A 461170-nucleotide genomic window follows, 5' to 3' on the forward strand; every position below is an offset into this window, starting at 1 on the left:
ATGCTGTCATTGACGACACTTAAAAAAATGTACATTGTGATCCAGTGCTTTAAAAGTACCCAGGGAATTTTCTAAATTGCAATATGCCCATTTCGGGTGCTTTTTCCCCAACACTATGAGCAAAACAGAGATACTAACCATGGCAACCTCTATATCACTTGATACACGTAAAAGGAGCAAAGGCTTCCTGAGAGAGGGGGCCCTGCATCTGTGTGTGCATATGCTATTTCTAAGACGTGTATAAACTGAAACACACACAGGACTCACCCAACAACTTCTTTTCCTTGAGGAGGATGAGTTGAGAAAGTTCATCTTGTGCATCAGACTAGAGAAGATAGACTCCTTATTCATCTTTAGATTGGAAAAATAAAATACGCGTTGGCTCCCTGGAGTTGGAGGTGATAGCCCAATAATTAGAAGGAGACCAAGCAAGAGGAAAAAAGCAGATGAACAGCAGAGTGGCAGTGGGACGGCAGCATGTTCTGCTCCCGATAGGCATTCATGTTTGCAGGGTTTCGTTCAGTGGAAGGGCATGGGATTGGAAAGTGGATTGCTCTGAGGATGCCCTCACAGTACAGCTCACAGAGTAACACGTCTGGGACACCTATGCCCCTGCTGACCTCTGAGAAGGAACTCCAGGGACAGCCCTGCCACCAATGGAAGCCAGTTCTTCAGCAGGTGTGGCAAAGCTGAGATTTGCCTATGAGGGCAGCACTACTCCAAGGTGCGGCTGGGTTCTTCCTGGGAATTGCTCTTTCCCAGTCAGCATCAGAAATCAGCAGCAGAGTAATGATTAGAGAAATGCAAATCAAAACTACAATGAGGTATCACCTCACGCCAGTCAGAATGGCCATCATTAAAAAGTCTACAAACAATAAATGCTGGAGAGGGTGTGGAGAAAAGGGAACCCTCCTACACTGTTGGTAGGAATGTAAATTGGTACAAACCACTATGGAGAACAGGTTGGAGGTTCCTTAAAAAACTAAAACTAGAGCTACCATATGTCCCAGCAATCCCACTCCTGGGTATATATCTGGAGAAAACCATAATTCAAAAAGATACATGTACCCCAATGTTCATTGCAGCCCTGTTTACAATTGCCAAGACATGGAAGCAACCTAAATGTCCATCAACAGAGGAATGGATAAAGAAGATGTGGTACATATATACAATGGAATATTACTCAGCCACAAAAAAGAACAAAGTAATGCCATTTGCATCAACATGGATGGACCTAGAGATTATCATACTGAGTGAAGTAAGTCAGACAGAGAAAGACAAATATCATATGACATCACTTATATGTAGAATCTAAAAAAATGATACAAATGAACTTATTTACAAAACAGAAACAGACTTCAAAAACAAACTTCTGGTTACCAAAGGGAAAAGGTTGGTGGGGGGATAAATTCAGAGTTTGGGGTTAACATATACACACTATGATATATAAAATAGACAACCAACAGGGACCTACTGTAGAGCACAGGGAACTCTACCCAATAATCTGTAATAAACTATATGGGAAAAGAATCTGAAAAAGAATAGATATATGTATACGTATAACTGAATCACTTTGCTGTACACCTGAAACTAACACAACATTGTAAATCAAGTATACTCCAATATAAAATAAAAATTAAATTAGAAAAAAAATCATCAGCAGAGGCTTTCACCCTAAGCTCCACAACCTTCCTTGTGAGCCTGAGGTGTTCTTACATGTTGTGTGACTTTAAAAGATTTTAAATCTTCACAAAGTTCATATTAAGGAAACAGCTCTTTGAAGCACACCTCTTAACCCTTCAAAACTTGTCTTTACAATTCGGGGGTTTGGACTGATTAATTTTTATGACAAACCATGTAAAGAATTTCCAAAATTTATTCTTTCCTTTCATTATTATCACTGGAGGCCACACTATATGTTCTTGTACATAGGTAGTGTATGGTCAACTTGTTGAGACTTTTGGAGGCTTATAATTACCAGTAAAGCACTGATAACTACTGTGCTTTACTCTTGTACTAGTAAAAGACTAGTAGTACATTTTTTACTTTGAAAGAAATTTTACTTTCATAATGACCTTGGCTTGCTGGTATATCCAGTGCTACAAAAAGTATTGATAGCTGCCTAGGTTGTGTATCCTTTGCTTTCTACCATCCATGCTTAAAATTAGAGACACAGTAAGGATTCTACCAGCCCCAATATATCTATAGTTAACAGAAGTTAGAGGAGTTCTTTCATTCTGAAAGGAATGGGAATTTTTTTTGTTTTGAGAATTACTGAACCCACATTTGGTAATAAGCCCATTATATAATGGGTTCAGATATCAACCGTCAGTTTTTCCTTATTAAAAAATGGGGGGGTGGGGCTTCTCTGGTGGCGCAGTAGCTGAGAATCTGCCTGCCAATGCAGGGGACATGAGGTCGAGCCCTGGTCCAGGAAGATCCCACATGCCGTGGAGCAATTAAGCCTGTGCGCCACAACTACTGAGCCTGTGCTCTAGAGCCCACGAGCCACAACTACTGAAGCCCATGCGCCTGGAGCCCGTGCTCGGCAACAAGAGAAGCCACCGCAATGAGAAGCCTGTGCACTGCAACGAAGAGTAGTCCCCGCTCGCCACATCTAGAGAAAGCCCACATGCAGCGACGAAGACCCAACACAGCCAAAAAGAAATAAATTAAATTAAAAAAAAAAAAAAAAAAAAAAAACAGAGGCGGGAACCCTTAACTGATGGGACAAGGGAAATCTAGCTGTTCGCACCTACTCTGGAGAACTTTTGAACATCCCATGGGGTCTTATTATTAAGTGTGTGTTGGAATGTCAGCTTCTTTCTTCAGGATCTTTAACTACTGACTCGTTTCTTTTTTAAAGTACTGTGTTTAGGTATTCAGTCCTTATCAACTTATTCCAGGGGGAGACTTTGCATCTCTAATATAGCTGTTTCTGAGTCACTTGCAGCTCTTCCTATCTCTAACCTGGGCACTCCAGTCACAGCCACATTCTCCTGGTGAGATCAGTGTTCTCTCTCTGAGAGTACTGTGGCCAGGGCAGGGGCAATTTAAAAGCCCTATCTCATGGGAACAATTTTTTCTTCTTGGAGTTTGAAGTAACTGCTTCCTTCAGTGGGAGAATTCCTTCAGTGGGAGAAGAGGATCATTGACCAGCCTTTGTCTCTCACTTCAGGTATTGCTGTTTGAACACTTCATGTTCAATATCACCTTGAGTACACGAACACCCAAGGCCTTGAGGAAGCTCTGACATACATCGAGGGGGTACTGATGAGATGGGTGGTCCAGCCAAGTCACTTGGCTCTGGCCTCTGGCTGAAGGGGATCCCAGACCGTGGCTGCTATTCTGTAGCAAACTCACGCAGAAAAGCAGAGAGCATATCACCATCATGTGGATACTAAATTAAATCCATCAAACTCTTAGTTCTCACGAGATCTGCAGGAGAAACGCCAGATGCAGGAGTGAGGGGCCTTAAATCTGTAAGCTTCTTTGTCCTTTTGGAGGCTCTCCGACAGCCCAAAGACCTGTTGATGCAGTAATATTCTGCCGATTCCTACAGCCAGGACTGGATAGAATTTTTGTTATATCAGCAGTTGTCAGTCAACAAACCTCTCTCTTGTTGGTAAGGTGCATCAAAGGCCAGGACAATACCAGGAATGACTATTAAGTGTCCCAACAGGAAAAGGAGGCATCGTCACCCACATTGCTGGCCAACTGGTAAGAACCAGGGCATATGGAGAAGCAGTGCAGGCCGGAGTGAGGAGTGCAGACAGATGAGAGACAGCTGTTCCCTGGCAGGGTTCTGCATTACCTCGAGGGGAGAGCCAAGCTCTGGCTCTTGGAGGGACTGCTGTCTGCACTCGCACGCAGAGGCAGGGCACACAGGAGGGGCCCTGGGAGTATGCTCAGGCAAACGTGAAACTCAAGCCCTGAAAGCTAAGCCCCAAATCCAAATACGCTGTTACGCAAAGCATTCACAGATTGGCTCGCATTTGATTATCGTATGAGGTTACTTGTTGGCATGTGCTGAGTAATTCCCTGGCATGCCCGCAGCTTGTCAGGGGCATTCCTTCCTGAGTCACAACTGGACCAACAGCCTGGCCCAGGGAGCAGGGGCCAGCGCTGTCTAAGAGGCTATCTTTTTGATGAAACCTACAGCCCTCGGTCCTGATTTGCTGATGTCACCATGCCTGCTTTTCCATCTTCAAAGATGAGCTGGTAGGTGAGTGTTTGACAGACCCAAGGAAACATTTTGGGGGTTGCACATAACTGTTGAAGTGAGGAATATTCGTCTGTCATCAGTTGGATGAGAAAAGTTAAAATTCCTGCCAGAACTTTGGAGGCCTAGGGAGATGGCATCTCTCACGGGAGCAACATTAGGCCAGTTACAATGCTCAGCATTTTCCCAACACTCTGGGTTCAGAGCTCTTTGCGATCCGTTTGTTTCTTTAGCTGAGTTTCTTAAACACACACCACCCCTTGTGGAGCTCTCTGGGCCTCCACCCAAAAGCTGAAGGATACAAAGAGGAAGAAAAGACAGAGCAGGCGGCTCTACCCAAAGAGAGGAATCAAGCCAAATATTTCAACGATTCATTACTCTCCAAAAGCCTGTCAATACTTACAATGGGGGGAAACGGAGCACAGCCAAAATGTACAGCAGTGGAAGACTGGCCACATACAATATGGAAAAATAAGCAGTCATTAAAATCATGCTGTAGATTGTACAAGAAACTTTAATGACACGGAAACCTATAAACAATATATGGTTAGGTGAAACTAATTACAAGACATCATGGACAATATGATTACATTTTGTACATACATTATCTATTTCTAGGTGATATTTACATATAGAAGAAAGACTGAAAGAATATAAATTAACAAGTTAATAGCAATATTTCTAGGTTGGGGTGGATTATAAGAGATGTTTCTTTCTTTTTTTCTCCGAACTGTCTACAACGAACACGTTTTAATTTTGTTTACATTTTGTTATTATTATTATTTTGCTTATAAAATAAAACATGCTCACAGTATAAGGTTCAAACAATACAGACATGTTTAAAGTCTAAAGTAAAATTCCTCTTAATCCTGCCTAACATAATCCTTGCATGTACAAATCTGTATTTTAAAATTATTCTAGAATATTTATGCAATAGAATTACATGTAGGTCTTCAATTCGCTTTTTTTCACTTAAGGTATCTGGCACGTCTTCCCAGGTATGTGTGAGTACTTTTCTTTTTGTCTTTTTTAAGTTGATCAGTGGGCGCCCTGGCAGGCCAGCAGGGAATGGAAGCTACAGCCACAAGTCCACCAGAGTGAGGGTCTCCCCCTTCTTGCTGCAGATGGGCAGGGGCATCAGTGGGCACTGAAGTCCCAAGATGTAAGAGTTGAAAAGAACTTTAAAAAAGACTTAATGAAACCCATTCCTTAAATGAAGAGATGAAGATCCAGAGGCCAGAATCCAAGTCTTCTAACTCTGTGTCCAATATTGCCTTTACCGCACTGTGTAGTATAAAATAGATAATAAGAAGTACTTTTTAAAGAGCTCTTATCTTGCTAATCTTTTGTTTCAGCCTTAAAGTCCCTTAAGGGAACTGGGGGAGGTTATCTCTCCCATTGTACAGATGATAGTACTAGCTAACCTTTGCTAGGCACCATGGGCCAGGTTCTAAGCTAAGCTATTCTCCTCTATTACCTCGTACAGTTCTCACAAGAGATCTCAGAGGCTGGTCCTATTATTTTACCCATCTTACAGATGAAAAAAATTAAGGCTCAGAGAGACTGAATAACTTTTCAAAGGTCCCACAGCTAGGACATGATGGAGCCAAGACTTGAAACTATGTTTAGCCCCAGAGTCCCTACTTTTAAACATTACACTTTCTTTCTTGCAGGCTTAGCGCATAAAGTTTTCACAAAACACACTTTAATTACTCTCTCCCTTTCCCCTTTGTTGTTGTTATCCAGTCCTCAAACAAAGCAAAACAGGAATAACATTAGAGAATGCAATTTGGTGTCAGGCAGGGTTCAGGGGCCCCACTTGGTGTTCAGGACTCCATGCCAAACACTGGGGTAAAAACAAAACAAAACAAAATAAAACAAAACACCCAGTCCAACCACAGCTATTCTCACAGTTGGCAAAAGAGTCGCCTGGCACTTTTCCTCTAAGGATCCTGCATGTCCCATACAAGGTGGTAAACTGCTTGCTCCCCAGGTATTTTCATTTCTTATGTAATAGTGCACTCGTTTCAACTTGGCCAACACGTTAGCACTTGTAGGTAAAGCCGATCTTTTTTTCAATCAGACACACAATACACACTGAGTCATGTGTAGAAGGCCTGTACAATGTTTTTATTGTGAGCAGAGCCCCAAGGGCCTCATCTTACAATCCTCACCTCCACGGAGAAAGAGCCTGCCTGATGTTGCTGCATGTGGCTGTCCCACGGAGCTGCCAGAGGCTGGGCTGAGCCATGAGCTGTCATTTCACCCACTCAGCTCTGGCCCCTCACAAGCTGGTGGTCAGGACTTTCCCGGACACTTATACTATAGCCTTCTCTATAATTTGTTCACCTTCTTCTCTTTCTTTCCACTTTTAGTGCCCTCCCTTCTCTCCCCTCCATGCTTCTGTTCAATCTCTCTGCCTTTTCTATTTTCTGATTCATTTCCTCTTCTTGTATCTTGAAAGGCTGCACTAGTTCCACCACTGTTCCATAAAGCACAGAGCTGGCCCCCTTTCTCTTTCTTCCATAATCCCCAGAGCCTCTTCTGTAGTCTCCCCCCGCCGCCCAAGTACCTTTTCACCTCCTTTCTCTGCTCACCAGCCTCTTTGTCACTATGATAGCCATTCTCAGCAAAGAGGTTGGAGGCGCTGTCCTGAATGTGGAGACTGCATTGAAAAGATTCAGTGCATTGGCTCAGGGGCCCCAGCTGCTTGGGGAAATTTCTTGGCACTGCTCTTTACTAACTAGGTGAGGTCAAGGAAGTCACCTAGGCTCTCTAAATCCCAGGTTCTCTCGAAGGCAGATGGTGATAATGAAAGTCCCTGGTTCTTAGAATTGTTGGGAGCCCTACATTAGGCTCCACAGCTCTGGGGTTTGGGTTCTAGACCTATTTGCTTTACTAGTTGGGTGATCTTGGCCAGGACACTGAGCTTCTCTTTGCCTCAGTGTCCTTGCTTATAACATGAGAGTGGTAATAACAGTATCTACTCGATTGGTGTATTGAGAAGATTAGTTAATAAACATAAAAATACCTGGAATAGTGCCTGGCACACAGGAGCCTTCCCCCAGAGTTGTCCATCGTGACATTTATTCATGGATGTAAGATGCCTGGAATAGCTGGAGACACTCAAGCGGTGGCAGTTACCCACTTGCTAGAGACCTTTGTTCCTCTTGCTCTCTGCTCTTTGGCTGCGCCTTTCCTGGGAAGCCTGATCACGACCATTCTGCCCAGAGTCTGTTTTCATAAGAACTCTCTCTGCCCTTTGCACCAAGTGAAAACCAAGTCATGGAGAAGCCCGGCTTACAGACATACAGCTAAAGAAGCAAAATAGGAAGGGAGCAACGTGGCAGGTTTTCTACAGCAGATTTGCTTTTGTGCCAATTTTATAGGTGGAACCATGACATCTTCCTGCATAGTTCCGCAAAATGACTTTTGCAAATCACATCACATTTAACTTCTCTCTTTAAATGAGAAACTGTAAATAAAGAGCTTAGAGCAGGTCTTGGAGCCCCATAAATTATAACTCGTTTGTTTTATTCTTGTAAGACTGATCTAGTCCCAATATAGAAAGCTTAGAAGAGAAAGAAAAGGAAAAAAACACTGCTTCCTTAAGTTCACCACCTATAATCATTTTGTACTCTCACATCTTAATATACTACAAGAACTCATACTTTATTCTCGAATCCTATCGAGAATAATTTCAGAAAGTGAAGATTCCTTCTTATATTATTAATACTTATATTAATAATATAAGGAATACTACTATTTCTTATATTATTAATCTCTTCAAGATTGCAAGTAAAGATGTGCCTAGATTCTCTTTGGTAATGTGAGGAAGCCCAGAGTGTCATCTCCTCAAGTGATCTCCAGGTCAGAACATTCTCAGCATCTCTTGGAAGGTATTCTGACAGCCAATGTCCTTAGTGTCTGTATTTCCCAAGAGAGAAAGTGATAGGATTCATTTGTAATCAACCAACTTAGAGGATAGAATATAGCACCAGATCACCTCAGGAATACTTGAGTTCACTTTTGTCAAAGGTGAGCCATGGGTGTGGGGTGTTGAAAATATTATATATGTGAAGGTTAAGGCTCATGGATCCCTTTTTTGGAAAAATAACAAATCACTTTGGTTCACCTTCTGTGGGAGCTCACCTTTCCACACCCTGGGTTCACTTTAAGTGTGGTGTATTGTGATAGCTCTTTGATTAGTGGGGCCTTTATATTCTGTGCATTCACTGCCCCCTCTGCATCCACACTAAAATATTCTTCATATAAAGCCACTTAAAGATTTTATTCCACTAATTATTACAGAAATGCAAATCAAAACTACAGTGAGGTACCACCTCATGCCAGTCAGAATGGCCATCATCAAAAAGTCTACAAATAACAAACGCTGCAGAGGGTGTGGAGAAAAGGGAACCCTCCTACATTGTTGGTGGGAATGTAAGTTGGTGCAGCCACTGTGGAGAACAGTCTGGAGGTTCCTCAGAAAACTAAAAATAGAGTTACCATATGATCCAGCAATTCCACTCTTGGGCATATATCCGGACAAAACTATAATTCAAAAAGATAATGCACCCTATGTTCATAGCAGTACTATTCACAATAGTCAAGACATGGAAACAACCTAAACGTCCATCAACAGATGAATGGATAAAGAAGATGTGGTACATATATACCATGGAATACTACTCGTCTGTAAAAAAAGAATGAAATAATGCCATTTGCAGCAACACGGATGCAACTAGAGATTGTCATACTAAGTGAAGTATGTCATAAAGAGAAAGACAAATACCATATGATATCACTTATATGTGGAATCTAAAATATGACACAAATGACCCTATCTATGAAACAGAAACAAAATCAGGGACATAGAGAATAGACTGGTGGTTGCCGAGGGGGAGGAGGGTGGGAGAGGGTAGGAGAGGGAGTTTGGGATTGGCAGATGCAAACTGGTATATATAGGATGGATAAACAAGGTCCTACCATATAGCACAGGGAACTATATTCAATATCCTGTGATAAACCATAATGGAAAAGAATATTAAAAAGAATGTATATATGAATAACTGAGTCACTTTGCTGTACAGCAGTAATTAACAAAACATTGTAATACAACTATACTTTAATAAAAATAAATTAACAAAAGATTTTATTCCATAGGAACAGAATATGACTAAGAAAAGCTTACAATTTGGAAAAATAATTGAAACTTCTTAAAGTCTGATGTCCTAAAGGGGAGGGGAACTCTACAATAGAAATAAAATTGTCAGCTTTTAATAATCAGCTACATATTCACGGCACTTTGTCATGCGCAAAGCATTTTTTAACAGTCACTACGCATTTACTCATTGGTTTACTTATTCTTTCAATACCAGAATCACATTATGACTTTTGTGGGCCCCAGGTACTTTCGCCTTCTTGGGCCCCTTCCTCCATTAAAAAAAAAAAAAAAAAAAATTAAAATACCTTAGTAGATTTTTGTGGGCCCCAAAAATTTCTTTTCTTTTTTTTCTGATATGAGAAAAAATTAAAACACCTTTTCTACTCTGACAACTTGGGTTTTTTTTCTGATTTTAAGAGAAACTGAAACATTTTCATGGGCCCTGGGCATGGTGCCTACTGTGCCTCCATAAATCAGCCTGCACCAAGAGTGGGCTGGGGGTTAGAAATGCAGATGGGACTTCCCTGGTGGCGCAGTGGTTAAGAATCCGCCTGCCAATGCAGCAGGAGACACGGGTTCGAGCCTTGGTCTGGGAAGATCCCACATGCCACGGAGCAACTAAGCCCGTGTGCCACAACTACTAAGCCTGCGCTCTAGAGCCCGTGAGCCACAACTACTGAGCCCATGTGCTGCAACTACTGAAGCCCGTGTGCCTAGAGCCCGTGCTCCGCAACAAGAGAAGCCACCGCAGTGAGAAGCCCAGGCACCGCAACCCAGAGTAGTCCCTGCTCACCGCAACTAGAGAAAGCCCACACACAGCAACGAAGACCCAACGCAGCCAAAAAGTTAATAAATTAATAAATAAATAAATTTATTTTAAAAAAAAAGAAATGCAGATGAACACACGTGGCTCCCGCCCCCTCAGGAGCTCAACAGCCTCAGGGAAACAGACCAGCACGCATGCCATGATACTGCTGCTGCTCTGTAGTCCCGCTGCAATTGAGGGCTGGCAGCTGTCCCACAAGAGCATACAGGGGCCAGCATCTAACTCGTAGGAGAGCAGGAAGATGGGTTTCTGGAGGAAGCATTGTTTGAATGACTCTTTAAACCAGCATTTTTCAGCAATCTGTGTTTGAGGCCCAGGTTCAAATTTTAGAATTTCTGGCAGGCCACTTGAAAAATTGAGAAGTGAACATTAGGCCAAAGAAGCCAGTTTCAGGGAACTGAAGAAACCTGCTATTAATCTCAGTATATGGAGATATACACAATTTTATATTCTGATCAATACACAAGATTTATCGTTGCTGCAAGCACGGGGACATACGTTTACCTCTGTGTCAGAAGACAGTGTCAAGCTGACCGGCTGCTGTGGCGCTGGATGAAGGGGATACATCGGGCTGGGAGGAGGGGTGGGAGGCTCAGGGTATCTAGCTGGTTCCACAGGGAGATCACAGTTCAATGGGGGCATGAAAAACCTTTCCCTCCTGATCATATAAAAGACCACAGTGGAGGCAGAAAATATTTCTTCTCGGTGCTGAAGAACAACCAAATGATAACATTTAGCCTCACCTATGGGAAAAAAATATTTTAGACATTGATCAAAATTTGGCAACATAGTTGCAAGGCATTCAAGAGCCAAGCTCCAGTAGTTAAATCTACCAATCTCAGGATAATAAGAGCAAACACTTAGGATGTCCCAAGAACCACTGTGAGAGCTTTATATTTGCTTTTTTTTTGCGGTACGCGGGCCTCTCACTGCTGTTGGCCCCTCCCGTTGCGGAGCACAGGCTCCGGACGCGCAGGCTCAGCGGCCATGGCTCACAGGCCCAGCCGCTCCGCGGCATGTGGGATCTTCCCAGACCCGGGCACGATCCCGTGTCCCCTGCATCGGCAGGCGGACTCTCAACCACTGCGCCACCAGGGAAGCCCTATATTTGCTTTTAATCTTCATAACAAATTTACTATGTGAGTATTATTATTATCCCCATTTTAAAAATGAGGAAAGTAAGACATGGAAACTACAGATAACCTGCCTTCGTGAGGGGCAGAGCTGAGATTCGAACACAGGCTCTGAGACTTGTTCTCTCCATCACTGCCCTTCACCATCTGGGGATGCCTCTGGCACACCGTCCACTGTCTCGTGTCTGAACACTGCTGCCTCTGCTCAGCCTCACATAGGACCAGCTTGACTGCCCCTCACTGTAGGCCTCTGACCTGGCACCGCAGAGTGTAGTGGGGACCCACTCAGCCCCACGGGAGCAACACAGAAGGGCTTCGAGGACTTACCACTCCGACCATTGGCCGACGGGGAATAACAATGGCTCAATCCCAAGACAGATTTCACACGACTTCGCAGTCCCACAGGGTCCAGCAGCTGGTAGCAGAGTCAGGGTTGCCAGATACAACATAGAATGCCCAGTTCACTTTGAATTTCAGATCAACGACAAAGAATTTTTTACCAGAAGTATGTCCCAAATATTGCATGGTACATACTTCTAGTAAAAAAAATCTTTATTGGAAATTCGAAGTTCACTCTGTGTTTTATTATTTTATTTTTTGCAAAAAAGTGACACCCCTGAGCAGTAGCCACGCCGGTGACGCACGCTCTCACAGGCCTGCTTCCCTCCCTGCCTGGCTCCCCCATCTCTCATCAGCTCCCTGGCATCACAGGCACAATAAAGAACTTGCATGGGAGCTTCTGTCACAGCCCCAGCTTTCTGGAAACCCAGACTATGACCCAACTGGGCAAGGATTTTGCCAGACAGCGAGGTAGCCATAATGCTCACAGCCATCCCGTGAGACAGGCATTGCTATCATCATCACACTCAAATTACAAATAAGGAGACTGAGGCTCAGGGAGACCCATCCGTTGGCCAGGACCCCCTCAGCTGCTCTGGCTCCACCAGTTTCTTACTAGAAAGAGCGTTCCAGGCCATTCTTGAGAGACATTGAAGCATTACTGGAATGAGCATTAATTGGTTCAGATAATCATTGATTCACTTAATAATTACCCCTATTTGTTGAAAGAAACTCTCTTGTCCTCACATAAAGGAATATAGTGACATATGCACTGAGAGAATTCGTCTCTTAGCAGCCATAACAGCAAGAGGCCCAATTTCTCCTGTTTTACTCTAGTTGGAATGATCACAGTTAAAGCATGAAGTTTTCAACCTCAGTTCTTCACAAATAAAACCAGCAGCACATTATTATTTCTCTATATAACTAAATATAATGTATTCATTCTAAAAGTTATGACTGATTACAAAGAGACAAATTCAGAGGGACTTCCCTGGTGGTGCAATGGATAAGACTCCGCGCTCCCAGTGCAGGGCCCAGGGTTCGATACCCGGTCAGGGAACTAGATCCCACATGCATGCCACAACCAAGGATTTGCGTGCCACAACTAAGGAGCCCATGTTGCCGCAACTAAGGAGCCCTGGAGCCACAACTAAGGAGCCCACCTGCCACAACTAAGATCCAGTGCAACCAAATAAATAAATACATAAATGAGACAAATTCAGAAAGTCTCGAAATTATACTTGCCTTTGACCTGCACCAGAAAGTTGGTTTCCTTTCCGTACATTATCTGTTGGGACAATTAGAGAAAAAAATAGCAAACATTAAAGAAAACCTGGGCCAAAGCACTTGTGCCCAGTGGGTTTACACAGGAGTGAAACCTCCTTGCAAACTTTCAAAAACAAAACCAAACCTTGGCAGCATATAAGCCTAAAATGAGAAAGAAGGTGCTCTTTTCTACATAAACCTTATGAAATGAAACCTTTTTTCCTCTTTGTCTGCTGGATCTTCATTACGAAGGAAGGAAGCTTGTAGATGTGAGAAAACCTTCCTCCAAGGTGGTGCTGGAGGGGCTCGTGGAATCAGCCGCCTCTGTAGCTCCATCCAGTGAGGCTTTTTCTCACAGCAGCCAGGGAAGCAGATGGAGCGCATGGCTGGCTCTGGTTACCTATGGCTGCCAGCCTAGTCCCCTGGGCATTCCAAGGCCCCACCTTCCACCTGGCCCATGACCTCTGACCTTGGCCCTGTGGCCAACACAGGAATGGGGGAGGCAGGGGGGTGTAGGTCTCAGGCTGTCTGGGCCCAGGCCACAGATGAAAGAGTCAGTTGTTTCCACTCTTCATGTTCACTTGTGAGGTCCTGGGAGCTGCAGAACTGGTATTTCTCCATATCCCAGCTGCTCACATGGCCATGTAGACAAGCTGTAACTCTAGCTGAACGTGTGCATGTGTGTCTCATGGGAGGTGGCATCCTGGCTTCCAGTCCCAGCTCTGCCACTGACTTGCTCTGGGGCTTCACTGAGCCCCTCCGCCTCTCAGGGGCCTCAGTTTTCTTATCTGTGAAACAGGACAGTTGGATCCCTGCAGGTGCTGGGCCATGGGGCTGCTGAGGAGGCAGATCGAAGCCATCTCCTGTAATCCTCCTTGCCACGTCCACAGAATCAATGAAAAATATTCCACTTTTATCTGTCTTACATTGTGTACTTTCATTGAAGATTTTCTTTGAAAAAAGGTTTCTGTTGCTTCTAAAAACCAGTAGAGTAGGCTGTCTCTAAATGACCTTCCAAACTTACGATTCTATAATTCCATGATCCCCAAACGGAAGTTCAGACTTGGCCTTTTTAAAGGGTTGCGTGGTACTTGGGAGAGAGAGAATTATGAGATACGTGATGATATGTTTCTGATCCTGAAGATCCTCTTATGCAGCCTCCCCTTGGGGACATATAAAGTTTCCAGGGCCCAAGCCCCCTCCTTTGTTACACCGGATAAAGGCTCACATGTTAATTATTTAGCCACTGGTGCCAACTGGAACACAGTCTTATAATGAAACTGCCTTGAAAATACTTCCGTGTGTGACATAAGGCTCTGGCAATTTGAACATATCTTTTCTTCTTTCATATCAGCAGTTGTTTTATGGACTGGGCTTAGACGGCTTAGACAAAGGGCACTGGATTGGTGAATTATTCATATAATCTGCATTTCCTGGCCGCTATGGATAATTGACAGGTGTCACGTCACTTTTTGCAAACGTCCCACAATTAGAGACTGTATATCAGTGTTTGACTTCCATGTAATGCTCCCTTTCTAAGCTAGTTTCATATTTTATTTACAGCTTGGTGGCATTTTTGACTTGGCTGCCTATTTCTCTCACTTTCGATTTCAAGCCTTTTGCTCCACTTAATATAACCAGGAACATTTAAATAATGACTCCCTCTCAGATTGCTAAAGGCAGTCACTCATTGTGGCTGTGTTTTATTCATTCAGCCATTACATTAGTCAATTTCTTGATGTAGGATGAAATGCAGCTGTAAGGAAAGCATGATATAAATCTGTTTTTATGACTTGTTTGGTTCACAGGGAAAAAAACTAGAAGCAAATCTTCCCGGGGCCTGACACAGGTTGTAAACTGTGGAGGAAGTTAGCTGGTTAAAGAATGTGACTTACTTAATAGGAGCAATGGAACATTTCAGATCTCCATCGGAGTGGGAAGGTTTCTGGCATTAGGAATAAAGCCAGGGTGAGTTCTCTTTGGGCCCAGCGAGAAAAGTTAGGTAAGAAAATAAACCTGGAATTGATAGCCCTGAAGACTAATGCGAGAACATAGCCATATATTAAACACTTTGAGCAAACAGAACCTTTGGAATCCTGCAGTCCTACTTTTCCACTTGACCCAACTGGAAACTGAGGCCTAAGGCATGCAAAGGCTTGCCCACCATCCCAGGACCAGTTAGCGGAAAAGCTAAAAGCTGGGTCAGCTGATTCCTGCTCCAGCACTTTTACTGCTCTGCAATGCAACAGATCATTCTTGTTACCCCTCCAGTATCCACTCACCTCTTCTCCGGCCATCACTTGCTGTTCCTTGGAGGAATTCACCCTTCCTCATTCTTAGTTGTGTGCACTGTGTGGAATTATTTCATGCTGACTCTCAGCAGGAGCATGATTGACTAAGCCCATCAGTGAATCCATTTTCCCATATGGGTATTTCAGGAATGGCCATGTGACCTAAATCAGACAGTGATTGCCAGCACTTGTGTAGGTGCTGTTGGAAGAGATTTTCTGTCCCAGTAGCGGGGGTTGGATTAGGCTGTGAGGGCTGCAGCTGCTGCAGATATTTTGCTATCCACATGGAAGAGACTGGAGCCACAGGGAGTAGGTGGGGGAAAATGTATCATGGGATACCTGAGGGTGAAATCTGTGATACAAAAACACCGAGCAGAGAGACCAAACCTTGGTTAAGTAAACCTATCATTTATCTTCTAAACTAGGACAACTTTGAGAATGAAACAGGACAAGAAAAATGCTGAACCAGACCGGATGCATAAACAGGACTAGCCTGGGCAAACAGGGACACATGGTCATCCTGCTCTATGACGGCATCATCTGAGCCACTGGATTAAGCTGGCTGAATTAAGCTGGCACTCTCTTTAGGCCTTTTGAGTCTAGGTGACAGTGAACTCTTCATTGTTGAGGCCAGTTTGAGTTAAGCGTTTTGTAACTTGCACATCATAGTTTTAACCAACATAAATATGTTGCTTCTCGTGCTTTCTAAAATCTTGTCCTATTTCATATCTTAAGCTTGCAGTTAAATGTGCTCATTATATGCTTTACTTTTAATAAATGTTAAAACTTTATATTTAACCTTTTGCTTCAAATAATTAAAACGATCACTTGTAGAACGTTTACATTTACAGAGAACTTCTAAGTTAATTGTCCTACAATACCCCTGTGAGATAGGTATCGTCCAAGGTTTGGAGAAGTTAAAAAATTTACCCAGGTCCACAGGGCTGATGTGGCAGATATGCAGTGGTGACTTTCTGCGGTGGCGGGAAAAATCCTACAGTCCTACACTGAATTTTATTGTTTTCCAGTTTCTGTAGTGTAAGTATTCCAGTGATATGGCCAATTTCAAGGCATCGACCTGACCTCACTGAGCGTGGAGCTGGGAAGAGCTGCACTGGCTCTCAGGGGCCAGATCCAGTGCCCCACTGCGTGGAACGTGCATCCAAGACTTCCGACTCCATTTCGAAATTCATCCTTTTTCTGTTCTAGATGTTTGGTGTGAGGTAGTCAGTTCTGAATTGTGCTCCTTTAACAATGGCAGATGTGCCCCAGGGCTTCAAGCCTTCAAAAGAGATTTCCCCAGAGCAGAACTGCAATGAGCAACTCAGTTCAGACCTTGCGTTTCCTGAGCCTGTCTCCACTGACACCTGCCCTCAGCAGGAACCACCTCTGGGCCTTCGGCATTTGCTCTGCTCCTCACTTGAATGAGGCTACTTCCCCGCCCTTCCCTTCCCCTGCTCTGCTTCTGCTCATCCTACAGCTGGTGTAAGAGACTTGTCTGGGCCCTCTCCTCTGGCTCCCGGGCCACTGTGTGGAATAGTAGCAGTAATATGGAAAGGTACTGTTTCCCTTCACCCCAGAGTGAGAAGCCAAGGCCTTGGCCTAGGATCCTGTGGGCTGGGTTAGCAACAGCAACTGACTATGCTACTCTGGTCACTGCTGTCAGTCCTAAGCCCTCACAGCGAAGGGGACACTCACAAACCCCGTTCACATTCACGATCTCATTTGAAGGTAATGACTGGATCATGTGCTAACTGCTTTGCTTCAGCAGAGAGGAGAAAGCTTGGAGAAGAGCTGAGTCATGTGAAAACGCTGGTGGCAGCAACCTAATTTCCAGTCCTGGGGCTTAAGTGAAACTAGCCAGGCTTTACAGGGCTTGCCTTACAAGCTCAAACCTATTGGTCACAAACAAATGCCACAGTAACCTTAATTGTCAAAAATCCTGGAGTCATTGAACTGCATGGTAGAAGTAATTTTGCATGACATCCACAGTATGTAAAAACTGAGAAGAAGAAGGTCTTCTGGTAACATTTCAACCCAAATATTTATGGATCACTTTTTCATTGTGACTGCTATTTCCTCCCTGTGAGTTAGGGAGGGGGGCAGCCATGACGACACCATGGCATTAACAATGGCTAATTCCACCGTGGTCAGTGCTCAATTGTCCACTCTCAGAAGGATAATTTAAAAAATCATTTAGGGTTGATTTGGGGATGGATTTTTATACTTATGCTTGAACGTGGGCATGTCAGAGCATCTGAGCATTCCCTTAGAACAACTTAATGAAGCAAGTTTATGAAGAATTGGGAAGCTGCCCTCTCTCACCAGGCTGCCCTCCTGCAATGGCGCCTCCTGGGGGAACAAAGGGTCCTTTTCCAGAATGATTCAAACACTGAAGGAGGTTTGCACCTCCTTTAGCTTTTCCTACAGAAGAAGGAATGGTGACTGTGCTTCATATTGCTTTTCCACATGTGAAGCGAATAGCGATGAAGTGAATCAACCAACACATATTTGTGTGTGTCAGGGTGAATGTGCTCATGCAAGATGTGTGGAGCATAAAGTCACAGTAAAGGCCATGGTCCCTGTTCCATTTCAAAGCTTGTGCTTTTTGACCTGCTAAGTAGCAGGAAGCAATCCACTGCAGATTATAATAAAGAGTTACGTTGGAATCGATGGCTAAGGCTGTAAAAGTTCAGAAGAACTGGAGATCAGAGAAGAATTTGGAAAGGAGAGGAATCTGAAGCTGGGCCTTGAGAGCTGAACAGGAAAAGGAGGACATTCCAGCTCAGCAGCATAAGAGTGTTATGTGAGACACATGGAGGCATGAATGTCTGGCCAGAGGGGCGTTTCTATGCATGATTACCATTAAGCAGCTAGGGTTCTCCCATAGCACGCGAGTTATTTACAGAGCAAGCTTCTTGATAGAGGAGGCGTTAACAGTTCATAAAGTGAAGAATAAGCAGACCCTGCCATGAAAGATAACATGGCAAATCCAGTCACCACTAAGTGGGAATCAACCCTAGCCAACACGTATCAGACATTGATGACTCAGAACGATGCTTCTTAGAACATCCAGCATCCATGCGTATTCAGACTGAAAAGTCCTTCTGATATTTTCAGTTGATGACCAGATTGGATGAGGCACACTGACTTGATTTGCTGTATAGTCAATGCTGTCATTGAGATGACCCCCCAAGAAACTAGACATTGATAAATTCATGAATTATTTAAAGTTACAAACTCTATGTGACAGATATTCTAGGCCCAAAGAACGTAAAAGTAATAAAAATGAATAACATTACATATTTCTAGGGGCTTAAATGTCTGCATACTTCTGAAAGCTTGACTTGACTCTGATAAATAAAGGACGATATTGAGCATGGGGAACCCGTTGTAGCAGATCCCCCATAGGAATCGGCATTTCCACCATGCTGATCACTAGTCTTCCCTTGTAGGTGGTGGAACGACCAAAAGTTCTGGATCTCTCTATAGCACAGTATGTCAGTTTGACAATGTTTAAAATTTAAGAAGTTTCAGCTTCCTCACATATGGAAACAGGCTGATATGCCCCTCCCATACCCCTCAGATAAATAGGCCCCTCATAGGGAACTGAACCTTAGAAAAGGAAGCAACTCACCCAAGAAACACACTGAGTGGAGCCTGGGGGCATGTCTTGGGGAGAAGTAGAGTCAAAAACTCAGATATTCTATCCAAACTAACTAGAAAAAGAGGAGAAAACCCCAGTATATACAAATATCAGATGGTGGGGCCTCATGACAGATGAGTACTACTATTTGTGAGAAAATTAAGCAAGCCATCAGAGGAAGTTTGGGAATCTCCTTCCATAAATATTTAGGAATTTTTAACACAGTATTTATTTGGAGACAAGAAAATGGGATTAGTCCTTTCTGTTTGGTTTCTATTAAACTTCTGCTCCCAAATATCTTTCCATGAGACAACAATTTTTAAATCTTATTGGAAAAATGAAAAATCCCAAAGTGGTCAAGTAAAAACTTTATAATTTAGAGAAAAGAGGAAGAAAAGAGAATGCTTTGACACATGCTGAAAATCTTGGCTGGCTGCAAACAACAAAGTGTCTATCATGTTTCCTTGGAAAAAATGGGAGGTTTACTAGGAAAATGTGTCTGGACGGGAAGTAGATGTGGGAGCCTCCAGGAAGAGGAGCATCTCTGTCTGCTGGGCCACACTGACTTGTCCTCTTCTCTCTCCTGACCAGTTTGACTTCATTGGAGCTTCTGCTCCCTCATAACTAGCTTGCACATGGCTTCATGGCCTCCCAGGCCCCTCTCTAAACAAGACCCTTCAGTTCCATCTTCCTCATACTAACTAGCACATTCGTGCTGCACTTTAAATTGACAGACTGAATCTGATTGGCCCAGTTCACCTGTTGGTGCCAATTATAAAGGTTACATTATAGGCCATTGTCTGGCCAGTGCAATGGTTGTCCTTAGGTCAGATTCCCGCCACTGGTCCAATTCCTTGGAGCAAACGAGGGGAGGGGGCTAAAAGGATGTGGTCAGGGCATTTCTCAACAGAAAGGGCTGGTCATGAACATGCTCTGATTGCTGTCTCTGTTAAAATGTAGTGGTAACTGGCTCTTCTTCAAGACTAGCGCAAGTGCTCTTAAACTGCAGCTTGAGGGCATGTTTTATTATTTTATCTATTCAGTCATTTATTCATTCCAATCTATCTCCTATCATAAAAGGTTTGAGGTGACTTACAAAATCTATATACAAGTATCAAATGGTTGAGAAATGTAGGCAAATTCTTATTTTCCTAAGAATAAGACAATTAAAAGCCGGGGCAAAATTATCACCGCAGAGTACATAAACTTCAAAGTTAGGAAATTGCTAAAGATGGGCCTTGAGGACTTCCCTGGTGGCGCAGTGGTTAAGAATCCGCCTGCCAATGCAGGAGACACGGGTTCGAGCCCTGGTCCGGGAAGATCCCACATGCCGCAGAGAAACTAAGCCCGTGCTCCACAACTACTGAGCCTGTGCTCTAGAGCCCCGCGAGCCACAATTACTGAGTCCATGTGCCACAACTACTGAAGCCCGCGCACTCTAGGGCCCGCAACAAGAGAAGCCACCACAATGAGAAGCCTGCACACCACAACGAAGAGCAGCCCCCCCCCCCGCCGCAACTAGAGAAAGCCCACGCGCAGCAACAAAGACCCAATGCAGCCAAAAATAAATAAATAAACAAATTTATGAAAAAAAAAAAAAAAAAGATGGGCCTTGAATTTGTTTCGAAACCTGAGACCTGCCAAACTTAATAGCAAGTGGCTAAATACAAGGGAAAAGTCCTGGCAGAAAGTGTCATTTGTGTTCTAACAGGTTACTAGCCAAGCCGCCTGTGGAAGCCTGTCCCTCCAAAGAGATATTCTCTTCTTTTTTTGATAACTTATGGGCCACCTCAATGGGGAAGGAGACCTACATTATGTCTCAAGGCTTCTTCTGGTCCTCATTTCATAACAATGGTTGTGATTTCTCTGAGCAAGCAAGAAAACAAATAATTAAGAAGGGAAGATTTTATGTAGATAAAACCAACCTCCAACACAACTTCATTCCACTAAATCCTTAGTCCCCAGCCCCCAGCAAAATTGGAGACATAGTTTGAAAGCTGAAAAGGCAGATCATAAAATCCTTATTTCTTTTTTATTGTGCATTGTAAGGCAAGAAATACACAGGAAGCCTGGCTCAGTGATTTTTCTGCTCTCCGCTTTTTTTGCCTGTAGCATTTCTGACATCCTCAGATCTTCTGAGGCTCTTTATTTACTTTATTTTTCTTCTTTTGATTATAGAATAGCAAAAAGTCCTAGAAAGCTTGGTGCTGGTGCATGACGATGGAAGAGCTCTTTCCTGGAGTACCAGGTCCGCCATGCTGGATGAGACGCACTGTGGGAGCTCTGGAAAGCAAAATGGGATGTTCCCTCTCAGACTGGAACTGGGAATCGTTCTATTTAAAAGGACAGCTGTCATTTAATATTCGCTGAGCAGCCACCATATTCTAAGTGCCATATGAAGCATATATGGACCTGACGTTTGAAAAGAGGAGACTAATTTTTTATGGAAACCAATTACAACTGATACTTTATTTTGGAAAGGGGTAGAAGGAATTCTTGGTGCTTCACGTTTTGCTGAGAAAAATGCCACATGGATTGCCAAGATGGTGATCCTGAAAAACCATTTGCAATATTCAATTAACAATAATTAAGGCACTCAGTGGGAAGCTCCTTAGTGACTTGCTTAGTAGCAAAAATTGGTACTTGGAATTCCCGGTGGATGAGCAAAAAGATAATAAGTACCCCAAATATAAAGACAATCGAAATGAAACCCATAATGACCAAATTATATTACGCAAATAGACACACAAGTTGAATTAGGGATATTTAAGTTTTTGACGAGAAATATCAAAAAGTGATATAACATTTTAGCCATTAATTGATCATCTAATCTAGTTTAGTTCTGTGAAGGGAGCTGGTTTATAAAGCTTCCAGTTTTACATATGTTGATAAGGGACCACAGTCTATTATAACAACCTCATATTTCTTGGAGCTAGTAAAGTCTAATTTTCTGTTAATACAGTTAATAATGAACTATAATTGATTCTATTACCAATAGTCTTAAAAAGACAGCTAGTCATTTAGTCCATCTTTTCATGATCACATACTCATAAAATATTAAAGCTAATTTGATTTACTATATTCAACTTTAATAATTTTAAACTATTCTCCACCAAATAATTTTCTATGGTATTAAACAGATTCTTCGCTTTTTCTCCTTTATAGTTTTTTCTCACTTACTCTCTTACTATAACTCACTTCTCCATCAATTTCCCCTCCGTCATATATTTGAAATTGTACAATCAATTTCAATAATCCTCCAATATCCAATTAAGGTGTAAGTCAAGGGTTGCCTGTATATGCTTGAATGCAGTAAATCTAAAGCATGGGAGCCTTGTTAGATTTCACTAATCCAATCTCCCCATTCATATGTGTATATTTAAGTCTAAAAATCTAACCCAGTCTGATCTCTGGCAAGGAAAAAACAATCAGTGCATTCATCATTAATCATGCAAGCACTGTAAAAGTTCTCTTCCAAATCCTCTGCTCTACTCCTTTGTATGTCCAAACCTCTGTTAAGCTCAGTAAAATCTTTGCTTTTTAAAACTTTATGTTTGAACAAAACCCTCATATTTATTATCAGAGAGCTAAGCCAGTCAATCCTTTCATATAAAAACAACTCTAAGGAAGTCATAAATCATGTCTAGCATGCAGATGTAAACATATATATCTGTGTATACATATATAAACATATGTGTATATATATAAAATGTTTTTTAAAAACTTGATCATACTTTTCTTAATATGTTGTAAATATCTTTTTATTCCAAATAATAGATATAAATTTTACCAGTTTAATGACTGCGTAATAGTATGGATATAGTTTACTTCATTTGATTATTCCTCTATTGTTCAACATTTAGGATCTTCCGGTTTACTTGTACATACATCCTTATATACTTATTTCATTGTTTTCTTGGGATGAATTTCTTCAGGTCAAATGTTTAAGCCTTCAAATATATATTGACAATTTGTCCTCCAGAAAGGTAGTTTCATTTTGCATTGCCATGGGCAGTGTATGAACATGTCAACTCACCAACGTCCTGGACAACTCTGATTTTTCCTTATCTGATAGATGAAAAGAGGTATCTGGCTGCCATTTTTATTCTGTGGTTACTAGTAAGGAAGAAAATGCTTTCGTATGCTAAACAGTCATTTCTTCTTTTATAAATTCCCAAATCATGTTCTTTGTCCACTTCTACATAGTAAGAATACTGCCCCATTGTTAGTTACACCTACAGTCTTGCAAATGCTTTTCCCAGTCTGTATTTGTCTTTTAAATTTGTTCACAGTATTTTTTCTATTTTTGCATGCTTGTTTTTAAAAAATAAATACTCTTAGAAGCAGTTTTTAGCAAATAAAAAAAAATAAATCCATTTGGGAGACATAGAAATTTTGTCAACTTTTAAAAAGTTTTCAAATGGCTGTAATTTTCAGTATGGACCTTGGAATTTGGAAGCTCTCTTGCAGTTCTTTCATTCATTGAGTGTCTCTGTGTGAAAAGCACTAAGCTAGCCATTGCGGGGGGACGGGGGGGGGGCGGGGTACTAGGATGTTTACACCTGATCCCTGTCCTCAGATCTAGACAAAGGAACAAACAAAACAACAACTACACATGGTTGAATGTGAGTGAACACAAGATGATAGGATAGTATTACAGTAGCTTTGGAATTCAGAATTTGAAAAAAAAAGGTTGTTCAGTGGAACTTGGGGGAAGATGTGTGGTTGTTGGTGAGCCAGTTGGTTTGCTTCAGTGGCACGACTGGTTTAACTTGGGGATTAGAGAAATGTGCCACCCTCAATTACATCCTGTGTCGCCTTTAGGGTATATATCTATTCTGATCCAGTAATGAACTCTCATTTGAAGCAGAGTACAGACTTGAATCCTACTAATCCTGGCCATCAGGATATTTTCTGTACTCAAATAAAAGCAAGGACCTGATCTAACACACTCTACTAGGAAGAATGTCTGCTGACCTCTAAGACTTCCATCAAAATCATAGTTTGCCAAGGTGTAAGCTGACCGCATCCTTTAGAGGCATGTGGGTCAGCCAGCTGGCAAGCCTTGGCCACCACTCTCCCCAGGCAATCAGCCAACAACCCAGCACTCCCAGCAAGATTCATTCCCACTGCAACATTTGTTTAATTTTATTTTTTGAGGCATTCTGTTAATTGGGACCTTTTGCAAAGTCTTTCAGGCGCTTTGAAGTGCCCATTCTCCCATCAATTTCTGGTGAAAATTTATAGTCCTGTCACACGTGTCTTCAGCAAGAAATCTGTACAAAGACTGAAGTTGATTTTTTTTCTTTACCTAACTCAGTGTAGCAGAAATGAGGCAGAGGAACTGTCAGTCATTTCTAAGGATGACAATTTTCACTGCTTGACAATCTTAAATATAAAATTCCAGCTATTTGATGATATGCCTGTGTATGGCCCATCCCCCAGATCCAATGATAAGTGTCGAACAGCAGGTTTAGGGCCCTTTGCTTAGGCATGATAATTCAGGGAAATAGTTAGCTCATCAAAATTGGCTGGGCGCCCTGTTTTCATATTATCCAGACAGAAGTCACTGAACCACAACTTTGCTGCTTAGAAATAGGCACCAAAAGGGAGGGAGTGCGGGAACTATGAATAGTTAGCCAGTTACCATATTCAATCACGAAGTGTACTTTACACTCAAGGATAAACTGATACATGCTAAATTATGCTTGAAGAAATGTCTGGAAGAATGCTCAGGAGATCTGCTGGCTGAACTCTGGTCTTCCCCAGCCAGGTGACCTTTAGCAAGACCCAGGACTCTTCGAGCCAGAGGTTCTTCGCATGTGCAAGAGAGTCCAAACAGATGACTTCTAAGTTCCAGAGCTTCACGTTTTGAGAACGTGATTGAAAAGCCACATTAATCATTTCTAGGTTCAGGTACACCCTACTTTTATAAAGTCACTTTTTAAAACTGTAAACTCATCATTCATTAAGTAATTACTCTCTTAAGTCTACACAGGTGATTCAGCAGAGTATACCCTCTGTCTCATCTTAAGAAGTTCTCATGCTCAAAATAGGTACCTGAAGTTAGAGTAGAAATCCCCACCAGATAAGATCACAGAGGCCCAGAGTGCTATGGGCATTGGAAACCCAGACGCGATCCTTTCCAGCTCTTCTGTTCTGAGACTGACTCTATGATATTTGTTTGGAGATTGCAAGCTGGGTTTCATGGAACAATTGGCATTTAATGAGAACCTTGAATGAACAGTGAGATTTCCAAAGAGAAAGATGAAATGGAGGAAATTCTAGGCAGAGAGAACAGAATAAACACAGATGCAGACCCGAGAAATTTCGGACAATATTTAAAGAATTCCTGAACTCAAACACCTAGAGACAACAAATCCAATTTGTTTGCAATCCAGGTTAAGGTATTAATTTATCTTTTCCACAAATATTGATTGAACACTCATGCTTGGTGTGGTAGGACAGCTAAAGATGTCTCTGGAAGTTCAAATATAGGGTTAAACTAGGTTTCTAACTAATAAAGGAAATATATGCCTATTTTGCACAAAATATGGAAGACAGAGGAGGAAAAAGAGCTAAAGTAAAAATCACCCACCTAATTTAAGTTTATAGACTTTGAAGGTAATATCTCACCTAGTACACAGAATCAAACATATAAATTTGGATGAATAGAGAAGCAATCACTGATGAGCTCAAAGCAACATTTAAATTGATCTTTTCAGTGAAAAGGCGTTACAAAAAGCAATCTAAAGAACACCTGTTTAGACGCACAAGAATCAACAATTAAGAATCAACAATTACGTTCTTCAGGGAATGAGGAGTTTTCAGCTGCCTTCACTCCAAGGAGAGGCAATAGAGCTTAGCATTTTTATTACCATAATCCAGAACATTTAAGGGGGTCAGAGGAAAATATTCACACCCACTTCTTAATCTTGAACAGGAGGCAAGTCCCTTAAGGCACTCACTTAATTAGCATGGGCTGGGGCTGAGGGAGGGGACACCCTAGGATTCTTCACTTGACAATTTCCCTTTAAGAAATATGGGCTCTAGAGTAAAAGAAAAACTAACTTCAATCTCAATCATGTGACCTGAGAAGACCTAGACAGTGAATCTGACTGGTGCAGAGCTGGAAGAGGGAGAGTTGATGCGTCCACATGGCCTCTAGTCTAGAATGGCTGGCGCTTCCGCGAGGGGTCAGTGTGAAGCCACTAAAGCTGGCACCGCACAACTCCAGGGAATGGGAACGTCATTCACAGAGCCTGTGATAGGAATGTCAAGTGGGAAAGCTTGTCTTCACTCCTGCTGCCCCCTCCTCAGATGGCTTCCTAATAATATTCAATAGTAACAACAGTAATAGCTAGCATCCACTGAGTGCTTACTACGTGCCAGATGCCATGCATTTGATGTGCAAAATCTCATTGATTCCCATGAGCAGGTAATATTAATATCCGAATTTTGTAGATAGTAGAGTGAGCACACAGTACATTTATTATCCCCCCTGGGGCACTTCTGAGAGAGAAAAGAGGTGCTATTACTAACGACACTGGGACGATGATAGGTGTAAACCAAGACTGACTCAAGTGAACCAGAGAATGTGGTCACCCTATAGATACGGGGGCTCAGGTGCAGAATCAGGATCAGGGTACTTCGTAATGTCAGTCTCAAGATGTTTCTATGGGACAGCTTTCATCTTTGTGCCAGGCCTTCCTGAGCTTTAAATATTTTTATCAAATGGACTTAATGAAACGACTTCATACAGTTATATAAGGATGTAATCAGAGCAAAGCACCTACAAGGTGTGTAGGAGCTCAAAGTGCTAGTCACTTAATCAACCTCAGTTACCTTCTCCAAACTCCCTCTAGAGTCCAGGCCTCTCTGGGACCTCAGGCAAGCCCCTTGACTTCTCTGGCCCTCAGTTGCCTCATTCATACAAGAATGGGGGTGGATTAAAGCAAAACATTCCTTTTAACTTTGACCTTCTTTCTCCTCTGGTTCCTCTGGAGTTCATCTTTGTGCAGTCACAGCAGCAGGAGGAATGCCCCTCTCCTCTGCTTTTAGTTCAGAGAAGGGGTTCCTTTTGTTTATGCCTACTTTCATTCTCTAGTGCTTTCTCTAGGAGGTTTAAAATGGTGGCTGAGGGAAGACTTTCTCTCCCGCATTCTCTTCTTTCCATTGCCTTTGCTTGTGCTGGAACTCCTTATGTAGATTGCCCCTCAATTTGGTACAGAAATGCCAAGGGGCAGCTGATGAGCTGGACAAGGAATCCCGTTTGGATCTCGTCAGGCGGAAGCTTTTCCTCTGCAATGTATCACCTTGTCCTTTCTTGGGACCACCAAATGTCTGTACTAGGAAAGATATGTCACAAATGGCATTCAGAGGTCACACAGTTATGCTAAATGCAAGGGCCATTTTTCCTAAGAATAAATGTTGGAATTGAATTGAGAATTAGACACCTTAGTGAATCAAAGGCAGTGGGAGGTGGGAAAAGTACACAGGGCTTGTGGTATGAGATGGTTCCTTGTGCAAATCCTCAAGACAGTGCAGGCCTCCAGCACAGGCAAGAACGCCCGGGTGTGCTTTCTTTCCTTCCTCCCTCTCCCTCCCTCCCTCCTTCCTTATTTCAAAGACGTTAGTTGAGCACCTCCATGTTATATTCAGGAACAATGCTAGGCTCTGAGGGTTGGAATAAATGGTCTCTGCCTTCATAGAGCTTCCACTGTAGCAGTGAGAGACACGTAATCTAATAACCACACGAAAACGTGTCCGATTAGGCCTCTGAGAAGTACCATGGAGGAGAAATACAGGGTTCCATGGAGAGGTTTGACCTAGTTAGAGAGGCTGGGCAAGGTCTCCCTGAGGAAGTGATGAGGCTCCAGCCGAGACGGGAAGGATGAGCTGGCATTCCGGGCAGAGGAAGTAGCTTGTGTAAAAGCCCTGAGGTGAGAGGAAGCTCAGAGGGTTTGAAGAACCGAAAGAAGGTCAGAGTGTCTGGAGCCCTGAGAACCAGGGGAGAGGATGCAGGATGGGACTGGAGAGGGAGATGGGGCCCAGACCACGCCCGGCCCCGGAAGCCCCTGTAAGCATTCAGGCTTTTCCTCAAAGCCACAGAGAACTTGTGCGAGTGTTCTCAGCAGGAAGGTGAAGGATCAGAGTTTATTTGAAAATGATCACTCCAGGAAAATGGATTCAAAGGTGGCAAGAAAGGAAGTGAGGAAATAATAAGGAGTAATGGTAGTTAATGTTTATGGAAACACTGAAACCATGGACCAAGCATTGTTCTAGGAACTTCATACACATTACCTCTTCTAATCCTCATACAGACCTAGAGGCTATCATCCCCTCTTTTCACAGAAGAGGAGGTTGAGACACAGAGCAACTGGACCAACGTTGGTTGGCAAGTGCTGAAACCAGGCTGTGACCCAGGCAGTCCATCTGTTGAGTCCACTGTTTGATCACTACAGCACAGAGGCTCCTTCCTGCCCGTAGGCCAGGTGGAAGACGGAGCAGGGGTTGCACCAGGCCAGTGTCTGTGGACAGACCCTGGAGCTATTGTGGTAAGAATTGACAAGATTCAGACCAGAATTTGGGGAGGAGGGAGTCCCAGTTCTGTGTGGGTAAGAAGGTGAGGGGGGATGCAGCTCCGGGTCTAGAGATCCTGCGAGGGGCCAGGCTGGAGGTGGAGAGCATGATCTGGTTGACGGTACTTCTTTACAGCTCTGGATCTAATGAAAAGAAAACAGCTTTGATACTTCACTGTGAGCATTCATTATGTTTTCTTGATCTCTCTTCCTCTTACTGGGAATTCCATGAGATCTGCTAAGAACTAACGATTTTAGGTCTCTTCTTTCAAAAACTAGACAGATGCCACTTCTCTTCCTGCTTTATTTATTTATTCGACTTGATGTTTAATTCTTTCAGTTTCTAAAAATTTTGCTTTCACTCTGACTGCACTCCTAGAAATTCTGTCTGAAGCTTACTTGGATTCACATGCTCATTGATTTTATCCCCCACTTCTCAGAATTAGAGAAAAATAGCCATGTTTTCTAGCTTCCAAACACTTTCTTCTGCCAACAACTGACATTCTTAATTCTGACACTGGTCAGTCCTGAGCCTTGGAATGTATACATAGCTTTATTTCAACAATGCACTTCAGGTATCTACATGTTACAATTTCTTAGACAATACACACCATACTTGTCTATAGCTGCCACTAAAGTACATTTTAATTAATTTATTAATTTATTTTTGGCCACGTTGGGTCTTCATTGCTGCCCATGGGCTTTCTCTAGTTGTGGTGAGCAGGGACTACTCTTTGTTGCCGTGCACAGGCTTCTCATTGCGGTGGCTTCTCTTGTTGCAGAGCAAGAGCTCTAGGTGCACGGACTTCAGTAGTTGTGGCACACAGGCTCAGTAGTTGTGCCTCGCGGGCTCTAGAGCACAGGCTCAGTAGTTGTGGCACAGGGGCTTAGCTGCTCCATGGCATGTGGGATCTTCCTGGGCCAGGGCTCGGACCTGTGTCCCCTGCATTGGCAGGCGGATTCTTAACCACTGCACAACCAGGGAAGTCCCTAAAGTACATTTTAAAATAGACAGTTACTTTAGTCTTGCCTCCAGGATAATTTTTGGACAATTTCCTAAAGAACAATCTTTTCGCAGATTTCTGGTTCAAACCACTAGACTACAAAGGCCAATTTGGCAAAGTTGTTCTCTCTCTCTCTCACACACACACACACGCACACACACACACAGTTTTAAAAAGGAAGATGAAGTCATGTACTATTGCAAAATTTCTATAAATTCTAAAATATATCACCAGAGGGACAGTTCTAACAAATTAGTCAGAATTGTAATTTTAACTCTGTAGGGTACTTCTGGCTAAGCTATTTGCCCCTAATGATTCCACAAAAGCAGCCAGACTCCATTTACGCTTCTTTGTTAAAATGCGTTGTGAGGTGAGCGTTGATGGTGCCTTCATTAATTCATGCAATGATCATTTGGCACGTACTATGTGCCAAAGACTGTGGCGGGGGCAGAGTGACGTGCTAGGAGGGCATAAACTCCATCTTAAATTTCAATCTTGGGCTTCCCTGGTGGCGCAGTGGTTAAGAATCCGCCTGCCAATGCAGGGCACATGGGTTAAAGCCCTGGTACGTGGAGATCCCACATGCCGCGGAGCAACTAAGCCCGTGCACCACAACTACTGAGCCTGCGCTCTAGAGCCCGCGAGCCATAACTGCTGAAGCCCGCGCGCCTAGAGCCCGTGCTCCGCAGCAAGAGAAGCCACCGCAATGAGAAGACCACACAAAGAAGAGTAGCCCCCGCTCACTGCAACCAGAGAAAGGAAAGACCCAATGCAGCCAAAAAAAATTAAAATAAAATAAATTTATATAAAAAAATTTTCAATCTTGTGGAGGAACCAGAACTAAAGAAACAATTACATTACAGAGTTTCTGGAAGTAGAAAGCTTTAAGCTGAGACCTGAAGGATGAGTAGAAGTTATCAAGGAGACAAGAAGAAGAAAAGAGACCTCCAGTTAGAGGGAGCCACATATTCAAAAGGCTCAGAGTGAACAAGAACAGGGCATGCAAAAACTGCAAGAAGTTCAGTAGGGCTGGATCTGAGAACGCAGGGGGGTGGTTGGTGAATGAGGCATGGTGAATGGTCATGAAAAGTCTTGTAACCATGTTAAGGAATTTGGAATTTATCCTGAGGGTAAGCGTTGCCCATTAAAAGGGTTACAGCAGGGAGTGTGGAGAATTGATTGAGGAGAAGCTGTTGTAATGATACAGAGAAAACGATGGCCTGAACTAGGACAGTAGCAGAGGGGGCAGATTCATAGGGTAACTGGAAGGTTGGCTACGGGAAATCAGGGCAGGGGGAAGGCGACAGACAGGATGACTCTCAGGTTTTGGGTTTGCCCAACCAGATGGATGACAGAGCCGTCCACTGAGAGAGAGAACACTGGAGGGGAGACAGGTCTCAGCATGCTGAGGTTGAGGTACCTGTGGGACACCCAAAGTACATGACCAGTATATAGTTAGTTTTTTAGTTAGTTAGTTAATTAGTTGAGGGGTCTAGACTAAAGATATAGATATGGTAACTGAAGCTAGCTGAAGGAATAGATGAGTGTGCTCAAGAAGAGCTGTAGGTGCCCAAGAAGAGATGTCCAGTGATTTTAGCAACATGGCGGTCATGTGATTTTGAAGGGGCAAATTCATGGGGGGTGGGGGGGCGTTGGTGGTGAAGGCAGAAGCCAGGTTGTAGAGTGAGCACGGGGAAAGGAACAGTGTAGACAACTCTCTCAAGAAGTTTAATCATAGAAGGGAAAAGAGAAGCAGGGGTGACTGCTTGGCAGTGGTTTAAGATTTAGGGGACTCTGGTGAATTTAAACATCAATGATAAAAACTTGGGAGGGAGAGAGGGGCTGAGCATTCAGCAAAAAGAGGCTTGGTCTTGGGGAAGGCTGGGGAGGACATCCAGGGACTGGGAAAGGAATAGAAAATGTGAAGGAGTTTGAAGATGTTCTCACTGAGGTTTTTATTTCTGTTACTGGAGGGCAAGATAATCGGTTAAGCATGAGAGGGAAGTTTGTAGGATTAAAAGGGTAGAAGAGAATGGAGGTTTTCTTTTAAAAAAATAAAAATGAGTATTTTTTAAATTAAAAAAGAAACACATGCCATGATTTTGAAAAATCCAAGCGTATACAGTGAAATGTAAGTCTGTGCTGTACCCCAGCAGCCCAGCCCTCCAGCCCTTCTTTCTGGAGGCGACCCCAGGGACCTGTCTCTTGAACCTCCTTTCAGAGATAGTCCATGCCCTGTTCTGAGCCACACTGTTTCACTTAACATTTTATCTTGAAGATGGTTCCACATCGGCACAAAAACATCCACCCCATTATGAAATACACTTTCTTTAACCAGTTCTTGTACATACTTCTCGGCTCACAGTAGGAAACGTGTGTAGGGACAGAATTGCCCTCTACAGATTTACGGGTCAACCTGAGTGGCCATGAGGTGCCCAGATTAAACATCATTTCTGGCTGTCTCTGAGCATATTTCCGGATGAGGTGAGCACTTGAATCTGTGGACTCAGTGAAGTAGATCATGTTCCCCAATGCGGGTGGGCCTCATCTAATCCACTGAAGGCCGGAATAGAACAGGAGAAAGGAAGAATTCATCCATTTTTTCTTGCCTTATTGCCTGACTTGAGATATCTCATCTCATACTCTTCTGCTCTGGGACTAAGATTTACACCATCAGCTCCCTTGGTTTTCAGGCCTTCAGACTCGTCCTGAATTACACCACTGGCTTTCCTGGGCCTCCAGCTTGCACACAGCAGATCGTAGAACTGCTCGGTCTCCATAATCACATGAGCCAATTCCTCAGAACAAATCTCTTTCTATGTATCTGTGTACATCCCGTTGGTTCTGTTTCTCTGGAGAATCTTCATACAATATCCTTGCCTATTTTTCTATTGGGTTGTTGGTCTTTTTCCTACCAATTTTTAAGAATGGTGAAGGTTTGCAGTAGTCTCCATGGAAGAGAAAGGCCAAAGCGGGCTGGTGTCCGGGGCAGCCACCAGGCTCCTCCCCTCTCTGCAGCGGAGCTAAGTACAGAACTCAGCAGGCACTCCTTGAATTGAATAGGTTTTCACTGAACTGCCTGTTTGCAGCCCTGGCCTGTGATTTCTTTCTCCAGAAGGATTACAATTCCCTGAGGCTATTGCTGACCAAGAGGCCTGTCGGTCGGAGAAGGAAGGAAGGAAGGCCCCCATTCTGTGAGTTCCATTGTCGGCCTGTGAGTGGGTGGGGGAGAAGTTGCTCAAATCCCTGAGTCGGCCTGGGAAGGGACTTGGGGGCCTCCTTGCTGGGCTTGGTGTTTACTCTGGGCCCCAGTTTCCCATACTTGATCCAAAGGGTGTGTCCTTCCAGGCCTGGAGTGAGCCAACCATGCCAGCCCCGGTAGATGCCAGTCTCCAGCACGCAGCTCTTGATGCCCCCGCCCCCAGCTGGCTGCCCTCACACACAGACTGTCACCCCGGCTGCCAGCCACCCTCCTTGACCACACACAGTCCTAGGCCCAAGGGCCTGAGGGCAGGGGGCTGAGAAGGCTGAGGATGAAGGGTGAGGCTGACGCTTCCCTGTCCTCCGCAGGTAGCCGGCTCCCTCTGCCCTTTTGCATTTCCCAGAGCCCCACAGACAGGTTCAAGGCCTGAAAGGTGTGAGAGGCCACTCTAACTGCTAAACTCCTCAATGCGAAGCCAAGAGAGCACCTTTTCCCAGAGCAGAACCTACAGCTTCCTGCTCCCCATGAGAACTCCAAGTGGTGTGAATTGTTACAGTTAAAATGACCTAAGTAATGAAAGGATAGAAACACATTTTAATCCTTCGTTAGCATATGTGATGTGACTGGTGCTGTGTTAAAAGGCTTTACATACATTTGGCCCTTACAACAACCCTATAAGGTAGTGAGCATTGTTATCCCCATTTTACAGATGACAAAAGTGAGGCTTAGGGCAGTTAAGTAACTTTCCCTAAAACACAGGATTGGTAAATGGCAAGGCAGGCATTTGAACTTAGCTCTAAATATGGGAAATGTGTAAACACAGCCTTAGACTGTGGTGTGCACCCCTGTTCATCCCCCATCAACACAGCTGTAGCCAGGGAGGCCCTTACTGGCTGGTATTTCATGTTTCTCAATGCTCTGTAGATTCCGCTTCTCCTAAAAAAGAGGACTGCCTAGGAATTCTGCCCCAGGATACTTAAACCCATCACAGGTTTTCAAAAACAGACGACCTTATTAAACAGGAACTCTATACCAGAGTCTAGTTGGGCCTCTCTGTCTAGTGACCAGATGAAGGTCTTGCCGGGGGTGGATGATTGCTTAAACTACTGAAATAGTTATGAAAAGGCGTATTCATATTACAACTCCCAATATTCAAAGGCATTGGGCAGTCTAGCTTTTTTCAACTTTCATAACCATTGCTTTTAGACTCCACTTCTTTAATTAAAAATAATTTCTTGGAAACCATAAACAAAATGAAGACAACCTATGGACTGGGGGGAAATATTGGCAAATGATGCAACCAACAAGGGCTTAATTTCCAAAAGATACAAACAGCTCATACAATTCAATATAAGAGAAACCAAACAACCCAATCAAAAAATGGGCAGAAGGCCTAAACACATTTCTCCAAAGAAGACATACAGATGGCCCACAGGCACGTGAAAAGGTATTCATCATCGCTAATTATTAGAGAAATGCAAATCAGAACTACAATGAGATACCCCCTCACACCGGTCAGAATGACCATCATTACAAAGTCTACAAATAATAAATGCTGGAGAGGGTGTGGAAAAAAGGGAACCCTCTTACACTGTTGGTGGGAATGTAAATTAGCGTAACCACTATGGAAAGCAGTATGGAAGTTCCTCAAAAAACTAAAAATAGAGTTGCCATATGATCCAGCAATCCCACTCCTGGGCATATACCCAGACAAAACTATAATTTGAAAAGATACATGCACCCCTATGTTCATAGCAGCACTATTTACAATAGCCAAGACATGTAAGCAAACTAAATGTCCATCAACAGGTGAATGAATAAAGAAGATGTGGTGCATATATATACAATGGGATATTAGTCATAAAAAAGAATGAAATAATGCCATTTGCAGCAACATAGATGGACCTAGAGATTATCATACTAAGTGAAGTAAGTCAGAAAGAGAAAGACAAATACCATATGATATCACTTACATGTGGAATATAAAATATGACACAAGTGAATCTATCTATGAAACAGAAACAGACTCACATACATAGAGAACAGACTTGTGGTTGCCAAGAGAGAAGGAAGAGGGAAGGATTGGGAGTTTCAGATTAGCAGATGCAAATTATTATATATAGGATGGATAAACAACAGTGTCCTACTGTGTAACATAGGGAACTATATTCAATATCCTGTGATAAACTGAAATGGAAAAGAACATGAAAAAGAATATATATGTATAACTGAATCACTTCTCTGTACAGCAGAAATTAACACAACATTGTAAGTCAACTATACTTCAATAAAATTAAAAAAATGATAATTTCTTGTCTTCGCTTCCTATCCGACCCCTTCTCTTGTGAGTGGAGGTTTAAGCTCAGAATCCTAGCATCGGTGGAGCTTTGAATTAACAGGGACTGGGATACAGACCCATAACTAGAATCCTGAGAGGTAGTTTGTTTTCTTTTTCAACCTTCTTGATAGCCAAAGGTGCTAAACATGTAGCTATGCAACAGCTGAAAAGGAAATCGAACACAAAGAAGAAAATGACACAGCCTTTAACCCACAATTTAAAAGGCAAACATTCAAAACACGTGGACTGAGGAAGTCTTTTTTTTTTTTTTTAACCTTTTACTTCATAAAAGTTTCTAATGAAAGACGTCATGGAAAATTTTTTAAAGTTTTAACTTTTACTCTTTAGGTCGATGCTGATCAGAAAGTACTACCTTTCCTTACAACACACAATATTACCAGGGACGTTGATGGAGAACCACACAGCAATGAGTACATGTTCCTCTGGGTAAAAACTACCGCAGTCCATTAAAGGTCTGCAATTTTGTAAAATGGTTCCAATATCTGTTTCCCCTTTGTCTCTAGAACCCAAAATTTAGAGAATTCTTTCAAAATTTCTCAAGCTGCAAGTAGTGCATGGCGTCTCAAATGCGAAAAATGCTAAAAGAGTACTTTGATTTTCAGTGCTCTCTAACCAGTGAGTTCCTGGTTCGTTATTGTATCTTCAGGGTAGGAAGAAATGAAGCTTTTTTCCAGTGGCAGGGAGGGGACCCAATCATAATTTTTAGTTCCTAATAAAGAAAAGTGCAGCCAATTTAAATGGCCCCAAATAAATTATGGTTGAAACTAGCATTTTAAAAAATTGGTATGTTTGGAAACTAAAGGATTGGTACCAATTTATGAATAGCAAGTCAGAGAGGAAGCTGAAATAGGCCTGACTTTCCGGGTTGGCCTTGAGGGGCACAGCATGGCCACTCCTGTCGGCCCCTCTGAGCAAGACGACAGAGATGCCCACGGGAGGTTTCTACGTTTTGAGGAATATACTTCCTAAAGTCCTGGATTCTTTTTATGTTCTGTTTTTTCTCTTAAGAGGGGTAGGTGTATCAGGGCAAACTAGGAAACGGATGGGGAGAAAGGAAAGTGCATTTCCAAGTTACAGAAAATTTGTGGCACAGTATCCCAACGGATGTGAACTGAATTTCACTGGCAACTGCATCCACAGTCAGAGCAACTAAACAAGGTGACTTCAAGAGGAAAGTTCCAATTTCTGCAGTGCTAAGATTAGAGATCAATGGCAACTCCCTTGGACGCCTGGGAGCTGCTCCCTCTGTTCTCTTTCCTCCTCCACCCTCCCCACCCCTATTCCTTCCCACTCTTAGACTATCCAGTACTGTAATGTTAAGAAAACCACGTCTAAACAACATATTCTCCCTAAGAAGGGCATTACATTGTTAGAGAGGAGCCAACAGGGTCTTCGGAGACAGGCCCAGGTATGAATCCCGGCTCTCCCCCACACAGGCTGTGTGTTACAGTCAGGCTACTTAACCTCTCTGAGCTTTAGGGTGCTCATCTGTGAAATAAGGACAACAAAACCTACCGTGTGTTTCTTTTTTTGTTTTGTTTTGTTTTGTTTTGTTTTGTTTTTTTGCGGTACGCGGCCCTCTCACCGTTGCAGCCTCTCCCGTTGCGGAGCACAGGCTCCGGACGCGCAGGCTCAGCGGCCATGGCTCACGGGCCCAGCCGCTCCGCAGCATGTGGGATCTTCCCGGGCCAGGACACAAACCCGCATCCCCTGCATCGGCAGGTGGACTCTCAACCACTGCGCCACCAGGGAAGCCCCAACCGTGTGTATTTTTGAGAGGACTGTGAAGAAGTACATAAATGAAAGCCTTTGGAGTCAAACTGCCCAGATTCTCATGTTTCCCTGACTACTTTCCAGCTGTGTGACCTCTTGTAAGTAACTAACCTATATATGCTTTAAATATGAGTTTCCTCATTGTAAAAACAATAACACGCACCTTGTAAGTTCTTCTGAAGTTTCAATGAGATTGTTGGTACGCCCTTTGCAAATACCTGGCACATAGTAAATGCTGGATAAATGCTAGCTGTTATTAAATAACATGTGTAGAGTGCCTAGGACTTAGCTGAGAAGGTATGTTCTATGAGCAGTTGCATCTACTAGTTTGAAAACTGTAACTGGTTATATTTTGATAAATCTTCAACTATTCAAGCTAAATGCACACGGTCATATATCTATACTTTTTCAGAGTTTTACTGAAGTATAACGTGTAGAGTGCAGACATCTTAGGTATAAATTTAATTATATTTAACCCTGTTTTAGGTGATTTAAAAAGCGAGAAGCTTTCTCTGCTGAATCTGACAAGTAGAAGAAAAGAGATTAATTTGTCTGATTAAAAGACAGGTTTATTCTGAGAGAGAAAAAAATGCAGTATTCAATACACACAATTTTTTACCAGCAAATAGCGTACATTTTATTCATATAATTACCCACTGTCTTCACTCATATCCCAAAGATTTCTTGGATTCACTAGAACATTTGCAGTTGTTGCTAAGCAGAGGCAATATTTTCATAAAAGTGCCTGTGAGTTTGACCTCTGTAGCACCCCTGATTTAGAATCTTAAATTTTTTTCTTTAATTGATTACATCTTGCAGGAAGTGCAACAGATTCTCTTGAAAGAGCTTGACAGACAGATGTTTTGCATCTGAGTGAAGCGTAAACACCAACATCGCTTAGCTTTGAAAATTCTTTATTCTGAAAGATTTGGCTGAATTCACCCATTACAAGCAAATGATAATTCCTCTTAGCAACTCCTCTACCTGGCAGTTGACATGTTTATTTTGACAATGATTGTAAAGCTCATTCTGATTTCCAAAACATTCAAATGTGAAAAAGCATGTGTCTTAGAACTGAGGAAGCAGTATTTTAATACTTCGCAACATACATTTCACCAAAAGCAATATGGGTTGTCTGTGTGTAAAAAAAAAAAAAATTTTTCAGGACACTGTGATTATGACTTTACTTGGCTTCATATTTTGGGAGCTAAGTTGTAATAGGAGCCAGAGATTCAAAGTGAGGAGTCTTGAATATTTTCTCTAATACAAATATCACTTCAAGACAACTTATGTTTCATATTAATAATCATCATCACTTTGGAGTATCTGCTCTGTGCTAGGCACTGTGCAATGTACATTATCTCTCCTAGTCTTTATTAAAAGTCCTATGCAATCGGGGCTTCCTTGGTGGTGCAGTGGTTAAGAATCCACCTGCCAATACAGGGGACATGGGTTCGAGCCCTGGTCTGGGAAGATCCCACATGCTGTGGAGCAGCTAAGCCCGTGCACCACAACTACTGAGCCTGCGCTCTAGAGCCCGCAAGCCACAACTACTGAGCCCGCGTGCCACAACTACTGAAACGTGCATGCCTGGAGCCCGTGCTCTGAACAAGAGAAGCCACCTCAATGAGAAGCCTGCACACCACAACAAAGAGTAGCACCTGCCTGCTGCCAACTAGAGAAAGCCCAAGCACAGCAACGAAGACCCAATGCAGCCAAAAATAAATAAATTAAAAAAATTAAAACAAAAGTCCTATACAATCGGTATTATTATCAATTTTTACAGACAGAGAAACTGGGGTTCAGAGAGATCATTGTTTAGGCTAACTCACCTATGAGGAAGATCCTGACTTTGAACCCAAGCCTGTCAGACTCCAACACCTAGACTCTTTCAAGTACACACAATAGCTTTCAAGGTTGTGCCGTGTTAAATACATTCAGTGTACTCAGAATACCAGAAATGACTCCAAAGATCCGTTGGGGTAGAAGGAGTGGAAAGAGAGATAAATGTTTATATCCATATGTGTATATATATGTATGTCACACACACACACACACACACACACATCAGTTTGTTAGGGAATTTCCTTTCGTTGAAGCTGTGTAAGGAGAAAAACCTCACTGGTGTAAACTATTGGAGAGAAGGTCAGACTAAATTAGTGGAAAGTATGAATTTTAAATTCATTTTAAATAAAATAGATTTTCCGAATGCCTTATGGATTTCAAAATGGATTCCCACTCATTCTCTTATTTCATGCTCATAACAACCCCTCAAACTAGGCAGAGTTGGTATTATCAACTTAATTTTACAGGTAAGAAAAGTAAGGGATGAAAAAACTAAATGTCTTGCCTATGGTCATAGAGCTATTTAGTGATAAACTCACACCTCCCTACTGCAGGGTGACCTAATAAATTCCTTCTGAATTATCAGATAATTACCGGATAAGAATGATATGTATTCTTATATTAATTATTCATATATAAGAGATTGCCTGAAGTGCTCCAAGATTTATTTCAAACATTCCCTTTGTAATCTCATTTACATCATTCTTCTGCACTACTTAGCAAGACAGGGTTTGCTAAATGCAGGAAAATTTCTGCCCAGATCCCAATCGAGTTATTATAAATTCCAAATTAATAGGGTCTAAATAAATAAGAGCTTATTATGGGGCTAAAAGCTGATAATGTTATTTGTTTCTGATATCTTTTTTCATTTGCTTCAGCCCCAATTTGTGCATTTTATCTACTGCATTTTTTTTTTTTTTGGTTTCCTCATTAGAGAAACAGGGCAAGAGAGGCATACAAGGCAAGAATTACTTGTATATGAATAAAATTAATAACCTGAAGTTATGGAAGGGGGTAGAGAGGTATCTTTTTGGTATTTTATCATAATGTTTAGTAACAGCAATTTGCAGTAATGAAATATCTAATCTTTACTTCTCCTGGATACGTGTTGTGTTTATCACTTTATGCTTTACTTACAATTTTTTTTATTACTCCATTTGTTAAATTATTTAAACTTACAAGGCAACCTCTAACTTATTCATGGTAAGGCAGCCTTCTGAAATGGGAATCATGCAAATAATTATTTAATTTTTTATCCGTATTTTTAAGGGGGTCAAGATATTTTTGTCATTTACCCTGGGATTTATAGGGACTGAAATGCTCGTGATAATACACCACCGGGGACAGGTAACCCAGCTTGAACTCTAAGTACCGTGAGGACTTATCTCCTTAAAATAAACTTTATATAAAAGTCATCTGGATGGAAATGTGCTTTTCCTCATGCTGGGTTTCCTTATGCTTTTAAAAGAGTCCTAAGGGATTAAGATGAGTGAGAGACAGGCCAATAGCATGAAAGGCCCAATGCTCTTAGAGATATTTCTTCTATGATTAAAAAATAATGATTTTTTTGTTTGCCAGGTGTGAAGAATAAACACTCCTGGATTCCCTCTGTTCTGTGGTTTTCCCTCTAATCTACAAACACACCACAAAGGCTTCTCTGTTTCTTCCCTCAATCACATTTCTCATTCAGACGTCCTTCCTGTTTGGGGTTCTATTTCTTACTTCCATTTGGTTCTTTCCTTTCCTGTATGGGCTTCTAAGTTTGTTTATTTTCAGGTTTCTCACATTTTTCTATTTTTGAATTGTTTCTTTCTGCAGGACAATCTCCGTGTCTTGCTCCTTTTTCGTTTTGCTCCCTGTCTGTTCTGTACCTGGTATTATTCATCATCTTCGTTTCTATTTATTTCTTTCCTCCTAGCTCTTATTTCTTTATCTCTGGCCCCTTATTTCCTCTCCTTGATTCTCCTGTTCCCATCTCAATGCCCTTTGACCAAACATCCTCTCTCTACCCCCTGCTTAAGGCAGTTGAAGAAACATTCCCAACTAGAATGGAATAGAAAGAATAGAATAGAAAGAGAATAGAAAGGTGGCTGACTGAACCTAGGAAGGGTGTGTCTAGTCGTGTTAATGACTTCCCCATCCTCTGTTGGTCCCCGGCCGGTCTCCACCACTGTCTGCCTGTGTCCCAGCCGGGATGAGGCAGCATAACGGGAAGGAAGCCGGAGAAAAGGTGAGGGCTTGGGGCCATGGAGACTGCGAAGCCGTTCTTTAAATACCAGACCGCCTGGTCAGCATTCATCGCAGAAACTCTACAAAACAGGATTATATTCAAAGCACAGAACCACTCAGATCAGCTTCCCAGCAAGCCAGAATCTACGCTTCTGCATCTAAAACTGAAGTAAGTATAACCAGAATGTTTTCACTTGACCCCGAATTACTTTAAAACTACCTGTGGGAGGGTGCTAATGCCCACTTCCAAAATAAACATCTTATTTCTCATGACTTGGCTCTGACCCAGCTCCACCCCTGGCATTTTTTATTTTAAAAATATTTCCAGATATGTTTATAAATAAATCACGCCTCTTAACACTGCCTTACTGCCACCCAATTGTACAGCGGAGGAAAAATCCATGACAGTTAACACTGTGGAAAGTTTGCTTCTCTCTCATCCCTCAGGAAAAAAAAAAAAAAAAAAAAAAAAGGAGAAGCATAATGAGTATTTAAAAGCCAAATGAACAAGAAGCTCTCAGAAAAACAATTTTAGCAGCCCAGCAGCAGTAAGACAACCAACGGCACAAACAACGTGACCTTTCTTCCTTCCCCTCCTGCCACCTGGGGTGACGACCAAAGGGCATTGTGTGCAGTCTGGGACGGCTGGGACCTTGGGAGCCCTGCTGAGGACGGATGGTGACAGAGCGGACTCCATTTCTCCTTGTTCAGGCAGGTGTCAGTTTGTTGATTTTGAAACTGAGTCCCAGGGAAAACACCTTGCTCTTCAAATTCTTCAAAACAACAACAAACCTGCACTTTTCACATGTTTTCTATTTGGACAAAAGAAGTCTCTCTTTCTTAGGCTCAGGTACACTGCGGAAAATACCCTAAGTTTGTGACATTGTTTGCTAGGATCCCCTCTGAGGTCAGTCCTGGCATGCCTCCTGCCTTGGCTACTCTTGAGACAAAAGGGAGAAGAGCTGGGTCTTAGGACAAATGAAAACAAAGTCTCAGGGCTGAGGCCTTTGTCTAACTCGGCACTGATTGAGGTTGGGTCTGAGCAGAGGGGCGCGTCCCCAGGCAGCCAGGAGTCCTTCCTGTAAGACAGCTTCAGGCGTGGGGCCGGGGTGGGGGTGGGGGGATGGGGGGTGTGGGTGGTGGTGGGGTGAGGGGTGGTTCTGTCCACTCAGGGCTGTTATCCTGTGGGGACGTCTTGAATCAGGGGCCTCTCTTTAATAACATCTAAGGATTTTTTTTTTCCTCGTTTCAAAAAGATCACAAAAAGAATGTGCCGAGAACTGAATCAAATAATAGAATCACAAGCACACACACCCCCAAAGTTAGAAATAAATTACATTCGGACAAATATACAGACAAAAATCACGCACAAGCGTTCCAATTTTAATGCTCATTTCCCTCCTCTAAGGAAGTTTTAAAATAAAATAAAAAGAAACAAGTAACAAAAATAAAACAAGAACACAAAAAAATCCTTGGCCGGGTAGAGTCCAGTTCCTGATATTCTTGAGATTTGCAGGTTCTGTGTTGTTTGTGGCCCCTCGTGCCCCCGATTCCAGTCTCTGTAGTTGGCATTAGAAGCATCCCTGCCTGGTCTCAAGGCTTTCATCCCCTTTGGGGAGCCCTGTCACCTTGTCTCCATTTGCTAAAAGGGTGGGCTTTAAGCAGCTGTGTGCACAGTGTTAGCTGCTGCAGAGGCAAGCAGTGGCCAGAGTTGGAACGGTGTGTTCCCTGCCAGCTTGGCCTGCACGCTGGACGGCTTCTCCCTGCCCCACCACAGAGGGAGGGGTTTCCTTGCTCTGCATCCCACAGGAAGAGAACTACCTCCAGGCCAAGTGTTCCCAGAAAAACCCACCACCATAATAGAGAAGCCGTGAATTCCTCTTACTCATTTTGTCACACAAACATCCCATGCTGGAATACTCTGAGGTTTCACTCTTACTCCATTTTCTGACCATTGTTAAGGACATGTGACTAATGCTAGATGTATTAGTTTCTTAGGGCAGCCATAACAGAGTATCAAAAACTAGGTGGGTATCTATTTAATAAGTAGAAACTTTTTGTCTCACAGTTCTGGAGGCCAGAAGCCCAAAGTGAACCTGTTGGCAGTTCCATGCTCCCTCTGAAGGTGCTAGGGAAGGATCTGTTTCATGCCTCTCCTAGCTTCTCGGTAGCCTCAGGTGTTCCTTGGCTTATAGATGAGCACTCCAGTCTCCTGTCCTCTCACAGTGTTCTCCATGCGTCTGCATCTTCTTCCCTCTGTGTGTGTCTGTTTCTGTATCCAAATTTCCCCATTTTATAAGGACACCAGTCATATTGGATTAGGGCCCACCCTAATGGCCTCATTTTTAACTTGGTTAAATCTACAAAGAACCTATTTGCAAGTTAGGTCACTTTCTGAGGTTTGGGGGTTAGGACTTCAGCATATTTATTTTGGGGGACACAGTTTGGCCAATATCAGTAGGTTACCTTGTTGTTTAAATGTTTTCCCAACTTACAAGAAAGACTACTCTCTCTTATTTTGTGGGTCAGCCTATGGAATGTTCTGTAACTACAGTAATAACTAGATTCAAACAAATGACAAAGAGCTGCTGGGTAGGTTCAATAGCGGCCCTGGCTTTAGAAACTTCTGCTTGGCCACTTCCCCTTGTGTGGGCCTGCTCCCTCTCCTCTTCCAGTTTCCATGAATGAAGTGGGAATCTGATTTGTACTTTCAACTGAGGTTTCTCTTTTCTAAGCTCTTCTCCAACACTGCAACACAACAGAGCTGCTTCTCCTCATTGTAACAGCAGCTCTCACCAGTAACAAAAAACGTATCCTCATTAGTAATGGAGGGGTGGGAGGTGCTGGAAGATGTGTCAACACAGGTATCATTGGTTGCCCCATAGCAATTCACACCCATTTGTACAGTTGTGATATAAGGCTGAAAGTGACATTTATTAAGTGTTTTGAAATTCTGAGATAAAAGTAATTGAAAAAATCAATTGTTAGGATTGGATTGTGAAAGCATTTTCTTAAAAAACAGAGCATATTTGGGTTAATGAACATCTTGGGTTCTCCTAATTTTCTAGGCAATAATCATAACAAACCCATGATACAAGTCTTAGCCTCCAGGGCTTACACATCAATGTGGTTAATCACCTTTTATTTCCATAGCACTCCTGCCCCACCAGATTCCCCTATCAACCTCCCAATGTAGGGCAACAGAGATGAGTGGGTGAAAAAAACAATGAGGTTCAAATTGCGGGGGAATGCCCCCAGGTGGTCTCTGGGGGCACCTGAGCTGGCTACTAGCTCCTCGCACAAACTTGTGGTTCACTAAACATGCTGATTTTATTTTATTTATTGGGCTAGTTTTCAGCATCTTGTTTGAATGTTGTTTTTGATTTTTATTTTCCAGTTTTTCTAGTTGGGTAAGGCTTGGGAAGATAAGTTGGATCAGAGGAGAGATTTCTAGCCTACTACAAAGGCTTCCCTAGCAGGTGGGATTTAAAAGGGAAATAGGTGAGAGTAAGCTTAGAACATCCAGGTGAGAGACATAGCCAAACCCTCATTTTTACACAGAGCAGACAAGAGCCCTTCATGCAAGAGGGAGGGGGATGAATGGATATCCTTTCTTTTTTTCCTTTTTCCCCCCTGGTTGGAAAAAGTTATATTTTTCCTTTATCAGCACTACACAAAATTAAGCAGTACAGAGAAAGTGAAGGTTTCTGCAATCTCACCACTTCTCCACTCTGCTAGGAGCCACAATGATGACAGTTCAGGTTATTTCCTTCCAGACTTTCTAACACAAATACTGTATAGGTCTACATCTATAAGTAAAACCATTAACAGAGTCATCTCATTCTGATCATTCTGTACCTGCTCTTTTTCCTCTTATATTGCCCATGTTTTTCCAGGTCAAACCATGAAGATACAATCTATTCTTTTTTTAAAAAAATCATATTTCATGTTTTAAAATAAAGCAATTCTTGCACTGATTCAAACCATACAGAAAGCTATAAAGTGAAAGTAAAAGTCTTCCATCCTTTACGCCTAGTCCTTTTCTTCAAAGGTAGTCACTATAACTGCTATCACAGTTTCCCATATATCCTTCCAGAAACTATAATTACTACTATTTCCATATATGTACATACAGAAAACTTTTATTTTGTCTGCATCTTGCTTTCTTTATGTAATATATCTTGAGATTCTAAAGAATCTTGAGGTGTATATAGATATACCTCATTCTTTTTAACAGACGTGTAGTATTCCACTGTATGACTGTACTGTTATTTAATTAATCAGTTCTCTATTAATGGACATTAAAAATTTTTTTTTTACTGGAGTATAGATGATTTACAATGTTGTGTTTCAAGTGTACAGCAAAGTAAAGCAGTTATACATATACATATATCCACTCTTTTTTTAGATTCTTTTCCCATATAGGCCATTATTACACAGTATTGAGTAGAGTTCCCTGTGCTATACAGTAGGTTCTTATTAGTTATCTATTTTATATATAGTTGTGTGTATATGTCAATCCCAATCTCCCAATTTATCCCTCCCCCACCTTACCCCCTGGTAACCATAAGTTTGTTTTCTACATCTGTATTAATGGACATTTAAGTTGTTTTAAAATTTTGTACTAAAAAAGAGTGCTAGGGGCTTCCCTGGTGGCGCAGTGGTTGAGAGTCTGCCTGCCGATGCAGGGGACACAGGTTCATGCCCTGGTCTGGGAAGATCCCACATGCTGCGGAGCGGCTGGGCCCGTGGGCCATGGCCGCTGAGCCTGCGCGTCCAGAGTCTGTGCTCCGCAATGGGAGAGGCCACAACAGTGAGAGGCCCGCATACCTCAAAATAAATAAATAAATAAATAAATAAATAAGAGCACTAGAATAAACATCTCTCATACAGAATAAAACATTAGTCCTCATTTCTCTACACTGTCATCAGCCCTGAGCATTAGCATTTTATTTATGTATTTATTTGGCGTACTTTATTTATTGATTTATATTTTTACAAAAACTATTGCTGATTTGATTAGTGATACCTTGCTTTAACTTTTATGTCTTTGATTATTATGGAACCTAACCCTATTTTATATGCTTCATTGCCCTGAACTGCCTTTTCCTGACTTTTGCCTGGGTGTTTATCGGAATATTTCTCTTTTTCTTATTGATTTACAACAGGAGGATTGTCATATGAAAACATGCCTATAGAACTCCAGTGATGGAGCTAAGATTTTAAAAGGCAATTATGCTTTACATATTCATAATTCTCTAATAAACTCAGCAGAGACCAAGTTGATGCTTACATCTGTTAAGTAAACTTTTTTTCTAATAAACTGTGTAAAAAATAAATAAGTAAATAAAAGACACAGGAAGACAGAACAGTTTGTTTTCCAGTATCTCTTGCCATCTAAGGCAAAAACAAAAAAACAGTTTGTTTTCCAGTATCTCATGCACTTTTAGGGAGACAGTGAACATCCTAAGGAAATCATCCTTTATCTATCTATTTATTTATTTTTTATAATCAAATGAATACATTTATTTATTTATTTTTATTTTTTAACATCTTTATTGGAGTATAATTGCTTTACAATGGTGTGTTAGTTTCTGCTTTATAACAAAGTGAATCGGCTCTACATGTTCATATATCCCCATATCTCCTCCCTCTTGCGTCTCCCTCCCACCCTCCCTAGCCCACCCCTCTAGGTGGTCACAAAGCACCAAGCTGATTTCCCTGTGCTATGCAGCTGCTTCCCACTAGCTATCTATTTTACATTTGGTAGTGTATATATGTCCATGCCACTCTCTCACTTCGTCCCAGCTTACCCTTCCCTCTCCTCATGTCCTCAAGTCCATTCTCTACATCTGCATCTTTATTCCTATCCTGCCCCTAGGTTCTTCAGAACCCTTTTTTTTTTTTAGATTCCATATATATATGTGTTAGCATACGGTATTTGTTTTTCTCTTTCTGACTTACTTCACTCTGTATGACAGACTCTAGGTTCATCCACCTCACTACAAATAACTCAATTTTGTTTCTTTTTATGGCTGAGTAATATTCCATATATGTGCCACATCTTCTTTATCCACTCATCTGTCAATGGACACTTAGGTTGCTTCCATGTCCTGGCTATTGTAAATAGAGCTGCAATGAACATTGTGGTACATGACTCTTTGAATTATGGTTTTCGCAGGGTATATGCCCAGTAGTGGGATGGCTGGGTTGTATGGTAGTTCTATTTTTAGTTTTTTGAGGAACCTCCATACTGTTCTCCATAGAGGCTGTATCAATTTACATTCCCACCAACAGTGCAAGAGGGTTTCCTTTTCTCCACACTCTCTCCAGCATTTATTGTTTGTAGATTTTTTGATGATGGCCATTCTGACCAGTGTGAGGTGATACCTCACTGTAGTTTTGATTTGCATTTCTCTAATGATTAGTGATGTTGAGCATCCTTTCATGTGTTTGTTGGCAATCTGTATATCTTCTTTGGAGAAACGTCTATTTAGGTCTTCTGCCCATTTTTGGATTGGGTTGTTTGTTTGATTTTGAGCTGCATGAACTGCTTGTAAATTTTGGAGATTAATCCTTTGTCAGTTGCTTCATTTCTTATCTATTTAACACTCATTCCTCATAAGCAGCTCTTTGCTATTCTGTCTTAAGGTACACACAAATAAAAGTAATAAAACAATCTAAGCCGTAGACTTGCACTCATTCTGACTGATTTCCCCCCCTCAGTCCAAATTACTGAAGTTTTCTTAATAATACTTAAAAACAAGCCTATTTACAAAGCCAGTGACATCATAACGATCAGTACTGCACTCATTTTCACTCCCTCACACATTTTCCTACTGGATGAGTGGCTTCCTTGTTTAAGTATGGAATTCACTGATCATAAAGTGGATTTCATCAGATACAAAATATGAAAAAATGAACTCATGGGAAATGACCCTTGAAATGCACACCACCCTCAAGGCTTGAAAGGATTTTCTATTTCATCAACTTTAGATGAGCTATAGTAATAAAACATAAAATATTATACTATGATTAGGAAATTAAGAGTCACCTACCTCATATTTCCTCCCGTCTCATCTTCTTAGCCTAACTCACTCTCAGCATTTACAGCCGGTCCACTTGGCCTTCCCCCAGGAATTGCACCCCTTGGTTGAGTTAAGGGTTTCTTCTCTGTGCTTCCAGAACACTCTGCATGGCTCTCTCCTATCACTCACTGTACAATTTTGAAATGACAGGGGATGTGGCTCCTCCCAAATTTGATCGCCAGCTCTGCAGGTCAAGGACCGCATAGTGTTCATCTTTGTGCACCTGCCAGCTCACACAGTCCCTGGAACTTGGTGGGTTCTAAGTAATTACTTGTTTTGCTGTGTTATTGTTAATATGTTGAACGATATGGAGAACAGTTTGCTCCCTATTTCACAACTGATTGCCTACCTAACATCCATCACTGCCCCTTCCCCCTTTATCCTTGCTGGAGAAACCCTGATTTTGTTTGAAGTTTCACTCTCCACAAAGCTACGTGCTTAGGAAATGACTCCTCTTTTCTGGTTCGAGGGAGAGCATGCATGGTGACTGGTCCGGTCAATCTTTGCAGTCCCACTCCCCTGGCCTGTGGCCCAATTCCAGCCAATGAGGTCTGAGAGTAAGTCATCTGGGGAGCTTCGGGAAAAGGCTTTTCTTATAGTATAGAGAGACTCATGGGAGTAGCCCGCCTCTTTCTACTGGTCATTGGTGTATTGCATGGGATATCTGGAACTGCTGCAGACATCTTATAACACAAGGGGGACATCCCCAACCTGCTAAAGACTGCAGAGGCATCCTCCATGTTGTGGTTGGGCTGGTGTCACCTGCCTGCAGACTTTCACTGAGACATAATTAACCCCTGAAGGCAACCTAACAGTACATCACCACACTGAATAAAAACAGGGAGAAACCAAAGGGGCATTAGGAGTCCTGTACTGGGGGAAATGAGTCAAAATGGAAAGTTAAAAGGAATCAGGTTTTCTCTTATGGTAGAGAAGCCCATGGATAAACCCAGCTGTTTTCAAGTTCATGGAGGGTTTTATGGATGGGATATCAAACAGTTATTCCCCGTAACTTCTGAAGACCTAACTGAAAGAAGAAACTGAATTAAAGCAGGAAAGATTCTGGATGGGTTTAAGGGAGAATTTGCCTGAGGAGTGATAAAACCCTGACAAAGTCCACTGAAGATGACAGTCTGTGCCTTTAGAAAAAGACAAGAATGGAAAACACGAGTCTTGAGCAGTTTATTATTCACCTACCTAAGGCAATGGGGATAACCAAAGGACTACTTTGAAGTTTGTAATTTTAGGTGAATCTAGAGAAGAGAAGCTACTCAAATTTAAGCAGATGAGGAATCAGCTACATATCTCCAAAAGTATCCATTAGGGTATAAGTTTGCTTCGACAAAGCTGGAAATACCTGTTTCAGCACTATCAGGCCAAAATGTCAGTGTGACATCCAGTTTATAAGTTACGTAGAACACACACTACTTATCAGAGCTTTGTGATTAGTCACATGCCCTGAACGAGGACATTGCATGAGAAATGTAGCCTTGGGGAAGGTGGCTGATTATATTTCCGGGGTGTTTATTAGTAAGGCTGATCCTAATCTGAATCCACTTTTCCATGGAAGAATGTAAAAATGAGTATTGGATTTGGTCAGTTCCTATGACCATGCCAACACGCTGAAGAACACACAGTATGCAAGTCACCAGGCTCGGCTCAGGGCCACCCATTCCTGAGTCCAAGGCTTAGGTTAACGGAACTACTCAAACAAACGATATTGCAAATTGATTTACTGACTGTGAAATTACAGCATGGATCACAATTAACCTGGGACAATAACTACTTCTCCCCTTACAACCAATTTTACATAAAACTATTATCTCTCAGATTAACCCCAGAAGCTAATGTAAATAAAATAAAGGCATAGTAAAATCGGTTTTGAAAGGTTTTTTCTTGTTGATTTGGTTACGTGCATGTCACCACCTCGTTTTACTGGGATTGCTGGTGGGGCGTTTCTTTTCCTCCTAAATTTGGTTGGACAAATCTTAAAATGCAGATTCTGTGTATTGAAACTCACTCTTTCACAAATCAACAACTGCTCTTTCTGTCATACAGGCCTGGTTCTGCTGAGACTTTTATGGCAACAGCATGAGCTGACAGACACCGAGGGGAATGAGGGTCCCCTCCCAGCCCCGCTTCTCCTCTTCCCCTGCATGACTCTCTGACTCCTCTCCTCTCTTCTCCTTTCATCTCACTTTTGAGAATCCCTTCATGCCCTGACTAATTCTCCGCTGCCCTGTGCACACGCTCCCTGACAGCCGGGGAGCCCTGGAAACAGCCTCTGGGTTTTGAAAGAAATTCCGGACTTCAGATAAGGCACCCAACAGCCCGCCAGGGTGCTGAGAGGAGCTGTGCGGGAAGTGCTGTCCTGTCCCCTTCCCTTTACACCTTTCCTCCCACCATCCGCCCTGCCATTGGCAGTGGATGGAGGGAAGCCTGCAAGTTTAGCTGGTGCCAATTAGATTGTGTTGTTTTGAGTCCTCAGTCTTTCCCTTCCACTCACGGGGTCAACCCCTTACACAGGATGCTGACACAATCTTATGTCTTGGCTTTGAAGTCACCCAGACCTGGGTACAAACCCTACTCTGCCATCGAATACCAGTGTGTCTTCCAACAATGTATTTAATCTCTAAGAACTCGGTTTCCTATAAAACGAGGGATAATAATACCTACTTCTAATGTTGTCAGGATTAAGTAAGGGCCATTTAAAAAGCACTTATTATTCAGTGTCATTATAGGGAAGCAAAACCCCTTTTTATACAGCAGTAAGAGACTTCTAAATACCTGTGCTCAAAATATAGGTAGTATTTGCTGCTTGTACTCCAGTCATTTCCTTTCAAAGGAAACCCCCGTCTTGGGCCTACGACCGCAGCAAATCAGCTGCAGAGCCAAAGGACCAAATCGTTGGGGACAGAGGACTATCTTCCTGAGACCGGTGGAGGCTACAGCAACCCTGCATGTAGCACATGCCTTGCTGGGACACGGGGAAGGTTAATGAGATAACATCTAGGTGGAAAGTGCTGAGCGTGCTAAATATTACCATGTTGCAATTACCCTGCTACTGGGGCAGGCGTGCCTTTGTCCGGATTATTCAAGAGCAGGGGGCCCTGAGAGAGAAGGTGGCGGGAGAGATGCAATTTAGGCAAGTCACACACACCCAATCCCAGACACGCTTTCAGTGATGTTGGGAGCCACAAACAGGGAAAGGACTTCAGCCTCTGCAGTGCTGCAGTTTCAACGGTTTAACTTTCTGGGTTTAGAATTATTTCCTGCCACGTTTCTGCAGAGCTTCCTAGAGACGACTGACAACACAGCCACGGTGGACCTGCTGTTGCCCTGTGACCTGGGGCAACACCTCTCTGAGCCTCAGTTTCCCTGCCTGGAAAATGGAGAAAAGAATCCCCATCTATTTCACACGGTCTAAGACTACAAAGCCAAAGTGCTTGGAAAATTATAAAGGGATGCATAGTGATGTGAATTACTAGATGTCACTTTCTATTCTCTCATTTCTTATCTGACCATAACCAATCTTAAGAAGTAAAGTTCTCTGACTCTACTTGCTGTTACCAACCATCATACATCACAAAGTCTAGCTGAATTTCCATAAGGCTGAATTATGCATTAGGAGCACTGAGAAGAGATGGTACTATTGATTCTATTTTTAAGGACCAGCTTATCCATGATGTAGTGCTTCTAGTTTGTGGATCCACTAAGCCATGCTATTATATAGAAATAGTATTAGTTTTTATTATGTAGCACCTGGAATTTTTAAACACTTCCACGTATATCACCCCATAGTGTCGTTCAGTGTTTGTTTGTAGGTCTCTGTCTCTCCCAGATAAATCTTTTGGGATATCTGCTTTTCTCCTTACTGTTTTTCAGCACTTTGCCTCTGGAAAAGGCAGAAGCCTGGGGCTTCAAGGATTCAGGGCATGACCCCGGGAGTCTTACTGGACGACGTGGCCTCGGTGGAATCAGTTGTTAAGGAAATGAAGACAGCTCCAAGCTGCCCAGCCTGTCTCATGACCGGGACACAGACAGTCCTGCTCACAGGGAGACAAGCATCCCTCCACGACCTGCGGTCACCACAACAGTTTCAGGAAAGTCTCCCATGTACCCAGAGTCTCGGGCACTGCTTACTGACACACCAGCCCCTCAATAATCTTATTGTATGTTTTCAAAATAATTCTCTGTAATGCCCCAAGAATGTCTGAACTTCTGTATGAACTCTCTAGTTTGCATATTTTTCATCTTATTAGTGGGAACTCGGATAGACAAGGCCCATGACCTTATCTTTCCATGGACCTCTCTGGCAGGGTGCAAGGGCATTCTCTCCTGCTGGTGAACTCACAGTGCCCTTCTGATTCCCCCTCACACCCACTCCAGCCTCTTTCTTCCCTCACCTTCTTCACAATCAATATTAAGAAAAAAATAACTTTGCTTAAATTACAGGTTACTCATTAAAAACTGCTACAAGATTCTGGTGCTGAATTTTCGTGAAGCAAGATTCTGAAAAAAGAGAGCGCACGGATGATGTTGCCTTTGATGACCTGTTGACCCTGACCCCATGCCACTGGGAAGGGAGCATTCAGGTTTCAGGATGAGTGCACAGGATCTCAGCTCTAATATAGCCTGTCGTTCATTAATCCCTGAGACATCCAGGCCCAGCCAGATGTGATGTGCCCTGGCTTAATCCTTCTGTGGAGATGCTAGGGAGAGTGGGAGTTAAGTGCTAATTGGAAATGAGATCTTATATTGGAAAATTAAGGTTTTAAAAATGCTTTGAATGGGCCTATTTGGGAGTATATTCAAGTGCATGGATACATCAATTCAGGAGATACTGTTATCTTATTTTGTTAGATGCAGCTAGAATGATAAAGAAGATAAATACCAAATTTCATAGCTATTGGACAAGTGCTTCCCAATACCTCCACCCAGGCTTTTGCTACATGTAGCATGATATATTTTGATCCACGTATGCAATTCTTCTCTATTTCCAGTTAGAAGTATCTATACCACAAATGAAATGACCTCAGATTTAGGGACCTACAACAAGAGCAAAGGACCACAAGTAATTCCCAAATTTTTGCTTAAGTCATTCATTCGCTTATATATTTATTCATTTTTGTTTCAAGAAACCTTTACTTATAACTAACTTTGTGTGCAGTACATTGTATGTATGTGCTATTCCATGAGAAGATGTAGAGAGTCATTCTGGCCATCAAACAACTAAAAACCATGGTAGAGCAATGAGAAATGTCCCCCTCAATTTAAACATCATTGCAAGAAATTTCATCGCAAGTGTATTATTAAAAACCAAGTGACTCCTACAGAAAATGAGGCCTGGGAACTGAGAAAAACTAGCCTGAGTAGTCAGGCAAAGATCAGAGCTGAGCAGAGCCTTGAAGGATGGAGAGTGAAGAATTTCAACCATGTTTCCGCCTTTCATTCCCAACAGAAAGCAGAAGGAACTGTGCTCTTCTTTCATTACTCCTGACTATCCCTAGTGGGAGGTCCAAGGTGCAGTAAAACGGCCGAAGCCTGAGACCCAGAGGGAGAAATAAGAGATTCGAGGACGCACAGATAGAATATCATCACACCCCAAAAAGTTAGAACTGACTCTAGCTTGGAAAGATGAGCCCTTTCAACTATTAGCACCTGCTACAGAAAAGGCCTTCAGGAATTATTAGTTGAACGAATGAATGAATGACCAAGATGATCCCCAGAACTTCCTCAGCCCCCACTTTTACTGTCTCTTCCCAGGTGCCCTTGCAGCCTCCAGAGGTGAACAAGGCAGAACTTGTCTCCCAGGGCTTCGTAAATGACTAGATTCTTGTTAAGTGCTCTTTTCTTGCAGAATGGGATTATGCAGTGATTTGCAAAAATACGTAACCATTAAGTTGTTTTTACTCCTTTGCTAGTACAAGCAAGTGCGATGATGAACGTCCTTGTGCGCATTTTCTCGGGTACCTGAATGAGAATGTTTCTAAGGTAGGCACCTAGATACATGCTCAGCCCTTCTAGACACTGCCAAATTGTTTTCCAAAGTGCTTGTACCAATTTACACCCCCATAAGCAATGTAGAATAGTTCCTGTTTGTCTACATCCTTGCCAGAACTTGGTATCATGAATTTTACCAAGATAAGAAGGGTAAAATGACATCTCATTGTTGTTTCTCTTTCCAGTTCCCTGTTTACTATTGAAGTTGAGTCTATTCTCTGAAACTCCTATTAAATCCATGTAAGGTCTTACCTACTCTGTAAGCCTCCTGGCTTCCTTTTCATCTCTTTGTCTCCTTTTTTTTTGGCCACTTGTGCGGCATACAGGATCTTAGTCCCCTGACCAGGGGTTGAACCTGCGCCCCCTGCAGTGGAAGCGTGGAGTCATAACCACTGGGCCGCCAGGGAAGTCCTTCTTTGTCTCTCTTTTCTATCTTATGAACAATGTCTTCTAGTTCGCTTATTTTTTCAAATGTGCCTACTTTTCCATTTAACCAATCCATTGGCGTTTTAAATTTCAATTATAATATTTTTTACTTTTAAAAATTCTTTTTGTTTTGCAAATTTGCAAGATCATTACTTTTAATCCCCTCTATTATTATTTTTTGCCAATTAGATAGACATACACTTCTTTTATTATGACTGATAATGACAGTATCTAATGTCCTCTGAGGTCTGATTCTTCCATTCTGTTCTTTGGGCATCCCCCATGGTGTCGTGATTGCTTGTGTGTTTTGTGAGTTATGATGGTTTGGCCAGATTCTCTTCTGTTTAATCGTGGGAAGTTTTTGAGGCCTGATTTAAAGGCAGGTTCCTCCAGACTATATTGCTTTTATTTCTGCCATGTGCCTGGAATCAATTAAAACCTGAAACCACTTTAAAATAAAATTTCAACTTGAGGTTTTTTGGTCCTCATAGATAATGTAAATTTTGGACCACAAACCCCTGTGTAGGTTTGCTTGTGGTTATGAATTTTGGGGATAGAGTGTTCCCCTCTCCACCCAGCACAATAGTCAAGATAAGCAAGTTTCCTTGTTATCTCCATCTGTGGGTGGGTTTATATCTATTGATAGTTCACCCTTGTCCTGAAGGTGTTGCTCACTGGGATTCAAGCTTTACATGTGGGATCTCCTGTTAGAATGCACCTTGGCTGGGCCTTGGGCTTGGTCACCTGCCAACTTTACCCCTTGCCACCATTAACACCTTAGGTTAAGGCCAGCAGGGCTCAACTGATGCCTCCATGGAGAAGGCTAAATTCAGAGCGCTCTTAACTTTCAGGATTCCTGCTTTCACCTTATTTGCCTCTGAATATTTCTTACTCTCTTACTAGCTCAGGGATGCACTTAAAAATAATTGTTTATTTAAAAAAAATTTTTGGCCATGCCGTGCAGCATGTGGGATCCTAGTTCCCCGACCAGGGATTGAACCCACGTCCCCTGCATTAGAAGCACAGAGTCTTAACCACTGGACTGCCAGGGAAGTCCCTAAAATTAATTTTTAATTCTGAAATTTTATTTCACATTTTTAGTTGTTTTTAGTGGAGGGATGTTCAATTTGCCATACAGAAGCAAACAAGAGTCCTATTACATAATTTATTATAATTTCGTGTGTGTTTGTAGTATTTTATATTTAAAAGAATAACAACTCTGATAAAAACTCTTGGAAGGAAATAGACCAAAAAAGTGTTACGTAAGGATGGTGAGATTATTGGTGAGTATTCCCTATCCCTATAGTTCAAGTTCAAGGATTGGACTGGGTGTCAGAAGACCTGGGTTTACTTCCAGCATTCAGTAATTCAATGCTATTCAAGGTAGCATTGATAATACCACCTCAATATCCTCCTGAATATTTGTGAACTGGCAAAATTGATGGTACCCAAACCTATCAACATACTAAGGAAAAACCACCCAGTGAGGAAGTGTTTCAGGTATCTGTCCATGCCACCTCTGACCTCCTCATTACCCTACACTCACCAACAGGAGGTTATCAAATTCTCAAATTGTTGCCTACATGGTAGGTGAAAATGGTATCTCACTGTGGTTCCTTTGCCCCCTTTGACAGCAGCATAATATCTCATTGCATGAGAGTAAAATAATCGGTTTTTATTTAAATGACTTCTCCATTGACAACGTTTTAGATTACTTCCAACTTTTTGTTATTATGAACAGTGCTGCAATCAACTTTTTGGGTACATACATCTTTACACAATTGTTGTTTTACATTCTTAGGATAAATTCAGTATTTTGCTACTTGTTGCCAGACTGCCTTACTTTGGGGTAGGCACAAGTTCTTGCTGTAGATAAAAGTTCTAAAAAAAGTCTAAATTCCTAGATTAAATTTCTAAAGCTAAAAATATTTTCATTTATGGTTTAAAATTTTACATTTTATTACTTGCAAATTAAAGTCTTCCTGCCTACCATTATCTACAGATATATCTGGCTTTTAGAAAAACATGTAAATACAATAGTCCAAACTTACAAAACAAGTAAGTTAGGGAGTGACTATTATTTGTTTTACAAAATGGTACCAATTTAAACTGAAAGCACTCTGAGAACTTTTGAAATATGACCAAATTTATAAAAACTCAATTTACACATAATATATCAAGAATATATCAAGCACACAAAGTGAGGTATACTTATTTGAATATGATTTTATGAATCTGAGGAGGGTGATTAAATATGCTGCTGCTTTTTTGAGAGGCAAATTGTGTACACTGTAAGAAATCCATGAAGGATTAACAGAACTGTAATTACGTGATATTTTTTTCTCTAAAACTCTTGGGTTTGTTTTCTTTTTTTTTTAAAGATTGTGCTTCAAAAGCAGAAAGAATATCCATTTCCCTCCCTTGCTTTTCAGGCTTCCCACTACATGCCAGCCAACAGAGTGGCATACGGCACATAACATGCAGTCAACCTCCTACTAGCATATTTGCAGAAGAACCTAGAGTACATATCGAACTAAACCACACCTCACGTAAAAGACCTTTAATCATCCTTTATTCCTTGGTGCAGAAGAATGGTGGTAGTCGGGGTGGGGGAGGGAGAGTTAGTTGTTGGCAAGATAGCTGAGGGGAATGGAAATATCATTACCATGGGGGTGGGTGGCCTTCTTACTCATTGGCTCTAATTCCCTCGCCAGACAAATGAAATGACAATGCTGTAGGGCTTAGAAAAATTGGGGCAACTCTGGGGCAGTGGGTGGCCGAGAATGTATTAATGACAGCCTGTCTGGGCCTTTGAGTGGCAGATAAAACACACAGATACACACTCTGTACACTTAACCAGCTCTGGTCCTAACAGACTTTCCCAATCTTTTGTCCCAATCACTCATCTTTTTAAGCCAGATTCAGAAAAGTGCATGTACCATGTAAAACACTTTTGTTTTTGTAAGAAGACTCTAACACAGAAGTTTGAGGGGGGAGTTTGGCATTTTTCCAGTACATTCGGGAATCCCCGCCTACACTCTGACCATAATTAGCGTGTGGCCTTCAGAATGCAGGCCCAGGAGGAAGGAGGTAGGCGTAGGCCAGGCCCCCTTTGCTCTTCCTTTTTTCCCTTCCTCACTTATGCCCCTCTCCTCCCATTAGGCAGTCTGGCTATAGGCCATGCTTACCTGGTGCCCACTGGTCACCCCTAGAAGGCCACACAAGGTGTTGCACCCAGGGGCTTGCTTGGCGCTTTCAGAGTTTCTGGCCTCTGGAGTAGAAGAGGATTGACCTATTTTATTTTATGAGGTCAGTGGGAAATTAAAGTGGAAAACTAGTGGGAAAAGAACTGGACTGGGTGTCAGAAGACCTGGGTTTACTTCCATCTAGGCCTCTACTTAGCCATGTGACCTTGAGCAAGAAACTTAATCCCTGCAGACCCAAGTTTTTTCAGCTGAAAAGTGAGGTTTGAATGAAGTGCTCTGGGGAGTAAAACTGAGCCAAGTGATCGATTTTGTGTGTATGAGGGTGGCCGTGCCTCTGTGGTGTGTGTACACGTGTAAAGTACGAAAAGATCACCCCAAGGAGAAATGGATTAATGCAACCACAGCGCAAACACTCAGAAGGGAAAGTGGGCAGCTGAATGGTGAGCAGGTGTGTCAAAGGGGAGAAAGCGCTTTCCCATGGGCACTGTAAAACAAATTACCCTAAATCTTAGTGGTATAAACCAAAAACCAATCTGTTTGGGAAGGTCTTTTTGAACGATTTTGTGGGTTACGAGCTCAGGAAGGTCTTGGCTGCTTTGTTGTCACACAGCTTTTGGGGACACCCAAGCTGGCCTGTCCACATAGCTGGCAGTGGATGCTGGCTGTTGCCGGAAGCTCAGCGGGGCTGTGACCAGAAGGCCTTTCCAGCATGGCTTTCTTAGAGGAGGTAGGCTCCACACGGTGGCCGGCTTCCTGCTGAGCAAGCGTCCCAAGAGGAGAAAGCAGAAGCAGCACGGCCTTCTCAGACTCAGCCTGAGAAGTCACATGGGGACATTTCTACCATACTTAACTGGTCAAAGCAGTCACCAGCCCATCCTGGTTCAGAGGAGGGTATGGGGGACGCTTTCTCTTGATGAGAGGATATGAAAGAATGTGGGGGTCAAGTTGTAAAATTGCCACAGGCACCTGACAAGAGTGCTCTGATTTTTCTCAGTATCTTTGAAATAAATGTCTTGATAATTTATATAATTTGATCAGCTTTCTGAGATAAGAGGCTTCTTGACTAACGTGGCTTGCTGAGTACTTATGAAGCGAAGGTACTTAAAGAATCGCTGCACTTTGCACATAAGTTATATAGCTCCAATCTGGGATAACTTTAACTTCCACAGCTGGTTGATGCAAATCAAGTCAGCTCTATAACTCCTCAGTGTGGGGAAAAGGCAAAGAGCTGTGAAAAATCAAATAACCAGACTTATTATTTCTAGACTGAATTGGATGCTTCAGAAATGGGCCTCTGCTTCTGGGAATCTGACAGCTCCCTATGAATATGGGACAATAATGCTACACAACACCCAGGAAAGAGACCAACTCGCTATGAGTGCCTGGGAGCAGGCTATGACCAAGGGAAAACACCCTAGAATTCATCTCAGGAAAATTGTATGCTACCTGGACTTGAGCTCTTCTGAGAATGGTGGCTGAGAGCAAACACACTTCACTCCTTGGTCTAATTTCAATGATTATTCCTTCCCATCTTGTGCAGCTGCCATCAGACTGATTTTAGTTCCTGGGGACTAAACAGTTTCTGAAGGTTGTTATCACTCCCCTTCAGTGGAGCATATCTTCAAACACCTTCCTGGATAATTACCATGGCCCAGTGACTGGGCAATCATGAGAGTGATTTTAACACACACACACACACACACACACACACACACACACACACACACACACTTCTCCAGCGTGTTCCTTTGTGTTTGTTTTGTTTTTGCATTTTCAAAGCCCAGCGGTTTGTGAGAGGCAGAGAAGGACAAAATAAAAAGACATATGGTAGTGCTTAAATTATTCCCCAAAAGGGAAAGTGTCCAATATGAAATTATTCAGTCTTTCTACTATTCTGGGGTGGGGAGGGAGGCATTTCAACCAAGAAAATCATAGAATACCCACAATACCCAGAGGAGAACTGAATTATATTATCAACTTCCAAGTACAGTCAGCAATATTTCACCAGAAAAGCTGTTTTGCAAAAATTAAACCTCTAATATTTACACTGGGAAATACCTCCAGTCCTTCTCTGCTGTCTCCCCCAGCCCCTTGCGCATGTGCGTCGCGCGCGCGCGCACACACACACACACACACACACACACAATATCTTTTCCTTCCCAGGATCCTCTTTGTTTGGTTCGCTTCTTTTATCCCAATGTGTACATAGGTGATGCTGTAATGAGGTGCCCAAAAGTCTCCAGAAAGAAAGATTACACAAAGTAGAATTTTGTCTCTTATTTTTCAAAATGTTCTAAGGACCTACAGACTCATCTGATATAAGCCATGGAAAACGGCAGCCAGAAGAAAATCAGTGAGACAATTCCGCGAGATCTTTTTTCATCCAAATTGATAAGTAGAGGAGGAGGTGGAGGTTGGGTTTCAGCTTTCTGTTCTTTTACTAAGTTTATGCAACTTCAATCCATTCAACCCAGGCTTAGGCATGCTACATAAATGTTTTATGAAACAAGATAAACTTTGAGAAATATTTTTAAATTTAAATTTGAAAAACAGGTGATGCATTCATGGTTCAATATGAAAGCACTATAAAATGTATATGCTGAGAGGTCTGCCCCCATCTACTCCAGTCCCTCCCCACTCTCACCCACTCCTTATAAGCATATTGTTAGTTTCTTGTGTATATGCCCAGTGTTTATGCTAATACAAACACAAACATATCCATATTTTCCTTCTTTTTCCATTGTTTTTGAGAAGGAATTTAAGAGAGGTAGAACTGGCCTTGTTTGCTCTAGTGGTGAGAATACAGAAGTAGAGAAAGCATAATGGGATATCAGAAGCTTATAAGAATGAAATGATTTCACAGTTATGTAGATTCTCTGAATCACTTTCTTTGACATTTGTTCTTTTTTTTTCTTCTTCTTCCTAGTTTTATTTTATTTTTATTTTAGGCCATGCCATGCGGCTTGCAGGATCTTAGTTCCCCGACCAGGGATCGAACCTGTTCTCCCTGAGGTCGAAGCTCAGGAGTCCTAACCACTGGACCGCCAGGGAATTCCCGACATTGGTTCTTTGATTAAATCTATTCTTTGGGCCTCTTCATTCTTTAAACTTACAAAATCTTTATTGTTTGCCCCAGCAAAATCTTAGATACTTTATATAGCTCATCTCTTGCTTAACAACAAAAACATGTATACGGCACATCCTTAAGAAAAGAACAAGAAGTACAGTAGCAAGTGCAGTGCAGGGTCCCCTTACTGGATGTCTGACCATGGACATCCAGTGGGGAGGCTGACCATGGCCTGAGGGAAGAACATTCATTCTGACCTGAAAGCTCTTCTTTGTCTTACATGTACACATGCAGAGAGAAAACAAGGGCCTTAGAACATCACACTCTTCTGATACTTGGCAGTCTAAAGTAGAACTATTTGGTAGGTTTTAGAAATAGCCGCAGGAATGTGTATGTAACCAGATAATTGACGCTGGGCATTGTGTGGGACTGTGCCAGACTCCAGAAACAATTAAATCATTTTAAACTCGTATTTTGGAAATGAACAGACAACAATGACAACAACCCATCTTTTGAACAAGTTGAAACACAATAATGATGTAATTTGTTGCCATTTTTGGGTGCGTAGTACTGTATTATATGCCAGATGAACAAAAGACAAACTAAATTGTGAATGATATATAGAATAAATGATTGCATGGGTCATATCGTAATAATTGCTTTACATGGTCGATGCTTTCCTAAAGAGTTATATGACAGATGAGTTTTGGAAAATCAAAAAATGTTTAAAGAAATCCTTAAGATGACTCATTTATTTTGATTTTTTATTTAAAATGAAACATATAGGAACATCCTAAGATATCTTAACAGGACAAAATGGGTGCAATAAAACAAATCTCCCTCCTACCCCATCCCAATTTGCCGGGCCTATTCCTCAGACACAGCCAACATACCACTTTCTTATGTTTCCCACAGAAATATTCTGCATATTGTAATACGTAAATATCTCTCTTTTTAAAACACAAACAAGAGCGTGCTGCAAACCTATTCTTCACATGGCTCAGTCTCTTATCAGCACACGCACACCTATGCAGCTGAATGTCCCACTGGAAGGAAGGACCTCAGTTTATTCAGCCAGGCCCCCAGTGAGTGATGACTCTTCTCTGACATGAATGAGAATCTTGGTAGAGTAAAATGAAATCACCTTCTCATGATCTCTTTTTTTAACTGTATTTGTTATACACCAAGTGTTGTCCCATCTCCCTTTCTGGCATCTGGAAACTCATTCGTTCCCTTCTCAGAGATCACCATCATGGGCTGCCTTATGTCCAGGGTCTGAAAAACACTCTTTTATACATTTTTAGTTTTTTCGTTGTTTCAGGCAGGAGGATAAATCCAATCCCTATTATTCCATGTTGGCCAGAAGCAGAAGTGTCGTATTTTTAAAACACTGAAGTGTTTCCTAAACTTGGATGTGTACAGTCATCTGAGCAACTCACTAAAAATGAAGGTTCCTGGGCTCCCATCCAGAAATTCTGATTCAGCAGGGCTACCTGGGAATCTGTATTTCTAACCAGTGGCTCAAGTAGTTGTTGAAGCCCTGCCATGGACCAGACCAGTTGTTTGGAAACCGCTGGCTTTAAGGATGATTATATTTATTTGTCAGCTATCCTCAAGTGATACCACCATATGGGACAGTTTGTTTGTCAGAAGAACAAAATAGAAATAAATGGTGAGATGGATTTCTTGCCAGACTTTGAATTACTGAGTTTTTGGAAACACACTGCCACCTCGGAAGAGTGTTTGAAGAGGGCAGGGTCCTGTTCCAAAGGGACAGCTCTACTCAGCATGTGACACAACAGACCCAATGAGCGTGAAGGCAGGCTGGGAGTCAAGGTGGAAGGGGCACATTTACTGGTCTGTACAGAAAAGGCACAAATCCCAGCAGCTTCAGCTTAGTTAAACTCGTTTTGGAAAATATTTTTGGCTTGTGTGGTTTTATGCTTTTAGAGTTCCATTTTTAAGCACTGAGCCTGTCCAAACCCACTGAAGCTGAGCTGAAGCATCCAAGGAAGATGCTGAGTTTCACACCGATCTCTGCTGAGTCTGTAAAAATTTTTCAGATTTGTCCAAACTGCTTTGTTGAGAAACCAAAACAAAAATCACTAATCCTAGTGGGGTTTGTAATATCCTGTGGTTTTCATCCAAAACTATGGCAAAAGCAGAGGTCGGTCATGTGACTTACAAGCCTAAAGGTTTCATTATGAACCCTGAAAAAAATCCACAAGCTTCAGTCTTAAAATATACTCCCAAGAGAAAAACCAAAAAAAAAAAAAAAAATCTTCTTATGGTTGGCCTGCAACCATAGACTAAGGAAACATTTCCAAACCAAATGTTGTCAGGGCTCACTACATTTTAAATCCAAAGCTGAATTTTATTCCACTGGGGTGACATTGTTTATTAACACTGTCTGTGGCAACTGGATTGTCTAGAAAAGTTCAGGAGAGCTGGAGGCCCTCTCTTATTTGTGCTATGAACAGAACTGGCCTGCTGCTCAATAAACAAAATGAGTTCAACAACATAAATGATGAGGTTTTATTTTGCCATATCTTCCTTCCCCTAGAATATGTAGACAACAAATTATGAAAGTACTCATATTTTCTATTCTTTAATATAAAATTTCACTCATTAAATGTCAGATCCCTTTACAATGATTCAAATTCTAGGATACACAAGAATAACCTGGAGAATTTGTGACATCTGTATATTCTTGTTATCTATCACATTGGATGTGACAAACTATCCCAAAACATAGAGGCTTACAGCAACAAACATTATATTGCATCTCATGATTTTGTGGGTCAGGAGTTCTGGCAGGGCTCAGCTGGGTGATTCTTCTGCTCATTGTGAACATCTGGGGTTACCCATTGGTTTTTAGCTGGTGGCTGGTCTCACCTGGAGGGTCCAAGATAGCTCCACCCTCATGCCTGGCAAATTGGATGAGCATAAATCTGGTTCAGCTGGGACCTTCTCGCTCTCCATGTAGCCATAGCATCTCTCCGCATGGTCCAGGGCTCCCAGAGACCAAGCCTAGGCCTGGAACTGGCATAGCCATCACCTCATTGTTCAGAGCAGCCATGGCCAGATTTCAAGGGGAGAAGAAACAGACCCTACCTCTCAATGGGAGAAATGTCAAAGAATCTGTGGCCATCTTTTATCTACTACAATGCAAATGCCAGAGTTCTACTCCCAGAAATTCTGATTTTGTAGGTGTGTAGTGGGGTCCAAGATTCTGCATTTTAGAAAATACCCAGTGAAATTCTGGTATAAAGGATCCTCACAACACACGCTGAAAAATACCACTTTACAAGATGTGATGGAAAGTGTGCTTATAATGAATCTGTCCATCAATCAATTAACAAACATCAACTAATCATATGATGTGTGCCCAGAACCACATTGGGTGCTATGGAGAATAGAAAAGGAACATAATGAAGGGATCCCAGCCTGGAAGGTGCTCACACTCCCTGAAGCCAGGGTGCAGGGGAGTCTTAATGCCAGGATTCCCCATGGGAGAGGGCCAGGTAGGGGGAAGGATAGTACAAAGTGGGCACATTGCCAAGGTGACTGAAGCAAGCATCTGGAGCAGAGCCATAGGAATCAGATCAAAAAGTGTGTTGGAATGAGTAGGTGGCTAGAATAAATTATGGGGGGAAAGGGAGCTGTTCTCTGCAAAGTTTCTAGAGAGAAATGGGGATGGGCCAGAGCAAGGAAGCAGCGGGTATGACAGCTCCCAAGCACATTTTCCAAAGTGTGATCTTTGACAGGACCACTTCCCCACATCTTTTATTCCTCCCCAGTCCTGACTTTCTGGTCCTATTTGCCTGTGTTGCTCCTATCCCAGCGAGCCAAGCAGTTCAGCTTCAGGATGGGACAGCCAGTCTTTCCAGTAACAACGTGGACTTTCAGGGCAGGGTTCTGACTCACCCTGTATATGGCTTCAGTGACCAAATCGTCTCTGGATCCCACTCCCAAAGCAGACTCGGTGCGTGAGTGCCTGCACATGTATGCGTGTGTGTGTGTGTGTAAGGGGGTGACTCCTGGGGGGAGGCATAAGGTTGGGAGACTCCCAAAGCAGACTCTGTGTGTGAGTGTCTGCACACGTATGCATGTGTGTGTGTGCGTGTGTGTGTGTAAGGGGGTGACTCCTGGGGGGAGGCATAAGGTTGGGAGATTCTCAGAAGCTGGGTCAAGCTATGAAGAATGTTATTGAGCATCTGAGCACATTGCTGAAAATAACAGAGAAAGATGATCTGTAATCTAGATACATGGGATGACAGATAACAGTGGAATGAACTCGGTGGCCAGGGACCAGAAGAACGGGTTGGGAGGGGTGCTGGAACAGAAGGGTCCAAGAGGCTATCTGTAAACAAGGTTATGTGTAGGGTGCCGCAGGGGGTGAAGGCTGGCTACTCAAAGATGTCTTATTTGGCCTGATGGAAAACAATCCCTTCTTGTCCTGATCAGAGGCTGCTGTCAGTGCTAAGTCTAAGTTTTGAAGAGTCAGGACTGAAAGCCAGGACCAGCAGCAGCCAGGGAAGGCTGGGAACAGGCTGGGCAGCCATGGTCTCACAGCACAGGGTGCTTCCTGGGCCAGCAGATGCTCACAGACAGGCAGCACAGGGAGACACAGATCTGCAGGAACAGGGCCAGGAAGGTAGGCCTGGATCACACTATTATGTACATGGTCTCATTCCCAGCCATAGCTAGGGCAGGAAGCAATCGCAAATCAGTCCGGGGCTTCTGGGTCCATCCTCAGGACAGGATGGGAAGGAAATATTAGGTCTCTGTGCCAATTAGACAAAGGTGCCTCAGGCAGGCAGCTGATGCCCTATGAGCCCTAAGGACCCCTCCTCCAGGCAGACCCAGGATTGAACCCCACCACAGGTTTAGCGAGCATAGTGCTGTCTGGATTAGCCCCCTCTGGCCCCTCAGCAGGGCCTTGGTGCAAGGCAGAAAGCATATAACCATACAAAGTGACCCCGGTGTGGAGGCAGGGATGGGGGCCAATTTTTGTCCTGGATGTTTGAATATACTGGCCAGATCTTGATTTTTTTTTACCATAAGTCAGGAAAGTTTGGGGTTTCTCTGTACCTCATCAGACACAGGGCTGGTAAATCAGTCATGACAGGAGGGATGCAAAACATTAACACTGGGCTAGTTGGGAAAACGGGGAGCAAGTGAGTAGGTCCAGGACACCTGGTGTCTAAGCATTGTCATGCCAGCCGGCCTGTCCAGTAAGTGGCTGGCTTGAGCAGGGGACGAGCTGAGAAGGCTACTGAAGGCACTGCTGCCAAAAACATTGTTCCAGTTGAATGGTAAGCTATGTTCCACACCCTGGCAACTGGAGGACAAAAGCGTCTGCTGTGTTCCTTTGAAGATTAGGAAAATACCACCTCATTGTGGAGTTACTTCTGAAGATTTCAGGACACTTGCATCAAAAAACAACACCCTGTCACTCCAGGGGAGGCTGGTGCCCCAACCAGTGAGCTTTTCTTTTGCTAGTCCAATAAAGCTCTTAAAATACCTCTACTTCCTAATTCACCATCCACCCATTTCCTCACCTGTAGGTTCCAGCTTTCCCAGTGAGTGTGCTGGTGCTGGTGAGAGGCTCTTGACCTCATTTCTCTTTCACTCGGTCGGACCAGTTAGGTCTGACTTAGGCTAGTCTTTTGTTCAGTATTTCTTGAATGCTTGAGGTGTGCCAGGCACTGTGCTCAGGGAATGCAGAGGTAATTATGACATGGTCCCTCCCCTCAAGGAGTTTGTAGCCTAAGGAGGGACAGACAGGTGGACAATGGCTGCCTACCCAGCACCCATTCCCTCCTCCTTCCTAGCAGAATCCTGACACTATTTGGAATCCTCCCTTCACTCATTCCCCTACACACACACACACACACACACACACACACACACACACACAGGCTGCTTTTGGGGTAGGGTGCAGGCAGTGTGAAGCCAGGAGCAGAATGAGTCAGGGGAAGGGAGAAGGGCCTGCCCTGAAAGTCCACGTTGTTCCTGGGAGGGCTGGCTGTCTCGTCCTGGAGCTGAGCTGCATGTCCTGCTGGGATAGGAGCAACACAGGCCAGTAACACTGGAAAGATGGCCAGCGAGTAGTTGTGGTTCATTCGTGTTCTTAAATATTATATTGTGTGAATATATACAACTTATACATTCATATAGTCAAGGGACATCAGGGTTATTTCTAGTCTCTTAAAATTGTGTTTCTTTGAACAGAGTTGTTTGATGTTTGTTTTTATAAACAATGCTGTTATAAATATTCCTAAGCAGGTCTCTGGGTATCCATGTTCACATTTAAAGGATAATACCAAATTGTTTTTCACATGATGGTACCTATTGACTTTTCCATCAGCAGTGTGTAAGATTTCCATTTGTTCCATATCCTCACTCATGCTTCACTTCATAGCATTTTTTGATTAAAAAAAAAAATCTAGTGATTTCCACTGCAAATATGAATTTGAATTTTTCTGATTACTGATGAATATTATCATGAATATTGTTCATTTGTGTTTCTGCTTCTGTGAAAGCTTGTTCAAGACTTTTGCCCGTTTTCATTTTGAGATATTTGCATTTTTCTAATTGATTTTAGGAGTTATTTATATACTCTGAATAATAATCATTTGTCAGTTGTATTTGTTCCAAATATCTTCTTCCATCTTGTATAACATATTTTCACTTTTTTAATAGTGTCTCTTAATGAACAAATGTTCCTCATTTTTATGTGGGCAGATTTATCAATATTTTCTTCATGGTTAGTACTTGCTTTGTCTTTTTAATAAGTCCTTCTCTACTCCAAAGTCATAAAGATATATTCTTTTCTTTTATGCTAAAAATGTTAAAGTTTTGCTGTATGCATTTAAGTTTAATTCACCTGAGATTGATTATGTGTATGGTGTGAGATAGGGATTCAATTTCACTTGTTTTCCATATGTATAAGCAAGTGTCCCAGGAAAATTTATGGAATTATCCTCCCTTTTTCCAATGACTGCAATGCTATTTTTGTCATATATTAGGTTTCCATATACACAGGTCTGCTTCTGGGTTTTCTATTTTGTTCTATCATCAATTTGTTTAGTCCTGAACCTATACCACCTAGTGTTATTAAACATACCTTTATGAAAAAAATGTTGCTGTCAGGAAAGGCAAATTTTCCCACCTTATTATTCTTCAAGACTGCTTAGCTATTCTTAGGCTGTGCTCATCAATATATGTTTAGAATCGATTTGTCAAGTTCTTTGAAAACCTCTGCTGGGATTCTTTTTGGACTAGCACTGAGTTTATAGATCAATTTGAGGAAAACTGGCATCTTCATAATCCTGAGTTTCCCTATCTGTTAAAACAGTGTATCTCCATTTATTTAGGTCTCTATAAAGTGTTTTCATTCACTCAAAATTCAACTGCTCTGTGCCAGACACTTACTCCAAGGGACAAATTCCTTGCCATGATGGAACATAGATTCTGGTAGGGAGAAGACAATAGAAAAAATAACTAAGGTAGGAGTTGTAAGACATGAGGTCAAAAAGGAGACAGGGACCCACTCACGTGGGTCAGAGTGAGGCTGGGCTGATGACCAGAGGAGGGATGTGATCTGACTGTGCATAACAGGACTGCCCTGGTTGCTGTGTTGAGAACCTATGGAGCAGGAAGTAAGCAGGGAGGCCATATATGAGGCTCCTACAATAATTCAGATGAGCTGTGATGGTGGCTTGGACCGGGGTCATAGCAATGGGGTGGTGAGAAGTGGCCAGTGAGAAGTAGCACCAAGAGGATTTGCTGATAATGAGATGTGAGGTGGGAGAGGATCCAAGAACTGATTAGTCCAAGAGATATGATGCCTGAGCAAAGGAAAGACGCTGTTGCCATTTACAGAGAAGGGGAAAACAGGTTGGACGGAGAATGTCAGGAGCTCAAAACTGGACATGATAAGTTTGAGATTTCTAGTAGACAGCTCAGAGGAGGTTCTCTGTGGCCTGCTGGATACAGAAGGCTGGAGTTCAGAAGTGAGACACCAACTGAAGTTATACATTTGGAAGTCACTGAACCGTATCAGTCAGGATTCCAACAGAAAATAATAGCATGTGCAAATTAGGAATATTTAAGGAGAGTTTACTTACAGAGAGACTATTTTTAGAGGTGGGCATTTAGGGAAACCCAAGGAATCTTGGAAAACTCTAGGTGTTGCAAGCACCAAAAGAACAGGGGAAACAGGGGGGCATAGGAACTGGGGAAGAGTTGGGTGGAAAAGGGGGTCTCGAAAGGAGACATCTTTAGATAAGAGTTCTTACCCAGAAGGAGCCAAGGGAATAAATACCCCAGCCTCACGCTTCTCTCCCCTTAATATCCTGCCACTGTGCACCAATGTTTATAACCAACCAGAAGCCAGAAGGGACAGAGGCTGGTTGATAAGTAAATACAAGCCAACGTCCTAAGGCTAAGAACAGGGAGAAAGATGGAGAACAGATCTAGAGGGAAAGAGAAGATACCTGGAGCAGGCAGATAACATGCTATTTGAAGCAATGAGATTGAATGAGATGACTAGGGAATGTATGCAGACAGAATAGAGGAGAGGTCTAAGGACTGATCTCTGGAACATTCCAATTCTTAGAAGCTGGAATGATAAGGAAGAATCAGCAAAGGGTACTGAGAAGGAGTGACCAGAAAAAATCTCCAGGAGAGTATGGGGTCTTACAAGTCAAGTGAAGAAGCCGATTTTAAGGAGAGTGTGTCACATGCTGTTATTAGGTCCAGTAAAATGGGGCCTGAGAACTGACCACTGGACATAGCAAAGCAGAGGCCACCGGTGGCCTTGACAAGAGCAATCGTAGTGGGAGACGGACCTCACTGAAGTGGGTCTATGTGAAAATCAAAGAATTGAGAATAGATAACATTTTCAAGGAATTTTGCTATAAATTATAAAATCATATATAAAGGGGTTGAGGGAAATGGGTGGCTGCTGGAAAGGAAAGATCAAGACAGGTTTTTGTTCTTGTTTTTAGGATGAGAGAAAATAATTGCATATCTGTATACTAACAGGAAGGATCACAGTGTAAAGGGGAAACAATGGATGATGCAGGAGAGAGTCAAATTGCTATAGCAATATACTGGAATGGATAAGAAGGGATGGGGCCTGGTGCATAAAGAGAGGGCTTGGGTTAGCTCAAAGCTTGGGGAGTTCATCTACAGGAGCAGGAAAATTGTAAGCGTGTGGGTGCAGATGCTAATGGGTATGCAGATGTGGTGGGTGGCTCATGTAAGTTCTCATTTGATTGCTTCATTTTTCTTCAGTGCATAGAAAGCAGGGTCATCAGCTGATAGAGAGAATCTGGGAGAAGTTGGCATTTTGCAAAGAGAAAAATATATCAAGTAGTCAACTTAGTAATCATCAAAATTTTCTCTTTCAAAAATAATTTTGAAAAATAATGTCTCCTCAAAATATCTGCAAATGAAAAAAAAAATATCTGCAAATGATACAACCAACAAGGGCTTAATTTCCAAAATATACAAACAGCTCATACAACTCAATGACAAAAAAAAAAAAAAAAACCAACTGAAAAGCAGGCAGAAGACCTAAACAGACATTTCTCCAAAAAAGGTATACAGATGGCCAACAGGCCCATGAGAGATGCTCAACATCACTAATTATTAGAGGAATGCAAATCAAAACTACAATAAGGTACCACCTCACACTAGTCAGAATGGCCATCATTAAAAAACCTACAAATAACAGACGCTGGAGAGGGTGTGGAGAAAAGGGAACCCTCTTGCACTGTTGGTGGGAATGTAAATTGATACAGCCACTATGGAGAACAGTACGGAGGTTCTTCAAAAAACTACAAATAGAACTACCATACGACCCAGCAATCCCACTACTGGGCATAGACGCTGAGAAAACCATAAACCAAAAAGAGTCATGTACCACAATGTTCACTGCAGCTCTATTTCCAATAACCAGGACATGGAAGCAACCTAAGTGTCCATTGACAGATGAATGGATAAAGAAGATGTGGCAGATGAATGGATAAAGAAGATGTGGCACATATATACAATGGAATATTACCCAGCCATAAAACATAACAGTGTAGGTCTTGCCTCCTATACTGTTGGTGGTAATATAAGTTGGTGCAGCCACTATGGAAAGCAGTATGGAGGTTCCTCAAAAAACTAAAAGTAGACCTGCCATATGATCTGTCAATCCCACTCTTGGGCCTGTATCCGGACAAAACTATAATTCAAAAAGATACATGCACCCCTATGTTTATAGCAGCACTATTCACAATAGCCAAGACGTGGAAGCAACCTAAATGTCCATCAACAGATGAATGGATAAAGACTATGTAGTACATATATACAAGTGTACCATGATTATGGTTAGGCAGGCCAGCATGTTAAAGCAATGAAAAGTGCAATGGAGTTGAGGATATACATATAATTCTTAGTGATTATAGTTCTCGGCCATGGAATATAATCTGGATAAGGTCTTCAAACAAGATTTATAATTTTTTTCATACTGGCTTGGGAAGCCCTTTGTTAAGTTCATTTCTAGGTTCTTTATAAAAGAAAATCTTTTAAAATATGTTTGCCAATTATTTGTTGCTAGAGTAGACAAAAAAAATTAGTTTTAATATATTGATCATACTATCAAGCCAGCCTGAAAATCCCCAATACCTTGTATATAGGTTGCTTTGGGCTCTCTTGCAGCTGGTCATATCCTCCATAAATATTATCAGTCATGTTTCCTGCTTTTCAATCCTTATGCTTTTCTCTCTTTTTCATGTCATACTGTGTTGGCTAGTAACTCCAATGTAATGTTGAATACAGAAGTGGTGATAATGACTAGTATTAACTTATGACTGATTTTAAATGGAATGCTTTTAACATTTTATCATTAATAAAGATATTTACTCCAGGTTTTTGGTAGGTATTTTTTGTGGATTTTATTTATGTATTTTTTTAATACTAAATGACTCCTCCTTTCCTTGGATAATTTCAACTTGGTCATGATGTAATATTTTTTTTATGTCACTAGAGTCTTTGAATACTCACAATCTGAGGAGATAAGGTTTATTATGTTCATTTACAGACAAGAAACTGAGATTTAGAGAAAAACATAATATGCATAAGGTTTATACCCAGATGTCAGAATAGGAATTCAAACTCAGGTCTGTTTGATTCTAAACTGATGCTCTTTCTACCAGTTATCTTCCTTGAGGGCAGAGACTAGGTCTTTTTACTATGTCTCAAATGCTCAGGGCAGTGTTGTGCTCAAAGTACTTACTCAAGAAATATGTTGAATGAATATTGAATGGATGTTTCAGGACCCTATAGACTCTTTAAAGTTTCCTTAGCTGGAAAAAAATTAAATAACACTTTTCTCATCTTAGGTATTGGTCACAAAATGATGTTAAATGTAAACGGAAGAAAAGATCTATAGAAGTGGACCTAAAAGATAATCTTAGTAGTTTTTTATTATAGTTCTTTAAATTCTTCATTGGAAGAATTTTAATCCATTGGGATGGATTTTAGAAGGGCTAACAGGAGACAGAAAATAGTGAAATCAAGAGAAAGTCTCTTAAAATGTACACAGTCTCCCTTGGTCAATGATTTTACTATTGTGTTAATACTCAGGACCAAAGAAATCAAAACCATTGATGGTCAAGTCTTCTTTAAAACTTCTCCATTTCTTAAGTCCAAAAAGCTTGGGCAGATATGTTTTAAAGAGATTGGGAATAACTCTCTACAGTTAGAAAAAGAAGAGCATGCAAAGGCATATCTGAGCATGGTGTCAGGCAGAAAAATCAGGTCACAAAGGCTCTGGGAGGGAAATCCCCCTACATCCTGCAAGACCCTGGGATGGGCCTCTGGGGCATAAACAAGGGCAGGAGACTCTCTACATAAAACATCTGCCAAAATAGGATGAAGGAGTCAACAGTTGTAGCCAAAATAATATTTCACTGCTTGCCGAAAAACAGGCAGGAAAAACTACACCGTCACCTCTTCTGGGAAAAGCAAAAATAAAGTTGCATTTCAACCTTAATTTTCCACCCTGTGGGCAAAAATAAAAGGAAAATTACTTCTCAGCAATACTGCACATATTATAGAATAATGTGCCATCTTAGGCAGTTGAGCAGAGCAACCAATGTTCCTCTCTCTAGAAAAGAATAATGCAGTGAGTTCCTTTAAAGTAAACCTTAAAAAGAAATGCTATCTCCAGCAGGTGATACAATGAAACACACCATCAAGTGCCATCTAAGAATGTCACACATCTCTATTGAAGAGACAGTGTGACGCTTGGGAATAAACTGGAAGTATAGCATTTGGGAGGCTGATCTGATACACACACCACCCCATCACTGCCTCATGGCCCTCTCAACTTGAAGTTACTTCATGTATGTTTTCTTCCTTCCTCCCTTCCTTCCTTCCTCCCTCCCTCCCTCCCTTCCTTCCTTCCTTCCTTCCTTCCTCCCTTCCTCCCTCCTTCCCTCCCTTCCTTCCCTCACTCTGTCCTTTTTATGTTTTAAATGTTGATTCACTGGACAATCCAACAAATTTTTTCTGTGATGCCAGTTACTAAGATGGTCCCAAACACTACCAGCTTTCAAGACTGGCTTCAAATTGCACCGATGTGGCCCCCTCTGTGTCTCTGTGTCAGCAGAATTCTAAGATGGTCACCAAGATTTCTGCCCCCAGTGTATGTGCCCTATATAATCCCTTCCCTTTGACTGTAAGAGGAACCTGTCAATATAATGGTATATCACTCCCATAATCATGCTATGCTATATGGCAGAGGGATTTACAGATGTAATTAAGATCCCTAATTAGTTGACTTTGAGTTAATCAAAAAAGATTATCCTAGGTGGGCCTGGCCCACCTAACCAGAACAGCCTTTAAAAGTCATCAGAGGGATTCTAAGTGAAAGAGATTTCTCCTGCTGGCCTTAAAGAAGATAACAAACACTGTGTGGCAAGGACCTGAGGGTGACATCTAAGAACTGACAGTGGTCCCTGTCCAATAGCCAGCAAGAATCTGGGGACTTCACTCCCACAAGTCCAAGGAACTTAATTCTGCCAACAACCAGTGAGACTGGAAGAGGAACCTAAGCCTCAGATGGGATTGAGCCCCGCTGACACCTTGACTACAGCCTGATGAGACCCTGAGCAGAACATCCAGCCAATCCACACCCAGATTTCTGATCCTTGGAAATGATGAGATAATGAATACATTATCTAAGCCACTAACTTTGTACAGCAATAGAAAACTAATAAATCTATCCTTGGCCTTAAAGTTTGATGACAATATCCCTAATCTGAGGTTTTGAGTGAGAATTTACTAAGTAATGTGGGAGAAGAAGTTAATGAGCTCCTTTATCAGCTGGAAAAAATTATCTCTAGTGTTTTAGCTGAGGGCATGTTATAGTCATTCCTGCTATTCACCAAATGTTTCCAGCTCTCTCTCTCTCTCCAGACCCATGACAGCCATGTACTAACTATCCCCTTGGTGCAATCCTTGTTAGATGGACCATGTGCATCATGTTTGACATGTGTATCACTTCCGGGCCAGGGCACTGGAGCAATGCAGAACTCCCCGGAGCTCCCTTTGCCTAGTCACAGCAGTGCTCCTGATAGCGTGGGTTCTAGAGTGAGGTTACGTGGGCAGAGCCTATCTTGCTGGCCCGTGATTTCCCCTGTAGAGTGAAAAATAAATCTTATTTGCAGATACGACAACTTTACAGTTGTTTGTTACTGCATCATAACTTAGTCCACGCTCTCACGTGGGGAATTAATGAACTACACAGCCGAAAGGAACAGCCAGAGACACAGACGTGAGAAGATAGGAGAACACTCAATCTCTTACATGGTGTCACATGCCTGAATTATTTCCAGTTCTTATTGCAAACAAAAAAACAAAGAACAAATAAAAAATGCCTTAAGTAAGTGCATGCAGAAGAGAAAAAACATGAGAACATCAACCATCACTCATCTATACTGAAAAGCACGAGGATCACAGAATCCACTGAAGTCTGAGATGGCAGAACCAGCAAAGTGGCTGGCTCTTTATTTTGTGGGGGTAAGCTCTTCTTGGACAACTCTTCTTAGGACAAATGCCATCAACAGTCTTTGGGGTTTCCATGTTCCCTTAATTTCAAGAGCTGAGGACAGAGTCTTCATATCCTGCTCATCAAGATTGTCTAAAGATAATTTAGAAGACGTGTATCTACCCAGCAGAAACAAACAATGCAAACAAAAGGTCTGATTTTTAAAAAGTGCTATGATAGGAGAAAAAATAGATGAGCAGTACAACCCTGTTTTTAAAAGGGAGAGAAATAGCATCATGTTAATAGGGGGATGTTAATGTTAAACGATCAGTTTGATCAGTTATAAGGTCTTTTTGAAAATCATTCAGATGGTTTCTGTGGCAAACACTAAACTTAGATCTTAGATAGAGGTTCTGGTGAAATGTTCTTTGGGAAATTAACAGAAATTCCATGCTGGCAGATTTGGATTTTGAAGATAAAAATACCACTGTCTCTGTGAATAGTGGGGTAGTTAAAGCAGACAAGTATAAATTAAGCTAACCCTATGTATGTTTTCAAAGTGCTATTCTGTTCAGACCACATCAATAATGTATAGACAAGGAAATGGACTGAGGAATGAAAGAGATTTCTTGACCCCAGCAACCAGTGACTCGACCAATTATTATAGAAGTAACTAGACTATACTTCTCAATGTTAAATTTGATCAAAAAGATGCATCACCAAGAACTAGAGCTGGACACCATTACTTGTGGAACATTCTTCTATTTGAATATATTAGCTATGTCTACACAGTAAGAGGAAATGGAATACTGAGGCAATGATTGGGTCATTTAGGCTATACGTTTATATTTACAATGAAAACATAAAGTAATTGTGACAAGATAAGTAGTTAAATGGAATCACCTAAGGTAATTGCTTCAGTTCCTTCACTCCACATTTTTCTATAGATGTGTGGTCATAGCTTTTGAGAGAGGTAAGGATATTGTGGGTGCCTGAATGTTGGACTTATGTGCCAAAGGACACACGCCTACCAATAGTCCAAAAGCTATTCTCGGTGCAAAATACTTGCCTGCTAGTTATATGCTCCTCTCACTCCAATGCTAGGTGATGTTACCAGCATATGGCTTCCACAGGCAAGCTGGTGGCTACATTTTTTAGGTTCTATCTGTATTTCCCTGGACCTGTGCAATGAAGTCATCTGGATGATGAGAACAAAAACCAGCATGCTCTCGAAAGGAATGTCATTCGGCTTTCACAACACAGAGAGGTTCATTTAGTATACATTTAAATGTAAATAAATGCATCAGATTAATGATCTTGGCACTAAAGAGATACTAAAATAGGCCATTGATGACCTTTCATGCTCCACCTGAAATTGTAAAAGGATGGCACAAGAGGTAGCTTGGGTCTTTCGATAGAATCACTTCTTTTCTAGAACCATTTATCCCCCTTGGTTTCTCAGCTTTTCCTCTAAATAGCAATGTTGATGCTTTATTAATCAATAAGACATGATACAGAGTATGGTTATCATAAAATAATCATACCCTGGAGCATTTTGAGGCATGAGCCACTTGCCTCTAATCAGATTGGGTTGAGATTACCTCTGGATAACCACACTCTTGGGAACTGTCTCATTTCTATTATGAGTACATTTTATAATAGGGAAAAATGTACATTCCTGTAGGGGGAAAATGAAGTTGGCAGCTTATACCTAGCAATCATTTCAGTTGAGCCGAGAAACATTCCTCTTTTTGAAAGAAGTCAAACTATGCTTCTTCTATTCAAGCAATGTCAGAGAAGAGGCAGCTCACATGCCGTGTGGGTAATGTGATACAATGGAGACTGTATTTTACTTTGGCATTGCAAGCTCCAAATTATATGCAAACATTCAAAAAGGGCATTTGAAACTTGGCATGCATGTTTATAAAGGGCACATTCTGAATCTGGAGTGGGCTTAGGTGTCTAGGTTACAATAACAGATGATCTCCAATGTAAAAATGGAACAAAGCCTTTTTTTAACTTCCTCCAGAGAAAGATGTTCAACTTTCTGCTTCAATTATAATCCCAGGCACACTGAAGCTTCCGTTAAGAGCAATTTCTATTTCTCCTTATCCTGACCAGCCAAAAATTTTAATCAAATTACATATATTGGAAAGTTAAAGACAGAAAAGCCCAGTGAGCCATGAAATACACTTTACAACAGTGTGCACAGCACTCACCCCATTGGTTTAGAATGATGGAAAAATCCATTTAAAATGTTACATGAACACACTGCCGAGACGATTACAAATTCTTAGAGCTGTAGGCTTTAATCCTATTTTTCTATGCATAGTATTTTTTTAACACCTTTATTGGAGTTTAATTGCTTTACAATGGTGTGTTAGTTTCCGCTTTATAACAAAGTGAATCAGTTATACATATACATATGTTCCCATATCTCTTCCCTCTTGAGTCTCTCTCCCTCCCTCCCACCCCTTTAGGTGGTCACAAAGCACCAAGCTGATCTCCCTGTGCTATGCAGCTGCTTCCCACTAGCTATCTATTTTACATTTGGTAGTGTATATATGTCCATATGCATAGTCTTTTTATCCAGGAATTTTTAACATGGGTTAAATGATAAAGAATAAAAAAAGATGGTGAAAACACTTATGTGAATTGTTCTATGATAGAAATAAATATTCTTAACTAATAATTAAATTGAGATACAAGAAAGTTGGACAAGTTTTTGTCATATTAATGGAATCAGATGATACTCTTTGTGTTTGTCTTTGTTAGCTATATGAGTCTCAAAATAAAAACAAAATTATTTCAGGTTGATCTTCTGAATGAAAGGAGAGAAGGTGGACACAATCCTGGGACACCATAAAGAGAAACAGTCTCATTTATGGATTTGTGATATTAGAATTAAATTTAGCTTCTACATGGCATTTGCTACATGGCATTTAGCTTCTACTGCATTTGATTAATGATACCCGTTTTCAATGCTGGTTATTTCAAGAGCCTCAGAATATCTATCTTGGGTTTGAACAATTGCTTAACGCTTCCTACTGTATCGTTTCCTTGGAATTGTACTTGATTTCTGCAAAACAGCTAGGGTAACTGGGCTTCTGGCTTAAAAGAAATAAGGGCTGGCCAAAAAGAAACCACGTAAGGATTTTTACTCATCATTAAACATTCAACTCACAGAACTAGATGAAAGAGTCAATTTTTAATTATTCAGAGAGCAGAAAGGTTCCCTACCTCAGATTTCCCCAAGTTGGTAGATTACTCATGTTTTCTACTAAAAGTCTCATTTTTTTCTTGCCCAGAAGAGGCCAAAAACAGCCTAAATGCAGCCTGTAGTGCTACCTCACACATCCCAGAATGAAAGACAATTGAGGGCCTTGTAGGCAGAGCTAGACTGAAATAGACCTGGGGAAGCTCCTCCTCTTCTGGAAGCAGTGACTCCTGGCCCAGCCCTGCCTCCGACTGATGTGGGAGTTCTCAGAGGCCTGCACCGAGCACCCTCTTCTATCACTTAAACATCTCCTGCCCCATTAACCTCCTACCACCTCGACTCTGACGTTAGCTACACCTGCACCACAACAGATTTCTCTAAGGGCACTGCGTAGTCAAATGAGTGCCTTTATCAGTGTTCTCCTTGAGTGCTGCCCCATTCACCTCTACTAATCAACAGGCTCTTGAAATTCCTTCCTGCTTATGTGACCGTTCACTACAAGCTCCTCTCCTACATCTTGCTCATCTTTCTCTACCTTGCTAGGTCCCTTTCCTTTCCTAAATAGTAAATATTTTCCCAAAACCAAGAGTGTCTTTGTCCCTTTGCTTTTTCTCTCTGGGTAATAAACCTTCTCTCATAGAATCAACTGTGTCAAATCCACAAGGCCCACTTTGACTTTTCATCCATCACTTGTTTTTTGTCTCCCACCAACACTCAAAGCTAAAAAGACCGAGCTTCAGAATTTCACAGTGGCTCCCTGTGATTCCCCCCACTTGGTATCCACATCTTTGTGTAACTCTCCTCTTCAGCGTGGGTAGAGTCTGTTACTTGCTTCTAGCCAATGGAATATGGCAAAAGGTGAAAAGACTGAGCAGATGTAATTCTGATCCCTAATCAGTTGACTTTGAATTCATCAAAAGGGAAATTGTCCTACGTGGGCCTGACCTAAAAGAGGGTGCAGACTTTCCTTGAAAGAAAAAACTCGAAGCAAGAGAGACACTCCCCTTAAGACCTTGAATTGCTTAGTGAGAGGATAGCTTCTTGGAGCTGAGGGGCTCAGTCCTATAATTGCAAGGAACTGAGTTCTACCAAGAGTCTGCATGAGATTGGAAGAGCCCCAAGCTCCAGATGAAAACATCAGCCCTGGCTGATACCTTGACTGCAGTCTGTAGGACCCTGAGCAGAGGACCCAGTTAAGCTCTGCCCAGACTCCTGACCCACAGAATTGTGTATTGTTTTAATCCACAAGGTTGTGGTTATTTGTTTTATAGCAATAGAAAACTAATATCTTACCTTCCCAACTTTATTATTGTCCTTTCAGGCTCTAAAGTTACCTGTGACTCTTCCTTCATCAAATACAAAGACTTGTCATTTATTCTTAACCAGTATCTAATGAATTAAACTACATTCCTCTATTTTATTGAATTATTCAGCAAATACATGCCAGACACTGTGTCCAGCTCCGGTTATGCAATACTGCATAAGATAGGCATGGTTCCTACCCTTATGCAAATAAAGTTTAGTGGATAAAATGAACACTGCACATACAGTTGCAAGGTGCTTTGAGAGAGTCCTGCAGGGACTCCAACGTAATCTGGGTGGCGGAGGAGGCAGGAAAGACCTTACTACCTCACTGTCTCCAGCCCGAGTTCTGTTCCAGCCTTCTACTGAGTCTCCCTGCTTCTCATTCCTCCAGGCAGTACACTCAGTTACTAGGTTTCCCTTCCTCAAAGATACTTTAAACCTGTTGGCCTCTGTTTAAGGACTTCCAATGGGTCCCTATGAACTCATAGATATAACAAGCAAAATATTAATAAGGTTGTAGCAAACATCAATTGTCCCTTATCTAACAAAGGCCCAAAAAAGTGTAAAGACTTGGCTGAAGCCACAGAAGTAGTAGAAGTAGGACTGAATTCCCTGTCAGCTAACTCTAAATCAAGTTCTCTTTTTTCACTTTTGCTACTTCTCTGATATTGTTAAACAAAAATTATCTAGGGCTTCCCTGGTGCCACAGTGGTTGGGAGTCCGCCTGCCGATGCAGGGGACACAGGTTCGTGCCCCGGTCCGGGAGGATCCCACGTGCCGCGGAGCGGCTGGGCCCGTGAGCCATGGCCGCTGAGCCTGCGCGTCCGGAGCCTGTGCTCCGCAGCGGGAGAGGCCACAATGGTGAGAGGCCCGCATACCGCAAAAAAAAAAAAAAAAAAAAAAAAAATCTAATCATGAGTATGGAGCTAACAAATGTTATAGATAAATCAGGTATAGTCCCTAGAGGAAAAACACATTGCCTATTTTTGGTCTGCATGCTTGAAGCTAATCGAAGATCAATATTTGGTTAATATGGCTGGTCTCATATGCCTGTGACTATAAAATGAGTGTCACATTTACATTTATACCTCGTTTACAGTAAATCCGAGACCACCCGCCTGCCAAAGAGAAATATAGCAGCAGTGTTGATGGCCCTAGTGCTCCAACCAGCTACCTTTCACTGGAATGCACCCACTACTATGATTTTAACAAGGCACAGCTTCCCTTTTCTCCAAAGAATTGTCCTCAGAAGCCTCTTCCTTTGGAAGGTCGTTCCAACCCTCTACATTTGGGCCAAACTTCAGCCAATGACTGCCTGATACATACTCAGCAAAAGATCAGTTGTGGGATGCAAAGCTCTACCCTCCAGAGCTTTTGTGTGAGGTCTGATTGAAGCGAACCTTCAGCGGAGACCTTATTCTTGGGTTGCTGGCATGCCCACCCTATCATGCTTCCTTCATGCCCTTCTCCTGAGAACAGTCCTCAAATCAATCACTTGAATAAGAATTCCCACCTCAGGCTCTGCTTTCAGGGAACTTATTCCCAAACAATAAACTTTACTCAAAGTGTCCCTCATTTGTTTCCATGAGCCATCAAAGGAGCCTCATCTGTGTCTACTAGCCATTATGTCATGGCAGCCTCATGGGGCATCCACCACCTTTCCCTCTCCCATTCAAATGTCCTCACCACTGCCCAGGAATCTGCTTGGATGAACCCCACTGTGGTCTCTGCTCAAGGCTCACATTCTGAGAACAACAATGTCCATAACAAGGATGCTGCTTTTGGATATCCCTTAAACTGCCAGTCCTCAGGATGCCACAGCTGACGTGACTTCCATGCTAGTACGGCTTCCACCTTTACTTTCTGGATACTGGATACTTCCTGGATGTGGCCCCTCAACAGCTCTGCTTGTGCCCACAGTTTCAGGAGGTCTAGTTTCTGACCTTTATTTCTCTAATCCTGAGGAATCAAACCCATTTCCAGGGGTAGGGGGAAAAGTTGATACCATCCCTTTAAAATCCTCTTGCAGCATATGACCCCAAGCAAACACATCCCTTCTGTTCCAGCTAAAAAAACAAAGCCCTATGATGTGCATGAACGTGTGGGGAGAGAGTGTTGTCTACACTAGCAGCATCTGGCATCCAGTTCAAAAATTTTCTTAAATTTGGTTTTTATTTTAAGCCTGTGTATCAAGGAAACCTCCTTCCTGAAACTATTTTGGATAGAGAACTTCCGTAAAGTAGAACAGATACAACCTGTTTCTAAGAAATTCTTCTTTCATAAAAGTTATTAAAATGTGCTTAAATACACACAGAAGAAACATTCAGAGTATAATTCTTCTAGTTTTTACAAAGTTTGGTTTTAAATAAGGAAATTCTAGAATGAAATTCAAAGTGTTTTCCATTTCTCTTTCATAGAGATTTAACATTTATGATGGTATTTCCTAATATTTTATTACAAACATTTTCAAGCATACAGCAAAGTTGAACTTTACCATAAACATCTCTCTATGCATCATCTAGATTCCACCAGCAACGTTTTTCTGTACTTGCTTCATCATGTATCAGTACATCTATCCATTCCTCTATTCACTCATCCATCAATCTATGGTGGCATTATAATTGTTATTATTTTTAAAATTATTTTTTAAAAGATATTTTATACTTGGATTTAAGCAAGAAAGTCTAAGTGAAAATAAATTCTACCGGATATCATCTCTTCAACAATAAAAATATTATAAGAAGATGTACTTGACAGAGTGGTCTGGCAAAGGAATCCTAAATTATCTTAACAAATACTAGTTCTGGATGAATATTGTTTTAAAGCCATGGTTAAATCAGTTATAAAATAAATCTCATGGAAATTTGAGAAGAATGCCAGGTAAAGTTTTAAGTAACAATTCTCTAAAACCCTGGTCTGTTCAATTGTCAGTGTGGGAAACTATTTTTATTTAATCAGTAGTAAATGTGCCAATTCATTAACACTTGTGTTTGAAGTCAGAAACTGAATTTCAGGGGAATAGGAACCAAGATGGCAGAGTAGAAGGACATGCTATCACTCCCTCTTGCAAGAACACCAGAATCACAACTAACTGCTAGACAATAATCGACAGGAAGACACTGGAACTCACCAAAAAAGATATCCCACATCCAAAGACAAAGGAGAAGCCACAATGAGACGGTAGGAGGGGCGCAACCACAGTAAAATCAAATCCCGTAACTGCTGCGTGGGTGACTCACAGACTGGAGAACACTTATACTACAGAAGTCCACCCACTGGAGTGAAGGTTCTGGGGCCCACGTCAGGCTTCCCAACCTGGGGGTCTGGCAACAGGACGAGGAATTCCTAGAGAATCAGACTTTGAAGGCTAGTGGGATTTGATTGCAGAACTTTGACAGGACAGGGGGAAACAGAGACTCAACTCTTAGAGGGCACACACAAAGTAGTGTGTGCATCGGGACCCAGGGGAAGGAGCAGTGACCCCACAGGAGACTGAACCAGACCTACCTGCTAGTGTTGGAGGGTCGCCTGCAGAGGCGGGGGGTGGCTGTGGCTCACCGTGGGGACAAGGAAACTGGGAGCAGAAGTTCTGGGAAGTACTCCTTGGCGTGAGCCCTCTCAGAGTCCACCATTATCCCCACCAAAGAGCCCAGGTAGGCTCCAGAGTTGGGTTGCCTCAGGCCAAACAACCAACAGGGAGGGAACTCAGCCCCACCCATCAGCAGTCAAGCAGATTAAAGTTTTACTGAGCTTTCCCCACCAGAGCAACAGTCAGCTCTACCCACCACCAGTCCCTCCCATCAGGAAACTTGCACAAGACTCTTAGATAGCCTCATCCATCAGAGAAAAGACAGCAGAAGCAAGAATAACTACAATCCTGCAGCCTGTGGAACGAAAACCACATTCACAGAAACATAGACAAGATGAAAATGCAAAGGGCTATGTACCAGATAAAGCAACCAGATAAAGCCCCAGGAAAACAACTTAATGAAGTGGAGATAGGCAGCCTGCCAGAAAAAGAATTCAGAATAATGATAGTGAAGATGATCCAGGACCTCGGAAAAAGAATGGAGGCAAAGATCGAGAAGATGCAAGAAATGTTTCACAAAGACTGACAAGAATTAAATAACAAACAAACAGAGATGAACAATACAATAACTGAAATGAAAACTACACTAGAAGGAATCAATAGCAGAATAACTGAGGCAGAAGAACGGATAAGTGACCTGGAAGACAGAATGGTGGAATTCACTGCTGCGGAACAGAATAAAGAAAAAAGAATGAAAAGAAATGAAGACAGCCTAAGAGACCTCTGGGACAACATTAAATGCAACAACATTCGCATTATAGGGGTTCCAGAAGGAGAAGACAGAGAGAAAGGGCCAGAGAAAATATTTGAAGAGATTATAGTTGAAAACTTCCCTAACATGGGAAAGGAAATAGCCACCCAAGTCCAGGAAGCACAGAGAGTCCCATACAGGAAAACCCAAGGAGAAACACGCTGAGACACACAGTAAACAAATTGGCAAAGATTAAAGACAAAGAAAAATTATTGAAAGCAGCAAGGGAAAAATGACAAATAACATACGAGGGAACTGCCATAAGGTTAACAGCTGATTTCTCAGCAGAAACTCTACAAGCCAGAAGGCAGTGGCATGATATAACTAAAGTGATGAAAGAGAAGAACCTACAACCAAGATTACTCTACCCAGCAAGGATCTCACTCAGATTCCATGGAGAAATCAAAAGCTTTGCAGACAAGCAAAAGCTAAGAGAATTCAGCACCACCAAACCAGCTCTACAACAAATGCTAAAGGAACTTCTCTAAGTGGGAAACACAAGAGAAGAAAAGAACCTACAAAAACAAACCCAAAACAATTAAGAAAATGGTCATAGGAACATACATATCAACAATTACCTTAAACGTGAATGGATTAAATGCTCCAACCAAAAGACACAGGCTTGCTGAATGGATACAAAAATAAGACCCTTCTATATGCTGTCTGCAAGATACCCACTTCAGACCTAGGGACACATACAGACTGAAAGTGAGGGGATGGAAAAAGATATTCCATGCAAATGGAAATCAAAAGAAAGCTGAAGTAGCAATACTCATATCAGATAAAACAGACTTTAAAATAAAGAATGTTACAAGAGACAAGGAAGGACACTATATAATGATCAAGGGATCAATCCAAGAAGAAGATATAACAATTATAAATATATATGCACCCAACATAGGAGCGCCTCAATACATAAGGCAACTGCTAACAGCTCTAAAAGAGGAAATCGACAGTAACACAGTAATAGTGGGGTACTTTAACACCTCACTTACACCAATGGACAGATCATCCAAAATGAAAATAAATAAGGAAACAGAAGCTTTAAATGACACAACAGACCAGATAGATTTAATTGATATTTATAGGACATTCCATCCAAAATCAGCAGATTACACTTTCTTCTCAAGTGCACACAGAACATTCTCCAGGACAGATCACATCTTGGGTCACAAATCAACCCTCAGTAAATTTAAGAAAATTGAAATCATATCAAGCATCTTTTCTGACCACAATGCTATGAGATTAGGAATGAATTACAGGGAAAAAATCATAAAAAACACAAACACATGGAGGCTAAACAATATGTTACTAAATAACCAAGAGATCACTGAAGAAATCAAAGAGGAAATCAAAAAATACCTAGAGACAAATGACAATGAAAACACGCCGATCCAAAACCTATGGGATGCATCAAAAGCAGTTCTAAGAGGGAAGTTTATAGCTATACAAGCCTACCTCAAGAAACAAGAAAAATCTCAAATAAACAATCTAACCTTACACCTAAAGGAACTAGAGAAAGAAAAACAAACAAAACCCAAAGTTAGCAGAAGGAAAGAAATCATAAAGAGCAGAGCAGAAATAAATAGAAACAAAACAACAGCAAAGATCAACAAAACTAAAAGCTGGTTCTTTGAGAAGATAAACAAAATTGATAAACCATTAGCCAGACTCATCAAGAAAAACAGGGAGAGAACTCAAATCAATAAAATTAGAAATGAAAAAGGAGAAGTTACAACAGACACCGCAGAAATACAAAGCATCCTAAGAGACTACTACAAGCAACTATATGCCAAAAAAATGGACAACCTGGAAGAAATGGACAAATTCTTAGAAAGGTATAACCTTCCAAGACTGAACCAGGAAGAAAGAGAAAATATGAACAGACCAATCACAAGTAATGAAATTGAAAGTGTGATTAAAAATCTTCCAACAAACAAAAGTCCAGGACCAGATGGCTTCACAGGGGAATTCTATCAAACATTTAGAGAAGAGCGAACACCCATCCTTCTCAAACTCTTCCAAAAAACTGCAGAGGAAGGAACACTCCCAAACTCACTCTATGAGGCCACCATCACCCTGATACCAAAACCAGACAAAGATAGTACAAAAAAAGAAAATTACAGACCAATATCACTGATGAATATAGATGCAAAAATCTTCAACAAAATACTAGCAAACAGAATCCAACAACACATTAAAAGGATCATACACCATGATCAAGTGGGATTTATCCCAGGGATGCAAGGATTCTTCAATATACGTAAATCAATCAATGTGATAAACCATATTAACAAATTGAAGAATAAAAATCATATGATCATCTCAATAGATGCAGAAAAAGCTTTTGACAAAATTCAACACCCATTTATGATACAAACTCTCCAGAAAGTGGGCATAGAAGGAACCTACCTCAACATAATAAAGGCCACATACGACAAACTCACAGCAAACATCATTCTCAATGGTGAAAAACTGAAAGCATTTCCTCTAGGATCAGGAACAAGACAAGGATGTCCACTCTCACCACTATTATTCAACATAGTTTTCGAAGTCCTAGCCATGGCAATCAGAGAAGAAAAAGAAATAAAAGGAATACAAATTGGAAATGAAGAAGTAAAGCTGTCACTGTTTGCAGATGACATGATACTATACATAGAGAATTCTAAAGGTGCCACCAGAAAACTACTAGAGCTCATCAATGAATTTGGTAAAGTTGCAGGATACAAAATTAATGCACAGAAATCTCTTGCATTCCTATACACTAATGATGAAAAATATGAAAGAGAAATTAAGGAAACACTCCCATTTACCATTGCAACAAAAATAATAAAATACCTAGGAATAAAGCTACCTAGGGAGACAAAAGACCTGTATGCAGAAAACTATAAGACACTGATGAAAGAAATTAAAGATGATACCAACAGATGGAGAGATATACCACGTTCTTGGATTGGAAGAATCAATATTGTGAAAATGACTATACTACTCAAAGCTATCTACAGATTCAATACAATCCCTATCAAATTACCAATGGCATTTTTTACAGAACTAGAACAAAAAATCTTAAAATTTGTATGGAGACACAAAACACCCTGAACAGCCAAAGCAGTCTTGAAGGAAAAAAACGGAGCTGGAGGGCTTCCCTCGTGGCGCAGTGGTTGAGAGTCCGCCTGCTGATGCAGGGGACACAGGTTCGTGCCCTGGTCCAGGGAGATCCCACATGCCGCGGAGCGGCTGAGCCCGTGAGCCATGGCCGCTGAGCCTGCGCGTCCAGAGCCTGTGGTCCGCAACGGGAGAGGCCACAACAGTGAGAGGCCCGCATACCGCAAAAAAAAAAAAAAAACCGAGCCTGAGGAATCAGACTCCCTGACTTCAGACTATACTACAAAGCTACAGTAACGAAGACAATATGGTACTGGGACAAAAACAGAAACATAGATCAATGGAACAAGATAGAAAGCTGAGAGATAAACCTATGCCCCTATGGTCAACTAATCTATGACAAAGGAGGCAAGGATATACAATGGAGAAAAGACAGTCTCTTCAATAAGTGGTGCTGGGAAAACTGGACAGCTACATTGTAAAAGAATGAAATTAGAACACTCCCTAACACCATACACAAAAATAAACTCAAAATGGATTAGAGACCTAAATGTAAGACCGGACACTATAAAACTCTTAGAGGAAAACATAGGAAGAACACTCTTTGATAAAAACCACAGCAAGATCTTTTTTGATCCACCTCCTAGAGCAATGGAAATAAAAACAAAATTAAACAAATTGGACCTAATGAAACTTAAAAGCTTTTGCACAGCAAAGGAAACCATAAACAAGACGAAAAGACAACCCTCAGAATGGGAGAAAATATTTGCAAATGAATCAATGGACAAAGGATTAATCTCCCGAATATATAAACAGCTCATGCAGCTCAATATTAAAAAAAAAAACCCCAATCCAAAAATGGGCAGAAGACCTAAAGAGACATTTCTCCAAAGAAGACATACAGATGGCCAAGAAGTACATGAAAAGCTCTTCAACATCAAGAAATGCAAATCAAAATTTGCATTTAGAGAATTAATTATTAGAGAAATGCAAATCAAAACTACAATGAGGTATTACCTCACACCAGTTAGAATGGGCATCATCAGAAAATCTACAAACAGCAAATGTTGGAGACGGTGTGGAGAAAAGGGAACCCTCTTGCACTGCTGGTGGGAATGTAAATTGATACAGCCACTATGGAGAGCAGTATAGAGGTTCCTTAAAAAACTAAAAATAGAATTACCATATGACCCAGCAATCCCACTACTGGGCATATACCCAGAGAAAACCATAATTCAAAAAGACACATGCACCCCAATGTTCACTGCAGCACCATTTACAATAGCCAGGTCATGGAAGCAACCTAAATGCCCATCGACAGAGGAATGGATAAAGAAGATGTGGTACATATATACAATGGAATATTACTCAGCCATAAAAAGGAACGAAATTGGCTCATTTGTAGAGATGTAGGTGGATCTAGAGACTGTCACACAGAGCGAAGTAAGTCACAAAGAGAAAAACAAATATCGTATATTAATGCATATATGTGGAACTTAGAAAAATGGTACAGATGAACTGGTTTGCAGGGCAGAAGTTGAGACACAGATGTAGAGAACAAATGTATGGACACCAAGGGGGGAAAGCAGTGGGGGTTGGGGGTGAGGGTGTGATAAATTGGGCGATTGGGATTGACATGTATACACTGATGTGTATGAAACTGATGAGTAATAAGGACCTACTGTATAAAAAAATAAATAAAATAAAGTTTAAAATAAAAAAAAACTGAATTTCATTTACAATATTAGTGCACTAAATGGAACCATATATTTTAACACAGTGATTTACAAAGATTCAATCACTTCTCTAACATTTACATTTATGTGATCTAATCACCGAAAAGTGTTAACTTAGGAGCAATATATTCCATTCTGTGATGTCATTTTTGACAGGGCTCCAAGAAAAGAGATACAGAAGTTTGGTTTAGCACAAAGCAGACATGCATTTTGTTTCACTCTTGCAAAAGTAAAATTTAATCATGTTGGTACACCCAAAATAATTTTATCATTTTATTTTAATTAATAAAATTTTTTTGGCCACGCCTCATGACATGTGGGATCTTAGTTCCCTGACCAGGGGTTGAACCCATGCCTCCTGCAGAGGAAGCACAGATTCCCAACCACTGGACCACCAGGGAATTCCCCAAAGTAGATTTATCATTTTAAATAGAATAACCAGACAGTTGACTCAAAGAGAGAATTGGCTTGTTTATTTATTGGCTAAAATTACTAGTTCCTTGAGAATTCCATAAGAAGATAAAGTGGTGGTGAGAACCAAATTCCTACATAAAAACAGAGCAAGTAGACAGCAAAACTCAAAATCCACGGACTGTATTTACAACCAAACTTGGTGGCAAGGTATCTCTATGAACCTGAAGATATAAGTGGGATTCAAATCACCAACAACCACAAGATCTGCCTAGTATCAGGATCTATACATATAAGGAGAAGCACAGAAAATCTACAGGGTATCTGCCAGATATGAGAACAGAAGATCTCAAAATTGCCTATTGGAATTCACTAAAAGCATAGGAGGCCAATTAGAAGAAAGCAGCTGAAACTGGCAGGACTTTACCCACTCCCATAGTGTGTGAATGCAAGGTGCACAACAGCACGTGAAGGGGTTGTCAGAGTCTATGAACTTTTGAAAATGATCAGCCAGGGTTGCCTTCCAGGTCAGAACCCCACACTGTAGCAAAATGCTTGATAGAAGAATCTAACTTGAGAAGAATGTGGACAGTAGAGACCATGCAAAGAGATGGTCCAGATAAAAGCAGGAGAGAGAAAACAAAACCAGGAAATTTAAGAATACAAGCTGTCATATTATAATACTTTATGAAAACAAGAAGGAGTTCTTTGAAATTAGGAAATCTACCTGAAGCTTCCTTCTAAAAGTTAAGGAAAACTCACATAAAAATAAGCAACATAAATGTACCAAGGTCAAATAGCATACTAAGTTATTATTTTTAAAAGCAAAATAAGGAGCAGAATAATACATTTATAGTCAATGAGAGCATGCCAGAAAGACATGCCCATAAAACAGATAAACCTTAACTATTTCAAAATGATCTAAGAAGCATTAAGAAGTTAAGACATAAAAGAATAACATAAATCAAAATTAGGAAAATGAGGTGACAGAATTTAAAATGAAGAAAAAATTTATTTTAGGAATGAAGGCTAAACTAGAAGGAGCATGAGAATGAGTAAATAGAAAATAAAATGCCTTAAGAGAAATAGAAAGTGAAAGCAGAATTTTTAAAGTAAAAATAAAGAGAAAAAGTATTTGAGAAAAAGTGACAAATACTGAAAACAAAGATGCACTATGCGGATAATAGAAGTTCTTGATGAAAAGCAGAACAAAATAACAGAACAAATACGAAAAACTGGAACTTAAGAAAAAATTTCCTAAAACAAACAAATATTTGAAACTACAATTTTAAACTCAATGCACTAAAAAGAAAAAATTGGTGGGGGGTGGGCATCTAGCTCAAAAGGAAAAAAAGTTACATTCAATCAGACACTCTGATAGCCATGCTATATGTCAAGAGAAAATTGAGTAACATATTTAAGACACTCAAGAAAAGAAAATATGAGCCAAAGATATACATTGAGCAATATACATCTTCAGATACAAAGGGCACAAACTGTTATCGATATGTGAGAACTCAAGGGATGTTGTTCCCATAAGTGCTTCTTCAGGAAACACAAGAGAATAAGCTTCAGACAACAAAAATGACTCAGCTACATAAGGATTGATGGTGAGCACTAAATATATAATTACTTGTAGAACTACATAAAGATTAAAAATTATATAATAGTTATATGCTCTGACAATGTGGATATAGTACAAGCACAAAATGGGGTTGGGTGGGTGGTAAGAATGGGAATACTATATGCCAAAAAATAATTTAACTGCGGGCTTCCCTGGTGGTGCAGTGGTTGAGAGTCCACCTGCCAATGCAGGGGACACGGGTTCATGCCCCAGTCCGGAAAGATCCCACATGCTGCGGAGCGGCTGGGTCCGTGAGCCATGGCTGCTGAGCCTGCAGTCTGGAGACTGTGCTCCGCAACGGGAGAGGCCACAACAGTGAGAGGCCCGCGTACCGAAAAAAAAAAAAAATTTAACTGCTTTCAACAATCATAATTGTTGGTGGTATTATTAGTAATATTAGTATTATTATATTAATATTAGTAATGAGTATAACTAATATTAGTATTATTAGCACTATTATTCTGAGACTCTTGTGTGTACAGCTGGGTTAAAACAAATGAATTATTATGGGATATTCTAATTCTATCATCTCTTGAATCCTTGAGAACCAAGATTCCCAGTGTGGAAAAACAGAGATACAGATATAGAAGAGGTGGGTAATCAGAACCCTTTACCAAGTCTGGGGCGAGTAATGTTTAAGATGAACCTGAAACATCTTGTCATACCAGAGAGTAAGGAAGCGAACAAAGATCACTAGGGTCATGTCAAAAGGACTCAGGAAGTGACTTAAGGAGACTCCCACTGCCAAAAATGGAACATTTTAAGATTCGACAAAGATAAGAATTGCAGTGGATTTAAACCTATCAAATCTATTCAATTCATCTGCTTATAATGATGTCTTAAAAACTTATCTCGTCTAGAGGATAGCAGGGAAGCAGTTCATTACCTTGAAGTCTGGTAAATCAAGGAAACTCAAGCATTTACTTTGCCTTTCCTACACAAACGGTACCACTGAATAACCAAATAGTAGATGAAAAGCATCTTTTAAAAAAATTATTCTAGCTAGTAAGTGAAAATGAAACAACTGAAGAAGAATATCACCATTTTGCAGCTCCAGGAATTAATACATCTAGACAATGGTGACATTACAAAAGAGAGACAAGACAACCCACCTGAAATCTCACTACAGGCATCTAACCTGAGTTTGATCAAGTGTCTGGACTCAATTTGCAGGAAATACAGAAGAAAGAGGAACATGATGAACAGCACCATGAACAAAATCTAGACTGCTGGAAACACTGAAGGTCAAAATTGCCCAGGTCACTCAACAGATAAACTGTGAGGAAATAAAAAGATGTATCAAAAAATCAGGCAAGACTAAACTATAGAGTCTAAGGATGCACACTTGGGTGATAATGTCCTAAAGAAACATAAGGAAGAGGGAGCTACAGTCAGGAGAGTGGTTACTTTCAGAGGGACATATAAGGGCATGACAGGGTTAGAGAAGCACATGGTAGGGCTTTTGGTCTATTTCTTGACCTGGGTAATGATTACAGGGTATTAGCCTTATAATAATTTCCTAAATGATGAGATGAGAGGAGACAAGCAGACAGTTAGACACACAAGTCTGGAGTTCTAGGGAGAAGCCAAGGCTGTATTTGGGAATCAAATAGATGGTACTTATATCTATGGGGTTGAATAAGGTCATCTATGAAAGTGGTTGGATTTTTAAAAGACCAGCAGCTCCAGGACAGAACCATGGGAATGTCAACATTTGGATGTGAAGCAGAGAAATCAGAAAAAAAGGTGGATAAGTCACTTGGTAAGTGTGGTGTCGGGAAGCCTGTGACTCCTTTAAATCTTCTCAATCCCAAAGTTTACTCCAGTCACTGCTGTAATGACAAGTCCCACAAAGGCTTCAATAGCTTCACACAGGTGCAATCAGACAATGCCTGCCTCAGGAAATCAGGTACCTCCCCCTTCCTGTCCTGGGGAGCTTCTCTGACCCATGTAGTGGGATGCTCAGGAACCTACTTGGCACTTCTGCATGAGCTGGGACTGGGACAGTAACACTTGTGGGGTCATACTCCTGAATTGTGGTGGATGAGATCCGATGGATACATGCTTCGCCTTTTATCCCCCAGGCGGATACTTCTCAGGTACATTTTATAAGGCTCTTCAGGGTCTTATAAAGGAGGGTCTTATGAATCAAGCACACATGGTTGCAGCAGTCGCCTATAGGCATGGTCCACTCTATAACACAATCTTGTGTTGGTTTTCTCTCCTTTTCTATGATCTCTCACTTTAGCTCTCTGGAATCTTTCCCCAAATAAACCAACTACATACCAGTCTTTGTCTCAGGTTCTGCTTTTGGGAGAATCAGTATTTCAAGGAGAGAGGACTCAGTTGTGTTGAATGCTGCCGAGAGGTTAAGGATCCACAGAATGTGGCTAGATGGAATTCCTGGGTACCCTGACAAGAGCAGTTTCAGTGGAGTGATGGGGCAGAAGCTTGATCGGGGGGGGCCAGAGAGAACAGATGTGGAAACAGACACAGTAAATTACAGGTGCTCTTTCATGGGTCCTATTCATGGGTCCTTTCATAGGTCCTCAGTGGCATTCAATACAATTGACTATTCTCTCCTTTTTGAAATATATCACATTTGCCAGTGACTGGGAAGAAGAGAAATGGACCAGTAGCTAGAGATGTATGTAGGGTTAAGGGAAGGCTTTTTAAAGCCAGGAGACAGTAGACCATGGGGATGATGAGACTGTCAATCAGAGAGGGAAATACTCAGGCAAAAGAGAGAGAAGGGAATATTGAGAATGAGAGCAGGTAGGATCTTAAGCCCAGGTGTTGGCGTTGGTCTTTCATTCAAAGAAGTGAAGAGAAAGCAGAGTACAGACAGGTATGGAGATGGGTTGGTTTGATGGTTTAGATGTTGGGGATATAAAGGAATTCATGTCTGATTGCTTCTATTTTCCAATGAACTATACTGTCAGGTCAAAAGCTGAGGGAGAGCAGCAGAGGGTGTAGCAAGTTTGAGAAAGGAAGAGGAGGGAAATAATTTTGGAAACAAAGAACACAAACATATTAGGAAAGAGACTGCCGAGCTGAACTGAGTGTCCATTTATTTATTTCACTGGAGAGATTGCTAACTCACTTCTATCCCATTTTGGGGGCAGTGGGTTTTCTAAGGCCCAGGGTTACACCTGGGTATTGTTAATTTCTAAAAAAAAAATCTTGTTACCAATATGATGGAGTTGGAATGAAGATTACAAGGAAGAAGAGCAAGATAGAGATCTAGCCTCTCAAATCAAATGCAAGGTGGTTGTGGAGGCCAGCTGAAGAATGACTGCTCAAAGGAGCATGGTCCGAGGGGGGATATTTAATTCGGGTCACACAATTGGCTCAATGTTGTCAAGGTCCATCAAAAAAAAGTTTATTTTCCATCAGAAGTGTGAACATTTAGGAATATATGTTTTCCTTCCAACAATTCATTAAACAGAACGATACTGTTTTTCCCTTTTCTCCCTTAGAAAAAGTAGAGTTGTATGAATTTATTACAGAGGTGGAGGTGAGACTTATGAAATAACTATAGGCTTTCCAAACCATGAGTCTAAATAGGGAAGTTAATAAGTACCATGCTGAGCAGTGACATCACTGTTTCCCTAGTTACCCAATGTGGAGGCAGAAATGAATAAGCTAGATATAAATGCAGTATCTAATAGGGTGGGAGTGTTAGAACATTTTATGGCCATGAGGTTGGTAAGCCTTGTAACTCAAAATGTGGTCACTGAAAACATGTAACCAAAAAATGTCATGGGACCTGTCAACTCACTGCTTATGGCATTGGTAAAATATGTTCTATATTCATGTACGTGTGTGGAAGCTAAATGTAGCTAGTTCATTGGCTATACCTAAAATCCTGAATTAGGACTTTGTGGATATGTCAACACAAAAACATACACATATTTTGTATTTTACACAAAGCCAGTAGATAACAAGTATGTAGTAAATATAACATGATTTTAAAATAGGTATGTGCTTATTTATATAATACACATGGTTCATTCCTTTTAGTTAAATGATACCTGCCTCTGTAGACACTCTGAAAAGCTGAAACAATCCTATTCTTATCTTGATATTGAACTCATCTTTACTTCTCCTGTGTGCTTATTTTAACAATCAAAGTCTTTTTTTTTTGTTTTTAATGTGATTGTCTTTGACAATCATCTGAATTACTTATTGGAGCAACTCCAATAGGTAAGCTAAAATGACTATTCCCATTTTAGAGTTGGAAAAACTAAAGTATAGATGGGTTAAATTTCTGTACAAACTCAGCTTTTACTGTTGTTATAAATAGTTTTGTTTCAGATTGGATGTAAGATCAGTGACCAAAGAAGACGGCTTCTGAATGTTACCTCATCCTTACATTCTAGGATCTGAGAGTTGTATTTGAGTACCAAGCTTGATATACAGAAACTAGAAGATAATACACACTGTCTATGGCTAACAGTGCCAAAAATTCAGCCTAGTAACTACTAAACATGCTTGAACAAAAGTTTATTTTCCATCAGAAATGTGGAACAGAATTTTTTTTGAAAATTTGCAGAAATCCTCATTTTTCATAGTGTTTAACAATGTCTCATCATTTGGACAATAATTTTTCGACTCTCTAGTTTAACAAATGATAAGCTTGCAATTATTTTTACAGAGGTTTTCCTTTCCTTTCAACAATTATCTTATCTCTATTTTTAGCTCATGATTCCCAAATAAAAGTGTAATCTCTTTCCAGAATTTTAGGGCTGTGCTCTATAGCCATCAATCTGACAAAAATCCTTGCAGATAAACAGCACATACTTTAAAAAGCTTTTTCTTTTCTTTCTTCCTTTCTTTTTTAAAAATTTGCCATGTGGAAAATGGCAAAGAACTTGGTTGAAAAACAACTGGTTGAAATAATAGATCAAGTGATAGAATAAATTTTAGGCAAAGTATCTTCAGATACACATTTCCATTATTTTCTACTATATGTTTCTCTTATTTTTAGTTAGCTCCTATATCCCCTTATTTTTAATTTTTACCAATGTTATAGATTTTATAAACAGTTTAAAGAGTGAAGCAACTTTAGAAACCTTATCATAAACTTCATTTCTCACTCCCAACCCCACCATACCTCCAGGCAACCATTTTGAACTCCTGTAGCAGATTCTCTTGTTTACTTTCTTAATTCTAAATAAAGTGATTATTTTGTGACTTTTCCACTTTAGGCATTATCTGTTGATTTCCCAATATAGAAGATGAGGATTTAGTTATCTTTTACTTCTTGCTCCTCCACACAAATACACATATTTAATCCCCAAATTTGACCCTATCATGATTTCAGTTAGATCACTATTCAGTACTTACACTATTAAATGCTATCCTCATCTGTGCCACATAATATACTATGGTTATATTTCCTTTCCTACATAATTTTTTTTTCTTTTTTAAAAATTGAGGGCTTCCCTGGTGGCGCAGTGATTGAGAGTCCACCTGCCGATGCAGGGGACGTGGGTTCGTGCCTCGGTCTGGGAGGATCCCACGTGTTGCGGAGCAGCTGGGCCCGTGAGCCATGGCCACTGAGCCTGTGCGTCTGGAGCCTGTGCTCCGCAACGGGAGAGGCCACGACAGTGAGAGGCCCGCGTCCCGCAAAAAAAAAAAAAAAAAAAAAAAAAAATTGAACCTGAGGTACACAGATTTGGATTAATTATAACTCATGACACATACTTATCATTGGTCTATGCATAGCCCTCATTTATTTAGTTATTTAATTAGCTATTTTTAATAATGTAACTAGATCTCTTGAACTGACACCTATAATGAAAGTTAGAGCCTTGAAAATAACCTACATCTATTTATCACTGCATCAACAAGAATAAAATACTTAGGAATAAACCTACCTAAAGAGGCAAAAGACCTGTATTCTGAAAACTATAAGATGCTGATGAAAGAAACTGAAGACGACACAATCAGATGGAAAGATATATCATATTCCTGGATTGGAAGAATCAATATTGTTAAAATGACCATACTACCTAAGGCAATCTACAGATTCAGTGCAATCCCTATTAAATTACCAGTGACATTTTTCACAGAATTAGAACAAAGAATTTTAAAATTTGCATGAAAACACAAAAGACACTGAATAGCCAAAACAATTTTCAGAGAGAAGAATGGAGCTGGAGGAATCATGGTCCCTGACTTCAGACTATATAACAAAGCTACAGTAATCAAAACAGTAGGGTGCTGGCCAAAAAACAGACACAGATCAATGGAACAGGATAGAAAGCCCAGAAATTAACCCTTGCACCTATGGTCAATTAATCTATGACAAAAGAGGCAAGAATATACAATGGAGAAAAGACAGTCTTTTCAATAAGTGGTGCTGGGAAAACTGGACAGCTACATGTGAAAGAATGAAATTAGAACTTTCTGTAACACCTTATGCACAAATAAACTCAAAATGGATTAAAGACCTAAATGTAAGACTGTATACTATAAAACTCCTAGAGGAAAACATAGGCAGAACACTCTTTGGCATAAATTGCAGCAATATTTTTTGGATCTGGCAGCTAGAGTAATGGAAACAAAAGCAAAAATAAACAAATGGGATGTAATTAAATGTAAAAGCTTTTGCACAGTAAAGGAAACCATAAACAAAACAAAAAGACAACCTACAGAATGGCAGAGAATATTTGCAAGTGATGCCAACAAGGGATTAATCTCCAAAACATACAAACAGCTCATACAACTCAATATCAAAAAAACAAACCAAAAAACAAACAACCCAATCAAAGAATGGGCAGAAGACCTAAATAGTCATTTCTCCAAAGAAGACATATAGATGGCCAACAGGCACATGAAAAGATGCTCAACATCACTAATTATTACAGAAATGCAAATCAAAACTACAATGAGGTATCAGATATCATAATGGCATCATCAAAAAGTCTATAAATAGGGCTTCCCTGGTGGCGCAGTGGTTGAGAGTCCGCCTGCCGATGCAGGGGACACGGTTCGTGCCCCGGTCTGGGAGGATCCCACATGCCGCAGAGCGGCTAGGCCCGTGAGCCATGGCCGCTGAGCCTGCATGTCCGGAGCCTGTGCTCCGCAACGGGAGAGGCCACAACAGTGAGAGGCCCACGTACTGCAAAAAAAAAAAAAAAAAAAAGTCTATAAATAATAAACGCTGGAGAGGGTATGGAGAAAAGGGAACACTCCTACACTGCTGGTAGGAATGTAAACTGGTGTGGCCACTATGGAGAACAGTATGAGGTTCCTTAAAAAAACAAAAATAGAGTTACCATATGATCCAGCAATCCCACTGCTGGGCATAAATCTGGAAAATATGAAAACTCTAATTCAAAAAGATGTATGTACCCCAATAGCAGCACTATTTACAATAGCCAAGACATGGAAGCAACCTAAATGCCCGTCAACAGATGAATGGATAAAGAAGATGTGGTACATATATACACAATGTATTATTATTCAGCCATAAAAAAGAATGAAATATTGCTATTTGCAGCAACATGGATAGACCTAGAGATTATCATACTAAGTGAAGTAAGTCAGACAAAGACAAATATTATATGTGGAATCTAAAAAATGATACAAATGCACTTATTTACAAAACAAATAGACTCATTGACATAGAAAGCAAACTTACAGTTACCAAAGGGGAAAGGGGGGAGCGATAAATTAGGAGTTTGGGATTAACATATACACACTACTGTATATAAAACAGATAAACAACAAGGACCTATAGCACAGGGAACGATATTCAATAACTTGTAATAACCTATAATGGAAAAGAATCTGAAAAAGAATATATATATATATACTTTTATATATATATTCTTACATATTGGACTGAATCACTTTGCTGTACCCCTGAAACTAAGACAACATTGTAAATCAACTATACTTCAGTAAAAAAAAAAAAATAACCTACATCTAACCATCTTCTCCCTACCCACAACGAATCCATCTTTCTGCCTCCCTTTACCCTAAGTTAACCATAGTCTTGAATCTTGTGTTTGTCATTTTCTTACTTTCATTCTTGTAAAAGCTTATTGCATCTATATGTATTTCCACACAAAGGGATACATAGGGCTAGTAGATAAAAAGTATCTTTTGAGGCTTCACTTTAATGGCAAACTTTGTAATTGGGGCCAATCCTTTCAGTAAGAACAAGTTGAAATGCTAGAGAAAATATTTTCAAAAATCTGCTTGAAGTTATCAGAGAGATAACAAAACAGTAAAGAATTGTGAGATCATTATCGGGGAGAAGAAACCCAGAGAGGTGAGGAATTTGAGGCTATATTCCTCTTAGTCGTATGCTGATTTTGGAAGAGGTAACTAAATAGCTGAGCAAACCTCCTGATAAACACGAGACCAGCAGACAAAACTGGAGTTCAGTGCCCACCAAGGAGGATGGTGTCAAGGATATCCTCCAGGTTTCAGATTGAGATCATAAAAGCTAAATCCTAGGAGTAAAGAGTGACTGGAAATAGACTAGCCTTCAGAGATTGAAGTAGATTTTTCTCAGTCCTCTAAGGAATTAAGGTGATCCAATATTGCCAATGCCCTTAGCAATCTTCTGGAACCAGACTCAAATCTTTGCTGGAGTAAGACAACCTCATTTTAGACCTCAAAGTATCTGTACAATGCCTGGCGTTTAATAAAGGATAACCAAGCATATGAAAACATAATGAAAAAACAAGACAACAGACAATAGAGGATCAAAATAATGAAGTTATCAAAGACAGACTTTAATTACACTTAATATGTTCAAAGAAATAAAAGACAAGATGGAGAATTCTAGTAAAGAACTGGAAACTATAAGAAAGAATAGAAAAAAATTCTGAAATGTAAAAACAATAACTTTATTAAGACCCCAATGAATAGATCTAACAACAGATTAATAAACAAAGTTGAAAAGAGAATTAGTGAATTGGAAGACAGATCAGATAAAAACATCCTAAATGAAGTAAGGAAGAAAAAGAATAAAAAGGAATATTTTTTCTATTCTTTCTTGTAACTTGTTCTTTCTGTAAGAAATATAGAGGACACAGAAGGGGAGAAGGAAAATTGGACAGAAGTAATATCTGAAGAGGTAATTTTAACTTTTCTAAAAATGATAAAATATGCCAAGCCACAGATTCAGTCATATTATAAATTACAAACAACACACACACACACACACACTTAGATATGTCATAGTATGACTACTCAACACTAAGGACAAAGAGAAAGAGAAAAACAATAGATGGTTTTCAAAGGAACATCTGGTTAAACAGGGGCAACTGACGCGGAAAGGCAATGAAACAATATTTTTAAAGTGCAAAAAGAAAATAAATCCCAGCCTAGAATTCTATTCCCAGAAAAAGCAATGCTTTAAAAAGAATGTAAAATAAATAGATTTTCAAAGGAAAAAATGAGAGTATTAAAGGATGTTCATCAAGCAGAAGGAAAATTATTTCAGGGGAAATTCAGAAATGTAGAGAGGAATGAAGAGCAAAAAACAGATAAATATGTGGGTAAACCAGGTCAATACTGATTGCAGAAAACAACAGTCATAATGTTTTGTGGAGCTAAAAACATAGAGATAATTAAAATACATGAAAATGACAGTAAATAAGTAAGGAGAGTGATAAATAGGATTTAAATATGTTTTGAAAGTCTTTGAACTGTCCAGGAAGAGATAAAAGTACTAATTTATGTTAGGTTTTATACATCAAGAATACAAGTTATAATCTCTGGGATTATCTCACAACAAGTAAAAGCATATGACTAATAACTGAATAGAAAGCAGGAAGATTAACATTTAAAAAAATTTTATGTAAATACATGAGGCTGGTTATAATATTTGAGATGTACTTTTTCCACTTATTATAGAATCACTCTGATTCACCCATATATTTACTTGTTTTAACTGCTTAAATGATCACAGTTTATTTATCCATTCTCCCACTGATGTGCATCTTTTGGGTTATTTCCAGGTTTTTGGTGAACAGTGCTGTGGTAAAACTTCTTGTACTTTTCTCTTATTATATATATATATTTTTTATTTATTTTTTTCTCCTGTTATATGTATTTAAAACTTCCTCTTTCACCCTAAAAGAGTATTGCTGGGTCACAGAGTATGTTTTTCTTCAACTTTGGAAGGTAATGTCAAAATATTTTTATTTTTTAATCTCACCAGCAACACACAGAAGATTTTGTAAATCCACATATTATTCAATATTTGGTATAATGAGTCTTAATTTTTGTCAGTGAAATGGCTATATCATTGTGATCTTGATTTGTATTTTCCTGATCACCAGTAATGTTGAACATCTCTTTGTATTTATTGGCCATATGTAATTTCCTCTTCTGTGAAATACTACTTTATGTCCCCTGCCTATTTTGTGTTGGGTTGTTTGTGGTCTTACTATTGATTTTTACAAGTTTATTTTATATTCTTGATATTATTGGTCATTTATGTATATTGTGAATATCTCCTCAAGAGTCTTATTTTTTTTTTACTTGCTTTTGATGAGTACAAGTTCTTAATTCTTTCTTTTTAAAATAAATGTATTTATTTGTTTATTTTTGGCTGCGTTGGGTCTTTGTTGCTGCACACAGGCTTTCTCTAGTTGCGGCGAGTGGGGGCTACTCTTTGTTGCGGTGTGTGGGCTTCTCATTGCGGTGGCTTCTCTTGTTGCAGAGCACAGGCTCTAGGCATGTGGGCTTCAGTAGCTGTGGCTTGAAGGCCCTACAGTGTAGGCTCAGTAGTTGTGGTGCCTGGGCTTAGTTGCTCCGCAGCGTGTGGGATCTTCCTGGAGCAGGGCTCGAACCCATGTCTCCTGCATTGGCAGGCAGATTCTTAACCACTGCACCACCAGGGAAGCCCACAAGTTCTTAATTCTAATAAGCCCTGCACAGCTTTTTAGTTTTCTCTGAAATTAACAGCGGTCTTTTTGTCAATTTACTTATTCTTTTATGGACTTGTTGCTAATATAATCCAAATCCTTCCCAAAGTGTGCAAGTTGCCACTTGAAATATTCAAATTAGTTATTTTATCAATTTCATCATCCTGAAGAAATCTCTTCTGGAACTTTGTGACCTGTTCCATCCTGAACATGTTGCCTTCTAGGCACGCCTGTCACCTGGAGGTCTCCATTTAACCCATTCTGGAGACTCTCCTTTTTGCTTTGTTTCTTGGATCAAGATCTTACTCTTTCTTACTTCACTTCCTTGTTCTGGTGGAGTACATCCTCCTGTACCTTCCTGAGAAAAGATGCAAGAGAGGCAGATTTTCAGAGATCTTCATTCTGCCCTCACACTTTTAGATGGAAATGAAATTGAAATTGGAAATCATTTTCCTTCAGAAGTTTAAAGACATTGTTTCATTGTCTTACAGCTTCTACTGTTATATTTTAGGCATTTGGTACCATTCTGATTCTTGATTCTGGTATGAAACATTTTCCCCAGTCCTCCGGGGACTGTAGGATTTTTCTCCCTAGTGCTCTGAAATGCCATAATATGATATGGTGTGGGTTATTTTAGACCATCATGCTGAGCAAGCATGCCTTTCAGTTCTGAGAAATTCTCTTGAATTACTTTTTATAATTTCCTTCCCTCTATTTTCTCTGTTTCCTCTTTTTGGAACTCCTATTATTTAGGTATTGAATCTCCTAGAGTGGTCTTCTAATTTTTTTTACCTTTTCTCTTCTATTTTCTATGTCTTCGCTTTTCTATTTTACTTTCTGAAATATTTCCTAAACTCTACCTTCTGTATAATCTACTTTTTCTATACCCCCTTCATATCTGCTATGATAATTTTAATTGCCAAAAGCTTGTTTCTTTGTTCTCTGAATTTTTTTTTAACGTATCACCTTGTTCCTCATTTGTGAATGTAACAACTTCTCTTTTTTTCTGAATATCTTGGTCATAGAGGCTTTCCTTGTCCTTTTGGCATTCCCTGGCTGTTTGCTCAAACTGAAAGTTGTGCACCTGAAAGCTGATTAGAAACTCTTGTGTACGTACCTGTAGCTTGTTGACTGTAGTCTTCATAAGGTGATCTAGCTGGGTCTATTCCTTGGGAGATTCCTAATGCCAAGATCTCAGTTCTACTCCTTGGGGACATCCTGATGTCAGGATCTTAGTTCTTTTCCCTCCCTGAGAGAAGATTTCTATTTTTCTGCCAGTTCCATGTTGGTTGACAGCCAGCAGTCTGGGAGCTGAGAAGGCCAAGGGCAGTTTTTGTGTAAAGTGGGAAAGGAATAAAAGAATAATTGCTTCATTAACACACTGTCAGAGAAGACTTAACCCCATCTTCACCCCTGCCTTCCAGAGATGTTTGGGTCTTGGGGGATTTTGCAATGTAAATTGAGTTTCTGTTCAGTTTTCCTCGCTGCCGGTTTAGGATTGCTTTCTCTAGTCTGCTAAGTCAGTACCTACATACTTTCCAGCCTCCAGAACTTTGAGGCTGTCTTCCTTCCTGTTCTTTTATTATAGGTTTGTGCCTTTAACTAGAAATTCAACTTAAGCTTTTAAAGGACTGTCAGGTCAATTCAACAAGCACATACTGGGCACCTGTCAGGCGCGTGGTTCACATATCCAGGGGCTTGGGCTGTTATTAAATTCTGAACTGGAATGACGGATGCTTCTCAAGTCTTTATTGTTCTCCTTGCAACCACTGGGCTACTTCCTCCAGCTCTGAGCTATTTTGTTTATTCTTTTATCTCTGGGGTACCGTTAACTCTTTCCCTCATCTTCTATCAACTGGAAACATTGTTTTCTCATCTTAAATTTCCTTTTAGATTTAAGTACATAACCTATTTCCAAGTCTACCTAAAAATGTCTCCTTTATCAATCTGGAATAAATAGGGAGGATTTTTAAACTCTGCCTAGTAAGAAAAATTACTTCCAATTTGTGCTCAAGTTGTATGATATCACTTATATATGGAATCTAAGCAATACAACAGACTAGTGAATATAACAAAAAAGAAGCAGACTCCCAGATATAGAGAACAAACTAGTGGTTACCAGTGGGGAGACGGGCAACATAGGGGTGGGGAGTGGGAGGAACAAACTATTGGGTGTAAGATAGGCTCAAGGATGTATTGTACAACACAGGGAATAAGCCAATTTTTGCAATAACTGTAAATGTAAAGTAACCTTTCAAAATTGTATGAAAAATAAAAAATAAATTTAAAAAAATTTAAATGGATCATCCTCCCTACTCCCATCCAAAAATGCCATGACTCTTCCTATGTCATAGACCTGGCAATAGTGATTCAGGGCTGTTATAATTAATCACTATACATCAAAATGGTTATTATTTACTAATGCCCACTATGTACTAGAAATTTTCATATGTTTTGGGCAATATTGGATTGTGGAGGTACAGTGTATGAATTCCAGTTTCACCAGTTATTAGTTATATGACTTTGGATGAATTACTACTTTGTACTTCGTTTCTTCATCTGTAAAATGAGGAAGATAATGGCATCTACCTCAAGTGACAATTTTCTCTTCTGTAAAATGAATATAATTGTATCTCCTCCAAAAGACCATTTTGAAGATTAGATGACAATATATGTCAAGTCCTTAGCAAAGCACCTGGTGCACAGGAGGCAACATGTGCTGTCTATTAACATTACTGTTATATTAGAATTATTTCTATCTTCATCCCATGTAACAGAATAAGAAATATGAGTTCAAAGAAGTTCATTTAATTTATCTATGGATGCAGAGTTAGTCAACAAGTTAGTCAACATCAAGGCTGGAATACAAACTCTAGCAATTCTGACAATACTAACACTTTTCTCAGTGTCATGTGTCTCAATATAGCACGTGTCCATTTTAAAATGTAGTTCTTTTTAGTCTTATTATTTACTAATCACCAATTACGTACTAGATAATATGGAGTTTAAATAGAACAATTTCTCAAATCGATGAGAAGAGAAGCTGTCCTTGCAATGGGGCAGTCTGCTATAGGGTATCAAAGCCTGAGTGGGGTGAGGAGGGCTTTTGAGCAGCAGAACAGCCCCAGTGTGGGGTCTTGGGGCTCAGGTGGGGTGAGGAGGGCTTCCATGTGAGGTAGGGGCTGGGGGAGGAGGTAGTAGCTGCAGCCCTGGGCAGGGTGTCAGCCCAAGTGGGATGAAGAGGGCATTTGTTTGGGGAAGGGAGCAGCAGTAGCAAAGGGAGATTGGTTATACACAGGGGAGTTAAAGAAGTAAATGTATTAAATATAATAGGAGACAGATTTCTCATTGTCAGAAAAGGGAGTTTCATATATGGAAAAGATGAAAACTAAAGTCAACTTTGTGGTGTTGGATTGAGGGTATTGGTATGAACTGCAAATCTGTTATAGAAATAGTAGTTTATAACCTTCCCACAAAGAAAATTCCAAGTACAGATGGCTTCAGGGTAAATTCTCCCAAACATCTAATGATAAAATAATAACAATTCTATTCAAACTCTCCCAAAAAATAGAAAAGGAAGAAATACTTCCCAACTCATTCTATGAGGCTAGCATTACAATGAGATCAAAGATATTACAATAAGAGAAAATTACAAACTGATATCCCTCGTGAATACAGATGCAAAAATTCTAAATAAAATTTTACCAAATCAAATCTAACAATATAGTAAAAGGATAGTACATCATAACCCAGTGGGATTTATCCCAGGAATGCAGGGTTGCCTTAACAATAGAAAATTAATCAATGTAATTCATCATGTTAACAAACTGGAAAAGAAAAACACGGTCATCTCAAGAGATGCAGAAAAGACATTTGACAAAATCCAACTGATATTTGGCTACCATCCTGTCAAGGGAAGCCTCTGTTGAGAATCACAGATTTAGAGGGAGTAACATATAGACAACTATCTGTTCTGTTCTTTTTAAAAATTAATTAATTAATTATATTTTGGCTGCGTGGGGTCTTCGTTGCTGCACGCGGGCTTTCTCTAGGTGCGGTGAGCGGGGGCTACTCTTCATTGCAGTGAGCAGGCTTCTCACTGCGGTGGCTTCTCCTGTTGTGGAGCACAGGCTCTAGGCGCGCGGACTTCAGTAGTTGTGGTGAAGTCCCCGAGAAGCCCTTTTAAAGTGCTTCTACCAGTCAAGTGAAAGTATCTTTTTGACTGATGTCATCTGTGGCTTTTAAATATTTTTTGACAACTTATTGCTTTTATTAATCTGGGGTAAACATTTTAGATTCTTTTATGAACTTAAAAGATATTAAGAGAAACGAACTGGAAAAGTAAATAAGAAAAAAATGCCAATTTCCATTGTGGTTGTATAGAGTTGGCACGTGTAGGAAGGTATATGAGCAGAGGAGAGCCGCAATAAAACTGATGCTTACAGAAAGCTATACTGGCAGCAGGTCAGGGTCAAGAACATCTATGCTTCCATGAAGGTGTCCCAGGCCACTCTAACCATGCTGTTTTCTGAACTCCTATAGATATTATACAATATATAAGCAATAATAAACAGGTGGATCAAAATAAAATGCTTTTAGCAGCAAATATAGAATAATTCACCCTGATAAGACAACAATGGTTAAAATTCACATGAAAGTAAAAAACCTTGGGTACAATTTCTTCCCTGGAGTTAGAACTTTTAATATGTTAATGGGCATCTAGACAGTACAGGAAGAGCCTTATATTTCAAATGACGCTAGTATTTTAAGGAACAGAGTTCAGGGAACACTAAGTTAGATTATAGTGTAATGTATTTAAGTAAGAGATCATTAAAGTTAGAATTTATGCTAGCAGCCTGTAACTAGAATGGCTGTGGAGTCCCACTTCTGCATATCCTCAAGAACAGAACAGGGCTTCCCTGGTGGCACAGTGGTTAAGAATCCGCCTGCCAATGCAGGGGACACGGGTTTGAGCCCTGGTCCGGGAAGATCCCACATGCTGCGGAGCAACTAAGCCCGGGAGCCACAACTCCTGAGCCTGTGCTCTAGAGCCTGCGAGCCACAACTACTGAAGCCCACGCGCCTAGAGCCCGTGCTCCACAACAAGAGAAGCCACTGCGATGAGAAGCCCGTGCACCGCAACAAAGAGTAGCCCTGCTTGCCGCGGCACACAGCAACAGAGACCCAATGCAGCCAAAAATAAATAAATTTATTAAAAAAAAAAAAGGGCTTCTCTCCATATACCAAAAGAAAGCCATGCAGTAAAAATGAAATTTCTCCTCATGTTTGCTAACTGCTATGGTCTGAATGTTAGTGTTCCCCCAAAATTCGTATTTTGAAATCCTAACTCCTAAGGTCATGGCATTAGGAGGTGGGGCCTTTGCGAGGTGATTAGGTCATGAGGGTGGAGTCTCATGAATGGAATTAGTACCCTTATAAATGAGATCCACCTTTCCATGTGAAGTTATAGCAAAAAGAAAGCTATGAACCAGGAAGTGGGCTCTCACCCGATATCAACTTGATCTTGGACTTTCCAACCTCCAGAAATGTAAAAAATAAATTTCTGCTGTTTATAAGCCACACGGTTTATGGTATTTTGTTATAGTAGCCTGAACAGACTAAGATACTAACACAGTGTTTCTTTCTGTAAGCATAAAAAATACATTAAAGGGAATTGTGTCCTGTGAGAGATGAATCTATAAAGAAGCTGGGTATCGAGTCATAAACCCACCACAGAAAAACAAAATAAAAAGGGAAACCCAGCTGAGCACGTTCCTTTTGTGTGTTCAGGGGATTTGTGACTTATTCTTTGTGCAGAGTACTACACATCTTGGAACCAAATAGTTTAAATAAGGTAGTAATATGTATAATTTTCTTAATAGATCTTTATTGGAGTATAATTGCTTCACAAAACTGTGTTAGTTTCTGTTGCACAACAAAGCGAATCAGCCACATGCATGCACACGTCCCCATATCCCCTCCCTCTTGAGCCTCCCTCCCACCCTCCCTATCCCACCCCTCTAGGTCATTGCAAAGCACTGAGCCAATCTCCCTGTGCTATGCAGCTGCTTCCCACCAGCCAACCACTTTACATTCAGTAGTGTATATATGTTGATGCTACTCTCACTTCACTCCAGCTTTGCCCTCCCACCCCATGCCCTTAAGTCCATTTTCTATGTCTACCTCTTTACTCCTGCCCAGCAACTAGGTTCATCAGTACCATTTTTTTTTAAATTTAGATTCCATATATACATGTTAGCATACGGTATGTGTTTTTCTCTTTCTGACTTACTTCACTCTGTATGACAGTCTCTAGGTCCATCCACCTCACTACAAATAACTCAATTTCGTTTCTCTTTATGGCTGAGTACTATTCCATTGTATATATGTGCCACATCTTCTTTATCTGTTCATCTGTCGATGGATACTTAGGTTGCTTCCATGTCCTGGCTATTGTAAACAGTGCTGCAAGGAACATTGTGGTACATGACTCTTTTTGAATTATGGTTTTCTCAGGGTATATGCCCAGTAGTGGGATTGCTGGGTCATATGGTACTTCTATTTTTAGGTTTTTAAGGAACCTCCATACTGTTCTCCATAGTGGCTGTATCAATTTACATTCCCACCAACAGTGTAAGAGGGTTCCCTTTTCTCCACACCCTCTCCAGTTGTTTGTAGATTTTCTGACGATGCCCATTCTAACTGGTGTGAGGTGATACCTCATTGTAGTTTTGATTTGCATTTCTCTAATAATTAGTGATGTTGAGCATCTTTCCACGTGCCTCTTCGCCATCTGTATGTCTTCCTTGGTGAAATGTCTATTCAGGTCTTCTGCCCATTTTTTAAGTGGATTGTTTGTTTTTTTGATATTGAGCTCCGTGAGCTGTTTGTATATTTTGGAGATTAATCCTTTGTCTGTTGTTTCATTTGCAAATATTTTCTCCCATTCTGTGGGTTGTCTCTTTGTCTTGTTTATGGTTTCCTTTGCTGTGCAAAAGCTTTTAAGTTTAATTAAGTCTCATTTGTTTATTTTTGTTTTTATTTCCATTACTCTAGGAGGTGGGTCAAAAAAGATCTTGCTGTGGTTTATGTCAAAGAGTGTTCTTCCTATGTTTTCCTCTAAGAGTTTTATAGTGTCTGGTCTTACATTTACGTCTTTAATCCATTTGGAGTTTATTTTTGTGTATGGTGTTAGGTGCTGTTATAATTTCATTCTTTTCCATGTAGTTGTCCAGTTTTCCCAGCACCACTTACTGAAGAGGCTGTCTTTTCTCCATTGTATGTTCTTGCCTCCTTTGTCATAAATTAGGTGCCCATATGTTAAGGTAGTAATATATTTAAGAGCACCTTTTGAAAGTTACAATCCCCAAGGTAGATACACCATAATAATCTTTTCATTGAAAAAAAGAATTCAAACACTTTTGTTATAACAAAAGAGCAAAATAAATCCTGGTGTGGGTAGTATGCTGAATTCACAAGAAGCAATGTTCTCTCCCAGCCTGATACTGGATAAGTAATTTTTCAATTAAGTACTTTTATTTGTTTATTTTTTTTCCTTTTTGGCCACGCCATACAGCATGCGGGATCCTAGTTCCCCAACCAGGGATCTGACCCACGCCCCCTGCATTGGAAGTACAGAGTCTTAACCACTGGACCACCAGGGAAGTCCCTAATTTTTCAGTTAAAGTGCCTTTTTCTCAATAGTTGAAATGTTCTTGGATGAGTTGTAAAGTGTTCATATTGACTGCATTAGGCCAAATGGTCATTTCATATAAACAGGAACAAGACTTCAGCTAATCCAGAATAGTGTGACAAACATTTTGATTCTTTGGCTGAAGCTTTAGAACGAAGCCCATAAAAAACAGGAAGATACTGAAATCAGTTTACTGTGATCTAGACTTAGCTTGCAAAATCAGCTAAGGCCTAAAATATATATGTTTTGAAGCACAGGTCTATCAGAAGTGATAAACTTAGTGTACTGTCTATTTTGTCTTCCATTTCAAAAGGCAAACAAAAGGATCAAATTATAATTTTAAAAGGCTTCAGAAATACACTTATATTACCTGCACTTAGGACATGTACAAATTTGGTAAGAAAAATTCTGGAGAAAAAAGATTGACTTATCCACACTATTATTGTTTATTTTTCTGGAAAGAGGCTTTCAAAACAGAAAAAGTCTTAAGTTAAACTAATCCACCCTTCTCCCCTTTTATGGGCCTGCCCCTTGGAAATTATAACCATTTGTACAAATAATTTTACTCCACAGTATATTTATTGAGGCAATGCATAATTAGTGGGGCCTTAACATCTTTCTAGCATTGCCATGGTCTGTGAAGAACTTAAGAGAAATGTGAGATATATTCTCTGCCCTGTAAGGACATTTCATTCTATTAATTTTAGAATTCTAGAAATAATACCAGAGATAGTTTAAAAACTAAAACATTTTATTTTCCTGATGAGACATACTTGCAAACATGAATCTTAAGCAAAGGTACAATCCTGGATACTCTATTTTATTATTCACCTGGATGGAAATGGCCATCTTTGTGTCCAGACAGCACCTACTACCTTAGAATAACCAAAAGAATGGTTGTTCTCCTTCAATAGATTACCGGCTCACTACATCTTTGTTTAGAAGAAGATAGTTTCATTGCCCACTGTCACATTTTTATTTGTATTGATTAGGTCTATGTCCAATAGAAATGCATGCCCTGAGCCCCAAGAGATAGCATAAGAATAGTCACGGCAACACTATCTGAAGTAGGGACAAACTATAATCAACCCAGATGTCCAACACAGAAGAATGGATAAATGAATTGTGGTACATGTTTACAACAGAATACTGCAAAACAATGAAAATCAACAAACTGCTGTTACATTCAACAACATGGATGACCAATGGAAGAAGCAAGACTACAGAATACATCAAGTACGATTTCATTTACATAAAGTTCCCCAACACACAATACTAAACTATATGGATGTATCTGGTGCATATGGGTGCATACCAAAGTGGTAAGACTATAAAAAAAGCAAGGAAATGATCACATAAAAAGTGAAACTAGAGCTTATTCAGAGAAGAGTGTGGGGAGAAAGTTCTGATTGGGAAGAAATTCTAATTCTTCTAATTCTCCTCCTCCCCCTCCTTCTTTTTCACCATAGGTGGCAGTTACAAGGGGTGTTTTCTCTTAGAACAATTTGTAAACTGTACATGTCACATTATCACTTTTTTATGAGTATATTATACTTCATAATAAAACACATCTAAAAACCCCACAGGTTACTACGCTAAATATTAAATACATACATATATACCTACATGTGTGTATGTAATACATACACTAAACTCTACCAGTTTCAAGAGAAAAAAAGAAGAGTGACTCTGTATTAGACTTCTCTTGTCATCCCCCTCGCTCCGGCTTCTGCTGAGCACAAAAGAGCACAAACACACTTAAAAAATGAAAGCGATAAGGGCGTAAAAGTACACCAAAATATACCATTCCTTGTCATGAATGTTATTTGAGAGTTTGAAAGACTTATGTGGCTTTTTGGCTGATGGTGGAATTGCAGGTATATATTCCTAGTTTCTCCTTTGTCTATTGATATAACTTACTGATATAACTATGCTGAAGCAGCTCTTGAGAAAAATGGGCATCTTCCTGTCCTTACAGCTTAGACACAGAAGAAGCTGTACTTTGATCTTACACGTAATGGCCTGCCCCTAAGTTTCCTGCTTCTACCAGCAATGTTGATTCTAATCTTAGAAAAAGTCTGCTTCTTTGAAGAAAAAAAAAAACACACGCAACAAAAACCCTGAGCTAACCCAGCCGTGTCCACCTATGATATGAGTTATCTGACTTAAGCCTTCATCAACCTATTTTTCTCCATGCTCCTGAATTAACTGGGCACTAGGTAATTGTGTTACCTTTTCATCTGCCCTGGATGAAACCCATAACAATACCTGAATACTGGTGATACGACATCCTCAAAGCCTCTTTCAGCAATGATCCCAATACAAATCTTGGTTAAAAGACTGACAATATCAAACTCTAACATGTCACACAAGAAAGAAACTGGGTTGCCCAACTGCCCACCTCTGTGCTCCAGGATACACTTTCTAAAAGGAGCACAGAAAAATACAGCAACTTTGTTCTCCCCTCTGTGATCATTATTATTGTATAGCTCCTGGGTAGGTCAAAATCAATTTTACATTTAAGAATACCTGAATATGATCTGCGCTCTTGTAAGTTAAATTTCACTTTTCAAAATCAATACTCCCACATAATATCCTGGTGGAAACAATGTAGAGGGCAATACAGTTCACTCTTGATCTTCCAAAGGTTTATCCACAGCACAGCTTACTTCAAGCAAACCTTGATCCAAAGTTTGGTAAAATAACCAATTCTACTCAAGTCACATGTGGCCAACACTCTGTCTATTTAATCTAACAACCAGAATCAAGGCCTTAAAGGCAAAATAATTATTTGCCTCTCTTTAGTTTGGCAAAGATAAGCAATCTTTTTAGGCTGGTGCTTTATTTCACCCTGAGTTACGACTTCCTCTTATTGCTGTTTTTTTTTAAATAAGGAGACTAGGAATGCATTCTGCAAGGAAGAAAGGAAAAAGAGCTACAGAACAACCTTATAATGAAGTTGAATTACTCTACCTAAGTATGTCTACATTGTAGCTCATTACTTGGCTCAAAATACTATATGTCAAAGGATACTTCCCCAAATAGAACTATATACAATAAGAACATGATTTAAGAGGTACAGACCATAACTGGTAACCCTGTTCCCCAATATCACTGCTATGAATGGGGTCACACTGAATTAGTCTCCCAAAGTATCTCTCACATTCAAATACAAATTCTAAGATATTTCAAAATCAAATCTCATTATGTTGGAAGTAGTTACCATTTGGCTTATATATACCATGGTTTCCTTCACTTATAATGAAATTTAAAAACTGACATACAGGGACTTCCCTGGTGGTCCAGTGGTTAAAGAATCCGCCTTCCAATGCAGGGGACGCAGGTTCGATCCCTGGTCACGGGACTAAGGTCCCATGTGCCATGGGGCAACTAAGCCCGCATGCTCTGGAGCCCACGCAACACGACTAGAGAGAAGCCCCTGCACTACAACTAAGACCCGACACAGCCAAATAAATAAATAATCAAAAATAGATTGACATACAGTATATGACTATTTTTATGGAGCAGAAACAAATGTGTTCTGGGACCATATTTAAACTTCATATATTAAAAAAGCATTTCAACAGAGGAGGGATAAAAATAATTCTCCTTACATTTGTAAGCAACTGGAATTCAAACCCAGGCCTTCTGAGTCCATGGCTGGTGTGCTTTCAACGTACCACAGCTGTCCTTAGTTTCCTTAATAATGACTTATCCAAAATCTTTATATGAAAAAAGTGATTTTAGGAAACAACTGCAACATCCCAGGCTTTTGTTTTTAATTAGACAAACATGCATTCTCATTTGTTTCTATCACCCCTCCCAAACAATTCCTTACAGAATAAAATCTGAGTAAAAAAACATGATTTTTCTACTCAAACGTTTTCCCTAAAGGTTCCACCTAAAAAATATTATGAGAAATTAGAAGCTCACAGCCATATGCCTCCTTTTTCTACTCCTCAGTGGCATCAGTGACCAAAGAGTGACATAACTGATGCAAGAATAGGATCTAGAGCCTGCACATAATAGTATAGATTATTTTAATTGAACACTAGACCATAAATTAAGTGTAAACGGTTTCTAAATCAAATGTGGTTTAAAATTAATTAAATACTTACAGCAAGAAGCTTACTTGTTAATTCATTAAAGTCAAGATCACACTTATTCAGATAATTTCAACCATCCAGCAGCTTCAACTGCTATTTTATTTCCTTTAATTAATCTCTCTCAAGATACATATAAGCATATAGCAAAACCATCATTTTATCAGGTTATAATATTAGCTTTAAAATTTTATAGCCAGGGACTTCCGTGGTGGTGCAGTGGTTGAGAATCCACCTGTCAAAGCAGGGGACACGGGTTTGAGCCCTGGTCCGGGAAGATCCCACATGCCTCGGAGCAACTAAGCCCATGCGTCACAACTACTGAGTCCATGTGCCACAACTACTGAAGCCCGCACACCTAGAGCCTGTGCTCCGCAACAAGAGAAGCCACTGCAATGAGAAGCCGGTGCACCACAATGAAGAGTAGCCCTCGTTCGCTGCAACTAGAAAAAGGCCGCATGCAGCAACAAAGATCCAACGCAGCCAAAAAATAAATTAATTAATTTAAAAAAATTTATAGGCCAGCATGGTTATTTGTACAAATGCTGGAGTTCTGAGTTCTGATAAAGGGTGTCAACCATGTAAATTCACCATCTATGAGTAAACAGCTGTTGTTATATTTAAAATCAAGCTAAAAAAAAAAGAATGTGTGTGTATGTGTATATATATATGTATAGCTGAATCACTTTGCTGTATGGCAGAAATTAACACAATATTGTAAATCAACTATATTTCAATTAAAAAAAAAAGGTAAAATCAAGCTTCCTTCAGTTTTTGGACAGCCAGTGATTGCTTAAGTAATGTGCTATGCGGACATAGAAAATAAAGTTTTAAATACTTACCTTTGTGTCAAACTGTGTTAAACAAGGCAAACGAACAATTCTCATTCAATGCAAAGCCCCCTCTGAGTTAGATATTTTAAAGATTACTAATTCAAAGACGGAATTCTAAAACAATCACCCAAAGCATGAAAAAAAGTCACCCTAATCGACCAGAGATTCATAAAACTAACTGCATAAGAAGCTATCAGTGTATGAAAATGGAATAGGAAAATCTGAGACATAAAACTTTGACTATCAGGAAAAATTTCAGCAAATATCAAAAATTTAAAAAAACTTGGAATTATTTTATATCCACTGTGGTCTTTGATTGTTAATTGTTGCCTTCCAGTGACTGAATTACCTCTCATGCAGTGGCCTTGCTTAAGCTCAAAGCTGACAAAGTTGATGGAGAAGCTGCAGAGCAGAGAACCTCCCACCGAGGGCAGAGCAGGTAGTCTAGGAGAAGCTGCAGTTGGGTTTTCTTGAAGTCATGAGGTAACAGAGTTGTCGAGATCAGTGGTCCCCATGCTTGTCTGTTCATCGGAATCACCTGGGGAGTGAAAACACTCTTGATGCCTGGGTCCCACCTCCAGAAAGTGATTTAATTGGTCTGCATGTGGCCTGGGCTTTAGAATTTTAAAGAGATGTAGGTGATTCTAATGTGTGGCCAAATTTGGGAACAACTGGTCTGTATTCTTTTACGTTTTTAATCTTAAATTTTTTTTGACAAATTAGATTCATGTCCATTTTCTCATACTTCCTATATGTCTCATGGCATTTTGGGAAATCCATGGAAGTACTATGTGTTCTGGAATACTCCCACAACCATACCCTGTACAATACAACTGAATTATTTATCATTGTCAAAAGGAGAATAAAACTAGGAAGAATAAAGGCATGAATAAGCTGAATTTCATAAGATGTTTCTTCATGACAAGAATTACTACTGTATGTATGGATTTTTTTTTCAAATCCAAGTCCTAGAAACTTTATTGCTTTCTATCCTAAAACCAGACAGAAGACTTAGAGGACACTGCCTATAATAATCTGTGCTTAAGTAATGATCTGGATTTGTGTGACCTATTCCAACTTTCCACTTTATCAGATGGAGCAGAGGCAGCTGCTGGAATGAGGAATAAGGAACTGGGTCTTAACACATGAATAAACCTGTAGAGATACTAAGTTCATTAATGTTCTTGTTGGCAGGAATCAAAATGACTTAGAGGCAGCCAAGTTGAATTACAGGTTTGATTTACTTAGAGATACATGCTATGCGGACATCAGCATTTTTTTAAACCAGCCTCAAGGCAGGCTTGACAACAAGTGTGCAATCTCTTCCTTTCACAGTAAGATTCACTTTTATTTCCCTGTGGCTTCTCTGCCTCCTGTGGGGGCATATGTCCAGACTAGAGGGGAAAGAAAATAGTTTTAAAAGTTAAAAATGTCAGTTTATCAATAGTGATTAATGGGGATACTAGATATCTCTGCTCCTTAAAAAAAAAAGCACCCACAACAGGTGAGTAGATTGACGCTGGAAAGCACATTACAGTGTCAGAGATTCATAGTAAGAACATGTAATTTCACTCTGATACATGGGGTTAACATGCTTTAAATAGACTGAAGTACTGAGCTGAAGGTATTGCTCCTTTGAAATTAAAACAACGACCAGATCATAATGAAGCTATGTGGATGTCAACATCAGAACCTCCCCACCTCATGACACAATGTAATCTTATGTCAGTTCAAAATTCTACTAATAGTTGGGCAAACCAAGGCATTACTCACGTAAGTGGGAAGTGGGGTAAAGGCTCCCAAGGAGAAGCCTGTGGTATGAGTGAACTGTAGACAATGGACAAAAATCAACAGTAAAAAGCAGCCTATATTGTTCAATTTTAAAGGTTTGTTTGGCTTAGTGAAATACAACGCTTTCTAAAAGCCAATACAGCTAATTCTCAAGATCTTCCCAGTCTTACTGAAAGCTGACTGCAAATCACCAAAGCACACAGAGACGAAACAGAAGCTGTGTTCTCGATTATTTCCAAATACACAAAATCATCCACAAAGATGTGTTCTTTTGGCAAGTGACATGGCAATTTGGTGTTCATTTCTAGTGCCAACTGCAACCAGTTGTTTCTTCTGAGTCTTTAAACTTAGGTCTTGAAACTGAGCTCTTCATTTCCCTGTCTTCTGCTTTTGCTTCCCCCATATTTGCTGCCAAAGTTACAGTCTACCACCCACACAATGGCCAAGCTGGAACCTGGGAGTCATCACGGGCTCCTCTTTCTGTATTTCAGTGCCTACCCTCCAAGTCCCATCGATTATGTATTCTGAATATTAAATTAAGCCTCCCCTCCATCCCTTACACCATCACCAGAGGTCACGTCCTCATCCTCACTGGTTTCTGTACCCTAATTTTGTGTTCTGTCAACACTCCTGCCTACCCTTCTGAAGTTTTTTTCTGGAGTTCATGTTACTCAAATATGAACATACCATCTCCCCACATATTCTTTAACAACTTTGTGCCTTTACTCTTGTTTCTCTTTTGCCTGTAATGTTCCCTCCTGCCATGTTCTTGCTGACCAGCTTTTTCTGTCAAGCCCTTTCTGACTTTATCAGACTGAGTTAGGTGTTTGCTTTTCTGTGCTTCTTATACACCTTGTACATAACTCTACTAGAGGGTTTGCCACAGTGTCGTCACTGTTTGTTTACATGTTGGTCTTCTCTCCTGACCTATGCATGAAGGGTGAGCTCCTTATCCTGTTCAATGCTATATTGCCTACGCCTGGCACTCAGAAGGGCTTAAAACGTTGATTTAGACTAAATCAGTGATTCTTCAACTACTCACTGGAATTGCCTGGGGAATTTTTTAAAAGACTGAGGCTTGGATCCTACCCCAGACCAATTCAAATTGAATTTCTGAAGGCAAACCTAGGCACCTGAATTTTTTTTAAACTTCCCTATTGATTCTGATGTTGTTAGTCACTGAAAACCACTGTGCTAAATTATTTCTCAGGAAATGCTAGTTAAAACAGCACCAAGAAAACATGAAGTTTGAGGACCTCCCGTGAGTTTTTATTTTTTAAAAGGACACTGTATTAATTATCTATGGCTGAGTAAAAAATTACTCCCATATTTATTAGCAGTTTAGAATAACCGAAACTGATTATCTCACAGCTTCTCTTGGTCAGGAATAGGGGCACAGCAGGGCTCAGGGTTTCTCAGGAGACTGCATTTGTGGTGCCAGCTGGAGCTGCCATCATCTCAAGGCTTGACAGTGAAGGAGAACTTCCGTCCAACTCCACATGTGTGGTTATGGCAGGGTTCGGTTCCTCATTGTCTGGTGGCCAGAAGCCCTCCTCAGTTCCCCTGCCTCTCCATAGGGCAGCTCACAGCTTGGGAATCTGTTTCCATTAAAGTGAGCAAGTGAGAGAGCCAGGAGAGGGTGAGCTAGATGGAAGCCAGAATCTTCCTGTAACCTAATCCTGGAAGTGACACCCCATCCTGTTGCTGTATTCTATTCATCAGAAGTATGTTATTTGGTCTACCCCAAACTCAACGGGAGAGAACAACAACAAGGGCATGGATGCCAGGAAGTAGGGATCATTGGGAGCCGTCTCAGAAGCTGCCTACCACAGACATTTAATGATACTTGGCTTAAAAATTAACCTACCTTAAAGGAATCCCAACCAGACTGCCTTAACATTAGAAGCATGCACATCATTGGTTTCCTTGTAAAACTGATCCAACCTGCTTTAACAGAGATGAACCAGAAGTAAACTGGCAGGTATACTTTCTAATAATAAATTTATATTTTTTGTTTTATTATATAACTATAGATATATTAATTGAAGGCCATTTATACAAGACAATATCAAGGGAGGTCAGTTTGCATAACTCCAGGCTTCACATAGCCTTATGAAGTATGTCAATGTGTTTTTCAAAGATAGTGCTCCTTTCTTTTCCCGAACATCTTCCCAGTCATACAAATTCACAGAAAATAGGCCACTTTAAGTATTTAACATAAATTTTGTTTTTAGTGAAGGGCAGGCAACAGTAAATCTAAAGGTAAAATACCAAGCAAAAAAGGCAAGTTAATGCACAGGCTTTACGCTGATCAGAGTAATCAATTTTAATTTTATTTCTTATTTTAGAGGGAAAAGCCAATGTATTGGACAATATTGAATACTGATCTTAATAACCAAAATTTAAGTCTTCCTTAAAGATCCCATCAATACGAAAGACTTCAGTTGTCTTCGGACTACTCACCATTTAATGCTAAGATGGCAAGTTGAATGGCTTAACAATATTTAGTAAAACAATACAATGTAATAAAAGCAAAAGTATCTGTGTCAAGACACAAATGACTTGCATCCTTGAACCTGATGTGAACAGCACATTTACACGAAATCCTAAACTTTAATTTATATTCCAACTACAAAATGCCATCTCCCAAAAATCAACTGGTTTTTGGTGCAGAGAGAAAGTGCTAGCCTTCCAGATTAAGAGTACTCCCTTTGATAGCACCTTTCTCCTTGAATCATTTCCTAAATATTTGTTCAAAAATATTAGTAGCCCATAAAACCTGATGTGATTTTTAAAAGGGTATGATCATAATGCAAGGTTATAAAAGATGTAACTGAGAAATTGTGTTTTAAGTACTTTATACATGGGCAGAAATGACTTATGAACAATCTATGTAGCTTGCTTTTCAAAAGATAAAATAGCACCACTGAGGGGAAATCCACCCTTTCCTTTAGCTGAAGCAGCAATTTTTCATGACTTGATTATATTAAGACATGGAAGATAAAGCCATGATCAGCTACTATTACCCAACATAAACAATTCTGTTTCAACCACTGTGAGTTACAGCAGCCATGAGGATTAATGCTAGTGACCTGGACTGTCGAAGCCCTTTAACCACTCATTCCCTGAGCCATTCAGTGCTCATGGCCTAGACATACTTATTTGGGGCTTAAGTTTGAATTGATTAATCTTACTTAAAAGATGGCTTTTTAGCTGCCAAACTAAAACAGACGGGTCATCTAAAAATTTAGTTTTTTTTTTTTTTTCCCCACAGTAGTATGAGTTAGCAATTCTAAAACTACCTTTCACGCATTCTAACCTTGAGCAAATGAGTAAATATACTGAGGATAATGGTAGCCAGGTTTCTTTCTGTTGATGGAGTTACAAATATGAAAAAACAGAAGACTAAAAAGTAGTGATAGACTGGAATTGATGGTATCAGTATAACCTGGTAGTTTTTAATAGGTACAGAGATATAGATATTTGTATGCATATTCGTCTGCTGAGAGGAACTACAAGCAATGACACACGAGAAGCAATGAGCAAACCTAGCACTCAGCTCATGGTTCCTGGATACCATTTTCCATGAAAAGCAAGCAGAGCTCCTTGAAGAAATGATTGATTCCAGGGCTGGGGCAGGGAAAGTAAAAGATGAGCTGAGAACATCTGGTTGTACCAAAAAGTAAGAAAGGGCTTAAATGATGAGGACATGACACATCTGGGGCTCCTGACACACAGAGGACACATCCTGGCACTCCCATTGATCAAATCTAGGACAATGAGAACATCAAAATAAATAATGATGGTAATGGATTTTAATGTTAACTAAGAAGCCATGAATCCATCTGTTATAAATAAATGAGTGAAGGAGAAGGGAAACATTTCCTTTTATCAGAATGTCAACAAATAAATATAGATGGAATGATGGAGTTAGAAAATCTGTCACTCAGTTGGATAGGGACTGGGGGGATGGACAGGTTTGTGTCCCGTGGTCAAGTGTTCAGTCTCTTCAGGGCACAGTGATATACCAAGAGCTGTTTCTCAATGGGCATACAATTATCTGCTGCAGATGGCATGACAGTGCTTCAGAATCCCAAGGGTCTGTGTCATGATTCTTCCACTAGACTTGCCATAAATTCCACACCACATCTTTTCCCATCACTGACACCACTAGGATCTGCTGGATCATATGGTCCAACTGTTAGTCAGGGCTGCTTGCATTGAAGCCTGGAATTGTCACAGAGCCCTTTTCTGTTCTGGGTCCTATTTAAAGGGGGCAGCCTTCCATGTCACTTGGTACCTAAGCCAGAGCACTTTTCCTAGTTGTAGAATGTGTTGATTCCAGAAGCAAAAGAGGCCTACAAAGTGCCCTACCTCCTTCTTTGTGGTAAAGGCTGTAAGAGGCAGCAATTGGTCTTTCACTTTGGAGGGGATATCCTGATACTCCTCTGACTGTTGGACCTCTAAAAACTTTACTGAAGTGGCTGGTCCCTGAAGCTTCATAGTGTTTATCTCCCATCCTCTGGAGTGTATGTATCTTACCAAGGTCTTCGGCATACTAGCCACCTCTTGCTCATGTGTCCAGTCAGCATGATGTTGTCAGTAAAATGGACCAAAGTAGTGTTCTGAGGGATATTTAAGTGGTCCATATTTCTTCATATTATGACAGGATGGGAGAGTTAACACAGCCCCAAGGCAAAATTCAGTCTAAATGAATATCGCTGACTGTTCTTCATGAATGTGAACTGTTTCTGATACTCTTTTCCAGTTGGAATGGAAAAAAAAGAAGTATAGCCAAATCAGTGATATACCATGTATCTGAGCCCTTATTAACTGTTCTACCAGAGTCCAGCACAGAAAGTCCACTGTGATCACGGTCTTCACTTGGTTAAATCCATAGTATATAGTCGTTCTCCAGGATCCATCCAGTTTCTTTAGGGCCCAGACTGGTAAATCAAAAAACTAGGATTGGGATTAGCACCCCTGTGTCCTTTAGGTCTTAAAGGATCAGTGGCACTAATCCTCACCATTGCCCTAGGATACAATATTTTGCCTGACTTACTATCTTGGAAGGAGCGATGGGAAGTTACAGAGGGCTCCATTTGGCAGTCCCCACTATGCTAACTCCTACCTCCACAGACCTGGAAACCAGTGCAGCAGTTACTCCCACTGCCACAAATATAAATTCCAATTATGCACTTGGGGACTGTGAAATGACCACTGGGTGGGTCCATGGACCCAGTGGGCCCACTGTGAGACTAACTTTAGCAAGAACACCTGGTCTGGTAGGCTCCCATTCTAACAGTAAAGCTGTGATGTTGCTTTACATCTCTGGGTATAAACATCAATGCTGATCCGTGATCAATAGTCTTCAAAATACCCGATTATTCTTTCCCCAGGGTACGGTCACTCAAATAGATAGCCCTAGAGTCCTTTGAGAAGAATTGCCATGCACTTATGTACTTGCCATGGTGTGGTAGGGTTCTTCCTCCTAGGAACCTATATTTCCTAGGAGGAAGAACTAGGTTCATATTTCCTATATGAACCTATATTTCATATATTCAGTTCTGGATCTGAAAATTGTCTTAGGTCTGGGAACTAAGCAAGGGAATCATGACTTTTTATTGCAATTACTGCCCTCAGCCTCCAGCTCCTCTATTCTTGCTTTATATAGTAACAGACATTAATGAGCACCCTTGTGGACTGCCCATCTATTTCCCCCCTAGGGAGACTATTCTCTATTAGCCGTCTCCACAACTCCTTTGAGTCAAGCTCCTTTGGCTGCAACGACCTTGCCAGTCATTATGGTAATTGTGGCCTTCTAGCTTCTGCCAGTTAAGCAACACCACCTGGCCTCTTTTTCTTCAGGGCTCTATTATTCCCATGGATGCTAATGAGCCAGCTCTGTGGCTGCTTCTCTTACCTCCATCCCTGGCCTGCAAACTTCTCAGTGATGTTGGTGCCTCTCTCACCACTGTTTTCCTGATGGCCTTGGGTGAATGGTGTATCCTCTGGGCACATTCATGGAGCATAATCCTCTGATGCATCTTCTGTTCTGGCATGCCCACTTTGCTCAGCGTCTTTATTCCTTCCTCTATAGTCTGCCAGTACTACTCATTTTTCACTTTGCTGAGAACTGGCTGTATTTTTCTAAAAGCCATCCCATTATTAGCAAGCTTCCCCTGAACACTAGGGTCTGACTTAGTTTGTGTTACTGTTAACAGAAGACCACAGACTGAGTGACTTAAACAACAAACTTTTATTTCTCACAGTTCTGAAGGCCGGGAAGTCCAAGACGGAGGTGCTTGCAGATTTGGTGTCTGGTGAGAGCCCATTTCCTGGTTTGTAAACAGCTGTCTCTTTGCTGTGTCTTCACATGACAGAAGGGACAAGTTAGCTCTCTGGGGCCTCTTAACCTCCAAATCACATTGGGGATTAGGTTTAAACATATGAATTTTGGGGAGACACATTCAGTCTATAGCAGAATTCTTGCTGGGGTGTTAAATCCCCCATACATGAGAAAGTGCGCCCAAGTCAATGATTTCTTATTCATCTAATCCCATATTCTCACCCCTTTGAAAAAACACCTTTAAAATCCAATCCCAGGAGTCCTTTCCTGGTTCCTGCCAGTAACGTCAGTTAAACCATGGAATTTTTTAGGAGAATAGTCTCTTTCCTTCCTTATCAGGCCCAGCATGTCCCAGCTGGGTTATGCTGGGATTTACCAGTGACTGGATTTGTTATTGGTTAATTATTGGCTTGACAGCCGGGAAAGAAAGAGGAGGGCAGTGTTGGGGAGGAGGGCTACTGCCTTGGGGGCAAGGGGCTTCTTCAGCATCTTCCAGCACAGCAAATATTCTAGTTCTCACTAGAGAAAGGTTACTACCACTGCAAGCCCTGAGAGTCCAGGAGTCACAGGGGCATCCATTGGATGACCCCATCTAATGTTTAGGATTCTAGGTTTCCCCACCTTCACGTTAACAGACCCATCCTGGCAAAACATTCAATGCTCAAATGTCTTTGGAGCTCTGTGACATCAACAATTAGCTGGCTCTTCAGCTTGCAGTTCAACCAAGTCTTGTCTTTCAATGGTGACAAGGCCCTCTCTATAAGCTACCACAGAGGCTCTACAGCTCTCACACTTAGCTGTTAACTGCTTGTTAACAGCTCTGTTTCTCATTTTCCTTCAGCAGTGCTCCAATACAACTTAGCAGTAATCAGCCAACTCTTTCTTTGTAGGTATTATTCCTCCCATATTTTTCAAATACCTGCATAATCACACCTACCACAGTTCCCTTCCACTAGGACATTGTCTCAACTCAACACTGGTGAAACCTTAACAATTTATCTGTAACTTTACGCCAGGGGTGGTGAGTGCCCCATCTACCCACCAGGGTGGCATCTTCTGGCCAGGTAATGAACCTGTTCTGAATCCCACTTTTACCATCCCAGAGGCCAAGATGGGATTAAATGTGTAAGATTTTTATTAGAGGAAATATCTGTGAGAGAAAATGGGGAAGGAGCTGGGCAAGACTGGGTAAACTGTCACACCATGATGCAAGTCTGACCCCAAGTGAAAGAGAGAGGGGAGGAAGACTAGGTAGAAGTGTCCTAGACTGCAGTGTAGCCTATGGAAGGCTTGGCAAGACAATTGGAGGAGTCCCTGACCACTCATTGGCCATGAGAGGAGTCTTCTGTCTCCCAGAAGCAGGCCTTAGTATCTCTACTACGCTCAGTCACTGAGCTATGAAAGAAGCAAAGAGTTAGCAAAACAGTGATGGATTTCTGAGCACAGCAGCTGGGGCCCTTGGACAATTAAGCTCCTTAGAGCGGGAGTCTGTGAGGTGCATTCTCATAGCCATCTCTTCATCCTAGCAAGAGGCAGAACTGGGATTCAAACCAGGTAGTTTGGTTCCAGTCTATACGTCAACCACTGCAGTAAGAAGGTATCTCTTAGAGCTGCAGAGGTCTGAAATAAATGGTCCTCTATCATGTCGAAAATTTACACAGCAGGTTGGACCAGACTGGTAGGAATCATTACACTCCTCTAAGGAGTTTGTACTTCATTCTACAGACAGTAAGGAGGGGAGAGGGGCACATCACAGATTACTGTATATGAATATATTCCATATGCATTGCATACACACATGAATAATTTATAGACCCATATGTAGCTTTAGTTTCTTGTGGTATAAAAAGGTTTAGCAGACTTGAAAACAACTGCAACAGTGATTCCTGGACTGCATATATGGTAAGATGGTCAGAAAGTGCTGACAAAGCATTCACATCGTGTAGGAAATAAAAACTTGAAAAAAAAATGGACTCAGACAAATTCATTTTCACTATTTACAATCATTATCACTTTTTATAAAATCTTACTGTGGTACAGGGGATCAAAATTTCATTTAATTTTTACTATTTTATTACTAGTATTGAGAATTATCTTCTACCATTTTTATGCAGAGACACTCTTTCCACTTATGCTGTGTGTCAAATAGCCATAAATAACCACTATTTATAACATAATTCCCTGGGAATCTGTGTAAGCTCCCAACAATCAATTTACAAATGAATTCTATAGAATTCAACCTCTTATAAAAAAGAGGCTACATGTTTATTAACTAGTTAGTATTGCAAAAAACAGGTATTATTAATTCTACTTTATGGACACAGGAACCTAGGCACAAAAATATTAAATTATTTCTTTGGTCCACACAACATGATCAAATATGAACCTAGAACAAGAGATTAAGTCAGATTCTTATACACCTATACTCATTAACAATACAAGTCTACAACTGCAGTAAGTCCTACAATAGAATATTGAAACTTAGAGATGAAAAGAATCTCAGGAGGACATTGGTCCAACTTTCTGTATGAAGGCAGGTATTATCATCTTATTACAGAGAACAGAAAATTAGTTGATCAAGGTCAATTCTAACAATTAAGAAAAATTCAAAGCCTCTAGAAACTCATCATATGCACCACTATTATTTATTACACTTCAAGGGGACATATGTGAATCAGAAAGGAGTTTTTGGATTTCAGACTGTTTCACTTCCTGACTTAAGTGTAAAAACATAAACTGTGAACTCAGCAAAAGCAATTTATGAATTTGGGACTACGATATGTGTCTAAATGATGGTTTAGGGAACTATATTTATAGCCTGGCACCAGTAAATTTTTGTTCACTTCTAAATCTAGATTCCAAATATACACATTATACTCTGAGGGCTATTAAAGGCACAAGATAGCTTTCAGAATTAAGACTTTGGGATGCAGTTCCACACAATGATTTCCTATGTTCCCTAGTTCTGAATGATATGATTATAGTACAAGATTTTAAAATAAACATAAAAGTTAGAAGCAGTAGAAGAATTTTACTAGCAAATAACTACTTGTTACATATCAAACATCTTTGTAATGTTCTGGGTTTCAAACGCTTGATCTACAGGCATAGTATATATACTGTGCCTTATTTCACCAGGGACTGGAGTAATCTTACTACATGAACATATACAATAATGACAGGTACAAAATATTTGTCCTAGGAAAAATATATTTAAAAAGAAATGCAAGTATGCAAGTCAGGATGGATGTTAAACATGAATTTCAAATTTGGCTCTTGAGCTTCCGGTCAAATCAAAGACAGGCAAAATTCTTCCTATGAAAAAGTGGCTTCCAAAACATTTTTTAGAATCACATTCTAAAATATCTTATATGGGACTTTATATAAAGGGCACTGTATGACACAGAGGACAACATACCTGACAATATCATACAGCAAATATGGTTGTTTGATATGGTTACTTCAAGTAGCTTGCTTAGGTGAAGGTGGAGTGTTTAAAATTAAAATGTTACTCAGCAAAGGTGATGGTGCTAGGGGCTGCTTTTGCAATACACATTGTTTTTACACTGAAGGATTCTTTTTATTTATTTATTTACATCTTTATTGGAATATAACTGCTTTTCAATGCTGTGTTAGTTTCTGCTTTATAACAAAGTGAATCAGCTATATACACTGAAGGATTCTTATACGTGGATTAGTTTTCTCAACTGGATAGCAACTCCTATTTAATGGCTACGAGACCCTAGCACAGAAATTAAAGGTGACTTGACACGGCTAATATTATTACATCATTTAGGGATAAGCCTAATATTTGAACTTCTAGATTCAGCAGGAAAGCTTACTGTCTCTCATGACTTTAACAGGACTGCAATCCAAGGCTTCAGAAGAATTTACTGGAAACTTTACCCTTCCAAAAGGGTGCCCTCTAATTACAGGGTATTAGTTTGCTGCATATGCATGTATAGTACATTCTGGAGATACAGAATTGTAAATAGTTTCAGTGTTCAAAAAAGCAGAAACACCCAATTTTTAATATTATGTGAAAAGACTTCTATAAAGTACCCAAAGCAGCAATACATATCACTCAAACACACTGAAATGTTTCTTAAACGTGCAGAAAAGGCCATAGGCAGCAAGGAATAATCAACAAGAGAAGCATCTGCTATCTAATCTTTCTTTTGCAATCTGAAGCTGGGAAATATCTAGAGAGGGCATCTAGCCTGCATATACACACCCCATTTTCAAAGATCTCTATTTAGATCTCTTGTCTAGCTTGTTCTTATCTTAAATCTTAGCACCTACAGTCTAGGACTAATTCCTTTTATCTTATCAATGAAGATGATGAATCACTATGTTCCTTTAACATACTTTTACATACTTGGAAAGACTTAAGCAACTAGTTTTCTTTCATTAACAAAATAACCACAATTATTTTTATCTTTCCCTAACATCTTATTTACTAATCTTTAGACCTATTCTTACTGAGGCAACCCTTATTACTTTCAAAACATACAATAACTGTTTGGTACTTTAACACGAGCTTTACAAGTTCCCAGGATTTAGATTATTTCATGATTCATTCAAACACTAAGTTTTATTTGTAAGTGGCAATGCTCTATCTTGGAATCAATTATTCAAAACAATATTCTTTCTAGGTACTGTGGTAACTGATCTCATATAGCTTACATTCTAGTGGGAAAAAATAAACAATAAACAAGATGTCAGACTGAAGTGTTTTGAGAAAAATAAAATAGGGGTAGAGAGGGTTTTTGTGAGGAGGTATCATCTGATTTGAAACCTCTAGGAAGGTAGCAGTCCTGCAAAGATAATGTTCCAAGCAATTTTTGGCTAAGGCAGGTTTAACTAATTATTCTGATACACACACACACACACACACACACACACACACACACACACACACGTATGTATATCTCCTTCTGAATTATATGACCTTTCACTGCTCCCTACTGAATCTTCTTGTTCTTATTTTGAAGATAAATTCTATCTTTTAAAAGCTTTTCATTACCTCCTTAACTGGTATATCCCATAAAGTTTAAGAAGCATGCCTTCTAATTTAGACAAGTATTTCATAATAATATTAGCCAATTATTTCATTTAGGATGTGCTTTTGCCAAATTACATTTAACAATGGGTGAAAAATAACAATATTTGAAAAAACAAAAGTCATGTTACTGGATAGGCCTAAATGAATTTTTCAGAATACTTTGGTGATGCTTTCTTTGCAGGCAAAATAGGCTGAAAGCAAACTGGCAGAGTATGACCCATTCAGAAGATGAAGCTGAAGGGAGGGTGGAAAGTTGAGTGAATCACTGATGGGTTGGTCTAATAGCAGTGAAAGTGCCCAAAAGAGAAGTAGAGATTGATAGATAGGTCGCGTATGTGGGATGAAGAAGCAAATCAACTGGCAAGGCTGGAGAAAACCTTCTACACCACACTAACTCTTTGAGACATGCTGCCACCACCTGGGCAACAGACAATTTTGAAGTATGGGAAGATTTTAGTTGTGATTATTAGTTAAAATTAACAATTACAGATTTAAAAAATTACTTTCATTTTATGAAATCAGCATTTTTGTCTAGTCTTTGACATTAAAAAAAACAAGCAGGGATTTTTGGGGCCAGATCTGTTTAGAATTCTGCCCTACTTTTTAAGTCTCTGGTTCCTTATCTGTAAAATAGGTATAAGAATACCATCCTACAGAGTTGTTTAGTCTAAGGATTAGTGATAACAGATACAAAGCATCTAACCTAGGACCTGCTACACAGTAAGTATTCAATAAATAGCCTTTAAAAATTATTATTCTGCAGTATGGTCTTCCAAATGTTACTAAAACCCGACTATTACTTTTTAAATTACATAAACGTACCTGTTAAGAAATGTATCTGCATTGTGGGTTTTTTTTGTTTTTTTTTTGCGATACGCGGGCCTCTCACTGTTGTGACCTCTCCCGCAGAGCACAGGCTCTGGATGCGCAGGCTCAGCGGCCATGGCTCACGGGCCTAGCTGCTGCGCGCCATGTGGGGTCTTCCCAGACCGGGACACGAACCCACGTCCCCTGCATCGGCAGGCGGACTCTCAATCACTAAGCCACGAGGGAAGCCCTGCATTGTGTTTTAATGGTAGGAAAAACTCAGAAATAAAACTTAGGGGAGAAACCAATTCTATCAAAATAAGTCAAATATGTGAAACGTTACTGCAGGAAATAAGCACAAATTGTTCAGCAGGTAAGGAAGCTCTTAAAATCTTTAGTTAACTCTAGATTATTATAATAGAATCTTATTCAGGCTTTACTCATTCACAATTTTGACATCAGTCAGGGTGAAACGTAACTTTGTATCATTCAAGAGAAAAAAGAGTTTTAAACAAACTAATGAAAGACTAGGACTTCCTTTCTTAAGAGGAAAAAAGCTCAGAAATTTTTAAGGCTCCATTTTCTTTTTTTAAAAATTTTATTTCATTTTTTATACAGCAGGTTCTTATTAGTTATCTATTTTATACATATTAGTGCATATATGTCAATCCCAATCTCTCAATTCATCCCACCACCACCACCTCCCCCCCCACCTCTTTCCCCCCTTGGTGTCCATACATGTGTTCTCTACATCTGTGTCTATTTCTGCCTTGCACACTGGTTCGTCTGTACCATTTTTCTAGATTCCTCATATATGTGTTAATATACAATATTTGTTTTTCGCTTTCTGACTTATTTAACTCTGTATGACAGGCTCTGGGTCCATCCACCTCACTACAAATGACCCAATTTTGTTCCTTTTTATGGCTAAGTAATATTCCATTGTATATATGCACCACATCTTTATCCATTCTTCTGTCCACGGGCATTAGGTTGCTCCCATGACCTGGTTATTGTAAATAGTGCTGGAATGAACACTGGGGAGTAAGGCTCCATTTTCAAAATATAACTGCAATAGAGTAACTAGTGCAGATGGTGATGTGATATGCTACAAAGGAATTATTCTTATGCAAAGACAAACCCTCCTTAATTAATAGTGCAAGCTTTAGTTACTTTGGTTAACGCTACACAAACGGTTAAGATTTTATTTCTTAAAAATAAATACAAGCAGACCTTATTTCCTTGTTATTCTAAGTTGATATTCTGAAACACATTTGCAAGAGAATAAAAAGCCAATTAAGGATCTTTCAAATAAAGACTAAGCCTTTAAGAAAACTGGCTATGGTATTTCCACTAAATTCCTTATTCTGCTGCTGCTTATGAAGCCGAAGTCAGAAAAATGGCCAAATCCAGTCCAATCAACAGAATTTTCAAGCTGAAAGAACCCCAGAGATAACCTAATAGCTTTCCACATACACAAGAGGAAACAGGCTCAGAGTGACTGATCAGAGTATCAGATCAGCAGAGACAAGGCCTATGAATCTCAACTCCCAAGCTGAGACTCCTCTAGAAAGTATTCCGCAGCATCTGAACCAATCTTGATGCCACCTTTCATTAAGGCAATGCAGGTAGCAGTAGGGAGCTCAGCTGTGGCAACCGCTACGCTATTCCTGGGCTTTCAGCCTGCCCTGGAACTGGAAGCTACATCAGTAATATTAGACAGTGAAAACCTGATTTACACTAGAGCCAAAGACCTACCGAGGCTTCCTTCTTCTGTGCCTTTTATTCCGGCCCAAGACTCCTATGCATTTCACAAGGGATGCAGCAGAGTGAGCTACAGGGGAGGCAGTAATGAGGAAAACTGTCTAACCGTGATTAAAACAACATACGCAGGGCTTCCCTGGTGGCGCAGTGGTTGAGAGTCCGCCTGCCGATGCAGGGGACACGGGTTCGTGCCCCGGTCCGGGAAGATCCCACATACCGCGGAGCGGCTAGGCCCGTGAGCCATGGCCGCTGAGCCTGTGCATCCGGAGCCTGTGCTCCGCAACGGGAGAGGCCACAGCAGTGAGAGGCCCGCGTACCGCAAAAAAAAAAATAATAATAATAAAATAAATAAATAAAACAACATACACATATTGGTCTCTGGAGTGAAGGACGTTAAAATAAATTCTGACCCTCTCCTGGAGTTACTATTTGGGCAAGTTTACAAAACCACATAGAGTTACCATCAGCAAGTCAAGTTTTCAGTACACACAATCCAATGACTGAGTCTTATTCTGGCTACTAGAGATACAGGATAGGTCCAAGCAGCACAAGCTTTGAAACCATCATCCAAGTTTTCAAACAAGAATGAATAAGAAAACAACTGCTAATACAACATACAAACATTAACATATGCCCAACAAACAGTATTTTAGATCATTAGCTTATTTGCCAAAAGCCTGTTCCCTGGTAAATAATAGTTACTGTTATACCTAAACTAGTTATACATGTCAAAACTTGCGCCTCAAAGAGAACATTCTATAGCATTTCAAGAATAAAAACCTGCTTTATTTGGCACGCAACAGTGAAGAGCTCTTGCAACATTTGAAGAGGTAGTCAAACAGAGCAGTTCAGTGCAAGAGACCACAAAATCTGATCACCAACCAAACCAGAGTTAATCTCTCAGTTCCTTTAGTTTAGAAGACAATATATTAACTCACTCTTTCTGCTTGTTGACTTTTGAATCCGTTTATTTGTGTATTGGAAGAACAAGTACCTCGGTGGGAACTCTACGCCCAGTTTAATTATTTATCAAGTTTACTCTGGGCAAGTATCGATCATGCTTTTGTGAAAGAGTTAAGTTCTTAAATTAAAAACCCCTCTTCACACAGCATGGCTGCATTTTCCCTTAATAACAAGGTTCGATGGACCCACCACGGTCCAGCTGCTGCTTTGTCTCCTCGACGTGAGGCGTTAACTATTGTCCAACCCGCAGATGAGAAGGTCAAAGAGTGGAGTGTGAACCCGAGGAACTCGCTAGAATCCTTCAAGAGTCGCAGTGTCACCCTCACCTTGACTCTGGGCGGTTTGTGGGAACCAACTCCTTTCTTGCCGCCGCTCTCTGGCTGGAGTTTCCCAGGGTCACGGACCTTACCCACCGGGGCCCTCCACCCACGGCCGGGCTCCTGCAGGGGAGCGGCTGTTCCCCGGCTGACTTCGGGGGCAAAGGTAGGGGGCCCTCCGTGCTTCCGGACCGGCTCCCGGAGGCCGGAGCCCACCCGAGCCTCAGGCAAGACGTCGCCCCGACAGAAGGCGCGAAACTCGGGCTCCGAGCCAGCGACCAGCCGGGCGCCGCCGCTCGCCCCACGTGGCCTCACCTGCCGCTCCCCGGAAACCCGGGCGCCGCCCCGCCCTCCCCGCGTGCTCGAAGTCCGGGTCCCGGGCCCCACACAGCAATGGCGCAGCCGGAAACTGGCCCCTCGACTTCCTCAGGCCGGATCCAGGCAAGGGCCGGCCTGTGGGCGGGTCGGGAGAGCCGCGGCTTCCGCCTTCCTGCTTCCGGCCTGGAGGTTAGTTGGGAGTTGGGGGTCCGAACCCACAGTCTCGGGCGAGCTGTAGGGGAGGCCGGTGGTGGCCGCAGCCGCAGTTTTGCCCCCGTGCCCGGCGGAGGCGGCCACGGCGCCGACGGCCCAAGGTGTGGCGGGGACGACCTCTGATTCCCGGGGGCCGCCCGTTGTGCGAGCTCCGCCGGGCCCGCGCTCGCCGAGGTGGAGGGTCTGGGGAGCGTGGCCCCAGGGGCGGGCGGCCGGGTGCGGTGAGGAAGGAAGGGTGAGCGAGGAAGACACAAGGAAGGAGGGGAAGTGCGGATGGCTGTGCGGTGCCATCAGCTGCAGCTTTAGGCGCCGCGCGGGTCTGGCCCGGAGATCAAGCCCGGCCGATCCTTCTCGGAAGGAAGAAAATATTCATTGGAGTGTGGGAGGCGCGTGCGCTTGGGGTCCGAAATTGAGGTGCATGGGAGGTTTGTGTCCTGTGGACGGTAACTCCTTTCTGTGTTAATGGCTAAAACTCGGCCATAACCGGGTCCTTCACTTCCGCTTTACTCTCTATTGCAAAGTTCTTTTGCTCATCTCTGAATCTTGCATTAGTTAATTCATTACTGGGCTGGAGAAGCTGAAGAAACAGATGGATATCCGTAGAGCCTGGGCTCGACTGTGTGGGTGGGAGCCTACGAATGGGATGGGGAGGCTAGGATATTTAACGATATCTTAGGTACTTTAATGTGTCTTCAGTTGAAAATATGAAGAAGTTGTGATAGGATGTAATTAAAACCAGTCATGGTAGTTTTATGTAGGTGATGGGATTTTGGGTGATATATATTTTGTTTTGCTTATCTCTGGGTTTTCTATAAAGAACACAAACTGTATAATAGGGAGACCAAAAAAAAACCTTTTAAGAGTAAAGCGGTGTTTGATTTTGCGATTGTATACTTAACCCTATAAACAAATAATTGACTTTTTTAGTATAAAAAGTTCAAGATCTGGGAATGGATATGCTGTAACATATCAGTGAGCTAACTTATTTTATATGTTAGTGAACTTCGTAAATAATTTTAGTTTTGAAGTAATTTAGTAAAATATTTGATTTCCAGTAACTAGGATTTTCTTACAGGGCATTTACCATTGTGTAATTATTTCTTTCTTAAAATTAGAAAGCAATAGATATTAAATGTATTTAATGTGCCAGGCGATTTTACATGTCATTTATAGGTTGCATATAGAGAATTTACCATTTAAAATTGTATTATAATTATTCCTTAAAGTTGACTTTTAACGTTTTTCTTTTATCTATTCTTCAACCCAACCAGTATATAGAATTTAAGCATTCTCTCAGAAGTGTATGGTAGAGCTAAAGAAGACAGCCAACCAAGGGTCATCTGAAATTGTGATTGGCTAATAATCCCAGGACAAAGTTAGAGATCACTACTCAAAGCATAAGGTAGATGATTTTTTAAATCCCAGCTGAAATTTTAAGTGACTGTATATACACCCATTCCTCCCCAGGTATTCTGATTCTCCACTTTGAATAGAGATCAACACAAACATGAAGGTTGAAAAGCCTCTGGGGCAAAATAGAAAATGTCACTCAAATCCACAACATCCTCATTTGCCAGATGGCCCTCCCTTACCAACTCAAAACGGAACAAAATGCATGGCACCTGTAATGGTTAATTTTCTCATCTATTAAAGTTGTTCTCATTTACTAAATTATGTCCTCAAATAGGAGTCCTCAAAGCTGAAAGAGGGCATAAAATAGCATGTCACCTTTTGCTTATAGAACTCTGCATATGAATGGATATTATGGTTCCCTTACCCTCTCTTTTCATTCCTGGAAACAGCCATCCATTACCTCCCTTTCTCCAGGCATTTCACATATTCTGTGGCTTTCAAATAGCAAATTTGATGATTGTACTTTTGTTAATTAGCACTTAATAGAACTAAGGCTATGTAAAAAATGACATAATGGGATTCAGCTGTTTCCTGGAATGAGCACATAAAACTCAAAATTCTTTGAAAACTCTGCTGCTAAATAAAATTTGTCTTGAATATAGGAGGCATATGAGAATGCCTAGTCCTTATGACAGATTCCACATGGTTTTTCCTTTTATCTTCTATAGCTTCACATCTTTTAAGTGTCACTCTTCTGGTTGTCCTAGGTGAATTATTTTTTCTTACTAGAAACATTAGTCCTTATTAAAATAGTACTAATTAGTACTTTTTAAAAACAACCAACCAAACTATTGAGTGATAATGGAATTCTGAGTTAACTGATTGTATGGGGTACCTTTTTCAAAATTTGATTAACCACATAGGGTTTTCTCTTGTTGTCTCTCCCCCCACCCCCTGCTTTCCTAAGGCCTCTACAAAGATGTTTGATATAAAGGCTTGGGCTGAGTATGTTGTGGAATGGGCTGCAAAGGACCCATATGGCTTCCTTACAACAGTTATTCTGGCCCTAACTCCATTGTTTCTAGCAAGTGCTGTACTGTCTTGGAAATTGGCCAAGATGATCGAGGCCAGAGAAAAGGAGCAAAAGAAGAAACAAAAACGTCAAGAAAATATTGCAAAAGCTAAACGACTAAAAAAGGATTGAAGGAATGAACAGGCTCTGCAACCAGAGGAAAATCATCTGGAAAATTATGCAGCTTTGGAAGGACCCATTAAGGTTTCTTTTCAGATCTTGTGACAGTATTATTTAGTAAACGAAGTCTGAGCATGTGGAAGAATCATGTTAGTTCTCACCTGTACTATAGCAACTTTTAGGCTTCGGTGTAGAAGTCTGTTGACAGTTACTGTAAATTGGCATTTATTATGCTACAGATTCTTTATAACTGACTTAGTCATTTGCCTTTTTGCAGCATATGTACTAAAGTGAAAACATCCTGTGGAGAAAAATGGCTTTAGATTATGGACTCTATTCAAATAATGGCTTAAAATGGGGTCCTGTTCTGGACAAAGGAGATTAAGAATGTAAAAATCAGAATTGTCCTGAGGTGAAAAGCATGCTTTGGCTTAAAAGAGATACAGTGTGTTAATCACATCTTTTATCATTATTACTTATTTCTTGAAATAGAATCATTTCTGGCTTCCTCAAAGCAAAGTATTATTCAACGAGTACTTCTATTTTCTGTATTTTTCTCATTTTAGCTTTTGAGATACTGGTAATTACCAGACATTCTGCATTTTTAAAAATCTAATTTTATGAAGAATTCTCTTACTATCTTGACCATGTAGAATACCACTTACTGGATATAACAATTTTTGTACTTATGAACACTGCCATTTTCTTAGAGATGACTTGAGTAGATCAACACTATGATTTAAAGCTTGGAGTAAAAATGCCAAACCTTGTAGTACCTTGGAACCAGTTAATTCTCAGTTGTGCTATAAGTAGAAATGTGAAGTAGTTAAAATGTCTTATCAAATAATTTGCTGATTATATAATACCACTTTTGTTTTTCATTCCATTCTTTTAATTCATGTGGTAGTGATGTCCTTTACTTTTTTGATCAAACAGGTTCATGGTGAAAATTAAAATTCACATCTCTTTTAAGGAACTTTTAAAGAGTAACAGTTAAGTCATATTTCATAAATGGTAAAGAAAGGCTTAACAGTTGGAAAAAGTTTGTTTAGCATAGTATTAGTTGGGTGAAAAAGGTGTAAATCATGTCAAAATTAGAATGTGTTATAGTTAGAAATAAAGGGCTGAAGGATATTTCCTTCAGTTAAGTAGTATAACTGGAACTTTTCACTTTAACATGGCTTTTATAAATGCATGGTTAATAATTTTGTTGTCCGTAATTAATAGCTTATTAATGTTTTCCTCACCCCTGATAATGAATCTTAAATTACAAAAAAAATTGTCTAAAAGCTTTAACTTAAAAATGAAACTAGATATTGAAATAAATTTGATACATTTTTATAAAGAGGTCCTGGGCTTTGTTTTTTTTTTGTGGGGGGAGGAGTAATAATTCAAGTTAAATATGTTATAGAAGTTAGACTTTTCAGAGGGTTACAAATTTCATTTATAGATAAGCATGCAGTTGACCCCTGAACACCACGCTGGGCTTTGTTTTTTTTTGTGGGGTTAGGAGTATGAGTCCTCCCTTGCAGTTGAAAATCCCTGTATAATTTATAGTGGACCCTCCCTATACATTGTTCCTTCCTATATGCAGGTCCTCCATATCTGCAGTTCCGAGGTCCCTCTGTACCCACAGTTCTTCATCCGTGGATTCAACCAACCCTGGATCATGTAGTATTGTAGTATTGACCACTAAAAACATCTGTGTATAAGTGACCCCACACAGTTCGAACCCATGTTGTTCAAGGGTCAACTGTACTTGTAAAATTTGAGAGCAATGTTTCTCAAATATGAGAACCTAAGGACCTCTGAGAATGTTTATGGACTGCTTGAACAATACTTATTACTGTTATTTTAGGTTGTCAGTGCCTACTTGGTGCCAGTGTGATCAACACATTGCAGCTCCAAGCACTGAAATAATTCAGTGTTTAATTACAAATTAGTTATTCAGGTGATCTAGGATAATGCTTTTTATATTGTCATTGAAATTTAAACAAAACTTACAGTTATCCACTAAAGCTATGGTTTCATTGCTCATTGTGACAATTTAAAGGTATTTAACTAAAATAGGTTTTTCTATAGTCCCTGTTAGTCTTAATACAATTTTGTATTTGTTTGGCATAGGCCATTTATTGTTTCTTCAGCTTTTCCCAAAATTTATGGAGCCTTTTTATACATTTGAGATCAACAAGGTTTTATAATATGTGTCTATATGTTTGTGTGTGTTGGGGGGTGGTGTAAATTAGAGACTATAGAGCTACCTCGATTTAAAATGGATTACATCCTGATAAACCCATTGCAAGCTGAAAATAATTTACTGAATAATGTACTGAAAGTGAAAAACAGAATGGTTGTGTGGGTATCGGTTGTTAACTTGTGATTGCATGGCTGACTGGGAGCTGTGGCTCCCTGCCACTGCCCAGCATCACAAGTGTCCTACTGCACACTGCTAGCGCGAGAAAAGATTAAAACTCAAACAACGTTTCTGTTGAATGTGAATGTGTATCGTAAAGTTGAAAAATTAAGTTGGGGACTGTGTATTATGAGTTTTGAGAGTCTTCAGAAAAATCAATCTTTTATTGTAACATACTGTTATGGTTACAAGAATCCCATTTACTGTTACCCAGAATAACTCTTTTAAAAACTGCCTACATATTATGTTGTTTCTGAAGTTCTTAGAACTAATATAATCAATTATGGCTGGTTTTGAAGGAAAAACAAGCTGCCTATAACAAACATTTTACCACCAAAAAGTTTGTGCATCAGAATTTGATCCATAGCGTCCACGTGGTAAACTTCAGCATGGTGTTACTGTATCAGATGTGCAAGGGGATTTTAAACCTATTTCCTGAAATTACAGTGAGCAAACTTGAAATAAGTTCGGATGCTGTAAGCTAGAAACCCAATGTTGAGATCCACTATTAAGTAACAGCTCGTCACCCATTGTTAGGGGCACTTTATACCTCATCTGGTTTTAAGTTAGAGGAAGTCTGATACCTATTTAGGGATGATTGCTTTCAGGTTTGCAACTGATTATAGGATCACTCTGATTTACTTCATATCTGTAACATATAAGGACAAATTCTGTATTTCTCAAACATTAAAGGGGATTCCGTGTTCAAATACCAAAAGTTTCGGAAACACAAGATAAGACAATTCATTTCTTCATGATTTCTTGGAGTCTTTTAACCTTCTTTGACTATCATAGACTCTTTTCTTTTCCCCCAAAGAACACAAATAGTTTGAGAAAGCCTAGTCTAAATGAATTCAGGTTACATTTTAGATAGTGTGGTTAATGAGACAGCATTAAAAAAGTCAGTATGATGGTATTGGGTCAAGGCTGATGAAATTAGGAAGTAAATGAGAGCCAGAAATCAGTAAAAATGGAATGCAAAAGGATAACATAATGGGGAAAAATTATTTCCTCCATTTTTTTTGATTTTTAACTTCAGATATCCAAGGCATAGCTAATAGGCTAGATTTATATGGTTAAACCCAAAAGGCAACGCATGTATACCTGAGCAGTTTGTATAATAAGGCCTTTGGGGGAAAAAATGCTATATGCATGTATAGCAGAGGCACAGGAAGTCAGGAAGGATTTATCTGAGAGAACTTAAGGTATGTATGACACTTTAATTATTATTATTATTTTAAATTAATTATTTTTGGCTGTGTTGGGTCTTCGTTGCTGTGCGTGGGATCTCTAGTTTTTGAGTGGGGGCTACTCTTGGTTGCGGTGTGCGGGCTTCTCATTGTTGTGGCTTCTCTTGTTGCGGAGCACGGGCTCTAGCCTCGCAGGCTTCAGTAGGTGTGGCACGTGGGCTCAGTAGTTGTGGCACGTGGGCTCTAGGGCTTAGGCTCAGTACTTGTGCGTGGGTTTAGTTGCTCTGCAGCCTGTGGGATCTTCCCAGACCAGGGCTCGAACCCATGTCCCTTGCATTGGCAGGCAGATTTTTAACCACTGCGCCACCAGGGAAGCCCCAATTTAATTATTTTAAAATGAACATTTTAACTTTTGAAATTTAAAAATCTGCATGGGTTTTGGAGTCTGTCTTGAAAAGATGAAGAAAAACATTTTCATTAAAAAAAAAACTTATAAATTCCCCAAATATAACTTTAAAATATGAAATATGGTGGACAAGTGAATATTTTATGTGAAACTCTGATTCTGCTTTGCATGTGTCTGGCTTAAAAGCCACATATAAACACAAGATTGTTTAGAAAGGCAATCTTAATTAGGCCAAGATTATAGTTCAGTTTTTATGTAGGACTAAATCTTCTCAGAACTCTGTTCTGATACCACCTAACAGTGTAAACCAGTCATCCTAAAAATGTTAGTCTTGAGGAAAGGAGTGTGGATGGATTACTACAAAGTTTATTCTCAAAATCACTTTGAAAGTTCATACTTTACTAATAATGGGTGGGCCAGTATCATCTTCTTATGTAACGTAACTGTTGGCTAAGATTTTCTTTTATGTAAAACAGGTATTTTAAAATGAAAACCATAAAAATTAAAATTAATGTAAATTCTGTCATATATTAAGATATTTATAAACAGCCTACACAACAAACTTTTGTAAAATATGTATATAGAATACAGTTAATAAGCTGATAGGAATTTGGTAGTAGACACATTCTATTCTAGCATGTTAGAATTTACAGTTTTTCCTGTAACCTGGGGTTCAAGAACATCTTACTTTACAGTCAATTATACAACAAATTTTATCTCTTTTTATATTGCCTAATAGCTAGTTCTTTTTTTGCCTCTTTGGTAAAATGTAATACTACTTTGGAATAATGTAAAGAGACAGAATGATTAACTTGATATTAACAGGGCTGCTGGAACGTTAATATTACCACCTAGGGGCTTTTTTTTTTTGTCATTTCATGAGTGTTATGGTGATTACATTTGATTACTTGTTTCAGTATAACATTTTATAAAGTTGTATTTTTCTGTAGTTTATTTCTTAAGCAATTAACATTTTTACCTTCTAATATTAAGTAAAAATCTCAGTCCATATTTATTGAGTAGTTGCTACAATGTCAAACACTGTTAGAAGACCTCTATATTAGAATTAGAACTCTGTTAGCAACAAAAACTTGGTTGTGCACTTCAGAAAATGTATGACACTTTTATATATAATCTGTTTTAATGTTGTCATCTGTCTATAATTTTCTCCAATATAGAAATCACTGTAATCTCCACTATCAGTGGAATCACGTTCTGAGAACTCTGCCCTATTTTCTATTTCTTCAAAGTAATTTTTAATCTCACAGAACTGCAATTACTGTACCATTTCTCTGTTTACCATCTTTTCAGACTTTTGTGATAGATTGTCTACTTCCATTGGTCCTAATTCTTCTTTAAAACTCCAACCTCAATTCCACCATAAAATAGCTTTTGTCCCATCTACTATATCATAGGGTGTTTTTCATTTATCAAATAAATTTTCTTGGCCTCCATGTGTTTTTATCCTGGCCTCCATGTGTTTTATCCAAGTTCATGTTTTTGATTAGTTCTTTAGAATCTTACAGAGTGCCTCTACAGAAATAGCAGTCTTCTCCTTTTATATTTGATCATTTAGGACAGTTCAATATTTACCCTTATCATTTTCTACCAAGATATATTTTGGGTGGTTTCTAAATGATCGTAAGGATCTAAAATGTACTGAGCATTTACAGCTACAAGATACTTCTCAAGGGAGCAACTCAAAGAGGAAAAAAACTAAGCAAATTTATAAACAGAGAATGAAGACTAAATCAAGTGAAGGATTTAAGTCTAAAAGAAGTTAGGTTCCTATAGTTCATAAACTCACACTTCTTATGCATAGTAAAAACAAGTTCTTAAGTTTACTGGAATAGAGAACTATTGTACAGTCAGAAAATACGAAGTAACTTTTTACTTTTACTTGTTAAAATAGTCACATACATATATAAATGAAATGATTTTACCACAGTGCATTCATTGATTGTGGCTCTTGCCATCTTGTGGCATCCAGGATCCTGGCTGAAAGGTTTTACCAGTGCTGGTGGGAGCCACCGAGGATTCTTCTTTTCCAAAGTACGGAGCAGAGGCATGCCCTTTAATCTGAGTTTGAACTGGTGGAGCCAAGTGTTCCTTGCTGCTCTCTTCTCTGAGGAGTTTTTCTTTTTCATAAAAGTCTTTGGTTTTAATTTCTTCTTTATGTTTTTCATTCTTCATTATTTCCTGCATGCATATATAAATGGAAGAAATCATTAAATTCCTAGTTAGAAGAAAACTCAAACTACAGGTTTTATAAAAATAAAATAGCTAAAAAAAATTAAGTACATATATACATGATACTTGCCTTGCATTTAAATAATATATAGGTATGTACAGGGTAAGTCTGAAAAAGCTATCTGATTATATAGCTTTATATAAAGCCATATAATGATAGAGTGATGTTATTTTGAATTAAACAGCTATCTCCTTGTATACTATAATAAAAAGATGAGAGGGATAATGAAATAGAAATATTTACTACCCAGTAAGTGAAACAAACCACTTAACATGAAATATTACACAAAAGCATAAAAGTCACTCTTACCAAAGATTTTCTAAATTTAACAGCTATTTACTGCCTCAAAAACTAATCAGTGATTTGTACTTTCTATTGGAGATGAAGTGAAGGTGAGAGGGCCTCAGAAGGATGCTCCTGCCAGTCTCTTCTCTGTGGGACTTAAAGCATGGTTAGCGCCAGGACCAAGTCCCATCTATTTCCCTTTCGCCTCTGGAGTGGTATGGCAGTGAAGAGGAGGACAGAAATGGAATCAGAGTTCAGCAAGCCTTAGACACCAGTTCCAGAGAGGCACTTTGCTACTGGAAATGCTTCCTCAAATCAGTGCAAGCAATTTGTGCAATGCAGTTTTGTCACTCAGATGTGCTATTCTATTTGTAAGGATCTATACCCCGAACAACAATGAACCTATTACTGTATTTCATTGAATACAAGACCATCAAATTTAAGATGCATCGCTGTTATAGGTACCACTAAAAAAGGCAAACTCCTTCACACATCCTGATTTCAGAGATGTTAAAATTTGAAGATATGCATCTTAAAAACAGATGAATAGTAATTACGTCTTTTACCTTTATTGATTCCTTCTTCCTCTTCTATCTTAATTATTTCTAAATGGGTGGATTTTTTTTTTTTTTTTGGCTGCGCCTCACAGCTTGCGGGACCTTAGCTCCCCCACCAAGGACTGAATGGGCGCCCTCGGCATTGAAAGGGCAGAGTCCTAACCACTGGACTGCTGGGGAATTCCCTGAGTGAAATTTTTAAATGTTCTTTTCGCTTATCTGTATTTTCTGATTTTTCTTTAAGAATATATTTGTTGGGCTTCCCTGGTGGCACAGTGGTTGTGAGTCCGCCTGCCGATGCAGGGGACACGGATTCGTGCCCCAGTCCGGGAGGATCCCACATGCCACAGAGAGGCTGGGCCCATGAGCCATGGCCGCTGGGCCTGCGAGTCTGGAGCCTGTGCTCCGCAGTGGGAGAGGCCACAGCAGTGAGAGGCCCACGTACTGCAAAAAAAAAAAAAAAAGAATATATTTGTTATTTATAATATGAATGTTAACATAACTAATATCTGACAACATTGACAAAAACAAATTCTCCCAAGTTATTTTAAAATTTCAACATTTAAAAAATTGACACATCTGGGACTCCCCTGGTGGCACAGTGGTTAAGAATCCACCTGCCAATGCAGGGGACACGAGTTCAAGCCCTGGTCCAGGAAGATCCCACATGCCGCAGAGCAACTAAGCCCGCCTGCCACAACTACTGAGCCTACACTCTAGAGCCCGCGTGCCACAACTACTGAAGGCTGCGCGCCTAGAGCCCGTGCTCCGCAACAAGAGAAGCCACCGCAATGAGAAGCCCACACACCACAACGAAGAGTAGCCCCCGCTCGCCGCAACTAGAGAAAGCCCGAGCGCAGCAGCGAAGACCCAATGCAGCCAAAATTAAATAAATTTATTTAAAACAATGATTCCTTTAAAAAAAATGACACATCTGGTTATTTAAATATATGATGCAATCTTTCTGTTTCTAACATGAATTTCAAGCAATAATAGTTCTCCAAAAAGGTAAACCCTGATATTTAAAATCACATTTAAAATAATGGTCTATACTTACAGGAAAAGATTTGAGGAGATTGTAGTGTTATAGACTTTTAGACACAAAGAAGGGCCCATCTAATGAAACCTCTCCTAAAGCAAACGTGAGGGAAGGCATATTTATAAATATTCTTGTAATTTCTATAACAGATCAATTCCCTATGAGTAATTTAATAACCACAGTAACTATGAGTTTAGGGACAGCTGCTATGAGTGAGGGTGAGAGTCTGGCTTTGCCTTTCATATACTCTGTAGAATTCTCAGGTGGGGTGACCATATGTCACAAAAGAAACCCCTCAATATGATACTGGAAATAATGGAAGTAGGTGGAAATATTTTTCAGTCTGAGGCCATCTCATCTTCACTTCATCTCCAGACTCTTCAAGACCCTCTATGAACTGGTGTGTCAGCCCGGAGGCTCTTTCTCCTGAGCAGAATGAAAGGTTCACGAGGGTTGAACTTGCACTAGTAGCCCACCACAGGGAGCAAGACACTACTGAGAAGCTGGTATAAAGCTTGCTTGGCTTGGTATAAGAGCATCAGTCACATTGCCTTTAGGGATTTCAGCTCTACTGTTGCAATCTTACAGCTGGTGCAAGCCTATGCCTTCTGCATGAAAGGAAACTGAGGGCAGAGAGCTGTTCTTCCTTTATTCCTGCCTTCATATAATTTCTCTTTACTCATCATTACTCTGCCAAGTAGTTTCTTTCTTATAACAGCTATTTAGGCCAATAAAAAGTCAATCTGAATATGTTAATTATTTTAATATGAAGATTAAAGATTTCAGAGTTGAAAAACATGGAGACTATAGTTTTTCCTAGAAAAGAATTTGTCTTTTTTTTTTTTAAACTAATGGTTACCAGACCCCTGCCAACAGCTTCCAGAAAAATTACACAGAACATAAATCATTTGTGAAAGGAAATCTAGTTTTGTAAATATTTGGAATAGATAAAATGAAAGTAGTTAGGTGGAAAAAATAGGAATTTGTAGACTAAAAGAGAAACAGAAGTAATTCTGTAACAAAGCCTATTTCATAGCAGAAATTACTATAAAGCAAGGATTTTTCCCTTACATTATTTCCTTGGAAACATCACCTTAAGTCTCAATATGTATATCAATAAAAACATTGTTTGTTTCAGCATTTTAGGGATAAACCAAGGGTAAGTAGGTCTTCACATAAATGTTTGTATGTTTAAAGCAAATATTTATCCTTTTGCATACCACTTTTCACCCTGTCAGTATTCTTTCACATTAAAAAAAAATAGTTGTATGGATTTTATCACTTGCATTATACCATGACTTACGTAATGTCTACCCCTATTTTTGTTTCCAATATATCACTTTTTCATAAAAAAAAAAACAGAACTCTGATGACTATCCACATACATAGTTCTTTGACCCAAACACATAGTTGCAATCCCAAATCTACCTTTTACTATCTGTGACACCAAGAAAGTCAGTTAACTTTGTTCAGTCTCAGTTTCTTTATCTGAAAATGGGAATACAGTGACTATGTATACATAAAATTTACATCTCAAATACTCATATGCATACTGTTCACACTGTTAGACCTTCTGAAAGTTTGCAGTTAAAAACATGGGCTTTGAAGCAAGACAAATTGCATATAAATCTCAGTTTTGCCATTTACTAGCTGTGACCTTGTTAATGTTGCTTAACCTCTCTGTGTCTCAGTTTCCTTGTGTGAAATGGAGATTACAGTACTGCCGCCTTCTATGGGCTGTTGTAAAGACTGGGAAAGAACTGGCTATTGGGCAGTAATAGTACAACAGAAGATGTTACAGGTGGATTTTTAAATAGTGATTGTTTATTCTATTCCGTTAAAAATAAACACACCAAACTTATATCTGTCCCTCTTTCTCAGGGTAGAAATGTAGTCTCAATACTTATGTCTTTAAGTACTTAAAAATTTAACCCACTAATTTGTGACATACATTGAATAACTATTTGTTGTGAACATTTTGTAAATAGCAGGATCCCTACATCAATTGCTATCCTTATGAAGAATGAACAAAATTCATAATTTTGCCAAGATGAAAAAATCTCCAATTTAATGTGCTACAGTCTCCAACAAAGGCAGCAACCACTACCACTGGATTGAGAACAGAGGTGTTAGTAAGACATAATCTACTGGCTTGAAAACAAGATGGAGTAACTGGTGTCAGACTAGTTCTTCTGCCATAAACAACTAGAAAACTGGACAAAAATACTAAACTTTTCAGATACTAAACAACAGCCAGTGCAGTACTGTGATCCTCGAGAGAGGGGAAACAAACGAGATAAGCCCTGTATCACCTCAGCTGGAGGCTGCTGCACAGGGTCAGGGAACCCAAGCAGAGGCTGGTTACCTCACTGAGCTAAAGAGATAGAGATGGTTGGTTAGGAAGGCTGAGGAAGCTGAAATTTGTGGGGCACAGTACCAGAACACACACACACACACACACACACACAGAGTTCTAGAAACCTGGATAGGGGTACCCTTGAGTGTTCAGCTGAGTATCAAACTGTATGTGGGTAGGATGAGACTCTACAGGGCCAGGAAGGTCAATTTCTGGCTAAAGAATAACTACTGGGGAGCTGTAAACTGAACAACTGCTGCAGCTTGCATGAGACTAGGGGACATTCAAGTTCTAAAAAGCCAGAGATGCCTCACCAAACCTGCAGGGCATTTAGTATAAGGACTTCAGAAAGATCACTCCTTAGGAGTAAGAGTAAATTGGCACAAGAGTTGAGGTAACTCTAGATCTGCACTGTCCAATACAGTAGCCACTAGCCAAATGTTGTTATTTAAATTAATTAAATTTTAAAATTTAGTTCCTTAATTGTACTAGGCACATCTCAAGTGTTTAGTAGCCAAATGTGACTAGTGGCTACCATATTGAAAAGTACAGATACAAAACATTTCCATTATTGCAGAAACTCCTATTGAACAGTACTGCTCTAGATCCACCTGAACAAATCTTAAAAATAAAGCCTCCAAAAGTTTGGGCTGATTCACATGTAAATTAATATACTCAAAAGAAAAAACAAAAACCTCAACATTTTTAAAAGGAAGACAACAAAACACAGACAGTAAACAATATACTATTTCAGTGTTTATCATCCAATCAAGAAGTGAAGAAGGAAAGTGTGATCCAAAACCAGTCAACAGAAACATGATAGAAATGATGAAATTAATAGATACGGACTTTATCACAGCTACTATAAATATGTTAAAGACTTAAAAGAAAAATTAACATAAAGAGAAGAAATGTAGAAACATTTAAAAAGAACCAAATGGAACTTCTAGAGGTGAAAAATACAATACATGAAATAAAAGATGTAACGGATATGCTTAACAGCAGATTAGAACCTGCAGAAGAAGAGAAAAAAGAATCTGAAAACAAGGCAATGGAAACTATGCAAACTGAAGCAAAAGAGAGAGAAAATTGCTTAAAAACTGAACCAGAGCCTCAGTGAGCTGTTGGGCAATATTAAGCAGTCTCACATACATGTAACTGGAATCACAGAAAAAGAAGAAAGAGGAAGGAGAAAAAATAATGACTAAAAAATATATCAAATAGATAAACATATAAATCTACATATCCAAGAAACTAAAAAAACTCCAAGTAGGAAAAATACAAAACCAAAGCATATCAAAACCAGATTGCTAAAAACTAATGATAAAAGAGAAAATCTTAAAATAAGCTACAAAAGAAAGACATTTATGAGACAAAGATAAATACTATTGAGTTCTCTTCAGAAACAATGCAAGGTACAAAACAATGGAATGGGGCTTCCCTGGTGGCGCAGTGGTTGAGAGTCCGCCTGCCAATGCAGGGGACACGGGTTCGTGCCCCGGTCTGGGAAGATCCCACATGCCGAGGAGCGGCTGGGCCCGTGAGCCATGGCCGCTGAGCCTGCGCATCTGGAGCCTGTGCTCCGCAATGGGAGAGGCCACAGCGGTGAGAGGCCCGCGTACCACAAAAAAAAAAAAAAAAAAAACAAAAAAAACAATGGAATGACTTTAATACACTGAAAAAAAATAAAAACTGTCAATTTAGAATCCTATATCCAGTGGAAACATCCTTTAAAAATGAAGGCATAATGACATTTTCAGACAAAAAAAAAAAAAAAAGATGTTTTTGTCACAAGCAAACTTCTATTACAAGAACATTAAAGGAAGTATTAAATACTTTAGGTTGAAAAAATGATACAATATGGAAACTTGAACCTACATAAAGGAATGAATAGTGCCAAAAATATCAGAATGAAGGACTTCATTGCAGGGAAAAATGTTAGACTTTGGGACACTCTGCTAGGTACTCAATGCCCTTTGATTTTATGTCTACCCACTCCCAGCTCCTTGAGCCCATGAGGAGCGTCATCACATTGTGCATTGAAACTACTGCTATAGATTTTGAGGGTTATCATCACTGTACCCCCACCAGAAGGACTTCTCAAGCTTTGCAAAGATGTCAGTTACCACTAAATAGAGGAGAAGTACAGCCTGAAATGCAAGAGGACTATTGTGACCATATGCAGCCCTCAGATTAATAGTACTACCTGGGAGACAGATGACACCTCATTCCCTCCCTACTCCCACCTGACAAAGAGCCTCTGCCCACCAAACCTTCCATGTCTTGCACCACTGTCCTGGCTTCCCTGGCCTGGGATTTGAAGCAGTATGTCAACAATGGCCCTTCTCCACTGAAGCTGAATCTGGTGGGGTGGACAATCAGAAAGTCATGCATGAGGTTAACTCATTTCTGAGAAGGTCACATCAAAGAGTCCCCTGGACTGAAGTACTGAAGGACATCATTCTCAACCAATCTCAGGGAAGAAGAGAAAGAAACCATACTGACAATAGAGAAAGCACAAGCTGTACGAAAATCTGATATTTCAGAACTTTTCCGAAGTATATTGTTTATGAATGACTATTGTTCTGTGACAATCTCTCTCATTTCAACAGGCACCAGGGGTGTTCAGTTGGAGCAAATTAGCTTAGGCTTGAGTTGTTTACAGAGCCTTAATATTGGAAAAATAGACAAACTCAGTTGTGAAAAGTATTGTGTTAAATGTTTGAATTTATATATTTTTCTACATCAAATTATAAACTACCATTGTTTGTGTAGTATTACATTGAAAAAAGATTAAAAAAAAAAGCTCTGGATGCATTTAACAAGCTTAACCCTGTTTTTGTAGTTTAGACAAGTTAATGGTTATTTATTGTGCACTATTTATTAATTCAGTGATGAGAACTCAAGCCCCCAAAAGGTTGCAGCTCAAGTCCTTTTCAGTGCCACTTCTTTGCTAAGAGCCCTGCTTAAGAGCCCTTTTGGTAGCTGTCCTGTTGTTGTACTACATGTTGCAAATTGCTAAGTGTGGTAATCACAAAAGCATTTTTAAAGTTGTTTTTTATTAAACTACCAACATACAGACAAAAATTAAAGTCTGAAAATGCAGTCTTCAAACATGTTGACTCAAAGAGGTTAGGAATTATATTATCCCAATCTAATCATATAGTCCCTTATGTGAAAATCTAGTACACATGACTTTTGGTATAGAAATGGTGAAGAAATCAGCTCTAATATACAGTTATAGCTGTGGGAGGTACTATAACAGATCTGGATACTTGGACTATAAAAAAAGAGGTGAAACAAATGGCAGAATAGGACTAGAGGTCTCTGCGATGATGCCTTGGGAGAGATAAAGGACACTAAGGCAATGCAAACCTGAACCTTGGAACCATACTCTAGCATCTGAGGGAAGAGAGAGAGAGCTGTCCACAAGTGCTCTCTGATGAAGTCATCTTGACTGGAAGAAAATTTAATTACTCAGTGAGTACTGGAGAAAGAAAAGGGCTGAGAAATATCTGAGTGAGTTAAAACAGTTTCCCAAAGATTTTTCTGTCTCAGGTATCCAGTCATTCTGCATCTCTGGGGCCACACTTGGACAAGAGGTGAAGGAGTGAACAGTTCTGAGTCTACGCTATTAAACAGAATTGAGTATTTGGATACAGATCTAAGCATACATACAAGAGCATTTAGGAATATCTATTATTACACATATACCTTGTGGACAAGGGCATATAAATACAAATTAAAAATTACCCGTCATTAATAATTTATGTAAAGTATCACTAGTATTTTTAAATTTAGTGTGCTTATTTATATGTGCCACATGTATGTATAAATAAAAAAGAAAAATGGTTTTCATGACATAATTCAGGAGCTCAATCCCCTAACCCTGTTTCTCTCTTTAGAGTCTCAGCCTAGTAAAGAGAAAATTCTTCTGTCAAGGAATATTTCAGTAATACACTCTATGTACATATATATGATGGTGTGATATTCATGTTAAAGATAAAATTCCACAATAATAGACTTCAGAATTATTTTATAATTTTTATACAGATAGACCTGGAAATGGAATAGAGCTAATGGTCAGTTCTTTATTAGGAAATTATAAAGTTTGTTCTAAAAGTGCTATGAACCCAGCCAGGAAAAATGGCAGGCAGAATACAGTTATACATAACAACCCATTTCTTCTTTGAGAGTCTGGCTCCACACTCCTCTGGAGTTTGGTATTTATAAATGGTCTCCATTTGGTTTCAAGTACTTGTGAACTCCATGTATACCATATATAACTACGTTCAAACTTAAGTACAAAAGAAATCCCAAGATAAAAAATCTAAATACAGTTTAAAGTAAATTCAACAGTGCTTCATTGTTAGATATTCAAAAGCAAGTAAAGACTTAAGAGTCAGTCTTAACAGATATTGATAAAATTTCCCATGTCACTAAATTCTTTTTTAGCTTTCTACGGGAACAAAACCATGGCCATTTCATAATGATCCAGTTATATTACATACAAAAAACAGGAACCTAATTTTTTTTAAGTTTTAGTTTAAAATTATAAATTACCAATACATTTGTGGCAAAAGCTTAGTGTAAATATATCTTTAATAACTATTGGATGTAGATATGTACTTTTCAAAGTACACATAAAATAAAGATACAATGAAAGTTTTGGTCTTAGAAACAGATCAACTTTCTACAGTATTTAAATTACTAAATACATTCTCCTCTACCCGTACATTTTCACCTCTCACTAGACCATGTGATATACATAATATAAATATATTTGACTTTGACAGCCCCATTTTCTTTCCATAATTTAAACTATACATACTAATGAATAATTTTTATTTTAATCAACATTAAAAATTTTAAGGTATGACTACACTGCTTTTGAGTCTATTTAAAAATATTTTGGGGGCTTCCCTGGTGGCGCAGTGGTTGAGAGTCCACCTGGCGATGCAGGGGACACGGGTTTGTGCCCTGGTCTGGGAAGATCCCACATGCCGCAGAGCGGCTGGGCCCGTGAGCCATGGCCGCTGAGCCTGTGCGTCCGGAGCCTGTGCTCCCCAACGGTAGAGGCCACAACAGTGAGAGGCCCGCGTACCGCAAAAAAAAAAAAAAAAAAATATATATATATATATATATATATTTTGAAGAATACAAAAAGATTGAGTAAATAGATTTAAGTGAAGACTTGACATAAAGTATGGTACAGGTCCTCAAACCTTAGAGACATATGGTTATTGTAACATGGTCTCCTCCAGAAAGTAGCCTCCCAGTATATGCCACATACTCCACCCAGCAATCAACATGATTATAATGGGAATTTGATTTGTAACTGTTTCAAAATGTTCTAAGATGAATATTCTTTTTACACTGTCAACTTTATAACATACCAAGAAACAATTTAAACCTAACAATAGCAGTAGCAATGCCTAAGCTTGAAAATATTGCCAAATTGTTTAATTAAACTACATTTTCTAGTTCTACAAGTTGAACTGCCAGGATGAAATAGTAAGTTATTATATCACCCTTTTTCAATGTATGAAAGAGAGAAGAGAAAAAAAGAGGGGAGGTTATGAGGTCACCAAAATGTTATGAGATCACCAAAAGGTACTCTGTGCTCAGACCAGAGGCGATGCCTGCTAGATTAGTAATCAAAAATGAATTTAATCTTGCCTGGGTAGGAGTAGAAGCCAAAATGGTAAATAAATGACAGAGCGTAGGTTAGTATGATAGCGCTGGGTTGCTAAGAAATCTATTAGAATGAAACAACAACCAAGCAAGTTCTGCTTACAGAAGCTGCTCCTGCTATGTGTTCTTGCCAATCACTAGTGTGCCTCTGCCAAGTCAATGTCACCTTTAATTTATTCACATTCAAGTCTGCTGCAAACAGACTTTGATCAATCACAGTAATGAAAATGTAGACTGAGTTTTGTTGTTTTGACATGCTTTCTTGAACTTTTCTCCTTCATTTTTTCAAAACACTTCTAATTGCAAGAAGTTGATCTCAATGGTTCCTGTTATTTGAGGGAACAATCATTAAGGTTTGTTTATTTTCCTTGCTTGCTAGGAATTTCTGGCATTGAGTTTTCTTTCTTTGAACTTGAGCCAGATTAATTATTAAATCTCAAAATGTCACTAAAATGAACTAATCACAGAGCTCAAGTCATTAATAGTTTTGCAGGTGGTATTTCCCTTAATAAAACAAATGAACTTCCATATATATATTAAAAAAAGACCTTTGAGCATAAAGACACAATCATTTAATTGAAAAAGGAATTTAGCAGTTAAACATTAATAAAAAAACAATTAGAGTCATTTAACATTAGTCCTATTTAATTGAACTGCCCTGGTGGGAGACAAAGAAAACCTTGCTCCCTTGCGTGAGAAGGGGAAAGACCATAATCCCTGGAAGAGAAGGCAATGTCAGGTCCCCATGGCTTTCCGGGCATGGACTTTGAGAGTGGGAAAGAAATGGCAGAGAGGCTGGAGCCCTGGAGGAAAAAGAAGGTTCCATCTGTGAATGACTGCTAACATTTATTGAGCTGTTATGTGCCAGCTGCTGTAGGGAGAAAAGAGTTCTTCTCTCCGAGGTTGAGAAAGGGAAGTAGAGGAGCTGGGCAAGAAGGTGAGACACAGAGTTAGAGAAGCTGCAGCTCCCGCTATACAGAATCTGCCCTAAAGATTCAAAAATATCATGGCCAGAGGTTTCCCTCCCCAGGACCTAATGCAAGGATACTGTCCCCCGATGAAAGGGACAACAGGACCTGGAGCCCTGAAAGATATGCTCATTCATTCATGCATTTTTCATTCAATAAATATATACTGAGCACCTACAGTTCAAGGCCCTGGGGATACAGAGGATAAAACCTGGCTCCGACTCTTATGAAGCTTTCTTGTGGGTAGAGAGGACAGGCAAAGGCGGTGACTTTTGGAGGACTCAAGGTAGGGAAGAGCTGAGTTAGCACCAATGGCCAAGTACCAGGCTAATGCTTATAGGTTCTTTCCTATTTTCTCATTCACTCATTCATTGGTTCATTCACACATTGAGAGCCCACTATGTGCCAAAGATAAAGAGTTAAAAGAAACAATTTTTTACCCTGTTCTTAAGGAACTCACAATCTAGGAAAGATAGATGTGTAAAAAATTAATTAAATTTACTATATGATAAGTTCTGTGATAATATCAAGTAAAGAATGTTATGAGGGGCTTCCCTGGTGGTGCAGTGGTTGAGAGTCCGCCTGCCGATGCAGGGGACACGGGTTCATGCCCCGGTCCGGGAAAATCCCACATGCCGCAGAGCAGCTGGGCCCGTGAGCCATGGCTGCTGAGGCTGTGCGTCTGGAGCCTGTGCTCCGCAACGGGAGAGGCCACAGCAGTGAGAGGCCCGCGTACCACAAAAAACAACAACAACAACAAAAACAACAACAAAAAAGAATGTTATGAGACTGCAGAAGAAAAGTTGGTGTTCCTATTATTATCCACAGGGTGGGGAGTAGGGGGTTAGAAATGACTTCCTAGAGAAGATGATGCCTGAGTCTTAACAACAGGAATTAACCAGAAAACTGAGAAGAGGGGGCATTCTGGGAAGAGGTAAGTGTACACTTAGAGGTATGAAGGTGTAAAGCAGCACAGCAAATTCAGGATACTGTAAGCAGTTCATACGGCATGAAGCGGTCAGAACATGCTGAATCTTATAATGCAATGTTAGGACATTTAGATTTTATCCTGAAATATTCTGACTTCGAAGCAAGAATAGGATTTCCAGATAGAAGAGTAGAATGATCAGTTAATTTGAATTTCAGATAAACAAAAAATAATTCTTTAGTATAAGTATGTTCTAAATATTGCATGGGACATACTCACTTATAATTATTGTTTGAAATTTAAATTTAACTAGGTGCCCTGTATTTTTATTTGTAAAATCTGGCAACCATAGCAAGACTTAGCATTAAAAAAATGACTCTGGCAACTGTAGAAACTGAATTGGAGGGAGGCAAGACTGGACTAGAGAAATCAGTTTGGGTGCTACTGCAGAAATGCAAGTGAGAAATTATTAGGGCAGGAACTAAGGCAATGGTAGTGAGATGGAGAGAAAAAGATAGACTGTTGAGACATTCAAAAGGAGAAAGGTCTTGGTTACCAAGTATGTGGAAGTGAAGGAGACCAGAACAATCTCCAAGTTTCTGATGAACGATGACGGATAATGCCATTAATTAACCATAGTAGGAAACAGAGAAAAAGAGGAGTTCCATCTTAGACATACTGAATTTGAGATGTCTATAAAATATCCAAGTATTCTGTATCGAACTGTTAGCTCCTTCTTCTTAGCCAAACCTCCAAATACTGAAGCGCTTCAGGACTCAATTCTAGGCCCTCTTCTTTGCCTATACTTTCTCCCTAGGTAATTATTTCTATATATGCTGAAGAATTTCAAACTTATACTTTCAGGCCTGACCACTCTCCAAGCTCCAGAATCATACAGCCAACTATCTAACTGAAGTCTCCACTTGGATGCCTAATGGACATTTTAAATTAAATATATCCAAGACCAGTGAGGCTCAGAGGACTAGCTCAGGGTCACACAATTAGCCTAGACTTGAAACAGAAGCTTCTATCTCCACTGCGTTCTTTCCTCTACTCATACTGCTTTGCACAGTTCTCAGCAGGCCCCCGCAGTGCTCAGCATACAGCTGGGCTCAGTAGAGTCGGCCTCACTGCATTGTTCCCCTGACACCTGGCAGCTGTGCCTAGTTTCAGTCAGGCCTCACCCTATTCCCATTCTTCACACGCTGAGATCCAGACAAGCTCCAAGGTGACGTCCCACTGCACATACACAGAGAGGGGCCATCCAGCTAACGGGCAGCTCTGAAAGTTAACTACCATACTCTTAAAGTAGCCTTTCTGACATATCAAAGGCAAACATGGGCAGGATCTGGGGAAGAGGAAGAGGCTACTGGGATGTCCTCATGGTGGGAAGCAGCACTTCTGCCAGCAGTAGCTAAATCAGCCTCCCTTACACAACTATATTTACTAAAACTATTCCTACTTTCCTTTACCACCTACATCCACCTAGCACTAAATCCTATCAATTCTTCCTCAAAAATGTATCTTGAATTGTGTGGTTCTCTCCATCTTCATTGCCAACAACATTTCTTGCCTAGATTACAATCGCTTCCTAATAGGTCTCCTTGGTCCTCTATGATCTAATGTCCACGTATCAACCCCTGACTTTTCATGCCACTTCCCACTAACAATTCTTTAACGGGTCCTTAGAACAAATCCCAAACTTGCCCATGACAGACATGGAGATACTCTGATTAGCTCCCCCTTCAAGAAAGGACTTGCTTCAGGTGCAGGGAGTGTGGTGGGCAGACAGCCTACACTGTATAGCCATACCATGGCTTATCAACAGATAGACATTTGGGTTGTTTTCTAGACTTTCACTATGTCATATTCACTATTTCTTTTACAGATAGTGAATTATGCCAAATCATGTATTTTTACCAGATAATTCTGAGTAGATTTCTAGAAGTTGGATTGCTAAGGCACAGGGTAAGTACATATATATATTCTGCTATCTCAAAGAGAATGGGTTTTTGACTGCCCTTTCTACCTCCCTCCTCTCCTCCTTCTTCCCCCCATTACTCAGTGCCTAGAATATCTAGCACATTATAGGTGTTCAATATATATTTGTTGAATTAATGAATTTGGCTTTGCATATACACTTCACTAACTGCTGAAAGATCAGATTAAATTTGTATTTTGCAGTTGTGTTATAAGTCCAAATCTAAACTTCAATACCTAGTTATAAGTCCAAATCTAAACTTTAATAGCTGGTAATCAATGATAAATCATATTCCATTAATAAAACAAATTCTGATTCTAAGTGACTTAAAGCCCTTCTCTTCATATGCTAGAAAAGTCTTAATAACTTGAAAACTGAGAAAAGACAGGTACAAATTTATTTATACTCCTGCGAGCTTACACTAGTTTTTGAAAAAATCAATGTAGTGAAGTTGACTAAGTTTGCTCTTTTGAAAATTGAGAAAAAATTATTTCTCTGTTTTTCTTCGTGTACCTTTTACCTGTCAACCAGTAAGTATTTGACTTAAAATATATCACCACTCAAATACAAAGTTCCTAACTTAGGAAGGCGTTAAAGGGAGAAAGTTGAAAAATAAACCAATTATTTTGGACTTAAAACACTTCTTTTCCCTCAGAGAAATGGTTTTATAATGATGGTTATATTCCCTGCCTAGTATATATATTAAGCAATTTAACCACAGTGTAGCATATTTGCAATAAAAAATACAATGTGATACAATCACAGTACCTCATCCATAGTGAGTACGACTGAATTGAGACTTGAAAACAGGCTGCTGACATCTCAGAGGGACAGCTGGTACTGTTTCCCCAAAGAGGCAAGGGTACTATGGGGAGGTAGATGGGTAAGTGACCCTCAGTTCAAATGGAGCTCTCCAGTCCACACACCTCCAAAGAGTGTCCAAGCATCTTCCTTCCTATTGTGGGATTGGAGAAGATAGAAATAAGAGGATAGGCTTGGGAAAGGGTAGGTAGTGGCAGAGAGTGGGAGAGGGTGACCACATGGCCAACTAGAAATGCAGCAGTCAGATAAACAACCGCCACGACACCAGCAATAACAACAACACCCACTTCAGGCAATGTGAGTAGCACCGACAGGCAGTTGAGGCTGTCTGCACAATTATACCGGGAAGAGAGTGGAATTCCCAGAAGAGTAGCGGCTGATGAAACCAACTGAAATGACATGGTCGGAAGGAGAGACGATAAAAGTAAGGAACCACAGAAACATTTTTTCTCCTAAGAGAGAAATGAAAAGGCTAGAATATTAATTAGGATTGTAGAGTGAGTTCTAGAGGTCAGGCAATCAGGTGCGCAAGCAGGTGTAAATTCAACTGGGCATCAGTTGTAGTCTAGGAGCCAGGCTTCCTTTAGGTTTGGTGCCAGGAGAAAAAGAAAGGCTCAGGAGTGTCCCAGCCTAATGGAGACAGGAAAATGAACAAACAAGGTGGGTGAGAATTCTTATGGGAACTGGGGGGAGGGCAGCCAAATGGTCACTGAGAAATAAGAACAAAGGCAAAAGGAAATCAAGGGCAGAGAAGCAAGGGGCTTCCTAAGGCACTCACCAAGAGACCTCAGCTGAGGTCTGACCTCTCTTTCACTTTCATTTACATACTCATTTGATATGACTGAGCTCCTACTCTGAGCCAGGCACTGTTCTAGATCCACGAGATACAGCAGAGGACACGAGGCAGTTCCTGCTCTCATGAGGCTTCAATTCTAGAACGAAGAGAGAAATGATAAACTAGCGAATATAAGCTAACTGGTAACTGCCTGCTATTGCCATATCCTTCTCATTTAATCAGCGTGCCCTTTGAGTTTACTAAGAAACAGGAAACTTGAAATAGTAAACTACCAAAGGAGTAAACAGATCTTTCTTTAGCTCCTTTTGATTGTTCCTTTTTCCCCTCAAAATCACGTTTTTTCTATAATAATATATCTTGAAACAAACACTGAAATTTAAACAAAAATCTATGAAGTCAAAGTGTAAATCACTTACAATTTCATATTCACTGTTGAAAAGTCTGGAGTATGTAATTATATACTTTCCCCTATAGTACACATACATTTATAATATGAATATATGTCATTTACAAATGTATATTTATAATTATAAATAAGATGTGCATACTGTTTCATAAACTGATTTTTTACTTAATAGTTTCCAGGTATCTTTTGGTGTCAATATATAGATGTATATTATCCCTTTTTTGAAATTAATGTATACTTTAATACTTATTCTTTACTATTTTTACTTTTTTAAGTTAAAGCATAGGTGACTGACAATATTATATTAGTTTCAGGTGTGTAATACAGTGATTTGATATTTTTATAGATTATGTATTCTAATAAAGTTCTTACAAAACATTGAGTATATTCCCTCAATGTGTGATGTGACGTGCATTATATCCTTGTAACTCATATATTATTTTTTTAAAAAGGGTGTTCTTATATGTTTTTCTTAATATATTTTATTTATTAAACATCTTTATTGGAGTATAATTGCTTCACAATGGTGTGTTACTTTCTGCTTTATAACAAAGTGAATCAGTTATACATACACATATGTCCCCATATCTCTTCCCTCTTGCGTCTCCCTCCCTCCCACCCTCCCTATTCCACCCGTCTAGGTGGTCACAAAGCACCGACCTGATCTCCCTGTGTTATGAGGCTGCTTCCCACTAGCTATCTATTTTATGTTTGGTAGTGTATATAGGTCCATGCCACTCTCTCACTTTGTCCCAGCTTACCCTTCCCCCTCCCTGTACCCTCAAGTCCATTCTCTACAAGGTCTGTGTCTTTATTCCCGTCTTGCCCCTAGGTTCTTCATGACCATTTTTTCTTTTTGGATTCCATATGTAAGTGTTACCATATGGTATTTGTTCTCCTCTTTCTGACTTACTTCACTCTGTATGACAGACTCTAGATCCATCCACCTCACTACAAATAACTCAACTTCGTTTCTTTTTATGGCTGAGTAATATTCCATTGAAAACATGTGCCACATCTACTTTATCCATTCATCTGTTGATGGACACTTAGGTTGCTTCCATATCCTGGCTATTATAAACAGAGCTTCAATGAACATTTTGGTACATGACTCTCTTTCATGTGTTTCTTGGCAATCTGTATATCTTCTTTGGAGAAATCTCTATTTAGGTCTTCTGCACATTTTTGGATTGGGTAGTTTGTTTTTTTGATATTGAGCTGCATGAGCTGCTTGTAAATTTTGGAGATTAATCCTTTGTCAGTTGCTTCATTCGCAAATATTTTCTCGCACTTGGAGGGCTGTCTTCTCGTCTTGTTTATTGTTTCCTTTGCTGTGCAAAAGCTTTGAAGTTTCATTAGGTCCCATTTGTTTATTATTGTTTTTATTTCCCTCTCTCTAGAAGGTGGGTCAAAAAGGATCTTGCTGTGATTTATGTCACAGAGTGTTCTGCCTATGTTTTCCTCTAAGAGTTTTATAGAGTCTGGCCTTACACTTAGGTCTTTAATCCATTTTGAGTTTATTTTTGTGTATGGTGTTAGGGAGTGTTCTAATTTCATACTTTTACATGTAGCTGTCCAGTTCTCCCAGCAACAGTTACTGAAGAGGCTGTCTTTTCTCCACTGTATGTTCTTGCATCCTTTATCAAAGATAAGGTGACCATATGTGCGTGAGTATATCTCTGGGCTTTCTATCCTGTTCCATTGATCTATATTTCTGTTCTTGTACCAGTACCATACAGTCTTGATTACTGTAGCTTTGTAGTATAGTCTGAAGTCAGGGAGCCTGATTCCTTCACCTCTGTTTTTCTTTCTCAAGATTGCTTCAGCTTTTCGGGGTCTTTCGTGTTTCCATACAAATTGTGAAATTTTTTATTCTAGTTCTGTGAAAAATGCCAGTGGTAGTTTGATAGGGATTGCATTGAATTTGTAGATTGCTTTGAGTAGTATAGTAATTTTAACAATGTTGATTCTTCCAATCCAAGAACATAGTATACCTCTCCATCTATTTGTATCATCTTTAATTTCTTTCATCAGTGTCTTACAGCTTTCTGCATACAGGTCTTTTGTCTCCTTAGGTAGGTTTATTCCTAGATATTTTATTCTCTTTGCTGCAATGGTAAATGGGAGCGTTTTCTTAATTTCACTTTCAGATTTTTCATCATTAGTGTATAGGAATACAAGAGATTTCTGTGCATTAATTTTGTATCCTGCTACTTTACCAAATTCACTGATTAGCTCTAGTAGTTTTCTGGTAGCATCTTTAGGATTCTCTATGTATAGTATCATGTCATCCGCAAACAGTGACAGCTTTACTTCTTCTTTTCTGATTTGGATTCCTTTTATTTCTCTTTCTTCTCTGATTGCTGTGGTGCAAACTTCCAAAACTATGTTGAATAATAGTGGTGAGAGTGGACAACCTTGTCTTGTTCCTGATCTGAGTGGAAATGGTTTCAGTTTTTCACCATTGAGGACGATGTTGGCTGTGGGTTTGTCATATATGGCCTTTATTATGTTGAGGAAAGGTCCCTCTATGCTTCTTTTATGGAGGGTTTTTACCATAAGTGGGTGATGAATTTTGTCGAAACCTTTCTCTGCATCTATTGAGATGATCACTGGCTTTTCTCCTTCAATTTGTAAATATGTTGTATCACATTGCTTGATTTGCATATATTGAAGAATCCTTGCATTTCTGGGATAAACCCCACTTGATCATGATGTATGATCCTTTTCATGTGCTGTTGGATTCTGTCTGCTAGTATTTTGTTGAGGATTTTTGCATCTATGATCATCAGTGATATTGGCCTGTAGTTTTCTTTCTTTGTGACACCTTTGTCTGGTTTTGGTATCAGGGTGATGGTGGCCTCGTAGAATGAGTTTGGGAGTGTTCCTCCCTCTGCTATATTTTGGAAGAGTTTGAGAAGGATAGGTGTTAGCTCTTCTCTAAATGTTTGATAGAATTCGCCTGTGAAGCCATCTAGTCCTGGGCTTTTGTTTGTTGGAAGATTTTTTTTTTTTTTCTGTACGCGGGCCTCTCACTGTTGTGGCCTCTCCTGTTGCGGAGCACAGGTTCCAGACGTGCAGGCTCAGTGGCCATGGCTCACGGGCCCAGCCACTCTGTGGCATGTGGGATCTTCCCAGACCAGGGCAAGAACCCGTGTCCCCTGCATCAGCAGGCGGACTCTCAACCACTGCACCACCAGGGAAGCCCTGTTGGATGATTTTTAATCACAGTCTCAGTTTCAGTGCTTGTGATTGATCTGTTCATATTTTCCATTTCTTCCTGGTTCCGTCTCAGAGGGTTGTGCATTTCTAAGAATTTGTCCATTTCTTCCAGGTTGTCCATTTTATTGGCATATAGTTGCTTGTAGTAATCTCTCATGATCCTTTGTATTTCTGCAGTGTCAGTTGTTACTTCTCCGTTTTCATTTCTAATTCTATTGGGTTGAGTGTCTCCCTTTTTTTCTTGATGAGTCTGGCTAATGGTTTATCAATTTTGTTTATCTTCTCAAAGAAGCAGCTTTTAGTTTTATTGATCTTTGCTACCGTTTCCTTAATGTCTTTTTCATTTATTTCTGATCTGATTTTTATGATATTTTTCCTTCTGCTAATTTTGGGGTTTTTTGTTCTTCTTTCTCTAACTGCTTTAGGTGTAAGGTTAGGTTGTTTATTTGAGATGTTTCTTGTTTCTTAAGGTAGAATTGTATTGCTATAAACTTCCCTCTTAGAACTGCTTTTGCTGCATCCCATAGGTATTGGGTCGTCGTGTTTTCATTACCATTTGGTTCTAGGTATTTTTTGATTTCCTCTTTGATTTCTTCAGTGACCTCTTGGTTATTAAGTAGTGTATTGTTTAGCATCCATGTGTTTGTATTTTTACAGATTTCTTCCTGTAATTGATATCTAGTCTCATAGCATTGTGGTCGGAAAACATACTTGATACAATATCAATTTTCTCAAATTTATCAAGGCTTGATTTGTGACCCAAGATATGATCTACCCTGGAGAATGTTCCATGAGCAGTTGAGAAGAATGTGTATTCTGTTATTTTTGGATGGAATGTCCTATAAATATCAATTAAGTCCATCTTGTTTAATGTATCATTTAAAGCTTGTGTTTCCTTATTTATTTTCATTTCAGATGATCTGTCCATTGGTGAAAGTGGGGTGTTAAAGTCCCCTACTACGATTGTGTTACTGTCGCTTTCCCCTTTTACGGCTGTTAGTATTTGCCTTATGTATTGAGGTGCTCCTATGTTGGGTGCATAAATATTTACAATTGTTATATCTTCTTCTTGGATCGATCCCTCGATCATTATGTAGTGTCCTTCTTTGTCTCTTGTAATAGTCTTTGTTTTAAAGTCTATTTTGTCTGATATGAGAATTGCTACTCCAGCTTTCTTTTGACTTCCATTTGCATGGAATATCTTTTTCCATCCCCTCACTTTCAGTCTGTATGTGTCCGTAGGTCTGAGGTGGGTCTGTTGCAGACAGCATATATACAGGTTTTGCTTTTGTATCCATTCTGCCAGTCCATGTCTTTTGGTCGGAGCATTTAGTCCATTTACATTTAAGGTAAGTATCAATATGTATGTTCCTATTACCATTTTCTTAATTGTTTTGGGTTTGTTATTGTAGGTCTTTTCCTTCTCTTGTGTTTCTTGCCTAGAGAAGTTCCTTTAGCATTTGTTGTAAAGCTGGTTTGGTGGTGCTGAATCCTCTTAGATTTTGCTTGTCTGTAAAGGTTTTAATTTCTCCGTCAAATCTGAATGAGATCCTTGCTGGGTAGAGTAATCTTGGTTGTAGGTTTTTCTCCTTCATCACTTTAAATATGTCCTGCCAATCCCTTCTGGCTTGCAGAGTTTCTGCTGAAAGATCAGCTGTTAACCTTATGGGGATTCCCTTGTATGTTATTTGTTGTTTTTCCCTTGCTGCTTTTAATATTTTTTTCTTTGTATTTAATTTTTGATAGTTTGATTATTATAATATGTATCTTGGCGTGTTTCTCCTTGGATTTATCCTGTATGGGACTCTCTGTGCTTCCTGGCCTTGATTAACTATTTCCTTTCCCATATTAGGGACCTTTTCAACTATAATATCTTCAAATATTTTCTCAGTTCCTTTCTTTTTCTCTTCTTCTTCTGGGACCCTTATAATTCGAATGTTGGTGCGTTTAATGTTGTCCCAGAGGTCTCTGAGACTGCCCTCAATTCTTTTCATTCTTTTTTCTTTATTCTCCTCTGCAGTAGTTATTTCCACTATTTTATCCAGGTCACATCCGTTCTTCTGCTTCAGTTATTCTGCTATTGATCCCTTCTAGAGAATTTTTAATTTCATTTATTGTGTAGTTCCTCGCTGTTTGTTTGCTGTTTAGTTCTTCTAGGTCCTTGTTAAATGTTTCTTGCATTTTGTCTATTCTATTTCCAAGATTTTGGATCATCGTTACTATCATTACTCTGAATTCTTTTTCAGGTAGACTGCCTATTTCCTCTTCATTTGTTAGGTCTGGTGGGTTTTTGACTTGCTCCTTCATTTGCTGTGTGTTTCTCTGTTTTCTCATTTTGCTTAACTTACTGTGTTTGGGGTCTCCTTTTCTTAGGCTGCATGTTCGTAGTTCCCATTGTTTTTGGTGTCTGTCCCCAGTGGCTAAGGTTGGTTCAGTGGGTTGTGTAGGTTTCCTGGTGGAGGGGACTAGTGCCTGTGTTCTGGTGGATGAGGCTGGATCTTGTCTTTCTGGTGGGCCGGTCCATGTCTGGTGGTGTGTTTTGGAGTGTCTGTGGCCTTATTATGATGTTAGGCAGCCTCTCTGCTAATGGATGGGGTTGTGTTCCTGTCTTGCTAGTTGTTTGGCATAGGGTGTCCAGCACTGGAGCTTGCTGGTCTTTGAGTGGAGCTGGGTCTTGGCATTGAGATGGAGACCTCTGGGAGAGTTTTGCCATTTAATATTATGTGGAGCTGGAAGGTCTCTTGTGGACCAGTGTCCTGAACTTGGCTTTCCCACCTCAGAGGCACAGCCCTGACACCTGGCTGGAGCACCAAGAGCCTGTCAGCCACATGGCTCAGAGTAAAAGGGAGAAAAGAAAGAAAGAAAGAAAGAAGAAGATAAAATAAAATAAAATAAAATAAAGTAAAATAAAATATAATTATTAAAAAAATTTTAAGTAATAAAAAAATTAAAAAAAGAAAGAAGAGAGCAACCAAACCAAAAAACTAATACACCAATGATAACAAGTGCTAAAAACTATACTTAAAAAAAAAAAAAAGAGGACAGACAGAACCCTAGGACAAATGGTAAAAGCAAAGCTATACAAAGTCACACAGAGAAGCATACACATACACAATCACAAAAAGAGAAAAAGGAAAAAATTATATACATTGTTGCTCCCAATGTCCACCTCCTCAATTTGGGATGATTCATTGTCTATTCAGGTATTCCACAGATGCAAGGGACATCAAGTTGATTGTGAAGATTTAATCCACTGCTCCTGAGGCTGCTGGGAGAGATTTCCCTTTCTCTTCTTTGTTTGCATAGCTCCTGGGGTTCAGCTTTGGATTTGGCCCTGCCTCTTCATTTAGGTCGCCTGAGCGCTTTTGTTCTTCGCTTAGACAGGACAGGGTTAAAGAAGCAGCTGATTCGGGGGCTCTGGCTCACTCAGGCTGGGGGGAGGGAGGGGTACAGAGTGTGGGGCGAGCCTGCGACGGCAGAGGCCAGCGTGACATTGCACCAGCCTGAGGCACGCCGTGTGTTTCCCGGGGTATATATATATTTTAAATTTATTTTATTTTATTTATTTTTGGCTTCATTGGGTCTTCTTTGCTGCACGCGGGCTTTCTGTAGTTGAGGCGAGCGGGGCCTTCTCTTTGTTGCCATGCTTGGGCTTCTCATTGTGGTGGCTTCTCTTGTTGCAGAACATGGGCTTTAGGTGCGCGGGCTTCAGTAGTTGTGGCACATGGGCTTAGTAGTTTTGGCTTGCAGGCTTTAGAGCGCAGGCTAAGTAGTTGTGGTGCACAGGCTTAGGTGCTCCGTGGCATGTGGGATCTTCCTGGACCAGGGCTCAAACCCCTGTCCCCTGCATTGGCAGGCAATTCTTAACCACTGCGCCACTAGGGAAGCCCCTTATTTATTTTATAGCTAGTACTTTGTATCTCTTAATCCACTTCACATATCTTGCTCCTACCCCTACTTCTCTCCCCTGTGGTAACCACTAGTTTGTTCTTTGTATCTTTGAGTCTGTTTCTATTTTGTTATATTCGTCCATTTGTTTTATTTTTTAGATTCCGTAATATAAGTGAAAATGTACAGTATTTGTCTTTCTCTGTCTGACTTATTTCACTATCTTGGCTGCAATGAACACTGTGGTGCATGTATCTTTTTGAATTAGTGCTTTGGTTTTATTCAAATAAATAACAAGCAGTGGAACTGCTGGATCATATGGTACTTCTATTTTTAATTTTTTGAGGAGCCTCTATATTGTTATCCATAGTGGCTACACCAATTTACATTCCCACCCACAGTGCATAAGGCTTCCCCTTTCTCCACATCCCCGCCAATACTTATTTGTTGTCTTTTTGATAACTGCCATTCTGACAGGTGTGTGGTGATATCTTGTGGTTTTGATTTGCATTATTTGCATTTCCTTGATGACTAGTGATGTTGAGTACCTTACCTTTTCATGTGCGGGTTGGCCATCTGTATCTCTTCTTTGGGAAATGCCTATTCAGGACCTCTGCTCATTTTTTAATCAGTTTTTTGGGGGGAGATATTGAGTTGTATGAGTTCTTTATATGGTTTAAATATTAACCCCTTATCAGACATATCATTTGCAAATATCTTCTCCCACTCAGTGGGTTGCTTTTTCCTTTTGTTGATGGTTCCCTCCGCTGTGTACATTATCCTTCTTAATGGCTGCATAGTAGCTCGTATTCCATTGTACAGAGATAACATAATTTATTCATTCAGTCCCCTATAGACTGATGTTTAGGATGCTTCACATTTTACAATACTACAAACAACATTCTTGTATAAAATTTTACACACTTTTCAGTCATTCCTCAGGATACCTTCTCACACCAAAACTACTACATCAAAAGGTTCCCATATATAGTTGTCCCTCAATATCCGGGGAGGTTTGGTTCCAGGATCCCTGCAGACACCAAAATCTCAGATGCTCAAGTCTCTTACAGTTGGTCTTCCATATCCAAGGGTTTCGCATCCGTGAATTCAACCAACAGCAGATCATGGTTGGTTGAATCCATGGACGCAAAACCCATGATATGGAGGGCCAACTTTATTTGGAAAACTGATTTCTAAAGAGTCAACATCAACTTACATCTGTACCTACAGTGAATGAGAAGACCTGTTTTCCCACAAATTTGCCAATACAAAAAAAAAAGTCCTTACCTGTATTGTGTTTAAAAGCTACTACCCCCACCCTATCTTTGGTTTGCCTCTAACCTTGTCTAGGATTTTTTAATGAAAAAGTAAAAATTTCTTATGCTGTCAAATTTGTCAATCTTTTCATTATAGTATCTGGCCTAGCTGTCATGCCACTCACTCTTTGTCTTGCTTGTTCTTTTTTATCCTTCAGGTCTCAGCCTAAATATAACCTCCAGAGCAGCTTCCCTAAACATCTCATTTAAAGAAAGCTGTCCCTGTATTCGTAGAATCTTTGCTTTTTCCCTCAGAGCTCTATTTACAATCTGTAATGGTCCATTTTTGGTATTTGCTACATGTCTGTTTTCCCCACTACAGTGTAAGTTCTATTAACACTGGAATAATATGGCAACTGTAGCTACTGAGTCAGGCAAGTTATATGTGATCTTTGAGGAAATTCTTCTGATTCAAGGACTTGCAATATTGTTTTTATGACAGTCAAGAGTGCAACCACATGCCGTATTTGAAGAATTTTTGATGGTTTCAAAATCTATCACTAGAGTTCAGGACTTCTGCTCATTTTTTAATGAGAAGTGTTGTGATGCCAGAGCACTCCAAAAGTTAGGAACTTGTAAACTTAGTTTCTTTCAGGTATTTAGGCACAAGCTTCAGTGACAGTGACAGTCAATTCTTTGAACAGTATCAGTTCATAAGGACACAGACTGAAGTTTAGGGTAGGATGTTTTGCCACTTGCTAGACAAAAGAGTTCACTTCAAAGATATGAGGGTTGGACCCTTTCATTCTGGAAAGAAAAAACTCTATGATACTTAGGTTAGATGGATATTTTTTAATGATAATTCTTAAGAATGTTTCTTTCCTTTTCGACTAAAATATCTTTTCATTGTGGCAGGAATTAGTAAAGTTCCTATCTAGGAGTTTTTCAAGAATACCTGTATATTAGGATTCAAAAGTCTAATACAAATTTAAGTTGAACAAAAGTTGGGTTCTATTTCCATAGTATAGGTTAATAGTATTTACATTCTATGATTATCATTTACTTTTGTTTCTTAAATTGAGAGGCAACTGTGATATTTTGTTGATTACATAATATATTAACTTTCACTGAATATATCACTGTACTTACTACATGCATTTTCCAATACGCAAATGAATTTTGTTAACAAGTACTACTCTAGTGGGATAATATGCCATGACTTTTTATAATTATTCCATTTAAATTACTATGCAATGTAAATTTCTTGGCAAAAATATCCATCTGGTGATAAAAATTTGGAAATAATTCAATAGAAAATCTTGTTAGTGAGGTTATTTTCAACAAACACATATGAAAGGAAATGTTTTTGTGATAAACTGTCATGTAATTTGGTGACCACAGATAATGCAATTAGTCTGATTTTGTGGGGGAGACAATTACCGAACCCTTATGCTTATTAGTCCTCAGTAAATTATACCTTTTCCCTGTCTTAAGAAGAGAGACTGTCAAAACAAATAATTATAGAACTAGAAATACTTTAAAAGACAGGACAAAAAACTTTATTTTCCTCTGTAACATTTCACCAACTGTGCAATTCAGAAAACATTTAAACCTTATTACTGCATAACAAGAACTTTATACTTTAAATATAAAAAGCAATTTTTAACGCAATAAAAGTAAGTACAAATAAAAGAAAAACATTTTTTAATAAAAGAGATTAAGTTAAGCAAATACCTAAATTTGTGGCATTTATTTTAAGTAAAAAGCACTTCTACTCTTCCATCAGAAATGGAACTTTCTTTTAGTACTAGTGTATTTTGGCTTTTAGTATAATCAAATTTCTAAGCTAATGATATGATTAGAGGCACAGGATTTGGGGCACACTTAGTGCAAAATGCATTGATTTGTAATACTATTTTATAATGTGTTGGTTATTTATTATCATTGTAGCCAGGCTTTAAGGCTATCTAAGATCAAAAGCAGAACTGGCCCATAACGAATGAAACTAGTCACTTCTAAATTTTAAATATATATACTCTCATAGCTAAATACAACTAGCAACAAACTTTTTAAAAAATATTCAATTGATTTTTTTGTTAGCTATTTAGATTCCTTACATTAGTTAAATTAAAATATTTTCAGCTTTATTGAGGTGTAACTGACAAATGTACATTGTAACATATTTAAGGTGTACAACATGATTTGATATGCATATATATAGTGAGAAGATTCCCCCAACTGAGCTAATGAACACATCCACCACCTCAAATATTTAACTTTTTTCTTTTTGTGAGAACATTTAAGTTCTACTTTCTTAGCATAGCTCCATTATACAAAATACAGTGAATAAACCATGTTACACATTAAATCCTCAGAGCTTATTCATCTTACAGTTGAAAGTTGGTATTTTTTTACCCACCTCTCCCTATCTCTCACATCCCTCAGGCCCTGGCAACCAATATTCTCTGTTTCTATGAGTTTGACTTTTCTTTTCTTTCCTTTCTTTTTAAAAAATATTTCACATATAAGTTGTACTATGCAGCATTTTTCTTTCTCTGTCTGGCTTATTTTACTTAGCATAATATCCTGAAGGTTCATATATTTTGTTGCAAGTGACAGGATTTACTTCTTTCTCATGGCTGAATAATATTCCATTGTGCATATATACCATATTTTCTTGATCCACTCACCCACTGATGGACACTTAGGTTGTTCCCTAAGTGGCTATTGTGAATAATGATTCAATGAACATATAAGTACAAATATCCCTTTGAGATAAGGTTTTCATTTCCTTTGGATAGATACCCACAAGTGGGACTGCTGGGTCGTATGGTAGTTAATACCATATGGCAGCCACTCTACCATATGTCTTTTGACTGGAGAATTTAGTCTGTTTACATTTAAAGTAATTATTGCTAATTATGAACTTACTGTTGCTATTTTGTTCATTGTTTTCAGGTTGTTTTGTAATTCCTTTGTTTCTCTCTTGCTATCCTCCTTTGCATTCTGATGATTTTTCTGTAGTGTTATGCTTTGATTCCTTTCCCTTGATTTTTCATATATCTATCATAGGTTTTGCTCTGTGGTGACCATAAAACATCTTATATTTTATGCTTACATAAAACATATTTATGACAGTCTGTTTTAAGCTGACAACTTCACACACATACAAAAGCTCCACATTTTTATATTCCCCCTCAACATTTTGTTTTTGATATCACAATTTACATTTTTACATTGGGTAACCATTAACAAATTATTGTAGTCATTGTTATTTTTAATATTTTTGTCTTTTAATCTGCACACTAGAGTTACAAGTGATTTACACACTACTATTACAACATTAGGGTATTCTGATTTTAACTATGTATTTACTTTTACCAGTGGTTTTATATTTTCATGTTTTCCTGTTACTAATTAATATCTTTTCATTTCAGCTTGAAGCCTTTAACATTTCTTTTAAGGCCCACAGAGTGGTGATAAACTCCTTCAGCTTTTGTTTGTCTGGAAAACCCATTATCTCTCCTTCAATTCTGAAGGACAACTTTGCTGGGTAGGGTTCTTGGCAATTTTTTTCTTACAGCACTTTGAATATATCATGACAATCCATTCTAGCCTGCAAGATTTCTCATAGTCTTATGGGGGTTCCCTTACATGTAACAAGTTGCTTTTCCCTTGTTGCTTTCAAGATCCTCTCCTTGTCTTTAACTTTTGACAATTTAATTATAATGTGTCTTGGTGTGGGTCTCTTTCGATTCCTTCTATTTGGAACTCTCAGGGCTTCCTGGATCTGGATTTGTTTCTTTCCCCAGGTTAGGGACTTTTCAGCCATTATTTCTTTAAATAAGCTTTCTGCCCCTTTCCCTTTTCTCCTTCTGGGATGCCTATAATGTGTATACTGGTCTTCATCATGGTGTCCCACAAGTCCCTTAAATTCGCTTCACTTTTTTTCATTCTATTTTCTTTTTGCTCCTCTGATTGAAAGAATTCCACTGCCCTGTATTCAAGTTCACTGATCTTTTCTTCCACTTGATCTGGTCTGCTGTTAAACACTTGTATTGAATTTTTCAGTTCAATTATTGTATTCTTCAGCTTTTTGATTTCTGTTTAGTACTTGTTTATATTTTCTGTCTCTTTGTTGAAATTCTCACTTTGTTCATGCACTGCTCTCCTGACTTTGGTGAGCATCTTCATGACTGTTATTTTGAACTCTCTATCAGGTAAATCACTTATCTGAATCTCATTAAGATCTGTTCTTGGTTACTTAACCTTGTTCTTTTGGTTGGAACATATTCCTCTGTTTCTTCATTTTCCTTGAATCTCTGTGTTGGTGTCTGCTTATTAGATAAAACAGCCACTTCTCCTGGTCTTGACACAGTGGTCTCATGTATAAGATGAACCTCATCAATCAGCACAGCCTGAGCTCCTGGTTGTCTCTCAAAGCTCTGTGATTGTCCAAGCCACCTTCTTTAATCTTACTGGCTCCCAATAGTTGAGAGTGTGTCAAGACCAATCAATGTCCTAAAAGGCAGAATTGTATTGAGCACCTAGATGGAGGATGACTGGAAGCTGAACCCTCAGTCAGCAGCTTCAAAAGTATATAGTTAAGCTTCTTCCAGGGAGAAACTGGGAGTTGGGTGTTTTTGCCTGTTTCCTCTGTGCTGGGCCCAGGTATATAGCTGTGGGAGGCAGGGTGGGGAGAGAAGGGTGCTCCTCTGCCCATTAAGAGCTGCTTCTTTGTTTGCTATAGTCCTGTGGGGCTCATAAATGCAAGCCCCAGTGTCTATTGAGCCAGGTGATCCAATGACCTGTCCCTTTGGGTAGCTGATGCAAAAGCTGGGGCACCAGATGCATGTACAAGCTTTGTGCAGGGAGATACCAGCAACTTGGAGTGGTCTAGAGGGAGAAGGTGGGGAGGTGTCCGCTGGTTTCCCTGGTGTCCAGGGAGGATTGCAGCCATCCCCTAGACAGTGTGCTAAATTAGAAACCTGACTCACAGGCAGCAGCTTTCAAAGTATGCAGATAGGTCCCTTTCAGGGAAATGGGCATTTCCACCTGCTCTCTCTGCACAGCTGTGGTGAGTACTCCAGTCCATTAATGACTGCTGCTTTGCTGTAGTCTTGTGGGTCTCATGGATACAAGCTCCACTGGCTTTAAGAGCTATGTGTTTGGGGAGCCCATTCCTTAGGTGGGAGTCTTAAAATTTGGGGTGCTAAATGTGGTACTCACACCCTTTGCTCTTCAGGGAGTAAATCAAATTACATCTGATAAAAGTGGTCAGCAGCAATTTATTTTTCTAAAATTTAGATTATGAAGAATAGCACAACAATGAATAAGAGGAAAATTACAAGAAATTGTTTTGGTGAGATAACTGAGAAAAAGTATGGATAAAAAACAAAAAAAAACCCCTAATCTCATTTTAACTCCCTTAACCTTTTTCACTCTGGATGTAAATCCAGTTTTAAAACCTAAATGGAGCTTGTCTTAGTGACTGATGATATGAATCAGAAGGTTAAATATTCAGGACTAATTCTGTACACTTTAAAATATGCATCCAGGAGGTTATGATGAATCTCAGAAGAACCTGACCACTATATCTAAAAATAATGAATAATAGCACTTTATTTATATACAACTTAAAGAAAAAACTTTTACATTCTGCTTTAAAAGTCAGATAAAGGTCAAAATAGAAGAAAATATGTTCCAAAACTAAGGCCAAACTCAGACCTCAGCTTTGTACAGAAGTATATAAGAAGCAATCCTTTCATACCGAGAAAGGTGGGATGCTTGAAATTTGAGATGCTACTTTTTAGTAAGACCCACCTAAACTCAGTGTTTTGAAAACCAAAAAGATTTACAACATAAACTAGCATAAAAATTTCTTGCACAATTAATAAATAAATACCTATAGATAGGGAGGCTCACTAGCTTATGGTTACAAGTATAGACTCTGAGGAGCTCAAAACACTCAAATGATTCACTTTCATTTCTTACCACATTTTTCTAGAGAAGCATGGCAAATTTCATATTTTTTTTCAGCTTTTACAAAGCTAGAGGTCAATACCAAAGAAGGTACATAGAAAAAGCAACTATGTGTTATGCTATTGTGTTTCAAGTGCTTTTTAAAATTCCTTTATTATGACAGTGAAACGAAAACATCAGAATACAAAACAATAAACATACCAAAATTACAATTACTTGCCGATGTATACATGGGTAAATTAACTTGTTAAAGTTAAGAATCGTGCAGCCAGCCATAGAATTTGGGGTAATTTATTATTTCTATTAAATATTATTGTTATATTAATTTTTTAATAAAACAAAGGGAAAAAAATCAAGTAAGGTCATAGTGTATAGGCCAAGCCAGAGAGTCACAAAAGTGCCCAAGAATTACACTAGCAGGTATAAATTTCTGGGCTTCAGGCACTCCTGAATGGGGACAAGCCTGCTTCTTCGTCTGTTTAAAAGCAGCCACAAATGAGTTAGGTATAAAAGAGGTCAATAGACTGACATAAAACTCGGCCCAACGGGGACCTTTCATTGTGGACGGTGGTAAACCCATTCAACCACAACTTTTCCTTTGGGTAGGCAAAAATGCTAGTAGGTAAATAAAGAATGGTACGTTGATCAAGCTCAGGATATATCCTTTCTAATCCTGGAAACCAAAGATCTCAAAATGACTGTACCACCAAAGATATAATGCTCCTGTGTAAAACTGCAATAAGATCCAATTTCTGAAGGCAATATGTGAATGTTTTTTCCTTGCAACTGTAAAGAATCAGATTAATTCAGTTTCACAGAGGAAAAAAGATGATACTAAAAGCAGTTTACACATAATTTAACAGAGTTAAGATATCTAGGACAAGTTGTTGTGTACAACATATGTCTACAAAGAAATTATACTACCTATCAAGCACATACTAGATGCTTGATAAATAACTGAATGAACAATAAAGTTATATAAGCATTAAATCTTTAAAAAGGAATTCCAAAACCTAAACCACACTGGTTATTTCTTACTCATATTGCTATGTAATTCCTTAAGTGCTTTTGGTATTTCAGAATTTCAAGTATTTCATTTTTCAGTTTATTCTGAATATCTTATTTTTCTATCAGGGATCCAACGTGTTCTCTTAAAATATATGATTACGAGGTTTCATTGTATTCTTTTTAAATGAACTATTTCATGTGTATAAATAAATATAGCTAATAATATAATATACACTCATGTGCCCACCATCCAACTTAAGAAATAAAACACTACAAATATGACCAACTTAAGAAAGAAAACACTACAGGTATGACCACCATCCAACTTAAGAAAAAGAACACTACAGACATGACCAATAAAATGCTCTGTGAGCCCCCATCTACATTCTCCTTCCCCAGCGGTAATACCTACTTATTCATGCATGTTTTTATACTCTCACTACATCTTTATATATCAATAAACAAAACAGCAGTGATTTTTTGAAATTTTTTACATACTTATCTCCTAAGACTTTTAAAAACTATGCACCGCCTTGCATATTTAAGTTGACACTTAAATAATGGCAAAGGATGTATTTTCCAGTTTACTGCATATCAAATGCATGCTTTAAATATGTTTTTGTCAAAGCCTTGAAGCTGCAGTTTAGTTTATTCAATTTATGGAAAATATAACCATGTAACTTAATTGGCAAAGCCAGTCCTCATTGTCAAATGCAATCACCCAAATTCAACCTACTCTCAGAAAAATTCTAACTTAATTTTAAAATTCAAATAAATGTGTTATTATGTGTCCCCATGACAACTTTCTCACTTGTGAATTTTAATTTTAAGATAGATAAATGGATAGCTAGCTAGCTAAGTAGACAGAGAAACTATAAGGCATGGAGCCTTACTATGAGTTTGTCACCTGGATGAAATAATGTGTTGCCCCTTTCAATAATTTTTATTGAAGCTTTCTCTGTTTTGTTCTCAAGGGACTCTCTCAGGAGAGACTCTCTGATAGTCTCTTTGTTTGCCGCCCTGATTTTTAAACCCCAAGGCAACGCACCATAGTAAGATTTAGTATGGACAAGAAGTAAGCTTTTCTTTTGAAAGACAGATGATTATGAAAAAAGTCAGAAAGGAGAACTGGCAGACCAGAAGGAGTTCTCAGGCAGATCTTTTTTTAGGAAGGACTACATATGGAAAGAGAGAATATGGAAATTAATTGCTTTAAAGCTATTCATACCTGTATATCCCACAGGAAGTCTTTGTGTGCCCAGGGTACAGGTATCCCAATTTGAAAACCACTGATCAACAGCTGGGGTTGGCAAACTAGGATCCAGCTGCCACTTGTTTTGTATACAAAGTTATGTAGGGCACAGCCACACTCACCGGTTTACATATTGTCCATAAGTGCTTTCACAGTAAAACGACGAAGTTAAATAGTTGCAACAGAGATTGTCTCACAATGGCCAAAATATTTACTATCAGGTGCTCAAAAGAAAAACTTGGCTACCCCTCATCTACGGCACTGTGTATGTGTTTTTTCAAATTCTTTTCTTTAAATTAAAGTTATATATTCACATAGTTTGTAAGCACACATCATCGTAAAAGGCTTATTATGAAAATATTATTTCTCTCTCGCCAGAAGCAACTACTTTATATTCTTTTAGCTGATATGTATGGTACAGGCCAAACCAGAGAGCCACAAAAGTGTTTGACAGCTATCAAACAGACTTTGCCCCAACCCTTCCATAACATTCTTATATTATCATTCTTTATTATTCAGTTTCAAGCACTGTATGTTAACTTCTCATTACTGAAAATGAGGATTTAACCCATCCCATATCCTCAATATAGTTGTAAATCAATATTCAATATTTATTATTATGAGTAAACACTAAAATTATTATTCCTTCTCCTACCCAAGGTTTACTTTTTTGGAGATAACAAATGAAGTCTGTTCATTTTCCACATACTTATCTATAATTCAACTTGATATGTTCAGTATATATGTGTTCATTTAATCCCTTTATTTTTCCGAATGTACCTCTTCCCTCAAATATGTCTGGAGAACAGTCTGTACTGTTTTCCCTTTGCCATGAATAAAACTCCAGGTTTCAACTGGGTAGAAAAGTTGCCTGGTTTTCAGACTTTCACAAAGGGACTTTTAACAATGTCCTTTTCTTTTGCTTCAGGAGATTTAACATTGATACAACGCTATTATTTAATATATAGTTCATGTTCAAATTTTTAAAAACACCCCAATACTGTCCTTTATAGCTAAAGTTTTCCCTCAATTCAGGATCACATGTCATATTTGTTCATCAGGTTGATTAGTCTTTCTTTGTCGTTCATTACACTGATATGACTGGCCTGGCGTTTCATGAAGTTTTCTGGTTACTTCCTCATGATTAGATTAAATTTGTGCATTTAAAAAACTACTACATGAAGATGTCTTACTTTCAGTGCATCATACAAAGAGGCAAACATGACATCAGGGCTGTTCTACTTGGCACGTCTAACTAGCTGGTTACGGTGGAATGGCCAGATTTGCCCACTATAAAGTTACTTTTTCTTCCCCTTTGTAATTAATAAGTAATCTTCAGGGAGATACCTTGAGACCATGTAAATACCCTGTTCCCCAACAAAATTTGATCCAATGGTTTTAATATCCACTAATGATTTTCCCCTGAATCGATTATCACAATGACAGCTGAAAAATGGTTATTTTCCAACTCTGTTATTTCTTCTACATTTATTGGTTAATGTCGAATTGCTTCTTAAATAGATTTTCAACCAGGTTACTGTTTTTAGCACCAGCCTCAACTCCACTTTCAGTTTCCTGGCACTGCCAATTACTGAGCATTCCGGGGTTCTGTGGTTTAAACCGGGTTTCTTCTAAGCTTTCTCTTCTGCTAGATTAGGGGTTGTACTCCTCAGTTTTGCTAAATTTGTTAACATTGCTCATCTGCTTTCCAGCTTCCAAAACATTGTTGCTGCGTTTGCCTCTTCAATTTTTCTTTGACCTTATGCTTTTAAAAGTAACCCCCTTTACTGCCATTTTCATTAGGCTCAAAAAGAGAAAGTAAACTTATGTGTTTAACTGACTAACTTCATTTGAAATTTCTTTTTCTTTCCCTGCCTTCAAATTTTATATAAATGGTATCATGTTGTACGAAATCTTCTGCAACTTGCTCTTTTTACTCAATATTATGTTTCTGAGATTTATCCATGTTGATACATGCAGCTCTAGTTCATTCATTTTTAATGAATGATGTTTTAATGCAGCGTATGAACATGTTACAATTTTCTTATCCAATTCTACTATATTACCAAAAGTGAGATTGCAAGGTTTGGGGTAGGGGTCTATTTTTCCATAAGAACATACACTCCCCATTTAAGTCCGTAGGAAAATATGATTATATATGCAAAATGTCAATTTTAAGACATTTCAATTCTGTAACTTATAAAATGAACTAATAATACTAGGCACAGAGAACTCACTCAATAAATGTCAGTCACTTAGAAACAATGAAATGGGCTTCAGAAATTCAGAAATAAGATTCTTTTCTGAAAGTTAAACTGCAAGATCAACACATTATAGGCCAGGGCAGAGATATGAAAAGAGTAAAATAAATGAAGGGCTGCAGGGCCAGCAACATTTCACCATAATATAACTAGTATAATAGCAAAAGAAATAACAGGTCAATCAGAAAGGAGTAGCAGAGAAAAAAGGATAATCATAGAAACAAATGCTGGCAATCCATAAAAACACTGTTCATGGGGGCAAAAACTTTAATACACATGTGGCAATTTTTTTCTATTCCAAACCATAAGGCTATTCCTAGGATAAAGACAGACATTGGGAATTGTGGTCAATTCTATTTAAATATTTCCATTACTATGGATCAGACAATCCCTATTGTAAGATGGACACAACAGGTGATTTTAGGCTGGATGCAATTAAACATTTATTTTACTACTTAACTTCCCTTATCCTAATGCCGCACTCACCAGATATCCTACTGTTTTTTTCCTATGCCAACTTAATTTCTTACTATAAATTAATATACTGGAATTCTGGCAACGCTTTCAAACTCTCTTGTGTTTTAGTCACTGTGATATCTTTTAGAGCCAAATCACCTTGGACGTGGACAAAAAATGAGTCTTTGGAGCCTCCGGACCAGATCTGAGAACATGGTCAAGTAAACAAGGTGCTGTGCAGTATGGACCTACCTAGCTGCCCTAACCTCTCCTTCGACTACAGTATCACCATCCAACTCCATTCTCTACTGATTTCTAGAATTTCCTCTTCCTCTTTCATGGAGCATATGTATTAAAAATGAAGTGAGTGAGCTCTAATATTACGGATTTCTTCTACTGTCTGTAAACCTGTTGCTGACTCATGTATTTTGTCAATACTTGGCAATACATTTATTTACTTTTTCAAACAGAAAACTTTGTTTCCTACCGTCTTGTCAGGATGAAAGGAGAAGCAATATTTCAGAATACTTGCTGCATATGGCTTCTAACGGGACAGAGTCAAGACTAGGAAAAGTCTACTTCATTAATTTTGTGAAATGTTAATTCAACTTGTACTGAACTGATGAACAGGTGTTGAACTATATTGGCAACCTGCAGTAAAACCGAATTTTCATGAAAAAAGTACAAGCAATGCTCAATTTCAAAATATGTTCAGTTTCTCAGGGTTATTTTATAGTTGGTCGCTGGAAATTCAAACTCTGTCATACAAACCATGTAATATGTTTACATGGCATTGAGATTTTCAAGTCTGTCAATAAAAGCCTATCTAACTAATAATGAATCAGGTTCTGTGTTAGGTGCGTCTGTTATATAAATGAATAAGACATAATCCCTGTGCCATATAGCCCATAATATAGTCAGCATAAAACAAGTAATTATAATACTGAACTCAAAGGGTTATATAAGTGCACAAGGCCGCGTAGCTATATCAAGAAAGAAGTGACTAACTATGAGTTAAGAAGTTGGGAAAAAAGTTAAGGAAAGTATCACAGAATTTTAAAGGGCCTTTTAAACAGAATTAAGCATGAGCAGAAGTGTCCTGCTGATGGGAGAGAAAGATATTCAGCTTGAGAAACAGCAAGGAGTGCCTTGGAAAGTAGGATGGGTATAACAAATATAAGGAGGAAAGCTAGAAAGTTGGGCAGGGCAGGAGACTTAAATGGAATTTCAAGGAACTAGATCTTTTGGCCAGAGCTTCCCAAGAAGTGTGCCTAAAAATTGATTCCTTCAGCCTTCAAGGTGGCCAGGAGAGAAACTGTTGAGTTATAGGGTAGGTGTACGTTTGACTTTATAAGAAACTGTCAGTTTTTGAACATAGTTATATCATTTTCACACCAATCAGCACTGTATGGTTATATATGAATGTTTATGGTTGCTCTAGTTATGGTTATTGTCAATCTTCTAAATTTTAGCCATTTTCATAGATGTGTGGTGGTATCCCATTATGGTGACTAGTGATGTTAAGTATCTTTTCATATGCTTACTGGCCATTCTTGAATCTTATTAAAGCCAATTCAAAATTTTCACCCCATTTTTATTAGCTCTGTCTTTTATCATTGAGTTGAAGTGTTCTTTATATAGTCTGGATGCAAGTCCTTTGTCAGATACATGTACTGTGATTATTTTCTCCCAGTCTGTTGCTTTCCTAATGTTCTCTTTTGATGAGCATTAGTTTTTTGTTTGTTTGTTTTTATAATTAATTTTTATTGGAGTATAGTTGCTTTACAATGTCGTGTTGGTTTCTACTGTACAGCAAAGTGAATCAGATATATCTGCCCTCTTTGTTAGATTTCCTTCCCATTTAGGTTACCGCAGAGGACCGAGTTCCCTGAGCTATACAGTAGGTTCTCACTGGTTATCTATTTTATACATAGTATCAATAGTGTATATATGTCAATCCCAATCTCCCAATTCATCCCACCTCCCCTTTCCCCCCATGATGTCCATATATTTGTTCTCTTAATTTTGATCAGGTTCAATTTACCAATGTTTTTCCTTTATGGATAGTGCTTTCTGTCTCCTGTATACCCCGAAGTTGTGAAGATATGCCACTATGCCTTTTTGTAGAAGCATTATAGTTTTAGCTTTTATGTTTAGTCTATGATCCATCTTTAATTAATATTTGTGTATGATGTGAGGTAGGGGTCAAGGTTCAGCTTTTTCCATATGGATATTAAGTTATTCTAGCACCACTTGTTATGAAGACTTTCCATTCCTAATTGTGTTCCTTTGGTGCTACTGCCAAAAACCAACTGGCTGTATACTATTTCTAAACTCTCTATCCTTTTCCACTTATTTGTTTATATATCCTTATGCCAGTACCACATTGTCTTTTTTTTTTTAATATTTTTTTTGATGTGGACCATTTTTAAAGTCTTTATTGAATTTGTTACAATATTGTTTCTGTTTTATTTTATTTTATTTTTTGGTTTTTTGGTCCTGAGGCATGTGGGATCTTAGCTCCCTGACCAGGGATCGAACCTGCACCCCCTGCATTGTAAGGCGAAGTCTTAAGCACTGGACTGCCAGAAGAGTCCCCACACTTTCTTAATTATTATAGTTTTAGAGTAAGTCTTAAAGCCAGGCAGCATAAGTTCTTTAATTGTCGTCTCCTTTTTCATGATTGCTTTCAGCTATTCTAGGTCCTTTGCATTTCCATATATATTTTAGAATCAGCATGTTGATTTCTACCAAAACAAGTCTAATGGGATTTTAACTGGATTTTTATTTGATTGAGTCTATAGATAGTGGTTCACAAAGTAAGGGCTCTGGCCCAGCAGCATTACCACCACCAGGGAACTTGTTATGAATGCAAATATTCAGGCCTTACCTCAGACCTTGTGGATCAAAAACTCTGGGAATAAGGCCTTGCAATCTGTGTTTTAACAAGCCCTCCCTGTAACTGGTGCATGACAAAGCTTAAGAATTACTGCTGTGAGGGACTTCCCTGATGGTCCAGTGGTTAAGAGTCCACACTTCCACTGCAGGGGGCACGGGTTCGATCCCTGGTTAGGGAACTAAGATCCCACAGGCTGCGTGGCCAGAAAAAAAAAAAAGAATTACTGCTGTGAATCAGTTTGGGAGAACTAACATCTTAGCAATACTGAATATTCCAGTCCATGAAGAGGTATTTCTCCCCATTAATTTAGGTCTTCTTTAATTTCTCTCACCAGTGTTTTATAGTCTTAAGTCTACATGTCTTGGGACTTCCCTGGTGGTGCAGTGGTTAAGAATGGAAGATCCCACATGCCACGGAGCAGCTAGCCCGTGCGCCACAATTGCTCACGTGCCACAGCTACTGAAGCCCGCGTGCTTAGAGTCCATGCTCTGCAACAAGAGAAGCCACTGCAATGAGAAGCCCGCACATCACAACGAATAGTAGCCCCTGCTCGCCGCAACTAGAGAAAGCCCTCACACAGCAATGAAGATACAACACAGACATACATACATACAAATAAATAAATATTTTTAAAAAGTCTACATGTCGCATATATTTGCTTAATTTGTATCAGGGTATTTTATGCTTTCTGATGCTATTGTAAATGGTATTCTAATTGCTACTGGCTAAGCTTCAGCCATAGTCTACAGGTGATATGGGCAGAAGTCTATTTGGGGGTGGGAGTTCACTAAGTGATTTGAAAAAAAGTAGAGAACTCAAATTACTGGTAGCATCTTGAAAACAAACTAGTTTCAACAGATATGCAAGAATAGGAGGTTGTTTCTAATAAATTGATATAGGTATTAAGCATGAGCAATTACAAAGATCACAAAAAGAAGGACAACCAGACATAATGTTCTCCTGTAGTCTTGCCAAACATTTTCTACATTCTTGACAAAAAGATCAAACATCAATATCTAGCTTCTGGATCCAGCTGCCAATGTGGAAGAAAGACAGAGGAGCAGGGGAACATGTTGAATTACACAGAGAGCATAAGATCAGCAAAATCTAGACTGTGGCAAACTCTTTAAGTCAAATGGGCTGGGTTTTTCAACAGACAAATTTGTAAGGAAATAAAAGTGATGGAGGAAGAACATATAAACTGAAAGAGATTTAAAACAAATATGAAGTTTTTACAAAATGGGCAAGTCTAAACTATAGTGTACATTTGGCTGAGAAGATTATTTAAACACGTGAGTAAACAATTACTATAAAAGTCAGGTTCAGGGTTGCTTTTGTGGGGAGAAAGGAGGTTGTATTGAGATCGGGCACATGAGTAGCTGGCAAAGTTCTGTTTCTTGACTTGGGTGGAATTTGCCTTATAATAACCTATTAAACAATACATTTAATTCTTGTGATCTCCTGTATACATGACTTATTTTAACAGTAAATAGGTTTTTCCTCCCTCTTAACATGATATATGTAAAATCTGGGATTGAAGAGTTTATAAGTTTTAGTGATAGAATGATGTTTGGGGATGACACGAACTAAGGTGTGGCTACAGAAGTGGTTGTTTATTGAAGTAGGGATACTGGTGTGGATGAAGTCAAAGAAGTAAATGGCTAAGACTTAGGAAGACACTGACGGGGAAAAAACCGCAAGTCTGGTTCTAATCTCTGCCATCAGTGTGGGAGAGTGCCCTAGAGGTTAGCAAAGATAAAAATGATGAACAGGTCGAGAGAAATCTACTTGGATTGCAAAGGTACCACACTCTCCTGGGCTCACAAAATGGAATAATATTTTGGAAATGACTCAGGGAAGGTAGGAGCAATCGATCCCAATTCCTTTTCTATGGGTTGTAGGAAAATGAGCACAATTCACCTCAAGGAAAAAAGAGACTCACTATCTTTTAGACACATAGATTTTACTTGAGGCTCTATGGTAGAGAAAATTCCTAGGACAATATTAGAGGTGAAGGGTAATTTGCTAATAAAGAAACGGAAATTCCTGGAACACAATGGAAAGGGTCAGGAGGGAGAGAAAAGGGTGTGTGCATTTGTGTGTGTGTGTGTGTGTGTGTGTGTGTGTGTGTGTGTGTGTGTCTGTTGGGAGGTACAGAAGAGCATAAAGAACGATGTGATTAACAGTACATTAGAAAAGAGGCAACAGAGGGCCCCTTTTTAAATATTCAAGAATGTGAGCACCATGGAGGGAATGACTTGGTCTCACTGTTCTGATTGGAACTTGTCTGAGATACTGGGATTACCTAACATTTATAGGAGTAGTGCCTTAGGCCTGATTATTGCAGTTGCCTCCATCTAATCACTTTGCAAGTATCAATGTTTCCATGGAAGAAGGCTTTCAAAGTCTGGAGGATAGAAGAAACACCTTTTTCTCTGAGAACAGTAGCTATTATTATGGCCCAGAGAAGGGGAATCAGAAGGGCTCCTTGATCCATCCTACCACTGGAAACCACAGGGGATACTTCTGAATATTGGATCACATTGACTTTTTTTCGCTTTTATTCCAAGGTTCACTGATATTAGAAAAAAGGGTCTGAGAAGAGTAAGACAAGGTCAAGGTAGAAGCAACATACAAAGCTAGAAATAGGCTTAGAGATGTGCTCACTCAGACCCCAGGCAGACACACCTTGATGGAGTCAGTCCAGGAGGAATGGAACAAGTAAAGATAGGTATGCCAATTTATAGGTCATCATAAATTCTGCCCTGGAGTATCCCACCTCTTAAAAAGTGTGGCCTGAGTATCAGAGCCCATTTACATTGTCAGCAGAGTTGTAGTAGTGAGGGAATAGGGGAGGGAAAAGAGGAGTCCTCAGTAGCAGAAAAAATGGAATAGGTAGTATATTAATTTGAAAACTTCCCTCTTATGAAATACATTTATTTCTTACAAATTAACTTTAGAACATTTCATGCTATTGTTTTAAAATAAAAATTATGAAATAATCATGTTTTAAAAACAGAAATACCACAGCATTGCTATGCTTTTTATTCTGCATCCCACCCAAACTATGTTTCTCAAGTTTTTTTTTTTTTTTTGGCCACTCCACGTGGTTTGCAGGATCTTAGTTCCCCAACCAGGGATTGAACCTGGGCAGTGAAAGCACGGAGTCCTAACCACTGGACTGCCAGGGAATTCCCTATGTTTTTAAGTTTTAAATAAAAATTCAATTCAACTATTAGTTACCAAGTGTTACATATTACATGCTAATTGTAATAAGTTTCTTCAGATACTAGATGGTGTTAAATTTATATAAAATTATAAAATTTTATGTTTCATATAAAATTAAGGGCAGAGCATGAGTTAGAGAGGACCAAGAGATTTAGTGTTTCTCAAACTTTTCCACCAAATCATCTGTATCAGAACAGAGAACTCCCAGGGGACAGGGAAATGACCTAATGCAAGCTGCTGTAAGTCCAAACATTCTCTAAAGTGTTTTTATTTTGTTTTAAATTTTTATTATTTCATTTAACATTTTATATGGATTTTGTTACATCCCACAATTTGTGCATTTATTTTATTATAAAAATGTTTGAAATTATTTTCCATGGGGTAAAATTAATGCTTTGGAGAGGTGGCATCACATATATTTTATAGGTTTCACGTATCCCTGAGAGTACAAACTCCCAATTGAGAAACACAGCATTATAAACACCTATTTGAATATTTTCCTGCGTATTCTTACCTCCATAGTAGGTGGAGTCTTTCTTGTTTTTCTGATCCAAGCTATAAAGAAAAATAATATTTAAATATAAGTTTTCTATAATTTGCACATTTTATTCATTCATGCATGAAACAAATATGTATTAAGCACCTGTTATATATTGTTTTAGGCACATGAGTTCCCTCCTCTCCTGTAGCATATATACTAGTGAAGGGGCAAGGAAAGGAAACATATTAGGTCATGATTTGTGTCATAAAAATTACTTAAGTGTGGGGAGGATATAGAGGGGATAGTTTCATAACTAAAATCATACCCCATAATCATCTGAATTCAATTTAGGGTATATATGGCATATAAGCCAAATCATAATACAGTAAACTTCAAGGCAATATTAAAGTTATATTATCCTGGAAATGTGAACCAATTATTGCTCAATATGTAAAAGAATGGATGTAGAAAAGTTTTCATTTACAGAGATTTCTCTTCTAACCTGTTCTAGCAAGCAGTCTATCTTGTGTGGTTGGTATCTTAGCTCCAACATTTGGGAGATGAGAGGCAGAGTAGAAAGAGTCCATATTTGTGAAGTGCCTTCTGGGCGCTGGGCACTGTGCTAGATGCTTTAGTAATAGGAAGGGAGTGGGGCAACTGCCTCTAGAGAAGTGTATCAGAATCACATGAAGACATGTTATAGTACTTAGCAGAGCAGAGGCAGATTTTGGGGGTGCAAATCCCAACTTAAGTACTTACTAGCTGTGTTACCTGAGGCAAGTTATTTAATTTTCTAAGCATCAGATTTCCCACCTGTAAAATTATAATACTAGTATCTAGATTTTAGTATCTACATTGTGCAAGTTATATGAAATAGTATATATAAATTCTTAGCTCAGAGTCTGGCACAGAGTAAATATCCAAGTCTAAGTTATCACTATCACTATTATTCAGTAAACCTGTATTTTTTATAACAGACTCAAAAAAGCAAAGATCAACAAAACCTGCTTGGCCTATGAGGATATATAGGAAACTGTGAGAAAACACACTGTAAGGAATATAGTCTTTGAAAAGTAGAAACTATTATTTTATCACTTTAGTTAATTCAATCTTCATTACAAAATCATGAAGTATGCTTATTTTATAGAGAAATTCAATGACATTCCCAAATTTATACATTAAGTAGTAATGGTGGAATTTGAATCCAGATCTGACCCTGTCTCTGGATCCAAAAATCATCCATGCTCTACTAAGCAGTTTCTCAAAGTTTATAAGCTACAAGCAAAGAAGACTAAACTAGGAAGAGGAACAGGTCACAACACTGACTACTGTCAAAAAATAAGATTCACCCCATTTTACAGATTGGGAAACTAAAGATTAAGCAACTTGCCGAAACTCACATATTTAGCAAGTAACAGTCTGAGAATCAAATGCTGGTTGAACCGGCTCTAAAATCTGAGCTCTGTCCATTCACCAGCCACCTTCTCTTCTGACAGGCTAGCTCTGCTACCCTGCCTTCTGTCATCCAAGTAATAGCAGCGGGACCTGTCCTCATGACAAGCCCAGTAATGAATGATTGTGCGGGTACAAAGAGCAACATTCAACTGTGGGCCTGTGATAAGTTATTTCTCCCTACTTTGTTCTCTCTTGCACTGACCCCATACGTGTATTTTCAATACAGACCCAGTGTTTTGCCTTCTCTATTTCTGTTTCTGAACTTCTATCTCTGTTATTATTTTATGCATCTTATTCTTATTAGCTTCCAGCTCTGTTTGGTCCATTTCTAGCCACAACTTGCACAAACTTTATATTTCTCGTTAGGCTGGAAGGTTGTCAAAGGCAGGATGCATCCACAGGAGATTTATTTTTCTACCACCTAAATGCCTCGAAAGAGTAGGTACTTAAATACAGTTGTTGAATGAATATTTCCACTATAAAATACTCCCACTATAAAAATATTCATTGTAATGGGATTTTGACCTGTATTAGAAAACCCAGCTTAGCAACAGCAAGATTCCTCTGTACGATCAAGGAAATAAGTGGTTTATGGAAGCTGTCAACTGCCTCTTTATGGTCAAAATAAGGGGTACTTGTCTATGTTTATGGGCATTTTTTTCCCCCAGGAAAGAGACTTCTTTTAAAATAATTCACCATGAGCCATATACCTCTAAAAGGTTTTAAGCAATAAATCTTCAGTTCTAATTTGGATTAGAAAGTTAGTTCAGAAAAATCAACTGCTATGGCAGGGGTATATAGCCTGCAAGCAAAATTCGGCCCATGGCTTGTTTTTTGTTTTAATTGCTGAAAAACATAACCAACAAAGAACAATATTTCATGACACATGAAAATTAAATAAAATTCAAATTTCAGCCTCTGTAAATAATGTTTTATTCGAACACAGTCACATTTATTTACATATTATCTATTATAATGTGGGCTACAATGGCAGAGTTGAGCAGCTGTAACAAAGACCATATGGCCCACAAAGCCTAAAATATTTACCATCTGGCCCTTTAATGAAAAAGTTTGCCAACCCCAGTGCTAGGGCTACCATTAAGTATAATCCTTTTAGTAACAACTATATATCTTGATTCAAAAACACTTTCATGAGCTTTCCTGGTGGTGCAGTGGTTAAGAATCCACCTGCCAATACAGGGGACACGGGTTTGAGCCCTGGTCCGGGAAGATCCCACATGCTGCGGAGCAACTAAACCCGGGTGCCACAACTCCTCAGCCTGTGCCCGTGAGCCACAACTACAGAGCCCGTGTGCCACAACTACTGAAGCCCGTGTGCCAAGAGCCTGTGCTCTACAACAAGAGAAGCCACCGCAATGAGAAGCCTACACACCGCAACAAAGAGTAGCCCCAGCCTCTTCAATAAGTGGTGCCGGGAAAACTGGACAACTACATGTAAAAGAATGAAATTAGAACACTCCCCAACACCATACACAAAAGTAAACTCAAAATGGATTAAAGACCTAAATGTAAGGCCAGACACTATCAAACTCTTGGAGGAAAACACAGGCAGAACATTCTATGACATAAATCACAGCAAGATTCTTTTTGACCCACCTCCTAGAGAAATGGAAATAAAAACAAAAATAAACAAATGGGACCTAATGAAACTTCAAAGCTTTTGCACAGCAAAGGAAACCATAAACAAGAAGAAAAAGACAACCCTCAGAATGGGAGAAAATATTTGCAAATGAAGCAACTGACAAAGCATTAATCTCCAAAATTTACAAGCAGCTCATGCAGCTCAATATCAAAAAAACAAACAACCCAATCCAAAAATGGGCAGAAGACCTAAACAGACATTTCTCCAAAGAAGATATACAGATTGCCAACAAACACATGAAAGAATGCTCAACATCATTAATCATTAGAGAAATGCAAATCAAAACTACAATGAGGGCTTCCCTGGTGGCGCAGTGGTTGAGTCCGCCTGCCGATGCAAGGGATACGGGTTCGTGCCCCGGTCCGGGAAGATTCCCACATGCTGCAGAGTGGCTGGGCCCGTGAGCCATGGCCGCTGAGCCTGCGCGTCCGGCGCCTGTGCTCCGCAACGGGAGAGGCCACAACAATGAGAGGCCCGCTTACCGCAAAAACAAAACAAAACAAAACAAAAAAAACTACAATGAGATATCATCTCACACTGGTCAGAATGGCCATCATCAAAAAATCTACAAACAATAAATGCTGGAGAGGGTGTGGAGAAAAGGGAACCCTCTTGCAGCGTTGGTGGGAATGTAAATTCATACAGCCACTATGGAGAACAGTATGCAAGTTCCTTAAAAAACTAAAAATAGAACTACCATATGATCCAGCAATCCCACTACTGGGCATATATCCTGAGAAAACCATAATTCAAAAAGAGTCATGGGGCTTCCCTGGTGGTGCAGTGGTTGAGAGTCCACCTGCCGATGCAGGGGACACGGGTTTGTGCCCCGGTCCGGGAAGATCCCACATGCCGCAGAGCGGCTGGGCCCGTGAGCCATGGCTGCTGAGCTTGCGCGTCCGGAGCCTGTGCTCTGCAACGGGAAAGGCCACAACAGTGAGAGGCCCGCCTACTGCAAAAAAAAAAAAAAAAAAGAAGAGTCATGTACCACAATATTCATTGCAGTTCTATTTACAATAGCCAGGACATGGAAGCAATCTAAGTGTCCACTGACAGATGAATGGATAAAGAAGATGTGGCACATGTATACAATGGAATATTACTCAGCCATAAAAAGAAACGAAATTGAGTTATTTGTAGTTAGGTGGATGGATCTAGAGTCTGTCATACAGAGTGAAGTAAGTCAGAAAGAGAAAAACAAATACCGTATGCTAACACATATATATGGAATCTAAAAAACAAACAAAAAAATGGTCATGAAGAACCTAGGGGCAAGACGGGAATAAAGACACAGATCTACTAGAGAATGGACTTGAGGATACAGGGAGGGGAAAGGGTAAGCTGGGACAAAGTGAGAGAGTGGCATGGACATATATACACTACCAAACGTAAAACAGATAGCTAGTGGGAAGCAGCCGCATAGCACAGGGAGATCAGGTCGGTGCTTTGTGACCACCTAGAGAGGTGGGATAGGGCGGGTGGGAGGGAGACGCAAGAGGGAAGAGATATTGGGATATATGTATAGCTGATTCACTTTGTTATAAAGCAGAAACTAACACACCACTGTAAAGCAATTATACTCCAATAAAGATGTTAAAAAAAAAAAAAAAAGAGTAGCCCCCAGTCGCCACAACTAGAGAAAGCCTGCACGCAGCAACGAAGACCCAAGGCAGCCATAATAAAATAAATAAATAAATAAATAAAATTTTAAAAGCAAAACACTTCCATATTATCTATAATAAAAATCATTATTAACTATTACACTTTTTTCACTTTGCTGTATACCTGAAACTAACACAATATTATAAATCAACTATACTCCAATAAAAATTAAAAAGCAAACAAAAAAAAACCTATTACACTTTTTACCTGATTGCCATGTATTCTAGACTCTATGAACACTACCATTGGCATCAGACCATGTTAAAAAATATAATGGCACAATGCACACTTACTATCACCATGAGAAAAACAACAATTTGCCTTACTGATGAGTCTATAAAACATCACTTTCAGTTATTTTTAACATTGGAAAAAGAAAAATACTTCAGTAGAATCCAAATAATCTTTTAAAATTCCATGGTGGATGAATAGGTTGAAGAAACTCTGATATGTGTTTTCTAAACCCTACTGGTTTTGTGTAAGTTTATAAAATTCATTCATAGATATAAGAAAGTAATATAATTCAGATAACGTATTAAGTAGTACCTAGACTATTCACTCTCATGAGACATTATTCTCTAAGGAAAGATATAAGGGCTTCCTTTAGCTTTGTTTTAAATGGCTCAAGGAAGAAGATTTTTGTTTAGATAGATAAATGCAATTTCTGAAATAAATAATTCTACAATATAATTTACAATATTTATAATTTTACAATAACCAGATACTTGAAATGTCTTCTTGAGATGATGGTTGATGCCTGTTCACTGTTATGTATCCAATAAAGGTTACAGCTAGAAATTTTCAGTGTGATCACTCATTTATATAATCATCCCTAGTTTCCCAGTCACTACATACAACAAAGGAAATGTCCTGCTGATGGCTGGCAAAGGTTAGGAGGAGGAAGGAACAGAAATAAGCGCTAATATAAAATCATTACATTTATTTTTTTTTAACCTCAGAACAATCTGGAACTGAACCTCTATTCAATTACGTATTATATAATGATTTTGCCATTGCTAATTATATTTGTATGGTGGATTCTGTATCAGTCTTCATTATAATGTAACCATTGTTTGAATAGAATTTAGCAAGAAAACCGGACAGTTTATGCCTTAAGATCCTAGCATTCTTTCATCAACACTCATTTGCATTCTCATCAGTGGGCATGAGATTTTCACTGAACTTTAATACTCTTATTGGAATATAACACAGTATAATGAGCGTAAAAGTGAACATGCAAGTTAAATACTTCATGAAGCATAGATTCTTCAAAATTCTATAAGAACTGAAAATGGCTAATACACTTTTAGAAGTAGTACCAACAGGGGTTAAGGTAAATGAGAAATTTATCTCCAGATTCAGTAGGTAACCATTCAGAGCTGAAATTATAGATAGGTTACCAACAGTTTGCATCCAAAAGATACATTAGAAATATGTGTTTACACTACTAAAGGAAAATACGACATTTTAATAAAGCTTCATCTTTCAAAAAACCATCTTTGCCAGTTCTGAGTGTTGACACATCATAAAGAATATAAAAAAAAAAATCCACATTTTTTCACTTTTTCACCACAAGAATTTTTCCACATTTCACCACAAGAATTTGTTGAAAATTCTTCAAATGATATATTACAAAATGAGTGATTTTCTGATTACCGACTCTAAACAGTTTCTTAAGGATATTATTAGATATACTTGGCACAATTAAGTTACAAACTTTGTGATGCTCATGGCTGGCTATTACTGTTCTTTTTTCTTAATCAACTTTATTGAAGTATAATTTACATACAACACAGTGAAACCATTTTAAGTGTGCAATTCCATGAGTTCTGACAAATGTATACAACCTTGTAACCAGCACCACAATCAGTGTATAGAACATTTCCATCATCTCCAAAAGTTCCCTAGTGTCTGACTACATGCAAACACCGACCTCAATTCACCCACAGCCCCCAGTGAGTGCTATATCAATACCCTTTGTCACCCTTTGTTGATTAGTTTTGCCTTATCTACAATTTCACATAAATGGAATCTTATAGTATGTACTATTTTGTGTTAGCTTCTTTTACTCAATATAAAATCTTAATCCCTGTTACTGTGTATAGAAAACAGACTCTGAAGGTAACCTCCAAAACCCCTACCACTTGGTGTTCATGCCTCTGTATGATCTCTTCCCCTTGAGTAAGGACAGGACCTGTGACTTACTTCTAACTATGAACATATGGCAAAGGTCATGGAATGTATGTGATTACATGATGATGCTACATAAGATTATAGTATCCTTCTTTTTGGAGTCTCCCTTTCCCTCCCTGACTGTAAGGAAAAAGAAGGCCATGTTGGGGAATATTATGTGGCAAGAAACTGCTGGCGACCTCAAGGAGGTTATGGTGGTCTCTGGCCAACATCAAGCAAAAAACTGAAGCTCACAGCCCTACAACTGCAAGGAACTGAATACTGCCAACAACCACATGTGTGGGAAAGTGGATCCTTCCACACTCAAGCCTCCAGATGAGAATGTGAGACAGGTTGGGACCTGGGATCCTTTGTTGCAGTGCCTGCACCTGGACAAATGTCTCCTCCAGCAACAAAATACAAAGAAACTATAAAGGACTAAAAATAACTGCGTGCTTGCACAGTTGGGGAAAATTATGAACAATAAGATACAAAAAGACCATAAACCCAACTGCCACTTCTGGAGAGACTGGAGCAAAAGCAGAGTACCGCACATGAACCCTGCACACAGCACCATGAAGGGCGTGGGCAGACCACCTTAGCCACCCCTCTGGCCCGAGCCCTGGACACACCCCTACCCTCATCCCATATAAGGAACCAGCTGCCCGCTCCACTCGAGGAGTAAGCAAGGGAACCTGTTACTTGTTTTTGCTCCCTCGTGCTATAGCACTAGTCCCAGTAAAACCTTGCTTGAATTTCTTGTCTGGTCGCTTACCAATTTCTAGTGATTAAGGAGTCCAAGAGCACTGGTCAGTAACGAATGCAGCCCTGGCTGACGCCTTGATTGCAGACTTGTGAGACCCTAAGTAGAGAACCCAGATAGGCTATGCCTGGACTCCTGACCACAGGAACTGGGAGATGATAAATGTGTGCCATTTTAAGCTGCTAAATTTGTGGTAATATTGATATGGAGTAATAAAAAAACAAACACAACAAGCATAGCAGCAGTTTATTCTTTTTACTGCTGTGTGGTATTCCACAGTATGGAAAAATGACAATGTGTTTATCTACTCACTACTTGCAGTTTTCAAGTTTTGGGCTGTTATGAATAAAACTGCTGTGAAAAAATTGGGTACAAGTATTTGGGAAGACTTATTTATGTCTCTGGGTAAACACCTAGCAGAATTTCCAGGTTGTAGAGTAAGTGGACAGTTAAATTTATAAAGAGCTGATAAACTGTTTTCCAAAGTACTTGTACCATTTTACACTCCAGCCAGAAATTTGTGAGAGTTTCATATGCTTTATATCCTCATTAACACTTCATATTGTCAATCTTTTAAATTCTAACCAGTCTAGTGTTATTTCACGATGGTTTTAATTCACATTCCTTGATGACTACTGCTATTATGTATCTTCTTTGGTGAAGTGTCTTTTCAAATCTTTTGCCCACTTTTAAAAATTCTGATGTTTGTCTTATTACTGAGTCATGACAGCTCTTCACACGTTCTGACAAGTTCTATGACAGATATGTATTGCAAATTTTCTCCCTATCTGCCTTGTCTTTTCATTTGTTCAAAGGTTTTTGTTTAAAGAATAGAATTTTTAAGATTTTGGTGAAGTCCAATTCATCATTTTTTTTCTTTGATATTTGTTATGTGTGTATCCTATCTAATTCTTTGACTATCCCATGATTGAAAGATTTTGTCCAATGTTTTTTTCTAAATGTTTTAACTTTTACATTTAGGTCTGTGATCATTTTCAACTGAAGTTTTTAGAGATGAAGTGAGGTAAAGATCAAAGATTATTTTCTTTCATATGGATATCCTGCACTAGCTGTGGAAAAGAATTTCCTTTTGCCATTGAAAAAATCAATTGACCATATAAGTGTAGAAATAATTGTGGACTCTCAGTGTGGTTCTCATTAATTTTATATCTATCCTCATAACAGCATTAAACTGTCTTGATAAATATAGCTTTTTAAAGTTAAATCTTCCAATCTTGGTCTTTTCAAAAATGTTGTAGGTATTCAAGGTCCTTTGAATTTTAATATAAAATTTAGAAGCAGTATATCAGTTTTGATTGGGAATGCACTAAATCTACAGATCAATTTGAGGTGAAATAATACCTTTTAAATATTGACTTTTCTGATCCATGGAAGTTATAAATCTCTCCAATTATTTAGATCTTCTTTAATTTCTCTTGGCAATACTCTATATTTTTCAATGTATAGGTCTTAGAGACATATTTCTGTAAATTTATCCCTAAAGACTTCATGTTTTTAATAGCATTTAAAATGATATAACTGAAAATTTTATTTAGCAATTGTTTGGTATGAGAGTGTACATACATAATTGATTTTAGCATATTGCCTTTATATCTTGCAAACTTACTAAATTCATTCATTAATTTTTGTAGTTTTTTTTAGATTGTCTATATACACAATCATGTCATCTGTGAACAGTTTTACTTTGTCCTTACCAATCTGTATTCATTTTATTTCTTTTTCTTGCCCTATTGCACTGACTTGGATTTTCCAGAATGATATGAAATAAAAAGTGAGAAAAGATACCTTTGTTTTATTTGCAATTTTAGGGGACGAGAGTTCTTTCACCATTGAATATGAGGTTACATAAATGTTTTTTTTTCTTCCTCTTAATGTCCTTTAATAGGTTGAGGAACTTCTTATTCCAAAGTTTGTGGAGAATTTTTAATCATGAATGTGTGTTGAATTTTGTCAATATTTTTGTACCAACTGAAATTAACTTACAGTTTTTCTCCTTTATTTTCTTAATGTGTTGAACATAAATGCAAATCAAATCCACAATGAGACATCACCTCAAACCTTTTAGGATGGCTATTACCAAAAAGGTAAAAGACTACATGTACTGGTGAGGATCTAGAGAAAAGAATACCCTTATGTCCTATTGGTGCAAATGTAAATTGGTATGGCCATTATGGAAAACAGTATGATGTTCTTCAAAAAAGTAAAACTAGAACTACCATATGATCTGGCAATGTCTCTTCTGGGTATTTAACCAAAGGAAATGAAATCACTATTTCAAAGAAATATCTGCACAACTGCCAAGATATAGAAACAACTTGTGTCTACTTACAGATGAATGGGTAAAGAAATTGTGGCATACATACACACACACACACACACACAGGAAAATTCTTCGCCCTTGAAAAAAATCCTGCCATTTGTGACAACACTGGATGTACCTGGGGCACATTAGGCTAAGTGAAATAAGCCAGACACAAAGAAAAAAAACTGCATGGTTTCACTTTTATGTGGAATGTAAAAAAAGTCAAATTCATGGAAGCAGAGAGTAGAATGGTGGTTAGGAGGGACAGTGAGGTGGGGAAAATGGGGAGATGTTAATCTTCAGATGTTAAACCAATCTATGTTACTGATATAAACTCCACATGGTCATGGTATATTACCCTTTTATATATACTGGGATTCAGTTTGCTAATATTTTGTTAATGATTTCTGCATCCGATGTTTATGTGAGATATTGGTTTGTAGTATTCTTCTCTTTATTGTCTCTGTGAAGAGCTGGTATCAAGGTAAACTTGGTTTCATAAAATGAGTAGATAAGTATTCCTCCACATTTTGGAAAGAATTTGTGGCCCATCCTGGTGAGTGCTGCACATGCATATGAAACAAAAATGTTTGGGCTTTCCTGGTGGCGCAGTGGTTGAGAGTCCGCCTGCCGATGCAGGGGACATGGGTTCGTGTCCCAGTCTGGGAGGATCCCACATGCTGCGGAGCGTGTGGGCCTGTCAGCCATGGCCGCTGAGCCTGCGCGTCCGGAGCCTGTGCTCCGCAAAGGGAGAGGCCGCAGAGGTGAGAGGCCCGCATACGGCAAAAGAAAAAAAAAAATGTTTATTCTACCATTGCTCAGTGGAGTGTTCCATAATGTCAATTAGGTCAAGTTGTTTGATATAGCTGTCTTCTATATCATTCTGACAATTTCTGCTTTTAACATGTAGGTTTTGGACCATCTAAATTTACTACAACTATTTAGATAATTAGGTTTAAATCTACAGATATTTGTATACCTATGTTCATAGCAGAATTATTCAATAGCCAAAAGGTGGAAAAAACACAAATGCCCATTGATGGATGAATGATAAACAAAATGTATTACAGTCGGCCCTCTATATCCACAGGTTCTGCATCCACAAATCCAACAAACCATGGATCAAAAACATTTGGAAAAAAAAATTCTGCAAAGTTCCAAAAAGCAAAACTTGAATTTGCCATTAATCAGCAACTATTTATACAGCATTTACATTGTTTTAGGTATTATAAGTAATTCAGATATGATTTAAAGTACAGTCATCCCTCAGTAACCATGGGGGGTTAGTTCCAGAACTCCCACAGATATCAAAATCCACAAATGTTCAACTCCCTTATATGAAATGGAGTAGTATTTGCATATAATCTATGCAGACCCTCCTGTATCCTTTATTTTTTTTAACATCTTTATTGGAGTATAATTGCTTTACAATGTTGTGTTAGTTTCTGCTGTATAACAAGGTGAATCAGCTATATGTATACATATATCCCCTCCCTCTTGCGCCTCCCTCCCACCCTCCCTATCCCACCCTTCTAGATGGTCACAAAGTACTGAGCTGATCTCCCTGTTCTATGCAGCTGCTTCCCACTAGCTATCTATTTTACATTTGGTAGTGTATATATGTCAATGTTACTCTCTCACTTCGTCCCAGCTTACCCTTCCCCCTCCCCGTGTCCTCAAGTCCATTCTCTATGTCTGTGTCTTTATTCCAGTCCTGCCCCTAGGTTCATTAGAACCATTTTTATTTTTAGATTCCATATATATGTGTTAGTATATGATATTTGTTTTTCACTTTCTGACTTACTTCACTCTGTATGACAGACTCTAGGTCCATCCACCTCACTACAAGTAACTCAATTTCGTTTCTTTTTATGGCTGAGTAATACTCCACTGTATATATGTGCCAAATCTTCTTTATCTGTTCATCTGTTGATGGACACTTAGGTTGCTTCCATATCCTGGCTATTGTAAATAGTGCTGCAATGAACACAGGGGTAAATGACTCATTTGGAATTATGGTTTTCTCAGGGTATACGCCCAGTAGTGGGATTGCTGGGTCATATGGTAGTTCTATTTTTAGTTTTTTAAGGAATTTCCATACTGTTCTCCATAGCAGCTGTATCAATTTACATTCCCACCAAGAGCACAAGAGGGTTCCCTTTTCTACACACCCTCTCCAGCATTTATTATTTGTAGATTTTTTGATGATGGCCATACTGACCAGTGTGAGGTGATACCTCATTGTAGTTTTGATTTGCATTTCTCTAGTGATTAGTGATGTTGAGCATCCTTTCATGTGTTTGTTGGCAATCTGTATATCTTCTCTGGAGAAATGTCTATTTAGGTCTTCTGCCCATGTTTGGATTGGGTTGTTTGTGCTTTTGATATAGAGCTGCATGAGCTGTTTGTATATTTTGGAGATTAATCCCTTGTCCATCGCATTGTTTGCAAATATTTTCTCCCATTCTGAGGGTTGTCTTTTTATGGTTTCCTTTGCTGTGCAAAGCTTTTAAGTTTCACTAGGTCCCATTTTTTTATTTTCGTTTTTATTTCCATTTTTCTAGGAGGTGGGTCAAAAAGGATCTTGCTGTAATTTATGTCATAGAGTGTTCTGCCTACATTTTCCTCTAAGAGTTTTATAGTGTCCGGTCTTACATTTAGGTCTTTAATCCATTTTGAGTTTACTTTTGTGTATGGTGTTAGGGAGTGCTCTAATTTCATTCTTTTACATGTAGCTGTCCAGTTTTCCCAGCACCACTTATTGAAGAGGCTGTCTTTTCTCCATTGTATACTCTTGCCCCCTTTATCAAAGATAAGTGACCATATGTGCGTGGGTTTATCTTTGGGTTTTCTATCCTGTTCCATTGATCTATATTTCTGTTTTTGTGTCAATACCATACTGTCTTGATTACTGTAGCTTTTTAGTATAGTCTGAAGTCAGGGAGCCTGATTCCTCCAGCTCCGTTTTTCTCAAGATTGCTTTGGCTATTGGGGTCTTTTGTGTTTCTATACAAATTGTAATTTTTTTGTTCTAGTTCTGTGAAAAACGCCATTGGTAGTTTGATAGGGATTGTATTGAATCTGTAGATTGCTTTGGGTAGTATAGTCATTTTCACAATGTTGATTCTTCCAATCCAAGAACATGGTATATCTCTCCATCTATTTGTATCATCTTTAATTTCTTTCATCAGTGTCTTATAGTTTTCTGCATACAGGTCTTTTGTCTCCTTGGGTAGGTTGATTCCTAGGTATTTTATTCTTTGTGTTGCAATAGTAAATGGGAGTGTTTCCTTAATTCCACTTTCAGATTTTTCATCATTAGTGTATAGGAATGCAAGAGATTTCTGTGCATTAATTTTGTATCCTGCTGCTCTACCAAATTCACTGATTAGCTCTAGTAGTTTTCTGGTAGCATCTTTAGAATTCTCTATGTATAGTATCATGTCATCTGCAAACAGTGACAGCTTTACTTCTTCTTTTCTGATTTGGATTCCTTTTATTTCTCTTTCTTCTCCGATTGCTGGCGCAAACTTCCAAAACTATGTTGAATAATAGTGGTGAGAGTGGGCTCCTGTATCTTTTAGATCATCAGTACAGTAAGGCAAGAAAAACTAAAATTGGTAAGTGAATTTAGCAAGATTGTGTAAGGTACATGGTTAATATAAAAAAACAACTGCATTTCTATGTGTTACCAGTGAATAGTTTGAAACTGAAGTAAAAAACAATCAGTAAGAGCCCATAAAAATTAAGAAACACTTAGATTTTAATTTAATAAAATATATGCAAGACCTGTAAACTGAAAACTACTGATGAAAAAGTGAAAGAAGACCTAAAAAAGTGGAGTGAATATGCTGTATTCGTAGATTAGAAGGTTCAATTCTCTTCAATCTGATCTATAGATGCTATACATTCCCAATCAAATTCCTAGAAGGATTTTTTTGGGGGTATTAATTGATAAGCTGATACTAAAAATCATATGTAACAACAAGGGGCCTAGAATAACTAAAACAATTTTGAAAAAGAAGTTGGAGGACTCAAATTACCTTATTTCCAGAGTTACTACAAAGCGCCAGTAATCAAGACGGTGTGGCACTGACAAAAGGACAGATACATATTCATAGACAGAATAGAGAATGCAGAAATTGATCCACACCCATAGGGTCAACTGATGTTTGACAAAGATGAAAAGACAATTCAATGGAAAAAAAGATGGTCATTTCAAAAAATAGTCCTCAGAGAGTAATCACAAAGAAAGTATAATGGTGGCTGTCAGGGGCCAAGGCAGAAGAAAGAATGGGGAGCTATTGTTTAATAGGTATAGAGTTTCAGTTTTAGAAAATGAAAAGAGTTATGGAGATGGATGGTGGTGATGGCTCCAAAAAATTGTGAATGTATTTAGTATCGCTTAACTGTACACTTAAAAATGATTAAGATGGTATGTTTTATGCTATGTGTATTTTAACACAATAAAAAACTAGTGCTGAAAAAACTGGATATCCATATAAAAAATAAAATTGACTGATATCTATACCATGTACAAAATTTAATTCAAAATTAATCAGAGACATATATGTAGAACTGCAAACTCTAAAACTTCTAGAATAAATCACCAAAGAAAATATTCGTGAGCTTGGGTTAGGCAAAAATTTCTTACATATAACACCAAAAGCATGATGAGGCATAAAAGAAAAAATGATAAATTTGACTTCATTAAAATTAAGAATGGGTCCTCTTCAAGCAGCACTGTGAAGAGCATGAAGCCACAGACTGGGAAAAAAGTATTTGTAAATCACATATATGGTAAAGGACTTGTATCAAGGATATATAAGAAACACTCAAAACTAAACAAATAGGAAAAAAAAGCCAACCAAATAAAAAATATCTGGGCAAAAAGAAGAGGTATACAGATGGCACAGTGGCTCCAGTTGAAAACTGCTATCAAGTGTAAAAGACCCAAATGTCTTTCAGCTGGTGAAAAGATAAACAAACTGGTATATCAATATGATAGAATTCTACTGAGCAATTAAAAGGAACAAACTACTGATTTGTGCAAGCACACAAATGAATTTCCAATGCATTAAGCTAATTGAAAGGAGGCTGCCTTCTTCTTCTAGCCAAGATGGAGCAACAGGGACAAATTATATGGAACAACAATTTTCAAAACAGTGGACATCGAGTAATGAATACAGTCGTCCCTGAGAATGTAAAATAAACAAAGGTTTCCCTTACAATTGCCTCAGCTTACTGCCTTAACAGTTTCTAGGTTGTGGCACAGGGAGGGGATCTAGCCAAAACCCACCATACTACCTAAATTATGAAGATGGAGCTAGGAGTCTAGGGACAAGGTGACTAAAATTCAAAGGATAGACTACCAGACAGGAGACAGCTACAGAGAGCACACTCTGGATGGAGATTAGCAGAAGACCAAGTATTCAGCAGAGTACTGCTCAGTTCAGGTGAGTGAGGAATTCTCGAGGCCAGGAAGAGAACCACCTGAAAGGATCAGAAGGAACAGTATTCAGGATTTACACAGGGGCAAGAGTAATGTCAATTCCTACCACCCAGAGTGGAAAACCTCATGACTGATGGGGCAAAGCAGAGTGCTGAGAAATGACTTGCATCAACAGTACAGAATTATTAGTTCTAGATTGTATTATGCTCTAGTCCCATCTAACAAATCTTTAAAGTCATCCCTGAAATAATCAAACTGTTTCCAAGTAACTTAACTGTGTCTCAGAACAAAGCTCAAATATATATATATAGGAATACAAAAATATCCAGTATTCAACTAGGCAAAAATTTTAAATGTCTGACATCCAATCAGATATTGCCGAGCAAACAAAGAAGCAGAAAAATACTTCCCATATTGAGGAGAAAAAAATCAACTTACCAAAACCAACTGAAAACAGATACAGATGGTAGAATTAGCAGACAAGAACATTAAAACAGTTATAACTGCACCCCATATGTTCAAAAAGCTACAGGAAAGATTGAACATGTAAAGTAGAGACCTAGAAGATATAAAACAGACCCATATCAAACTTGTAGAGATGAAAACTATAATGCCTAAAATGAAAAATACTCTCGATGGATTAATAGTTATTTGATATTGTGAAAGAAAAGATTAGTGAACTTGAAGACACAGCAAGAGAAACTATACAAATTGAAACTCAAAGAGAAAAAGTCTCTACAAGTGAACAGAACATCTATGAGCTGTGACACAACTTCAAGCAGCCTAAAACTGTGAATGGAGTACCTAAGAGAGAACAGAGAGGAAAACAGGAAAAAAATGTTTGAAGAAACAATGGCCAAAACTTTTCTAAACTTGATGGAAACCAAATCCACAGGTCTAAGAAGCTCAAGAAACATCAAGCACAAGAGATTACATCATGGTACATCATAATCAAATTGCTCAAAACCAGTTAAAAAAAGAAAAACTTTAAAACAGCCAAAGGAAAAAATACACATTACATACAGAGGGATAAAGATAACCATGACAACAGATTTCTCAACAGAAACCGTGTAAGGTAGAATATCTTTAAACTACTGAAGGGAAAGCAACTACCAACCTAGAATACTACATCCAGAGAAATACCTTTAAAAATCTTTAAAAATATATTTCAGACACGTAAAAAGCTGAAAGAGTTTAACATCAGTAGATTCACATTTAAAGAAATGTTAAAGGAAGCCTTACAGACTAAAAGAAAATGATTCCAGATGGAAATCTGGATCTACAAAAAGGAATGAAGAACATTAGAAATGCTAACAATATCGATAAATGTTATATTTCTCCTATTAATTAAATATCTCTAAATGCTAGTTCACTGTTTAAATAAAAATAATGATGTAGACTGTAGATTGTAACATATGTATAACTAAAACATATGATAATAACAGAAATGTTAGAAAGAAAAACTGGTGGTATACTTTTATAAAGTTCTTGTACTCTATATGAAGTAGAATAACCACATAAAGACTGATATGTTGAAGATGGTAGTCTGTAAAAACTGAAGCAACCAGTAAAATAAGAAACCAAAGAAATATAGCTGATAACCCACAAAGGGAAATACAACTGAATCATAAACAATACTCAGAACTAGAAGAGGGGAAAGATCAAGATGGTGGAATAGAATAATGTGCAGTTCACCTCCTCCCACAAATACATCAAAAATACATCTACATGTGGAAAAATTCTCACAGAACACCTACACAACAGTGGCAGAAGATCTATACATCCAGAGCTACAAGAAAGACCACCATGTAACTGGGTAGGATGAGAGAAAAAAAAAAGGAATAGGGATGGCACCTGAGCCCCTGGGAGGGAGCTGTGAAAGAGGAAATGTTCCTTTATCCCGGGAACCCCCTTCAACATCTGGGAGATCAGCCAGGACAGATAGGGAGCTTCAGAGGCTCAGAGAAAAGTGTAGCAGCTGGCTTGTGGCAGGCAGAAGCAGAAAGAGACCAGCACAGATGGTCCTGACCAACTTACTGCACTACCCAGCCCAAGATGCACATCTTCTGCTGGTGTGCATGGGGGTTGTGTGCTGAGAGTCGAGTTTCAGTGGACAGACCTGAGGAGAGGACTTGGGCTGGCTACCTGGAGACAGTCCCAAGGGGCTGAAGTGTGGCCCAGGCTTCAATTGAGGGTGTGCACAGGATGGAGCCCGGCCCACTATTGGAGCCCCGTTGTTAATGCACACGAAGAAGGGGCGGAGCCCCACCACAGCAGCCTCATTCTCATTCTCAGTGTACTCACAGCAGGTGTGGCTCTGCCTCTAGGAGCTCTGGGAGTGTGCAAAGCACCTGTGGGCTGCCCACATGTGGAGGTGGGGCTGAAATCTGAGCTGTTTCCTGGTGGCTTTGGAGGATTTACATGCTGGTGCCTCTGTAAGCTCAGTACCCTCAGGATATCCAAGTGAATTACTGGTACTCCTGTGGCTGGGCAGGCCTGGCATTAGCAGCTACAGGCTTTGCAGGCATGTGCACGTAGAGGCGTGGCTGGGGTCTGGGCTGACCCTGTACCTCCCACGATGGGGCCAGGTGCACGAATACACGCAACTATGGCAGGTTCTGATACCTAACTTCAGCGGATCTGTGCCAATGGATCTGTGATGGTGGCTTTGTGAGCACAGTGCCTAAGGGGCATCTGGGCTGACGGCCTGTATTCCCATGGATGAGGCAGGGTCCAGGGCAGTGCCAACAACAGTGTACTTTGTGAGCACACACAGCTGGTGATTGGCAACACCACAGAGCACACTTCCCAGTGGACAGCCTCTGCGGAGGAATACTCAGTAGCTCCTCTCCCAGTGGAAGTGCTCCAGTCCCGTCTACCTCACACCACAGCTCAGAAGTGGATCTGGGAGCTTCTACTCCAACAAGTGGGGAGCAGACCCTGCCCCAGACAGGGCTGTGACAACCACAGAGCAAAGAGGAGACCCAACTCAATATCCAGTGCAGTCTCTGGTTACCACAACACCAATGACACCCCCTATCAAGGGGATAATGGCCAGCACACACTGAGGAAAGATGTGGTAGGCATCCATTCTAAAAACAGCCCTCCCACCAAAAATATTGGGTTGGCCAAAAATTCGTTTGGTTGTAAGTAAAAATGACACATTTTTCATTTTAATCAAGAACTTTATTGAACAACGTATTCATTAACCAAATGAACTTTTTGGCCAACCCAATATTAGACTCATGAAGGGTATACTGGGATGCTCCCACATAAAAATAGCCCTTCAAGACCACAGCAGAAAACTATTTCTCCTAAATTCATAGATTCAGAGAAGTAGAAGTAAAATGAAGAAGCAGAGGATCCGCTTCCAATTAAAAGAACAAGAGAAATCCCCTGAAAGAACAAACAATGAAACAGACCTTTCCAGTCTACCAGATCCCAAGTTCAAAAAGGAGGCAATAAAAATACTGAAGGAATTAAGAAAGTCTATAGATAGAAATGTAGATTACTGTAACAAGGAACTAGAAACTATAAAGAGGAGCCAACTAAATTAGAAAACACATTTGCTGAGACAAAAGACGAGCTAAAGGCAATAAATAGCAAACTAAATAACGCAGAAGAACGAATAAGTGATCTGGAAGATAGAATAGTGGAAATCATCCAATCAGAACAGCAAACAGAAAGACAAATTTTAAAAAATGAAAGCAATATATGAGACTAATGGGATAATATAAGGCAAGTCAATCTATGCATAATAGGGATCCCAGAAGCAGAAGAAAGAGAAAAGGGGATTGAAAATGTATTTGAAGAAATTATGGCTGAAAATTTCCTAAACCTAAAGAAGGAAACAGATATCTAGATACAGGAAGCACAGAGGGTCCCAAACAAGATAAACCCAAACAGACCTACAGCAAGACATATTATAATAAAAATAGCAAAAGTTAGAGATAAAGAAAAGATTCTAAAAGCAGCAAGAGAAAAATGAAGAGTTAGTTACAAGGGAACCCCCAAAAGGCTATCACCTGATTTCTCTAAAGAAATGTTGCAGGCCACAGGGAGTGGCAAGATGTATTCAAAGTCCTGAAAGGGAAAAACCTGCAACCAAGGATGCTACCCAGGAAGATTATCATTTAGAATAGAAGGAGAGATAAATAATTTTTCAGACAAGCAAAAAGTAAAGGAATACAGCAATACTAAACCTATCCTAAAAGAAATATTGAAGGGTCTTCTCTAAATAGCAAAGAAGCAAGAATCTATAGGAAAGAGAAAATCACAATTGCAAAGTAAATCACTTAAATAAGCCAGTACATGGATTAAAAAACATTTTTTTGAGAAAGTAATGATAACTACAAAGAACAGCAAAAGAATAAACATGAAGATGTAGAAGAGGACATCAAAATCATAAAATGAAGGGGAGGGGAGTAAGAAAATGTAGATTTTTTCTTAGAATGTGTTTGAGCCTATATGACTACCAGTTTAAAGCAAGTAGATATAGTAATGGGTTAACATACTTGAAAAACAGGGTAACCACAAATCAAAAACATACAATAGACTCACAAAAACCAAAAAGAACACAAGAGCAAAACAAAAGAAAATCATCAAAACACAAAAGGAAAAAGAAAAAGGAACAAAGAAGATATACAAAATCAACTGGAAAACAAGGTTTAAAATGGCATTAAATACATATATATCAATAATTATCTTAAAGGTCAGTGGACGAAATGCTCCAATCAAAAGACATAGAGTGGCAGGTTGGATAATAACATAAGAGCTTACAGTATATGCTGCCTACAAGAGACCCACTTTAGGGTGAAGGACACACATAGTGTGAAAGTGAGGGGATGAAAAAGACATTTCATGCAAACATAAATGCCAAGAAAGGAGGGGTAGCAATACTCATACCAGACAAAATAGACTTTAAAACAAAGCTCATGAAGAAAGATAAAGGACACGATATAACCATACAAGGATCAATAAAGAAGAGGATATTACACTCATTAACATGTGCACCCAACATAGGAGCACCTAAATACATAAAACAAATACTAACACATAAACGTAGAAATTGACTGGAATACAATAATTGTAGGAGACTTTAACACCCCACTGACATGAATGGACAGATCTTCCAGACAGAAAATCAATAAGGCAACAGACTCCTAAGTGACACAATAGAATAGTTAGACTTAATTGATATTTTCAGGACATTACCTCCAAAAAAACAAAAACAAAAACCAAAAAACAGAATATAAATTCTTTTCAAGTGCCCATGGAATATTCTCTAGGATATACCACATATTAGGACACAAAAGAAGTCTCAACAAATTTAAGAGGACAGAAATTATTTCAAGCACCATTTCTGACCACAACAACATAAAACTAGAAATCAACCACACAGAGAGAAACGAGAAAAGAAATGATTACATGGAGATTAAACAACATGCTACTAAAAAAACTAATGGGTCAATGATGAAATCAAAGAGGAAATCAAAAACTACCCTGAGACAAACGACAATGAAAACACAACCATACAAAATCTATGGGATGCAGCAAAAGCAGTTCTTAGAGGGAAGTTCATAGTAATACAGGCCTTCCTCAAAAAGCAAGAAAAATCTCAAACAATATAACATACCACCTAAAATAATTAGAAAAAGCAGAACAAACAAAACCTAAAGTCAGCAGAAAGAAGGAAATAATAAAGGTCAGAGAGGAAATAAAACAGAAATTTTTAAAAAAATCAATAAAACCAAGAGCTGGTTCTTTGAAAGGGTAAACAAAGTAAACAAACCTCTGGCCAGACTCACCAAGAAGAAAAGAGAGAGGACCCACATAAATAAAACCAGAAATGAAAGAGGAGAAATAACAACCAATACCACAGAAATGCAAAAACTCATAAGATAATACTATAAACAATTATATGCCAACAAATTGGACAACCTAGAAGAAATGGATAAGTTTCTAGAAACATACAGCCCACCAAAACTGAAGCAAGAAGAAAGAGATAATTTGAACAGACTGATCACTAGAAGTGAAATAAAATCTGTAATAAGAAACAACTCCCTGCAAACAAAAGTCCAGGACCATATTGCTTCACTGAGGAATTCTACCAAACATACAAAGAAGAACTTACACTGAGCCTTCTCAAACTCTTCCAAAAGACTGAAGAGGAGGGAACACTCCCAAAGACATTCTATGAAGCCATCATCACCCTGATACCAAAACCAGAAAAAGACACCTGCAAAAAAGAAAATTATAGGCCAATATCTTTGATGAATATAGATGCAAAAATTCTCAACAAAATATAAGCAAACCAAATCCAACAACATATAAAAAAGATCATGCACCACAATCAAGTTGGATTCATCTCAGGGTCACAAGGATGGTTCAACATATGCAAATCAATTAATGTGATATACCACATCAACAAAGAAAAGAAAAATCATCTCAATAGATGCAGAAAAAACATTTGATAAAATTCAACATCCATTCATGATAAAAACTCTTACCAAAGTGGGTATAGAGGGAACATATCACAACATAATAAAAGCTATTTATGACAAACTTGCAGCCAACATAATACTCAACGTGAAAAGTTGAAAGCCTTTCTGCTAAAATCTGGAACAAAAGAGGAATGCCCACTCTCACCACTTCTATTCAACACAGTATTGGAAGTCCTAGCCACAGCAATCAGACAAGAAAAAAATAATTTAAAAAAAGTTGAAAGGGAAAAGGAAAAATTGTCATTATATGCAGATGACATGACACTATATATAGAAAACCCTAAAGACCCCACACATAAACTACTAGAACTGATAAATGAATTCAGAAAGGTAGCAGGATACAAGATTGACATACAGAAATCTGTTGCATTTCTTTACACTACCAATGAAATATCAAAAAGGGAACATAAAAAAAAAATCCCTTTTTTTAAAAATAAATAAAATAAAATACTTAGGAATAAACCTGACTAAGAAGGCGAAACACTTATACACTGAGAACTATAAGACACTGATAAAGAAAACTAAAGATGATTTAAAGAAATGTAAAGATAACCGTGCTCTTGGATTGGAAGAATTAATATCATTAAAATGGCCATACTACCCAAAGCAATCTACAGATTTAATGTGATCCCTATCAAATTACCCATGACATTTTTCACAGAACTAGAACAAATAATCCTAAAATTTATATGGGACTATAAAAGACCCATAATTGCCAAAGCAATCTTGAGGAAAAAGAACAAAGCTGAAGTCTGTCCTAGACTTCAGACAATACTACAAAGCTATGGTAATCAAAACAGCATGATACTGACACGAAAACAGACATATAGATCAATGGAACAGAACAGAGAGCCCAGAAATAAACCCACACACCTATAGCAATTAATCTTCAACAAAGGAGGCAAGAATACACAATGGAGAAAAGACAGTCTCTTCTGCAGCTGGTGCTGGGAAAGCTGGACAGCTGCATGTAAATCAATGAAGTTAGAACACTCCACCACACCATACACAAAAATAAACTCAAAATGGCATAAAGACTTAAATATAAGGCAGAATACCATAAAACTTCTAGAAGAGAAAGTAGGCAAAACATTCTCTGACATAAATTGCAGCAATGTTTTCTTAGGTCAGTCTCCCAAGGCAACAGAAATAAAAGCTAAAATAAACAAACGGGATCTAATCACACTTATAAGCTTTTTCACAGCAAAGGAAACGATAAACAAAACAAAAAGACAATCAATGGACTGGGAGAAAACATTTGCAAATGATGCAACTGACAAGGGCTTAATTTCCAAGATATACAAACAGCTCATACAACTCAGTATCAGAAAAAAACCAAACACCTAATCAAAAATGGTCAGAAAAACCCAAATGGACATTTCTCCAAAGAAGACATACAGATGGTCAACAGGCCCTTGAAAAGATGCTCAACATCACTAATTATCAGAGAAATACAAGTCAAACAACCGTGAGGTATCACCTCACACTGGTCAGAATGGCTGCCCTTAAAAAGTCTACAAATAATAAATGCTGAAGATAGCGTGGAGAAAAGGGAACCCTCCTACACTATTGGTGGGAATATAAATTGGTGCAGCCACTATGGAAAACAGTATGGAGGTTCCTGAAAAAACTAAAAACAGAGTTACCATGTAAGCCAGGAATCTCACTCCTGGGCATACATCTGGAGAGAACTCTAATTTGAAAAGATACATACACCCCAATGTTCATAGCAACATTATACAATAGCCAAGGCATGGAAGCAATCTAAATTTCCACCAAGAGATGAATGGATAAAGAAGATGTGGTACATATATACAATGGAATACTACTCAGCCACAAAAAGAATGAGACAATGCCATTTGCAGCAATGTAGATGGACCTAGAGATTATCATATTAAGTGAAGTAAGTCAGATAAAGACAAATATTATATGATATCACTTATATGTGGAATCTAAAATATGATACAAAAGAACTTATTTACAAAACAGAAACAGACTCAGAGACATAGAAAACAAACTTATGGTTACCAAAGGGGAAAGGGGAGGAGGGATAAATTAGGAGTTTGGGATTAGCAAATACTCACTACTATATATTAAAATAGATAAACAACAAGATCCTACTGTATAGCACAGGGAACTATATATATTCAGTATCTTGTAATAACCTATAATGAAAAAGAATATGAAAAAGAATATATATATATAGCTGAATCACTTTGTTGTACACCAGAAACTAACACGACACTGTATATCAACTATACTTAAATTTAAAAAAAAAGTAATAGAAAAAAACCCCTCAGAACTAATGTATTAGTTCACCAGGGCTGCCATAACAAAGTACCACAGATTTGGTGGCTTAAACAACAGAAATTTACTTTTTCACAATTCTGAATGCTATAATTCTGAGACCAAGGTGTTGGCAAGGTTGGTTTCTTCTGAGGCTTCTCTCCTCGGCTTGTAGATGGCAGTCTTCTCTCTGTGTCTTCACAAGGTCTTCCTTTTGTTCACATCTGTGTCCTAATGGCCTTTACTTTTTCTTTTTTTTTTTTTTTTGCGGTATGTGGGCCTCTCACTGTTGTGGCCTCTCCCGTTGCGGAGCACAGGCTCCGGACACGCAGGCTCAGCAGCCATGGCTCATGGGCCTAGCCGCTCTGCGGCATGTGGGATCTTCCCGGACCAGGGCACGAACCCGTGTCCCCTGCATCGGCAGGCGGACTCTCAACCACTGCGCCACCAGGGAAGCCCTAATGGCCTTTTCTTATAAGGACATTAGTCATATTGGATTAAGACTGGTCCTAAGGACCTCATTTTAACTTAATTACCTCTTTAAAGACTCTGTCTCCAAATACAGTCTGATGTACTGGGGGTTAAGACTTCAACACACAATTTGTGGGGACCCAATGCAGCCATAACAATTAGGAATGAAAGAGGTAACATCACACAGATTCTGAAGATATTAAAAGAAAAATATGGTAATATTATGGTCAGTCTTATGCCAAAAAAATTTGGAAAATTAGACAAAATGGCAGATTCTTTGGAAAAATATTGGTTGGCCAAAAAGTTCCTTCAGTTTTTAAGTAAAAATAAAAGACACATTTTTCATTTTCACCAAGAATTTTACTGAACAACATATTCACCCTTTTGTTCCACTACCTTCTGCCATATTTCAGGCAACTTCATAATTCTATCTTCCCAAAACTTTTAATCTTTTTGAGCAAAGAACTGTTCCAGGTGCCTTTTACAGTCTTCCAGGGAACTGAAATGTTTTCCATTAAGAGAATTTTGTAAAGACCAAAATAAATAGAAATCTGAAGGTGCAATGTCTGGTGAATGTGGCGGATGAATCAGAACTTCCCAGCCAAGCTGTAACAGTTTTTTCCTGGTCATCAAAGAAATATGTGGTCTTGCGTTATCCTGATGGAAGATTATGCATTTTCTGTTGACTAATTCCAGACGCTTTTCGTCGAGTGCTGCTTTCAGTTGGTCTAACTGGGAGCAGTACTTGTTGGAATTAATCGTTTAGTATTCCGGAAGGAGCTCACAATAGAGGACTCCCTTCCAATCCCACCATATACACAACATCACCTTTGGATGAAGACTGGCCTTTGGTGTGGTTGGTGGTGGTTCATTTCACTTGTCCCATGATCTCTTCTGTTCCACATTATTGTACAATATCCATTTTTCATCACCGATCATAATTTGTTTTAAAGATGTAACGTTTTCGTTACATTTAAGTAGAGAATTGCATCGGAAATATAGTAAAGAAGGGTTTTTTCACTTAACTATGTGGAACCCAAACATCAAAGCGATTCACATAACCAAGCTGGTGCAAATGATTTTCAGCACTTGATTTGGATATTTTGGGTATGTCAGCTATCTCTCGCGTGGTATAATACTGATTGTTCTCAATTAATGTCTCGATTTGATCACTATCAACTTCAACTTGTCTACCCGGCCATGGAGCATCGTCCAGCGAGAAATCTCCAGCATGAAACTTTTGCAAACCACTTTTGACATGTTCAATCAGTCAAGCACCTTCTCCATACCCTGCAAAAACTTTTTTTTTTTTTTTTTTGCGTTTTGGTTGTGTTTTTACCTTTCTTGAAATAATAAAGCATAATATGCCTAAAATGTTGCTTTTTTAGTTCTATCTTCAATATTAAAATGGCTACACAAAAATCCACCAATTTTGATGTTTTTTTTTTTAATGCATGCTGATATGACAGCTGTCACAATATATTCTAACAAAATTGTTTCGAATGAAGTTAAAGACTAAAGCCATGTTCCAGAAAAAACCAAACAAACTTTTTGGCAGACCCAATACAATCTACCAAAGGTCAGTCAAGAAGTAACAGATAATCTGAATATCCTGTCTAATAAAGAAATTTAACTTGCAGTTAAAAACTCCTGGCCTAGATAGCTTCACTGGTGAAACCTATCAAATATTTAAAGAAGAAGTAATATTAACTCTACACAAACTCTTACAGACTTTTGAAGAAGGAATATGTCTAAACTCATTTCATGAGATCAGCATTACCCTGATATCAAAACCAAGAAAAGACAAGAAAAGAAGAATTACTAACTAGTATCCCTCAAGAACACAGATATAAAAAGTCTAAACAAAATTTTAGATAACTCAATCAAAAATATATAAAAAAGTAAAACATAAGGAATAAGGCAAGACTGTTCATTCTTATCTCTTCTATTACACAGTGTACTGGAGGTTCTAGCCAATGCAAATAGGCGAGATTAAAACAAAGACATCCAGGTTGGAAAGAATTAAGAAAAATGTCTTTATTCACAGACAACATGATCTTCTATATAGAAAATCTGATGGAATTGACAAAAAAGCTACTATAATTAATAATTGAGTTTAGCAAAGTCACAGGATAGAAGATCAATATACAAAAACCTACTGAATATTTATCTGATGGCAACAATCAGAAATTAAACTTGAAAAACATTATCATAACAATAGCACCAAAAATATGAAGTTGTTAGGGATAAATCTGACAAAAGAAGTGCAATATATGTACAATGAAAGCTACAAACTTTGATGAGAGAAATTAAAGAAGGCCTAAATTAAATGAAGAGATATATAATGTCCAGGGGTCAGAAGATTCTTATTGTTAAGATGTCAGCTCCCTGCAAAGTGATCTATAGATTTAACACAATCCCAACCAAAATCCCAGGAGGCATTTTTATAGAAATTAACAAAATGATCCTAAAATCCATATGAAAATGCAAAGGGCCTAGAAGAGCCAAAATAACTTCAAAAAAGAAGGACTAACAGTACCTGATATCAAGACTTAGAAAGCTAGTTATCAGGGAACTAAGGCCCTAAGTCAAATAGCCAGGAAGAACCTGAAACCAGGCAATAGCCATTTGAGTGAGCTTGGAAATAAATCTTCTACGGCCTGACAAAACCATGTGAATGAGCTTGAAAGTAGATGAGCCCTGAGAGAAGCCTTGAGATGACTGCAGCCAGGACCAACACCTTGTCTGCAGCCTTGTGAGAGACCCTAAGCCAGAAGATCTGCTTAAGCCATGCCTAGATTCCTGACTCACAGAAACTGTGAGTTAATAAATGTTTGTTGTTTTAGGCCTATAACTTTTGGGGTAACTTGTTATGTACCAATAGATAATTAATATATGCAGCTATCTTATCCTCTAATGAAGGAGATCACCATCAACTCTCAGCAATTCCCAGCCAAGCAATTTGGTTATACAGTAGGTCCAGAGACTCTGGGTTGGGACATAAGTTGATTACAGATAATTCTAGAGTCATATAATCATAGAATATTAGAGACAGATGGGGCCTTAAAGGATACCAAACCCAGCCTTTTAATCTGACAGATGAAAAACAGAGGTAAAATAGATTTGCCCAAAATGACCAAGGTAGTAAATGCACATTGGAGGACCTGAGCATAACCCAGGTCTTCTGATGCTGGCACAAGGATAGCATCATGCCATATATATTATTTTATGAAGTTTATTTTGAAAATTATTGGTGGGGAGTTCCTGTGGCTTGAGAAAAGCATGCTAAACAATTATTAATTATTAATAATAAAGCAATAAAAGTGTATATGATATTTCATACTGAGATACTCATTATTAATTGTGTTAATGATAGACAGGTATGGTCTAATATGTCTAAAAATTAATTTTTACCTGACTTTATTCTGAAATTTAGTTTTATATTTTAATGAGTATGCGTGATTAAGTAAAGATTAATATTCCATTAAAAAGACATACTGGATCAGAGCCTTTCTGTCTCTTCCTATTATACTCTACTTTGTGTGTATTTTAGGGTTCTCATTAATAATGCTTATTACTGTCAACAAAAAACTAGCTTAAACTTAACAAAATAACAAAAAAGGAAAAAGATGGAAGATACACTGTGATCTGAATTATGAAGATAAAGCTTTTGAGAGGCTCTGTATAAGAACTACACATCATGCCATGGATTAAACTTAAAAGGTTCCCTGAAACTTTGTAAGACTGTTCAGTAGCTAGTAGTATACTAGCTAGTACTATACTATCTCCCACATCTGAACCTTGAGTGTCCTTTATGTTAGGAACCAATTGCTTTGGTGTACCATTCCATGTCTTTCTTTTTAAAATGGACTATTTTCAGCAAATCAGCAAAGTCCCCAAAATGTCTCTTCCTTATGTAGTTTCAATTTTAAATGCATTCATTCACCAAATATTGATTGAGCTTGCACTTATTTTATGTTAAGTGTTGAACTAGGCCCTAAGAATACAAGGATGAGCAAGGTAAAGACTCTACACTAGAGAATCTTCAAGTCCAGGTAGAGGAGGTAGATAAGTAAACAGGGAATACTCTACAGTGTGTTGTGTTATGCTGCGGAGAGGCATCAAGTGAGATGAAAAACAAAAACAGGAACATCCCACTAAGCACTAGGGGGTGAGAGGTAGGGTCAGAAAAGATGTCCAAAGGAATCCGTGTCTACCCTAATACTTGAAGGATAAGCAGGAATTAGCCTGATCATTATGGAGTAGGCAATACAATATAATATTAAGAGTAAAGACTTTGGAGACAGATAATTTGGGTTCTTGGCTATAGCTGCTATTTGTATTTAGGGAGTTATTTAATCTCTCTGTGCTTCACTTGGAGGAATCAACAGAGAATTTATACAAGTTATTACCACTACATGATCTACCTGCATCTATGACTATATACTCTACTTTTCTGCTACTACTACTGAGGAACTTTCCATGCTCTTGTCAAAGGCCAATTCTTCCACAAGTGTATTAGATCCTGTCCCATCTTGCTTTCTCAAGGCCTTCCTCCTGCATCATTAATGCTTCCTTTTTGACTGGAACTTTCTCATCACTATTACAAAATTTGGTTACTTCTACTGTCTTTAAAACAAAACATAATAAAATTCCTCTCTTGACTCCACTTTCCCATGCAGGTACTGCCTCAACACTCTCCCTTCTTTTACAGATAAACTCCTCATAAGCATTATCTATACTTATTCTCTCCAAATTCTCTCTTGCTATTCTTTTTTTTTAATCAGGCTTTTGTTCCTAACACTCTGCAGAACTATTTTTATCAGGATCGGTGACTTCCTGTTCTTAAAGCAAAGAATTAATTCTTCGTCCTTATTTGACATGGTTGATCACTTCTTCCTCCTTGACACTTTTTCTTTTATTTCCCACTTTTCTGGCTGCTCCTTTTTTGTCTTCATTGTCTCTAAACCCTGTTATAGCCTAGGGGTCAGTCTTGGAACTTCTCATTTTCTTTCTTTTTTTTCTTTATAATTCTTTTCTTTTCTTTTTTTTACTGGAGTATAGCTGATTTACAATGCTGTGTTAGTTTCAGGTGTACAGCAAAGTGGATCAGTTATACATATACATATATCCATTCTTTTATAGATTCTTTTCTCATACAGGTTATTATAGAATATTGAGTAGAGTTCTCTATGCTATACAGTAGGTCCTATTATCTATTTTATATATAGTAGTGGTTATCTATTTTATATATAGTAGTGTGTATATGTTAATCCCAAATTCCTAATTTATCCCTCCCCCCTCCCCTTTCACCTTTGGTAACCATAAGTTTGTTTTTTACATCTGTGACACTACTTCTGTTTTGTAAATAAGTTCATTTGTACCATTTTTTTAGATTCGACATATAAGCGATATCATATGATATTTGTCTTTCTCTGACTTACTTCACTTAGTATCATAATCTATAGGTCTATCCATGTTGCTGCAAATGGCATTATTTCATTCTTTTTATGGCTGAGTAATATTCCATTGTATATACGTATCACATCTTCTTTATCCATTTCTCTGTTGTTGGACACTTAGGATGCTTCCATGTCTTGGCTACTGTAAAGTGTGCTGCAATGAACATTGGGGTACATGTATATTTTGAATTATGGCTTTCTCCAGATATATGCCCAAGAGTGGGACTGCTGGATCATATGGTATGAACTTCTCATTTTCTATTTACACACATTCCCTGATCTCATCCTGTCTCCTGGCTTTTCAATACCATTTATTTGCTGTCAACTTCCACATTTTATCTCCAGCCCAAAGTTTTCCACCAAATTCTTAGCTTATATACAACTTAATACCTCTACTTGGATATCTAATAGATATCTCAAACTTCATTTTCAAACTTGATCTCATTTTCCCCCCAAATGTCCTCCTTCCAGTCTTGCCCCTCTCAGTCAATGGCAACTGCACTTTTCCAGGTGAGGCCCAAAAGTTTAACAGTCATCACTGACTGCTCTCTTTCTCTCACATTGCACATCCAATCTGTCAGCAAATCTCATTGGCTCTACTTTTACAAGAGATCCAGAATGCAACTACTTCTTTCCACTCTCACTGTTACTCTGGTTCAAGCCACAATTAGCCCTTGCCTGAGTTATTACAAGAGCATACTGTCTCCAAGTTTTCTTTATGCCCCTCCTCAGTCTCTTTGCAATGCAGCAGCCAGACTGATCCTGTTAAATATAATTCAGGGCATACAACTACTCTTTTCAAAACCTTCCAGCGGCTTCCAATCTGAGAGTAAAAGCCAGAGTCCTTACAATGGCCTATAAGGCCTACAAGATTGAGCAACCTATTACTTTTCTAACCTCATTTATTACCTTCCCTCTGGCTCTACTCCAGTCACGCTGGCTTCCGTACTGTTCCTTAAAAACCTGAGCATGCTCCTGCTTCAGGGCATTTGCACTAGCTCTCCAGGAATGCTCCTCTGCTACTTATCTTCATGACCAGCTCCTTCTGCCTTTATTCAAAAGTCATCTTCTTGGGGCTTCCCTGGTGGCACAGTGGTTAAGAATCTGCCTGCCAATGCAGGGGACACGGGTTCGATCCCTGGTCTGGGAAGATCCCACATGCCGTGGAGCAACTAAGCCCGTGTACCACAACTACTGAGCCTGCGCTCTAGAGCCCGTGAGACACAACTACTGAGCCCACGCACCACAACTAATGAAGCCCACGCGCCTAGAGCCCATGCTCCATAACAAGAGAAGCCACCGCAATAAGCCCACACACCGCAACTAGAGAAAGCCTGTGTGCAGCAACGAAGACCCAACACAGCCAAAAATAAAAATAAATAAAATAAATAAATTTACTTTTTTTAAAAAGTCATCTTCTCAACAAGGCCATTTCTTTATACTATTTAAAACTGTAAAACCCTCCACAACACTTCCTATTCCCTTTATCTGCTTTATTTTCTGTGGCCATTAACATACTATATAGTTATTTATCTGATTTATTATCTTTCTTCCACCCACTCTCCCACTCCAGAATGTAAACTCCATGAATTCAGAGGTCCTCAATAGATGTTTATTAAATAAATGAATGAAAAGGGTGAACCGTTTAATACATATCATGGCAGGAAATGCAGCGTGTGGGTACCTGTATTCTGTTACTAACAATTGACAAATACAGTATTCATCTGGACCTGAAAATACTTTAGATTCACTTGGGGTTGACACTATTCGCTTTAAGTTTTTTTCTTTCCTTTCCTGTATACAGTGTTTTGTGTATTTATTTATATTTTACTTTACTTTTTCATGGTATGGAGTTCTTATTTTTTACATTTAATTGATATACAACACTATAAAAATAATTTTTGTTTCAATGTTTGGTTGATACATTTGTTTTAAGGGTGTGCCCCATGGGAGGGTTATGCTAAATTATTAAGATCAGGACAGAGCCATAAAAAGCATTAGAATTTCATTCTAATTCTCTGAAAGTCTCAAACGCTTAAAAATGAGTCACTACCTATTTATTTATAACTTAATTTATTTCTATAAACATTTTAATTCTATATTACTATTGGAAAAAATGATAAAATAGGTTCATTATAAGAAGGTGCAAGCATTATTTGAGAATTGCAAATGTCGCTTATAACACTGGAGAGTCTGTTAAAATAAAAAAGCTCAGGGACTTCCCCGGTGATCCAGTGGTAAAGAATCCGTCTTCCAATGCAGGGGGCATGGGTTCGACGCCTGGTAGGGGAACCAAGATCCCACACGCTGCGGGGCAACTAAGCCTGCGTGCCACAACTACTGAGCTCACGTGCCTCAACGAGAGAGCTTGTGTGCTACAAACTACAGAGCCCATGCCCTGGAGCATGCGTGCCACAACTAGAGAGAAACCTGCGGGCCACAATGAAGAGCCTGCGCCACAATGAAAGATACTGCGTGCCTCAACAAAGATCCCGCATGCTGCAACTAACACCCAACGCAGCCAAAAAAAATAAATTAAATAAATAAATATTTTTTTAAAAAGTAAGAAAGCTCAATTACTCCTGGACATTGTCAGTTTATATTCTGTATTTCTTCAAAAAGTCCCTGGTATCTACCCATTTTAATGTTCTTTTCTCATAGTTCTACTATTTTCATAGCTAATAAAGAAAAATGGAAAAGATATGTCCAGGAAAATATTTACACTCACATGCTGACATAAAAATAACTCAATGCCTATAGCTACCATATGTTAGGTATAATGCTAAACCCACCAGGAAGCAAAGGGTCCACTGCTTACAGTGTGTAGCTGTATTACCCAGGCAGTTTATCTCATCTTTCTAGAACTCAGATTCCCTATTAAATGGGACTACAGTGTCTACCTCATAGGATTATTGTGATAATTAAAACAATATAATGATTGTAAAGCAATGGCATAATACCAGGTATACAGGTAAACACTTGACAAATGTTAAGTGATATATAAGATAGGTATTGGTATTTTAGTTAAGGTTCTTTTAGTTTCAAATAATAAGGGTTAACTCAAGCTAGATTTCAAGTATTTAATATATACTTACTGAGCACTTACTATGTGCTTTCCTATGTGCCAGGCACTAGGCTAAGAACTGGTAATAAACAAGGGGAAATTTATAACACAGATGTGGGATGGCACTTAGAACCTGACGGCAGACTTTCAGATGAACTTCATTCAGAAAGAAATGGAACTGGGAATTGGAAAGTTGCTGAAAACATAGGAAATATTCTCTGCCTTGCTACATAGAGTTGACTCTTGAACAACACAGGGATTAGGGGCACTGACCCCCTCGTAGTCAAAAATCCACCTATAACTTAACAGTTGGACTTCCATATCTGCAGTTCCACATCTGCAGATTCAACCACCACAGATCGTGTAATACCATAGTATGAACTTAAGGAAAAAAATCTGCGTATAAGTGGACCTGCTTCTAACCTGTGCTGTTCAAAACAAAAAAATCAAAACAAAAAACAAACACCTGTGTTGTTCAAGGGTTAACTGTACTTCTCTTTGCAGACTGGTTTCTATTTTCTTCTTAGTAGATAAAGAAGTTTTTTTTCTGCAACAAAGTTTAGATAGTGGATTGAAGATAGCCACCCATGTGCTACCAAGTTCATATGATACTACTCCAGCCTTATGGAAAGACTGCTACTATTTTCTCTTCCTTTCATTTTTTTACCTTAATTCCAAAGTCCTGACAGGGATCAAGTAAGTGTCCATCCTTGTTTAAACATGGGGGCAATTAATGGGGTCACTGTAAGTTGAACAAATATTCCAAATGGCATCTACAGCAAGTATTATCCACAATTTATAAAAGAGGAAGCTAAGACTGAGCGGTATGAGTTACTTTCCCACGTGCATGTGGGTAGAGTGCCAGAAACAGAATTCAGATCCTCAGGTTGTATAAGTGCAGGGCCAGCATATCAAAGTGAATGCCTTCTTCAATTCTGCATCTAAGAAACTTTGCTTGCCTCACCCTAGTCCCAGCTCTACTAATGCTTCTTAGTTCTTTTCACTATGTTCCCTTACTAAAATGTAGCACCTTCACAACTCTCAAAGAAATGCAAAGTTTAAAAAAAGTTTCATGGATTCAGATTGTAAAAGTTTTTGCAAACAACATGAAATAATGTTATGTTCTTATTGATTTTGTGTATAAACTATTTGCCTTCCAAAAGACACTACTAAAAGCAGAAACTTACCTTCCCATTCTGCTGGGATATCCCCTACTTCATAGTCTATTTCTCTTTTATTTGCTGATTCTACAATTCTTTTCTCTCGAATAGTTTGTCCTGTAAGACAAAAGTGATTATTACATTTTTAAATGAACCCATGATACAGTAGTTACTACATGAAATATTTTCTCTTTAGATATTACACACCTCCTCCTATGATAAGAGAATTAACAGGGAAAAGAATAGATTCCATTTAGAATTAGGTATATTAGAAAAAGCAGTTTCTAAACTACTTCAGAAATTTTAAATTTCCTACATTGTATGCAAAATTAATTTTGGTAGAATAAGTCTAGATTCTGTGTACAGAAAAAGAGAAACCAATTAATTTGCAGGCCAATAAAAAACATTTTAATAAACAACAGAATGTTTAACTCCTTCAAACTCTGCAGGTATATATATCAGAGGTGCCAGTGGCTGCTGCTACTGCCTAAGGGAATCAACATTCATGGCCCCACTATGGAAAATAATATGGAGGTTCCTTAAAAAACTAAAAACAGAGTTATCATACGACCCAGCAATCCTACTCCTGGGCATATATCCAGAAAAGATGAAAACTCTAATTTGAAAAGATACATATACTACAATGTTCACAGCAGCACTATTTACAATAGCCAAATATGGGAGTAACCTAAGCGTCCATCTACAGATGAATGGATAAAGGAGATGTGGTATATATATATATATATATATATACACACTATGGAATATTACTTGGCCACAAAAAAGAATGAAATATTGCCTTTTGCAGCAACTTGGATGGACCTAGAGATTATCATACTAAGTGAAGTAAGTCAGAAAGAGAAAGACAAATACCATATGATATCACTAATTTGTGGAATCTAAAAACTAATACAAATGAACTTATTTTCAAAACAGAAAGACTCACAGACATAGAAAACAAACTTATGGTTACCAAAGGGGAAAGGGAGGAAAAGGAAGGATTAATTAGGAATATGGGATTAATAGGTACAAACTACTATACATAAAATAGATAAGCAACAAGGATTTACTGTATAGCACAGGGAATTATATTCAATATCTTATGATAAGTTATAATGGAAAACAATCTGAAAAGTATATATATATATACATATATATATGTATATATATAAAACTGAAACACTTTGCTGTACACCTGAAACTAACACAATATTGTAAAACAACTATATATCAATTAGAAAAAAGAGCCTTGATTATAACCTTTCAAAGCAGCAGCAGCTTTGTCAAAATGGTGATTTCAAAACATATTACTTTGTCATTGAAACTTTGATCCTGAGGAAACCAGGTAAGTTTCTATTTCCCAACAGTTAAAAAATGTGCCTGCCTACTCCAGGGAATGCAGGCTAAAACAGAGAAGGTATTGGTAGGTAATGATGAGAGGAGAAGTATGGCTTAACAATGGTCAGAACAGTCAGGGAGAGAAATCTGGGCCTTGCAAAATACCACTTTCTCCTCCCACTCCTAGGCCAACCTTACACTATGCAAAATAGACTGGGTCACATAATTCAAGAAATTGACTTTGTTGACTGCAAATCTCTCTCCTAAACTACCTGAAATTCTACATTAAAAAATTCCTTCGGGAATTCCCTGGCAGTCCAGTGATTAAGACTCTGCGCTCCCAATGCAGGGGGCATGGGTTCCATCCCTGGTGTGGAACTAAGATCCCGCATGCCGCAAGGAAGGTACGGCAAAAAAAAAATCCTTCAATTGAAGACAAGGAAATTTCTAGGAGTGACTGTGCAGGAGAAAGGGAGACACAAAAGGGTAGCCTAAGAATACTGAGTGGCTAGTTTTATTTCCTCTGCCTTAGTAATAGTAAGTGAAAGGCTAGAATTTCCTAGACAAGCCATTAATGGCTAATAACTCTGAGATGAGCTCAGGGAATCTCTGCATTTTATTATGGACTCATTTAACTGGGCTGATTTAATCCTAATACAGAGGTTTTCCAAGTTTTATAAAGAGGAGTTACCTTTTGCTTATCTTATCCAATAAATACACAGGAGGACAAGGGATTAGTAGTAAAGTCCCCAGGGTGTAGGGACAAGAATTAGGGTAAAAGGAGCCTCTAACAATGACAGCTGCACTACTCTCATAGCAGAGGCTCAACATATATACATATATTTTTATTAAAAGGCTATTTATATCCAAATATATAAACACATCATAATAACAAGTTACCATAAATTTAGCATAGACTAAATTTACTAAAGTATGTTTACATTACAATTTTCAAAATGTTTGAAAGAGTCAAAATATCTGTGTCTTCATATATTCCTTATCTAAATACCAGGATGTAAGTATATCTTTTTAGCAATAACAAGTACAGAAAAGAAAATTATCATCTAAAATACGAAATGCTAACAGATGGCCTTCTGAAAGTACATGTGTGTTCTATAAGCTTTTAAGTGTATGTCAATGAAATTTAGTGCATAGGGAGAGAACAGAGAGGTCTACCATTTCCAGCAGCACCACTAAATGCATATATAAGTAAGTATATCTATATGTCTGTGACATAAAAATTAACTTTTTATTCCTACCCTCAAGTTTATAAACTTCCTTTGTATCCTAAGAGTTTTAAGAATCAAAATTCATACCTATTTTTGTGTATATGGAAAGACAGGAAGAGTAATTCATGAGTTAGTCACAGATAATTGCTGAAAAAAACCTTTGTTTACAAATAGATGACATCAAAAGTTTATGAAATGCATGTACACATCTTTAGCAATATAAAATAAGGCCATTAATTTATTGAATAAACTCTTGGTAATCAGATATGGGCTTTTCCCTCCAAATAAATTGTTTTAAGACTACTCCTTCTGTACAATTTTTATGAATTGGGAATAAAACTTATGCCTCCCACTGAGTAAGAAATTATGCACAAATTGTACACTTGCTCATCCTAATATGCTTTCATACAAGAGTTGTAAAGACAATCCTACTTCTCATAGCAAAATAAATTTCCATCTAGTAAATGGAGCAAATTTAAGTACTTACTCAAGTGTTAAAATTTTAGGGTCTAATTTACATTTAAAAATTAACTTAGGGACTTCCTTGGTGGCCGAGTGGTTAAGAATCCACTTGCCAATGCAGGGGACATGGGTTCGATCCCTGGTCCAGGAAGATCCAACATGCCACGGAGCAACTAAGTCCGTGTACCACAACTACTGAGCCTGCGCTCCAGAGCCCGCGAGCCACAACTACTGAAGCTCGCAAGCCTAGAGCCTGTACTCCTCAACAAGAGAAGCCACCACAAGGAGAAGCCCACGCACTGCAACGAAGAGTAGCCCCTGCTCGTCGCAACTAGAGAAAGCCCGCGCGCAGCAATGAAGACCCAAAGCAGCCAAAGATAAATAAATAAAATAAATAAATTTTAAAAAATTAACTTAATAACAAAAACTTTTAATCTAATATATGTATAGGTTTAATAAGTCCTAATACAATAATAAACAATTGACAGTGGCGTACTCAATGAGTATTAAGTAAAACACCATATTTACATGGTGTTTTACTTAATATTAAACAATATTAGATTTAATTAAAACAGTCAAAATAAAAGTTTGAATTCAAGTAGATCATAATGATCAATGGTATACGGATTTAAAGACTGGGTAAGTAACAGTACAATTTCCCAAACTTAAAAAAATTTAAAGCTACCTGCCATTGAACTAATTGCCCTATGACGATAGCAGGTTTCCTATTCCTTTATTTAAAAAAATATGGGGCTTCCCTGGTGGTGCAGTGGTTGGGAGTCCGCCTGCTGATGCAGGGGACACGGGTTCGTGCCCAGGTCTGGGAGGATCCCACATGCCGCGGAGCAGCTGGGCCCGTGAGCCATCGCTGCTGAGCCTGCACGTCCGGAGCCTGTGCTCCACAACGGGAGAGGCCACAACAGTGAGAGGCCCGCGTACCGCAAAAAAAAAAAAAAAAGGAATCCATTCAGTTAAAAGAAAAAAAGGCAAGATTCCCTTTCAGGTATCAGGTAGACGATGGGTTTAGATAAGAGATGGATTTCATCTGTTCTACTGGGTTTCTGGGATAGAGTAAGAACCCTGGACACAGACTCAGGAAAGAGGAGTTAGAGCAGAGTTCTCAACTTCAGTCATTCAAGTGCCAGCTTTGCAATTTTGGTCACACTTTGTAGTATTATATTCCTAATATTTTTCTTTAATTTGGCTTGCTTTTTTCTTCAATATTCACTTTTTACTTTACCTCCCCCCAAAAAAACCCATGAAATCACTGACTAAATACACTAGTTGTATTTTGTGTTCAAACATACATAAATAGATATATCTTAAAAATGTAACGGGCTGTCTTTGTACCTGCTGAAGTCATCTTGTAGACCACATTTCGAAAACCACACTGGTCTATAGAGACAGGCCCAGCAGAACATACAGTGATACAGGGCAAAGGAACCAACATACCAGTAAGAAATTCCTGTGGATAGGAAACAGCTGATGAACATCAAAGTCTTGCTTGGATTGTGTTTACCCTTCATTTCATAAAATCCTATGTTATGTACAATCTTATGTTATGTTTGAAAGAAGAGGGCAGAGATCTTAGAAGTAGGAAGGGAGTGGCACTCGTCTGAGTATATACTTCTCAATAAGTTTGAAAGCATGCTAATGTTCTGTATATTCAAAAAATTAAATCAACATGGATGTGAAAGGGAAAAAAAGAAGGAAATGAAAGCAAACTGCAACAAATAAACCCAACTTTATTTCAGACTAATAACATAACCACACTGAATGGGGAAAGAAAAGAAAGTGGTATGTGCCTATGTACCCTTACTTTCAGGAAGGAAAAGAACTGCAAACACATCCTGAACTGTTTGTAGTATGTTTGTTTTCTGTAGTGGTATGGGCGAGGCAGTTCTGAAACTACTCTAGATATATTATATGATTCAGCAAATGAGTAAATGTGTTAATGTTATTGGAAGCAGGGTTCTCATTGTAGAAGGACATACAGATATGTAATGGGGAAAGGTAAAAAAGTACAGGGGTCAGATTGAAACTGGAGATATCAGTTACTTATGATAAATAAGATAAAGTATTTATACACAGATATATGTATTTCCATGCATACATATGTATATATTTTCCTGGTTCTATGTGCAGAAAGAGCCTAGAAGCAAAGACCCTAATAGCAATAAGGACCCCTAGAGCCCAAATCTTGGCCTCTACGCCATTATCCATCAAAAGAAACCAGGATTCCTCAGGAAAATGGCTGATTCCAGGCCTAGGGCAGGGTGGGTTCAAGATGAGCCTGGAGCATCTTGCTATGTCAGAAAATAAGATTTCTCAAAAAAAAAAAGAAAGAAAAAAACAATGATAATAGGGGCCTATCACAAGGACTTAAGGGCCAGCTTCAGGGCCAGCTTAGCTGACACTGGCTAAATCTGGGATAACCTGAGCACCAAAATAATCCAGGAATTATAGACCAGCAATTGTCAAAGTGTGATAGGGAAGTCTGAGGGGTACTTACGACTCTTTTAAGGTGTCTGTGAGGCCAAACCTATTTTAATAATACTAGATGTTATTTGTCTCTTTCACTTTTATTTTTTCATGAATGTACAGTGGAGTTTTCCAGAGGCTACATGATATGTGATATAGTAACATACTGAATGAGGAAACATATGAAAAATCTAGCTGTCTTTTATTAAGCCACACATTAGGGGATCTGTAAAACAAAGCAATGCTACTCTTTTCTCTAAATGTTTCTGTTTTGGAAAGTATAGTTACTTCTGATCAAAAATATATTCTTTCTGTAAACATTTATTACATTTATTAGGGTTATTTTTAATGAATTAAACACTTTTAAAATTCTGTTTCAGTTTCAATGTGATAAATATTAATACATATCTCATAAACAAAGCTTTTTCAATAATTGTGAAGAGTTTAAAAGGATCCTGAGACCAAAATGCTTAAGAACTATATACCACTGGAAAAAAAAGAAAAAGAAAAAAGGAACCCATAAAGGTAAACTACTAAAGATATAGATAAATAGATGGATAAATAAATAAATAGAGATAAAGGAGCTGCTGCTTACCACAGTGCTAAAGAGTAAATGTGCAGCAAGTGCCAGAGCTGGAAAATCATCATTTTGTAACCATCTTGATAAAGAATGGTTCTTGCAAGAATCATTAATGGCAGGAGATTCTGTCTTTTGTTTTTTATTTAGAAAGAATTTCCCTTTCCTCTACCTGCACTGTGTTCTTACACATTTGAAAGCTGAACAAGACTTACACATTAAAAGGATGGTTGGGTTAGAAATTTATAAAATTTCTAATTTGGTACCTCAAATACTGCCTTCCTAGGGTCTTAGTGATCCTACTGATGAGTAAGACCCTTGACAGGTACCAGTCTGAGGCAGGTGACACCAACGGTCCAGAAGAATGAAACAGCAGACTTAGACATCTCTCCTTCCCTGGGCCACTGCTCCTTCCTTAATCCATCCACACAGGCCAGGGAAAATATTTAAGCAGGCTTTAATCTTTAAATTTTGAAGCATCAGAACTCACAAGCTATCTATTATAGTGGAAAAGGAATTTTCTTCCATCAGTACCAAATCAAAGGTGAAGGCCTATATTGGTCGTGACCCACTAGCACGTGTGATCTTGGTGAGGGTTTTCAACCAGCTGTCCACTTCCAGCCCAATATTTCCCACTGGTGGGGCACTGCGAGGAGAGATGAATGGAATTCAGAGGTGACTTTGGGGTGGAAAGAGAGATTGGGCTGAGTAAAGTGACACATCTCTGAGACAGCTATCCCCCTGAAAACAAGCAAGATTCAGGCCTTTGATGCCTGACAGGAGCCCCTGGCTTGGAGGAATGGTAATGAAGTAGGTAGGATGGCCAAGGTAAGACCCTTTCTGTCTGACTGATGTCTGGCCCTTTACCCCAGTGGCAGAGATCAGTGCAAACCAGGTGATAATTCTAAATCAGTTTGCGTAGTGATGTATAAAAGACTGAATTTTGCATACGAAAGGAGGCTTAGAAGTGTCAATGCATAATATATGAAAGCAAGGGCTATTGAAAGCCAAGAACCATACTACGTATGTTAGATTTGGGGACTTTAAACCTTGTTATTCTGAACCCTCGTAAATTTTTTTTAAAAACATCAATTAAGAGTACTAAAATAAGAATCCTTACACTGAAAGTCATTTTCCCATATGACTTAAAGCATAATTTGACTGAAGTTACTCAGATGAAGCATTTTTTTATTAAGAACCTGCTACGTACCAGGCAATGTTTAGGTGCCTTTCATATGTTATCTCTTATCTTTAAAACAATCTTTTAGAGATGAGGCAAAAGAGGCATTAGGTGATGAGATTATCCAAATATACATGGCTAATTAAAGTAATATAGCCAGTATTTGTACCTAAGTATTTTTCTGACTCCCAACAGTACGCATTTTCCATTTAAGATTTTAAAATTAGCATTTACAAAGTTTGCACATGGTATCATTACAGATATCCAATTAAAAACTAACATTTTATTCATAACTATCATAAGCTATTATTTTCCTAGAGTGATCAAATGAGGCATTCCTACTTGAAAATGTGATGAGTCTATAATTTGACATATTCTATATATATTTATGTGAGCATGGAAGACTATCTCAGCAGGTCTCAGCAGGTAATACTTTTTTAAAAGCAATTAAAGAGAACTTCCAGATAAGCTTTCAGAATTTTTAAGACTGCCAACTAGTTCAATGGACTACCTAAAATCTTATTAGCTTCCCCATTCTTACAGTTTTCCCATAAGGAATCTCAGCTTCTTCTATCTTAGAAAATCCAAAATTATTTAAAACACTTGGCTATTCTAAAATGCTTTATATAATATGGTTTAACTTTTCAGGACCCAAAAGCTGAAAGGTCTTAAACTACACCCAGAAAAACAGCAGGAAAATCCCAAGGGACCTATTTCCTCTATTAGCATAAACATTTTGTGGCAAGTTTATAGCACACCAATATTCTTTTGTTTAAATCTGACTTCATCAATTTTTCAAAAGCCATCAATAAAATTTAGGTCTGAAAGTACATAGGAAGAATATCACAATTTAAGAAAAAAGATGAATCTAATGCAAATTGTATCTGTGCTTTCCACATGGACAATAAACTCTTATTTACTATTTATTTTTTAAGAGTTCCATAGTAATATTATAAGCAAACAAAAATTTAAAGTTCCAAAATGTTATTCAACCAACAAATATATATTAAGAGTCTATTAAAATAATCTAGAAAGATTCAAAGTCAAAAATTAAACAGGTTTTCTGATTTCTGATTCTAGTCCCAAATCAAGCACATACGTCTTAGAAATGTCTAGTATTTTACTTCATTTACTGCCTTTCCATTACTGTGGAAATCAAACATTGAAAATTATTATGTTTTTAAAAATAAAAACACTTAAATGTTATGTAAAAAATCATTTATTTTCTAAACTGCAAGGAATTTTTGATTCTCAGAAAAAGTGCAGCTGTATTACACTTGCCCTTCAGCCGCCAAAAGAGGTAATTATTAAAAAGAAAAATTCAAATGATGGATTCATACTATTTAGTCCATGTAACAATGTGTTCACTTTGAAGAGCTGAAAGAGAAGCAGCTATTTCAGGTTTTCATTGATGTGTAGGAAATCAGTATCTTGAAAGTACTTTACTCATCTAATACATTCTACAGTTCTTTGTAAAGCTAAATTATCTTCAATGTATAAAGTATATTTATATTGAGAATTTGAGCATTTAAGAAAATAACACAAAAAACTAACATTAGGTGATTGCTGTGACTACATCTAAATCATGACAGATGAGTTAAATGTCTTAAATACACATAAAAAAGGAAGGAAAATAAAGGGGGGGTAAAAAATTTTTGTAGCCAAATTAAATAGGCTTTAAGCTATTATCACATGGAAATTCCAGGTTTTAAAAAGACTATCTTATAATGAGGAAATTTATGACTGACTGGAAAAAAATTTCCATTTTATAGTGAAAGTTGCTAACTAAACCAAGCAAATTCCATATGGTACACCCTTAATAGAAAAAGGAAGAGTATTTTCTCCTCTCAAAATTAGCAAACACTCACAGTGTGGTATAAACCAATATAATCAAGTATTTGATTTCCACTTTGAGAATCCAACTTGAACACTTGGGGATGTCAATAGAGAGGTAAAGAGAGAAACTGAAGGAATTAATTTTTTTTGTTTTGTTTTGTTTTTTTCCGGTACGCGGGCCTCTCGCTCCGGACGCGCAGGCCCAGCGGCCATGGCTCACGGGCCCAGCCGCTCCGCGGCATGTGGGATCTTCCCGGACCGGGGCACGAACCCGTGTCCCCTGCATCGGCAGGCGGACTCTCAACCACTGCGCCACCAGGGAAGCCCAGGAATTAATTTTTAAAAGTGGCAAATACTATCAGAATTTAGAGAATTATAAAGTTATGCCACTTGTAAAGCTTGGGCCTAGCCCAAACTTTATTTTCACATTTGAAATTTCTAGATCCAGTTTCACAGAAATCAAATAGTACTTGGTCATCTATCAAAGATCTTAAAAGCAGGGGCTTCCCGGGTGGCGCAGTGGTTGAGAGTCTGCCTGACAATGCAGGGGACACGGGTTCGAGCCCTGGTCCAGGAAGATCCCACATGCCGCGGAGCAGCTAGGCCCGTGAGCCACAACTACTGAGCCTGCGCGTCTGGAGCCTGTGCTCCACAACAAGAGAGGCCGCGATAGTGAGAGGTCCGCACACCGCGATGAAGAGCGGCCCCCACTTGCCTCAACTAGAGAAAGCCCTCACACAGAAACGAAGACCCAACACAGACAAAAATTAAATAAATAAATAAATAAATAATGAAAATTAAAAAAAAAAGAGTAGCCCCCGCTCTCCGCAACTAGAGAAAGCCCACGTGCAGCAACGAAGACACAATGCAGCCAAAAATTAATTAAATTAAAAAAAAAATCTTAAAAGCATCAAGGACTGCACTGTTAGCTACCATTAGTAACTCATAGAATATATGACAGTTTTAAATATGGATAATTTAGTGAAAATAAATAAAGTACATTTTGTGATACATTAGTCTTAATTTTAAAATATACATATTTATTTATTAGTCCATGAAATTACTAATACCCTTCATTAATCTATTTAATTTGGTTACCATCAGGGACTACTTACTAATGAACAGAAATCTATTCTGATATAGAAAAAGACCACATAATCACTTAATAAAACCTGATACTCATCAGCTTAACAGGAACTGTACAAGTAATTGTGAACCAGATTTCTGAGTATAAAAATTAGGCTCAGTTGGTAAGAGGCAGAGGTGTCAATAATTTTCAAACTCTTGTCTCTAAAAACACCTTCTTTAATAGAGGTCGAATTTATGAAACTGTTCAAAGCAGAGCTTCTCTGGTTGAGGCAGGCAGGGGACACAGGTTCGAGCCCTGGTCCGGGAAGATCCCACATGCCGTGGAGCAACTAAGCCCGTGTGCCCCAACTACTGAGCCTGCGCTCTAGAGCCTGAGAGCCACAACTACTGAGCCTGTGTGCTGCAACTACTGAAGCCCGTGCGCCTAGAGCCCGTGCTCCGCAACAAGAGAAGCCACCGCAATGAGAAGCCCGTGCACCGCAACGAAGAGTAGCCCCTGCTCGCCACAACTAGAGAAAGCCTGCGCACAGCAACGAGACCCAATGCAGCCAAAAATAAAGTAAATAAATAAATTTATTTAAAAAGACAAAATTAGATGACATAAATTTTACCTTCATTCTCTACTCCAGATTCACTGGTAGAAAGACACGCTAATAAACTGTGATTTCACCAAAAAGAAGGCTGTTAGGAGCATGAAAAGGTAAGATTGGTCTCATTTTGCTTGTCAGGGTTGCAATAAAGACCATTCATTCTGCTATTTTTACCTACTTATTCCTTATTTTCCATTGATATTAAAAAAGATAAAGAAAAACAAGTTACAAATAGTGAAGATCTGTAAAATGGTAATATTACTTTAAGATGGTTATCTCCAAAATTACTGTGTACATAAAAGTGGGGACTGCCTCTATTCAAGAGTATACTGGTAATGCATGTCAGGATATTACCTACAAAAGAATCAAATAATTGGACTTAAAAATTCTGTTTTAGTAGTAATAAATGATAAAGCTTAATATTTTTTCCTACTCTTTGCTACTTCTTTTTAAGTTTCCAGCATCTAGAGATCACATAATTTAGTCTAATTTAGCAACATATCAATAACATTTTGTTAATGCGGTTTTATTCATCAGTATTATCTGACTCATTTAGAAGATGAGCAGAATTATATTTATTGAGCAACATTTATATGTATGGTACTTAGTTGACACACTTCCCACATCCTCCTTTCGCTTTGGGCCTAGAGCAACTTAACTGTTGTATGACAACAGCACCATCTATTGGCTGGCAAAGGGATTGGAATAATCCAAAATACCACCTGCTTCCTTGCCCTTCAGAAAGACTAATGGATAATTTGGGCTCTTTTCTTCATTTGTTATTAAACCCACTTGAAAAAATTTTCAGCTGAGTTAAACCCACTTGAAAAAAATTATTTTCTCATATATATTGTCTCTTTTTTTTCTCCTTCATGTCTCCTGTTAAAAACCTGTAGAGTTATTGCATCTCTCTTGATTCCATTGCTAACCAATGTGTTTCTGTTAACATGCAGTAATTCAGATAAACTGAGGATTAAAAGGGTTTTGTGAATTATTCTGGAAAATGAAATGTCATTTATAACACAATTACTGTTGAAAAATGTACTGAATTTAAGCAAGCTGCTTATGTGGAATTTTGGAATTCAAGTAATTTGTAGGTTGGGAACTTGCTATAATACAAAAACATAAAAAAGCATTAAGACTCTCACTGTAGTTTCCAAGGCAAATAAAGAAATAGAATTCTGATACAAAGCAATATTGGATAGACCTTTCCCCCTTTTCAGAGCTGATGAACATCTATCTGCCTTGTCCTGTGGAATTTGAATATTGCACTACACACAGTGGAACACTCAAAAATGATGAGATGTATTGCTATTTTGCAGTGGCTCATTAAAGGTACACCAATGATATAGGAGACAACATTAGAACCCATTATTTTAACTTTATCTCTATGATGAAAATAACCACAATTACATCTATAACCCTAACCACTTAATGAGCTCCAATCATGAACTTGGATGTCCTTACACTTCTGTTACGCAGAGTTCTATATCTTTCTGTAATACATCCTTAGTATCTAGCCCTTGAGGTTGTCCTATCTTCATGGTAAGCCCTATAAGTTCTCATCAGTGGGAATTTTGCCCTGAGGCAGAGAAACATGTAAGATACCCCAAGCTAACTGATCAATATGAAGTCATTTTTATTGCTAGTACTAATCAAATAGCAAAGGGTTTTGTCCCTTGGCCTTTTCCCTGTATCTCAGTTCTAGAAACTGCTCCTGAAATCCTGATTTGAGCCCAATTTGTTACAGGCAGGGAAAGGGGGCTTCTTTCTGCCCCATATACATTGTAACCATAACTGCTCTCACCTATCTGGACAGAGCCTATTCTTGGTGGAAAGACAGACCCTACTCCCTTACACTGATTCCATGGTCTACTGAGACCTGTTTATGGCCTAATGTTGATGTCAACTGCCCAGGTTGCCAAGACCTCCTTTTGTCTTGCAAATCACCTGTTCAGGACTCTTTTATTGGCTCCCCAGGACTTGGAAACCTATGGTCCAGCCTGTTTAATCAGTAGTTATGACATCTACCTCTCCTGAGCCTCAACTGCTTTTCCTTTTAAATCTCTCAAATCTTTTGATAGTACTATTACTTTACTCATTTCTTAATTCAAAAACTTCAGTTGTTTTTACAAGATGAATATACTTAACATTACATTTTTATGGTTAAATTGGTCAGTATTGTGTTTTTTATCACAAAAATTTTTTCAATTTTTAAACAACTTCAATTGATTTTACTACTGCTCCCCTCCCCAACAATGCAAACTTTCAACAAAATACATATACACATATTTATCTTCCTCTAATTTATTCTTTTTATCTCATTATTACACCACCACCCTCACCCAGGCCCTTCTTGTTTCATGCCTATATTAATAGAAAAACCCCTCTAACCATACTATATTGATGTCAATTCTTTATTGTTCAGAAATCCTTTCTTTAGGAAACCATTCATTATTCCATTCCTTTTGATCCTGTTCTGTCCACTGAGTTTGGTGGGGCTATCACCCCTCCATCTACAAGTAGGAATGTAAACTAAGTCTGGCCACAGTATTACATCCTTTTAGCCACAAAAAGTATGTCAGGGATGGGCACATGACTCCAGCTGGGCCAGTAAGCATGTTCCTAGAACTTTTGCTGGAGCTTCCAAGAAAGACTCTCAACCTCTGTGATCATGAGCTATAAAGACCATACAGACCTGGAACTGCTGAGGCCAGCTACGCTACATTGTGGAGAAAACCTACCTATGAATGAAACCAATTGGGAGGAAGGTAGAGTCATGTGATAGAGAGAACACACCCTGATGACTGAAGCTATTTTTATTTTTATAAATCAAAAATTAGTCATACTCCTCCAAAATAGTTGTACAGACGATTGATCTCATAGCCATCGTGAAGTTCTGACTGGAAGGTTGTCCTCTTTTGAATCAGCTGCTACAAAGCTCAGAGTTGCAAGCCTGTGTGCCACAAATACTGAAGCCCGCGTGCCTAGGGGCTGCGCTCTGCAACAAGCGAAGCCACTGCAATGAGAAGCCCACGCACCGCAACAAAGAGTAACCCCTGCTCGCCACAACTAGAGAAAGCCCGCTGAGCAACGAAGACCCAATGCAGCCAAAAATAAATAAATTTATATATATATTAAAAAAAGAATATGCAAACATATTAAAAAAAAAAAGCTCAGGGTTGCGTTTGTGGTCCACTCTTAGAAAATGTGCAGGTAATTAGAGTTTATATTAAAGCCTCATATCTGGCTCCACTATTCCCTCACCCTGATTTTACTTTCTCCTTTCACTGCAATTTTATGCCTCTATCTTCATCTTTGAGTCTTCAATCTCATGTCTTTTCTGGAAGAAGGAAGAGAATGATCTTATAACACAGTTTTACTGTATCACAACTCTATCACTCTTTCTATACAAAACTTAAGATCCTACTGCATGTATTTTTCTTTATATATATATTTTTTAATTTATTTATTTGGTTGAGCTGGGTCTTAGTTGCGGCAGGTAGGTTCCTTAGTTGTGGCTCGCGGGCTCCTTAGTTGCAGCTCACTGGCTCCTTAGTTGTGGCATGAGAACTCTTAGTTGCGGCATGCATGTGGGATCTAGTTCCCTGACCAGGGATCAAACGCGGGCCCCCTGCATTGGGAGTGAAGAGTCATAATCACTGTGCCATCAGGGAAGTCCCAGCATGTATTTTTCTTAAAAGCAAAAATCCAAATTCTTCACCTCATTTAAAATATATATAACTATAAGTATAGTTATATATATAATAAATATTTATTTTTATAAATACACACACACACAAAGTACATAAGTCAAACACTTTACTATATATGGGAGAAAGAAAAAGAAGGTTCAAGTTGCTCACAGTCTGGTTCAATGGTGCCAATATTTTTTCACTATGACTCACATCAGACAACCTAATGGCCTCACATTCCCAGAGGCATATCAAGACACATGGTATGTACAATTCTCAGCATGATAGCAACAACTTTTCTCTTTGGCTATTACCGATCTGAGACATACTGGTGGTCTCAGGGGGTCAGACGGTTAAGAACAGAGATTGACTACAGAGAGACAAGTATAAGAGAGAAAATGCTCTACGCTATACCACACAAGAAAAAAAATAAGGTACTCAAAGCTGTGGAGTAAAGACGAATGGAAAACTTTTGATAAGAGATACCTATCAAACAGAGGTTAGGCAGGCAAAGGAGGAAGAAAACTGAGATTAGAAGGATCATTCCAGAAAATGGAAAGTTTAAAGAACAATTGGAAAAATAAAATAAAATAAAGGACAATTGGATTTTACACAGGGAAGATGGTGAAAATAATTCTGGGCATTTGAATGTATGCTACTTTGTATAGTATGTCATCTTTCTAGCATCACTAAAAAAACCAGCTAATCCATATGATACCATTTTTAGATACACAAAGCCAATTCCTTTGAAAACCAAAATATTTCCAATCTGACCATTTTAATGAAAATAATGTTTAAATACTTTACGGATTTTTTTTTCTGCTTTAGTAAATTAAACACCATTCTATGTACTCACTTTCTCTTTGGATCTCACGCTAACTATAAATAAGTCATTATACAGTTGACCCTTGGACATTGCTCAGGTTAGGGACCATAACCCTCTGTGCAGTCAAATATCAGCATATAACTTTATGGTCTGCCCTCCATGTACATGGTTCCTCTGTATCTGCAGATTCAATTGATCACATATAGTACTGTAGTATTTACTATCAAAAAATTCACATATAAGTGTACTTGTGCAATTCAAACCTATGTTGTTCAAGGATCAACTGTATATTGTACTTTAACATAAGTAGGTCTTACTGAAATTGGTTTTTTGACTTAGAAACTATCCCACTATATTATAATAATCCAGTTATTTCTTATTGCCAATCAGTATTACTGCCTCTAACTACTGTCTATCACCTTTTTACCAATCTTTTATGTGTAGAAAATTATGGGGAAAATTGGCAGAGAAAGGAATATTATCAAACTTGCTAAATCCCTAATTTGTTTTCGCACACTATACCAAGTTATTAGCAGCTCTGCTCTGAGGATAGCTGTATTCTGTATAATGTTCAAAATACATAAATTTTGTGATTTACTTTTTTTCGCACTACCTCGAAAAGATTTTGTTTTGGTCAATACCCAGGCATGTTTTCCTGACTTCTCAAGCTGTCATAAATCTCCCTCAAGGACTATCATTTGGGGTATAATGGATTAGAAAAGAGTCAATTGGCACATTATTAAAATTTAGACTTTTCCCATAATCTCAAAACAAGATTGTACATTACATAATAATGTTCTCTGTGTTAAAGTTTGATTTAAAATATACTACTCTACCTCACACCTATTAAGATAGCTACTATTAACACCCCCCCAAAAAAACTAATAAACAAAAAAATGGAAAATAAGTGTCAGCAAGGATGTGGACAAACTGGAACCCTCATGCACTGCTGGTAGAAATGTAAAATGGTACAGATGCTATGGAAAACATTATGGTTCTCCTCAAAAAATTAAAAATTGACTTATCATATGATCCAGGAATTCCACTTCTGGGCATATAACCAAAAGAATTGAAAGCAGGGTGTTAAGAGATATGTGTATACCCGTGTTCATAGCAATACTACTCACAACAGACAAAAGGTGGAAAGAACCCAAGAGTCCATTGACAGATTAATGGATAAACAACATTTGTGGTATACAGATACAATGAAATATTACTCACCCTTAAAAAGGAAGGAAATTCTGACACATGCTACAACATGGAAGAACCTTGATGACATTATGCTAAGTGAAATAAACCAGCCACAAAAAGACAAACACTGTATGATTCTACTTATATGAGGTACCTACTTTCTTCTATGTTCATAGAAATAGAAAATAGAATCGTGGTTGCCAGGGACAAATGGGGAAGGAAAGGAAAGGAAAGTTTTTGTATAATGGGTATACAGTTCAGTTTTTCGAGATGAAAAGAGTTTGGGAGATTGGTTGTACAATAATGTGAATGTACTTAATACTACTAATCTGTACACTTAAAAATGGTTAAGATGGTAAATATTATGTGTATTTACCACAGTTACATATATGGTGTGTGTGTGTGTGTGTGTGTGTGTGTGTGTGTGTGTGTGCACGAGCATATAAAAGTTACAGTTTTGTAGCCCTGTTTTGACAATTCTTCAACTTTTGGTAACTAAGGAGTAGTCCCCTCAAAGGAAGTGAACGGACACATTTAAAAGGTCTGGGGTTTATCACAGAAGTAAGAACAAGCATGTTTTTCTATATATTTCATCTGTAGCTTGTTCTCCAAGTGAATTACAAACTCCTATATATAAACACAGTGTCTTCTGCTTATTGTAGACAGTCAATATTCTATGCCAGGCAAATAGAAAGCAATTAATGCTGGTTGACTTAAGAATGTTTGGGTAGCATGTTACTCATATCTCCAAATTTTCACCATATAATTTTAAAATACATTAGAACTGAAAGGAAACTTGGGAGATCCTAACAGAATCATCATCAAGCCATTTCTTAAAGCTCTTAAAAACCAAGGAATGGAAACTTATTCCTTCATCACTCATTCAAAGACATTATGCATTAGGTTAAAAAATGTCCTCATAAAATGTTGTGGAACTAGACAGAGGTAATGGTTGCACAACAATGTGAATTAACTAAATGCCACTTAAATATAAACTTGAGTCAAGGACAAACAATTCGTTGGCAGAGAAAATGGAATTTAAATTCTGGTCCATATGACTTTAAAGCCTGTGCATGTACCATTTTCTACTACCCTGTAGTGTCAACAAATATACAACCAAAATAGTTAAACTGCTTTATATAACTAAAATGTAAGTTTGGGTATATTGAATACTTGTCAAGAGCACAGTTAGCTGTGATGGAGGATAAAAATCCACGTCTTACTCCTTAAATACCTTTTTAGCTCTTGATGAGATCCTAAATTACATGGACTAAAAACAACTTTTCCCTAGAAGTGAGTTTTTTTTATTTAAATCTTTCTTAATAAAGGAAACTCTTTATATCAAGGAAGACTGGGTTTATAAAAAATTACTATGTCCTCTTGTGACATATTTATACTATTTTTAGTAAAGGGCTACTTGAATATATTGACTCAAATAGCATATAATTAGAGGCTATAATACCACAGGGATATACTTGATCTTTAAAACTGCCAAATTAAAATCCTTTCTATATATATTACAAAGAATACAAAATTCTGATATATATATCAAGATGGTTACAAAATGCTTAATTTTGTAGATTAATATACATAGGCTTTTTTAATGTACCTTGGCTCCCACAGAGAGATGGTAGGGGCGGATAGTTTTACTTTGCATGTTGTGTCAAAAGCAACTTGAGACACAACCCACAAACCCTAAAAAAGCAGATCCGATTGTGAATGTTCCTCTGCCACCATTCCCTTCTCAAATCACCCATCATAATCCACTCTGGTTAGACTCTGGTGTCCTTACAGTCTCAAAGATGATGTAATATTTTGCACTGCCTCATTGTTTCTACCAAAAGGATGAGTAACATCTAAATCACAAAGAAGAATGAGGAATGACACTTCTCTACAACGTCTTCAAGGAAAAAACACAAAGGTTACAGGAAGAATTCTTATTCAGGTGTTAGGATTAAGATCAACTTTTCTTAGATTGAGAAATAAGGTGATTAGCCCAGGTATAATGGTGTGAAGAGAGCTGCCTGGGATATAGCTTTTGACAACACTAACTTCTCAATGCAAATTATTAAACATTTCCATTACCTGTACCCTTAGGAAAATTCATTTATCCAAAAAGAATCCTAATTTTATAACTCTAATGTCTCATTCTTTTTTAAAAAAAATATTTATTTATTTATTTATGTATTTAGGCTGAGTTGGTTCTCAGTTACGGCATGCGGACCTCTTAGTTGCGGCATGTGAACTCTTAGTTGCGGCATGCATGTGGGATCTAGTTCCCCAACCAGGGATCAAACCCGGGCCCCCTGAATTGGGAGCACGGAGTCTTACCCACTGGACCACCAGGGAAGTCCCTAATGCCTCATTCTTCACTTCTATAAAACAAAACCTGTCCATGACTTTGAAATAGTTCAAGGCACCCTATCTGATTAAAGAGCATCCACATTTTAAACTCAATCTCCTTTTCAAAAAGTTTAATCTGAGTAAGCACTAACCCCAGGATACAAAAATAATTTGACAACTGAGTTATTCTGCAAGAAACGATATGAATATTTATCTGTTTTTTTATTTAAAATGGATAAACAAGAAAACATATCTCCTCAGTTGAAAGCCATTCAAACATAATGCCAAAACTCTCCAAATTGTAAAGGGAAAAAAGAGCCAAGGGAATGAATTTTTAAACTTAGTTCCAGAACATATTAGGAATTTTAAAAAATATTAGAACTAGGTCTTATTCAGATAAACACTTAAATTTGTGGTATGAAAAAGAAATGAATTCATTCGTCAATAATGAGAAGGCAATTTTGCAGGGGAAAAAATGAAAAGAAACAAGTCTATCTTGATTTTTTTCACTTCCTGTTTAATAAATTGCTTTGAAAGTAAACTTTCTTTTACTCCATCTTCCATGAAATAAGGACTATAAAATCATTAATAAATGGGTAGAAAGGCTTTCCTTTAACCACAGTGACAGTATATATACCCTTACATAAATGCCACTTAAGCTGACTTTAGGCATACACAGCACCACCAAACACTCCATTTCACTCCCTTTACTTTTCCTGACCTGACCTTAATATCTCAGTAGGAAACCCTACTGGGATGAAATACTATTCTGGGAATAGTTGGGTCGATTCTTTTTTAGGTTGTGTGCTCTGCAGAAGGTTATAATCCTACCTGACAAAGACAATGTTCTAGTCATGGTTTAAACAACATGAAACATCAGAGAGAAAAATGTGGTTGTTACAGCACTGAGGTTCACAGGTAGTATGCATCTAGTACCAACTCTGGGTTGGCTCAGAAACTACTGAGGTCTACCCTCATTTCAAACAGTTATGGCAGTGTTTTACTTTGCAGGTCTCTACAAATAGCTAAGATTACCTTGACACCAGCTAAGCTGAAAAACAAATGCTGAATAAACGTAGATTTTTTTTACACTGCATAGGCAATTGGTTAAGAGCACAGATACTGGAGCCAGACCACATGGATCTGCAACTTACCAGGTTATATTCTTTAGTACTACTTGAATTCCCTGTGCCCTATTGTCCCTATCTATAAAACAGGAAAAATAAGATAAAATATGATAACAGGATAATTTAGTGACTTGGCACTTAGTATTACATGTATTACCTATTACTATAAATTATTCTGTTGGTTGATTATAGTTTAAAAATCATACTACAAGCCCAATAAAGAGTTTTTTATATTAAACTTAAAGAGATAACATTCAGATATTGCATGAAGCCTCAAAAGAGAAGCAACACAGAAGTTTTAGTGCTCTCCCTAGGGTGTTATGAGGCTAGTGAGAGTAGAAGGCTTTCACCAGAGTGTAAGATTATGTTTAACAACTGGCAGTTTTGCTGCTGAAGGGTAGTGGTAGGCAAGGGGAAGTTCTGACACTCTTGAAGTTCTGATTAGCCTGATGCCCTGTAGAGTCTGGTGACTTCAGGATCAAAGGAGCAACTCAGAAAAGTCGGTAGGAAGTTCAAAGGTGAGGTGGCCAAGATGGAGAAGAAGGAAGACCCTGAGCTCACCTCCTCCAAATGGACACATCAAAATTACAGCTACTTACAGAGCAACTATCTATGAGAACAACCTGAAAACTAGCAGAAAAGATTTTCCACAACTAAAGACATAAAGAAGGAACCACAAAGAAACAGGAAGGAAGGGTAGAGATGTGGTAGTCAAGACCCACAGCCCTTGGTAGGCGACCTACAAACAGGAAGATAATCACAATTGTAGAGGTTCTCCTCAAGGAGCAAGGGGTCTGAGCCCCACAATGGGCTCCCTTGCCTGGGGGTCCTGCACTGGGAAGATGAGCCCCCAGAACATCCAGCTTTGAAGGTCAGTGGGGCTTGTGTACAGGAGAGCCAGAGGGCTGTAGGAAGTAGATATTCCACTCTTAAAGGAAACATGCAAAATTTCACATTTTCTGAGTCCTAGCACAGAGGCAGTCATTTAAAGAAACTTGGGGGACTTCCCTGGTGGTCCAGTGGTAAAGAATCTGCCTTCCAATGCAGGGGATGTGGGTTTGATCCCTGTTCGGGGAACTAAGATCCCACATTCTGCAGGGCAACTAAGCCCTCACACCACAACTACTGAGCTTACATGCCTCAGTGAGAGAGCTTGTGTGCCACAACTACAGAGCCCACGTGCCCTGGAGCCTGCACGCCATAACTAGAGAGAGAAAATCCACACACCACAACTAGAGAGAAGCCCGTGCACCACAACAAAGAGCCCACACCACAATGAAAGATCCCATGTGCCACAACTAAGACCCAACACAGCCAAGAAAATAAAGTAAAATAAAAGGAAATAAAGAAAATAAAAATAAATATTTTTAAAAAAAGAATAGGAAAAACCATAAAGATACTTGAGTCACACACCCTTGCAGATCTTGGAGAGCTCCCAGAGAGGCAGGAGGCTACTGGGACTCCCCCACTGGGCACACAGATGCAGGCAGCAGCCATTTTGGGGAGTTTCTCTTCCACCACAAGGGCAGTGGGGCTGGCAAGCACCATCCTGGAGTCCTCCTTCTAGACTATTAGTGATGGGGGCTTACTCGTCCACCAGCAGGCCAGCACCAGTTCCGGACTATTCTGGGTCGAGCATCCAGCTGCATGGCAACCCAGCCCTGACCACCAGAAGGCTGGCACTAGCCCCAGGCCCCCCAGGCCCCCACAGTCAGTGGTGCTGTGACGCAGCTCCACCCACCAGAGGGCCAGCAGCCGTAGCACAAGGCAGGTATCAGCAGCCAACCAGGCCAGGGGCCAACACCACCTACAGACACACCCACAGTAGTCAGCCCTGCACAACAGAAGGGCCCATGCAGCCCACATAGGAGGCACCCCTAAAGCATACAACTCTGGTAACGAGAGGAGAATGTGCTGCTGAGCCCCACTGGATGTCTCCGCCCCATTGGAGATCTCCTACAAAAGGCAATTTCTCCAAGATTGAGAAATGTAACCAACCTACCTAATACATAGAAATAAACACACTGACTTATGCAAAATGAGGAGACAGAGGAATATGTTCCAAATGATGGAACAAGACAAAACCCCAGAGGAACTAAGCAAAATGGAGATGAGCAATCTACCTGATAAAGAGTTCAGGGTAATGATGCTCAGTGAGCTAGGGAGAACGGATGAACACAGCAAGATGTTTTACAAAGAATTAGAAACTATAAAGAAAAACCAAACAGAGTTGAAAATACAACGACTGAAATAAAAAATACACTGGAAAGAACAGTAGATTAGATGACATAAAGAAATAAATTCATAAACTGGAAGACAGAAGTGAAAATCACCCAAACTAAAAAGAAAAAAGAATTTAAAAAAATAGGCCTCTGAGACTAACATTCACATTATAGGTATCCCAGAAGGAGAAGAGGAAGAGAACTTATCTGAAGAAATTATAGGTGAAAACTTCCCTAACCTGGGAAAGGAAACAGCCAGCCAGGGGCAGGAAGCACAGAGACTCAGTCTCAAACAAGATGAACCCAAAGAAGTCCACACCAAGACACATTATAATTAAGATAGCAAAAATTAAAGATAAAGAGAGAATCTTAAAAGCAGCGAGGAAAAACAACAAGTTATGTACAAGGGAACTCCCATACAGCTAGCAGCTTACTTCTCAGCAAAAACTGCAGGCTGGAAGGGAGTGGTGTGATATACTGAAAATGATAAAAGAGAAAAAACTACAACCAAGAATATTCTACCTGGCAAGGTTTTTATTCAGCTTTGATAGAGAGATCAAAATTTTACAGACAAGCGAAAGCTAAGAGTTCAGCACCACCAAACCAGCTTTACAACAAATGTTAAAGGGAGTTCTTTAAGTGGAAAAGAAAAACAAAACAAAACTAAAAATAATGAAAATTTAAAAAGGAAAAATCCCACTGGTAAAGGTAAACATACAGTAAAGATAGTAGATCAACCACTTATAAAGCTAGCAGGAAGGTTTAAAGAAAAAATTAGTGAAATTAAAAGACTACTATATCCACAATTAGTAGTCAAGGGATACACAAAACAAAAAGATGTAAAACTTGTCAAAAACATTAAACATGTGTCGGGAATAAAAACGCAGAATTGTTAGAATATGTTCAAACTTAAGAGATCAGCCAACTTAAAATAATCATACACACACACACACACACACACACACACACGTCTCATGGTAACCACAAACCAAAAATCTATAATAGATACAAACCCACAAAAAAGAAAGGAATCCAAACACAGCACTGAAGACAGTTACCAAATCACAAGGGAAGAGAGCAAAAGAAGAAAGAAACAACAACAAGAAAACTATAAAAACAATGAACAAAATGGCAACAGGTACATATCTATCAGTAATTACTTTAAATGTAAGTGGACCGAACGCTCCAATCAAAAGACAGAGTGGCTGAATGGATTAAAAAAAAAAAAAAAAGACCCATATATATGCTGCTTACATGAGACTCACTTCAGATCTAAAGACACATACAGACTGAGAGTGAGGGGATGGAAAAAAACTATTCCATGCAAAGGGAAACAAAAAGAAAGCTGGGGTAGCAATATTTATATCAGACAAAATAGACTTTAAAACAAAGACTGTAACAAGAAAACAAAGGACACTGCATAATAATTAAGGGATCAATCCAATAAGATATAATAATTGTAGATATATATGTACCCAACATAGGAGCACTTAAATACATAAATCAAACTAACAAATATAAAGGGAGAAACTGACAGTAACACAATAATAGTAGGGGACTTTAACACTCCATTTACATCAATAGACAGATCATCCAGACAGAAAATCAATATGCAAATACTGGCTTTAAATGACACATTAGACCAGATGTACTTAATAAATATACAGAGAACATTTCAACCAAAAGCAGGTGAATACACATTTTTTTTCCAAATGCACATGGAACATTCCTCAGTATCACAAGCTAGTCCACAAAACAAGACTCAGTAAATTTAAAAAGACTGAAATCACATCAAGTATCTTTTCCAACCATAATGCTATGAGACTAGAAATCAACTGCAAAAAACACAAACATGTGGAGGCTAAACAATATGCTACTAAACAACTGATGGATCACTGAAGAAATCAAAGAGAAAATCAAAAAATATCTAGAGACAAATGAAAGTAAAAACACAACGATCCAAAACATATGGGACAGAGCAAAAGCAGTTCTAAGAGGGAAGTTTACAGCGATACAAGCTTACCTCAGGAAATGAGAAAAATCTCAAATAAACAACCTAATCTTACACTTAAAGCAACTAGAGAAAGAAGAACAAATAAAACCCAAAGTTAGTAGAAGGAAAGAAATCATAAAGATCAAGCAGAAATAAGTGAAATAGAGACTAAGAAAACAATAGAAAAGATCAATGAAAATGGTTCTTTGCAAAGGTAAACAAAACTGATAAACCTTTAGCCAAACTCATCAAGAAAAAAAGCGAGAGAGCCCAAATCAATAAAATCAGAAATAAAAGAGAAGTTTCAACTGACACCACAGAAATACAAAGGATCATGAGAGATTACTGTGAACAATTATACACAATAAAATAGATGACATAAGTGGATTAATTCCTAGAAACATACAATATCCCAAGACTGAACCAGAAAGAAAAAGAAAATATGAACAGACCAATTACTAGTAATGAAACTGAATCAGTAATTTAAAAAATTCCCAACAAACAAAAGTCCAGGACCAGATGCCATTGATAGATGATGGATAAAGAACACGGGATATATTAGTCAGCCAAAAAAAAGAATAAAATCTTGCTATCTGCGACAACACGGATGGATCTGGAAGGTATTATGCAGAGTGAAATTAGCCAGAGAAAGACCATATGATTCCACTTATATGTGGAATCTAAAAAATAAATAAACAAACAAAAGAGAAACAGACTTATAGATATAGAGAACAAACTGGTGGTTGCTAGATGGAAGAGGGATGGGGGAATGAGCAAAATAGGTGAGGGAGATTAAGAGGTACAAACTTCCAGTTATAAAATGAATCAGTCAAGGTACTTAATGTACAGCCTAGGGAATACAGTCATTATTATTTCACTTATATGCTATGACAGATAAGAAATATATAGCAAAATGGATATCAGAGACTACGGTTAAATATAACTGTAAGAAGTCAAAATGTGCAGAGGAACCCACAAAACAGTCACTGGGGCCTAGGGAAAGCAAACCCTTATATTTTGGGGATGCCTTATTTGAAGTTTAATATTTCAGACATGAATATTAAAAAAAAATCTTCAATTGGGAAGGCCTTTCTATAAATGACAACCCAGAAACTTTAAAGAAAAGTGCTGCACAATTTTCTTTATAAAAAACTTTTACGGTGGGCTTCCCTGGTGGTACAGTGGTTGAGAGTCCGCCTGCCAATGCAGAGACACGGGTTTGTGCCCTGGTCCAGGAAGATCCCACATGCCGCGGAGCGGCTGGGCCCATGAGCCATGGCCGCTGAGCCTGCACGTCCGGAGCCTGTGCTCCACAACGGGAGCGGCCACAGCAGTGAGAGGCCCGCGTACCGCAAAAAAAAAAAAACTTTTAGGGAGCAAAAAAAAAATACCATTAAACAAGGTCAAAAGACCAAAGAAAAAATTGGAAAAAAAAAAAAAAGAAAGGTGTTTAACCAATTAAAAATCAAAGGGCTGTAAAGCATTTATACTCCAATAAAAAAAAAAGTCAAAGGGCTAAATGTTTCTAATATACAAATAGGTTGAACAAAAAAAGGAGAACAAACATAAAATTATGAACAAAGGACATTAATAGTCTTTATATAGGAGAAAAGTATATAAATACGCAGATAGAGATGCACAACCTCATTAAAAATTAAAGAAGCATAGATTAAAAAGAAATTCTCCTCCACGGCTCCAGAGCTCTTTCCCTACCAAAGTATCTGAAGAGGCCTCATGTTCTAGATGTTGCAGCAACAATATGGTGGAATCTCTCCATCACCCTGGTTCTCTAAGTGGAACTGACAATATTCTCACCCCCAACCTGGAGTAGGCAACTGAGAAAGAAATCTCTGTCATATAAATCACTGGAATTTCAATGGTTATTCTGTTCTAACTTGTATAAACACACTCCAAATTGCAACGTGGTTATTTCAAGGGGTTGAGGAAGGATTATGGTAGACTTCTGATGTCTATATTAAATATTTTTATTTTTGTATTACTTTTATAATTAAAAACAATTAAAATGTAAAAATATAAGAATAAAACACTGACATCCAAAGTATCAATACAAACACTGGTAACAATTCCCACAGATGTGCACTACTTCATTTGAAGAATTATTTCTTATTTAGGTTAACACATTCTTCTCTAAAAGACTGCCTACAGAGAAGGCATCCTTCTATTCATAAATGGCTTTTGGTAGGGCCATATTGGATTTATTACCAACATTCAGGCCCCGAAGATGATTATTTCCATTGAATACACAGAATTGGGGTGGGATACACAGAAAAATGTTCAAAGATTAAAAAAGAAAGGCCATGTTTCACTAGACGAGTAAGTGCCTTGTTAAGAAAAATAAGTTCATATTAAGAAAGTACCTAAACTGCTGGTAATCAAAATTACTATCCTACTAAATGGAAAGCTCTACAACATCCTCCTAAGACTGTCAAATAAGGCCAATCTAACCTTACTTCTATTAATTTGATTTTTCTAGATACAAAATGGAAGTCAAATTAAACCTAAAGGGTTCCATGACAGTATTTCAAGGGCAGCCTTGGAAGGAACAAGGTTCCAGGGAAACCCCTTCCTTCTTCCAACAAATCCTCCACTTCAACCAAAAGACCTCCAGTTTTAGTTTTTTTCCACTGGTAGGCCAAATAACATTTTGTCTGAAGAAATGAGCTGGAGCTAAAAGATAGAAAATGCTTCATCTAAAATCGTGATTGTAGGAAGATACTGACATAAAATATCAGCCCGCATGAAAGAAGGTGCCACATTAAGGTGCATCTTTTGAATACCAAGTGGTTAAAACCTAGGAAAGGATTCTAATCACTACAAAGCATACATCATTGCAAACCGCCAAATGAACATATGAGCATAATACGTGAAATATAATTATGTCCAAGCTTCCGTTCTCAATGTAATGGTACACTTGATGATCCAAGCTCATCTAATCTAAGAGCCTATACAACTGGTTCTTCATAGTAGGGAAGTCTGTAAGTTTTAGGGCTCAGTTCATCTGCACTGGGGATAGACAGGCAGGTTTACTGGTGAAGTTAGCTTGAGCTGAACTCAAGAACGGACATTGGGAAGACAGAGTTGGGTAACTGGTAAGATTGCTAGAAGGGCTTGTGTTTCAGACAGGAAAGGGTTACATAGGATTACTCTATTTCATCGAGTCTCACAATAATAGGCAGGTCCTTTATTGGAAAGATAGCTTCATGGAGTAGATGAGAATATCTTGTGGAATAAAACTGCATGCTTGTTATGCTGCCCTAGAGAGCAGGGACCTACTTAGACATATCCTGCCCAAAGGCAGAGCAGCAGGTTCAATGGTTGATAGTTGTCCATATTTTGACAAAGATATCCCCAAAGCTAGTAAAACTGCAAAAATTGTAAACCAGAGCTAGTCACACCAATCTAGAACATTTGTTGTCATGTTCACCCTGGGTTTTTACAAAGCACACTGATACACTGGAGGACAACTGGACAGAGGTGACCAGGATGATATGAAATTTAGAAACTACAACTTCTACAGAAAAGTTAGAAGAACCATGAAGTTAATTTACTGATTGAAAGACTCTGAAGGGAGATCAGAGTCATACCATGATTCAAAGGGACAGTACATGGAATCTTTAATTGCCAGTACATGGCAACCTATACCTAACAGGTGCTCTATATATTTTCATGATTAATTCATATCAATCCCCAAAAGCAACTGTTTTTAAAGTTTGTTTTCGCTTACTGGGCTTCTCTTAAAGAAGGATTCAACCAGCATACTTTTAAAAACAGAATTTTCTTTCCTTCTCTTCCCTTCCTCCCTTTCTCTCCCCCACTTTCCATCTTTTTCCCCTTCCTTCCTTCCTTCCTTCCTTCCTTCCTTTCCTTCCTTCCTTCCCTCCTTCCTTCCTTCCTTCCTCATCCTTCCCTCCCTCCCTTTCTAAGTAATATATTCACATGGTTCAAACATAAAGCATAAAATGGTCTACAGTGAAAAAACTCCCTCCTATGCCTATGTCCTATTGGCTGAGTTCCCATCCCTGCACATAAACATAGCTGGCAACCCCTCTTTATTAGTTTATCTTTCCAGAAATTACTTTTATGCACACAAAAGTCAATATAAAATTTATATGTATGTATATTATACACATACACACACATATAATTTTACCCCTTTTGTTTTTCCACAAATCACTTACTCTACAAACTTTTCTGCACTTTTCCTTTTACTTAGTGACATATACACATTTACTGTGTATATGTACAATTTATGGTACTGGCCCACTAATGATAAGCACTTGGGTTTAAGAGGAATTTAAATTATAATCATGGAATTATTTGTTTATAAAGGACCAACAAATTTCAAACTGAAGGTAAAAATCTCCTATGGTTAAAACAGCATTATCAAGATTACTGGGTTCATTTAGGTACTTAGAATAATAGTACTAAGTTCAAAAGTAAAAATACATTTCTAAAGAAGACTCCAGCACAGTAATAGTTATAAATCTACTTGCTCATATCTAGATTTTTAATTTGAGTTTATTATGGGTAATTTTATCCATATGATTCACTCACAAGATATGTCATGGAAACTGTCAGGCTTCCAGAAGCATACCTGGTTTGCCCATGGCTGCCACAGAGATTTCTATTTTGATTCATGGCATGTGAAAGCATCATTGGAAAGCAGAAAGAAAATAATTACCAAGTGGCCCTTAAAATCATCACTTTCCTCTAGGAAACATGGTGAACAAATGTCTAAAAAGATGTCCTCTACTAAAAACAATGACTCTTTTCTCCTTATTAGGAGAAGACAATTTGAGTGACTGCCCGTAAGATTTAGCCATTACAAGAGATGTTTATTCACCCAGTTGGATAAACTAAATTTTGCTTATAATTCATAATTTATTTATGTAGCTAAAAATACATACATTTAAGTCTTTGCCAGTTTTCAAAATTGGCAATCTCTTATTCTAGTACTGGTCCATTTCCTGTAATGAGTTAAATTAATATTTCTTACTTACAGTCTCTATAAGAAGGGAGAGAATTTAATATACAAAGACTAGGAATTCTTGTATATTAAAATTCATGAAAAAAAATGGGACCGGTGAAAACAACCTACAACTACCTCAAAGAGTCATTAGTGCCTCTATTGGCAGTATTTCAACTACTGAGTAAGAAATATTCAAAGGGGCAATTTAAAACTACTTATAATTAAAGAGAGACCAAAAAAAAATGACACTAGTAAATGGAGAATATATTTAAATTGAGACAGAAGAATATTATTTAATGACCATTTTTCATATCTTAGAAATTTAGGCTATAAGCTAAGCCTTTAAGATTAAAAATTTTTAATTTTTATATATCCATTTAGATGTTATTTTGGAATGTCAGTTCTTCATAAAATACCATGTTATTTTAAATTATGTTTTTTAGTCTTTTTACTAAAATGTAATCTTTACAAATGATATGTGCTTTGGACAAAATTTTGATAGTTAAGCAATCATTTATTTTCAGTTGTGCTCTATAATGTTAGAGCAAAATTGTGACAAACTGAATATTCTCTGGAGAATTCAGATTGACAGCCCTTTAGAAATGTCATTTACTTTAAAATTCACTTCAGATCTTATCTTTCATATGAATGGGATCTAAAAGTGGTAGTAACAGCTAGCATACCTTTGCTAACAATAGAAACCTAAGCCTGCCAATTATCTCCAACCTTTTCCATACAGAATATCCTTATGATTATTTATATTCTTGTCTTCCTCAAGTATGCAAATTTAATAAAAAACTAACATGTTTATTCAGGAAGAATACATTTGGGAACCTTAAAAAATAAATGTGCCCACAGACTTATGTGATAAATATTTGGGGGACACTGAATCATGTGCCTACTATGGATGAGTATGACATGGTTTTGTCCCTGAGGACTTCACAGTACAGTAGACAGGACAAATATGTAAAAGTAAGTAGTAAAACATAATACGTTTATAGGAGAATGGTTAGGAATACTGTCTTGGTTTCCTAGGGTTATCATAACAAAATACCACAAATTGGGTATTTTAGAATAAGAGAAATTTATTCTCTCACAGTTCTGGAGGCTAGAAGTCCAAAATCAAGGTGTAGGCAGGGCCATGCTCCCTCTGAAGACTTTGGGAAGATTTCATCTTTGCATCTTCTAGTGGTATTGGCATTCCTTGGCATCTCTAGGCATGTAGCTGCATCACTGCAGTCTCTGCCTCCATCTTCAAAAGACCTTCTCTGTGTGTTGTCTCCTCTTCTTGTAAGACACTAGTCACTGAATTTAGGGCCCACTCTAATCTAGTAGGACCTCACCTTAACTAATTACATGTGCAAAGACCTTATTTTGGGCAGACAAGAACTTCTAGGGGATACTATTCAACCCATTACATTGACCATGTATAAGGAAAAAAGCAAAAAACAAACAAACAACCAAAAAAAACTTGTCAGACTGTGTAAACTTCAAGTTAAAGTGTTCTACAATTTGTGTTTCATGGTTGAAGCTGGGGAAAGAGGACAACTTTGTAACTTCTCAAAAGTTCTTAAAGTGTTCTGTTCTATGTGCAAATCTTCATTTCAATGATGGATCTGAGATGATTTAATAGAATATCTTCAAAGTCCAAAAGAGTTATTGTGTCTTGATCTATATCAACGGCCCTTCAAAATTTCACCCTGTACTATGAAAAATTACAAAATAAAGTAGGGACGACTGTTCCATCCATCCCTGCTTGCAGCAGCGTGTATCTCATCCGAATTAAGGGCAAGGTTGGTTTTCTCTTTGATGAGACATAAGTGAGATGTTTGATTTTTATTAAATGTAATTATTCATACTTGCCAGAAAGAACAGAAATACAGTCACAATCATTAAAACAAAAGAACCAGCTATCCCATCACCTGAGGGATTCTTAAAGACATCAGAAGTCCCCCAAATCACAGTCTGACAATTAACATCTAAGTTAATTGGCAAAACAGGTTAAATATATCTTTCCTTGTACTGTTTACCAAATAGTATTTCTGTGGTAGAAAATGACAAAATTATTCACTAACATTCAGTTTGAAAGTTGGGCTTAATTACTATTTTCTAGGAGGTAAATATATTTCTTTGAGTTTTGGGATTTAAAAAAAAAGGTTTACATCACAACATTCATAGTTTCTCTTTTTGAGAACTATTATCTACTTGTTTTGTGTGCTTCATAAAATGCCTGATAGATGTTATACCTTCTTCAAAAACATGATTCTTTAGAAAATGAATTCTATAATACGCTTGCTACAAATATGGTCTCTTCCCACCCCCCTTTTCAACAGTAGCTTAAATAATGCAAGTACAAATGCCACTTCTTTAAATATCTGATGGGTCCTCAGCACTCTGGCATGTGTTAGCTTTGTCCCCAAGCTTTTTTTTTTCTTGGCCTGTCAGCTGTGAGAAACAGTTTTCTACCAATTACTGTCAAAATATGAATAAATTCAAAACTGAAAATATAAGCACTGAATATTTTCAGTAAATTTATCCCAAAACTACATTAAAATAGGGATTTAGCATGTAAACAAGGAATTTAGCAAGTAATAAGGGAGAAGCATCACATTGTACTTTGTCTTCTCTAAATAAAAACACAATATAAGAAGATAAAGGGAAAAGCACTTAAGCACAGAAGAGAAATGGGCAAATGACAGTGAGCGTATGAAATGAAAAGAAAGTTACAGCTGTGAAGAGAGTATCAACTAAGAACTATGACTCCTGAAAACAATGTTAGAGTTGTTCCTGGGCTTTTCCCCCTTTTTGAATGATTGATTATGACCTAATAACAAATAATTTTTAAAAGATTTATATAGCATTTCTCTCTTTGTCCAACACTGGTTTCCTTAAGTATGTGGCGCTAAACAAACATTAGGCCAGCAGCTGGTTGTTAACATGATTGGGGTTCAAAAGGTGTTGAGAAACATACTATAAAAATTAGCAGTGTTCTTAGGTTAATACTGTTAATAAAACCTCAAATAAACAAGGTACAGTTGGCTCTTAACTCTAGACGGGTTCTGTGCCAAAAATTTTTTTGGGGGGGGAGGTTTAATAAAAATCCTAAGTTTACAGGTACAACTAATAAGTATACAGTTTGAGTTGGCTCTGTATACATAATCCCAATGGTCTGGTCCATCAACCTAGTTTGATCAGAACACTGCTCTTCTAGTCCTGAATCACGATTAGTTTGTATACCATGGTGATGATGCACAATTATTCCCAGGATACATTCTTTTAAACTCATTTTCAGAATAGGCATTATGTTGCCCTTTGTGTACTGTCACACATTCTTCTCAAATGTCTTCTTTTATACTTCCTTCTTAATGGTCTGTGTACATTATAGATTGCAGTTTAACAAACTCACACAGAATAGAAGATTTGGGCCTGAAAGTCATAGTTTGTGTCATTACTGACCTCTACCTCTCGCTCTGACCCCTCCCTACTTCTTATCACCCACATTCAGTCAAAGTCATGTTATCATTTCTTTCCTCTAAATGCCCCTCACAAGTGTGCATCTTTTACAGCCCACTACCACCCTTTACTTCAGACTAGCACTATTTGCCTGTATTACTGCAGCAGCAATAGCTTCCTAAATGAACATGTGCACTCCAATCCATCTTGCATAACACTGCCAGAATAATCTCCCTAAATTACCCCTTTAATCATGTCGTAACTCTTTCAGAACTATTCAAAGGCTTACCATTACCTATAGAAGCATTTCTCAAAACAGGTTTTATAGAATAATAGAGTTTCACAAGATTTTCACATGTTTCAGTTCAAAAAAGAAAAGAATTCTTTTGCCATGTGAAGCTTAGCAGAAAAAGTGGTTTCTGTACAAGATTTTTCAGAGCTTTCAATATACTAAAAACACATTATATATATCCAAGGGTGGGAGAGTATACATTTCCCAAATTTATTTCATTGCATAACTCTTCTACCACACAATACCTTGTAATCCGTCCTAGAACGTCGTGATGGTTTTTAGAAGCACAAACTCCTTAGTTTGCTCATTATGACTCTCTAACTTCTGACCTCAAACTATTCCTAAACCTACCTCTCACTAACTTCTGTATGAATTCCCACCTTCAACTGGACTCCACACTCAGTGTACTCTGAGCAAGCTATATGTATGTATGACTCTATCCTCCTTGTCTATAAAAACTCTGTAAACATTTCATAGCCAAGTTCAAGTTTCAGTTCTTTCACAAAGCTTCCCCTAACAATTCAAGGGCACAATGATCTCTTTCTCTTCTGAACTACACCACTTACACTTCATCTAATGCTCCATGTGGCACTCGATCACTGCTTGAACACAAATCTTCTAGAGACTTGCCTTTGAATTTAGTTTGTGGTTCCCTCTCCCTCACTAGAAAGCAAAGTCCTTGAAGGAAAAGGCATACCTTTTGTATATGCCCCATAGTATTTACAGCTTTGCAATGAACAAGGCCTAGAAAATATCTGCCAATTAGACAAAAAAAAGATTTCTTAGGACAGTGTGCTGTTTGCCCCTCTAGATCCAGTCCCTGCCTTTCTGCCCTCTGCCCTAGGAAGCTGACCTATATGGATTACATCAAAGGTTCCCTTTGCCCTCTGGATTCTACTGGGATTCAGATATTAGGGAACACCAACAGGAGACTAGAAGGAAGGAAGGAGAATAAGGTCAGAGAATTTATTTTGCTGGCTCACTCCCTACAAATTCAAATGGCCTGGCTGTTTCCCTTAATCAAGGTCACAACTCCAGGCCCAAGAAACCACTTCTCCTCACCCTTTTAGGCTTGCAAATGGTGAAGACACCCTGCTGTTAACCCTCTAGTATTGCACTTGTGGTTTCCTACACCCTGTGGTTTCCCTCCTAGACCCTGCCCACACCTTTACATAGTCCCTTATTATCTAATTTGAATGTGCCATCTGTTTCTTGCCTGAATCCTAACTGATACAGATGGTATACAAATCTTTTGGCTGTTTTAAAAAATACTTATTAGTCTCATAATACTAAGAATAGGCAATGGATTTGTTTTAAAAATCTAAAACTAAATACAGGCTATAGTCTACAATGAGTTTTAGAACTCGTTTATGATTCACTTGAAGGAAGAAACCATGACTTATTCATCTTTCTAACCCTGTGCCTAGAAAAGTCACATGCACACTGTTCACAATAAACACTCACGTAACTGGATTTAATCAACTGTGGCAAAGATAGCTCGTGCTCACCAATTATGCACAAGCTCCTCTACATCTTCCAGCCTCCCCTGCTGTTTGGTGGAGGTCACATGACTGGGTTCTGGCCAGTGGAATATGGGTAGAAGAGACATATGTCTCTTCCAGGCCCAGCCCTTAAAATCATCCCAAGTGAGCTTTCAGCTAGCTCTCTTCTCCCCTTGTCAACCTTGAAGATTTTTTCCAAGTGATGAAAATATAAAATAAATGACAGCTGCCTGATTCAAGAAATAAATGCTTGTGTTAAGCCACTGAGCTTTGTAACTTATTTATTATTTATCTAATTGAGTTCAAGTATCCCCTACTTATAACAATTTTGCATTTTAAATAACAACTGATTTTTAACTTCTATTTGGATATGATAGCTTTCTCATGAATTTTTTCATCATAAGACTAATCAGATGCTCCACACTATACAATGAATGAAAATAAATGCCTAATTATTACTGACAAACAGAAAAAAGAATTGAAGGCATTCTTTTTATTTGTTTGGCGTTAAGAAAGCCTCAGAATAAGATAACTGTAAAATGGGGTGTTGTGATATGAGGAGTTCTACTTCTAGGCTGAGACCCCAGGAGCAGGCCCATGTCTCGTTCCTCTTGGCATTATAGTGAAGAGGAGAGAAAGGGCTGTTCTGTGGTTGAAAAAAGAAGGCATAAAGAATGGTCTTTGCAGAAGTTTGGAACATTTACAGATTTTCTAAGTATTTTCGTTTTGTTTTTTTAACATTTATTTATTTATTTAATCTATTTATTTTTTATTTGGTTGCACTGGGTCTTAGTTGCAGCAGGCAGGCTCCTTAGTTGCAGCTTACTGGCTCCTTAGTTGCAGCATGTGGGCTCGTTAGTTGCAGCTCAAGGGCTCCTTAGTTGCGGCTCACCAGCTCCTTAGTTGACGCATGTGGGCTCCTTAGTTGCAGCAGGCAGGCTCCTTTAGTTGCGGCTCGTGGGTTCCTTAGTTGTGGCTCACTGGCTCCTTAGTTGCGGCACGTGGGCTCCTTAGTTGTGGCATGCAAACTCTTGGTTGAGGCATGCATGTGTGATCTAGTTCCCTGACCAGGGATCAAACCCAAGCCCCCTGCACTGGTAGCAAGGAGTCTTAACTACTGCGCCACAAGAGAAGTCTCCCTAAGTATTTTCTTTATGTCCCCTCTTGCCTATGTTCTGTTTTATATTTTCAGCTTAAAAGCATTTCTCAAAAAATAAGAGAGAAAAAAGGGAACAGAGCTGTCTTGTTCTCTTTCATCTATTAAAAATATACTATTTTCTTAAGTAATGGGTTAAGCTTTTGAAATTTTTATGCTCCAAATGTTTTTAGCTTTTTGTGTCTACTTAATACTCGTATTCAATGTTATCAAAGAAGAACATATTTGTTACCTACATTGTTACCTACCATCTAAGAAAAACCAAATATATACACTTACATAAATTCATATATAAAAGTAGATGGCCATTTTGTGTCATTTGTAAGACTTAAAAAAGTCTCATCTTTTTGAGGTTTAGTCTTTCTAGGAGTATGTTTTATTGATTTGAGCAACTGTCCTTGGCTTTGTGTTCTGTTCATAGTTTGAACATGCCGTTTTGTTGAATTTTGATGATTATGTGGGAACACATCAGGCCCCCTATCTTACTGCCATTAGATTTCCTGTGGCTACAGTTACAGACATTTTTGTGTTCTTGCCCTTTTAAAACACTAGTTAGAGCACTGCCTTTAGCAGACTTTCCATCTCCATCTCCTCATTAGGATTAGTAACAGATATACTGTCAGTAATTTTTTTTTAGACCTTTTCCATTCCTCTTGAAATATAAATACTTACCTATTTTTCCTGCAGAGCTTTCTGAAGACTCCTCTTCTAATGTATGGGTTAGAATATATATCTAACTCTCTATAGCACTGCTTTCCTTAGCTACGATAAACTCTAAAATTATATACTGACTTCTCTCAAGTTTCTACTTTACTGATCAATTTTCTCCTTAATGATCAGAATTAGGCCACGAATAGTAGATGTTTCACTCTCCTGACAAAACAAATGAGAACCTCAGCCAATGATTTATCATATGCAGCAGGGGGTGTGTGTGTGCACACACGTGCACACTATTTATTTATGTACAATTGTTTCCTATAGAGTTAAATATAAAGACACTCCTTTTGTTTGTCTAACCTCTCCCTATTCCTTTTTTCTGTGAGAAGTTTTACGTCCTTCTAAGTGGTCTACTTAGTATAGTTTTGGTTTATCCCTACTCTGATTTTTAAAAATACAGATGAACCAAAACATTCCAAGAAAGAATAATTCTATATAAGGAGAGTTTAAGATTATCATTGCCAGAACAACCTGAATTTCTGTTGAACAAATACTGGAATGAATAAATTTATAAATAAATTGTACTTACAAGTATAAGAGAATGTTCAATACTTATCATACAAGACGTGTCCTAAGTCATTCCAGGTTTACTAATTATAGGTATCATTAAATGAAAATGTAAACAATTTTATGATAAAAATTAAATCTATACCACAAAATGGGTATCATATGGACTATAAAACAGATCTGTATCATGAAGGATAATATATAATAAAGCCCCTACTTGAAAGGATATCTTTAATATTTTCCATAGTACTATAATAAATTCATTATGTATTGGCATAGATAGTATAAAAAATCTACATCACTGTCTTCATATAGTGTAATAATTAAGGTTCAAAAAAACCTTATATAAACCCAATTTCTTAGAAGTTATCTATGTAAAAGCATAATGGTTATTCGACGATTGCTGAGAGGTACAGAACTTGTCACCTATTCCATGACTCTCACATGAGTTGAAGTGGTTGATAAGTATAATGGATGTAATAAAGGAGTCTATACAAAACTAAGTTCAAAAGAGCAGTCAAAGGAACTAAACAGAAGAGATGACAGTGATAAGGCAGCCAGGAAAAGGAGCTAAGGAGGCAGACAAATGGTGTACCTAAGGCAAAGAATAATGGTAACTAAAGAATGGGTGTTTGTTAGAAGTAGGTTCAGGAAAAATCTTAATGTTCCAGTTTAAAATAGAAAGGTTACATAACTTTAACCTTAAACTGCTTGACCTTTTGCTATAAGAAACCTCATCAGTTATTTCGGGAATTAGAAGTAATCTTCAATATGCTCTCAAGTATTAAAGAAAAAGAGGAAGGAAGGGAGGAAGGAAGAGGAAAACAGAGGAAATTAATTGTTAAACTATCTAGATATTATATAACATATCTTACTTGTATATTTAGATTTATTAACCTTTTAATAGATCGAAACACTTCACATTTTAAAAATGCTAAGAAAGAAAACATTTAAAGCAAAAAACTATTAGAAAACATAATCAACGAATTTACACATAAAAAAATCTAAATTAAGAAGTCGATACCTCAAAAGAAATGTGGTCCAAACTAGTCAGATTCAATAAAGGATCTAAGAGCTGAGGTCTGTTGGTGACAGCACAGCTTGCAAAAGTGTTATTCCAAGTCTCAGTTTCTGAACCACACCATGAATCTCTAACAAATAGTAGAAGAGTAATAGATACATACTCTGAACACATTTAAATGGTAAGAATGAATAAGATAGGGAATGGGAAAACAGGGAATAGGAAGGCAAAAGAGAATTGGCTACTCTATATAAGGCAACTCCAGACTTAACTTGAAGAGTTGATAAGTTTCCCTACTTGTCATGTCCATTCTACCTAAATCCTCAAAACTCTGTTTGTCAGAAGTCTTGGATTAACCAATATGCACTCCCTAACTACCCATCAAAGACAGTATAGTATATCCCCTAAGATTCCTATACATACCCTATTACTAAAATCTAATTCAAAGACCTTTATGCTCATCCTACATTAAAAATTTGAAACACCATCTGGCTCTTTACACTTGTGAGCACTGAATAATCTTTTAGACACACCATTTAAAGGCATGATCTCAGTCAGTCAGAGCTTCATCAGGATTTCACTTTCCCTTTTCTCTAGAGTCCAGCTGCTAATGCAGTCTATGGTCACTCAGGCTATTGCTGGATCACCATAGCTCCCAGTTCACATAAAGAATAAATAAAGGCAGAAACCAAAACACTCTCTAAACATAACCGTCTAGAATGGGTGGCTGTGAAAAGACTAAGCTAGCTGATAGCAAAGGGACATTTCAACATTAAGATTCTAAAAAGAAGAGACTGGTTGAGACTAGAGATATATTTTGTTTACACTTTAAATCTGAAAATAGGAATACACTTTTATCTGGTTGTAGCAAACTGCCTGGCAAATGACAAACAGCTTTGCCCCTTACCTGACCTCTGTTCACTGGTGCACATCACATACTGGGATGAAGACACTTGCCCAGTAAAGTGTCAACAATATTACTTTAAAAAATTTCAGGGATAGGCCTAGAATGTGCATGTGATTTCAGATTCAGAAAAAAATGCACAGTAGCCAAGCAACAATCTGACAAATAGAACTGTGTCTTGATCATAGCAATATGTAACATAGGAAAAATGCTTGCTCAAACCCCAGAGAAAAATAGTGTCAAGGAAAGAATATGTTTGACCTCTCAGGTAACAACTTCTAAATGTAGTGAACTCTTGTGTGCATTGACAAAGAGAAATCAATAGCACAGATAATCCAACAGGCTTGGCAAAGATCTCGTATATTTAGTTTTGAAAGCAAGTATTCACCCAGACCGCTCTCCTACAGTGTGTCAGGCCTTGTGTTACTGGTCAGAGGGTCAGAGTGGGTGAAGAATATACTTAAACATGTGTTAAAACCCAACATGGTAAGATTGATAAAAAGTGATCTGTACAGTTCCGTAAGGGCACAGTGTTCCATTATTCCAAATAGCATGCCCAGGGTACACACAAGCTGAGCGTCACGGAGACAGATGACTGATGGGTTAAAAACAGTCAGAGGAAATACACAAAACATAATACAAAGTTGCCTAGTGCTAGTAAGGCTATGGAGAAAAGGGACACTCCCCTACACTGGGGTGAGAAATGTGAATTGTTAAGATTTTTTTGGAAAGTACTCTGGTAATATTCATTAATAAATATTGGACATATCCTTTGCTACTGCAATGTCAACTCTGGGAATTTATTTTACATACGTAAAAGCATGAGTAGGGGGCTTCCCTGGTGGCGCAGTGGTTGGGAGTCTGCCTGCCGATGCAGGGGACGCGGCTTCTTGCCCCGGTCCGGGAGGATCCCGCATGCCGCGGAGGGGCTGGGCCCGTGAGCCATGGCCCCTGGGCCTGCGCGTCCGCAGCCTGTGCTCCGCAACGAGAGAGGCCGCAGCGGTGAGAGGCCCGCGTTCCGCAAAAAAAAAAAAAAAAAGGATTAGTAGGAAAGGATATTTGTACAGGATGTTTACTGGAGCATTTTCAGTAGTAGTAAAAAAAATTGCAAGCAACTGAAATGTCCATTAATGTATTAATCAAAGGCTAAATAAACTGTGGCATTATCCATATTATGACAATATGAATTTTAAAAGGAATTGCTTTTGGTCTATATCTTCTGATCTAAGTAACAGTCATGATTTACTGCTGAGTAAGAAACACAAGTGCCAGGGAAAGGTAAATATAATGATTCCATTTTTTATAAAAAATAAATAATACTCCCTCCAAAGAAACCTTATTTCTACATATTTGTATATAAATATACAAACTGTATGAGATGGAAAAGCTATAGGAGCTGTGGAAGCATAATTCTAGACTACTCATGTTGAGTGTGACTAGAGGATGGGGATAAGTGAAAAACAAACACTCATACAGCAAAATCGGGGGGAAATGCTCATGCTATACAAAGTAAAGGGAAAATACATAGAACTCCCAAGTATTACACACTCCCTCATTTCACTCAGGTTTCTTTTCAAATGGAACATCATCAGAGAGATCCTTTTAGAACTTCCTATCTAGTCACCACATCCCCATTCTGTCACATTCTAGCCCCTTATCTTGCTTTGTAGTTATTCATATTCATGAGTAACATTATATTACATATTCATTTATTTACTGTCTCTCTCTCTCCCACTAAAATGCAAACTCCATGAAGGTGGAGAGGGGGCTTTGTGTTGTTTACTACTGTGTTGCCACAGTAGTTGCCAGCACCTAAAATAGTTTCTGATACATAGGTATCAGTAATAAATGTTTGTTGAATAAATAAAGAATAAATTATATCTCATGGATAAAAACTAAAAATACACATGAGCAGAAGCAAGACACTAAAATAGCAAATGAAGATACTGATTTAATTGGGTGATGAAATTGGTAGCAACTTAAAGAAAAAGGTGACTTTTAATAAGCAGTAAATTAAATTAGCTAGGCTCATGTATTTTGGAATGCTGAATACTGCAAATTCTCAAATGGGTAGGCAGGGAGGGAAAAGAAGAAAGAAAGAGGGAGAAGTCTAGAATGACTTCTTGAATGAATGACCCAAAAATGTGTATGCCTGAGTAAGGCTAGGAAGAAAAAGCACAAATGAGAAAATAGTTTTTCCAAATACCTGTGAAATCTATGCTGGACACAGTGGTACTTCTCTCATAAAACAGTATTGCTTTGGTTTGTAAACTAATGCATAAGAAGTAAAAATATACTTAAGTGGCAGATTCTGGTATTAACACAGAGAATAAAACAATAGCAAGTAATGTTGAAAAAGCAAGCCTTCATAAACTCCTAGCAGAATAAGCACACTCTTGTTATGTAATCTGAAGATGCTCATTTAACACCTAAAGCAAATTCTGAAACTCCGAAAAATGTCCATGTGTATATTTTAGCACAAATATCAGAAATGTATACTGTTCTTCTCAAATTAAAATAGTTTACAATATAGATATAGTAGATGTTCTCAAATATAATTAAATATAACAAAACTAATGGAATCAGTTTCTATGTTCTTATATTCTTAAATAATCTAGTACATTAAAAAAAATAAAAGCTAACAATTATGTATATATTTTCTGGGTAACAATCTCACTTTTATATTTAGACTACATAATTTTAAACAAAATATAATTTTTTTCACAGAAAGGATACATTTTTACATACAATTGTGCAAATACTAATCTTCCAATAAAGCGATCTGAGGGCACCCTGTTATGGTTAAAACACACTGTCCACAGAGACAAAGAACTCTGCGGGAACAATGAACACATTCTTGAGTCGTTTAGTTCACCTACAATCCATGAATATTTTAAAATCATGTACAATATGAAATCTCTACCAGACAAGCATTAAACAAAAGAATTAACTTTTTGCCAATTTTGCTCAAAAAAAACCCCACTTTAAAATGAGAATGAAATAATTTCCTTGAAAAGGCAACTTGTTATCTGTGATTGTTACTTGGCTGTCTGTTCAAAACATTTTTTTAATATTTAAAATAATGAGTTGATATTCTCAAAAAGTGAATTGTGTGTTACTTACAAGAACATGAAATGATTTTTCAATCGTATAAAAAACAAGCTTGTACTCTGTTCCTACAATACTCATCTTTTATCTTGAAAGGCTCTTATGAAAATAACCCACACAATAAAACCTTCTATAACTTCAAGAAATACCTTATTTTTCCTATTTAAATAGTAAAGATGAATAAACTGACTTTTAGGTACATATTACATTTTCTACGTATGACTAAACACATATTTAGATATCAAATGTAGACATATTTAGTTAAAATCAATTAAACTGAGAAGTCCTTCCCTTCTGGCTGTCCATATTTTTCTTTAATCCTGGTCAGTGTAAACCCTTATTACCAGTAATTTGCCACTATAACGCTGAGGAAAAATGCTAGCCTCACAATTTTTGTCATTTCTCTCCCCCCTCTTCCCCTGCAGGCTGCTACTGTTGATGGCCTTTATGGAAATATAAATTCAATCAGCAGCTGCAAATTTCATGAGACGTCCATCTTCATGCTGAATTTCTAACTGAGTGTCAAAACAATCTGTGGATTTCTCCCTGATGAAACACACATTGAATTGTAAATTTCTCCAATTTCCTCATGTTTGAATTTCAGCTGCAGCAAAATAGTGCTAGCCCAGATATACTGCCGACCAGGCTGAAACAAGTAATTTTCTTTTCTTACCCCTTCATGCCTGTTAAAAGAGTTAAATGTTTTTAAAAGCCATGAAACAAAATATTTCCTCCCAAATTAAAGAATTGAATTTTCTATACAATTATATAAAATGAGGATATAAAAACCATTAATATATTTTATATGTTTTAAAAGAGATTTTTTTTTCTCAAGAGATTTATTTGTTGTATATGGTTATCTTTCTTTCTATTGCTTTTGGTGGTGAATAATGCTATGAGCTTTCATAAAATTAATATTTCTATATACAGTGTCAAGATAGTACATAAATGAAATGCAGTCACAGAATAATTACTAGTAACTTCAAGTTTAATGAGATATATTTTCATTAAGTATTGACAAGAGTAAAAATATTAAAGCAAAGAACTTTACCAGTTAGACTAAGCATTCTTTTTTTTTTTTTTTTTTTTTTGGCTGCACTGCACAGCATGCTGCTGGATCCTAGTTCCCCCAACAGGGATCGAACCCACTCCGCCTTCAGAGGAAGCCTGGAATCCTAACCACTGGACCACCAGGGAAGTCCCTAGGCATTCTTCTTAATACATACTTATAAGTGAGTTAACTTTTTCACCAGAGAATCACTTTCAACTGAGTAGCTAAACATAATTGCTTTTAAATAACTCACCATTAAGGAACCTATATTATTTTACAACTAAATAAGCAAAAATATCATGTGTTTAAAAAAGATATCTCAAGAAACCCATTAATTGACTCGCATTCCAAGAGAGCAACTTCTTGTTCTTACATCTTTTCATTAATGTCACTAACAAAATAATTCATAGCACTATTTAAAAATTCAACAAGAGTGAAAATGTTAAAAGTTACATGTGAGTTTATAGTCAATAAAACACATGTTTACTAGAAAATACCAAAAATTTTTTTAAAATAAAATAAAATAAAAATTCAACAGGACATCGCAGTAAGCAAACCTTATGGGTGATCTGTAAAACAAGTAATGAAATAATCATTCATTCTTTCAACAAACATTTATTGACCATCTCCTATGTGCCAGGTAATTTTTACTAGGCCATGGGGACAAAGAGATGTGCAGAACACAGTTCTTTGCCTCAAGAAGTTAGTCGAGTTGAGAGAGAAGAAGATCATTTATTAAAACATAGTGAAATAAGTACTATACACAGGTACATTAAAGAAGGAAAAATTTAGGAGAGTACTGAGGAGAGAGATGACTATCTCATGAGCAGTTAAGGAAACTTTCAGAAAGAGTTATAGTTTCTAAGGACATATAGGAGTCAGCCAGGAGTGAAAAAGAAGGAAGGTACATTCCAGCCAGAGGGCAGAATATAATAAAAAAAAAAAAAAAAAAAGGAAGGATGAAATAGCATAGTGCCTTTGGAAAATTGTTAGTAATTGGAGACAGGGAACAGGGCTGATAATGTGACGTGATAGAATAGGGTAGGCTGGAATAAGGTCAAGAAGAGCTATGAATGTCATGTTAAAATATTTATTTAAACATAATGCAGAAGGCAGTGGGGGTCCTCTGAAGGATTTTAAACAGAGGTGTAACAATAATGAATGATCTCTCTCAACAGGATATAAAAGTTAAAGTATAATAATTAAGAATACAGGCTCCTGGGCTTCCCTGGTGGCGCAGTGCTTGAGAGTCCGCCTGCCGATGCAGGGGACGCGGGTTCGTGCCCTGGTCTGGGAGGATCCCACATGCCGCGGAGCGGCTGGGCCCGTGAGCCATGGCCGCTGAGCCTGTGCGTCCGGAGCCTGTGCTCCGCAACGGGAGAGGCCACAGCAGTGAGAGGCCCACGTATCACAAAAAAAAAAAAAAAAAAAAAACATACAGGCTCCTGGGGAGAGACCTTCAAAATGGCGGAGAAAACGTGCAGATCACCTTCCTCCCCACAAATACATCAGAAATACATCTACATGTGGAACAACTGCTACAGAACACCTACTGAATGCTGGCAGAAGACCTCAGACTTCCGAAAAGGCAAGTAAGTCCCCACGTACCTGGGTAGGGCAAAAGAAAAAGGAAAAACAGAGACAAAAGAATGCGGACAGGACCTGCACCCCGGGGAGGGAACTGTGAAGGAGGAAAAATTTCCACACACTAGGAAGCCTCTTCACTGGTGGAGACGGCGGGTGGCGGGGGGGAAGCTTCGGAGCCACCGAGGAGAGCGCAGAAACAGGGGTGCGGAGGGCAAACCGGAGAGATTCCTGCACAGAGGATCGGTGCCGACTGGCACTCACCAGCCCGAGAGGCTTGTCTGCTCACCCGCCGGGGTGGGCAGGGGCTGGGAGGTGAGGCTCCAGCTTCGGAGGTCGGATCCCAGGGAGAGGACTGGGGTTGGCTGCGTGAACACAGCCTGAAGGGGGCTAGTGCGCCACAGCTAGCCAGGAGGGAGTCCAGGAAAAAGTATGGACCTGCCTAAGAGGCAAGAGACCATTGTTTCAGGGTGCGCGAGGAGAGGGGATTCAGAGCACCGCCTAAATGAGCTCCAGAGATGGGCGTGAGCCGTGGCTATCAGCACAGACCCCAGAGACAGGCATGAGACGCTAAGGCTGCTGCTGCAGCCACCAAGAAGCCTGTGTGCAAGCACAGGTCACTATCCACACCTCCCCTCCCAGGAGCCTGTGCAGCCCACCACTGCCAGGGTCCCGGGATCCAGGGACAACTTCCCCAGGAGAACACACGGCGTGGCTCAGGCTGTTGCAATGTCACGCAGGCCTCTGCCATCGCAGGCTCGCCCTGCATTCCATGCAAACCCCTCAATCCCCACGCCTGAGTGAGCCAGAGCCCCCTAATCAGCTGCTACTTTACCCCCATTCTGCCTGGGCAGGAACAGATGCCCTCTGGTGACCTACATGCAGAGGCGGGGCCAATCCAAAGCTGAACCCCAGGAAATGTGCAAACAAAGAAGAGAAAGGGAAATCTCTCCCAGCAGCCTCAGGAGCAGCAGATTAAATCTCCACAATCAACTTGATGTACCCTGCATCTCTGGAATACCGGAAGAGACAACGAATCATCCCAAAATTCATGCAGTGGACTTTGGGAGCAACTGTAGACTTGGGGTTTGCTGTATGTGACTGACTGGCTTCTCTTTTTATGTTTATCTTAGTTTAGTATTTACAGTTTATTATCATTGGTAGATTTGTTTACTGATTTGATTGCTCTCTTCCTTTTTTATATATATATATTATCTTTTCCTTTTACTCTTTCTATGAGTGTGTATGTGTATGCTTCTTCGTGTGATTTTGTCTGTATAGCTTTGCTTTTACCATTTGTCCTAGTGTTCTGTCAGTTTCTGTTGTTTTTTTTTTTTTTTAGCACTTGTTATCATTGGTGGATTTGTTTTTTGGTTTGGTTGCTCTCTTCTTTCTTCCTTTCTTTTTTCTTTTATTACTTTTAAATTTTTTTATTTTTAAAAAAATCTTTTAAATGTTTTAATTTAATAACTTTATTTCTTTTTATTATTTTTATTTATTTCTTTCCTACTTTCTTTCTCCCTTTTCTTCTGAGCCATGTCGCTGACAGGGTCATGGTGCTCCGGCCGGGCGTCAGGCCTGTGCCTCTGAGGTGGGAGAGTCAAGTTCAGGACATTGGTCCACCAGAGACTTCCCGGCTCCAAGTAATATCAAATGGCAAAAGCTCTCCCAGAGATCTCCACCTCAACACTAAGATCCAGCTCCACTTAATGAACAGCAAGCTACAGTGCTGAACATCCTATGCCAAACAACTAGCAGGAGAGGAACACAACCCCACACATTAGGAGAGAGGCTGCCTCAAATCATAATAAGGTCACAGACACCTAAAACACACCACCAGATGCACACCTGCCCACCAGAAAGACAAGATCCAGCCTCATCCACCAGAACAGAGGTACCAGTCCCCTCCACCAGGAACCCTACACAACCCACGGAACCAACGTTACCCACTGGGGGCAGACACCAAAAACAACAGGAACTACAAACCTGCAGCCTGCGAAAAGGAGACCCCAAACACAGTAAGATAAGCAAAATAAGAAGAAAGAGAAACACACAGCAGATGAAGGTAAAAACCTGCCAGACCAAACAAAAATGAAGACGAAATAGGCAGTCTACCTGAAAAAGAATTCAGAATAACGATAGTAAAGATGATCCAAAATCTTGGAAATAGAATGGAGAAAATACAAGAAACGTTTAACAAAGGCCTAGAAGAACTAAAGAGCAAACAAACAATGATGAACAACACAATAAATGAAACTAAAAATTCTCTAGAAGGAATCAATAGCAGAATAACTGAAGCAGAAGAACGGATAAGTGATGTGGAAGATAAAATTGTGGAAATAACTACTGCAGAGCAGAACAAAGGAAAAAGAATGAAAACAATTGAGGACAGTCTTAGAGACCTGTGGGACAATATTAAATGCATGAACATTCGAATTATAGGGGTCCCAGAAGAAGAAGAGAAAAAAAAGAGACAGAAAATATTTGAAGAGATTATAGTTGAAAACTTCCCTAATATGGGAAAGGAAATAATTAAGTCCAGGAAGTGCAGAGAGTACCACACAGGATAAATCGAAGGAGAAACGTGCCAAGACACATATTAATCAAGCTATCAAAAATTAAATACAAAGAAAAAATATTAAAAGCAGCAAGGGAAAAGCAGCAAATAACATACAAGGGAATCCCCATAAGGTTAACAGCTGATCTTTCAGCAGAAACTCTGCAAGCCAGAAGGGAGTGGCAGGACATATTTAAAGTGATGAAAGGGAAAAACCTACAACCAAGATTAATCTATGCAGCAAGGATATCATTCAGATTCAACAGAGAAATTAAAACCTTTACAGACAAGCAAAAGCTAAGAGAATTCAGCACCACCAAACCAGCTTTAAAGCAAATGTTAAAGGAACTTCTCTAGGCAGGAAACACATGACAAGGAAAAGACCTACAATAACAAACCCAAAACAATTAAGAAAATGGTAATAGGAACATACATACTGATAATTACCTTAAATGTAAATGGATTAAATGCTCCCACCAAAAGACATAGACTGGCTGAATGGATACAAAAACAAGACCCATATATATGCTGTCTACAAGAGACCCACTTCAGACCTAGCGACATATACAGACTGAAAGTGAGGGGATGGAAAAAGCCTTTCCATGCAAATGGAAATCAGAAGAAAGCGGAAGTAGCAATTCTCATATCAGACAAAATAGACTTTAAAATAAAGACTATTACAAGAGACAAGGACACTACATAATGATCAAGGGATCAATCCAAGAAGAAGATATAACAACTGTAAATATTTATGCAGCCAACGTAAGAGCACCTCAATACATAACAAATGTTAACAGCCATAAAAGGGGAAATCGACAGTAACACAATCATAGTAGGGGACTTTAACACCCCACTTTCACCAATGGACAGATCATCCAAAGTCAAAGTAAATAAGGAAACACAAGCTTTAAATGATACATTAAACAAGATGGACTTAACTGATATTTATAGGATATGCCATCCAAAAACAACAGAATACAGTTTCTTCTCAAGTCCTCATGGAACATTCCCTAGGATAGATCATATCTTGGGTCACAAAAGAGCCTTGATAAATTTAAGAAAATTGAAATCGTATCAACTATCTTTTCTGACCACAACACTATGAGACTACATATCAATTACAGGAAAAATTCTGTAAAAAACACAAACACATGGAGGCTACACAATACACTACTTAATAACCAAGAGATCACTGAAGAAATCAAAGAGGAAATCAAAAAATACCTAGAAACAAATGACAGTGAAAACACGACGACCTAAACCTATGGGATGCAGCAAAAGCAGTTCTAAGAGGGAACTTTATAGCAATACAATCCTACCTCAAGAAACAAGAAACATCTCAAATAAACAATCTAACCTTAAACCTAAAGCAATTAGAGAAAGAACAAAATAACCTCAAAGTTAGCAGAAAGAAAGCAAGCATAAAGATCAGATCAGAAATACATGAAAAAGAAATAAAGGAAACAATAGCAAAGATCAATAAAAGTAAAAATTGGTTCTTTGAGAAGATAAACGAAATTGATAAACCATTAGCCAGATTCATCAAGATAAAAAGGGAGAAGACCCAACTCAATAGCATTAGAAATGAAAACGGAGAAGTAACAACTGACACTGCAGAAATACAAAGGATCATAAGAGATTACTACAAGCAACTATATGCCAATAAGATTACAACCTGGAAGAATGGACAAATTCTTAGAAAAGCACAACCTTCCAAGAATGAACCAGGAAGAAACAGGCAAATCACAAGCACTGAATTTGAGACTGTGATTAAAAATCTTCCAACAAACAAAAGCCCAGGACCAGATGGTGTCACAGGCAAATTCTATATCAAACATTTAGAGAAGAGCTAACACCTATCCTTCTCAAGCTCTTCAAAATATACAGAGGGAGGAACACTCCCAAACTCATTCTATGAGGCCACCATCACCCTGATACCAAAACCAGACCGAGATGTCACAAAGAAAGAAAACTATAGGCCAATATCAAAGAAAGAAAACTACAGGCCAATAGCAAACAGAATCCAACAGCACATTAAAAAGATCATACACCATGATCAAGTGGGGTTTATCCCAGGAATGCAAGAATTCTTCAATATACGCAACTCAATGCATGTGATAAACCATATGAACAAATTGAAGAAGAAAAACCATATGATCATCTCAGTAGATGCAGAAAAATCTTTCAACAAAATTTAACACCCATTTATGATAAAAACCCTCCAGAAACTAGGCATAGAGGGAACTTACCTCAACATAATAATGGCCATATATGACAAACCCACAGCCAACATCATTCTCAATGGTGAAAAATTGAAACCATTTCCACTAAGATGAGGAACAAGGTTGCCCACTCTCAGCACTATTATTCAACATAGTTTTGGAAGTTTTATCCACAGCAATTAGAGAAGAAAAAGAAATAAAAGGAATACAAATTGGAAAAGAAGAAGTAAAGCTGCCACTGTTTGCAGATGACATGATACTATACATAGAGAATCCTAAAGATGCTAACAGAAAACTACTAGAGCTAATCAGTGAATTTGCTAAAGTATCAGGATACAAAATTAATGCACAGAAATCTGTTGCGGGCTTCCCTGGTGGCGCAGTGGTTGAGAGTCGGCCTGCCGATGCAGGGGACACGGGTTTGCGCCCCGGTCCGGGAAGATCCCACATGCTGCGGAGCGGCTAGGCCCGTGAGCCATGGCCGCTGAGCCTGCGCGTCCGGAGCCTGTGCTCCGCAGCGGGAGAGGTCTCAACAGTGAGAGGCCCGCGTACCGCAAAAAAAAAAAAAAAAAAAATCTGTTGCATTCCTATACACTAATGATGATAAATGTTAAAGAGAAATTAAGGAAATACTCCCATTTACCATTGCAACAAAAAGAATAAAATACCTAGGAATAAACCTATCTAAGGAGACAAAAGATCTGTCTGCAGAAAACTATAAGACACTGATGAAAGAAATTAAAGATGATACCAACAGATGGAGAGATATACCATGTTCTTGGATTGGAAGAATCAACATTGTGAAAATGACTATATTACCCAAAGCAATCTACAGATTCAATGCATTCCCCATCAACTACCACTGGCATTTTTCACAAAACTAGAACAAAAAATTTTACAATTTGTATAGAAACACAAAGGACCCCGAATAGCCAAAGCAATATTGAGAGAGAAAAACAGAGCTGGAGGAATCAGTCTCCCGGACATCAGACTGTACTACAAAGCTACAGTAATCAAGACAGTATGTAGGGACTTCTCTGGTGGCAGTATGGTAGGGACTTCCCTAGGGACAGTGGTTGAGAGTCCGCCTCCCATGCAGGGGACACAGGTTCAATCCCTGGTCCAGGAAGAGCCCACATGTTGCGGAGCAACTAAGCCTGTGAGTGACAACTACTGAGCCTGCGCTCTAGAGCCCGTGAGCCACAACTACTGAGCCCACGTGCTGCAACTATTGAAGGCCACGAGCCTACAGCCCGTGCTCCACAACAAGAGAAGACACCGCAATGAGAAGCTCACGCACTGCAACGAAGAGTAGCCCCCGCTTGCCACAACTAGAGAAAGCCTGCACGCAGCAACAAAGACACGACACAGCCAAAAATAAATAAATAAAATAAATTTATTAAAAAAAAAAAAAGACAGTATGGTACTGGCACAAAAACAGAAATATAGATCAACAGAACTGGATAGAAAGCCCAGAGATAAACCCATGCACATATGGTCACCTTATCTTTGATAAAGCAAGAATATACAATGGAGAAAAGACATCCTCTTCAATATGTGGTGCTGGGAAAACTGGACAGCTACATGTAAAAGAATGAAATTAGAACACTCCCTAACACCATACACAAAAATAAACTCAAAATGGATTAAAGAACTAAATGTAAGACCAGACACTATAAAACTCTTAGAGGAAAACATAGGCATAACACTCTATGACATAAATCACAGCAAGATCCTTTTTGACCCACTTCCTAGAGAATTGGAAATAAAAATAAAAATAAACAAATGGGACCTAATGAAACTTAAAAGCTTTTGCACAGCAAAGGAAACCATTAAAAAAGATGAGAAGACCACCCTCAGAATGGGAGATAATATCTGCAAATGAAGCAACTGACAAAGGAGTAATCTCCAAAATTTACAAGCAGCTCATGCAGCTCAATATCAAAAAAACGGACAACCCAGTACAAAAATGTGCAGAAGACCTAAGTAGACATTTCTCCAAAGAAGATATACAGATTGCCAACAAACACATGAAACGATGCTCAACATCACTAATCATTAGAGAAATGCAAATCAAAACTACAATGAGGTATCACCTCACACCAGTGAAAATGGCCATCATCAAAAAATCTACAAACAATAATGCTGGAGAGGGTGTGGAGAAAAGGGAACCCTCTTGCACTGTTCGTGGGAATGTAAATTGATACAGCCACTATGGACAACAGTATGGAGGTTCCTTAAAAAACTAAAAATAGAACTACCATACAGCTCAGCAATCCCACTACTGGGCATATACCCTGAGAAAACCATAATTCAAAAAGAGTCATGTACCGCAATGTACAATAGCCAGGATATGGAAGCAACCTAAGTGTCCATCAACAGATGAATGGATAAAGAAGATGTGGCACATGTATACAATGGAATATTACTCAGCCATAAAAGGAAACGAAATTGAGTTATTTGTAGTCAGGTGGATGGACCTAGAGTCTGTCATACAGAGTGAAGTAAGTCAGAAAGTGAAAAACAAACACCATATACTAACACATATATATGGAATCTAAAAAAAAAAAAAGGTTCTGAGGAACCTAGGGGCAGGACAGGAATAAAGACGCAGATGTAGAGAATGGAGTTGAGAACACGGGGAGGGGGAAGGGTAAGCTGGGACGAAGTGAGAGAGTGGCATGGACTTATATATACTACCAAATGTAAAATGGATAGCTAGTGGGAAGTAGCCGCATAGCACAGGGAGATCAGCTTGGTGTTTGTGACCACCTAGAGGGGTGGGATAGGGAGGGAGGGAGGGAGACACAAGAGGGAGGAGATATGGGGATATATGTATATGTATTGCTGATTCACTTTGTTATAAAGCAGAAACTAACACACCATTGTAAAGCAATTATACTGCAGTAAAGATGTCAAAAAAAAAAAAAAAAAAAAAAGGAATACAGACTCCTGGAGAGAGACTCAGTTCAAATCCAGCTCTGCTACCTGCTGGCCATGATTTTGGGCAAGTTTCTTTCTCAATGTCTTAATTACCTCATCAGTAAAACAGTGATAATAATACTACATACCACAGATTGGCATTAGAATAAAGTTTGGTAGGGTCTTTAGGTCTAACTCTAATACACAAGAGTCCCAAAGCAAATACTCTAATTAAAATCATCTAGAACACTGTTTGGCACAAAGTACACATCAACTTATTTTCACTTAGAGAAACATTTATTGAATATTTATGTACAGATACTTGCAAAAAATAAAGTTTAAAAATCCCACTAGAAGGGGAAAAGTTAAAATAATTCTAAAATAGATTTTTTTCAAAGTATTAATATAGAAAATCAATCAACATTCTTAAAACATAAAGACACTAAGATTCAATCAAATTTCTTCAATATTTCCAAAACAACACAGACAATTCTTACAACATGGTAGTCCAAGCTGATGTGTAGGGGCTTCCTTCCTGCTTCAAATATATAAAAATGATAGATAAAATACTTTAAAAATAATACATTGCTAAAATTTTTTTTAAAAAAGTTAAAGAAAGGGAAGTTCCTCAAGTGCTGGAAACAGACAAGACATCAAAGCCAGCGCCCTAAGCTTGAGTTGAAACAGTGGCAATGCACAGGGTTTCAGACCCAGCTCTAAGCCCTAAGGGCTGAAGGCTGGGATATATAGTTTTAAAATCTCTTGTGGGGAAGTGGGGTGGTGAGGGGGAGAGGAGACATAACTTTACCTGTGAGCATCTGCATAAAGCTCACAGCACCAAAGAGCTGTGCTACTCATGAAAAAGTAACCAAAAAACTCTGCCCCACGAACTCTGAGAAGGAGCAAAGAAGCCAGTCTGAGGCCTTTAATGGGCTGGGGGATGCGGGGTGCGGGGGAGTCTCCAGTAAGAAATCAAAAACTCTAGAGGAGTATCACATATATGTGAGGGTTTCAAATTTACACAATAGCACAGTATGAATTTCATAAATTTAAAAATAACATAAAATCTGGCTGGATATTTGAAATCGTTAAAGATCCAGAAGATGTAAGTGTAAATAGTCCTATAGTGATACTCAGATACTACACTGGATTTCCATGAAAGAAATAATTCCTACTAAAGATGAGTTCATCATAAAAAAATTAAACCTTGAAGAAGGCACCATGAAGGGAGAGTTTTAGCTGGTGAAATAAAGATACAAAGGAGCTTCCAAAAACTACAAACAGAATAATGTGAAAGTGACTCAAACAATAAGAATGTTTAGAATGATTACAGATTTTTAAAAGGAGAGAAAAAACAATGAAAAAACTGGTCATATGGAAAAAGAACTAACATATTTTTGAAAGAGCCAAAAAGAAACTTAATGAACAAATAAAATAAACATTGATGAAAAAGAAAACCTCAAGGGATATAAAGAATGAATATCTTTATTTTTTTAATAATTAAACAAATTCATATTTAATCACAAAATCTATATTCTTTGGAAAAGCTGAAACACAGATATGTAAAGTCACTAGGAGATGAACAGTTGAGAATGAATATCTTTAATAGTCATTCCAGAGGAAATGACAGAGAAAGGGAGAAGGACGCAATATTTGAAAAGATAATGGCCGATAGTTTCCAAAATTGATGAGCCACATGAGCCCCTTCCCTGGTCCAGGAATGAGAAAAATCAGGATAAATAACAAGAAATCCATACCTAAATAAGCTGTAATGAAAAATGCAGAACATCAAAGACAAAGAAAGGATCTTAAAAACAATCAGCAAAAAAAAGGGCAGCATGCCTACAAAAGAGACAGTTACATTGAAGGTAGATTTCTCATAAGTAACAACAAATGCTAGAAAACAACAGACAATACCTTCAAAGGGCTGAGGAAATAGACATGTTAACCAAGAATTCTATACCCAGGTAAACCATCATTCAAGTTTGAGGACAAAATAAAGATATTTTCAGAAAAATGAAAATTGAGAATGTATTTCCCATAGACTCTCAGGAAAGATCCATTAAAGAAAGAAAATTGAACATAAAAAGGAAAGTGAAATGCAAGAATAAATTGTGTGAGCAAATATTGGCAAGCATATCGGTAAAGCTAAATTAAACACAGAATCTTAAGAACAGTAACAATAAAACTGAATAATTTGGAGAGTGTAATGGTTAATTTTAATGTGTCAACATGACTAGGCCATGGTGCCCAGATATTTGGTCAAACATTATTCTAGATGTTTTGGTGAAGGCACATTTTGTATGAGATTAACATTTAAATTGGTGGACTTTGAGCAGAGCAGATTACTTTCCATAATGTGGGTGAGTCTCATCCAATCAGTTCAAGACCATAATAAAGACTGACTTCACCCAAGCAAGAAGAAATTCTGACAACAGACTGCCTTTGGACTTGGACTGTAATTCATCCCTGGATCTCCAGCCTGCTGGCCTACTCTGCAGATTTTGGATTTACCAAGCCTCCAACATTGTATGAGCCAATTTCTTAAAATAAATCTCTCTCTCTCTCCTGTTGGTTCTGTTTCTCTGGATAACCCTGTCTAATATGGAAGTCATTTAAAAACAAAGGGAAAATAAAATGCTAGAGAATACAAGGAAGGTGCAAAAGGGGATGGTATTCAAAGATGAAATTTCAAGGTCTTTATTTTGTTTTGAAGAGGCTCAACAGAGATATTAACTTCAGACTTTGTTAAGTCAAACATGCATGTTACACACCAAATAGTATACTGAGGAAGAGAAACAGAATGTATAACATCCAAAACAGTAAAAGGGGAAAGGTTGGGGAGGGGAAATAACATAGAAAAATGTATCAGTCAGAGAGGGCTGGTAAAGACAGAAGTAAAGGCATGATTAAGAGAAAACATGAATAAAGTGATAGAAATAAGTCCAAACATATCATAAAATATAAAATAATAAAAAGATTACACTCACCTATTAAAAGACTGAAAAATCTTAGAATATTTAAACATTTATACTTTTATGCTGTTTATAAGAGATTACCTAAAACATTAAAATATACACACACAAAAAAGAAAATAAAGGGATAAGAGAAGATATACCCGACAAATATTAACCAAAATGAAGCTGGTATAGGCAGTATTAACATAGACAAAAGCATTAATAGATTTTGAAAGGGCCATTAATGATAAAAGGGAAATTTTACTGGAATGCAAAACAATCCTGAAGCTAAACACATCTACCAACAGAGTCTCAATATACATAAAGCAAAAATTGATAGAACTACAAGCTGATATATACTAATATTGAAAAAAATAAGAAACCTTAACATACTTCTCTCATAATCTAATGAAGAAATAAAAATCAGTAAAGATTTGAAAAATCTGGACACTCCATATATAACAAGCTTGATTTTGTAAATATAATCTTGCAGAAAACTACATATCCACAACCAGGTTCTTTTCAAGCATATACGGAATCTTAATAAAATTTAATGATGCACTAACTGAGCTACAAAGACAGTCTGAAAAAATACCAAAACCTATATGTCACATGAACATACTCTAAACATAGTGTCTGTGATTGGCAGAATAATGTTCCCCTCATAGATGTCCATGTTCTAATCTCTGGAACCTGTGTTACCTTATACGGCAAAAAGGACCCTGTAGACTAAATTAAGAGCCTTGAGTTGGGGAGATTATCCTGAATTACCTAGTAGACCCAAAAAAATCACAAGAGTGATAAGAAGAAGGCAGGACAGTCAGAGTAAGAGAAGGAGATATGAGTACAGAAGCAGAGGTTTGAAGGTCAGAGAGAGATATTAATGCGGAGGAAGGAGCCACAGGCCAAGAAATGCAGGTGGTCACCAGAGGCCAAAAAAGGAGAGAAAACAGATTCTTCTCTAGAGCCTCCAGAAGGGACACTGTCCTACTAACACCATGATTTTAAGCCAGAGAGACTGATTTTGGACTTCCGATCTTCAGAACTGTAAGAAAATAAATTTGTGTTGTTTTAAGCCACTGAAGTTGTGGTAATTTGTACAGCAGCAATAGGAAATTAATACTGTGCCAAAATGTTAGAAATGAGATATCAGTAATAAAAGAAGCACCAAATCAAGTGTCCTAATACACCTGGGAACTTAAAAAAAAAGTTCAAAATAATTAATGGGTCAAAGAAGAATTCATAATGGAAATTATAAGACAGTTAAAAACTTTATCAGATGAGCACAGTATAGTGTACCAAGTATTGAGACATGTATCCAAATTATTATTTATAGGAAAACATATAGCCCTAAATGTTTATATCAAAAACCAAAAAGGTAAAAATTGATGATCTAAAATTAATTCAAGAAATTATAAAAATAACATCAACAGGAGAGAAAAACAAAGGAAGGATAATAAATGAAATAACAAGAAGAGAATGTTTAATGAAATACAAAATAAATAAACAATAAAAAAGAAACTATAAAGTTGAAAGCTGGGTCTTCAAAGAATTATAGACAAATTTCTTATTAATTAGTCAAGTTTTAAATGGGATGGCATAAATAAATACTATTAAATATACACAAATATATGTAAAAGTGTAAGAAAATATAAACAATTTTATGCCAATAAATTTGAAATGTTAAACTGAACAATTTTCTAAAATATATAAATTATAATTATGAATCAAAGAAGATTGGAAAAACTAAATAGAACCTGCAACTATTAAAGAAATTGAATTAATTGTCAAAAATCTTCCTTTAAAAAAACACACTAACTCAGAAAGTCTAACAGGTGTATTTTCCAGGAACAGGTAACCCTTTTTCATACAATCTATTCCAAAGAGTAGAGAAAGAGGAAAAATGCCTCAGTTCTTTTTAAGAAGCTAGCATAATCTGATACCAAAAGCATAGGAGGCCAGTACAAAAAGGGAAAAATAAAGCTAATCTCATTTATAATGGTATATGTAAAAATCATTTATTTAAAAAATACATATGTATATGTATCTCAGCTGGACATTTAAAAAAGGTTATATTTCATCCAGCACTACAAAATATTTTGTAGCAGAAGAGATTTTCAGGTTTTAGTCTGTTTTGTTGATGGAAAAAGAAGTCTTACAAGGAGATTTTAAAGTTCTTAATCTGTTATAAACTTATTGAATTATACTGCACTTTTTTTTTTTTTTTTTTGCAGTACGCGGGCCTCTCACTGTTGTGGCCTCTCCCGCTGCGGAGCACAGGCTCCGGACGCGCAGGCTCAGCAGCCATGGCTCACGGGCCCAGCCGCTCCGCGGCACGTGGGATCCTCCCGGACCAGGGCATGAACTCGTGTCCCCTGCATCGGCAGGCAGACTCTCAACCACTGCGCCACCAGGGAAGCCCCATACTGCACTTTTAAAGACTATTTCTCAATACTCCACTTGAGAAGAAGGAAAAGGGTGGTAGTTTAATATGAACCATCAACCCTCCGTGAAAAAGAAAGGGACAGAAAATGAAGAGTAAGCTACAGTCGGGGAAGAAGTAGAGGCAAGAAAAGTAAAGGGAAGGGGGAGGAGAAGGAAAAGAGAAGGAAGGTAGAATAGCAGCTAATATTTATACAGCACGTACTTTGTGCCAGAAATTCTTTTAAACACTAATAAATTTACTTACCGAAACTCAAAAATAACACTAAAATGATGTGTACTATTATTATCCCCATCATACAGTAAAAGAAATAAGTGAAAAATTACAATCACTCTAATTTTCTTTGTGGGTTAAGATACTCAGTGGACTCAGAAGCAGCACTGGAAAATTAATCCCTATGAATAAAAGGTAATATTTTGATCAATCATCTTTTCTATCTTAAAGATTATCTAGTATAATCTCTTTATATAATGGATGAAGAAATGGAAGCTTTTAAAGAGAATGAGAATTACACATGCAAGGTAACAGAACCCCAAAATGACAGAATCAGGACAAGAAAGCAAATCTTCAGACTCTTTGTGTGTGTACGGATACTTCATTTGGATAAAACTTTCTTAGTGATAAACTAAAAAGATCTTCACAGTATACTGCTCATGGTTTTCTAATAGTGCCAACATGAGACACACAATAGTGTCAAACTCAACAGATGAACAGCACAAAGGTTGCAAAAGCTCCTTCTATCTTTTTTATTTTACTTGTTCTAAGTAAAGGTCTTCAGTATGCAAAAAAGGCACTGGAAATTATGCCATACAGTGATTCCTAAGCCTGGCTGATGATTGGTACCACCAGGGAAGGTTTCTAAAATGCCAGGTTCTTAGGCCATCCATAAACCTATGGAATCAGAATCTCCAGGATACAACTCATGTTTCTGCTGTCATTATTTTTAAAGTTTCTGTTACTTTGATCAGTCACTTATGGAAATTCTAATATAAAGGTTGTTGAGGATATTAAAATTTAAGAAAACTACAAGCTAGCTTTTTGTCATAAATGCATAAATACACCTCATGCTCTGGGTAGTAACATATTGGATGAATAAAAATATATTTTATTGCCATTTGTGTAGCTTAAATTTAAAGCATTTATGTTAAATCTTAACTTATTAATTAAAAAATTAACAAAGTTTGATGAATTTAAACCAGTGGTATGCTAGCAAATATTTAACAACCAGATCTCCAGGTATAATTCCATGAGTGTTGATTGTATTACAGTTTTTTAATATTGAAAGACTATTTCCTCAATTTTTATGCAATTTACAATATAATGAGTATAGGTACACTATGCATTTATTAACCTTTTTTTCTATTACTTTAAGTGCAATCAACAAAACAATATATCAAACTCTGATTTGTAGCATTTGCTAATTTCTGTGGTATAAACTTCCCACCATGGCCAAGTTCAAGCTACTAACATGATGTCACTGAACATGGAGTTTGAAGAGATGCACAGTAGTCCACCATGATATAGTATTCTACCGTAAAGATACAATAGGTATAAATAACCTCAAGGGCACAGATAATAGTAAAATGTAGTCAATTAATTATAAAGTAATGAATTTTAAGTATGTATTATCTTTGTTTTTAATATAACTTAATTATACATTTATATGATTTAATTTTTAATAATGTCTGTATTGAATAACCAGCACACAAAATTCCTGAAAAGTTAACAATTAGCTCTTATAAGCCATTGCAAGCTGGCTCCAGTATACCTTGAAACACCTGTAATTACTACTGCTGCTTCTGAAATTTCACATAAAATCACACATCTATTTTAGTTCAAAAATTCTGCAGTTATCTGATTTAGCAAAAGTCAATTTATATCAAATTACCGGTATGTCCAAAGAAAATCCGAATCAATAATCTGCTTGATTACATTTTAGTTCAAAATTTCTACATAGATTTTTAATTTAAGATTATAAGTTTATACAGAAAGGACTCCAATGCTTAACTCTCTGAGTATGAGGTTTTTATTTTGCTCTTATACACACTGTCAACATAACATTAATATGAATTTGTGCTATTCCAAAATAATTTTATTAGCACATAGTCAATTCTTGTGGAACCTACTATTTTTTAAAAATTTTTATTGGAATATAGTTGATTTACTGTAACCTACTATTTATTGTAGGCTGTCTCATGCTTAACTTATCTTAATAGAGGAGGAGTAAAAAAAGAAGAATTAAAAATAGAGAAAAGAAGATATTTATGATCTGAGGCAAATGTTGAGCCCCTAAACTACAACAGAGGGATAGAGAGGAAAAAATAAGTACTTTTGCTGGGATAGTGCTGACAGTTATCAAGAGTGGCCAGGCACTCAGGGGCTAGACATCCCAGATACATCAGAGGTACAGTGAGAAGTACAGGCTACCCAGGCACAAGCAACCTACCAATCCTTTAAAAAACACACACCTAAGAGTCATTGTTATTCTTTACCTTTCCAACATAGCATTGGCCCCTAAACTCAAACTCCCTTATTATAATCTATATTCATAAGTCAAGTTCATATCTAAAACTACAAGCTTTAGTCACTTTAGGTTACATTTAGATGATTAGAAAACAAAGTAGCATTTGATTTGGGAGCCTCCAGCTTTGAGGAGAGAACTGTCCCAGAGAATCCTACCATGACAGCAGGGGAAACCACAGCAACTGTTTAAGCATAAACCACCTTAAGAAATGCAGCACTTCAAGACAGAATATATTAGCGCGATAGAATGCAAAATGAGTCAAAAAAAGAACAAAGCTTCAAATTCCCTCCTGACAGTTAATCCATAGTTTTCCCACTTCATAGTTATTTGCTACCAGCTTTCACGTTACTTGGCTGCCACCTACCAGAAATGTCATTATTATAATTTCAATACACATGCAACCACGGCAACCATCCAACAGGATTTCACTGAAATTAGTCCTATTTCCCCCAACATATAGTTATGTAATTTCAGCCTACTGCATCCCCAATTTACATAGCATCCCACTCCCTACCTCTGCTGCCTTTCATCTTTTTCTACTTTTACATAAAAAAAAATTATTTTTACTTCTGTATGAATCATTTAAAAAATCCTACTAGCAAAGTATTTAATTATTAAAATATAATTCACAATTATTATTGTTTAACTTCTTCCCTCGAGATTTTAAATCGTCCTTTAAATAGAAGTTTGGAAATTTAGAGTACAATTGCTATTCTGACATGTAGAATTTTCTGTGCAATAATGTGGAAAGATTTTTGAGTAGTGGTGAAGGTCAAGAAATATTTAAACAATCTACTTGTTTCCATGAATCTCCTATTAAAGATAAAAATATATACAAGAGATTGGGTATTACATTTAGTAACATTGTTAAAGTAATTAAAAATAGTATATCAGGTAAGTATACATTGGTTCAGTCACTCAGTTTTTAAAACAAATTCTACCATTAGTAGTACACACTTTCAGGGTTAATAGGAGTTCATACCTAAGCATATCTATTTCAGAACAAAGTCAGAAAATGTCCAAAAAATCAATCTTGCTTGTGATAGTTCTTTTACTTCAATTTGGTCTCAACAGGTAATGAACAAGAAAGTTGTGGAGAAACAAAGAATCCACATTCTTATTTAATGTCTATATCATGGGTGTTCAATGAATATTAAACATATGCAAAAGAAATTCTCTTCTCCCTGTAAGTGGTTAGAGTTTAACATTATCCTAAACTTTTAAAACCCAAGGTCTGTTATATAGGTAATTAACAATAATAGAAAGTTTATCAGTTGGCATTTCCAAACTAGCCTCAAATAAGAGTTAACAACTATGCCAAAATAAAAATTGAAAAATGGCCTACGATCAAATTCAACAGTCTCCAACAGGAACTGTGCCAAGGTCCACTGTATAAAACAGAATACCTATAAAGATGCTTTGTATATGACATACACATAAATTATACAAACCTCACTGAAACTTCTCAGTACCTTTTCAAATTTCTAGCTTTGTGTTTTCTACTACTCCTATGAATTCTGATTTTACTTCCATGAATTCCTAACTCTACAAAAGGAAGAGATAAACTTGGGAACAATCAGGACCAAAAGATATCTTAGCTAGGCTCCAGTGATGCACAGCAAAGGTCCATAGAATATGTGACTGTACAAGCATATTCAATGTCATATGATTCACAGCAATGAATTTAAAAACTGGCTTTATTCAGAATCTTCAGGACTTTCCTGGTGTCGCAGTGATTAAGAATCTGTCTGCCAATGCAGGGGACACAGGTTTGATCCCTGGTCCAGGAAGATCCCACATGCCGCGGAGCAAGTAAGCCCGTGCGCCACAACTACTAAAGCTCGCACGCCCTAGAGCCCACATGCCACAACTACTGAAGCCCGAGTGCCCTAGAGCCCATGCGCTCTAGGCCCCGCACTCCACAAAAAGAGAAGCCACCACAATGAGAAGCGCACACCACTACAAAGAGTAGCCCATGCTCACCACAACTAGAGAAAGCCTGCATGCAGCAATGAAGACCCAATGCAGCCAAAAATAATAAATAAAAAAATTTAGAAAAAAAAGAATCTTTAAACCTTCAAACAGATGTCTAACAGAAAAGAATAATAGTTAGAAATAAATCCACTAGCTTTAATATAATCCAAGTATACAACACACAGAGCATTTTATCAATATATCAACACAGGGAACTCTTAAAATACCTTATTTTAAGAGAGTTGAAAGAAATTATTATAAAGGGAAAAATTTCTTTTTATGTACTTTTGAACATTAGACAAAATTAAAATCCAAAAGAAACTACCGTGCTTCCATAAATTGTTTGAAAAAAAAATCTAATTCAGCTTAACGGTTTCAAATGAATAAAACTGCATTAATATATTTTTTGCATCAGCTGTTTTCTGAGGGTGATTAAATATAAAAAGCTACTCTGCAAATTTCAATAATTTTCTCAACTTCTCTGTTTGAATGTTTGCAACAATAACAACCAATTTTTATTTGTTTACGCGGCTTAATAATTCTCCAATATGAAGAAGTTTTTCTTACAAGGTAACCAAACTGTTGAAGAGGTTTCTAACTGAAACTACCTGTCATGCTATTTACATGATTGCTACCTAGAGAGTTCAGGCAATATACAAATTTGTTAAAGCAAATTATTGTTATAATTTTCAAAACACTTAATTGAAAATGTCAAGGTGAATAAGTGAGATTATAGGTGAAATTTTTATGTAAGAAATAAAGTTTGACTACTTTTATATCACATTTTTCTGAAAGCTAAATTCTACTTCGAAAAGATTAAAAATTCTACTAAATAAAAATGGTAAATTAAAATTGTTTAAAATGTAATTAAAATGATTTCTCAATATAGACTAATATAGATGCAAATGTATTCTAGTTTTGGTCTATTCAACATGCAATACTAATATTATTTGTGTCTACGCTCAGTAGTAAATTCCTGGTACTAAACAGAATTTTTGGAAATTATCTATAGTCTTAATTGTACACTGATAGAAAAATAGAAAGTACTAGACTAAAATGAAAAAGAATTTATATATACCATATATAACTGAATCATTTTGCTGTACAGCAGAAATTAACACAACATTGTAAATCAACTATACTTCAAAAAAATAAACTTTTAAAAAACCAAAAAAACGAAAGTACTAAAGAAAGAAAAAATATCTGAAAACAAATCTTAACTGTGAATTTGCACCATGTACATTAACTTAATTTCAGCTAATCTGTTGATAATTAGATTAAGCAAATGATTTAATAGCCATATCTATAGTATCTGTCTATTGGGGAAGGACAACAAAACTTGTTTAATTTTAGGCATGTAGGATATGTTGAGTGTGAGAGGTTTGTGGGATATCCAGATGGAGATATTGAATGGGCAGCTGGATATAATGGTTTGAAGCTCAAAAGAGAGATCTGGGTAGAAGATAACTTTTGGTAATCATCATCATGTAGAGTAACTGATGCCATAGGAGTGGGTGAGCTGAATAAAGAATTCTGGGGGATCACTAAAATATAACAGCTGGCAGATAATGAGGAATAACTTCAGAAACCTGAAAAGAAAATAATCAGAATGGTAAAATGAGAACCAGGAAGGATAGTGTGTTCAAAGCTTTAAAGAAGTTCATCAAGTTATAGTGAAAACACTGGATCTGGAAAGCAGAATACTGGCAGTGATCTTACCAAGAGCAATTTCAGAAGATTACTGGAGCTAAAGTGAAATTACTGGGGTAGGTAAAAGAGTTGAGATCAGAGGCATGGATTCCTCATTTATTAAAAACAAACAAGGGCTTCCCTGGTGTTGCAGTGGTTGAGAGTCCGCCTGCCAATGCAGGGGACAAGGGTTCGTGCCCCGGACCGGGAAAATCCCACATGCCGTGGAGCGGCTGGACCCGTGAGCCATGGCCGCTGAGCCTGCATGTCCGGAGCCTGTGCTCCACAATGGGAGAGGCCACAACAGTGAGAGGCCCGCGTACCGCAAAACAAACAAACAAACAAACAAACAAAAACTGAGTACCTATTTAATGTACCAGGCAGTGATCTAGGCTACATTGAGATGCTACGCACCACTATGGGGATATACTGATGAGAAGACAGTCCAGACAGCATTTATAATCTGCTAGAGAAGACCGATCATGACTGTATCAGTAAAAGATTTTAACTGCATGCAACGGAAACCCTTGCTTAGTTTCAACCAAAAATGAAATGTTAGATAGTTCACAGAATTGTTGGCATGCTGAAGAAACAGGCTCAGAAACTATGTAATGAAGGAGAAAAGCATGGAAAATGATACCACAGAACTAGTCCAATGAAGACCTTACTGCTGCTGTCACCAAGCTTTAACTGCTACAACTGTCATCTCACTGGCCCTAAACAAAGGATGGCACCTCCAACCTGAAAGTTCTATTGCCACCCGCCCCCAAAGTTCTACCTACTATAGCCACTGCCAGGAAGAATTCACTGTTGCCTCCACTTATTTGTATCACTAACGCATGAATTCAAAAGTGAGACAGACACTTCAGTTCGGTTAAGTCTAGATCGTACATCATACCCCAGCTACAAGGGAAGCTGATGGAGTGATTACACAACTTTTCTACTGTGAGAGGGGCTCTGCCTCCTAGTAAGACTCATAAGGTACAGAATTATCCAAACACAAGAAGAGGCTCAGATGAAAAGCAGCTATATCAGAGTAAAAATTCACACTGGAGTAAGTAACACTAGCTTAAAAAAAGATGGAAGCTTATTTTTTTCCCCACATAAAGGAAATATGGAAGCCAAGAGTCCAGGGCTGATATGGTAGTAAACTACAGTCATAAGGAATGCAGGTCCCTTCTATCTGGCTGCTCTGTTGTCCTCAGTGCCACTTCATGACCCAGTATGGCTACTCAAGTGCCAGTCAGCACATTCACATACTAGTCAGCAGAAGGAGAAAAGGGAAGGGGCAAAGAAGAGTATGTGCCTTCCCTTTAATGATAGTTTTCAGAAATCACACTCAACTTATCTCATTTCCTAAGAATTAATCATAAGGCAAATGGAGCTGTAAAGGAAAAGAGAGAATATAGTCATTGTTATGCAGCAATGTGCCCAGCTAAAAATAAGAATTCTTATTGCTAAGAAAGAAGGAATGAATGTCTAGTGGGAGGTAAATAGCAGCATCAGCCACAGTAGGCTCACAATGAACAACCACTACAATAAGATACGTAATAACAATGAAGAGCAAAGGATTCTGACGTGGTCCAGAAAATAAGGAAGATCTCCTTGGGGAAGATGTATTTAAATGAAAAGTAAAGGATGAATACTTAGCTGATGGAAAGGTTAGAGGCAGAAAGGAGAGAAGAAGGAGACGGCAGTTAGGGGCGAGGGAAACATGTATAAAGGCACGGAATGATACACAGAGAAGGAACAGAAAAGTCTCTCGTGGGCTAAAGGCTATAGTAGAGAGTAAGGGGAAGAATGGAGTGAGATAATGCTCGTCAGAGAGGCAGGGTCCCGATTCTGTGAAAGGCCTCTTAAGTTCAGCATCTTGGACTTAATCCTAGGGTGGTATGAAGTCACTGATTAAAGCAACACAGTGCTATAATCAGATTTGAAATGTAGGAATATCATTAAGACTGTAGTGTGGAGCCTGGATTAGAGGAGAAAAGGTTGGACGTAGAAAATCAAGATGCAGCTGTAGTTCAGGAGAGAAGTGACAGGGCCTAGACTGGGGTAGAGGTACTGATGGTAGAAAGAAGTGGCCTTCCACTTTAAGAACTATTTAGAAAGTATAATTGGCAGGCCTGGTAACTGAAAGGATACTGGGAATAAGGGAGAAAACTGACTCTCGGGTTTCTAACTTGGATATCTAGATAGAGGGTAGGCATCATTTGCTAAGAGAGAAAATACTAGAGGAAAAGCAATTTTTAGTTCTTGTTTAGAGGAAGGGAATAATTAGTCTCACTTTTAACATTCTGAGTGTGAGGTCTCATTGAAGTATCTCATAGGAATTGTTCAGTATGCTGTTGTTTCTGTCTAAAGTCAGAAAATAGGGGGAATGGATCTAATATGTTTTAGAACAATGAGTACTGAAGCCATGTGAGTGAATTCCATGGCTTGAAGAAGATGTACAGTAAGACTAGTAGACAGCTGGGAAAAGAACTCCAGTTAGCCCAATCATTTAAGAGATGGGAAAAGAAAAACTAGGAGACATTTTACCTCCCTTCTCCAAGATTCTGTTTTAATAGGACTGGGGTGAGTCCTAGGAATCCTGGAACTTAAAAAACCCTAACCAATTCTGATATAATGGGTCCAGAGTTTTCTGGCAATCATTGCTGTAGATCTGTGTGTCCCAATGAAATTAATCTCTAGAAATGCTCTAGCGGGGGAAAGAAAAAAAAAGGATTCCTTGGCCAAATTAATTTAGGAGATGATACTATATCCTGCCCACTATATACCCACCTTCCCTCCTGGAGATTCTCAGTGCACAACAGCAAATAAAAAGCCCAAGAAGTTCTGTGTTTTGTTAGGTAATCTATGTAACTCTATTGAACAAATTGTTCCTCAACTGTATTGGCTTTGGCATACTTCTATCTTGTAAAACCTAAGAATACCCTGTGATCTGAAAACACTGCTAGAGACTTTTAACAAAATATAGGGAATCACTAGAAACCATGAAGATAATTATAAAATGTATGGATTAGTAGTGAAGACCCCATAAAAATATGCATATGACATGTAGAAATGATAATGTAGAAAGATGCAAACAGTAGGAATGAAGAAGCTCAAGTAGAAGACATACTTAGGGAAATAAATAATAAAATTTGAAAAACTGGTGAGAGATAATAAAGGTAGTTCATAAAAAGCCTTGGATGCTACAAATGCAACCTATCTTTCACCGCCCTCTTTAATGCTATTTTCTCTACAGACTTAATATTATCTGCCTCTATGGACAAGATAATAATAGAAAGAGATGACCATTAGCTTTGGAATGAGAAGTACCTATGTTCACATCCTGATTCTGTCACTTATGAGCTAAGTCAACTAGCCAATATGTGCCTAAAATGTTTCATGAATGTAATGATGAAAGTGATGATAATAATACTGACTACTATTTATTGATCACTTTCTACATACCAAGAGAGGCAGGTACTTCTTTACATACTCAGTTACTATTCACAGATGCTTTAAGATAGGTGGAATCATCCTAATTTTATAGGTAATGAAACTGAGGGTCAGTGAATGTAAGCAACTTTTCTAAGATCTTGAGAGGTCATTTTGAATATCAAGAGGAATAAGGTGTAAATGAAATGTTCTGAAGGCTGTAAAGTGCCATAAAAATTTTAAGCACTATTAAATAAAAATGTACATAAATACCTTTGTTATTTGTGTACACATGCTTATTAACCTTTCTTACAAAGACTGCTCTTAGTAGTACCATTTATCAAGGTTTGAGAAATGGTAACCTCAGTTCCTCAGGAACTAAACACTGATTGACGGCTTCTTTCTACTGTATTATTTCAAAACCAGACACTTAGTGTTACTAGTATTTTTGTAAGTTCTGATGAGTCAAATGCTTTAACCTAAATGATCATTCAGTTTAAATAAATAAAAGGTCATGTTTCTATTAGAATAGAATATTAACTAACTAGATGGTAATACCCTGACTCCAGTATACTCTCTAGACACATCTTCAGGAATGATTAATTATGGTTAAATACAGTTTTCTAATTAAAAGAATAAATGGTGAAGTCCTATTGAGATAAAAGACATTTTATAGCCATAAAGGATTAGTATTCCAGTGTCTGAAATAAAGGATGACCTAGGGACTTGACTGGACTATTTCGGGTTCAGTGCTATGGGAAACCCACCTTATCTCAGAAAAGCTTTAAATTTTAACGTGTCTTTGATCTGAAACAGCTCTTTGTGTGTCTCTCTCCATGGCTGGTGGTACTCAATCACTTAGACCCTATGTGTTCTTCCACAGGCACCAAGTGATTTGCCTGTAAAAGTATCAGTTACCGGGGCTTCCCTGGTGGCGCAGTGGTTGAGAGTCCGCCTACCGATGCAGGGCACACGGGTTCGTGCCCCACTCCGGAAAGATCCCACATGCCGCGGAGCGGCTAAGCCCGTAAGCCATGGCCGCTGAGCCTGCGCGTCCAGAGCCTGTGCTCCACAACGGGAGAGGCCACAACAGTGAGAGGCCCGCGTACCGCAAAAAAAAAAAAGTGCCAGTTACCAATATTAAGAGGCTGGGGATACAAAAATGAATAAGATATAACATCTATCTTCAAGGAACACTCAGCCTCATAGGGAAGACACTATTACCATTGAGATTACTAACCAATATCAATTTTATTTTGTATTCTTGGTTTTCTAGATTAAACAGAAAAGTCAAATGGTATAACTCATTCTCTATTTCCATTTTGGACATCAAATTTTATAAAACAAAACAAAAAGGATTTTTTAAAAAACTGAAAGGCTAAATAAAAGGCAAATCCTATCATGCCATTATATTTTGAGCAGGGAAACTTGCTTAAAATCTTTCAAGAGCTTCCAAATATAATTAGAATAAAAACCAAACTCATTACCATTTGATCTTGCCTTAGATACTTCTGATCTCATTTCATATTACTCTCCCCTTTGCTCGCTACAGTCTATCCATAAGCCGGAAGAGAAAACCACTCCTGCTTTAGGACCTTTTCTGATCATTCAGTCAAAAAGCAAAATCCACATGTCCCTGTCCCTGCCTTGCTTATCACATACCCCAGTTCATTTCTTTTTTTTTTTTTTTTTTTTTTTTTTGGCGATACGCGGGCCTCTCACTGTTGTGGCCTCTCCCGTTGTGGAGCAACAGGCATCCGGAGCTCTGGACGCGCAGGCTCAGCGGCCATGGCTCACGGGCGCAGCTGCTCCGCGGCATGTGGGATCTTCCCGGACCGGGGCACTAACCCGTGTCCCCTGCATCGGCAGGCGGACTCTCAACCACTGCGCCACCAGGGAAGCCCACCCCAGTTCATTTCATAATGGCATTTCTCATTATCTGATAGAATATTGTTTATCTATTTGTTTATTTTGTGCCTCCCTCTTCTAAAATCAGAATGCCATGACATCTCACACCGGTTAGTTTCAAAAAGACAAGGGGTAACAAATGTTGGCAAGGATGTGGAGAAAAGGGAACCCTTGTGCATTGTTGGTGGGAATGTAAATTGGTGCAGCCACTGTGGAAAACAATATGGAGATTCCTCAAAAAATTAAAAATAGAATTACCATGTGATCCAGCAATTCTACTTCAGGGTATATATCCAAAGGAAATGAAATGAGTATCTCAAAGAGTTATCTGTACTCCCATGTTTACTGCAGCATTAGCCAAGATATGGAAACAATCTTAAGTGTCCATTGATGGATGAATGAATAAAAAAGATGTAGTACATATATATTCAATGACATATTATTCAGTCATGATAAAGAAGGAAATCCTGCCATTTGCAACAACACTGATGGTCCTTAAGGGCATTATGCTAAGTGAAATAAGTCAGGCAGAAAAAGATACTGCATGATCTCAATTAATATATGGAATCTAAAAAAGCCAAACTCATAGAAACAGAGTAGAATGGTGATTGCCAGGGACTGGTGGATGGGGAAAATGGAACATGTTGGACGAAGTATAAACTTCCAGTTGTAAGATGAATGTTCTGGGAACTTAATGTACAGCAGAGTTATCAATACTATATTATATACTTGAAAATTGCTAAGAAAGTAGATCTTAAATGTTCTCACTACAAAAAAATAAGTAATTATGTAATGTGATGGAGTGTTAACTAATCCTATTGTGGTAATCATTTCCCAATACATTTATGTGTCAAATCATAATGTTATACACTTTAAACTCACACAATGTTCTATGTCAATTATATCTCAATAAACCTGGTGGAAAAATTAAAATACCACGAGAAAACCGTAACTTTTACATCTTGCTTACCACAGTATCTCAGAACTTCAAATAATACCAGGAACATAGTAGGTGCTCAACAAATATTTGTCAGTGAATCATAAAAGGACTGAGTGGTTGAGCTAGGATTCAAATCCAGGACTAGTTGGGTGCCCATCCTTAAAGCTTGCCAATTGTATCAGAGAGCTTGTGAGGACAAAATTGGATCTGACTTATTTTTCATATCTTCCATATCCCCTAGTACACTGCTGTGTGTAAAATATCCTATAAATATATACTTACTGAATAACATTTAGATTTCATACTATAAGTTCTTAGGTACTAGACTAACAAACAAAATCAGTATGTGAGTATCTGTAGGTACAGAACCAATTCACACCATTTCTTCTTCCCAGAACACATCTCTAACTGCATCCCTTCCTTCTTCTATTAAAAACTTCTTACTTTGTTTTCAAGAACCACAACTTGGTTTTTTTTTCAGTCTTTCCCAGCATTGAAAGAAATAGTTAGACGTACAACTTCTGAATTCCCATAGCAATTTTTTCCTACTCTTATTATGACTGATTTTTTCCACAAGACTGTGAGTTAAGTCAAGGACCTGAATCCAACCCTTTTATTCCTTCCCTTATCACTCCTTCCTTCTCTCTTTTTTCTTTTCCTTTTTTCCCTCTCTCTCCCTAATTCTCCATTTCTTCTCTCCCTTCCCTTCTTTTATTTTTAGGTGATTAAGGAGAGAGGTTTAAAATTCTCTTAAAATATGAACATCTAGAGATAGCCTCATCCACCAGAGGGCAGAGAGCAGAAGCAAGAAAAACTACAATCCTGCAGCCTGTGGAACAAAAACCACATTAACAGAAAGATATACAAGAAGAAAAGGCAGAGGATTGTGTACCAGATGAAGGAACAAGATAAAACCCCAGAAAAACAGCTAAATGAAATGCAGATAGGCAATCTTCCAGAAAAAGAATTCTGAACAATAATAGTGAAGATGATCCAGGACATCGGAAAAAGAATGGAGGCAAAGATCGAGAAGATGCAAGAAATGTTTCACAAAGACCTAGAAGAATTAAAGAACAAACAAACAGAGATGAACAATACAATAACTGAAATGAAAATTACAATAGAAGGAATCAATACCAGAATAACTGAGGCAGAAGAATGGATAAGTGACCTGGAAGACAGAATGGTGGAATTCACTGCTGCTGAACAGAATAAAGAAAAAAGAATGAAAATAAATGAAGACAGCCTAAGACACCTCTGGGACAACAATAAACACAACAACATTCGCATTATAGGGGTCCCAGAAGGAGAAGAGAGAGAAAGGACCAGAGAAAATATTTGAAGAGATTATAGTCAAAAACTTCCCTAACATGGTTAAGGAAATAGCCACCCAGGTCCAGGAAGTGCAGAAAGTCCCATACAGGATAAACCCAAGGAGAAACATGCCAAGACACATAGTAATCAAATTGGCAAAAATTAAAGACAAAGAAAAATTATTGAAAGCAGCAAGGGAAAAATGACAAATAACATACAAGGGAACTCCCATAAGGTTAACAGCTGATTTCTCAGCACAAACTCTACAAGCCAGAAGGGAGTGGCATGACATATTTAAAGTGATGAAAGGGAAGAACCTACAACCAAGATTACTCTACCCAGCAGGATCTCATTCAGATTTGATAGAGAAATCAAGAGCTTTTACAGGCAAGCAAAAGCTAAGAGAATTCAGCACCACCAAACCATCTCTACAACAAATGTTAAAGGAACTTCTCTAATTGGGAAACACAAGAGAAGAAAAAGGCCTACAAAAACAAACCCAAAACAATTAAGGAAATGGTCATAGGAACATACATATCGATAATTACCTTAAACGTGAATGGATTAAGTGCTCCAACCAAAAGACACAGGCTTGCTGAATGGATACAAAAACAAGACCCATATATATGCTGTCTACAAGAGACCCACTTCAGACCTACGGACACATACAGACTGAAAGTGAGGGGATGGCAAAAGATATTCCATGCAAATGGAAATCAAAGAAAGCTGGAGTACCAATACTCATATCAGTTAAAATAGACTTTAAAATGAAGAATGTTACAAGAGACAAGGAAGGACACACATAATGATCAACACATCAATCCAAGAAGAAGATATAACAATTATAAATATATATGAACCCAACATAGGAGCACTTCAATACATAAGGCAACTGCTAACAGCTATAAAAGTGGAAGTCTACAGTAACACAATAATAGTGGGGGACTTTAACACCTCCCTTACACCAATGGACAGATCATCCAAACAGAAAATTAATAAGGAAACAAAAGCTTTAAATGACACAATACACCAGATATATTTAATTGATATTTATAGGACATTCCATCCCCAAACAGATTACACTTCTTCTCAAGTGCGCACGGAACATTCTCCAGGATAGATCACATCTTGGGTCACATCAAGCCTCAGAAAATTTAAGAAAATTGAAATCATATCAAGCATCTTTTCTGAGCACAATGCTATGAGACTAGAAATCAATTACAGGGGAAAAATGTAAAAAACAAAAACACATGGAGGCTAAACAATACAATATTAAATAACCAAGATCGCTGAAGAAATCAAAGAGGAAATCAAAAAATACCTAGAGACAAATGACAATGAAAACATGACGATCCAAAACCTATGGGATGCAGCAAAAGCAGTTCTAAGAGGGAAGTTTATAGCAATACAAGTCTACCTCAAGAAACAGAAAAATCTCAAATAAACAGTCTAAACTTACACCTAAAGGAACTAGAGAAAGAACAAACAAAACCCAAAGTTAGCAGAAGGAGGGAAATCATAAAGATCAGAGCAGAAATAAATGAAATAGAAACAAAGAAAACAACAGCAAAGATCAATAAAACTAAAAGCTGGTTCTTTGAGAAGATAAACAAAATTGATAAACTATTAGCCAGACTCATCAGGAAAAAAAGGGAGAAGACTCAACTCAGTAGAATTAGATATGAAAAGGGAGAAGTAACAACTGGCACTGCAGAAACACAAAGGATCATGAGAGATTACTACAAGCAACTATATGCCAATAAAATGGACAACCTGGAAGAAATGCACAAATTCTTAGAAAAGCACAACCTTCCGAGACTGAACCAGGAAGAGAGAGAAAATATAAACAGACCAATCACAAGAACTGAAATTGAGACTGCGATTAAAAATCTTCCACCAAACAAAAGCCCAGGACCAGATGGCTTCACAGCCGAATTCTATCAAACATTTAGAGAAAAGCTAACACTTATCCTTCTCAAACTCTTCCAAAATAAAGTAGAGGAAGGAAGACTCCCAAACTCATTCTACGAGGCCACCATCACCCTGATACCAAAACCAGACAAAGATGTCACAAAGAAAGAAAACTACAGACCAATATCACTGATGAACATAGATGCAAAACTCCTCAACAAAAAACTAGCAAACAGAATCCAACAACACATTAAAAGGATCATACACCATGATCAAGTGGGATTTATCCCAGGGATGCAAGGATTCTTCAATATATGCAAATCAATGTGAAACACGATATTAACAAATTGAAGGAAAAAACCATATGATCATCTCAATAGATGCAGAAAAAGCTTTTGACAAAATTCAACACACATTTATGATAAAAACTCTCCAGAAAGTGGGCACAGAGGGAACCTACCTCAACATAATAAAGGCCATATATGACAAACCCACAGCAAACATCATTCTCAGTGGTGAAAAACTAAAAGCATTTCCTCTAAGATCAGGAACAAGACAAGGATGTCCACTCTCACCACTATTATTCAACACAGTTTTGGAGGTCCTAGCCACAGCAATCAGAGAAGAAAAAGAAATAAAAGAAATACAAATTGAAGTATTCCTGTAAAACTGTCACTGTTTGCAGATGACATGATACTATACATAGAGAATCCTAAAGATGCCACCAGAACACTACTACAGCTAATCAATGAATTTGGTAACATTGCATGATACAAAATTAACGCCTAGAAACCTCTTGCATTTCTATACACTAATGATGAAAAATATGAAAGAGAAATTAAGGAAACACTCCCATTTGCCATTGCAACAAAAATAATAAAATACCTAGGAAGAAACCTACCAAGGGAGACAAAAGACCTGTATGCAGAAAATTATAAGACACTGATGAAAGAAATTAAAGATGATACAAACAGATGGAGAGACATACCATGTTCTTGGATTGGAAGAATCAATATTGTGAAAATGACTATACTACTCAAAGCAATCTACAGATTCAATGCAATCCCTATCAAATTACCAATGCATTTTTTACAGAACTAGAACAAAAAAACTTAAAATTGGGCTTCCCTGGTGGCACAGTGGTTGAGAGTCCGCTTGCCGATGCAGGGGACACAGGTTCGTGCCCCGGTCCGGGAAGATCCCACATGCCGCGGAGCAGCTAGGCCCGTGAGCTATGGCCGCTGAGCCTGCACGTCCGGAGCCTGTGCTTCTCAACGGGAGAGGCCACAACAGTGAGAGGCCTGCGTAATGCAAAAAAAAAAAAAAACTTAAAATTTGTATGGAGACACAAAAGACCTCGAATAGCCAAAGCAGTCTTGACAGAAAAATATGGAGCTGGAGGAATTGGACTCCCTGACTTCAGATTACACTACAAAGCTACAGTAATCAAGACAGTATGGTACTGGCACAAAAACAGAAATATAGATCAATGCAACTGGATAGAAAGCCCAGAGATAAACCCATGCACCTATGGTCAACTAATCTATGACAAAGGAGGTAAGGACATAGAATGGAGAGGGCTTCCCTGGTGGTGCAGTGGTTGAGAATCTGCCTGCCAATGCAGGGGACACGGGTTCGAGCCCTGGTCTGGGAAGATCCCACATGCCGCGGAGCAACTGGGCCCGTGAGCCACAGTTACTGAGCCTGCGCGTCTGGAGCCTGTGCTCCGCAACAAGAGAGGCCGCGATAGTGAGAGGCCCGTGCACCGTGATGAAGAGTGGTCTCCGCTTGCCACAACTAGAGAAAGCCCTCGCACAGAAATGAAGACCCAACACAGCAATAAATAAATAAATTAATTAATTAAAAAAAAAAAAATCTTAGAAGGTAAATTCATATGAATGAAGCTGTTAGTGCTGAACTCTGGGATCCATACTGGAAAAAAAAAAAAAAAAAAAGAATGGAGAAAAGACAGTCTCTTCAATAAGTAGTGCTGGCAAAACTGGACAGCTACATTTAAAAGAATGAAATTAGAACACTACCTAACACCATACATAAAAATAAACTCCAAATGGATTAAAGACTTAGATGTAAGACCAAACACTACAAAACTCTTAGAGGAAAACACAGGAAAAACACTCTTTGACATAACTCACAGCAAGATCTTTTTTGATCCACCTCCTAGAGTAATGGAAATAAAAACAAAAATAAACAAATGGGACATAATGAAACTTAAAAGCTTTTGCAAAGCAAAGGAAACTACAAACAGGACGAAAAGACAACCTTCAGAATGGGAGAAAATATATGCAAACGAATCAACGGACAAAGGATTACTCTCCTAAATATATAAACAGCTCATGCAGCTGAATATTAAAAAAAAAAAAAAAAAAACCCAATCCAAGAACGGGCAGAAGACCTAAATAGACATTTCTCCAAAGACATATAGATGGCCAAGAAGCACCTGAAAAGATGCTCAACATCACTAATTATTAGAGAAATGCAAATCAAAACTACAGTGAGGTATCACCTCACACCAGTTAGAATGAGCATCATCAGAAAATCTACAAACAACAAATGCTGGAGAGGGTGGAGGAAAGGACCCCCTCTTGCACTGTTGGTGGGAATGTAAATTGATACAGCCCCTATGGAGAACAGTATGGAGGTTCCTTAAAAAACTAAAAATAGAATTATTGTATGACCCAGCAATCCCACTACTGGGCATATACCCAGAGAAAACCATAATTCAAAAAGACACATACATCCCAATGTTCATTGCAGCACTATTTACAATAGCCAGGTCATGGAAGCAACCTCAATGCCCATCAACAGACGAATGGATAAAGAAGATGTGGTATATATATACAATAGAACATTACTCAGTCACAGAAAGGAACGAAATGGGTCATTTGTAGAGATGTGGATGGATCTAGAGACTGTCATACAGAGTGAAGTAAGTCAGAAAGAGAAAAACAAATATCGTATATTACCACATATATGTGGAACCCAGAAAAATGGTACAGACAAACCAGTTTGCAGGGCAGAATTTGAGACACAGATGTAGAGAACAAACGTATGGACACCAAGGGGGGAATGTGGCAGGGGGGTGGGGGGGGTGATGAACTGGGAGATTGGGATTGACCTGTATACACTAATATGTATAAAATGGATAACTAATAAGAACCTGCTGTACAAAAATTAAATAAAATAAAATTTAAAAATTAAAAAAAAGAATGAACATCTAGTCCTAAAATGACAAGAAATTATAATCCTTCAAATGATGTGACTATGTCTTAAATGCCAACTAGTTACATTTCTCCAAGAAAACTGTCCATAGGGTAGACTGTGACAAATTAAAGCATTCCCAGTGAAGCTGAGACACCAATAACAGTTTAATAGGAGAATTTCTAGGATCACGAGATCCCAAGGAACTCAAATACTAGATTTAAATTTACTCGGCCTCCCATAAATACACAAAAGCATATATAAATTTTCATATTATTATAGCTAAAAAAATCTAAGATATGAAATCTTTTAGTTCTGATGTTTAACACTCTCAAGAATGCTCTTTTACTCCCTTATGTGATATTCCACTTGATTTCACAATCACAGCTTTTGAAATACTCCATATATTGAGTAGTCTACAGTTGGTTATCCATTATATAAAAGATTTTGTACAATAAGAACCCATCAGTTTCAGTTTTAAAGTATTATTCTTTACATTCAGTAGCATAATATATCATTGGTATATAGTACTCTAACTTACTCATTTGATTTGATCCACAGGAGATCATGTTTGCTATAGGAAGGTACATAGACATAGGAAGGTAAAAGGGATATGTGTAAGCCAAGAGCATGGGAAAAGAGAAAAAAATAAAAAACAGTAAGAACAGAAAAACTCAGTGAACACAGGCATGAAGGATAAACAACATAGATGAAAACTACCCAATATACCTCAAAAGAGCTATGAGGGCACAAATATTTTACAGGATAGAAAAGTAAGTGGTGGTCATTACTATAATATAAACCATCATATAATATCTTCAAGAAGACAAGAAAGGGTACAGGGTGCCAGAGATGTTTATTATCAACGCAGACACTATGAAGAAACCCAGCTATCTAGAATAATTTTTTTCTGGGGCTTAGCAGAGCTGAAGTTTTAGGGTATTGCTATGTCTATTTTACATTGTTACAAAAATTATTGTAACCTGATCATGCTGCTTCAAGGATATAACCTTTCATTTGCGAGACAGGACCTTGTTTAATTCACTGCACCTAAAATTTTTACCTGGTCCATAAGTAGAAAGGGTTTTTTGTGAGGGGGCTAATTTAAATTAAAATATTAATAACAGAAAGAAATCTTTCTGCCATTTTAGCAATAAAACTTATTTGAGGCAATATTCTTAGTTCTTTAAGTAAAGAGTTAAAAACTTTACAGACAGTATATTCCAAAGGCCTCCTTAGCCAATTTCCTAAAGTACAGAACGATCAATAAAAATCAGCCTGTAATGGTATCTTCCAAACATCAACTGGAAAGAGTCTGTGTTCAATGGGATGCCAAATAGTACTGCCAGACATTTACTCTTATAGAAAGAGAATGCTATGTTTGCATTGTTCTGTTAATAGCATGATAACAAGTATGTTTACTGTAGGATCAGAAATGGACAGAAAAAAATACATAATAAAGCAGTGAATGGTGGACAGCCATTCATACTCTACTGGTCTACAGTTACTAGAGAGAAGAAAGAGTAAGTCCTATAATCTTAGGAAGCTATAAAAAAGAATACTCTCTTGTTAAAGCTCAAGAGAATCTGAAGAGGGAATAAAAGAGAAAAAAGTCAAACAGATTATGCTGTCAATTTTAGTTGTCATAATGTGCTTCAGAGATAAAACATTCCTCTGAATGGCAATTGAACAGATGGAAATTTTCATTTTTGGTTAACTGGATGGAAAAATTGGACCAGTACCTAAAATGACATTGAAATGAAGCTCAAATCCCCTCCCACAAGAAGGAAACAGATGCATCACTCCAGATACAAAATAAATTATTGAACAGTGCATATATTATATTGGCATCATTGTATCCAACTGTACATCTGCACAATGTTTTAGTCTCCTGGTGAGAGAACAGACATTTCTGAAAGGGAAAATAGGCAACTAGTGGAGTGAATCAGATAAGTATACCATTTGGGTAAGAATAGCCAAACAACACTTCACTGAATTTGAAGTTATTCATGCTGAGATGAAAAAAGAACCATAAAGTATACTGATTTCAATGCCCTTGAACTTATACATTGATTTAAATGTAGTAGATTTAGAAACATAAAACCACATTTTCAAGACTTTTATAATCTTAAATCAGAATGAATAAAAAAATATATATATGACTACTTAAGACTCTAAAGAAGTTAGGGTTGAATACCCACCTCACTTGAGTTGACAGAGAAGTGAGTGACATACTAAACTAAAGCTGCATTCCTTATCTTAAACTATGACTAGAGAGGATTCACAGAATAGGAAATACAAATCAGACTTATTTGATAATTTAAAGTTAATAACTGATCCTGTGAGTTGTGAACTAAGGAAATGGGGTGATGAACTCCTTTTTACTCTTTTATAAGTCCCAATTCCACCTTCTGACAATACTGTCCTTTTTGGTACTTTCCCACTGCTTTCCTAGCCAGCTCTGGACAGAGCTTATCCATGCAGTCAGCTTACACCATCCTACACTTGCACCACAGTCTTCCTATCAATCCTTTCCATTCTTTCCCAACTCATTAAATCCTCAGTCCAGCTGCAGAGAAAATATGAGATACCAGCTTTAGAGGGTAGGTAAGCAAGCAGGTTGTTATTTTGTTTTAAGGTATAATCTCGGTTGGCACTGGGCCAGCAACACCTCTGCATTATAAGGTAACTGTATACGGTCTGATCAGGGGATGCAGATGATGCCTGAGGATGCCAGCAGAATAAATTCTGAGGTTAGAACCTAAAAGGGAAAGAGGCAAAAGGAAAAATGTCTCTAACATAAAAAGATTTTATAGTTAAATAACAGAAATTCTGACTTCTTTTTATTTATTAAGTCATTCATCACAATGTAATGAGATTTTCCAAATATCTAAAGTGATAGGGACTTCCCTGGTGGCGCAATGGTTAAGAATCCGCCTGCCAATGCAGGGGACATGGCTTCGAGCCCTGATCCAGGAAGTTCCCACATGCTGCAGAGCAACTAAGCCCGTGTGCCACAGCTACTGAACCTGCGCTCTAGAGCCCATGAGCCACAACTACTGAGCCCGCGTGCCACAACTACTGAAGCCCACATGCCTAGAGTCCGTGCTCCACAACAAAGAGAAGCCATCGCAATGAGAAGCCTGCGTGTCGCAACTAGAGAAAGCCTGCGCATAGCAACAAAGACCCAATGCAGCCAAAAATGAATAAATAAATATTTTAAAATAATAATAAAGGGATAGAGTATTTTATCAGATATGACTTCCAATCCAACTATATTTAACAAGGATTCACTATCTTGAAGACCGACTGAAATGTCTCACAAGACTACTAGAACAGCACAGGTGAGAAAAATAAGTTCAGTGCCAGCCCTACAAAATACTAATGGAAAGTGGATATCATGGGCACAATGAATTACGAGTCTGTACTGGTGTATAGTATTCACAATGGTATTCCCTCTAGAAATAAAGTTGCACAGGGAAGTCATTCTTTGCATTCTCCCCATCATTTTTAAACACAAGCAAATGTGAAGCAGAGCTCATTAAAGATATAGAAAGACAAATATAACTTAAAAGTAGAAGTATAAGGAGGTTGGGTCCATCTGGACTTATTAGAGAAAAGCCTTGAGGGGAATAACTGGGAATATGGGATAGGAGAAATAGTTAGAAGGTAATTGGGAAAGGGGAACTCAAGTTGGCTCCCTCCCTGGGGTGTTTCTGCCAAGGAAGGAGAATAAGAATAGAACCTTCAGGAATAGTATCATGTGGTGGCTGGATGCCCAAAGAGAGTCTGTTGCTAGAAAAAGGCCATGGTATAATATGGTAATGATTCACAGAAGAATAAGAAAAAGAAGTGGACCAGGAATCATCAATATTTTGTTCCTCTGACTCATTCCGATGCTCTAAGTTTCCAGCTACTCTATTACCCACTCTCTGTTAGCTGTATCTCTGTCATTCTGTAATCATTCTTAAATTAATATTAGCAGAGATTTAATTTAAAAATAAACTAAAACAAAAGGTTTCACAAAATATTTTATATTTTCAGATGTTTTACGGTCACTGGTCATGGGACTAACAGAGGAGACTGATGGATCATAACCAAGGAGTCAGGTGAAAACTTCTAATCCAGAGGGCAAGAGAACAGGTAGGAGTCCCAGGTCTTCTTAAATGAGGACAGAAACAGCATGAAAAGGGCTAACTTAAAGGAAGCAGTGTGTTCTCATTTGAAGTTAAGTCTACCTCTATCTGCACTTCATTGTCATTAGAGACAGATACTTAAGATTCTTATTTTGATATCCATGTGTTTTCTTATCAAACACAATAACTGCATATCATTTATTGACTTTAAACATGAAGTAAGCTAATTTATGAATAAAGCATTTTTAATATGGTTTAGAACGTGTTGAAACATAACCTTTGAATAAACAGTAAGTACATACAGAAACTCTGGCAAGTCTGACTGGAGGCTGGATTTACCTAAGTGTAAAGCCTCAAATGGGGCAGAGAAAAGCCGAAGTGCTATTAATGAAACCATATGTGGCAAATGAACATTAAATCTACTCATCTTTCATTGAAAAGGAGCACTAGAGACTAAAGCTCTTTTAATCCCTTTGTTCATCTTTTTTGTTGGGCAGATGATTAGCACATTTTCAATGCTGACAAATTACATACTCTGTTAAGCACTGGATCCTTCAACACTGTGAAGATTATGCTCTTCGGCAATCATTTACAACAATTTTAATGTTTTTCTTCTATCATGTTGTCTTCTAATATTTTTTATTTTTCCCCATCAAAAATCATTATGCAAATTTCAGCCACAAAGAAAGAAATTCTCTCAATCTGGAATTCTAAACATTGTTAGCTTTTCTGTAAAAGGGAAAGAATAGAAACAAACACCACTTCATCCAACAAGGTAAAATAATAGTGCATCTAGTTTTTTGAGAACTTCCTTTAAATAGTTCCAGAATAAGTACTCTGGCTTCAAAGCAAACATATTTCAAAATACACTGTATTTGAAGATGCTGATATTAACAGCATTATCCCTGTGTACTAGTGTAACTAGTTATCCTTTTTTAAAAAAATTGAGATGAAATTCACATAAGATAAAATTAACTATTTTTTTCATTTTATTTTTTTAATTAATTCTTATTGGAGTATAGTTGCTTTACAATGTTGTGTTAGTTTCTGCTGTACAGCAAAGTGAATCAGCTATACATATACATATATCCCTTCTTTTTTGGATTTCCTTCCCATTTAGGTCACCACAGAGCACTGAGTAGAGTTTCCTGTGCTACACAGTAGGTTCTCATTAGTTGTCTATAAAATTAACTATTTTAAAGTGCACAATTCAGTGGCATTTAGAACATTCAAAATGTTGTGAAAACACCCTGTCTAGTTCCAAAACATTTTCATCACCCCAAAAGAAAACCCAGTAACCATGAAGCTGTCATTCCCCATTCTCCCCTTTCCCTAGCACCAGCAATCTGTTTTCTGTTTCAATAGATTTACCTATTTTGGATATTTTCATATAAATGGAATCATACAATATGTGACCTTTCTTGTCTAGATTCTTTTATGTAGCACATTAATATGTTCACAAGGTCACCCATATTGTAGCATTTATCAGTACTTCATTTCTATTTATGGATGAGTAATATTCACAAGTTATTTTTCTATTCATCTACTGATGAACATTTGGGTTGTTTTCACCCTTTGGCTACTGTGAATAGTGCTATCAATATTTGTGTACAAGTATTTCAGTACCTGTATCAATTCTGAATATATACTTAGGAGGAGAATTGCTGGATCATATGGTAATTCTATGTTTAACTTTTTGAGAACTATCAAACTGTCTTCCAGAGAAGCTGCACCATTATATATTCCTACCAGCAATGTAGAAGGGTTCTAATTTCTTCCTATCTTTGCCATCACTGTTTATTTTTCACTTTTTTGATTACAGTCATCCTAATGGTTATGAAGTGGTATCTTACTGTTTTAACTTGCATTTCTCTAATGAATAATGATGTTAAGCATCCATTCATGTGCTTGTTGGTCATTTGTAAATCTTCTTTGGAGAAACGTCTATTCAAATCCTTTGCCCATTTTAAAATTTGGTTATTACTTTTTTGCTTTAAATACTAGACCCTTATCAGATGTATAGTTTGTAAATGTTTTCTCCCATTCTGTAGGCTGACTTTTCACTTTGTTAATGTCTTCTGATAAATGAAAAGTTTTTAATTTTGAAGTCAAATTTATCCATTTTTTCTTTTGTTGACTGTGCTTTCAGTGTTGTATCTAAGAATCTACTGCAAAATCCAAGGTCATAAAGATTTACCCCTGTGTTTTCTTCTAGGAGATTTATAGTTTTAGTGCCTACATTTAGATAGCTGATCCGTTTTGAGTTAATTTTTGTATGTGATGTGAAGTGGAAGCCCAACTTCATGCTTTTGTATATGGATATCTAATTGTCTCAGCACCATTTGTTAAAGAAACTATTCTTTCCCCCACTGAGCAGTCTTAGCACCTTTGTTACTAATAATTGGCCATGGATGTATGAGTTTCTTTCTGACTTCCAGTTCTATTCTATTGGTCTGTAGTTATCTATTTGAACTGTATACTTTTCCGCATGCTCAAAGCATAAATACAAAAGAGCTTGGATAAGAAACACTACTCTAAGATCTTTTAACTTGACTTAAAGTTTCCCACTATACTGGGAAACTATACTCAGATATAACTGAGTTATATCTTTGGTAGGGATGATACCCTGAACTGGCACTGATTTTAAGCACCCTCTTCCTGGAGTTGACATGGAGGAATGACGGAGATTCCTTAGATTCTTGCAAATCAATTTGAGGCACTCCTTAATGTAAATGTATGTGGTATTGAGATAGCACTACCAACCTTCCTCTTTGTGTAGCTCATCATTACTGGGAGCAGAAAGAGTGATAAAAAAGGAAAAAGGTGACAAAAAGAAGGCACAGCTTCTATTCTCAGGAGATCTGTAGAATAGATCTTGTTAGCAACAGCTAATAAACTTGGGCCAAGTGACCAAGAAGCCAGTTTACCAAATACTTATAAGCATCTGCAATGATTACTAGTAACCACACAGCCACAAATACTGTAAAGATTTCATTGGAAATTGTGTGAATGCTTGGTGTTTGCTGCAAATGACACACATGTTCTCTTGATTTATTAAGGAAACAGACATGGAAATGGGCAAATGAAGGAAGTGAAGGGGTAAAATACTGTTTTGTTAGTTCCAAAAATGTTTTTTGAACTTACTTTTAAGACTTATTTTTAGATAGTTTTAAAGAAGAAAAGTCTCAGGAATTATTTTTAGAAAGTACAGGGAAAAAGTACAGGAAACAAACAATATAGGAAATTACTTTTTTCCTTGTTTTATTCTCACTAATATTCTAGTAGCAAAAATATAACTTAGCTAGCCCTGACCTACCAAGTCCACAGTTCTCAACAATGAACACTGTTAATGGATTTATTTACAACACACAGTACAATGACATTAAAAGGTAGGCAGAGGGTCATAAACTTTAAAATTGTGGTATGATCATGGAAATAGCAATCATTTTTACTTTTAAGAGGGAGGGAGGTAGCTTCTTTGGGGCCAAATATACCATTAGAATTAGATGGTGCTTGAACTTTACTCATGAGATATTGGAAGTCTGCTTCTTTCCTCATATCAGCCAGAAAAGCAGAACACTTAAGAGCAACGGAAGAATTGGTCATCTGGCTGGTAGCTATCAGCCCTTGTATTAGGTACTGTGATAATACTACTACCATGCAAAAGCTCTACTCCAGAGTGCCCCAGGATCTATTAATCTCACTCCCTTACATGAGAGGCTCTCTGAATTTATAAGGAATATCTTCTGAAAGGCTGTACATAAGAAACTTTTCTACCATCTGATAAATCATAGCTAGGTGATAAGGGTCATATGAGAGGGAAATTTGACTTATTTCATCAACCTCTTTTAGGTGGTATATTCCTTAACACATCTTTTCTTCTTTCTCTCCATGTCTCAACAGGGAAGTACTAAGGATACATAACACTGAGCTAGAAAAACAAGAGTCTAGAGTAGCCTGAACTGGGAAGATCAACTTAAAGGGGTTGGGGGGCGGAGTGGGACAGGGAGAGTGGAAGGGCTCCTTTCTAAACTAACCATGCTTGCTTAACTCAGATATCAGTCACTTAGAGCAGTGCTTCTCAAACTTTAATATGCATGTGAATCACCGGTGGATCTTGTAAAAATGAATATTCTAATTCAGTAGGTCTGGGATGGCATCTGAGATTCTACAGATTGTATCTGACAAAGAGAAAGGTGATTTTCAGGGAGACACTACCAGGACTCTGAACAAAACTGCGAAGTCTATGTCGACCATTCTACTTTCTTTCCCAAATGTCCCCCCCCATTTTACGGTTCCTCATTCCTTCTGTATCTAAAAAGTCTTCCACCTCATAGAGATAAGCCTCTCAAATAAGAGAGAGGAAGATCTCTCACCTTAACCTTCTAAAACAACTCCCAATTTAACTGCCCTTTGGTCCAATGTGTTATTGGATTAAAGCATACTGTTATCCTTAATGGTTAAAGCAATACAAACTAAAATGAGAATTAATGATAACTTTGCTCCTCCAAAGGGGCACTTGTAGTTTAATCAAGATTATCTTATCAACCTACATTCGTATCTACTAGGGAGACTGCTATGTGGAAAATATTTTCAAGATCCTCTGCTCCCTATTCATCTGGTAACACAGTATTATTTCCACTCAACTTTAATTGGTCTCGAAGGTTTTTAAATACATAGAGTCTATATTAAGAACATGTAGCCTCAAACCCTCCAATCTCACTTCCTCTGCCATTGTTAAGTGGCTTCATACCTCTCAGTATACTGAAAACAGGAGGTGATACAGTGCACTCAAATACTCAAAATTTTAAATCACAAACCTCTGAACATAATGGGTCTCCTATTCTGAAAAATCTCATCATAATAAATTATATAGCGAAAAAAAAAATTAAGGGACTTATGAAGGTTTGGTAAGTAATTTTACAGAGATAGGTCATAGTATGGGAAGGGAGCCAGAGAAAGGTATCGCCTGCTGTGTAGGGTACTATTAGAAGGAGAGAAAAATGGGATTTTTGTAGAGAGAAAGGATGATCATAGAGATTATAGTTGAGTCATAGTATCTTTTTCACTTTGGAGGGAGCACATCATTCAAACCTCTATAACATTTTTGTGGTTTACTCATTAATAACCAAAGCCTTTGTTAAGTCTCTGATTCCAATATTCATGCCTATTCATAGGATAAAGTATGTTTTCAGCATGTTGAGAGCAAATAAAATTTTACAAGTCTATTCCACATATTTATTAAACAAAAGGAACATTTTTAAAGGTATTGAGACTACTATATTTCCAAAACAGCAATAATTTCTTACTGCTAAAACAATTTATTTGGATTTTCACATATCTTATTTCATAATTTTCGGAAAACAGATATAAGAATAATCCTTCAAAATGATACATACTGAAAAGAAAAGAAAGTGATCATTAATTTTTTTGTTCCTTCAGTATCAGTTTCTTAAAGGACACAGTTAAATGTGAATGATTAAAATTGTCCTTATTAAAATTAAAGCTTTAGATTTACTGGTTTAATTATTCATTCATTCAAGTTTATAGTCGCCCAAAATGTTCCTGAATATTTAGCTTTTCAACAATTTAAGCAGTAGCTACAAATTTAATTCTGCTGACCTAGGTGCATTTCTGAGACTCCTAGAGTTTAAAATTTTGACTACCTTCTATACCAAACCCCCAGAAAAGATAAAGGTGGGTGCCGCTCATTGGCTGAGAAACATATTAAATATTTGCTTGCCAATAATTTAGCAGGATACTTGGCAGGTCGCCAGAGAATAAGCCTTTCTCCAAGATGCTAATACCTCATTTAGACGTTATTTTAGACATTAAAAAATTTTTGTTCTTGCACAAGCATATAATTTAAAAGTATAAGGAGGAAGGAATCCAAGCACAATAAAGGTAAGAATGGAAAGGGAGATCCTGAAAAGATTTTATTTGCTAATGGGTATAAAATGGTGGTCATTAAAGTAATAAAAAAAAGAAAGGAAAAATAAAATTTTATTAGTTATAAATAATTATGCTTAATTCTTTTATTTTCTAATTATATTCTGATGTCACATCAAGTTGTCAAGATTTATTTTCCAGATTATGAATCAAAAGTAAGTTATCTGAAAAGTAAGTTGTCTTTAACTTATTGTTAAAGACTATTAAGTCTTTAACTCTAATGTTAGCAGCCTTTTCAGCATACCTAATTTGAACTAGATAAACTGTTATATAGCTGATTAAAATCTTAAAGTGGCTTTGACCCATTTTCCTTTCTTATAGCTTAATCAACTGTTTTTACAGTATTTCCAATGTTTCAGTTATTTTCCTCAAATTTGGACATCCTGCCTAAGTGAAAACATCTTAGTGAAGTCAGACACAGTTACAGGAATATTGCACAACAGGGTCAGACAGATCTTTCTATGAGTTTCCAAAGAGACTGATTGGAGTCTACACTGCAATCACCAAACCTCTGTCTTGATGAACATGTGCCACATTTATAACAGTATTGGGCTACTATTGTTGCTATATGTCATTGCTTCAATAATAAATCCTTGCTGCATAGTTTTGTGAACTAAGTATAAAGCTTGACTTGGTTCTGATAAATAGAAGATTTTTTTCAAAAGAAAAGCAGATAAAGAGCTATAAATGTAGCAGATGTGGTGTATGGGTGCGTGTGTGTATAAGATAATAATAGCACTAAAGAAGCTTCAATTGGTATAAAAGGAGAGTAAAGTATTTATTGTGTGGTGCACATTAATAAAAAGCACACTACAAAATCACTTTTAAAGATCATTTTTGTTAAACAACACTGGGAAAATATAGCCTGAGTTCTTAGGATCTTTGGGCCAGTAACAATCTCTTTCAGACCTCAGTTGCCTCATCTGTAAATGAATAAGAGTACCCATTCAAAAGGCCCTCCATTTACAATTTATATCTGGGTGGCAATAACAGTGTCTTAAAGTAACACACATGTACACACACAAAGACAAACAAGGTTAAAAATTTAAATAACCTAATGATTTCTTTATCTTTGTTCTTCAAGCTGGTCATGTGGTTACTGATATAATAAAATCAGAGTTGAAAACATTTTAACTCTAATTTCCTATCAGAATATCTTTTAGTGTTAAACAGAGATAGAAAAGAAAAAAATCCAGGAATTATTTAAGTTAAAAATACTTTTTAATATAAATTATGCTAGATTATTTTTCAGTTACTCTTTGGAAAACTAGAAATGCACAGTCAATGCTCTCATGTGGAAAATGTAAAGACCAAGCAAGTGAATCTAAGATTCAGAGGAGGAAAATACCTATGTAAGAGTCATGAAGGAAAAATATAGGTGTCTCTATTAGTAATGGATTTAGAGATGAGTGTGCTATCTTACCAGAAAGCACTTATCTTTGGTACAAATGGTTGAGTGGTCAAAAGAAGTCTTGAGGGTAAGAATACTTTAGAAAATACATGTGAGGTGAATGTCTACTAATGATGTGTTCCAAATATTTTATGATATTTATCATATGTTATTCCATAATTCAGGTCATTAATAAAATACAATTATATGAGAGAGACTGCTTAATAAAGGTACATTTCCTGCATCTGCATAAATTTTACCATAGACTTTAAGTATTCTGCATATGCTCTAGCTTTGATAAAAGTTGGTTGTTTTAAAAAGTTGTATTAAAGTGTACATAAAATTTAAATATCTCACTTCTACATTTAACACCTTCTCACTGGCTCATAATTTTACTTTTGACTTTCACTGACAATATATAGTAATCTCCAATCCTTAAGGAAAAGCATTTTCAGTTTTAAGAATGCCTATATTTGATTGTACTGTATTATTTTATGATTTTGATCATTAATTAGTCAAAATATTTGATTAGAAACTAGATCTTAACAGAAATATGATCAGAAAATTTACGAAAATAACATTTCTAAGAAATAAGGTCTGTTTTAAACACACACTTCTAGTAAATGCCTGATACATAAACAATATTCAATGACTATTAAAGAGATGAATGAAAGTGGTGAGAGGTGGTTCTAGTCTTATGAACTGCCCATTTCTCCTCCTATTATACCATCTGTCTCCCTAGATGGCATATAGGCATAAAACAATATATCTGATTATTTTTTTTTAAAAAAAGACACTGCTAAGAACAGTCACTAAATATAGGTTCATTTCAAAAGCAAAAAGGGAGGCTTCAGAAATAACATCTTAGAAAAAGAAAATCAAATTTTAGAGGTAAAATGACAAGAAATCTCTTAGGTTTAAAGTAAAACCATCTCAAGGGCTTTTATACTCTCAAACGGACTACTTTTCTCTTTATTCTGCTGCTGCTGCTTAAGAGAAAAAAGCAGCAGAAGCACTGCAAGAAAAGAAATGAGATAACCACAGCTTTGTAGTCTAATCTGAAGTCCGGGGGTGTGATACCTCCAGCTTTGTTCTTTTTTTCTCAAGACTGCTTTGGCAATTCAGGGTTTCTTGTGGTTCCATATAAATTTTAGAATTACTTGTTCCAGTTCTGTGAAAAATGTCATGGGTATTTTGATAGAGATTGCACTGAACCTGTAGATTGCTTTGGGTAGTCTGAACATTTTAACAATATTAATTCTCCCAATCCAAGAACACAGGATATCTTTCCATTTCTTTGTATCGTTTTCAATTTCCTTCATCAATGTTGTATAGTTTTCAGAGTGTAGGTCTTCCATCTCCTTTGTCAAGTTTATTCCTAGGTATTTTATTCTTTTTGGTGTGATTTTAAACAGACTGTTTTCTTACTTTCTCTTTTTTTTCTTGCTTTCTCTTTTTGATAGTTTATTAGTATATAGAAAAGTGACAGATTTCTGTGTATAAATCTTGCATCCTGCAACTTTCATTTACTAGTTCTAGTAGTTTTTTGGTGGAGATTTTAGGGTTTTCTATGTGTAGTATCATGTCATCTGCAAATAGTGACAATTTTACTCCCTCTCTTCCAATTTGATGCCTTTTATTTCTTTTTCTTCTCTGACTGCTGTGGTTAGGACTTCCAGTATCATTTTAAATAGAAGTGGCGAGAGTGGGCATCCTTGTCTCATTCCTTATTTTAGAGGAAAGACTTTTAGCTTTTCACTGTTGAGTATGATATTAGCTGTGAGTTTGTCATAAATGGGTCTTTATTGTGTTGAGATATGTTCCCTCTATGCCCACTTTGATAAGCGTTTACATCATGAACGGATGTTGAATTTCGTCAAATGCTTTTCCTGCATCTGTTGAGATGATCATGTGATTTTTATCCTTCCTTTTGTTAATGTAGTAGACCACTGATTGGTCTGCAAATATTGAACCATCCTTGTGTCCCTGGAATAAACCCCACTTGACTGTGGTGTGTATTTTTTATTTATTACTGAATACAATTTGCTAATATTTTGGGGGGGAATTTTTGCATCTACATTCATCAGAGGCATTCTCCTGTAATGTTCTTTTTCTGTAGTGTCTTTGTGTGATTTTTGTATCAGGTTAATGATGGCCCCACAGAATGAATTTGGGAGTGCTCATCAATTTTTTGGAGCAGTTTGAGAGAATAGGTATTGGCTTTTCTTTATATGTTTGGTAGAATTTCCCTGTGAAACCATCAAATCTCAGACTTCTGTTTGGTTTTTTTTTTTAGTTAAAAATTCAGTCTCACTACTAATGATGGGTCTGTTTAGATTGTCTGTTTCTTCCTGATTCTGTCTTGGAAGGCTGTATATTTCAGGAATTTGTCCATTTCTTCGACATTGTCCAATTTGTTGGCATACAACTGTTGGTGGTACTCTTTTATTTTTTTCTGTATCTCTATGATATTGGTTATTATTTCTCCTATTTCATTTCTTATTTTGTTTATTTGGGCCCGCTCTCTTTTTTTCTTGATGAGCCTAGCTAAAGGTTTATCAATTTTGCTCAGCTTTTCAAAAAAACACCTCTTGGTTTCATTGATCTTTTCTCTTGGGTTTTTTTTTTTTTTTTTTTTGGTCTCTATTTTATTTATTTCCTCTCTCCTCTCTCCTCTTTATTTTTTCCTTCCTTCTGTTCATTTTGGGCTTTACTTATTCTTCTTTTTCTAATTTCTGTAGATGGTAGGTTCAGTTGTTTGAGATTTTTATTGCTTCCTGAGGAAGGCCTGTATCACTATAAACTTCCCTCTTACTGCTCTTGCTGCATCCCATATATTTTGGAAAGTTGTGTTTCCATTTTCATTTGTCTTGAGGTATTTTCTGATTTCTTCATTTAACTATTGGTTTTTAAATAGGATGCTGTTTTAGTTTCCGTATGTTTATACTTTTCCCATGTTTCTTCCTGTACTTGATTTCTAGTTTCATACCATTGTTTTCAGAAAAAATGCTTGATATAATTTCTATTCTCTTAAATTTGTTGAGGCTTATTTTGTGACCTACCCTGTGATCTAAATGGAGAATGTTCCATGTACACTTGAAAAGAATGTGCATTCTGCTGCTTGGGGATGGAATGTCCTGCTGATACTGATTAAGTCCAACTGGTCTAAAGGGTCATTTAAGACCATTTTCCTTATTGATTTTGTCTGGATGATCTGCCCATTGATGTAAGTGGGGTGTTAAAGGCCCCTACTATTACAGTATTACTGTCAATTTCTCACTTTATGTCTGTTAATATTTGCTTTTATATTTAGGTGCTCCTATACTAGCTGCATACATGTTATATCCTCTTTTTGGATTGATCCCTTTATCTTATATAATACCCTTCTTTGTCTTTTGTTATAGACTTTAATGTCTACTTTGATATGAGTATTGTTACCCTTGCTTTCTTGTCGTTTTCATTTTGATGAAATATCTTTTTCCATCCCCTCACTTTCAGTCTGTGTGTGTCTTTATCTCTGAAGTTAATCTCACGCAAGCATCATATAAATGTGTCTTGTCATTTTATCCAATCAGCCACCCTATGTCTTTTGATTGGAGCATTTAGTCCATTGACATTTAAAGTGATTATTGATAGGTACGTACTTATTGCCATTCTGTTACTTGTTATCTGGTTGTTTTTGTAGTTCTCTGTTGTTTTCTTCTTTTGGTTTCTTCCCTTGTGGTTTGATGATTTTCTTTAGCGTTATGCTTCTGTTTCTTTCTCTCTAGTTTTTGTATATCTATTGTAGGTTTTTGATTTGCAGTTACGATGGGATTCATATACTTTGATTTCTAACTATATCTACTTGTTTTAAACATGCAGATAAGTTCAAACACATTCTAAAAGATCTACATTTTTTACTCCCTATATTTTGTGTTTTTGATGTCATATTTTACATCTTCATGTTTCCCTCTACTGAATATTGTAGTTACAGTTGGTTTTATAATTTTTTATCTTTTAATTTTTTACTAGCTTACTTACTTGGTTGATCCTCAGCCTTTACTATGTATTTGCCTTTCCTATTGGGATTTGCCTTTCCTATAGATACTTATTCCTTGCTATAGCCTTTTCTTTTCCACTTAGAGAATACCCTGTAACCTTTCTTTTAGGGTTGGTTTAGTATTGATGAATTCTTTTAATTTCTGCTTCTCTGAAAAGTTCTTTATCTTTCCTTCAATTCCAACTGATAATCTTGCTGGCTAGAGAATCCCAGGTTGCAGTTTTTTCCCTTTTAGCACTTTTCATATATCATGCCACTCCCTTCAGGCCTGCCTTGTATATAACTCTGTATTTCTCTTGTTGCCTTTAAACTTCTCTCTTTTAACTTTTGTCATTTTAATTAAGATGTGTGTGCATCTGTTTGGATTCATCTTGTTTGGGATCCTCTGTGATTCCTCTAACTGGATATTTTTTCCTTCTTCAGATTCAGGAAATTTTCAGCCATAATTTCATTAAATACATTTTTAGCCCCCTTCTCCACTTCTTCTTCTTCTAGGAACCCTTTAATGCAAATGTTGGTATGCCTGATGTTGTCTCAGAGGTCCCTTAAATTGTTCCCATTTTTTAAATTTTATCTTTCTTTTGCTGTTCTGATTGGGTGATTTCCATTATTCTATCTTCCAGATCACTTATATATTCTTCTGTATCACCTAATCTGCTGTTAATTCCTTCTAGTATGTTTTTCATTCCAGTTACTGTATTCTTCAGTTCTGACTGGTTCTTTTTTATATTGTCTAGTTCCTTGCTAAAATTCTCGCTGTGTTCATCTATTCTTTTCCCTAATTCAGTTAGCATTCTTATTACCAACGCTTTGAACTCTTTATCTAATAAATTGTTTATTTCTGTATCATTGGTTGTTTTTTTCAGGGGTTTTCTCTTGCTCTTTCAATTGAAACAAATTCCTATCCTCTCATTTTGCTTAACTTTCTTTGTCTCTATGAAATTAGGTGGAAAAGTTAGCTATTTCAATCTTAAAGCAGTGTCCTTGTATAGGAACATCCCTATACATGTTGCATGTGCCCAGTGGCTTTGGTGGGAGAGCTGGGTCTGATGTGAACACAAGTCACATCTTTCCTCAGGGCTAGCTGGCAGCACTCACCTTGGGAGGAGGTGGCACTGGAGATGGAGGTGCTAGAGAGCCAAGTGAGAGCTGGAGCTTCTCCTTTGGTTAGGATCCAAAACCACTCTATTCGGGGTGATGGGTCCCAAGCTGCTGAAGCAGAAGCCCTGAGGGTCAGGTTTGAGCTGCCTCCATTCCCTTTAAGTGTGTGTTCTTCTCCCTCCCAGTACCAGCACCCTCGGCCCAGAGGTTAGCAGTGCTGGAGAGAGAGGGGCTGGTACAGGCCCTTAGTGTGGGTCTAGGCGTGGGCTGTGTTGATCCCAGCTGCAGTCAGCAACGCAGACAGCTTCTGATGAGCTCCCTGTGTAAGCAATCAGTAACGGCTATCCCTGCCCGCTCAGATGCTACTTCAGGTCTGAACAGCATTTGTCCCTCACAGCTGAGCTCTCCTCAGCTGCTGCAGCCCTTGCCGTGGCAGGGAGCTGTGCCACTGAGCAGGTGGGGCAGGTGCTAGCAATCAGTGGGTTGGGGGCATGGGCTGTGGCAGTCCAGCCAAAGTCAGAGTCCCAGACTGCTTCTGATGCACTGCTTGTGTAAGTGCCCACAATGGCTGCCCCTGCCCTGCTCAGAGGCCACTACAGGTCTGAGCCACCTTTGTGCCTCATATCCGAGCTCTCCCCTCAACTATGGCAGCCCTCACCCCAATGTGGAGCTGCATCATGGAGCAAGCAGGGCTATAGCAATCGCTCAGTTCAGGCTGGGGCATATGCCAGGAGAGTCATGGGAAACCGGCCAGTGACCGAGGCAGTTTCAGTCTGCCCTGTTTCAGGAGTAAGCAAGCATATGTGCACTCCTCACAAATAGAGTCCAAGCTTCCAAGAGCCCTCCAGTTAGTCCCACTGCCCATCCAACTGGCCAAGGGGACTGAGCTTCCCATTGTCAGACCCCAGGGCTGGTGCACCCAAAATATGGCTTGAACCACTCACTCCCAAGGATCTCCTCTTCTGAGTCCCCTCCCAGGGGCACAGGTCCCAACCCTCTCACCTCTCTTCCCTTCCTGCCCAATTCTGTATGGATCTTTCTTACAGCCCTGGTTGTACAGGAGTCTTTCTGCTACTCTCCAGTTAGTTTTCAGTGAAAATTTGTCCACATGTAGATGTATTTTTGATGTGTTCATGGAAGGAGGTGAGTCCTATGTCCTTCTACTCCAACATCTTGATCTCTTCTTTTGATTTTGTAATTCTTGTAGAGTAACTAACACTCATACAGTCTCCAAATAGCAGCAAAAATGAACTGCCGAACTGAGTAGTACTTTGGGAAGTGAGAGGGCTAAGTAAGAAAAGTAATAGTTTCAACTGATTTACCTGGACAGAGCAACTTGGGTTCAATGATGAACACAAATGGAGCTCACCACTAAATGACATTGACAAATCAATACTAGATATATTATTTTTCATTTGCTGTAATTCTTCCGCAAATACAGTGAATCATGACAAGTGCTAGGAATAGTGTCTAATTCACAGGATTTAATAATACTAATTACAGTGATTGCTGTTATTGACATTACTACTTTTTTTTTTTCTCTCTTTTTTTTGTGGTACACAGGCCTCTCACTGTTGTGGCCTCTCCCATTGCGGGGCACAGGCTCCAGACATGCAGGCCCAGCAGCCCTGGCTCACAGGCCCAGCCGTTCCACGGCATGTGGGATCTTCCCAGACCAGGGCACTATGGGAACCCCTGTCGCCAGCATCGGCAGGCAGACTCTCAACCACTGCGCCACCAGGGAAGCCTGACATTACTACTCTTAATATAAAGCAATTATGAGATACTCAAAGCAAAAAAGAACAATAACTCTTCTTCTCTTACATGAAACATTTTCAGCCTCACTCAGAAATAGATATAACTAGCTTAGTCACTCATTCATTATTAGTTTCCATTTCTGATCAAAAGGTCCCATATTTCCCTGGCAGGGAAAGGCAGAATTGAAGATTATGGTTCCTTAAATTCTTAAAGACAGTATAAAGGATTGCCTGTATGACTGTGAATAATTTCATGCTCCTGTTTCTCTCTTGGACGAAAGTATGACTCTGATGTGATTCCACTGGTATGAGACAGGAATGCAATCAAGGACTACAGGGAAAATGTTGATATTTTCCCCTCACCAAAATACAATTAAGTGTTTAAGTACATGCATGCATACACACACAAACCAAGGAAGTTCAATAAGCAATTGAAATAATCTCAGAGGAAAACACAATTAAGAAATGAAATTTTAAAATGAAGATAAGAAAATGGAAATTCCAACATTCAGAGAAAATTAAGATAACCTATGTAAAAAATTAACCATTTTTATTATTTTATATTCAACAAAGGATTTTAAAAGAAGTTCAACTTTTTTCAGGTATTCCTAAACAGAAGGCATGGTTTAAGTAAAATCATAAAACATTTTAGGATATTCTATGAATTTGATGATGTCCATGGTTATGATTATATTATGTTATCTCCAATAACTCAAGACAGAATATTACTTACTGTTAGAAAAATTATATGTATGATCTTTTAAAATTTTGGTCAATTCGTCAAAACATAACTGTCACTTTTATCACTGCATTACTGACTAGGAGTAATCCATAGCGTCATTTTGAAATCCTTGTCTTATGACTAGCATTTTATAAAGCAGTAGTGCTGGGTTTACTTGGAAGAAAAAATATAAATTCAATTATTTTAAAGAAAAGATTCCTTCCTCAAACTGGCTCAAAGAAAAATATTTAATAAACTGGCAAGCTACATTTTTCAAGACAATGCTGCCACCTGCTGGAAAAATATTTCCCAAATGTTAGAGTAAAATCACATTCTAAAGAACTATATATCATAATCTTCCAATTACTCACTGAAAAAAGACACACCTTACTTAATAATTCTGACCATTTTATTTTTCTGACTTTTAATAACTATGTCTTAATTGAATACCAATTAACTATGGTTTTCAGTGTATTTAAACACTAAATACAAATAAGTTGAAGTGACATCATCAAAAACGATGCAGCTCTAAAGAGCTAACACCTATCCTTCTCAAACTCTTCCAAAATATAGCAGAGGGAGGAACACTCCCAAATTCATTCTACGAGGCCACCATCACCCTGATACCAAAACCAGACAAAGATGTCACAAAGAAAGAAAACTACAGGCCAATATCACTGATGAACATAGATGCAAAAATCCTCAACAAAATACTAGCAAACAGAATACAACAGAACATTAAAATGATCATTAACCATGATCAAGTGGGGTTTATCCCAGGAATGCAAGGATTCTTCAATATACACAAATCAATCAATGTGATATACCGTATTAACAAACTGAAGGGAAAAAACCATATGATCATCTCAATAGATGCAGAAAAAGCTTTCAACAAAACTCAACATCAATTTACGATAAAAACCCTCCAGAAAGTAGGCATAGAGGGAACCTACCTCAACATAATAAAGGCCATATATGACAAACCCACAGCCAACTGAAACATTTCCTCTAAGAGCAGGAACAAGACAAGGATGTCCACTCTTACCACTATTATTCAGCACAGCTTTGAAAGGTTTAGCCACAGCAATCAGAGAAGAAAAAGAAATAAAAGGAATCCAAATCGGAAAAAAAGAAGTAAAGCTGTCACTCTTTGCAGATGACATGATACTATACATAGAGAATCCTAAAGATGCTAACAAAAAACTACTAGAGCTAACCAATGAATTTGCTGAAGTAGCAGGATAAAAAATTAATGCACAGATATCTCTTGCATTCCTATACACTAATGATGAAAAATCTGAAAGAGAAATTAAGGAAACACTCCCATTTACCATTATGAAAAAAAGAATAAAATACCTAGGAATAAACCTACCTAAGGAGACAAAGGACCTGTATGCAGAAAACTATAAGACACTGATGAAAGAAATTAAAAATGATACAAACAGATGGAGAGATATACCATGTTCTTGGATTGGAAGAATCAACATTATGAAAATGACTATAATACCCAAAGCAATCTACAGATTCAATGCAATCCCTTTCAAACTACCAATGGCATTCTTCACAGAACTAGAACAAAAAATTTCACAATTTGTATGGATACACAAAAGACCCCGAATAGCCAAAGCAATCTTGAGAAAGAAAAATGGAGCTGGAGGAATCAGGCTCCCAGACTTCAGACTATACTACAAAGCTACAGTAATCAAGACAGTATGGTACTGGCACAAGAATGGAAATATAGATCAATGGACCAGGATAGAAAGCCCAGAGATAAACCCACGCACATATGGTCACACTATCTTTGATAAAGGAGACAAGAATATACAATGGAGAAAAGACAGTCTCTTCAATAAGTGGTGCTGGGAAAACTGGACAGGTACATGTAAAAGAATGAAATTAGAACACTCCCTAACACCATACACAAAAACAAGCTCAAAATGGATTAAAGACCTAACTGTAAGACCAGACACACTTAGAGGAAAACATGGCAGAACATTCTATGACATAAATCACAGCAAGATCCTTTTTGACCCCCCTCCTAGAGAAATGGAAATAAAAACAAAAATAAATAAATGGGACCTAATGAAACTTAAAAGCTTTTGCACAGCAAAGGAAACCATAAACAAGACAAAAAGACAATCCTCAAGGCTTCCCTGGTGGTGCAGTGGTTGAGAGTCCGCCTGCCGATGCAGGGGACACGGGTTCATGCCCCGGTCCGGGAAGATCCCACCTGCCGTGGATCGGCTGGGCCCGTGAGCCATGGCCACTGAGCCTGCCCGTCCAGAGCCTGTGCTCTGCAACGGGAGAGGCCACAACAGTGAGAGGCCCACGTACCGCAAAAAAAAAAAAAAAAAAAGACAACCCTCAGAATGGGAGAAAATATTTGCAAATGAAGCAACTGACAAAGGATTAATCTCCAAAATTTACAAGCAGCTCATGCAGCTGAATATCAAAAAAAAAAAAAAAACCCAATCCAAACATGGGCAGAAGACCTAAATAGACACTTCTCCAAAGAAGATATACATATTGCCAACAAACACATTGTACGATGCTCAACATCACTAATCACTAGAGAAATGCAAATCAAAACTACAATGAGGTATCATCTCACACTGGTGAAAATGGGCATCATCAAAAAATCTACAAACAATAAATACTGGAGAGGGTGTGGAGAAAAGGGAACCCTCTTGCACTATTGTTGGGAATGTAAATTGATACAGCCACTATGGAAAACAGTATGGAGGTTCCTTAAAAAACTAAAAACAGAACTACCATATGACCCAGCAATCCCACTACTGGGCATATACCCTGAGAAAACCATAATTCAAAAAGAGTCATGTACCACAATGTTCACTGCAGCTCTACTTACAATAGATGGAACACGAAGCAACCTAAATGTCCATCGACAGATGAATGGATAAAGATGTGGCACATATATACAATGGAATATTATTCAGCCATAAAAAGAACCGAAACTGAATTATTTGTAGTGAGGTGGATGGTCTGTCATACAGAGTGAAGTAAGTCAGAAAGAGAAAAGCAAATACCATATGCTAACACATATATATGGCATCTAAAGGGAGGGATGGTTCTGATGAACCTAGGGGCAGGACAGGAATAAAGATAAAGATGTAGAGAATGGACTTGAGGACATGGGGAGGCAGAAGGGTAAGCTGGGATGATGTGAGAGAGTGGCATGGACTTATATATACTACTAAATGTAAAATAGATAGCTAGTGGGAAGCAGTAGCATAGCACAGTGAGATCAGCTCGGTCCGTTGTGACCATCTGGAGGGGTGGGTTATGGAGGGTGGGAGGGAGATGTAAGAGGGAGAAGATATGGGGATATATGTATATGTGTAGCTGATTCACTTTGTTATAAGGCAGAAACTAACACACCACTGTAAAGCAATTATACTCCAATAAAGATGTTAAAAAAAACATAAAACAATGCAGCTCTATAATCACACGTTAACAGTTGCATGATACAGGTTTTGAATTATCAGATGATGATTCATTCATCCTGAAAGGAAAAAAATATGACTGGGTATCTTTTGGAGTATTTTTTTTTAATAAACTTATTTATTTTACTTATTTATTTTTGGCTGTGTTGGGTCTTCGTTGCTGTGTGGGGGCTTTCTCTAGTTGCAGCGAGTGGGGGCTACTCTTTGTTGCAGTGCACAGGCTTCTCATTGCAGTGGCTTCTCTTGTTGCGGAGTACAGACTCTAGGCACGCAGGCTCTAGAGCGCAGGCTCAGTAGTTGTGGCGCACGGGCTTAGTTGCTCCGCAGCATGTGGGATCTTCCAGGACCAGGGCTTGAACCCGTGTCCCCTGCATTGGCAGGCGGATTCTTAACCACTGTGCCACCAGGGAAGCCCATGACTCGGTATTTTAACAGAAGTTTGATGCCCGCAACTAAGCTAAGTTCAAACTGGAACCACACTAGAAAAGTTATGGAAAAGACAGTCTTATTTCTAATGAGAATATTTCAATCCCTGAAGAATAATTTGGCCCATTTATAATAAATAAAAAGAAAAATATACCTTAATCACTGTTTTAAGATTTTGTAAAACTACATCATTTCCTACATTTTAAAAAAATCTTGCTTTGTTTTTGCTTTTATAATTCTGGGTCCATAAATATCTCAGTTCATTGAACAGCTATTTTTTGAGTACCTACTCTGTACCCAGGCACATACACATAAAGTTCATTTATGTATTCAAAATGAAACAAACACCTCATGTTTAAGATAAGGATAATAATCCTTAGTTATATGGCTGCTGTAAAGACATGAACTAATCAGTTAACACTCGATGAATGACAGCTATCATTAATGGAAGTACTGCTAAAAAGACTGGAGGCTATCGTGAATTGAGAACAAAATGGAGGAAAAAATGTGTTGCTAATTTGTGTTATAAATTAAATATGTAAACTTCAGTTTAAAATTGCCATTGATTTATGTTTACCTCATTTATCTTCCCAAATCCTATTGACTTTATTAAAGAATATAGGATGCGCTAAACTGGACAAGTGATACAGTTAAACATCAAAAGGTGAGAAACTGAAGCCAAAAGACCTGAAATACATAAAACAGATATGTTCTGCATAAAGCAGTGCTGAATAAATATTTGTCACATGAGAAAACTAGTGAATGGTACAAGATGAATGGAAGGCAAAACCAACAATGCTGACTGGTCTGTAAATCAGCACAGACATAACAGGACACACTGGAAAGAATTTCTATGGGTTTTTCCAAAAAGAAGTACTGAGAAAACCCCAATCTTAGAGCAGCAAGTATGAGAGCAAGGGGCAAATAAATGGTAAGGGTCAAGTCAAAGGAATTTGGGAATGCCATCAGTGCTCCTAACAGGAAGGCCTAGTTATCACTGATGTGAAGAGCTTGTAAGACGTCACAAAATAAGATCTTTTTTAAAAGGCTCCAAACAATAGTATGTGCTAAGTATCCCAATGAGCCCCTTCCCTATTTCTCATAGGCAACTACAACTCTGACCTGATACTGACATTCTTAAGATTCCCACTTGCAGGGGATGAAAGTGAAGACATCCTGAGTACTGAGTACAGTTCTCCCAGAGAAATTCTACCAGAACCCTATAGGAAGCCACAGGCCTGTAGCATTCACTCAGGTCTCACTTAGTACAGCCAAGTTCAAGTAAAATGAGGGCTATACTACAAAAGACATCTAAAAAGGTAGGGATAAGAAGACATAAATAACAAAGCATAAAAAATAAGATGACCAAAGATGAAATATACCACTTCTTACAACAAACATGAATGGATTAATGCCATTAAAAAAAAAAAAGTAACTTTTTGTTAACACCCACTCCCAAAAAAGCAGGTGTGTGTGTGTGAGAGAGATAGAGCACAAACAACATAAAGAGGAAACCTATAAACTACAAGAGACTTAAAAAACGTATTAGTGGACTTCCCTGGTGGCGCAGTGGTTAAGAATCCACCTGCCAATGCAGGGGACATGGGTTTGAGCCCTGGTCCGGGAAGATTCCACATGCCGCAGAGCAACTAAGCCTGTGCGCCACAACTACCAAGCCTGCGCTCTACAGCCCACAAGCCATAACTACTGAGCCCATGTGCCACAACTACTGAGCCTGTGCTCTAGAGCCTGCGAGTCACAACTACTGAAGCCCACGCGCCACAACTACTGAGGCCGACACGCCTAGAGCCCATGCTCCGCAACAAGAAAAGCCACTGCAATGAGAAGCCCGCGTGCTGCAATGAAGAGTAGCCCCCACTCACCGCAACTAGAGAACGCTGGCACCCAGCAACAAAGTCCCAATGCAGCCAAAAATAACTAAATAAATTAAAAACAAAAAAAAACCACATTAGTGATCATGATGTAAAGATTTTGTTTGGAGGTCAATTTATACTGACTGCAAAACTAAGTAAACAAATCAACCAATAAATAAGAGCATTTTATAGGACAATCAAGGGAATATGGACAGAATATTTGATGATATTAAGGAATTTTTGATTTCTATATGTGATGATGGTGTTATTGTTATATTTAAAAAAAGGAGTCTGTGTTTAAGGGATATATACTGAAAATGTTTACAGGTAAATAAACATGATGTTTGGTATTTACTTCAAAATAAGAGGAGAGTTGGGTGGCAGGGTGTGGAGAAAATAAAATTTAACCATGAGTTGATAACTGTTTAAAGTGAGTGATGGGTACGTGGTGGTTTGTTTTATCATTCTATTTTTTATGTTTGAAATATTTCATAATTCAATAGTTAAAGATAAATGGATAAATAAATAAAACAAATGATTGTCAGGTTAGAAAAAAGGTAAAATCCAACTAATTTTTTAAAAAAGGAAGCACATAGAAATGATATAAAATAACCTTCAATTTTCAACAAAATTCAATCTTAGATTGACAGACCTCAATATTAAATGATCACCTTTAAAGTGCGGTTTGTACCTTTTCTGATTTGGCTTCCCAAGAGTGTTTGGAAACGCCATGTTCAAAGGCCATCTTTTTTTTTTCTTTTAACCAAAAAGCATGAAATGTAAAATTCAGGAAATATTATTATAAACAACGTGTCTGACACACTGATAATCTAGATATATGTGAATCTAAACACACTCATATAAATATAGAAAGTACAGAAAAGATAATTTGGCAATAATGCTTTCACTAAAATCTTAGCACAGATTTTCCTTTGCTCACAATTTCTATAAATGTACAAATAATGCCTCATTTAAAAACTGAGCATAAAATGAAAAAAATCTTTTAGCATGTAAGATTTTCTAATAAAATGCTGGAACTTGAATAGGTTTATTTTATAATTATTAGACTGTGAACAGTTTGAAAATCACTGGCAGTAGCCTAGTGTAAACAATTCAATACAAAAAGCCTTAATGAAGGTTATACAATTTTTTAAAATGTGTTCCAAAAATAAATCTACCATGTTTGATGAAATATTTGTCCTGAATTCTAAAAGAAAGCATCGCTGTTACCTACGGTCCACTGATATCCCTGCCTTGCCCCCAACCGATTCCATTTTTGGAACATCAACGTTACAGACTAGATGCAACTCTTAAATAACTACATTCAATTAATTTTAACGCTATTTTTTGAATGCTGAAAATTAAATACTATCTGATTCAACTCCCTGATAGGAAATCATGTAAGCTTTCAGGTTTGAGCTCTCCTAATAGCATAAATATCTAGGCTTGTTATAAAACCATTGATCTAAAGATTAGACTAAAAACAAGTATCACTTTCAAGATGGACTCAAAGGTCATGAATGCCAGCCAGGTAGTTTGGATTTATTCTCAGGTAACAGGAAGCCACTGAAATGACAGGGTTCCCAAATACTTGTCTCTTTTTTTTTTTCTTTTTTGCGGTACGCGGGCCTCTCACTGTTGTGGCCTCTCCCGTTGCGAAGCACAGGCTCCGGACGCGCAGGCTCAACAGCCATGGCTCACGGGCCCAGCCGCTCTGCAGCATGTGGGATCTTCCCAGACCGGGGTACGAACCCGTGTCCCCTGCATCGGCAGGTGGACTCTCAACCACTGCACCACCAGGGAAGCCCCCAAATACCTGTCTCTTAATATCATGTTATTATTATTCTTTCCCTGCTTGAATCCAACTATCCCTACAGTTTTAGTGATCACCTCTATTAAGATGGCTTCCAAATTTGTATTTTAATCACTGACATCTTTGGAACTGCAGATCTGAGTATACAATTGCCTGATTATACAGGTGCCCTGTTATAAGCAACAAATTCTATTTACTCTTCCACCAAGCCAAGCCTAAGCCCTGCTTCTCCATTTGCATTAGTCCCTTATAGCCTCTATTTGCATGAATCGGTACACTACCATCCACCAGTTCTCCAGAATTAAAACAATAAAATCAACTTTGGCCTCTCCTCTTTTCTTTCCCCTTCTAACAGTCCAATTCATTACCAAGTCCAAAAGTTTTGTCAAATCAAACTTTTCTTTCCATCACTTCAGTCCAAATAGATCTCTATCCAGGATCACAGTAAACCTAGCGATGCTCCCACCTAACAGAATTTTAGTTCCCTCCCTTTCCCCTCTAGCTCATCTTTCCCAGGGCTTCCAGAGTCATTTCTCTAATAGCTCTAATTATGACACAAACTTTTCTCTGTTGAAAAGCTTTCAATGGCTACCTACCACCTACAGAATGAAGCATAAATTTCAAACCTATGCAAGGCCTTTTATAATCTGACCTTGTCTATCCCCTCACTAGAACAGCTTCTATTGTTCTTCTACTCTGAAGTCTACCCACATGGGACTACCTTCTAATCTCTGTGGTATTTCCTATCCCTTCCAGGTGCCAACCAGAAATACTTTTCTACCACTCTTTGTGAAATCGTATTTATCCTTCAAGGTGCTGATCAAATGTTTCCAGCTACTTATCTCCCTAAATTCTCCCAGCTACAATCAAACATAAGGCACTCTCTTCTTTTTCTAGCACAGCCCTAACAGTCTGAAAGTTGCTTCTTATAAAAAGGTAAACATTTACCCTCTGATCTAAGTTCTGAGTTAAAAGGCTATACAGATGAGCCTAATCCTTTCCTTTTATCTTTTTTAAAATTTGGCTGTGTCGGGTCTTAGTTGCGGCATGCTGAATCTTTCATCGTGGTGTGCAGGCTTCTCTCTAGTTGTGGTGTGTGGGCTCTGTAGTTGCGGCACTTGGGCTCTCTAGTTGTGGCACAGGGGCTCAGTAGTTGCAGTGCACGGGCTTAGTTGTCCTGTGGCATGTGGGATCTTAGTTTGCCAACCAGGGATTGAACCTGCATCCCCTGAATTGGAAAGCAGATTCTTAACCTCTGGGCCACCAGGTAAGTCCCAAGCCTAATCCTTTTCTATACCACGATTTTTCATATACTTGAAGTTCCTCGTAAATCTTCTCTTCAAAGGGTAAACCTCCTCAAGACTCACAGCTAATAATACTCACGTATATAATTTCCAGAAAATTTTATCATCATAACTATCCCTGTCTGGACACTAGATTTTCAAGCATCTCTCCTAAACTGTGGTGTCCAGAACCAAACACAATACTCCAAACAGGTGTTTTTGCATATTATGCATAATATTCACCCCACCCCCAAAATCTGGACATTCACAATGTCAATTAGCAAATAACAACTCAAAATAGTTCTTCAGTTAACAAATTTGTTAGTTTTACGGGTGTAGATGTTTAATAAATGTGCAAAAGGAGGTGAAAATAATGAAACAAGGTTCAAAGAGGTTCCAGTCAGAATCAAGTATACAAATACAAGAATTTATCTTAGAAAGGAAGAGAATTACCTTTTGAAACATGAGATAAATGGAATCGTATGGATAAAAACTCAGGGAAATTACAAATAAGAAGGGTGCAATAACTAAGGAATTTTCTAGATCAAGTTTGAGGAATCTTCTACTAAATAATCTACTATAGAGCAAGCAAACTTTCAATAAAAAGATGTCAATCAACACTTTGCTATTAAAAATGCCGAGTACATGCTATACTCATAATCTTTTTATCCTGAAATGCCAATATGCTTTTTAAAAAAAGTTAAAATTTCCACAGTTCTAAACTTAAATTCAGCTGACTAGACAATACTCAAGACTTATTTTGAATTACATAAAAACAGATTTTCTCTTATTAAATAAAACCCTATGTGGAAAATATAGTAGTTCTTTGATGACTGGCACCACAGTAATTAACTGAATTAAAAGAAAAATTAATTTCCTCTAAAGGGTTCTTAAACACTCTTCATTGATGGTGTTCAATTATGCAACTCAAAGAAAACTCAAGGAGACCTCTAAAGAACGACCTTTCATATCAAGGAAATAGAAAATTAGATGACTTATTTTTTGAAAACTTGCTTGAAAACAAACTAAAAATATTTTCCCTTGCTTTATAGTAGAAGGCTTAGGAAATGTGTAATGGTACTTATAGACTGTATAACACATCTGTACCACAGCCCTCAATTATCTAAGAACTGAGACACACAGAGACATTAGACAGCAGCATACATTGATTCTACTACATCATTGGTAAAAGCCTGATTTTCTCACAATCGAGTACATGGATTCAAAATATCAAGCTAATTGAAGCATAAATTGGCATAAGCACTTTGGAAAACAACTTGGTATTATAATAATAAAATTATAAGATAAACATTACCTGTGACTCACAAATTATACCATTTTAGAATACACATTGATTTTGTTAATTTAAGTCTTTCTTTAATGATACTGTATTTTCAATGAAATGAAATTAATACAAATTTTTTTTTAATGGTCAAAAGATTTGAACAGATACTTCACCAAAGATCCATGGATGGCAAATAAGCACATGAAAAGATTCTCAACATCCTCAGTCATTAGGAAAATGAAAATTAAAACCATGAGATAACACTATCTACCTATTAGAATGTCTAAAATAAAAATAAAAACAAAAAAACTGACAAAACCAAGTGCTGGTGAGAATGTGAAACTAGAACTTTCATGTGTTGCTGGCAGGAATGAAAAATGGTACAACTAGTTTGGAAAACAGTTTGGTAGTTTCTTACAAAGTTAGTTATACATACATGTACCCACAACTCAGCAATTCCACTCCTAGCTGTTCACCCTAGAGAAATTATGTTCACACAAAATCCTATATGTGAACGTTTATAGAGGCTTTTCGCACAATCACCAAAAACAGTAGAAACAACCTAAATGTCCTTCAGCTGCTGAACAGATAAACTGTGGTAAACCCATATAATGGAAGGGAATATTACTTAGTAACAAAAAGGAACTACTGATACATGGATAAATCTCAACTGCATTATGCCATGTGAAATAAACTAGACTCAAAAGATTGCATCTTGTATTCAATATAGCTCCATTTATTATACATGATGTTCTGGAAAAGGCAAAACTGTAGGAACGTAAAACAGATCGGTGGGTGTCAAGGGCAGGGTGAGGGAATGAAATACTAAGGGATAGGAGGGACTTTTGGGGGTGATGGAACTGTTCTATATCTTGACTGTGGTGATACATGAGAGTATGCATTTGTCAAAAATCATAAAACCATACACCAAAAAGGATGAACGTTACTGTATGTAAATTATACTTCAATTTAAAAAGGTCAATCTGATGTTTTTCGTATTTTTTCAACGTTACCTGACAACTTATGGAAAAGAAACATTTTTCCCTCTGCTTCCTCTGTCAAGAAACACTTCAGCACCATTCTAGGTTCTTTGTGGACTTTTAAGACTTATTTCCTGCCCTGATAGAGTTTAAATGCTTATTAGGGAAACAAGTCAACGATATTAAAATAAGTTACAGAAAAGGGCTAGGCAAAACAATTTTGAGTAATAAATCAAGGAATACCCTTTACATATGCTCTACGAAGAAGAAATGCCCTCTGTCAAGAGTTACGGGAAATGAATGGAACACAACTTTGAAAGGTCTTAGTGTTTCTCAATATTATTGCTATTATTATTATCTCTAACTTTCAAGTGAGGATACTGAGACCTGCGGAGGACAAATACTTTGTCTGTGATCCCTCAGTTATTAGATCTCAAAGTTGAGATTCTAACCCATGCCTTTCTGACCCCAAAGCCCGAGATCTTTTGCATCGCGGCGCTGGAACAACACAGAAGAGTTTACCACGACTGCCACGTGGTGTGATCTCAAAGACCAGCAACGGCCCCTACCTCCCCAAACATCAAGACTTCGCAAGATTCCTGCACAGAAACAGGGTTAGCGCCCTGTACCTTCAAGTCAGCGCAACAGGGTCTTGGGAGTGTAAACTCATGGGAAAAGTAACGTGGAGCCTTGCGGGGATCTCTTTTCCATACAGTCAGCGTGCATGGCCCTACTTCTGACAGTTTTGGCCTTGAGGAAGGTGACGCCTGGGGCCAACGCCGGAGCCACTGAAAAAGGTCAACACCACGAAAGAGGAGAGCGGAGGCGCTCAAAATACACCTCTTCAATTACCCCCCGCCAGCCTGGTCGCAAGAGGGTCACGGGAGGAGGAAAGGCACTTCCCTACCCCTCCCGGGAACCTTTGGTAAAAGACGTCCGTGGACTTGTCCCCGTCTACGTCGCCCGACCTCAAGGACCCACACTGAGGGGGGCAGAGGGGGCGGTCCTCCGCTGGCGGGGCTCTCGGCGATGGGAAATACAACGCTAGCGTTGTATCCGTTCACCGACAGCCCGTGTGAAAGCCAGCGGCCAGAGTAGAGAGGGTTGTGGGGAGAACGAACTCGGGTTGTCTACTCTGGTGATTACAAGTGCCGCACATCGTTTTTCGACACCCCAACCGCTGCCCTAGCTCTCATCTCACCTCTCCAGTTCTTGTACTCTGGGATATAGTAGTATTTGTTCCCGAACAGGTCTGTGCCCACTTGCTCCTTCACTTCCTTTGACAGCGCTCTCCACAAGACACGGAACAAATTCTGAGACCAACCCATGCCTTCCCACCGGCTCCAGCGCGGGTCGTGCCGTGACCTGCCGAGGTTTCCTGAGACCAAAGCGAGAAAGCCCAGGCAGCCGACCCAGCCCACCTGCTCAGAGGAGTCCCACCCACCTCCTTCCGTACACCCTCAAGTAACGACGCTCTCCATTGGCCGGATGGCATCACGCTTGACCAATGGGAGACTCCGCTCTACACCCCAGCCTCAGTGTTCTGTCATGGCGCCGTCCAGTCCGCAAGCCGGTGTGAAGGGACGGGATGCTAGGGTTTTTGTTGGCACGACAAGCGGGTTTGGACGACCCTGTTCGCCTTCGGAGAGCGGAGTCCACACGGAGGTAAAGAAAACCTTATTCTTTTATCTAATATTCAGGTTAAATTCTGGGCCAATGGGGCTTCCCTGGTGGCTCAGTGGTTGAGAGTCCGCTTGCCGATGCAGGGGACACGGGTTCGTGCCTCGGTCCGGGAAGATCCCACATGCCGCGGAGCGGCTAGGCTCGTGAGCCATGGCCGCTGAGCCTGCACATCCGGAGCCTGTGCTCCGCAACGGGAGAGGCCACAACAGTGAGAGGCCCGCGTACCACCAAAAAAAAAAAAAAAAAAAAAAAAAATCTGGGCCAATGGCTGTGTTAGCTTTGCCTCACACTTGACCGCCTCATTACCACTTTTCTCCACCACAACTGGGCTTTACTCTCTCTTCTGTTCTGTGGCTCGAGAAAATAGGATAGGTTTTATATACCTGTAGGCAGGTGGGTGCGCACGCGGGCTCGAGTGAGGGCGCTATAAATCTAAATGAGGATATTTTCATTTTACTTTATTCCTTCGCCCCGATTCCCAAGGAATAACTATCTTCCAAGAATTCGTTCTTTCATTTAGTCAACGTACTTAGTGAGCTGTTACTATGTGACAAGCAATATGTTAAAGGCGGAGCATAGGCCAGGAATTGAACAAAGTTTAGCATGACTAGAGCAGAGAATTGTGGAGAGAGGGCCATTGACAAGAGATGAAGCTGGAGAAGTAGGGGAGGCTAGATGGGGAAGAGTCTTGTATGCTTGGTTAAGTGGTAAGAAGATGAGAATAAGGTGACAACTGTTGCATTTTGTCATCTGCTTAGAGAATGGATTGAAGTTGAGAGCAGGATTGGGAGCCAAGTTAGGTAACTGTTGCAAGGAGAGAGTTGATTGGAAGCCCAAGCCAGGGACGTGGCAGTTGGGGCCAAGAGGATGAAGATATTTGAAAAAAATCTAAGAAATAGAATCAACCAGCCATGGAGATTAACTGGATATAATGAATGATGAAAAAGGAAAAGTCTGCAATGATTCCCAGCTATGTGCCTTGTATGTCAGGGTGAATGATGGTAACATCTCTCCCCAAAGAGGGAGCAAGTTTTACTTTAATTTTGTTCATATTGACTTTTCCCATATTGCTTTCAAGGAACTTGTGGAGATTTCACTTGGAGAGTGCAGGACACAGTTGCATATAGTATATGTTTGATGCTCAGGAGAAATTTAGATTGTTTAATGCAAGATGATACGTGAAGTGAGGAGGACATAAGATCACCCAGGCACTATTTGTGGAGTAAGAAGAGAGAAGCAGTTCAGTGATTACAAACCTGAAAAATACCAACACTTAAAGTTAGGCAGAAGATGAGACTGCAGAAGAACTGAAAAGGAGTAACCAGAGGGATTGAAGGCAAACTAGGGTGGTGAGGTATCATGGATGCTGAGGGAAGACTCTTTGAAGAGGGAGCCATCAAATGTGTCAGTTGCTGCCCCCGAATCCCTTCTTTGCTCTCAATGGTTCTCCATCCCATTATTCTGCTCTATTTTCTTCATTCAATTTATTGCCACTGAAATTGTATTATATACTTATTTTTTTACTGGTATATTGTCTTCTAAAACCCTGTATTCCCATTGCCTAGAAGAGGATTTGGCACAATTTGTATGATGTTTTGTGTTCTAAGATGTATTTCCTTACATTTTAGTATTATGCTTTTAGAATGGGTAAATATGTTTCTAGATAGTACATACAGTTTTAACTAAATAAGAGAGTATTAATTTTTTTACCATGTTTTGGTTAGTTTTAAGCATGATTGGGGTTGCATCTCCTACTGTCCTCCAACCCCCGTTAGTGCACAGTTGACAGTAATTCCTTTTCAGCTAGGTCATCCACTTTAACAAAAGCATACAGGCATATCCAGAGTTTTTTATTCCAGTAACTGCAAGAAATCAAGCAAAATTTGTATGTATCAAAATTTGTCAGTCTGCTTAAATTTGTCAGTCTGCTTTGACTATGTGGCTTGTTTCCATCAAGTAGTTCTGCAATTCTTCCCTAATGATCAGCGAAGTAAAGTTTGGAAAATGAGTGACATTGTCCATTATCTTTAATTTCAGTGACAGTAGTGGTACTTTTTTGAAAAGAAGCAGCATTATTCTTTTTTCCCTCATATGACCAGAGGTCTTATCATATCAGTAATAATGTAAATCGTGTGCACCACTGAGTGTCTGAAAAATCTGGTTTCTTGTTGTCTTTTAATTCCAAAAAGTCCTTGGTCTGAGGAAGCAACTAAGTATAGCTCTTTAGCACAGTCAAAATTCTGTGACCTAAACCTCTTACTTCATTAGAAGAAATAAAAATTCAAAACAGTGAAGGTTTCCTAACCAAATTGCCAGATTAATCCATCTTTAAATAGATTTCATTTCCTCTGTAAAACATTGATTCCCCAAGCATACTTAACATTTCTGGTTACAAACCTGTACTCTAGTAATCTCATGCACATCTCTCCCACCAATTGCTTTGTGTGCTTATCAAAAGTCATTATTTCTCCCTAACCCTATTAATGCTAGTTTTATTTATTATTCTGATGATGTCATTTTAGTGGGAGCTGATGAAGTATGAATACAAAAGTTGCTATTCTTATAAAACTAAATGGACCACTTTTGAAATAGTGCAAACAAATGGCTTAAAACAAAATGAGATATGATTGAGACAGTTATTATAAAAGATTTGGGGAAAGTGTAAAAAGATGAAACAGTCTTTTTCAACTTTGCCAGAATATTTAAAATAACATAGGGTATTTGGAAAAAATCCTCATGCTATCGTTCCAACCCCATGTATTCTAGTCTAATTGGTCTAGGACACTGGAATTTTTTAAAGCGCCCTAGCTGATTGTAATGTATAGCTAGAAATGAGAATCATTGCTTAAGAAAGACTCCACATTCAATTGCTTTGCATATGTCTTAGATTCCATATTCAGTTGCTTTGTATATGTCTTAAATTTTCACCCAACTAAAATATATAAATTAATAAATAAAAAACAAATTTTAACAATCCTTGAAAATCATAGACTATATATAATATGTGTATGGTTTATGGAAGAAAGATGTTATGGCCCTCTGTTCAGCACATTTCATTCTTCTTCAAAAAATTAGCTAATATTCAGACAGTCTTTGCTTTGCATAGTAGTGCACATCCATAAAACTGATTGTGTAAGCTAAAACCTATGCAAAGTTATCTTAATAATTAGTGCGGAAAATTCAAATTGTTCTGTGACCTTTAAAAAAATTTTTTGAAGCACTAGAAGTCACTATCAGTTATCTGTGTAACGTAAAATATTAGAAATGATGAGAACCAAAGTATATTTCTTTGTTTAAAAAAAAAACTTGTCAAGAGTAGTTTGAGCAGTGCTTGTCTTCTCATTGTACAACTCACAAGTTGAGCATCTTTTCTTTACCTTGGCTAATTATCACACGCCTTTCTAAATTTGTGTCAGATTCCAACATTTTATCCTTTACATTCTCAATGGCTTGAAATATCTCTGAGAGTTCTCTTTATTTATTTATGTATTTATTTATTGCCATGTGGTGCGGCATGCAGGATCTTAGTTCCCCCACCAGGGATCGAACCTGTGCCCCCTGCATTGGGAGTGCAGAGTCTTGACCACTGGACCACCAGGGAAGTCCTTGAGAGTTCTTTTAATGTGAAGATTTCTGCCAGCATCACTTCTTCTGGGACATATTCAGCCTTTTCACCGCAAACACTTTACCTCATTTATGTCGATAAGTTCACCTTCATTGATCTCTTCAGTCTGCATATCTAGAGTTTCTAAAATGGCAGCAATGTCAACATTCCGCAGTGAGCTATTTCTTTTGTAATTCCATTTACATTCAATTTGAGTTTCACTTCCAGTATCATCACTTTGTGTTGCTTTTGTGCACTTTAATTATGTTTGCTAATTCCCCCATTCAGTTATCCATTTTTGTGGAATTCCTTGTGGGTTTATCTCAGGGGCACAGAGGTAACAAAACTAAGCTGTGTGTGAACTGAATAACAAATGCACAGTGATCATCTGCAGACTTTGAAAGAAGTCATGCAAAGTGCTCACTAATTTTAATGTACATGTTATTTTCATAGTAGCTTGTGGACTGAAAAGCAAGTATTGAACACTGCGCTTTTTACTCACAGTTAATATACCATGGTAACTGAGATTTGAACCATGTTGTCGTGGTCTGGTATTAACTAAATCATGGTAACTGAAATTCGTGTGTATCAGACAATGCAAAATAAGAACTACTTGTATATTTAAGTTAAACTGTTTAAGGTAGTTTTTTTTTAAGATTCCCCTCTTTAATGATATTTTAGCTTAACTAAACAAACACAGTCCTGTTTTATTCAAAGAAGATGTCTACTGTCATTTGCCCTAGTTTCTTCCTTGTCGTTGACTACAGGCAAAGACATGAACACTAAAATGCAATGTTTATAATTCATACCCTCCTTTTTTATTTTATAACTCTACTGAGGTACAATGATATACACTAAACTGCATATTAGAGTATACAATTTGATGAGTTTTGACATATATATACACTTTTGATACCATCACCATAATCAAGATAACAATCATCCATAAGCCCCAAAATTTCATCAAGACTGTAATCCCTTTCTCCCTTCTTTCCCTGTTTCACATTCTTTCTACTCCAGGAAACTACCGATCTGCTTTCTGTCACTATTGATTAGTTTGTATATTTCAGAATTTTTTATAAATGAAATTATTTTTTCTTAGCGTTCTTTCACTCAATAATTATTTTGAAATTTCTCCATCCTGTTGCATGTATCCATTCTTTTATTGCTGAGGAGTTTTCCATTTTGTGGATATACCATGACTCGTTATCCATTCATTTGTTGATGGGCATTTGAGTTGTTTTGGGACTAGTACATATAAAGTTGCTCTAAAGATTCATGCACAAGTCTTTGTATGGGCATATGCTTTTATTTCTCTTGGGTGAATACCTGGCAGTGGAATGACTAGGTATATGTTTCACTTTTTAAGAAACTGACAGTTTTCTAGAAGCTTACATTCCTATCAGCAGTGAATGGAAGTACTGATTGCTTCACATTTTTATTTACCTGTTCCTGCTTTCTTTTGGGTTATTTGAACATTATTTAATATTCTGTTTTAATTTATCTATTGTGATTTTGACTATATCTCTTTGTATAGTATTTTTTAGTTATTGCTCTAGGAATTGTAAAACACCTACTTAACTTCATTTTCTACTTAGAATCAATGTTTTACTCCTTCATTTGGTATATTGAAACTTTATCACCCTTTACCTTCCACCATATGTGGTGTTGTCTTATATACTAGATTTACATACATTGTAAACTCCATTGGACAGTGTCACAATTTTTGTTTTCAACCATCAAACATATTTTAAAGGGAAGAATAGCCTATTTACCTAGATATGTATCATTTCTGGTGTTCTCTTTTCATTTCTGATATCCCAAGTTTCCTTCCTATATCACTTCACTTCTGTCTGAAGAACTTTGTTTAGAAATTCTTTTAGAACAAGGCTGGATGGCTCTATGGTTTTGGAAAAGGAATCTGCAGTTAGTTCAATCATTTGTTTCTCTATAGGTAATTTGTCATTCTCTCTGGTTGCTTTGAAATTTTCTTTGTTTTTAGTTTTCAGCAGTTTGATTATAATGTGTCTGAGCATGGACTTCTTTGGGTTTATCATAGAGTCTATTCTGCTTCTTGAACTTGCAGATTTATATCTTTCCACAAACTTAGGATGTTTTCAGCCATTATTTCTGTCCAATATTTTTTACATACCACTTTCTTCTTTCTTTCTGGGACTCTGATGACATTTGGCCTTTTATAATTGTTACTTAGGTCCCTGAGGCTGTGTTTTCTTTTCTTTCTTCTTTTTTTTTTTCTAGTCTTTTTACCCTATGTTGTTAAATTGTGTAATTTCAATTGATCTGTGTTTAGGTTCACTGACTTTTTCCTCTGTCATCTCTAATCTGCAATTTAGTCCATCAGAAAAATAGTTTTTAATGAAAATTAGATTTTTGATGAAAAATAATTTAACATTTTTCAGTTCTAAAATTTCCATTTGGTTCTTAATTATGTCTTCTGTTTCTTTGCTGAGACTTTCCTTTTTTAACATTTGTTTCAATTATGTTCACATTTGCTTGCTCAAGCATATTTTAATGGCTACCTTGAAGTCTTTGTCAGATAATTCCAGCATCTGTGTCACCTCAGCTTTGGTGTCTGTCTGATTGTCTTTTCCCATACAAGTTGAAATGTCTATGGTTTTTCATATGCAGAGTAATTTTGCATTGTATCCTGGACATTTTGTAATGTCATGAAACTCTGGGTCTTTTTTCAGTTCTATGAAGAATGTTGATGTTTTTGTTTTAAGAAGCAATTGGCGAAGTTAGGTTCAGGCTGAAAGTTCTTACCTCCTTATGTTTGCCATGGTTCTAATGTCAATTCAGTTTTCAAAGCCATTTCAAATCTGCCCCCAATGTGTGCCACTCAGTAGTCTGTTACCTGAGTGGTACTCTGTTAGCTTAGTTTTCAGAATCTTTTGTATGCTACTTAAGGTTAGCTCCATGCGTGCTCTGCTCAGTGATGAGTCCTGGAGTTCATAAATAACTTTATGAGGTTGCCTTCCTGAGCTTCTTTCTCTCAGTGATCTTTCTGGTACCTCTCATCACTGGGACTCTCCCTTTTGGTACTCCTGCTGGAAACATTGGGCTCAGTTACCCCGTTTACCATACACTAATGTGTTTGGGCCCAGTTCTGGTCCTGTAAGTGAGAAGACAGAGGAAGAAAGCAATGGTGATTGGACCCACTTTCTTGGGATCAGAGCTCTGATGAACAGAGAAAACAGATTCCTTCCCCAAGAGTTTTGACTCCCTCAGGTCACTATTTCCAGCCATTGCCAGTGCTGCTATCAGATTGCCTAGGGGCTGGGCCACAAGAGAATGGAGAAAAGAGAGAAAAAATATAGATGGGTGATTTCTGCATGTCCTTGAGTATTGGAGTTCCCTTTTTTACTCCTGGAACTTTCTCTGTCTGTGCCACAGTGCTCACTTGCAGGTTTCCAGCCAGGAAGTAGCAGAGGAGAAAAAAATAATAAACTGGCCATTGTTTTGGTGGTATGTTGGATTTGGTGTTTCCCCCAGTCCAGTTGCTGCTATTTACTTTTTGGAGTCCTCAAATAGGTATTCCATGCATTTTGTTCACATTTTATAGTTGTATTTCTAGGGAGATGGGTAAAGTGTGCTAGTTATCTTACCTCAAACTGGCGTGGCTACTTTTGAGTATTGACTAATGAAGTGGATGATCAAACGAAAGAAATATGTCAAATCACAAAGCAAGTATAAAAAGTATGAGAGAAACGATAAGAGATTTGGAGAGTAGACCCAGAAGACCCCAGAGGCAATAATAATTCCAGAGGGAGAACAAAACAAACAAGCAGAGACTAGATTGACAGACTAAAAAGGTTCACTGAAGTGCAATAGGACTGATGAAAAAGACATAAAATTAAAAATACCCTAGTAAATATATCTAGGAATGGAGAAAAAAATTATTAAAAGCTTCCAATGGTAAACAATTTATTCATAAAAGAAAAACAGGTTGACATTAGACATCTTAGCAGTTCTAGAGACTGGAATGATATCTACTAACAAGAAAAAAGGACTGCAAGTCAGGAATCCAAATTTAGCCAATCTGTCCAATATTGTGCATATGCTAAAATTCCTAGAAATATTTCACCCCTTTCCCCTTCAAGAAAAAATACCCAAGGAACAACATTAATTGATGAATAAATGTATTTGCACAAGGCCCCAGGGTATGTAAATGATGAAGAGGAGAGGAAACAGAGAAGAGCAGTGAACCTTGTAGTATGTGTATGGTTAAATCTAAATATATAATAATAAACAAGCTGGAAATATATAACATGGCTGATGAAGATCTTTTTAGACACACTTCAAAATTAGCAAAGGGGAATGAACAGCAACTTCATTGAACTAGCAAAATGAAAAGTTAAAGATGGAACTATGACATTAAGTAAACAATAAATAATATCAAGTATGTCAGATGTCATACCAAAGGTGAACAGGCTGATTCCTCCCATTAAGAAGCACAGATTATCAGATTAATTTTTAAATAAAATATAGCTAAAAGCTGTTGCTCAGAAATACCTCAATTTAAAATATTTTTAACTAGTTTACAAAATTCTTAAATATTAAAAGTTAAAGTAGAGGATAAAAAGATATTAGAGAATTGTCAACAAAATGCAGAAGTCACTGTTAATATTAGTTAAGGTGAGATTTTTGGTTAAAAGCACCAAACATTGTAATAGATGATATTATTTGAAGCACAATTGATGAATTGGTGTAATAAAACATGTATTCAAACAGTTAAATATATAAAGCAAAATGTAAAGAAAATTTGACACTAGTTTCTTTTCCAGAATGGTCCTGATATAGTAGAGAGAGAATACATACATATGGGGGAAATGGATAAACAACACACCAAATTTAATAGACATATATAACTGTACATCTCTTAGAGAATGTGCATGTTTTTTATATGTCAGTGGTACATTTACCAAAATTTTTATGTACTTGGCTACCAAGAAAACTTTAACAAATTCAAAAAGGTAGCCATCTTTACAGGTCATATTCTTTGATCATAAGGTAAAGAAATTGGAAGTAAATTAATTAATAAGAACATCACCATCACCTCTAATTCAGTGTTTAAAGAATTAGCAATTACAGGACTTCCCTGGTGGCGCAGTGGTTGAGTCTGCCTGCCGATGCAGGGGACACGGGTTCGTGCCCCAGTCTGGGAAGATCCCACATGCCGCGGAGCGGCTGGGCCCGTGAGCCATGGCTGCTGAGCCTGCGCATCCGGAGCCTGTGCTCCGCAACGGGAGAGGCCACAACAGTGAGAGGCCCACATACCGCAAAAAAAAAAAAAAAATTAGGAATTACATTCTAGATAACTCTTGAGTCCAAGATGGAATGAAAATTGAAGTTATAAATTATCTGGAGAGAAAGGAAAACTATTTCTACAACTTAGGGGAAACAGGGAAACTTGTATTCAAAAAAATGTCATAGGGGCTTCCCTGGTGGCACAGTGGTTAAGAATCTGCCTACCAAGGCAGGGGACACGGGTTCGAGCCCTGGTCCGGGAAGATCCCACATGCCACAAAGCAACCAAGCCCGTGTGCCACAACTGAGCCTGCGCTCTAGAGCCCGCAAGCCACAAGTCCTGAGCCTGCATGCCACAACTACTGAAGCCCACATGCCTAGAGCCTGTGCTCCACAACAGGAGAAGCCACCGCAATGAGAAGCCCGCACACCGCAACGAAGAGTAGCCCCCGCTTGCCACAGCTAGAGAAAGCCCGCGCACAGCAACGAAGACCCAACACAGCCAAAGATAAAATAAAGAAGATAAATAAATAAATGTATTTTTTTAAAAATGTCATAGCCTAAAAAAATAAAAATGAAAGTATTTCATCATTGAAGAAGATGAAAGGATATAATAAATTTTTTAAGCCATCTTAAGACGTTAAAACAAAAAGTTAAAAGGACTCGCTCTTTTCCTTACCCTGCTTACCCCAGTTTCCTCTGCCTTCTCCCATATCTCTTCTCTTTCACTCCTTTCCCCTTCACCCTCTCTCCTTCACTTTCTCCCCTCCCTCTTTTCTCCCATATTCTCCCTACCCCTCTTCCTTCTACTTCTATTCTTTTGTGTGGAGGGTGTCCCCAAGACCACCCCCAGGTTTGAGGATTCTCTGGAAGGACTCAGTATGCAGCATACAGTTGTACCAAATTACTCATGGCTATGATTTATTACAGCAAAAGTATACAAGGTAAAATCAGTGGAGGGAAAGGCACATGGGTGACTTGTGAAGGAAACCAGGCACAAGCTCTCAGTGGAGTCACACAGATAAGCTTCATTTCTTCAGCAATGAATTGTGACAGCTTAGGTGAAGCTGTCTATCAGGGAAGCTCATTAGAGACTCAGTGCCTAGAGTTTTTAATTGAGAACTGGCCACATAGGCACTTTCTGCTTAGCATGTACCAAAATTCCAGACTCCCAGAAGGAATGTAGGTATTCATAATGTCCATTGTTTGCTCCAAATATTAGTTTGGGCACAGTGAGCCATTCTTATCCAGAAATGATGGGAACCCTCCTGAAATCCCAGAAGGCAGGTAAGGGCCAGTCTTGCAAGCAGCCCTTTCTAAAGATAGCAGTGTCAGGCCTGCCATTTTAACTATTTTTTGCACTCCTTGCCTCCTTCCACACAAACCCCACCCCTGTTTCCCTACTGTAGTACCCTCCCCCTTTCCCTTCATCTTAACCCCTCCTTCTGGTTCCCAAACAATTCAGACCTAAAGTATTTAGGTTGGGTAGAGGTAGGCTACCTATAAGGCAGGGATTAGGTTGGCCAAAAGTGAGATTTCACTGGCTGAGCAGGTTGAGGAGGTAGTCCAAAGGTGGAGACAGGCAAGCTCAGCTGATCAGGGTACTGAGAGAAGTAGAAATCAAAGCCTAAGCCTGGTAAGCAGCATCCTTGTTGGAGGACGGGGTAGTAGTGGAGATGGGAGATTGGTTACATACAGGGGGATTGATCAAATAAATATATTAATGATAATGGAGACCATGTTTTCACTGTTAGGAGAGGGAGCTCAAGGAAGGGATGATTCTCTTTGTACATGTCTTTATGATACTATTTTACTTGTTATAAGACGCAAATATTACTGTTATAATTTGAAAAGTCATCAGATGGAAAAATATTTTAAGAGGAAATAGGCATTTCAGTGGAGAAAATGTGAAATATTATTTTCTGGTGAAATATTGAAGTTTAGAAATGGTAGAAGAGCATAATGGTCTGGAGAAAAAAATGTCAGAGTTCAGATATAGTTCAGCCAATTATGTGATTTGGGGCAAATTACTTATGTCTTAGTTTTTTTTGTTTTTTTTTTTTGTTTTTTTTTTGCGGTATGTGGGCCTCTCACCGTTGTGGCCTCTCCCGTTGCGGAGCACAGCCTCCAGACGCGCAGGCTCAACGGCCATGGCTCATGGGCCTAGCCGCTCTGCGGCATGTGGGCTCTTCCCGGACCGGGACACGAACCCGTGTCCCCTGCTTCAGCAGGAGGACTCTCAACCACTGAGCCACCAGGGAAGCCCTGTCTTAGTTTTATAATGAGGTAAAGTGTTTAATAATGTAATCTACCACTGGGAAAGTTACTACTTAGGATTACCATTTATCACACTTAATAAAGTGATTACAATGTCAGCAAATAGTAGGCTCTTAATTAATATTAGCTGTTTTTATTATTGATCAAGGTTAGACAAGTAGTAAGTGTTAGACTGGATATTTGAATCTAAGGCTAAACTGTCTTCCAAGAGAAAAAGAGGAACTTGTATATCTTTAAATCAGACACTTGCTACTGTTGAAATGATTTCCAAAATGTTTATGGGAATTAATAGTACTGTCACTGCATAAAAATATCAGTATGTACCTTTCCTAGCACTGTGCATTGTTATTTTTTTAAAAAAACTATGATAATTTGGTAGGTTAAAACTTCTCATTTTATGAAACTTGACCCCTATTTTATACCCCTCACAAAAATTAACTTGAAATGGATTAAAGACTTAAATGTAAGTCCTGAAGCCATGAAAATCCTAGAAGAAAACATAGGAATAAAGCTCTTTGACATGGCCTTGGTAATGATTTTTTGGATATGACACTTAAAGCAGAAGCAACAAAACCAAAAATAAACAAGAACTCCAAAGGTGGGGAGGAGTGGGGAGGGGTGGATCTTAGGCCAAAGGAAAGCAGACTGTGAACGGTAGGAAATAAACACCAGGGCCATGATGTGAAACTTTTGTCCATTTCAACAGCTTTTTTTCCAATATAGGATGGGTTTTGGTTACTGCATACCTACCAACTACAGTGTGATATAACATGGAATAAGCACTCTTACCAAAAAAAATCAGAAACAAATAAACAAGTGAGACTACATCAAAATAAAAAGCTTCTGTACAGCAAACGAAACCATCAACACAGTGAAAAGACAACCTACAGAATGGGAAAAAATATTTTCAAACCATTTATCTAATAAGGGGTTAATATCCAAAACATGAAGAACTCATACAACTCAATACCAAAAAAAAAAAAAAAAAAATTGAAAAATGGGTAAAGAACCTGAATAGACATTTTTCCGAAGAAGATATACAAATGGCCGACAGGTACGTGAAAAGATGTTCAGCATCACTAGTCATCAGGGAAGTGCAAAAACAGTGAGACAACACCTCACACCTGTTAGAACATCTGTTATCAAAAAGGCAAGAGATAACAAATGCTGGAGTGGATGTGGAGAATATGAAACCCTTGCGCACTGTTGGTGGGATTTGTAAATTAGTACAGCCACTGTGGAAAACCAGAATGGAGGATCCTCAAAAAATTAAAAATAGAACTACTACATGAGGAGGAAAACCAGAATGGAGGATCCTCAAAAAATTAAAAATAGAACTACTACATGATCTAGCAGTTTCATTTCTGGGAATATATCCAAAGGAAATGAAAACGATAACTCACAAAGATATCTGCACCTCCATGTTCATAGCAGCATTATTTACAATAACCATGACAAGGAAACCTAAGTGTTCACATATGAATGAATGGATAAAGAAGTTGTGGTATATATTTACAATGGAATGAATATTATTTAGCTACAAAAAGTGAGGAAATCCTACCATTTGCAACTACATGGGTGGACCTTGAAGGCATTATGCTAAAGGAAATAAGTCTGACAGAGAAAGACAAATACTATATGATTTCACTTAAATATGTGGACTCTTAAAAGAAAAGAAAACACTCATAGAAAAAGAGATCAGACTTGTGGTTACCAGAGGGAGGGGGTGGGAGCAGGAGGAGTTGGAGGAAAGTGGTCAAAATGTACAAAATTCCAGTTATAAGTAAATAAGTACTAGGGATGTAATGTACAACATATTGACTATAGTTAACACTGATGTATGATATATAGGAAAGTTGTTAGTAAATCCTAAGAATTCTCATCACAAGGAGAAAAATTTTTTTTTCTTTTTGTTGTATCTATATGAGGTGATAGATGTTAGCTGAACCCATTGTAATAATCATTTCACAATATAAGTAAATTAAGCCATCATGCTGTATACCTTAAACTTATACAATGATATGTATTCATTTATTTCTCAGTAAAACTGGGGGAAAAATCTTATTTAAATTAACATTATTTTGATCAATAATGAATTTAGAGATCATTTGGTTAAATTAATGTAAATGCTTTTTGACATCCAAAAGATTGAGACAACTTCTAATAGTTAACACTCACTAGGCACTTACTATATGCTGAGCATTGTTATGAGCACTTTTTATGTTTCAACTCATTTAATCTTAACGTACTCACCAGGATAATGATGGTTTACAGTTATTGAATATCAGAAATTTCATTCGTCTTAATTTGTGAGAGTACTTGTTAATCATTTTTATTTATATTTAATTTGATTTATTTAAATGTGCTTAATTGTTGAGTTGAACATGCTCGTTTTATATTTCTATAAGGCTTAAGAAACAAGGGAATTTTTTTTAAACTGTAATTTAAACTTTTGTCCACTAGATGTCCTCAGCTAAGTTTCAGTTATCAGAATTTAACTTTTTGTTCATGAAAATTTGTTTCAGTTTCTAGCTATCTAAATTAAAAATTAATAAAATACACCCTTTAAATAAGAGATAAGACAATGCTTCAGGAGAAATTCTTTACATGTAACTGTTAGTACTCTTGTTATTTTAAAAATTTGTATAAGGTCTTTAATAATCTATAAATACCTTTGGATGTATGTTAGGAGATTTAAGCATTACTTGTGATTTTTGACTCCATGTAATTTTGGTGAAATAAGGACATTTTAATGTTAAATTACTTTCTTATTGTTTAATTTTATTTTTCCTTTTCCTCCTTTTAATTTTTATGTTTTGCAGGGTTTTGGGACTGGAGTTAAACAAAGACAGAGATGTTGAAAGGATCCATGGCAGTGGAGTTAACACCCTTGACATTGACCCTGTTGAAGGGAGATAGTAAGTTTATTATATAATCATTTTTGTTCCTAAGTGAGATCCAGTAAAATCTTGCTTTCAGATTAATTTTCTGAAGTTTCATAAAAATTAATAAAAATTCTAAATTTGTAGCATTTTAAATCTGGCATTATTAATTTCAAATAAATACAGAACATTGAACCTATGCAATGTTGCCAAATAAACATTTCCAAACTACTTTAATATAAATATATTCATTGTTAAATCAACTAATACTGAACTTTTTTGGATGCAGAGAGTGTGTAAGTGCTGAGGTATGTCTTTAGCTGCTATTTCAAAACAGAGTTGTTACTCTCAAGGAGTCTGCTGGGAAAACAAATATAAAAAGCAGAAGTATATTTTGGAAAATTAAGTTTGAAGCACACCAGACTTGTGTTTGAGTTCCTCCTGGCTTCATATTCATCAGCTATGTGGCCTTGAGCAATTTATCTAACCTTTCTAATTCACAGTTCCCTTAGCTACACAATGTAAGAACAAAATCTAACAAGTTTGTTGTGAAGGTTAATTGAGATAATATGTATCACATGATTAGCATAGGACATGGCATACTGTAAATGGTTGCCACCACTGTTGTTAATCAAAAGCATTATCACCTATACTTTTACTCCTTTCAATCCATTTTCCATACAACAGCTGAAGTGCATAGAAAAATGTGCCATCTCCCCCACTTAAAACTCATCTACCCCACATTACTCTTACAAGAAAGTTCAAAACCCTTCATGTGGTCTATAATTAAGACAAGTGTAAAAGTAACTAAAGAAAAGTTTGTCTTACCATGTTCTGTTTAGCATTTGCCCCCAAATTTTTATATTATAATGAAGTATTATTATTTACATTAAAATAAGCCAGAGTAGGTTTAATAGAAATCTGTTTTTTATTTCCAGCCTCTGTCATGGTCTCACCTAGTAGTATATGAAAAACATGTACAGTGAACAAATGCTCACTTTAACACATGGTTAAATCTAAAAGATGACCTGTAATAATTCTTTTCTTCCTCCTGACCTTTTCCAGGCTCAACATAACACCTCCCAATTAAGGACAGGTGTGGGACATTTGCTTATAAAATAATCCAGACATGAGCATCAAGGGATAGCTGATTTCTTTTGGTCTTAGGTGCTGGTAGAAAAAAATGTTCAATACTCCAGCCAGTCATTTGGGGTAGTGATCAGTTGTTTGACCTGTAAAGTACATGAATCCAGTAGGCTACCAGTTGGGAGAATTAGTGAGAAATGTGGGAAGTTATAGATTACATGTGCATTAAATATGTGTGAGAAATAACAGACTGAGGAGTCTTTGCAGAGCATATACAGAAAAGTCAAGATTCTCACTACAGTGGTTTCCCCCTTTTCCTCCTTTTTCATAGTAAAAATCTACAACTATTTATTTCATTGTTTGCTAAGACTTGTATTTTACATTAAACCCTTTTGGCAGAAAAGAGAAATAAAAATCAAAATGAATGTTTAATGGAAAATTAAATATAGGTCTTCTTTTTCTCAGAAAAATCAATGCACATGTAACTTGCTCAAAATACTTGTTAATATTTACCAGCCACTGTGAGAGCTGTAGTGATACTACAGAAAACCAGAATGAAAACTAGAATACATAAATCTTGTAAAGAAGCATTTATTTCCAAAGTTAGGAGTTAATTGAAGAAGTCTATCTGAAAACATTTTAACAAGTGCAACTACATAAAGTACATTTGTATATCATCCTGTGAAGCTTGAATTTTCTTTTATGTCTTCTAAATTCTTCTGAGTTTATTTCATGTGTCTTTGGTACCGAGTTTTCTTGTCCACATAAAAACGTCAAGTCCTGTCTTTTACTGTGTTCACTTTATTAGCAGGGTAATAACCGTAGAGTTAGGTAACATCATTGCCATCAGATACTTCAACTACGAAGTCAGTTAATTAAAATAATGTTCAATTTTTTTCACCCAATTAATGTAATCAAAGGAAAGCTTTTGGAAGTCATTCTAGCAAAGATGAAACATCTTATGTTATTGTAAATACAATTTAAATTAAGTCTAAAAGTCCAGCTTTGAAAACAATTGTTTTTACATTGATAATACATGCAATGCCATGGTAAAAAACAGTATTTCACAAAGTACAAATATGCAGAAAATGTTTTTGGAATTGTTATGGTACACATGTAACTCAAAACTGTGTTCAAACAAGCTGCAACATGTTATCAACCAAAACAAAAACTGTAGTTGTTAAAATTTACAAAGATTTCTCTGTATACACAATGAGTAACTGAACCACAAAATTTTGTAATGAAGCTAACACTGAGTATTAAAAAAAAAAACCTTCAGCATGGCATTACTTGCTGTATTTCTTTACTGCCCCGTCATCAATTAGATTTAGAACTATTTGAGCAAAGAACTTTGAAGAAGTACTGTTAAATTAACCTAATTGTTCTACAAATTGATATTGAATTTTTCTTAAAACAAGTCTATAAATCAGTGCTTCTTGGACATGCTGCTAGTTCATGAACCCTTTGTATCTGGTTCACAACAAGATAAGGCACTTGTACCAGAATGTGGTACAAGTCACTAAGCACACAGTTTAGATAAGCTATATTTTTTTTTGTAGCAAGACTATCTCAGTGAAGAAAGAAGTGTGTTCATTTCTGACACAAGCTCTTTATGTTGTACTATAAATAGCAAAGAAACTAAAGATGGCAAAATAAAAAACCAATGTACAACACTCATAACAAATATAAGTGATCAAATATCTCCACAAACCACAAAATATGGATGAATGGGAGCAAAACACTGATAACTACAAAATCAGTGTGGTATCAGCATCTATACCAGGGGAGGCAATAAAAACCACTGGGGCATCTAATAGACCTGATAACTCAAAATAACTGACAGTTAGTTGAAAGCTCAGCAAGCCAATTTGACTACAACATTGAAACTAGGAAAGGATTGTGTACTCTAGTTGTTCAAGGGATTCACAGTAAGACCCAAAGGGGCTGGAGTACTGTAGGCCCTATAATCTCTCCAGCTAATCACCTAAAGATGTCCTAATGGAGAGAACCCTACGTTGAGGAGAAACTGTTTGGAATAGAATCCAAAGTGAGCAGTACAGGGACAATAGAAAGAAACAAGGGAAAAAGATGGATCAGATAAAAATTGGGGTGGTGAATAGAATCAGGAAATCTCTGAAAGTTAGCTGCCATATTTTGAGCATCTTATCTGGAAAAGAAGAGGAGGGGGATGTTCTAGAGATATAAATTTTAAATATTGTTATAAACGAAGCCTCCCTTTTAAAAGTTTAAGAAAATTAATTTTACATAAAAATGAGCAAAAGAATAGGATTAAGATCAAAGCCCATACAAAATTATTTTAAGAACAAAGAGAATAAATAGAATAAAAGTGTCTACACTTTAGACAGTGTAGTTGTGCCAGAAAGATATGCCCACAAAATAGATAACTCTACCTAATATTTTTAAACTAGCTGAAAGTCATTTCTATTTTTTATTTTCTTTATTTTTTTGGCTGCACCATGTGGCATGTGGGATCTTAGTTCCCCAATCAGGGATCAAACCTGTGGCTCCTGCAGTGGAAGCACAGAGTCTTAACCACTGGACTGCCAGGGAAGTCCCTAAAAGTCATTTTTAAAAGATACAGTGTATGAAAGAGTAACATAAGTAGGAATTAGAAAAACTGAAAAATGAGATGATCAAACTCAAGAAAAAATTAGAAAAGAAAGTTTCAGAAATGAAGACTAAAGCATACGGAACACAAGCAAATAAAATATAAGAGGAAACATTTAAAAATCAAAAAGAAATGGAGAAAGGAAAAGTATTTGAGATACAGATGTATGTAGAAGATAGGCAAAGAAGATCTAACATACATATAATAGGAGTTTCCAGAGAAGAAACCCAAAGGAACAGAATGGAATAAAGACTAAAACTATATTCCAAGGAAACATTCCTAGAATGAATAAAATCTGAAACTACATATAAGGGAAAGAGAATCATATTGTAACCAGACTTTGATTTTGAGCTTTTTGCTCAAAGAAATGAAGTTTCTTTTCTAAGATGTTCAAGGAAATAAAATGTGAGTCAAGGATTTTATATCCAACCAGACTAATTTTCAAGTACAAAGGGACTAATTATTAGTAACATACAAGAATTCAGGGAGTATTGTTCTCATTAGGCCTTTCTTAAGAATCTACCAGAGAATAAAATCAGAACAAGAATGAATAGAGACAGCACCAGAATTGATGGTGAGCAGTAATATTAACAAATAGCAATACTTTATGTAGATGCATAAATATTTACATATATAGATATATAAATTAAATTCACAAATCTATGTGTTTTCCCTATTAGATTGTAAACTGGGGCGTCAGGAATCATGCCTGTCTTATTCATAGTTGAATTGGCATAACGCCTAGCATATTGCAGAAGCTCAAAATTGTATGAGTTGAGTAAATGCATTCATAATGGAGGGAAGAAATCTAACACTTATGGATCCCCTATTTTTTGCCAGGCAGTATAAAAGCCCTTTGCATATGACTTATCTTTGTATCAACTTTATGATTTAGGTGAAAATGTCCCACTTTTCACAAAGGAAAAACCTTAGGTGAAGTAACTTGCCCATGGTCATATAGCTAGCATCAGTAATAACTGGTCTGTCTGATTCCATTTATAACTAGGCCATTTAAAATGACTTTGTAATATTTCACTTCCTTAAATAAGAAGTATCTTTTGCCATCTTCTTTCTACTGTCCTTTCTTTTTGGAATCATGAAGGTAAATTTTAACTGATCACAGATTGAATCATTCTATACTCATTCTTCCACAAATACTAGATTAAAAATTTTAGTTTATTTCAGCCTATACTAATGAAGATTTACTCTGTATTTATGTGCATAATAAATTTGAGTTTGTAGGTCAGTAATTTTCAGAAATACTTGGTCATAAATGAACTATATAAAATGATAATGTGAACTTTTTTTATTATTAGCATGTTATCAGGTGGTTCAGATGGTGTGATGGTGCTTTATGATCTTGAGAACTCCAGCAGACAACCTTATTACACATGTAAAGCAGTGTGTTCCATTGGCAGGTGTGTATTAAAAATGTAATTCATGAATTTATAAACATTTGAGTATTTTTTGCATCAAATGCAAAACATGAAAAAAACTTTTGGTTATGTTCTTTTTGTTCTCCACCTACATAGCACACCTCAGTAACTAATTTTAGTTCTTAGACTACTTAGCATAAGACTCATTTGAGTCTTTCCAGCTAAATATAAACACAAATTAGATTTTTCAACTATCATTAATAGAACAAAAAGATTAACAGCTAGAAGCCATAAATATACTAACAATCACACACACACATACACACCCCTTTCTTACCTCTCTATATACTCAACGCTGCCTAACTTAACATACTTCTCTTTGTCTTGAATTTTTTGACTATTTACTGGCTTTCCAATCTTGTGAGAATTATTTTTAAGTTTTTAATAAAGTGTTTTGTGATTTTGTTTTAATTTGTTCATAATCATCACTTAATTCTTTTTCATTTCCTGTATTTGATCTGATTTTGAGGAGACCTTGAATTAACAGAGAGAATAGGTGTCGAAAAAATGTTTTCAAGAGGAAAAACTTCATGAACATTCATATCAGCAACCACTCTGTATTAAAGCTGTTCCCAAAGCACTAGATAGATGCATAAGTTCATGGAATATTTGTGAGGAGATTTACAAATGTTTCTTGGCTCTGGTGCTTCACTTTGGAAATACAGATTTAAGGAAACTATTTCTCTGAGCCTCTGACAAAACTATTTTGTCTTAGAGATAATTATACTTGCCCTATTATTCTTGTAAGTTTTCTGTAAGACTTAAATGAAATACTGTCTTTTAAAAAGCATATTAAAAATTGTAAAGCCATCATATAAATAGGAAGCAATATAATTATAGGTACATTTGGTACAAAACAAGATACCACTTCAAGTACTTTGGAACTTGGTTCCTAAGAGGCTTACACCATTTTATATTCCCTCCACTCCCACCAAACAAACAAACAAAAAATCTAAATTCTAAAGTGTAAGACAGTCATTAATTAAATTCATCTTTGTCTTATTTTATCTTAGCTATCATTTTAACACTGTTAAAATAATATTTTTATATATACCACCTGCTATGTAATGTTATTCCATGAGTGGCTATGATTTGCTTTTCTGGTGTGTGATGTCAAGTAAATGCTTAGGATATCAATCTTACTTTATTATGACTTTCTTCTTAGATTCAAATTCTTAACTTCAAAACCATGACTTTGGTAAATGGGCATATAGTAAGCATCTTTACAAAATGAGTTAAAATAGCATTTTACATTCAAAGACTTTATAATCTAACTTTAAAAAGTAATTTCAATAAAAATTGTTACTAAGTTAATGTGGCTTAGACTGTTTCCTGATATTTATTTTTGCTTTACTTAATGTGTTTGTTCTGAGCACCAAAAAGATTCCTGTACCCAAATTTTTATTAAATGTGAATGAGAATGACAGATCATACATAGTAGGAGAATAATACAATATTTTGTCCTATTTTTAAATCTAAAATATAAATGAGCTTTTATTTGTGATCACTACATTAAAGATTTATTTTATTTAAAACTGGAAAATCTCTGTGTAGATCCTTAGGAACAAATAGAAATCAGTTCTGTTTATCTTAAGCAGAAATTTATTGGAAAGAAATTTAATATCTCACATAATGGCAGGAAGGTGGAAGAATCAAATGTAGAAAATGAGCAGAAAAGCAAGAGAAACTAGGACAAGAGAACACAGTCAAGGTCACACCACAGGAACAATTTAGTTTGGGTTCTGCTACATGTCACAAACACAGATTCTCAACTCTACAGCTATGAATAATTGCTAACTATCCTTGGTTTGCATTACTAGCTGGAGTTTTAGAGTCCCAGGCAGGATTGATGAAGCCCAGGACACATGTTCATGCCCCCACTGCCAAGAGCAAGGGGAAGAGAATATCTGGAGCCCCTTGCTTTATGTAACAAGAGGCAAGGCCCTGCCTTTCAACAAAACGAAGGGAATTTCCCCCCAAAAGGAAGTTTGGATGTTCAGCCAAGAAAAGGGCGCATGTCCACTACAGTCCACCCATTTGGCTGTCCAACATCAGTATATACCTTTCTTCCCATACCTACCCTTCCTTTTAAAAAAGAAGTTTCAGCCTGACCTAATGCAAGTATCCATTATTTGACAAAAAAATATAATTATCCCCTTCCCCAAAGAGCTATGACCCTAAGTCTGTTTATTTACCACATCCATCTCCAGTTCAGGATAATGTCTGTTTTTCCACTGGTTTTACGTGATCTTATATCAGGATTATGCAACCTGTGGGCTCAATTGTATAGTTAACCTATATAAAATAACGGAGGTAAGAAAAAGAGGAAAGAAAGAGGAAATTAGTTAAAATATATACGTATATACATGACATAGAAAGTAAGGAAATATGAATAGGTACTACAGTCCTTTTTTGCAGCTGTCTCAAGGCCAGCTTGAGGTCTTCAGGTAGCACCACATGTGTCAAGGCCCTTTATTCTGTATTGTGATCCAGACCTTCACCTTAAGGAATCAGAACTCATGATGGTCCTATCTGCATAGGGTTGCAGTAGTCTTCTGTTTACTTTTATCTTATTGAAAATTTCTAACGTACATGAGAATAGAGAGTAGTATAATGAACTGTGTACTGATCACCCAGCTTCAGCAGCTATCAGTCATAACCAGTCTTGTTTCATCTTTACCCCAACCTACCCAGCTACTCTGAGGATTATTTTGAAGCAGATCTCAGAAGGATATCGTTTCATTCATAATTATTTGTATCTCTAAAAGGTAAAAGGTGTTTTATAAGCATAACCCCACTACCACTATCTCACATCTATAATAATTCCTGATATTAAGTATACAGTTGGTGTTCAAATGTCCCACCATTGTCTCAAGTGTTCCTAAACAGCCAGTGTCTTTCAATTAAGATTCAGTAAAGGACACATACTGTGTTGATCACTGGTTCAGAGCATATACTGCATCCTTCAGGATAGCACATCATCATCACAAGGTGCTATATTGTAACTGATGTCATAACTGAGTCTTCAACAGATCATGATTCTATGGGTGATGTGTTACATAAGAGTAGTGAATCTCATGGGCATCTACCAGTTGCATTCTTTTGTTGTATAAGTAGGGTTCTTAATCAGAAGCAATACTGTGTGGGACACCACGGAAGTATGTGAGGCAACAATTCTAAGAATGGTGGTGTTGAGAAAATGATGGCCAGGAAAAGCAAATCCAAAACCAGAATAGGTATCTCTTCCAGTAAGGAAAAATCACTGTCTCCATGAAGCGGTCCAGTGTGGCTGGCTGATCCCTCCAGGATATAGTACTGAAATCAGAAGTCTCTCATTTTATGAGCCTTAGTAGGAAGCAGCCCTCCACATCATACTGTGAAAGCTTAAAACTAGAGATGCCTAGATATTCTCTTTCTCTAGACAGCTAGGACATGGCATGTGATCTAGGTTTGGCCATTCATATCATCGTTCCTGAGACTGCTACTCGTGAATATAGTATCAGTTTTGAAACTCAAATAAATCAATTATCTCTAAATTTTGATTACTGTTTTGTAGAAGCCATCCTGATGTTCACAAATATAGTGTGGAGACTGTACAGTGGTATCCTCATGACACTGGCATGTTCACATCAAGCTCATTTGATAAAACTCTGAAAGTATGGGATACAAATACGTTACAAGTAAGTACATTAAAAACTTTTCCAAGTTGCTCTGTGCGATAAATGAGAACTTAATCCTAAACCATTTTAGTGTGATTATTTGCTAAGATGTCATATAGTATATGTGAAATTAGTATAGCAGTTAAGGAGACCTAGAGTGCTTGAGTTCATATCTTGGTTCTGCTGCTGACTGTCTGTGTGATATTTGTCTGAACCTCTCTGTATTTATCTGTAAAGGGGGTAATGATTGTACCTTATAGAATGGTTGTGAGGATTAAATAGGTCAATATATGTAAAGTACCTGGAACAGTGCCTAGCATATAGTAAGTGCTCAAAAACCATTAGCTATTATTATTATTTGTTTTATTATTCAAAAACTACTATGGTCTAGTGGTGTAGGGAAGAAAATTGGATTTATCTCCTATTGGCCAAAAGACTTAAAGGAAAAGAAAGTTATTAACATTATAGCTTAGTAAAGGTAGACAGTAGATAATAGTTTTTATATTTGATCAAATTTATATTTCTTTCTCATGCTAATTTTTTCCCTGAGCTCTAGTCCCATATGTCTCCACCTGTCTTCAGAACCTCTCTTTTTTTTTTTTTTTTTTTGCGGTACGTGGGCCTCTCACTGCTGCAGCCTCTCCCGTTGCAGAGCACAGGCTCCGGACGCGCAGGGTCAGCGGCCATGGCTCACGGGCCCAGCCGCTCCGCGGCATGTGGGATCTTCCCGGACCGGGGCACGAACCCATGTCCCCTGCATCAGCAGGCAGACCCTCAACCACTGCGCCACCAGGGAAGCCCAGAACCTCTCTTACTTAAATGTAATGTCATCTTCTCAAACTTAACATGTTCCAAACTGAAGTGAACATGATGGCTCCTCACATCCATTTAGTCCTCAAATCTTAGCAATTCTTCCTTCAAACTCTCAGATTTCCCTTTCCTATTTCCCTCACCATCACTGTACATCTAGACTACTCCTAAAAACTCCTAACTGGTTTCTCTGCATTATTTTTCTTCCACATTTCCACAGCAAGTTTACCCCAGAATTAATCAGAATCAAGCAGTTTCATCCTGTCTCAACACGAAACCTCTAGTGACTCCATTGTCTAAATTTAGCCTGGCATTCTAAGTTCTCCATAACCTCACTTCCCACTTTCTCAACCTTAGCTTCTACCTCTTTTCAACCTAAATGATGTACTGCCACTAAATTGATCTCCTTTTGCCTTCTGAACACATGTTATGTGTTATGTTCCCTGCCTCAGGTCCCCTTCCCTATGAAACTTCTCCCTTCTCTTATTCATCTTATAACTGGAAGTTTATACTCTTTAACCAACATCTTTCTATTTCTCCCACCCCCCAGCCCCAGTAATCACTTTATTCACTGTTTCTATCAGTTTGGCTTTTTAAGATTCCACATATAAGTGATATTATACAGTATTTGTCCTTGTCTGCCTGACTTCACTTAATATAATGCCCTCAAGGTTTGTCCATGGTCACAAATGACAGGATTTCATTCTTTCTCATGGCTGAATAATATTCCTGTGTGTGTGTATGTGTGTGTGTGTTATCTTCTTTATCCCTTCATGCGTTGATGAACACTTAGGTTGTTTCCATGACTTGGCTATTATAAATAATGCTGCAAAAAACATGAAGGTGCAGCTATCTCTTTGAGAGAGACATTGATTTTATTTCCTTCAGATATATACACAGAAGTGGGATTGCTGTATCATATGGTTCTATTTTAAATTCTTTGAGGAACCCCATATTGTCTTTCATGATGGCTGCACCAATTTACATTCCCACTACCAGTTACAAGGGTTTCCTTTTCTCCATATCCTCACCAACACTTATCTCTTTTTGATAATAGACATTTTAACAGATGTGAGGTGATATCTCATTGTGGTTTTGATTTGCATTTTCCTGATGATTAGTGATATTGAACACCTTTTCATATTCATTTTGGCCATTCTTATATTTTTGGAAAAATGTCTATTCATGTCCTCTGCCCATTTTTTATTTGGATTGTTTGGGTTTTTTGCTACTGAGTTGTATGAGTTCTTTATATATTTTGGATATTAACCCTTTATCATGATTTTCAAATATTTTCTCCCACTCTTTAGGTTGCTTTTTCATATTGTTTATGGTTTCCTTTGCTGTGCAGCAGGTTTTTAATTTGCTGTAGTTCCATTTGTTTAATTTTGCTTTTGTTGCCTTTGATTTTGGTATCAAATCCAAACAGTCTTCACCAAGACCACTGTCAATGTTTTCTTCCAGGAGTTTTATGATTTCAGGTCTTACATTCAAGTTTTTAGTCCATTCTGAGTTAATTTACGTGCATGGTGTAAGATAGTGGTCCAGTTTCATTCTTTTGCATATGGTTGTTCAGTTTTCCCAGCATCATTATTGAAGAGACTATCCTTTCCCCATTGTATATTCTTAGTTCCTTTGTCATAAATTAATTGACCATACATGCCTGGCTTTATTTCTGGACTGTCTTTTCTGGTCCATTGATCTGTGTGTCTGTTTTTATGCCAGTACCATAATGTTTTGATTACTATAGCTTTGTAATGCAGTGGTCCCCCCTTATCCATGTGGGATACATTCCAAGACCCCCACTGAGTGCCTGAAACCACGGATACTATCAAATTACCGTGGTTATAGTATATACCAACCCTGTATATACTATATTTTTTCCTATACTCATGTGTGGGTAGCATATATGATATGGATACACAGAACAAAGGGATGATCCACATCCACGTGGGACAAGCAAACTTTCATCATGCTCCTCAGAACAGTGTATTATTTAAAACTTATGAATTATTTACTTCTGTAATTTTCCATTTAATATTTTCAGACCACAGTTGACCTCAGATAACTGAAACGGAGGAAAGTGAAATACAGATAAGAAGGGGACTGCTGTATAGTCTGAAATCAGAAAGTGTGATGCCTCCAGCTTTGTTCTTCTTTCTCAAGATTGTTTTAGCAATTCGGGGTCTTTTGCGGTTCCATACAAATTTTCAGATTATTGTTTCCTATTTCTAGAAAAATGCCATTGAGAATTTGGTAGAAATTGCACTGAATTTATAGATTGTTTTGGGTGCTGTGGACATATTAACATTGTTAGTTCTTTCAGTCCACTGGTATGGAATATCTTTTCATTTATTTGTGTCTTCAGCTTCTTTCATCAGTTTCTTATAGTTTTCAGTGTACACCTTTTACCTCCCTAGTTAAATTTATTTCTAGGTATTTTATTCTTTATGCTGCAGTTATAAATGAGATTGTTTTCTTAATTTCTCCTTCTGATAGTTCATCATTAGTGTATAGAAATGCAACTGATTTTTTTTAACAGTTTGAATCCTGCAGCTTTACTGAATTTGTTTATTCTAACAGTTTTTTGGTGAAGTCTTTAAGGTTTTATATGTATAATATCATTTCATGGGCAGATAGAGACAGGTTTACTTTTTCCATTCCAGTTTGGATGCCTGTTATTTCTTTTTCTTGCTTAATTGCTCTGGCTAGGAGTTCCAGCACTGTGTTGAATAAAATTGGCAAGGGTGGGCATCCTTCTCTTCTCCCTGATCTTAGAGGAAAAGCTTTCAGCTTTTAACTGTTGAGTATGATGTTAGCTATGAGCTTGTCATATATGGCCTTTATTATGTTGAGGTACATTCTCTCTATACCCATTTTATTGAGGAAAATATTTAATACTTCTTAATATAATTCAATACCCATTCGTGATTTTTTTAAAATTCCTAACATAGTAGGAATAAACGGGAAATTCCTTAAACTGGCATTTACAGATTACATGATTACAAACATGGAAAATCCAAAGGAAACTTTAGCCAAATTATAGTATAAGAAAATTCAGCAAAATTGCTGAATATAAGGTCAGTTGTATCTGAATTCCAGGCACAAAGAATTATAAAATGAAATTTCAAGAGTAATATAGTTTATAATTGCAGCACAAGTCATCATATACCTAGTAAGAAATTGAAAAGTGTACAGGACCACTCAACACTACACAGAAAACTATAGAATATTATTGAGAGAAATTAAAACCTAAATAAATGGTGGGATATGTCACATTCACACTCTCACCACTTTTATTCAACATAGTTTTGGAAGTCCTAGGCATGGCAATCAGAGAAGAAAAAGAAATAGAAGGAATGCAAATTGGAAAAGAAGTAGTAAAACTGTCACTGTTTGCAGATGACACGATACTATACATTAGAAAATCCTAAAGACACCACCAGAAAACTACTAGAGCTCATCAATGAATTCCAGTAAAGTTGCCAGAAACAAAATTAATATACAGAAACCTGTTGCATTTCTGTACACTAACAATGAATTTTCTGAAAGAGTAATTAAGGAACAATTCCATTTATAAACGCATCAAAAATTAAAATACCTGGGAATAAACCTACTTAAGTTAAAGAACTGTACTCAGAAAACTATAAGACACTGATGAAAGAAATTGGAGAACACACAAACAGATGGAAATATATACCGTGTATATGGATTGGAAGAATTAACATTGTGAAAATGAACATACAACCAAAAGCAATCTACAGATTCATTGCAATCCCTGTCAAAATACCAAGGGCATTTTTCACAGAACTAGAACAAATAATTTTAAAATTTGTATGGAAACGTGAAAGACCCTGAATAGCCAAAACAATCTTCAGAAAGAACAGAACTAGATGAATCACGCTTGCTGACTTCAGACTATACTACAAAGCTACAGTAATCAAAACAGTATGGTACTGGCATAAAAACAGATACATAGATCAGTGAAACAGAATGGAGAGCCCAGAAATAAACTCATGCACTTATGGTCAATTAATCTACGACAAAGGAGGCAAGAGTATACAATGCAGGAAAGACAGTCTTGGCAATTCCCTAGTGATCCAGTGATTAAGACTCTGCACTCTCACTGCCGAGGGCCCAGGTTCAATTCCTGCTCGGGGAACTAAGATCACACAAGCTCTGTGGCATGACCAAATAAAGGAAAAGAAAGGAGAGTCTCTTCAATAACTGGTGCTGGGAAAACTGGACAGCCACATGTAAAGGAATGAAATTAAAACATTCTCTAACACCATATACAAAAATAAACTCAAAATGGATCAAAGACCTTAACGTAAGGCTGGAAACCATTAAACTAAAAGAAAGCAGAACATTCAGCGCATTCTCGATATAAATCATACTAAATTTTTTTTTGCATCTATCTCCTAAAGCAAAGCAATAAGAGCAAATATAAACAAATGGGACTTAATTAAACTTAAAGCTTTTGCACAGCAAAGAAAGCCATAAACAAAACAAAAAGGCAAACTACAGAATGGGAGAAAATGTTTGCAAATGATATAACTGATAAGGGGTTAATATTCACATATATAGACAATTCATACACCTGAACATCAAAAAAACAAGCCTAATTAAAAGATGGTTAGAAGACCTGAATAGACATTTTTCCAAAGAAGACATACAGCTGGCCAACAGGCACATGAAAAGATGCTCAACATCATTAATCATCAGAGAAATGCAAATTAAAACCACAATGAGATATCACCTCACACCTGTCAGAATGGTTATCATCAAAAAGACCACAAATAACAAATGTTGGTGAGGATGTGGAGAAAAGAGAACCCTTGGGTGCTGTTGGTGGGAATGTAAATTGGTGCAGCTACTGAGGAAAACATTATGGAGGTTTCTCAAAAAACTGAAAATAGAACTACCATATGACCCAGCAGTTCCACTCGTGGGTATTTATCTGAAAAAAACAAAAGCACTAATTCAGAATGATACTTGTATCCCAATGTTCATAGCAGCATTATTTATAATTGCCAAGATATGGAAGCAACCCAACTGCCCATCAACAGATGAATGGATAACGGAGATGCGGTGTATACAATGGAATACTACTCAGTCATAAAAAAGAATGAAATTTTGCCATTTGCATCAAATGCATGGACATGGAGGGTATTATACTAAGTGAAATGTCATACAGAGAAAGACAAACACTGTATGATATCACTTATATGTGGAATCTAAAAAGTACAACAAGCTAGTGAATATAACAAAAAAGAAACAGACTCACAGTTATAGAGAACAAACTAATGGTTACCACAGTGAGGAGAGGGAAAGAGGGAGGGGCAAGATAGGCATAGGGGATTAAGAGGTACGAACTACTATGTATAAAATAAGAAAGGTACAAGAATATATATTACAACACAGGAAATATGACAAATATTTTATAATAACCATAAATGGAATGTAGCCTTTAAAAACTGTGAATCACTTTGTTATTGTATATCAACTATACCTCAATTCTAAAAAGAAGAAGAAAGAAAAGAATTAGAAGGCTTAATATTATAAAGATAATGATTTTACCCAGTATGATCTATAGAATCAGTGCATTTCTGATCAAAACCTTTGCAGAATTCTTTTGTGGAAATTGACTAGGTAATTCTAATGTATAATACATATGGAAATGCAGAGGGACAAGGTGCTCTTGAAGAAGAATGAAGCTTGAGGACTTCACTACCTGTAACCAAGACTTTACCATAAGTTAATTACACTAATCAAGGCAGTGTGATATTGGTACAAGTGAAAACAAACACACACAGGGGAACAGGATAGAGAATCATGAAACACACCCATAGCTGTATAATGATGTGGTTTATGATAAAAATAACACTGCAGTGAATTGGGGAAAAGATAACCTTTTCCATAAATGGTCCTGGATGAACTAGGTATCCATATTTAAAAACTAGTTTTGACCCTTACCTCACACCAGACACAAAAGTCAATTTCAGGTGGATTACAAGTATATAAATGTGAAAGATAAAATGATACAGCTTAAAGATGAAAAAAGAAAATGTGTTTATGGCTTATGACAGTTAAAGACACAAAAACTACAAACCAAAAAGGCAGAGATAGATAAATTGAGCTACATTAGAATTAGGAATCTCTAGTCATCAAAAAACACTATTACAAAAGTGTAAAGGTAAGCCATGGAATGGGATGATATATCTGACATATGCATATGTTTGAAAAAGGACTGATGTACAGATTATATAGTCAACAAAAATTAAAACAGTCCTATAGAAAAATAGGCAAAACACTTGAATAGGCACTTCAAGAAAGAGGATATCCAAATAGCCAATAAATAAAAGTGTTCAACTTTATTAATTGTGCACCTGGATGTGTTATTTAAATACATAATGAGATACCTCTCTGTACCCTCCAGAATGGCCAAACTTAAAAGAGGTTGATGATAACATCATCAACCTCTCTGTACCCTCCAGAATGGCCAAACTTAAAAGAGGTTGATGATAACATCATCACACATTACATATGTTGCTGATGAGATCACAAATTGGTACAGATATTTGGTATTGACTGAAGCCAAATATGTGCATATCCTCTGACCCAGCAGTTACACTTTTGGGTATATAAATGCATGCATATGTGTACTAAAGGATATTTGTAAGAATGTTCATAGCAGCACTGTTGATGATAACCAAGAACTGGAAACAACTCAAATGTCCATTAGCAGCCAAATGAAATCTGGCAAATTTTACATCGGAGCACTCTCCTACAATGACAAGGGAACACTTCTGTATTAACAAAAAGTATGAATCTTATATAATATTAGATAAAATAACCAAAAACTAGAGTGCCTAATATATAATTCCTCTTATAAGAGGTTCAAAAATAGACAAAACTAATCTAATGATGATAGAGGCCTGTATGATGGTTATCTTTCTTGGTGAGATTTGTAAGGGGGGGTTCTAAGGAGCCTTCTGGGGTATTTGTAATGTTTGTAATGTTCTGTTTTTCAATAAAGGTGGTCATTACTTTGTGAAAATTCACTTCGTGAAAATTAATTGAGCTGTACACTTATGATTTTTGTGTACTTTTCTGTATGTTACACTTCATTTAAAAGTATGACTTTTAATTAAAATTTTTTAATTTAATTAATTAAAAATTAATAAGCCATACATTTACATTTTCTTTCCTTAACATTGACTTCTATTAAAACTCTGACATCTTGGATTTAAATTTTCTTTAAAACGTAAATGTTTTGCTAACTTAAAACAGTATTCCATGAGTTCATAATTCTGTTTGAAATAAAGGTATGACAGTATTTTATTTTATTTATTTATTTATTTATTTATTCATTTGCGGTACGCGGGCCTCTCACTGTTGTGGCCTCTCCCGTTGCGGAGCACAGGCTCCGGACGCTCAGGCTCAGTGGCCATGGCTCACGGGCCCAGCCGCTCCACGGCATGTGGGATCCTCCCGGACCGGGGCAGGAACTCGTGTCCCCTGCATCGGCAGGCAGACTCTCAACCACTGTGCCACCAGGGAAGCCTGACAGTATTTTATTTTTAATAATAAATTTGAAAGCATTCAGTAAGAAACAATTGTGCCTCTGCTATTATTTTCTCTGCTATTATTTTCTCCATCGTCTACTCCCATCATTAGTTTTTCCTATTAATATATATATTAGGTAGTTTTCATACCTTCATCTCAGTTTTCCATGAGCATGTTTTAATAGCTTGAGCATATGTTGTGGCTTAGAGGAATGTCTTCTCTAGAGTCTTCTCTATTTAACTTTAAGGTGTAGAGCCAAGCGGAGATAATCCAGGGATTGAGCTATACCTAGGTGGAATTTGGGAGTGTGGTCTAAACTGAAAATATAGATTTGTGAATCACTAGGATATAGGTGGCAGTTGAAGAGAGGAGTCTAAACCTTGAGGAAGATTATAAGGACAGGAGAAGGAACAACAAAGCCTGCAGAAGACAATGAAAAGGCCTAGCCAGAGAGAATAAGAGGGAAATCAGGAGTATGTGATATAATAGAAGCCAGTGGAAGAGATTGTCTTAACGAAGGTAGAATAGTCAGCTGTGTTGAATGCTACTGACAGATTAGGTAAGATAAAGACTACATTTGGTGATAGAAGGTTATCAGTGGTATTGGCAGGGTGGTGAGAGTGGGAGTAGTGGAGATAAAAAATAAGTTTGCAGTAAGTTGAGAAATACATAAGAGAGAAGAAATTAGAGACAGCCAAAATTTGGATTTAAAGGGGGAGGAAGAAGATTAATTAGGAGGAATTTGGGTGAAAAGGATTTTGTTTTTTTGTCTTGGGGAGGGGAGTGCTGTTACAATGAAAGAGACTTGAACATGTTTTAGTGCTGATGGGAACGAGCCAGTAGGGAGAGAGCAGTTATACATACTCGGGAGATAGAGGCAATAATGTATAGGGTGAGATTTCTGACAGTGCTGAAAGTGATCTGAACACAGGTGGGGAAATTAAATAAGAGGAAGGATCATTTTTTTCATGATAACAGGAATGAAGAAGGAAAAAAGATAAGCGGAAGCAAATGTGTTTATAAGTTTGTTGTTAAGACAATAAGGAAATTCTCATTGAATGGCTCCTATTTTCTCTTTGGAATGAAAGATCAGATCACCTGTAGTGATGAAGGGGCGATTTTTGTGGAGAGTGGCGAAGGTTTGAAATAGCTGCAAATATTGTAGACAACGCTATTGAAATTGTAGGACCGGCAGTCAGTACTAAAGCCCAGTTGAGATGAATGATCTTTTATAGTGATACTAGTCTTCTCTATTATAAGATTTTCTTCACCTGGATAGGGCAGAGGTCAACTAACTGCGGCCCATAGGCCATGTCTAGGCTCTGGGCCAAGGCTTCTCATGGACTCTTTTTGTAAAAAAAAAAAAAAAAAAGTATTACTGTAACACAGACATGCTCATTTATTGTCTATGGCCACTTTGACACTACAGTGACAGAAATGAGTAGTTGGTTCTCAAAGCCTGCAATCTGACCCTTTACAGAAGTTTGCTGACCTCTGGTGTAGTTAAACCTGGATATAGGTACACGGAAGGCAGACATTTGGAGTCAGGTTGAGGTCTTGACAAATGCAATGATAACATAAAAGATATTGGCAGTTGAAGCATTGAAACTTGGAATCCAAGCTGAAGAAGGAAAAGAAGTGAAGAAAGGAACTGATAGGACTTCTGGGCTTTATTGGGGTGTCTTGTAGGTAGCTGGGCGGGGGGGACCTGGAACGATATAAAATTTGGTCATATATAACTGAAATAGGTGATTTCAAAGGAGAAGCAGTTCTAGGTGATGAGAATGTCCTGGGTGTGGTAGCTGAGGTTGTATGGCACTGGGAGGCAGAGTACTGGCTAGATCATCTGTGTAGATGCTGAAGTCCCTCAGAATGGAGCGGAAGGGAAGATGGTGAACCAAGTGGTTGTCTTGTCTTGATTTCTGAGATTTATTAAAGAAAAATAAATAAATTGCTAACAGTCAATTAAAAAATTGCTAACTGTGAAAATAAGCAAATAGAAAATTTGTTGCTTTTGTGATTGTAATTAGAACTTACACTTATTTTAAATGTCTTTTGATTATCAGATTGCAGATGTATTTAATTTTGAAGAAACAGTTTATAGTCATCATATGTCTCCAGTTGCCACCAAGCACTGTTTGGTAGCAGGTTTGTACATGTGTTGTTTTTTAACATATTGAAAACTTTCTCCCTTTTAATATCTAGTTAGTTTTGATATAAACATTTTAACCCTGATGAAGATCACAATTCTTTAAAAAAAAAAAAGTGTGTATTACTCTTTGTATTCAGTTTAACGGATATTGTACAAGTTGGGCACTGTGCTAGGTTTCAAAGTGGCTAGGATTCAAAGATTAAGAAAGCACATTTCTGTTCCCTTAAGAGTTACTTTTTTAAAAATTTTTAACATCTTTATTGGAGTATAATTGCTTTACAATGGTGTGTTAGTTTCTGTTTTACAACAAAGTGAATCAGCTATACATATATCCCAATATCCCCTCCCTCTTGCGTCTCCCTCCCACCCTCCCTATGCCACCTCTCTAGGTGGTCACAAAGCACGGAGCTGATCTCCCTGTGCTATGCAGCTGCTTCCCACTAGCTATCTATTTTACATTTGGTAGTGTATATAAGTCCATGCCACTCTCTCACTTCGTCCCAGCTTACCCTTCCCATCCCCATGTCCTCAAGTCCATTCTCTACATCTGTGTCTTTATTCCTGTCCTCCCCTTACATTCTTCAGAACCTTTTTTTTTCTTTTTTTTAGATTACATATATATGTGTTAACGTACGGTATTTGTTTCTCTCTTTCTGACTTACTTCACTCTGTATGACAGACTCTAGGTCCATCCGCCTCACTACAAATAACTCAATTTTGTTTCTTTTTATGGCTGAGTGATATTCCATTATATATATGTGCCACATCTTCTTTATCCATTCATCTGTCGATGGACACTTAGGTTGCTTCCATATCCTGACTATTGTAAATAGAGCTGCAATGAACATTGTGGTACATGAAAGAGTTACTTTTAAATCACCAAAGTTTCAAAGATTTTACGTGAACAAAATTTGGCAGCTTTTTCATTTTGACACAGTAAAACAAGGAAATGATTTCCTTTTCTCTAGAATGTGTGATTCAAATTAAACATCCATTTTTATGAAAGCACCTGCAACAAAAATTTTCATGTGTGAAGAAGAAAAAATGTCTTCCTGGTATCAGGTATCAGGTCCCTGTGATATTATTTCTGTGGCACTTCATGAATCTCTTCACCTCCAGACATCAGTCAGCTGCTTCATCTTTAAAGAGTTTGGGCACTAACTTGTCTTTGAGGTCCACTCAGTCTGTGTCCAGAGTTTCTGTGAATCTGTTACTAGTGATTAGAAGTATATCATTACCATGGAAAAGCTAAGCTATTAAAATAAAATGAATTTTTCTAGTTATAAACATTAATAACTATTTAAAGTATATTATTAGCATACATTTTTATATTTCTGCATGGATACAGTGAGTATGTCATGACTCATAGGGTAGTTTCTTGTTTCCTTTTGGTGATGATTTATAGTAAAATTATCTTAAACTATTTTTTTTGTTTTGTTTTTACAGTTGGTACTAGAGGGCCCAAAGTACAACTTTGTGACTTAAAGTCTGGATCCTGTTCCCACATTCTACAGGGTATTTGAAACAACAACTACTTTGAGTAAACCATTCAACAAAATGAAACATTATTAACAATGTATTCTTTATAAGTGACATGACTGATGTATTTTGTGCTAGTTGTTAGAAGTCAGCAGGGAATTAAAGATCCTTTTGTGCATTATTGTTATAAAACTAAACTATTGAGGAGACATTTTTATGTACAGTAGCCAAGGGGAAGCTCAAAGAATATAGAAAGTCTAACTCAAAAACCGTGTGTTATTTCTACATTGAAAAAAATGAACTACTTATGAAACTTACATCAGTACATTTGTCTCCATGAGCATTTTTTTAATATTGTTCTGGCTGAGTAAACATTCTTAATATTTAGGTGCTTCTTTTCTCAATAAAAATATTTTAGAAAAAGGTATTGAAATAATACTTCGGTAAAGTTTTACTAGCTTAAATTATTTTTGCTACTTTTTTATTAGTATTAGATCATCTAATTCTAAACAGTGAAAAAATAGGATGTAATTCAGATATACTATTTTTATTCATCTCTGAGAAACACATAATAAATATATCAGGAAAACTTGGTGAGATGGATAACATTTGTTTTACATTATCATGAATTTCTATGAATATAAGCTAGGTAGATGAAAATATATGATTTGAATAGTTTAGTTAGGTAGAAGTGAATTAAAATGCTGAAATCACTTATCCTATGAACTTATCACTTGTGCTTTCTAGATAAAAATTTTTATATAAATACCTTTTACAATCATGATTTAAAATAATTTTTTTCTGTTATAACTTTCTGAAAACTTAGAGAACATTTTTATTCTTTAGAATGTTTATCTTGTATGGTGGTTTGTTGCAGGGATTTTGTTGTAGAGATAAGTAAGTAAGCTTGAGCTATATCACTTATTAATAGATAGACTTGCTAGGCTAACACCTGTATTTGAAAAGACAGACTCACTTGCTCTGAATGTTTTTTCCAAAGCAAACCCAGACCTTTTATAATAAAATAGCATTGTGAGAAATGCCCCATAGACTTCACATTAATATTTAAATATAGATTATTATAAATGTGAAAAAAATCATGATTGTATCAATTTATTTTTAAGATTTAGTCTATGCTTTCTTCATAATCCAACAAAATTAATTGCACTGTATCTTTTGATTTTTTTCAAATATTTTGCAAGTCATTTTATACAGTTGTTTTGCAGGTCACAGACAAGAAATATTGGCAGTTTCCTGGTCACCGCGTTATGAGTATATCTTGGCAACTGCAAGGTAAAATGCAAATTATTTGGTTTTGAAGTTAATAATTAATGATAAGCATTTTGGAAAGACTGTTTTTATGTTAGACGCATATTTAGTTGCTAAGTAGGTCCTAGAAAATAAGATAATTGAGTTACAGATTTTAATTCATATCACCAAAAGAAATCTTCCTTTGCATCATAATCTTAATCCTGACTATCTATCTTGAAGGTGCTCACTTTGTAAAACAGAGAAAACAACAGAATCTATGTAGCAATGCAAATCTACTAGTACTACCCATGAAACAACTGTGTTGTGTCATTTTTGCTTACAAAAGTGTAACACTGTCAATTTAAGAATAGTAGCATTTTAATTCATTTTCTTTAACCCAAAATTATTTTGAATCTGATTCAGCACATTCATCCACTCATTGATTCAGTTTACTAACATTTAATGACTCCTGTCATGTGCCAAGCATTGTGCTAGGGACACAGAGGTAACACAGGCGTAGTCCTTTCAAGAAGGTAATAGTCTAATGAGGGGGTATAGTCAGAAAAATCAGTGATTTCAGAACATCCTGAAAAATGCTTTAATAGAGATATGTCTCTGGTAGGTATAATATGGGAAAAAAGAACAAGAGCACTTAACTCTTTTTCTTTTCTTTTTTTTTTTTTTTTAATTGGGGTATAGCTGTTTTACAGTGTTGTGTTAAAAGCACTTAACTCTTGAGGATCAGGGGGGTTGGGGGTTTTGTTTGCTGAAAGGAAGAGTCTTACATATTTAAATGCTGACGGAAAAGTATCGCTGGAGAGAAATTAGTGAAGATAAGAAATGAAGGGGTGACTTCCCCAGTGGCGCAATGGTTAAGAATCTGCCTGCCAATGCAGGGGACACAGATTTGAGCCCTGGTCTGGGAAGATCCCACATGCTGCAGAGCAACTAAGCCCATGCTCCACAGCTACTGAGCCTGCACTCTAGAGCCCATGAGCCACAATTCCTGAAGCCCGCACGCCACAACTACTGAAACCCGCGCACGCTAGGGCCCACGTGCTGCAACTGCTGAGTCTGCGTGCTGCAACTACTGAAGCCTGTGTGCCTAGAGCCTGTGCTCCACAGCAAGAGAAGCCACCACAATGAGAAGCCCATGCACCATAATGAAGAGTAGACCCTGCTCGCCGCATCTAGAGAAAGCCCACGTGCAGCAGAAAGGACCCTACGCAGTCATAAATAAATAAATAAACAAATTAATTTTTTTTTAAAAAGGAAGAAATGGAGGGAATAATTGGTACATCAGGACCTTGACTAGACAAGAGAGGGTAATATCAAGGGTCCCAATAGAAGGGGACACTGATTTGACACATGAAGGGTATCATAAGACTAAATGGAAGGAGGAAAAAGGCATGAATACAATTAAATTTGTGACTTTGGCAGAGAAGCTCAAGAAATGTGAACCCAGTGGCCTCTGTTGTTTTTTAGTGAGTAGAACTTGATGTCATCTATTGAAAATACTGGAATAGGATGCAATTTTCAGGGAAGGTAGTTAAAGATTTGGAATAAGAGTTTTAATGAATGGAAGAAGGAGCTGATTAAGGGCACATAGGATTGCTGGTCAGTATTTTGTGCTCTATCGAAGGTGTAGCCCACAGCTGTACTAAGCCACAGAAATCAAAACATTGAATGACACAGACTTAACAATTGTCTAAAAATCGTTCAAGTCACAGGTATAAGGAAGGAAATAAAATCACCAAAAGGCTTATAGGAAGGATCAAGGACCTAATGAGATACAAGCATGAGTGTTGATAAGAAAATTTAAAAACTGAAGGGACAGGAAGTAGTAATCAAATTTTGATATAGACATTTTAATAAAACTTTTTGCAGAAGAATTATTACAAAAACTACTTTTATTAGTCTTATAAAGAAATGTCTCAATATTTGTATAGCAGCCAGCCCTTCCTCTCTGTCACAGTCTATTCCTCAGAGAAGCTTCTGTTAGTAGTTTGCAGAATGTGACATTGAAATTTATGATTTCTGAAGTAGAACAAAGTCTAGAATGTAGCCATAAGAGGGCTGGCCAAAGAGGTGTGAAGGTGAGGAGCTAGGCACTACTTGTGGGTCCATGCTAGACTGGATTTACATTGTTTGTTTCTAATTTGATTTTCCTCAAATCAGGAGGGAAACTGAGGCTTTCAATTCTCAGAGTACCCCAGGAATTTGAATCAGTACTACAATGGACCTAGTAATCAATGTTAGGAGTTAGTTATGTGCATATCTAATCTGTTTCAGAAGAGACTTAAGTCCTCAGACTCCTCCCATTGCAGACCTATTCCCCAGCTGGAAAAAAAGAAAACCAAATTGAGAATGGAAAATGCTAACTTTTTGCCGACTATTCTAATTGGCTACGTTTGATGGTGATCTGTGAAAATAACCAAAGTTATGGGAAGAGATAAACCCTGTATAGATATTTTTTTAAAGGTTTATAAATGAGAAATAAGCTTATAAAATGCAGCGTAATACTCTTTCTAATTAAAATGACCTGGATAAACCCAACAGGTTAGAATATTATTGAGGGCTTTGTGAGGATATGATAGCATCAGTTGAACTGATTTATATTTTCTTTAGTAGTAGTTTAGAAGCTGAAATTGATATATGATCATGGTTTTACCTTTTTTCGTTTCACTTGAAATAAAATGAAAATAAGTGTCGAATTTCAAGGAGACATTAAATTTATTTCTTGTATATCTGGCAAAGATTGATTTGAGTACAGGAAACCAAATAAAAATATTTTGTCCTTATGATTCACCTTATTCTTAATTTTTTTCATAAAAAAAGAAAAACCATATTCCTACCAAATGGATTCTTAAGCAAAGTGAAATTAGTTCACTGCTTGATTATCTAGGCAACATTTGAATAACAAACAGTAGAACAGATATAGTAACACATTTGCCAAGGAACAAAGCTCTAAGCCTGTCTAGTCTTTGGAGAGGAAGATGCTCATGTCATTAAAAACAACAAGAAACAGCAGAATTCCATCCTTGTGATTTACTTTTTTTTTTTTCTATTTTTTCACTTCTTTGTGCTACTATTGACTATTGAATATTTGCTGGAAAGGCAAAAGTACAACCATCCAAATGTACAAATACATTTGTGCTAATATACTGAGACCTCTGTATGCCATAATACTGGAAAGGTGGGTGAGGAGTACAGTTATTATCCTAGCTATACACGTTAATGTAACATTTATGTCTTCTCAGTGCTGACAGTAAAGCAAAATTATGGGATGTGAGGAGAGCATCAGGATGTTTGATTACTCTTGATCAGCATAATGGGGAAAAGTCACAAGCAGTTGAATCAGGTAATGAAAAACACATTAATATAGAAATATGGCATTGATAGTATTTTTTATATTGAAATTTTTGAATTGAAACCAAATAATAAATGTGTGTTGACAAATTGTAGATTTTATGTTTTTTTTAAAAAGGCATTCACAACAAATCAGTTTCTAAATTTACATCAACTAAATTATGGTTGTCTTTTTTTTTCTTTTTTTTTTACTAAGGATTCCAGTGAGCTTTTTTTTTCTTGTTAAAAATTTTTTTTTAATTTTTAACATCTTTATTGGAGTATAATTGCTTTACAATGGTGTGTTAGTTTCTTCTTTATAGCAAAGTGAATCAGCTATACATACATTCCCATATCTCCTCCCTCTTGCGTCTCCCTCTCACCCTCGCTACTCCACCCCTCTAGGTGGTCACAAAGCACCGAGCTGATCTCCCTGTGTGCTATGCGGCTGCTTCCCACTAGCTGTCTATTTTACATTTGGTAGTATATATAAGTTATGGTTGTCTTTCTTTAAGATACAAGTAAGGGGACTTCCCTGATGGTCCAGTGGGTAAGAGTCTGTGCTCACAATGCAGGGGGCCCAGGTTTGATCCCTGGTCAGGGAACTAGATCCTGCATGCTGTGTGGCGTGGCCTTTAAAAAAAAAAAAAATAAAGAAACTAAAAGATACAAGTAAGTATGGCATTTCTTCTGCCCCTGAATTTTTGAATGTAGAAACTTTTCTGGATTAACTTGTCATTTTATTTTTTTCCTCACATGAGGCCGACTAATACAAATTCAGTGCAATTTAGGAAGTTACAGTAAATTAAAGAAATGGTAATATTTTGTGTCCATTTTGTCACAAAATTTGCAAGTTGTGTTTAATTTGAGTCCACTGCAATCCAGGTGACAAAGTACCTCGATTGCATTTTTATAATGGAATTTAATTTCTGTGTAGGTTAAAATTCTGATTCAGAATTAAATTGGGACCAGAAGTACATTAGGTTGAACTATATAAAACCTATGATTGTTTTAATAATCTTTTAAATTAAATTAATCAGGTTATTGAGAATTACACTTTCTCAAACCTGTTCATTTTAAAAGTAATATAAATTTTGATTGAGACTATAACACTTCTTTAAGTGGCAAATACTAGTATTATTGATTTTTTTCTTTTTTTTATTATTATTGATTTTTAATAGTCCATGGAATGATTTTTAGATTGCAAATGGAAATAATATATAAGAAGTTTAATTTTCAATTTAAAATTTTAGTGGTAAGTTTATGCAGTTAATTGAGTTTGATAGCACAGCTTACTCTCTGAAGAAAAATTATATTTGGCAGGATTTTCTCCCTTTGCTTTTCCTATTTTCCTCTGCTTTTATGGTTCTAATTTATATAGCTTATGTTCAAGTAATCCAAAGGGATGATTAGTTTTAAATATAATCAACTTATATTTAGATAATTCAGATAGTTTTCCTTTAATATGTTTAAATAACTATATCATCAAGCATTAAGTGTGTGTTGAATTTATAAGAACAGATAAACTGAATTGTGTTTTTCATTGCAGCAAACACTGCTCATAATGGGAAAGTTAATGGCTTATGTTTTACAAGTGATGGGCTTCACCTCCTCACTGTTGGTACAGATAATCGAATGAGGCTCTGGAATAGTTCCAATGGAGAAAACACACTAGTAAGACATTTTAAGTACCTTGAATGTTTTGGATCTACATTAAAGAAATGAATCTGTGACTTAACACTTGGTGTTTTTCTGTAGATTTGACTTTGTTTCTTGCCTCTGAATCACAGCTTTCTTTATATAATATTTTTCCATTATGTGAACTAGTAATTCTCAACTCAGGACAACCCGCCCCACCTCACCCCACCACATTCTCCCCACTTAGTGTAGAATCATTGCTCTACTGAGCCACTGTGTATAATGGGAGCGTGCCATCTCTCTCAAGTATATTGTAGAAGAATAAAAGATTGAGAACAACTGATATAAATTAAAGCTATAAAGTTAGTCAAATTTTATACTATATCTGACTTTTAAACAAAATCCAAAATGAGGGATTTCCCTGGTGGCGCAGTGGTTAAGAATCCACCTGCCAATGCAGGGGACACGGGTTCTATCCCTGGTCCAGGAAGATCCCACATGCCGCAGAGTAACTAAGCCCGTGCGCCACAACTACTGAGCCTGCGCTCTAGAACCCGCGTGCTACAACTACTGAGCCTGCGTGCTGCAACTACTGAAGCCCACGTGCCTAGAGCCCATGCTCCGCAACAAGAGAAGCCACCGCAGTGAGAAGCCCACGCACCACAATGAAGAGTAGCCCCCACTCAGTGCAACTAAGAAAGCCCACACGCAGCAATGAAGACCAAACGCAGCCATCCATAAATAAATAAATAAATAAAAATCCAAAATGAATGTTATAGTATGAAAACATATGGTAATTGGAATAGATGTGTTCTAAAAGTGCTAGATTCTTTTTTTTTTAATTGAAGTATAGTTGATTTACAGTATTGTGTTACTTTCAGGTGTACAGCAAAGTGATTCAGTTATACATATGTATATGTGTATATCTTTTTTTTTCAATTCTCTTCCTTTATAGGTTATTACAAGATACTGAATATTGTTTCCTGGCTATACAGTAAATCCTTGTTGTTTATATATTTTATATATGGTAATGTGTATCTGTTAATACCATACAACTAATTTATCCGCTCACCTTCCCCTTAGGTAACCATGGGTTTGTTTTCTATGTCTGTGAGTCTGTTTCTGTTTTGTAAATAAGTTCATTTGTACTCATTTTTAGATTCTGCCTATAAATGATATCATATAATATTTGTCTTTCTCTGACTCACTTCACTTAGTATGATAATCTCTAGGTCCATCCATGTTGCTGCAAATGGCATTATTTCATTCTTTTTTATGGCTGAGTAATATTCCATTGTGTATATATATATATATATATATATATATATACTACATCTTCTTTATCCATTCATCTGTCGATGGACATTTAGGTTGCTTCTGTGTCTTGGCTATTGTAAATAGTGCCACCATGAACATTGGGTTGCATGTTTCTTTCTTTTTTTAATTCTTTTTTATTTTTTTTTAATTTTTATTTATTTTATCTTTGGCTGCGTTGGCCCTTCATTGCTGCGTGGTCTTTCTCTAGTTGCGGCGAGCCGGGGCTACTCTTCGTTGCGGTGTGTGGGCTTCATATTGCAGTGGCTTCTCTTGTTGTGGAGCATGGGCTCTAGGCACACAGGCTTCAGTAGTTGCAGCATGCAGGCTCAGTAGTTGTGGCTCACGGGCTCTAGAGCGCAGGCTCCATAGATGCGGCGCACAGGCTTAGTTGCTCCACAGCATGTAGGATCTTCCTGGCCAGAGCTCAAACCCATGTCCCCTGCATTAGCAGGCGGATTCTTAACCACTGCGCCACCAGGGAAGCCTGCATGTATCTTTTCTAATAAGAGTTTTCATCTTTTCCCATTATATGCCCAGGAGTGGGATTGCTGGATCATATGGTAACTCTATTTTCAGTTTTTTAAGGAACCTCCATACTGTTTTCCATAGTGGCTGCACCAATTTACATTTCCACCAACAGTGTGGAAGGGTTCCCTTTTCTCCACACCCTCTCCATACAAGTGCTAGATTCTTATGTGGTAATTAATTTTTAGTCTTTTTAAAAATTTATGTTATAGTCCTTACCAGATGGACCTCTGGTTTAGTCACTTTCAGAATAAGCTACCAAAAGTTTATAATTTGGCAATAATACTAATAGTTAATATTTATTGAGAGCTTATGTGCCAGTTACTATGCTAATAAAAATTAACATTTAATATATGTGCCAGAGTATACATGGTGTTGTTTAATCACCACATCAACACTCTGAAGGGTGTTACTCTTATAACACCCATTTTACACATGAGGAAAATAAGACATAAAATTAGGTAACTTGCCTGAATTTACATAGCTAGAAAGCAACAGAGTTTGACTCTAGATTCTACTCTTGCCATAATGCTGATTATACCCAGACCCCTTAAAGCATTTATTAACTACCTTAAGGTTCATATTAATATTAATCATATTCCTTTCTTTAATCATCCTTTCTAGCTAATTCTCTCTTAGATATTCTAGGTATCACTTTTATTATTAAAAACTAACTTTAAGGTCAGGATTGTTTGTGCCAGATTACTTTAGGGTTTGCTAATCCCTCTTATTCTTTATGAAATGCTTCTCCATCGTGTCTCAGGCTAAAAACTCAGACATTGCAAATTTTAATTTAGAATCTCCCACTCATTATATTGTACCATGTCCCTAATCAGGTCACACCTTCCTTTTTCTCATTTTATTCATTTGTTTAATAAGAATTTTTTGAGTACTTCCTATTTTCCAGGCAGTATTATACAGGAATAGACAAAACATAGAAAAGTTCTATCCTTGTGGAGCTTACGTTCCAGGGAGAGAAAGAAAGACATCCATCAATCAATGAATGGATGGATGGATGAATGGGTAAAATATATACTCGGTGCAGTAAGTACTATAAAGAAAAGCAAAGCAAGGAAGGGAGCATAGAAAATATTAAGAAGCTGGAGTTGATGTTTTACCTAGGGCAGTCAGGCTAGGTCTGACTCAGAAGATGACATTTGGCCTTAAGGAAATGAAGGAGTGAGCCATCCAACATCTGGGAGGGAGAGCATTCCAGGAAGAGGAAGAAAGAAAGTACAAAGACCCTGAGGCAGGAGCATGCTTGGGATACCCAAGGAGCATGTATGTGGCTCTTGTGTTAGACTAGAGTAAGCAAAGGGGAGAGTAATAGGAGATAAGCAACAGAAGGAACAGGATACCAGAGCTTACAGGCTTGTAGCCCTTGGTAAGGGCTTCGGCTTTTTCTATGCATGAGATAGAAAGCCACTCAAGGCTTTTGAGTGGAGAAGTGACAGGGTCATTTTGGAAAAGTAGGTTACATGTGCATCAAAGGTGAATGTGATAGAAATAAATGGTATTGAGTACATACATAAATTGTTAATGTGATTTTATTCCATTTTTCTCTCCATCTTGAAGGTGGTGATACTCATACTCTATGGATTTTTGCTAGTAAGCCCATATTTTGAATAGTGTGTTTAGAATGGATAATACATTTTAAAAAGGACTTGATCAAAGGAAAAGTCATTCATGCAAAAATACTCAAGTGGCCCAGAAATTCACCTACAAAGAACACTTAAAGGAATTGGGACATTGATCCCAGAAAAAGTAACTCTCAGGGGAAGCACACTGTATTCAAACACTTAAAGTGCTGTCAGACAGAATAGTAAGCAAATTTCAGCCCTGCCATTTAGTAATTTGGGTAGTAGGCAATTTATTTAAGGTGAGATCATGAAGGACTATGGTCAGAGTTTCAGTGTCTCCATCTTGTAAATCAGGATTATTAGGTACCTAAACAGTAATTGTAAGGGCAAAATGGAAGTATGTTAAGAGTAGTACTGTACCTGCTAAATAATAGGCATATCATAAATGATAACTTTTTATTGTATGGTGTTGCCTTATTGGTAGTACCCTTATAATTTAAGAAAAATGTATAAGTACATGCTTCCAATATATGTATAATTATTTATAAATTATATACACGTACTGTTGTGAGTCCATATATTTTATTAAAGCTTAATTTCTTATTTTTTAGTTAAAAATGAAATAGAAATTCTCATATTTTCCCCTCATACCTTAATGGATCATCTTACAGAGTCTTTGAGGTGCCAACTGCACTCTGGAAACCATTCCCTTACAGTACAGAAAACTCTACCTACAGGGAAAATTCACAGAGAGACAGCTTTTGGCACAGCAACAAAATTTTAAAATAGCTATTCTGGTGTTTACTGTTTTAGTTATTGGTGTTATCATTCACCCAGTCACCAATGGCTAGAAAGTGGGAGTCTATCCTTTATTCTTCCCTTCCCTTATCCCAGCTATTAAATCATTTACAAGTCCTCTTAATTGTTTCTTCATAATTTATTTCTTAGCTCTCTTCCCTTCCAGCCTCACTTTGGGCCCTCATGGTCTCTCTTTAATTACTCTAACGTCCGTCTAACTTTTCCCAAACTCATCTCCCAGTGAAAGTGTTTCCTCAGTAAACTTTCAGGTTATGAAAACTGAATATTTTTGCCTGTTGCGCACAAGGCCTTCATAAGCTGTCCCTTCTAACTCACTAGCTTTATATCTTGCCACTTCCCCATTTTTTCCCGTGTCCTTAGCCATACTGAGCTACTTAAAGGTCTTTAAATATATGCTCTCTCACCTTTCCATTCTTTGCGTCGACTGCTGCCTTTGCTTTGGAATACCGTCTCCTCCTTCCTGTCCTAGCTGCTTCTCAGCTTTCAAGATTCATTTCAGGCACAATCTCTTTTTAACTCCTCTAGTCTGGCTTACCTGCTTCCAGAGTACCCAGTGCTCACTTGTATTACAGTAGACTGTGATCATCACTTAGTGGAATTAAAGAAAAATAATTTACCACAGTGTGGCACAGTGCTTTTTGGTTAGTATAGTCTAGATTTCAGTTTCTGATTCTGTCACTTACTAGCCAAGAGACCTTGATCGAAATACTTACTTAACCTTTCTAAGTGTTTTCTTTTTGTTTAATAATGCTACCTATCTCATAGTATTGTTTTGCATATTATATGAAATAATGCATGTAAAATATTTAACACATTGTCTGATACTTACAGCAAATGTTAACACTTAGTAAACATTACCTGTCATTATTATTAATTATGCTGATAGTTGTTTGACAGTGAAATGGGCTGCCTTATGATGGAATCTCGGCATCACTGTAGGTATTTATTCAGTGACTAGATGTATATATTTCCTGGAACAATAAAAGGGATTCATAAGATAGGGAACTGTGTTTGCCATCATCCTATCCCACATCTATGAAAATTTTCTCCCCTATCAGAATCTTTTCAAAGACTGTACATACCACCTTTAAGACATCATAACCAAAAGTACCCTGTTCTTCTTCAATACTTTCATAATATATAGCATGATATTTGTCACATACTGCTTTTTATGGTAAGTGTTTATAGTCATAAAACGGGGAGCTTAGATAATCACCTAGCACAGTGTGTGACACTAAGCACTTAGTAATTGGTAGATCTCTCCTTTCCTTCACCTGTTACTAGAACTTCATTCCACAGGCATTGAAAAGATATTGATAGTTTTGAGCCCACAGGTGATTTGATCACAGCAGTGATTTACCAAGATTAATAGGACAGTAAGTTGCAAGATGGATTGCAGGGGGAACGCCTAAGGACAAAGACAAAAGTTAATTAGCTGGTTCAGTATTTATACCTCATTGAACACTTCCCAGTTCACATTTGGGAAGGAATGTGGTATAGTGGAAAGAAAATAGGTTTTGTAGGTAAGTGTTCTGATGTGTGAATAAGACCATCACATTCTAGCAGTTCATAATTTTTCCAGGAGGAACAGAGAATTGCTAGTTGAGATTTGTGTTTTTTCTTCACCCCACCTCCCCACCCCACAGTGTTATTCTAGAAATTGTTGTGCATGGAGGATCAAAAGACACAAATGAGGGAATGTTATTCTTTTAAATATATAGGAATTAATAAATCTAAGGACTCACTGAATACTTCTATATCCTAAGTGTTTTCTTATGCATTATTTCATTTTTTTAAAAATATTTATTTGGTTGCACTGGGTCTTAGTTGCGGCAGGCGGACTCCTTAGTTGTGGCATGCAAACTCTTAGTTGCGGCATGCCTGTGGGATCTAGTTCCCTGACCAGGGATTGAACCCGGGCCCCCTGCATTGAGAGTGTGGAGTCTTAACCACTGCGCCACCAGGCAAGTCCCTGCATTATTTCATTTTATTTTTCACAATAGCTCTGGTAAATGATGTTATTTCCTTTTAACAGATTAGAAGAATGAAACTCAGAGGTTAAATCATTCATTACTCATAAGAGGCAAAGGAGGGGTGGAGTGGGTTTCAAAAACCGAAGTCTACTGATTATAAGTTTAATGTTTTAACATTTCACTGTACCGCTGCTGCATTGAGATAGTTGAACACACATGCTCATTTCTGTCACATGTTAACCTCGAGGGTGGGTAAGCCGAATGTAGTATCCACAATTATCAGTATATATCCATTTGAGCCTCAGTGTTTGTTTATACACAGAAACACACACACACACACACACACACACACTCCCACCCAACCTTTAGAAAAAGAAGAAGGCAAAGCAGTCACTGTCTGTTTAAACTCCATTATTAGCCATAGTGAAGGGAGATATTGGTGATCTGCTTGCTCATAATTCCTAAATGATTAGATACTGGTTTTACACTTACCCTAAGCTTCTTATCTAAATTATCACCAGGAAGTAAACCTTTATCTCCAAGCTTCTCAGACTTTGATGGACCTACAGAACATCTAGGGATCTTGTTAAAATGAAGATTCTAGTTCAGTAGATTGCGATGGGGCCTAGAATTTGTTTCTAACTGCTCGGGTGATGCTGATGTTGTTGGTCTTGCATCTTTGACTTACAGGTGTAGAATTTTTGTTTTTGTCCCAAATATATAATTATTTATAAGAAGCTGCAATTGTAGTATACACAGTATTTGTGTTCTTTGCTTTTTTATACTTAACTTTTATCCCTATTTTCTGCATAATTTTCATACTTATGATTTTTTTAATTTCTATATAAACTGTAGAGTTAATATAACACTATTAGGAATTTACATCTATTCTCAGTTACTTTGCCATTCTAGATAGTGTGGAATTGAATTCCTCTCGGCATGTACCTTTTTGCTGTTTAATTATTTCCCTAAGATAAATTCCCAGTAATAGTTACTACGTCAAGGAATAATGTCTTTGTTGTTTAAAGGGTACAGAGTTTCAGTTTTGCAAGATGGAAAATGGATAGTGGTGACGGTTGCACAACAATGTGAATATACTTAATGTCACTGAACTGTACACTTAAATTGTGGTTAAGATGGCACATTTTATGTTATGTGTATTTTATCATAATTTAAAATGTTATAAATAAAAAGAAAGTTATCCTCCCTTCAAAAATATATATATATATTATATATGTATGTGTGTATATATTTAATTTTTTTTTCTGGAGGGAGTATATACGTATACGTGTGTGTGTGTATATATATATACATATACATAAAGTATACTTTTATATTTTGTTGCATAATAAACCATTTGGTCTTTTAGAAAGAATGATCAAATTGTGGTGCCACCTACACGTTTACCTCACTTGTACTAGTATTGAGTGTCTCAATGGTTTATTAAAATTTTTGCTAAATGGTCTAAAATGATTCTTCAAGGTTGCCTTAATTTGCATTTTTATTTCTATCACAGTTGAAATGTGAACATTTGTTTTTGTGGGTCTTTTTACTATTTGTGTTTCCCTCGTATATGAAATGTACATTTATGTCATTGGCCCTTATTCCTATTAGGACATGGATTTTTTTTTTTTAGACTTACTAGAGTCATTTCTATAGTAGAATATTTTAAGTAAATATTTTTTCCTATCTTTGTTGTCTTTTTAATTCAGATTTAAGTAAGTAACTGTATGCTTTTACATCCTACAGGTGAACTATGGAAAAGTGTGTAATGACAGTAGAAAAGGATTGAAATTCACTGTCTCCTGTGGCTGCAGTTCAGAATTTGTTTTTGTACCATATGGTAGCACCATTGCTGTTTATACAGTTTACTCAGGAGAACAGATAACTATGCTTAAGGGACATTATAAAAGTGTTGACTGCTGTGTATTTCAGTCTAATTTCCAGGTAAGAATGATATTTAGGGGAATTTAGAATGTTCGGGTAGCTAGCTTGCCAGAGTAGTTGTATATAAAAGAGTAAATTGCAATTTCATTCTAAGGAATTATACTTTTTATCCACATCTGAGCTAGAGTTTATTAAATAGAGGATAGATTTTTTTTAGGTGGCATAGGATGTCTCTGTGAATCAATATAATACTGTGCAACTTGACTGGGATAAATTCTTTCTTTTGTATATGGGCTCCATTTATTTGGCAGTTGAAAATCTCTGGCAAATTAAAATAATTTCTTGCAAACGAGCTTTTGGGAAAAAAATGAAACATATGTGTCTCATCTCAAAATATAGTTTTTGTATCTTGATTTACGTATGTGTGAATGTCTGAAATTTTATTTTTTTCTTATTTTCTGCCAATGACTAATAAGTTTACTTTAGTGTTGATGCAACTTACATAATTTCTTAAATACCTATGGTTTTTGTTTGTTTAACATCCTAACCTTTCTCTTTCATCTCACCAATGGAGCAGATTGGTTTTTTCATAGAACATTTGCATAGATTACCTCATATGTTCCTTTAAATGAGTCCCTAATGTAGCAAGATTGTTGGTATTTTCCCTGCATCGTAGATAATGAAAATGAGGCTCATGAAAATTAAATACTGAAAGAATGAATATTATGGGTTATTAGAGCTAGGAGGGAATTTATCACCTTATTCATTCATTCATTAATACTCATTACTTAATTTGTGTCTGACGCTGTGAAGTAAGATATACAGGGCTGGTTTTTCAGCCAGCACACATCAGCATGGCAGTATCCATTATTAAAATACTCAAATTCATATCCTGCTGTTTGTTACATAGCTGTTATACTAAGCTCCCTAAGTGACTTCCAGCTTCACCCCCTTCCCTGGGGCCTCCTAGACCCAGTAACTAAGAGGGACCTTCAGACCCTGCTCCCTCTCTATGTCCAGTATCTCTTCGGATTGGCCAGTGTCCTGATGTACCAATTATTAAATATTTTCGTGTTACTTCTGGGAAAAGGCTACTAAGGCAACCAGAGGGGTGATGTGACTTGCCTCAAATCTGCAAGTAGATTGACAAAGCATGATTATCCATTCAAAGAAATTCTTAGAATACAGTACCTCTTTTCTTATCCAGAGTCACTTAGAGACACAGCCAAGATTTTAACACAGGTATTCTGACTACCAGTTGTTGCTTTCCACCAAATCAGAGCTTCCTAGAATGTATTGAAAGTATGTCCACATATTTGATTCCCTTCAGTCCCTGGAATAGCTGTGACAAGCCTAGGATAGCCAGAGAGCTGGGGCCAGTTGCCTTCTGGCAAATACCATTCCTTTTATTTATTTATTTATTTATTTATTTATTTATTTATTATTTATTTAGCTACATTGGATCTTCGTTGCTGTGCGCAGACTTTCTCTAGTTGTGGCGAGCAGGGGCTGCTCTTTGTTGTGGTGCACAGGTTTCTCAGTGCGCTGGCTTGTCTTGTTGCAAAGGACGGGCTCTAGGCGCATGGGCTTCAGTAGTTGTGCTGCATGGGCTCAGTAGTTGTGGTGTCCGGGCTTAGTTGCTCCGCAGCATGTGGGATCTTCCCGGACCAGGGCTCGAACCCGTGTCCCCTGCATTGGCAGGCGGATTCTTAACCACTATACCACCAGGGAAGTGTGACAAATACCATTTCTATATGTGCTGTGCCCCAAGAAAGATTTGAATCACTGCATTACATCAGAAAGCTTCCAACTCTTATCCCTATTATGATTTCTGAAAAGGAAAATAATTATAAATCTAAATTATAAAAGTAAAGGAGAGTAGTATTTTTGCCTCCATTCAGCATCAGAACCCTTTTAACCAATTACATGTTACACACAACCCACTATCTGAAAATAAAATTGATATTTATAGTAATTCTATCATAAATGTAAAAATTTGAAAATATATACCCAACATCAAAATAAATAATGATAATAACTGATTATTTCCCTTTGACTAAAATAGGAATCCATGAGTCCATTCTGCTATTAGTAAGTAATAAATTGAAAGTCTGATGAGGAATTTACATAATCTCAAGGTAGCACCCTACAAAATATTAATTACAAAGGTAAAATGAGTAATTTTACCTTGAAGAAGACTGGCATACATCAGCTTAATCAAATTATCAAAGTGTGTGATATTCCTGGCAAAGATATATCACCTGAATTTAATCATGAGGAAACATAAGACAAGGTTATCTGACCTTAGTGTATCTTGGGTATATATCTTCTCAGGAAACTAAATTGCTCTAGGGCACTGAGCATATGAAAATATCTTTGCATCATCCATAGTTAGTGTAACCATACATTCTAGATTTAACAGTGCAGTCTGTAGAATTTTGTTCCATTTAGGAAATCTGATAATGTGTAACTAAATGTAATTTACTTAATTCTCTTTATATCTATATTTCCTATAAATCACTTCATAATCTTATTTTCCCTTTACCCAGAACTTTTACATATTTTTTTTAGAAAAATACTGATTGTACCATGCCTCAAATAGCTTTTGAGATGAGTAACAGTAAAACTAAATAATTTCATACCAGAACAGGAAAAAAAAGTTACAGTGTTAGAAATATTTGTGTAGAAATATATTTGCGAGAAAAATAAACATTTAGTCAGTCAGAGGTTTATAACCACTTAACATTTTGCTGTTTTTTCTTTTTAGCCCTTCCTCTTTGCTTAGTAGCTTTTTAAAAAATTGACCTAGTATTTTACATCCTGTTTTTTTCTTTTCACTCTATGACTATTTGGTTTACATCCTGCTCCTTTCTCTTGACAATATGAATATTTTCCACTGTCATTAAATATTCTTCAAAAATAAATTTAGTGATTATGTAATATCACATCATATTAATGCAGCATAAATTTAGAAATCATTACCCTGGACAATAATTTTTGGAAAATTATTATTTTTGTTATTATAAATATAATATTGATGATAATATCCTTGAATTTCATGTGTATCTTTGGCATGACTTCCTAGAAATGCATACAGAAACTTCTGACACATATTGAGATTTCATTCTCTGAAAAGATTATAGCAATTTATACCCTCTGTATGGGAGCGTATCTATTTCACTGCTGCATAGGAATATTTTCATTACTAGCCAATATAACATATTTCTGAAGTTTTGTGGGGAGGTGAATGAACATTGTTCAGCATGTGCAGGCAGCATATCCATAAAGACATAGACACTGACTGTGCATCAGCCCAAGCTGCTTATAAAATAAGCTTCTCAGCAAGCATGGCATATATGTCTTAATGCTCTTTAGTTGAGTTCTTTTTTTGAACTTTTGGTCTATTTTAGCTAGAAACTCGTATGGTTTCTTCATTGAAGTCTTTAAAAGGACGAAATTTATTTCTTCCATTTTTTTCTCATTCTCTGACACTTGAAATAAATGGATACTATGGGGCTTCCCTAGTGGCGCAGTGGTTGAGAGTCCACCCGCCGATGCAGGGAACATGGGTTCGTGCCCCGGTCCGGGAACATCCCACATGCCGCAGAGCGGCTGGGCCCGTGAGCCATGGCCGCTGAGCCTACGCGTCCGGAGCCTGTGCTCCGCAATGGGAGAGGCCACAGCACAGAGAGGCCCGCGTACTGCAAAAAAAAAAAAAAAAAAAGGATATTATGATTGATTAAAAATTACAGTGATTGTTTTTGTGAATTTTAACATGTTAGCAACATGTTAACATATCATAATACCATTTTTAAATACAAAACAAGTCTTTACTACATCTTAAACAGAAAAAAACATCAGCCCAGTTTCTTTGGGGAGTAGAAATAGAATTAATCTTAATTAATCTAACCTAAGAAATAATCATTTAAAAATTGATGTCATTTATTTCAGATTGGCACCAGCTTTAAAGTGACCTACAATTACATCTTTGCTTTGTGTTATAGGAACTTTACAGCGGTAGCAGAGACTGCAATATTCTTGCTTGGATACCATCCTTACATGAATCAGTTCCTGATGATGAGGAGGTAAAATATTATTTATACAGATTGAACAGTGACTTCTAAATCATAAAAAAAGTTTTTATTAATTTACTTTATATGAGAGAAACTTTTAAAGCATTTCTTGCTATTTTGTGATTGTAAAAATAATTTGCCTCTATAATATATTTGGAAAACTCAAAAAAATATTAAGAGAAGAACATAAATTTCTGAAGTTTATTAATTACTATTAACATTTTGATTTAATTCATTCTTGTTTTTTCCTGTGCATACTTTTTAGCATGGTTAATATTGTGCTTGAACATACAGCTTAGCATCCTGCTTAAGACTTTTTCCATGTCATTAATAAGTATTTGTAAATATTGTTTTTAATAATATAGCATTCTGTCATTTATTTACCATAATTTACTCAAATATTTTCCTATTGGAAGACATTTCTTTTGATCATTATAAACACATCAAGGTAAATATCTGTTCAAAAATTATTTACATTTCTGATTACTTCTTTGGTTAGATTCCTAGAAGTAGTGTTACCTCTTGAGTTATCATGTATGACATGTTTAAGGTTCTTTATTCACACTATCAGATTTTATCAGTTTACACTTCTACCAGCAGTCTGTTAGTGCCTATCTCAGAGCATAAACTGGTACAAATATGACAGTGTGAATAAAGAACCTGAAAAATCTGGTGGGAAAACAAAGATAAATAAGACATGATTTCTGGTCTTAGGTAGTAGCCTCTGAATTTTTTTACTTTTTTGTCAAGCTATCTAAAGGTGAAATCTTCCAGATTTCATCATGTGTCTAATTTGATTTATTATGGCTTTGATTAGTTTTAGTGTACACCTGCTTTAAATACTGAATTTTTTTTTGTACAAAGCTTAATATGTTCAAATAATTTGGTTCAGCCATTGATTTTGCATTATTATTTAATTACTGTGTCCTGCTGTTTGGGAATTACTATATACATTAAATCCAACTCATAATACTATAAGCCATGTTAGAAAGTTTAACAATCATTCACCAAATGAAAACTATAAAAAAAAAAAGCTAGAAATAAATCATCTTTGGGCTTCCCTGGTGGCGCAGTGGTTGAGAGTCCGACTGCCGATGCAGGGGACACGGGTTCGTGCCCCAGTCCGGGAAGATCCCGCATGCCGCGAGCGGCTGGGCCCGTGAGCCATGGCCGCTGAGCCTGCGCATCCGGAGCCTGTGCTCCGCAACGGGAGAGGCCACAACAGTGAGAGGCCAGCGCCAAAAGAAAAAAAAAAAAAATCATCTTTGACTTATGTATGAAAAAAGGATATTATTTAGAAGAAAACTAAATTGCTTATTTTATAAAGAGAGTATGTGACTCTGATGGTTTATTTCCTCATTATATAGTTACAGTGATAGTTTGAACTCCCCATCTAGAAGAATTTTTGTATATGGGAAGTTAAGCTGAACAAGTAGAAATCAAACAGAGGTACACAAAAAATAGGTTAGCTTTATAGTTAAGCTTTAGAGCTATGAAACCTTACCTTTTAAAATGCACTGTATATATTCTTTAAGACAGGCACCATTCTCAAATTAATATAAAATGGTAAGTGCTAAGATTATTTCCACAAAATTTTAGTTTGAAAGATTTCTGTGAATGTAGGTAGAACATGAATATGATCACGATGCAGATCCCAATAGAGAAGTCTGTCTACACTAGACCCTGTTCCTTACATGTATATTTACTATTTAACTCATATTTAAAAGTATTTTCATCTCACCTATCAAATGAAGGACTGCTGCAGTTCCCCAGAGAGGCAACTTAACACAAAACAAAGCATACACATGCACATACTCACACACTCGCTTTGTCTGTAGTTTCAGGTAAACTAAATAATAGTAATACTGGTAACTGGGTTCGAATCCCAGTTCTGCCATTCATTAGTGATCTGAGACAAGTTTATGATATCTTCAAACATCAGAATCATCAAAGCAAAATTGTTCTTAGGTTTCCTTTCAAATCCACCCTTGATATGAGATTTACTTCTCCATCAACCAAGATACAATCCCTTAGGGGTGTTTTCTTCTGATATCCAAGATAGAAGAGGAACTTAGTTCTACCATAAGAAATTGAAGGGCATTGGGCAATAGGGGCAGGTTTTATGGTCTTTAAGCATAAATCCTATTATTTAATTGGCAGGCTGTTTTGTTATATTCTGAGGAATCTACCTTCCTTTTGCCCCCTCTTCCTAACATTTGGTCACAATCAAAGCAAGCCTATGTAACTTCTACTCACTTTTTCCTGGCTGAGATCTCTAGGGTGACTATATTACAGTTTAAATCTGACCTCTCATCAAGAATCTTACTTTATTTTGACAGTTACACAATATGTAGCTGTTTTATTTACCACTTGTGTAGATGTATAATCACTTGCTATATTGAAACAACCCTATATTCTACCTATAAAGATTTTCCACTAATTACCAGTAAGAAATTTAGAATTTATCAAGATGCATGTATGGAAGATGGTCCAGTTTGGTTTTTTTCTTCCTTCCTGTTACATGGACCTGAACTATATCCCCTTTAAACTCATGCTTCCCTGTCTCCATAACATTCACAACTATCTGTCAGTAGAACAGGCAGGCTGGATGGATATGTTCAAGCATGGAAAGAATGTCCACTAGGAGGAGATGTTGTAGAGAAAACTGAAGTAATAGATGGTAGTTAACTTGATCAGTAGGTCTCAAACAGTATATGTGTACCACATCATATATAATATTTTTACTGAAGCTTTCAATTACAAGTAAGATGTTTTATTTGTGTTTTTTAACAATAAAATGTACTTCTAATAATACTGTAATATATTCATATTGTTATCCTTTACTGCTATAAACAGTAAAATTTATATGCAACTGCCTTTCCAATTTTCACTTATTTTTGTTTGCTTACCATAGCAACAATAATTTACATTAAAATATAATTTTGCTTCTCTGTTGATTTTTAAAATGAAATTTAAATGTTTAATAGGTTACATATTTGGCTTCCATAGTGAAATTAGAAGGCATGGCCTTTGTATGGTTCATCTACCCAGGGACACTTTGGGGTAGATATCTAAGGCAGAGTTAAAGGCTTTTAGAGCTAGAGTAGGGAAGAATAATCACCTAACCCCTAAGGATAATACATCTTTAAATAAACTGTCACTAAATAACCTAACTTGGTAGTTAAATTATAAACCCAGAAAGGTAGGAAATTCAGTAAACACTTGGATGAAAGAATAAATGAACAGTCTTCAGTATGCTACTCTTGCAAATCAGTGGACTGCTACTAGAAATAAGTGAATAGTTTGCTGAGGTTTGGTAATAGTTTTGGATCTGGACACCAGGTATAATGGAATTTTGTTTGTGCAACTAAGTGACAATAACCAATATTATGTTTAGTAATGGTGACAATACCACCATTAGATTAAGTAATGGACTCAGATCTAAGCTTTAACAACTGTAAAGAATACCTAAATTCACATATTGTTTTCTGACTGTCCTGGCTGATACTTGGGGAATTTACTGCAAACACCCACTTTTTCTACTGTTATCATTGTTTGAATTTTAAGAGTCTAAATCATCATGTTCATCAAAAGGAAATGAACATTCTCAGACATACAGTAGGGGCTACCCTTAACATAAAATATTGCTATATGTTATAAAAGGTAATATATCTAAGATAATTTAAGAATAATCTAAGAACTAATACATTATTGGATTTGGAGTCTGAACAAACTGGCAGCAGACATAAAAACTGCAGAGTAGGAAGCACACGTGGCTCATAATGCCCAGATACTCAAAAAAGAGATCATTTTAAAGTCCTTTAATCATTTGCCAAAGAATAAGAAGGTTAGCCATTCAAAAAATTTCCCCAGACAAGTGAATTGATTTGAAATACCACAGGTAATTAAAATTCCTCTGTTGCTGATTATGTTTATTATTAAAGTTGTGAGAGTACTGTGATGTTTTGTTATTTTAGATAAATACCATCTAATGCATGTTCTCTTTCACAGAAATCTCCCAGGGAAACCTATGTGCTAATGACAAAATGTTACCGTTTCCAATACATTTTACCTGTCTTTTTCAACTGCTTTCCTAGCTACATACATACATACATACATACATAAACCTCGCCACTTAATACCAAAAATGATATTACTCTGTTTGATGAACACCTTATTCCCCACATGTGGATATTTGCTTATTTATAAAAATCAGGTCCATCCAAGCAGTAAAAAGTTGCTCACATTAATAATTTGGGCTCTCAAGTCAGACTGTAGACCTGAGTCCAGGCTTAGCCACATGGATATTAATGTGCCCTCTTCTCCAGGTAACTCCAAAGAGGTGTAAAAATGCCTTAAGTAATAGCAGCAGCAGCGTGTGTTTGTCTCTGTGTCTGTGTGTCTGTGCGTGTCTGTGTGTGTGTATGAGGTAACTACTTCGAAGGAAACAGATAATTTAGATAAAGTCTGATATGTCTATTTAAAATGAAGTTACATTTTATATTGTATGCAGGGTGTTTCTTTTGTTAACTTTTGGTTTGAAATTAACAATTATATAGTTTCTTCAAAAATAATCTAGTTGCTTTTTATCTGATATATTTCATAACTATATTGTGAGCCTAAAATTATGAGGTAGAATAATTGAATCTTTCTTTTTTGCCCCTTTTTTTTAGACTTCAACCAGAGCACAGTTAAATCCAGCATTTGAAGATGCCTGGAGCAGCAGTGATGAGGAAGGATGACTATCATTCTTAGTACCTTTTTGTCTCTATTGATGAAACTTTTAAAACAGGACTGTTTTATTTTTTTAACTGTCCAGTGACAGCTAAATTAGCCCTGAATTTGGGTGGTTTTTTTCCTTTTATTTTAAAATGAAGTTAATAGTTGCATGAAATCCTGCAACAGAGTTCCATATAGTTTATTTAATCAGAACATGTCTCCTTGATCCCAGTTGCTGTTGTCTGCCGCAGCCCGTATAGCTGTAGTAGAAGGAGACAGGTCATGGTAGCCCCTTTGTGGGAACTTGAGCAGATTGTGTGAACAATAAGATGCAGTCTTAGAGGATGAGCACGTAGAGGTTATCAGCACTGCCTTTCTTCTGCTGGTTGTACCATCACCTTGCTCATTTTCACTTTCAAGAATGATTTTACTGAGGATTATATCAAAAAGTATAGTTGAGAAGTTAACATCAAAATTTGTTTATTATTATTTATGTATTCCGTTTTTGCAATGATTTCATTTACTTAACCGTTGTCTAGCTTTATGTTAAATTTTCTTGAACTCATTGCCTTCCACAATCTAAAAAGTGCATCACAGGAGGTATTTAACTTAGGGAAAATACCATGTTTCCTTTATTTTAATGCATCAGATGGCAGCTTAAACTGCTCTTCTATGAATCTGTTTAAGATGTGACCAAGTCCTACTTCATTCATCAAAGCAGAAAATATCCTGGCAGGGAATTTGGCTTAAACATGAAATGTCATAAAATTTCTATTTTATTTTCCACTCTTCTTGTGTCATAACCCACAAGTGATTATCATGAACCTAATCTTATATTCCCTTTCTTTCTGATTCTATCAATAGGAGGCTAGTTAAAGAGGTTTTTGTGAGCTTGAATACCAAGTATCTAGTTGTTGAGTTTTTAAGTGTGTGTTAGGCCTCATATCAGACCTTTCTGGCCAAACGTTTTCCATACGTTTACTTTATAGTTGATCTTCTTAAGCCCTGACCATTTTACTCTCACTTTTTCTCACTTGGTGAGGATTCTTAACAATCTTTGAGAATGCTATTGAAATTGGAATTTTTTTTTAATTTTAAGAAAAAAGGAGTCTTTCTCCAAACTTCAGATACACATAGGTAACTGGTACATTTCGAAAAGGTCCATCTGCTGGGGATGTGGAATGACTACCCTCCTAGAGCCATGGGATGAGTCTAATCCACTGACTGGGCAGCGCCAACAACCAGTGAGGCCTTATCAGTACCTCGTGTCTGCGACGTTACATGTTCCTGTAGGCATCCATAAAGCATTTTCCTTTTCCCCTCTGAGCTTTTCTGAGTCAAATCTCAGCCTGTTCCTCAAAGTAGTCGGAGATGGCTGCACCTGAGCACTCACCTGTGTGCTGTGGGCCATTTGTGGGTTTGGTGTGAGGGCCTTCTCTGGAGATCATGGCTCCCCACAAGCACTGTTCAGGTCACAAGCTTCTCTGCTATGTCTGCTTCCTGCTGTCGCAAGCAATCCGTTCCCCACACTAGTAGGGTATAAGTGGTCCCATCCCTGGAGACCGTGGCTCAGTGTTTAATGAAGAAGGAGAGGAGGGGAAAGGAGCACCAGGTTCCAGCATGTCCCCTGCCAAGACCTGAAGAGTTGATCCAATTAATTTTAAACATACAAAGCCCTGGTCCATGCATATGGGCCCTCATAAGAGCTGCTGCTTATCAACATGCAAAGAGTCTCATGCTCAAAACAAAAAATGTAAAAGGTGAAGTTGATGCCACCGTTGCTTTCCTAGATGTAGACCCTAGCCCCTCTAAGGTTGATTAGGACACCCTAGAGAAGGGGGGGCGCTGCTTACAGAGAGGCCACTACCGACCAATAGGAGCTTATCAGGTGAACACCCAACAGAAAAAAAAAGGAAAACTTTTAGTCATCTAGAGGTACAAGCCGTTCTGTAAGTTTTAAAAAAAAAGGTGGCAGTGTGAGGAAGGGACTGATGATTCCTTGGACAGGGGCAATCCCGGGGGTAAGTTGCCCAGAAGCACCTGGCCCCTTCAGCCTCCCTTTTTTCCTCTTATTAGCCAGAAAAAGAAAGTAAAGACTGCACCTTCAGGGTGCAAAAGCCTGAAACAGGAAGAGAACAGAAAAACTGACTGCCACTTTAGGTGGATACAAGCTCAAGGGGAGAAAAAAACAGGAACTTTAAATCTTAGGTACTAAGCAAACACCAATCTAGCAAACATAATGCTAATTGTAGATTACTTAATGATTTAAAAGCAAAAACAGAAAATAAAAGGTAATTGAATAATATATACATAAATATAATATTAAAGCAAAGTTTTATAATTTGATGTAATTGTAAATCCAAAATTTATATACTAAATGAATATATTAAAGAATTTATATAGCAATAAGATTAAAATGCCACCTTATGATGGATTACTACAACGTTAATGGTGTGGTCCCATCCATTGGGGCCCCCATACTCAATATCCAATGTTATTTCTTTTAAATTTTATTAAAGTATAATTGATTTACAATGTTGTGTTAATTTCTGCTGTACAGCAAAGTGACTCAGTTATACATATATATATTCTTTTTCATATTCTTTTTCATTGTGGTTTATCACAGTATATTGAATATAGTTCCCTGTGCTATACAGTAGGACCTATATTTTATCCATCCTATATATATAATAGTTTGCATCTGCTAATCCCAAATTCCCAATACTTCCCTCCCCCACCCCCCTCCCCCTGGGCAACCACAAGTCTGTTCTCTATGTCTGTGAGTCTATTTCTATTTTGTAGATATATTCATTTGTGTTGTATTTTAGATTTCACATATGAGTGATATCATATGGTATTTGCCTATCTCTTTCTGACTTATTTTGCTTAGTATGATAATCTCTAGGTCCATCCATGTTGCTGCAAATGGCATTATTTCATTCTTTTTAATTGTGTGTATATATTTATTTATTTATTTATTTATCACACATCTTCTTTATCCATTTATCTGTAGATGGACATTTAGGTAAATAGTGCTGCTATGAACATAGGGGTACATGTATCTTTTCGAATTATAGTTTTGTCTGGGTATATGCCCAGGAGTGGGATTGCTGGATGATATGGCAACACTATTTTTAGTTTTTTGAGGAACCTCCATACTGTTTTCCATAGTGACTGCACCAGTTTACATTCCCACCAACAGTGTGAGACCCTTTTCTCCACACCCTCTCCAGCATTTATTATTTGTAGACTTTTTAATAATGGTCATTCTGACCAGTGTGAGATGGTACCTCATTGTAGTTTTGAATATCCAATATTATTGAAATTACTGATTCTATTCAGTCAACAACCTGTAAATATTTTGCCCCTGTACACTTGGCTAACATGTTCTGTTCAGTGCCTATTTCACCAGCCTCTAGCTGCTGTTCGCTTTCACTTCAAAGAGACACAATACACCTTTTCCAGACTATCTATTGGGTACCTCAGCAGCTTTGCCATCACAATCTAGGCAGACAAGATCTCAACTGCATCCACCTTTTTCCAGGAGCACAGGTGTGATGTTACATTGATGACATCCTCCTCCAAGGAGACTCATTTGATATACATTTAAGGTATACAGGTCCAACATGTTTTAGTACTTTGGGGGTTCTGAAGGCAACATATTCTTTATTTACAAATTTTACTTCCAAATTAAAATCAGTAGGTACTCCCGTTAGTGCCCTGAAGGACTCTTTCACCAAGGAAATTTTGGCAACCTCTTGTCATACCTCCTGGAATCTCTAGACCACGTAGGATGGCCATAAGTTGTCCAAGGGCTTACGATGCAAGAAACTGCCCTCTAAGCCTCATACTATACTCCATTAAAACAACAAATAAAATACATGCTGAGCTCTCTGGAAAACAGAGGCTCTCACATACTCTGAGCCTGTGACCTTTCATACCCAACTGCTTGTTAAGGGTTGGGTCGTAGAAACAATACACCAGAAACTCAGCACAGCTACCAAGGCCTCTTTAGACAGGATGGAGCCGAACCTGAGCTCTCTGGCATATTCCACCTGCAGGAGGAGGTGGCTTCCCCTGTCCTCAGTCCCTTGTTAAGTGCCATGGTGCTGGAGGATGTCATCCCTCCCCCAGATCACTTGGCTGCTCAGAATCCACTTGGGATTAACTGAATGAACAGCAATGGGAGTACATAGACTATGCAAATGGCACTGCTAACCATCATACATGATGGAGCTCAATGAAATGTTGCTGTTTTCCATCTCTTAGCCAGGGATGTCCCTAATAATGGATGGGACCCAAGAAACAACACACTCAACCAAATTTCTGGATGCCCTGGCCAACAAGTAGCCTCATTTCACATTTATTATAAACTGTTGGGTCATTGCCTAAAATTGTCCCTTTAAGGGAGAAAAAAACTAACAAAACTGGGACTCTCTTGCCTCACAGATGTCCAAAATATAAGTCAAAATCACGCATCTCCATATATATTTAGGCCACAATACAAGGCCTTTCCAATTGCACGCCATACTACTTTTAGAGTTACAGATGTTATTGTTAATAACTAAGATATACATTTTTCTTCTAAAAATACACAATGCTAATCTCTTGGAAAAGGTATTCAATAGAACTTTCACATCCCTTGTAGGTATCAGATAGCCAGTTTAATTAAGAGACTTAATGGTCTCACACAGCTCTTTTTCAAATTCCACTCAGGTAAATGGACCCCTAAATGGGTCTCTATCTTGCTCTAGGCCTTAATCTCTCTTAATTCAAGGCCCCTTGGCCGGTTTACACCTCACACCAACTTTTAAAAGTTTTCTTTCCCCCTTATATTTAAAGGAGATGTGCATTGCCTCCGTGTATATAAAGACTCCTTGTAAATGAGACCCTTTTTATAATGTCTTCCCATATCTTTATAAATGTTTTATCATTCCTTCATCCCAGAAGGGCTGGAGGCCAGATCAAGGGGCGCATTAACCAAATTGTCCATATACTAGACAGCTGTTTACCTGATAGAGGACCCATTTGAGCTGAAACTTCCACCAAAAACAAAAGCCCTCTCAGTGCAGCTGCTTATCTTCCTGTTGACTGTTGGTCTTATTGCTATTGGTCTGTAGACTTTCATTAATTTACAGTCTGAAGACACAAACATGGTAAATGTGAGACCCCACATCACCTCGAGTGGATACCCTCTGGGAAAGGATACCCCAGCCCCGTATCCCAGAGGGCATCTCCTACTCCAAGTGCCCATCACTGGAGATGACTTCACTCTGACACTAAAACCTCGCTTCCAGCAACACATGGGTTGCCTCTCCTAAGGCACAAATTGTACACAGGACATTTTTGCTTTTCTTCCTTTGATATTAGGGATCCCATTAGATTTCTGAGCTACTGTCTGCCTAGCCCATGATCCTACTCCTTGTTCTTTGCCAAAAGGCACACCCCTCATACCTGTGCCTAAGGAGAAATCTAGTAGAGGTTACTGCTCTCTGTGTTCTAAATTAATGGAGATTATTGCTTTCCCTGGAGGCATTTGCCTCATATTAGTCAAATCCCTCAGCACTTTGGGGAGAGGACCACCTAGTTCCCAAGGCATTTTCCTACTCTCACCTTGTGCCTCCCACCATGATCGCCACAACCACTCTTTCTCCTTGGTTACACACAATCCCACTAATCTTACATATACTTTACTAATGTATCATTTCATACTGTCCAACAGAACAACTGCTGGACCTGCTATCTTGATATATCATACCTTTAGCACACTTTCCAACTCCACTTAGATATTGTTGGAGACCCCAAGAATTTCCTATTTCTTGGTTAATGCCATATAAATAGAAAATCTAGTCATAGGCTGGCCTGCAAGGACTCCTTACACCTCTACTTGTGTTCTTCCTTTCTACTCTCTTAGTAAAATGTTTTCTACAGTGTTAGTGCAACTTATGCCCTGCTCGCTAAAAGTCTCCACTAGTATCACCCCCAGGGATTCCTTAATATGATGCCAGAGCATCACAGGGCCAATGGTATTGACTACATTTTCTTATTTTCTGTATCCTTGATACTGTGGTATTTGGATCCTTGATCGATCCTGGTGACACTGCCCCTTCCAGAACTAATTCCCAGAGATAGCAAAGGACCCCCCTGGAAGCATGCCTTTAGTATACAAGACAACCAATCCAGAGTCCACACCCCCAACCATCCCCTTTATCAAATTCTCACACGTGAGCCAGTATTCCCCCTGCCCTAACCCACCCCAGAGCCAGGTACCAGGCAGCTAGGAACCAGCCCTGTAGCCCAGTCTACTGAAATTATTCAAAATATTCAATCCCCCCCCCCAAAAAAAAAATCCAATCCCAAACTTAGTGTACCTGCCCTGCCTCCCCCATTCCTTCCCACAGAAAATGTTAATAAAGACTCTAGGCCATGCTGCACCCTCTCCCTCTCTGCCTCCTGACTGATCCTGGTCCTTCCCCGTGTGGCTCTTCATGGCATGGTGTGCCATGCTTCCTGGTTCTAGGGATATTTGAGTATAAACTATCCTTCATTTCCATGTCTGCATGTCTTAGAAGAAATCCCAGCTACAAACACGAAGTCATTCTTTTTATTAACTTCACAATACTCCATCTTGTGAATGTACCATTTGCTTCCAGCCATTCCCCTGTTTAGGGCCACATGTACAGTGGTAAAGATTGTGAACTGCACTATATCTTCCTTAGGTAATGTATTTGGGTGATACACTTTAGTTATTGAATATCATCTTTTCCTCTAGCAGAGGAAATGGTGATTTTGCTGGGTAGGATTCTTGGGTTGTAGTCCTTTTCTTTCATTAGCCTGTAACTATTACGTCCATTGTCTTCTAGCTTCTATTATTGCAGACTAGGATTTTATAATAAAACCAGTTTGATTTTTTTCCCCTTTGTGGGGAACTCGTTCTTTATAGCTAAAAGCTTGTCAACTATGAGGGTTTTTTTTTTCCTTTTTATCCTTAGAATTCCTTAATTTTATCAGATGTCTGATAAGTCTACTCCTCCCCCCTCACTTCCTGGACCTCTTGTGAGCTCTTTCAATCTGAAGCCTCAAGCCTTCTCTCAGCTCAGGAATATTTTCTTCTAATATTTGTTTAATTGTTGCTTCTCCTCTTTTTTTTTTTTCCTTCTCTGCATGACCTAATAATTGCATGTAAAGTCTACTCTACTCTCTCCTTCATAGTCTTATCTTATCCTTCCTGCTCACCCCTTTTTTTTTTTTAATCCTAGAACAGTTCCTGCTACTTAGTAGGTGCTCAGTAAATACTTGTTTTGTGGTTTCTGTTCTGTACTTCGAGATTTTGCACTTGACCTGTGAGGTCACTAATTCAGGCCTGACTGTGATCATCAGGAGAGACTTTAATTATTGTTTTATTCTCCTCCCTACCCTACACCTTTGTTTTGTTTTGTTTTTAAACACTTGGAGAAATCGGAACGATCTATAGAGGCCTCTACTTGAAACTTTTTTTTAATTGTTTCATTCAATTGGTATTTGTCCAATCTTACTGACAGTATATATCAATGAACCTATTACAAAGGTAGTAATCACCTGCAATTTCTCTCCATTGCCTTTTACATTTTATAGATTTTCCTTCCATGGTGACTTGGCTAACAGTATGTGTCTTTTAGTCATATAAAGTGCTTGTATCCTGCCATATTTCAAAGGACACATATGCCAGTTGTTTACTGCACCTCAAATTGATCCCAGTTTTAAAGTCATTTATGGTACACCTGTGAAATGCCTAGTTTTTAAAAATATATAGAAAGAATAGACACACGTTTTATTGACATAGCCCTAAATCTATGTTTTAACAGGAAGTCCAAAAACAGCATCTTAGATAAGCTTTTTATATTTCCTGCCAAGTCTTTTCTTTACAATTAATTGAGGAAATACCTTAATAGAGAAAAAAAAAAGATATCTTCAACTGAAGCATGCTTTCTCTTCAGTTTATACTAAAAAGCCCCATTTAAACTAGATAAAAACCTTTAAAGAAAGCTCTGAAGACAAACCCTTAAACTGTAAATGTTGTATTAACAGATAAAAATAACCTCAAAATGAAGACTCTTCAGTAAAGGACACAAAGGTATAGAGAACCTGCTATTGGTAAGACACTAGAAAACAAAAACCTTTAGCTCTGTTATTTAAAGTCTCAGTGAGACAATAATAAAACCAGTTTGTCTCAACAAACTCATCTCAATTATCTTTCAAAGAAAAGTCACTAAACCTAATGGCTGCATAGTTCTAACTCATACTTCATTACTGTTCTGTCATATACTAATACTTGGTTGTTTCCATAAAAATGGTTAACTACTGAAGATTAGAAAAGAATTTCTGTAAGTTATAATTTTTATAAACAAACACACTGATAAATTTCCTTTTTTCCAACATAAATTTTTCTCTATATTCAGGTCTATTTACTGAGCCTGAATTTTAAAACTCTTGAGTATCATTAGAACAGTAAACTTAAAATCAGTCAAACCATGCCAGAAATGAAATTGGCAAAAAGCCTAGCATGCTTGAGATTTTTCCTTTCAAAAAGTATAGCAGGGAAAGCTAATTACAGAAAGGAAAATAATCACTTTGCTTTGTATTGTGATGAAGGTTCTAGACATCTGAAGGTTAAATCTAACAGAGTTGTTTCTTCTGTTTTAGCTCTGGAAAAAATATTAAATTTAGGGGACATATCTAACAAAGCTCAATCATGAATATGGCTTTTCTTTGCAAAAAATATGTATAGTCCTTCTGTGCTGCCTTGATCATTGTACTAAACCCTGGGTGCCTAGAATTTATTACAAGTCATTTCTGGTAAGGCAAGCTTGTCTGTCTTACTAGAATATCAGCAACATCCTCAAATACGGGAGGCATAGTTCTTTTGCTGCCATCTAGTTCTTTATTTTTCTGCTTTTAAAATTGGATAATTAAAAAATAGAAAAAATCTAAGGGAAATAATAAGACAAACAACTGTGTTGTGACCGCTCTAATTCTCTGTGTGTAGGAATCTACAAATGCCCTGTATCCTCCTGACAAACCACTCTTCTTTATCCTTATGAGGATACTCATAAACGTTGTACTAGTGGGTTAATACAGCTCTCCCAGTCTTTGCTCTCCCTAGGCTTGGAACTAAATAAATGTCACAATCTTAACTTGGTTTGTTATTTTATCACTAAAAACACAAGTCAGTGTTTAATACCAAATTCCTCAAGCTCCTCTTATTTTTTATGCCTTGACAGTCTGTCCAGTGGTTATTGCAGAGAATCTGTAGCCTTGGGCCTAACCAGTGACTTTGTTTCCTAGGCACTGGTGGTCAGCTCTTGAAGGCAACAAATGATTGTCTGACTGTGGCACAAGAGTGATTGGCACAAGCCACTTCTCCTTTGTTCATCTAATCATTACAGCAAGAGTTAGCAACAGTACTAAACTAGGGCCTGCTAACCCATTCCTGTTCAAACACCAGCAGGAACAGGAGAGCTGCTACTTCCCAGGTGGCTCACACTCCACTCTCCAGCTTCTCTTCAGCTGTGTAGTAGCATTATCCACTGTCCTGTGAAACTGTGTATCATCTATATAAATGTACTGTTAATATTGTGCTAAAATGAGGAAATAGTACTCCTAATAGGTCTTTGAGAATTGAGCTATTAACTATTTTTATTGTATGGTTTTAATTTTTTTCTATGTATTATGTATGAAAAAATTTGAGTTTCAGTAAGTACTGTAGAAAAAAATGTATTAAAAATAACTCAGTGGGCTTCCCTGGTGGCGCAGTGGTTGAGAGTCCGCCTGCCGATGCAGGGGACACGGGTTCGTACCCTGGTCCGGGAAGATCCCACATGCTGCGGAGCGGCTGGGCCCGTGAGCCATGGCCGCTGAGCCTGCATATCCGGAGCCTGTGCTCCGCAACGGGAGAGGCCACAACAGTGAGAGGCCCGCGGACCACAAAAAAAAAAAAAAAACACAAACTCAGTGATGATCACTATGAACATTAAGGAATGGTAAGTTTATTTTTTAAATGTACTGGTTTCATAAAGAAATAAATAATAAAAAATAGACTGGAAATCAGAAGACCTGAGTCTTCATCTTAGTTTTACTACCAAGTAAACATATGAAATTTGAATACTATTTTTTTACTTTCTTTTTTTCCATTAGTTAAAAAAAAAAAGAAGGGACAGAAAACTGGAGTAGAAAATTGTCAAATTCATTCCTGTTCCAAAATCACACATTGTAATATTTAGAAAGCATTTTAAAATGGTATTCACTGTGTGAAATACATAAATAAGTAGAGGTTTATATTCAAGGCTAACTGAAGTTTATTGAAGGCAAAGGTAGAGTGTCTTTATAAAAGGCTCATGAATTATCTTATACTGAATAAACACTCAAATTTTAATGGAATTAACATGTATTTTGCCTAAACTGAAACTTGTAAAGTTCCCATCCAAATTATTATGGAACCACTACTTGATTTAGCAAGTTAGCCTCCCTGAGCTAGTTTCATTTGTGGAAAGGGAATAAAATACACCTTACAGAGTTGTAAAGATAAATGAAATAAAGTTCTTACATATAATAATTGTTCAGCTAATAGAACTCTTGTTACTTAAAATCTCATAATTATTGGGTTCTGAGGTCTGGTCAAATTCTCTCAAACTTTACTTCCTCAGGACATGGTCTGTTTATTTATTTTATCCTTCTCTCCCTCTAGAATGTGTATTCTATGAGGGCAGGGGTTTTGTCTGTTCTAGTTACTGCTGTGTCCTCAGTACTTAGAACACTGCTTGGCAAGTAGAAGATGCCATATATATGTGTAAGTTATTAGTGAACACCACCATTACCAAGCACTTAAGTGCAGAACAATTTCACTCATAATTTGCAAATGACAAAATGCTTAATTGATTATGCTATTTTTAAAATTTACTATGTATGAAATTTTGTTATTAAATATTAGTTAACAACTTGGGTATTGCATTAATCTTGTAGTCTTTCTTCTCACCCAATGGCAAAGTGTCCTATTCTTAAGGTTGCTATTGGTCTGTACACCTATCGTAGATCCTCCCTGAATCCTTTAGAGGGCTGCTGTTATACCAGAGACTTGCTATGTGAATCTCAATAGCCAAACAAAATTAGGGGATCTTTATGAAACCCTGAGTTCAGATTTCTTTACGTGGTCTTCTCCAACTCTAGCCCATTTCCACCTGCTAATATTATGGTTACACTGAATTTCTCCATTGCCTTTGGCTCTAAAGTTCTGGGCTTTCTTTTCTCATCTACCCCCTTCATGGAAAAAATGACAAATATTTTTGGAAATTTTACCTGCTCAGGGCACTGATTATCTTTGTATCCAGAAGGAATGCAAGAAAGGCAAGATGAGGGCTCACAATCTCAAATGCTTACAAAGGCCAGGAGAACATGGTAAATGAGTGAAGGGGTGGTGTAACGAGTATCAAATATGAGAATTATATCATTTATTTTTATTGCACTTTGCTATAAGCATGTAACATAAATATATGATATTAGAGATTAAATTTTGATATAAATTCAAATACTAATACATAGTTTAGTTATGCATTTCTTCTATAATTCATTATTTTTTTATCTTGAACCAGAGAAATGTGACTTTTTTCTTCATCTGTGAGCAATATTAATCTTATTCAAATTAATAATGTAAGGTTTTCACAGATACGGTTTTTCCAAAACATAGATTCCTCACTCAGGTTTTTGGTTTTTGGTTTTTGGGTTTTTTTTGCATTTTAAAAATATCTGAGTTATTTATAGAATTCAGTTCCTGGTTAGTTTTTGGAACTACGCTTTAGTATACTAACTTCCATTTTTTAGCTCTTTATTCACATTATCAATATTAGCTGAGAAAAGGCAAAATGATCTAAGTTTATTTTTATAAATTTCAAAATCAAATAACTTAGAATTCAGTTCTTAGCTCCACAAGGGGTAATCATCACTTAAATTTCTGGAAAATGATTTCTGCGTATTAAAGCCAGATTTTTTTGTGGCTAGTGAGTTTCCCAAAGGCACGGTTTGGTTAGAAATTAGATGAAAGAAGGAATGATTGGTTTGTGTAATTGATTGCGAACACACTTGTAGAGAAATAGAGTGTGAATGTCACCCGGAGTCCCAATCTTTGAATAAATCTTCACTGATGGGTTCAGATGACACTTTCTTTAGATAACACAAACCAATTTATTAGAAACATCCAAAAAAAAAAAATCCCTTCATTCTCACACCACATCTACTTTGCATACAATTCACCAAGGAAGGAAAGCATTGGCGTGTCTCCTGTGGTTCAAACCACGGTAGCACATTCATTTCATAGTATTCATTGCTATATTCATTTTCTGTTCTCTTTTTCTAAATTAAATTTTATTCTTATTTAATTATGAAATAAACATATTATTGTATAAGTTGTGCAAACTGCCAGCATGGACTTCAGTTTTGAAAAACAAGTCCAGTATTAGCTCTGACTTGCTGAAGCACCTCCTGCGGCCCTGTTTACCCACTTCACTCAACATGCAAAAATAATGTTCTGATATGCCTATTACTGGCACAAAGTTCAAAAGCAATTCAAACACTTAAGGCCTTCCAGACACCACAAATGACTCTAGCTACTTGGGTGGTATTTATATCTTTTATATCTGTACACTCATTGGCTGGAAGGGGAAAAAACTGTAAATGATTTAATCTTTTCATGCTGCTTCATACTGTAAATCCCTTCATTCCAGCTTCAGCATGGTAAGAAATATTACATGATGTTAAACTTATATTTGCAAATGTTAGTTTCTATTCAGGACACAATTTCTGCTGCAATCAACCTTTTCATAAACCCATCACTGGCAAAAGGTTTTAATGCCAAGAACATTTTTTTTACTTAATACATTTTACACCATTATCATTGCTGTAATTCCAATCCTTGTTTTCAGTCCATTAAGTTATTCATTAAGTTTGTCATTAACATGTCTTTGCTTTTCTGGGTATATTTCTTACTGTGGTTGGTTTCATAATAGCTTCTGAAGTCATATTTAATAGAGTGTGCATTAGTAGTTGGTGTGCAGTATTAGTCATGTAGAAATAGTCTCTACTTCCACAATGACATATGCTCTTCAACTTCCTTTGAAACACATGACTATGTCAGTTTTTCATTTTTCCACTTTTAATGGTGAGAAAAAGTGTGATATGACGATAAATGGCAACTCCTGGTCAATATTAGGGAGTTATTACATAGTGGTGAGATTTGTGATAAACCTGAGAATACCTGCTCAAAGGCAGTAGCTTTTATGAATTAGGATTAGATTTGCCTGAAAACTCAAATAACATAGCTTAAATAAAATATAAATTCATTTCTTTTGATAAAAGTCCAGGAAGGCAGTCCTCAGCAGTATGCTGATTCTGAGATCATCAGGAAACTAGGTACTTTCTTATTGCTCTCACACCCTCTATCAGCATCTTCCCCCTTGAGATACAACAAAATTGTTCTAGCCATTATATTCACATTCCACCCAACAGGAAAAAGGAGAACAAAGAAGACGGCATCCTCCCTTTGAGGACAGTTCTTTCTTTCACACACCACTTTCAGTAACATCCTATTGGCCAGAACTCCTGGTCAGACCTAACTGAAAAGGAAGCTGGGTCTTTAAGTGGCCATGTGCTCAGCTAAAACGTGGGAACTCAATTACTGTTGACAAAAAGGAAAACAAATATAAGAGAACAACTAACAGCCCATGTCATATGACTACTCAGCTCCAGCTAACTTAGGCCATGTGTGAATGTGGGCCTATTGAAACTAGAAATGCTAATTATTCAAGAGAAGTGAAAAAATCCATATTTTTATGGGAAAATACAATTTTTAGATGTTGACAATTCAAAAATTTTTTATGGCTAGAGAGTCAAAAAGTGGTCTACATCCTACCTGAGTGTACTACTTGTGACCATTTATGTAGATAAAAGTATAGAACATCATGAACAAGAGATCTGCTACATGTCTTCATGTTTCAACATTTATGCAAGAGGAAAAAAAGGATTTATTATGGTAGAGGGAAGTTACAGGTATTAACACATGTATTCTCAGGGGTGACATTCACCTGCTCCTTACCAGGTGATGACACAGGGAAGAAATATATCCATACTAATTTGTGGCATGCTTTTGATGAGGCTATCAGAAATGAAGTGACAGTGCTTGCTTCACCAGCACATACAATAAAATTGGAGAATTTTATTGTATGTGGAGAAGATTAGCATGGTCCTGTACAAGGATGACACAAAAATTTGTGAAACATTTCATTAAAAAAAGGAGAAGAAGAAATGAAGTGATTCAACATAAACCAACAGCCCATGTTGCTCAGGGAAGTAACATAGCTTGGCAATTAAACCAATCTCGAAACGAATTTCTAGGTATTTGTCATTACAACTTTTATTCATTCAACATAGTTATTGAGGACCTTGTAAATGCCAAGCTTATCTACACATTTTTATGACAAAAGATCTGGAGCCAGAGGGCTCCATTCTCAGCCCTGTTTTCTTCAGCACGAGATCTTTAATAAAGATATTAGTGGCAGTGGTGATATTTGCATATGACACTAAGCTATGAGGTATGACAAATATCATGGATGACAGACATAGGATCTAAATTATTTTAACAGCTTGGAACAAATGATATGCCAAATTCAATTAATTGAAAGTGAAAATGTCAAATCCTACTCTGAAGACCTGTGGCAGGCACTGTTCTTTGTCTACCCGATATCTATTTCCATTTCCTTCTTCTTGAGAAACCCAAATTCTGCTTGGGGAATCAATGTATCCAGCTAAATACTCACTTTCCCTACATCCCTTGCAATTTAGAATGGCAAGATGACACACTTCTGGAAACACATAAGTAGAAATGTACAGGGACTTCTCTGGGGAAACTTTTGCATTTCTAAAGAGGTCAGAGACAACTGGCACCTTTCTTTCTTTCTCTTCCTTCATCCTGCCTTCAGTATCAGAGGTGACATTTGACTTGCAGCCATGGGGGACAAGCACACAAGGAAGGACAAGAGAATGGCAATGATAATAGGGCTTGACACTGTTAGGCCACTGAACTAACAATATACCAGCAATATGTACCTCTGCTCTTCTTAATGTGTGTGAAAAATAAACCCCTAATTATTTAAGCCTCTCTTTAGGCTTTCTGTTACTTGCAGCAGAACGCATTCCTGACACAAGTCCAAAATACCAATTGGAAAAGGAGGTAAACTTCACAACTATGAGGCAAAATCTGGTGGTTAACTAGAAGCCTAATATACCAAGCCAGTGCTCTCTTAATTTACTTTAATAGACATGTAAGATTCATAAACAAGAAAAAATAATATCACATATAAAGTATTGTGGCTTGTTTCTAATTCCTTGCAGTACATTTGCAATTAGGATGAGCAGGAGACATGAAATCAAGTCATATGAAAATGACCAAAGGGATCAAGAGCCATTTAACCCAGAGAAAACAAAGTCTGCTGTGGACATGACAACTATCATTCAATGTCTGAAGAACAGTCCTATAGTATAAAGATTTATGTGTGGCTCTAAAGGGCAAATTAAAAACCAAAGGAAAGCGCAGAAGCTTTTGTTTCACTGTGCATGGCATGTGGGATCTTCGTTCCCCTACCAGGGATCAATCTGCACCCCCTGCAGTGGAAGGTCTTAACCACTGAACTGCCAGGGAAGTCCCAGGAAAGAGTTTTAAAGCATGTATTTCTCAAGATCCATTTTGATTGACATTTTTTAAAAGCTTGTGTTTTTCTTTAATATTTAATATAAGCACATCTAACCTAAAGCCTGTTGTACTGTTTTGTATTCATATATACTCTCCTTCCTCTTTCCTCCTAACCTCTCTGCTTAGAACTGTCTCAAATGAATGAGTTACTCAGAACAAGCTTCCTTTCAAATTTACATTTTTTAAGACATTTTTGCATTTTTAAGACTGGGCTTAAAGTTAATAAAGTTACTAAAGTTGCAAATTTAAAACCTTGTTTTATTTAATACAGCAAATTCATCGCATAAATCTTGTTATTCTACTTGTAAATCTAGTAAATTTTAAGCATGACATATCAATCAACTGAAGTTAAAGAACTCAACTTCTCTCTTCTTTATTGATATAATTCACACACCATTTTAAAAAATCACCTTTTAAAAATAAACAATTCAGTGGTTTTAGTGTATTGCCAAAGTTGTGCAATCATCACCGCTAATTCCAGAACATTTTCAACACCCCAAAAGGAAATCCCATACCCCTTAGCAGTCACTCCCCATATCCCCTAAAAATCCCTAGCCCTAAGCAACCTCTACAGATTCTGTCTGTATAGATTTTCTTATTCTGGACATTTCATATATATGGATCCTACTATATATGGTCTTTTGTAACAGGCTTCTTTTAATTAGCATAATGTGTTCAATATTCATCCATATTGTAGCATGCATCAGCACTTCATGCTTTATTTATTGCCAAATGATATTCCATTGTATGGATATACCACATTATATCTATCAGCTCATTAGTTGATGGTCATTTGGATTGTTTACACTTTTTGGCTATTATGGATAATGCTGCTATGAACATTGTGTACAAGTTTTTGTGTGGATATGTCTTCAGTTTTCTTGGGTATACATATAGGAGTTTAACTGCTGAGTCATATGTCAACTCTGCATTTTACCTTTTTTTATTGAAGTATAGTTGATTTGCAATATTGTGTTAGTTTCAGGTATACTGCATCTTTATGAAGAACTGTCAGACTGTTTTACAAAGTGCTTACACCATTTTACATTCCTACAAGCAACACACGGAAGTTCCAACTTCAATTTTTCTACATTCTTGCCAACAATTGTTATTGTCTGTCTTTTTTATTATAGCTATATTAGTAGGTGTGAGTGGTATCTCACTGTAGAACTCAGCTTCTCTTAAACCGTAAGTCCTATTCACAAACCTATTCAAATTCCCTTAAACTGCATTGATAATTTTAATAATTGATGTTTTTAAGCACTTCAAATACCTTACCAGACAAATGAACATGCAAAGCTTCCAGTAATTTCAACATCTCTTATAAATCCAATAAATTAAACTTACAAATGCAATAAAACAACTTTTCATTTCAGACATTTAATACTGACTATAAAGATTTTAAATGGTTACATCTCTAACCTTTAAATCGTGAGTCTGAATTCAATGATAAAACTCAAAATGGAATCATAAACCTGATCTGTCGAATTCCTTAATATGCCTGATTCTCCTGAATACTAAAATTTTAAACCCTAAATACTCATATTATCTATAACTACAAGTATCTATCATAATTATAGATACTTAATATTTACAATATTTTATATAATCATTATCAATAATTACTAACTTATTCCTACATTTAACATGAAAGTATCAAACTATGAGTTTGACCCCTTTTACCATCTTCTAAAATTTTAACTCTTCCTGGGTTTGGAAGGACACTTACTCGCTAAGGAAACAGTTTTACTGGATCTAATTAATTCTTGATCCATTCATTATAACGAGTTTAAGCGCAAGCTATGTGCCGGTGAACAAAACAGACCAAATCCTTTGCTATGCTCAAACACTTCCATTGCGAGTGAGTGTTACTAGCATGACTTTAAAACTGTGACTGAAGAAATGGAAATGGGAGGAGAGAGATGCATCTTTTAAAAGGTGAGAGTTATGATCTTATACTGAAGTGGAGGAAAAAGACAATAAATAAGGTAAATATGAAAATAAGATACATTATCGAAAAGTGCAAAGGAGGAAAAAAAAGACAAAAGGGAATGAGAAGTGGGGGGCAGGAACCCGCATTAAATTTTTAGATAGGGCAGCCAAGAAAATCCTCACTGGAAAAGATAAATTTTGAGTAATGACTGAAGCAAGTGAGGGAGCTAGCTAAGCAGACATTTGGGGAAAGAACATATTCTAGATAAAGAATATCAAGTGCAAAGGCTCTGAAGCAAGAGCATACATGGAATAGCCAAGGATCAGCAAGACAGCTAAATGGAGAAGAGTAATTAGGGGGATAGTGGTTGGAGATGATGTCAGGTTAAGAAAGGCCTTGCAGGTCCCTGAGGGGATATAAGAAGTCATTGGAAGGTTTTGAGCAGAAGAGAGACATGATTTGACTTAGGTTTTAGTAGGATCACATGGTGTCAGTGTGGGGATTGGCTGAAGAGGAGCAACAAGCAGAAGCAAAGAGGCTCGTAAAATCCAAGCAGTCCCAGGGTGCTGGCAGTGGGGATGGTGAGAAGTGGTTCTGGTTAAATTGTGAAGGTAGAATTGGCAGAGAGGAAGAGGATAATCAAAGATAATTCCGAGACTTTTGGCCTGAGCAACCGAAAAACAGAGCTGCCATTAAATGACATCGGGAACACATGGCAAGGGGGAAATATCAGAGGCTCTATTGTGGACATTTAACTTTGCGATACTTAGACATCCAAAAGGCTCTCCCAGTAGGCACCTGATACGCAGATCTGGAGTTCAGGAAAGAGATAGCATCTAGAAATGTATGTTTTGTAGTCATCAGTATACAGATGGCATTTAAAGCCCTGATATTTTTTAAAGTTTTGATCCCCTGAGGAATGAGTGTAGAAAGATGAGAAGAAGACCAGGACTGAACCCTGGGCACTCCAACATTTAGAGGGGGGAGATGCTGTTGAAGAGCCTGAGAAGGGATGGCCAGGAAAGTAGGAGAACAGCCAGGCAAATGTGGTACCCCGGAAGGCAAGTGAAGACGGCACTTCAAGAAGACAGTCACGACTGTGTCAAATGATGTTGATAGGTCAGTTAAGAGGAGGACTAAAAAGTGACCATCGGCTCATATGCTCAGCAACTGCATCAGCTTCCAGTCCTGGAAGAAGAGTAAGTTTCTCCAGAAGACTTTTTCCTGCCAGATCCCAGTGTGAATTAGGAGTTTCCCTTTAGTGCTCCTCTGGCACACGATGCTTATCTATATAAGAGCATTTAGTCATTCAGCAAAAATGTATCTATTATTTATTATTTGCCAAGTACTACTGTAGGTTGGCAATTTAACAAAAAGTCAAAAATCCTTTCTCATGGAGCTTTCGTTTTAAGAGGAGTGTGGAGGGGAACAGACAGTGAACAACGTTAAAAAGAAAACGTGTATAGCATGTTAGAAGGTACTAAGTGCTGCGGAGAAAAATAATAGAGGGAAGGGGATGGGGAGTGTAAGGAGTTGTCATTTTAAATAGTGTGCCCAGAAAAGGCTCGCTGAGCAAAGACTGGGAGAACAATCCATGGGGGTGTCTGGGAGAAGAGCATTCCAAGCAGAGGGAACAAACACAGAAGCCCTAAGGCAAGAGCATGCCTGCTTTGTTCAAGGAATAGCAAGGAAATCTGCGAGGCTAGATCAGAGTAAGGGAAAGGGAGAGTGTTAGGAGAGAAGGACAGAGAGGGTATGAGGAGAGGTGGCAGATCAGAAATGGTCTTATAGGTCATTGAAAAGACTTTAGCTTCTTGAAATGTAGACAGTCAAATGGAGGTGTGCTTTAAGTGTTAATACACATATTGAAGTTTGAAGACAGTATAAAAAAATGTAAAATAGCTTGCTAATAACTTTTATAGTGATTGCATGTTGAAATGAAAATTTTTGATATATTGAGTTAAATAAAATATAGTATTAAAATTTTTTAAAAAGACTTTAGCTTTGGGCTTCCCTGGTGGCGCAGTGGTTGAGAGTCCGCCTGCCGATACAGGGGACACGGGTTCGTGCCCCGGTCCGGGAAGATCCCACATGCCGCGGAGCGGCTGGGCCCGTGAGCCATGGCCGCTGAGCCTGCGCGTTCGGAGCCTGTGCTCCGCAACGGGAGAGGCCACAACAGTGAGAGGCCCGCGTACCACAAAAAAAAAAGACTTTAGCTTTTTCTCGGAAACAAATGGAGAGCTTAGAGGGGGTTGAAAAGAATGACATGAGGTCACTCTGGTTTCTGTTTTGATAATAAACTGTAGAGGAGGGCACCAGCAGAAGCAGAGAGCTAGTTAGGAGGCAATTGCAATAACAAAGGTGGGGTTAGGAAAACTTGTCCAAATTAGAATGCCAAAGAAGTTGCTAGGTCTTACCCAGCAAATACCAGAGAGGCCAAGGGAAGAGGCAACCATTTCCTGCTTTCTGCAGGCTGAGAGGTAACATCCTTGATCAACAGTACTATTCTGTTATATCAGTTGGGGCAGGCTAACTGTGGTATCAGATGAACTACAAAATTTCTGAGACAATGCAATATACGTTTGTTTATAGCTCATATAAAATCCCTCTCCTCCAAATGTAATTTGAGAACTTAGGATCCCACCATCTTGTGGCTCCACCACATTCAACATAAGGCTTCCTTATGCTGCAGCAGAAAGGATCTTACTTGGTAAGTATGAACGAGCCAGACCAGGAAATGCCAAGCTCTTCTGTTCGAATTCCATTGGCCAGAACTCTATCATATAGCCACACCCAAACTGCAAAGAAGGCTGGGGAATAGAGCCCCTCTGTGCACCCAGGAGAAAGAAGAAGCTGACCTAGTGAAGAGCTAGCCATCTTCTGCTCCAGCTGTGAACGGGTATGCTCTTCATCACCACACATTCCAAGACCTCTTTCTTCAATGCACCAAGAGCTAATTCCTTTGCAGATTTTTAAATTACAAGGAGCTGGCTATTTGTGTGCCCACCACTGTTTTCACTTACCTGCCTGCAACTCTTTAAGCTTTCTGAAAAAGTCTAATTTTCCCTCAGCCTAGCCTAGAAGAAAAAAGCTGAAATGAATGAAGTTGTAACAAACCAAAGGACTAAAAAACTGCTTTGAGGAATATAGTCCACAACTGCTCCACACGCATTTCCTAGACTACTTTATCTGCGCAATTGCTTTATCATTTAGAAATAGATAGGGAACTCATTTTACATGCAACAGAATGGATATGTAAAACCAAGAACAAGAGAGATGGAAGATACGCCTTTTAAATTACATTTGTGTGCACAGTCAGCTCTTAATGATCTGTGCGAAAGAAAAAGAAATATGGATAATATAAAGCAATATACATCTTTTCTTCACTTAGAAATTAGCCACTAACACATATATGCCCATCTCCACTCAGTCTGATTTTCAGATCTGGCCTGTACTATCATTTATGACAAATGATCAGTAAACGTTGATTAACTGACTACAGGTTACACTCATAGGAAGATATCCTGAAACTGTAAAATAAAAACATTCCAGTAAGAGTTTAAAATGCGCATTTCAATTAAAGACAATTTGATTGTTTTGATGTTCTTGTAGGCAGCTAAGGTTCACACATGTTGATAGAACATAATCCCTGGTGCCTCTTTCTGCTTACTTATTATAGTAGCAGTCTCCTGGAAAATACCCAAAAAGCAACAAAAAATTTTTTAAACTGTTAGTGTATCACATAGGATTTAAAATGTAATGATGAATCTAGTATTTTTACAAAATCTTATGTGATACCCTATTAATAGAAGTGTCCTTAGTTTCTTCTCTTATCTCAAATTGATAAGCCTTTCACAAAAATTAAATGATTACCCAGTCATCCTGAATGTATAGTAAATTATACAAGTTCTCGCTTCAGTAGCAGGTATATCTAGGGGAAAAAATATATGCAATGTTTAGAGAGAGAGAGAGAGAGAGAGAGAAAATTGATCAAGATTCTTACCATTGGTTATTTCATAGCTGTCCAAGGTAGGGTTGGACCACTATTTGAGGGACCTAAAAAAATCTGTGTTTTTTAACATTTGTTTCCAGTGATTATGCAAATCAGGTAAGTTTGTGAGACATCAACCAAGTACAAATGTAACTCCTCCAAGAAGACAGAGCTTCCATCTGCTGAATTGTTTTATAAACCTACAAGGTACAGGACTTCCCGGGTAGTCCAGTGGTTAAGATTGCGCTCCTAGTGCAGGAGGCCCAGGTTCCATCCCTGGTCAGGGAACTAGATCCCACATGCCACAGCTAAAGATACCGTGTGCTGCAACTGAAGATTCTGCATACAGCAATGAAGATCTGGCAGGCGGCAACAAAGATCCCACGTGCTGCAACTAACACCCGGCACAGCCTAAATAAATAAATAAACAAACCTACAAGGTACACTGAACAGTTACCAATACGTAAAATTTAGAGTAACATAGTACAAATATAGTATATGTTAAAAATTCCAAAAGAATCATGACTGCTAAATAGTTTTACTATGTAAAATTTTTTGTTTTCTTAATTGTTGTTTTGTTTCAAGCACATCATTAAACTATACCTTATCTTGATGGTATATTATTTAGTCATTCAATAAGATATAAATTATGATAGTTCTCCTATCTATTTGAGAAACATTTTATTATGAAATGAAATATATAAGAATTTTAATTAAATATTATTTAGACTTGGCCTTCACAGGAATTTGTGATATCAAGATATTGATTGAGGGACTTCTCTGGTGCTCCAGTAGGTAAGACTCTGTGCTCCCAATGCAGGAGACCCCAGTTTGATCCCTGGTCGGGGAACTAGATCCCGCATGCATGTTACAGCTAAGAGTTCACATGCCTTAACTAAAGATCCCATGTGCCACAACTAAGACCCAGTGCAGCCTAAATAAATAAATAAATATTTTTTTAAAAAAGATATTTGTCGAATACACAAAATAAAACACTGCACTTTAGTTTCAGATAATACAGTTGATTCAGAAATCAGTTCCAGGGCTTACCTGGTGGTGCAGTTGTTAAGAATCCGCCGGCCAGTGCAGGGGACACGGGTTCAAGCCCTGGTCTGAGAAGATCCCACATGCCATGGAGCAACTAAGCCCGTGTGCCACAACTACTGAGCCCGAGTGCTGCAACTACTGAAGCCCACACGCCTAGAGCCTGTGCTCAGCAACTAGAGAAGCCAACACAATGAGAAGCCTGTGCACCACAATGAAGAGTAGCTCCTGCTTGCTGCAACTAGAGAAAGCCCTCGTGCAGCAATGAAGACCCAATGCAGCCAAAAATAAATAAAATTTATTTAAAAAACAAAAGAAATCAATTCCATAACATTTAAAATCAAATTAATCATAGCTAATGTCATAATCACAGTAAGTGACAATCCTTCACGGTGGAAAACCATTTGTATTAATATTTTCAAATGATTGGGGTTTATAGGAAGATAATTATAATACTGATTTTTATGATAGTTTAAGGGATATTTGCATTCCATATCTCACTTATATCCTGTCCTGGGGATATAAATTTTATAGACGTCTTAGATATCTGCACAGAAGGATACCAAAAAGAAAATGATTTGTCTGAAACTCATAGTTTGCATTTTCAGTGCCAAAAAGAAATTATGCCATTAAGCTTGGCAAGATATAGACACATTGGGGTAAGTGTTGGTAGTCACCTAGTCAATGTACCTATCACATTGCAATCATTGTTCTTCCTCTGATGATAGCAAAGTAATCTTTAATTTATTTTTTTATAAATCTTTGTTATTTTTATTTATTTAATTTATTTATTCGGTTGCGCCGGGTCTTAGTTGTTGCAGGCAGGCTCCTTAGTTGTGGTTTGCAGCCTCCTTAGTTGCAGCTCTCCAGCTCCTTAGTTGTGGCATGTGAACTCTTAGTTGCGGCATGCATGTGAGATCTAGTTCCCTTACCAGGGATTGAACCTGGGGCGCCTGCATTGGGAGTGCGGAGTCTTAATCACTGCACCACCAGGGAAGTCACAAAGATATCTTTTACTGTTTTATTTTTTTAATTAATTAATTAATTTATTTATTTATTTTTGGCTGTGTTGGGTCTTCATTGCTGCACCTGGGCTTTCTTCAGTTGCATCGAATGGGGGTTACTCTTTGTTGTGGTGTGCGGGCTTCTCATTGTGGTGGCTTCTCTGTTGTGGAGCACGGGCTGTAGGCACGCGGGCTTCAGTAGTTGCAGCACACAGGCTCAGTAGTTGTGGTGCACCGGCTTAGCTGCTCCACGGCATGTGGGATCTTCCCAGACCAGGGCTCGAACCAGTGTCCCCTGCATTGGCAGGCAGATTCTTAACCACTGCGCCACCAGGGAAGCCCCAAAGATATCTTTTAAATGTATATAAAATGCACATGAGAAAACATTTTTAAAGCATTTAAATAGCAGCTTCACACAAAGTACTTCCAATGACTTCCCTAAAATTCCTTTTTACCTTCTGCACACTTATTTAGCATCTACTGTTGGAAGGCTACTATTCTAGGAGCAAAGGATACAAGAGAGATTAGATAAAATCTCTGCCATTTCATTGGGGAGGCAATAATAAATATCAGAAGAGATAGGTTATATGTAAGAAGTTTCCCAAACTGCAGCTCTCTGGGCAACCATAGCCGAATCATATACGGTGTGTGTTAAAATACAGACTATGTATCCCACTATCTAGACCTACTAAATCAGCATCTCTGGAGACACATTTCCAGGAATCTTCATTTTAACAACATCCTGATAATCCTCGCTCTCAGGAAAGTTTGTGAATCACTGGTAAAAGTTAAATCCGTAACAGAGTGACATATAGTAAGAAGTTGCAGGTTAAGGATTCAGTAATTATAATTATTCACAGGAGATATTATTGTCTCAGTTAAAAAATCATAGAAATTCTACAAATTACAGAGTTTAATAAAGAAGAAGTATACACAATAATTACAGAAAAATTGATAACATTCCTATATTTACAATTAGAAAATGTAACTTAAAAACACATATACTATTTATAATAGCCACAATAATTATAGGCTTCCTAGGAATAAATCTAACAAAATATGTGAAAAACCAAAACAGAGAAAAATCAAAACTTTATTAAAAAAGAAGGTTTACATAAATAGAGAAATAATATCATGTTCATAAATGGGTCACTTCAATATTCTAAAGATGGCAATTCTCTCTAAATAAATGTTTAAACTTTAAGGCAATGCAAATCAAAATCCTAACATAGCTTTTCGTTCAAAAAAAAAAAAAAAGAAAGCTGTTCTTAAAATTTACGCAAAAGAGTAAAAGACAAAATCCAAGGCAAGACAAATAGACAGTGGAATAGAACAGAGAGCTTACACAGAAAGACATGTGTGTGAGATCTCAACAAGTGTGGAGGGAGAGGGGAAGATACCTACCACTTATATCACAGCAAAGGGCTAATCTTCCTACATATATATTAAAAGACTCCTAGAAATTGATAAGGGGAAAAAAAAAAGGCCACAACCTGATAGAAAACTAGAGAATAGAAACAGTCTACAGAAATGGAAATGACTTTTAAACATATGAAACAGATGCTCAATCTCACTCACCTTAAGGGAAACACAAATGGAAACTACAGCAATCTCCTGTATTTCATTTATCAAATTGACAAACATCCGAACATTTGATAACAAATGTTACCTTAACTGTGGTAAGGCTATGGGGGGGAAAGATACGTTTATAGATTGCTGTCAGGAGTGTACATTAGTGCAAGACTATATAGAGGTAATAGCTAGCACAATTACATATGTACTTATTCTCTGAACCAGCAGGTCCACTTCTAGGAACTTACATAGTGTATGCAAGGGTATTCACTGTAGCACTGTATGTGATGATGAGTCTGAAGGCTAGAGCATGGTTTTAAATTCTAGCTCTACCACTTACTAACATTATGTTCTTCGGTAAGTTACTAAATCTCCCTGTGCCTTGGTTCCTTCATCTGTAAAATGGAGGTAATGATAGTATGTATTCTTTGGGTTGGCGTGAGGATTAAATGATTTAATCTATATAAACAGTACTTACAACAGTACCTGGCACATACTATACATGTGTTAGCTGTTGATAGTAACATCACAAGACTACAAACAACCTACATATTTATCAATAGGAAACTTGTTAAATAAATCATGGTAGAGTCATACAACACAGAGAGGAATAAGATTTTTATGGAAGTATCTCAATATATATTGTTTAGTGAAAAAAATAGGTGCAGCAATGTGTATAGTATTTACTATTTGTGTAAAAAAAGACAGAAACAGGAAGAATATGCTGTGTTTAAAAAATTATTTTTAATTCTCAAAGTATATCAGAAAAGCGTAATGAGAGATGAGATAGAGGGAGATTTTTCACTGTATGACTTTCTGATATGCAAGGCATGTGAATGTATTACCTGTTCAAACATACCAGTTTAAAAACAATTCCAGATGGATTAAAGATCTAAATTTAATAAGAAAAAAAATAGATTTTGGAAAACAAAAATGAGTATATTTATAACCTCAGAAAAAGAAGCCATTTTTTATTTGAGAGGCAAAAAGCACAAAGCATAAGACAAATATTGATAAATTTAACTATATTTAATTTTTTAAGACTTAAGAATAACAAGACTCCTCGTAAAATTAAAATATAAGTCCTATATTGAGAAAAGATATTATAAAACATACAATGGACAAGTCAACAAAAAAATATAAAATAGATACATATGACTAAGCCAGTGCTTATTTTTCTAAGCAAATGATATGAAAAAGGAATTCAAGGAAACTATCTCAATGACTAAAAAAAATATATAAAAAGATGTTCAGTATCACTAGGAATCCTGAAAATGTATACTAAAACAACAGTGAGGGGACTTCCCTGGCGGTCCAGTGGTTAAGGCTTCACCTTCTAATGTAGGGGGTGCAGGTTCGATCCCTGGTTGGGGAGCTAAGATCCCACATGGCTCGTGGCCAAAAAACCACAACATAAAACAGAAGCAATATTGTAACAGATTCAATAAAGACTTTAAAAGTGGTCCACATCAAAAAAAAAGAAGAAAGGGGAAACAATAGGACCCCAAGCCCTTCCTCCACATCCTTGCTGCTTAATTGGAACTTCAGTGTGGCTTTCGCAGTTCTGATTCTGAGTGAGTGCTGTCTTTGATTCCCGCCTCAACAGGATGAGCATTTCTGAAAAGGTATATACGGCGGGAGAGGAGAGGGGTTGGGGGAGAGTGAGAAAGAAGAAGGAGGAGGAGGAAGAGGAGGAGGGGGAGGGGAGGCGAGGCGAGGGGGAGGGGAGGCAAGGGAGGCCGGGTGACCAGGGTGAAGATAGGGAGGAGAAGGAAAAAACCAACAAGGTTTACAAATATGCACAGGTTAGGAAACAGTAAGTAAAATTTGAGGTGAAAATGGTCTAATGTTTTTAATATGACTTTATATTAATTAAAATTTAATATTACTTCTTTTTTTTTTTTTTTTTTTGCGGTACGCGGGCCTCTCACTGTTGTGGCCTCTCCCGTTGCGGAGCACAGGCTCCGGACGCGCAGGCTCAGCGGCCATGGCTCACAGGCCCAGCCGCTCCGCGGCATGTGAGATCTTCCCGGACCGGGGCACGAACCCGCGTCCCCTGCATCGGCAGGCGGACTCTCAACCACTGCACCACCAGGGAAGCCCATTAATATTACTTTAATAAACACTTGATTTGTCTCTAGTTGATGATGGATTGGTTGGTATTATGTGTGTGTGACTATAACTACAAGGAAGCACGTGAGTGGCTGTGTTTGAGGTTCAGTCCTACCTCCCAAACCAAGGAATAACCACACTCCCTTATTTGTGCCTTGATCTTGAAGCATGCTAAATGGCTTGTTAATAACCTTTAAAGATGTGGTTTATTCTGTTTTTTTGTTGATGTGTTGTTTGTTGCTGGGACGAAGAGTTTGCATTTCATAATCACGGGTTGAATTTACGGACTTTCAGTGAGTGTGAAGAGCATTAAACTTTAACTGGAGAATAGTTTAAGTGACTCATTTGAGCTCCTGAGTTTTAGAGCCTGCTTCACTTTCTTATCCACTCCAAGAAGCTTTTATCTAACTCTTAAAATCTGACTATAAGTATGGTGATTCACATTCAATTTTTTTTACATTGTATAAAGAAGTCGAAAGCAAGAAGAATTGGTCAATACAGAAATTATGTGGCATCCTTTTGTATTTTATAATAATATTAATGGAGAAATTCTAACCAGGGTCTATAATAATTTCATTTCAAAATTAGCAATATAACAAACTAATAAAATGTATCCAAACTGAAATATAGATTAGAGAAATCAATGACAGAGATATGCATTCTCTTAGGTTCTATTTATAACATACTGGTTTCCACTTTTATAATAGTTTAGTGATGAAGCATCCCTCCCTTGCCTTGGATCACATTTCTGTTTTTGACATTTATGAACTTAAATTTTGTTATGCTCTTTCCACGTAATTCTTCTATTTCTACTTACAACAGCACTAAAACTTATGTTTACCGGTTGACTATATCTCCCCACATTGATGATTTTTCTGCATCAATACAACAGCTTGATTAAAGAGATTATTTTAAAAGGAACATTCACTTCTTTAGACTCTGATGGGATGCTTCAGTATATGCTAATCACATTTGTTAAACTTTCTTTGATACCGTTCGTTATTATAAATTTGTACCTACTTTGTTTTTATTTCTATCAGCCACAAGTTTCTTTGTAAGGTAGTCATGAAGAAAATATTTTCCACCTATTAGAAATCAGTGTTCAGGTGTTTCTCCATATATATATCCAAAATAGCATTAAGAAGTGTGAACATTGTTTGGTTATTTCATTGTGGATCTCTTTTTATTGTCTGTTTGTGTTCTCTGGGTGTTCATATCATCACCCAATTTAGTATCATCTGTGATGTGAATTAATGTGCAGTGTACCTCTATGTCCAGACCAAAAATAAAAGAGTTAACATTCTTCCGAGATACTTTAAACTGAATGCAATTTAATATCCAAAAAACAAACAAACAAACAAAAATGTGAGGGGACTTCCCTGGCAGTCCAGCGGTTAAGACTTCGCCTTCCAATGCAGGGGATTTGGGTTCAATCCCTGGTCAGGGAGCTAAGATCCCACATATCTCGTGGCCAAAAAACCAAAACATAAAACAGAAGCAATATTGTAACAAATTCAATAAAGACTTTAAAAATGTTCCACATCAAAAAAAAAAAAAAAAGGAACAACAACAAAAAAGAAAAAACAGTGAGAAATCATTTCACACCCATCTGACTGGGAAAAATATAAGGTCTGAAAACATCAAATGTTGGCAAGGATTTAGGGAAACGGGAACCATTAATACAATGTGGTGCTAGTGTAAATTGGCACCACTTAGCAAAGTCTATCAGTCAAGGAGAGTCTGTCAGTCAGGGTCCTGAGCTGCAAGAAATAGAAACAAAGTAAGTTAAACATAAAAGGTGTTTATTGAAAAATATTGAGAACTTACAGAATCTCCACAAACGCTGGATAATAGGCTTGGAAAATGTAGGAACAAAGTCAAGCTTTGCCGACAAACTAGAGCTAAATTTATGCCAGTGAATCAGTCTGGGAAGCCACCCATGCCACTAGCAAACACAACTTCTTGTGTCACTAGCTTCAATTTCAGAATCCTGGGAGGAGGGTTGTCAGGGAGTTGCGGCAACTGTGAGCTCTAGCTGCCCAAGCAGGTGGCAAAGTGAGTATCATGCGTTTTCAGCTTCTTTAACGGGAGGTGAGCTCTGCCTCTATGAAGTCATAATAGGAACTTCCTCACATATAGACAGAGGATTCAGATACAGGGCAGCCAAAAAACAGCGAATGTCCGTAGAAGAGAACAATCTATTCCATGACCAGCAGTTCCATTTGTAAGTATAAACCCTAGAACTTTTTCTCCATGTGTACAAGAAAATAGTTGCTTGTATATTCCTTGACACATTGTCTCCAGAGGGAAAAATTAGAACTAACCCAATTTTGTTCATTAGAAGGCAAATGAATAAATGGTTTAGTTATACAATAGAATACTCTATAGTATTTAAATGGGTGAGCTACATGAATCAACATGACTAAAAAACAAAGTTGTAGAAGAATACATACAGTATGATACTATTTCCATAAAATTTAACCATATACAAAATTACAGTATATATTGAGATAGATATACTAATGAAAGTATAAACACATGCATGGAAATGATACATAGCTACTTCAGGATACCTTTGGGAGAAAGAAAAGGATTAGGATAGGGTGGAGCTTTAACTGTAACATTTTATTGCTTTAAAAAAAAACATCAGGGCTTCTCTGGTGGCACAGTGGTTGAGAGTCCGCCTGCCGATGCAGGGGACACGGGTTCGTGCCCCGGTCCGGGAAGATCCCACGTGCCGCGGAGCGGCTGGGCCCGTGAGCCATGGCCGCTGGGCCTGCGCGTCCGGAGCCTGTGCTCCGCAATGGGAGAGGCCACAACAGTGAGAGGCCCGCGTACCGCAAAAAAAAAATAAAATAAAAATAAGCTAAATTTGGAAAATATTAACATTTGCATAGTGAACAATATTATTATTTCACCCAGATCCCTTTGGATCCCTACTGACCTCAATAAATCACTTGCACACAACTTTCTGCCTCAGGTCTGCTTCTGGGAAATCTGACCTAAAACAATCTATCAACACAAGCTCCTACTTCCCCCCAATCTTTGCCCATAACTCTACCTTCCCTCTGTTGCCTATTGGTGAATGTGCATGTTCAGATCTGAAAACCCAAATGGGGTGGGTTTTCATTCCTTCTGTTTCTCCAAACCTGTTCTGTCATGGTCAACCAAAGACTTCCATATTGCTAAATCAAGGGCCAATTTTGGTTCCCAGCTTATTGGGCGATCACTTCCCTCACCTTGAAACACTTTCTTCCCTTGCTATGATAAAAGTTTGGATTCTTGTTCAGCAAATACTCATTCTCCTCACCCTTCCACTGTAGGTTGAATATGCTTCCCACTCCCCTCTGATTTTGGATTTGGCTATGTGACCCACTCTAGCCAATGAAATATTGGCCAACCCGATGTGAGCAGAGGCCTTAAACATGCTTCAATAATGTGAGCAGAGGCCCACAAATCATGTGGATTTTGGACTGCCTCTTGTACCCCGGTTGATCTTCTCCAGGTGGCTGCTGACTCTTCAATCTGGGTTCCAGAAGTAACACACATGGGACAGACTTAAGCTAAATCTGCAACCTAAAGCAGAGCCACCCAGCTGAGCACAGCCTAGATCTACTGAACTGCAACCAATCTGCTGACTCGTGGGCATGAGAACAGGTATACTGCTATAAGCCACTGACCATGGAGTGATTTGTTATACAGAACTATTGTGGCAATAGCTGACTAACACACTTGCCTTCCAGGAAACCACATTCTCCTGATTTTACTCAAATCTCAGGACTATTCCTCCTCATTCCCTGATGGCTTAATAGCGGGGTGCCCCAGGACGAAGTTCTGAAACCTCTTCTCTAGTCTCACTCACGGTGCTCTTAGCCATTTTCAGACCAGAGAATAAATAAATATCATGTGGAAGCTCCCAAATTTATATCACCAGGCCAGACCTGTCTCTTGAACTCCAGACTGGTATAACCAACTTCCTACTTGACATTCCCACTTGGATATCTAATAGGCATCTTAAATTAAATCAGTCCCACAAACAACTCCTGATGAACCCCCACCCAACTGTCTTCTCTCAGTCTTCCTTTTCTTAGTAAATGGCAGCTCTCTCCTTCCAGTTGATAGAGGAAAACTCCCTGGAGTCATCCTTGACCTTTTATGTCCCGCCTTTCACACCCCACATCAGATCCTTGCGAAATCTTGTTGATATTACCTTCCACTCCACTCCAACAGCTCTGGCCTCCTTGCCATTCTGTGAACGTGATCATCTGGGGCACGCTCATGCCCTGGGCCGTTAGCCTTACAGTTCCCGATGACTGGAATGCTGTTACCCAGATAGACACACAGGCTTGCCACCTCATCTCTGTACAATTTTGGCTCAAATGCCTCCTTCACCTGAGGACTTCCCTAGCTACTTTAACAGTGCAACTCCTCACCTCCCCACCTCCAGAAGTCCCTATCCCCATTCCTTCTTTACTTTTCTTCACAGCACTTATCACTACATGAACACTCATACTTTACTTGCTTATTCATCTGGGGTCTGTCATCTCCAACTAGAACGAAGGTAAATGAAAGTACGTTCCACAAGAACAGAGGGTTTTTTTTTTTTTTGGTCTGTTTTGTTGGCTGTTGAATCTTCAGAGCCTGGAACATAAAAGCACTGAATATATATTTGTTAAATGAATGAATCCATTTGATCTTTTGCATACTTGAAATTTCATAATTGTATATAGATGGGCAGATAGTGACAAATGCAAAGACAAATATTGTTATGCAATTGTCTCTAGTTCCCAGTAGCCAAGACTACTAAATGACATGGTTTTATTATGAAAGCAAAGTTTATCTAAAAGGAAGGAGAAATCTTTAGTTTCACTGAAGCTGGGATTCTCTTAAATTTGAGCTTTCATGTTTTTTTCTTTTTTTTTTTTCCTGAATGGCTACTATGGGGGCTCTCAACATTTTGTATAAAACATTTAAAATCTCTTGTTGATGCAGTAGGATTAGGTGATGGTAGGCAACTACCTGTATGTGAGGAAAACATGCTTGTGGTCCACTGAGTGTTCTTCCTACCCTCCCTCCCCGGTAGTCTGGACCCTTTTGTTGTGATTTCATGCTTAAAACTCACAGCACAAACTCACAGGCCAGGTTTGTGAGGTGCATGGGCCAGGACTGCAACCCCTGAGGTTATTTTTCCAGTTTCTAGAAGACAACTCAATTCTAGTTCTTGGTTTTTGCCTCCTGAGCAAGTAACTTCTTTTGTAAGTAACAAGTAACTCTTATTTTGCCCTCCAGCTATTGATGCTAGGATTCCAAAACATGAGAGCGGTTAGGAGGCTCATGATCAAACACAAAGCCAGGTAAGGTAAAAAATAATGGAGCGCGCATACACATGCCTGACATTCATCCTCACCCCACCACTCAAGCCAGCCGTGGATGAGGAAAAGTCAGTGTGCCAGAGTGTGTTGGCTGCAGCAGCAGCTGTTACTAACCAGGGCAGAAAAGTTAACTTAGATTATATACAATTTCCTCTTCATTGCTCTAAAAGCCCCCTTCACTCCCCAATATTTGCGGCAATTCTCCAGTTTTTAATAAGCAGGGGATGGAGCTGACCCAAATTGGGTCTCTCGCCGCCGTTGGGTCTGGCCTCCATTTCAGATAATGAATTAACCCTCCGAGTAGCCTTTTCAGGAGCAAGAACTCCCCTTTTTTCTCCCTCTCCGCCGCCAGCCTCACCCTGGGCCAGGTTTTCCTCATTTCAGATTTTGCTGCAACTCAATCCTGAGTCATGCATGACGACAGTTTTCACACTATTTATGTTAAGCCTCGAGATGACCTCAGGTGATGGCATTTGTGCTCAGAAAGAAATGTAATTAGTCTGGATCTCCCCGAGCGGTCCTCGGTCCCCCGTCCCGGCCGCGCTTCGAGCAGCGGGGCGCCGAGCCAGGCGGAGGTGGGGTGACCGAGGCCGCGCGCCCTTCCCGGTCGATCCCTCCCGGGAAGGAGGCTCCTCCCCGCGGTCCCTCGCGAGTACCTGGCGGCGGCGGCAGGCGGTCAGGGGGCGGCGCTCCGCGGCGTCACGCGGCGGGGTGGGAGAGCGGGCAGGTGACACCCGGCGGCCTCCGCCCCTTTTCCAGCTCGGTCGGCTGCCGGGGCAGCAGGGCCCGCTGTGAGGAGCTCCGCGCTAGCGCCGCCGCCCGCCGCCGCCCTCTGCGCCCGCGCCCGGGCACTTGGGCTCAGCTCCTCGCCGGGTGAGTGTGGGGCTCCCAGCCGGTGGGCCGGGGCCAAACTTTTCCGAGGCGCTGAGGAGAAGAGATTGGGGGAGGGAGAGAGACGCAGGGGCAGGGGTCGGGAGCAGCCCAGTGGAAAGAACTTGGGCGCGGCGCGCGGGGAGTGGGATACGGGTCCCGGAGACTCGGGAGCCCGGCCAGGCCCTGCCTGGACTCTGGCGGGCCCCTCGGAAGTTGTCGCCGCGCCGTCTTTGGGTGCCCAGGGTCGAAACCCTTCGCGCCGGAGGGAGGGGCCGCCGCGCTCACCTGCGCCTTCTCTGGGAGCCCACCGCCGCCCCCAGCATCCCAAAGGGACGGTGATCCCCGCCGCCCCTGGGCTTTTGAGCCTCTCCCGAGCGCTCCCGCGGGACAGGGCCCAGCTGTTCCGGGCGGGAGGACAAAGGTGCTTGCGGGTGGGACTGGGAGGGAGAGGGACCTGCTCGACCTTGACCTCCGAGGTCACTTTCCCAGCTCCTGGATTTGGGCTCGCTTGCCCCCCCCCCGACCGCCCCCCCAGCATCCCCGAGCCCCTTTCTTTCTGCTTTTTCCCCTCTGGGGCGCTTTTTTGTCCTCGAGGCCGGAATGAACTTGGGGCGTTGCTCTTGCAGCGGGCGCTGCCTCTTTGGCTCCCCGAGCTGCATCCTGTCCCGACGGCAGCTGCTGGCTGAGGAGAGTGATGAGTACACAGCGGTGGAACAGGTCGTGCCGGAGATGGAAATCGGAAAGCCTGTTGTTTCATCTTACAGGGTATCGTTGGTTAGGAAATGGGCCTTCTCCCCTAATCAGCCAGCGCTGATTCAAACTTACCGGATGCCGAGAGAACGCTCTTGGGAAAGCTGCGACAGGAAGGATATGGTCTCTACCCCTGTCCAATCGCTGTGTGGTTGGGAAAACAAGTCGCACAAAGACTGAAGAATAGTTTTAGCGAGCCAAGCCTTTTTCCTCTTGCTGAGCTGTTCCCTCGAAAAGCATTTTCATTTAACCCTGTACTCGCAGGTTACTCTTTATTTCACTTCTCGCTTGTATTGCTTAACTGCTGTGAAAGAGTCTTCGATACTTTGAGGTTGCCTCCGGCTTCTTAGCCATCACTTGTTTGTTAATTCCCTTATTTTGTAGTTTCTGCTTCTACCACTGGCCAGGAATTGTTCTCCTCAAGGTCACCGACGATTAAAAAAATATTTTCCCCCCAATGGCAGACATTTATCGAATGCTTCTGTGCCCGGCACTGTTCTAAGAACTTGTATCAACTCTTTTAATCCTGGCAACAATCCTATGGGGGTAAATAAATGATAACATTATCGTTTTACGGATAAGGAAACTGAGACACGGGAACTTGCCCAGGACGCACAAGTAGCAGGAGGAGATTCCAACTCAGGGGCCCTGGTCCAGTGTTGAGGCTATTAACCACTGTGCATACTGCCTCACCTAGAGTTCCTTTCTTCATCCTTACTTTCTTGAAGTCCTGTGCTTTTTCATGTTCACTGACTAGGCTCTCAGTCTCAGGTCCTTCTTTTCCTTCTTGTGTGACTTTGTACTCATTTAGGTTTTCTTTTCATAGAATTTTGTTACTTAGGTTATCAGTGCTACTTACCCACTTAAAGATTCTGTGCTTTCCATGTAGCTGGGGGCTTCCCTGGTGGCGCAGTGGTTGAGAGTCCACCTGCCGATGCAGGGGACGCAGGTTCGTGCCCCGGTCCGGAAGGATCCCACATGCCGCAGAGCGGCTGGGCCTGTGAGTCATGGCCACTGAGCCTGCGCGTCCGGAGCCTGTGCTCCGCAATGGGAGAGGCCACAGCAGTGAGAGGCCTGCGTACCGCAAAAAAAAAAAAAAAAAAAAAAGATTCTGTGCTTTCCATGTATCTTATTCAGTTTTAGTGTAGCATATGTCAGTGCATACTGTAATATTCCATTTGGACTTGCCCTGCTTTGCCCCAAAGCATTTCTAGTTAGCGTCATTTATGTCAGCCTCCCTCCCTTTTATTGTAGTCACCCAGGTGCAGAACAGCAGTCAAGTCTCACATCACACTTCTCCTAATCATGAAACCTCTTCTGTCGGCTTTTACCTTGTCTCTTCCTTCTAGCCTTCCTCATTCTCATCCCCGTTCCCTACTCCTCTTCACCAGTCTCCCTCTTCCCCACTCCTGAACATTCATTTATCACTTATGTCATTTTTCTTTTTACTGTTGGTTAGCTTCTTTCATAAATATTCATGGTCCACAGAAAGATTGTTAACAACTTAAGACTTTAACTCTTCAAGCCTTACAACTAGTAGCTGCTTGATAAATGTTTGCAGAATATGATGCAAGATGAATTAATGTAGCATATATTGGGTGGGTTGAATAATGGTGGAAACCTTTTTGAAATTTTTAAGCCGGGTTTTACAGGGTGTTAAGGATGCGTTGGTAGACGTGGGGGACCTGGCAGGCTTTGTAGAGGACGGGCAGGGAAGCCTCTGCCAACTCCATTGCTGCAGATAGGAACCCAGCTACCCTGGCTAAACATTCCATTTAGAAGGGTAAGGAAGTAGGGCCATATCAGCAGAGAGCCATGAATCCTAATCTCATCCTAGCCAAAGAAAATATGAAGCCACACAGAGTTACAAGAAAAACCCAATTTCATTGAAAAATATAACACATACACAAAAATGCATAAAACATAAATGAAGAGATTACCACAGTAGATATATTTAGCAGTAGAATGACTGTCTTCTTCTGGCAGTAGATATGATAGTTGAATGAGACTGCAGAAAAGCCAAATGGGAATCTTTTCTCGAAACCTCTGTATAAGGTAATGTGGGCCTGGACTAGTCCTGAGAGGCATTGTCGAGGAAGAATTGGCTGTGTTTGGGGAGGGTTGAGGAGAGGAGAAAAGAAAACTGGAAGGATGTACCAAAACGGTGAGATTGGCGAGCCAAGAAGAGAGTTTTGACACCTTGAGTGTGAGTCGACCAGACTAAATATTTTGCCATTTTACCTTTGTCTCTCTCTATTTATTTATTTATTGGCTGCGTTGGGTCTTCATTGCTGTGCGTGGGCTTTCTCTAGTGTGGCGAGTGGGGGCTACTCTTTGTGGCGGAACGCGGACTTCTTACTGTGGTGGCTTCCTTGTTGTGGAGCACGGGCTCTAGGCACGCGCTTCAGTAGTTGCAGCACGCAGGCTCAGCAGTTGTGGCACATGGGCCCTAGAGCATGTGGGTTTCAGTAGTTGTGGCACACGGACTTCAGTAGCTGTGGCATGCAGGCTCAATAGTTGTGGCGCACAGGCTTAATTGCTCTGTGGCATGTGGGATCTTCCTGGCCCAGGGATCAAACCCATGTCCCCTGCATTGGCAGGCAGATTCTTAACCACTGCGCCACCAGGAAAGTCCCCTCTCTCATTTTTTAAATGCATGTTTTCCTACATCCTACTACATATAGAATTTTAGTATGTTGTGTTTTCCTTATAATACATAGTAAGCATTTTTCACCTGTATTTTCCAAACTCCTATTGTCTGCCTTATATTCTAAAAATTATAATGTAATTTCCTTAACTAATCCTCCGTTTTTGGATAGGTATATTAGCAACAGTTGTAAACAACTTAAGTCACAGTAATGCTTACCTTTGCAGTTATGTCATTTTACAAATTGGGATTTGTTTCTTTATGCTAGACAGTGGAATATACTTAAAGCCTCTGACCTCAGGTACTTACTGGTCGAGTTGAAGAAATAAGACTTTTTGGGCTTACCTGGTGGCGCAGTGGTTGAGAGTCCGCCTGCCGATGCAGGGGACACGGGTTCATGCCCCGGTCCGGGAGGATCCCACATGCCGCGGAGCAGCTAAGCCCATGAGCCATGGCCGTTGAGCCTGCACGTCCGGAGCCTGTGCTCTGCAACGGGAGAGGCCACAACAGTGAGAGGCCCACATACTGCAAAACAAAAACAAAAACAAAAACAAAAACAAACAAACAAAAAAAAGAAATAAGACTTTTTCTAGTTTGTTTAATTGCTTATTCTCCTTGGTGTGCTACATGTGCAAACATCAGCTTTAGAATATAGAAGAATGCTGTTTACCAAGCAAATAATTTTGGAGCCTTTGTATATACAGTAGCATGTTAAATTGAGAACTAATCTTGAGTTTCAATAAAACACACCATATAGCATGGAAAGAAGCATGCCATAAACACATTTTTAGAGAGGAATATATCTTATATGTATTTCTGTGACTCATCCAGTTTGGACCATTCACATGTTATGAAATAGCTGAACACTAATGCAAATTTAGCACTTTATAAGATTGGTCTTTTTTAAAAAAATTGAGATTTTTAATTATTCCTAATTGATTTAGATATATTAAAAGCACATGTTATTGCCTTGACAAGTAAAATTATCCTTTTTGTTAGTGATAAATATTTCTAAACAGACCGTTATTCAGAGGGACTAAGTTACCATATAACATATAACTCATAAATGTGCCACGTTAAAGACAAATCTTCATCTACTTGGAGAAGCAGCACAGGCCTTGAACACCAGCAGCCCAGCTCCTTTGTCCCCTCTAACATAAGGTATAGAGCAAAACCTAGCCAAAATCGGGGAGTTTCAGAAGTTGCATACTCAACAAACATTTGAGTGTCAGCTTTGCGTCAGGCAAAGTAGTCGGCAGGGTGCTGAAGCCCGTCCAGATCTATGTGGGTTCAAGGGAGGTAAACACTTAGAGTACAGTGTGGAAAACTGTGATTAACACAGAGTGTTGGGGAAGCCGAGCAGAGAAAGGCAGACAAAGTTGTCCTCCCGAGCCGAAAGAAGGAAGACTGGGAGTTGAGGCAGCAGAGAAATGGGATGAGGGTGGGAAATCAAATTCAGGCTGAGAGCATGCAGGTGCATTCAGAGAATTGGAAACACTGTAAAATCACTGCAGAGGAGGGTGTGAGAAGAGGTTGCCTAGGTATGCACAGCTGGCTTACTGAGAGCCTTGATTCACCTAGTAAAGATTTTGGATTTTATCCTACAGACAATGGGGAGCCAGTGGAGCCCTTTAAGAAGGGAAGGGACCTGTTAAGATTTGTATTTTTTGTTGTTGTTTTTTTGGCTGCATTGGATCTTTGTTGCTGCGTTGGGTCTTCGTTGCAGCGTGTGGGCTTTCTCTAGTTGCGGCGAGCAGGGGCTACTCTTTGTGGCAGTGCGCGGGCTTCTCATTGCGGTAGCTTCTCTTGTTGCGGAGCTCGGGCTCTAGGCGCACGGGCTTCAGTAGTTGTGGCACACGGGCTCAGTAGTTGTGGCTTGCGGGCTCTAGAGCGCAGGTTCAATAGTTGTGGTGCACGGGCTTAGTTGCTCTGCAGCATGTGGGATCTTCCCAGACCAGGACCTGAACCTGTGTCCCCTGCACTGGCAGGCGATTTCTTAACCACTGTGCCACCAGGGAAGCCCAAGATTTGTATTTTGAAAGCACCTGTCTGCATGTGCAACTTAACCTTTCTGGAACCTCCCTTTCTCCCGTGGAGGCTTTATCTCCTTTCTCTATCTGATCTGGAAAGGACAGCTACCTTCACTATTTACATGAGGTATCTTGATTATGCTCAGTGTACATAACAATTTGGGAATAGAAAACGATCTTGTGCCACATGTTTATAGAAAGCTCAAGCCTGCATTTAAGTTTTTACCTGCTTGCTGAAAATCATGAGGTGAAACGTTTGGGCATCTTTTAGACATCAGTCATAGTTGCAGTCAGGCACTTTCTGTGCATTTTCTCAGGAATTGTCTCAAGCCAGCAAGGTCTGCACCAGAATCCTCACAGCACACATGGGTGCAGAAAAGTGAAGAAAGGTGCTCAGGTGAAGAAGCAGAAAGGGTGCTCAGCTAGGGTACATGGTTACAAGTGCGAAGCTAGGATTTAAACCCAGCTGTGGTTACAATGTTCAGGTTCTTCCCCCTCTGCATACTAACTCAGTGGGTTGATGATTTAGAGGGTATGAGAGACACTAGGGCTCTGATATCCAACGATAGTTTTGTGAGGGCATAAGGACAACCATAAACGTAAACCTGATTTAGACTTTTTAGGGTCAGTGGTAGAAATGTGAGAACTAGAAAAAGAGGGTTTGGCTAGTTGTCCCTCAACTAAATACAGCCCCTCCATTCTTCTGCTCCTTCCTTTCCATCCCCGATTGTGGGATTTTGTCTTAATAGCACATTTGTGATGTATTTGTTTGCTTATCATAATTCAGTGACATAACATGGACAGAACAGAAGGAAAGGCTGCTTGTATTTAAGGGGGACTTATCCTAAGTCTGTATGGGGCTTCCCTGCCCTCTCCTCTTCTTTCCTTTTTCCTGCCTTCTCTAGGCAGAGAGTGCTGTGTTGGATCCCGTGAGCCAAAAAGTTTTATGTCTGAGAAGCAAACAAACAAACTAATGAATGCTGGCCTCACATTTTTTTTTTTTTTTTTTTTCCTTTTTTTTTTGCGGTACACGGGCCTCTCACTGTTGTGGCCTCTCCCGTTGCGGAGCATAGGATCCGGATGCGCAGGCTCGGTGGCCATGGCTCACAGGCCCAGCCGCTCCGCGGCATGTGGGATCTTCCCGGACCGGGGCACGAACCCGCATCCCCTGCATCGGCAGGCGGACTCTCAACCACTGTGCCACCAGGGAAGCCCTGGCCTCACATTTTAATCCCTCTGCTCTTTACCCTTCAGTTCCCTAGAAGGCACACGCTTATACCTTCAGTCTTTGAAGAATTTCTTTGAAATTCTAACAGGTGTGACTTTAACCTGAAGAAAGAAAGAAGGTAGAAGTCACATTCTTAGGAAACCAGAGTTTAATTACTGATTATTTAATAGCTTGTTCCTGAGCAAACATGGAATTTAAAAAATGAAGTTGTGGGGCTTCCCTGGTGGCACAGTTGTTGGGAGTCCGCCTGCCGATGCAGGGGACACGGGTTCGTGCCCTGGTCCGGGAATATCCCACACGCCGCGGAGCGGCTGGGCCCGTGAGCCATGGCCGCTGAGCCTGCGTGTCCAGAGCCTGTGCTCCGCAACGGGAGAGGCCACAACAGTGAGAGGCCCGTGTGCCGCAAAAAAAAAAAAAAAAATGAAGTTGTGAGAACCACTATTCATTGTTCAAAGGGAGGGGAAAAAAAGGATAATAGACGTGATATTAAACATTAAATATAGTTAATATTTTTAAAATTAAAAAATAGAAATATTAGGTTGAACACATGCAATTGTCGTTTCTCTAGGAGAAATATTTGTATATTGGCAATTACATATGGTTCATCCTAATATAAAGACAATCCTCTTGACATCTAACCAGTTGACCCTACAAGCCCATGCTTCTCATTTCCCCAAAAAGCAGACCAAATGCTGCCCAGGCATGATGAACACCAGTTCCTAGCAGCCTGTTCCCTGCTCTGATGGCTGGCTCGGTGGCTGTATTTATTGCAAACTTGTTGGTGCCAGTTATGCCTGTTATTGTGATTAGATAATTTAAATGTGTGTAAATCTATAAAGTGCAAAAGGGAAAGAGTATTATTGCTTCTGTGAAAGGAATGTTGAATTCTCTGAAAAGATTCCATAAAAGTGAGTGCCTTAAAAAGTGGGCAGGAGAACTGACTGTAAAGAATTGGAGAGAAAATTGTGAAAACTTGAAAGATAATATCCTGAGCTTGCTTTACAAGTTTTGTTTTTGTTTTTTAGTTTTCAATCCACTTAGAACATTAAAAGTGGAAATTGTAGAAAATAAATTCTGAGTATGGTTTACATGAGAAAAATATCGGGGAGGAATTCTTCCTCAAAGAAAATCTTGAAACTACTTTGGAAAGTTGGCAGTTAATGCATACTTATATGTCTCAAGGTAAAGTACGTATTTATGGGGTGTACATAATTTTTTAAAAAATATTTTATTTATTTTTTTGGCTGCTTTGGGTCTTTGTTGCTGTGTGCAGGCTTTCACTAGTTGCGGCGAGAGGGGGCCACTCTGTTGTGGTGCACGGGCTTCTCATTGAAGTGGCTTCTCTTGTTGAGGAGCACGGGCTCTAGGCACGCGGGCTCAGTAGTTGTGGCTTGCGGGCTCTAGAGCGCAGGCTCAGTAGTTGTGGCGCACGGGCTTAGTTGCTCCACGGCATGTGGGATCTTCCTGGACCAGGGCTCGAACCAGTGTCCCCTGCATTGTCAGGCGGATTCTTAACCACTGCGCCACCAGGGAAGCCCAAAACATCAATTTTTAAGGTAGTATTTTTTTCCCCTAGAAATGAATTGTAAAAGGGATTTATTTATGAGGTAGGTTCTTATAAAGAGAATCTTGAATCACTTCATGTATAATATTTTCAATAATAGTTTTGGTAAAGATGGAAAGATATTCTTTAAATTAACATTGGTTCTTTTTTAAAAAATTTTTTTTAATTAAATTAAATTTTTATTTGGCTGTACCACACAGCATGTGGAATCTTAGTTCCCTGACCAGGGGTCAAACCTGTGCTCCCTCCAGGGGAAGCATGGAATCTTAACCACTGGACTGCCAGGGAAGTCCCGTAAATTAATGTTGGTTCTTGGTAACTCATTTATTATGGACATGAATGAAGGTAAACCCTTTGAAAGCATTTCTCCAAAGGTGCCAGGGCTAGGCTAATAGAGTTTAGGTTCTTATAACGATATACAATAACAACTCACATTAGGTAGATCAGGGTATTTTTAGACCTGAGATTGGTCTATGGATGGGCATTAGAGGGTCCATAAACTCTCCAAAACATCAGATTTATGTATACACATCATCTCTAGGGAGGTAGCACATAGCACCATAGTCTCAAAGGTTAAAAGCTATTGATTTAGGAAAGACATGAAATAAAATATATAAAATGCTTAATAAAGTTTAACTTATTGTATACATGTACAAGGATTAGCTTTTAATGTTAATGTTGGAATTAGACATATAATGTTGACATGAACCAACTGTGTAGAGTTTATCCATGTTATAAGGACACAGTACCGATAGTGAGGCCCTAGAAAAGAGAGATCTTCATCCGTGGTAGTTTTCATTTCTGTTTTCCTGGTTCTCTGGGAAGAAAGGTTTCTACTTATTAAGTGTTAAATCAATATTCACTCATTTATGAAATAAACATTGGCAATTTTCTGTGTGCTAGACCCTGGAGATATAGAAATCTAGACGTCAACTCCTCTTCTCATTTATTTCTTTATCTCATGCCCACATCCAAATTAGCAGCGGTCATGTCAGCTCCGTCCCCAAAGTGTATCCTGAATCCATCTATTCAGTAAGCTCCTAATCCTGCTGCCTCCCTACCATCAATTCTCTACCAAGCAAGTAACTTAATTTTTAAATCATAAGTCAGATCATGTCACTGCTTTGCTTAAAAGCCTCTGATGAGAGTTTCAGTTTTATAAGATGTAAAGAGTTCTAGGATGGAGGGAGGTGATGGTTGCACAACAATATGAATGTACTTCATACCAGTGAACAGGGCACTTGAAAATGGTTAAGTTGGTAAATTTTATGTGTATTTTACCATAATTAAAAAAATAGTCATACACACGAGTTAGACAAGGTTCTCAGAAGAAACACATTTCGTGTGTATAGGCTTTAAGTGAATTCAAAGCAATGGATTCCTTCTAGGACAATAGGCTTTAACAAGAAAGCTTTTTCTTTCTTTTTTTCCTTTTAATTCCATTTTTATATGCATACCTGCTGACTCGTATGCTTCTGGCATGGATAAATTAAGGGAGCAGTGTCTGCATGTAAGATGAGATGTGATCAATATTACTGATCCATGTGTAGCCTGGCGAGGGGACGGGGAATTCCCGTCCCCAGGTGGCACGGAGCTGTCCTTTGCAACATTCTCATAAAATTGGGCAAAGAGTTCGCACCGCAGTGTTTACAGGAGCAGGAGGGATGGGGAAAATAAACGTAACTCTACAAAAGCAAACTCTAATGCATGCAAGGATCATTAGGTTGGCAGGTATATTAATAAGTGAAAAATCTGGAAGTGTAATGGTAGAACATAAGGCTTGTACTGCTTCTGTTTTAGTGTAAAAATGTACTAGCCCAAACGCTTAAGTGTATGGCCCACAAATTGAACAATTTAATGTTGACATCATATCCATGATATTATGTGGAGTTTTTGCTAAGGGGAAACTAACTCGTCCAGCCTAAAATGTTTCTTTTAATCTGTATTCTGTTCTTCTAGTCATGCCATTAATAGTGCTCATGTTATCAATTTCCCCCTTTATTGAAAACAATAAACATTTATTTAAAACAATTATAATCCTTCTGGGGGCACTGGAAGCACAATGTGGTGATCATCTTGCTTTTACTTTTTTAAAACATTTGAACTATGATTTTGCTAGAAATAGGAGGCCCAGTGATGGAATGTTAGAGGAATGGAAACTGACAATGTTGTGAAGGTTTAGAGGCAAATGCATACGTGTAGCTTGGAGTTCTGATATCTAATATACCATTGATTCCACTAACTCGAAATAAACACATTTAATCTTGAAAAAAATAGTTATACAACAACAACAAAAAAAAATCTTTGATGGTTTCCCCTCGTACGTAGAATAAAACTCTGGCTCTTTCACTGAGGCCTCAAGGCCCTGCATGCCCACTTCTCCGAGTTAGCTAGCATCCACGTCCTCTTTGTGCTCTGCTCGCTGTTCCTCTGACATACTGTTTGTCCCTGCCTCTGGGCCTTTGCCCTTGCTGTTGTCTCCTGCAGGACTGTTCGCCCTTAGATCTTCTCAAATGTTCTAGAGCTTTCTGACTACCCTTCTAGTGTTGCTGCCCTCTGCCTCTGGTGACCCTATCACATCAGTCTGTCATGTTTCCTTCCGTCATAACTTTTGCCACATTTGTCTGATGTTTGTGTTTATCTTTGTTTACTTATGTGTCTTCCCACAAGAAAGTAAACTGTATGAGAATAGGGATTTTGCTGTATCCCTCACGTCAAGAAGGTTGCTTGGCACATAGTGGGTACCCAGATATTTATTGAATAAGTGAATGGAGATGTGGTCCCTTCCCCCAAGGACCTTACAGTTTCTGATACTGAGTCTCAGGAGCCCTGAATTGTGCTTGTGAGCGAGGTCTCACATGGCGAATAGGCAACTTGTTCTTTCCCAAATAAAGTGATGTGGGGAAGGAGAAGGAGAGAATGATGTTGGGGCCAAAAGGGTCAAAAACACATCAGCTGTTACCTCTCATTCAAGGATGGAGAGAAACTTTTCCTCTCTTCTATCTCCCTCCCCATCTAAAAGAAAAATATGAGAAAACAACACTATAGGTACGTATCAATGTTCAGGCATGAACCCTGCCCAAGCCAAGCTTAAAATGAAAATCACGTAAGATATCTTTTATCACATTCCCAGAAACACCTGACTCCCCTGGACCATTTGCTCTGGACCATTTGCTCTTAGAGGATCCATTATGAGCACTCAGTTGTATTCGTCAATCAGATTGTCTTGCGAAAATGAAACAAAAATCTTCCCAATCTTTCTATCACTCCAATATTACCTTCTTTAGCACACATTTCCCTGGTGACAGTCAAAACTCACCCTTTCCATACTGCTGTCATACCAAGGTCGTTTTGTGCATGGGTAACTGGACTTTTGTGTTCATGTTTTTCGTTAATATTTTTCATGGTAAATATAGAAAAAAGGTTTATGATATAGATAGATTCTCTATGCTTGACATGGAAAATCATACTTTCACATAATCAGAAAAGTTAGACTACTTTCTGACTACGATAATAGATTGTATGCTGATTTTAGAAATATAGAAGACTTGTAACAAAAAAACAAAACAAAACAAACTTGTAACAAAAAGAAAACAGACATCACCCATAATCCCACCAACCAGAAATTACCATTGCTAACATTTTGGTAAATTACTTTGCAGCCTCTTGTAGGCATTTTTTCAAAGGTTGTCAGAGTTTTTCTTGGGGAAAAAAATTGGGAACTACTTAGTTGAAGAACAAACCATTTCCTAGTATACTTAAAAAACAACCACCACCACCACCTTATAAGCATTTTTAACATGGAAATTTTCTTTCTTTCTTGTTTTAAAAACTCATATTATGGAAATTTCCAAACATTTATAAAAGCAGAGAGAATACTATAATGAACTAGATGTACACATCACCCAGGATCATGGCTAATCTTATTTCATCTGTAAATATTTTGGTGTATCTCCAAAGGATAAGGACTTTAAAAAAATTACCACAGTACCATTATCACACCTAAAAAGTTAAAAATAATCCATTAATGCCATCAAATATCCAATCAGCAGGAAGTTTAAAAAATACGTATAAATCAGGTTATGACTAAAAGGGCAATAGTTTAGAAATTCTTGGCTAATAGGATGATATACAGTCCACTTAACAAACTATACAAACAGTTATAAGAAAAGATTAAAAACAACAGAAACTTACTTAGCAGTGCTTATTTCATGTAGGTAAGTATTAATATGTTATTAAATAATCTGACAATATATTTCCATAACTTAGCTATTTCTACATTCTCGGTGTTCAATTTAAAATGCAGTATCCACCTGTGCCAAATGAATTTTTTAAACTCGTCTATTTTGGGGGCTAGTACAGGGCAAAAGTGTGAACTGGGTACATAAAAGTCAGCAGTTTATTTCATTTATTTATTTTTAAAAATATTTTGCTGCGTTGGGCCTTCATTGCTGTGTGCGGGCTTTCTCTAGTTGCAGCGAGCAGGGGCTACTCTTCGTTGCGGCGCACCGGCTTCTCATTGTGGTGGCTTCTTTTGTTGTGGAGCACGGGCCTAGAGTGCGTGGGCTTCAGAAGTTGTGGCACAAGGGCTCAGTAGTTGTGGCACACAGGCTCTAGAGCGCGGGCTCAGTAGTTGTGTGTATGGGTTCAGTTGCTCCGCAGCATGTGGGATCTTCCCAGACCAGGGATCGAACCTGTGTCCCCTGGCATTGGCAGGTGGAGTCTTAACCACTGCACCACCAGGGAAGTTCCAAGTCAGCAGTTTAAAATGTTCTCATAAGGTCCCATACTATGTACATTTAATATATTTTCCTAAAGCTATAAATACTTTATCTGAAGTAGAATAAAAACGACAATTTTAGGCATAAACTCTGTTACATTAATAGAGCAGAGTAAAACCATTTATTTATCTGGGTTTTTATGAGTAGTAGAAATAATCTTTATGCTCTTAAGAACACATGATAACTTTTAAAGAAAAAAAAGCAAAATCCTAAAAGTCTCTGATGAATGTATTCCTATTTCAGTTATTGTGAGGGTGTAATAGAGAGAATTTAGAGAATAGCAAGAAAATTTACTTGGCCAAGAGAATTGCTGAACGATTCAGGTTGCTGGCTTGTCACTGTCAGTGGAGAGGAAAGTAGGGTGTGAATCAGAGAAGATTGATCCCTTGGTCCAGCACAGAGCCTGGACAGGTGTCTGCTGTATGGATGGAAAGGAATGAGAAAGGCAGAGAAAGTGAAGGAAAAGTGAAGAAAAGGAAGATCTAGAAGAAGGAAGGGTAGGAGGCCAAGGTTTGGAGCCTGGAAACATGCGTAGATTGTGGTGTCAAAATTGGTCTTAGAGAAACTGGATCAGAGGGAGGTTTTGCCTGAGATACTGGTAATTCCTTTGTTTTTATTCCTTCGTAATCATTGCAGGTTAAGTGAACAAATTACATGCTTATTTGTAGAGTTTGAGACTTTTAATCAGTGGCTTTTTCTGGGCAATTCCTTCATGATGGGATATTTAGAGATTTAGCAATTGTTGATATATTTCAAAGATCAGATGGTTGAAACTCATAATGGTAGATAAAGCCAGAATCATTAGAATTTCTCCCTCGCCTCTCCTCCCCCACCAAGGGAAAAATCCTTGGAAATCATTTAAGTATTTCCTGTAAAACTAACTGGAAAGGAAAAGTCTTTCTTTGTTTATTTAGAAAGACATTTGTAAATATTTGCTGTGACCACTTTTATAGGGCAGTCATTGTTTTAATCTTGCATTGGTTTGCAATTTCTCTTTGATGTTGAGCTATTGTTTCAAAGGGCCATAACTGGAGGCGCCCACACTGAGATAATATTGAACTAAACTCTATTTTTCTATCCAGATAAATAGTGGGGGGATATGTTTGTCTTTCTAAGTTGTTAATTCTAGAATCATTCATATCAAAATTATTTAACTTAAAAATTAAGTAATGCTATTTAGCCATACTATACTTTATTATAAATGTATTGTATTTTACATACATTATGCATTAAATCTATTTGTCTCCTAGCTTAGGAATGTAACTGTATTTTTCCCTGGGAAAACCTTTTCTTCAGCTAAAATAATCAAATTATAAATTTTGTTCTCAGTTGGCGATGTCTTTTGCAGACATGGAATAAATGCAGATCCTCTGTTGTTCTCAATCTGTGTTACTTTTTAATTTGTGAAACAGCACTGAGACACCTTAATAACATTTTATTAGAATTGAATGAAGAATATGGTGTAGATACAGGAACAAGTCTGCTAACCCAGGGGCCGTTTATTATGAAGTTTCATTTGCAAAATGCTATTGAAAATCAGTAAGAAAGCAGGGAGATCATCCCTGAGCAGAGGAGACAGTGTCCTGAAGTCCATTGAGTAAATCTGTACTTGACCCATAGGGAGATCCTCTGGTTTTTAATCACAGCCCATATAGCATTATTTTATTTTATTTATTTATTTTTTCATATAGCATTATTTTAAACATTCCAGCATCATTGTTTATCTAGTTTCTCATCCCATAGCAGATTAAGGGCAGCAAGTTAGAAAGAATGGGGTCTTATAGAACCAGGAATGCTGTTAACAGACAATGTAGTGGCTAACAAGCTGATAGGGAGGAGACAGGAAGTACATCAGAAGCAGACATGGGTTTTGGAACTTTTTAGTGTAGGGCAAAGGTCCATAGCTGTAGACATGGATAGGCCCAGAGAGCAGTGCTGTGATACTGCTGGTCTTACTAATATCCCTGAATCATCCAGAAAGTTTCAGTGTATAAGATGGTTGAAATCTTTTAAAAAATGTTTTACATTTTTCTGTCAGAAGCACTTTTTGAAGTGATTACACCTACAGATAAGCATTTCAGTATCTAAAACATTCACTTCTATGGAACGCTGCAATCCTGGATGAGGCTGGATAAATGAATTGTATCCAGAAATAGAAAGCAGGATAAATCAATTTAGTCTTTACTGTTGGTTACTTTTCTTATCCACACTTCTTTTTGAGGACGATTTGTTTTTCTTCCTTTTATGGGCTTCTCTGTATATTTTAGGGATGTGTGCTATTAGGCACATGTGTGTTATAATACTTTCCCTATGTTCAGATTTTTTGTTCTCTCTAGGAGTCATCAATCCACATGACCTACCCATCTACTCTGGGTACCATCTCCCTCCCCTGATGAGGCTCCATTCCCTATTCCCATCCCCACCCAGAATGAACCTGTTACTGCCAATTCTGGCTTGTCTCAAAGGCGAAGTATTTGAGGTCAGTTGATTTCCACCCTTCCTCTCATGATTCTTGGTTACTGCCTATAAGAGATACGCCTTACTAGGTATTACAGCCTTTCTGTTGTCTCCTCCTACTGTTAACCACACCTTCAGCTCTGTCTTTTATCCTTTGAAACCCTGTTCCACTGTGTTCAAACTCTATCATATCTTCAGTACTATCACCTGCCAAAAATAACGGAATCATGGCTCTTCCCCTTACCCCATGCCCACACGCTCCTCATGAAAAGGTTCATCCATCCATCCACTCAACAAATATTTGCATGTCTGACACATCCCAGGCACCATCTCAGGGGCTAGAGAGGCAGCAATGCACAGAACAGAAAAAGATCCCTGCCCCCGAGGAGCTCATATTCCAGAGTATTACTGGGGAGTGGAGGGAATCAGACCATAAACAAATAAATATAGAATGTTGGTGAAATATATAAAAATAATGATGTCATGGACATATACACACTAACAAACGTAAGGTAGATAGCTAGTGGGAAGCAGCCGCATGGCACAGGGATATCCGCTCGGTGCTTTGTGACTGCCTGGAGGGGTGGGATAGGGAGGGTGGAAGGGAGGGAGACGCAAGAGGGAAGAGATATGGGAACATATGTATATGTATAACTGATTCACTTTGTTATAAAGCAGAAACTAACACACCATTGTAAAGCAATTATACCCCAATAAAGATGTTAAAAAAAATAAAAATAATGATGAAAAGTGCTATGGGGAAAAATAAAGCAATAAAGACAGGGAAGTGCATGTTGATGGGGTGATGAAGGTGACATTTTAGTAGAGATCCGAAAAAAGTAAAGAAGCATGCAGGTATCTGCAAGAAGAGAATTCCACATTGTCGGGACAGTGGTTTCAGATGCTTTGAGGCAGGGTTGTTCTTGGCGTGTTCAAGAAAGGACAAGGAGCCCAGTGTGGCTGACACTAGCTAAGTAAGAGAAGAGGTGAGAGGAGGAAAGGTCAGAGAGGTAGTCAGGGCCACTTATAGGAACTTTGACTTTTAGTGAGAGTGAGGTGGGAAGACATTGGTGCATTTTAAGCAGAGAAGTGACATCAGTTGGGTGTTTTTATTTTGTTTTGTTTTTTTCTTCAGCGTGATGAATACATTGGAGATGGACAAAGGTGAAATCGGGGAGACCAGTTGAGCGGCTATTGCAGTAATTCAGATAAGGGAGGACCACCGGTAGAATGAAAAGTGACTTGGACCACCAGTAGAGTGAAGAGTGCTTGGATTCTAAAAATATATTTAGGAGACAGCGTTGTCAGGATTTGCTGATGGGTTTGATGTTGGGGGTGAGAGAAATGGAGGATTTTTCTCGTATTCAAAGGTACTACACATTTGGATGGACTGGCCAGAATTCCCCTGTCTTCCCATTGCCACATCTGAATCAAACTTACTTTTTCACTTCCATGGGCAAGTAAAACAAAACTCTCCTTTTCTGGATGCCTCCCTCTCCAGCTTTGCTCTCTGCTTTTCTTAAACCTCTTTGCCCATCATTTCCCTCTTCAGTCCCACACACATTGTGGACTTTGGCATCTGACTTGATTTGGCATCTCCCCATCCTCTCTCTCTCTGGGAGACTTCAAAACCCTTTCAGAGGCCAACTACGAGTAGCCTCATCAGACAAAGTTTGTTGTCTGACCCAACTGTGATAAGCTCTACTAGACTAATTGCCTGCTTTCATAGCACATCTCTGGATGTGGAAATGTGCCAAGAAAAAATCTTCACCTGGAAATGTGCCAAGAAAAAATCATCAATTCTAATATCCCTTCTTCGAACCACAGCCTCTGGTTTATCAGCTCTCTTACACCTCCCCTTTTTTTCCCCCTTCCAGTTTTATTGAGATATAATTGACATACATAAGCTCTAAGCTGACAGTATAATTATTTGACTTATATACATCCTGAAATGAGGACCACAATAAGTTTAGTGAACATCCATTGTCTTATATAGATTCAGAGTTAAAGAAATAAAAACATTTTTCTACCTTGTATTGAGAGCTCTTAGGGTTTACTCTCATGACAACTTTCATATGGAACATAGAGCAGTGTTAATTATATTTGTCACGTTGTATATTACATCCCTGGTACTTATTTATTTATTTTCTTTACTCTCACAAAGTTTATATGCAACCATGGGGGAGATGCTCAACAAATGAAGGAATACACATGAGGGGAAAAAAAAGGATGAAACACAGATGGTGCGATGCTAAGAGTTCAGGGTGATGTTTCTGTCAGGTTTGTTTGTTTGTTTGTTTTACATCTTTATTGGAATATAATTGCTTTACAATGCTGTGTTAGTTTCTGCTGTATAACAAAGTGAATCAGCTATACATATGCATATATCCCCATATCCCCTCCCTCTTGCTTGTCCCTCCCACCCTCCCTATCCCACCCCTCTAGTGGACACAAAGCACCGAGCTGATCTCCCTGTGCTATGCGGCTGCTTCCCACTAGCTATCTGTTTTACATTTGGCAGTGTATATATGTCCATGCCACTCTCTCACTTCGTCCCAGCTTACCCTTCCCCCTCCCCGTGTCCTCAAGTCCATTATTCTCTACGTCTGCGTCTTTATTCCTGTCCTACCCCTAGGTTCTTCAGAACCATTTTTTTTTTTTTTTTTAGATTCCATATATATGCGTTAGCATATGGTATTTGTTTTTCTCTTTCTGAGTTACCTTACGCTGTGACAGACTCTAGGTCCATCCACCTCACTACAAATAACTCAATTTCGTTTCTTTTTATGGCTGAGTAACATTCCATTGTATATATGTGCCACATTTTCTTTATCCATTCATCTCTCAGTGGACACTTAGGTTGCTTCCATGTCCTGGCTATTGTAAATAGAGCCACAGTGAACATTGTGGTACATGACTCTTTTTTTTTTTTTTTTTTTTTTTCCGGTACGCGGGCCTCTCACTGATGTGACCTCTCCCATTGCGGAGCACAGGCTCCGGACGCACAGGTCCAGCGGCCATGGCTCACGGGCCCAGCCGCTCTGTGGCATGTGGGATCCTCCCGGACCGGGGCACGAACCTGTGTCCCCCGCATCGGCAGGCGGACTCTCAACCACTGCGCCACCAGGGAAGCCCCGTGACTCTTTTTGAATTATGGTTTTCTCAGGGTATATGCCCAGTAGTGGGATTGCTGGGTCATATGGTCGTTCTATTTTTAGTTTTTTAAGGAACCTCCATACTCTTCTCCATAGTGGCTGTATCAATTTACTTTCCCACCAACAGTGCAAGAGGGTCCCCTTTTCTCCACACCCTCTCCATCATTTATTGTTTGTAGATTTTTTGATGATGGCCATTCTGACTGATGTGAGGTGATACCTCATTGTAGTTTTGATTTGCATTTCTCTAATGATTAGTGATGTTGAGCATCCTTTCATGTGTTTGTTGGCAATCTGTATATCTTCTTTGGAGAAATGCTTAGACCACTATTCTTCTCATTCATCCACAACTGGTTTTAATCACCATCTAGATGTGAAAGCTTCCCAAATCTGTATCTGCAGCCTTGACCTTTCTCCCAAGTGCCTGCTGGCCATCTCCACCTGAATGTCCCACAGGCTTGTAACACTGGAATTTATGAATTCCCTGCCTCTTAAACCTGTTCCTCTTTCTGTGATCCTTATCTCCTCTGGTGACACCACCACACACATACTCACTCCACCAAACCAGAAACTTTAGTCACGCTCCCTTGTGTCTTTTATCCTGTCTAGCGAATCACCAAGCCCTTCCTGTATTGCCTCACAAATATTTCTTGACTTTGTGTCTACCACCACTGCACGTCACTAAATTATCTCTGCCCTTGTTGAGGGCTTTCAGCATTTCTCATTGGGATGATTGCAGTTAAATCCTAGTTGGTCTCCCTGCCTTTCTCACCCCCTGACATTCATCCTTCATGAGCTAGGTCACAACACTGGTTTAAAACCCTTCAGGGACTCCCTCTGCCTTTGCTAAGGCTTGCACACGCTCACTGAGAGCGTGCTGCTGGGGTAAGCTTGAGGGAGGGGGTCAGGGTGGTTGGACTCTGGCAGAACCGTCTGGCTGAGCTCTTCGACATCATTATGCTTCGGCATAATATTTCACCTTTTGAAAACTTTCCATTGCCTATGCACCATCTTTTCTTTGTTGAAAAAGTTAATTAATTAATTAATTAATCTTTGGCTGCATTGGGTCTTCATTGCTGCGTGGGCTTACTCTTCGTTGCAGTGTGTGGGCTTCTCAGTGCGTGGCTTCTCTTGTTGCGGAGCATGGGCTCTAGGCACGTGGGCTTCCATAGTTGTGGCACGTAGTCTCAGTAGTTGTGGCTTGCGGGCTCTAGAGCACAGGCTCAGTAGTTGTGGTGCACGGGCTTAGTTGCTCCATGGCATGTGGGATCTTCCCGGACCAGGGGTCAAACCCATGTCCCCAGACGGATTCTTAACCACTGTGCCACCAGGGAAGTCCTACCATCTTTTCTTGCTATTCCTCATTTGCACTTCTTCTTCAGTGCATTTGCCCATGCTGTTACCCCAAAGTGCCCAATTCCTGCCAGTCACTAAGAAGTAGCTCAGATCTCATGTCCTCTAGGAAGTCTTCTTATCAGTCACATCTTTATTAATTTATTCACTGAGATTTATGGAACATCTGCATTGTCTCAGGCAGCCAACAGCATCCCAAAAGGTGGAAGATGGGAACGTACCTGAGTGAGTTAGAGCAGTGCTCCTTAGACTTTCTGTGATGGTGGACCAATTGAGTTGTTCTTTGTTTTTGCTCTATCACGGACCAATAAGTGGTCCTGTTGCACATGATTAAGATACAGTTTGCACCAAGTGTGACTCACCACACTAATTCAACAACATCCAAACTGGTGTATACCTTGTTCAACAAGTATCACATACTTGGATGTCCCTGCAATGTCAAATTGCCATAAACATTTCTAAGTACTTACACCTGATTTCTGGACTTACCTTGGACCAGAATGGTAATAAACCATTTGGACACCAGCACCAGTCCACAGGCCAGCTTTGAGTAGCGTTGTACTAGAGGGTTTGCCGCAGATGCTGTGGTAGAAGAGGAGACAGTTATATCGGGGGCTCAGAAGAGACTAGACAGAGCTGTAAGATGAGCATAACCCTGTTAGAGGAGGGCAAAATTTAACAAAAATGAGATCTGCTTACCAGCCAGGTGAACGAGGCTTTTTAGCCATGAGGGGAAGGTGGAGCATGAAGAGAGAGGGAAGGTGGAGTAGGCTGGGACTGCAAAGGCTAGGGTAGTAGGAGCATAGTGAACAGGGGCTGCTGAAAGGGAAGCAGTGAGGCTGCAGTGTCAGCAGGGGTTGATTTTATTTACTCAGCAAATACTTTCCAAGAAACACCTATGTGCCAGACCCTTCCTAGGCACTGGAATTAGAAGCCAAGCAGAGACAGTTTTGGCTCTAGTAGAGCTTAGAGGGGTTGCTAAGAGTAGCCAAGGAGTTAGACTTTAACTGCAGGCAGTCTTTGAAGGATTTTGAGCTGGAACATGGCATGCTCAATTTAATCCTTGGAAAAATGACCCTGGTGGATTGGGGGAAATGGATTTGGGGAAATGGATGGCTATTGAGTCAGGAAAGTTAATTGAGAAGTCATTATAGTAATCTAGGTAAGAGATGATAAAGGTCAGAAAGTAGCAGTCAGAGGTTGGGGGAAGAAATGGGGGTGAGGGAAAGAGAAGGGACTTTTAGGAGGAGTATTATTAGGGTGATATAAATCACAGGTCTGGAGGGGTCAGTGGAGTTTAGGATGGCTTTCTGTTTCTGACTTGTAAGAAGGTTGGTGGTCCAATTCATTGGAAGAGGGAGAGATTGGAGGAGTAGTAAGTAAAGCATCTGAGGACGTCACACAGTTAGGTACCCTTCTCCGTACTCCTGCAGTGTGCTGTGCTAAAGTGTATCATAGCATTGTTTAATGGTTTCTGAGCTTGCGAGCTCCTTGAGAACGTGTGCCCACTTTTCTACCCTAAACACTTGGCGCAGGGCCTCACATGGAACGGGCTCCACAAATGATTCTTAAGCTGAACAGGAAGTCTTCATTTTTTATTACTGCCATAACAAATTATCACACGCTGAGTGGATTAAAACAGCACAAATTTATTATCTCATAGTTCTGTAGGTCAGAAGTCCAGGTTGGCAAGGGTGATCACTCTGCTCTGTGTTTCAAAGGTGCTGGCCATCTTGGCTCTTATCAGAGGCTTCTAGAAAGAATCCATTTCCAAGCTCATTCAGGTTGCTGGCAGAATTCAGTTCCTTGTGGTTTCAGGACTGAGGTCCATGTGTCTGTCCTTGCTGGCTGTCAGCAAGAGCTGCCTAAGCTCTTAGGGGAGTTCTTTCCAGTCCTTGAATGTGGGCTGCTACATCTGAGAGCCACCGACAGTGCACTGAATCCTTCTGCGTCCAATCTCTCTGTCTTCCTCTCTTCTTCCAACCAGAGACAGTTGTCTGCTTGAAACGGCTCATGTGATTACATTGTGCCCACCTGGATAATCCACGATAATCTCCCTACTTTAAGGTCTGTAACCTTAATTAGATCTATAGAGTCCCTTAGAGATTCCAAGGATTAAGGCATGGACATTTCGGAGGGGCTGGGGAAGGTGGGAGCATTGTTTTGCCAACCCTATTAGGAATTATCCACCAAGTTGTGTGGAGGTTACCATCATGTTTCTTAATTATTTGTAAATTCCAGCACCTCCCATTTGTATAGGAGAGCACAAGGAGACTAAGGCTGGCCCAGTGTCAGAAGGAAACGGGAGCAGAGAGAGATCACAGTCCTTCAGTGTCTACTCTTTCTTCCAATCATCCATCTTTTTATCTATCCCATCCATCCATCTATCCATCTATCCCATCCATCCCATCCAGTCATCCTTTCAATCTGTTATTTACTAATGAACACTTGAATACCTGCTTTGTTTTAAGAGTGTATGCTAGGTTGGGAAATGAGGACGTGAGTGAGCTACAAAGATAAATGACACCTGATTTCTGTCAGCCGGTTTTCAGTATATTGATGTCTACATCAAATTTTTATAAATCCATACCATCTACTGGTGAGTTTGACCTGTTTTGATAATGTGCTCTTCCCTGCTTAGTGAATCTTTTTTTAGCAGGCTTTAGCTTCAAACCCTATACCAAGGACTCAGTAAATGTACGTGATTATGGTCATGACTGCTTGGCTCACTCCCTTTTATGCGTGGCCATAAAGTTTGGGAAACATTAATAAATATAGATGATTGTTGTGTTAATTTTTAACTTAAGATAAGTAACCACTGTTACCAATATCTTACCAACCTTTCCAGAGATACGGAAGTATTTATTCTGTACCTGGCGTTAATTATGGTTTTTAGTGATTATTCCATAGCAGCTTTGAAAAAGCTACTTCATTCCTTTTTTTTTTTTTTTTTTTCTTTCAATACGCGGGCCTCTCACTGTTGTGGCCTCTTCCGTTGCGGAGCACAGGCTCCAGATGCGCAGGCTCAGCGGCCATGGCTCACAGGCCCAGCCGCTCCGCGGCATGCGGGATCCTCCTGGACCGGGGCACGAACCCCTGTCCCCTGCATCAGCAGGCGGACTCTCAACCACTGCACCACCAGGGAAGCCCTACTTCATTCCTTTTTATATCTACATAGTGTTTCCTGGTATGAGTATGGCAGTTTTTTTAACAGGTCTCACATCGGTGGACATTGGTTAGTTTCCACTTCTTTTGCTATTAAAAATTGTAAAAACTCTTCTATGTGTACCTTTCACACAAGTGTTCAACATATACCTAGAATATTTGCATTGCAACAGATATTGCCAAATCACTCTGACAGAGGTTGTACCAGTCTAAATTCCCACCGGCAATGTACAAGGGTGCCTGTTTTGCTGTACCTTGGCCAGCAAAGTATGTTATCAGACTTTATTTGATAAAGTAAAAATGGTATTTCACTCTAACTTTGAACTTGTTATATTGCTGAGTGAGGTTGGATGTGTTTTTTAGAGTTATTTCTATTTCCTTTTCTATAAATTATTCATATATTTTATCCATTTCTCTGTCAGGTTGTTGGCTTTTTTCTTATTAATTTGCTGGCATAAGCTGGGACAAAGTGAGAGACTGGCATGGACATATATACACTACCAAATGTAAAATCGATAGCTAGTGGGAAGCAGCCACATAGCACAGGGAGATCAGCTCAGCTGCTTTGTGACCACCTAGAGGGGTGGGATAGGGAGGGTGGGAGGAAGAGAGACGCAAGAGGAAAGAGATGTGGGGATATATGTATATGTATAGCTGATTCACTTTGTTATAAAGCAGAAACTAACACACCATTGTAAAGCAATTATACTCCAATAACGATGTTAAAAAAAAGTTGCTGGCAGTCTTCATATATTGAGGAAATTAGCCCTTTGGGAGATGAGATGCATCTATTTTTCTTTCTGTTTGACTTGTTTTTTGTTTTTGGTTTTTTTTTGTGGTACGCGGGCCTCTCACTGTTGTGGCCTCTCCCGTTGCGGAGCACAGGCTCTGGAGGCGCAGGCTCAGCGGCCATGGCTCACGGGCCCAGCCGCTCCGCGGTATGTGGGATCTTCCCGGACCAGGGCACGAGCCCGTGTCCCCTGCATCGGCAGGCGGACTCTCAACCACTGCGCCACCAGGGAAGCCCTTGACTTGTTTTTTGATTTTGTATATAATTAGGCTTTTGACATGCACAAATATTTAATTTTAGGTGGGTTTTACATCTTTACAAACTTCCAACTGTCACGGTTGGAAAGGCCTTCCTCATTTCAGTATTATAAAATAATTATCTCAGGTTCACCAAGTATTTTTTTAACTTTTTATTTTGAAATAACTGTAGATTCACAGAATTAGTGCAGAGAGATCTTGTGTACCCTTTACTGAGTTTCCCTCAATCACCAGGTATTTTTATAGTTTCATTTTTTTATGTTTCAAATTTTGATGCATCTGAGATTTATTTTGGTATGAGCTGTGGATTCCAATTTCTTTCTTTCCAATTGGTTACCCATTTGTCTAACTTCATTTACTGAATCATCTATATTTCCTCCAGTAATTGAAAATGCATACATAGCAATCATGTGCTAATAAGTTCCCACATATACTGGTTAATCTTTCAAATTTTTAAAGTATCACAACTTGAAGAGAAACTGAACTGTCACTGTATATTTTTCCAAGAGCTACATGTTGGGATGACCAGAGCTGGCCTTGTTTCAGAATCCTGTTATGGTATAATTTGGCCTGTTTGTCTAGAATTAACTTTGTAGTGCTGTGGGCTGTGCTGGGATTCACGTGAATAACATTCACTCCGTGGCCTCCAGGAGTTCATCTTAGCTTATTGATCCCAATCTGTTGAAGTGAGGCCTTTAGACTGTGTAGTGCTTAAGGTTAATCATGCAGTTAACTTCACAAGACCTTTCTGAGGGGTGTATATTACCTCCATTTTGTAGATAGGAAATAGTGACTCAGATTAAAATTGCCCAGACCTCAGGTCTAGAGCAAGTTGTCAGAGCTCAGACAGCTTCTGGACTTATGATTAGTATTATCCCACACTGTTCCAGGACATGCCTCAGACCTGCCCGAGGTGTCTCTTTACTCCATGGATCTGAGATAAAAACCGACATAACTTCTAGGCTGCAACATAACTCCGTTTTTCCATCTCTGCCTTAGCAAACCTAAATCACCGTTTTTAGTTCTTGCTTTCCAGTGAAAAGACTAAGCAAAGACAGATAACTTTTCCAGGGTTTTTCTGATTTCTTTCTGAGCGATGCTAAAGGAAAAATGAAATACTCATCTGCTTATTTAGTTATCTGAATTTAAGGAGTAGATTTAGATAATTCTTAAATTCTTTCTCAGCTCTGTGATTCGATATATGTTTTTTATCTGGCTAGTATTTTCCATAGTTTTATGTGCCTATATAGGAGGGAGTGAACAAAAGCATTTAAAGAATGACAAGTATTTCCATGTGGGTTGTTTAGAGGGAAAACATGCTAGAAATTCTTTAATCCAATTAAAATCACAACTGTTACGGGAAGTCCTGTAGGCTGGTTATTGTATAATATAATAGGAGTCTTGATTTCAGTTCATTACAGTAGCTTGCTAGCATATATTTAAAGGCCACCCTTTAAAACTGTCTGTGTGCTTTGAGTTTAAGGTTATCAATTCACACACCCTGTACGGTCCACTTACAATTTCTGTTAGCTGCAGTGTAGTCCATGTGATGCTTTTCATGGGATAGGGATTTTAGGAGAAGTAAAGCAGGTGAGTCTCCAGCGCTGAATTTTCCACTTAATGTTAAGAATGATCACTGTAGGGCTTCCCTGGTGGTGCAGTGGTTGAGAGTCCGCCTGCCGATGCAGGGGACACGGGTTCGTGCCCCGGTCCGGGAAGATCCCACATGCTATGGAGCGGCTGGGCCCGTGAGCCATGGCCGCTGAGCCTGCGCGTCTGGAGCCTGTGCTCCGCAACGGGAGAGGCCACAACAGTGAGAGGCCCTCATACCGCAAAAAAAAAAAAAAAAATTATGATCACTGTAGCAAAGTAAGGTCTTCCAGATGATTTTGCCCACTTCTCTTGGAAGCCGTGTCTGTATGTGGTTGCTAAGGACAGTCCTCACACTGGCCAATTTGGATATCTAGATACATAAATCATTTCATGTGTTTGGTGGGGAGGAGTATATTCTTAGGGTCTAGTGAGCTAATACAAGGCCAGCCACACCCAAGAAACTGGCTCATAAACTAGAATCCCAAGTCATTCATTTAAAATTGGTCATATATGTAGACAAAGCCAAGATGGAGTAAATGTGCAAGTGGATAATCCTGCTCAGGAGATCCAGGTCTAGGTGAGAAGATTGTTTGGTAAAATTAAAGCAAAAATATCTAATTCTGTTCTCCTCTCTAGAGATGATTCTTTCTTTTAAAACCTTCATTCACAACACCCTTCTATGCAGGGCTGGAAAACCTAGTAAGTGCTTTGCCAACTGTGTTTTTGAGACTTTGAGGGGACCTCTGTTGTTCAGTTTGCATTCAGTTTTACATTACCTTCACTAATTTAAACAGAACTGTCACAACCTACAGGCGTACATACCTCAGAGATATCACAGGTTCAGATCCAGACCACCACAATAAAGCGAATATGGAAGTAAAGGGAGTCATATGAATATTTTCATTTCCCAGTGCATATCGAAATTATGTTTACACTATACTGTAGTCTGTTAAGTGTGTAACAGCATTATGTCTAAAAAAAATGGATGTATCTTAATTATCAAATACTTCATGGCTAAAAATGCTAACCATCATCTGAGCCTTCCGTGAGTCATAGTCTTTTTGCTGGTGGAAGGTTTTGTCTCAGTGTTGATGGCTGCTGATGGTCAGGGTGGTGGTTGCTGAAGGTTGGGTGGCAGTGGCACTTTCTTGAAATAAGACAACGATAAAGTTTGCCCCATCAGTTGACTCTTTCACGAACGATTTCTCTGTAGCACACAATTCTGGTTGATTGCATTTTATCCGCAGTAGAACTTCTTTCAAAATTGGAGCCAATGCTCTCAAACCCTGCTGCTTTATCAACTAAGTTTATGTAATTCTAAATCCTTTGTTGTCATTTCAGCAATCTTCACAGCATCATCACCAGGAGTAGATGCCATCTCAACAAACCACTTTCTTTGCTCATCTATAAGAAGCGACTCTTCAACCATGAAAGTTTTATCACGAGATTGCAGCAATTCAGTCAGATCTTCAGGCTCCACTTTTAATTCTAGTTCTCTTGCTTCTTCTACCACATCTGCAGGGACTTCTCCGCTCAAGTCTTGAACACTTTCTTGTCATCTGTGAGAACTGGAATCAACTTCTTTCAAACTCCTGTTCATGTTGATATTTTGACCTCTTCCCATGAATCACAAATGCTTTTAATGGCATATAGAATGGCGAATCCTTTTCAGAAGGTTTTCTACTTAGTTTACCCAGATCCATTAGAGGAATCACTATGACAGTTATAGCCTTATGGCATGTATTTCTTAAATACTAAGACTTGAAAGTCAAAATTACTCGCCGGTCCATGAGCTGCAGAATGGATGTTGTGTTAGGAAGCATGAAAACAACATGAATTTCATCTTACATCTCCCTTGGGTGACCAGGTGCATTGTCAATGAGCATTAATACTTTGAAAGGAATCTTTTTTTCTGAGCAGTAGGTCTTAATGGTGGGCTTAAAATATTCAGTAAATCCTGTTTTCAACAGATGGGCTGTCATCCAGGCTTTGTTTTTCCACTTATAGAACACAGGAAGAGTAGATTTAGCATAATTCTTAACAATTTTCAGAATGGTAAATGAACCGTGGGTTGACTTTAAAATCCCCAGATGCATTAAGCCCTAACAAGAGAGTCACCCTGTTCTTTGTAGCTTTGAAGCCCGGTATTGACTTCTCCTCTGTAGCTGTGAAAGTCCTGGATGGCATCATCTTCTTATATAAGGCTGTTTTGTCTCCATGGAAATCCTGTTTAGTGTAGCCACCTTCGTTGATGATCTTAGCTAGATCTTGAAAACTGGCTGCAGCTTCTGTATGAGCGCTTGCTGCTTCACCTGGTGCTTTTACAATGTGTTACGGAGACGGCTTCTTTCCTTAAACCTCATGAACCAAACTCTGCTAGCTTCAGACTTTTCTTCTGCAGCTTTCTCACCTCTCTCAGCCTTCACAGAATTAAAAAGAGGTAGAGACTTACTTTGGATTAGGCTTTGGTTTAAAGGAACGTTGTGATGGTTTGATGTTCTCTCCAGACGACTAAAACGTTCTACATATATACAATAAGGCTGTTTGGCTTTCATATCATTTATGTGTTCACTGGAGTAGCACTTTTAATTTTTTTCAGGAACTTTCCTTTGCATTCACAACTTTTGGCCAACTGGCCCAAGAGGCCCAGCTTTCAGCCTGTCTTGGCTTTCAACATGTCTTCCTCACTGAGCTTAATCACTTCTAGCTTTAAAGTGAGAGAGGTGCAATTCTTCATTTCACTGGAACACTTAGTGGCCATTGTAGGGTCATTGTATTGATAGGTTCACAATATTGCAGGGTTATACATAGGCATAATTTCAATATTGTTGTGTCTCAGGGAATAGGGAGGCCTGAGGAGAGGGAGAGAGATGGGGGAATGGCTGGTCAGTGACGTAGTCAAAACACACACAACATTTATCGATTAAGTTTGCCATCTTGGTGGGGTTCATGGCACCCCCAAATGATTACATAGTAACATCAAAGATCACTGATCACAGATCACCATAAAAAATACAGTAATAAAGAAAATGTTTGAAATATTGCAAGAATTACCAAAATGTGGCACAGAGACACGAAGTGAGCAAGTGCTGTTGGAAAAGTGGCGCTGATAGGACTTGCTCAACGCAGGGTTGTCACAAAACCTCATTTTGTAAAAAGCACAATATCTGTGAAGCAAAATAGAATATAGACTGATGAAACAAGGCATGCCTGTATTTTGATGAACTGCTAAACTGTCTTCTACAGTGGCTGCACCATTTTACAGTTCCAACAGCAACGTGTGATTGTTCCAAATTCTCCACATCCTTGCCAACGCTGTTTATTGTCTGTTTTTTTAAAATAAATTTATTTATTTTATTTATTCATTTTTGGCTGCGTTGGGTCCTCATTGCTGCGCGTGGGCTTTCTCCAGTTGCGGTGAGCGGGGGCTACTCTTCGTTGTGGTGCGTGGGCTTCTTATTGCGGTGGCTTCTCTTATTGCGGAGCACAGGTGCTAGGCGCACAGGCTTCAGTAGTTGTGGCACACAGGCTCAGTAGTTGTAGCTCACGGGCTCCAGAGCGCAGGCTCAGTAGTTGTGACGCACGGGCTTAGCTGCTCTGCAGCATGTGGGATCTTCCCGGACCAGGGATCAAACCCGTGTCCCCTGCATTGGCAGGCGGATTCTCAACCACTGCGCCACCAGGGAAGTCCTTGTCTGTCTTTTCGATGATAGCCATCCGAGTGGGTGCTTGTCTGGTCCACTTCGGAATCCCAGCATAGGGCCTGCTATGGTGTTGATAAATGTTGGTTGATTCCCTAAGTATGTTTTGCCATCTTGCTCATCTTAGGACCCTCCACATCGGAAAGCTGTGTGCTGCAGTAAACAAGCATAGACTAGGGTCCTGTTGAACTCTGAATACCTGCTCTGCAACATAGTAACTGTGTGATCAGGAACAAATTACTTAACGTCTCTCCAGCTTCAGTTTCCTTATCTGTGACCTGAAGATTATGATACCTTTTGCCTAGGGTTGGTGTGAGGTTTAAGTAGATAATGTGAGTGAAACATCTAGCACAGGACGTGACCCAGAGCCCTTGATAAGTGGACACTGTTGTTATTCTGTTGTTATTCTCTTGGATAACTTGGGTAGCAGCTTGCCCTACTCCCTTGCCTCAGGACGAGGCAACAGTTGATTTCAGATGTGCCTAGTTGCACTGCCTGTGGTATGCCGGGTCAGCTCCCTTTCTTTCTTCAAGAAAACTCCCTACAAATCTCCTCACAGGATCTGTTAACACCTCTTCAGTTTTTGAGTAAAACTAATGAGGTCTAATGAGATAGCTGACTGTCATTTGTGGTTTTGCTTCTTCCTTGGGAATTTCTGCTTAAGGTTTAACCGACCCATTTCACAGATTTGCTTGCTTCTATTAATTCATTATTAAAAGGGCATTCCTTTCAGAGGTACCAGTTTTTAAAACTTTAATAAAAGCAGCTTTTTAACTGCAAAAATCCCTGATAAGGAGGATTCCAGGTTGGCACGGGTTGATTTGGGCAACTGAGAAAAGTCTTTCCGACCTTTGTCAGAGAAGTTGCTTAGCAGAACTTGTTGCCATCTTGCTTTTGAACCTCTTGGTTAATTTATGAAAACAAAGGAACTGCTTTCATCTGAGACACACAGTGGCTGAGTTCCCGTGGCAGGAAGTGTTTGTCCTTACAAATCTCATACACAGTGGTCACAAGGGAGACCTTGGTATTTTGTTTTACTTGTTCGTGCTTTATGGTGATTTCACAATTGTTTCAGTGTTTTTACCTGAGAGCTATAATAAATAAATAAGACACACTTGCCCTTAGGGATAGTCATTATTCAGCTTCAGTCTAACTATCCGGTTTTATCTGCCTCTTCCCCTCTTCACAAATCCTTGTGTACTATACAACTAGACTAATGGTTTTTTAACAAGCAGCCTCTGAAATTTCTAAGTCCCCATTTCTGTTAGTAGAAAAAATGTGATAGGAGCAAAACCAAACAGCTGATAACTTTTGAGGTTAAGAGGGGAGGGGAGAGGACAGGTGGGAAATAGCTTACTGGAGAGAGAGAGAGAGAGGGAGAGAAAGATTTTAACGTTAGAGTAGTAGGGAGTGGTGGGAAGTAAACTGGAATCAGATAACGGAGCTGAGAACTTGGAACTTGATGTGATTTATAATGGAGTGTCACTGTAGGTTCTTGAGGAGGGAGAAAATATAATAAAAGTGGTATTTGAGGCTGATTTTTTTTCTGGTAATAATATCAACCCTAAGCATGAATCTAAAGGAAATAAGCATGGAGGCAGGCGTTGTCCCAGCCTGGGTGCAGTAATACAGGGTGAAGTGGAGTTTTGGTTGTTAGCATGAAAACGGTGGAGAAAGGTTTCATCTAAAAAAAAAAAATCAAATTAATTTGTAGCAGTTTGCAAGTTAGAGATGAAAGAGCAGAGTCAAAGATGAGTCTGGTGTTCTATATAGGAAGAAAAGTCAAGCCATTAACATTGGTGTAGGTATTGGATAAAGAAGCCAACTGGTGGAAAGTAGAAGTTGGGCAAGATGAGTTCCTTTGGGGATTAGTTAGGTTTTCTGTGACAGTGGTATGTCCGAGTTATAATGTTTATGGGCAGTTGCCAATAGCGGCCTCTGGCATACATGAAAGGTTAGCTCAGAGTGTAGATTTGAAAGTCGTTACCATAGTAGTAAGAGCAGGCAGATAACAGGAAAATCCCACAGATTGAGAAAGAAAGCCCCAGTGCAGGAGCGTGAAGAAAGGAACCAGCAGAACAAAATGATAAAGAGCTGACGGATGGAAAGGCACGAGGCCAGTTAGAAAAGTGCTATGTTCTGACAGCCGAGGTTAGGCTTTCAGGAAGGAAGGAAGAAGTCAGAATTGTGGGATGGCAGGGAAATCAGCATAGATAAGAACTCAGGAAAAGCCTTTGGGTATAGCAAAAGGGGGGTCTCTAACTTTGTGTGTGGCTCCTGTGAGCAAGGACACCTTTAACCAAGAGGGGTGGTTGTTTGAGAACAGTCACACCCTCCCTCAAGCACCCTTTAGAGACAGTGGGGTCCAGAATCTCCACCGTGATGAATCGCAGTATGTCAGATCTACTCAAGAACAGTCCCTCTCTCTTATTTCATTATCATAGGCCTAGCCCTTATTTTTTCCATTTGGATTGTGTCCCAGCATGGCCAGGGGCTTGTCGCTGTTGTTATTGATTTACCAACACAGGCCACCACAGTTAAACTTTCTCCTATCACAACACATGTCTTATGATGAAAATTCAATATATACCAGACAATAAGTTTGGCTCTCTGTTGTCAAACGTATTGGCAAGGCTCTTTTTGCTACTTTATGCTCTTTCCTTTTAAGTTTTTATTTATGTTTCTCATTTTTCCTTTTTTCCTAGAACTTGTCTTGGATTAAGATTGAGATTAGATAAATAGAGAAGCATTCTTAGAAGAGAATAAAGAAGAGCTAGGGTCATTGGAAGGGTAGGTTGACAGTTGTGGCTGGGAAGGGATTTTACAGAGTAATGAAAAGAGGCTGCACTGTTACTATCCTCAGCATTACGAGAATTCTGTGAACGATGTTTGACTGAGAGGTGTAAGAGCAACACAGTTAATAAAAGCATGAGTCAAGGTTATATTCCTAAATTTTATTTGGAGGAATCACAGACTCTACAGCTCAGAATTAGCTAAAGCTAATTTAACTATACTAGCTTCTATACTATATAATACATAATATTTCCAAACACAACTTCTGACCTTAAATGCTATTTCTCCCCAACCAGCAATTCTCAATTCTGCATTTCAGTATCTTCCCTCAGAAGTGAATTTCAAGTTTTTAAGTCTGTCAGAACTGGTGGTAGCACCTGGTACCCCAAAGGTGGAGCCTGGCCTCCTTCCATGCGACACTGAGACACCAGTAGGCACGTTGAGGTTTCTGTTTAATTTCACATCGCAACAGGGTGCGGTGGACACCACGACGCCCGCTGACACAGCACTCTACTCAGACATTCATCAAACACTACACGTCTCACAGGATCAAGAATTTGGCAACTGACAGTCGTCTGTATTAACTTTCATAAAAACAGGCTTATCTTTTCTTATTCCTGGACATATGGCAGTTCTAGAAGATGGTGCTGCACACGCTGTGGTTTATTTGTCCAGGGAATTCCTTCAAGCCACGAGGATTTCATTAAAAGGTCAAAATTCAAATGAGTGAAATGCAAGTAATCTTATTTCTAGAGTTAAAAAGAAAAAAAAAAGTACAGCTGACCTTTAATGAAAACACATTCCTCAAGTTTTTCAGAATCAAATCCCATTAAAGGAAATCTTTTGAGATGATCAAGTACAGCCTCTCAGTAAAAGGCAAAAAGCATAAATAAATCCAGTTAAACTGTAAGTAATTGAGAAGTTGACCTTGTCATGTGAGATGTTTACAGATAAATATGGCTTATTTCCTTATGCTTTAACTTAATTTGAAGCTGAGAAAATTGGATCTTCCTGCTAGCCAGTGCAACAAAATGTAAACATCAGCTCTGATCATTTACTTGATTGATTGATTGATTAATACCATGGATTTTTTTTTTGCCTCCCCTCCCCTGGTTTAGTTCTGTATGAGATATAAATTTGCATAAGACACCCCTCCCACCCTACTACTCCACAAGAACTTACAAGAGTTTTAAGTGATGCAAAACATGTCTATAGGGCTTCCCTGGTGGCGCAGTGGTTGAGAGCCCTCCTGCCGATGCAGGGGACACGGGTTTGTGCCCCGGTCCGGGAAGATCCCACATGCCCCGGAGCGGCTAGGCCCGTGAGCCCTGGCCACTGAGCCTGCGTGTCCGGAGCCTCCGCAACGGGAGAGGCCACAACAGTGAGAGGCACGCGTACCGCAAAAAACAAAACAAAACAAAACAAAAAACATGACTACAAATAAAATTAAATGCAGTGTGATGACTACCAAATATAGAGTGTCAAAATAATTGACAACCAGTTTGGCGTGAATGTCCAACCCACCAGATAGAATGCCACCCGTGAAAAACTGACCTGGACATCCCAATGCACAAGAGCGAAACACTAGTACTGGTTATATATACTGTGCTGTAGGATTGCATATAATTTGGATAATTCCATAATTGATTCAGCTGAATAGTAGTATATGATAATGGGCTAATCTATCGTCAGTTTTGGACAGAACAATATTTCTAACATCATTAATTCCTTACAGAATCTCTTTAAGCAGATGTTTAGATACGCAGTAGACAATAGCTAAGAAGTAGGCTTAGAAAAACTCATATATGTGAAAAGCCTGGAATGAATGGATGAATTCATCTTCTCTCTTCCCCTTCAGAAGGGGTTCTAATGTCACTGTCTTCACCCATGAGTGTGAAACGAAGGCGTGTATTAAGTATTAATACATAGCAGAGCGAAAATCCTAGGGGCACTGCCCCAGACTGGACCATCCTGCTTCTGTTGTTCTGTCCCAAAACATTTTCCTTCATACTGTAAGAAATGCTTTATTTCATTTTCTTAAGTACCTAAAACACTCACTTAAAAATCCATTTGTGTTAACAAGCAGTGTTTCCCTACCTGTAATTGAAGGACCCCTGGAATGATATGATCACCTTCTGGGGAGGCCCTAGAAATAGGCCTTTCCAACAAGTATCTCAGGAAAAGTCTAATGCACATTAGAGTTTAAGAATTACTCTCTTGTGCTCGCTTCGGCAGCACATATACTAAAAATTGGAACAATACAGAGAAGATTAGCATGGCCCCTGCACAAGGATGACATGCAAATTTGTGAAGCATTCCATATTTTTTAATTGCAATCATTGTTGCTTTTGTTGTGGTCATCCATTTACAGTGCTTGGTGTCAGTTGATTTATCTCTTGTAAAAATAAAATACAGTGTGTGTGAAAAAAAATTACTCTTGTTCTGAATAGTGATGAAATTCTTTTCTTTCCTGTATCTAGCCAATATGAGTTGCAATTTAATGAATTGACTTTTTGTCTGTCTGTTTGGGGGACTAGGTAGTTGTGTACTTGGAACATTTTTGGTGGGGTTGAGGCCTTGGTAGATAGGGGATTTAGGGCTGAATGAGATCTCTGGGTATAAGGTATACCCAAATACATCTCATATACTCAGGTTGTATTCTCACTTTTAAAGTGTCGTTAAGTATCTATACCAAGATTCACTCCACCTTAAAGGTGTATGCCATTCCCAAGGGACACCTTTAAGGTGCCTGTCTCCGCTCACCAGTTGAGTGTGAGGCCTCCATCATCAGAGTCTCTCTATTGTTCCCTTCTCGAGCTGGAGAAGGGAAAGATTAGGATTAGTCCATTTGCTTCTCTTCAGACTCGGGGGTGCTTGTGCAAGTTCTCAGGCTCTTTTGCAGCAGCAGTGCAGCTGGGGAAGAGGCTGTGTTGGGTTAGGAGCTCTGCCGTCCTATGCATGCTACTCTGCTCCAGAGCCTCTCCTGGGCCACAGATTTTTTGAAATTTAGAACATTCGTCTGTGTCCCTTCCTTATTTGGTTCCTTCTGTGAAGTTTTGTGGCTATTTATTTATTTACGATTCATATTACTTTTTTTTTTTTTTCATTATTTGGAGGGAGGTTCTACCAGGCAACTTTATTCTGCAGGTTTCTGACTGTTGCTTCTTTATGTTTTTCCATGGCTTCTCTTTCTGTTTTATAAACACGGGTGTTCACCGAGAAGGTGCCCTTTGCCGTGTTTCCTCCTGCATTATTTATCACAGAAATGTATTCTGCTCCCATGTTATCAGCTCTCTTTATTTATAGTTGATGATGACCTTAATCCTGAGCTCTGATTCTGGGTGTTTCTCCGAGCTGGCTGAACATTTTCACTTACTGTGTTAGTTTGCTAGTGCTGCTGTAACAAAGTTCCACAAACTGGGTGGTTTAAATAACAGAAATTTATTGTCGCACAATTCGGAAGCCTAGAAATTCAAAAGCAATGGGTTGGCAGGGTCAGTCCCTGCTGAGGTTGTGACAGAAGGGTCTGTTCCAGGCCTTTCTCCTTCATTGGTAAATGGTCATCTTCATGTTAGGTTCTTATATGCATGTCTATGTCCAAATTTCCCCTTTTTATAAGGACATCAGTCATATTGGGTTAGGGCCCACCCTAATGATATCGTTTTAACTTGATTACCTCTACAAAGACCCTATTTCCAAATAAGGTCACATCTGAGTATTGGAGGTTAGGATTTCAACATATGAATTTTCAGGGTCACAGTTCAACCCGTAACACTTGATTGTTCACTTCATGCCATAAATATTTTCTGCTACGTGCCAGGCAGTGGTCTAGGCGCTTGGGAACACAAGGATAATTAGGCCTAATCTCTTCCTCTTGATGAGCGAAAAGATAAGAATTAATAAACAGGCATTTTCAATACTGTGCAATAAGTGTTATCATAGATGAGATGAATTGTTATGAGAACACCTTAGTGGTACACCTCAGCCCGACTGATTGAATCAGGGGTGGCATCTCAGAGGAAGCAATGCTTATGCTGGATTCTTCCCAACAGAATGCAATCGCTGCATTGTCTTTCTCCCTGCTTCCAAACCACACCCTCAGTCACCCAGCCCTGGACTCTGCTACCCAGATAATCTTTTCAAGCACCACTTTGATTAAGATATTTCTCAGTTGAGAAACCTGTAATGACTCTTACTTTGTCAACAGAGTTAAGTCTAAAAAATTCTTTCGCTTGGCTTTTGGGTCGTCCACAGTCAAGTACCAACCCTGGAATCTACCTTTCCTGTGTTGACCTTTCTATTGTTCCCCTCTTTCACTCTGTGCATTATCAAAACAGACTAACAAACATTCTGGAAATGCAGTTGGAGATTTTCTATAATTTTGTGAAGGCAAGGTTTTGATTTTGTTTCCTACTATATCACTGGCACCTAAAGCAGTGCTTGACCTATAACAGATACGTAAGAATATTGGTTGAATAAGCAAATGAAAGAACTTTCCCCTGGAGGTCCCTCTGCTTGTGATGTGCGCCTCTCCTCTGTCCCAGGTGCACACATTTTTGCCTATTGAAATATTATACTCAAGGTTCAGCTCATATGCTCTCCTCCATTATGCATTTCTTCTGGGTCACATGTCCCAGATGTGAACCTTCATTCCGAGAGGCTGTAGTTGTCTGTGTGAACTGTTCATGTGACCCTGCATTCTGCTTTGCATTTTGGGTATCTGTTTAGGTGTTTATTTTTTCTTCCAAACTGAAGGTTGTTTGAATTCAGGAACCATATTTTAAAAGTATCCTGTTCAGCACTTCCTTGCACAACAACAGATGCTCAAAAAATACTTTTTGTTTGAAGAGAAAATGAACGAGAGGGGTATCTCATTCATTTGAAACAAAGTAGAGAAGAAGGCCTAAGGGATGGAGTATTTGGTCTGGCCCCCTTGCCTTGCCTTGTTTTTCTGAGTTTATACTTCAAAATTAATTCAGCAGATATTTATTGAGCACCTACCCATTTTACTCAAGGAATTGTACTAGGACTTAGATTACAAATAGGAATTAAACTGCCCTTGAGGTACTTATCACTTCTTCTAACAGAAAAATGAGTCCTATTGGTCCTGGTGGTCTCTTTAGTCTATTAGTCTAGTGGTTCATATATATATAGTGTTATAGTTTCCAGAGGCATCTAATTTGTACAGTTTTTCAGATGCTTTTCTCTTCTCAGATTTATCGAATTTTCTAGAATTCTCCCACATGTTGAGGCTGCCTGAGGGCAGGGCCTTATTTTCATCCTCCTATTCCCTACTGCCTAGCACTGAGTTTATAGCTGCTGGTGATTTGAGCAGGTCCTTTATTTACCCTAAATGTTCTCTGACTCTTCCCTGAGTTGGCCTTGCCTCTCCAATTACAGAATGCTGTCCTGGGACCTGAGATGCGGCAAAGACACTGATTACTCTGCTTAGCCTGGGAAGCCCTCTGTTTTCATAAGAGTAATAGTAAGCACAATAAATAGTGCATTTAGCATCTTGGTAAAGGTTTTACATGAATTGTATTTCCTAGTGGGGCCTTTTGCTAATATCATTGGTTTCTAGGATGCTTTCATTTCTAACAAGTTGTCATATTAACATGTTGAGGTTGTTAAATGAATATCTAAACTAAAGTCTGTCTGCCTCATACATACTCATGAGTCAGGATTATGTTTCAGAGCCAAAGCAGGAATGTAATCTAATGTATATAATAATGTATATAATGTGTGTGTGTGCATAAATATATGTAATGTAAACCAGTCTGGTGGGTCATGAATATATAGTGTTATGTTATCCGGAGGCATTGAATTTTAATAGGTCCCTCTTTCAAGGGAAAGTGAAGATGTGAAAATCAAGATGAAATAATAGAATTGTAAGGAAAGGAGGGGATGGTAAGGATATTTGTTTTGAGGTCCTGCTTGACATGGAAAGTAAAGCTCTTAAACCTGATTGAAGGGCAGATCTGAGTCTATTCATACCGAGAGAGTGTTAATATGTACTCCTATGTCATTGTTATTGGGAGTGGGAAACACCCATTTTACTTAAACATGCTGTATACCAGTGAGAACAACATTAAGTTTGTGGAAGTGGTAATAGCAATTACAAGTGTGAGTCCAACTCTATGCTGTCTGTGTTTATGGACTTATAACATATTATCTGTATCATCAAAGAGGCTGTGGCACAAGGTAATTCCAAATAGCAGACATGTAAAGGTCACTAGAAAGTCTTATATGGTGTTGCAAAACATGCTTAACTTATTAATCATGTTTTGTTTAAACAAACAAAACAATCAAGATTAGTCTATCCTGAACACACATCACCAGGGTGAGCAGAGAGCACTTAGATGGGTGGGTTCCCTGTCAGACCTTCGTTCATATCTGAACTATCACTCCAGAGTAATCACCTAAAGTCACAATTTAAGCAAACATTGTTTCTCAAAGCTAACCTCCCTTTCCTCCTCGTGGGTTAATCAGCCTTCTGCCTTTTTCAGGCTCCTGCTTCTTCCCTGAAGCCATGTGCTTTCCCACACGTGCGGGGTGGGAGTCAGCACAATACCAATTACCCTGTAGAAACCACTGCAGGCCCAATCCTTTTTCAGTGCTTGGTTTAAATATGGGCACTTGATACAATCCTGGGAGGAGGTGTTTTAGGGGCCTCTGGGAGCATTGGGAAAGGTTTTAAACCTCCTAAAAAGAGACACAAAGAAAAGACCCTTTTACTACGCTGGAAGAAGGTGTATGAGAATGTGATATTTTGGAATGACTGTCACCATCTTTTTCCACAAAAATGACAAAACAGAAATTTCAGAAGAAATTTTCCTACCTTTGGACTCCTTTTTCTATGAGATAACACGTCCTCTTACTGCTTAAGCCATTTGAGTTGTGTTCTGTTATTTGCGAATGAAAGCATCATCCCTGATACTATAACATTCCCATTTGAAAAACAGAAAGTTAGGCGTTTAGTATCTTTATTTGATGTTTGAGTTGATCAGTTTTGTTTGCCTAAAAGACAAGGCTTATATTCTAATTTTCTGTAACTTCCTAAGACCTCAGATGTAGCAGTAATTTTCTCTTTTCACAAATGCTTGAGAATGTCAAGCTTATTTCACCCTTGAAATAGGAGTTTAGTGTATGCTGACTCAAAGATCTCCCAGATTTCACATCTGTTGAAATTATTTTGAATCACCAGAGAAATCTTTTCCAATATTGATTGCACCTCCTGGTCCTGCCCTTCTTGACCCAGATACCTTATCATATCCTAGTGACATTCATTTGGAACCCCTTGTCATGAATCATGCCTATTCCTCATATTGTGGGTGTTGTCATGTCAGAGAATGGTTTATGCAGTATTAAGAAGTTCCCAAACCTGGCCCATCATCAGAGTCTCCCCAGACATACTAACTGAATCCAAATCTCTCTCTAGGTAATTATGACAATCAACCAGGTCTGACAGCCACTTGTATTAGGGCTATAGAAGAGAGGAAATTTGTACTGACCTGATCCCATACATAAAGTAAATGGTTTCAAACCTCCCTTGACAAAGTCAGCATATAAGAACAAAATTTTATTTTGTTATAGCTTAATTTTTAATTTTAATAAAGCTTTCTTTATTCTTTGGGCATGGTAGGAACCTATTTCGGTCAACTCTAAATGTGACCACCCCTCTCTCCATCACCTCTCAGCAAGTTAGAAAAAGCTTATGTATAAGTTAGAAGAAGGGGTCCTTTAGTTTCCATGGCCTCTGTCCACACTGCCATCCCCTGAGATGTCCAGGGTCCTATCAGGTCTTTGACCACTAGTCCATACAGGTCTGTGTTGTTGCTAAGCTACATGATTCCTTCATTTTTTACAGCTCTTCTGCAATACTTCCACATCTATTGAGTGTACTCAGAAGACTTTCTGCTGCCCTTGCACCACGCTGGAGCAAGAGTAACTCTCTATGGATGCCTAAGGCCCCATCTGTTCCCGCTCTACCCAGGCAGCAGAGCCTGACCCCTTCTCCTCTGTTTCCATAATACTACTTGGCACCTCACCAGGGCTTGGCACCTCACCAGGGCTTATTGCCCTTTTCTCTGAGATCTGCACTAATTGCTTTCCCTCTGACTTTCTCCCTTCCCAAGCCTGAAGCATGTTCTTCTGTGCTAGGAGGCATGGAAACCTCAGAGGTTTCCTCCTAGATCTCTTGTCTATGCCCTTGAGTTCTTCTGTATGGCTAAGTACCTAAGCTTTTGTAACTTAGAATCTAGGATTAAACTTTCTGGGTTTTTGCCTTCTATGTTGTGTTTCATTCCCAAGGCGATTTGCATTAACCTAGCTGATAAAGGAAATACCAAAGAGAAACACAAGTTCATATATGTATGTGAAGCATTAAAATAAAACACAAAATCCTGTATGGTAAGTGTAAGGAACATGACATGTTTTTTGCTTCTGCTGTGTGTGTGTGTGTGTGTGTGTGTGTGTGTGTGTACGTATAATTGCAGTACACACATGTATATAGTAATTAATAAAATTGAAAATCTGTACGAAATAATTTTTCACCGAGTCTGTTCATGTTCTAGATTTACTTTCTTTAATTTGCGTTCATAATAAATGACAAAGGGAAAAAGGATTTAGGATAATATGCTGGAAAGTACACTTCCCACATAGTTACCTCAGGCTACCTTACATTTATTCCAGTAATATTGCCATAGCCCTAAACATTTCTGGATTTGTTCCTTTGCAATTCACAAACCATAAGTTGAAAATCTTAGTAAATTATGATAATCCCACCTCCACTTCCCCCATTCCCACCCCCACTTATCAATATGTAGCTCAGCTTGATCCGTTTACCTTCAAAACCATTCTTATGATTAGTTATGAGCTTGATTTTTAGAAGCAGTAGACAAAGATTTTTCTTCCTTAAAGCCAATTAAATGAAATTCTGAAAAACTCTGATGTTGATTTGTAAAGAAAAGCACAAAAACTGCTTTGAACAACAGTATCACTGAAATAAATATATAATTGCCAAAGTGATTACCCTGAAGCAAACTACTTTTATTTAGATGAGAAAATGTTGGTCGTTTACTTTAAACCAGTGCTTCTCAACTAGGGATGGCTTTGCCCCCCCAGGGGACATTCACCAATTTCTGGACACCTTTTTGATTGTCTCAGCTGGGGAAGGGGTGTTCCTGGTGTCTGGTGGGTGGAGGCCCGGGTTCATGCTAAGAATCCTGCACTGCTCAGGGCAGCTCCCCACGACTAAGCATTGTTTGGCCAAAATGTGGAGAAAGATGAGGTTGAAAAACCCTGGTTTAAACAAACAAATGATCCCTTTATAGTCATTGCTCACATTTTAATACACTTAAAAGTTTCTGATCCCCTTCCCCCAGACTTAGGCAGGTCAGCTGTTTTGTTCTTACCCTGCTGCCCTATTTCCATTACAGACCTCCATCCCTCTGCTGGTACCTGCCTTAGCTCATTTCAGTTTATGTGTCCCTGAGCAGCATCTGGGGCTAGCCAGAAGTATTTTTGCAGCTTTGTCCCTGACGTCTGATTTAAAAAGCAGAGATCAGTGGGGAGCCCAGAACCTCCCAAACATCAAAGAGAAAGGGAAAATCATAGGGCCCTGCTCTGGAGTGATAGGCATGCCCTAGGAAAGCCATACGCTGCCTCTATCCTCCTTTCCCTCAGGGAGAATGTCCCAGCGTAGTTTGCAGGGTTTGGACAAATCTTTTTACATGAGGGTTCACCTGTAAATGGTTGGCCATGGTTTTTGATTTCTGGACTCCTGCCAGGTCGTTCCCACCACAGGCAACCCTAAGGTCATGTCCCCATCTGAGTAAATTCCAGCAAGAAGTCCTCCCAGCTGAGTGCTGCCTTGTGAGTCCTGTTGAGATAGATCTCAAAGTGATCAGATTCCTCAAGCTCACTCTGTCCTGGTGTTAGCATCTATGTGGCTTTGAAGAGTTTCCAGGTAAGCTGTAGCTGTCAGGCACATTTCTCAACTTGACATCTTTAATATAGGTCTAAAGAAGCTAGTCTGGGCAGATTAAGTCCCTTTGTTTAAAAAAATTAATTAGTTTATTTATTTTTGGCTGCATTGGGTCTTCAGTTGCTGCACACGGGCTTTCTCTAGTTGTGGCAAGCCGGAGCTACTCTTCGTTGCAGTGAGTGGGCTTCTCATTGTGGTGGCTTCTCTTGTTGCGGAGCATAGCCTCTAGGTGCGTGAACTTCAGTAGTTGTGGCTCGCGGGCTCTAGAGCACAGGTTCACTAGTTGTGGCACACGGGCTTAGTTGCTCCGCAGCATGTGGGATCTTCCAGGACCAGGGCTCGAACCCGTTTCTCCTGCATTGGCAGGTGGATTCTTAACCACTGTGCCACCAGGGAAGTCCCTAAGTCCCTTCTTTACCAAGTGGTCCAGTTGCCATGTGATACTGTCCAAAACAAGGAGTGGAATTCATGGGTTAGTTGCAGGTGCTGGTCAATGAAATAGCAGCACCAGTTCCCCGTCAGTGAGCTCCTGTGTACTCTAATCCTGCCACATACATTTGACGCCTTTGGAAATGGGCTGAGCTCTGGCAGGGAGCCTTTTTCTCTTCCCCTGTAGCACCTGCCTGTCTCTTCCACCCATAGTGAAGGTTTGGTAATTTGTCTACTGTTTTTGAGTTTTAAGTCTCTGCTTCACATTCATGGAGCCCTGACTATTCTGGCATCTCCAGATCTGAAATTTTATGTCATTGAGTATTTAAAATCAGTTATTAAGGTCCTAGTTCTGCTGTCAGCTAGAAGATATCTCTGTACCTTCACCACATAGAATAAGTTTCTCCCCATATCTATGTACCATTGCCTAGCAATCAAGGGTCCCTGTTAAGAGGGGAGGTCTGGGTTGGGACTGGGGAGATATGCCTGGCTGTAGCCCGGGGGTAGCACTGTATTTATAGGACAACTCAGGTTGCCCCCAATTCATTTATCAACAGTTTTCTAGTCTAGTCCCTATAATGTAATATTGGCGTCCAGTCCATCACTGTCCCAGCTTATAAGGAAATTCTCAGCAGTTTGTTTAGTTCCAACAAGCTAAATGGATCAGGTTTCTTTTCATGCCCCATCCCTACACAATCATGCAGGCTCCTTCTCTTCTGGTGGGCCCACAAGGGTTAAGGACTGTTGGATGGCAGGTTATTTACGAGGAAAGGATCCGTGACAGAGTTCCACTCCAGTAAGCTTGAGACAACAGATCCCTTTCCTGCCTCTCCAGTCCGCCCTTTCACCTGCTTGAAGGGCATCTACTTCTGTCTCTCCCTCCCCTCTCTCCCTGCCCCCCCCCCAATGTGAGTTATTCCTCTGACAACCTTCTCCCTCTTCCTCCATCTCAGTCTTGTATAGTCTTCTGGATTAGAAAAGCCAGCTCTCTTTGCTGCCTGTGAATATTACTGAACTGCATTAGACTGTGGTTTCTTTGAGGCTTCGTGCTTTAGTGAGGGCTGGCGAGAGGAAAATGGCCTACGTGGAATGAGTGGGGGGAAAAGAGGAGGCAGGGCTTGCACAGAAAACAGTTTAATACTTTGAAATGTAAGCCCACCATATGCCCTATAAAGTAGAATCTTTCACTCTGATTCTGAATAATTTAAACAGCATTATTTTGGTAGTTTAATTATGAGAATAATGGCTCGAGGTCTGTTACATCAGTAGTTAAGGTGAGCTGGAAAGTAGCTTTTATCGTGGTCTAAAGCACTCCTACCAAAACCACTGGAAAACATCAAGGGAAGAATCATTTATAATTTGTGACATACCAGCTCTTATAATGAAAGTAGTAGACTTTTCTCTAGATTTGTGCCATATACTGCCATTCAACTGAGTTTGGCTGGATGTTTTCCATTTAAATTGGTACAACTTATCTCTACAAATGATGATGTCTGACTTTGATTGAATATTCATTCTTTATCAGATTCTGTGCTCTAAACTTTATACATATATGTTATCTCATAGAGTCTTCCAAACAACTCTATGAGTTTCTTTTATCTTGGTAGGTTGTAGAATTGCCATTTTACAGATAAGGAAATTGAACTTTAATTTTGCCCAGGGTCACACAGCTAGTCAGTGGTGGGATTCAAACCAAGGTCTTTGCGATCCCAGAGCTTCTGCTCCTACCCCCATATCACACCTTCACTACAGAAATCATCCACAGGAAAACCAGAATCCAGGTTGACTCTGGCAAGTTCCTGGCATCACCGTAGCTAATTTGAGTCTGAACTCAGTCAGCTTGAGGACACTGGATGTATCAGATCAGAGGCCATGCTGAG

The 461170-nt window shown here is 38.3% G+C and overlaps 3 protein-coding genes, 1 long non-coding RNA gene, 2 other non-coding genes and 1 pseudogene across 16 annotated transcripts; 5 read left to right on the plus strand and 2 right to left on the minus strand.

Moving 5' to 3' along the window:
- Positions 1 to 96124: 96124 nt before the first annotated feature.
- Positions 96125 to 131444, minus strand: LOC117203417 (uncharacterized). Its single transcript, XR_004486168.2, has 4 exons — positions 131057 to 131444; positions 117650 to 117729; positions 114341 to 114529; positions 96125 to 102673 (listed from the first exon to the last, which is right to left on the minus strand). It is a non-coding gene; the product is annotated as an uncharacterized LOC117203417 (long non-coding RNA).
- On the plus strand, positions 131441 to 135472 carry SMIM15 (small integral membrane protein 15). Of its 4 annotated transcripts, none has more exons than XM_049707965.1 (3): positions 131441 to 131679; positions 132850 to 132980; positions 134017 to 134149. In XM_049707965.1, exons 1-2 carry the CDS (start codon positions 131441 to 131443, stop codon positions 132854 to 132856), a joined length of 246 nt encoding a protein of 81 aa, XP_049563922.1. In that variant the 3' UTR covers positions 132857 to 132980; positions 134017 to 134149. The 4 variants fall into 4 exon arrangements, with proteins under 4 accessions (XP_049563922.1, XP_033293781.2, XP_033293783.1 ...); XM_033437890.2 differs by lacking the exon at positions 134017 to 134149 and adding an exon at positions 133899 to 133917; XM_033437892.2 differs by having other exon boundaries at positions 131585 to 131813; positions 133899 to 135472.
- A 4543-nt stretch (positions 135473 to 140015) lies between these two features.
- On the minus strand, positions 140016 to 324708 carry NDUFAF2 (NADH:ubiquinone oxidoreductase complex assembly factor 2). 6 transcript variants are annotated; one of them, XM_049707948.1, is made up of 5 exons: positions 324477 to 324708; positions 256119 to 256277; positions 216612 to 216701; positions 182182 to 182222; positions 140016 to 140331 (listed from the first exon to the last, which is right to left on the minus strand). In XM_049707948.1, exons 1-5 carry the CDS (start codon positions 324601 to 324603, stop codon positions 140086 to 140088), a joined length of 663 nt encoding a protein of 220 aa, XP_049563905.1. In that variant the 5' UTR covers positions 324604 to 324708; the 3' UTR covers positions 140016 to 140085. The 6 variants fall into 6 exon arrangements, with proteins under 6 accessions (XP_049563905.1, XP_049563908.1, XP_049563909.1 ...); XM_049707951.1 differs by lacking the exon at positions 256119 to 256277 and adding an exon at positions 203772 to 203876 and having other exon boundaries at positions 324477 to 324706; XM_049707952.1 differs by lacking the exons at positions 256119 to 256277; positions 324477 to 324708 and adding exons at positions 220964 to 221078; positions 280751 to 280807.
- Positions 324709 to 324804: 96 nt separating this feature from the next.
- ERCC8 (ERCC excision repair 8, CSA ubiquitin ligase complex subunit) lies at positions 324805 to 400019 on the plus strand. Of its 3 annotated transcripts, none has more exons than XM_049707938.1 (12): positions 324805 to 324940; positions 338930 to 339025; positions 344021 to 344122; positions 347697 to 347820; positions 358245 to 358326; positions 359777 to 359845; positions 361036 to 361102; positions 364321 to 364421; positions 365958 to 366082; positions 374010 to 374207; positions 378152 to 378232; positions 399691 to 399950. In XM_049707938.1, the coding sequence occupies exons 1-12, from the start codon at positions 324864 to 324866 to the stop codon at positions 399877 to 399879; spliced, it is 1311 nt and encodes a 436-aa protein (XP_049563895.1). In that variant the 5' UTR covers positions 324805 to 324863; the 3' UTR covers positions 399880 to 399950. The 3 variants fall into 3 exon arrangements, with proteins under 3 accessions (XP_049563895.1, XP_004275231.1, XP_049563896.1); XM_004275183.3 differs by lacking the exon at positions 399691 to 399950 and adding an exon at positions 382894 to 383725 and having other exon boundaries at positions 324809 to 324940; XM_049707939.1 differs by lacking the exon at positions 344021 to 344122 and having other exon boundaries at positions 324911 to 324940; positions 399691 to 400019.
- On the plus strand, positions 364941 to 365013 carry TRNAV-CAC (transfer RNA valine (anticodon CAC)). The gene has a single exon. It is a non-coding gene; the product is annotated as a tRNA-Val (tRNA).
- On the plus strand, positions 397139 to 397253 carry LOC117203434 (uncharacterized; annotated as a pseudogene).
- A 51076-nt stretch (positions 400020 to 451095) lies between the features above and the next one.
- LOC117203436 (U6 spliceosomal RNA) lies at positions 451096 to 451203 on the plus strand. Its single transcript, XR_004486185.1, has one exon. It is a non-coding gene; the product is annotated as a U6 spliceosomal RNA (small nuclear RNA).
- The last annotated feature ends 9967 nt before the right edge of the window (positions 451204 to 461170 follow it).

This window comes from Orcinus orca, chromosome 3, assembly GCF_937001465.1.
Source record: "Orcinus orca chromosome 3, mOrcOrc1.1, whole genome shotgun sequence".
Taxonomy (NCBI): Eukaryota; Metazoa; Chordata; class Mammalia; order Artiodactyla; family Delphinidae; genus Orcinus; species Orcinus orca.

Excerpts from the sequence above, each read along its gene's own strand:
- NDUFAF2 (XM_049707948.1), bottom strand. The coding sequence starts at position 324,603 with ATGGGTTGGTCTCAGAATTTGTTCCGTGTCTTGTGGAGAGCGCTGTCA. Across the intron at positions 256,278-324,476 it reads AGAGTACAAGAACTGGAGAG|GCTGCGGACGCGCAGGCCCA; the intron begins GTGAGATGAGAG and ends TGCGGAGCACAG. Across the intron at positions 140,332-182,181 it reads AGACTCCACCTACTATGGAG|GAAATAATGAAGAATGAAAA; the intron begins GTAAGAATACGC and ends ATATGCATGCAG.
- ERCC8 (XM_049707938.1), top strand. The coding sequence starts at position 324,864 with ATGCTAGGGTTTTTGTTGGCACGACAAGCGGGTTTGGACGACCCTGTT. Across the intron at positions 339,026-344,020 it reads GACCCTGTTGAAGGGAGATA|CATGTTATCAGGTGGTTCAG; the intron begins GTAAGTTTATTA and ends TTTTATTATTAG. Across the intron at positions 378,233-399,690 it reads CAGTTCCTGATGATGAGGAG|TTTCAGGTATACTGCATCTT; the intron begins GTAAAATATTAT and ends ATATTGTGTTAG.
- SMIM15 (XM_049707965.1), top strand. The coding sequence starts at position 131,441 with ATGGCGCAGCCGGAAACTGGCCCCTCGACTTCCTCAGGCCGGATCCAG.